The 562504-nt window shown below is 29.1% G+C and overlaps 125 protein-coding genes, 3 non-coding genes and 21 pseudogenes across 131 annotated transcripts in view; 24 read left to right on the forward strand and 125 right to left on the reverse strand.

The window, feature by feature from the left end:
* Positions 1-38757: 38757 nt before the first annotated feature.
* LOC145838480 (uncharacterized) lies at positions 38758-45331 on the reverse strand. The gene is made up of 3 exons (XM_082946084.1): positions 45155-45331; positions 42435-42590; positions 38758-39896 (listed from the first exon to the last, which is right to left on the reverse strand). The coding sequence occupies exons 1-3, from the start codon at positions 45314-45316 to the stop codon at positions 39753-39755; spliced, it is 462 nt and encodes a 153-aa protein (XP_082802210.1). The 5' UTR covers positions 45317-45331; the 3' UTR covers positions 38758-39752.
* A 27712-nt stretch (positions 45332-73043) lies between these two features.
* On the reverse strand, positions 73044-79879 carry LOC145838186 (DNA replication complex GINS protein PSF1-like). Its single transcript, XM_082945746.1, has 6 exons — positions 79781-79879; positions 78995-79059; positions 76870-76971; positions 74686-74776; positions 73787-73867; positions 73044-73657 (listed from the first exon to the last, which is right to left on the reverse strand). Exons 1-6 carry the CDS (start codon positions 79862-79864, stop codon positions 73484-73486), a joined length of 597 nt encoding a protein of 198 aa, XP_082801872.1. The 5' UTR covers positions 79865-79879; the 3' UTR covers positions 73044-73483.
* A 14869-nt stretch (positions 79880-94748) lies between these two features.
* On the forward strand, positions 94749-99898 carry LOC145838674 (uncharacterized). Its single transcript, XM_082946298.1, has 3 exons — positions 94749-94923; positions 96634-96789; positions 99299-99898. The coding sequence occupies exons 1-3, from the start codon at positions 94762-94764 to the stop codon at positions 99440-99442; spliced, it is 462 nt and encodes a 153-aa protein (XP_082802424.1). The 5' UTR covers positions 94749-94761; the 3' UTR covers positions 99443-99898.
* A 29499-nt stretch (positions 99899-129397) lies between these two features.
* LOC145839628 (5S ribosomal RNA) lies at positions 129398-129518 on the forward strand (annotated as a pseudogene).
* A 2694-nt stretch (positions 129519-132212) lies between these two features.
* On the reverse strand, positions 132213-132572 carry LOC145838422 (histone H2B type 1-K-like). Its single transcript, XM_082946011.1, has one exon. The coding sequence runs from the start codon at positions 132570-132572 to the stop codon at positions 132213-132215; it is 360 nt and encodes a 119-aa protein (XP_082802137.1).
* A 159-nt stretch (positions 132573-132731) lies between these two features.
* Positions 132732-133112, reverse strand: LOC145838757 (histone H2A). Its single transcript, XM_082946379.1, has one exon. It carries the CDS (start codon positions 133110-133112, stop codon positions 132732-132734), a length of 381 nt encoding a protein of 126 aa, XP_082802505.1.
* A 194-nt stretch (positions 133113-133306) lies between these two features.
* Positions 133307-133618, reverse strand: LOC145838758 (histone H4-like). The gene has a single exon (XM_082946381.1). The coding sequence runs from the start codon at positions 133616-133618 to the stop codon at positions 133307-133309; it is 312 nt and encodes a 103-aa protein (XP_082802507.1).
* Positions 133619-133807: 189 nt separating this feature from the next.
* Positions 133808-134218, reverse strand: LOC145839439 (histone H3). The gene has a single exon (XM_082947009.1). The coding sequence runs from the start codon at positions 134216-134218 to the stop codon at positions 133808-133810; it is 411 nt and encodes a 136-aa protein (XP_082803135.1).
* Positions 134219-136930: 2712 nt separating this feature from the next.
* Positions 136931-137053, forward strand: LOC145839608 (5S ribosomal RNA; annotated as a pseudogene).
* Positions 137054-141395: 4342 nt separating this feature from the next.
* LOC145838487 (histone H2B type 1-K-like) lies at positions 141396-141755 on the reverse strand. Its single transcript, XM_082946091.1, has one exon. It carries the CDS (start codon positions 141753-141755, stop codon positions 141396-141398), a length of 360 nt encoding a protein of 119 aa, XP_082802217.1.
* Positions 141756-141914: 159 nt separating this feature from the next.
* LOC145838759 (histone H2A) lies at positions 141915-142295 on the reverse strand. The gene has a single exon (XM_082946382.1). It carries the CDS (start codon positions 142293-142295, stop codon positions 141915-141917), a length of 381 nt encoding a protein of 126 aa, XP_082802508.1.
* A 194-nt stretch (positions 142296-142489) lies between these two features.
* On the reverse strand, positions 142490-142801 carry LOC145838760 (histone H4-like). Its single transcript, XM_082946383.1, has one exon. The coding sequence runs from the start codon at positions 142799-142801 to the stop codon at positions 142490-142492; it is 312 nt and encodes a 103-aa protein (XP_082802509.1).
* A 189-nt stretch (positions 142802-142990) lies between these two features.
* On the reverse strand, positions 142991-143401 carry LOC145839438 (histone H3). Its single transcript, XM_082947008.1, has one exon. The coding sequence runs from the start codon at positions 143399-143401 to the stop codon at positions 142991-142993; it is 411 nt and encodes a 136-aa protein (XP_082803134.1).
* Positions 143402-146146: 2745 nt separating this feature from the next.
* LOC145839627 (5S ribosomal RNA) lies at positions 146147-146269 on the forward strand (annotated as a pseudogene).
* Positions 146270-149833: 3564 nt separating this feature from the next.
* Positions 149834-150193, reverse strand: LOC145838421 (histone H2B type 1-K-like). Its single transcript, XM_082946010.1, has one exon. It carries the CDS (start codon positions 150191-150193, stop codon positions 149834-149836), a length of 360 nt encoding a protein of 119 aa, XP_082802136.1.
* Positions 150194-150352: 159 nt separating this feature from the next.
* LOC145838761 (histone H2A) lies at positions 150353-150733 on the reverse strand. The gene has a single exon (XM_082946385.1). It carries the CDS (start codon positions 150731-150733, stop codon positions 150353-150355), a length of 381 nt encoding a protein of 126 aa, XP_082802511.1.
* Positions 150734-150927: 194 nt separating this feature from the next.
* Positions 150928-151239, reverse strand: LOC145838762 (histone H4-like). The gene has a single exon (XM_082946386.1). It carries the CDS (start codon positions 151237-151239, stop codon positions 150928-150930), a length of 312 nt encoding a protein of 103 aa, XP_082802512.1.
* A 181-nt stretch (positions 151240-151420) lies between these two features.
* LOC145839436 (histone H3) lies at positions 151421-151831 on the reverse strand. Its single transcript, XM_082947007.1, has one exon. It carries the CDS (start codon positions 151829-151831, stop codon positions 151421-151423), a length of 411 nt encoding a protein of 136 aa, XP_082803133.1.
* A 2729-nt stretch (positions 151832-154560) lies between these two features.
* Positions 154561-154683, forward strand: LOC145839621 (5S ribosomal RNA; annotated as a pseudogene).
* Positions 154684-158272: 3589 nt separating this feature from the next.
* LOC145838420 (histone H2B type 1-K-like) lies at positions 158273-158632 on the reverse strand. The gene has a single exon (XM_082946009.1). The coding sequence runs from the start codon at positions 158630-158632 to the stop codon at positions 158273-158275; it is 360 nt and encodes a 119-aa protein (XP_082802135.1).
* Positions 158633-158791: 159 nt separating this feature from the next.
* On the reverse strand, positions 158792-159172 carry LOC145838763 (histone H2A-like). Its single transcript, XM_082946387.1, has one exon. It carries the CDS (start codon positions 159170-159172, stop codon positions 158792-158794), a length of 381 nt encoding a protein of 126 aa, XP_082802513.1.
* A 194-nt stretch (positions 159173-159366) lies between these two features.
* LOC145838764 (histone H4-like) lies at positions 159367-159678 on the reverse strand. Its single transcript, XM_082946388.1, has one exon. It carries the CDS (start codon positions 159676-159678, stop codon positions 159367-159369), a length of 312 nt encoding a protein of 103 aa, XP_082802514.1.
* A 189-nt stretch (positions 159679-159867) lies between these two features.
* LOC145838119 (histone H3-like) lies at positions 159868-160409 on the reverse strand. Its single transcript, XM_082945665.1, has 2 exons — positions 160169-160409; positions 159868-160046 (listed from the first exon to the last, which is right to left on the reverse strand). Exons 1-2 carry the CDS (start codon positions 160407-160409, stop codon positions 159868-159870), a joined length of 420 nt encoding a protein of 139 aa, XP_082801791.1.
* A 2472-nt stretch (positions 160410-162881) lies between these two features.
* LOC145839633 (5S ribosomal RNA) lies at positions 162882-163004 on the forward strand (annotated as a pseudogene).
* A 3598-nt stretch (positions 163005-166602) lies between these two features.
* Positions 166603-166962, reverse strand: LOC145838418 (histone H2B type 1-K-like). Its single transcript, XM_082946007.1, has one exon. It carries the CDS (start codon positions 166960-166962, stop codon positions 166603-166605), a length of 360 nt encoding a protein of 119 aa, XP_082802133.1.
* Positions 166963-167121: 159 nt separating this feature from the next.
* Positions 167122-167502, reverse strand: LOC145838766 (histone H2A). Its single transcript, XM_082946389.1, has one exon. It carries the CDS (start codon positions 167500-167502, stop codon positions 167122-167124), a length of 381 nt encoding a protein of 126 aa, XP_082802515.1.
* A 194-nt stretch (positions 167503-167696) lies between these two features.
* LOC145838767 (histone H4-like) lies at positions 167697-168008 on the reverse strand. The gene has a single exon (XM_082946390.1). The coding sequence runs from the start codon at positions 168006-168008 to the stop codon at positions 167697-167699; it is 312 nt and encodes a 103-aa protein (XP_082802516.1).
* A 189-nt stretch (positions 168009-168197) lies between these two features.
* Positions 168198-168608, reverse strand: LOC145838768 (histone H3). Its single transcript, XM_082946391.1, has one exon. It carries the CDS (start codon positions 168606-168608, stop codon positions 168198-168200), a length of 411 nt encoding a protein of 136 aa, XP_082802517.1.
* Positions 168609-171081: 2473 nt separating this feature from the next.
* Positions 171082-171204, forward strand: LOC145839645 (5S ribosomal RNA; annotated as a pseudogene).
* Positions 171205-174802: 3598 nt separating this feature from the next.
* LOC145838419 (histone H2B type 1-K-like) lies at positions 174803-175162 on the reverse strand. Its single transcript, XM_082946008.1, has one exon. It carries the CDS (start codon positions 175160-175162, stop codon positions 174803-174805), a length of 360 nt encoding a protein of 119 aa, XP_082802134.1.
* A 159-nt stretch (positions 175163-175321) lies between these two features.
* Positions 175322-175702, reverse strand: LOC145838769 (histone H2A). The gene has a single exon (XM_082946393.1). It carries the CDS (start codon positions 175700-175702, stop codon positions 175322-175324), a length of 381 nt encoding a protein of 126 aa, XP_082802519.1.
* A 194-nt stretch (positions 175703-175896) lies between these two features.
* LOC145838770 (histone H4-like) lies at positions 175897-176208 on the reverse strand. The gene has a single exon (XM_082946394.1). It carries the CDS (start codon positions 176206-176208, stop codon positions 175897-175899), a length of 312 nt encoding a protein of 103 aa, XP_082802520.1.
* A 189-nt stretch (positions 176209-176397) lies between these two features.
* LOC145838771 (histone H3) lies at positions 176398-176808 on the reverse strand. The gene has a single exon (XM_082946395.1). It carries the CDS (start codon positions 176806-176808, stop codon positions 176398-176400), a length of 411 nt encoding a protein of 136 aa, XP_082802521.1.
* Positions 176809-179281: 2473 nt separating this feature from the next.
* LOC145839657 (5S ribosomal RNA) lies at positions 179282-179404 on the forward strand (annotated as a pseudogene).
* Positions 179405-183002: 3598 nt separating this feature from the next.
* Positions 183003-183341, reverse strand: LOC145838772 (histone H2B type 1-K-like). Its single transcript, XM_082946396.1, has one exon. The coding sequence runs from the start codon at positions 183339-183341 to the stop codon at positions 183003-183005; it is 339 nt and encodes a 112-aa protein (XP_082802522.1).
* Positions 183342-183500: 159 nt separating this feature from the next.
* Positions 183501-183881, reverse strand: LOC145838773 (histone H2A). The gene has a single exon (XM_082946397.1). It carries the CDS (start codon positions 183879-183881, stop codon positions 183501-183503), a length of 381 nt encoding a protein of 126 aa, XP_082802523.1.
* Positions 183882-184075: 194 nt separating this feature from the next.
* LOC145838774 (histone H4-like) lies at positions 184076-184387 on the reverse strand. Its single transcript, XM_082946398.1, has one exon. It carries the CDS (start codon positions 184385-184387, stop codon positions 184076-184078), a length of 312 nt encoding a protein of 103 aa, XP_082802524.1.
* A 189-nt stretch (positions 184388-184576) lies between these two features.
* LOC145838775 (histone H3) lies at positions 184577-184987 on the reverse strand. Its single transcript, XM_082946399.1, has one exon. The coding sequence runs from the start codon at positions 184985-184987 to the stop codon at positions 184577-184579; it is 411 nt and encodes a 136-aa protein (XP_082802525.1).
* A 6939-nt stretch (positions 184988-191926) lies between these two features.
* Positions 191927-192286, reverse strand: LOC145838412 (histone H2B type 1-K-like). Its single transcript, XM_082946001.1, has one exon. The coding sequence runs from the start codon at positions 192284-192286 to the stop codon at positions 191927-191929; it is 360 nt and encodes a 119-aa protein (XP_082802127.1).
* A 159-nt stretch (positions 192287-192445) lies between these two features.
* LOC145838777 (histone H2A) lies at positions 192446-192826 on the reverse strand. The gene has a single exon (XM_082946400.1). The coding sequence runs from the start codon at positions 192824-192826 to the stop codon at positions 192446-192448; it is 381 nt and encodes a 126-aa protein (XP_082802526.1).
* A 194-nt stretch (positions 192827-193020) lies between these two features.
* LOC145838778 (histone H4-like) lies at positions 193021-193332 on the reverse strand. Its single transcript, XM_082946401.1, has one exon. The coding sequence runs from the start codon at positions 193330-193332 to the stop codon at positions 193021-193023; it is 312 nt and encodes a 103-aa protein (XP_082802527.1).
* Positions 193333-193521: 189 nt separating this feature from the next.
* Positions 193522-193932, reverse strand: LOC145838779 (histone H3). The gene has a single exon (XM_082946402.1). It carries the CDS (start codon positions 193930-193932, stop codon positions 193522-193524), a length of 411 nt encoding a protein of 136 aa, XP_082802528.1.
* Positions 193933-196393: 2461 nt separating this feature from the next.
* On the forward strand, positions 196394-196516 carry LOC145839610 (5S ribosomal RNA; annotated as a pseudogene).
* Positions 196517-200118: 3602 nt separating this feature from the next.
* On the reverse strand, positions 200119-200478 carry LOC145838417 (histone H2B type 1-K-like). Its single transcript, XM_082946005.1, has one exon. The coding sequence runs from the start codon at positions 200476-200478 to the stop codon at positions 200119-200121; it is 360 nt and encodes a 119-aa protein (XP_082802131.1).
* A 159-nt stretch (positions 200479-200637) lies between these two features.
* Positions 200638-201018, reverse strand: LOC145838780 (histone H2A). Its single transcript, XM_082946404.1, has one exon. The coding sequence runs from the start codon at positions 201016-201018 to the stop codon at positions 200638-200640; it is 381 nt and encodes a 126-aa protein (XP_082802530.1).
* Positions 201019-201212: 194 nt separating this feature from the next.
* Positions 201213-201524, reverse strand: LOC145838781 (histone H4-like). The gene has a single exon (XM_082946405.1). The coding sequence runs from the start codon at positions 201522-201524 to the stop codon at positions 201213-201215; it is 312 nt and encodes a 103-aa protein (XP_082802531.1).
* A 189-nt stretch (positions 201525-201713) lies between these two features.
* Positions 201714-202124, reverse strand: LOC145838782 (histone H3). Its single transcript, XM_082946406.1, has one exon. The coding sequence runs from the start codon at positions 202122-202124 to the stop codon at positions 201714-201716; it is 411 nt and encodes a 136-aa protein (XP_082802532.1).
* Positions 202125-204585: 2461 nt separating this feature from the next.
* Positions 204586-204708, forward strand: LOC145839611 (5S ribosomal RNA; annotated as a pseudogene).
* A 3602-nt stretch (positions 204709-208310) lies between these two features.
* On the reverse strand, positions 208311-208670 carry LOC145838413 (histone H2B type 1-K-like). Its single transcript, XM_082946002.1, has one exon. The coding sequence runs from the start codon at positions 208668-208670 to the stop codon at positions 208311-208313; it is 360 nt and encodes a 119-aa protein (XP_082802128.1).
* A 159-nt stretch (positions 208671-208829) lies between these two features.
* LOC145838783 (histone H2A) lies at positions 208830-209210 on the reverse strand. Its single transcript, XM_082946407.1, has one exon. It carries the CDS (start codon positions 209208-209210, stop codon positions 208830-208832), a length of 381 nt encoding a protein of 126 aa, XP_082802533.1.
* A 194-nt stretch (positions 209211-209404) lies between these two features.
* LOC145838784 (histone H4-like) lies at positions 209405-209716 on the reverse strand. Its single transcript, XM_082946408.1, has one exon. It carries the CDS (start codon positions 209714-209716, stop codon positions 209405-209407), a length of 312 nt encoding a protein of 103 aa, XP_082802534.1.
* A 189-nt stretch (positions 209717-209905) lies between these two features.
* Positions 209906-210316, reverse strand: LOC145838785 (histone H3). Its single transcript, XM_082946409.1, has one exon. The coding sequence runs from the start codon at positions 210314-210316 to the stop codon at positions 209906-209908; it is 411 nt and encodes a 136-aa protein (XP_082802535.1).
* A 2461-nt stretch (positions 210317-212777) lies between these two features.
* Positions 212778-212900, forward strand: LOC145839612 (5S ribosomal RNA; annotated as a pseudogene).
* Positions 212901-216502: 3602 nt separating this feature from the next.
* Positions 216503-216862, reverse strand: LOC145838416 (histone H2B type 1-K-like). The gene has a single exon (XM_082946004.1). It carries the CDS (start codon positions 216860-216862, stop codon positions 216503-216505), a length of 360 nt encoding a protein of 119 aa, XP_082802130.1.
* A 159-nt stretch (positions 216863-217021) lies between these two features.
* Positions 217022-217402, reverse strand: LOC145838786 (histone H2A). The gene has a single exon (XM_082946410.1). It carries the CDS (start codon positions 217400-217402, stop codon positions 217022-217024), a length of 381 nt encoding a protein of 126 aa, XP_082802536.1.
* A 194-nt stretch (positions 217403-217596) lies between these two features.
* On the reverse strand, positions 217597-217908 carry LOC145838788 (histone H4-like). Its single transcript, XM_082946411.1, has one exon. It carries the CDS (start codon positions 217906-217908, stop codon positions 217597-217599), a length of 312 nt encoding a protein of 103 aa, XP_082802537.1.
* A 189-nt stretch (positions 217909-218097) lies between these two features.
* On the reverse strand, positions 218098-218508 carry LOC145838789 (histone H3). Its single transcript, XM_082946412.1, has one exon. It carries the CDS (start codon positions 218506-218508, stop codon positions 218098-218100), a length of 411 nt encoding a protein of 136 aa, XP_082802538.1.
* A 2461-nt stretch (positions 218509-220969) lies between these two features.
* Positions 220970-221092, forward strand: LOC145839613 (5S ribosomal RNA; annotated as a pseudogene).
* A 3602-nt stretch (positions 221093-224694) lies between these two features.
* Positions 224695-225054, reverse strand: LOC145838415 (histone H2B type 1-K-like). Its single transcript, XM_082946003.1, has one exon. It carries the CDS (start codon positions 225052-225054, stop codon positions 224695-224697), a length of 360 nt encoding a protein of 119 aa, XP_082802129.1.
* A 159-nt stretch (positions 225055-225213) lies between these two features.
* Positions 225214-225594, reverse strand: LOC145838790 (histone H2A). Its single transcript, XM_082946413.1, has one exon. It carries the CDS (start codon positions 225592-225594, stop codon positions 225214-225216), a length of 381 nt encoding a protein of 126 aa, XP_082802539.1.
* A 194-nt stretch (positions 225595-225788) lies between these two features.
* LOC145838791 (histone H4-like) lies at positions 225789-226100 on the reverse strand. Its single transcript, XM_082946415.1, has one exon. The coding sequence runs from the start codon at positions 226098-226100 to the stop codon at positions 225789-225791; it is 312 nt and encodes a 103-aa protein (XP_082802541.1).
* A 189-nt stretch (positions 226101-226289) lies between these two features.
* LOC145839575 (histone H3) lies at positions 226290-226700 on the reverse strand. Its single transcript, XM_082947188.1, has one exon. It carries the CDS (start codon positions 226698-226700, stop codon positions 226290-226292), a length of 411 nt encoding a protein of 136 aa, XP_082803314.1.
* Positions 226701-229161: 2461 nt separating this feature from the next.
* On the forward strand, positions 229162-229284 carry LOC145839614 (5S ribosomal RNA; annotated as a pseudogene).
* Positions 229285-232885: 3601 nt separating this feature from the next.
* On the reverse strand, positions 232886-233245 carry LOC145838411 (histone H2B type 1-K-like). The gene has a single exon (XM_082946000.1). The coding sequence runs from the start codon at positions 233243-233245 to the stop codon at positions 232886-232888; it is 360 nt and encodes a 119-aa protein (XP_082802126.1).
* A 159-nt stretch (positions 233246-233404) lies between these two features.
* Positions 233405-233785, reverse strand: LOC145838792 (histone H2A). Its single transcript, XM_082946416.1, has one exon. It carries the CDS (start codon positions 233783-233785, stop codon positions 233405-233407), a length of 381 nt encoding a protein of 126 aa, XP_082802542.1.
* A 194-nt stretch (positions 233786-233979) lies between these two features.
* LOC145838793 (histone H4-like) lies at positions 233980-234291 on the reverse strand. The gene has a single exon (XM_082946417.1). The coding sequence runs from the start codon at positions 234289-234291 to the stop codon at positions 233980-233982; it is 312 nt and encodes a 103-aa protein (XP_082802543.1).
* Positions 234292-234480: 189 nt separating this feature from the next.
* On the reverse strand, positions 234481-234891 carry LOC145838794 (histone H3). The gene has a single exon (XM_082946418.1). The coding sequence runs from the start codon at positions 234889-234891 to the stop codon at positions 234481-234483; it is 411 nt and encodes a 136-aa protein (XP_082802544.1).
* A 2461-nt stretch (positions 234892-237352) lies between these two features.
* Positions 237353-237475, forward strand: LOC145839615 (5S ribosomal RNA; annotated as a pseudogene).
* Positions 237476-241077: 3602 nt separating this feature from the next.
* On the reverse strand, positions 241078-241437 carry LOC145838486 (histone H2B type 1-K-like). The gene has a single exon (XM_082946090.1). The coding sequence runs from the start codon at positions 241435-241437 to the stop codon at positions 241078-241080; it is 360 nt and encodes a 119-aa protein (XP_082802216.1).
* Positions 241438-241596: 159 nt separating this feature from the next.
* LOC145838795 (histone H2A) lies at positions 241597-241977 on the reverse strand. Its single transcript, XM_082946419.1, has one exon. It carries the CDS (start codon positions 241975-241977, stop codon positions 241597-241599), a length of 381 nt encoding a protein of 126 aa, XP_082802545.1.
* Positions 241978-242171: 194 nt separating this feature from the next.
* Positions 242172-242483, reverse strand: LOC145838796 (histone H4-like). The gene has a single exon (XM_082946420.1). It carries the CDS (start codon positions 242481-242483, stop codon positions 242172-242174), a length of 312 nt encoding a protein of 103 aa, XP_082802546.1.
* A 189-nt stretch (positions 242484-242672) lies between these two features.
* Positions 242673-243083, reverse strand: LOC145839574 (histone H3). Its single transcript, XM_082947186.1, has one exon. The coding sequence runs from the start codon at positions 243081-243083 to the stop codon at positions 242673-242675; it is 411 nt and encodes a 136-aa protein (XP_082803312.1).
* Positions 243084-245544: 2461 nt separating this feature from the next.
* On the forward strand, positions 245545-245667 carry LOC145839616 (5S ribosomal RNA; annotated as a pseudogene).
* A 3597-nt stretch (positions 245668-249264) lies between these two features.
* Positions 249265-249624, reverse strand: LOC145838485 (histone H2B type 1-K-like). The gene has a single exon (XM_082946089.1). The coding sequence runs from the start codon at positions 249622-249624 to the stop codon at positions 249265-249267; it is 360 nt and encodes a 119-aa protein (XP_082802215.1).
* A 159-nt stretch (positions 249625-249783) lies between these two features.
* On the reverse strand, positions 249784-250164 carry LOC145838797 (histone H2A). The gene has a single exon (XM_082946421.1). The coding sequence runs from the start codon at positions 250162-250164 to the stop codon at positions 249784-249786; it is 381 nt and encodes a 126-aa protein (XP_082802547.1).
* A 194-nt stretch (positions 250165-250358) lies between these two features.
* On the reverse strand, positions 250359-250670 carry LOC145838799 (histone H4-like). Its single transcript, XM_082946422.1, has one exon. It carries the CDS (start codon positions 250668-250670, stop codon positions 250359-250361), a length of 312 nt encoding a protein of 103 aa, XP_082802548.1.
* Positions 250671-250859: 189 nt separating this feature from the next.
* LOC145839576 (histone H3) lies at positions 250860-251270 on the reverse strand. The gene has a single exon (XM_082947189.1). It carries the CDS (start codon positions 251268-251270, stop codon positions 250860-250862), a length of 411 nt encoding a protein of 136 aa, XP_082803315.1.
* A 2461-nt stretch (positions 251271-253731) lies between these two features.
* On the forward strand, positions 253732-253854 carry LOC145839617 (5S ribosomal RNA; annotated as a pseudogene).
* Positions 253855-257454: 3600 nt separating this feature from the next.
* On the reverse strand, positions 257455-257814 carry LOC145838484 (histone H2B type 1-K-like). Its single transcript, XM_082946087.1, has one exon. It carries the CDS (start codon positions 257812-257814, stop codon positions 257455-257457), a length of 360 nt encoding a protein of 119 aa, XP_082802213.1.
* Positions 257815-257973: 159 nt separating this feature from the next.
* LOC145838800 (histone H2A) lies at positions 257974-258354 on the reverse strand. Its single transcript, XM_082946423.1, has one exon. The coding sequence runs from the start codon at positions 258352-258354 to the stop codon at positions 257974-257976; it is 381 nt and encodes a 126-aa protein (XP_082802549.1).
* Positions 258355-258548: 194 nt separating this feature from the next.
* LOC145838801 (histone H4-like) lies at positions 258549-258860 on the reverse strand. Its single transcript, XM_082946424.1, has one exon. It carries the CDS (start codon positions 258858-258860, stop codon positions 258549-258551), a length of 312 nt encoding a protein of 103 aa, XP_082802550.1.
* Positions 258861-259049: 189 nt separating this feature from the next.
* On the reverse strand, positions 259050-259460 carry LOC145839573 (histone H3). The gene has a single exon (XM_082947185.1). The coding sequence runs from the start codon at positions 259458-259460 to the stop codon at positions 259050-259052; it is 411 nt and encodes a 136-aa protein (XP_082803311.1).
* Positions 259461-261920: 2460 nt separating this feature from the next.
* On the forward strand, positions 261921-262043 carry LOC145839618 (5S ribosomal RNA; annotated as a pseudogene).
* A 3597-nt stretch (positions 262044-265640) lies between these two features.
* Positions 265641-266000, reverse strand: LOC145838483 (histone H2B type 1-K-like). Its single transcript, XM_082946086.1, has one exon. The coding sequence runs from the start codon at positions 265998-266000 to the stop codon at positions 265641-265643; it is 360 nt and encodes a 119-aa protein (XP_082802212.1).
* A 159-nt stretch (positions 266001-266159) lies between these two features.
* On the reverse strand, positions 266160-266540 carry LOC145838802 (histone H2A). Its single transcript, XM_082946426.1, has one exon. The coding sequence runs from the start codon at positions 266538-266540 to the stop codon at positions 266160-266162; it is 381 nt and encodes a 126-aa protein (XP_082802552.1).
* A 194-nt stretch (positions 266541-266734) lies between these two features.
* On the reverse strand, positions 266735-267046 carry LOC145838803 (histone H4-like). Its single transcript, XM_082946427.1, has one exon. The coding sequence runs from the start codon at positions 267044-267046 to the stop codon at positions 266735-266737; it is 312 nt and encodes a 103-aa protein (XP_082802553.1).
* A 189-nt stretch (positions 267047-267235) lies between these two features.
* On the reverse strand, positions 267236-267646 carry LOC145839572 (histone H3). The gene has a single exon (XM_082947184.1). It carries the CDS (start codon positions 267644-267646, stop codon positions 267236-267238), a length of 411 nt encoding a protein of 136 aa, XP_082803310.1.
* A 2461-nt stretch (positions 267647-270107) lies between these two features.
* LOC145839620 (5S ribosomal RNA) lies at positions 270108-270230 on the forward strand (annotated as a pseudogene).
* Positions 270231-273830: 3600 nt separating this feature from the next.
* LOC145838482 (histone H2B type 1-K-like) lies at positions 273831-274190 on the reverse strand. The gene has a single exon (XM_082946085.1). The coding sequence runs from the start codon at positions 274188-274190 to the stop codon at positions 273831-273833; it is 360 nt and encodes a 119-aa protein (XP_082802211.1).
* A 159-nt stretch (positions 274191-274349) lies between these two features.
* LOC145838804 (histone H2A) lies at positions 274350-274730 on the reverse strand. The gene has a single exon (XM_082946428.1). It carries the CDS (start codon positions 274728-274730, stop codon positions 274350-274352), a length of 381 nt encoding a protein of 126 aa, XP_082802554.1.
* A 194-nt stretch (positions 274731-274924) lies between these two features.
* LOC145838805 (histone H4-like) lies at positions 274925-275236 on the reverse strand. The gene has a single exon (XM_082946429.1). The coding sequence runs from the start codon at positions 275234-275236 to the stop codon at positions 274925-274927; it is 312 nt and encodes a 103-aa protein (XP_082802555.1).
* Positions 275237-275425: 189 nt separating this feature from the next.
* LOC145839463 (histone H3) lies at positions 275426-275836 on the reverse strand. Its single transcript, XM_082947033.1, has one exon. The coding sequence runs from the start codon at positions 275834-275836 to the stop codon at positions 275426-275428; it is 411 nt and encodes a 136-aa protein (XP_082803159.1).
* A 2461-nt stretch (positions 275837-278297) lies between these two features.
* Positions 278298-278420, forward strand: LOC145839622 (5S ribosomal RNA; annotated as a pseudogene).
* A 3598-nt stretch (positions 278421-282018) lies between these two features.
* LOC145838806 (histone H2B type 1-K-like) lies at positions 282019-282378 on the reverse strand. Its single transcript, XM_082946430.1, has one exon. The coding sequence runs from the start codon at positions 282376-282378 to the stop codon at positions 282019-282021; it is 360 nt and encodes a 119-aa protein (XP_082802556.1).
* A 159-nt stretch (positions 282379-282537) lies between these two features.
* LOC145838807 (histone H2A) lies at positions 282538-282918 on the reverse strand. The gene has a single exon (XM_082946431.1). The coding sequence runs from the start codon at positions 282916-282918 to the stop codon at positions 282538-282540; it is 381 nt and encodes a 126-aa protein (XP_082802557.1).
* Positions 282919-283112: 194 nt separating this feature from the next.
* Positions 283113-283424, reverse strand: LOC145838808 (histone H4-like). Its single transcript, XM_082946432.1, has one exon. The coding sequence runs from the start codon at positions 283422-283424 to the stop codon at positions 283113-283115; it is 312 nt and encodes a 103-aa protein (XP_082802558.1).
* A 189-nt stretch (positions 283425-283613) lies between these two features.
* On the reverse strand, positions 283614-284026 carry LOC145839570 (histone H3-like). Its single transcript, XM_082947183.1, is given in 2 exon segments — positions 283614-283646; positions 283649-284026. Coding segments are annotated over 2 exon segments (411 nt in total).
* Positions 284027-286487: 2461 nt separating this feature from the next.
* LOC145839623 (5S ribosomal RNA) lies at positions 286488-286610 on the forward strand (annotated as a pseudogene).
* A 3593-nt stretch (positions 286611-290203) lies between these two features.
* LOC145838810 (histone H2B type 1-K-like) lies at positions 290204-290563 on the reverse strand. Its single transcript, XM_082946433.1, has one exon. The coding sequence runs from the start codon at positions 290561-290563 to the stop codon at positions 290204-290206; it is 360 nt and encodes a 119-aa protein (XP_082802559.1).
* Positions 290564-290722: 159 nt separating this feature from the next.
* LOC145838811 (histone H2A) lies at positions 290723-291103 on the reverse strand. The gene has a single exon (XM_082946434.1). The coding sequence runs from the start codon at positions 291101-291103 to the stop codon at positions 290723-290725; it is 381 nt and encodes a 126-aa protein (XP_082802560.1).
* A 194-nt stretch (positions 291104-291297) lies between these two features.
* On the reverse strand, positions 291298-291609 carry LOC145838812 (histone H4-like). Its single transcript, XM_082946435.1, has one exon. It carries the CDS (start codon positions 291607-291609, stop codon positions 291298-291300), a length of 312 nt encoding a protein of 103 aa, XP_082802561.1.
* Positions 291610-291798: 189 nt separating this feature from the next.
* On the reverse strand, positions 291799-292209 carry LOC145839462 (histone H3). The gene has a single exon (XM_082947031.1). The coding sequence runs from the start codon at positions 292207-292209 to the stop codon at positions 291799-291801; it is 411 nt and encodes a 136-aa protein (XP_082803157.1).
* A 2468-nt stretch (positions 292210-294677) lies between these two features.
* LOC145839624 (5S ribosomal RNA) lies at positions 294678-294800 on the forward strand (annotated as a pseudogene).
* A 3593-nt stretch (positions 294801-298393) lies between these two features.
* Positions 298394-298753, reverse strand: LOC145838813 (histone H2B type 1-K-like). Its single transcript, XM_082946437.1, has one exon. The coding sequence runs from the start codon at positions 298751-298753 to the stop codon at positions 298394-298396; it is 360 nt and encodes a 119-aa protein (XP_082802563.1).
* Positions 298754-298912: 159 nt separating this feature from the next.
* LOC145838814 (histone H2A) lies at positions 298913-299293 on the reverse strand. Its single transcript, XM_082946438.1, has one exon. It carries the CDS (start codon positions 299291-299293, stop codon positions 298913-298915), a length of 381 nt encoding a protein of 126 aa, XP_082802564.1.
* Positions 299294-299487: 194 nt separating this feature from the next.
* On the reverse strand, positions 299488-299799 carry LOC145838815 (histone H4-like). The gene has a single exon (XM_082946439.1). It carries the CDS (start codon positions 299797-299799, stop codon positions 299488-299490), a length of 312 nt encoding a protein of 103 aa, XP_082802565.1.
* A 189-nt stretch (positions 299800-299988) lies between these two features.
* On the reverse strand, positions 299989-300399 carry LOC145839461 (histone H3). Its single transcript, XM_082947030.1, has one exon. The coding sequence runs from the start codon at positions 300397-300399 to the stop codon at positions 299989-299991; it is 411 nt and encodes a 136-aa protein (XP_082803156.1).
* A 2702-nt stretch (positions 300400-303101) lies between these two features.
* Positions 303102-303224, forward strand: LOC145839626 (5S ribosomal RNA; annotated as a pseudogene).
* Positions 303225-307807: 4583 nt separating this feature from the next.
* Positions 307808-308167, reverse strand: LOC145838816 (histone H2B type 1-K-like). The gene has a single exon (XM_082946440.1). It carries the CDS (start codon positions 308165-308167, stop codon positions 307808-307810), a length of 360 nt encoding a protein of 119 aa, XP_082802566.1.
* A 159-nt stretch (positions 308168-308326) lies between these two features.
* Positions 308327-308707, reverse strand: LOC145838817 (histone H2A). Its single transcript, XM_082946441.1, has one exon. It carries the CDS (start codon positions 308705-308707, stop codon positions 308327-308329), a length of 381 nt encoding a protein of 126 aa, XP_082802567.1.
* Positions 308708-308901: 194 nt separating this feature from the next.
* LOC145838818 (histone H4-like) lies at positions 308902-309213 on the reverse strand. The gene has a single exon (XM_082946442.1). It carries the CDS (start codon positions 309211-309213, stop codon positions 308902-308904), a length of 312 nt encoding a protein of 103 aa, XP_082802568.1.
* Positions 309214-309402: 189 nt separating this feature from the next.
* Positions 309403-309813, reverse strand: LOC145839460 (histone H3). The gene has a single exon (XM_082947029.1). The coding sequence runs from the start codon at positions 309811-309813 to the stop codon at positions 309403-309405; it is 411 nt and encodes a 136-aa protein (XP_082803155.1).
* Positions 309814-316418: 6605 nt separating this feature from the next.
* Positions 316419-316778, reverse strand: LOC145838819 (histone H2B type 1-K-like). The gene has a single exon (XM_082946443.1). The coding sequence runs from the start codon at positions 316776-316778 to the stop codon at positions 316419-316421; it is 360 nt and encodes a 119-aa protein (XP_082802569.1).
* Positions 316779-316937: 159 nt separating this feature from the next.
* Positions 316938-317318, reverse strand: LOC145838821 (histone H2A). Its single transcript, XM_082946444.1, has one exon. The coding sequence runs from the start codon at positions 317316-317318 to the stop codon at positions 316938-316940; it is 381 nt and encodes a 126-aa protein (XP_082802570.1).
* A 194-nt stretch (positions 317319-317512) lies between these two features.
* On the reverse strand, positions 317513-317824 carry LOC145838822 (histone H4-like). Its single transcript, XM_082946445.1, has one exon. The coding sequence runs from the start codon at positions 317822-317824 to the stop codon at positions 317513-317515; it is 312 nt and encodes a 103-aa protein (XP_082802571.1).
* Positions 317825-318013: 189 nt separating this feature from the next.
* On the reverse strand, positions 318014-318424 carry LOC145839458 (histone H3). Its single transcript, XM_082947028.1, has one exon. It carries the CDS (start codon positions 318422-318424, stop codon positions 318014-318016), a length of 411 nt encoding a protein of 136 aa, XP_082803154.1.
* Positions 318425-325029: 6605 nt separating this feature from the next.
* Positions 325030-325389, reverse strand: LOC145838823 (histone H2B type 1-K-like). Its single transcript, XM_082946446.1, has one exon. The coding sequence runs from the start codon at positions 325387-325389 to the stop codon at positions 325030-325032; it is 360 nt and encodes a 119-aa protein (XP_082802572.1).
* A 159-nt stretch (positions 325390-325548) lies between these two features.
* LOC145838824 (histone H2A) lies at positions 325549-325929 on the reverse strand. Its single transcript, XM_082946448.1, has one exon. The coding sequence runs from the start codon at positions 325927-325929 to the stop codon at positions 325549-325551; it is 381 nt and encodes a 126-aa protein (XP_082802574.1).
* A 194-nt stretch (positions 325930-326123) lies between these two features.
* LOC145838825 (histone H4-like) lies at positions 326124-326435 on the reverse strand. The gene has a single exon (XM_082946449.1). The coding sequence runs from the start codon at positions 326433-326435 to the stop codon at positions 326124-326126; it is 312 nt and encodes a 103-aa protein (XP_082802575.1).
* Positions 326436-326624: 189 nt separating this feature from the next.
* On the reverse strand, positions 326625-327006 carry LOC145839404 (histone H3-like). Its single transcript, XM_082946977.1, has 2 exons — positions 326869-327006; positions 326625-326828 (listed from the first exon to the last, which is right to left on the reverse strand). The coding sequence occupies exons 1-2, from the start codon at positions 327004-327006 to the stop codon at positions 326625-326627; spliced, it is 342 nt and encodes a 113-aa protein (XP_082803103.1).
* Positions 327007-333610: 6604 nt separating this feature from the next.
* On the reverse strand, positions 333611-333970 carry LOC145838826 (histone H2B type 1-K-like). Its single transcript, XM_082946450.1, has one exon. The coding sequence runs from the start codon at positions 333968-333970 to the stop codon at positions 333611-333613; it is 360 nt and encodes a 119-aa protein (XP_082802576.1).
* A 159-nt stretch (positions 333971-334129) lies between these two features.
* LOC145838827 (histone H2A-like) lies at positions 334130-334510 on the reverse strand. Its single transcript, XM_082946451.1, has one exon. The coding sequence runs from the start codon at positions 334508-334510 to the stop codon at positions 334130-334132; it is 381 nt and encodes a 126-aa protein (XP_082802577.1).
* Positions 334511-334704: 194 nt separating this feature from the next.
* LOC145838828 (histone H4-like) lies at positions 334705-335016 on the reverse strand. Its single transcript, XM_082946452.1, has one exon. It carries the CDS (start codon positions 335014-335016, stop codon positions 334705-334707), a length of 312 nt encoding a protein of 103 aa, XP_082802578.1.
* A 189-nt stretch (positions 335017-335205) lies between these two features.
* LOC145839406 (histone H3-like) lies at positions 335206-335587 on the reverse strand. The gene is made up of 2 exons (XM_082946978.1): positions 335450-335587; positions 335206-335409 (listed from the first exon to the last, which is right to left on the reverse strand). The coding sequence occupies exons 1-2, from the start codon at positions 335585-335587 to the stop codon at positions 335206-335208; spliced, it is 342 nt and encodes a 113-aa protein (XP_082803104.1).
* Positions 335588-342192: 6605 nt separating this feature from the next.
* Positions 342193-342552, reverse strand: LOC145838829 (histone H2B type 1-K-like). Its single transcript, XM_082946453.1, has one exon. It carries the CDS (start codon positions 342550-342552, stop codon positions 342193-342195), a length of 360 nt encoding a protein of 119 aa, XP_082802579.1.
* Positions 342553-342711: 159 nt separating this feature from the next.
* Positions 342712-343092, reverse strand: LOC145838830 (histone H2A). Its single transcript, XM_082946454.1, has one exon. The coding sequence runs from the start codon at positions 343090-343092 to the stop codon at positions 342712-342714; it is 381 nt and encodes a 126-aa protein (XP_082802580.1).
* A 194-nt stretch (positions 343093-343286) lies between these two features.
* LOC145838832 (histone H4-like) lies at positions 343287-343598 on the reverse strand. The gene has a single exon (XM_082946455.1). The coding sequence runs from the start codon at positions 343596-343598 to the stop codon at positions 343287-343289; it is 312 nt and encodes a 103-aa protein (XP_082802581.1).
* A 189-nt stretch (positions 343599-343787) lies between these two features.
* Positions 343788-344198, reverse strand: LOC145839558 (histone H3-like). Its single transcript, XM_082947161.1, has 2 exons — positions 344061-344198; positions 343788-343991 (listed from the first exon to the last, which is right to left on the reverse strand). The coding sequence occupies exons 1-2, from the start codon at positions 344196-344198 to the stop codon at positions 343788-343790; spliced, it is 342 nt and encodes a 113-aa protein (XP_082803287.1).
* Positions 344199-350803: 6605 nt separating this feature from the next.
* LOC145838833 (histone H2B type 1-K-like) lies at positions 350804-351163 on the reverse strand. The gene has a single exon (XM_082946456.1). It carries the CDS (start codon positions 351161-351163, stop codon positions 350804-350806), a length of 360 nt encoding a protein of 119 aa, XP_082802582.1.
* A 159-nt stretch (positions 351164-351322) lies between these two features.
* Positions 351323-351703, reverse strand: LOC145838834 (histone H2A). The gene has a single exon (XM_082946457.1). The coding sequence runs from the start codon at positions 351701-351703 to the stop codon at positions 351323-351325; it is 381 nt and encodes a 126-aa protein (XP_082802583.1).
* Positions 351704-351897: 194 nt separating this feature from the next.
* On the reverse strand, positions 351898-352209 carry LOC145839433 (histone H4-like). The gene has a single exon (XM_082947004.1). It carries the CDS (start codon positions 352207-352209, stop codon positions 351898-351900), a length of 312 nt encoding a protein of 103 aa, XP_082803130.1.
* A 189-nt stretch (positions 352210-352398) lies between these two features.
* Positions 352399-352780, reverse strand: LOC145839557 (histone H3-like). The gene is made up of 2 exons (XM_082947160.1): positions 352643-352780; positions 352399-352602 (listed from the first exon to the last, which is right to left on the reverse strand). The coding sequence occupies exons 1-2, from the start codon at positions 352778-352780 to the stop codon at positions 352399-352401; spliced, it is 342 nt and encodes a 113-aa protein (XP_082803286.1).
* A 6604-nt stretch (positions 352781-359384) lies between these two features.
* LOC145838836 (histone H2B type 1-K-like) lies at positions 359385-359744 on the reverse strand. The gene has a single exon (XM_082946459.1). It carries the CDS (start codon positions 359742-359744, stop codon positions 359385-359387), a length of 360 nt encoding a protein of 119 aa, XP_082802585.1.
* Positions 359745-359903: 159 nt separating this feature from the next.
* On the reverse strand, positions 359904-360284 carry LOC145838837 (histone H2A). The gene has a single exon (XM_082946460.1). It carries the CDS (start codon positions 360282-360284, stop codon positions 359904-359906), a length of 381 nt encoding a protein of 126 aa, XP_082802586.1.
* Positions 360285-360478: 194 nt separating this feature from the next.
* Positions 360479-360790, reverse strand: LOC145838838 (histone H4-like). Its single transcript, XM_082946461.1, has one exon. It carries the CDS (start codon positions 360788-360790, stop codon positions 360479-360481), a length of 312 nt encoding a protein of 103 aa, XP_082802587.1.
* Positions 360791-360979: 189 nt separating this feature from the next.
* Positions 360980-361390, reverse strand: LOC145839556 (histone H3-like). Its single transcript, XM_082947159.1, has 2 exons — positions 361253-361390; positions 360980-361183 (listed from the first exon to the last, which is right to left on the reverse strand). The coding sequence occupies exons 1-2, from the start codon at positions 361388-361390 to the stop codon at positions 360980-360982; spliced, it is 342 nt and encodes a 113-aa protein (XP_082803285.1).
* A 6604-nt stretch (positions 361391-367994) lies between these two features.
* LOC145838839 (histone H2B type 1-K-like) lies at positions 367995-368354 on the reverse strand. Its single transcript, XM_082946462.1, has one exon. It carries the CDS (start codon positions 368352-368354, stop codon positions 367995-367997), a length of 360 nt encoding a protein of 119 aa, XP_082802588.1.
* A 159-nt stretch (positions 368355-368513) lies between these two features.
* LOC145838840 (histone H2A) lies at positions 368514-368894 on the reverse strand. The gene has a single exon (XM_082946463.1). The coding sequence runs from the start codon at positions 368892-368894 to the stop codon at positions 368514-368516; it is 381 nt and encodes a 126-aa protein (XP_082802589.1).
* A 194-nt stretch (positions 368895-369088) lies between these two features.
* LOC145838841 (histone H4-like) lies at positions 369089-369400 on the reverse strand. Its single transcript, XM_082946464.1, has one exon. It carries the CDS (start codon positions 369398-369400, stop codon positions 369089-369091), a length of 312 nt encoding a protein of 103 aa, XP_082802590.1.
* A 189-nt stretch (positions 369401-369589) lies between these two features.
* LOC145839554 (histone H3-like) lies at positions 369590-370000 on the reverse strand. Its single transcript, XM_082947158.1, has 2 exons — positions 369863-370000; positions 369590-369793 (listed from the first exon to the last, which is right to left on the reverse strand). The coding sequence occupies exons 1-2, from the start codon at positions 369998-370000 to the stop codon at positions 369590-369592; spliced, it is 342 nt and encodes a 113-aa protein (XP_082803284.1).
* A 6649-nt stretch (positions 370001-376649) lies between these two features.
* On the reverse strand, positions 376650-423021 carry LOC145838842 (putative phospholipid-transporting ATPase IA). Its single transcript, XM_082946465.1, has 33 exons — positions 422830-423021; positions 422364-422539; positions 421561-421765; positions 420842-421003; positions 419887-419942; positions 419768-419826; positions 419032-419448; positions 409444-409534; positions 406162-406261; positions 405373-405471; positions 401680-401766; positions 400999-401142; positions 400803-400936; positions 400478-400643; positions 400056-400167; positions 397853-397974; positions 393394-393560; positions 393182-393233; positions 391573-391657; positions 390318-390321; positions 389407-389509; positions 387788-387953; positions 385848-385939; positions 385361-385450; positions 384352-384555; positions 383786-383998; positions 382815-382961; positions 382149-382259; positions 381774-381848; positions 379300-379501; positions 378869-378930; positions 378032-378088; positions 376650-376850 (listed from the first exon to the last, which is right to left on the reverse strand). The coding sequence occupies exons 1-33, from the start codon at positions 423019-423021 to the stop codon at positions 376650-376652; spliced, it is 4353 nt and encodes a 1450-aa protein (XP_082802591.1).
* On the reverse strand, positions 389870-389941 carry Trnad-guc (transfer RNA aspartic acid (anticodon GUC)). Its single transcript has one exon. It is a non-coding gene; the product is annotated as a tRNA-Asp (tRNA).
* Trnai-aau (transfer RNA isoleucine (anticodon AAU)) lies at positions 389949-390022 on the reverse strand. The gene has a single exon. It is a non-coding gene; the product is annotated as a tRNA-Ile (tRNA).
* Positions 423022-466097: 43076 nt separating the features above from the next.
* On the forward strand, positions 466098-470699 carry LOC145838844 (uncharacterized). The gene is made up of 4 exons (XM_082946466.1): positions 466098-466497; positions 468942-469323; positions 469437-469570; positions 470599-470699. The coding sequence occupies exons 1-4, from the start codon at positions 466098-466100 to the stop codon at positions 470697-470699; spliced, it is 1017 nt and encodes a 338-aa protein (XP_082802592.1).
* A 10285-nt stretch (positions 470700-480984) lies between these two features.
* LOC145838873 (zinc transporter ZIP10-like) lies at positions 480985-482566 on the reverse strand. Its single transcript, XM_082946495.1, has 4 exons — positions 482515-482566; positions 481902-482081; positions 481396-481487; positions 480985-481116 (listed from the first exon to the last, which is right to left on the reverse strand). Exons 1-4 carry the CDS (start codon positions 482564-482566, stop codon positions 480991-480993), a joined length of 450 nt encoding a protein of 149 aa, XP_082802621.1. The 3' UTR covers positions 480985-480990.
* A 596-nt stretch (positions 482567-483162) lies between these two features.
* On the reverse strand, positions 483163-487033 carry LOC145838845 (uncharacterized). Its single transcript, XM_082946467.1, has 10 exons — positions 486982-487033; positions 486880-486916; positions 486498-486577; positions 485598-485665; positions 485047-485298; positions 484651-484771; positions 484105-484140; positions 483791-483963; positions 483516-483641; positions 483163-483267 (listed from the first exon to the last, which is right to left on the reverse strand). Exons 1-10 carry the CDS (start codon positions 487031-487033, stop codon positions 483163-483165), a joined length of 1050 nt encoding a protein of 349 aa, XP_082802593.1.
* A 1045-nt stretch (positions 487034-488078) lies between these two features.
* On the reverse strand, positions 488079-517808 carry LOC145837876 (serine/threonine-protein kinase Nek1-like). 4 transcript variants are annotated; one of them, XM_082945356.1, is made up of 30 exons: positions 517694-517808; positions 516125-516239; positions 510494-510675; positions 509691-509787; positions 509263-509419; positions 508749-508918; positions 507749-507862; positions 504808-504935; positions 504455-504526; positions 503878-503945; positions 502998-503046; positions 502057-502151; positions 501717-501818; positions 500959-501067; positions 499745-499799; positions 499311-499384; positions 497874-497972; positions 497128-497322; positions 496368-496489; positions 495900-496018; positions 495361-495513; positions 495023-495102; positions 494545-494837; positions 493566-493674; positions 493155-493271; positions 491924-492314; positions 491371-491457; positions 490538-490641; positions 489763-489898; positions 488079-488329 (listed from the first exon to the last, which is right to left on the reverse strand). In XM_082945356.1, the coding sequence occupies exons 1-30, from the start codon at positions 517790-517792 to the stop codon at positions 488322-488324; spliced, it is 3699 nt and encodes a 1232-aa protein (XP_082801482.1). In that variant the 5' UTR covers positions 517793-517808; the 3' UTR covers positions 488079-488321. The 4 variants fall into 4 exon arrangements, with proteins under 4 accessions (XP_082801482.1, XP_082801483.1, XP_082801481.1 ...); XM_082945357.1 differs by having other exon boundaries at positions 491371-491454; positions 495023-495105; XM_082945355.1 differs by having other exon boundaries at positions 495023-495105.
* Trnar-ucu (transfer RNA arginine (anticodon UCU)) lies at positions 498128-498200 on the reverse strand. Its single transcript has one exon. It is a non-coding gene; the product is annotated as a tRNA-Arg (tRNA).
* A 27756-nt stretch (positions 517809-545564) lies between the features above and the next one.
* Positions 545565-562504, forward strand: part of LOC145838846 (4-galactosyl-N-acetylglucosaminide 3-alpha-L-fucosyltransferase FUT6-like) — a 21611-nt gene continuing 4671 nt past the window's right edge. Inside the window, exon 1 of the mRNA XM_082946468.1 lies at positions 545565-545761. Coding sequence (XP_082802594.1) covers positions 545565-545761 — 197 coding nt within the window. The remainder of the gene's footprint in view (positions 545762-562504) is intronic.

The following is a 562504-nucleotide window of genomic DNA, read 5'->3' on the forward strand; positions in this document are numbered from 1 at the left end:
ACAGCAATTATTATAAATGTAGCTTACTATTTATTTTAGTAGTTGCTTACTGTATTTTTTAAAAACTTTATAATTTAATGGTGTCATAAGTTTTTATAATATAAATATTACATCTTATTTCATAACAGCTTAACATTTAACTTTTATTATTTTAAAAGTTTAGATTTATATTTAAATTTTATAAAAACAAAATCATTGTGCTTAGAATCAAATTAAAAAATTTAAAACAATGAAATGTTATAAAAATGACAAAAAAAGTTTAACAATAAAACTTTATAATTTTACACTTCTATTTTTAAGTATGGTTTTTTAATTGAAGAAGTTAAATAGATTTAAACAACCATTTTGTATGTGCATAGTAAATTAATTTTTGACTTAATTTCTATCGTAAATTGATCTTTTTAAAATTAGTACAGATTCCCAGTCAATTATCAGTGTGTTACTTTCATTTCTAATGAGATTTTTAATGCTTAAAATAAGTGTTGTAAACCATAACCCTTCACTGAAAGCAGACCATACCGTTTCAAGTAAAGCAAAACTTTGTTGAAAGTTAATTTAGTACAGTGGTAATTCTATTTTCTTATTCTAATGTTTATTTCAGCTTAAAGTTAAGATTATTTTATAACTAAAACACTTTTTGAAACTACTAGGCATAAAAACTTTTCATTTAAAAAATAGTTTATTACAGTTTTGTAATAAAACTTGTCACTTTAACTAAAGAAACTCATCACTTCATTATTTTATCATAGTTTAAACTTTAAAAAAAATAATTTTACTTTGAAAACCTTTCTTCAAAAAATTAATTCCAAGTTGGTAAGGTTATAATGAAATTTTCTTTTTTTAATTGAATGACGGAACTTAACTTTATTTTTAATTGAAATAATTAAGACAATCAATGATTTAAACTGCAATGTTTATCTTTGAACTTTATTGTGTTAATTTTCTAAAAATCCAATACAGAAACAAAAATAACACAAAAAAAATTAATTGGGAATTTATTTCAAATAAGCGACCTCTTTAAAAAAAATTTTTTATCAAGTTTTAACTAAAAAGTTAAAAACACTATATTTATTGAGAATTAAAAAATAATGAAAACTTTTTCATATTACAAACAACTGAGCTTCCTATAACCAAAAAGAGCTTAGAGTGGTCATTGGTCAACTAACGTTCATTTTTAAAGGTATGTGTTAGGTCAATTTTTACTAGTAATACTTAACAACCAAAAGATAAGGTTTTTCTTAAAATATTTATGAAAATAAATGTATTTTCTGAGATGCAGTATGGAACCTATAAGTTATGAAGAAGATCGTTCTATTGTGTTTATTTACCTAAACTTGCCTTAATACTTGACATTAAGAAAAAGCTGAAAGAAAATACCAATTACATAAAGCATACTAAGTTCCGTCAAAAAAAAATACTACCACAAAATATTAAACGTTTATGATTTAAGAATATAAACTAACTTTTTTAAGAGGATAAAGTTGAAGTTTTAATCGTTTTAATAATACTTTAAAAAGTTTCTTATGAAGTAAAAGTTTTCTGACTGCTGAATAAACTGTTAACCTATACGCTAAATTATAATTCATTAACTAAAACAGGAGTTGAAATTAAGTCTTAATTAAAAAAAATGTCAATTTGTTCTTTAATTATTAATGCTTAATTAATAAATGACGAAAAGTGTTGATAAAAACAAAAATTGCAAGCTTATCTTCATTTTAATAAAACAATACATTTTATGAAAAGCTAATTAAATTTTTAGAAATATGAGAAGTATTCAAAACAGAAAAATTTTAACAGAAGATAAATATTATACAACAAATATGTAACTGACATAAAAACCTTAACAAATTTTTGTCTACATCGGTCCAAGAAATACAGTTAAAATGTACTATTATTTTCCAATTATAACAAAACTAAATACTAACCGAATTAAGTGAAGATATGTATTGTAAAAATTGCTAAGTAAATAGTTCTGGTGGGTGACTTAAATAACTTTTCAAATGGGATGTTCAATATTCAAAACCAGCTTTTAAAGTATAAATTACTGATACTCAGTGCAGCATTGCAGCATAGTTATAATCAGGCAAAAAAAGTATTAGTTCTTGCTGTCATAAAAATTAAAAATAAAGCTATTAGGTTTTCTTTAGTTTTTTTGAAGTTAACATTTTTTATGAATTTAATTTTTTTATTATAAAAATTGCCTTTTTATGAATATATATGTCGGATTTTTTTTTAATTGAACGAACGACAAAAATACGCTGAAATATTTGGTCCTTGGACCTAGTGCACGAAGAACCTTTTTGTTATCGAGTCGCACACCACGGATACCTTTTAAAGTTTTTTTATTTTAAAAGGGGAATGCCAGAAATAAAAGTTTGCCTAAATCCAGCTGTGTAAAATGCTGCTTTATATCGTTTTGAATTAATGATATTTCACTTAACTCAAAGTTTATGATTTAAAGAAAATATAAAAATTGTTATAGCTAATAAAGCTTTTAAGCTAAATACTCTACAGCGCTAGTTAAAAAAAACTTAAGAATGAGTTGAAAATAGTTCGTTCTCGCAAGTATATTTAAAAACAAGCTATGATTACTAAATTGTTTTTATGCTACCTATAAATGTTGCATATATATTTTTTAAATATTGTTTTAAAAAACAGTATTGAATGATTTCTCAATAACAAGTCATTCTCGATAAAACCTTACATTAGATAAGAAATTTCTGAAAGTTTTATAAAAGAACTAAAACTCAAAAAATTAGCAAAAACATTTTTATTTGGTGAATGGTAATCTTTTAATAAAGAAGTTTAGTAAACGAACCAAAGTTTAATTGATTTATTTAGGTATAAGAGCTCACTTCGAGAAAAAGTAATACAGAAGTAGATATTGGAAAACTGTTTGAGTTAGAGATTTTTTATTTTTAAAGATTTTTTATTAGTTTTAAATTAGAAGACTAGGTTATTGGTAGCTTTAGAAAAACAATTCAAAAATAAATGTTATTAAATGCTGTTAAAAGTAGAAAAATGCTTATTTTTTGTTATTGTTTTTATGTAAAAGTTAAAACCTTCGGCATTTAATTAATAGAAATAACTTGATTTAAATATCAATTGTTAATTTTTTGTTATTAAAAATATTTTGTACATCAATTATTTTCACCTTTGTCTAGTCCTTGTGTATTCTGAGTTCAAAAGATTGTGCACAGAGCACAATAAACCTTCTAATACAATTTTTATTGAACAATAGTTTGTTAATTATGTATTTATTTTATTAATGCAACTTTTATTATAATAACCTTTTATTTATTGTCATTAAATATACTAAAACTTACTGAGAAATATCAAAATGTTTTTTTTTTAAATACTAACACTTATAAAAACCTATTCTTTTTTATTATCTAACTTAGATTTCGTGCACAGTAAAGTATAAAGCATTTTTAAAGAATTCACTATGTAAAAATTTATTTTCAAAAAATTAAATACTTTTGTTAAATACAGCTCTTTATTCAATTAAATACACGGTAAAATGTTTTGCACAATTATACCTTTTCTTAACCAAATATAGCAATTTTTTTTCTAAAGCTACCATCGCCTAGTCTACTAACTTAAAACTAATTGTAGCAGCCTTTCTATGTGCACACTTTAAGATCGTAATATATTCATACACACTTTTTAATTTCTTCAATTTAGAGCAACCTACCAAAACTGAGACTAATTAAGTTTAAAGCAGGTAGCTACATGTAATTAAACTAAAATTTCCAAAACTTTAAAACTCTATAGTTTGTTATACCAATCTTGCAGTATAACTCTTTTTTTTTTAATTTTAATTTATATTAACTTTTTTTTTGATTAGAATAATAAGTTTAAAAAAAGTTATTAGAACTTTATTTCATTTGAAGGAAAAGTTTAAAAGTGGTGTTAACTTAACACTATTAAGCAAAGTTTAAACACATGAAATATTTGTTTACGACATTATATAAAGAAAAAAAAACAACAACCAACAAAAATTTCAGAGAAGTAAAGCTATCGTTTTTTTTTTATTTATTATTTAAAAACGTGATTAAAAAAGAATTAAAATAAAGTAGTAAAATATTTAAGAGTTATGGTTTATTTTAGACTTGGCTTTACTTTTTAAAAACATTGTTTGCAAAAATAATTTCTTTAAACAGCTTAAACAAAATAATTTCAATTCTAGAGTACAAAATTGGATTAAGCAAACTGTTAATTGGTAAAAGTACAATAGAAGATATAGGATGTACTACTTCAGGAATTTTATATCCTAAGTAGCTAGCGTACGTAAAAACAATAACAGGTAGCCAACTAGCTACATCTGTAAAAACAATCAAAAATATTCGTATCATTAGCCTTTTTTGTACTGTTGAATTTCGGTTAGTGTGTTTTTTTACTGTTTTTGATCTTATATTGTAGAATATTAGGATATACCCTATGACAATACCAACTATTAAAAACAAATTAAAACTTATCAAAAATATTGAAAATACCGAAGCGTTTCTGAATTTCGAATAAAAATCAGGTAAACAAACTGAAGAGGAACTGTAAAAACCAAACTTCTTTTTTATATCAATGCTTGTATTTGGGTACAGTTTTATAAATATTTTTGAATTTAAGTACCAATCTTTAAAGTCTAAAATATTGTAGATACTTTTCGAGGCTGGTACACTGTTTGGCTTGGTAGCAGTCCAAATATTTTCAATGTTTTTAGCTAGTTTAAACAACTCTGTGCTATTAATAACTCTATTAACTCTTTGGTTATTAAATAGTATATTATTTGAAATAATAACTTTTTGCAAAAAACGATTCTTTAGAACTATTGGTGTTATTGACAACAAAAAAGATATAATCCAACAGAAAAAAAGAATTGTTTTGATTCTAATTTTTATTTCATCTAGACTTTTAAAAGGTCTATAAATAGTATATAATCTAAAACTTGTCATTAAAACTAATAAGTGTAATGAAGTTTGAGATGAAAATAAAGTTAAAACTCCCAGAGTTTTACACAAAATACTTGAACGCCATTCTAAGTCTATTTCACAATACCTTCCTGAGAAACTTGTTGACAAAAAAGCGATTGTACCTACAACAAAACCAAGTATGATGTCTGAAAATGACAAGTTAAGAACAAATAGCACATTAAAGTATTTAGTGGAATGCTTGTTGTCAATGTTTTTTAATTTTTTTAAGGTATTTGTTATTACGATGAGGTTAAATACAACTATTCCCAGAAACGAAATCCATACAAAATATCTTAAGTACTTGTTTTTTATCATTTCTTCAACAGAACTTATTGTGTTTTCCTTACATTCGTCAGAACGATCAGCACAATCCAATTGGTTTTCATTTACCTTTTCTCTGCTAATTGACACAATATTACCTTTAGAGCAGTTAAAGTGAGACTTGTTTGAACAGTACTTTTCGTCAGATTGGTCCTTGCAGTCAAAGTTAAAGTCACACACTTTATTTATATCGATTATCTCTTTATTGCTGTAATCACACCTAAAAAACCAAGGGCACTCAAGCAAATTTTCTTTACAAGTTTTAAGCAAATTTCCGTCAAAATCAAAACTGATGTTTGCCTTTCTGTCGATGTATTTCAAAAACGAGCGACTGTTTATCTCGATTTTATGAGCAGTTTCATTACCACTGTACGGACTTGGTAGGTATACTAATTTTAAGTCATCAAAATAAAACCGACGTTCTACTGGCTTTGTTCGATAAAGCGAATAAGAAATTGAAGAAACTTCCAAGCGTCTAAAAATAAAGCTGAAACATCTAAGAAACCTGTGGGTATAGAAAACTGTATCAAACTTATGGAAGCATTTTTGCGAGCATTCATCTTCTCTGAATGGACATTCAAATTTTCTATTACAGGTAGTTCCATATGATTGTGATGAGCTAAAAAGTATTTTTCTGTCTGAATTAAAAGAACTTATTTTACCTTCAAATAGAAATGTTAAAAAGTTGTAGCTAGAATCTGTTGGTGGAAGAGCTAATGTGCGGTTAAAAGCGGATGGTCCTTTTGAGCAAGCAACTTGTATTCGTAAATTGCTGTTAGAATCATACTGGCGCATTTCACTAACGGACAAAAACTGGTTGCTGCAAAACTTTTCGTCTATTCCATCGGGCAACTCAAAATCCAAGTTACAAACAGCTTTGAAATGTGAGCCAATCCTTTCAATGGACTTTTCCTTAAACAAAAACTTACATAAAGGCTTTGCTTCAGAACTCTCACATGCGCATTCATCTGATAAATCCTGGCAGTCAATGACCCCATCGCAAACTTGCCTTGTGAGGACTATTGTGCCGTCAAAGCACCGAAAGCATACAAGTTCTCCGTGCCCGTTAAAACAACCGTCTTCTTGCTTTGTGCAGTAAACCTCACTAGATGATGCTCTTGGCTGAGGGACTGTACAGGACCGGTTGATGCTGAATCTATAGTCTGACTCACACTTTAGTCCAAATAAAAGCTTTTTCATGAGTTTTTTACCTTCTTTTATTAACTTTTTGGCATCAAACAGCATAATTTTGGATTGTTTGTGTGGTTGATGTGTAATTAAGAATGTATACCATTTTTGTATAAATGCTTGATTAGTCTCCAAATAACGAAAATAAACTGGGTGTTTACATCGTTCTATCTCATCGCTGCCGTCTATGCATTGGGTGATTCCGTCACACATAAAACTTTTCGGCAGACACCTGCTTTGATCTTGACACAAAAACAAATATTCATGAGTGCAACTTTGAACAAGCTCTGTCTCGTCTCTGTTATTAGAACAATCTCCTATGCCGTTACCAACCAAGTCATAGGAAAGGCATCTGTTGAAATTTCTGCCTGCTAGAGTGCCATTACTGATGCCGTTAGCAGGTAAACATTCAAACTCGTATTCGTAGCAGTCAAAGTTTTCATTATGTTCATCTGACCCATCTAAACAGTTGCTTTCCCCATCGTTCACAAAACTTCGCAAAATGCAGGTATCTTTACCTGACTTGCATTTGAAATCCGTACTTTTGTCACATTCTAATTTTTCAACCTTAATTTTAAAAGAATTAAACTTACATAATAACTCCTATAAATTTGTAATATTCAATCATATAATTTTAGTAGTTTTAAGCAGCTTAAGTTCAAAAAGAAAAATTAAAACGTTTGCTACTGTAAAATATAAAATGTAATTTCATTTTAAACTTACTTTATTATCATCACATGTAGATAACATCGTTAAATTGTTTATCGTACTGTTGTTATACTTAAATATTATTAGACTGTCATTTCTTTCCGACTTTATGCTGTTCCACTCATACACTTTGTTCTGGTCGTCCACTTTAAAACATTTCATGCAACTGAAAATACAGCATCTTTATTTAACTAAATTATTGTTGCAAATTTCAACTAAGTAAGCTTTATAATTTAAAACTATTTAGCTGTTATTACATTGCTCTCTAAAACTATCTAATTTTTACTTAAATCAAAGTTACGGTACAATCAGAATAAAATGTTATTTTTAGTTAAATTAGATAAGCGTAAATGTTTAACCTTTTAAAAGATTTTTTTTTTGCTATGGTTTAAAGATTTTAATACTTACCGCAATGAAGTTTGGTATTCGGTTAAAAACTTGTCATCATCACAAGTTTTAATTGAATATTTAGCGCAAGCAACATACTTTAGTTTTTCCAGAACACAAATTTTATTTCCGTAGGTGTTTCTACATTCATGCTCGTTTTCTATGCATTTTCTAGATGAGTTGAAGTTTTCCTTTTCTAAAAAACATTTATTTTACAACTTCAGCGTTTCTTTTAAGTATTTTACTGAATAAATGACTAAAATTATATTTTAGATTAAAACTACTACCTTTTCTAAAAGAGTATTTCAAAAATATAAATAAAAGTAGTAAGCATCTACAAGAGTCTTTTCCAATTAAAAAACTAAAGTATTTTAAAATTGGTTTGTATTGCCTAATAAATAAATAAAGAACTTTTTTATACATTGTAATAATAAAACTCACTTTTTATAATATTAAAACTCTCAAGTGTGTATTTTGCATTAAGTTCAGTATCTGAGTAACATACACTACAATAAGATAAAAGTATCAAAAATTTGACGTAATGATATGTCTTGTACATTTCTATCCTTGAAGTTTTCTGTAAAAAATTGTGCAAAAATACAGCTTTAGTGTGTATAAACGCATTATAAAGTAACCTGCTTTTGCCTAATTGAATTAGCAGCTAAATCTAAAAACACAAAATTTTATACAATCATAAAATATTAAATACTAAAACAAAACTAAATAACCAGCTTATTAACTAACTAAAAACTATTGGGTTTTAAGCAAAAAAAATCATTGTTTAACAAAAACTTTATTAGAATATTAAATAAAGTTCCAGAGCAAAATACTAGATTTGATCTGATAAAAAAATTTACCTACCAAGGGCACTTCATTAACAAGACGCTGCGTTAAGTAGCTCAAAACTTTTGAGCATTCACCAAATAAAAAATTTTGTCGCCGTCTAATACTGGGGCTTAAGGAAAGTACAACTAATAGAAAGAAAATATCTCGTCTCGATTGGTATTCATGCGAAAGGGCGTGGTCAGACCTACCTGTTTATTTCTAGTCTTCTCGAGCGTTAAAAACTGGGTGTAAGAATCCTTAACTAAAATTGAATTATCTTATCTAGATCCCCTGAATCATTATATTTCTTTATGTCATAATTTTTTTTTAATTATTAACAAAGTAAGCAAAGAAATACAAATAATTTATTAGCAGAACAAATATACAATGCGATGAGTAAAAACGCTATAACACTTCTTATAAGATTATACAATTAAAAAAAAAGCTCTTACTATAACAAAAATACATAAAATGATCAGTTTTAGCAAACGTTTTAGAACAATGATCAAAACACAATAAAACTAATGGCAAATAAATACATCACTAACGCGGAGTAAGGTGCTACTGACACGTTAAACTGAAGTAAGCCAAAGACATGTAACGTTTTGCTTGAAAAAAAAAGTTTAAACAACAACATTGTATTTATTAAAAACTAAGTTAAGTGTAAAATTGGGTTAACTAAGGTTAAAAAATTACTCTTTAGTTTTTTAGAAATAACAATTAAAATCGTGACATTGACAGTTTAAGTTTTAAAGTGTCGTAATACAACAATTAAAAGTTGACTAAGTTCACTTAAGTTAGAAAAAAGGTTTATGCCAAAAGCTACTAAGTAGTATAAAACATATATTTTAACTTTAAATAAAATATTACTTTAATATTTTTTACTTACTTAAATATTAGTTACTGAGTAAATTTTTTTTATTTATTTATAAAACAATTTTGATAAATAAGTTTCAAACCTAGACACTACTTCAACATTTTGTACACCTAAATGTTCTAAGCTTTAGTATAAATTACAAATGTATTTATAAGAATTTATGTAAGTTTTTTCAAACCATTCGTATTCACGGTGTAATCTAGTTTAGCCTTAAACTTCAAGTATATGTGATCTATGAACAGGATTATAACATCAACAAAAAAAGGTGTTGATCATGTCTTTTGCTAATAATTAAAACAGAAAACTGTAAAAAAGCAAAGACTAAACAAACTTATGCGCGGTTTTAGAAGATGTTAAATTAATTATTACGGATTAACTATTTGTAAAAACAAGCTTGATTAAAACTTTATTAATTTATTTACGATATTCCATTAAAATAATGACGTTAAATACAAGGCAAGTAACTTTTTTACTTAGTATTGGAAACCTTAAAGGAAACACTTAATTTAAACAACTCTTAATAAAAACTATTTAGAGCGCTTTGAGAAAATATTTATTAGTAAATGTTTTAGGCGAAGCTTTCAGGTACATGTACAACCGACCAACAAGAGCTAAAAGTTTGACAGAAACTGCTATCAAAAAGATAACTTTTAGCTAGTGGTTAAAAACTTTTTTACACAACTATGCCAAAGAAATTCATTACTGATCATTCTTTGTTTTGAAAATTAACAAGGTGGCTAGTGCAGAAAACTCGACAAAATGTTTCAAAAATATTTTGTAAATAAACAGAAACTTTGCACTATCTTTAAAAACTGTACAAAGTTTTTAACCGAATAAAAATTATTAAAATTTTGTGGTAAATACTTTTATCAAGTAATCAGTGATATTTTTTTCTAAATGTAATTGTTCCAACAAAATACATACAAAAAAGTGACTTGTTGAGAACTATGAAAACTAGCTTATAAATAAAACTAGAAAAAACACCTTTAATACAAAAAAGATATTTGGGTTTACTTTTATTATCAGATTATTGTCGATATTTTTATTATATAATTCTTTAACGGTGTCGGCACGAGCCTTTGTATATTGTTTATTGAACGACAAAAAAAGTGATCCTTGGACTTGGAGTAGAAAAAACCGTTTGGTTATCGAATAGTACACCACTTAAATACATTTAACGTCTTGTCCATGACAAGCTAACAAATCAGGAGAAAATTTTATTGATATATGAATTTTATTTTTTTATAATAAGCAACGTCGTGAACTTTTTAATAAATTTCCCTTTAAAATTTATAAATTAGTTACGCACGATTTTCCGCAAAAATAACTTTATTGATTAATAATATTAGTTTTTATGTTTATTAATTCTAACCTTAACACTTGATTTTATTTCTAAACTTTAGTAATCAAAAAATTTAATCAAAAAGTTCAGTTTTATACAAACCATATACCAAATTTGTATTAATAGAAATGTTAGTACAAGCTTAAAGTTGATGTAAATGATTATTCTAAAACAGAACATTTATAAATCAAGCAAAGAAACTAGTACACATAAGAAAATTAGTAGTCGTTATAATTGTAATTAGAGTTATAATACGAGTTATGATTCGAGTTGTAATCAGAGTAATAATTCGAGTTGTAATCAGAGTTATAGTTCGAGTTGTAATCGGAGTTGTAATCAGAGTTGTAATCAGAGTTGTAATCGGAGTTGTAATCGGAGTTATAATCAGAGTTGTAATCAGAGTTGTAATCGGAATTGTAATCAGAGTTGTAATTTAAGTTGTAATCAGAGCTGTAATACGAATGATTATCCTCATAATGGTAATAAACTGATTCTTGTTCCCTTTCTACTATCACATTACATCTAACTGTTTGTGTGCTCTTCAAATCAGAAACTTGAATGTTGTAATTTCCATGGTCGTTATCAGTGAAGTTACTGTTAGTCGTTATAAAAGTGTTAATTTTTAAAATCAAACAATAGTAAAACAATTATTTATTTAATTATTAAAGTTTTTACTCGCTGATTAATTTTTTAAGTTGTGTGGACAGAAATTAGTATATATAAGATTTTAAGCTTCTTAAAAAAAAGTTATATTGTCACACACTTTTGTTTAGAGTTTTTTTAAGACAGTTAAAAAAAAAAACTAAAATGTAATACTTTTGTTTATTATAAATATATATTATTTAATATTTTGTACTCTACTAATTAGATGTTACTTTTAAAGCATTTAAAAAAAGATAACTTTGGTAACTTTATTTTAAGCTTTAAAAAATTATATGTGATTTGCACTTTTTAAAGTTAATGTAAAACAGATAGTTGTAAAAAACGTAGGTGCTAAGTTTGTAAAAACTTATTTTTATTACTTGATTTTAAGTGATAGCATTATCTCAGTTGAATTCGTTTCTGTGTTATTGATTCTTTTTCTGAAAAAAAAATAAATTTGTTTTAAATTATATCAACATACTTTCTTTTCGTATCACATGTTTAATACACTTAATTTTGAAGTGAAGATGATTAACAAACTTTAAAAACTAAATAAATTCAAGTACTTAAACATCTTAAAACTTATAGCTGTTGAATAAAACTAACAAGGTGCAGTTGAAATTATCATGGTTATGTAAATCATTATAATAATCATTTGTTAAATAATCATAATATTCATTATAATCATTTAATGCAGGGTCGTGCTTTTCGTTTTTTAAATTATCTTCAGCATTACCACACAACAAGTAATCATTGCCATCGATATTCTGTAGAAGTTATATACTTTAGTATAACTATAATTAATACATTGAAGCTGCTACTAAAATTCAATAAGCTTTTTCTTTAAAATAAGAACTAAGAAAATCTAGCCTTGGTTAAACAAAAGTTTATTAGTTGTTTTTTATTTTAGAATTAGATTATAAACTTTTCAACAAAATATTCTTAAAACTAAATTAAAATGCCCGGAACATTATTGAGCATTGATAGTTGAAAAAGTTCAAAAGTTAGTATTTCACTAACCTTATACCAGGAAACATCAACCATTGCATCACTGACTTTGAACAAATAGTCAATTGTTGTTGTCTTACCATTGACAGCAGTTACTACTTTTTTGGCACTGCATGAGCTTGGTTCGTGTATTGTTTTAATTTTAGGAACTATAATTGAAAGACTTTTGATATATACTTTATAAAAAACACGTTAAAAAACTAAAAAAAAACAGACAATGGTCTAATATAACGGCAATGTTATATACTGAGCATACTTTTTAATTTATATAAAGTTTATTAGTTCGTATTTTTTACAAAATAAAATAAGATATACACTTAAAACTTTAAAAAAGTTATCAAGCCATTATCCTTATTAATGTGAGTTTTATTTTATTATACGTTAAACAAAAGTGAACTACAAAAAAATGTTTTGTTATAATACTGAATTCACAGTTAATAAACAATTATGTTTTCAGTAAACTGATATATATGCAAACTTTGAGAAAAACTTGAATAATTGTTCTTAAAAATCTAGTTTTAATATGTCTACACGACAAAAATTTTCAAGATTTTATATTCAAAATAGTAAAGGTTTTGAATACTAATACTTGTATTCTGTATTTAGTAGTTTGAAAACTTTTTAATTGGCTTAAATATTTAAAAGTTCTATTGTTAGCAAACTGTATGTAATACTTAAGATTTACTAATACTTTTTAATACCTTCAGTATAATGAGATTTTGTTATGTTTATAATTCTTGTGATCATTGAAACATTATTTCGAGTTAATTCGCAGAAATAAACTCCATTTACAGAATTGTCCTTCACATTTAAATGAAGCTGATTAAAAAAATATGTGGTAAGTTTGTGAACAACATTAACTTGTAACTTTATTTTTCAATTTTCTTTATAAGTAATTTTTTGGTAGTTTACAATAACCAAAAGTAATTTTAAAGTATGTTTAATTATAGTTAGAATATTGTTTAAAGATGAACAGGAGTTCAAAAAATTACTTAAATCAATCAACTTCGAAGTGCTACTATAATATGCAGTCTTTTGAAATAACTTAATTAAAATGTATTTTTAAATAAGCAGAACGCGTATATAAATTTAATTCTTAAACACACAAACTCTAGTTAAATACATTTCTTCTAAAAAAAATCGTACTACGCTACTAGTATGTACTGTACATTGATTATTGGTATAAGTATAAAACAAAGTATAGTTTTTGTTTATCTTAAAAGATTAACGTTTCTAATATGTGTAAACTAAACTATGTTTGATAAAACTTGTTGAAAACCTCTTTTCCGGAAAGTTTTATTTCTGACAGACCACTAACAGTTTTGTTTTCACTTATTTCAGAACAATCTTTGTACCAAGTTATACTGTTCTCATTTCTAAATGGCGAATAGTGTTCGTAGTCATGGTTGTCTAAAGTTTGTATAATGATAAAAACGAATATTTCATTAAAAGAAAATATTTCATAGTTTTTTAAAATAAACTAGATAACTAAGACATAATATAATACTAGAGTAACTCAATTAAAGTAAAGTAATTAACTATGCGTATATTAAATTAGTTTAAATCTGTAAAATTTTACCGAAACAAGTCAATATTGAAATCCAATTAAAGTAGCGTTGCTCCTTTTCGACATCTAAAAAACTTTGTTTTGAGTGGGAATTACAAAGAAGATTTGCTTCATCTTCATACAAAATTGTATAATTTATACGTATACACTCAGAAGGGAATAGCTAAAAATATAATTAGTATGACAAGCATTAAATAACGTAAACAGTTGTTTAAGTTGTATATGCTAGAATTAAACAATGAGTTATGAAGAATAAAAAGCCAATATTTATTATTACTTAATATTAGTATTAGGTTTACAAAGTTTTACACTTGGTTTTAAATATGCTACAATAAAAAGTACTTACTTAAGGTAAATTAAGGAATATATCTACTTTATTTTTAACTAAAAACTTAAATGTACGTAATCATGTTAATTTAAAAGCATTTGTCACATTTTAATTCTACTATCTGCTTTGTCTCAGTTAAAAACTTGAAATAAAAACAAGCTAACAAATGAGATAACTAACAAATTCAAGTAAATATATTCTTTTGTCAGAGGAAGGCTCTACCACAAACTTATGTTTGACATGATCAAAATAGTCTGGGTCTAAACTTTCATAAGAATAGACAAGATTCGTTGAACCTTGTTTCGTTTCGTAAATTGAATACTAAAAACGGAATGATCGTATTAGTAGTATAAATAACTATTTTCAAACGTTTAAATTTTTGTCACAGTAAATGTACACATAGCTTATGTTTTCATAATAAAAAATAAGAATGTTGAAAATAGTACCAGTGTTTCCCAATTATAGTAAATTATCCACAGTATATTTCTCATTAGAATCCTAGCTATACCTGACTACATTTTAAACACTCCTTTTTGTATAAAATCACTACCCTACCTCTTAGTTATGTATAGTTTTTTTGTTACATCACAACATAGTATACTATAAAAATTAAGTAACTTAGTAGAGAATTCAATAAAAGTTGTATGCCAATAATGGTGCATAGGTGGCACTTTTTCGGAAAACTATTCTCTTCTACTTATAAGTAACTGAAAGACAGAAAAAATAAATGAATTAAAGAAAATCTTTACTTACAAAGTGTAGGTAGAAAAATCTAAGAGTACATTTTGTTAATTTTTTTTCATGTGTCAGTGATTATAGAATATTTGTTTCTTTTCGACACTCTTTTGTTTTCTAAAAATGTTTTAATTGTTTCGTATTTGTTTAGTTCGAAAACATAACAAAAACTGGCAAAAGTATTCAATAAGTATTTATTTATAACTTAAAAGTCAAAAACAATTTAAATAAACTCACATTGAATTTGTATGAATGTGTTAATGGCTCAATTATGTTATACGTATTAATGTCAAGTATATCTATGTAAGTCTTCCACCCTTTGACGTATGTTTGTGTCGTTTCTAGCACACTGCAACTTTCATTGACTTCTTTTGCATCAACTGCAAAGTTTCGGTTATAACTTTTTGTTAATTTTTAACAGAAATAGTGACAAAATAACTTACCTATTTGAGCAAATAAGGAAGAAGCTATGAGAATAGCATAAATTTGGTACAGTATATCCCCTTGATAACTTTTAGCCATATAAGAAATCTAAACTTTTAAAAACCTTTTTTTAAATATATAATGATCAAAATACTCTACTTTAAATAAAGTATTCAAGTGAACCCGTAACTTTAAATATATTATGAAATTAGAAAATTACACCAAATAAATGAATTTCAGTTACGTTACAACTGAACTTATCCTAATAGGTACGAGGTCATTAAAGGGTATTTTGCTTTAAACAAAATTGGATAGTACTAAAACTAAAAAACCTACAATAAAACAAAAAGTTGTAATGTTTTAAAAGTTTTAAAAAGTTATTTTGAAGTGTTTTATATATTTTTTTTTATCAAAGTTTTTTTTTTCAATTTAGAAAACATTTTATGCGGTTTCAGTTCTAACCCAGTGAACCTTGCAAATATAGGAAAAAATCTGCAAATAGAGACTATACACACCAACATAATATAAAGAGTTTAACCCGACTTCAAAAGTATAAAAGTAAAAAGTCGCACATGATTTATTTTAATAATAAGTAATCAAACTTGATTTTTTGTTTCAAAACTTAAGCGATAATATTTTACCTTTTTTTTCTGATCATAGTTTTTATACATTTCACAGTCACTAGGCATCTATGAACTGCTATATTACGAAAATAACTAAAACTTTTTTTATATCTATCTCTTTTTTAAATTAAAAGATTAAACAAGTAAAAATATCTTGAAAACTATCATATTTCAGCTTAATTAACTAACTTTTTCTCTTCGGTAAGTCTTTAGTCTGTTTTCAAAACTTACCTGATAAATTTTTAGGATTACTGATTATACTTTACTACAAAACAAATATATTACGTTGATTTTAAAGAAAAATTAAGTTCAAAACTCATAATTCAAGTCCAGCGCAATTTGGGCCCACAGTGCATTTACAAAAACATGTACAGTGCTTTTTTTTACTTTTATACTATACTTTAATTTTTTAGTGTATAAGCTATACAACTACTTATATACCAATTTAATATTTTCAAAGATGTTGGTATAGAAATATTAAATCAAAACAGTTTCCTTTTACAAAATTCTTAGAAACACACACAAACCTTTATTACGAACTTAACTGTTAAATAAATCTTGTAATTAAAATTTACACAGTCATCTTATAACTTTTAAATAAATAAAATAAGGGTTTTAAAATATTTAACATTAACTGAACTGTTAAATTAGTTTAAAAAAAAACGAATATCACTTGTACATCTTAAAATGACTGAAAGTTGTTTATATATTTGTAAACTCTACCTAAAACTTATAACAAATTACTATAATATCATAAGATTATAAAAAATGGCTAACTTTTGTTTGAAAAGTGAAACTACTAGAACAAATCCAATTTTAAAATAGTTTGTTTAAAAATACGATTAATCTGTTGAGATAAAATACATTTCATATGTATAAGACGGTTTGTCAAATTATCTAAAATAAGTTTTTGTTGTTTTACTAGATTATAAATATCTAAGAAACACGATAGCATTTTACTGATTCAATTTTAAATACTTATTTCTAATCACATTTATTTTAGCTGTGTTCGAATTACTATAGTTTCTAAAATAGTGTTGTAAAATTCAAAATAGTTACAAATAATAATAAAACAACTATAAAAGTTTAACCATAAAAAATTAGTTCTATTAACTATTATGGTTCTTTAGTTTTAAATAGACTAAGTACAAAATAACCATTAGAACTAACAAAACGTTTCAAAAACAACGACTATCTATTTTTTCACGATAAATAAAATGATACAGTGCACATTTTTTATATAACTTTTCGATAAAAATTTAAATAACTTAATGAAGTAAACTTTTATTTGTAACTATGAATGATGTATTTTTCCAGCAGCGATAATTCGGAAAAAAGTATAGATATTTAATTCTTTGAATTACAAACATTTCTATTTTAGCTACCTTTGTACAGTCTATATTCTATTTTTAAAGAAAACATATACAATAAAAAAATGATATTCCTTTTGTTCTAAATTCCTGAAACATTAAGAATGAAGTTTTACTTGATCGTCTTTTACAAGTTACTAAGCTTAAACTATATTTGTATATTGTTAAAACAATACATTTAATTTTGTATAGAGTGTTTTTGAAATGTCATAAAACTTCTAGATGTACAAATAAGATATTTTATTTAGAACAAACATGTAGTGATATTCTGATGTCGTCTACAAAAAAGAGTTGGAAAACTTTATTAAAAGTTGTTTTTTTTTAATGAACCTGGTTGTTTTTCTAACGTATAAACTATACTTAGCTGTGCGGTAAATAAGACGTCTCTTTTAACACCAAACTTACCATAGTTGTTTTTTTTCTTGATTAAATCTTTAATAACATACTTTAAACAAAGTAAGTTTAACTTGCGCCTTAGTTCAATTACATTTTTTTACTTGTATAAAAAATTAGAAGCAAATTGTTCGTTAAATTTTTTAATAATATTATGTTAACTGGTTTGTTTAGAACTTATTCCTAATTTTTACTAATATAAAAATACTTGACTAAATTATTAAAATATTTGGTTTTAATACTTGTTATTGGTGTTTAAGTACAATATTTTGTTTACAGCAAAATCAACTATTGAAAAGTCATATCACTTGTAAAATTGTCAACTCTAATTTTAAAGTTTTTTTTTTTGTGTCAACTATAACTTGTGGCGGTTTAACTATATTTAAATCGTCCTGTAAAATATTTAGTAATTTTTCATGATCTCTATGTTTCTTTTATTCAGATTTTTTATGTGTGTTTTTATATGTGTAATTAACTGTCTTTTACATGACGTTTGACAACAGAATCATCGTTTGATTTCGTTGCATTAAATACAAATTTCGCGTTAACCTTAAATTGATGTGTGTATCATAGAGTCCTAAACATTAAAATTTTTTTAAATGTTACCACAGCAGAATATTTTTTTTTCAAATACAGCAAGTTAAGTTATGTATAAAGTGGCAATACATTTGCTGTTTGAACTGATTGCGTAAAAAATTTTGAAATTATGAATTTGATTGTTGAAGTTTATGAGGTGATAACAAACTGATTTAAAAAATTGTACAAACTTTGAATTTTACATAACTAGGAAAATTATAAAACATTTTTATAATTTCGATAAAAAAAAACTCTTTAAAGTTCTTTATTACTTTAAGCACAATCTTTAATTTTCAAAATATACGACAAAAACAACAACGAAATTGCACAAACAACATAACAATTTTTCTAAAATCATCAAACTATACTACTTAGACCTAAAAAATCTAGTTTTTTTTATGATCATCAGCGTAGTATCTAAAAATTTTAATTCATCATTTTAAAATTGTTAATATCAAAAAACAATAAAGAAACTTGAAGTACCTTAATTTTTCTTTTTTTTTTTGTTCACAACCTAAAAAGTTTTATTTAATAAACCTGTTTTTTTAATTTATTTCTTACTTCTACTTAACTAGAATTGTAATGCTTTCGAGCTTATAAATTCTAATTTTTTAAACGGTGCGCAGTTAATTATTCACGCTAAAAAACTTTAAATAGATAGTTCAATTTGGTTAGAAAGTTTCTCATCATAAATTCAAAAATAAAAAAACCAAGGGTCCTTTTCCAAATCATCGTTTTTGCCGTTTTTAAACCTGCAGCTTCTATCCTTGTTCAGCAACTTTCGAATAATCAAATGGTACTCTTCCGACATTTGGCAGTTGTCCACTCTGAGCTCGCTCGAAACCACTTCTCTGGGACAATTGAAAGCCGGCCTTCCCTCGATCATGAAAAACAGGACCAGGCCCGCGCACCACCTGTCCAGTTCGTACCCGACCACGTGACCTTTGTCGAACCATTCTGGCGGGTGACAGCCCTGGGTTCCGCGAGAAGTTTGAACGGCGTAGTACTGTTTGTGTTAAGTTTACTGTTTTAACGGTTTAGTTGTGCTAAAGAGTGATATGTAATTGTTAAGGTTTTCCTGCGCGAGTTTGGTGTTTTCTGAAGATTTTCAAAGTTTGGAGCAATCAAAAAGCAACCAATCTTATTTTAGTGATGTAGTATTGTAATAGTAAAACTTAAAAAAAACTTAAACTTTTAATAGCTAATTTTTAGTTTATATCGGTATGAGTCCAAGTAATTAATACTCTTTATCTAAAAAAACTAACACGAAAGTTGGTACTGTAGTCATAGTTAATTAGCTTGACTTCGTTTGTATTCGGGTTGAATAAAACATTTTCCGCTTTAATGTTTCTATGCACAACTTTTCTTGCATGCATTTTCATCATGCTACGCCACAACTGTAAAAACATTTTACTAAATTTTGCATTGATTCGAATACTTATTAAGTTTTGTGGCAATAATTTTTTTTTTATTAATTCTATACTCATATGTTGTTCTGAAATAAGACTTTGACTTTTTATTGTATTTATATATTCATTTTAACAAAGTATAACTTAATCAAAAAAATTGTAATAATTTAAAACAATTGTACAAAAGTTGTTCCGTGCCGAAAACTATTTTTAAACTTGAAAACTGTTTAAGTTAATTGAAAAAAATATTAAAGGCAAGTTATTTAAAAATGTTTAAAATAAATTGAATTATTTTTTTATAAATTTTTGTTTAAATATTGTTGCTTCAAGAAATTATTTCATATCTCTAAAATTATTATATAATAATATTTATTTTTTAATACTTTTAAACCAAAACAGGTCATTATTAGACAAAACATAAACAATTACTATCATTTTTTAATCTTTAACAAAATAAGCTTGATATATTAACTTTATTGTAGGGGTGGGTAACATACTGCCTGCCAAGAGAATTTTCTGGCGTGTGATGTATTTTTTAGCTTAGCAACAAATTGTGCAAATAAAATAAGTTTTTTGAAAACAGATATTTTAAAATGTGCTATTAGTTTAATTTTAAGTGCATATTAATGATTTTAAACTATAGTTTCATTGAAAGGTTTAACTATAAAAGTTTTTTAAAAATTATTGTAATTTGTTTAGTACGAAGTCTAAAATTTTAACAAATTCAGCACTCGAAAGACTTTTTTGTTAATTTTAAATATTTTCCACCCTTACTTTATTGTACAGATACATTTTAGTCTATTTTTATGAGTTATACAAAATATACTTTTTACGTGTTTAATAACAGCAGAAAAAAAAATTAAATAAAACTCACTTTTAAAAATATACTTTTAGCCTTTTTTTCAGACAATACACCATACTTTTTTACGTAACTTGCCAAACAAACGAATTCTTTCGGTTTTTCCATGACAATTATAAAAAGCTCTTCATTATGAACGAAAAAATCATACATTTCTACTAAACCTAAAACAATTATTTACTTTGAAAACATCAATTTTGAATTATTTAATGAACTTTTGTTATAAAAAAAAACTGTGCTTACATACACTTTTAATTCAATCTTTTTAAACTACATAGTAGTTGTGTAAGTAATACTAGAAATGTCTATTAATATAATACTTTCAAAAGAAATTAAGCTTTGGTTTAATGTAAACCAGTTCAATTTTTGTTTAGTTTAAAAAAGTTGTATGTGTTTAAAAATTTATCTAATATTTTTTTACTATCATTTTAAAGATATTTTTCGTAAATTTAAATCATAAATACTTTTCACATTTTTTCTGAGTTTAAATAAAAAAACAGCAGTTAAATGTTATTTTTTCTTACATATTGTCCAGTTTCTAATTTTAAAGAAGTAAGTTAAAACGTGTGAGATTTTAGAATTTCTATATTTCAGAAAGCTACAATTATGATGACCCTGCTTTATCAACAATTCCACATTAAATTACAAAACTGTAGTCTAATGACATTCATGCCTACTGGAATTAATATAAGCTTAAAAAACTTTAGTTTTTAATAAACATAAACAAACCTTCACTTTCTAAGCGTCCTTTTTTATCGTGAATTATTTTGTAATGCTGAAGAATTTCATTTGGAACAAGTTTTTTGCAATGGGTTGCCATCACTCTATCGTCTTTAAGTTTTACAACCTTTACAATGACTTCAACTTTTTCTTTTTTGTGAACACCTAGATATTACTTATAATGTTCATAACTTTCTAAATGTTTTACTTTAACTTATTTTTAAATACATCAAGTGAGTAATTGATGTTTGAAAGTTTTTAGTTGCTTCAACAGCTTTTTAACATTGATTATTCTTAATAAAGTTTTATAATATTGAATAAAGGATTCAAAAAATGCCTAATCTTATTTTTTAAAAGTGTAGTTAAGCTAAAAATGTAATTACCTGTGTAGTACTGAACAACCTTATCATAAAACAGTGGCGTTTCTATGCTGTATTTTTCTTGAAAATCTTTTAAATTGCTTAGTGGTGTTTTTGAATTTCGGAAATCATTCATTTTTGAAGTTGCCAGTCGTATTTGTTGTACACGATTTTGAAAATCTTTGCCTACAACAACATTTGTTTGAGAAGCTAAAAGTTGTGGGCTACCAGCTGCACATGATACTGCTTGCTGATGTAAAGGAAATTGCTTCTTACTATGTAGATGTTTATCGAGTACTGAAAAACAACTTGTTTCTAAACTTTCCTTGGTTGCTAAAACAGCTTGTGAGTGTTTCTGAGGATTAAAGTTCAGGTTTTGGTAGCTATTAAAACGTTGCTGATTTCCAGAACAAGTAAAATTATTTTGTTCAAAAAACAAAGGTGTCTCATTAAATTGAACTGGAACTTCAGTATAAGTTTTGCCATAGGTATGAGACTGTTTGTTGTTGTTTTGTTCTAATGGATTCACTGGGTTTACGTAGGGATGAGTTTTGTTGGTCTCTTGTTGTAGACTAACATTATTATCACAAAAGTGCTGTTGACAAATGTTTATATCATTATAAGCCACTGTGTTTTGCTTGATATAACTTAGAGGTCTTGCTTGAGAACAAATTGGAATTAAGCTAGAACAGACTTGATTACAAGTAATTAAAGAGTTTCCAATTTTGTTTTTATCTTCATTTTCAGAGTAGTTTGAAATAAACTGATGAGGTAAATAGTCTTCTTTATTTTGAAAGTCCATTAGTAAAATTTAAATTTTCATTTCTGTGTGAGATTGATAAAGCTTTTTGTTTCAGGTGATTTAAAAAAAGTAAATACTAAAGTACACTGGAAAATTTTGAATTTTTATTCAAAACAAAATTGTTTTATACAATATTTAATCAATTGAATCAGTACAATGGATATAGAGAAATTCTTAAATTATTTAAACTTAAAATTGCTCAAAGATTTTCAAACTTACTTATATTCTAACTTATAAGAAGATAAATTTATAAACTTAATCATTTTTTCATTTAGCATGATAATCAGGGTTGCCTAATTTTTTTGAGAAATTTTTTCCTGATTTTCTGCATTTCTTCCAGGTTTTTAAAAGTACACGATTTTAGGTCTATTTTTAGCTTTAAGCTAAGTTTTATGATTAAAAACTGTGCTAAGTAATTTATCAACATTGAAAAGATACTTTTAAGCTACTTTAAATGTGTTTTTTAATAAAAAAATTCTTGATGATGACAAAAAAATTTTGTCTACGGGGTAGAATTTTCGTGTCAAATTAGAATTTTACTATTCAAAATGTTTAAATTGTTTAGAGTTCTGGGTTTTTTAGTAATTTTTGTTCAAAATTCCAGATTTTTTTCTCAAAATTTCTCAAATTCCAGGTTTTTCCAGGATTCCAGAATTTTGAGCAACCCTGAATAATAGTTTCCAACATTCAACTTTCAAAATTTATAAATACAATACATGTCAATTTTCTTATATTCTATACTTTCTTTCTTCAAGATATCTTCTGAATTTTTCAAAAAGTACTTGAACTAGTTTGAATTTTTCAAAAAAATCTAAATAGCCCAAGTCAGTCTGAATCTATTTTTAAAAATTCTGAATTAAATTGGCTTTCCCAAATCAATAAGTTTGTAGTAGTCATGTTAAATTAAAAAACAATTTATTTATTTTATATAAAAATGATTGACAAGCTAAAAAACTTAACAACAGTGGTAAAACTCATTCTAAAATATTATAGATTAAAGAAGTACCTAATTAACATAATCTTTTACATAAACTTTATTTTTCAAGCATAACTTTGTTAAATGCTTTATCTAAATCTACTAGAATATATTAATGTAAATCACAATTTACTGCAGTTTAAAGCAGTATTTTTTTGGTTCCAATTTTTGTTATCTAAATTAACTACTTATATATCAACTCCTATCATTGATTTTAAAACTTTTTAACTAAATGGAAACTGAGTCTACTTAGATAAAACTTCTAAATAAAGTTTTTTAAACTATTTCATTTTACTTTTATAAATTATCTTATTTTAAAAAACATTAATTTTCTTAAATCTATAAAGCATGGCTTAAATTGGGTAAAAACTGCACTGAACTACTTTTAGTTTTGCTATAAAAATTCAGATTTAAATTTACTATATTTAAGTCATGGTTGAATAGTTAAAATTAAAATGGTCTTGGTCAGCTTATAATGAGCTACATATGAATTAGGGGGGAACAGGTCTAAATTGCACGAAGACAAAATTTCACGAGGGGACAAAATTGCACGAGAACAGAATTGCACAAGTGCAAAGAATTGCACGAAGCCAAATTTGCACGAGGGCACAAAATTGCACTACGACGATTTTGCACCAAGGGTCATTTTTGCACGAGTTAAATTTTTGCACCAGAGTAAAAAAAACAGAAAAATATTAAAAACAAAAATTAAGAAGAAAAAACAAAAAAAAAAAAGAAAACAACTCAAAATTTTTTTTTTAAAGGCAAGAAAATAAAGTTACTGACCGAGGGTAAGGGTTAGGTTAGGGGTAACAGTGATAGAAAAAATAACTAATAAAAATTATTATTAAATAAAAAAATAATAATAAATATTAAAAAAAGCTACCAACCGAGGGTAACAGTGTAGTAAAAAAAATAATAAAGTAAAAAGATGAAATAACTTACTGACCGAGGGTAAGGGTTAGGGGTAACAGTGATAGTAAAAAAAAGAACTTGATTAAAAAAAACAATTAAGTTAATAGAAAAATTTAAAGATAAAAAATAAGAAATTTAACCTGTGCAAAATTGCTGCTCGTGCAAAAGTGTCTTCGTGCAAAAATGATCCTTCGTGCAAAAGTATCTTCGTGCAATTTTGTGACCTCGTGCAATATTGTCTACTCGTAAATTTTGTACGCTCGTGCAAATTTAACAGCTACTCGAGTTAGGGGAACGGATCAAGTGTGCACGAAGGGACTTAAGGTCAGAGGATAACTTTTGAACGGAGGGTCATTTTTGCACAAGAGTAGAAAAAAAACTAAAAGAAAAATTTATAAAAAACAAAAAAAATAGTTACCGACCGAGGCTAAGGTTTAAGGGTAACAGTGATAATAAAAATAAAAAGAAAAAAAGTAAAATAAGAAAATTAGATTAAACTAATTAAAAAAAAAAGCTACTGACCGAGGGTTAGGGGTAACAGTGGTAGTAAAAAAAAAACTAAATAAAATTGTTAATGAAAAAATAAAAATAAAAATAAGTAAAAAATAAGATATTTATTTAAAAAAAAAAAGGTACTAACCGAGGATAAGGGTTAGGGTAATAGTAGTAGTAAAAATAAGATAAATACAATGTTTAATTTAATAGAAAAGTAAAATAAATATAGTGCTAAAATTAATAAAAAAAATTTTTTTAAGTTCCACCCGTGCAAAAATGTCTTCATGCAAAAGTGACCCTTCGTGCAAAAGTGAACCTTCATGCAAAAGTGTCCTTTTGTGCATATTTGACTCCTACCAATTAATTATAGCTTAAAGTTAAAAAAAACCGAACACCAAAAGGAAATGTAATGCTAAAAGTATGTGGAAATCTGGTTGAATACAACTTAAGTTTCAAAACTTTATTTTGAAAATGAATTAAAGTTTGCTGCACATAAGTTTATTTGTACACTTAAACAAGTGTAATTCAATGTTAAAAGTTAGCATTGAATGTTTTTTAAACAAAACTGAAGATTTTAGTACTAGTTAAAAAGTAGGGCATCATCTTAATCTGTTTACTCATATTAAATAACTTCAAACAAAAAAATAACCAATTCCTTATTCCCTTACCGAAAAGGCTTTCATTAAATTTATCACAACATCATCATATAATGTCAAAAACTACTTAATAGCTGTTTTTAGGGTGTAAAGCTATTGTCTAGCCTACTTCTTACTTTATGTTTACTGTTTATTTTTCTGATTGTAAATTAAACATTTTTGCGTTTACAGTAAATAAAGTTGACCTTGTTTTTCTCTTTTTGTTTTCAGGGGTCTTACATGCTTAAGGAAACCAGCCTTAAGCCGCCCCTATTGTTAAGTAAACTACAGTTATTTAAAACTTTAACTTTATGCTTCAAATATTTTTAATAATAGCCTAATACTAAATAAAGTAAAAAAAATACTTTCTGTTACTCATTCATTACCAAAAAAAAATTTACTATCATTTCTATAACAAAGCTAAATTAAAAATGAAACAAATTTATTTTGGTGTCATTAAGTTGTAGTTTCATGATTGTACTTTGCTTTGCAGTTTGTACAACTTAATAAATAGATTTTAGCTTTTAATGCATATTAAAATGTATTTTAAAGTTTAATTAACGGAACTAAAAGTTTAAACCGTACCAGGGGTATACCATTAAATTTGTATATGTATTCTTTCATAATGGTGCACAATGATTCAAAGTCTATTAATTTAAATTCTAGTAATTCTGATTTATTACAAAATGTCTCTTTTAACAATCCTTTTTGTTTTACTTATTTTTTATCATCATAATCTTGTTAGTTAGACCTTCTAGCAAAGTTAAAGTAGCAAAAGTGTGAATACTGAATTTTTTTTTCAACATAAAATGTTATACTCGAGTTGTCGTGTGGCGATTTGATCATAGAAATATAGCAACTTTGTCTTCAAAACTCACTAAAGCAAAAAAAACTTCAAAACTTACTCAAGTATGCACAGTGGAGTGGCAAGTGGCTATTGACCAATTTAGTGACTTAAAAATTGAACCAAGATATTTATACAGTTGTTTAGAGCTGGGCTTCCTCTATTAAAAACTGGGTTTGATTCTCTTCCGCTTTTAGTATACTAAATGTGATGTAAGCATAAATGTAGCAAAAATTTACTGTTTTGAAGTATAAAAATAAGTCAAAAAAAAACTTAGACTTATAAAGACCTAGAGTAAGTGCTAAAAAATACCTTAACAGTTTTTATACAAAAAATTTTTTAAGTTTTTTTTCTTCGGCTTTGTTTAAATAAAAAAAGATAAAACTCTTTAAAAATTTAAAATAAAAAGTGTATTTTTTATCATTTAAGAAAAATGCTATTCTCTCAAAGTTTTAATGGTGTATTTATGGCAATTTAGGTATTTTTAGAGAGAATATATCAACTACCTACTGAATTATCTTTTTTTTTTTGGCAAATATGACAAGGACTATATTTGCAAATTTGCAAAAAAAATCTATTAATTGGTATATAACTATATTTTTAGGTTTCTAAAAGCAATATTTTGATGCATGTGTGACTGTTTTTAGTAAATATGAACTACTTCCTACATCAACATTTTCAAACCTATTGACCATATTTATTTCATTAATTTTACGTAGTAATATTTTTTTTAAGTTCAAGTTATTTTTATGATATAACCTTTTTTAATTTTTATTAGAATTTGAATTGTCGGAATTTTAATTACCCTAATTTGAGTTGTCAAGTAACCTTCTAAAAAACATTTAAAACTGCATGACAACATAAGTAAATTACTAAATCACATATGAGTACCTACACTGTACAGTACACTAATTTAACTAGGTAACAAAAAAGTTAAAAAGTAAACTTTGTATTTTAAAAATTAATAACTTTTTTTTAATGTTTACTCAAACTTTGAAATTTGAAATATATATTATTAACATAGCTAAAACTTTTGTTAAAAACTAACAAGTAACAATCTTCATACAACTAAAAAATAAAAGACAAAATCTTCTAAAATTTGTTTAACAATATTAAACTAATATCAAAAAAATCTTCTATTTTTTGAAATTGAAAAGTAAATCTGTTACAATCTAACTTGTTGCAAAATGTTTTGCATTTTTTACAACTGATTTATTTTTTTGATAGTTAGACTAAAAAAAATTCGGAGCAGGTTTCCTCAGAGTGGGAAGTATCACCAATTTAGTGGTATTTTTGGCTATCAAGGGGCGTTTATTAGGGGTAAATAGTTAATTAACTAATATGGGGGATATCTAACAAAGAGGGCAATTTTTTTCGTTAAGGTGGCCTTTATAAAGTTTTCTTTAAGAAACAGTATTCTAGAGCATACATAAACTTTTTTGGTACAGGGGTCGGAAAACTGCGGCCCGCAGGAGTATTTTTGTTTTAAATGGGATTTGGCCCATGAAGTGCCTACGTTCATAAATTACACTCCATTCTAATGTATGCGCACAAATGACTCTCAGGTTAAAATGTGTCGCTGTGCGATTCGGATACCTACTATGCACTTAAGTGAAATTCTAAAAGATTTAAGTAAAAATCGAAAAAAGAAAAGGAAATAATATTTATTACATGTATTAATTCTTTCATTCTAAAATTTTATTCATATATTCAAATATCTTTAAAAATGTAGCGGACTGTTTTGAACACGTTGTTATGATAAGGTTCATTTTAATCCCGCTTCTGTTGCAACTGTGCCTTACAGACGCGCAGATAACAAGAAGTACAAGTAAAAGGGGCGAGTCTCCGTACGCCATGCAAGTTCACCATATGAAGCCAAAATTCGACATGCATAGAATTTTCACCAACAATTTCGCGAGGGTCATCATCGCACGAGGCGCCAGCGACATCTACACCAAGCGAAAAAACCACGAACCCTACCTCACGGTCATTTGAGAACCACCACGAAGGATGGACTAAGTTTTTTTCTTACCCCGAGTACGACAACCCGCCGTTTTATCCGCTGTCGGGCGATCTGAGAGTGAAATACATCGCATAGTTCTACTTTGCCGATTGGCTGCTTGATAAAAACAACCCTCACACCGCCACCATCGACATCGGTTATAAAAGTTATAATGGGGTGGGGCAACACGAGGCAGTTTTTGGACCGCCGCACGGATAAAGCCTTCGTTTTCAAGTGGGAAGGTTGGCTAGCAGAGGCGAACAAATTTTCCACCACGACTATTTCGTCCACGAGTTCCGCATTGTTTCTACCGGTCCTAAAAAAAGTTAGAGCAGTAATGTTCACAGGGTGCTTGAAAGAAAAGTTTTATGCATATTCGAGGAAAGTTTTAAAACTTACCTTAGATATTACGGGAAAGTTTTGAAAATTACCCTAGATAATATGGGAAAATTTTGAAAACTATATAGGATGCGGATCTGGCCGAATCATATTTTGAAAATAAATTTCGAATCTACATCAGGTCGGTTCTTGATTTTATAGATCACGTAGATCACTAATTGTTTTAGAAGATATGAATCAAGTTAACTTTTTATTTATATAATGTTTAAAGTATTAGTTTATTATACTTGTTTAGTAAAAATATTACCTTTTTAATGTATTTATGATAGTATAGTTAAAAACATCTGAAAATAAAGTGTACCACAAAACTTTTATTTAAAATTTTATTTGAAAGATTTTAACACATTTAAAAAACTAAACTTTTAATGATACCAAGTCATCAGCTGTTAATATCAAAAACCTTTCACAATATAAAGAATGTTTATTTTAGTCAATTTTTAAGTTAAAGTATGAACATTAGGTTGCTTATAAATACCGCAAAACTTTTCAGCTGAAACATTTTTTAATTTGGAAAATACCCCAAAAACTCACTCTGCAAATTTTTTGAATAATTAAAGAACCTTTCTCATTTTATATTTTTTTTTATTTTATGTTTTATACTTTATATTTTATATATTTTTTTATATTCAGATATTTTTTCTAATCGTTTTATATTTTATACTTACACAGAGTATTATAAAAATAATGTTTTATTAGCTTGAAATGCCTTTTTTTTAATAAAATTAAGTTTTCTTGAAATTGGTAAATACACATCTACATTTTCAGTTTGATATTTTTTGAAGTGGTGTTTAGTTAAAGTCAAAAATTTTAAAGGTATTTTATTATTATTATTGAAGTTTATTGTCAAACGAAGGACCTAGGCATTGAAACCTAAGCCACTTAAACTGAAAGACACTAACATAAATATAAAAAACAAAATACAGTGTTTAAATAAATATAATTAAATATTATTTGACACTAAAATAAATTATTTCAAACAATATAAATAAGACTCAATTTTTCAGAACAAAATATATTTCATGCTTCTTTCGTCAGTTGTATACTAAGCAATAAAAATAAAATTTCAAGTCTATCTTATATAGTGAAAATGCAATCAACGTAATTAATAATAAATTAGCAAAGATTAATTAACAATACATAAGTACTCCTAATTACAATACAACTAAAAAATAAACAAAACAGAGCAACAACTTATAAATCAGTTTAAGAAAACAACGAAACAGTATAAACAAACAGTTTCTATTTAAAATTAAACTGCTACTAACAAACGTTTTTTTACATAAGTTATTAAAAGTAAAACTATTTTTTAATGAAAGCATTTATTTTTTGAAAAATTTTTTTTTTTGAAAATTTTATTACTTTACGTATACATATACATTTTTAAATCAGTTTTTTGGAATTAATTTTTATTTACCTTTTAATTCTTTTTACGGATACATTATCAAGAATACAAAAACCAAACTATTAAATGAACTTATCGAAAAAAAAGTTAAAAAATCCAAATTATTACAAAATACTGTTATACTATTTATAATTTAGTTGAAAAAATTTATGCAAACTTTTAGAGTAGCTTTTTTATTATTATTCGTTTTGTTAGTTTTTCGAAAAAAAAAACAAGTATTTATTTATTAAATGAAATGATTTACGTAGTTTTTAAAGCTTTTCATTGGTTTTAGAAGATACTAAAGTTAAATTAATGAATCTTAAAATTTTTACTTTATTAGAAGTGTTGAAGTTAGTTTAACTGAATTTGATTCTTTGTTTTTCGCTCTTTGTCTACAAAAATATTGTACTTAGTCTAACTAAGAATTTTTTTTCAGCTTAAGTACAAAAACTAAAAAAACTAATGAAAAGAAGCAAAACATATAAAACTAACATCGTGCATTTATAGTTTATATAGTTCACGAAATATTTATCATCTTTATATATTTGTGCTAAATAATCTTCAAATTCATTTGAAAAATAGTCCTGTAAGTTACTTTCCGGATAGTCGTGGCCAGGATAATTGTCTTTTAAATATTCCCTGTACCAATCTTTAAACAAAAGATCACGTTCGTTATAACACAGCATACTATCGCTATCATATGTCTGAAAAGTTTGTACGTTTCAATGATAAAAGGAAAGGCAAAGTAGTGAGTCTACATTTTTTATGGTAGTTCTATTTTAAGGATGTGATGTTGTTAGTGTAGTTTGTTTTGTTATCTTTTTGTGGCAACCATTATTTAAAAAGCAAAAGATACTGAGGGAAAGTTTTTTAACATAAGAACGTAAAGTCTTTAAGTAAAAATTAAGTACAAGTAAACAGTTTGTACAAAGGTTAGTCACTTACGGTTTTTTGTTTGTCTTACGTGTTTGTATATTACAACTAGTGGACCAAAGTTTGCTTAAAAAAAATTATTTACTTACAAACGCTCAGTTTAGTACTAACAAGTATTACAGTAAAAACATAGTTTATTCAACACTTGTATAGTTTTGACACTTGTTCCTAATGACCCATTAACTTTTATTTCAAAAGTTTTATTTCTAATTATTTTCTTAATAACAATTATTACTAAAGTACCAAGTTGCTTGAATTTTTGTTGTTATTGTTTGTTTTAGTGTAAAGATTGATTTTGAAAACTGTTCAAATAGCACATAACGTTACATTGTACTTATGTACTTGTTTTTATACTTACCGAAACAACTTAGTATAAAAATTCCATCAACTTGATATTGCTCATTTTCAATCGGCTTTCTTTTAGTGTGGAAATCACAAAAAGGACTGTTATCATTTTCATAAAAAAATTGAATAAAATATCGCCATGCACCCATAAAGTGATACCTTGAAGACAATTGTTTTATATATAATTTTTTGTTATAATAGAAGTTACGTTAGTCAAATATCGAAAAGAGTTTGAGTTTCATGTGAAACAGTTTAACTAGTAAGATTAAAGTTTTACAACTTCTTGCATCACACTATGAGCTGCTGTAGAATATCAGATTGTAGCTGTTTACTATTGTTAATTTTTAGATTTTCATTGTTTTTCATAATGAAGTTAACTACGACATAGATTAAGTACTTAGTTTACAACTACATATTATAAAAAAAATTAAAAATTATTTTTTGCTTATAAAAATGCAAACTTAAATTGACTAATCTGGATAACTAACAAATTCAAGTAGATAATTTCTTACTGACGACAACGGCTTAACTACAAAATACTCTTCATAGTTTTCAGTGTAAAATAGATTTTCACAGGCTCCGTTGAATCACTCATCAAATCGTATATTTAAAACTAGAGTTTATATTCTAATGAAAAAAACATCAATATTTTGTTATAACGACAATTTTAATCTACAGCGGTTCCTCATTTATCCGGCCTTGTTAAGTAAGATTTTTTTGTAAATATGGCCGAATTAGTCTTTGACCGGATAAGAACAAAATGTCGTGTCTTTAACAATCTACCTCATTAATATTATGCAAGGCATATAATAATCGTACACTTATTTATCTGTTAGTTTAGTTTGTTTTAAATTTCTTCAACGTACTAAAGAGTTAAAACAGACAAAATATAAACAAAAGTAAACTTTGTAACGTTTAAGGAAAACAAATTTCATCGTGAATAGTTTAACTAATATCTATCTGAAAAAAAAGGATAAAATGGAGGTTTGTTTAACATAAATTTCCTGTTTCTTAGCATAAAACTCATGGAACCGAATACGTTGTAAAACACTTTCTTGTGTTTTCTTTCATCCGGCCGGTCGTGTACTAATGCTGTTATGTTGTATGTCCTGGCAACATTCTTAAAAAAAACGGTTTCGTCGCAAATAAAAACTGGATAAAAATTGGTCCTCGGTTTGATATTTTTAAAATTTAAATGTAAACGCGAAAAATGTAAACCATAAAATTAAGTATAATTTTTTAAGAGTTTTCACTTTACGATAAACTGCTCACTTAGTTATTGAAATCAAACTAGATATGACGAGTGGAATTACATTTGGAGTTGAAATACAAATAACTGTTGTAAAACAATTGAAGAAAACGACTTTCTAACTAAAATTACCGTAAAGTTATAGTCATCCATTGACGAGTCTACTACTTCATTTATATCGCTGCTGTGTAAACTTATGTAAGACCTTTAACGTACGTTTTTTGCATATACGTCGTATTACAATCTGCATTGAAAACTCTGCTACTCTTGTAATCAACTAAAAAAATCTTTATTGAATTCTATGTATATCGAGATTTAGCAAAGCTATTGAAATTATCATAACACTAACCCTCAGCACATGATGAAGCTATTAAAAAAAAAATTTACTGAAATAGTACGAACACATGATATCTTTTATCATTTAAGAATAATACTTACTAAAACTGTTGACTGAACCTTTGTAAAAACACTTAAACTGATAAAAACCTTTGCGTTTTTTAAATTAAAGCATTTGAATGAATTAAAAAATTGAATATATATTGAAAATGTTACTTAATTTAAAATTAAAAAGTATGTGACTTTCATAAAGTATACAAAAAATGCCATCTAATTTAAAGTTCTAGCGATCTAATGTATGTTAGAGTTATATTAGACATACAATAGCTAATTTTAATATATTTATGTATCATTATTGAAAAAAATCTATTCGATATATTTTTTAGCTAATGTATGGAAATCAAACCGTCTTTAGAAAACCTGAAACAGAGAGAAAAATAGCGTTTGTTTTGTTTTAAATAAATTAAGCTTTGCTTTATATATAAAAAATTGAGTACTTTAATACAAAATTTAAACAGTTCCACATAATATCTGTAGATTTATCGTTTTTTTCTCCTGGATTATTTTTTATATTATACAATTTGAACTGTAACTTCAGCTATTGGAAGAAGTGTATGATGTTTAACTTAAGTAGTGTACAGTAAGCAATTGATACTTTATATAACAAACGTTAAGTGTTTTGTTGAAAATATTGAATTCATTGCAACTATTTGACACTAATTATGGTAAAGTAACAAATTAAGATTAGTATAGTCTTATTTATAAAGTATTGCTAATTTTGTAAATACAGTAAGTAAAAACGAAAAAAAAAACATTTTAGGCAGCATTTCAGGAAAAATGCTTCAATGTCTTAACTTTAGTGAATTAATACTTTACAGTGCTATCGTGTTAAATAACTTAATATTTTATTATAAATCTTTGTTAACAATGGAATATATAAAGGTAAATTTTTGAGTTATGAAACTTTGAACTTTATAAATAAATACTTTCTTTTAGATAGAAAAAGCGACTAAAAATAAGTTAAAAAGAATAACAAAAACAAATGAATACAGATATGTATTTTATTAGTTATTTTTGGTTAAGCTTTCATTAAACCATCTTGAGTATTTAAAAAAAAAAGTTATTTATTAATTTATCAATTTTAATAAATTCGCTCTCATGTATAAATTTCGATTTTTTTCAATGCCTTTATAACATTAAAGCTGTCAGCCATTTTCTATTCTTATTCAATATCAAAACAATCTTTATTTTTTTAATTAATCAAATGTTTGAGGTTTTTATAGAAAGTTTTGTGTAATAAGACTTGAGTAAACTATAACAAAGTAGTTACAGAATCATAGTTTATCTTCTCTGTTAAAACTTATATAATGACAAAAGTTTGATTCGTTTAGCTTTAAAACAACATACTACTTCGTTTTATACACTTATGTATGAAAATAAAATATTTTGTTTTATTAATAGCCAATTCAACAAATGAATCTGACTTATAAACTATTAAACTTTTAAAAACGTGAAGTTTTATAGTTTATAATTTAAAAAGTAAATAGCATACAACTATATATATAAAACACATACTTCTTTATTTTTAGTTTTCAACAAACTATTGTTTGTAAGTCTTTATAGAGAAAAACAAACAGAACAATTTTTAAATTTCTTGTTCTTTATAAATTTGTCTTTACAATAGGCTTTAAATTTATAGGTATTACAAAAGTTTAACGAAAAACTCATCTAACAAAGACAATAGTTATGCCTAGAAGCTATAAGTTTTTTATTGGTATTATGCACTGATAACACTTAATAAAATAAGAAAGTAAACATAATAGCAAGTGCAAGCAAGTTAAAAAAACTAAAATAAAACACTTTTTTAAGTTAATTTGCAACTTTTGACAGATAAGATTACTCAGATTAGCAATAAATTGTCTATCGACTACAGTTAAGCAAATAATAGAAGATCAAAAAAATTACTTAGTTTTTCTAATTTGATGTACACTATTTTCTAATGATTTTTAATTTGTTTAAACTAATTCCATACTAATAAACAGTAATTTGTACAGGCCTTGTAAAATAAAACGAAGTTATGACAAATTTTAGCTTGTATTTTGAAATCTTTTAGCAGTAAAAATTTACTTTTTTTAGTTTCTCAAGTTTCTTATTCAACTTTTTTTTTATGATTTCTTTAGTAAAAACACTACCATTCTAAGAAAAAGTTTTTACATATTTTGTTAAATAAGACCATTAAGTTTTTAAACACTAAAATTAGTTAAAATTTTGTTTAAGATGTTTATTTATTAAAAGTTTAATTACAATTAAATTTAGTTTTTTGATAGTAAAGTTTTGTATTTTATATTCGATATTTTTTATGAAAGTTAGAATTTTTTTTTTCAAAGCAAGCGTCTTACTTTAAAATTTAATTGAAAACAAAAAATATATATAAGCTTGATATGATATTTTACTTTTATTTAGTTCTACTTAAAACAAACTAAAAAGGAACTTTCATTAAGTTTTTTTCAATCGATAAAAACACAACTCAAAGGTTTTATGTACTGTAAATAAAAATTAAACTTCGTAATACCAAAAAGTTCTTTTCGTATTAAAAAACCTGACTAGAAACTACATAAGCCTTAAATAAAATGCCACCAAAAAAGGTATTTCAAAGACAAATTTTTGCAATGTACAATGTTAACGAATTTGTGGTTCATCCATTCTTTCAACAATTTGCTGGTAAAAAATCTTCCAAATATTTCGATGAAAACACAACAATTGGACAAATAAAAAATTTCATTAGAAGTGAATTTTACAGTGAAAACGGCGAATCAAAAGGCAAGTCATTTCTGTGTTAAATATGTTTTGGAAACTTTAAAAGTTAGTCTAAACAAGTTGTTTATAAAAACTTTACTTTAATTCCAAGTTAACATTGTAATAATAGAGTTTTTTTAATTAAACAAACTTTATACATGTCTTATTAAGTTTGCTATAAAATATCACTATTAAGTTTTTTTTTTGACGCAAGCATTTAATAGAACATATCTGCAACAATTAGTTTTAAATTGCTAAAAATATTTTATATAAATGATATAGTACAAATTGTAAAATTTTTAATCTTTTAGCCTTTACTTGCACGAATGGTTGTTTTACCTGATGTTTTGTAATTTATATTTTAGGCTGCAATTGTGTTTTTTTTAACTGGTGACACTTACCAGCTATCAATAATCAGTTTACAACATTAGCAAGGTTTTCAGTATTTATATCTTAAAATAGCTTTGTCACTCATATGCTTTAAAAACTTTCTCAAGTAGTACTTGTAAAAATTTACTTACAAACTAAGTTTCAGTCAAAGACCTCATCAGTTCTTAAATAAATATTATTCAATATATTTGAACTTTGATATATATTTGAATAATGAATAAGATTTATTTAAGCACTGACAAGGTCTTTGACTGAAACTTGATTTGAAAATAAATTTTTGAAAGAATAAATTCATTATTTCTCCTAGTAGTTGAGATCTCTTTACGTGTTTTCTTAGACCAAAACATATAATAGTGGTACTTTTAAGAAAATTTGTCCTAAGTTTTTTTTTTTTGATTCGCATAATAAAGAAGTTTTAAAAATGGAGTTTAACTTTCTTTTTTTCTTTTTCCTTTTTAACAGAATATCATTTTAAATGAAATGTTTTTTCTATGAAGAATCAGCTACGCATTCCAAACCAAACTTTGAACTTTATTTTTACTTCATTTTTTGGTTTAATTTAACAATCTTGAAAGCTTTTAAGCGTTTATCATTTAGATAAGTTTTTTAAAGCATAGCGAAATAATTTATTAAATACTGTTTCAAATACTATGTCTGTACTAAAAATAAGAAACTTTCCAAAAGGAAAATGACCATAATAACATGTATACAGTTCATAGTAACAAGTTAATTTTATTTAAACAACGTTCTAGGTGTGATACGCGAAGTGTTTTCTACGGGAAAAATTCGTGAAAGCCGAGCTGTGTGGAGCGCAGACGTTCAAATACTTGACTTGCAACGAGTTAATAACAAGTACAATTACTTGCAAGAAGACGTAAATCTTTTTCAGTTACCTATAGTCAATAACATTCCAAACTTGAAGTGCTTAAACATCACAGTGCTGATTAAAATTGAGAAGATTTTAGAAAGTTGTGTGTTTACCACTGAATGCGAGTTGTATGAAGAAAACAAAAAAGTTGTTTTGTTGAAGGTGGAAAATGATGAGGGCATCTTTGAAAAATTTGCTGAAAGAAAAAGTGTAGAAACTCAGACTGAAGCATTGTGCTCGAAATGTAGGAAATAATGCTCTCTGTGTTTGTTTGATTACTGAAGTGTTTTTAATCAAAATTATTTTAGTTTTTTTTTTCTAAAAAGTCACTCACTAAATGTTTATTATAAATTTAGTTTTACATTTTAAAATGAATATATTTTTGTTATTTAACTAATAAGAATAGTTTAAAAACATATTTTCATGAAACTATTTTTTTTTCATAATTGTAAATAATATGTTAATAACATAATATAGAAGTATTAATAAATTTCAAATTTTTGATAAAGTCTAAGATCTTATAAACATTTTATTATTTTAAAACTTTGTCATTTTGATTAAAGTAGTTTAGTACTAATTATAGACTTCTTATAACAAAATAAACAGCATGAAAATAAAATTCTGACTTTAATAACTATATGGATTTTCAACTTAATTTAAATTACGTTTTTAATCATTCTTGGTACATATAATTACTTAAAAGAACAGGGTATGTATTATGTGACCATTTTGTTAGTGTTTTTTCATTACTATTTCAAAGCTAGCGCTGTAACTTTTAAGAGTTTACTGCAAAAATTACAGTTCAAAAATTTAATTGTTGCTATTTTTGTAAGCAAAAAATACATATTATTTAATTTACTTACTAATCAAAAAAACTTAATATAAATACTCCAATTAAAGCTAATATACATATATATGTAAAGTTTCACATAAATTATAAAGAAACCTAAGATGAGCCTTATTAGTGTTAAATTTCTATGGTTGTATAAAATATGTATTGGAATTTATTAAGTTTAGAATATAACCATTTAAACTCGGAAAATTGTCATTCCTTAATTCTTAAAGAACTGGTCTGTAAAGACAACGTTTAAATGCTTTTAATTTAACTTTAAACAACTTTGGAAAATAAAAAGTATGAATATTTATTTATAAATAAACTGAAAAACTTACAAATTTAGAACTCTTAATGCTAAGTATTAGCTTCAAGTTGTTTTTTACTTAAAATAACTGATAAGAGTAGACTATTACAAAAAAATGTTTAAAAATTATAAGTGGTAACAATAGTAGTCATGTATTTTAGATTATAAATATTGGGCAAACATGTTTACGACTTATTAGAACTAGGAATTTAAAAACATGATTATTATAAAAGAAAAGTTTTCTTATATTTTGCAGTTATTTGTAGTTTTAGTCATTGCTTTTTTTTTGGAATGTGAAAACTAATTATTTTACTTCAATTGATAATTGTAAGGTTATTTTACTTTTTTTTTTCTTTTACTCGGAGCAGCGAAACATTTTAACAACAATATTATTATTAGTTATTTTTAGTCTTTTGTTTAAAAACTATTTAAATTGAAATTACACATCTAATTGTAGTTTATTGATAAAAGCAATAAATAACAAAAATATAAAAAACATATTTCTAATAAAAAAAGTATTGTTTTTTGTTAAAAAAATATAACATCAAAAAAGCTGTAAATTAAGAATTATAAATTTTAAACCATTTAATTTCAATGGATAACTTAACAAAATAGAGCAAAAGATAAAGTACGTTTTTAATAGTTGAAGCTTTAATTTAAATCAGAAAATTCTTAAAAAACATGTTATTAAGAGCAGCTTTTTAAAGAAGGGAAGGAAAAGTTATTTTTTTATATAGTTACAAAAAAAAATTAATATTTTAAGTTGTATAATTTTAAAGCAAAGTAAAATACATTAAAAACTATATTTTTTGGACGACTGTTGCATTAAAAAAACAAGTACATATACCACAACTTTTACGATATTTATCTAAAAATATAAAATAATAAAAATCTATAAAAAATGAATTTTTTTAATTTAAAATTTCAAAAGCAAACAATGTGTATTTAACATGATTATAAAGTTTTATAAAACATAAAAACTGTTATAATTGTTTGTATATAGTTTTTTTTATATGTACCTTTTTAGGGTTCGTACAAAATATAAAACTTTCAAATGTTTTTAGAACAGGGTTGCCACACGTTTTCTAAAAAAATTTTCCAGGTTTTCCAAATTTTTTGCAGGTTTTTAAAAGTACACATTTTTGGCTCTATTTTTAGTTTAAAGTTAAGTTTAAGGTAAGAAACTGTGTTAAATAGTAAAAGATACTGTTATGCTACTTTAATTATGTTTTTTTGAAAAATAAATTTTTGATGATGACAAAAATTTTTCATTTTTATGATTAATTTTTTGAATCAAATTGAAATTTTATTACTGAACATGTAAAAATTGTTAAAATTCCAGGTTTTTCCAGGTTTTTTTTCAAAACTTCCTAAATTCCAGGTATTTTTGCCTAAATTGTCAAATTCCAGATTTTTCCAGGATTCCAGGTAAAGTGGCAACCCTGTTAGAGCTATTTTTAAACATTCAAGCATTTGAACTGACAAAAACTGACATTTTGCTAATTTTTCTAACAATAATAGCCTGACGCGTAGGAGCCCTGACCATTTAAAAATGTAAACCAAAATGGATGGCAATTGTCAACTTGACCATATTTTAAATTTTGAAACAAATACTGTTTAAAATCCGTGCAAAAGACTAAACTTCTGTTTGAAATCATTTTTATACTTTTCGTTTCCGTGCTCTGAAATTAGATGCCACTGCTTAAGTATGTACTGGATGGTGAAAACCACAAGGCTTTTTATTTTGAAATAATTGCAGACCTGTAAAAAAAATAAATTACATAAACTGTCACACATCGGTATGTTGTGGATTTAAGACCATTTTAAGCCGTAATTAAATATTTGCTCAACTTTTTAGTTACAAGTTGATCAGTAAAATAATTTTTGATTAGAAAACTAAACTGCTGAAAAGTAAAGTACTTTTGCAGAGTTTTTTGAAAATGATTCAATTAAACTTCTTACAATATGGAAAATCAATTCACTAACTTTTTTTAGTTGCAAAATCGAATTACAGTACTGAAAAGGTTGTCACGCATTTTTGAACATTTATTCAACGATTTTAACAGTTTCTCGAAAAGATTTTTAATAAAACTTAACTAAACTTTAAGGTTCAAAAAAATTTAATTTAAAATTAATTTGAATTATAATCAAAAAGTTAAGCAACATACTGTGTTTGTAACTTTAAAAGGTTAAAACATTATACTTAAAGCTACAGACACTATCACTAGCACTAAGTTTGTTAAACAATTGCTTAAAAAGGAAAATTTCCTGTTATTATAATAAAGCTGAGAAAAAAATAATTTTAATGGGCGTAGTAAATAAACAGCAACATTCATTTCAAACTGTTTATATCGTCTGTACATGGCTGCTCATATAATTAAATTAGTATCATAGTTGTTTAGCTAATGATTTATATTTTATAATTTTTACTACTTATGCTTCATGTCCAGTTTGTAGCAATACAATTACTTACAATCTACACTTTATACTTAAACGAAAGTCATAAGAGAGTCCAACTTTTTTTTTACAAAAATTAACATAAAATCTATAATAATATACTATAAGATACTTTTCACAGAATAAAACATAATATTTAACTATTGAGATATAGTCAGTTGTGTAAAAAGATAAGTTTACAAACGTATGAAAAAAAAATTTTTCATTGCCAATTTTCTAAGAATTTTGAAAAGTCTACGAAAAGATCTACCTTCTACATCGTTTTTAAATTATTTAACCTAAAATTTTTATGAAATATTCCTTGCATAAATAGAAAAGCCCTGACAAAAAGATTTTAGGAAAACTTAAAACTTAAGATTATTATAACCATAAAATAAAATTAGTTTTTTTAATATTTTTAGTAAAGTAATACTTTTACACAAAATATAAAAAAATCTACAATTTTCGAATCTACAAATTATGAAACTTCAAATTTCAATAAATGAACTCATTTTAAAATTCAAAGTATAATAAAATTAAAATGCTTGTTAAGCTAATTCACAATGGACTTAAACTAGTATTGAAATAAAAATAGGTATATATAAACTTATTTTATCCAATACAAACTTGAAAAGTATCACAACTTGAATGAAGGGAACTTTTCAATTTAAGAAAAATTATTTTAATGCTCTTATCTCAAATACAGAATTATTTTGGCAGTTATAGACCTAAAGTTTTATGAAATATTTTTGACTAAAAACAGAAAGATTATTAAATTGAGACTGTTAAATAAAAATTTCCTAAAAATTTGAACTTTCAAGCATAAAAAATAGACAATATTTCATAATTCTTATACAATTCACAATGAAAATTATTACGGTCATCAGTGGCAACACAGTTGATTTATATGGGTTGCAGAAAAAATAAACTGTTTAAGTTATTGTTGTTGCTGGTATTTTTAAACTACATTCTTTTTTTTGTATTTTTAACATAACTGCATATTTTAACATAAAGTTTAATCAAGTCTAAAGCAGTTTATTTTTTCAGCATCACCACACATAAATTATGCCACTGGTCAAATAGATTTGTGAAAAAAATGTAGTAAACTATCTTGACTAGCTAAAAAAAAATTTAACTTTTCCTTAACTTTATAATATAAAATTCATTACTTTTCTATAACCCTTTTCAATAAAAACTGATTACTAAGTTTGAAAGTTTTTTATCAAAATGTTTTAAAAATAATTTAGCAAATTAAAAATAAAATAAACTGAAAAAACACTAAAAATAATAATTAGATGTGGTATTTATTTAAGTATCACAACAGTAAATAATCTCTTTTTAAAGATTGGTTATTAAAGCCAGAAAATTTCTTTTTAAAGTTGTAGATCATCAACACTGCAAACTTATTATTAATTTTTTTTTTTAACATGATTTTATTTTGATTTTACAGTACAACGAAAAAAAAATTAATTAAATTATTAACTTTAAGCATTTTATATTTTATAGCTAATAAATATTTAAAAGATGATAGAACACAGAAATGACCCTATTTTTATTTAAATCTATGATAATATACAGTTTCAAAAAAATATCTTATTTTAACTAACTTTTTAGTAGACAACTAGTATGTAGCAAAAACTTGCTTAACTATCTTTACTTAAAGCCTGATAAATAAGGTTCTATAATGGTTAAATTTTATTTATTTTGAATAACTTTCCTGTTAAAATTTAGGGTTATCTAGGATATAAAACCACTGACAATTTACATATACCTAGTTTCGAGTACACTGTGCATTTGAAAATAAAAATGGTTTAAAACTACACACTGAAACTATAACTTTTTAAAGCTCAAATTATAACAAACTTGTAAAAGTAGAAAGTACTCTTCATAAGACCGAATATTATCGTCGAAAAATTGTTTTACATCAAGATTCCATTGTTCTATAGGCGGAATTTTTTTACCTTCGTTCATATTTCTAAATTCTAAGTTGTCTTTAAACTTTGAAATCCACAAAACAACCTGGAAATCAGAAAATATTTATACAGAAGAAATTGAAATATTTTATTGTGCAGCTAGTTATATTTTTGCAGCAATTATAGTCTACAGCTCAAAAAATTAGATATAATTTAGTAAGTCATTTATTGTAAAAAAAAAGAAAAAAAAATTGGGGTGCATAGGTCTATAGCAGAAACTTTATATAATAATGACTAGAGTATAGTTCAACCTTGGTTTTATCAATAAAAACTATCTTATATCTTTTACTTTAAGATTTTAATTAAGAGCCTATGATTTGTTTTTATTGAATTAAAAGATTTTTTTGATAGAGGATTTTTAATAAACTTTTGTAAGAAAAAAACACAAATCTTTTTCTTATTGTAATTATAGCTAATTAACAATTGTTTCTTGAAGTTTTGAAGTCACTCACCTAAACAGACTTAAAAAAGAAAAACTTTTAGTTAAATAAAACAAAAGATAAGTAAAGTGATGTTATTTTTAACCTATTATTTACGCTTTTGTAAAAAAAAAATTATCTCAAAAATTAAATGAAATTTTCTCATTCTGATAGGTTGTATATAGGGTCCACCTTATATTTAAAAAATTTCTTATTTATTGATTAGGCTAACAAGCATTTTTTACCGTAACGGATCAAATATGCACAAAGTTGTTTTTGCACAAAGGGACACTTTTGCACAAAGACTTTTTTTGCAGGAAGAGACATTTTCCACAAAGGGTCTTTTTTGCACAAAGGTCACTTTTGCACAGGAGTAAAAAAAATTTTATGTAAAATAAAACTAAGAAAAAAACATCATTGAAAAAATCAAAAAAAAAGTTACCAAGGGTAAGGGCCTTAAGGGTCATAAAGAAAGTAAAAATAATAAATAACAAAATAAAACTAGAAAAAGAAAATTAACTAAAAAACAAAAAAGAACAAAAATGTTACCTAGCAAAGGACAAGGGTTAGTGGTAACAGTGATAGAAATAAAAATAAAATACACATATAAAAAATTAATACTCAAAAAAAAGAACAAGAAAATAAAAAAATAATTGTAAAATTATTTATAAACAAACAAAAAACAAAATTAAATAGAGGGTAATGGTTAGGAGTAATAAAGATAGTAAAAAAAAAATAATTAAAAATTAAAGTTAAAATTTTTTTTTTAATTCTGTGCAATTCGGTAAAAAAGTCTTTGTGCATAAGTGACACTGTGCAAAAGTTTCTTTGTGCATATTTAACCATTTGTACATAAGTGTCCCTTTGTGCATATGACTTTTTAACCATTTGTGAACCAATTTTTTACAACTTAGTAAAACTTAAAGTTTTTGAGATATGTGAGATTAAAAGTGGTGAGCTTGGTAGGTTTTATAGAGTCTAGGGGTGGGCAATGTACGGCCCGCGGTGTGAAAATGACCGGCCCCCAACTGTTTATTTAATTTTAATGGGATCCCACCCACAAATGAAAATGATTGGCCCGCAAGCAAATTTATAGGCCCGCAAAAATTTAATATTACAATTTTTATATAAAACTTTGTATCATACTTTTAGAAAACAAAACTGTAAGAATTTGACTTAAAAAACATGCTTTGTCCTAATATTTTCTTGTTGTTCTAACTTAGTTGGAATATCTTTTTGTAAAATTACTCAAAGCAAAATGCTTTTTAAGGACAATATTTTACATACGTACCTTTGTCAATTACAATGTCATTACTGTTTATAGACATTATTAAAACTTCTGACATGTCTTAATCTGCATCTTAAGTTGTCAGACTTGAGAAAGTATTTTTTATTTGAAGGATTTAATAAAGTGATCTACTGTATCCATAAAATTATATTCCGGCTGGAATTAAAACTTTTATTTATATTAGAATCCGATCGGATCTTGACTTAAAATCGGTTTCCAGTAGGATTTGGATCTTAAAAATCATTATTCAGGTGGATCCAGATACTGGATCTGGTTAAATATTTTACCTAATTTTAAATGCTCCAGCCCGAAAAATACTAATCTTTTTCCTTATCCGGGCCATTGATTGAAAAACGGCCAAGTTGATTGAAAAACCTTTCCCACCCCTAATATAGACTGTGCAAACTAAAAAGGAAAATAATATTTTTTGAAATTATATCTTTCCTTCTTTTTCAAACGATACTATTTCAGGTTTTCCTTATTCTTAACTAATTAGTCTTTTATTATAACTCAGGAAATTTAAAACTTTCAAAGAAAATCTTTTTTTTACTTGACAATAATTTTTACTAGTACTTTTAATACTTTTAAAAGAATATTTTCTAAAAACTTTATGTTTTTATCTCAAAAAACAACGTAGAACAAACTGTTTGCAAAACTAACAGCATCTCAATTATTAATAAAAAAATTATTTTTTATAAAAACTGACCTATAGTTTATACTTTCATATAAAAGCCCATTTTAATTTCAAATAAAAAATACTTGACCCAACCATACTTTGACTTTATAATTATTTATAGTTCAATATTCAAGCTCTCATTTAAGAAACAATCTTGATTTTTTTAAAACAATGATAAAACTAGGTATATACTTTTATAATGTTTAAACAAAAATGTAACTATTTACCATGTATACATATTTTGGACTGAAATCTTCAATGACTGTTTCTTTCACAATTGTTCTAAACAGCTTTTCATAATGGGTCAAATCCATTACAGTTAATCCTAAATTCTCACATTGAATGACTTCAACTTTACTGTCATTCTTAATCTTAATTCGTAATGACATATTTACTTAATTTTAAAAGCTGTAAAACATATAGTTATTAAGTATTTAAAAACATTAAAACACAATACCTTCAAATTTATTAAAACTTTTGAATACCGAAAAATTAAGTTTATAATTTACTTGTTCGTAGCAAAATTTAACACTTAACAACTTATATTCTAATTACAAAACTTTATTAGATTATAACTAAAGTTACTATCGTAAAGGAAAATAATTTAGTTGACTTACTGAAAGCTAGCTTTATTTTATAAGACTTGTAAAAAAAATTAAACTCAGTACTATTAGTAATAAAACTTAATTAGAATGTATTAAAGAATTAAATAGGTAGTTCTATTTATTTAAAAATAACTTATGTTATTTTTAAAATATATCTTATTGATTTAACCAGGGGTGTTAAAGGACCCTAGGTAAGATTTGGCCTGCGCACATAAGTATCTAGCTTGCACACACTTTTTAATGTGTAAACATTACCTTGAGCAAACCATAAAAACTTAACTATTTTAGTTATTTTGTCTTCCAAATGATTTTTTTATTTTAATTTTATTAAACTGTAGTGCTCCATTTTATAACTACTTTACTACAGTTTTTGATTGTACAGAGTTATTTTTTAGCAATTTTAATAAACTATGCAGCCAAAAAATCAGGCTTACGCTTATCAATTCATGTAAATTTTGCCCACCCCTAGATTAGAAACTTTATAGTACTAAACTTCTACTAATTAATGTAACTAATATAAATTATTGAAAGTAAAAGAATTAAACAAGTACACAATGAAAAATGCAAACTAAAAAAGCAATAAAGAAATATCTAGCTAAGTAGTTATCTTACCTTACATTTTAAAATCAATAATTTTAAATATCATACAACTTGTACTTTAATTTATTGTAATACCTCTTATAAACTTTTCTACAAAAATAATTAAAATAAGAAGTTTTTTTTTTACTCCGCATATTTAGTTTTAGCATTTTAAAGTATTTACTTCAAAATAAAAGTCTCTAGCTAAATTAAAACTTACAAAAATCAAAAAATTTTGCTAGATATAATAAGTGCTTACTGCAAATCAAGCTAAGCACAAACTAAAAAATAAAAAACATTGGTTATATTTGAAGATTATATATGAATATTATTCTATTTGAATAAGGTTTTGTAATTTAAAAAAGTAAATGTCTGTTGAAGCTGAAATTAAAGCATTTGTTGAGTCCTCTAAAATTGGAAAACAGCTGAAAGAAAAACTGATTGCAATTGGAAGTAAGAAGGACAATGAATTTAGTCGTTTTCAAGCTGAGATGCTTAAATTGAAGGAAGATTATAATGAAAAAAGTAAGATCATTGAAAATAACATTGATCAGATACAAAAAGATGAACTCAGCTGTAACAAAAATTTGATGCATAGTAAGAGAATAGACAATATAGAAAATATAAATCCAGAATTACAAAAAAGTTTCTCAGAATTTAAGTCTGAATTTTCTTCTAAATTTGACAAGTTTGAAACAAAATTCTCAAAATATGCTGATGCTATGCAGAAAAGTGAACCAACTGAAATTATCACAAACATTAGTACCAAATTAAATTAAGTAGCAGAAAAAATAGAGGCTGATAATGAACAAAAACTGAAAAAAAAAATGCGTTAAATGTCATAATATTTAACATTCCAGAAAGTAAAAATCCAACTAATAGTGCACTAGAATATTGCAAAAATGATCTAAAAATTATTCAACAAGTATTAGGAGAAAATAAAACAAAAAAGAAGAGTTTAAGTCACTTTATCGAGTTGGTAAAATTGCAGAAAACAAAATCAGATCCATTATAATCAAATTAAACAATTTAGCATCCAAACACCGACTGTTAAAGCTAAGAAATTTAAAAATATTTAATGGTGAAATTGAATCAAAAGTCTACATTAACCCTGTCAGAACTTTCTTTGAAATTGAAGCATTCAGAGCCTTGAGAAAAGAAAATAAAATAAAGCAAGCCATCTCTGATGAGAAAAAGTTGAACATAAAACATGTTATAAGGAACAACAAGATAGTTGAATTAACAAGAAAGCCCTTTTGTTACTGTTCCCAGGATATCTGGGATTAGTGGAGGAAATCGTGAGTCAATAGAAATAAATTTATTAACTGATAGGCTTAACTTTAACGCTAACAAGTTTTCCTATATAAATTGTAACAACAACTATTTGAAAGTTGGTTACACTAATATAAGATCTGTTTTAAATAAATTTTATATTTTAGAGAACTATATAAATTTGAATAATATTGATTTTTTTTTGACTGAAACATGGATGACTAATAAGGTCAACGATGCCACAGTGTGTCCTTCTAACTATAACATTTACCAAAATGATAGGTCTAGTAGGGGTGGAGGTGTTGCTATCATTTTCAAAATTTGCTTAAAGTTATTAAAGTTAAAAACGATTCTATCTCTACTAGCATCATCGATTTTGAATACCTATGTGTAGATGTAATTTTAAAAAAGATAAAACTAAGATTTTGTTGTGTCTACCTTCCTCCACTGTCTGCAAGATGCGCACTGACTGTTCAAAATGTAATAAAAATGATAATGGTTTTTCCAAAAGAGTGTTCTTTTTATATTCTTGGGGATTTTTATATGCCAAACATAGATTGGAGAATTCATGGCACAGATTTCAATAAACCCCATGAGTGTTTACTTAATTTTTGTACAGACAATTTTTTAACCAAAGCAATTGAAAGTCTAACCCATAAGAATGGTAACATTCTTGATCTCATAATTTGCAATCATTTTGGTCTAGACAGAATCATATCACACTTAACTACTTTTCCATTAACAAACACTTGTGACCATAACTTGGTTTTACTAAAAATTAAAATTGAAAATAAAATAGTACCTATTGCTAAAAAAGTCTCATATGACTATAAAAAAGCAGACTTTATAAGTATCATTGATTTCCTGTTAAAAATTAATTGGACATTTTTATTTTTTAACTCAGAAAATGTCCAGCATTTCTATGATCAATTCATTAGCTTAATCCAAATCTCAATTAAACGCTTTGTTTCAATTTATTCTAAAAATAACAAAAGTAAAAAATATCCATCTCATATTAAAAAATTATTAAAAGAAAAAGCAAATCTATACAAAAAAAGTGAGACAAATAAATCACTATTGATAAAATACAAAAACATCTCTAAAGAATATCAATTAGCTGTTAAAAAATACAACTTTGAATATGAAAACAAATTCTGCAAAAACCAAAGTTTAAAAAAGTTTTATAGCTACGTGAAATCTAAACTTAAGTTAAATAATTCTATACATCGCTTATATGATAATGATAAAAACAAAACAGTAACCTCAGATTTTGAAATAGCCACACTTTTTAACACAAATTTTCAAAAAGTTTTTTAAATAGATAAAAGTTACCAGCTTTTTAAGCTACCCCAAAAAAATGTAGTAAAATTCAAAAATTTTTCATAACCTATGAAGACATTAAAAGTTCAATTAACCACCTAAAAGATAAATCATTAAAACACCAGAAAATATTCCACCCTATTATATCAAGCATTTTATCCAATCAATAATTTATAACAATCAATAACTATCATTAATATTTAATTGCTCTCTAGAACAATCTGATGTCAGGGTTGCCACTCTTTGAGCCAAAAAATCTTCCCTGAGTGACCAAAAATTTCCCTGAGTAACCTTAAATTTCCCTGAGTTTCCCTGAGTATTTTTCAAATCTTAAAAAAAAAAATTCTCTTCTAACACAAATTATTAATACCTCATTCTCATTTTTCTTCTTTAATAATAAAAGGAAGGTTGTATGTGTATGCTTCTGCATTAAATTTATGAAAAAAACTGTTTTTAAAAACTCAATCTTAAAAGGTTTAAACCAATTAAAAATTAAAAACTAAATTTTTGCACAACTTTGTGTAAACTTGTTAGTTAACTTTCTACATAAAAGAATAAAGTTTAATTTGTTTGACATTTTAATTGACAAAATTTAATTATACTATAATAATAATTTTACATGAAGAACTCACTTACTCATAATACTTAAAAAGCTTTTAAATTAAATCTGCAAAAAAGTTGTAAAGTATATTAAAACATTCACACTAAAAAATTAATTACCATTACTGCTACTACTTTTGAAACTATTATTTATAAACAAAAATTTAACCTCTATTTTTTTAACAAAAGTAATACAAAACTAATCTGTATTCATTTTAATTTTTTTTACTGAAAACAAGTAGTTGTAAACAAATAACTTTATTATTTAAAAAATAAGAACTAATAGTACAACATAGTGTTTTTTAAACTACATAAGTAACTAAAAATAAAAAAATTATTAGAACTTTTCAATGAATAGTTAACAACAACTTTCATTTCTCTAAACTGTTTGATTTTACTTAAGTAAATATAAATTTAAAACTTAAAAAAACTACAATGTTAATACTAAGAATATTGAAGAACTAGCCGCAAGGCTAAAAAAATTCTAAATAACCACTTAAATAATAAAAATTACTACTTTTGAACAAAATATTGAAACTGGATTAACTAAACCTCATTCAAGATCTAGAAAAAAATTTCCCTGAGATTTTTAAAAACTTCCCTGAAATTGAGAGAAAAAATCAAAACTTCCCTGAGTTTCCCTGAGTTAAAAGAAAAATGCCAAAATTCCCTGAGTTTCCCTGAGATTCCCTGAGTTTCCCTGAGATTTTCTACAGTTTGAAAATTCCCTGAGATTCCCTGAGTTCCCTGAGTTCCCTGAGTGTGTGGCAACCCTGTGATGTTCCAAAACAATGGAAAACATCTTTTATTGTTCCAGTGCACAAGAAAGGTAATATACACAATGCGTTAAATTACAGACCAATATCACTAACAAGTAGCTTTTCAAGAATTTATGAACATATTGTATCTGTAAAAATTCTCAATCACCTCTTTGATAACAAATTATTAACTAACAAACAGTTTGGTTTTGTCCCAAACCACTCATCAACCATTCAACTGTTAACATGATTAAATTCTTGGTTGGTTCCTTATCTCAAAAATGAATTTACTTAAGTAGTTTATACGGGTATTCAAAAAGCCTTTGATTCAATATCACACAAAAGATTATTAAAAATTTAAAATTGTTTAACCCCCTCACAAGATACTATATCCTGAGGTATTCGGTTCCACACAGCTTTTGCTCTGTGAAAAAATGCGCCTTGCCACTGACTGTTTTGAAAATCATGTTTACATTTTATTTTCAAATAATTTCTTCTAAGTTGATATTTATTTTGGGAAAAACTAAAAAACTGGTTAAAAAAACTGCAAATTTGCACGAATAGGGGCACACCATATTCAACAATATTTGAAGGAACTTTTTTCTATTTTTAATAGATATTCAATATATATTTACTACCAGGTCCAAATTTGTTCAACCTGCTTTTTTATAAGTAAAGACATCGGTAAGATACGCACTTTGAGAGGTACGCACTCAAGTAAAGTACGCACTAATTTTTTTATTTTATGCTGAACTAAATATTTATAAACTTTTTACAGGTGTTATCAGAGACGAAGACAAGCTTTTTAAAGCAAAGAAAGAAAGCTGTAACTACTAATGTCATTTCAACTACGTTTGACATTTTTACTATATCAAAACTTTATCGTCTGACAAACAAAAATTATTATTTTCATGAAAAATGTGTTTGACTAAAACTAAATGAAAATAACAATTAGATTTAAATTAAGTTTTGTTAAACCAAAGTTTAATTAAACTTGTACAAGAACTGTTTTATGTAAAAAATTAATTACATTTATCAGTATATAAAAGTAAGAATGCAACTATTTCAAAGAAATGAAACTCTAAAGTTTATCTGACTTAAATAGAGTTTAACAACTTTTTTAGTTGAAACTACAGACCTTTTTTTAATATTTAAACAAACAACTTAAATTTAATTAAGTATAATAAATATACTATATTTTTATTTTAAATATACTACTCTGAGTTTTCGTTTTACTGTGTATCTTTTTTCGTCTGCTTTGTTTGCTGAAAACTAAATTTAAACAAATAAACAAACATATTTTGTTAGATTGTTCTTATACAATTAAGGTTTTAAAAGTATTAAAATAGTTTAAAGTCAAGTTAGTTCTAGAAAATTTGAACAAAGTCAAAAACTTAAATTTTGAAATCATTTCTTTAAATATGATTATTTACCTAAAGCTTAGTTATAAAAGGTCGTTTTATAGCATTTCAGAAGCAACTGCTACGCTCTTTTTAGTTTTTTTTATAAGAGACAAAAGTTGATTTAAAAAAAGTTGAAACAATTGTTTATATAACAATCAATTTTGCTTAACCTGTTTCATTATCTCTACAAGTTATGTACGCATAAAATTTATTGTTTGTATAAAATTAACAAGATATATATTTTATATAAATAAAGCTTTGTTAAATTGCTATATTATGTTAAAAAACTGTTGCACGCTCTATGTATGTGTTTTATAAAAAATAAACCTTTTAATACATTTTTTTTCTTTATTTTATTAAGTATCTGCAAAATAATTATTTTTTTATTTATTCAACAATAATATAATGTAAGATCAAACCTTTTGGTTATCGAGTCGTACACAACATGCGTATACAACCTATTACAATTTAATAAAATAAGTTTTTTTTTTTTTCTTTAAGAAATAACACAATCAACAAAAGAAAGTAAGTAAAATGAAAACTCTGAATAATATACTTACTTAGAAAATTGTGAACAAATGTACATTTAAACTTTTCTAACAAATTTAAAAAAAAAAAAAAAAAAGAGTTATAAAAACAGTCATGCCAAAATAGTTGTATATATTGTCTGATTACAGTTAAATATGTGTGCCCCGACTGGGGTCTTAATACAGATGTACTGTTGACTAAGCTAAACTTGTTCTTACAGGTTTAGAATATATATTTAAATTAACAGTTAAGTTAATATCATTACCTATAAGTAGATTAACCCGTTTAATTCAATTGAATATTTTCTATACTCATTTCTTTTACACTTTTTTATCATTTTAAGTGGAGTTTCATATTAGAAAAATTTAGCTACTTTTATAAACATCAACTATATGTTAGTTTTTATCCAGCATAAATTCCAAATGAACTAGAAGTTACCTTTTTAATTCCGCAAAGCTATATAAGACAGTTTTTACTAGGCTAGCTAGCGTTAATATTGCGTTCAGTATGTAAATTTAAATTATAATTAAATAAAAAAATCAAACTAAATTTAAAAATAAAAATAGATCACGCTTTTAAAATCTCTGAAAAGGAATTCTGTAAAGTTTCAGGATTCCAGATAAACTAGAAATTACCTTTTTAATTCCGCAAAGTTATATAACATTTCTTTGTATATCCAAATATCGCAATGTTAAATATCACCTAAAATTCCTATCCATAGTTAAAATACAGAAGAAGAAAAAAAGTTGAACTAAACGATCCGAAACTATCAGGCATTGTTTATAAAACTATTTCTAACTTTATTTGAACTAAATATCTTAAAAGTTAGATATGTTGAAAAACGCTAAACTATATTTTCTAATACTATTTTTATAGTAACTCTGAAAAATTTGTAAGATATTTTAAAATTACATTTAATTTTAATGTACTAAAATAATTATATAGTTATAAGAGCCTAAAACAAAACATTATTTGCTCTTTTTACTTTTCGAAATATATTCTACATGTTAAGTAAACTACTATGTTAAGTACTTGAAAGTGAAATTCTGCTCGTTAAATATCAAAGTAAGTTTTTTAGAAATATATTCTTTTGTTTAAAGAGTACTTATCTTGCTATTATTTTTATAAATTTTAACTAATCAAAAATTTTGTTAAAATATGCTAAAAGCCTTAAAAACTTTTATATAGTTTTAATTTTCAAAATAATAAGTCAATATATAAAGTCTTATTCTAAATACAATACTTTAAAATGTTTTAAATTTTAGTAAGTTAATACAGGTTGATTATTTATCCTGTCATCTTACAAACTTTTACAGTTTTGTAAGTCGCTGCAGTAGCTAATTATTTTATGAAGGTAAGCGTATTGCTCAATAATACTATAAAGCTTTAAAGAAGTTTGTTTCGCATACACAGTGTCTACTTATTTTAATTTAGTAAAGTGTTTGTTTATACAACTTATTTCATAGTGTAACTACATATGTTTTTAACTATACAAAAAAATTCTTTAATCTAAATACTTTTGAAAGGTTTTAACTTTTAAATTTAAAACATTGTTTGTTTAATAAAAAAGTACATTTTTATTTTGCCAATCAAAGTTTGAACTGTTATAATAAAACATATGTTTACATTTTGGTAGCTGTTAAGCTGTAATGATGAGTCAAAAAAACTTTTATGAGCTAAGTTAAATTTTTAGCTTTATACCTTGTCTAGGAACCCTTCAGTTCCAACTCGCGCACAGTTCCCACTTTTTAAATCCCAACCTTACAATTCAAACCCGAATTAAATCCTACCTGAATCAAGTCCCACCCAAATCAAAACCTACCCAATCAATTCTAACCCAAATCAATTTCCACCTGATTCAATTCTTTTCCGAATCATTTCAAACTCGAATCGATTACAAATCAAAATCACTATCTACCTTTTTATATGTTATCCGTTTAGTCATATCAATAGTTTACGCATTAATTCTAACCCGTTAAATTTTTGTACATGTAAAGTTTATGAGAAAGATTAATTTTAAGTCAAGTTCTATATACAGTAACCTACCAGCTAGGTACGCACTATCTGAGTACGAACTACCAGTATAGTACGCACTTTTAGCCAAAAACGCTATATTTAATATGATTACCTAAAAAAAGTAGTACATAGTACAAAAGTATTATTTCAGAAAAAATACGGTATAAACTTATATAAATTAAAACAAAATTAACCAATAAAATAGTTATGAACTGAAAAATTTTAATTCAAATCAAATGCTTAAAACAAACAAATTACTGTGTATTTATCTAAAATCACGTAAAGTACAATTTAAATTTACATACGCCATGATTAAAACATTTGGTAAAAAATTCTTAAAAAGTCATACAAATTTTCGATAAAAAAAATGATTTATTAGTGTAATTAACATTTTAATATCCCATGATTAAAACACAAAGGTTTAATAAGTTTTGATAGAAATCATAATGAACAGTGCAATTGACGTTTACTTAACCCATGATTGTAACATAAACGTAAAAAAAAAAGAAAAATGTTAGATATTAAGTAAGCAGAAGTAGAGTTTTATAACCATAAACTATACTTTTTGAATAAACACGATTTAATAAAAGTACAATCGAAATTTGATAAAATTTTATTTGTTTACAATTAGTAATATAATTATATGTATTAAGTAAACTTAACGTTTAAGAATATATAAGATAGATTAACAATTTTTATGGTTTGAAATAAATATAAATACATATACTAAATAAATACTTATGAATTCTATAAAAGTTTTAGCAAAAATGTTTTGTTTTTATGATGGAAATTTTGGTTTTGTAGGATTTTGCTTTAGGCATTACTTTTAAACTCTAGTTTCTTTTAACATATTTGTATAAGGCTTAACATAGGTAATTAAAGACCAAAATTTTCTAGGTACGCACTTTTTCGCTGTGTAAAATCCTTATATCTTTTATTTTCGATAAACTGTACTCAAGCGCAAGGGTGTGTTTAGACTGTTCTGTGCGACCCTGAAAAAAAGATGAAAAATGAAGTTTTTATCATCAAACGTTGTTTGCTCATTTTTACTTGTTTTAGCAGACTTGCTTGGGTTTTCTTTCCAAAATTATAAATTTTGATAAAACGAGTATTAAAAGTGCTTTAACAACCAAAAGCTATAACAATATATAAAACTAGAAGTAAATTATTTCAACAGTTAAAATAATTTTATAGAAAATAAAATTTTTGTTACAAAAAAAGATAAAACATTCTTAATATGATTTAAGTATTTCAGAGTAATGATAAATAATAAATTTAAATGGTCAGAAAACATTAAAATAAAAAAGAGCATACATGTTGAAACAAAATGCTAAATTTATAATTTAACTAATTAAGCGTGAAATAAATAGGCAAATGTTTATTAGGTACTTACTTTTCGGGACACGTTCAAAATCCACCCGCAATCAAAATCCACCCGCGATCAAAATCCACCCGCGTTCAAAATCCACCCGATCAAAATCCACCCGATCAAAATCCACCCGGGTCAAAATCCACCCGATCAAAATCTACCCGGTTCAAAATCCACCCGATCAAAATCCACCCGCATTCAAAATCCACCCGATCAAAATCCATCCGAGTCAAAATCCACCCGATCAAAATCAACCCGGTTCAAAATCCACCCGATTAAAATCAACCCGATCAAAATCAACCCGGTTCAAAATCCACCCGATTAAAATCAACCCGATCAAAATCAACCCGGTTCAAAATCCACCCGAGTCAAAATCCACCCGTTCAAAATCGACCCGGTTCAAAATCCACCCGATCAAAATCAACCCGGTTCAAAATCCACCCGATTAAAATCAACCCGATCAAAATCCACCCGGTTCAAAATCCACCCGATCAAAATCAACCCGAGTTCATTTTTTTTCGAAATAATAATTAATTTCTAATAGAATTTTGTAATATTGAATAAAGTTATATGTTTAAACAACTATTGGTATAAAAATGAGTAAGTATTTATAATGATAGAAATTTTAATTTATTTAATAAAATAATTAAAAAAATAAGTTAAACAATATAATTAAACAGCATTAAAAAAAAAATTCATAGTAGCTTTACAAGTATTTAAAATGTTTATAATTTATTAATGTTAGTAGTGTTGGTGTTACTTTTAAAAAAAGAAGTTAAAAAAAAATAAAAAAAGAATTACGCTCAGTTTCAATCCATTTAAACTTCCTTCTAATTTAATTTCCCAAAGTCAATCATAATTAAATAAAAATATTTACTAAGGATAACTCATAGTAAATTAAAATATCAAAACTATAGAAGTTTATAAATTAGAAGAATCTTTAATAACATTTATTGAGCTAAAGAAAATTACAAAAATCAAATACCAAATAATGTAAATTTATGGAAAATGTTAATTAAATGTTACAAAAAGAAAATGAAAATATTAATCTAAAATTTTTGAGCTTTTTTTTTTGATGTAAAAAGTTTTGTGTTTTATGCTTTACTTAAATTTCAAAATAGTATTACATACAATATTTTATTATATAAAAAATTTCAACTAACAGTGTTTATAAAAAATAAAATATAGATAAAGAATAATATAAAATTGCTACGTGATAATAAAATAAAAATTCTTTGTTAAATTTTGAAAAACTATCACCTATTAATTATATTTTAAACATTATTGTTTTCGACGTGGAAAAGACGTTAAAAGATATTTTTGGTGTGCGACTCGGTAACTTTAAGGTATGTTCATGCAAGAGGACTTAGGACCAAATATTTTGAGCGCTTTTATTTGTCGTTTAGTAAACAATTTATTGTCGTTTCTTTTATTAGTAATTTTTAAAAACAGAACATAAATTTTAATATAAAAATACGAAAAATAATTTACTAAAAATATAAATGAGGAATATGTAAGAAATCAATAACTGTTTTAAAACAATTTTATTGTTTTCTATCTAATTTTTGTTACAAATAGTTTTTAGTTATTTTTTTTAATTTATACAATAATTTTAGCTGCTATTATCGTTTTTTCAAAGTGTTTAAGTTAATTGAATTTTATTTTATTAAATGTTTTTTTTATAAACCATCTATTTTTGAAAAAACTAAAAAATGTTTCGTCTAAAGTAACTAAAGTTATAAGTTATTTTTAATTAGATAACAACTTATTTTGCTAGTTTTTAACTAATAGTACAAATTAAAAAGCTAAACATTTTTCTATGAATTCTAAAGTCCTTTACATAAAACAAATATCGACTCTACAATTCATTCAGTTTGCTCAAATAGCTTGTAAATTGCAACTAAAAAAGTTAGTAGTTAGACTTGAGCTAGGGAAATTATATACTTTAGAATTGTAGTAGTAAACAAATAAGTTGAATTTTTTAGAAATGACACTATATTTGTAACAAATATTACGAAAAAAAACTTATAACATTTTTAATTTACTATTAAAATGTTCTATTTTTACATAGGTTCATTAAAAAAAGTATGTATTTCAGACAAGAGAGTTTAAATTCAAGTATAAGTTATTTTTATGAATTTTTGTACCAGACTGTATCAACTTAAACAATCGTATTATTAACTTTATTAATAGGTTAAGGCCAGTTTTGAAAGTGATTATTTGAGTGGTTTTATAAAATTTAATCTCTTTTGGTAAACGTTTAAATTTTAAATTTAAAATTTTCTTATCTAAAACTTTTAATTTACATGCGATAAATTTTCTTGAATTAATTTCCGACAATTTAAGTTAAAAGCTATAACTGCATGTTTTTAATTAATTAGTTGTAAAAGTTTTATGTTTTTTTATAAATATAAAGTTGCATAGAAATTGTAATTAAGTAAGATAAATTATTATTTACTGTTCAATATTATATTGTTAATTGATATTTTTTTATTCATAGAAATGGAAATGTTATTATTTACCACTATTTTTTTTAAATATAATCTTCATATAAAAAAAGTCCATTTGTTAAAACTTAAGACATTTTAAGTAATTTAATTAAAAATGAAACAATATTAAAATTAAACAAAATTTTATATTGGTTATAACGAATTTAAACGGTAAAGACAACTATTGTTATAACAAATTGTTTAATAGACAAATTAACTTTAAAAGCGTGAAAATTTTGTCTAACAAATAAAACCGAAAATTAATAAATATTTAATTTAAAGTTAATATTGAAAAATATTTAAATGGCAATACAGTAAAGGTAACTATCTAAAGTAAATTAGTGACCTTTTCTTAACAAAGAGAACTTTTATAGATAAATACCTTGTTAAGACCTTTCACATAAAAAAATTATATTAAAAAAAACACAAACTAAATGAATTTTAAACGTTTGCCTTTTACTTTTTTGTAATTAAAAGTAACGAAGATGCAGTTGGATTTAATCAGAGTCGGCAGACAATTGTTTATCTCGGGCCAAATTTCATGTTTCAATTTTTTCCGCGAGCCGTTGTTTTATTCAATTTTTGTTTTTAATCTGTTTTAGTCACGTTTATCTACTTAAAGGGATCAGGCCTGGCATATTTAAAATGTATATTTTTTTCTAAAGTCGAAAACTATTTTTTTAAAAAACTTGTGTCATATTATTATTTCTATCATTATTTACAAGGTGTAGATCATTAAAAACAGGTGTAGATCATTATGTACACTTTTTATAATCAATTTCTATTATTTTATTTGTATTTGTTTTTTAGTAGTTAAAAAAAATCTTTTTTTATTTAATGCACAGCATATCACGTATTTAAAATTTTAGTGATTTTGTTAAACTAGTTAAAATATAAACAAATATTAATACTTTCATTTTAAAGAGTGTAAGTTTTTCTTTTAAAACCTTTAAATACCTTAATAAACTATCTAAAGTTTTTCGGGTTGCAACTTTTTGAAACAAAAAAAGTACAACAGTTACTTCAACCCAGTCACCGTGTTTTTAAAAGTTAAAAACATGTAAAATTGCCAATTAAAAAAACTTTGCAATGTTATATAAGTAATTTATCCAAGTACGTAACTTTTGTTGTTTAAAAGGAAAAGTAAAGTCTAAACTTTAAAGAAAAACTTCTAGATTTACTATTTGTCTTTTTTCATTAGGCTTAAACATAATAAATGATTTTTAAATGTTATTCTGAAACTTAAAAACAAACTATTATAATTTCTTTTTCTTTTTTGAAAATTTCAATTTAAATTTTGTTTTGTTTAGTTGACCAAATTTACATGCTCGAGGGCCGCAGTTTGCTGACCCCTAAATTAAATGGATTAATTTGTAGTATAAATGGTAGCTTTCACTTGTAATACTCAGTTTTTATAAAAATTATATCGTGTGACGTATTTGTTTAAAAATTACTTAAAAGTTCTAAATTATTAAATTTTATACCTAGAAACAGTAAATTATAATTGATTGTCGTGTAATTGTAATTGAGATAATACAAGATTATTTTTTCTGGCACATCCTTTAGTTTTCTAAAAGTTTTAACATAGTCATATTTGTATAGTAAAACTTTAATTTATTTATCCTGACGTTGTTAAACTTTTTTTAGCTCTTATAGTTATACTTATATCAAAAACAACAGTACCTTTAAAAGCTGCTTGCCGGCTGTAGCTATTCAAAATTATATTCAGTAATCAAAAAAACAAAAATATTTTTGTCAAAAATTCCTTATAATAAGCAAAACTACCAAATAACAACTCAAAAAACCTCACAAAATAAGTTCAATCTGTAGTACAGTTTTTATATTCTTAAGTCAATTTATAAGGGACAAAAATACAAGATTTTATAAGTGTTTTTTAAATAAAACTTGTTTAAGATTGGTACTTTAGAGTGGTGAGATTTGTTTAAATGATACTTGATTTAAAAAGAAATAAATAAACAAGGTGCTTGTTTCGATTCGGTTGGATTTTGACTTTGGTTGATTTTGTGTCGGTAGGATTTTGACTCGGGTTGATTTTAACTCGGATGAATTTTGATCGGGTGGATTTTGACTCGGGTCGATTTTGATCGGGTGGTTTTTGACTCGGGTTGATTTTGATCGGGTGGATTTTAAACCGGGTGGATTTTGATCGGGTGGATTTTGAAACGGGTGGATTTAGAGTTGGGTTGATTTTGATCGGGTGGATTTTGAACCGGGTGGATTTTGATCGGGTGGATTTTGATCGGGTGGATTTTGAAACGGGTGGATTTTGACTAGGGTTGATTTTGATCGGGTGGATTTTGAACCGGGTGGATTTTAATCGGGTGGATTTTAACTCGGGTGGATTTTGATCGGGTGGATTTTGATCGGATGGATTTTGAACCGGGTTGATTTTGATCGGGTAGATTTTGACTCGGGTTGATTTTGATCGGGTAGATTTTGACTCGGGTGGATTTTGAACCGGGTGGATTTTGATCGGGTGGATTTTGAATGCGGGTGGATTTTGATCGGGTGGATTTTGAACGCGGGTGGATTTTGATAGTATACCTACTTTTCCGATGGTATAACAAATATATAATTTATGCAAAACTTGTAGAAAGTAATTTATCAAATGCAATTTATATATTTAATAAAACTAGGTAGTTTTTAAGCGAGAAAAACTTATGCGTAATTTAAGTTTCACTTCTTATAAGTCATATAACCGTTTGTTGTCTTGGAGGTAGAAGTTATATAACTAACGTTAATGAAAGCAATGTTCTGTAAATTTCTAAACTTAACTCTTCTGGAAACACAGAACAGTTATATGATATACCAGCTACTTATTAAATGAAGTTAGAGCCATAAAATTTTAAGATTATAAATTTCTTATTAGCAAAACTGTTATTGTAACAAAATCTTAGCTCAACAATCTTAATTTATTTTCATAGTTATAATACAGATAATAATAACAAATTAAAAAGTATCCTTCTTTTATTACACTAGAACATGTTTCTTTGTCTTAACGGATTAACACACTTCAACGAATCTCAGTAAAAAGTTAAATACTGTAAGGAAAGAATAGAAGCTAAAGTAGATATATACATGTGTTGTTTAAAAATAAAATAATTTATATATATTTTTATGGTGAATAGTAGATAAAATACTTAATGTTAAATCTGACTGTTATAAAACTAAACAATATTTGTTATCATTAAGTCTAAATTAAGTAAACTAAAGTAAAAATACAAAACAAAATAACAAATTTGATTTAACGTTAAGTTTAGTTTTTTACCTATTATTTAACATTATCTATAAAAATATATAGAAATTGTTTTATTTTTAAAAGACACATGTATATATCTACTTTAGCTTCTATTCTTTTCTTACAGTATTCATATTTTTACAGAGCTCCGTTGAAGTGTGTTAATCCGTTAACACACAGAAACATGGTTTAGTGTTATAAAAGAAGGATACTGTATATTTTGTTATTATTATATATTCCAGTGAACTTGTTTCGCTAGGATCTTTTCTTAACAAACACTTAAATTTATATTTTTAATAGTTTTAATACAGATATGTCAGTTGACTTTACAAAAAGCCAGAGAAATAATTCTGTTGCTTGTAATGTAGATTATACATATTTCTTTGTAAAAAAATCAAAAAAAGACTGTAGTGTTAGCTTCTATACCTGTGAAAAATATAGGGACAAAAATCTTAAATGCCTTGCTAAGGTAAATTTCATACATAAATAAAGTTATTTATTTTAGCTTGCAAACTTCACCACATCTAAAATGTTTAAAGTATTTTATAAGAAAAAATCGATTAAATGTTTTTTCTAGTTAAAAGAACTAAATATTACTTAACCTAAGTTAACTACTTTTGCATTGATTTAGTAACTAAAGCTAGCATTTTTTTCAGTTTTGGGCTCATATAACTTTTATCTCACAAAATCAGTCCAGCTCAGGCTTACTTATTGTAACTCAGCTGTTTTTGGTCACACCAATCTGTTTTTTATCTCAAAAAGTGGGAAACCTGACCAAATGTCTTAAAGAACTTAAGTTTTAAATACTTATTAAATGAATCTTGATATTTATACATAATTAGAAAGATGTATGTTAAGAATACAGAAGTTGTAAACAAAAATAACAACAGGAAATATCATCAAAATAATGCAATCATTAATTAGTAAAAGTATTTTCCACTAACTAATTTCTATAATAAGTTTTGGTTAGTCACATTGTTTGGTAAGAAGTAAACCACAAAAAAAGAACAGATAAAAAATCAATCGTATTGGACGTTAGAAAAACTTCTTAACAACACTAAAAATATAATATTTGGTAAACAGATAAATATACACTTAAAGAAAAATTTTTAAAAAAGCACATCTATAGTGAGTATTTTTTGTTTTATTTTTTGTGTCTACCAAAAAAAAAAGAAATTCAGTTTTAAGATTAATAAAAATTTTCAATGTTTTAATGCTAAGTTATACAAATTTAATCAACAGGCACGTGAATCAGTTGAAGAATTAAAAAACCTTAGCAGGACTGGTATGGTATTTACAGAAAGCTCTGTTAATTAATCGCTGGAGATTGATGGGGAAAATTAAGGTATGAAACTTCCAAGCAGAAACGCTTTAAAACAGTTAAGTAGACGGATAAGAAGAACAACTGGAAATGTGATTCCCGAACCCCTTAACTTGCGTGATTTAATCTTGACGGAGACTTTAACCGAGCTTTTTGTAGTATGACTCTGCTAGTGAAGAGGAAGACCCTAGAATCATTATTTATGTCACTAGAAAATACATCGGTTTACTATCAAGGTGTAAAAAAATCATGTCTGATAATAACTCAACACCGCACCTAAAAAATTTGTCTGACTGTACACTATCCACAGTGAGATAGTGGAAACAACTTCAGATAAAAATCTTGGTTTTTTTCAATTGGTGTATGCATCACTTAAAAATAAGACACAAGAAACATAAACAAGGCTTTTGACTACACTAGATAGAGTTGAACGGCTTTCACCAGAATAGATTAAGAAAAGAATGCAATCAATGCCATTGAACCTATTTTTACTTGCGTAATAAGAGGTTGTTTCTTTCACGTCCAACAATCTTTGTACCGAAAGGTAGTAGAAAAAGTAAATAGTTTGTTTTGTACTTATTATCCTTAAATTCAAGTTGTTAGTGAGTAATGTAACTAACGTTAACTGTTTTAGTTTTGTTCATGTTACCACCATTTTTATGTTAAGTAATTATAATATTATAGTTTTTAATTATTAATGCTGTTATATAATTTGTTTGGAAATTATTTTTAGTTTCATACATAACCAATAAAATTATTTTCAACTAGTATTAGACTACGCAACAATTTATATTGCTATATATGTTAAGAGGGCTACACAACTATGAAGCTGAAGATGGCTCTTTTACGTTGTTTATGATAATAAACAATAAACTTCACCGCACGACCAACAACAACGGTATCCGAGACAATCTACGACCGGTTTCGTCCTTTTTAAGACTCATCAGGCAGGCTTAGTCGCGAGAAATCGCTGTTGTAATCTTAACCAAGCGGGCTTAAGTGCAAATGCACTGAAGCGACCGTTTGTGGTTAAAGTCCGGAAAAATTGACGCAGGAAAATCGTTCACAGCTCAACGTCTAAGTCATTGTCAGCTTAATGTGAGATTCTACTCTTAATGTGAGATTGCGGTGAAGTTCATTGTTTATTATCGATGGCATAAAACATCTCAACTTTGTTGATGATGGCCGAAATAAATACTGGCTAAAACATTGTTTACAAAACATGTTTCAGCGCTAGAGTTTTTGCTAGTAGGAGAGGTAGTTGAAGCTTCAAATATTTGCTTTGGCAAAGCGACTACCCAATGAAGCAGTACCTATTATTTATTCAAACTTATATTGGTAGTAATGGTGTTGACGCTCAACCACCTATGTTTCCAATTATATTTTGGAACGTTTACGAAAGAACGTTAAACAACTGCTTTCGGACTTACAATTGTGTGGAGGGTTAGCACAGAAGGTTTAAACCTGTTATGCAGTGTGCCAACCCTAGAGCGTTTAAATGTATTGCTACAATAATGAAAGAGCAAAAAACTCAAAGTATGCAGGTAAAAAGAATTAATTAGGGTGAACCTCAAAATAAGAAAAATAAAAAGTACAAAAGTGTAGACCAGTGGTTCATTACCTGGGGTAAATATTCTTTATTTCAAATTATGTAAATTATTGCTTTTTAATTTCCTTTTTAATTTATAAATTAGTATTTAACTGTAGGTTTTTAAAAGTTAAATAAACTCTTCAAATTATACAGTTTTTTAAATTTAATAAGCTTAAAGTTCAAAAAAAAATTTTATTTTCAAAATTAAACAACATTTTGTATATTTTAGGGTATAATTGGTAATCACTTTCTAAAAAGGGGTAAATTTTATAACATCCTTCCAAAAAGGGATAAAAAATGAAAAAAAAGGTTAAGAACCGTTGAATTAGACAATAGATTAAAATCAATAGTAACTGGGCGCTACCAAAGAAATACTATGGAATTACTTAGAGGAGTTGCAGATAATCTCTATTACTCATATTGTATTTGTATTAGTTTTAGTTTATTTTTCATATTTAATTTCTTGTGTTTACTAAATTAGTTGATAAACTATTTGATTATTAATATATAGTCAATTTTTCATTCCACAATTTTTTGTTAATTTTAATATTTTAGTTGTGTTAGAAATGTAAAACACGACGTGCACAACACAATTTTTTTATAAGTTCTTTAGTGGTATTAAGTAAGTTGAATCGATTTTTATAAAAGTTATCTCTGTCCATAACTACAACTTATTAGTATCTGCATCAGTTTTCGTTTTTGTTCGTTACTAAGGTCGTTTATTTCTGTAATAGGTTAGTAACTTCTATAGTTATAAGTATTAGGTGATTTTATCTCCAAACTACGTTATTAATGTTGACAGCTTAATTGGTAATACTTAAAACATAAATATTTAGAAATACTATTTGAAAGTTCTATAGTGGTAGTTATTAAGTTAAATTAGTTTTTAGAAGACGTTTAGAATTTGCATGAAAGACAATTGATAAACATGCATTTAAAGAAAATTTAGATTTTTTAGGTTTTATTGATTATAAATTATACAGTAAGACACACAAGTGTCTTTGTACTTTTATTATTAACCATCTACAACAACTTTCTTTTTGTTACTGTAAGTTTTTACTACTCCTCTGTTTTCACATAAATAATGAAACATATTGTTTTGAAAAAACAATCTTCTTAGTTATAAAAATATTAAGCATATTCTTTGCTAAATATACTACACATAAAATTTAGTTGGTTTTAAAGCTAAGACTTAAAGAAATGCTTTTCTGAATAACTAACATGTTTTTAGCTTGATCTGGATTAAAATTTAGTAACAAGGATAGCGTTTTTCTTGTAAAAACTTATTTTTTCTATAAAAAGCTGATCGTGGCCATCAATCATTTAAAATTAATATTGAAATCAACAAAAAATGTACTATTTCAAACAAGAAATATGAAGCAATAAAAAATAATTCAATTTACAAAACTTCCACTGAATAAAATTATTTTTTACAGTTATAATTTCTATACTTGTTTCAAAAGTAGATTTAATCGGACACAAATCTATACCATAGCAAATTTTATTATAAAAAATAGTTCGGATAATAAAAAAATTGATTTAGCATAAAACCTTTTCTGGGTCTTTTATAAAAGCTTTTTACAAGAAACTGGCCAATTTTTCTAGAAAAAGCTGCTTGCCGACTGAAGTTATTAAAAAACTAATTTAGTAATCAACGAACAAAAGTAATTTTACAGAGTATAATATGATAAGAATTAGTATCAACTTTAAGGTCCATAACTTTTATTCAGGAAAGCTACGTTGTACAGTACTAAATTGTTTTATTGTATCAATGAATTATATAAACTAAAGTTGTATTGAGTGTCAACTGTTCTAACTCGTACAAAAGTAGATTTGATTGTACATAAATCAGTTACCATTATAAAAATAGTTCCGATACTAAAAAATTTAAAGTCTGGGTTTAATTTTACTAGCCATAAAAGCCTTTTGCAAGAAACAGGCCAATTTTCTGCTGCTCGCGAGCCGTAATTATTTAAAATTACGATGTTAATTAACAAAGAAAACCTACATTAGACTAAAAACCCGATAAAACTAGTAATAATAACAATTTTATTTTAAAAATCTTTAACTTAAAAAAATTATGCTTTACATCACTCAATGTATTCTTTAATTGTTTTTATGCTTAATTATAAACTGCAATTTTAGTGTGAGTTACTTTCGTATTAAAACTTTTGAATCGTTCAATAATAACTTTGATGTGAGTTCATTTAGTATAAAAAAATTTAACTCATACAACTATAGATTAATTTAAACTTGATAATTGATTGGGAATTAATTCAGGTGGGAAGTGATCGGGTGAAAATTGATCCGGATGGGAATTGAGCAGGTGGAAAAAGATTTGGGCGGGAATTGATTGGGCTGGAATTGATCGGGTGGGACTTGATTGTGTGGGAATTGACCGGGTGGGATTTGATTTGGGTGGGAATTGTGTGCAGGTGGTAATTGTTACGATACCATCTTGTCTATTTATCACAAATACGACTCAAAATTAACTTAGATAAGATAGTTTTTGATAGATATATATTTATAGATTTTAATCAGAAATGATTAAAATAGTTTCATTATTTTATACTTGTTCTAAAGAACAAACTATAGTTTTAATAAAAAAATCTCAAACTTTTTAAGTTCATTCAACAAATTATTTTCATTCACATTGAATTTAGTTCAATCAAAAAAATTGGTAAAAACATCAACTGTTACATAAGTATAATCTTAACTTACATACATAAAAAAAGATAAATGTATAAAAAATTTTAAGAATAAGTCTGCTGAAAATTAAAATTACTTTTAGAATACAGGCGAATAGTGAGAACAATCTTATCACATAACTTATCACTAAAACAACAGAACATTTGAAGTTTAATGTATTATAAACAAAATTTACTAAAAAATATCATAAGTATAAAAATATTAAATTTCTATATTTATTATTAAATTTACAGTTAAGTAATGTAAGGTGCTTATAAGATAAAATGATGGTTTAATTTTTTTTTTTTGACTAACTGCATAGTTCTATACTATATCATTTATAAACTTGTAAATTATACACTATGATAAACTAAAAGAACAATTTAGAGAAATTAAATATCCCTTTCATAAAATTTTTCTAAACTTTCTTTTTGTAGCAGTCAATCTAAAAGTAAAAAAAAATAGTTTTAAGTGTAAAGAATTAATACTGAACAATTTTTTTTTGTTAACATATATTTGATAAAACTAATAATTTTTTGTTGTTTTTTCGGGTAAAACAATGTGGTATTTGCAGAAGGTTATAAAAAACACGATATAAGTTGTTTGTATTTTATCATTAGAAACCAATAACTGTAAATATAACAAGCAAAGAGCATGTTTCAGAAATAAAAGTATAAGAGTAAAGAAACTATCATGTTACAGTAAAAAAAATATATTTTATACAAAAATAAGCTACCAAAAACAGGTTACAAAACAATTTTAAAAAATAAGAATATAAAAATTACTGATTGGTAAATTTAAAAATTGACAATATTTAGACTAAGTATCTACCAGATCCAGATATTTTAAGCCTTTCAAAATAGTTAATGCTAAATTGACTGTTAGTATAATTTTTTTTTTATTATATTCTAGATAATCATTATGTAAATTTAGATAGATAGTTTTCGATTTTATTTTCAATTCAACAATCTTTCTCATACAAACTACAGTCACATTTATTTGTTAGCTTAAAACAAATTTTTTAAAAGAATAAAATTTAACTTTTGTAATGAAAAGCACTTAAAATTTTTATATCAAGTTTTATTTTAGTAAAATGTAAGGTTTTTTATAAGATTAATGTACCACAGTTTTTTTTATACAGTTGTTATTATATTTCTAACACAGTTTTACAAAACTAAAGTATATACAAAAATGTACACAAAATTTTAATATAATTTTGTCTATAAATAGTTTTTTTTTCATATAAAATTAGTAAAAAGTCAATTTTGTTAAAATTATTGTGACAATATTTTTATTAAAAAAACTTTTCAAACTAAAAGAACTGATATACTTTAAAATAGAGTTCAATTAATTTTTACGTGTCTTTAAAGTCAGATAACCGTGATTATTTATTATAAATTAAGTTACTAGTTTTTGATAAATATTTTGATAAAACAATACGTTTATGATATATTTTTCTTTGAAAATTATTTACAACTGCAAAGTTTGATAGTTCAAAGAAGAGAGATTTTTTTATTTTTAAATTAAAAAGCGTAGATACTTTTTTTTCTATTTTATAGAAATTAAAACAAGTTAATATGGTTGAGACTGTATTTTTTAACAGGTTTTGATAACTAATTAAACTCTATTTTATTTTTAGTCATATAAATTATTAAATAGTTGAATAGCTTTAATTAATGATAAAACTAAAATTTAAAACACTTTAATCTATTGATTATTATTATTTCTTTTAAAGAACTTAACAATCACTTTTGTTACAGTATTAATGCTTTTTCTCGCAATAAGTAAATTACGATTTTTATATATTAATTTACAGTTGTAACATTTACAGTTTGGAAAAAAAAATCTATTAAATTTTGTTTATGTATTTTTCAATATTTATTTTTGTTGAACCTATAACTTTCAACTGCTGCAATCCATATTTTAACTGGTTTTGTCTTTATAGAAATTACTAAAATTTTAGACTACTTAATTTATATTTTTAGATTAGTTTTTATTTAGACTTGTTTTACTAAGGTAGTTTTTAAAATAAATTAGTTGATAAGTTTAGTTCCTCGTAGTTTTTTTACCAGAGAATAAATTTGGAATTAAAGTTCTATTTTTATTCAACGCTTTAATTTATTTTAAAAGTACGACCCGATGAAGGAAGGTTTTTTTGTGCTCCCAGGTATGAAACTTTGTTTTGAGCATCTTCGTATTTCGCTTTTGTTTGACAAACTTATTACACTTGGTCTAAATTTTACACAAAGATACAAAAAAATAATTTTAAACTACACCATAAGATAAACAAACAGTTTTTAATTCAAGAAAATATTTTGCGAAACTCCTAAAAAAAAACTGCTTTCATGCATCTCATGTTTTGAAATGAATATTTTTGGTAAATATTTTTGGTAAATTTTTTGGTAATATTTTTGGTAATCAAATTTTGGTAGTGAAAACCCCTAGTTGTATTGAAGCAATTAAAACCAAAAAAAACAAATCAAACACTTAAATTAAAAAAAACAATGTGTTATGTAAGTATAAAGAGAATCATTAAAAAAAGATTGCAAGTTTAGTATAAAAATAATAAAATTGTATTTTAAACAAGTTTTAAACACATAACAAAACTATATAAAAAGTTAATAGGTAGGCATGATAAGCTTTTTTTTTACTACGGCTGGGCAACATACAGCAACGTAATTTTTAGCTTGAAAACAACTTGAGCAAAATAAAAAAAAAAGAGATTTTTTTCTACAAAATAGATAAACCTTTACTTTTAAGCAAAGTTTTTAGTTCAGAGAAATAACTATATAACAAAAAAATCTAAAATGTAGTTTGATTTTTAGTTTGTGGTGGTGCTCAGTAAATTATTTTGTCATTACAATTTATTTTGAAAAAATTAAAAGTTCTTATAGTTTGCTTATTTAAATTACGCGATTATAATTTTTAAACAAGTCTGCCAAAAAAAAATTCTTGTAAATCTTGTTACTGATTTAATTTTTTTTTACCTCTACTTTGGACTGATATGTGAAAAAAAGTCTTAAAGTAGAAATCGATTTTACAAAGTGGTAAAAGTAGTAAAAAACAATTAAAGAAAAATATTTGAAACTATTTTAACGATTCTTATATGATCATAAAGAGGAAAAAAACAATGTTGTAGTAGCATGGTTGAAGTAGGGATTTGTCTTAAAACAATAGAAAATAGAAAAGATTTAATCTGCAAAGATGTTGGTATTTTATCTGTGTAAATTTTTTCTAACTTTTTGCTCTGAAATATTGACGCTTGTTTTTGAAATTTTTTGTATTTATAATGATAAAAGATTAAAAAAACTACAGTATTGGTTTTTTCTGACACTTTTTTGTTTTAGTTGTTGAAAAAACGGGTTTTAACAGTATTAGCATCCCCTATGACACAGTTTTTATATTGCTACTTTTAAAAAATAGGTTACTTTTCGTAAATTCTCAAACAAAAGGAGATCCGAGTCTATCTTTTAATTAATTTATATTTTTAATTATGTTTCAAATACATGTTATCAGTTTCTAGTTAACTTTTTTTTTCTTTAATAGTTAACTCATAAAAATACATTAAAAGTTAAAAATTTTACTCTAGCTATTAGGCTATCAAACCAATAGATTACTGAGTGTTTTTCTATAATTCAATGAACACCACATGAATAGTTATAGAAAAAAAAAGTGGTAGTTTAGCAAAATAAATGTTAGAAACTTTACTTTCAAACAAAATCTTTCTTTAAAATTTTTAGTTTGTGAAACTTTTATAAAACATTATTCTTTTAAATGTGAGCATTTTAAAAATCTTTGTTAATGTGAAACATTCTTAAACAATTGTTTTAAAATAAAAACTTTTTTTTAATTTTTAGTACTATCATACAATTAAAAAAATAGTTGCATTTAAATTCTTGTAGAACTGATCTTTAAGTATATTACATTTATCAAACACAGTTTTAACTTTTAAATTTTTTCGAACTTAATAATAATAAAAAAATTCTTTGAACTTAGAGTGAACTTTAAATTAGAAATACTTGTTTAAAAAAATTATTTCTTATTGCATAAAAAATGTTCTACTTTTATCTTAAACGGTTGTTTTGTTATAACTAGTGCACAATCAGACAGTGAACACTTTTTAGACCTTTTTTTTACTCTTTTAGTTGTATAATATACCTTGAGTCTTTATGTAACTCTAGTATTTTAACAAATATTCTAAAACACTACTTAAAAAATACAACTAATTAACATATTTTACTATACCTATTATTTCATAATATTTCATTAGTTTATTAAAATTGTTGTCTAACTTTTAAAGGTTGTTACATAACAACTAAAATAAAGACAGCCTATATTAAGTTCTAAATTGGCTTTTACAGAACATATTTATACATATAGTACTTATTTCTTCATTTTACTTTTCATAGTTACAAAATTCATGAGTATTTTGTCGTAATATTAAGTTGTTAAACATGCTTTTATTTATTGACAACAAAAGTACTTATAACTAGTTTTTAGCTAAATTATTTTTTTAAGAACAATTCATATTAATAAAGCTTTCAAAACTGCTTTCATTAAAAATTATGGTTATTTTTGATAGTTTAACGAATTTTTTTTTTACAAAATAAAATTTTTTTTTGTAGTACAGTTTCCAAAAAATATCTACAAAGTAACAGGTTTTAATGCTTATTTATTAAATCAAACAAAAACAGTTAGTAATATTAATTTAACTTATAATACAAACTTATTTTCATATCATTGTTACACATTGTTTTTAAGCAGTCTATATCTTTTAAATACAGTGTAAGTTTTTTACTAAGAAAAGTATATAACTATGTAAATCTAAGTTTATTATTAGTATCACTGCTTTTCAATTAAAAAATAACTTCAGTGTTTATTATTAGAAGTTGTAAGCACAACACATTAGTTATTTGAATTTTAATAAATATTTTCAAATTATTTCTTTCAACATAAACTAAGTTTTTAATAAAAAAAATAAATAAAACACAGATTAGTAACAATATCGTTTTTTTTTTTTGACATAGTTTTCAAACAAAGTTCACTTTTTATCTATGAAAAATTTTACTTTAAGTTACATTTGTACTAAACCATACATACAGATTTAATTCTAAAAGTTAGTTTACTTTTGTAACTTAAAAACATTATTGGAAGTTATGCATTAGAAAATAACTGTTTTCCTTCTTTTAAGTTTAGTCTACTTTCACACTACAATTTTAACTCACAAAGATTTAATTGGTTTTTGTTCCGGATTTAAAATAAAAATGAAGTATGTTATAACTGTTTCCTTAAAATTTGGTTGAACGAATATATTACACTAATATCAGCAAAAGTAAATATTTTAACTAAAAGATTTAAATATACTCAAGCTTTTTCATGTAAACTTGTCTAAAAAATAAACTAATAAGTTTAATATGGCTTTACAAGTCCATATGCATAATCTAATTTAGTAAGTTAATCTAAATGTTACACAATTATCAGTGAAAAATTATATATGAACAAATGTTCTTTAAATGCAATAAAAACCACAATTTATAAAAAGTATCAAAGAAGTCTCATATTTTACTATATCATCCAAGTATTGTTTCCTATGTAATTAAAAATTGCTTTATAAAGTTTAAGTTTTAAACTTTGTTTTTCGAAGTTAATATTATTAGTGCTCAAAAGGTAAAACTTAAAACGTAGTTTTTACATTAAAAAAAAAAGAAAAGTTAGGCTTTTGTTTATAAGTTTAGAGTAAACATCAGTATTTTTACCATTACATTAATACCTTTTAAGTTAAGAACTTGAAAAATTGTAAAAATTCCAAAAAAAAAGTAAAGAACCTGGTCGTAATTATTTTTTAAATTTTTATATACTTCGAAGTAAAACTAATGAACACATGTTAAGAGTAAAAAAATACTTATTCGTTTTAAAACAAAGTCACTAATTAATTTATGATATTTTAATTACCAAAATATAACCTTGTTTTTTACAGTAAGACTCAAAACAACCTCATACAAACATGTTTAATTTTTTTTTTTGGTATTTATAATCATTGGAGTAATATTAAGTAAAAAGTTTAATTATAAAGAAATATTTTTTTATCTACAATATAATCCAGCAAAACACTTCACAAGAAATTATATTTTATTTTATACAAAATTATAAGTCAAGGTAATAGATGTCTGTTAAACACTTAATAATAAATCCATTTAACTAAACGAAATAAAAGTTTTAAATTATTACAAACTTGTAGAACCACACTATAAAATTTAAAAGCTTTATAGATAAGCTTTCACTTTCCAAATTTTTTTTTGTTTTCCTGAATGAAAAAATTTAATAATCTAATTTTTTTATGAAAATGTAATCCATTTATATACTAGCATGATCATTTCTTTTGCCAAGTTATCAGGAAAAGTTTCTAGACTAAATTCCAACCATGTTAGTAAGTTTAATTAGTAAGCTTATTTAGAACTAGAACTAAAAAAAACATTACCAATATACAACAAATTAATACGGTTTCAAATTTGACTTTATATAAAAATTAAAAGTAGAATCCAGCAATAAAAAACTAAGTCTAAAATAAATTAGTTTTCTACCACAGTGAAGTTGTAAGCTATTTTTATTTTAGATGTAGTTAAAGTTAATAACAAAGTGTATAATCTTGGACCTTGTTTGAAAGTCTTACAAAAAAATAACACATATTTTAGAAGTAAACTTTCTTACAACACAAAACGCTGTAAAACTCCGTCCGATTTGTTTTTGGCGGGAAACTCTCACTTGATTTGCACGAGAACTCCTTCACGGATGAGCGATTCGCACTCGCTCCTCGGCAAGTAGTGCATGGAGTTGTGCTTGAGGAGGACGGTCTTGCCGCTGTCCAGCACCATTTCTCCTCTCTCCTCCACGCACCTCACCTCGATGTGCAGCTCCTCCGGCGGCTTCAGTCCCTGTTATTTTAATTGCATCATGAAAAACGAGCCTGAAAATACCTGTTATTTAAATATCTGAGTAGAAATTAAATTGATGTGTTCAAGTACTTTATGCAGAAATAAACAAAAGTTTAAACCAAGTCAAACCTGCGTAAGATCCAGACCGTCCTCTCCGTACGAGCCCATGTACTGGGCAAGTGCACGGTTGTACTTTGTGAACCACTGGCTCTGTTGTATTTGAAACAATGTCAGTAATTATTACTATCCGTTCAAGTTGCATATATTATATGTACTTGACAAAAGCCTTAGAGGTTTTTATCAAAAAATAATTTGATGAAATATTTGTTAATTTACTGTCGTAAAAACTATTTAAAATTAGATATGCATTTATTTATAATAATCTAATTATGTTAGTAAAACTACAATTGTTTAGATTTTATTAATAGTGCACTGTTAAGTACTAAATTCAGGCAAAAGTACATAAAAACCACATATATTTTTATAGTTGAAAATTGCAAAAATAGGCTAGTTTATTCTTTTATTAATTATTAAAAACATTAGTAACAATTAAAAGATTAACATTTAAAAATATCGCCAACAAAGTTATATAAAAAATATATATATACAGTTATTTTAATTCTGTAAAAGAAAATATAAGAAATGTTTTTAGAACTGAGAAAATTGAGTGATAAAAGTTCTTAATACAATAATTAATGAGTAATCTAAAAATACAACCGTATACTTTAGTAAAAACGTAAATTAACTTCAATTTATTTTTTATGGTAATTATACCAAAATATAGTACGTATCCTGATATCTGTTACAACAACAAAATTGTTTAGAATAATCCAACTATTTTTTAACAGTAGAAACCTTTACTTTTATTGGTAAAACTTATAGCTAAACCATTAATTAATATAAAAATATGTTTTTAAGTTTTAGTGTGCTTATGATATGTAAAGATGATTTATAGAAAATTTCTCACTTATCAAATAATTTTAAAATAACTACAACATGTTTACAAAAATTATTTGACTTTAACTAACTTCCATCTCAGACATGTTTGACTTGATATCTGCCGGCAACACACTTCCAAATTCCCATCTCAGATTCTTCACTTTCTCTAAACGATTGTATCTACAAACAAAACATGCTGTTCAACTTTTATATCAAAAAACTTAAGTTGTACAGAAAAATATTTATCTTACACAATTGTTTATGATTAAAGTTTCTCAGGTGATGCATTGTATAATTTAAACTGATTTTAAGAAGAGGTTTTATATTTTTTTTCATTTGAAAGCAAAATCGTCTTGAACATTAAAATAATACGCTGTAAAAATGTAAAGTAAAAAAGCACAATTTAACTAACTTCCAATTTCATTTTAAAGTTGATAAAACAATGTTTTACTGAGAAAATATGGTAACGTTGGCAACTTTTCTTAAACATAAACAATTGTATCCATAATGTAGTAAACTGTTTAGTTGTTGTTAAATACATTCTACTAAAATTGATTAGGATTTCACAAACAGACACTTATAGTCAGTGATTTTTTGTGCCTTTAATAAGTGTCTGTTTGTGAAATCCTAATCTATTAAGATAACTTAAAATTTATTACTAGCAGTCGTGTTATTTTTGTTAATGAATCACATTAAACTTATTTAAAGAAATAAATAATTATAAGGCTTGAATGATGAATCATGTAATCAATATAAATTCGTGAGCACTCTCCAATAGCTGAACATTTGGTAAAAAATTTGGTTTGTTTGAAGAACTATAGTTATTCCAGGTTTATAATACTGTATTGTACAATGTTTTTGATTTAATGAAATTAGATTTAATTATTTATTAAATATAATATTTATTTATGCTTACAAACCTAAGTTATATATAAAAAAGACTCTGATTATACTCTTTCTTTATTTAAGTAAACCATTATGTTCTATTTTGTGACTTAACTGTTTCTTTGTTGATTATTTGTTTACGCACAATTTAACAACAATAATTACTTTAGATTTAATTAAATTCTATATAAAATCGAAACTATTTATGTAATTCTAATTGTATACATAACACACTGGTTAAAGTTGTAGAAATATACTTGTGTTATAATAACAAAAAACATTGTTTCATTTGTATCGATAGAATAAACAAACATAGTAACAGGGTGGCCATTAATTTTTGATAAATTTATTTCAGGATTTTGAAAGTACACGTTTTTGGGTCTATTTTAAGTTTAAAATTAGGTTTAACATAAAAAAAACTGTTTAAATAGTATAACAACATTAATAAATACTTTAAATTTATTATATATGATAAATGTTTTGTGTCAAATCAAAACTTTCTTACTTAACATGTAAAAAGGTCTTTTAGTGATTTTTGTTCAAAATTCCAGGTTCTTTCATTTTTTTTCGAAATTTCTCAAATTTAAATTTTTTTAGCCTCATTTTTCAAATTTCAGGTTTTGTGGCCACCCTGAGAGTAAATGTTTATAGCATAAAGTCTTAATACAAACTATTATACCTTAAATGCATCAAAATATTATACACATAACAAAAGCTGCACAGTAACAACTGACATTAAAGTGTTCTTTAATAATACTTGTTTAGAGTAATAATATATTCATTAAATTGATTTTATTGTAAAACTTACCAGTAGTAAAGTTCATGTTTACGTTGAGACAAAAACTCTAAATTTTAACTTTTTCAAAAATGATTTAAAACTTTTTATTGGCTGTAAAAAAATAAAGCAGTGGTAGTTGAAATTGAATTCAAAGTTTATAGATTTTCATAACTACAAAATGAACAAAATCAAAAGATAGAAGTTTAACTGTTTAAAAAGCCTGTTAAGCATATACATAAAAATTATATCAAAATGGGTTAAAAAAGTACACAAGATATACTACAAAAATCAAACTAGTCTAATATTCAAAAAACTTTCACATTAGCCTGAGTTTTTTGTTAAACCTCAAGCTAGTATAAGTAGTAATTAAATATAAACTAGTAGTAATTTATAAATTAGCTTTATTTTAGACTTTATCATCCTTGACCTAACTGCTTCATACATGCTGTGCAAAAATAAATGTTTAATTTGGAATTCTAAAAGTTTACAATTTTTCTCCTTTGACCTACCTGAAGGTAACCAATACTCATTTGAAAAAAAAACAGTGCTGAAAGCTTAAAAACTCTTAAAGCGATTTCAATAAAATAAAAAATAAATTGTACAAACTAACGCGTAAGCAACGAGGCACCTCTGATTTCTCATCATGCCGTGATGCCTCGCCTCAACTGCAGTCATGTTGCTCGCATCTGAACTTCCGTCTGCTGCTCGGAATCTTTAAAATATTCAATGTATGTTTGATTAAAACTTTTTGAAAAAATAAATGAAAAAAGTAAGTAGCTGAAGATTTTTAATTAGTCAAAATGAGTAAATCTAGTTAAAGGTTTTTGTAAATCATTGACATTTCAATTTGTGTTAAGTTAAAATTAAACTGAAAAAAAAAAGAAAAAATGAGCATTTGTAAGAAGCACAAGCAGTAAATTTTAATTATAATGTATGATGCAAAACAGTTCTTAAAAAAAGTTACTTTTGTTTACGCTAGCCTAAACTAAGTAGTAATTCATATTGATATTTAAATTAATTTTTAATGTTTTAAGGTGATGTAAAGTTAGAAACACCTCATAGTTTAGTTCTAATAATCAATTTGTTTAGTTTTAATGATCTATTTGTCTACCATAGAAAGTTTATTTTTAAATCAGTGAAGAACAAGTTTAATTGGAAAAAAACTTAAACTAGATAAAACAAAAATAATAAGTTCATTTCAAACAATACTTTTTTAAAAGATTTAGCACTTTTAACTACACATTAAACATAAAAAGTTTGTTTAGTTACTTTAATGCACCAACGGCTTATTAAATTGAGTTAAAAAATAGTAGTTTATAAAAGTATTTATATTATTGTACAAAAATAATAAAGCGATTAATTTAGGGGTGGCCAACATTTTAGTCAGCAAGCCAGATGTGGAACAGTTTAGTCCTCAGTAGACCGGAGCATTTCAATTGCTCAATTACCCAATTCACTTCAATAGAATACTGATTCTATGTGACCTTTTTTACCATATCTACTGAAAGTTAAAAATGTTTTGAAAAATGTATTTTTGGTTTTTATTTTTAATCCCTGAATACATAGTGTAAGTTTGAAAAAATTTGGCTTAGCAGACTAGATTGTCGTGCTCGTAGGCTGCAGTTTTACCTTTAACAGGCTGAATTTCAAATATACTTTGTAAACATTGGAGAGTCAGTCATTTTAAAGCAGGTTGACTCCTGCTGGCAGGGCGTACTCTGCGCATTCTTACATTCAGTTTTAGTAAGTTTACTCTTTGATAAATTTTAAACTTTTTTAATCAATAAACAATGCGTTGAATGATGCATCTTTAATTTTATAATTAAAGACAGATATCAACAATCTTCTAGTACTTTCTAATTTAATTTATGAGTTTTTTGTGCTATTTTACATTTTTGTTAATACCTAAATAGGTTTAGATGCATTTACCAAATGTAGAGAAAAATATATTTACATTTAAACACCTTAAAAATTATACTTCTAGTTAAAGATTTCCTAAAATAATAAACTTTTTCTTTTTAATTGTGAATTAGCAACGATTTATTTTAAGTACTTGATTATTCAGCTTGTAAATTTTAATTTTATAAAAAAAAAGACATCTTTAACAGCTCAATCACATACAAAATAAATTTTAATTAAAAAGTTTAATACAGTAGTCATTGCTGTAGTATAACTTATTTTTTGTTTTTCCAGTACAAAGCCACAAAATGGTAGTATAATTTAAATACTATTTAATTGATTATAAAAAAATAATCATTTGAAAAAAAAAACAGTAAACTCTTCTTTTAAATCATTAGAAACTTTAATTATAATATTATAAATTCCAAGACTTATTATAATAGTATTTTTTATAGAATTTACTACAAGTATAATCTAAATTAATCACTTTAAATAATCTTAGGTAGTAATAAATAAGTTAAAAAAATAGAAATACAACTGAAGACCTTTTTTGTAAAACACAAACCTGTGACTAATTTAAAAACAAAGTTATTGTTTTATTTACTAGAATTTAGCTTATAGAATTACATGTTTTTATTTAGTATATTTTATGTTTCAAAAATTTTCTGAATCTGTTGAAAACTCTTAAAAAATAACTATATAAACATGTGAAACAAAGCAAATCGGGATAGAACTCAACTATTGACTAAAGCTATGCATCAATTAAGGTATAAAAAAAGTATATATTTTAACTAATATCCAGTAACTACCCAAAAAAAGTATTAAAAATAGCTTACATTTCTTTTTGATTAGCAGAAACAAGAGCTTGAATTTCTTCTAACACTTGGCGAACTTTTTCTTCCTATGAAATAATGGTCATAGGTAATTTACTAAAGAAACTATACTAACCAGTTATAAAAAAGTAAATGACTAGAATCTTAGAATAAGATTTATTACATAAAACAAAATATAAAATGGATTGGTTAACTTAAGTTATCTGTTTAAATTAAACTCTAAAAACTTACTAAGTGAAAACCAAATATTTATAAAACCTTTCAAAAAGAATAATTTAAGGGCATAGGGAGGAGATAAATATTTTTTTTACAATTTAGTTGCTTTTAACAGATTTAAAAAATTTAAAAGTTTTTGAGATATAGCTGGTCATATTCGGAGACTACAATAGTTTTCTTATGGGAGGCGTAGACTAAAAAGTTAAAAAAAAACAACTTCACTAAAAATCTATCTTCTTGTTTTTTGAGATAATTACCTCAAAATTTTAGGAAATTTCCATTGCAATATTTAGAAAGTTCTGTTGTAACAAAATGTGAAAAAAAAAAATTAATGTTATAAATTGTAAATGTAAAAGAAAACATTTTTTTCCCAATGCCTTAAATTTGTAATTGTTTCAAAAATAATCAGTCAATTAAATAATTTAAACAATTATATTTACAAAATTGAGACAGTTAATGCATTTATTTAGTACATTTAATTTAAATGTTTAATAAAGAACTAAAATATTTATTAATAATTTAAGTATGTATATTGACTAGAATAAGTTTATTTTCATTTTAACTAAAATTTACATTATATGGAGCTAAAGTTGCATCTTTGTTTCTATGATGTTCTCTTATGAGTTCTAATGCTTTGTCTCCAAAGAAGTTGTTCATTTTAGCTAAAATTGTTTCCTTTAAATATATTTAAGATAATGAATTTTATATTATTCCATTTAAAAATTTTATGTCTAAACTATAAAGTAATTAATTAATGTTTCCCTTACTTTATCATACAAATTTTTTGAACATCTTATTGCATCTTTAAATTTTTCAAAAACACTTAAAAATGTTGTAACTTCAATTTTAAGATAACTATATAAAACACAAATTCATTGGTTTCAAGTTGAGATGTTTGATTGTAACTTTTTATTGAAATTATAAGTATAAAGCTATATAAAACTACCAACAATATAAATATATTTGAGGATAAAACAAATATCAGCAATTGAACTTCCAACTACATATAAAACTAAAATATAATATATTATAAAACTTTAAAAAGAATCAAGGTGATACTTGATGATTTGCAACTAAACGTTTATGAATTTTTAAAAATTATGATGACTTATGTTCTTATGTTCTGACTAAATCTTCAAAAGAAAAACCATATTTTGGAAAATAAAAATTGCCTTAAAACTTTTTTAAGTCAAGATTAAAAAGGCTTAAAATTTAAGACTAATTTATAAATTTTTAAAGAAAAAATTCATCAGGGTTGCCAAATGTTTTGGCAAATTTTCTCCAGGTTTTCAAAATTTCTTCCAGGTTTTTAAAATCACATATTTTAGATTCTATTTTTAGTTTAAATTAAAACTAAAGCTAAAAAACTGTGTTAAATAGTATAACAAGATTGAAAAGATATCTTAAAGCTTCTTTAAATGTGTTTGAAAAATTTTTTTAGATGAAGACAAAAAAATTATCTATAGAGTAATTTTTTTGAGTCAAATCTAAATTTTACTACTTAACATTTAAAAGTTGTTTAAAATTCCAATTTTTCCAGATTTTTTAGTAATTTTTGTTCAATTTCCAGGTTTTTGGCAACCCTGATTCAGATAGTTATGAATAAGAAAAAAGTGTGCTGTAAATAATTTATTTATGTGAAATAATAAAATGTGCTGGTAAGTCCAGCTGTATCCTAGTTTATGAATTTTGTAGATTCATGTTTAAGTTTTCTTTTGTAAGGAATTCACAACAATATGCCACCACAATTAATTAAGACATAATATAGCAAAAGACACCTAAACTTAAAAGATGAATGAAGCCCCTCATTACTATATATTTTTAAATTACACTTACATGACACTTACATTAAAAAGTAAATTAATTAAGTATACTTAATAATAGAAGCTTATTTAAATTTAATATTGCTAAACTGCCAATACATAAAACTTAGACTACCAATTTTATCTTCCTGCAACCCTAACTGATATCCGTAATCCTATTAGCTCTCCTTAAAGCTCCTTTGTAATAAAACTTGATGTATAAATGGTATAAATATAAAACTTATAGTATAGATATTGTCAAACTTTTCTATAAAATCAATGATAGCCATTCTGGCCTGTAGAGAGACAAAAGGGTGATTTCTTTTGGAGCAATAATCATTGAAGCATGAATAAATTCACCATACAAAAAGAAAGTTTCCAAATGGTGCTGATATTTATTTTATTTTGCTTGGTTTTACAACTTTGAAAAATAGTTCAGTTGTTTTTTTTTTGTGTAATAATTATTTCTTGTATAATATTAATTTCATGAAGTAATCTTTCACTTTATATCATAACTTTATCACACAGGTATAATATTAAGGCCATAGGGGGGGTCCAACATTTTTTTTTACAAAAATTAACTTTGGCTTTTATATGAAAGCTTTAAGTTTAAACTACAAGCCAGTTTTTATAGAATTCAAAAATATAATTTAACTTTTGAGATATTTAAGTTTTTGTAAAAAATTTCCAATATAAACGTATGGACCGCAAATTTTTTGGGGTCAATTTTCTCAGAAATTTAAAAATTCACTAAAATTCTATCTCCTCCTTCATTTTTTGACCTAGAGACTTCAAATTTTCAGGAAATGTTCCTTTTGATATTTTGAAGAATTTTATGTAGGAATTTTTGAAATTTTGAAAAATAAAAATTTTATCCACAAAAAACTTAAAAAAAGGGTAGTTTTTTGACAATAATTTTTTTTTTACTCAAAATTAAAAAAATTCCTACAATAGATCTCTTTAAAGTTTAATGATACACATTCTGTAAAAATTTGAGAAAGATTACTCAAAAAATGAAGGAGGAGATAGATTTTTAGTGAAATAGTCTTTTTTTGCATTTTTAGTTTTTGCCTTCCATAAGAAACCTATTGAACGCCCTTTCTTTGATCGCTTATATCTCAAAAGTTACTTTGAGTTTTTTTAAGCGGTTAAAAGTGTCTGATAGCTCAGATTAAATTCTACAAATAAGATCAAGTTGTAAAAAACAAAGTGGACCCCCCCCCCCTATGGCCTTAATGTTAATATTTAAAATTTACCTAATTTCTTTGTACAAGTTGCTACTACATCATTAGCTCACAGTGGACTGGCAAAGAGGAATTGATCTTTTTGGTAGTTTGAAAATCAAAGCAAAATTATTAAACAGTTGTACAGGAAAAAATAATTTGCTCAAGTTTTTTAGAAGACTGATCAGTTTGAGTTCAGCTAGTTTTTTGATATTTTTCATGTCAATAAACTACCCAATAAAAAGAATTTTACATCAAAATTAAGACTAATTCAACTGCACAGAAAAAACATTTTTACCACTTTTTTAGGTATTGACAAGGTTGTTGCTCTTTGACTCAAAAAAAATAGCTTGACTGACTGTAAACTATTCTGACTTTATTAAAAAACATGGAAATATTTTATGAAATATTTTTCAGCCCGTGTACTTTATGCACATATAACATGTTTTTATGTGCATAGTAAAATCATTAAAGTTTATAATTAATTTTAAATCTATGCACAATCAGTCTTGTTCTAACTTGCATAACTATTAAAAAACCTTTGTAAATCATGCAACTATAAAAACAAGTAAACTGAGAGTTTTTTATCTATTTAAATTTTGTACCTACTGTACACATAAAATCTTAATAGTGATTTACTGTATACTTTTTGGTTATTTATTGAGTATTTTTAGTTATCTTTTTATCAGCTTTGCAACTGTTTGATACAAAAAAGCCAGCCTAAGTTGCTGAGAAAATTGAAAAAAAAAGTATGAACTTATAACTGAAAAAGAAACTGTTAATCAAGCTTTACTATTTATAAACACAAAAATACAAACAAAACAACTTAATTAAATCACAATTTTCAAGAAACTAAGCTCAAGTCTAAGAAATTAGCTTAAGGTTTAGGAAAAACATTCAAACTTAACTGAGGCAGCCTGAGTTTTTCAAAAAATTCAAAATAGCTTGAATTTTCTTGAGTGTATGGCAATCTTTATATAAACTTAGAAATTTATTTCTAAAACACTAGGAAATAAAAAAGACTTTTATTAAGACTTAGAAGCAGGGACATGTTTTGACTGGTTTCCTGTTTCCTGTCAACCCCCTGAAAAAAAAAAATATTCTTAGAATATCACTATAAACATTTTTTATTGACTTTTTTTGGTTATTTGATAAACTTTGAATAATGAACGTTGAATGTATAACACTGAAAGATTAAAAAGTTGCAAAAACAAAAAATGCTCGTTTTTACCCAGCTAAAATAGATTTTGAATAAAATTTTAATTGTGACATCATATTAGGTTAAAGTTTTAAGTAGCATTTTTTTTTCTAGGAAACTTTTTACTAAGATGCTCTAAGCTCCCATTATAAACCGTCAATTAGTGTAAATAACTTTTTATTAAGTATTGTTTTTGAACTAGTAAGTACAATTTTACTTAAAAAATGTCCAATATAATCAATAAAGTTTTATTTTACTTAATTTATTATACATAATAATGTTGTGTGAAGCTTTTGTGTTATGTTGTTATATAATAATTTGTTTTTGTACTTAAACATTTATATTATTTGTTTATGTGTCAACCAAACATTGAAAAATTCAATCCAGAGAGTTTTAAAATCATCTTTAGACAACTACACCGCCTGGCAATTTATTCTTTTATCATTTAATAGTTTTTTAATGTTTTTATTTAAGTTGTTTTATTTTTGTATATCTGTTGGCCACAATATTGATTCTTGATTTTTTTGAAATTTTCAACTTAAAGAGATTTCAAAACCATCATTAGAATCCCTGCACCATCAGGAAAAACATTTAAATAAAATTTAAATATATTTTAATTTAATTGTATAAGTCTAAACATTTTTTTAGTGAAATTTCACTTATAATAGCTTAATTACTTAAAAAAAATATTTTTATTATAAATAGATATATAAATGTAAAGAGTTTAAAATTTAAAAGAAAAATTTGTAAGAACTCCATCTATACTAACATTTAATTCAAAATTGAAATTCTCTTTACAAAAATTTATTTTAGTTTTAATTATTTTCTTACATTGTTTCCTGGTGAAAAAGTTAATTTTTTATAGAGTATGTTAGTTATGTCTGTAATATTTTTGTTTTAAATAACAGATTTGAATTTTGATATACAATTTGTAAGTTCAACTTTTTTCTGGTTCTTTTAGTTTTAATCTATCTAAATTTAATACAGTATAAAAAAAATAATATTTTACTATTACTACTTATATGTTTTTTTTTCTAAGCAGAAAAAAAGCATTTTAAACACAAGAGTTTTTTGGCTAAATGTTGCTACTTAACTGGCAGTGCGTACCTAAGAAATGCTACTTAAGCGGTAAATTAAAAACAAAAATAATTATGAACCCCTTTTGAAAAAAGTCTACACACGCCCCTGCTAAGAAGTACTCTGTGTTGTAATTTATGCATTTATACTTATTTTAGCTCTGCTAAGAGATAACTTAACCATATATATAACTTTACTATATTCTTTAGCACTTCTAGTGTATTTAGATGTCAACAAAAGAGAATCATTTAAAACTTTTGATATAAATTCTAAATTTTCTTAAATTCTTAAATTTTCCAAAGTAAGCACATTCCATTAATAAAACTCTACCAAAATACTAAAGTGTAAAAAAAAGTAAGGACTTTTATATTAAAAATTTTGGTACAATACGTGGATTGTCAACTATATTTCACATACAATTTTAGATCTTGCCAGACATTTTAAACTATTTTTGGGGTTTACTGGAACCACAGTGGGCCAAAATTGCATTTTCTGGAAATACGAATATTTCTTTTAAATCAATATTTGTAAATCTTTAAAAATATTCAACTTTAATGTAGTCTAAAGATATATCTATTGAACTTTTAAAACTAAAAAAATGATATAACAAAAGTTTCCAAACTTTAAGTAGTAGCTCTTATAAATTGATTTACTCTATGCATTGTTTTTTATTATAAATATATCTGTTAAAAAATAAGGCAAGTTAAACTCATATTTTGATTATTTTTTAAAAACCTTATAGATGTTAAATAGATACTAAATATCAAGTTTTGATAATAATTATTAATTCTTTCTATCAAAATTATTTAATGAAAATATTTAAAAAGGGTTCTATATGATTTTTTTTTAATGTGTCAGGTATTTTTTTTCTAGAGTGCTTCCTTCTTATTTAAAATTGTTTGGTTGGCACCATGTTTACTTAGTTTTTTAAAGTTTACTAAATCTGAGGGCTTTAAAAGTATATATATATATTAGGTGCAAGCATACCACAAAATTGTTTATTTTAAAATTCACTAAAACTTTATTTAAATCAAATGATAAAATACCATCTTTTAATAATTTTATTTTTGAAAAAACAAATATTGTGATTAAAATTCTTATTTAAATTATTAAACAATTTAGTAAAAAACCTTTTTTTAACTCTGGAAAAAGTAATAAAATAATTTTATATTTTAGGAGTATTTTAATATTTTTTTTATTTAACTGTTCATTTTCAACTTTTGAAGACATCAAAACTTTAATAATTAAAAATATAAACATATTTTTCTACAGCTTGTTTAAAATATCTATTTTTTTAACAACAAAAAATAAAGTTAGAAGTATCTGATGAAACTACTGTGTACTACAAAAAACCCTTTTAATTATATTAAAATAAATAAAATACTTTGAAGAAGAAGTGTTTTTTCAAATAATTTTTCTTAGAGCTTAATTTCTATTTTTCTAAACATACAAATCTGACCTATATAAAAATTCTTTGATTTTCTTGCACCAACTAGCAAACTTCTGTTTTTGTTTAAAACAAACTTGATTTAAATCTTTAATAAAGTAGGATTTCGGTTTTCTATCAACTAATTTTCAAAAAAAATTCCATGTTGAGTTGCTGGCTCACTATGTATTGAAGATTAATAAGTGATCTATTTTCAAATTCTAATATTATATGCAGATTAGATAACTAATTAATAAGTTTTTTGCAATCCAGATTGTTAAGTAAATACATTTATCATATCTATATATTATTATTAATGGTAAACATACAAGCTTTTAAGTCAAAATATATCAATAATGTTTTGTGAAAATAAATTCAAACAAAAAATAAACTTTATATATAATCAAGGCTTAATGTCAAGTTTTAAAAAAAAAATTCACTGATTTTTTTAAATTTTAATGTTAACCTTGTATTTTCAAAACCCAATGAAAAATAACGGTTGAGACTAAGTATTTGTTTTTTGAGCTATATTACTCTATATAATTATATATTCTTAAATTTCCCTAAAAGAACCATTGAATTTTTGTTAAAATAATTCTTTAGTTTAAAATAATTCAGGTTTGCCACACACTTAAGCTATTTAAGAACTCAAGCTAGTCTCAAACTTAGACTAATTTAACTTGCTTAAAAAACTTAGGTTGACTCAGACTTGTCTGATTTTTTTTTCAATCAGCCTAGTTTGTAAATTTTTGAAAAATCTCAGATTAGATTTTATTACTTAATTTTTTCTAATTTGAGATCTTCTTCAACTATTTAAGTATTATTAGGTATTCAAGCTTGATTAACTATTTTTTACATTTAGGCTGATTTTAATTGTTTTTTACTTTAAATCAGGATAGCTTAATACAACTCATAGTAGTTTTTGGTCACTCAGGCAGACTTTTTGGCACAAAAGATTAGCAATTATGTTAATAATATTCAAAAAAATCATAAGTTTTGACATTATCAAAACTTATTCAGTTTTAATCAATTTCAGAGTGTTTTCAGTTATGATTTTCAGATAATTTCAGTAAACATATCATCTACTAATTCAGTCACTGTTGCCACACTTAGATTCAAAAAACTATACTGAGCAACCAAAAACTGTTATAAGTGACCTTAAACTATCTGGAGTTTTATAAATTCCTTTAAAAAGTTACATAAAATTACTGAAACTAGATTGACCAAATCTTATTCAAGACCTAGAAAAAAATGTCCTGAGGTTTTAAAAAAATTTTAAAAAAATGCTAGTGGTACTCACAATACAAAAAACAAGTTTTCAATTGACAGAACTATTTAAAAATAGTTTTAGTAATCAACAGTAATATACTATTTTAAACCAAAAGTTTGATATAATTAGCAATAATAACAAGTATATAGGTTTAATAGCCAAATTTTAAGTTTTAACTACTAATCATTTATATATAAGAATTTAAAAGACTATGATTTTATCTAAAAAATACCGCACAAGCAAAAGATTAGTTTAACAAAATTCTTTAGATATAATCAGTTTCTTATATTAAAGTTATTTAAAGCCTCACATTAAAAACTATAAGGTTAAAATATTTTCAATAAATATAAACTTAAGACTTTTATAACACTTTGACATTTTTTTTTAAATGAATTGAAATTACTTGTAGCAATTAAAAAGACATTGTTAATATCAGTAAACAATACACTTTTTTTAACCCCTGATAAACAAAAATAAGGTTAACTATAAGGTGTCTGTGAAATTTATAGTTATTTGAAGACTGCTGCCTCTTAAAGCCACAGTATTTCAGGTTTTAATGTAAAAGTTTTCTTAGCTCTTTTCAGTAAAATAATAAATTTAAATTAAAAAATTGGATTTCATAGATATGAAACTACTGAAAAGATACTGAGAGCTACTATAAATGTATTTAATGGTAAATAAAAGTCTGAAAAATATAAATGTTTTGTTGTAAATAATAGTTACTTTGATTTACATATAAAAATTGTTAAAACTTCATTTTTTTATTGTGTTCAATTTCAATTTTTTTTAATATAAGTTTTCCCTTAAATTCTTAAGCTCCAGTAAAATCCCTGTAGCAATTTATCTCCAAAAAGGTTGAATGTCTTAGATTAGGTATTAATTTGATATTCTTTAAAAATAAGAATTTCTTATTTTCTTAACTACATTCAACATGAATACTATATAAGTAAGAAAATAAATTCAAAGTCTATTTATCCTAAAATAAATATTTTTAATTGAACATGAAAAAATTATGAGCATAATTTCTAGAAAAGTTTAAATGATTAATATGTTAGCCATAATTCATTAGTTTATTCAAAATGTAGTACAGTGTTAACATCTATAAGGTACACACTTTAAGAGGTAACACTTCTGGCACTAAATCTTAAAATGACTTGGATCAAAGTTCCTCTGAAATAATAACTGTGTTTTTTTTATTAGTAATAAAGTTAAATAAATTAAAACATATGATATCATTACTTAAAATAAAACAAACTTTTTTTTCAAATCTACTCAGTATAAAACAAATTAGAATAGTTTGCATTTAGATATAAGCAATATTAAATGTGAAAATAGTCAAAAAAATTTCAGAACCACAGTTTTTTTCTAGATTCATGGTGATAGATATGTCATCAAAGTGCCTAAATTTGCAATTAATTTTAAATTTGTAATAACTTTTTTTTAAATGTATATTTCAAATTGTTGGCGGTTCAAGTAAGGGTATTTCCGCAAGTCATAACTTTAAAATTGATGTTGTGTTGTGCATGTGCTTGAAAACAATGACTTTTTCAGGTCCATCAAAGCTCATAAATGTTTATACGTGTATTGTTTTTTAAGCTAATAGTATCCGCCTTATTTTCCATCCTATCAAATTTGAACACTCAAACCATATGAAAACTATACTTATCCGACCATTTACAAATTAGATAGTCACTTACCATCTTCAAACCATTTTTATTTGACCATTTGCAATCCAAATAACTTGACATATGGTCCATATACCATTTCTAGTTAAATCCTCATATTTATAAGAAAATCATAACCTAACAAAAATCTAAAATTTATTTTCAAACTTGAAAGTACAACAGTTTTAAATAATTTTTTTAGCTAACAAAGATAGAAAAATGCAAACCCTACCCGTGCAAAATTCCTTACTGGACACAATTCCAAACTAGTTTTTTTTTTGTTTTGAACTAATCTTACTACTAATTTTACTTGTCCTTAAGCCTTACCCTTGGTCGGTAGGCGATTTTGGATTTGAGTGACGCAATTTTTGTTAATTGTGCGCGAGTTGCAACTTAGCGTCTCTTGTTTTGTTTATACAATCGTTAATATTGTTTACTTATATAGAATTTTCAAGACAAAAAAATATTACTTTTGTACATATTATGAAAAATTTAATTTTCTTATTGTAGTTTAGTTTACATTGATTAAGTGTAAGTTACAGTATAAAAGTTCAAAAATTCAAACAACTATCTTAACTTTAATCCAATTTTTATTTAGATTTAAGCTTGAAACTTGATGTTTACAAACAAATTCCAACACGCCATTTCATTATTCTAAATTTAAAACGTTTAAGCTAGAGTTAGACTATAACTCATTTTATTATTAGTTAAAGAAAACGTATTACTAACGGTAATAGTCTAAAGTTAATTTAAAATGAACTCTAGTAATGAACCAAGTCAAAATGCTAAAAAAAGCGTCATTATACTATAAGTGTTGTTGTTGACTGCTTTAAAGTGGGACAAGATCTTTTTTTGATACAATTTAATAATTTGACTCTGATATTTGTTTTTACTTTGCTGTAAAATTGTTTATTCAGTTATCTAAAAATATAAATATTTTTGAAAACTGTTCAAATTTAAACTCAGCTAATTTTACAAAACAAAGAATAAAAAGCTATAAATACTTGTTACAAGTTATTAGTCAGACAGAATATAAAAACAATCACTACTTATGGAATTTTTTTCTTATCATAGCAAGTACTTAGTTTAAAACATAGTTGATAATAATAATTTTCTAAAAATCGTGAACATTTTGTTCTTAACCTTTTTTCAATTCATCAAAGTAATTTATAAATATACAGTATTTTTAACATTACTGCTAGTAAAAATATATTTCATTTTATAATTAATGTTTTTGGAATTGTGAATAGTAAAAAGTTCAAATGAGAAAGTTGAGTTTGTAAAGTAGCTAAAATTAAAGTTGAGTTGTAAATTCACAGCTTTCAATTAACCCAAAAAAATTTAAAGTAACATATAATCATGTATTTATAAGTATTTAAATATTTCTTATTCTTAAACTACTTAAGAAAATTATTCAATGTAATAAAATATTTTTCAATTAATTTTTATATTAATAGTAAGTTTTTATATACATACGTAGTTCTTATTTTTAACCATCTCTGTCCAAAGTATATTAAACAAAAAGAAATTCAAAACAATTTTTTTTTCTAAGGAGTAAATTGTTATTAAGTTTTAAAAAAAAATATCAATTAGGCTATTTTCACATACCTTTGCTAAAATTACACTTTTTTAAATTAAATATAAGATAATGACTTTATTCAATTGACCAAAATACTGAAGTCAATATGAACTTAAAAATAATCGGACTAGTTTGATGTTTTGTTTTTGAATTTTGTGTCAGTTTTTATCTTTTAACTTTCAGATATTACACTTTTTTTCACAAGCTTGGTTTACTTACAATTGCCAATTGTAATCAATTCTCACCCAATTTTTTATTAGTTTGTTTATTTATATATATTTTGTTTTTTTAAATTTATTTTATATTTTTTACTACACTGTTAACCCTTACCCTTGGTGCGGTTCTTGGATTTGATAGGAAATTGTTTGCTGGAGCCACTTATATGACTAGACTACTTACAATATGAACTATAAAATTAATAGTTTATAAACTAACTGTCTATAAAATAAATATATATATCTTTAAACTTTTATATGTATTGCATATCATACCAAAATACATGTCATACATATCATACTTTAAAAAGTTTGTAAAAAATCAAAGTTTAATTTTCTTATAATTAAAAGTCTCAAAACATAATCAACTTTTCATTGGTAATATAAGTTGTGTTTTTTTTTTCAAAAATGTACTTAGACAAACCTATAAACCTTGAACACATTTAAAGAAATAGTTAAATTATTTTTTAAACATTTTATAATTTTGTGTTGTGTGATGCATATTATATTTTTGTATTATTATATTTTATATATTATTTGAGACTGCTAAAGTATTCAATTAACCATTACGTTAATATACAACAATATTAAAATAGCTCATAAGTTGAATTGTTTGTTAGTTTTTGTAAATTCTTAAAACTATAAATTATCCAAGTTAAAAAAAATTTAAACTTAGCATTTAATTTAATTTAGAACTTGAATTCAATCAACAATAAATGTAACGGAGTAAAAAAAAAAGATTAGCTTCATATTTTTTAAAATGTTTCAGTTACACATGTTTTGAAAATATCATTATGGCTATAACTGTTTGCTATTCCAAGTTTTTCACATAAGTCTTGATTGCCTTACTGTAGAAAATCTTTTTGGCAAAAATATATTACCTTTATCTAAAGACTTGTCAACTTAATTTAATTTCTAGTTAACACAAAGTTAGGTAATCTTGCTTACAATTAACACTAAAGTATTAGGTGAAAAAGTATTAAGTTTTTTTTATTTTTAATAAATTGAAATTTAGCACTATATTTTTATTAACTTTTTAAAACTAGTTGTGTAATAATATAAAACTAATCATATAAGTATATTGTATCTAGATATTTTGTTGTTTGAGGTATTTGTTGTGAAGGTTTTTGTAGCTATGTGTATATTATGATTAGAATGGTACTGACACCCAGGCTGTAATAACCACTAAATAAACAGTATTTGTTTAACAAATAGTTTTACAGTGAAATAATCTTTATGTTTTTAAGCAAATAAATTTAACATTGGGTTTTAAAGATTTTACTAAACTTATTAAAATATGTCATTTATAAGTGATAGTATAGTATATTAAATAGCTTTTAAACCCTTGACAAATAATGCAACATTTGTAATTCTTGAAAGTATAAACCTCAAACCTAAATTAAAATTTTAATTCTATAAAGTCTTTTGTTTTTTACTAAAAGCTTAAAAATACAAGTCAGTTTTTACTTATTGTCGAAGAAAAGCTCAGACCCCTTTAAAACTTCAAAAATATATAATGTATGCTCTGCTCAGTGCAGTTTTAAGACTTTATTTTGTTTTAAAGTTGTTTTTAGCTTAATGTTAATTTGTACCCTGCTAGAATGTAAAAATAATGCTAGTTTATCTGGGTAGTTGTCTAAATTGCACGAGCGGAAAAAATTGCACAAATATACTTTTGCACAAAGGGTCACTTTTGCACAAAGACACTTTCGCACAAGCAGACAATTTTGCACAGGTTAACTTTTTTATTTTATTTTACCCTTAACCCTCACCCTCGGTTAGTAATTTTAGTTTTAAATTTTTTACTATCACTTTTACTCCTAACCCTTACCCTCGATTGGTTGCTTTTTTTTTACTATTTTTTTTTAAATTTTTATTGTTATTTTTTATTTTTACTGTCACTATTACCCCTTACCCTCAGTCAGTAACTTTTTTTTTATAATTTTTTTTTTTCTCTGATTATTTTTAATTTTTATTTTTTTCTGTATTTTTTTATTGTTGTGAAAAAATGTAACTTGTGCAAAATTGACCCTTGGTCTAAAACTATTTTTGTGCAACTTTGTTACCTCATACAATTTTGTGCCCACGTGAAAATTTGGCTTTGTTCAATTTTGTTATCGTGCAATTTAGTAACCTTGTGCAACTTTGTCTTCATGCAATTTAGACTCGTTCCTAGTTTATCTATCAGTAATTCTTAAATTAAAATTCTTAAAAGTAAGTCTTTCTTTTACCCTTTATCATAAAATCTGATTAAATAGCTAGTTTAGGTTAAAATATTGTTGTTTTTAAATCCTTAAGTATGAACTATAGTACTTTATTATTGGACTAAAATCACTTCCTTTTTAGAGTAAAATGATTTTTATCATATTTTTCAATTAAATGTGCTAAAAACAACAATGTTTTCTATGCGATTTTTTATTTATTAAAAAAAATAAGTCCATACAAGTTTAAATATTTTTTTTTTACAAAAATAAACATACAGTTTTGCATAAAGTCTTAAGTATAAATTGTAATTAATTTTTTATAAAAAAAACTTTTGAAACAATTGTTATTGTAAAAAGTTTTGATGCATAAATGTAGTCAATTTTTCAATCTAGTTTTCTCGCAAATTTTAAAATTTACTTTATATCTTTTTTCTTCTACTAGTGACCATAAATTTTTAGCAAAGATTTCTTAAGAAAAACTTTTTTTTTTGTTCTCAAATTAAAACAATATTGAAAAATAAAAGTTTAAGATAAAAAAAGGAAATCTTTGGATCTTTTTTTTTTAACATATCAAATTTTCTACACTTAATAAATTTGAATAATGCTAACGGGTTTAATGTAAAAATTTAAAAAATATCTAACAATGAATGATAGATAGATTTTTAGATAATGTTTTTTTATATTTTTTAGTTTGTGCTTAGCTTGATTTGCAGTAATCACCTATTGTATCTTGCAAAGTTTTTTTATTTTTTGCAAAGGGATAATCTTATAGTTTAATAAAATTGTTTTGAAAAAATATCTCTGTACAAGCAAAAACTGTAGTAACGTAGTTATAAAATGAAGCACTACAATTAAATAAAATTAAAAAATAAATTGGAAGACTTGGTTACTAAAAAAATCAAGTTTGTATGGTTTGCTTAAGGTAATGTTTACACAGAAATTAAGCATACAAAATTGCACAAGGGGAAACAATTTCAGAAGTGCACAAATTTGCACAAGCAGACAATTTTTAAGAGTTATTATTTTTTTTTTATTAATTAATTTAAATATTTTTTTTTACTATCACTGTTACCCCTAACCCTCGGTTGGTAACATTTTTTTTCTTTGATTAGTTTTTTTTTAATATATATATATAATTTTTTTATTTTTACTATCACTGTTACCCCTAACCCTTACCCTCCGTCAGTAACTTTTTTTTTGTTTATTTTTTTACAAATTATTTTTAGTTTTTTTTTCTGTTTATTTTTTTACACTCGGGTAAAAATGTAACTCTGCAAAATTGTCTTCAAGCAGTTTTGTCCTCTCATGCAATTTTGTGCCCTTGTGCAAATTTGGCTTCGTGCAATTTTGTGCTCTGGTGCAATTATGTCCCCTTGTGTTATTTAGTTACCTTTTGAAATTTTGTCTTTGTGCAATTTAGACACGTTCCCTGTTTACACATTAAAAAGTCTGTGCAAGCTAGATACTTATGTTGGCAGGCCAAATCTTGCCTAGGGTCCTTACGTTACCACCCCTGGTTTAATCACTAAGATGAATTAAAAAAATACGATAAGTTATTTTAAACAAATAGATCTACATATAATTGTTTAGTACATTCTAAATAAGTTTTACTTTTAATAGTACTGAGTTTATTTTTTTACAAGTCTTATGAAATCAAGCTAGCTTTCAGTAAGTCAAATAAATTTTTGTCCCTGGCAATAGTAACTTTTGTTATAATCAAATAAAGTTTTTTAATTAAAATATAAGTTGTTAAATGTTGCATTTTGCTACAAACAAGTAAATTATGAACTTATTATTTTGGTATTAGATTTTTTTAATAAATTGGAAGGTATTGTAACTTAACGTTTTTAAATACTTAATTACTATACACTTTACAGCTTTGAAAATTGAGTAAACATGTCATTACAAATTAAGATTAAGACTGACAGTAAAGTTGAAGTCATCCAATGTGAGAATTTAGGATTAACAGTAATGGATTTGACCCATTATGAAAAGCTGTTTAGAACAATTGTGAAAGAAACGGTCATTGAAGATTTCAGTCCAAAATATGTATACATGGTAAATTGTTACATTTTTATTTAAACACTATAAAAGTATATACCTAGTTTTATCATTGTTTTAAAGAAATCAAGATTGTTTCTTAAATGAGAGCTTGAATATTGAACTATAAGTAGTTATAAAGTCAAAGGATGGTTGGGTCAAATATTTTTTTAAGAAAATGAAAAAAGGCTTTTATATGAAAGTATAAACTATAGGTTAGTTTTTATGCAAAATAAATTTTCTATTAACAATTGATATACTGTTAGTTATGCAAACAGTTTGTTTTACGTTGTTTTTTGAGATAAAAAAATAAAATTTTCAGAAACTGATCTTTTAAAAATATTAAAAGTATTAGTAAAAATTATTGTCAAGTAAAAAAAAGATTTTCTTCGAAAGTTTTAAATTTCCTGAATTATAGTAAAAGACTAATTAGTTAAGAATAAGAAAAACCTAAAATAGACTTATTTGAAAAATAAGGAAAGATATAATTTCAAAAAATATAATTTTCCCTTTTAGTTTGCACAGTCTATTTTTAGTTTATATGAAAGCTACCGAGCTCACCAGTTTTAATCTCTCATATCTCAAAAACTACTTTAAGCTTTACTAAGCTGTAAATAATGGGTTTACAAATGGTAAAAAAGTCTAATATCCACAAAGGTACACTTTTGTACAAAAGGTCAAATATGCACAACAACACTTTTGCACGGGGTCTATTTTGCTTAAAGACTTTTTTACACAAGTTGCATGGGATAAAAAAAAATATTAACTTAAATTTTTTATTATTTTTTTTACTATCACTATAACCCCTTAACCCTTACCCTCTGTTGGTAATTTTGTTTTTTGTTTGTTTATAATTAATTTATCAATTGTTTTTTTATTTTCTAGTTTATTTTTTATATATATATTTTTTCCTATTAAAAAAATTTTTTTTACTCTTGTGCAAAAATGATCCTTTGTGCAAAAGTGACCTCTGTGAAAAAGTGTCCCTTTGTGGAAAAATGTCTCTTCCTGCAAAAAAGTCTTTGTGCAAAAGTGTCCCTTCATACATATTTGACTCTTTGTGCAAAAATAACGTTGTGCATATTTGATCTGTTACGGTAAAAAATACTTCTTAGCATAATTAATAAATAAGACAAAATTTTAAAATATAAGGTTAACCCTATATATGACCTAACAGAATGAGATAATTTCATTTAGTTTTTGACATAAAGTTATTTTATAAAGAAAGATTTTACAAAAGTGTAAATAATAGGAAAAAGTATCATTGCTTTACTTAATTTTTGTTTGATTTAACTAAAAGTTTTTCTTTTTTTTAGTTGGTTTAGGTGAGTGACTCGAAATCTTCAAGAAACAATTGTTAAATAGTTATAAATACAATAAAACAATTGATTAATTTTTTTTTCTTACAAAAGTATATTGAAAATCCTCTATCAAAAAACTATTTTAATCCAATAAAAATAAATCATAGGCTCTTAATTGAAAGCTTAAAGTAAAAGATATAAGTTAGTTTATATTAATAAAACTAAGCTTGAACTGTACTCTAACCATTGTTATATAAAGTTTCTGCTATAGACCTATGCACCCCTATATTTTTTTTTTTTGGAAAAAAATGACTTACTAAAGTATATCTAATTTTTTGAGCTGTAGACTTTAATTGCTGCAAAAATACAACTAGCTGCACAACAAAATATTTCAATTTCTACTCTTAAATTAGCTTCTGATTTTCAGGTTATTTTGTGGATTTCAAAGTTTAAAGACAACTTAGAATTTAGAAATATGAGCGAAGGTGGAAATATTCCGCCTATAGAACAATGGAATCTTGATGTAAAACAATTTTTTGACGATAATATTCGGTCTTATGAAGAGTACTTTCTACTTTTTCAAGTTTGTTATAATTTGAGCTTTAAAAAATTATAGTTTCAGTGTAGTTTTAAACCATTTTTATTTTCAAATGCACAGTGTACTCGAAACTAGATTTATAAAAATTGTCAGTGGTTTTATATCCTAGATAACCCTAAATTTGAACAGGAAAATTATGAAATTTAACCATTACAGAACCTAATTTATCAGGCTTTAAGTAAAGATAATTAAGCAAGTTTTTGCTACATGCTAGTTGTCTAATAAAAAGTAAATTAAAGTAAAATATTTTTGATAATGTGTGTTTTAGATTTAAGTAAAAATTGAGACATTTCTTTGTTTTATCATCTGTTAAATTTTTAGTAGCTACAAAATATAAAACGCTTTTAATTCAATTTTTTTGTTGTACTGTAAAATCAAAATAAAATCATGTTAAAAAAAATTAAATTTAATAATAAGTTTGCAATGTTGATAATCTTCAACTTAAAAAAGAAATTTTCTGGCTTTAATAACCAATCTTTAAAAAGAGATTATCTACTTTTGTGATACTTAAATTAATACTACTTAGACATTAATTATCATTTTTAGTGTTTTTTTTTCAGTTTATTTTATTTTTAATTTGCTTAATTATTTTAAAAACATTTTGATAAAAAACCTTCAAATTTAGTAATCAGTTTTTATTGAAAGTTGTTACGAAAAGTAATGAATTTTATATTATAAAGTTAAGGAAAAGTATAAAAAAAAATTAGACAGTCATGATAGTTTACATTTTATTCACAAATCTATTTGACCAGTGGCATAACTTATGTGTGGTGATGCTGAAAAAATAAACTACTTAAAATTTAATTAAACTTTATGTTAAAATATGCAGTTATGTTAAAACTACAAAAAAGAATGTAGTTTCAAAGTATTAGAGATAAAAATAACGAAAACAGTTTTTTTTGCAACCCATGTAAATCAACTGCGTTGCCACTGATAAAGACCTTAATTATTTTCATTGTGAATTATATAAGAATTATTAAATACTATCTAATTTTTATACTTGAAAGTTTAAATTTTTAGGAATTTTTTATTTAATAGTCTCAATTTAATAATCTTTTTGTTTTAATTCAAAAATTATTTCATAAAACTTTAGGTCTATAACTGCCAAAATAGTTCTGTTTTTGAGATAAGAGCATTAAAATAATTTTTCTTAAATTAAAAAGTTCCCTTCATTTAAGTTGTGATACGTTTTAAGCTTGTATTAGATAAGATAAGTTTATAAATACCATTTTTTATTTCAATACTAGTTTAAGTCCATTGTGAATTAGTTTAAAAGCGTTTTAATTTTATTATACTTTGAATTTAAAAACGAGTTCATTTATTGAAATTTGAAGTTTCATAATTTTTAGATTCGAAAATTGTATAATTTTTTTAAATTTTGAGTAAAAGTATTATTTTCCTAAAAAGTTAAAAAAAACTAATTTTATTTTATGGTTATAATAATCTTAAGTTTTAAGTTTTCCTAAAATTTTTGTCAGGGCTTTTCTATTAATGCAAGGTATATTTCATAAAAATTTGAGGTTAATTGATTTAAAAACGAAGGAGAAGATAGATTTTTTCGTAGACTTTTCAAAATTCTTTGAAAATTGGCAATGAAAAATTTCTTCTTCATACGTTTGTAAACTTATCTTTTTACACAACTGACTATATCTCAATATTTAAATATTGTGTTTTATTCTGTTAAAAGTATCTTATAGTATATTATTATAGATTTTTTGTTAATTTCTGTAAAAAAAAAGTTGGACTCTTTTATGACTTTTGTTTAAGTATAAAGTGTAGATTATAAGTAATTGTATTGCTACAAACTGGACATGAAGCATAAGTAGTAAAAAATTATAAAATACTAATCATTAGCTAAACAACTATGATACTAATTTAATTATATGAGAAGCCATGTACAGACGATATAAGTAGTTTGAAATGAATGTTGCTGTTTATTTTACTACGCCCATTAAAATTATTATGTTCTCAACTTTATTATAATATCAAGAAAATTTTCCTTTTTAAGCAATTGTTTAAGAAACTTAGTAATAGTGTTTGTAGCTTAAAGTATAATGTTTTAACCTTTTAAAGTTACAAACACAGTATGTTGCTTAATTTTTTTTATTTTAAGTCAAATTAATTTTAAATTAACTTTTTTTTGAACTTTAAAGTTTAGTTAAGTTTTATTAAAAATCTTTTCGAAAAAACTGTTAAAATCGTTGAATAAATTGTCAAAAATTCGTGATAACCTTTTCAGTACTGTAATTCGATTTTGCAATTTAAAAAAGTTAGTGAATTGATTTTCCATATTGTAAGAAGTTTAATTAAATTATTAAAAAAAAACTCTGCAAAAGTACTTTACTTTTCAGCAGTTTAGTTTTCTAATCAAAAATCAATTTGCTGATCAATTTGTAACTAAATAGTTGAGCAAATATTTAACTACGGCTTAAAATGCTCTTAAATCCACAACATACCGATGTGTGACAGTTTATGTAATTTAACATTTTTACAGGTCTGCAGTTATTTCAAAATAAAAACCCTTGAGATGTTCACCTACCAGTACATACTGAAGCAGTGGCATTTAATTTCAAAGCACGCAAACGAAAAGTATAAAGAAGATTTTAGACAGTTGTTTAGTCTTTTGCACGGATTTTAAACAGTACTTGTTTTCAAATTTAAAATATGGTCAAGTTGACAATTGCCATCCTTTTTGGTTTACATTGTTAACTGGTCAGGACTCATACGCGTCAGGCTAGTGTTTTTGGAAAAATTGGCAAAATATCAGTTCATATGCTTAAATATTTCAATAAAAGTTCTAAAAAGTTTGAAAGTTTTATATTTTGTACGAACCCTAAAAAGGTACATAAAAAATAACTACAATTATAATATTTTGTATGTTTTATAAAACTTTAGAATCATGTTAAATACACATTGTTTGCTTTTGAAATTTTAATTTAAAAAGTTTTTATTTTATAGATTTCTATTATTTATTATTTTTAGATAAATATCGTAAATGTTGTGGTATAAGTAATTGTTTTTTTTAAATGCAACAGTTGTCCACAAATATAGTTTTTGATGTATTATAATTTAAAAAACAGGTGGGGATACTGGAGTTTTTAAATACCAATTCAGTAAGAAACACATTCTACGTTTAAAATTTATTCGCATGACGACGTTTCGACTTTCAATAAGTCATTATCAACAAATTACTGTGCAAAAATAAATAAAATTAGTGATAAACAACTATTCACTTCACGACCATTAGTAGAAAGAATTAAAGAACATTTAAAGGGCAAAACATCGGTATCGGACCATATTAGCAATTGTAATGTTTGTAAAAATGAAAAAATAACTGCTAATAATTTTGGAATTTTGAAAGAATGTAGAAATAAATTTGAGACCCTAATAAGTGAAGCTCTACTAATTAAACGCTATAATCCAATTTTAAATAAACAATTAATTAAACCGGGTATTACCCATACATTAAGAATTTTTGATTAGTTTGATATATATTAGTGTAACAATTTGTTAGTACTTATGTAAAATGTTTTTTTGTATTAGAGTTTATAATCTTAATTTATAAAATTTTTATATAATGTATCACTTAGAATTTTTTTTTTTGTATACTTAGTTGTTTATCACTAATTTTATTTATTTTTGCACAGTAATTTGTTGATAATGACTTATTGAAAGTCGAAACGTCGTCATGCGAATAAATTTTAAACGTAGAATGTGTTTCTTACTGAATTGGTATTATAATTTGTTTTGAAAATTATACAACTTAAAATATTAAAGTTTTTTGTAACTAATAAAAAATTAACTTCTTTTTACCTTTATTAAAAGGCTACTCTTAATAACATGTTTTTTAAGAATTTTCTGATTTAAATTATTCTTAACCTATTAAAAATGTACTTTATTTTTTTCTCTATTTTGTTAAGTTATCCATTGAAATTAAATGGTTTAAAATTTATAATTCTTGATTTACAGCTTTTTGTTTTGTCATTTTTTTTAACAAAAGCAATACATTTTTTTTTAGTAAAATATTTTTATTATTATTTGTTGCTCAGTAGTTTACCTTTTTATCAACAAACTACGATTAAATGTGTAATTTCATTTTAAATAATTTTAAACAAAAGACTATTAATAATAATATTGTTGTTACAATGTTTCGCTGCTCCGAGTAAAAGAAACAAAAAAGTAAAATAAGATTATAGTTATCAATTTAAGTGAAATATTTAGTTTTCACATTCTAAAAATAAGCAATGACTAAAACTACAAATAACTACAAAATATAAGAAAATTTATCTTTTATAATAATCCTGTTTTTTCAATTCCTAATTCTATTAGTCGTAAACATGTTTTCCCAATATTTATAATCTAAAACACTTGACTATTATTGTTACGACTTATAATTTTAAATATCTTTTTGTAATCATCTACTCATATCAGTTATTTAAGTATAAAACAATTTGAAGCTAATACTAAGCATTAAGAGTGCTAAATTTGTAAGTTTTTCAGTTAATTCATAAATAAATATTCATACTTTTTTTTTTCCAAAACTGTTAAAAGTCAAGTTAAAAGCATTTTAACGTTGTCTTTACAGACCAGTTCTATATTAATTTAAGGAATGATATTTTTCCAAGTTTAAATGGTTATATTTTAAACCTCATAAATTCCAATACATATAATATACAACTAGAGAAGTTTGACAATAATAAGGTTCATCTTAGGTTCCTTTATAATTTATGGGAAATTTTTTATACTTTTGTATATTATACTAGCTTTAATTGGAGTATTTAAATTAAGTTGCTTAGTTTAGTTAAATAATTTTTATTTTTTTGAGTACAAAATATAGCAACATCAAAATATTTTGAGCTGTATTTTTTGCTGTAAACTCTAAAAGTGTTAGCGCTAGCTTTGAAGTAGTAATGAAAAAATACTAACAAAATGGTCACTTAATACTTACCTTGTACTTTTAAGTCGTTATATGTACCCAGATTGATTGAAAACGTAATTTAAATTAAGTTTAAAATCCATATAGCTATTAAAGTCACAATTTTAATTTTCATGCTATTTATTTTTTTATAATGAGTATATAATTAATACTAAACTACTTTTATCAAAGTAAAAATAACGAAATGTTTATAAGGTCTTAGATTTTATTAGAAATTCGAATTTTATACGATGTTTATTGATACTTCTATATTTTGTTATTCACATATTATTTACAATTATGAATAATCAAAAATAGTTCTGTGAAAATATATTTTAAAACTATTACTATTAGTTGAATAACAAAAATATATTCAGTTCAAACTGTAAAACTAAAGTGTTATTCAACATTTAGTGAGTGACATTTTAGAAAAAAAACAACTAATATAATTTTGATTAAAAACACTGAAGTTGTCAAACAAACACAAAGAGCATTATTTTCTACATTTCGAGCACAATGCTTCAGTCTGAATTTCTACACTTTTTCTTTCAGCAAATCTTTCAAAGATGCCCTCATCATTTTCCACCTTCAACAAAATAACTTTTTTGTTTTCTTCATACAACTCGCATTCAGTGGTAAACACACAACTTTCTAAAATCTTCTCAACTTTAATCAGCACTGTAATGTTTAAGCACTTCAAGTTTGGAATGTTGTTGACTATAGGTAACTGAAAAAGATTTACGTTTTCTTGCAAGTAATTGTGCTTGTTATTAACTCGCTGCAAGTCAAGTATTTGAACGTCTGCGCTCCACACAGCTCGGCTTTCACGAATTTTTCCCGAAGAAAACACTTAGCGTATCACACCTAGAACGTTGTTTAAATAAAATTCACTTGTTTCTATGAACTGTATACATGTTATTATGGTCATTTTCCATTTGGAAGGTGTCTTATTTTTACAAAGTATGACATAATATTTGAAATAGTCTTAAATAAATTATTTTACTATGTTTTCAAAAACTAATCTAAATGATAAACGCTTAAAAGCTTTCAAATTTGATAATTGAACCAAAAAACAAAGTAAAAATAAAATTCAAAGTTTTGTTTGGAATGCGTAGCTGATTCTTCATAAAAAAATTGTTTCGTTTAAAACAATATTTAGCCAAAAAAAAAAAGAAAGTTAAACTCCATGTTTTTAAACGATTCAAAAAATATTTTAGTTCAAATTAAAAAAAAGTACTACTAGAGAAAGCTTTTAAAACATATGAGTAAGAAAACCATTTAAAGGTATAAATACTGAAAACCTTGCTGTAGATAGGTTCTATTAAATGCTTGCGTCAAAATAAATCTTAATAGTGATTTTTTATAGCAAATTTCATAACACATATATAAAGTTTAACCCAGTTAAAAACTCTATTATAACAATCTTATATTGGAATTAAAGTAAAGTTTTTATAAACAACTTATTTAGACTAATTTAAAAAGTTTTTAAAACATATTTAACACAGAAATGACATGCCTTTTTATTCGCCGTTTTCACTGTAAAATTCACTTCTAATAAATTTTTTTATTTGTCCTATAGTTGTGTTTTCATCGAAATATTTGGAAGATTTTCTACCAGTAAATTGTTGAAAGAATGGATGAACCACAAATTCGTTAACATTGTACATTGCGAAAATTTGTCTTTGAAATACCTTTTTTGGTGGCATTTTATTTAACGCTTATGTAGTTTTTAGTCTGAGTTTTCTTTTTAAACTAAATACATACGAAAAGAACTTTTTGGTTTTACGAAGTTTAATTTTTATTTAAGTACATAAAACCTTTAAGAAGTATTTTGATCTTTAATAAAAAAAAATTAATAAAAATTCCTTTTTAGTTTGTTTTAAGTAAAATGAAATTTAAGTAAAATATCATAATAAGCTTATATAGTTTTTGTTTTAATAAAATTTTAAAGTAAGACTGTTGCTTTGAAAAAAAAATCTTACTTTAATAAAAAATCTCGATTATAAAATACAAAATTTTACTATCAAAAAACTAAATTTAATTGTAATTAAAATAATTGTAAATAAACATCTTAAACAAATTTTAACTAAATTTAGTGTTTAAAAACTTAATAGTTTTATTTAACAATATATGTAAAAACTTTTTCTTAGAAAAATGGTAGTGTTTTTTTTTTTTAACATAAAAAAAAGGTTGAATAAGATACTTGAGAAACTAAAAAAAGTAAATATTTACTGCTTAATGACTTTAAAATACTAGCTAATATTTGTCCTAACTTCGATTAATTTACAAGGCCTTTCCAAATTACTGTTTATTAATTTGGAAGTTATTTAAACAAACTAAAAATCATTAGAAAATAATGTATACCAAATTAGAAAAACTAAGTTATTTTCAAAGCTAATATTGTTCGCTAAACTATAGTCGATAGACAATTTATTGCTAATCTGAGTAACCTATCTGTCAAAAGTTGCAAGTTAACTTAAAAAAAGTGTCTTATTTTAATTTTTTTAACTTGCTGGCACCTACTGTTATGTTTACTTGCTTATTTTATTAAGTGTTGACTGTGTATAATACCAATAAAAGAACTTATAGCTTCTAGGCATAACTATTGTCTTTGTTATATGAGTTTTTCGTTAAACTTTTGTAATGTTTACAAATTTAAAACCTATTGTAAAAACAAATTTATAAAAAACAAGAACTTTTAAAATTTTTCTGTTTGTTTTTCGATATAAAGACTTACAAAAAATAGTTTGTTGAAAAATAAAAACAAAGAAGCATGTGTTTTATATATATAGTTGTATGCTATTTGCTTTTAAATTTTAAACTATAAAACTTCTCGTTTTTAAAAATTTAATAATTCATAAGTCAGATTTATTTATTTACTTGGCTATTAATTAAAAAAATAAAACGTGAATTTAATTTTTGTACATAAGTGTATAAAACGAAGTAGTATGTTGTTTTAAATCTATACTAATCAAAACTTTGTCATTATAAAAGTTTTAACAGAGAAGATAAACTATGATTCTGTAAATACTTTATTTTAATTTATTCAAGTCTTATTACACAAAACTTTCTATAAGACCCTAAAACATTTAAGTAATGTTTGTAAAATAAGTTTGAGTTGATATTGATTAAGAATAAAAATAGTTTTAATATATAAACGCATTAAAAGAAATCGAAACTTATACATGCGAGCGAGTTCGTTAAAGTTGATAGTTTAATAAATAACTTTTTATTTCAAAGTACTTAAGTTGGTTTAATAAAGAACTTAACAAAAAATAACTAATAGAATCTATATAAGTTTTCTTTTTTTTGTTGTTCTTTTTAATTTATTTTTAATAGCTTTTTCTATTCAAAAAAATGTTTGATTACAAAATTCAAAGTTTCATGACTAAAAACTTTACCTTTATATATTCCATTATTAAAAAAGACTTATAATAAAAAATTAAGTTATATAACACTATAGCACTGTAAAGTATTAATTCACTAAAGTTAAGACGTTGAAGCATTTTTTTTCAGATGCTGCCTAAAATGTTTTTATTTTTTTGTTTTCACTTACTGTATTTACAAATTAGCAATACTTTATAAATAAGACTATACTAATCTTAATTTGTTATTTTACTATAATTAGTGTCAAATAGTTGTAATGAACTCAATATTTTAATTTTATGCATTTAAAAGTTTCTTATACTTATACTACTTCAAAAAGTATTCAATCTATTAAATATTTTATTTTCAATTATTTTTTATATTGTTTTAAGTTTTTATATACACTTGTAGTTCTTATTTTTAGCCATCTTTGTCGGAAACATATTAAAGAAAAAAATTCTAAAAATTTAATGCACTATACATTGTTATTAAGTTTAAAAAAATAGTATCAATAAAGTTAGTTTCACATACCTTTGCTAAAATTAAACTTATTCAAAATAAATATAAGGTTACGACTTTCGACATTAATCAATTGACCAAACTACTGAAGTCAATTTGAACATAATAAAAAACCAGATTAGTTTGATGTTTTGCTTTTAAATTTTATGCCAGTTTATAACAGACTTTTTTATAGGTGTGTATGTGTCAGTTTTTTTTCTTTTAACATTCAGATATTACACTTTTCTTCACAAGATACTTGGTTTACTTACAATTGCCAACCTCTATCAATTATCACGCAATTTTTTATTATTTTATTTATTTAATATATTTTTTGTATTTTGAAACTTATTGTAAGTTTATATTTTATTATCATTATTAACCCTTACACTTTGTGCGGTTCTCGGATTTGATTGGAAATCGTTTGCAGGAGCCACTTATATGACTAGACTACTTACAATATGAACTATACAATTAACATTTTATAAATTAACTGTCTATAAAATAAATATATATATATCATTTAAACTTTTATATGTATTGCATATCATATCATACTTTGAAAAGTTTTAAATAATCGAAATTGTTTTTTTTTTTTTTATAAATCATAAAAGATAACAAAAATTCTCCAAATATATTCAACTTTTCATTGGTAATATATATTGTGTTCTTTTTTCAAAAATGTATTTAGACAAATAAACCTTTAACACATTTGAAGAGATAGTTAAATTATTTTTTAAACATTCTACAACTTTGTATTGTCTAATGCAGGGGTCGGCAGGCAGTTGGTGGTCGCGGGCCAAATTTCAAGGTTACAAAGTCTTCGCGGGCCGCAGTTTTAGTTTTAGTGATATTTGAATAATCTTTTGGTTTTAGTTTTAGTCACACTAGAGAAAAATTTTACTTTTATTTATCTTATCATTTTAAATGACTTTTAGCTATACATAGAATGACTATTTAAATAAAATAAAATTAGAATAAAATTTACATTGAATAATACACTTAAGTGTTAATAAACTATGTACTTTCATAAGCACTTAAAAAATTAAATTTAAGAGTTTTGTAATTTTACATACAATTTAACTCTCTATAAAAACCAAATTTGAAAGACAATTTATTAGTTACTTTTATATATTTGTTATATTGTCAACCCCTTTTTTCATATTTCTAGGAATACTAACTTAAAAAATAAGTTTTTGCGTGTTAAATAGTCTACATTCATTAAAAAATTTAGTAATTAGTTAATTTAATAAAATTAATAACTGTTTGTATTATAGAAAGCTAAAACAAACTCTTTAACATAAATAATTCTCGAATACTTAAATAAAATATTATATAAGTAACTAGTCTTTTACATAGTTGTCACTTAAAAAGCAAAAATGTCTGAGTTGTATCAAACCAGCCTAAGTTAATTAAAAGTTTAAAAAGCTAGTAAATCTTTGTAAATCAAGCTTAAGTACCTAGTAAAAATGTCATCATCATTAAAAAGTACACAAAGTGTAAAAAAAACAAGAAAAAACTACAATTAGTAAACTACACTACAGTCATGAAAACTATTCTGGGAATTCTAAGATTTCTTTTAAGTGTTTGAAATAAAAGTTTCACACACATCTGAGTTTTTAAGCTTTTAAAATAGCATGTTTGTGTAGCAACCCAGTTAAAACAAAGTTCACAACATAAAGAAATAACGAAACTTATTAACAATAAACAAATTACATGCCAAAAAATATAAGTCAGCTGGAATGGACAATTAACTTTCTTAAACATTTTTAACAAAAGTATAAAACTTTATTGAGTCATTAGCGAAGATATAAACTTATTTTTTATTAAGCTTTACAGCAATTCTTTATCTGCAATAAGAATATAGCATTTAAAAATATTAGTTGTAAAATAAAAGACGAGCAACAAAAATAAAAAAAACGTTAGTTAGGAGTTATTGCGAGAAACGATAAAAAAATTAAATCACCAAAGTCAGTTCCAACAAAGCACATGATTATCTTCAGTAACTACAGATAATCAGAAAAAAGTTGTTAAGGCAAGTTATAAAGTAGCAAAATTTATAATTAAAAATGAGATGCCGTTTATAATTGAAAATTTTTTTGAAGAAATTTTGTTGGCAGTAATGAAAAATTTTTGTTATTTCTTCAATGACAACAAAACGTCCTAATTAGGAAATGCATTAAGGTTATAAAGTCGTTAAATCAAATTTCGACTTTAATCAATATGTCAACATGAGAGCACAGATAGAAAAACTATTGCTTATCTGAGAATTTTTATTAGAGATGTTTTTTGAACTTTGACACTTTAGTATAATTCCTTGGTTTAGTTCAAACACGAAGCACAGCAATCGGTGAAATTTTACAAGTAAAGGTGCAATGCACCAAAAGCTTTTAGAAGTACAATTCCTTCTTTTATTTTTAGTATAAAGTTTAATTAAAGTTTGAAAAGTGTCTTATAAAGTATATCAATATTAAAAAACACTGTTAAGCTACTTTAATATATTTTTTATTAAAGAAATGTTTATTTGCTAAATTTTTTGTGTCAAATCGAAATTTCACTACTTTACATGTAAAAATTGTTTGAAACTTTAGGCTTTTTCAAAAATTCTCAAATTCAAGTTTTTTTCCAAAATTTTTAAGCATAAATTTTCAAGTTCAAAGCTATTCCGAGATTCATGTTTTTTGGTATCACTGATTGTTCACACTTATACACAATAATATAAATAATATTCTGAGTTGTATCAGCTGCAAGTCTTAAAATTTAACATATATTATAACTAAAACTAACACTTTGGGTGTAGCAAAACTTACATCATAAGTTTAATTTGCCACTCTTTTAAGCAAAAAAGCCAGCCTGAGTTAACAAAAACATTCCTGGTATTTTTGTATACAAAAAACAATTCTAGCCAAAAACTTATAAAATGACTTAGTTGGCCTGAGATTTTGAATTCTTCAAATAGTAATAGTCTGAGTGTGTGTCAATGTTTATAAACCATCCCTAAGTCTAATTTATATTAAATAGGTAGCTCCAAAAAATAGCAAATGTGTGCATGATATGCAAAGCATAAAAGTTAAATTAGTCTGACAAAATCTATGTTTAAAAAATGAAAATGTATACCTAATAGAAACTATATTAGTTTATGTCATATATATTGTTTTAAATGTGTCTGTACAAACTTAGATATTACATGTAGAAAAAACAAACTTAGAAAATTATGCATAAACTAAACTTAAACTAACTAAAGTATTTTATAAAAAGTGGTTTAAAATATGAGCATCTTTTTAAGTTGGTGTGCATAAAAACTAATTTAAGTGTAAAGAAAACTTCTAAAAAATTAAAATGTGTCAAAACAAAACTTAAATAAACCTTTTTTTCTTATTACTATGTTATTTTAAATGTTTTTACACTAAAACATAACATTTACAAATAAAAAATATATGAAAGAAACTTAGGTATAAAAAATATTGAAAAGAATATCTAATCTATAAAGAAATGACACTTTAGTTAATTACTGTGCATTACTTTTGTACAAAATGGAAAACATTTGCATTTAGTTTATTTAATAAATAGGGATAATATAACTAACTTATTATATTCCAGAAATCTTTACACTCTTTTTTAAGATAATTACTTGCTGTTGTAAAATAGAAGTTATTATGAACCTCAGAAAAATATCCTGTTAGAATGCATACCTGTCTTTTTCACATTTTTAAACTTAAGTAGTAACTTCTTCTAATTATTTTTAAATGTTATACAAAGACTTAAAACTAAACTAATCAAATTAAATCGAATTACAGAAAAAAATTTTACTTGAAATATATTTTTGCTCAGCGGGCCACTTTTACATGCTCGCAGGCCACAAAATTTTCTTTCGCGGGCCGCATTCCATTCAAAAAAATAATGTGCTCGCGGGCCGCAGATTTATCCTTCTAGGGCCGCAGTTTGCCGACCCCTGGTCTAATGTATATTATATTTTATTTATTATTTGAGGCTGCCAAAATATTTAATTAACCATTACGTTAATTTACAACAATATTGAAATAACTCAAAAGTTAAATAGTTTGTTAGTTTTTGTAAATTGTTAGAACTATAAATTATCTAATTTAAAAAGTATTTTAAACTTAACATTTAATTTGATTTTAGAACTTGAATTTAATCAACAAAATATATAACGGAGTAAAAAAAAAAAATTAGCTTCATATTTTTTAAAATGTTACACATATTTTAAAAACGTCATTATGGCTCTAACTGTTTGCTATTCCAAGTTTTTCACATGAGTCATTTACTTGTTTTTCATACTGTAGAAAATATTTTTGGCAAAATATATTACCTTATCTTTAGACTTGTTCAGCTAATTTAATTTTTAGTTAACAATAAGTTAGTTAATCTTGCTTACAATTAACACTAAAGTTTTAGGTGAAATAGCATTAGGTCTTTTTTATTTTTAATAAAGATAAAAATAGCACTATATTTTTATTAATTTTTCAAAAATAGTTGTGTAATAATATAAAACTAATCATATAAGTATATTGTATCTCGATATTCTGTTGTTTGAGGTATTCGTTGTAAAGGTTTTATAGCTATGTGTATGTTATGCTTAGAATGGTACTGACACCCAGGCTGTAATAACCACTAAATGAACAGTATCTGTTTAACAAATAGTTTTACAGTCAAATATTTTGTTTTGTTTTAAGCAAATAAATTTAACATTGGGTTTTAAAGATTTTTACTAAACTTATTAAAATAAGTCATTTGTAAGTTATAGTATAGTAATTTTAAAAGTTTTTAAACCCTTGACCAATAATGCAACATTTGTAATTTTTGAAAGTATAAACCTCAAACCTTAATTAAAATTTTAATTCTATAAAGTCTTATTGTTTTTTACAAAAAGCTTAACAACACAAGTCAGTTTTTACTTATTGTCGAAGAAAAGCTCAGACCCCTTTAAGACTTCAAAAATACATAATGTATGCTCTGCTCAGTGCAGTTTTAAGGCTGTGTTTTGTTTTAAAGTTGTTTTTAGCTTAATGTTAATTTGTACCCTGCTAGAATGTAAAAATAATGCCAGTTAATCTGGGTAGCTGTCTAAATTGCACGAGCGTACAAAATTGTACGAGGGGACAAAATTGCACGGGTGCACAAAATTGCACAAAGATACTTTTGCACAGGGTGATAAAATTGCATGAAGATAAAATTGCTCAAAGATACTTATGTACAAAGGGTTAATTTTGCACGAATACAATTTTGCACTGGTTAGTTTTTTTTTTTTTTGTTAATTTTCTTCTAACCCTTACCCTTAATTGGTAATTTTTTTATGTTTAGGAAGTTTAGGTGATATTTAACATTACGATACTGGGATATACAAAGAAAGGTTATACAACTTTGCGGAATTGAAAAGGTAACTTCTACTTCATTTGGAATCCTGAAACTTTACAGGATTCCTCTTCAGAGGTTTTAGAAGAGTGATCTCTTTTTATTCAAAAATTTTATTAAATTTTTTTTTATTTAATTATAGTTTAAATCTACATACTTGAACGCAATATTAACGCTAGCTAGCCTAGTAAAAACTGTCTATATAACTTTGCAGAATTGAAAAGGTAACTTCTAGTTCATTTGGAATCCTGAAACTTTACAGAAAATCCTGAAACTTATATTATTGAAAAACACAAGAAAAATATAACTAAAAACTTGATAACTTATTAAATTTGATGGAAAGTTTTAAGCTAAAATCATTGTTCATTCAAGCGTTTAAGAGAAAGCTCTCAAAGTCATGTGTTTTACTGGTGCAAGATGATTACAGTTAAAATAAGGAGAAAATTATGTGCACACAAGAAATTACTGATGTAATGTAGCATAAAGTTAAGAACGTAGTCTAGTAAAAATGTATAATAAAAAATTATAACAAAAACTTGGTAGAACATTAATGAGTCTTTATTACAATAGTTCAAGGTTAAAACTACTCCACAATTGTTTTAACATACTAATTTTTGGTTTCATATACAATAAAAGTTTAACCGACTGTTTAACGAAACATTAATAAAAAAAACAATGGTATCACTGAAAGATTTTTAGTACTTCAACTCATGTTTAGTATGTGAAATGTAATCACCGCACGTGCAATAATAACAATTATCTTCTTGTTTATAAAACTTGTACTCCTCTTCCGATAGATTCAAACAATCAGTATGTATAGTAACAAAAAGTATGAGTTTAAAATTAAAAAATTAAAAGAGATCACTCTTCTAAAACCTCAAGAGATGTATCCTGTAAAATTTAAGGATTCCAAATGAACTAGAAGTTACCTTTTCAATTCTGCAAAGTTATATAGACAGTTTTTACTAGGCTAGCTAGCGTTAATATTGCGTTCAAGTATGTAGATTTAAACTATAATTAAAAAAAAAAAAATAATAAAATTTTTGAATAAAAAGAGATCACTCTTCTAAAACCTCTGAAGAGGAATCCTGTAAAGTTTCAGGATTCCAAATGAAGTAGAAGTTACCTTTTCAATTCTGCAAAGTTAAATAACCTTTCTTTGTATATCCCAATATCGTAATGTTAAAAATAACCTAAACTTTCTATCCATATTTCAACTATATTGACTAAAAACTTTTCAGGAACATACATACCGCTGTTTTAACAGTAACAACAAAAGTAATAAATATCTTAAAGATCTTAAAATAAAACTAGAATTTAAATTAAGTAATGGAGTGTATGAATTCTTAAGAAAAGAACTCAGCAAAATTCATATTTTATATTTAGAAACTATAATACTATTGGTTAGTCAAGATTATAAATATAAGAGTATCAATGTAATTTTATTTATCAATGTTATCAATTGTAATGAAATTTAAAAAAAATGTTTTAAGTATGTACTATTAGCACGAAATAAAACAAAATCTTAGTTTTTGATGTTTTCAATTAGATTAGAACATTCAGTCATTAAACTTTTTCTTACAGTTGACTGATTAGAGCAAAAGCTTTTTGTGACGTCGTTGTTGTCTTTTTATCAATGTTTGCTTGTGATATGTAATAAGTACAAGATTGAAACAAAGCATTATCAAACCACTTGTCCGTACGCTACTTACACAACATTTTCAAAGCTGTTATAAACACAGCTCAACAAGCTTTTATTTTAGAGATTTAATAAATAAATCAATTTAAGAAAAACACTCTTGAGTTTTAAATTAACATCGTTTTTCTGTTTCAATTAAAACACTCCTATTTACTTGTTTTAAATTCTTTCATGAAATACTTTTAGTGTTAGTTACATGTTTATACTAACTAGAATTTAATTTTTCTTTATAACCTCTAAATTAGTTTTTAAAGAGTTTTGTTTGACAGCGGTATACACTTTTAGTCTTAAACTTTCTAAATAAATACCTACAAACTACTATAAACCTAAATTTTGACTTTTTGTTTTATTTATTTTACCATTAAGAATAACTCAAGTAAATTGAAAATAGCTTACACTGGGTATCTTTTTTATTTTTAAAGCGAACAAATTAATAGTACTTTTCCAATTTACTGCTCTTTTTTCGTCCCTTTTACATCTTTCATGTAGTGCTTCTTAATAAAGATTAAAAGTATGACAACTAGAATGCAAGGAACAACTGTGGAAAATGATTCGGTCAAGGTTAACCAAGGGTCGCCAGCCATCAAGGAACTAAGCTTACAACCTACCTAGAATATTAAATTATTAAAGTTTATCAAGTGTTAACTATTTAAAAAAAAATGTTTAAAATGTTGACAAAAGTTTACTAGCTTCTCTTATGATAAGTAGTATTTTAAAATTGTTTAACAGAAACATTTCAAGAAGTTAACATTATTTGGTAACTATACATTAAAGAGTAAGTTTAAGCTTTAAATTATTTCAAAGCCTTTTAACTTGTTTTATTTTTTTTAATAAGTACAAACTACTTTGTTCAAAAACTATCTAAAAATTTTTAGTTTGAATTTTTTTGTATTTATCATATTCAGTATAAATAAACTATACTTATCATGTAGCACAGTAAACGTTTAAATAAACCAATTACCAATAAAATTTAAGCGAAAACTTTAAATTGTTTTTTTTAAACTATAGCTTGTATTTTGTAAATCTTAATTTAAACTTAAGTTTTAGTGTCACTTAGGTAAATTATTAATTTAATTTAATTAAAAAACAAACTGAGACAGCTAAATAACTGGGCGGTGCAACGCCCAAAAATGTTGTGGTGAAGAAAGTGACCAACGGAACGCCAACTATGGGTGAACAGATGTTAATAAAAATATTTGGTACAACTGGAAGCATCCGTATAATTAACATGTAAAAGAACAAGTTGTCATGGTGTTTGTCCACCTGCGAAACAAATCTTGAGTTGATTAATGATAGTTGTGATTTATGAAACATATTCTTCACGTTTAATAATTGAAGTTTTTCTTGGATTTTAAGCCACTGTTTGTTTTAAAAACACAAAACTAAAAAAAAAGCTTATTGTTACGCAATTTTTTGAGATCAATTAGTTAAGATAAACAGCAACTGTAATAAAATTTTAATCACTAAAATTTGCGTGACTAAACATTAAAAAAAGTGTTTATATTATAACATTTTTTAAACTTAAAAAAATTCTTTATTAATATGTAGTTAACTTTATAAAACTATGGTAATAGAATTAATGTTCATTATTTTTTTTTAGCATAAACTATTTGGTTTAATACAGCACCTCGCTTTATCAGTACACATTATTAAACGTTTAACTAACTCTTTCATTCCATTAAAAAACAAAAACATTTATTTAAAGATGAATTAGTATAAAAACTCTTAGCTTCATATATAAACATTTTACAAAGTACATTATGCCATACTTAAATATACACTAACATGTTCTTTAAAACTAGATATTCTCTGAGGAAAGAAATGGTTAAGAATTCGTTTTCCAACAAAACCAGAAAGACAATAATTGGCAGTTGCTCCAATGCTCGCGCTCTGTAGATAAAATATATAAGTGTTCTAATTTCCTTTTAAAAATTGCGAACATTTACAAATAACTTTGGAGGTAAATTTATAGTTTTTATACTTTTCAGGCACTTATGAAAATAACTCTAGTATAAATATGACATTAAATTTTTGTTCAAAAACAACTAAGTTTTGTTTAACATACAAAACACTTTTATGAAAAACTAACCAAACAAACGTAGAACATAGCTGTATGAAACGGATACAAAAACCCAGCTAAAACAGATAACCCTAATGTTCCAGGTAAAGAAAATGTTAGAAGGCTGAAAAGAAGTATATACAGATTATTGTTTATTTAAGTTCTGTACTTAAAATAGAGAAATTAGTCAAAAACAAACTTCTAAAAAAATTGAAAATTGCTTTTATATTAGGTTTAAATTTCAAGTATTTGTTTTTCTTAACTGCTGATATTAGTTCATAAAATTAATAACTGTAGAAAAAGTAAGGAAGTTTCAAGATATTTTTAATACTGTATATAAGGAAATATTTTAATAACAAATAGTAAATAGTTTGAATTAGTGATTTTCTAAGAGACTTTATAGATTAAATTGTAAAACTGAAGATTTAAGCACTTAGTTTATAAACAATTGTCTGATTCATTATAAAAACTATTGTATTAAGTGTTTTACATAAATGCTTATTGATAATTTATTATAACTATTAGTTTGTACCTAACGGTTTTAGTGTAATGTTTAATATTTTTAAATTTTTATGTTTTTGGCTTAAATAGTTATTTTTAACTTTATGCTTTTTAGTTTTAAAACAAATTTTTAATGACATCTGCATAATAATACTAACCAAACATAAGTTGAGAAGAATGCAAAAAGGAGATGATAATAATTGCTTTGGCTGAGCATTTTTAAAACCTCACTTAAACTTTGAATACTTTCTAATGACGTCGGTAAATGAACTTTGCTATACATCTCACTAAAAAAAATCATTTACAAGAATATATTTATTTTTAAGTAATGCAAACTTATTTTTTTGCTTAGTACTATATTCAGGGTTGCCACTCGTTTATTCAAAAAATTTTCCAGGTTTTCCAAATATCATATAGGTTTTTAAAAGTACACATTTTTGAGTCTATTTTAAGTTTAAAGTTAATTTAAAGGTAAAAAACTGTGTTAAATAGTATAACAACATTGAAAGGATACTGTAAAGCTACTTTAAATGTGTTTTATAATAAAAAACAAATTTTGATGATGACAAATTTTATTTATCATATGATAGATTTTTTGAGTCAAATCGAAATTTTACTACCGAATATGTTAAAATTTTTAGAATTTCAGAATTTTTGTTCAAATTCTTGTTCTTTTCAGTTTTTTTTTTTTTGCCTAAACTGTCAAGTTTCAGGTTTTTCCAGGTTTCCAGGTAAAGTGGCAACCCTGTATATTATATACTATAGTTATTAAATTTTTAAGTGTTAGAATTTGTTTTTGCTCTGTTTATATAAAAATATATTACAAAGTCAAAATGTCACGTTAAAGTTGTTTTTATTTTTTTAACAAGATAAAGAAAACATATTCATTTTTACTTCTGCTTTGTACATAAACCACTCTAGCTAAAAAAAATTATGTTTTCTAGCGATTAGAAAATGTTTTATTGAAAAAACTTAAAGTTTGTTTAAATTAAAAACAAAACATTGAGTATGTCTTACTTTAGGTTATTCCTTTTTATTTTTACAAATAGTACTTTTAGAAATGAAAAATAAAACTCACGGTGTTAGGGTGTTTACCATTTTCCAGAAAGAAAAGCCAACGGCAGAAAAAAAAAATACTGCGGCGATTCCAGCTAAAGTTAAATTAACAAAATGCGGCCATATTTTTGAGTCTCTTTTTAAACTTGTTGTTTGATCCATAACCTAACACTAAACGTTTTATTACTTTTAAAATAATAAAAAACAACTAAACAAAAACTTTAAAGATTAAATAATGTAACTTAAGCAACAAGTAAAACTTTAAGAATAACTTAACCGTGTATTAGTCTAGAAAAAGTGGGAACGGTCAAATATGCACGAAGACACTTTTCCACGAAGATAATTTTGTACGAAAGGTCAAACAAAATTTTAAATTAAGATAGAATTTAATAATCCAACACCAGTCTTTAGAATGAAAACACTTTACTTCTAAAATTGTTAAGTGTGCTTACTTCTTAACTAACATTGAGAACATAATCCTAAATTTTAAGTGCACATTTAATAAAACACTTTTTACTTGTAGTTTCCTTTTATATAACAAAAAACTTGAAATAAATTTGATGACCTGTACCATATTAAAGTACTATACTAAAATTTTGAACCTTTGTTTCATGAAATCAGGGTAGTTCTTGGCTTTTAAAAGTGGGGATGACACATACTTTATTTGTTTAGAAATATAGTTTTTTCATGGTTACTTTCATAAGCACTTTATTATATTTATAAAATTTATTTCATAAAGAGTATCTTGCTTAGTGAGCTTATAAACATATATAGATATATAAATCTGAAAAACTTTGAAATCGTGTAGAAGATAATGTTAGTAGATATCAACTATAAGTTAAAACTTGTATGGAAAACAATACAATTTTTTGACATTGAAACAAATATCAGGGTTGCCACTCGTTTTTTAAAAATTTTTCCAGGTTTTCCAAATTTCTTACAGGTTTTTAAAACTACACATATTTATGGGTCTAATTTTAGTTTAAAGTTAAGTTTAAGGTAAGAAATTGTGTTAAATAGTATAAAAACACTGAAAGATGCTGTAAAGCTACTTTAAGTATGTTTTTTTAATAAAAAAATGTTTGATGATGACAAAAATTTTTTATTTATATGATAGATTTTTTGAGTTATATCGGAATTTTACTACTGAACATATGAAAGTTGTTAAAGATTTTTCCAGGTTATTTTAGTGATTTTTATTCAATTCCAGGTTTTTCAAGATTTTTTTTGGCTAAATTGTCAAATTCCAGGTTTTTCCAGGATTCCAGGTAAAGTGGTAACCCTGAAATGCTGAAAAGGTTTTAACTAAGTTGTACTTGTTCAATTTGCAGATATGTTGCAGTACATATTAACTTTTGATTAAAACTTTAAAACAGAAGTTTAAAAAAAAAAGAAACTATAAGGAACAATAAATAATATAATAAAAAACTAATTAACTAATGTTTAATAAACTTGGACGTAGGTTAAGTAGATATTAACTATTGGTTAAAACTTTAAAACAAAAAAACGTTATAAGTTTGAAACAAGTACTAAAAAACCATAGGAATGATAACTCAGTAGACAATATAAGGTATGGATGTTAGTACACTTAACTTATTGGTACTACTTACCATAATCCTATACTACTTTATTTAACTACTATATAATAACTACTAGATTCTATTTGAAACTATTTTATATAAATCAGACAAGACAGTTTAGGACTTTAGGTGATGTATATATTGTATAATAAAACCACAGAACACTATTAATTCCACTATTTCAAAAGTATAAGTAACTTTATAAGTAACTTTGAATATATAAAACTTTTTAAAAATCTAAGCTCAAGTACTTTAAAACCTTAAATAGTGTGAAATATATTCTAAACTCTAACTTGAGAGATTCTAAAACAATTAAGTTTTGTTAAATATAAACTCTAAACACTTAAATAATCCACATACAAAATAAATAACATGCAGTTCTAAAAAAGGTCTAACAATAAATCTTAGCAATATCTCAATACAAGTTCTATACTACTATATTACAAGTACAGTAACCTCTCGCTTATTTACGCACATTGTGTCCACAGAAAAAGTGCGTAAAGATATGAGAGATCGTAAAGATACGAGAGGTACCAAATATAGTTACTATAATGGCTGTTTTTTGATATTTCTTCTAAATAAAAGCAAACTGTAGACTTTCCCACTTTTAACAATCTGTTTACTTTCTTTATGAATATGAAAAAAAGATAAAACAATACACATATTAAAAAAAAGGATTTAAAATTAAATTAACAAAAATAACAGTACTTGTAAAAATTTTTTACTAATATTAACAACAAGTAGATTTTATCTTTATTCATATGTGACTTATTTGATACTTAACATTTATATTCTATTGTACTATACTTAACATTTATATTCTATTGTACTTAGCAAATTAAATTTATAATTAAGCATTTCTTTACATTTAAGAAATGGTGTGATGTCTATATTAAAATTTGTTTCTATAGTCTTTTACAAAAACATGCACTTGGTACTGTAATGGATTTCTTCTTTTGAACAAAAATATATAAGATATAAGAAAAATGTTAAATAAAAATTGTTTATGTTACTACAACTTTTTTTAATTTGACCTTTGCCCACATAAGGATAAACTTAAATTTAATCTTTTATTATTAACAAAATTTCTTATATACTGAATTATAACTAAATGTTTATTAATTAGTCAAGGAACATAAGTTTACAAATTCTAAAGATATAGAGAGATGAGTTAGCATTTGAAAACATATTATTAATTAAAAACATACAATAAACCTAATTTATGCAATATTAAAAAAATTAAAAATTTTATTACTTGAATATTTTAGAATTCTAAAATGCGTAACTAAACGAGAGTGCGTAACGTCACGAGTGCGTAAAGATGCGAGAGGTTACTGTAACTCTCTTTTATATGTTTTTAGTGCAATCACCTCAGGATTACACGCTTCATTGTTTTGTAAAACTCAACATTCAGTATTTAACAATTAACACTCAAACGATGGAAGAGTATATGAAAAATGCAGCCCATTACAACAAAAACTTTTAGACAACTTCAAAAATAAAATTATTTAATTCTCAAAATTTAAATAACAACAAAATCTATAAATGTCACTATGATGTACTTAATGATTTTAGCGGTAGTGTTAGTCAAGTATCTTTAACTTAAATTCAAATTTAAAGTAAGTTATATAATGTAACTATTTTGATTTGGTGATCTTGATCTTTGAGTTGCAGTGACTTGATCAGTTTTTAGTAAACTATAAGAATAAAAACTTTTAAAATAAATAAAAAAAGTATCATGCTTAAAAACGCGCTGGAATCTACTTTAATACAACTCAATTTTTAATTCCTATACATTAACATTAAATAGTTTGCTTCACATAAGTTTATTTTCCATAAGTAAGCAAGCAAAATTCAACTATAAAAACTTTGTTACTAGTAAATTTCAGTATCTAGTTCAAAACTAGAAACTGCACACTTTTAATTAGTATATTAATATCTTATTAGTGCACAAACTTAATTTATATACTTTTACTAAACTAGCATTTTCAATTAAAAGTCCTATGCAACTTAGTTAATGGTTTCTTTTATAAACAGGCTCTCATGAAATATAAACTTCTTATGACATTATACAAAAATAATTTAAAATAGGTTTTAGCTGTTTCCAAGGAGTAACTATTAAATAGAGTTAAAAAAGCTTGAACACATTTTTATAAACTTTAATACTCTTGTAACATATCTCAACTATTAACAAAGCAATACAAATTAAAGATTTTATATGCTAACAAAATAACATCCTAAGTTTTTTTTATTAAAACTGAATATTTTCTACCAAAATAAAGTTGGTAACTCATAATCAAAAGTTTTACACACAATTAAAAATAATTAACCAGTTTTGTTAAAGTCTAAAAATAAATTACACTTTCTTATTTTAAATATAAGCAGATTATTACTTTTTGAGTCCTACCTGTTAGATAAAGCGACCAAAACTTAGTTCAAATCTGTGTAATTTTGCTAGATTATTTAATGTTTTTAAATTGCAGTTGTGAACTTTAAAAAACCTAATATTTCAGGGCCGTTTTAGTACTACTCTTTTACATATAAAGAGAATTATAAGTTTTGCAGCATTAACAACTTATTAAAAAAAACTATTACCATTCAATTGGGTAATTTCACCAATTTTAAATATTTAAACGTTAAAAGCAAAAATGAGCTTAAAAAATCATTACTTTTTATTTTTATAGAATATGTAAGTTACAAAACTAAGTATTTAATAAAAACTAATTTTGTTGCAGAAAAAAATGTATGTGTGAATGTTCTAGATGCATTGTTTCAGATTTCCTACAAGCAAATCGCCAAAATTTATTCGAGCATGGCAATTTTTTTATTTCTAAAACTTTGGCAATTCTGATTAGATGCACACAGCAAAAATTCCTCTAGCAATAAACAAGAAACTAAATAACTGTTTTCATATAACGGACGAGGAGGCGTTACCAGAAAATATAAAATGCCATTTTTTTAACCAATAAAAGAAAAGAAAATTTGCATTCTTTATAACTTGTTGCCTCTCAAGACACAATCTTTTTTCCGCTCCTTTACCCCCACTAACTCGCTCAATTCAAACTGAAGTTTACTCTTGTACATTGTTTATCTTTCATAACAATGTTTTCCTAAACAACTTTTTAAAACGTGCCAAACAGTAACTACAATGATACTTGTTAAAATGTCCGAATTTCTTTTTGTGCACCAGGTCAAAAACCAAACATTTTGAGAACTTTTCTCTGTCGTTCAAAATAAACTACATATATACTACTTAAACACAAATGGTATTTATTGGATGAATTAAGCACAATTGTTTACATAAAAAACTAATTAAGTAGTTAATAAAATTTACTTGAAATAACTGTGTTATTTAGTGTTTTAAATCTTTCAAAACATAACTATCTGTTATTACTTTTTATTGAACGTCAAAAAAAAAAATCTTAAAAAGTATGGTCTAAGAACCAGGTGTGCGAAAAAACCTTTCGGTTAAAGAGTCATATAACCCACAGAAACATAAACTTAGGACCAATTTCAGAAATTTAGGGGGACATAATCTTTAAAGGAGCAAAAGAAGGGGGTGTTACTAGTAAAGCGGACATATGCTCATTATTTTAAACTTGCACTAGATATTCTGAAGTCGATGATGAAGAGTAGAAAAAGGTCTTAGGAGTATTTAAAATTAGTTGTTTGAGAAATTTCATAAGAGGGACCAATTCTTTTTAAATTTCTTTAAGGGGCTCTCTTTTTGTCAGTTAACTAATTATTTCTATAACCAAAAAAATTATTTTGCTACAGCTATCTTACTGAAGTTTAGAATAATTAAATTTTCCAAACTTCACAATAACCAAATACTTACAAATATTGATACTATTGGTTACTTTTTAGTAGTCAATTTTTTTTTGAAGTTAAAAACTAAAACAATTTTAATTTATCAATTGTTGCACTTAATTTGTCAAAACGGTACGTTTAATATGTAAGAGTTTTTTTCATCTTAATATAAAAACGTTAGTTATTATATTTAAAAAGTATTTTTTTAATTTTTTGCTTATAAGCTCTGAAAAGTTATTAAAGCTAATAAAGATATTGTTCAAATAATTAACATCCCTAGTTTTTTTAAATTTTCAACAAGTTAAATATGTAATATTATAGTTTTATAAGGATAAATATATCTTGAATTTATAATTTGATTTTTGTCTAACTGAATTGTTTACAAACTAGCAAAAATGTTGGCTAGTATTTCTAAATATGTGCACTTAAATTTATGTTGAGCACAACTTTGTATAAAAATGATACTGGGAGGAAATCATTTTAATGATTAAAACTGTAAGTCGTGGATGTTGGTTTTTTTGATTTATTGGTACTACTCATTATAACTAAATTCTACCTTATTTACCTATTACCTAATAACTACTGTATGTTATTTTAGTCTACTTTATGTAAACCAGACAAGACAGTTTCAACAATGTATCTCTTATATAAAGAACCACAAAAAAATATTATAAAAACACTATTTCAAAAATATAAAAAATATTAAAAGTTTAAGTAAATTAAAAACTATAAATAGTGTGACAACTATATAAAATATTTAAACAACTCTAAAACAATTAAATATTGTTTAAATAGTACATCTTTTACTTGAACCATAAAAATACACTAGTACATTTTCCTGTAATTTTTACTCAATAATAAAGATCTAATTCTCTGTCTCTATAACTTAACCAGCAACTCTATCTCATAATAACGATAAGATTTCCTGAGATACTTACGTTCTGGTTAACTGATTTTGTGACACTCAAAATGAACATTCAAACAATGGAAGAGCATATGAACGATGTTTTCCATTACATAACAATTACCTAATTAGTTTGCTATGAATACGTAAGAAAAAACATTTTTTTGATTCTACAAAAAAAAATCTTGACACATTTAACCTTTATACTACAATAAATAAAACAAAACACGCATAAATTCTATAATATAACTACTATAAAAACGTTTTTGAGCTCTATTGTTTTTAAACAATACTACTGTTTTACTTGTGAACCAATATTTTTTCTGACCCAGTAATTTTTTGAAATAAAAATTTTAATCACAAGAAAAAGTCTACTGATTATATTTTATTATGAAGTTTTAAAAATACTTTTTATTAGTTTAAAACTGATAAAATTATTAAAATTAAGCTCGTTGAAAACAAAAAACTGCTTTTTAAATAACAATTTGCTGTATTACTTTATCGATACTAACCTTTATCTAATTCAAATATTTCATAAATTCATTTTTACCTTCGATATGGTCAACTTTCGATAGATTTTTTTAGTAAATTTCAAATTATTTACTTTTAAAGAGTTTAATCTAGTTGTTATAAAATAAATACAAGGATATTTACAACATTTTTAGTACATTACAAATTTTGTAGTTTCATTGATCAATGTACCAATCTATTGACAAACTATAATCATACTTTATAAAAATATTTTTAATTTACAAATTCATTGTAAATTTTTATATGAATTTTGCTGACACTAATAAACCATAATATTCACTTAAAATATTATTTTTGAATTCTGTTTTTTAAGTCAAACGAAAACTTTTCACACAAAACATAAAGTTATATATGACTGAATAAACTTTTGTTTAGATTTGAAGTAATACTAAAAAAGTTTTGTTTGTTAATTTCTTTTTTTTTATGGAAAAAATTTGGAATTTTTTTTTTATTCTATTACCTAAAAGATAACTATACTTTACAATTAACGTGTAAATCAATAAAGTCTCTCTTGTAATAATATAGGGAACGTTAACTAAAGTTCAAAACACTTTATATAAACAAGTACTAGTACTTGAAAATTTAGTTTACTTAAAAACTGTAGTGTAACATAAACGAGTATAATGTTTTATTGTTGTAGATCACTGACTGAACTATATACATGTAATAGTTAATTAAATATTTCCATCAATACAAAAAAGTAATCGATCTGTTGTTTATTTGTATTTTAATATACATATACAAAAGTATTAACTAATGTTTTGTATTCTTCTGCTTAATTTTTTTAACAAAAGGACACCTAAAATCAAATAACTTATAAATCACTTTGTAAGAATAGTATAATCTTTGATAACATTCTACTGATAATTATATTCAGAGTAGTTTTAACAACAAAAAAAAGCAATTTTCTTCTATTTTAAAACTGTTACTTCGATGTTTTACATGACATAAAAACAAGTAAGTTGTTATATTCTTACAGTATAAGAATGTTAATATTTAAAAGCTAATTAAAAAGCTTAAAACAATTTTCAAAGTTCTAAAATTTATTTACACTTAAACCAGTGTTAAATCGAAAATTTTCAAGAGTAATGTAGTACTAATTTTATTCGTTAAGTATATTTTAGAACATATTTAATACTAAGTTGCAATTTGGCTTAATTAAGTATAAACTAATAAAAGTAATAGTAAGATTTTGTGTACATAAAAGTTTAAAAGTCTAAATAGTATATTTAAAATATACGATAGTAGTTTGTAGTGGTTAAACAAGAAAAAGTTAAACAAGAAAAAGTTCTAATATGTATGTTTTTGTAAACATATGCATGTACTTAACTATGTTGTTAATTAGTTTTTATAAACAGCTAAATTAATCAATATTTAAGTATTGTAGTTATTAGTTACATGCATAAATGTTAAATTTTTCAAATGTTAAAATTGGTAATACTTGTCATAATAATTTTTCATGATAAAAGTGTTTTATAAAAGATACTAAAGCTAAAAAAAACATTTTTCGTTAAAAGTTAAATATTTAGTTTTTGTATTTTTAACATTTTAAACAAACATTCTCTAAAGCTTTTATTTCTCCAAACATAAATTAAAAAGTTCCAAATAGTTCCACAAATAAAAAGTATTTGACTGATGTAAAAAAACATGAAAAACAACAAGTAATTTTCATAGTTCCGGCCAAAAACTGAGTAACCATGAGTTTGAGCAGTAAAATAACATACAAATAACGGCGTGACCATAAGAAGAAAAGAAAGTACTACAAACATTAAGTTTTTAGCCAACTTTACCTCAGTTTTAAATACTTTTTTGTGGTGTGCATCAAAACGCATTGTTTTTGTTTTCAAGTTGTTCGATCTCAACACTAAGGCCGTCATAAAACTTAAAACTATAACTAAAATAGTTTTAATTATCATATTGTAAAAAACGTTCACATACATATCAGTATGTGCAGTCACAGCCAAAGACGCAAAAAAATAATAATAATAGCAATTCCGTTTACAATTAAAACCGTAAAACATCGCAACAGAAAAGCTCACCAACCAGATTAAAACACAAATGCACTTTGATGCTTTTTTCATGTCATCCGACCTGTAAAACAGAGGGCACACGACAACTGTTAGACGGTCGGCGCAAGCAAACACAAACGAGTAGCTTGTCACGGAGCCGGTGAAGTAACTCAACATGGTGAAAGATTTGTCGAATGCACTGGAGCTGTGCCTCGTCCAAGCTTGTTGGTCGTCTCTGCTTGCCAGCAAGCTGTGTTTTGAGTGGCGCGCGTAAAACCACATGTTGCCGATCATCGACGGTAAAATTGCGGTTGATACTATTACGTCACTGGCAGCCATTGATACTCTGTAGCACAACTGGCTGTTGCGCAGTTGTTTGTGACGTAATATTACGGTGATCACGAGCAAGTTGAACGCGAGGATTGACGCTGACAATAGCGTTAAAACAATGGTCGTTGTCATCAAGTAGTTGTAGCACCTTTAAATAAAAGTATATGTTTAAGAACATTTTTAATTTAGTTGAAAAAATTGCTATTTAGTAACGACGTTTAACAGTTAAACTAATATTATACACTTACCCAATATTTTTTTTTATGTAAACAGATAAAACTAGTACTTAATAACTGCATTGTAACCAAAATAGCTACACATACACTTTTTATAATATTAAAATACAACTGTAATAAGAAACATTAGTTTACAAGTTATAAGTATGAATATCATAAAATGCTTTAAACGTTTAAACATACGTGTTTCTTGCGTCAAAAAGCATAGAATCGTTCAAATAGAACGGAAAGTTCGAAGCGAAGTAAGCATAATGCATCGAGCAAAAAGGTAAGTCATATTGAGCAAGATGAACATTAGAAAACTCAACCGTACTTCTACAACTTTCCTCGTCATATATTTTCTTTTGTCTTTGATAGTAGTTTTCAATGCACTTTGTTGTTTGATTTTCTTGTTTGCTTACCCACAACACAATATCTTTAGCTTCTAACCCACACTGTTCTTTTATAAAAACTTTACAGCTAGGCCGTTTTTCTGGCTTGTTTAAATGAACATACTCGGAATAAACTAGTTCAGAATACATGCTCCAGTAACATGAAGGCTTGGTGAAAGGAAAAGTCTTTGGTTTTTTGTTAAATACATCTCTCTCATCACATAACTTGTAGTCAGTATAATTAGTATAGTCAGTGAAGTTTGTGGAAGTGATAATACTCGTAGCCAGCATTGTAGTTAATAGCATCATTGTGAATATGAACCTTTTTCTCAAAATAGCAGTAAATATTTGTTACCGGATAGTTGACTAATTATTAAAAACAAACATTTAGAACATTTTTTATTGATATATTTTTCTTGTAATAATATATAAAACCAATTGATTCAAAAAACAAACATTTCAAACAGTTTTTAATGCACAGCGCACTCTAGTAAATAAAGTTTTTCTAGTGTTTTCAAACACTTAAACTTGAATTTTTCTACAAAAAAGATGACTTTTTTAAATTATTAGTTCTAAAAATAATAGTGTTTTTGTAACTGTCAGTTTTTACAATAATGTTGTACTAAAAAATTGCAAATGTAAAATGCTGATGGATGTTGGTTACAAACTAATGTAACATTTTACTGTTAAAAAAGCATAAGCGAAAGTATATCAAGCTAGAGTTTGGAATTTCATATGCCGTGAGACAAGCTCAAGCTAACATAAAGTTTTGACCATACCACTTCGATCATCAGGCTACAAGCCTTCGGTAGACTGAGACACGGGTTTAAATTTGAAAAACCGGGTCTCAGCCTATCGAACGCTTGTAGCCTGATGATAAGGTCTAAACTATAAACCTCGTTTGTAAAAAACAATTAAAACAAATTTCCACTGAAAAAATTTGAAAGCGTTTATACAGAAATTTTTGTTATACAAAATTTTGCACTGTTTCTTGAAAAAGATTAGGTCATTTTATAATGAAAACATTTTTACAGTACGCTAACCGAAGAAGTTTAAAAACCGTTTTTTTTATTCTCATAAACAAAAAACTTTGCATGATACTAAATATAACTTAATAGCAAATAATATTTTTTTGTTAGTAGATAAAGCTTCTCCGCTTGTAATTCTCACTTGAAGAGAGCACTTACCAGCGGCGTGACCAAAGGTTATTTTCTCCAAACTACTGGAAAAGGCGCTTCTGGCTCGTTCAAGCTTGCTCCAATGCCAGCTGCTGGTCCCAAGAAGAGGACAAAAAAAGTAGCTAAAAATCCAGCAATAAAGAAAGCTGTAGCTAAGAATCGAGTAAAGAAGTGTGCTCCCAAGAAGGCAGCGAAAAAACCAGCAGCCAAAAAGCGACCTGCTAAAAAGTGCGCTCCTAAGAAGGCAGCATCTAAAAATGCTGCAAGCAAGAAGAAGAAAGTAACCAAGAAGAAGCCGGTAGCCAAAAAAGCATCTAAGAAGGCAAGTACCAAGAAGAGCTGCAAAAAATAAGTTGTTCTTTTACCCAAGATCCTTTTCAGGACCACTCAATTAAAATACAAGCAAAATTTAGAATGCTTTAACAATAATAAAAATATGCAAGTTAGTCAATAAAATACAGTGGAATCGCTTGCGTCCGTGTCTCCGTAAATAGTATATATACAGTCTTCCAGCGTATAGCTACATTATCAAAATGGCTCGTACCAAGCAAACCGCTCGCAAGTCAACCGGAGGCAAGGCTCCAAGGAAACAGCTCGCCACTAAGGCCGCTCGCAAGAGCGCACCCGCTACCGGAGGTGTGAAGAAGCCTCATCGCTACAGGCCCGGCACAGTTGCTCTGAGAAATATTAGACGCTACCAGAAGTAAACTGAGCTTCTTTTGCGCAAGTTGCCTTTCAAGCTTCTGGTACGTGAAGTAAAGAGTTGGTATAAAGTGTGGACAATGAAAGAGTTCGTATTAGTAAAGTTCTATGGCATTCCCTGTTTTTGCGATGTGGATTACAGTTAATTCATTTTAATTCTCGAATATTATACTGTTGTTATTTGTTTTTTATTATGATGGTATTTATACTTATGAGAGACCTTAAACTTTCTACCTCTTCCTAATTATTTAATTTCGTATAAAGCCATTAGTATTATTTTATTACTCTTTATATTAATACTATTTATACTATTGTTAATGTTACTATTATTATAATAATATGTTGTTATCAATATTTTTATTTTTATTATCATTGCTATTATTAATACAATTGTTAATGTTATTATGATTGTTATTATAATTACTGTTATTATTATTTACATTTATACTTTTATTTTAGTATGATTACTGATATTATTACTCCTATTATGATTACTACTGTTATTACTTTTAAAGTTCTTACTAATATTTTTATCATTAAAACTGTTATTAACTATTACTAGAATAGTTATTGATACTATTATTTTGTTATTAATATTGTTTCTATTCTGATTATAATTAATATTTTATTGTAATTAATAATTTAACATTATAAAACTTGGAATAGGAACTCTTCTGTATTTGTAAATATTAACAATACCAACCAAACATGAAAATAAAAACAGTAATAATAATAATAAAAACAATACAACAAAAAAATAAGAGTATAAATAAAAAAATAGTAGTTATACTAATAAAAAAGTTGTAATATTAATAAAACTGATAATAATAATAAAAATATTAATAGTTTTAAAAACAACATAACTAAAAAAAATTAATTAAAACTGTAATAATAAAAACAACACAACAAAAAATTAACACAAATAATAACAATAATAGTTATACTGTTTTTTTTTTCTTTATTGAACGACAAAAAAAAGCGCTCCAAATATTTGATCCTAGGACCTGGTGCACGAAAAACCCTTTCAGTTATCGAGTCGCACACCACGGATACCTTTCAACATCATTTCCAGGACACACAACAAAATAATATTATTATTAATAAAACTAAAAATAATAATAATAACAATAGTATGAACGACCAAAATATAAATTTTAAGCGTTTGTTAACAATAGATCCTAGCGAAACAAGTTATCTGTAATATATGATAATAAAAACATGAATAACATTAATATTAGCAATAATAATGACAATAGTTCTAAAGACCTAGAAAAACAGTCTAAATGGTACTGCACACCTCTAAAATTAATGAGATAGACTAGATATCAATTAAAGTATATTATTACTCACATGGCTTAGTTTTCTTTAGCTGCAAACTTAAAATTGTAAGAGAGCTCTAAACAAAAGAAACACTTGAGCAAATAAGCTACAAGTTTCAGACAGCTTATTGGTTTAGCTATTTATCATTTTCAAACGCCTACAACCATACCACACTGAACACACCCCATCTCGTCCGATTTGGGAAGTTAAAAAAGTGTCGGGCGCGGTAAAGAACTTAGATGGGTGACCGCTTGGGAATACCGCGTGCCGTAGGCTTTTATTTTCAAGCTCTTGTTTGTTGATTAATTCTTCATACTTATTATAAAAGTTTCTAGTTTATCTTGAACATTTTTCAATAATAAATGACACACTAACTAGACTGTCATTTAGTTGTAGACTTATTTTGTCTGTTGCTTACGTTTTGCTATTTATACAAAAGCCATAACTTTATTTTTTATAAGCGTTTCATTCTGCTCTACACTTTTAACAAATACAACTTGAAAAAAACAGTTACAGTAGTTTTTAGTCATCAAACCTTAAATCTGTCAAAATCAAAAAAGTCAAAATCTCATACACAGTCTTCAATAGAGTTAAGTGCTTTCTTCAAGAGAGAATTAGAAGCTGAGAGGTCAAGCTTGTAGGTGTCCGCGATATACTTTTGTATCTTCTGGCGGGATGTACCTTTTCGTTCTTTCATTGCTCCCAGGGCAGAGTTAATCATCTCCCTGTAAGTCGGGTGTTCTGCCTTCTTGGCGCTTGGTCTCTTGGAAGACCTGGTCTTGGCTGCGGCCGCCGCTGCTACTGCTGGCGCTGCTACTGCTGTGGTAGACATTTTGTATGTATACTAAAGCAACCAAAACAATAATTTCAGTAGTTACTGACTGTGACGAATTGACAATATAAATTATAAATTGAGTTCTTTCATGTATTCGACTAGTTAAGCAATCAAAAACAAACTAAATAGATGTCAGCTTTGTAAAATAAAAGTTTTAATGATAAGCTTTCATCAATTATTTCAGCTATTTTTGTTTTGGTAAATCGCGTACTTATTTATAGTGTTGTTTTTCTTTGAACAATCGATGTTGTTTACATTTATGTATTTTTATGTATGATTTTTAAATTACTATGCATGTTTTTGATCGTGTTTTAGTTGTAATTAAACTATATTTTTTTGTGAAACAAATACTGTTTGTTGTTAACAATTGAAAACATACTTTGTTGATAAACCAAAGTAAGTTTTATTCTTATTACTATTTAAGTGTACTATTTTCATTGAAAAATATAACTAGTTTTTAAAGTGACGTAGCGTAACTTTTTTAAAAAGTTAAAAAACAAATAATTATTGAATGTTTAAGAAAAGTCCACAAAGTAAGAACGAATAAGATAGAGTTCTTAGAAAAAAAACATATCAAGAAGAAAAAGACATCCAAGTTAGTTAATTATGTTAAGCATTCAATTACAGTAGGCAATAAATTAAGGATTATAGCAGTGATCACACTAGTTTACATCGCAAAAGTTAGATCAAAAATAAAGTAAAAGTAGAGAAATCACAGCAAGCTTAACTGTTCAATTAATAATGGAAAGCGATAAAATATAGTTTGGAAGTAAACAGTGTTGTTCAGAGTTCTTTGATCCTTTATCATCACAAAGTAGATTTAGTATGTAAATTTGTGTCATTGAGTTTAGTACACATTAGAAGCTTGCATCAATGACTGGTGATCCACGTAAGCTTTAGACTCAGGGAAAGTACAAAGAAAAAACAAATGATTTTTGGATTTTGCATTCTAACTAACAAGACTAGTATACTTTAAAAAATTAAACCTCAGTTTAATTGTTATCTTTGACTAAAGTGTTTTTGATATCAATACAAATTCAAGTTTTCTTCTCATTATAATCAACTGAAATTTGAATTTGAAAATTTAACTAATTTTTTCAGTGACATGGTATAATTTTAGATATTTCATTTACAAAACTTATTTTGATATTAAAAATAACACTGACTGTTTGAAAAACTTGTCCACAAAGTAAGCATGAATAAGAATAAATTTTGTTTAATATACCTATTGAAAAACATTTTTACCTAACACTCAAATACTAGTTAGAAAGGAAAACAGATAAATATTATCATTTAGAAGTAAAATGTTTAGATACATTAGTAACTGGTTAAATCAGTTGGTGGTCCTGATTATTTTAGATTTATAACAAACATAACTTAGAACAAACAATTAGAGTTACTTTAGGTCATCAAGTTGTCTAACACCTAGTCTAAACAAGTAACTTTATTATGAAAATAATAAAACAAGCATTTTTTAACCGTGTTTCAGCTAATGAATTGGTTTGTATCATAGGGTGATGTTTTGGCTTAATATGATATCTTAAATAAGCTAAATAGGTGTCAGCCTTGTAGGTGGGAATACTTAAATGTGTTGTGAACTTTTATTTCTATTTATATACTTATAACTTTTTAAAACATTTTACATGGTTTTAACTGCATTTAAGTTGATAAAAAGAAGACGTTTAAAAGTTAAACCTTTGTTGTGTTGCTGATAATCAACAACAACAACAACTTAAAAATGTAACAAAAACTTTTTTTTGTTATAAGTTGAGTATACGTTACTGTATTATTTTTTTTTAAACACTTATTTACTGAATGTTTTAACAGAAATTCAACAAATGAACAAGAAGTTGTATAGAAAAAAAAAAGTTCACGGACAACGTATTGAAGTTAGTTAAATCCTTTTTTACAGATACTACTGTTTTTTCAAATTAGACTTATGCAATGGTAACCATAAGATTAAAACTTAAAAGTACGACAAATTTTAAATCAAACAACTAAAGTGTTTGATCTTTTAATTCTTATAACAACCAGTTTGTTTGTACAATTATCAATTTGTGGCTTGTACTTTAAGTAGATATCAATAGCCGGTTTTGTTCAAATGGTGGTCCTAAAAAGGACCGGTTGTTGAGCATTTATTTTGAGCTGGTGTACTTGGTAACAGCTTTAGTTCCCTCTGAAACTGCGTGCTTTGACAACTCGCCGGGGAGCAAGAGCCTGACAGCAGTTTGAATTTCTCGGCTGCTCACAGTTGACCTCTTGTTGTAATGAGCCAAACGTGAAGCCTCTGCTGCAATGCGCTCGAAGATGTCGTTGACAAATGAGTTCATGATTCCCATCGCCTTGCTGGAAATTCCGGTGTCGGGGTGCACTTGCTTCAAAACTTTGTACACGTAGATGCCAAAGCTTTCTTTGTGCCTCCTCCTTCGCTTCTTCTTGCCGTCGACCGGGGTGGTCTTGGCTACTGACTTCTTTGCGCCTTTGGTTGCGGTCATGATGATGTGTGAACTTCAGTCTCGGCGCCAGCTTATATACTGAAAGTTTATGCAAATTAGCATTTCCGTACGCGAACGACAGCCTCTCTCATTTTATGATTCTCTCGTTTGTCGTAAATATTTTTAGGTGGTCCTGAAAAGGACCTGGTTTGTTTTAACTTAGGCTGATTTTTTTGAAGCGGTCTTCTTGGGCAACAATACTGCCTGGATGTTTGGAAGAACACCTCCTTGAGCAATAGTGACGCCGCCGAGAAGCTTGTTCAACTCTTCGTCGTTGCGGATAGCTAGTTGCAAATGGCGGGGAATGATCCTGCTTTTCTTGTTGTCACGAGCAGCGTTACCGGCAAGCTCGAGCACTTCTGCGCTCAAATACTCGAGAACGGCAGCCAGATAAACTGGAGCACCAGCTCCGACTCTTTGGCTGTAGTTGCCAGTGCGCAACAGGCGGTGCACGCGACCGACTGGAAACTGCAGTCCTGCACGAGAAGACCTGCTCTTCGGCTTAGATTTGAGTTTTGATCCTTTACCACGTCCCGACATCTTGTTGTTCGAATGATTGTGCCAAGATGCTCGCACAGCTCTGTATAAAACTCAAACCTAACCGCGTCGAACGAACAACTAATTTGCATATGTCGTAGCTGCTCTTTAATCTTGTCAAAATGTTTGTTCAGCAGTGTTGAAGAAATTTGATTTTGAAATGGGTGGTCCTAAAAAGGACCGAGTTTGCTAAATGTTTAGCCACCGAAGCCGTACAAGGTTCTTCCTTGACGCTTGAGTGCGTATACGACGTCGAGTGCTGTGACGGTCTTGCGCTTGGCGTGCTCTGTGTATGTTACTGCATCGCGAATAACATTTTCCAAGAAAACTTTCATGACGCCTCTCGTTTCTTCATAAATCAGTCCCGAGATTCGCTTCACCCCGCCTCGGCGAGCCAAACGGCGGATTGCAGGCTTAGTGATGCCTTGGATGTTGTCGCGAAGTACTTTGCGATGGCGCTTAGCACCTCCTTTTCCCAAGCCTTTACCTCCTTTGCCGCGTCCAGACATGTTGAATGTAGTGCTTTCGGCAGTCCGTCGAGTTTATTTATAAGCTGTTACGGACGCGTACGGTTACTACTAAACTAATTTGCATACTCAGAAAAGTCTCTTACTTACATTCTTTCGTTTGGTTTATTTTTTCTCACTATCAAACAAAGTTTAAAAGTGGCCCTGAAAAGGACCGGTTTTAGCTAATGCTTATGCTCTTTCGCCACGCATTCTCCTGGCGAGCTGGATGTCTTTGGGCATGATTGTCACACGCTTGGCGTGGATCGCGCAAAGGTTAGTGTCTTCGAACAAACCAACGAGGTAGGCCTCGCTCGCTTCCTGCAAAGCCATTACGGCACTGCTTTGGAACCTCAAGTCAGTTTTGAAATCTTGAGCTATTTCACGTACAAGACGCTGGAAAGGCAACTTGCGCAAAAGAAGCTCAGTTGACTTCTGGTAGCGTCTGATTTCTCTCAGAGCAACTGTGCCGGGCCTGTAGCGATGAGGCTTCTTCACACCTCCGGTAGCGGGTGCGCTCTTGCGAGCGGCCTTAGTGGCGAGCTGCTTCCTTGGAGCCTTGCCTCCGGTTGACTTGCGAGCGGTTTGCTTGGTACGAGCCATTTTGATAATGTAGCTATACGCTGGAAGACTGTATATATACTGTTTACGGAGACACGGACGCAAGCGATTCCGCTGTATCTCATTGACTAATTTGCATACTTTTAACTTACTGTTGTTATTAGCATTTCATGTTTTGTTAATATTTTGATTGAGTGGTCCTGAAAAGGACCTTGGGTAAAAGAACAACTTATTTTTTGCAGCTCTTTTTGGTACTTGCCTTCTTAGATGCTTTTTTGGCTACCGGCTTCTTCTTGGTTACTTTCTTCTTCTTGCTTGCAGCTTTTTTAGATGCTGCTTTCTTAGGAGCACACTTTTTAGCAGGTCGCTTTTTGGCTGCTGGTTTTTTCGCTGCCTTCTTGGGAGCACACTTCTTTACTCGTTTCTTTGCTGCGGCCTTCTTTACTGCTGGCTTTTTAGCTACTTTTTTTGTCCTCTTCTTGGGACCAGCAGCTGGCATTGGAGCAAGCTTGAACGAGCCGGAAGCGCCTTTTCCAGTAGTCTGGAGAAAAGAACCTTTGGTCACGCCGCTGGTAAGTGCTCTCTTCAAGTGAGAATTAGAAGCTGAGAGGTCAAGCTTGTAGGTGTCCGCGATATATTTTTGTATCTTCTGGCGGGATGTACCTTTTCGTTCCTTCATTGCTCCCAGGGCAGAGCTAATCATCTCCTTGTAAGTCGGGTGTTCTGCCTTCTTGGCGCTTGGTCTCTTGGAAGACCTGGCCTTGGCTGCGGCCGCCGCTGCTACTGCTGTGGTAGACATTTTGTATGTATTTTAAAGCAACCGAAACAATACTTTCAGTAGTTACTGACTGTGACGAATTGACTGTTGAGCAGTTTTACTTTGTGAGGTACCTTTTACTGATTAATACGAGCATTAGCATGTGAGTTTAAAGCGCATATGCTCATAAAAGCATAGTTATTTTTTTACGAACGTCAAAAACATTCCAGTGACAAAGAAACCAGACTTAGCCTGGTCGGAAACAGAGTTTTTTTTAAAGCTTAGCTTTAAAGGTCCAGAAAAACAGTCTAAAAGTTACAGCACACCTCTGCATTTAATGATATAAACCTCAAATGAAACAAAATATATTACTACACATCCGGATTAGTTTTCTTCAGCTGCAAACTTAAAACTGTAAGATTTTAGACAAGCACAAGTATTTTTTCCACTTCAAACTTAAGTTAAGTTTTATTATTTTAATTTCATTCGGTTTTGTCAATTGTAAAACCCATGAAGTATGTTTAACTTGATTACAACTTTAACTGTGCTGGTTAGTAAAAAGTAATTCATAAACAAACACAAGTATTTAATTTATGATACTTTACAAGTTATCATTACTTTAAGTATACTTATATTGAATATGGCAGTACTAAACCACCTAAAAAAACTTAAGTACATAAGTTTTGAATTTGTTCTTCCACATACTAGTAACTTACCTTTTCAAAAATGTTCTGAACAGTAGCCATACAAAACTTGTTAAAAAGCTAGAAACTAATGTTTAACAAAGTTTGTTATATAAAACAGTCCCAACTAGTTACTAGTATTTCACAGTTAGAAAAATTTGAAACAACTTTTTAAAACTATTACACAGTTGTTTAGATTTTTTAACAACGTTTTATTTGTTATACTCGAAGCTGAACTAAGAACTTTTTCTTTGTAGATTTCACGAAAAGAAAGCGAACAAATGGATTTGATCGTAACTTTCCAAAACAAGACGAAATAACTTACACTTAAATGAATATCAGTACTGTTCACTTATGTTCAAAGAAAAGGACCGAAATTTCAATATGAAGTTTAAAAGAGTTGCTTATTTTGAGACGAATAACTTTACTTAAAAAAAGAGGTTAGGCTTATTTTAAAAGTAGTATCAAGTAAGTAACGATCATAAAAAAATATCAATGTTTCATAACTAATTTGAAAAACTAGATTGGATAAACTTTTGTTTACATTCAGTACTCATAAACTTGCGATGTGTTTAAGAAAGTCTATTTGACAATCATACAGTTAAAGTTTATTTTTCTAAAATTTGTTCATCAATTCTCATGAATTGAAACTGTATGAGCAACTAAATTAAATCTTGTTCAATGCATATTACAAAACATCATTAAATGTTCAAAGCAACAAAAGTACAGTTCAAAAATGACTGCATAATGATAGAAGTGTTTATGTTTACTAAGTGAAGATTTGTTTAAATAAACTTTAATTGATTTACTGCTTAAAGTAGTTTCTAAGTGTAATAAAAACTAGATTCATTACAATGTTCTGCACAATTTAGAAATTTGACTGAATGATTTGCTGTGGTATATTTAAAAAAGGTTGTTAAATCAACTCTAACTTGATATAAATGTAATTTCAAAATGTAGTCTTTATTCTCAGGTGTTTTGAGCACTTCTGTTGTAACAACAGAATTTAAATTTCTAACATGTTAACAATTAGCTAATGTGTTTGTTTGATTTTTGTGTCTTTTCCTTTTAAAACAGGGTATTTACTTATTTGAAAACTGTACATTGCTTAAGCACTCGTACTATCTTAGCTGAACAGTTTTACGAAGCTTACTTTGAAGCAAATAAAAAAAAAGAATAAGTAAAGGCAAGAAAAACTTAAATTATTTTTTAGTTAGAACAAAGTGAGCTCTAAACTTAAGAAACACTTAAGCAAATAAGCTACAAGTTTCAGACAGCTCATTGGTTTATAACAACTTTTTATCGTTTTCGAACGCCTACGACCATACCACACTGAACACACCCCATCTCGTCCGATCTGGGAAGTTAAAAAAGTGTCGGGCTTAAAGGTTAGTACTTAGATGGGTGACCGCTTGGGAATACCGCGTGCCGTAGGCTTTTATTTTCAAGCTCTTGTTTGTTGGATTAATTCTTCATACTTATTATGAAAGTTTCTAGTTTATCTTAAACATTTTTCAATAATAAATGACACACTAACTAGACTGTCATTTAGTTGTAGACTTATTTTGTCTGTTGCTTTCATTTTGCTATTTATATAAAAGCCATAACTTTATTTTTTACAAGCGTTTCGTTCTGCTCTAGACTTTTAACAAATATAACTTGAAATAAACAGTTGCAGTAGTACTTTTTTAGTTTTTGTCTCATACACAGTCTTCAATAAAGTTACAAAGCTGTTTACTTCTTTTCCTTTGCATAATGTTTCAGCTATTGGTTTTTTTACGCGTTGATGTTTTATGTTAAAAATCCATAAGCAACTAAGTTTAATAAAACAAGTCTAATAATTAAAAAAAAAAATTCAACTTTGCTATTCATGACAGTTGTACTGAAATTGAATGCTTTTTGGTAGTTTTTTTCTTTAGAACAATCACTGTTGTTTACATTTATTTATTTTTGAAAATACATTTTGATAAGCATGGTCAGTATAATTTTAATGAATAAACCTCTACTGTTCAAGTATTTTTAAAAATAATACGAAATTTATTAAAACTAACTGTTTTATTTTCATTCCATAATGAAATTACTTTTTATAGTGACGTAGAACAAGTTTTAAAAATTAAGTTTAGTATTTATTAAATTAAAAAAAAGTCTACGAAGTAAGCATAACTGAGAATTTTTTTTTTGTCTAAATAAAGAAGTTAACTAGAAAAAGCCTTTGGACAACACGTTTAAGTTAGTTGAAGCTTTTTATGAAACATCAAATTACAACTAGTTTACAAAACTTATTCAACGATTTAGGCAATACTTTCAAAACATAACTAGCTCTTTTATCAAGAGTTGCTTAGAATGTCCAGTAAAAGTACAAAGGCAATAGTAAGTATGCATAACTAGGTGACAAAAGAAAAGACAGAAAAAATATTATTTAGAAGTAAAATGTGTCATTCAACTAGCTCTAACTCTTACTTTTGATCTTTTACCACCACAAAGTTGGTTGAGTTGCATAATTTTGTTGTTTAGTTAAAGCTTGTTTAACACTGCTTAGTAGACTTTAAAGCTGGTTAAATACACTGGTTGTCCTGATTACATTAGATTAACTTGATAAAGCTATAAGCAATGATAGATCAACTAAAAGATGTAAGCTTTTCAAAGTTATAGATTCGAAATGTTTTTTTTCGTTCATGTTGTGATGCATATATGTTGTTTTTTGTTTATGTATTTATGAGTTGTAATGCATGTTTTAAATGTGTTTTAGTTAAAGTTATTTTCTGAAACGATACAACATTAATTAGACCCAAAGCTAAACTAATTTTCAACTTGATAAATCTGTTAACAATTTGAGTTCAATAAAAAGCTTTGTAAAAAGAAATCGGTTGTAATACATGATGGTTGTTGTACTGAAATTGCAGTTTTGTTGACTTTTTTATTTTGGTTTGAACAGCTTCTGTTGTTAACTGTATTTTAAACTGTTTTATTTAGTTTGAGTTGCATTGTAATAAAAAGAAATAATAAATTTTAGAAACTACTGGTTTATTAGATTGTAATTGTTAATATCCAAAGTTAAGTTTGTTTTATTATAATTTAATGTATTATTTTCATTTAAAATATAATACTTTTTACAGTGACGTAGAACAGTATTTTTTAAATAAACTAAATACTTTTTCAATTTTACAAAAAGAAGTATACAAAATAAGCATAACGGATATAAGTTTTGTTTAAAGAAAGAAGTTTACAAGAAAATCTTATGGACACAAAAATCAAGTTAGTTGAAGCTTTCTGCGAAACGTATATTTATTTGTAATGTAACAGACTTAAGCAATGGTTTTTTAAAAATGCAACTAGCTCCCTCCTCAAAAGTAGTTTAAAATGTCATGTAAGAGAACAAAAACAATTGTAAATACAAGTATGTGACAAAAAGTTAAAACACAAAAGTATAAGTTAGAAGTAAACTGTTTTATACAAACATTCTAACTCACCTTTTACCAGCACAAAAAACATTAAGTTTTGTTCGTTTTTGTCGTCTAGTTAGAGCTTGTTTAATGCTGCTTAGTGGGCATTGATATCTGGTTGAGTCAGTTGGTGGTCCTTATCACTTTAGACTTATAACAGAAATAACTATAGACTGTAAAAGTCGTTTTAAGTCATCAAGTTGTCTCACATATAGTTGTAACAAGTAATACAAATGAGTGGTGACAAGCTGTTACTTCTTTTCCTTTCAGCTTATAAATTGAGTTCTTTCATGTATTCGACTAGTTAAGCAATCAAAAACAAACTAAATAGATGTCAGCTTTGTAAAATAAAAGTTTTAATGATAAGCTTTCATCAATTATTTCAGCTATTTTTGTTTTGGTAAATCGCGTACTTATTTATAGTGTTGTTTTTCTTTGAACAATCGATGTTGTTTACATTTATGTATTTTTATGTATGATTTTTAAATTACTATGCATGTTTTTGATCGTGTTTTAGTTGTAATTAAACTATATTTTTTGTGAAACAAATACTGTTTGTTGTTAACAATTGAAAACATACTTTGTTGATAAACCAAAGTAAGTTTTATTCTTATTACTATTTAAGTGTACTATTTTCATTGAAAAATATAACTAGTTTTTAAAGTGACGTAGCGTAACTTTTTTAAAAAGTTAAAAAACAAATAATTATTGAATGTTTAAGAAAAGTCCACAAAGTAAGAACGAATAAGATAGAGTTCTTAGAAAAAAAACATATCAAGAAGAAAAAGACATCCAAGTTAGTTAATTATGTTAAGCATTCAGTTACAGTAGGCAATAAATTAAGGATTATAGCAGTGATCACACTAGTTTACATCGCAAAAGTTAGATCAAAAATAAAGTAAAAGTAGAGAAATCACAGCAAGCTTAACTGTTCAATTAATAATGGAAAGCGATAAAATATAGTTTGGAAGTAAACAGTGTTGTTCAGAGTTCTTTGATCCTTTATCATCACAAAGTAGATTTAGTATGTAAATTTGTGTCATTGAGTTTAGTACACATTAGAAGCTTGCATCAATGACTGGTGATCCACGTAAGCTTTAGACTCATGGAAAGTACAAAGAAAAAACAAATGATTTTTGGATTTTGCATTCTAACTAACAAGACTAGTATACTTTAAAAAATTAAACCTCAGTTTAATTGTTATCTTTGACTAAAGTGTTTTTGATATCAATACAAATTCAAGTTTTCTTCTCATTATAATCAACTGAAATTTGAATTTGAAAATTTAACTAATTTTTTCAGTGACATGGTATAATTTTAGATATTTCATTTACAAAACTTATTTTGATATTAAAAATAACACTGACTGTTTGAAAAACTTGTCCACAAAGTAAGCATGAATAAGAATAAATTTTGTTTAATATACCTATTGAAAAACATTTTTACCTAACACTCAAATACTAGTTAGAAAGGAAAACAGATAAATATTATCATTTAGAAGTAAAATGTTTAGATACATTAGTAACTGGTTAAATCAGTTGGTGGTCCTGATTATTTTAGATTTATAACAAACATAACTTAGAACAAACAATTAGAGTTACTTTAGGTCATCAAGTTGTCTAACACCTAGTCTAAACAAGTAACTTTATTATGAAAATAATAAAACAAGCATTTTTTAACCGTGTTTCAGCTAATGAATTGGTTTGTATCATAGGGTGATGTTTTGGCTTAATATGATATCTTAAATAAGCTAAATAGGTGTCAGCCTTGTAGGTGGGAATACTTAAATGTGTTGTGAACTTTTATTTCTATTTATATACTTATAACTTTTTAAAACATTTTACATGGTTTTAACTGCATTTAAGTTGATAAAAAGAAGACGTTTAAAAGTTAAACCTTTGTTGTGTTGCTGATAATCAACAACAACAACAACTTAAAAATGTAACAAAAACTTTTTTTTGTTATAAGTTGAGTATACGTTACTGTATTATTTTTTTTTAAACACTTATTTACTGAATGTTTTAACAGAAATTCAACAAATGAACAAGAAGTTGTATAGAAAAAAAAAAGTTCACGGACAACGTATTGAAGTTAGTTAAATCCTTTTTTACAGATACTACTGTTTTTTCAAATTAGACTTATGCAATGGTAACCATAAGATTAAAACTTAAAAGTACGACAAATTTTAAATCAAACAACTAAAGTGTTTGATCTTTTAATTCTTATAACAACCAGTTTGTTTGTACAATTATCAATTTGTGGCTTGTACTTTAAGTAGATATCAATAGCCGGTTTTGTTCAAATGGTGGTCCTAAAAAGGACCGGTTGTTGAGCATTTATTTTGAGCTGGTGTACTTGGTAACAGCTTTAGTTCCCTCTGAAACTGCGTGCTTTGACAACTCGCCGGGGAGCAAGAGCCTGACAGCAGTTTGAATTTCTCGGCTGCTCACAGTTGACCTCTTGTTGTAATGAGCCAAACGTGAAGCCTCTGCTGCAATGCGCTCGAAGATGTCGTTGACAAATGAGTTCATGATTCCCATCGCCTTGCTGGAAATTCCGGTGTCGGGGTGCACTTGCTTCAAAACTTTGTACACGTAGATGCCAAAGCTTTCTTTGTGCCTCCTCCTTCGCTTCTTCTTGCCGTCGACCGGGGTGGTCTTGGCTACTGACTTCTTCGCGCCTTTGGTTGCGGTCATGATGATGTGTGAACTTCAGTCTCGGCGCCAGCTTATATACTGAAAGTTTATGCAAATTAGCATTTCCGTACGCGAACGACAGCCTCTCTCATTTTATGATTCTCTCGTTTGTCGTAAATATTTTTAGGTGGTCCTGAAAAGGACCTGGTTTGTTTTAACTTAGGCTGATTTTTTTGAAGCGGTCTTCTTGGGCAACAATACTGCCTGGATGTTTGGAAGAACACCTCCTTGAGCAATAGTGACGCCGCCGAGAAGCTTGTTCAACTCTTCGTCGTTGCGGATAGCTAGTTGCAAATGGCGGGGAATGATCCTGCTTTTCTTGTTGTCACGAGCAGCGTTACCGGCAAGCTCGAGCACTTCTGCGCTCAAATACTCGAGAACGGCAGCCAGATAAACTGGAGCACCAGCTCCGACTCTTTGGCTGTAGTTGCCAGTGCGCAACAGGCGGTGCACGCGACCGACTGGAAACTGCAGTCCTGCACGAGAAGACCTGCTCTTCGGCTTAGATTTGAGTTTTGATCCTTTACCACGTCCCGACATCTTGTTGTTCGAATGATTGTGCCAAGATGCTCGCATAGCTCTGTATAAAATTCAAACCTAACCGCGTCGAACGAACAACTAATTTGCATATGTCGTAGCTGCTCTTTAATCTTGTCAAAATGTTTGTTCAGCAGTGTTGAAGAAATTTGATTTTGAAATGGGTGGTCCTAAAAAGGACCGAGTTTGCTAAATGTTTAGCCACCGAAGCCGTACAAGGTTCTTCCTTGACGCTTGAGTGCGTATACGACGTCGAGTGCTGTGACGGTCTTGCGCTTGGCGTGCTCTGTGTATGTTACTGCATCGCGAATAACATTTTCCAAGAAAACTTTCATGACGCCTCTCGTTTCTTCATAAATCAGTCCCGAGATTCGCTTCACTCCGCCTCGGCGAGCCAAACGGCGGATTGCAGGCTTAGTGATGCCTTGAATGTTGTCGCGAAGTACTTTGCGATGGCGCTTAGCACCTCCTTTTCCCAAGCCTTTACCTCCTTTGCCGCGTCCAGACATGTTGAATATAGTGCTTTCGGCAGTCCGTCGAGTTTATTTATAAGCTGTTACGGACGCGTACGGTTACTACTAAACTAATTTGCATACTCAGAAAAATCTCTAACTTACATTCTTTCGTTTGGTTTATTTTTTCTCACTATCAAACAAAGTTTAAAAGTGGCCCTGAAAAGGACCGGTTTTAGCTAATGCTTAAGCTCTTTCGCCACGCATTCTCCTGGCGAGCTGGATGTCTTTGGGCATGATTGTCACACGCTTGGCGTGGATCGCGCAAAGGTTAGTGTCTTCGAACAAACCAACGAGGTAGGCCTCGCTCGCTTCCTGCAAAGCCATTACGGCACTGCTTTGGAACCTCAAGTCAGTTTTGAAGTCTTGAGCTATTTCACGTACAAGACGCTGGAAAGGCAACTTGCGCAAAAGAAGCTCAGTTGACTTCTGGTAGCGTCTGATTTCTCTCAGAGCAACTGTGCCGGGCCTGTAGCGATGAGGCTTCTTCACACCTCCGGTAGCGGGTGCGCTCTTGCGAGCGGCCTTAGTGGCGAGCTGTTTCCTTGGAGCCTTGCCTCCGGTTGACTTGCGAGCGGTTTGCTTGGTACGAGCCATTTTGATAATGTAGCTATACGCTGGAAGACTGTATATATACTGTTTACGGAGACACGGACGCAAGCGATTCCGCTGTATCTCATTGACTAATTTGCATACTTTTAATTTACTGTTGTTATTAGCATTTCATGTTTTGTTAATATTTTGATTGAGTGGTCCTGAAAAGGACCTTGGGTAAAAGAACAACTTATTTCTTGCAGCTCTTCTTGGTACTTGCCTTCTTAGATGCTTTTTTGGCTACCGGCTTCTTCTTGGTTACTTTCTTCTTCTTGCTTGCAGCTTTTTTAGATGCTGCCTTCTTAGGAGCACACTTTTTAGCAGGTCGCTTTTTGGCTGCTGGTTTTTTCGCTGCCTTCTTGGGAGCACACTTCTTTACTCGTTTCTTTGCTGCGGCCTTCTTTACTGCTGGCTTTTTAGCTACTTTTTTTGTCCTCTTCTTGGGACCAGCAGCTGGCATTGGAGCAAGCTTGAACGAGCCGGAAGCGCCTTTTCCAGTAGTCTGGAGAAAAGAACCTTTGGTCACGCCGCTGGTAAGTGCTCTCTTCAAGTGAGAATTAGAAGCTGAGAGGTCAAGCTTGTAGGTGTCCGCGATATATTTTTGTATCTTCTGGCGGGATGTACCTTTTCGTTCCTTCATTGCTCCAAGGGCAGAGCTAATCATCTCCCTGTAAGTCGGGTGTTCTGCCTTCTTGGCGCTTGGTCTCTTGGAAGACCTGGCCTTGGCTGCGGCCGCCGCTGCTACTGCTGGTGCTGCTACTGCTGTGGTAGACATTTTGTATGTATTTTAAAGCAACCGAAACAATACTTTCAGTAGTTACTGACTGTGACGAATTGACTGTTGAGCAGTTTTACTTTGTGAGGTACCTTTTACTGATTAATACGAGCATTAGCATGTGAGTTTAAAGCGCACATGCTCATAAAAGCATAGTTATTTTTTTTACGAACGTCAAAAACATTCCAGTGACAAAGAAACCAGACTTAGCCTGGTCGGAAACAGATTTTTTTTTAAAGCTTAGCTTTAAAGGTCCAGAAAAACAGTCTAAAAGTTACAGCACACCTCTGCATTTAATGATATAAACCTCAAATGAAACAAAATATATTACTACACATCCGGTTTAGTTTTCTTCAGCTGCAAACTTAAAACTGTAAGATTTTAGACAAGCACAAGTATTTTTTTCCACTTCAAGCTTAAGTTAAGTTTTATTATTTTAATTTCATTCGGTTTTGTCAATTGTAAAACCCATTAAGTATGTTTAACTTGATTACAACTTTAACTGTGCTGGTTAGTAAAAAGTAATTCATAAACAAACACAAGTATTTAATTTATGATACTTTACAAGTCATCATTACTTTAAGTATACTTATATTGAAAATGGCAGTACTAAACCACCTAAAAAAACTTAAGTACATAAGTTTTGAATTTGTTCTTCCACATACTAGTAACTTACCTTTTCAAAAATGTTCTGAACAGTAGCCATAAAAAACTTGTTAAAAACTTGTTAAAAAGCTAGAAACTAATGTTTAACAAAGTTTGTTATATAAAACAGTCCCAACTAGTTACTAGTATTTCACAGTTAGAAAAATTTGAAACAACTATTTAAAACTATTACACAGTTGTTTAGATTTTTTAACAACGTTTTATTTGTTATACTCGAAGCTGAACTAAGAATTTTTTTTGCTTTGTAGATTTCATGAAAAGAAAGCGAACAAATGGATTTGATCGTAACTTTCCAAAACAAGACGAAATAACTTACACTTAAATGAATATCAGTACTGTTCACTTATGTTCAAAGAAAAGGACCGAAATTTCAATATGAAGTTTAAAAGAGTTGCTTATTTTGAGACGAAAAACTTTACTTAAAAAAAGAGGTTAGGCTAACTTTAAAAGTAGTATCAAGTAAGTAACGATCATAAAAAAATATCAATGTTTCATAACTAATTTGAAAAACTAGATTGGATAAACTTTTGTTTACATTCAGTACTCATAAACTTGCGATGTGTTTAAGAAAGTCTATTTGACAATCATACAGTTAAAGTTTATTTTTCTAAAATTTGTTCATCAACTCTCATGAATTGAAACTATATGAGCAACTAAATTAAATCTTGTTCAATGCATATTACAAAACATCATTAAATGTTCAAAGCAACAAAAGTACAGTTCAAAAATGACTGCATAATGATAGAAGTGTTTATGTTTACTAAGTGAAGATTTGTTTAAATAAACTTTAATTGATTTACTGCTTAAAGTAGTTTCTAAGTGTAATAAAAACTAGATTCATTACAATGTTCTGCACAATTTAGACAGTTGACTAAATGTTTTGCTGTGGTATATTTTAAAAAAGGTTGTTAAATCAACTCTAACTTGATATAAATGTAATTTCAAAATGTATTCTTTATTCTCAGGTGTTTTGAGCACTTCTGTTGTAACAACAGCATTTAAATTTCTAACATGTTAACAATTAGCTAATGTGTTTGTTTGATTTTTGTGTCTTTTCCTTTTAAAACAGGGTATTTACTTATTTGAAAACTGTACATTGCTTTTGCACTCGTACTATCATAGCTGAACAGTTTTACGAAGCTTACTTTGAAGCAAATAAAAAAAAAAGAATAAGTAAAGGCAAGAAAAACTTAAATTATTTGTTAGTTAGAACAAAGTGAGCTCTAAACATAAGAAACACTTAAGCAAATAAGCTACAAGTTTCAGACAGCTCATTGGCTTATAACAACTTTTTATCGTTTTCGAACGCCTACGACCATACCACACTGAACACACCCCATCTCGTCCGATCTGGGAAGTTAAAAAAGTGTCGGGCTTAAAGGTTAGTACTTAGATGGGTGACCGCTTGGGAATACTGCGTGCCGTAGGCTTTTATTTTCAAGCTCTTGTTTTTTGGATTAATTCTTCATACTTATTATGAAAGTTTCTAGTTTATCTTAAACATTTTTCAATAATAAATGACACACTAACTAGACTGTCATTTAGTTGTAGACTTATTTTGTCTGTTGCTTTCATTTTGCTATTTATATAAAAGCCATAAATTTATTTTTTATAAGCGTTTCGTTCTGCTCTAGACTTTTAACAAATATAACTTGAAATAAACAGTTGCAGTAGTTTTTAGTTTTTGTCTCATACACAGTCTTCAATAAAGTTACAAAGCTGTTTACTTCTTTTCCTTTGCATAATGTTTCAGCTATTGGTTTTTTTACGCGTCGATGTTTTATGTTAAAAATCCATAAGCAACTAAGTTTAATAAAACAAGTCTAAGATTTGTAAAAAAAAAATTCAACTTTGCTATTCATGACAGTTGTACTGAAATTGAATGCTTTTTGGTCGTTTTTTTCTTTAGAACAATCACTGTTGTTTACATTTATTTATACTTTATTGTTTATCTATATTGTTTTAGAAACTACTGGTTTATTAGATTGTAATTGTTAATATCCAAAGTTAAGTTTGTTTTATTATAATTTAATGTATTATTTTCATTTAAAATCTAATACTTTTTACAGTGACGTAGAACAGTATTTTTTAAATAAACTAAATACTTTTTCAATTTTACAAAAAGAAGTATACAAAATAAGCATAACGGGAATAAGTTTTGTTTAAAGAAAGAAGTTTACAAGAAAGTCTTATGGACACAAAAATCAAGTCAGTTGAAGCTTTCTGCGAAACGTATATTTATTTGTAATGTAACAGACTTAAGCAATGGTTTTTAAATGCAACTAGCTCCCTCCTCAAAAGTAGTTTAAAATGTCATGTAAGAGAACAAAAACAATTGTAAATACAAGTATGTGACAAAAAGTTAAAACAAAAAAGTATAAGCTAGAAGTAAACTGTTTTATACAAACGTTCTAACTCACCTTTTACCAGCACAAAAAACATTAAGTTTGGTTCGTTTTTGTCGTCTAGTTAGAGCTTGTTTATTGCTGCTTAGTGGACATTGATATCTGGTTGAATCAGTTGGTGGTCCTTATCACTTTAGACTTATAACAGAAATAACTATAGACTGTAAAAGTCGTTTTAAGTCATCAAGTTGTCTCACATATAGTTGTAACAAGTAATACAAATGAGTGGTGACAAGCTGTTACTTCTTTTCCTTTCAGCTTATAAATTAAGTTCTTTCATGTATTCGACTAGTTAAGCAACCAAAAACAAACTAAATAGATGTCAGCTTTGTAAAATAAAAGTTTTAATGATAAGCTTTCATCAATTATTTCAGCTATTTTTGTTTTGGTAAATCGCGTACTTGTTTATAGTGTTGTTTTTCTTTGAACAATCGATGTTGTTTACATTTATGTATTTTAATGTATGATTTTTAAATTACTATGCATGTTTTTAATCGTGTTTTAGTTGTAATTAAACTATATTTTTTGTGAAACAATTGTTAACAATTGAAAACATACTTTGTTGATAAACCAAAGCAAGTTTTATTCTTATTACTATTTAAGTGTACTATTTTCATTGAAAAATATAACTAGTTTTTAAAGTGACGTAGCGTAACTTTTTTTAATAAGTTAAAAAACAAATAATTATTGAATGTTTAAGAAAAGTCCACAAAGTAAGAACGAATAAGATAGAAAAAAAACATATCAAGAAGAAAAAGACATCCAAGTTAGTTAATTATGTTAAGCATTCAATTACAGTAGGCAATAAATTAAGGATTATAGCAGTGATCACACTAGTTTACATCGCAAAAGTTAGATCAAAAATAAAGTAAAAGTAGAGAAATCACAGCAAGCTTAACTGTTCAATTAATAATGGAAAGCGATAAAATATAGTTTGGAAGTAAACAGTGTTGTTCAGAGTTCTTTGATCCTTTATCATCACAAATTAGATTTAGTATTTAAATCTGTGTCATTGAGTTTAGTACACATTAGAAGCTTGCATCAATGACTGCTGATCCACGTAAGCTTTAGACTCATGGAAAACACAAAGAAAAAACAAATGTTTTTTGGAGTTGTCTCATATACAGTATAAAAAAGAGATCAAGTTGTTATTTTTTTCTTTTGTATCATGTTTTTATGTGTCGACGTTTTTGTTTGATAGAGCCACAAACAATTTGAGTTCAACGAAACAAGTTTAAATATTTGTAAATAGAAACATTTCAACTGTACTCTTAAACTATTGTTGTACTGAAACTGTATGTTTGTTTTGAACAGTCGCTGTTGTATACATTAATGCATTGTACAACTTTCAATCTGCTTTTTATGGTTTCAGTTGCATTCTAACTAACAAGACTAGTATACTTTAAAAATTAAACTTCAGTTTAATTGTTATCTTTGACTAAAGTGTTTTTGATATCAATACAAATTCAAGTTTTCTTCTCATTATAATCAACTGAAATTTGAATTTGAAAATTTAACTAATTTTTTCAGTGACATGGTATTATTTTAGATATTTCATTTATAAAACTTATCTTGATATTAAAAAAAAAAATTGACTGTTTGAAAAACTTGTCCACAAAGTAAGCATGAATAAGAATAAATTTTGTTTAATATACCTATTTAAAAATATTTTTACCTAACATTCAAATACTAGTAAGAAAGGAAAACAGATAAATATTATCATTTAGAAGTAAAATGTTTAGATACATTAGTAACTGGTTAAATCAGTTGGTGGTCCTTATTATTTTAGATTTATAACCAACATAACTTAGAACAAACAATTAGAGTTACTTTAGGTCATCAAGTTGTCTAACACCTAGTCTAAACAAGTAACTTTACCATGAAAATAATAAAACAAGCATTTTTTAACCGTGTTTAAGCTAATGAGTTGGTTTGTATCATAGGGTGATGTTTTGGCTTGAAATGATATTTTAAATAAGCTAAATAGATGTCAGCCTTGTAGGTGGGAATACTTAAATGTGTTTGAAATTCACTTTTTTATCTTTTGTTCTGAACTTTTATTTCTATTTATATACTTTTAACTTTTTAAAACATTTTACATGGTTTTAACTGCATTTAAGTTGATAAAAAGAAGACGTTTAAAAGTTAAACCTTTGTTGTGTTGCTGATAATCAACAACAACTTAAAAATGTAACAAAAACTAAGGTTTTTTTGTTATAAGTTGAGTATACGTTACTGTATTATCTTTTTTTTAAACACTTATTTACTGAATGTTTTAACAGAAATTCAACAAATGAACAAGAAGTTGTATAGAAAAAAAAAGTTCACGGACAACGTATTGAAGTTAGTTAAATCCTTTTTTACATATACTACTGTTTTTTCAAATTAGACTTGAGCAATGGTAACCATAAGATTAAAACTTGAAAGTACGACAAATTTTAAATCAAACAACTAAAGTGTTTGATCTTTTAATTCTTATAACAACCAGTTTGTTTGTACAATTATCAATTTGTGGCTTGTACTTTAAGTAGATATCAATAGCCGGTTTTGTTCAAATGGTGGTCCTAAAAAGGACCGGTTGTTGAGCATTTATTTTGAGCTGGTGTACTTGGTAACAGCTTTAGTTCCCTCTGAAACTGCGTGCTTTGACAACTCGCCGGGGAGCAAGAGCCTGACAGCAGTTTGAATTTCGCGGCTGCTCACAGTTGACCTCTTGTTGTAATGAGCCAAACGTGAAGCCTCTGCTGCAATGCGCTCGAAGATGTCGTTGACAAATGAGTTCATGATTCCCATCGCCTTGCTGGAAATTCCGGTGTCGGGGTGCACTTGCTTCAAAACTTTGTACACGTAGATGCCAAAGCTTTCTTTGTGCCTCCTCCTTCGCTTCTTCTTGCCGTCGACCGGGGTGGTCTTGGCTACTGACTTCTTCGCGCCTTTGGTTGCGGTCATGATGATGTGTGAATTTCAGTCTCGGCGCCAGCTTATATACTGAAAGTTTATGCAAATTAGCATTTCCGTACGCGAACGACAGCCTCTCTCATTTTATGATTCTCTCGTTTGTCGTAGATATTTTTAGGTGGTCCTGAAAAGGACCTGGTTTGTTTTAACTTAGGCTGATTTTTTTGAAGCGGTCTTCTTGGGCAATAATACTGCCTGGATGTTTGGAAGAACACCTCCTTGAGCAATAGTGACGCCGCCGAGAAGTTTGTTCAACTCTTCGTCGTTGCGGATAGCTAGTTGCAAATGGCGGGGAATGATCCTACTTTTCTTGTTGTCACGAGCAGCGTTACCGGCAAGCTCGAGCACTTCTGCGCTCAAATACTCGAGAACGGCAGCCAGATAAACTGGAGCACCAGCTCCGACTCTTTGGCTGTAGTTGCCAGTGCGCAACAGGCGGTGCACGCGACCGACTGGAAACTGCAGTCCTGCACGAGAAGACCTGCTCTTCGGCTTAGATTTGAGTTTTGATCCTTTACCACGTCCCGACATCTTGTTGTTCGAATGATTGTGCCAAGATGCTCGCACAGCTCTGTATAAAACTCAAACCTAACCGCGTCGAACGAACAACTAATTTGCATATGTCGTAGCTGCTCTTTAATCTTGTCAAAATGTTTGTTCAGCAGTGTTGAAGAAATTTGATTTTGAAATGGGTGGTCCTAAAAAGGACCGAGTTTGCTAAATGTTTAGCCACCGAAGCCGTACAAGGTTCTTCCTTGACGCTTGAGTGCGTATACGACGTCGAGTGCTGTGACGGTCTTGCGCTTGGCGTGCTCTGTGTATGTTACTGCATCGCGAATAACATTTTCCAAGAAAACTTTCATGACGCCTCTCGTTTCTTCATAAATCAGTCCCGAGATTCGCTTCACTCCGCCTCGGCGAGCCAAACGGCGGATTGCAGGCTTAGTGATGCCTTGGATGTTGTCGCGAAGTACTTTGCGATGGCGCTTAGCACCTCCTTTTCCCAAGCCTTTACCTCCTTTGCCGCGTCCAGACATGTTGAATATAGTGCTTTCGGCAGTCCGTCGAGTTTATTTATAAGCTGTTACGGACGCGTACGGTTACTAATTTGCATACTCAGAAAAGTCTCTAACTTACATTCTTTCGTTTGGTTTATTTTTTCTCACTATCAAACAAAGTTTAAAAGTGGCCCTGAAAAGGACCGGTTTTAGCTAATGCTTAAGCTCTTTCGCCACGCATTCTCCTGGCGAGCTGGATGTCTTTGGGCATGATTGTCACACGCTTGGCGTGGATCGCGCAAAGGTTAGTGTCTTCGAACAAACCAACGAGGTAGGCCTCGCTCGCTTCCTGCAAAGCCATTACGGCACTGCTTTGGAACCTCAAGTCAGTTTTGAAGTCTTGAGCTATTTCACGTACAAGACGCTGGAAAGGCAACTTGCGCAAAAGAAGCTCAGTTGACTTCTGGTAGCGTCTGATTTCTCTCAGAGCAACTGTGCCGGGCCTGTAGCGATGAGGCTTCTTCACACCTCCGGTAGCGGGTGCGCTCTTGCGAGCGGCCTTAGTGGCGAGCTGTTTCCTTGGAGCCTTGCCTCCGGTTGACTTGCGAGCGGTTTGCTTGGTACGAGCCATTTTGATAATGTAGCTATACGCTGGAAGACTGTATATATACTGTTTACGGAGACACGGACGCAAGCGATTCCGCTGTATCTCATTGACTAATTTGCATACTTTTAATTTACTATTGTTATTAGCATTTCATGTTTTGTTAATATTTTGATTGAGTGGTCCTGAAAAGGACCTTGGGTAAAAGAACAACTTATTTTTTACAGCTCTTCTTGGTACTTGCCTTCTTAGATGCTTTTTTGGCTACCGGCTTCTTCTTGGTTACTTTCTTCTTCTTGCTTGCAGCTTTTTTAGATGCTGCCTTCTTAGGAGCACACTTTTTAGCAGGTCGCTTTTTGGCTGCTGGTTTTTTCGCTGCCTTCTTGGGAGCACACTTCTTTACTCGTTTCTTTGCTGCGGCCTTCTTTACTGCTGGCTTTTTAGCTACTTTTTTTGTCCTCTTCTTGGGACCAGCAGCTGGCATTGGAGCAAGCTTGAACGAGCCGGAAGCGCCTTTTCCAGTAGTCTGGAGAAAAGAACCTTTGGTCACGCCGCTGGTAAGTGCTCTCTTCAAGTGAGAATTAGAAGCTGAGAGGTCAAGCTTGTAGGTGTCCGCGATATATTTTTGTATCTTCTGGCGGGATGTACCTTTTCGTTCCTTCATTGCTCCCAGGGCAGAGCTAATCATCTCCCTGTAAGTCGGGTGTTCTGCCTTCTTGGCGCTTGGTCTCTTGGAAGACCTGGCCTTGGCTGCGGCCGCCGCTGCTACTGCTGGTGCTACTACTGCTGTGGTAGACATTTTGTATGTATTTTAAAGCAACCGAAACAATACTTTCAGTAGTTACTGACTGTGACGAATTGACTGTTGAGCAGTTTTACTTTGTGAAGTACCTTTTACTGATTAATACGAGCATTAGGATGTGAGTTTAAAGCGCATATGCTCATAAAAGCATAGTTATTTTTTTACGAACGTCAAAAACATTCCAGTGACAAAGAAACCAGACTTAGCCTGGTCGGAAACAGAGTTTTTTTTAAAGCTTAGCTTTAAAGGTCCAGAAAAACAGTCTAAAAGTTACAGCACACCTCTGCATTTAATGATATAAACCTCAAATGAAACAAAATATATTACTACACATCCGGTTTAGTTTTCTTCAGCTGCAAACTTAAAACTGTAAGATTTTAGACAAGCACAAGTATTTTTTTCCACTTCAAGCTTAAGTTAAGTTTTATTATTTTAATTTCATTCGGTTTTGTCAATTGTAAAACCCATGAAGTATGTTTAACTTGATTACAACTTTAACTGTGCTGGTTAGTAAAAAGTAATTCATAAACAAACACAAGTATTTAATTTATGATACTTTACAAGTTATCATTACTTTAAGTATACTTATATTCAAAATGGCAGTACTAAACCACATAAAAAAACTTAAGTACATAAGTTTTGAATTTGTTCTTCCACATACTAGTAACTTACCTTTTCAAAAATGTTCTGAACAGTAGCCATACAAAACTTGTTAAAAAGCTAGAAACTAATGTTTAACAAAGTTTGTTATATAAAACAGTCCCAACTAGTTACTAGTATTTCACAGTAAGAAAAATTTGAAACAACTTTTTAAAACTATTACACAGTTGTTTTGATTTTTTAACAACGTTTTATTTGTTATACTCGAAGCTGAACTAAGAACTTTTTCTTTGTAGATTTCATGAAAAGAAAGCGAACAAATGGATTTGATCGTAACTTTCCAAAACAAGACGAAATAACTTACACTTAAATGAATATCAGTACTGTTCACTTATGTTCAAAGAAAAAGACCGAAATTTCAATATGAAGTTTAAAAGAGTTGCTTATTTTGAGACGAAAAACTTTACTTAAAAAAAGAGGTTAGGCTAATTTTAAAAGTAGTATCAAGTAAGTAACGATCATAAAAAAATATCAATGTTTCATAACTAATTTGAAAAACTAGATTGGATAAACTTTTGTTTACATTCAGTACTCATAAACTTGCGATGTGTTTAAGAAAGTCTATTTGACAATCATACAGTTAAAGTTTATTTTTCTAAAATTTGTTCATCAACTCTCATGAATTGAAACTATATGAGCAACTAAATTAAATCTTGTTCAATGCATATTACAAAACATCATTAAATGTTCAAAGCAACAAAATTACAGTTCAAAAATGACTGCATAAAAATTGAAGTGTTTATGTTTACTAAGTGAAGATTTGTTTAAATAAACTTTAATTGATTTACTGCTTAAAGTAGTTTCTAAGTGTAATAAAAACTAGATTCATTACAATGTTCTGCACAATTTAGACAGTTGACTAAATGTTTTGCTGTGGTATATTTTAAAAAAGGTTGTTAAATCAACTCTAACTTGATATAAATGTAATTTCAAAATGTATTCTTTATTCTCAGGTGTTTTGAGCACTTCTGTTGTAACAACAGCATTTAAATTTCTAACATGTTAACAATTAGCTAATGTGTTTGTTTGATTTTTGTGTCTTTTCCTTTTAAAACAGGGTATTTACTTATTTGAAAACTGTACATTGCTTAAGCACTCGTACTATCATAGCTGAACAGTTTTACGAAGCTTACGTTGAAGCAAATAAAAAAAAAGAATAGGTAAAGGCAAGAAAAACTTAAATTATTTGTTAGTTAGAACAAAGTGAGCTCTAAACATAAGAAACACTTAAGCAAATAAGCTACAAGTTTCAGACAGCTCATTGGTTTATAACAACTTTTTATCGTTTTCGAACGCCTACGACCATACCACACTGAACACACCCCATCTCGTCCGATCTGGGAAGTTAAAAAAGTGTCGGGCTTAAAGGTTAGTACTTAGATGGGTGACCGCTTGGGAATACCGCGTGCCGTAGGCTTTTATTTTCAAGCTCTTGTTTGTTGGATTAATTCTTCATACTTATTATGAAAGTTTCTAGTTTATCTTAAACATTTTTCAATAATAAATGACACACTAACTATACTGTCATTTAGTTGTAGACTTATTTTGTCTGTTGCTTTCATTTTGCTATTTATATAAAAGCCATAACTTTATTTTTTATAAGCGTTTCGTTCTGCTCTAGACTTTTAACAAATATAACTTGAAATAAACAGTTGCAGTAGTTTTTAGTTATCAAGTTGTCTCATACACAGTCTTCAATAAAGTTACAAAGCTGTTTACTTCTTTTCCTTTGCATAATGTTTCAGCTATTGGTTTTTTTACGCGTTGATGTTTTATGTTAAAAATCCATAAGCAACTAAGTTTAATAAAACAAGTCTAAGATTTGTAAAAAAAAAATTCAACTTTGCTATTCATGACAGTTGTACTGAAATTGAATATTTTTTGGTCGTTTTTTTTCTTTAGAACAATCACTGTTGTTTACATTTATTTATTTTTGAAAATACATTTTGATAAGCATGATCAGTATAATTTTCATGAATAAACCTCTACTGTTCAAGTATTTTTAAAAATAATACGAAATTTATTAAAACTAACTGTTTTATTTTCATTCCATAATGAAATTACTTTTTATAGTGACGTAGAACAAGTTTTAAAAATTAAGTTTAGTATTTACTAAATTAAAAAAAAAGTCTACGAAGTAAGCATAATTGAGAATTTTTTTTTGTCTAAATAAAGAAGTTAACAAGAAAAAGCCTTTGGACAACACGTTTAAGTTAGTTGAAGCTTTTTATGAAACATCAAATTACAACTAGTTAACAAAACTTATTCCACGATTTAGGCAATACTTTCAAAACATAACTAGCTCTCTTATTAAAAGTTGCTTAGAATGTCCAGTAAAAGTACAAAGGCAATAGTAAGTATGCATAACTAGGTGACAAAAGAAAAGACAGAAAAAATATTATTTAGAAGTAAAATGGGTCATTCAACTAGCTCTAACTCTTACTTTTGATCTTTACCACCACAAAGTTGGTTGAGTTGCACATTTTTGTTGTTTAGTTAAAGCTTGTTTAACACTGCTTAGTAGACTTTAAAGCTGGTTAAATAAACTGGTTGTCCTGATTACATTAGATTAACTTGATAAAGCTATAAGCAATGCTAGATCAACTAAAAGATGTAAGCTTTTTAAAGTTATAGATTCGAAATGTTCTGTTTCGTTCATGTTGTGATGCATATATGTTGTTTTTTGTTTATGTATTTATGAGTTGTAATGCATGTTTTAAATGTGTTTTAGTTAAAGTTATTTTCTGAAACGATACAACATAAATTAGACCCAAAGCTAAACTAGTTTTCAACTTGATAAATCTGTGAACAATTTGAGTTCAATAAAAAGCTTTGTAAAAAGAATTCGGTTGTAATACATGATGGTTGTTGTACTGAAATTGCAGTTTTGTTGATTTTTTTATTTTGGTTTGAACAGCTTCTGTTGATTTAAACTGTTTTATTTAGTTTGAGTTGCATTGTAATAAAAAGAAATAATAAATTTTAGAAACTACTGGTTTATTAGATTGTAATTGTTAATATCCAAAGTTAAGTTTGTTTTATTATAATTTAATGTATTATTTTCATTTAAAATCTAATAATTTTTACAGTGACGTAGAACAGCATTTTTTAAATAAACTAAATACTTTTTCAATTTTACAAAAAGAAGTATACAAAATAAGCATAACGGGAATAAGTTTTGTTTAAAGAAAGAAGTTTACAAGAAAATCTTATGGACACAAAAATCAAGTTAGTTGAAGCTTTCTGCGAAACGTTTATTTATTTGTAATGTAACAGACTTAAGCAATGGTTTTTAAATGCAACTAGCTCCCTCCTCAAAAGTAGTTTAAAATGTCATGTAAGAGAACAAAAACAATTGTAAATTCAAGTATGTGACAAAAAGTTAAAACACAAAAGTATAAGTTAGAAGTAAACTGTTTTATACAAACATTCTAACTCACCTTTTACCAGCACAAAAAACATTAAGTTTGGTTCGTTTTTGTCGTCTAGTTAGAGCTTGTTTAATGCTGCTTAGTGGACATTGATATCTGGCTGAATCAGTTGGTGGTCCTTATCACTTTAGACTTATAACAGAAATGACTATAGACTGTAAAAGTCGTTTTAAGTCATCAAGTTGTCTCACATATAGTTGTAACAAGTAATACAAATGAGTGGTGACAAGCTGTTACTTCTTTTCCTTTCAGCTTAAAAATTGAGTTCTTTCATGTATTCGACTAGTTAAGCAATCAAAAACAAACTAAATAGATGTCAGCTTTGTAAAATAAAAGTTTTAATGATAAGCTTTCATCAACTATTTCAGCTATTTTTGTTTTGGTAAATCGCGTACTTGTTTATAGTGTTGTTTTTCTTTGAACAATCGATGTTGTTTACATTTATGTATTTTAATGTATGATTTTTAAATTACTATGCATGTTTTTAATCGTGTTTTAGTTGTAATTAAACTATATTTTTTGTGAAACAAATATTGTTTGTTGTTAACAATTGAAAACATACTTTGTTGATAAACCAAAGTAAGTTTTATTCTTATTACTATTTAAGTGTACTATTTTCATTGAAAAATATAAATAGTTTTTAAAGTGACGTAGCGTAACTTTTTTTAATAAGTTAAAAAACAAATAATTATTGAATGTTTAAGAAAAGTGCACAAAGTAAGAACGAATAAGATAGAGTTCTTAGAAAAAAAAGATATCAAGAAGAAAAAGACATCCAAGTTAGTTAATTATGTTAAGCATTCAATTACAGTAGTTGTTACATCAAGTTGTCTAACACCTAGTCTAAACAAGTAACTTTACCATGAAAATAATAAAACAAGCATTTTTTAACCGTGTTTAAGCTAATGAGTTGGTTTGTATCATAGGGTGATGTTTTGGCTTGAAATGATATCTTAAATAAGCTAAATAGATGTCAGCCTTGTAGGTGGGAATACTTAAATGTGTTTGAAATTCACATTTGTTATCTTTTGTTCTGAACTTTTATTTCTATTTATATACTTATAACTTTTTAAAGCATTTTACATGGTTTTAACTGCATTTAAGTTGATAAAAAGAAGACGTTTAAAAGTTAAACCTTTGTTGTGTTGCTGATAATCAACAACAACAACTTAAAAATGTAACAAAAACTAAGGTTTTTTTTGTTATAAGTTAAGTATACGTTACTGTATTATTTTTTTTAAACACTTATTTACTGAATGTTTTAACAGAAATTCAACAAATGAACAAGAAGTTGTATAGAAAAAAAAAGTTCACGGACAACGTATTGAAGTTAGTTAAATCCTTTTTTACATATACTACTGTTTTTTCAAATTAGACTTGAGCAATGGTAACCATAAGATTAAAACTTGAAAGCACGACAAATTTTAAATCAAACAACTAAGGTGTTTGATCTTTTAATTCTTATAACAACCAGTTTGTTTGTACAATTATCAATTTGTGGCTTGTACTTGAAGTAGATATCAATAGCCGGTTTTGTTCAAATGGTGGTCCTAAAAAGGACCGGTTGTTGAGCATTTATTTTGAGCTGGTGTACTTGGTAACAGCTTTAGTTCCCTCTGAAACTGCGTGCTTTGACAACTCGCCGGGGAGCAAGAGCCTGACAGCAGTTTGAATTTCGCGGCTGCTCACAGTTGACCTCTTGTTGTAATGAGCCAAACGTGAAGCCTCTGCTGCAATGCGCTCGAAGATGTCGTTGACAAATGAGTTCATGATTCCCATCGCCTTGCTGGAAATTCCGGTGTCGGGGTGCACTTGCTTCAAAACTTTGTACACGTAGATGCCAAAGCTTTCTTTGTGCCTCCTCCTTCGCTTCTTCTTGCCGTCGACCGGGGTGGTCTTGGCTACTGACTTCTTCGCGCCTTTGGTTGCGGTCATGACGATGTGTGAACTTCAGTCTCGGCGCCAGCTTATATACTGAAAGTTTATGCAAATTAGCATTTCCGTACGCGAACGACAGCCTCTCTCATTTTATGATTCTCTCGTTTGTCGTAAATATTTTTAGGTGGTCCTGAAAAGGACCTGGTTTGTTTTAACTTAGGCTAATTTTTTTGAAGCGGTCTTCTTGGGCAATAATACTGCCTGGATGTTTGGAAGAACACCTCCTTGAGCAATAGTGACGCCGCCGAGAAGTTTGTTCAACTCTTCGTCGTTGCGGATAGCTAGTTGCAAATGGCGGGGAATGATCCTGCTTTTCTTGTTGTCACGAGCAGCGTTACCGGCAAGCTCGAGCACTTCTGCGCTCAAATACTCGAGAACGGCAGCCAGATAAACTGGAGCACCAGCTCCGACTCTTTGGCTGTAGTTGCCAGTGCGCAACAGGCGGTGCACGCGACCGACTGGAAACTGCAGTCCTGCACGAGAAGACCTGCTCTTCGGCTTAGATTTGAGTTTTGATCCTTTACCACGTCCCGACATCTTGTTGTTCGAATGATTGTGCCAAGATGCTCGCACAGCTCTGTATAAAACTCAAACCTAACCGCGTCGAACGAACAACTAATTTGCATATGTCGTAGCTGCTCTTTAATCTTGTCAAAATGTTTGTTCATCAGTGTTGAAGAAATTTGATTTTGAAATGGGTGGTCCTAAAAAGGACCGAGTTTGCTAGATGTTTAGCCACCGAAGCCGTACAAGGTTCTTCCTTGACGCTTGAGTGCGTATACGACGTCAAGTGCTGTGACGGTCTTGCGCTTGGCGTGCTCTGTGTATGTTACTGCATCGCGAATAACATTTTCCAAGAAAACTTTCATGACGCCTCTCGTTTCTTCATAAATCAGTCCCGAGATTCGCTTCACTCCACCTCGGCGAGCCAAACGGCGGATTGCAGGCTTAGTGATGCCTTGGATGTTGTCGCGAAGTACTTTGCGATGGCGCTTAGCACCTCCTTTTCCCAAGCCTTTACCTCCTTTGCCGCGTCCAGACATGTTGAATATAGTGCTTTCGGCAGTCCGTCGAGTTTATTTATAAGCTGTTACGGACGCGTACGGTTACTACTAAACTAATTTGCATACTCAGAAAAGTCTCTAACTTACATTCTTTCGTTTGGTTTATTTTTTCTCACTATCAAACAAAGTTTAAAAGTGGCCCTGAAAAGGACCGGTTTTAGCTAATGCTTAAGCTCTTTCGCCACGCATTCTCCTGGCGAGCTGGATGTCTTTGGGCATGATTGTCACACGCTTGGCGTGGATCGCGCAAAGGTTAGTGTCTTCGAACAAACCAACGAGGTAGGCCTCGCTCGCTTCCTGCAAAGCCATTACGGCACTGCTTTGGAACCTCAAGTCAGTTTTGAAGTCTTGAGCAGAGTTGGTAAAATGCTAATAGTTACTATGGTAATTCAGCAATGAAGCGTATAAACTTTGGTTTGTTTTAAGTTAGTAATTTCACGCTCGAGTAAACAAAGCAGAGCTTTTTAACATGTCTGGTCTTGAGCTATTTCACGTACAAGACGCTGGAAAGGCAACTTGCGCAAAAGAAGCTCAGTTGACTTCTGGTAGCGTCTGATTTCTCTCAGAGCAACTGTGCCGGGCCTGTAGCGATGAGGCTTCTTCACACCTCCGGTAGCGGGTGCGCTCTTGCGAGCGGCCTTAGTGGCGAGCTGTTTCCTTGGAGCCTTGCCTCCGGTTGACTTGCGAGCGGTTTGCTTGGTACGAGCCATTTTGATAATGTAGCTATACGCTGGAAGACTGTATATATACTGTTTACGGAGACACGGACGCAAGCGATTCCGCTGTATCTCATTGACTAATTTGCATACTTTTAATTTACTGTTGTTATTAGCATTTCATGTTTTGTTAATATTTTGATTGAGTGGTCCTGAAAAGGACCTTGGGTAAAAGAACAACTTATTTTTTACAGCTCTTCTTGGTACTTGCCTTCTTAGATGCTTTTTTGGCTACCGGCTTCTTCTTGGTTACTTTCTTCTTCTTGCTTGCAGCTTTTTTAGATGCTGCTTTCTTAGGAGCACACTTTTTAGCAGGTCGCTTTTTGGCTGCTGGTTTTTTCGCTGCCTTCTTGGGAGCACACTTCTTTACTCGTTTCTTTGCTGCGGCCTTCTTTACTGCTGGCTTTTTAGCTACTTTTTTTGTCCTCTTCTTGGGACCAGCAGCTGGCATTGGAGCAAGCTTGAACGAGCCGGAAGCGCCTTTTCCAGTAGTCTGGAGAAAAGAACCTTTGGCCACGCCGCTGGTAAGTGCTCTCTTCAAGTGAGAATTAGAAGCTGAGAGGTCAAGCTTGTAGGTGTCCGTGATATATTTTTGTATCTTCTGGCGGGATGTACCTTTTCGTTCCTTCATTGCTCCCAGGGCAGAGCTAATCATCTCCTTGTAAGTCGGGTGTTCTGCCTTCTTGGCGCTTGGTCTCTTGGAAGACCTGGCCTTGGCTGCGGCCGCCGCTGCTACTGCTGGTGCTGCTACTGCTGTGGTAGACATTTTGTATGTATTTTAAAGCAACCGAAACAATACTTTCAGTAGTTACTGACTGTGACGAATTGACTGTTGAGCAGTTTTACTTTGTGAAGTACCTTTTACTGATTAATACGAGCATTAGGATGTGAGTTTAAAGCGCATATGCTCATAAAAGCATAGTTATTTTTTTACGAACGTCAAAAACATTCCAGTGACAAAGAAACCAGACTTAGCCTGGTCGGAAACAGAGTTTTTTTTAAAGCTTAGCTTTAAAGGTCCAGAAAAACAGTCTAAAAGTTACAGCACACCTCTGCATTTAATGATATAAACCTCAAATGAAACAAAATATATTACTACACATCCGGTTTAGTTTTCTTCAGCTGCAAACTTAAAACTGTAAGATTTTAGACAAGCACAAGTATTTTTTTCCACTTCAAGCTTAAGTTAAGTTTTATTATTTTAATTTCATTCGGTTTTGTCAATTGTAAAACCCATGAAGTATGTTTAACTTGATTACAACTTTAACTGTGCTGGTTAGTAAAAAGTAATTCATAAACAAACACAAATATTTAATTTATGATACTTTACAAGTTATCATTACTTTAAGTATACTTATATTCAAAATGGCAGTACTAAACCACATAAAAAAACTTAAGTAGATAAGTTTTGAATTTGTTCTTCCACATACTAGTAACTTACCTTTTCAAAAATGTTCTGAACAGTAGCCATACAAAACTTGTTAAAAAGCTAGAAACTAATGTTTAACAAAGTTTGTTATATAAAACAGTCCCAACTAGTTACTAGTATTTCACAGTTAGAAAAATTTGAAACAACTTTTTAAAACTATTACACAGTTGTTTTGATTTTTTAACAACGTTTTATTTGTTATACTCGAAGCTGAACTAAGAACTTTTTCTTTGTAGAATTCATGAAAAGAAAGCGAAAAAATGGATTTGATCGTAACTTTCCAAAACAAGACAAAATAACTTACACTTAAATGAATATCAGTACTGTTCACTTATGTTCAAAGAAAAGGACCGAAATTTCAATATGAAGTTTAAAAGAGTTGCTTATTTTGAGACGAAAACTTTACTTAAAAAAAGAGGTTAGGCTAATTTTAAAAGTAACAAAAGTACAGTTCAAAAATGACTGCATAATGATAGAAGTGTTTATGTTTACTAAGTGAAGATTTGTTTAAATAAACTTTAATTGATTTACTGCTTAAAGAAGTTTCTAAGTGTAATAAAAACTAGATTCATTACAATGTTCTGCACAATTTAGACAGTTGACTAAATGTTTTGCTGTGGTATATTTCAAAAAAGGTTGTTAAATCAACTCTAACTTGATATAAATGTAAATTCAAAATGTATTCTTTATTCTCAGGTGTTTTGAGCACTTCTGTTGTAACAACAGCTTTTAAATTTCTAACATGTTAACAATTAGCTAATGTGTTTGTTTGATTTTTGTGTCTTTTCCTTTTAAAACAGGGTATTTACTTATTTGAAAACTGTACGTTGCTTTTGCACTCGTACTATCATAGCTGAACAGTTTTACGAAGCTTACTTTGAAGCAAAAAAAAAAAAAGAATAAGTAAAGGCAAGAAAAACTTAAATTATTTGTTAGTTAGAACAAAGTGAGCTCTAAACATAAGAAACACTTAAGCAAATAAGCTACAAGTTTCAGACAGTTCATTGGTTTATAACAACTTTTTATCGTTTTCGAACGCCTACGACCATACCACACTGAACACACCCCATCTCGTCCGATCTGGGAAGTTAAAAAAGTGTCGGGCTTAAAGGTTAGTACTTAGATGGGTGACCGCTTGGGAATACCGCGTGCCGTAGGCTTTTATTTTCAAGCACTTATTTGTTGGATTTATTCTTCATACTTATTATGAAAGTTTCTAGTTTATCTTAAACATTTTTCAACAATAAATGACACACTAACTAGACTGTCATTTAGTTGTAGACTTATTTTGTCTGTTGCTTTCATTTTGCTATTTATATAAAAGCCATAACTATATTTTTTATAAGCGTTTCGTTCTGCTCTAAACTTTTAACAAATATAACTTGAAATAAACAGTTGCAGTAGTTTTTAGTTATCAAGTTGTCTCATACACAGTCTTCAATAAAGTTACAAAGCTGTTTACTTCTTTTCCTTTGCATAATGTTTCAGCTATTGGTTTTTTTACGCGTTGATGTTTTATGTTAAAAATCCATAAGCAACTAAGTTTAATAAAACAAGTCTAAGATTTGTAAAAAAAAATTCAACTTTGCTATTCATGACAGTTGTACTGAAATTGAATGCTTTTTGGTCGTTTTTTTTCTTTAGAACAATCACTGTTGTTTACATTTATTTATTTTTGAAAATACATTTTGATAAGCATGATCAGTATAATTTTCATGAATAAACCTCTACTGTTCAAGTATTTTTTAAAATAATACGAAATTTATTAAAACTAACTGTTTTATTTTCATTCCATAATGAAATTACTTTTTATAGTGACGTAGAACAAGTTTTAAAAATAAAGTTTAGTATTTATTAAATTAAAAAAAAAGTCTACGAAGTAAGCATAATTGAGAATTTTTTTTTGTCTAAATAAAGAAGTTAACAAGAAAAAGCCTTTGGACAACACGTTGAAGTTAGTTGAAGCTTTTTATGAAACATCAAATTACAACTAGTTAACAAAACTTATTCCACGATTTAGGCAATACTTTCAAAACATAACTAGCTCTCTTATTAAAAGTTGCTTAGAATATCCAGTAAAAGTACAAAGGCAATAGTAAGTATGCATAACTAGGTGACAAAAGAAAAGACAGAAAAAATATTATTTAGAAGTAAAATGTGTCATTCAACTAGCTCTAACTCTTACTTTTGATCTTTTACCACCACAAAGTTGGTTGAGTTGCACATTTTTGTTGTTTAGTTAAAGCTTGTTTAACACTGCTTAGTAGACTTTAAAGCTGGTTAAATAAGCTGGTTGTCCTGATTACATTAGATTAACTTGATAAAGCTATAAGCAATGCTAGATCAACTAAAAGATGTAAGCTTTTTAAAGTTATAGATTCGAAATGTTCTTTTTCGTTCATGTTGTGATGCATATATGTTGTTTTTTGTTTATGTATTTATGAGTTGTAATGCATGTTTTAAATGTGTTTTAGTTAAAGTTATTTTCTGAAACGATACAACATAAATTAGACCCAAAGCTAAACTAATTTTCAACTTGATAAATCTGTGAACAATTTGAGTTCAAAAAAAAGCTTTGTAAAAAGAATTCGGTTGTAATACATGATGGTTGTTGTACTGAAATTGCAGTTTTGTTGATTTTTTTATTTTGGTTTGAACAGCTTCTGTTGTTAATTGTATTTTAAACTGTTTTACTTAGTTTGAGTTGCATTGTAATAAAAAGAAATAATAAATTTTAGAAACTACTGGTTTATTAGATTGTAATTGTTAATATCCAAAGTTAAGTTTGTTTTATTATAATTTAATGTATTATTTTCATTTAAAATCTAATACTTTTTACAGTGACGTAGAACAGTATTTTTTAAATAAACTAAATACTTTTTCAATTTTACAAAAAGAAGTATACAAAATAAGTATAACGGGAATAAGTTTTGTTTAAAGAAAGAAGTTTACAAGAAAATCTTATGGACACAAAAATCAAGTTAGTTGAAGCTTTCTGCGAAACGTATATTTATTTGTAATGTAACAGACTTAAGCAATGGTTTTTAAATACAACTAGCTCCCTCCTCAAAAGTAGTTTAAAATGTCATGTAAGAGAACAAAAAGAATTGTAAATACAAGTATGTGACAAAAAGTTAAAACACAAAAGTATAAGTTAGAAGTAAACTGTTTTATACAAACATTCTAACTCACCTTTTACCAGCACAAAAAACATTAAGTTTGGTTCGTTTTTGTCGTCTAGTTAGAGCTTGTTTAATGCTGCTTAGTGGACATTGATATCTGGTTGAATCAGTTGGTGGTCCTTATCACTTTAGACTTATAACAGAAATGACTATAGACTGTAAAAGTCGTTTTAAGTCATCAAGTTGTCTCACATATAGTTGTAACAAGTAATACAAATGAGTGGTGACAAGCTGTTACTTCTTTTCCTTTCAGCTTAAAAATTGAGTTCTTTCATGTATTCGACTAGTTAAGCAATCAAAAACAAACTAAATAGATGTCAGCTTTGTAAAATAAAAGTTTTAATGATAAGCTTTCATCAACTATTTCAGCTATTTTTGTTTTGGTAAATCGCGTACTTGTTTATAGTGTTGTTTTTCTTTGAACAATCGATGTTGTTTACATTTATGTATTTTAATGTATGATTTTTAAATTACTATGCATGTTTTTAATCGTGTTTTAGTTGTAATTAAACTATATTTTTTGTGAAACAAATATTGTTTGTTGTTAACAATTGAAAACATACTTTGTTGATAAACCAAAGTAAGTTTTATTCTTATTACTATTTAAGTGTACTATTTTCATTGAAAAATATAAATAGTTTTTAAAGTGACGTAGCGTAACTTTTTTTAATAAGTTAAAAAACAAATAATTATTGAATGTTTAAGAAAAGTGCACAAAGTAAGAACGAATAAGATAGAGTTCTTAGAAAAAAAAGATATCAAGAAGAAAAAGACATCCAAGTTAGTTAATTATGTTAAGCATTCAATTACAGTAGTTGTTACATCAAGTTGTCTAACACCTAGTCTAAACAAGTAACTTTACCATGAAAATAATAAAACAAGCATTTTTTAACCGTGTTTAAGCTAATGAGTTGGTTTGTATCATAGGGTGATGTTTTGGCTTGAAATGATATCTTAAATAAGCTAAATAGATGTCAGCCTTGTAGGTGGGAATACTTAAATGTGTTTGAAATTCACATTTGTTATCTTTTGTTCTGAACTTTTATTTCTATTTATATACTTATAACTTTTTAAAGCATTTTACATGGTTTTAACTGCATTTAAGTTGATAAAAAGAAGACGTTTAAAAGTTAAACCTTTGTTGTGTTGCTGATAATCAACAACAACAACTTAAAAATGTAACAAAAACTAAGGTTTTTTTTGTTATAAGTTAAGTATACGTTACTGTATTATTTTTTTTAAACACTTATTTACTGAATGTTTTAACAGAAATTCAACAAATGAACAAGAAGTTGTATAGAAAAAAAAAGTTCACGGACAACGTATTGAAGTTAGTTAAATCCTTTTTTACATATACTACTGTTTTTTCAAATTAGACTTGAGCAATGGTAACCATAAGATTAAAACTTGAAAGTACGACAAATTTTAAATCAAACAACTAAAGTGTTTGATCTTTTAATTCTTATAACAACCAGTTTGTTTGTACAATTATCAATTTGTGGCTTGTACTTTAAGTAGATATCAATAGCCGGTTTTGTTCAAATGGTGGTCCTAAAAAGGACCGGTTGTTGAGCATTTATTTTGAGCTGGTGTACTTGGTAACAGCTTTAGTTCCCTCTGAAACTGCGTGCTTTGACAACTCGCCGGGGAGCAAGAGCCTGACAGCAGTTTGAATTTCGCGGCTGCTCACAGTTGACCTCTTGTTGTAATGAGCCAAACGTGAAGCCTCTGCTGCAATGCGCTCGAAGATGTCGTTGACAAATGAGTTCATGATTCCCATCGCCTTGCTGGAAATTCCGGTGTCGGGGTGCACTTGCTTCAAAACTTTGTACACGTAGATGCCAAAGCTTTCTTTGTGCCTCCTCCTTCGCTTCTTCTTGCCGTCGACCGGGGTGGTCTTGGCTACTGACTTCTTCGCGCCTTTGGTTGCGGTCATGACGATGTGTGAACTTCAGTCTCGGCGCCAGCTTATATACTGAAAGTTTATGCAAATTAGCATTTCCGTACGCGAACGACAGCCTCTCTCATTTTATGATTCTCTCGTTTGTCGTAAATATTTTTAGGTGGTCCTGAAAAGGACCTGGTTTGTTTTAACTTAGGCTGATTTTTTTGAAGCGGTCTTCTTGGGCAATAATACTGCCTGGATGTTTGGAAGAACACCTCCTTGAGCAATAGTGACGCCGCCGAGAAGTTTGTTCAACTCTTCGTCGTTGCGGATAGCTAGTTGCAAATGGCGGGGAATGATCCTGCTTTTCTTGTTGTCACGAGCAGCGTTACCGGCAAGCTCGAGCACTTCTGCGCTCAAATACTCGAGAACGGCAGCCAGATAAACTGGAGCACCAGCTCCGACTCTTTGGCTGTAGTTGCCAGTGCGCAACAGGCGGTGCACGCGACCGACTGGAAACTGCAGTCCTGCACGAGAAGACCTGCTCTTCGGCTTAGATTTGAGTTTTGATCCTTTACCACGTCCCGACATCTTGTTGTTCGAATGATTGTGCCAAGATGCTCGCACAGCTCTGTATAAAACTCAAACCTAACCGCGTCGAACGAACAACTAATTTGCATATGTCGTAGCTGCTCTTTAATCTTGTCAAAATGTTTGTTCATCAGTGTTGAAGAAATTTGATTTTGAAATGGGTGGTCCTAAAAAGGACCGAGTTTGCTAAATGTTTAGCCACCGAAGCCGTACAAGGTTCTTCCTTGACGCTTGAGTGCGTACACGACGTCGAGTGCTGTGACGGTCTTGCGCTTGGCGTGCTCTGTGTATGTTACTGCATCGCGAATAACATTTTCCAAGAAAACTTTCATGACGCCTCTCGTTTCTTCATAAATCAGTCCCGAGATTCGCTTCACTCCACCTCGGCGAGCCAAACGGCGGATTGCAGGCTTAGTGATGCCTTGGATGTTGTCGCGAAGTACTTTGCGATGGCGCTTAGCACCTCCTTTTCCCAAGCCTTTACCTCCTTTGCCGCGTCCAGACATGTTGAATATAGTGCTTTCGGCAGTCCGTCGAGTTTATTTATAAGCTGTTACGGACGCGTACGGTTACTACTAAACTAATTTGCATACTCAGAAAAGTCTCTAACTTACATTCTTTCGTTTGGTTTATTTTTTCTCACTATCAAACAAAGTTTAAAAGTGGCCCTGAAAAGGACCGGTTTTAGCTAATGCTTAAGCTCTTTCGCCACGCATTCTCCTGGCGAGCTGGATGTCTTTGGGCATGATTGTCACACGCTTGGCGTGGATCGCGCAAAGGTTAGTGTCTTCGAACAAACCAACGAGGTAGGCCTCGCTCGCTTCCTGCAAAGCCATTACGGCACTGCTTTGGAACCTCAAGTCAGTTTTGAAGTCTTGAGCTATTTCACGTACAAGACGCTGGAAAGGCAACTTGCGCAAAAGAAGCTCAGTTGACTTCTGGTAGCGTCTGATTTCTCTCAGAGCAACTGTGCCGGGCCTGTAGCGATGAGGCTTCTTCACACCTCCGGTAGCGGGTGCGCTCTTGCGAGCGGCCTTAGTGGCGAGCTGTTTCCTTGGAGCCTTGCCTCCGGTTGACTTGCGAGCGGTTTGCTTGGTACGAGCCATTTTGATAATGTAGCTATACGCTGGAAGACTGTATATATACTGTTTACGGAGACACGGACGCAAGCGATTCCGCTGTATCTCATTGACTAATTTGCATACTTTTAATTTACTGTTGTTATTAGCATTTCATTTTTTGTTAATATTTTGATTGAGTGGTCCTGAAAAGGACCTTGGGTAAAAGAACAACTTATTTTTTACAGCTCTTCTTGGTACTTGCCTTCTTAGATGCTTTTTTGGCTACCGGCTTCTTCTTGGTTACTTTCTTCTTCTTGCTTGCAGCTTTTTTAGATGCTGCTTTCTTAGGAGCACACTTTTTAGCAGGTCGCTTTTTGGCTGCTGGTTTTTTCGCTGCCTTCTTGGGAGCACACTTCTTTACTCGTTTCTTTGCTGCGGCCTTCTTTACTGCTGGCTTTTTAGCTACTTTTTTTGTCCTCTTCTTGGGACCAGCAGCTGGCATTGGAGCAAGCTTGAACGAGCCGGAAGCGCCTTTTCCAGTAGTCTGGAGAAAAGAACCTTTGGCCACGCCGCTGGTAAGTGCTCTCTTCAAGTGAGAATTAGAAGCTGAGAGGTCAAGCTTGTAGGTGTCCGTGATATATTTTTGTATCTTCTGGCGGGATGTACCTTTTCGTTCCTTCATTGCTCCCAGGGCAGAGCTAATCATCTCCTTGTAAGTCGGGTGTTCTGCCTTCTTGGCGCTTGGTCTCTTGGAAGACCTGGCCTTGGCTGCGGCCGCCGCTGCTACTGCTGGTGCTGCTACTGCTGTGGTAGACATTTTGTATGTATTTTAAAGCAACCGAAACAATACTTTCAGTAGTTACTGACTGTGACGAATTGACTGTTGAGCAGTTTTACTTTGTGAAGTACCTTTTACTGATTAATACGAGCATTAGCATGTGAGTTTAAAGCGCATATGCTCATAAAAGCATAGTTATTTTTTTACGAACGTCAAAAACATTCCAGTGACAAAGAAACCAGACTTAGCCTGGTCGGAAACAGAGTTTTTTTTAAAGCTTAGCTTTAAAGGTCCAGAAAAACAGTCTAAAAGTTACAGCACACCTCTGCATTTAATGATATAAACCTCAAATGAAACAAAATATATTACTACACATCCGGTTTAGTTTTCTTCAGCTGCAAACTTAAAACTGTAAGATTTTAGACAAGCACAAGTATTTTTTTCCACTTCAAGCTTAAGTTAAGTTTTATTATTTTAATTTCATTCGGTTTTGTCAGTTGTAAAACCCATGAAGTATGTTTAACTTGATTACAACTTTAACTGTGCTGGTTAGTAAAAAGTAATTCATAAACAAACACAAATATTTAATTTATGATACTTTACAAGTTATCATTACTTTAAGTATACTTATATTCAAAATGGCAGTACTAAACCACATAAAAAAACTTAAGTAGATAAGTTTTGAATTTGTTCTTCCACATACTAGTAACTTACCTTTTCAAAAATGTTCTGAACAGTAGCCATACAAAACTTGTTAAAAAGCTAGAAACTAATGTTTAACAAAGTTTGTTATATAAAACAGTCCCAACTAGTTACTAGTATTTCACAGTTAGAAAAATTTGAAACAACTTTTTAAAACTATTACACAGTTGTTTTGATTTTTTAACAACGTTTTATTTGTTATACTCGAAGCTGAACTAAGAACTTTTTCTTTGTAGAATTCATGAAAAGAAAGCGAAAAAATGGATTTGATCGTAACTTTCCAAAACAAGACAAAATAACTTACACTTAAATGAATATCAGTACTGTTCACTTATGTTCAAAGAAAAGGACCGAAATTTCAATATGAAGTTTAAAAGAGTTGCTTATTTTGAGACGAAAACTTTACTTAAAAAAAGAGGTTAGGCTAATTTTAAAAGTAACAAAAGTACAGTTCAAAAATGACTGCATAATGATAGAAGTGTTTATGTTTACTAAGTGAAGATTTGTTTAAATAAACTTTAATTGATTTACTGCTTAAAGAAGTTTCTAAGTGTAATAAAAACTAGATTCATTACAATGTTCTGCACAATTTAGACAGTTGACTAAATGTTTTGCTGTGGTATATTTCAAAAAAGGTTGTTAAATCAACTCTAACTTGATATAAATGTAAATTCAAAATGTATTCTTTATTCTCAGGTGTTTTGAGCACTTCTGTTGTAACAACAGCATTTAAATTTCTAACATGTTAACAATTAGCTAATGTGTTTGTTTGATTTTTGTGTCTTTTCCTTTTAAAACAGGGTATTTACTTATTTGAAAACTGTACGTTGCTTTTGCACTCGTACTATCATAGCTGAACAGTTTTACGAAGCTTACTTTGAAGCAAAAAAAAAAAAAAGAATAAGTAAAGGCAAGAAAAACTTAAATTGTTTGTTAGTTAGAACAAAGTGAGCTCTAAACATAAGAAACACTTAAGCAAATAAGCTACAAGTTTCAGACAGTTCATTGGTTTATAACAACTTTTTATCGTTTTCGAACGCCTACGACCATACCACACTGAACACACCCCATCTCGTCCGATCTGGGAAGTTAAAAAAGTGTCGGGCTTAAAGGTTAGTACTTAGATGGGTGACCGCTTGGGAATACCGCGTGCCGTAGGCTTTTATTTTCAAGCACTTATTTGTTGGATTTATTCTTCATACTTATTATGAAAGTTTCTAGTTTATCTTAAACATTTTTCAACAATAAATGACACACTAACTAGACTGTCATTTAGTTGTAGACTTATTTTGTCTGTTGCTTTCATTTTGCTATTTATATAAAAGCCATAACTATATTTTTTATAAGCGTTTCGTTCTGCTCTAAACTTTTAACAAATATAACTTGAAATAAACAGTTGCAGTAGTTTTTAGTTATCAAGTTGTCTCATACACAGTCTTCAATAAAGTTACAAAGCTGTTTACTTCTTTTCCTTTGCATAATGTTTCAGCTATTGGTTTTTTTACGCGTTGATGTTTTATGTTAAAAATCCATAAGCAACTAAGTTTAATAAAACAAGTCTAAGATTTGTAAAAAAAAATTCAACTTTGCTATTCATGACAGTTGTACTGAAATTGAATGCTTTTTGGTCGTTTTTTTTCTTTAGAACAATCACTGTTGTTTACATTTATTTATTTTTGAAAATACATTTTGATAAGCATGATCAGTATAATTTTCATGAATAAACCTCTACTGTTCAAGTATTTTTTAAAATAATACGAAATTTATTAAAACTAACTGTTTTATTTTCATTCCATAATGAAATTACTTTTTATAGTGACGTAGAACAAGTTTTAAAAATAAAGTTTAGTATTTATTAAATTAAAAAAAAAGTCTACGAAGTAAGCATAATTGAGAATTTTTTTTTGTCTAAATAAAGAAGTTAACAAGAAAAAGCCTTTGGACAACACGTTTAAGTTAGTTGAAGCTTTTTATGAAACATCAAATTACAACTAGTTAACAAAACTTATTCCACGATTTAGGCAATACTTTCAAAACATAACTAGCTCTCTTATTAAAAGTTGCTTAGAATGTCCAGTAAAAGTACAAAGGCAATAGTAAGTATGCATAACTAGGTGACAAAAGAAAAGACAGAAAAAATATTATTTAGAAGTAAAATGTGTCATTCAACTAGCTCTAACTCTTACTTTTGATCTTTTACCACCACAAAGTTGGTTGAGTTGCACATTTTTGTTGTTTAGTTAAAGCTTGTTTAACACTGCTTAGTAGACTTTAAAGCTGGTTAAATAAACTGGTTGTCCTGATTACATTAGATTAACTTGATAAAGCTATAAGCAATGCTAGATCAACTAAAAGATGTAAGCTTTTTAAAGTTATAGATTCGAAATGTTCTTTTTCGTTCATGTTGTGATGCATATATGTTGTTTTTTGTTTATGTATTTATGAGTTGTAATGCATGTTTTAAATGTGTTTTAGTTAAAGTTATTTTCTGAAACGATACAACATAAATTAGACCCAAAGCTAAACTAATTTTCAACTTGATAAATCTGTGAACAATTTGAGTTCAATAAAAAGCTTTGTAAAAAGAATTCGGTTGTAATACATGATGGTTGTTGTACTGAAATTGCAGTTTTGTTGATTTTTTTATTTTGGTTTGAACAGCTTCTGTTGTTAATTGTATTTTAAACTGTTTTACTTAGTTTGAGTTGCATTGTAATAAAAAGAAATAATAAATTTTAGAAACTACTGGTTTATTAGATTGTAATTGTTAATATCCAAAGTTAAGTTTGTTTTATTATAATTTAATGTATTATTTTCATTTAAAATCTAATAATTTTTACAGTGACGTAGAACAGCATTTTTTAAATAAACTAAATACTTTTTCAATTTTACAAAAAGAAGTATACAAAATAAGCATAACGGGAATAAGTTTTGTTTAAAGAAAGAAGTTTACAAGAAAATCTTATGGACACAAAAATCAAGTTAGTTGAAGCTTTCTGCGAAACGTTTATTTATTTGTAATGTAACAGACTTAAGCAATGGTTTTTAAATGCAACTAGCTCCCTCCTCAAAAGTAGTTTAAAATGTCATGTAAGAGAACAAAAACAATTGTAAATTCAAGTATGTGACAAAAAGTTAAAACACAAAAGTATAAGTTAGAAGTAAACTGTTTTATACAAACATTCTAACTCACCTTTTACCAGCACAAAAAACATTAAGTTTGGTTCGTTTTTGTCGTCTAGTTAGAGCTTGTTTAATGCTGCTTAGTGGACATTGATATCTGGCTGAATCAGTTGGTGGTCCTTATCACTTTAGACTTATAACAGAAATGACTATAGACTGTAAAAGTCGTTTTAAGTCATCAAGTTGTCTCACATATAGTTGTAACAAGTAATACAAATGAGTGGTGACAAGCTGTTACTTCTTTTCCTTTCAGCTTAAAAATTGAGTTCTTTCATGTATTCGACTAGTTAAGCAATCAAAAACAAACTAAATAGATGTCAGCTTTGTAAAATAAAAGTTTTAATGATAAGCTTTCATCAACTATTTCAGCTATTTTTGTTTTGGTAAATCGCGTACTTGTTTATAGTGTTGTTTTTCTTTGAACAATCGATGTTGTTTACATTTATGTATTTTAATGTATGATTTTTAAATTACTATGCATGTTTTTAATCGTGTTTTAGTTGTAATTAAACTATATTTTTTGTGAAACAAATATTGTTTGTTGTTAACAATTGAAAACATACTTTGTTGATAAACCAAAGTAAGTTTTATTCTTATTACTATTTAAGTGTACTATTTTCATTGAAAAATATAAATAGTTTTTAAAGTGACGTAGCGTAACTTTTTTTAATAAGTTAAAAAACAAATAATTATTGAATGTTTAAGAAAAGTGCACAAAGTAAGAACGAATAAGATAGAGTTCTTAGAAAAAAAAGATATCAAGAAGAAAAAGACATCCAAGTTAGTTAATTATGTTAAGCATTCAATTACAGTAGTTGTTACATCAAGTTGTCTAACACCTAGTCTAAACAAGTAACTTTACCATGAAAATAATAAAACAAGCATTTTTTAACCGTGTTTAAGCTAATGAGTTGGTTTGTATCATAGGGTGATGTTTTGGCTTGAAATGATATCTTAAATAAGCTAAATAGATGTCAGCCTTGTAGGTGGGAATACTTAAATGTGTTTGAAATTCACATTTGTTATCTTTTGTTCTGAACTTTTATTTCTATTTATATACTTATAACTTTTTAAAGCATTTTACATGGTTTTAACTGCATTTAAGTTGATAAAAAGAAGACGTTTAAAAGTTAAACCTTTGTTGTGTTGCTGATAATCAACAACAACAACTTAAAAATGTAACAAAAACTAAGGTTTTTTTTGTTATAAGTTAAGTATACGTTACTGTATTATTTTTTTTAAACACTTATTTACTGAATGTTTTAACAGAAATTCAACAAATGAACAAGAAGTTGTATAGAAAAAAAAAGTTCACGGACAACGTATTGAAGTTAGTTAAATCCTTTTTTACATATACTACTGTTTTTTCAAATTAGACTTGAGCAATGGTAACCATAAGATTAAAACTTGAAAGCACGACAAATTTTAAATCAAACAACTAAGGTGTTTGATCTTTTAATTCTTATAACAACCAGTTTGTTTGTACAATTATCAATTTGTGGCTTGTACTTGAAGTAGATATCAATAGCCGGTTTTGTTCAAATGGTGGTCCTAAAAAGGACCGGTTGTTGAGCATTTATTTTGAGCTGGTGTACTTGGTAACAGCTTTAGTTCCCTCTGAAACTGCGTGCTTTGACAACTCGCCGGGGAGCAAGAGCCTGACAGCAGTTTGAATTTCTCGGCTGCTCACAGTTGACCTCTTGTTGTAATGAGCCAAACGTGAAGCCTCTGCTGCAATGCGCTCGAAGATGTCGTTGACAAATGAGTTCATGATTCCCATCGCCTTGCTGGAAATTCCGGTGTCGGGGTGCACTTGCTTCAAAACTTTGTACACGTAGATGCCAAAGCTTTCTTTGTGCCTCCTCCTTCGCTTCTTCTTGCCGTCGACCGGGGTGGTCTTGGCTACTGACTTCTTCGCGCCTTTGGTTGCGGTCATGACGATGTGTGAACTTCAGTCTCGGCGCCAGCTTATATACTGAAAGTTTATGCAAATTAGCATTTCCGTACGCGAACGACAGCCTCTCTCATTTTATGATTCTCTCGTTTGTCGTAAATATTTTTAGGTGGTCCTGAAAAGGACCTGGTTTGTTTTAACTTAGGCTGATTTTTTTGAAGCGGTCTTCTTGGGCAATAATACTGCCTGGATGTTTGGAAGAACACCTCCTTGAGCAATAGTGACGCCGCCGAGAAGTTTGTTCAACTCTTCGTCGTTGCGGATAGCTAGTTGCAAATGGCGGGGAATGATCCTGCTTTTCTTGTTGTCACGAGCAGCGTTACCGGCAAGCTCGAGCACTTCTGCGCTCAAATACTCGAGAACGGCAGCCAGATAAACTGGAGCACCAGCTCCGACTCTTTGGCTGTAGTTGCCAGTGCGCAACAGGCGGTGCACGCGACCGACTGGAAACTGCAGTCCTGCACGAGAAGACCTGCTCTTCGGCTTAGATTTGAGTTTTGATCCTTTACCACGTCCCGACATCTTGTTGTTCGAATGATTGTGCCAAGATGCTCGCACAGCTCTGTATAAAACTCAAACCTAACCGCGTCGAACGAACAACTAATTTGCATATGTCGTAGCTGCTCTTTAATCTTGTCAAAATGTTTGTTCATCAGTGTTGAAGAAATTTGATTTTGAAATGGGTGGTCCTAAAAAGGACCGAGTTTGCTAAATGTTTAGCCACCGAAGCCGTACAAGGTTCTTCCTTGACGCTTGAGTGCGTACACGACGTCGAGTGCTGTGACGGTCTTGCGCTTGGCGTGCTCTGTGTATGTTACTGCATCGCGAATAACATTTTCCAAGAAAACTTTCATGACGCCTCTCGTTTCTTCATAAATCAGTCCCGAGATTCGCTTCACTCCACCTCGGCGAGCCAAACGGCGGATTGCAGGCTTAGTGATGCCTTGGATGTTGTCGCGAAGTACTTTGCGATGGCGCTTAGCACCTCCTTTTCCCAAGCCTTTACCTCCTTTGCCGCGTCCAGACATGTTGAATATAGTGCTTTCGGCAGTCCGTCGAGTTTATTTATAAGCTGTTACGGACGCGTACGGTTACTACTAAACTAATTTGCATACTCAGAAAAGTCTCTAACTTACATTCTTTCGTTTGGTTTATTTTTTCTCACTATCAAACAAAGTTTAAAAGTGGCCCTGAAAAGGACCGGTTTTAGCTAATGCTTAAGCTCTTTCGCCACGCATTCTCCTGGCGAGCTGGATGTCTTTGGGCATGATTGTCACACGCTTGGCGTGGATCGCGCAAAGGTTAGTGTCTTCGAACAAACCAACGAGGTAGGCCTCGCTCGCTTCCTGCAAAGCCATTACGGCACTGCTTTGGAACCTCAAGTCAGTTTTGAAGTCTTGAGCTATTTCACGTACAAGACGCTGGAAAGGCAACTTGCGCAAAAGAAGCTCAGTTGACTTCTGGTAGCGTCTGATTTCTCTCAGAGCAACTGTGCCGGGCCTGTAGCGATGAGGCTTCTTCACACCTCCGGTAGCGGGTGCGCTCTTGCGAGCGGCCTTAGTGGCGAGCTGTTTCCTTGGAGCCTTGCCTCCGGTTGACTTGCGAGCGGTTTGCTTGGTACGAGCCATTTTGATAATGTAGCTATACGCTGGAAGACTGTATATATACTGTTTACGGAGACACGGACGCAAGCGATTCCGCTGTATCTCATTGACTAATTTGCATACTTTTAATTTACTGTTGTTATTAGCATTTCATGTTTTGTTAATATTTTGATTGAGTGGTCCTGAAAAGGACCTTGGGTAAAAGAACAACTTATTTTTTACAGCTCTTCTTGGTACTTGCCTTCTTAGATGCTTTTTTGGCTACCGGCTTCTTCTTGGTTACTTTCTTCTTCTTGCTTGCAGCTTTTTTAGATGCTGCTTTCTTAGGAGCACACTTTTTAGCAGGTCGCTTTTTGGCTGCTGGTTTTTTCGCTGCCTTCTTGGGAGCACACTTCTTTACTCGTTTCTTTGCTGCGGCCTTCTTTACTGCTGGCTTTTTAGCTACTTTTTTTGTCCTCTTCTTGGGACCAGCAGCTGGCATTGGAGCAAGCTTGAACGAGCCGGAAGCGCCTTTTCCAGTAGTCTGGAGAAAAGAACCTTTGGCCACGCCGCTGGTAAGTGCTCTCTTCAAGTGAGAATTAGAAGCTGAGAGGTCAAGCTTGTAGGTGTCCGTGATATATTTTTGTATCTTCTGGCGGGATGTACCTTTTCGTTCCTTCATTGCTCCCAGGGCAGAGCTAATCATCTCCTTGTAAGTCGGGTGTTCTGCCTTCTTGGCGCTTGGTCTCTTGGAAGACCTGGCCTTGGCTGCGGCCGCCGCTGCTAATGCTGGTGCTGCTACTGCTGTGGTAGACATTTTGTATGTATTTTAAAGCAACCGAAACAATACTTTCAGTAGTTACTGACTGTGACGAATTGACTGTTGAGCAGTTTTACTTTGTGAAGTACCTTTTACTGATTAATACGAGCATTAGCATGTGAGTTTAAAGCGCATATGCTCATAAAAGCATAGTTATTTTTTTACGAACGTCAAAAACATTCCAGTGACAAAGAAACCAGACTTAGCCTGGTCGGAAACAGAGTTTTTTTTAAAGCTTAGCTTTAAAGGTCCAGAAAAACAGTCTAAAAGTTACAGCACACCTCTGCATTTAATGATATAAACCTCAAATGAAACAAAATATATTACTACACATCCGGTTTAGTTTTCTTCAGCTGCAAACTTAAAACTGTAAGATTTTAGACAAGCACAAGTATTTTTTTCCACTTCAAGCTTAAGTTAAGTTTTATTATTTTAATTTCATTCGGTTTTGTCAATTGTAAAACCCATGAAGTATGTTTAACTTGATTACAACTTTAACTGTGCTGGTTAGTAAAAAGTAATTCATAAACAAACACAAATATTTAATTTATGATACTTTACAAGTTATCATTACTTTAAGTATACTTATATTCAAAATGGCAGTACTAAACCACATAAAAAAACTTAAGTAGATAAGTTTTGAATTTGTTCTTCCACATACTAGTAACTTACCTTTTCAAAAATGTTCTGAACAGTAGCCATACAAAACTTGTTAAAAAGCTAGAAACTAATGTTTAACAAAGTTTGTTATATAAAACAGTCCCAACTAGTTACTAGTATTTCACAGTTAGAAAAATTTGAAACAACTTTTTAAAACTATTACACAGTTGTTTTGATTTTTTAACAACGTTTTATTTGTTATACTCGAAGCTGAACTAAGAACTTTTTCTTTGTAGAATTCATGAAAAGAAAGCGAAAAAATGGATTTGATCGTAACTTTCCAAAACAAGACAAAATAACTTACACTTAAATGAATATCAGTACTGTTCACTTATGTTCAAAGAAAAGGACCGAAATTTCAATATGAAGTTTAAAAGAGTTGCTTATTTTGAGACGAAAACTTTACTTAAAAAAAGAGGTTAGGCTAATTTTAAAAGTAACAAAAGTACAGTTCAAAAATGACTGCATAATGATAGAAGTGTTTATGTTTACTAAGTGAAGATTTGTTTAAATAAACTTTAATTGATTTACTGCTTAAAGAAGTTTCTAAGTGTAATAAAAACTAGATTCATTACAATGTTCTGCACAATTTAGACAGTTGACTAAATGTTTTGCTGTGGTATATTTCAAAAAAGGTTGTTAAATCAACTCTAACTTGATATAAATGTAAATTCAAAATGTATTCTTTATTCTCAGGTGTTTTGAGCACTTCTGTTGTAACAACAGCATTTAAATTTCTAACATGTTAACAATTAGCTAATGTGTTTGTTTGATTTTTGTGTCTTTTCCTTTTAAAACAGGGTATTTACTTATTTGAAAACTGTACGTTGCTTTTGCACTCGTACTATCATAGCTGAACAGTTTTACGAAGCTTACTTTGAAGCAAAAAAAAAAAAAAGAATAAGTAAAGGCAAGAAAAACTTAAATTGTTTGTTAGTTAGAACAAAGTGAGCTCTAAACATAAGAAACACTTAAGCAAATAAGCTACAAGTTTCAGACAGTTCATTGGTTTATAACAACTTTTTATCGTTTTCGAACGCCTACGACCATACCACACTGAACACACCCCATCTCGTCCGATCTGGGAAGTTAAAAAAGTGTCGGGCTTAAAGGTTAGTACTTAGATGGGTGACCGCTTGGGAATACCGCGTGCCGTAGGCTTTTATTTTCAAGCACTTATTTGTTGGATTTATTCTTCATACTTATTATGAAAGTTTCTAGTTTATCTTAAACATTTTTCAACAATAAATGACACACTAACTAGACTGTCATTTAGTTGTAGACTTATTTTGTCTGTTGCTTTCATTTTGCTATTTATATAAAAGCCATAACTATATTTTTTATAAGCGTTTCGTTCTGCTCTAAACTTTTAACAAATATAACTTGAAATAAACAGTTGCAGTAGTTTTTAGTTATCAAGTTGTCTCATACACAGTCTTCAATAAAGTTACAAAGCTGTTTACTTCTTTTCCTTTGCATAATGTTTCAGCTATTGGTTTTTTTACGCGTTGATGTTTTATGTTAAAAATCCATAAGCAACTAAGTTTAATAAAACAAGTCTAAGATTTGTAAAAAAAAATTCAACTTTGCTATTCATGACAGTTGTACTGAAATTGAATGCTTTTTGGTCGTTTTTTTTCTTTAGAACAATCACTGTTGTTTACATTTATTTATTTTTGAAAATACATTTTGATAAGCATGATCAGTATAATTTTCATGAATAAACCTCTACTGTTCAAGTATTTTTTAAAATAATACGAAATTTATTAAAACTAACTGTTTTATTTTCATTCCATAATGAAATTACTTTTTATAGTGACGTAGAACAAGTTTTAAAAATAAAGTTTAGTATTTATTAAATTAAAAAAAAAGTCTACGAAGTAAGCATAATTGAGAATTTTTTTTTGTCTAAATAAAGAAGTTAACAAGAAAAAGCCTTTGGACAACACGTTTAAGTTAGTTGAAGCTTTTTATGAAACATCAAATTACAACTAGTTAACAAAACTTATTCCACGATTTAGGCAATACTTTCAAAACATAACTAGCTCTCTTATTAAAAGTTGCTTAGAATGTCCAGTAAAAGTACAAAGGCAATAGTAAGTATGCATAACTAGGTGACAAAAGAAAAGACAGAAAAAATATTATTTAGAAGTAAAATGTGTCATTCAACTAGCTCTAACTCTTACTTTTGATCTTTTACCACCACAAAGTTGGTTGAGTTGCACATTTTTGTTGTTTAGTTAAAGCTTGTTTAACACTGCTTAGTAGACTTTAAAGCTGGTTAAATAAACTGGTTGTCCTGATTACATTAGATTAACTTGATAAAGCTATAAGCAATGCTAGATCAACTAAAAGATGTAAGCTTTTTAAAGTTATAGATTCGAAATGTTCTTTTTCGTTCATGTTGTGATGCATATATGTTGTTTTTTGTTTATGTATTTATGAGTTGTAATGCATGTTTTAAATGTGTTTTAGTTAAAGTTATTTTCTGAAACGATACAACATAAATTAGACCCAAAGCTAAACTAATTTTCAACTTGATAAATCTGTGAACAATTTGAGTTCAATAAAAAGCTTTGTAAAAAGAATTCGGTTGTAATACATGATGGTTGTTGTACTGAAATTGCAGTTTTGTTGATTTTTTTATTTTGGTTTGAACAGCTTCTGTTGTTAATTGTATTTTAAACTGTTTTACTTAGTTTGAGTTGCATTGTAATAAAAAGAAATAATAAATTTTAGAAACTACTGGTTTATTAGATTGTAATTGTTAATATCCAAAGTTAAGTTTGTTTTATTATAATTTAATGTATTATTTTCATTTAAAATCTAATAATTTTTACAGTGACGTAGAACAGCATTTTTTAAATAAACTAAATACTTTTTCAATTTTACAAAAAGAAGTATACAAAATAAGCATAACGGGAATAAGTTTTGTTTAAAGAAAGAAGTTTACAAGAAAATCTTATGGACACAAAAATCAAGTTAGTTGAAGCTTTCTGCGAAACGTTTATTTATTTGTAATGTAACAGACTTAAGCAATGGTTTTTAAATGCAACTAGCTCCCTCCTCAAAAGTAGTTTAAAATGTCATGTAAGAGAACAAAAACAATTGTAAATTCAAGTATGTGACAAAAAGTTAAAACACAAAAGTATAAGTTAGAAGTAAACTGTTTTATACAAACATTCTAACTCACCTTTTACCAGCACAAAAAACATTAAGTTTGGTTCGTTTTTGTCGTCTAGTTAGAGCTTGTTTAATGCTGCTTAGTGGACATTGATATCTGGCTGAATCAGTTGGTGGTCCTTATCACTTTAGACTTATAACAGAAATGACTATAGACTGTAAAAGTCGTTTTAAGTCATCAAGTTGTCTCACATATAGTTGTAACAAGTAATACAAATGAGTGGTGACAAGCTGTTACTTCTTTTCCTTTCAGCTTAAAAATTGAGTTCTTTCATGTATTCGACTAGTTAAGCAATCAAAAACAAACTAAATAGATGTCAGCTTTGTAAAATAAAAGTTTTAATGATAAGCTTTCATCAACTATTTCAGCTATTTTTGTTTTGGTAAATCGCGTACTTGTTTATAGTGTTGTTTTTCTTTGAACAATCGATGTTGTTTACATTTATGTATTTTAATGTATGATTTTTAAATTACTATGCATGTTTTTAATCGTGTTTTAGTTGTAATTAAACTATATTTTTTGTGAAACAAATATTGTTTGTTGTTAACAATTGAAAACATACTTTGTTGATAAACCAAAGTAAGTTTTATTCTTATTACTATTTAAGTGTACTATTTTCATTGAAAAATATAAATAGTTTTTAAAGTGACGTAGCGTAACTTTTTTTAATAAGTTAAAAAACAAATAATTATTGAATGTTTAAGAAAAGTGCACAAAGTAAGAACGAATAAGATAGAGTTCTTAGAAAAAAAAGATATCAAGAAGAAAAAGACATCCAAGTTAGTTAATTATGTTAAGCATTCAATTACAGTAGTTGTTACATCAAGTTGTCTAACACCTAGTCTAAACAAGTAACTTTACCATGAAAATAATAAAACAAGCATTTTTTAACCGTGTTTAAGCTAATGAGTTGGTTTGTATCATAGGGTGATGTTTTGGCTTGAAATGATATCTTAAATAAGCTAAATAGATGTCAGCCTTGTAGGTGGGAATACTTAAATGTGTTTGAAATTCACATTTGTTATCTTTTGTTCTGAACTTTTATTTCTATTTATATACTTATAACTTTTTAAAGCATTTTACATGGTTTTAACTGCATTTAAGTTGATAAAAAGAAGACGTTTAAAAGTTAAACCTTTGTTGTGTTGCTGATAATCAACAACAACAACTTAAAAATGTAACAAAAACTAAGGTTTTTTTTGTTATAAGTTAAGTATACGTTACTGTATTATTTTTTTTAAACACTTATTTACTGAATGTTTTAACAGAAATTCAACAAATGAACAAGAAGTTGTATAGAAAAAAAAAGTTCACGGACAACGTATTGAAGTTAGTTAAATCCTTTTTTACATATACTACTGTTTTTTCAAATTAGACTTGAGCAATGGTAACCATAAGATTAAAACTTGAAAGCACGACAAATTTTAAATCAAACAACTAAGGTGTTTGATCTTTTAATTCTTATAACAACCAGTTTGTTTGTACAATTATCAATTTGTGGCTTGTACTTGAAGTAGATATCATTAGCCGGTTTTGTTCAAATGGTGGTCCTAAAAAGGACCGGTTGTTGAGCATTTATTTTGAGCTGGTGTACTTGGTAACAGCTTTAGTTCCCTCTGAAACTGCGTGCTTTGACAACTCGCCGGGGAGCAAGAGCCTGACAGCAGTTTGAATTTCGCGGCTGCTCACAGTTGACCTCTTGTTGTAATGAGCCAAACGTGAAGCCTCTGCTGCAATGCGCTCGAAGATGTCGTTGACAAATGAGTTCATGATTCCCATCGCCTTGCTGGAAATTCCGGTGTCGGGGTGCACTTGCTTCAAAACTTTGTACACGTAGATGCTCCTTCGCTTCTTCTTGCCGTCGACCGGGGTGGTCTTGGCTACTGACTTCTTCGCGCCTTTGGTTGCGGTCATGACGATGTGTGAACTTCAGTCTCGGCGCCAGCTTATATACTGAAAGTTTATGCAAATTTGCATTTCCGTACGCGAACGACAGCCTCTCTCATTTTATGATTCTCTCGTTTGTCGTAAATATTTTTAGGTGGTCCTGAAAAGGACCTGGTTTGTTTTAACTTAGGCTGATTTTTTTGAAGCGGTCTTCTTGGGCAATAATACTGCCTGGATGTTTGGAAGAACACCTCCTTGAGCAATAGTGACGCCGCCGAGAAGTTTGTTCAACTCTTCGTCGTTGCGGATAGCTAGTTGCAAATGGCGGGGAATGATCCTACTTTTCTTGTTGTCACGAGCAGCGTTACCGGCAAGCTCGAGCACTTCTGCGCTCAAATACTCGAGAACGGCAGCCAGATAAACTGGAGCACCAGCTCCGACTCTTTGGCTGTAGTTGCCAGTGCGCAACAGGCGGTGCACGCGACCGACTGGAAACTGCAGTCCTGCACGAGAAGACCTGCTCTTCGGCTTAGATTTGAGTTTTGATCCTTTACCACGTCCCGACATCTTGTTGTTCGAATGATTGTGCCAAGATGCTCGCACAGCTCTGTATAAAACTCAAACCTAACCGCGTCGAACGAACAACTAATTTGCATATGTCGTAGCTGCTCTTTAATCTTGTCAAAATGTTTGTTTAGCAGTGTTGAAGAAATTTGATTTTGAAATGGGTGGTCCTAAAAAGGACCGAGTTTGCTAAATGTTTAGCCACCGAAGCCGTACAAGGTTCTTCCTTGACGCTTGAGTGCGTATACGACGTCGAGTGCTGTGACGGTCTTGCGCTTGGCGTGCTCTGTGTATGTTACTGCATCGCGAATAACATTTTCCAAGAAAACTATCATGACGCCTCTCGTTTCTTCATAAATCAGTCCCGAGATTCGCTTCACTCCGCCTCGGCGAGCCAAACGGCGGATTGCAGGCTTAGTGATGCCTTGGATGTTGTCGCGAAGTACTTTGCGATGGCGCTTAGCACCTCCTTTTCCCAAGCCTTTACCTCCTTTGCCGCGTCCAGACATGTTGAATATAGTGCTTTCGGCAGTCCGTCGAGTTTATTTATAAGCTGTTACGGACGCGTACGGTTACTACTAAACTAATTTGCATACTCAGAAAAACCTCTAACTTACATTCTTTCGTTTGGTTTATTTTTTCTCACTATCAAACAAAGTTTAAAAGTGGCCCTGAAAAGGACCGGTTTTAGCTAATGCTTAAGCTCTTTCGCCACGCATTCTCCTGGCGAGCTGGATGTCTTTGGGCATGATTGTCACACGCTTGGCGTGGATCGCGCAAAGGTTAGTGTCTTCGAACAAACCAACGAGGTAGGCCTCGCTCGCTTCCTGCAAAGCCATTACGGCACTGCTTTGGAACCTCAAGTCAGTTTTGAAGTCTTGAGCTATTTCACGTACAAGACGCTGGAAAGGCAACTTGCGCAAAAGAAGCTCAGTTGACTTCTGGTAGCGTCTGATTTCTCTCAGAGCAACTGTGCCGGGCCTGTAGCGATGAGGCTTCTTCACACCTCCGGTAGCGGGTGCGCTCTTGCGAGCGGCCTTAGTGGCGAGCTGTTTCCTTGGAGCCTTGCCTCCGGTTGACTTGCGAGCGGTTTGCTTGGTACGAGCCATTTTGATAATGTAGCTATACGCTGGAAGACTCTATATATACTGTTTACGGAGACACGGACGCAAGCGATTCCGCTGTATCTCATTGACTAATTTGCATACTTTCAATTTACTGTTGTTATTAGCATTTCATGTTTTGTTAATATTTTGATTGAGTGGTCCTGAAAAGGACCTTGGGTAAAAGAACAACTTATTTTTTACAGCTCTTCTTGGTACTTGCCTTCTTAGATGCTTTTTTGGCTACCGGCTTCTTCTTGGTTACTTTCTTCTTCTTGCTTGCAGCTTTTTTAGATGCTGCTTTCTTAGGAGCACACTTTTTAGCAGGTCGCTTTTTGGCTGCTGGTTTTTTCGCTGCCTTCTTGGGAGCACACTTCTTTACTCGTTTCTTTGCTGCGGCCTTCTTTACTGCTGGCTTTTTAGCTACTTTTTTTGTCCTCTTCTTGGGACCAGCAGCTGGCATTGGAGCAAGCTTGAACGAGCCGGAAGCGCCTTTTCCAGTAGTCTGGAGAAAAGAACCTTTGGCCACGCCGCTGGTAAGTGCTCTCTTCAAGTGAGAATTAGAAGCTGAGAGGTCAAGCTTGTAGGTGTCCGCGATATATTTTTGTATCTTCTGGCGGGATGTACCTTTTCGTTCCTTCATTGCTCCCAGGGCAGAGCTAATCATCTCCTTGTAAGTCGGGTGTTCTGCCTTCTTGGCGCTTGGTCTCTTGGAAGACCTGGCCTTGGCTGCGGCCGCCGCTGCTACTGCTGGTGCTGCTACTGCTGTGGTAGACATTTTGTATGTATTTTAAAGCAACCGAAACAATACTTTCAGTAGTTACTGACTGTGACGAATTGACTGTTGAGCAGTTTTACTTTGTGAAGTACCTTTTACTGATTAATACGAGCATCAGCATGTGAGTTTAAAGCGCATATGCTCATAAAAGCATAGTTATTTTTTTACGAACGTCAAAAACATTCCAGTGACAAAGAAACCAGACTTAGCCTGGTCGGAAACAGAGTTTTTTTTAAAGCTTAGCTTTAAAAGTCCAGAAAAACAGTCTAAAAGTTACAGCACACCTCTGCATTTAATGATATAAACCTCAAATGAAACAAAATATATTACTACACATCCGGTTTAGTTTTCTTCAGCTGCAAACTTAAAACTGTAAGATTTTAGACAAGCACAAGTATTTTTTTCCACTTCAAGCTTAAGTTAAGTTTTATTATTTTAATTTCATTCGGTTTTGTCAATTGTAAAACCCATGAAGTATGTTTAACTTGATTACAACTTTAACTGTGCTGGTTAGTAAAAAGTAATTCATAAACAAACACAAGTATTTAATTTATGATACTTTACAAGTTATCATTACTTTAAGTATACTTATATTCAAAATGGCAGTACTAAACCACATAAAAAAACTTAAGTAGATAAGTTTTGAATTTGTTCTTCCACATACTAGTAACTTACCTTTTCAAAAATGTTCTGAACAGTAGCCATACAAAACTTGTTAAAAAGCTAGAAACTAATGTTTAACAAAGTTTGTTATATAAAACAGTCCCAACTAGTTACTAGTATTTCACAGTTAGAAAAATTTGAAACAACTTTTTAAAACTATTACACAGTTGTTTTGATTTTTTAACAACGTTTTATTTGTTATACTCGAAGCTGAACTAAGAACTTTTTCTTTGTAGATTTCATGAAAAGAAAGCGAACAAATGGATTTGATCGTAACTTTCCAAAACAAGACAAAATAACTTACACTTAAATGAATATCAGTACTGTTCACTTATGTTCAAAGAAAAGGACCGAAATTTCAATATGAAGTTTAAAAGAGTTGCTTATTTTGAGACGAAAACTTTACTTAAAAAAAGAGGTTAGGCTAATTTTAAAAGTAACAAAAGTACAGTTCAAAAATGACTGCATAATGATAGAAGTGTTTATGTTTACTAAGTGAAGATTTGTTTAAATAAACTTTAATTGATTTACTGCTTAAAGTAGTTTCTAAGTGTAATAAAAACTAGATTCATTACAATGTTCTGCACAATTTAGACAGTTGACTAAATGTTTTGCTGTGGTATATTTCAAAAAAGGTTGTTAAATCAACTCTAACTTGATATAAATGTAATTTCAAAATGTATTCTTTATTCTCAGGTGTTTTGAGCACTTCTGTTGTAACAACAGCATTTAAATTTCTAACATGTTAACAATTAGCTAATGTGTTTGTTTGATTTTTGTGTCTTTTCCTTTTAAAACAGGGTATTTACTTATTTGAAAACTGTACGTTGCTTTTGCACTCGTACTATCATAGCTGAACAGTTTTACGAAGCTTACTTTGAAGCAAATAAAAAAAAAGAATAAGTAAAGGCAAGACAAACTTAAATTATTTGTTAGTTAGAACAAAGTGAGCTCTAAACATAAGAAACACTTAAGCAAATAAGCTACAAGTTTTTAAAAACATTTTTAAATTTTTCAATAATAAATGACACACTAACTAGACTGTCATTTAGTTGTAGACTTATTTTGTCTGTTGCTTTCATTTTGCTATTTACATAAAAGCCATAACTTTATTTTTTATAAGCGTTTCGTTCTGCTCTAGACTTTTAACAAATATAACTTGAAATAAACAGTTGCAGTAGTTTTTAGTTATCAAGTTGTCTCATACACAGTCTTCAATAAAGTTACTAAGCTGTTTACTTCTTTTCCTTTGCATAATGTTTCAGCTATTGGTTTTTTTACGCGTTGATGTTTTATGTTAAAAATCCATAAGCAACTAAGTTTAATAAAACAAGTCTAAGATTTGTAAAAAAAAAACAGTTGTACTGAAATTGAATGCTTTTTGGTCGTTTTTTTTCTTTAGAACAATCACTGTTGTTTACATTTATTTATTTTTAAAAATACATTTTGATAAGCATGATCAGTATAATTTTCATGAATAAACCTCTACTGTTCAAGTATTTTAAAAAATAATACGAAATTTATTAAAACTAACTGTTTTATTTTCATTCCATAATGAAATTGCTTTTTATAGTGACGTAGAACAAGTTTTAAAAACTAAGTTTAGTATTTATTAAATTAAAAAAAAAGTCTACGAAGTAAGCACAATTGAGAATTTTTTTGTCTAAATAAAGAAGTTAACAAGAAAAAGCCTTTGGACAACACGTTGAAGTTAGTTGAAGCTTTTTATGAAACATCAAATTACAACTAGTTAACAAAACTTATTCCACGATTTAGGCAATACTTTCAAAACATAACTAGCTCTCTTATTAAAAGTTGCTTAGAATGTCCAGTAAAAGTACAAAGGCAATAGTAAGTATGCATAACTAGGTGACAAAAGAAAAGACAGAAAAAATATTAATTAGAAGTAAAATGTGTCATTCAACTAGCTCTAACTCTTACTTTTGATCTTTTACCACCACAAAGTTGGTTGAGTTGCACATTTTTGTTGTTTAGTTAAAGCTTGTTTAACACTGCTTAGTAGACTTTAAAGCTGGTTAAATAAACTGGTTGTCCTGATTACATTAGATTAACTTGATAAAGCTATAAGCAATGCTAGATCAACTAAAAGCTTTTTAAAGTTGTAGATTCGAAATGTTCTTTTTTGTTCATGTTGTAATGCATATATGTTGTTTTTTGTTTATGTATTTATGAGTTGTAATGCATGTTTTTTAGTTAAAGTTTTTTTCTGAAACGATACAACATAAATTAGACCCAAAGCTAAACTAATTTTCAACTTGATAAATCTGTGAACAATTTGAGTTCAATAAAAAGCTTTGTAAAAATAATTCGGTTGTAATACATGATGGTTGTTGTACTGAAATTGCAGTTTTGTTGATTTTTTTATTTTGGTTTGAACAGCTTCTGTTGTTAACTGTATTTTAAACTGTTTTATTTAGTTTGAGTTGCATTGTAATAAAAAAAAATAATACATTTTAGAAACTACTGGTTTATTAGATTGTAATTGTTAATATCCAAAGTTAATTTTGTTTTATTATAATTTAATGTATTATTTTCATTTAAAATCTAATACTTTTTACAGTGACGTAGAACAGTATTTTTTAAATAAACTAAATACTTTTTCAATTTTACAAAAAGAAGTATACAAAATAAGCATAACGGGAATAAGTTTTGTTTAAAGAAAGAAGTTTACAAGAAAATCTTATGGACACAAAAATCAAGTTAGTTGAAGCTTTCTGCGAAACGTATATTTATTTGTAATGTAACAGACTTAAGCAATGGTTTTTAAATGCAACTAGCTCCCTCCTCAAAAGTAGTTTAAAATGTCATGTAAGAGCAATTGTAAATACAAGTATGTGACAAAAAGTTAAAACACAAAAGTATAAGCTAGAAGTAAACTGTTTTATACAAACGTTCTAACTCACCTTTTACCAGCACAAAAAACATTAAGTTTGGTTCGTTTTTGTCGTCTAGTTAGAGCTTGTTTATTGCTGCTTAGTGGACATTGATATCTGGTTGAATCAGTTGGTGGTCCTTATCACTTTAGACTTATAACAGAAATAACTATAGACTGTAAAAGTCGTTTTAAGTCATCAAGTTGTCTCACATATAGTTGTAACAAGTAATACAAATGAGTGGTGACAAGCTGTTACTTCTTTTCCTTTCAGCTTATAAATTGAGTTCTTTCATGTATTCGACTAGTTAAGCAACCAAAAACAAACTAAATAGATGTCAGCTTTGTAAAATAAAAGTTTTAATGATAAGCTTTCATGAATTATTTCAGCTATTTTTGTTTTGGTAAATCGCGTACTTGTTTATAGTGTTGTTTTTCTTTGAACAATCGATGTTGTTTACATTTATGTATTTTAATGTATGATTTTTAAGTTACTATGCATGTTTTTAATCGTGTTTTAGTTGTAATTAAACTATATTTTTTGTGAAACAAATATTGTTTGTTGTTAACAATTGAAAACATACTTTGTTGATAAACCAAAGCAAGTTTTATTCTTATTACTATTTAAGTGTACTATTTTCATTGAAAAATATAACTAGTTTTTAAAGTGACGTAGCGTAACTTTTTTTAATAAGTTAAAAAACAAATAATTAATGAATGTTTAAGAAAAGTCCACAAAGTAAGAACGAATAAGATAGAAAAAAAAGATATCAAGAAGAAAAAGACATCCAAGTTAGTTAATTATGTTAAGCATTCAATTACAGTAGGCAATAAATTAAGGATTATAGCAGTGATCACACTAGTTTACATCGCAAAAGTTAGATCAAAAATAAAGTAAAAGTAGAGAAATCACAGCAAGCTTAACTGTTCAATTAATAATGGAAAGCGATAAAATATAGTTTGGAAGTAAACAGTGTTATTCAGAGTTCTTTGATCCTTTATCATCACAAAGTAGATTTAGTATGTAAATTTGTGTCATTGAGTTTAGTACACATTAGAAGCTTGCATCAATGACTGGTGATCCACGTAAGCTTTAGACTCATGGAAAATACAAAAAAAAAACAAATGATTTTTGGATTTGTCTCATATACAGTATAAAAAAGAGATCAAGTTGTTCATTTTTTCTTTTGTATCATGTTTTTATGTGTCGACGTTTTTGTTTGATAGAGCCACAAACAATTTGAGTTCAACGAAACAAGTTTAAATATTTGTAAATATTTCAACTGTACTCTTAAACTATTGTTGTACTGAAACTGTATGTTTGTTTTGAACAGTCGCTGTTGTATACATTAATGCATTGTACAACTTTCAATCTGCTTTTTATGGTTTCAGTTGCATTCTAACTAACAAGACTAGTATACTTTAAAAAATTAAACCTCAGTTTAATTGTAATCTTTGACTAAGTGTTTTTGATATCAATACAAATTCAAGTTTTCTTCTCATTATAATCAACTGAAATTTGAATTTGAAAATTTAACTAATTTTTTCAGTGACATGGTATTATTTTAGATTTTTCATAAATAAAACTTATTTTGATATTAAAAATAACATTGACTGTTTGAAAAACTTGTCCACAAAGTAAGCATGAACAAGAATAAATTTTGTTTAATATACCTATTGTAAAACATTTTTACCTAACATTCAAATACTAGTAAGAAAGGAAAACAGATAAATATTATCATTTAGAAGTAAAATGTTTAGATACATTAGTAACTGGTTAAATCAGTTGGTGGTCCTGATTATTTTAGATTTATAACAAACATAACTTAGAACAAACAATTAGAGTTACTTTAGGTCATCAAGTTGTCTAACACCTAGTCTAAACAAGTAACTTTACCATGAAAATAATAAAACTAGCATTTTTTAACCGTGTTTAAGCTAATGAATTGGTTTGTATCATAGGGTGATGTTTTGGCTTGAAATGATATCTTAAATAAGCTAAATAGATGTCAGCCTTGTAGGTGGGAATACTTAAATGTGTTTGAAATTGACATTTGTTATCTTTTGTTCTGAACTTTTATTTCTATTTATATACTTATAACTTTTTAAAACATTTTACATGGTTTTAACTGCATTTAAGTTGATAAAAAGAAGACGTTTAAAAGTTAAACCTTTGTTGTGTTGCTGATAATCAACAACAACAACTTAAAAATGTAACAAAAACTAAGGTTTTTTTTGTTATAAGTTGAGTATACGTTACTGTATTATCTTTTTTTAAACACTTATTTACTGAATGTTTTAACAGAAATTCAACAAATGAACAAGAAGTTGTATAGAAAAAAAAGTTCACGGACAACGTATTGAAGTTAGTTAAATCCTTTTTTACAGATACTACTGTTTTTTCAAATTAGACTTATGCAATGGTAACCATAAGATTAAAACTTAAAAGTACGACAAATTTTAAATCAAACAACTAAAGTGTTTGATCTTTTAATTCTTATAACAACCAGTTTGTTTGTACAATTATCAATTTGTGGCTTGTACTTTAAGTAGATATCAATAGCCGGTTTGGTTCAAATGGTGGTCCTAAAAAGGACCGGTTGTTGAGCATTTATTTTGAGCTGGTGTACTTGGTGACAGCTTTAGTTCCCTCTGAAACTGCGTGCTTTGACAACTCGCCGGGGAGCAAGAGCCTGACAGCAGTTTGAATTTCGCGGCTGCTCACAGTTGACCTCTTGTTGTAATGAGCCAAACGTGAAGCCTCTGCTGCAATGCGCTCGAAGATGTCGTTGACAAATGAGTTCATGATTCCCATCGCCTTGCTGGAAATTCCGGTGTCGGGGTGCACTTGCTTCAAAACTTTGTACACGTAGATGCCAAAGCTTTCTTTGTGCCTCCTCCTTCGCTTCTTCTTGCCGTCGACCGGGGTGGTCTTGGCTACTGACTTCTTCGCGCCTTTGGTTGCGGTCATGATGATGTGTGAACTTCAGTCTCGGCGCCAGCTTATATACTGAAAGTTTATGCAAATTAGCATTTCCGTACGCGAACGACAGCCTCTCTCATTTTATGATTCTCTCGTTTGTCGTAAATATTTTTAGGTGGTCCTGAAAAGGACCTGGTTTGTTTTAACTTAGGCTGATTTTTTTGAAGCGGTCTTCTTGGGCAATAATACTGCCTGGATGTTTGGAAGAACACCTCCTTGAGCAATAGTGACGCCGCCGAGAAGTTTGTTCAACTCTTCGTCGTTGCGGATAGCTAGTTGCAAATGGCGGGGAATGATCCTGCTTTTCTTGTTGTCACGAGCAGCGTTACCGGCAAGCTCGAGCACTTCTGCGCTCAAATACTCGAGAACGGCAGCCAGATAAACTGGAGCACCAGCTCCGACTCTTTGGCTGTAGTTGCCAGTGCGCAACAGGCGGTGCACGCGACCGACTGGAAACTGCAGTCCTGCACGAGAAGACCTGCTCTTCGGCTTAGATTTGAGTTTTGATCCTTTACCACGTCCCGACATCTTGTTGTTCGAATGATTGTGCCAAGATGCTCGCACAGCTCTGTATAAAACTCAAACCTAACCGCGTCGAACGAACAACTAATTTGCATATGTCGTAGCTGCTCTTTAATCTTGTCAAAATGTTTGTTCAGCAGTGTTGAAGAAATTTGATTTTGAAATGGGTGGTCCTAAAAAGGACCGAGTTTGCTAAATGTTTAGCCACCGAAGCCGTACAAGGTTCTTCCTTGACGCTTGAGTGCGTATACGACGTCAAGTGCTGTGACGGTCTTGCGCTTGGCGTGCTCTGTGTATGTTACTGCATCGCGAATAACATTTTCCAAGAAAACTTTCATGACGCCTCTCGTTTCTTCATAAATCAGTCCCGAGATTCGCTTCACTCCGCCTCGGCGAGCCAAACGGCGGATTGCAGGCTTAGTGATGCCTTGGATGTTGTCGCGAAGTACTTTGCGATGGCGCTTAGCACCTCCTTTTCCCAAGCCTTTACCTCCTTTGCCGCGTCCAGACATGTTGAATATAGTGTTTTCGTCAGTCCGTCGAGTTTATTTATAAGCTGTTACGGACGCGTACGGTTACTACTAAACTAATTTGCATACTCAGAAAAGTCTCTAACTTACATTCTTTCGTTTGGTTTATTTTTTCTCACTATCAAACAAAGTTTAAAAGTGGCCCTGAAAAGGACCGGTTTTAGCTAATGCTTAAGCTCTTTCGCCACGCATTCTCCTGGCGAGCTGGATGTCTTTGGGCATGATTGTCACACGCTTGGCGTGGATCGCGCAAAGGTTAGTGTCTTCGAACAAACCAACGAGGTAGGCCTCGCTCGCTTCCTGCAAAGCCATTACGGCACTGCTTTGGAACCTCAAGTCAGTTTTGAAGTCTTGAGCTATTTCACGTACAAGACGCTGGAAAGGCAACTTGCGCAAAAGAAGCTCAGTTGACTTCTGGTAGCGTCTGATTTCTCTCAGAGCAACTGTGCCGGGCCTGTAGCGATGAGGCTTCTTCACACCTCCGGTAGCGGGTGCGCTCTTGCGAGCGGCCTTAGTGGCGAGCTGTTTCCTTGGAGCCTTGCCTCCGGTTGACTTGCGAGCGGTTTGCTTGGTACGAGCCATTTTGATAATGTAGCTATACGCTGGAAGACTGTATATATACTGTTTACGGAGACACGGACGCAAGCGATTCCGCTGTATCTCATTGACTAATTTGCATACTTTTAATTTACTGTTGTTATTAGCATTTCATGTTTTGTTAATATTTTGATTGAGTGGTCCTGAAAAGGACCTTGGGTAAAAGAACAACTTATTTTTTACAGCTCTTCTTGGTACTTGCCTTCTTAGATGCTTTTTTGGCTACCGGCTTCTTCTTGGTTACTTTCTTCTTCTTGCTTGCAGCTTTTTTAGATGCTGCTTTCTTAGGAGCACACTTTTTAGCAGGTCGCTTTTTGGCTGCTGGTTTTTTCGCTGCCTTCTTGGGAGCACACTTCTTTACTCGTTTCTTTGCTGCGGCCTTCTTTACTGCTGGCTTTTTAGCTACTTTTTTTGTCCTCTTCTTGGGACCAGCAGCTGGCATTGGAGCAAGCTTGAACGAGCCGGAAGCGCCTTTTCCAGTAGTCTGGAGAAAAGAACCTTTGGTCACGCCGCTGGTAAGTGCTCTCTTCAAGTGAGAATTAGAAGCTGAGAGGTCAAGCTTGTAGGTGTCCGCGATATATTTTTGTATCTTCTGGCGGGATGTACCTTTTCGTTCCTTCATTGCTCCCAGGGCAGAGCTAATCATCTCCCTGTAAGTCGGGTGTTCTGCCTTCTTGGCGCTTGGTCTCTTGGAAGACCTGGCCTTGGCTGCGGCCGCCGCCGCTGCTACTGCTGGTGCTGCTACTGCTGTGGTAGACATTTTGTATGTATTTTAAAGCAACCGAAACAATACTTTTAGTAGTTACTGACTGTGACGAATTGACTGTTGAGCAGTTTTACTTTGTGAAGTACCTTTTACTGATTAATACGAGCATTATCATGTGAGTTTAAAGCGCATATGCTCATAAAAGCATAGTTATTTTTTTACGAACGTCAAAAACATTCCAGTGACAAAGAAACCAGACTTAGCCTGGTCGGAAACAGAGTTTTTTTTAAAGCTTAGCTTTAAAGGTCCAGAAAAACAGTCTAAAAGTTACAGCACACCTCTGCATTTAATAATATAAACCTCAAATGAAACAAAATACATTACTACACATCCGGTTTAGTTTTCTTCAGCTGCAAACTTAAAACTGTAAGATTTTAGACAAGCACAAGTATTTTTTCCACTTCAAGCTTAAGTTAAGTTTTATTATTTTAATTTCATTCGGTTTTGTCAATTGTAAAACCCATTAAGTATGTTTAACTTGATTACAACTTTAACTGTGCTGGTTAGTAAAAAGTAATTCATAAACAAACACAAGTATTTAATTTATGATACTTTACAAGTTATCATTACTTTAAGTATACTTATATTCAAAATGGCAGTACTAAACCACATAAAAAAACTTAAGTTCATAAGTTTTGAATTTGTTCTTCCACATACTAGTAACTTCAAAAATGTTCTGAACAGTAGCCATACAAAACTTGTTAAAAAGCTAGAAACTAATGTTTAACTTGTTATATAAAACAGTCCCAACTAGTTACTAGTATTTCACAGTTAGAAAAATTTGAAACAACTTTTTAAAACTATTACACAGTTGTTTTGATTTTTTAACAACGTTTTATTTGTTATACTCGAAGCTGAACTAAGAACTTTTTCTTTGTAGATTTCATGAAAAGAAAGCGAACAAATGGATTTGATCGTAACTTTCCAAAACAAGACGAAATAACTTGCACTTAAATGAATATCAGTACTGTTCACTTATGTTCAAAGAAAAGGACCGAAATTTCAATATGAAGTTTAAAAGAGTTGCTTATTTTGAGACGAAGAACTTTACTTAAAAAAAGAGGTTAGGCTAATTTTAAAAGTAACAAAAGTACAGTTCAAAAATGACTGCATAATGATAGAAGTGTTTATGTTTACTAAGTGAAGATTTGTTTAAATAAACTTTAATTGATTTACTGCTTAAAGTAGTTTCTAAGTGTAATAAAAACTAGATTCATTACAATGTTCTGCACAATTTAGACAGTTGACTAAATGTTTTGCTGTGGTATATTTTAAAAAAGGTTGTTAAATCAACTCTAACTTGATATAAATGTAATTTCAAAATGTATTCTTTATTCTCAGGTGTTTTGAGCACTTCTGTTGTAACAACAGCATTTAAATTTCTAACATGTTAACAATTAGCTAATGTGTTTGTTTGATTTTTGTGTCTTTTCCTTTTAAAACAGGGTATTTACTTATTTGAAAACTGTACGTTGCTTTTGCACTCGTACTATCATAGCTGAACAGTTTTACGAAGCTTACTTTGAAGCAAATAAAAAAAAAATAAGTAAAGGCAAGAAAAACTTAAATTATTTGTTAGTTAGAACAAAGTTAGCTCTAAACATAAGAAACACTTAAGCAAATAAGCTACAAGTTTCAGACAGTTCATTGGTTTATAACAACTTTTTATCGTTTTCGAACGCCTACGACCATACCACACTGAACACACCCCATCTCGTCCGATCTGGGAAGTTAAAAAAGTGTCGGGCTTAAAGGTTAGTACTTAGATGGGTGACCGCTTGGGAATACCGCGTGCCGTAGGCTTTTATTTTCAAGCACTTATTTGTTGGATTTATTCTTCATACTTATTATGAAAGTTTCTAGTTTATCTTAAACATTTTTCAATAATAAATGACACACTAACTAGACTGTCATTTAGTTGTAGACTTATTTTGTCTGTTGCTTTCATTTTGCTATTTATATAAAAGCCATAACTTTATTTCTTAAAAGCGTTTCGTTCTGCTCTAGACTTTTAACAAATATAACTTGAAATAAACAGTTGCAGTAGTTTTTAGTTATCAAGTTGTCTCATACACAGTCTTCAATAAAGTTACAAAGCTGTTTACTTCTTTTCCTTTGCATAATGTTTCAGCTATTGGTTTTTTTACGCGTTGATGTTTTATGTTAAAAATCCATAAGCAACTAAGTTTAATAAAACAAGTCTAAGATTTGTAAAAAAAAAATTCAACTTTGCTATTCATGACAGTTGTACTGAAATTGAATGCTTTTTGGTCGTTTTTTTTCTTTAGAACAATCACTGTTGTTTACATTTATTTATTTTTGAAAATACATTTTGATAAGCATGATCAGTATAATTTTCATGAATAAACCTCTACTGTTCAAGTATTTTTTAAAATAATACGAAATTTATTAAAACTAACTGTTTTATTTTCATTCCATAATGAAATTACTTTTTATAGTGACGTAGAACAAGTTTTAAAAATAAAGTTTAGTATTTATTAAATTAAAAAAAAAGTCTACGAAGTAAGCATAATTGAGAATTTTTTTTTTGTCTAAATAAAGAAGTTAACAAGAAAAAGCCTTTGGACAACACGTTTAAGTTAGTTGAAGCTTTTTATGAAACATCAAATTACAACTAGTTAACAAAACTTATTCCACGATTTAGGCAATACTTTCAAAACATAACTAGCTCTCTTATTAAAAGTTGCTTAGAATGTCCAGTAAAAGTACAAAGGCAATAGTAAGTATGCATATCTAGGTGACAAAAGAAAAGACAGAAAAAATATTATTTAGAAGTAAAATGTGTCATTCAACTAGCTCTAACTCTTACTTTTGATCTTTTACCACCACAAAGTTGGTTGAGTTGCACATTTTTGTTGTTTAGTTAAAGCTTGTTTAACACTGCTTAGTAGACTTTAAAGCTGGTTAAATAAGCTGGTTGTCCTGATTACATTAGATTAACTTGATAAAGCTATAAGCAATGCTAGATCAACTAAAAGATGTAAGCTTTTTAAAGTTATAGATTCGAAATGTTCTTTTTCGTTCATGTTGTGATGCATATATGTTGTTTTTTGTTTATGTATTTATGAGTTGTAATGCATGTTTTAAATGTGTTTTAGTTAAAGTTATTTTCTGAAACGATACAACATAAATTAGACCCAAAGCTAAACTAATTTTCAACTTGATAAATCTGTGAACAATTTGAGTTCAATAAAAAGCTTTGTAAAAAGAATTCGGTTGTAATACATGATGGTTGTTGTACTGAAATTGCAGTTTTGTTGATTTTTTTATTTTGGTTTGAACAGCTTCTGTTGTTAATTGTATTTTAAACTGTTTTACTTAGTTTGAGTTGCATTGTAATAAAAAGAAATAATAAATTTTAGAAACTACTGGTTTATTAGATTGTAATTGTTAATATCCAAAGTTAAGTTTGTTTTATTATAATTTAATGTATTATTTTCATTTAAAATCTAATACTTTTTACAGTGACGTAGAACAGTATTTTTTAAATAAACTAAATACTTTTTCAATTTTACAAAAAGAAGTATACAAAATAAGCATAACGGGAATAAGTTTTGTTTAAAGAAAGAAGTTTACAAGAAAATCTTATGGACACAAAAATCAAGTTAGTTGAAGCTTTCTGCGAAACGTATATTTATTTGTAATGTAACAGACTTAAGCAATGGTTTTTAAATACAACTAGCTCCCTCCTCAAAAGTAGTTTAAAATGTCATGTAAGAGAACAAAAACAATTGTAAATACAAGTATGTGACAAAAAGTTAAAACACAAAAGTATAAGTTAGAAGTAAACTGTTTTATACAAACATTCTAACTCACCTTTTACCAGCACAAAAAACATTAAGTTTGGTTCGTTTTTGTCGTCTAGTTAGAGCTTGTTTAATGCTGCTTAGTGGACATTGATATCTGGTTGAATCAGTTGGTGGTCCTTATCACTTTAGACTTATAACAGAAATGACTATAGACTGTAAAAGTCGTTTTAAGTCATCAAGTTGTCTCACATATAGTTGTAACAAGTAATACAAATGAGTGGTGACAAGCTGTTACTTCTTTTCCTTTCAGCTTAAAAATTGAGTTCTTTCATGTATTCGACTAATTAAGCAATCAAAAACAAACTAAATAGATGTCAGCTTTGTAAAATAAAAGTTTTAATGATAAGCTTTCATCAACTATTTCAGCTATTTTTGTTTTGGTAAATCGCGTACTTGTTTATAGTGTTGTTTTTCTTTGAACAATCGATGTTGTTTACATTTATGTATTTTAATGTATGATTTTTAAATTACTATGCATGTTTTTAATCGTGTTTTAGTTGTAATTAAACTATATTTTTTGTGAAACAAATATTGTTTGTTGTTAACAATTGAAAACATACTTTGTTGATAAACCAAAGTAAGTTTTATTCTTATTACTATTTAAGTGTACTATTTTCATTGAAAAATATAAATAGTTTTTAAAGTGACGTAGCGTAACTTTTTTTAATAAGTTAAAAAACAAATAATTATTGAATGTTTAAGAAAAGTGCACAAAGTAAGAACGAATAAGATAGAGTTCTTAGAAAAAAAAAGATATCAAGAAGAAAAAGACATCCAAGTTAGTTAATTATGTTAAGCATTCAATTACAGTAGTTGTTACATCAAGTTGTCTAACACCTAGTCTAAACAAGTAACTTTACCATGAAAATAATAAAACAAGCATTTTTTAACCGTGTTTAAGCTAATGAGTTGGTTTGTATCATAGGGTGATGTTTTGGCTTGAAATGATATCTTAAATAAGCTAAATAGATGTCAGCCTTGTAGGTGGGAATACTTAAATGTGTTTGAAATTCACATTTGTTATCTTTTGTTCTGAACTTTTATTTCTATTTATATACTTATAACTTTTTAAAACATTTTACATGGTTTTAACTGCATTTAAGTTGATAAAAAGAAGACGTTTAAAAGTTAAACCTTTGTTGTGTTGCTGATAATCAACAACAACAACTTAAAAATGTAACAAAAACTAAGGTTTTTTTTGGTATAAGTTAAGTATACGTTACTGTATTATTTTTTTTAAACACTTATTTACTGAATGTTTTAACAGAAATTCAACAAATGAACAAGAAGTTGTATAGAAAAAAAAAAGTTCACGGACAACGTATTGAAGTTAGTTAAATCCTTTTTTACATATACTACTGTTTTTTCAAATTAGACTTGAGCAATGGTAACCATAAGATTAAAACTTGAAAGTACGACAAATTTTAAATCAAACAACTAAAGTGTTTGATCTTTTAATTCTTATAACAACCAGTTTGTTTGTACAATTATCAATTTGTGGCTTGTACTTTAAGTAGATATCAATAGCCGGTTTTGTTCAAATGGTGGTCCTAAAAAGGACCGGTTGTTGAGCATTTATTTTGAGCTGGTGTACTTGGTAACAGCTTTAGTTCCCTCTGAAACTGCGTGCTTTGACAACTCGCCGGGGAGCAAGAGCCTGACAGCAGTTTGAATTTCGCGGCTGCTCACAGTTGACCTCTTGTTGTAATGAGCCAAACGTGAAGCCTCTGCTGCAATGCGCTCGAAGATGTCGTTGACAAATGAGTTCATGATTCCCATCGCCTTGCTGGAAATTCCGGTGTCGGGGTGCACTTGCTTCAAAACTTTGTACACGTAGATGCCAAAGCTTTCTTTGTGCCTCCTCCTTCGCTTCTTCTTGCCGTCGACCGGGGTGGTCTTGGCTACTGACTTCTTCGCGCCTTTGGTTGCGGTCATGATGATGTGTGAACTTCAGTCTCGGCGCCAGCTTATATACTGAAAGTTTATGCAAATTAGCATTTCCGTACGCGAACGACAGCCTCTCTCATTTTATGATTCTCTCGTTTGTCGTAAATATTTTTAGGTGGTCCTGAAAAGGACCTGGTTTGTTTTAACTTAGGCTGATTTTTTTGAAGCGGTCTTCTTGGGCAATAATACTGCCTGGATGTTTGGAAGAACACCTCCTTGAGCAATAGTGACGCCGCCGAGAAGTTTGTTCAACTCTTCGTCGTTGCGGATAGCTAGTTGCAAATGGCGGGGAATGATCCTGCTTTTCTTGTTGTCACGAGCAGCGTTACCGGCAAGCTCGAGCACTTCTGCGCTCAAATACTCGAGAACGGCAGCCAGATAAACTGGAGCACCAGCTCCGACTCTTTGGCTGTAGTTGCCAGTGCGCAACAGGCGGTGCACGCGACCGACTGGAAACTGCAGTCCTGCACGAGAAGACCTGCTCTTCGGCTTAGATTTGAGTTTTGATCCTTTACCACGTCCCGACATCTTGTTGTTCGAATGATTGTGCCAAGATGCTCGCACAGCTCTGTATAAAACTCAAACCTAACCGCGTCGAACGAACAACTAATTTGCATATGTCGTAGCTGCTCTTTAATCTTGTCAAAATGTTTGTTCAGCAGTGTTGAAGAAATTTGATTTTGAAATGGGTGGTCCTAAAAAGGACCGAGTTTGCTAAATGTTTAGCCACCGAAGCCGTACAAGGTTCTTCCTTGACGCTTGAGTGCGTATACGACGTCAAGTGCTGTGACGGTCTTGCGCTTGGCGTGCTCTGTGTATGTTACTGCATCGCGAATAACATTTTCCAAGAAAACTTTCATGACGCCTCTCGTTTCTTCATAAATCAGTCCCGAGATTCGCTTCACTCCGCCTCGGCGAGCCAAACGGCGGATTGCAGGCTTAGTGATGCCTTGGATGTTGTCGCGAAGTACTTTGCGATGGCGCTTAGCACCTCCTTTTCCCAAGCCTTTACCTCCTTTGCCGCGTCCAGACATGTTGAATATAGTGTTTTCGTCAGTCCGTCGAGTTCATTTATAAGCTGTTACGGACGCGTACGGTTACTACTAAACTAATTTGCATACTCAGAAAAGTCTCTAACTTACATTCTTTCGTTTGGTTTATTTTTTCTCACTATCAAACAAAGTTTAAAAGTGGCCCTGAAAAGGACCGGTTTTAGCTAATGCTTAAGCTCTTTCGCCACGCATTCTCCTGGCGAGCTGGATGTCTTTGGGCATGATTGTCACACGCTTGGCGTGGATCGCGCAAAGGTTAGTGTCTTCGAACAAACCAACGAGGTAGGCCTCGCTCGCTTCCTGCAAAGCCATTACGGCACTGCTTTGGAACCTCAAGTCAGTTTTGAAGTCTTGAGCTATTTCACGTACAAGACGCTGGAAAGGCAACTTGCGCAAAAGAAGCTCAGTTGACTTCTGGTAGCGTCTGATTTCTCTCAGAGCAACTGTGCCGGGCCTGTAGCGATGAGGCTTCTTCACACCTCCGGTAGCGGGTGCGCTCTTGCGAGCGGCCTTAGTGGCGAGCTGTTTCCTTGGAGCCTTGCCTCCGGTTGACTTGCGAGCGGTTTGCTTGGTACGAGCCATTTTGATAATGTAGCTATACGCTGGAAGACTGTATATATACTGTTTACGGAGACACGGACGCAAGCGATTCCGCTGTATCTCATTGACTAATTTGCATACTTTTAATTTACTGTTGTTATTAGCATTTCATGTTTTGTTAATATTTTGATTGAGTGGTCCTGAAAAGGACCTTGGGTAAAAGAACAACTTATTTTTTACAGCTCTTCTTGGTACTTGCCTTCTTAGATGCTTTTTTGGCTACCGGCTTCTTCTTGGTTACTTTCTTCTTCTTGCTTGCAGCTTTTTTAGATGCTGCTTTCTTAGGAGCACACTTTTTAGCAGGTCGCTTTTTGGCTGCTGGTTTTTTCGCTGCCTTCTTGGGAGCACACTTCTTTACTCGTTTCTTTGCTGCGGCCTTCTTTACTGCTGGCTTTTTAGCTACTTTTTTTGTCCTCTTCTTGGGACCAGCAGCTGGCATTGGAGCAAGCTTGAACGAGCCGGAAGCGCCTTTTCCAGTAGTCTGGAGAAAAGAACCTTTGGTCACGCCGCTGGTAAGTGCTCTCTTCAAGTGAGAATTAGAAGCTGAGAGGTCAAGCTTGTAGGTGTCCGCGATATATTTTTGTATCTTCTGGCGGGATGTACCTTTTCGTTCCTTCATTGCTCCCAGGGCAGAGCTAATCATCTCCCTGTAAGTCGGGTGTTCTGCCTTCTTGGCGCTTGGTCTCTTGGAAGACCTGGCCTTGGCTGCGGCCGCCGCCGCTGCTACTGCTGGTGCTGCTACTGCTGTGGTAGACATTTTGTATGTATTTTAAAGCAACCGAAACAATACTTTTAGTAGTTACTGACTGTGACGAATTGACTGTTGAGCAGTTTTACTTTGTGAAGTACCTTTTACTGATTAATACGAGCATTATCATGTGAGTTTAAAGCGCATATGCTCATAAAAGCATAGTTATTTTTTTACGAACGTCAAAAACATTCCAGTGACAAAGAAACCAGACTTAGCCTGGTCGGAAACAGAGTTTTTTTTAAAGCTTAGCTTTAAAGGTCCAGAAAAACAGTCTAAAAGTTACAGCACACCTCTGCATTTAATAATATAAACCTCAAATGAAACAAAATACATTACTACACATCCGGTTTAGTTTTCTTCAGCTGCAAACTTAAAACTGTAAGATTTTAGACAAGCACAAGTATTTTTTCCACTTCAAGCTTAAGTTAAGTTTTATTATTTTAATTTCATTCGGTTTTGTCAATTGTAAAACCCATTAAGTATGTTTAACTTGATTACAACTTTAACTGTGCTGGTTAGTAAAAAGTAATTCATAAACAAACACAAGTATTTAATTTATGATACTTTACAAGTTATCATTACTTTAAGTATACTTATATTCAAAATGGCAGTACTAAACCACATAAAAAAACTTAAGTTCATAAGTTTTGAATTTGTTCTTCCACATACTAGTAACTTCAAAAATGTTCTGAACAGTAGCCATACAAAACTTGTTAAAAAGCTAGAAACTAATGTTTAACTTGTTATATAAAACAGTCCCAACTAGTTACTAGTATTTCACAGTTAGAAAAATTTGAAACAACTTTTTAAAACTATTACACAGTTGTTTTGATTTTTTAACAACGTTTTATTTGTTATACTCGAAGCTGAACTAAGAACTTTTTCTTTGTAGATTTCATGAAAAGAAAGCGAACAAATGGATTTGATCGTAACTTTCCAAAACAAGACGAAATAACTTGCACTTAAATGAATATCAGTACTGTTCACTTATGTTCAAAGAAAAGGACCGAAATTTCAATATGAAGTTTAAAAGAGTTGCTTATTTTGAGACGAAGAACTTTACTTAAAAAAAGAGGTTAGGCTAATTTTAAAAGTAACAAAAGTACAGTTCAAAAATGACTGCATAATGATAGAAGTGTTTATGTTTACTAAGTGAAGATTTGTTTAAATAAACTTTAATTGATTTACTGCTTAAAGTAGTTTCTAAGTGTAATAAAAACTAGATTCATTACAATGTTCTGCACAATTTAGACAGTTGACTAAATGTTTTGCTGTGGTATATTTTAAAAAAGGTTGTTAAATCAACTCTAACTTGATATAAATGTAATTTCAAAATGTATTCTTTATTCTCAGGTGTTTTGAGCACTTCTGTTGTAACAACAGCATTTAAATTTCTAACATGTTAACAATTAGCTAATGTGTTTGTTTGATTTTTGTGTCTTTTCCTTTTAAAACAGGGTATTTACTTATTTGAAAACTGTACGTTGCTTTTGCACTCGTACTATCATAGCTGAACAGTTTTACGAAGCTTACTTTGAAGCAAATAAAAAAAAAATAAGTAAAGGCAAGAAAAACTTAAATTATTTGTTAGTTAGAACAAAGTTAGCTCTAAACATAAGAAACACTTAAGCAAATAAGCTACAAGTTTCAGACAGTTCATTGGTTTATAACAACTTTTTATCGTTTTCGAACGCCTACGACCATACCACACTGAACACACCCCATCTCGTCCGATCTGGGAAGTTAAAAAAGTGTCGGGCTTAAAGGTTAGTACTTAGATGGGTGACCGCTTGGGAATACCGCGTGCCGTAGGCTTTTATTTTCAAGCACTTATTTGTTGGATTTATTCTTCATACTTATTATGAAAGTTTCTAGTTTATCTTAAACATTTTTCAATAATAAATGACACACTAACTAGACTGTCATTTAGTTGTAGACTTATTTTGTCTGTTGCTTTCATTTTGCTATTTATATAAAAGCCATAACTTTATTTCTTAAAAGCGTTTCGTTCTGCTCTAGACTTTTAACAAATATAACTTGAAATAAACAGTTGCAGTAGTTTTTAGTTATCAAGTTGTCTCATACACAGTCTTCAATAAAGTTACAAAGCTGTTTACTTCTTTTCCTTTGCATAATGTTTCAGCTATTGGTTTTTTTACGCGTTGATGTTTTATGTTAAAAATCCATAAGCAACTAAGTTTAATAAAACAAGTCTAAGATTTGTAAAAAAAAAATTCAACTTTGCTATTCATGACAGTTGTACTGAAATTGAATGCTTTTTGGTCGTTTTTTTTCTTTAGAACAATCACTGTTGTTTACATTTATTTATTTTTGAAAATACATTTTGATAAGCATGATCAGTATAATTTTCATGAATAAACCTCTACTGTTCAAGTATTTTTTAAAATAATACGAAATTTATTAAAACTAACTGTTTTATTTTCATTCCATAATGAAATTACTTTTTATAGTGACGTAGAACAAGTTTTAAAAATAAAGTTTAGTATTTATTAAATTAAAAAAAAAGTCTACGAAGTAAGCATAATTGAGAATTTTTTTTTTGTCTAAATAAAGAAGTTAACAAGAAAAAGCCTTTGGACAACACGTTTAAGTTAGTTGAAGCTTTTTATGAAACATCAAATTACAACTAGTTAACAAAACTTATTCCACGATTTAGGCAATACTTTCAAAACATAACTAGCTCTCTTATTAAAAGTTGCTTAGAATGTCCAGTAAAAGTACAAAGGCAATAGTAAGTATGCATATCTAGGTGACAAAAGAAAAGACAGAAAAAATATTATTTAGAAGTAAAATGTGTCATTCAACTAGCTCTAACTCTTACTTTTGATCTTTTACCACCACAAAGTTGGTTGAGTTGCACATTTTTGTTGTTTAGTTAAAGCTTGTTTAACACTGCTTAGTAGACTTTAAAGCTGGTTAAATAAGCTGGTTGTCCTGATTACATTAGATTAACTTGATAAAGCTATAAGCAATGCTAGATCAACTAAAAGATGTAAGCTTTTTAAAGTTATAGATTCGAAATGTTCTTTTTCGTTCATGTTGTGATGCATATATGTTGTTTTTTGTTTATGTATTTATGAGTTGTAATGCATGTTTTAAATGTGTTTTAGTTAAAGTTATTTTCTGAAACGATACAACATAAATTAGACCCAAAGCTAAACTAATTTTCAACTTGATAAATCTGTGAACAATTTGAGTTCAATAAAAAGCTTTGTAAAAAGAATTCGGTTGTAATACATGATGGTTGTTGTACTGAAATTGCAGTTTTGTTGATTTTTTTATTTTGGTTTGAACAGCTTCTGTTGTTAATTGTATTTTAAACTGTTTTACTTAGTTTGAGTTGCATTGTAATAAAAAGAAATAATAAATTTTAGAAACTACTGGTTTATTAGATTGTAATTGTTAATATCCAAAGTTAAGTTTGTTTTATTATAATTTAATGTATTATTTTCATTTAAAATCTAATACTTTTTACAGTGACGTAGAACAGTATTTTTTAAATAAACTAAATACTTTTTCAATTTTACAAAAAGAAGTATACAAAATAAGCATAACGGGAATAAGTTTTGTTTAAAGAAAGAAGTTTACAAGAAAATCTTATGGACACAAAAATCAAGTTAGTTGAAGCTTTCTGCGAAACGTATATTTATTTGTAATGTAACAGACTTAAGCAATGGTTTTTAAATACAACTAGCTCCCTCCTCAAAAGTAGTTTAAAATGTCATGTAAGAGAACAAAAACAATTGTAAATACAAGTATGTGACAAAAAGTTAAAACACAAAAGTATAAGTTAGAAGTAAACTGTTTTATACAAACATTCTAACTCACCTTTTACCAGCACAAAAAACATTAAGTTTGGTTCGTTTTTGTCGTCTAGTTAGAGCTTGTTTAATGCTGCTTAGTGGACATTGATATCTGGTTGAATCAGTTGGTGGTCCTTATCACTTTAGACTTATAACAGAAATGACTATAGACTGTAAAAGTCGTTTTAAGTCATCAAGTTGTCTCACATATAGTTGTAACAAGTAATACAAATGAGTGGTGACAAGCTGTTACTTCTTTTCCTTTCAGCTTAAAAATTGAGTTCTTTCATGTATTCGACTAATTAAGCAATCAAAAACAAACTAAATAGATGTCAGCTTTGTAAAATAAAAGTTTTAATGATAAGCTTTCATCAACTATTTCAGCTATTTTTGTTTTGGTAAATCGCGTACTTGTTTATAGTGTTGTTTTTCTTTGAACAATCGATGTTGTTTACATTTATGTATTTTAATGTATGATTTTTAAATTACTATGCATGTTTTTAATCGTGTCTTAGTTGTAATTAAACTATATTTTTTGTGAAACAAATATTGTTTGTTGTTAACAATTGAAAACATACTTTGTTGATAAACCAAAGTAAGTTTTATTCTTATTACTATTTAAGTGTACTATTTTCATTGAAAAATATAAATAGTTTTTAAAGTGACGTAGCGTAACTTTTTTTAATAAGTTAAAAAACAAATAATTATTGAATGTTTAAGAAAAGTGCACAAAGTAAGAACGAATAAGATAGAGTTCTTAGAAAAAAAAAGATATCAAGAAGAAAAAGACATCCAAGTTAGTTAATTATGTTAAGCATTCAATTACAGTAGTTGTTACATCAAGTTGTCTAACACCTAGTCTAAACAAGTAACTTTACCATGAAAATAATAAAACAAGCATTTTTTAACCGTGTTTAAGCTAATGAGTTGGTTTGTATCATAGGGTGATGTTTTGGCTTGAAATGATATCTTAAATAAGCTAAATAGATGTCAGCCTTGTAGGTGGGAATACTTAAATGTGTTTGAAATTCACATTTGTTATCTTTTGTTCTGAACTTTTATTTCTATTTATATACTTATAACTTTTTAAAACATTTTACATGGTTTTAACTGCATTTAAGTTGATAAAAAGAAGACGTTTAAAAGTTAAACCTTTGTTGTGTTGCTGATAATCAACAACAACAACTTAAAAATGTAACAAAAACTAAGGTTTTTTTTGGTATAAGTTAAGTATACGTTACTGTATTATTTTTTTTAAACACTTATTTACTGAATGTTTTAACAGAAATTCAACAAATGAACAAGAAGTTGTATAGAAAAAAAAAAGTTCACGGACAACGTATTGAAGTTAGTTAAATCCTTTTTTACATATACTACTGTTTTTTCAAATTAGACTTGAGCAATGGTAACCATAAGATTAAAACTTGAAAGTACGACAAATTTTAAATCAAACAACTAAAGTGTTTGATCTTTTAATTCTTATAACAACCAGTTTGTTTGTACAATTATCAATTTGTGGCTTGTACTTTAAGTAGATATCAATAGCCGGTTTTGTTCAAATGGTGGTCCTAAAAAGGACCGGTTGTTGAGCATTTATTTTGAGCTGGTGTACTTGGTAACAGCTTTAGTTCCCTCTGAAACTGCGTGCTTTGACAACTCGCCGGGGAGCAAGAGCCTGACAGCAGTTTGAATTTCGCGGCTGCTCACAGTTGACCTCTTGTTGTAATGAGCCAAACGTGAAGCCTCTGCTGCAATGCGCTCGAAGATGTCGTTGACAAATGAGTTCATGATTCCCATCGCCTTGCTGGAAATTCCGGTGTCGGGGTGCACTTGCTTCAAAACTTTGTACACGTAGATGCCAAAGCTTTCTTTGTGCCTCCTCCTTCGCTTCTTCTTGCCGTCGACCGGGGTGGTCTTGGCTACTGACTTCTTCGCGCCTTTGGTTGCGGTCATGATGATGTGTGAACTTCAGTCTCGGCGCCAGCTTATATACTGAAAGTTTATGCAAATTAGCATTTCCGTACGCGAACGACAGCCTCTCTCATTTTATGATTCTCTCGTTTGTCGTAAATATTTTTAGGTGGTCCTGAAAAGGACCTGGTTTGTTTTAACTTAGGCTGATTTTTTTGAAGCGGTCTTCTTGGGCAATAATACTGCCTGGATGTTTGGAAGAACACCTCCTTGAGCAATAGTGACGCCGCCGAGAAGTTTGTTCAACTCTTCGTCGTTGCGGATAGCTAGTTGCAAATGGCGGGGAATGATCCTGCTTTTCTTGTTGTCACGAGCAGCGTTACCGGCAAGCTCGAGCACTTCTGCGCTCAAATACTCGAGAACGGCAGCCAGATAAACTGGAGCACCAGCTCCGACTCTTTGGCTGTAGTTGCCAGTGCGCAACAGGCGGTGCACGCGACCGACTGGAAACTGCAGTCCTGCACGAGAAGACCTGCTCTTCGGCTTAGATTTGAGTTTTGATCCTTTACCACGTCCCGACATCTTGTTGTTCGAATGATTGTGCCAAGATGCTCGCACAGCTCTGTATAAAACTCAAACCTAACCGCGTCGAACGAACAACTAATTTGCATATGTCGTAGCTGCTCTTTAATCTTGTCAAAATGTTTGTTCAGCAGTGTTGAAGAAATTTGATTTTGAAATGGGTGGTCCTAAAAAGGACCGAGTTTGCTAAATGTTTAGCCACCGAAGCCGTACAAGGTTCTTCCTTGACGCTTGAGTGCGTATACGACGTCAAGTGCTGTGACGGTCTTGCGCTTGGCGTGCTCTGTGTATGTTACTGCATCGCGAATAACATTTTCCAAGAAAACTTTCATGACGCCTCTCGTTTCTTCATAAATCAGTCCCGAGATTCGCTTCACTCCGCCTCGGCGAGCCAAACGGCGGATTGCAGGCTTAGTGATGCCTTGGATGTTGTCGCGAAGTACTTTGCGATGGCGCTTAGCACCTCCTTTTCCCAAGCCTTTACCTCCTTTGCCGCGTCCAGACATGTTGAATATAGTGTTTTCGTCAGTCCGTCGAGTTCATTTATAAGCTGTTACGGACGCGTACGGTTACTACTAAACTAATTTGCATACTCAGAAAAGTCTCTAACTTACATTCTTTCGTTTGGTTTATTTTTTCTCACTATCAAACAAAGTTTAAAAGTGGCCCTGAAAAGGACCGGTTTTAGCTAATGCTTAAGCTCTTTCGCCACGCATTCTCCTGGCGAGCTGGATGTCTTTGGGCATGATTGTCACACGCTTGGCGTGGATCGCGCAAAGGTTAGTGTCTTCGAACAAACCAACGAGGTAGGCCTCGCTCGCTTCCTGCAAAGCCATTACGGCACTGCTTTGGAACCTCAAGTCAGTTTTGAAGTCTTGAGCTATTTCACGTACAAGACGCTGGAAAGGCAACTTGCGCAAAAGAAGCTCAGTTGACTTCTGGTAGCGTCTGATTTCTCTCAGAGCAACTGTGCCGGGCCTGTAGCGATGAGGCTTCTTCACACCTCCGGTAGCGGGTGCGCTCTTGCGAGCGGCCTTAGTGGCGAGCTGTTTCCTTGGAGCCTTGCCTCCGGTTGACTTGCGAGCGGTTTGCTTGGTACGAGCCATTTTGATAATGTAGCTATACGCTGGAAGACTGTATATATACTGTTTACGGAGACACGGACGCAAGCGATTCCGCTGTATCTCATTGACTAATTTGCATACTTTTAATTTACTGTTGTTATTAGCATTTCATGTTTTGTTAATATTTTGATTGAGTGGTCCTGAAAAGGACCTTGGGTAAAAGAACAACTTATTTTTTACAGCTCTTCTTGGTACTTGCCTTCTTAGATGCTTTTTTGGCTACCGGCTTCTTCTTGGTTACTTTCTTCTTCTTGCTTGCAGCTTTTTTAGATGCTGCTTTCTTAGGAGCACACTTTTTAGCAGGTCGCTTTTTGGCTGCTGGTTTTTTCGCTGCCTTCTTGGGAGCACACTTCTTTACTCGTTTCTTTGCTGCGGCCTTCTTTACTGCTGGCTTTTTAGCTACTTTTTTTGTCCTCTTCTTGGGACCAGCAGCTGGCATTGGAGCAAGCTTGAACGAGCCGGAAGCGCCTTTTCCAGTAGTCTGGAGAAAAGAACCTTTGGTCACGCCGCTGGTAAGTGCTCTCTTCAAGTGAGAATTAGAAGCTGAGAGGTCAAGCTTGTAGGTGTCCGCGATATATTTTTGTATCTTCTGGCGGGATGTACCTTTTCGTTCCTTCATTGCTCCCAGGGCAGAGCTAATCATCTCCCTGTAAGTCGGGTGTTCTGCCTTCTTGGCGCTTGGTCTCTTGGAAGACCTGGCCTTGGCTGCGGCCGCCGCCGCTGCTACTGCTGGTGCTGCTACTGCTGTGGTAGACATTTTGTATGTATTTTAAAGCAACCGAAACAATACTTTTAGTAGTTACTGACTGTGACGAATTGACTGTTGAGCAGTTTTACTTTGTGAAGTACCTTTTACTGATTAATACGAGCATTATCATGTGAGTTTAAAGCGCATATGCTCATAAAAGCATAGTTATTTTTTTACGAACGTCAAAAACATTCCAGTGACAAAGAAACCAGACTTAGCCTGGTCGGAAACAGAGTTTTTTTTAAAGCTTAGCTTTAAAGGTCCAGAAAAACAGTCTAAAAGTTACAGCACACCTCTGCATTTAATAATATAAACCTCAAATGAAACAAAATACATTACTACACATCCGGTTTAGTTTTCTTCAGCTGCAAACTTAAAACTGTAAGATTTTAGACAAGCACAAGTATTTTTTCCACTTCAAGCTTAAGTTAAGTTTTATTATTTTAATTTCATTCGGTTTTGTCAATTGTAAAACCCATTAAGTATGTTTAACTTGATTACAACTTTAACTGTGCTGGTTAGTAAAAAGTAATTCATAAACAAACACAAGTATTTAATTTATGATACTTTACAAGTTATCATTACTTTAAGTATACTTATATTCAAAATGGCAGTACTAAACCACATAAAAAAACTTAAGTTCATAAGTTTTGAATTTGTTCTTCCACATACTAGTAACTTCAAAAATGTTCTGAACAGTAGCCATACAAAACTTGTTAAAAAGCTAGAAACTAATGTTTAACTTGTTATATAAAACAGTCCCAACTAGTTACTAGTATTTCACAGTTAGAAAAATTTGAAACAACTTTTTAAAACTATTACACAGTTGTTTTGATTTTTTAACAACGTTTTATTTGTTATACTCGAAGCTGAACTAAGAACTTTTTCTTTGTAGATTTCATGAAAAGAAAGCGAACAAATGGATTTGATCGTAACTTTCCAAAACAAGACGAAATAACTTGCACTTAAATGAATATCAGTACTGTTCACTTATGTTCAAAGAAAAGGACCGAAATTTCAATATGAAGTTTAAAAGAGTTGCTTATTTTGAGACGAAGAACTTTACTTAAAAAAAGAGGTTAGGCTAATTTTAAAAGTAACAAAAGTACAGTTCAAAAATGACTGCATAATGATAGAAGTGTTTATGTTTACTAAGTGAAGATTTGTTTAAATAAACTTTAATTGATTTACTGCTTAAAGTAGTTTCTAAGTGTAATAAAAACTAGATTCATTACAATGTTCTGCACAATTTAGACAGTTGACTAAATGTTTTGCTGTGGTATATTTTAAAAAAGGTTGTTAAATCAACTCTAACTTGATATAAATGTAATTTCAAAATGTATTCTTTATTCTCAGGTGTTTTGAGCACTTCTGTTGTAACAACAGCATTTAAATTTCTAACATGTTAACAATTAGCTAATGTGTTTGTTTGATTTTTGTGTCTTTTCCTTTTAAAACAGGGTATTTACTTATTTGAAAACTGTACGTTGCTTTTGCACTCGTACTATCATAGCTGAACAGTTTTACGAAGCTTACTTTGAAGCAAATAAAAAAAAAATAAGTAAAGGCAAGAAAAACTTAAATTATTTGTTAGTTAGAACAAAGTTAGCTCTAAACATAAGAAACACTTAAGCAAATAAGCTACAAGTTTCAGACAGTTCATTGGTTTATAACAACTTTTTATCGTTTTCGAACGCCTACGACCATACCACACTGAACACACCCCATCTCGTCCGATCTGGGAAGTTAAAAAAGTGTCGGGCTTAAAGGTTAGTACTTAGATGGGTGACCGCTTGGGAATACCGCGTGCCGTAGGCTTTTATTTTCAAGCACTTATTTGTTGGATTTATTCTTCATACTTATTATGAAAGTTTCTAGTTTATCTTAAACATTTTTCAATAATAAATGACACACTAACTAGACTGTCATTTAGTTGTAGACTTATTTTGTCTGTTGCTTTCATTTTGCTATTTATATAAAAGCCATAACTTTATTTCTTAAAAGCGTTTCGTTCTGCTCTAGACTTTTAACAAATATAACTTGAAATAAACAGTTGCAGTAGTTTTTAGTTATCAAGTTGTCTCATACACAGTCTTCAATAAAGTTACAAAGCTGTTTACTTCTTTTCCTTTGCATAATGTTTCAGCTATTGGTTTTTTTACGCGTTGATGTTTTATGTTAAAAATCCATAAGCAACTAAGTTTAATAAAACAAGTCTAAGATTTGTAAAAAAAAAATTCAACTTTGCTATTCATGACAGTTGTACTGAAATTGAATGCTTTTTGGTCGTTTTTTTTCTTTAGAACAATCACTGTTGTTTACATTTATTTATTTTTGAAAATACATTTTGATAAGCATGATCAGTATAATTTTCATGAATAAACCTCTACTGTTCAAGTATTTTTTAAAATAATACGAAATTTATTAAAACTAACTGTTTTATTTTCATTCCATAATGAAATTACTTTTTATAGTGACGTAGAACAAGTTTTAAAAATAAAGTTTAGTATTTATTAAATTAAAAAAAAAGTCTACGAAGTAAGCATAATTGAGAATTTTTTTTTTGTCTAAATAAAGAAGTTAACAAGAAAAAGCCTTTGGACAACACGTTTAAGTTAGTTGAAGCTTTTTATGAAACATCAAATTACAACTAGTTAACAAAACTTATTCCACGATTTAGGCAATACTTTCAAAACATAACTAGCTCTCTTATTAAAAGTTGCTTAGAATGTCCAGTAAAAGTACAAAGGCAATAGTAAGTATGCATATCTAGGTGACAAAAGAAAAGACAGAAAAAATATTATTTAGAAGTAAAATGTGTCATTCAACTAGCTCTAACTCTTACTTTTGATCTTTTACCACCACAAAGTTGGTTGAGTTGCACATTTTTGTTGTTTAGTTAAAGCTTGTTTAACACTGCTTAGTAGACTTTAAAGCTGGTTAAATAAGCTGGTTGTCCTGATTACATTAGATTAACTTGATAAAGCTATAAGCAATGCTAGATCAACTAAAAGATGTAAGCTTTTTAAAGTTATAGATTCGAAATGTTCTTTTTCGTTCATGTTGTGATGCATATATGTTGTTTTTTGTTTATGTATTTATGAGTTGTAATGCATGTTTTAAATGTGTTTTAGTTAAAGTTATTTTCTGAAACGATACAACATAAATTAGACCCAAAGCTAAACTAATTTTCAACTTGATAAATCTGTGAACAATTTGAGTTCAATAAAAAGCTTTGTAAAAAGAATTCGGTTGTAATACATGATGGTTGTTGTACTGAAATTGCAGTTTTGTTGATTTTTTTATTTTGGTTTGAACAGCTTCTGTTGTTAATTGTATTTTAAACTGTTTTACTTAGTTTGAGTTGCATTGTAATAAAAAGAAATAATAAATTTTAGAAACTACTGGTTTATTAGATTGTAATTGTTAATATCCAAAGTTAAGTTTGTTTTATTATAATTTAATGTATTATTTTCATTTAAAATCTAATACTTTTTACAGTGACGTAGAACAGTATTTTTTAAATAAACTAAATACTTTTTCAATTTTACAAAAAGAAGTATACAAAATAAGCATAACGGGAATAAGTTTTGTTTAAAGAAAGAAGTTTACAAGAAAATCTTATGGACACAAAAATCAAGTTAGTTGAAGCTTTCTGCGAAACGTATATTTATTTGTAATGTAACAGACTTAAGCAATGGTTTTTAAATACAACTAGCTCCCTCCTCAAAAGTAGTTTAAAATGTCATGTAAGAGAACAAAAACAATTGTAAATACAAGTATGTGACAAAAAGTTAAAACACAAAAGTATAAGTTAGAAGTAAACTGTTTTATACAAACATTCTAACTCACCTTTTACCAGCACAAAAAACATTAAGTTTGGTTCGTTTTTGTCGTCTAGTTAGAGCTTGTTTAATGCTGCTTAGTGGACATTGATATCTGGTTGAATCAGTTGGTGGTCCTTATCACTTTAGACTTATAACAGAAATGACTATAGACTGTAAAAGTCGTTTTAAGTCATCAAGTTGTCTCACATATAGTTGTAACAAGTAATACAAATGAGTGGTGACAAGCTGTTACTTCTTTTCCTTTCAGCTTAAAAATTGAGTTCTTTCATGTATTCGACTAATTAAGCAATCAAAAACAAACTAAATAGATGTCAGCTTTGTAAAATAAAAGTTTTAATGATAAGCTTTCATCAACTATTTCAGCTATTTTTGTTTTGGTAAATCGCGTACTTGTTTATAGTGTTGTTTTTCTTTGAACAATCGATGTTGTTTACATTTATGTATTTTAATGTATGATTTTTAAATTACTATGCATGTTTTTAATCGTGTTTTAGTTGTAATTAAACTATATTTTTTGTGAAACAAATATTGTTTGTTGTTAACAATTGAAAACATACTTTGTTGATAAACCAAAGTAAGTTTTATTCTTATTACTATTTAAGTGTACTATTTTCATTGAAAAATATAAATAGTTTTTAAAGTGACGTAGCGTAACTTTTTTTAATAAGTTAAAAAACAAATAATTATTGAATGTTTAAGAAAAGTGCACAAAGTAAGAACGAATAAGATAGAGTTCTTAGAAAAAAAAAGATATCAAGAAGAAAAAGACATCCAAGTTAGTTAATTATGTTAAGCATTCAATTACAGTAGTTGTTACATCAAGTTGTCTAACACCTAGTCTAAACAAGTAACTTTACCATGAAAATAATAAAACAAGCATTTTTTAACCGTGTTTAAGCTAATGAGTTGGTTTGTATCATAGGGTGATGTTTTGGCTTGAAATGATATCTTAAATAAGCTAAATAGATGTCAGCCTTGTAGGTGGGAATACTTAAATGTGTTTGAAATTCACATTTGTTATCTTTTGTTCTGAACTTTTATTTCTATTTATATACTTATAACTTTTTAAAACATTTTACATGGTTTTAACTGCATTTAAGTTGATAAAAAGAAGACGTTTAAAAGTTAAACCTTTGTTGTGTTGCTGATAATCAACAACAACAACTTAAAAATGTAACAAAAACTAAGGTTTTTTTTGGTATAAGTTAAGTATACGTTACTGTATTATTTTTTTTAAACACTTATTTACTGAATGTTTTAACAGAAATTCAACAAATGAACAAGAAGTTGTATAGAAAAAAAAAAGTTCACGGACAACGTATTGAAGTTAGTTAAATCCTTTTTTACATATACTACTGTTTTTTCAAATTAGACTTGAGCAATGGTAACCATAAGATTAAAACTTGAAAGTACGACAAATTTTAAATCAAACAACTAAAGTGTTTGATCTTTTAATTCTTATAACAACCAGTTTGTTTGTACAATTATCAATTTGTGGCTTGTACTTTAAGTAGATATCAATAGCCGGTTTTGTTCAAATGGTGGTCCTAAAAAGGACCGGTTGTTGAGCATTTATTTTGAGCTGGTGTACTTGGTAACAGCTTTAGTTCCCTCTGAAACTGCGTGCTTTGACAACTCGCCGGGGAGCAAGAGCCTGACAGCAGTTTGAATTTCGCGGCTGCTCACAGTTGACCTCTTGTTGTAATGAGCCAAACGTGAAGCCTCTGCTGCAATGCGCTCGAAGATGTCGTTGACAAATGAGTTCATGATTCCCATCGCCTTGCTGGAAATTCCGGTGTCGGGGTGCACTTGCTTCAAAACTTTGTACACGTAGATGCCAAAGCTTTCTTTGTGCCTCCTCCTTCGCTTCTTCTTGCCGTCGACCGGGGTGGTCTTGGCTACTGACTTCTTCGCGCCTTTGGTTGCGGTCATGATGATGTGTGAACTTCAGTCTCGGCGCCAGCTTATATACTGAAAGTTTATGCAAATTAGCATTTCCGTACGCGAACGACAGCCTCTCTCATTTTATGATTCTCTCGTTTGTCGTAAATATTTTTAGGTGGTCCTGAAAAGGACCTGGTTTGTTTTAACTTAGGCTGATTTTTTTGAAGCGGTCTTCTTGGGCAATAATACTGCCTGGATGTTTGGAAGAACACCTCCTTGAGCAATAGTGACGCCGCCGAGAAGTTTGTTCAACTCTTCGTCGTTGCGGATAGCTAGTTGCAAATGGCGGGGAATGATCCTGCTTTTCTTGTTGTCACGAGCAGCGTTACCGGCAAGCTCGAGCACTTCTGCGCTCAAATACTCGAGAACGGCAGCCAGATAAACTGGAGCACCAGCTCCGACTCTTTGGCTGTAGTTGCCAGTGCGCAACAGGCGGTGCACGCGACCGACTGGAAACTGCAGTCCTGCACGAGAAGACCTGCTCTTCGGCTTAGATTTGAGTTTTGATCCTTTACCACGTCCCGACATCTTGTTGTTCGAATGATTGTGCCAAGATGCTCGCACAGCTCTGTATAAAACTCAAACCTAACCGCGTCGAACGAACAACTAATTTGCATATGTCGTAGCTGCTCTTTAATCTTGTCAAAATGTTTGTTCAGCAGTGTTGAAGAAATTTGATTTTGAAATGGGTGGTCCTAAAAAGGACCGAGTTTGCTAGATGTTTAGCCACCGAAGCCGTACAAGGTTCTTCCTTGACGCTTGAGTGCGTATACGACGTCAAGTGCTGTGACGGTCTTGCGCTTGGCGTGCTCTGTGTATGTTACTGCATCGCGAATAACATTTTCCAAGAAAACTTTCATGACGCCTCTCGTTTCTTCATAAATCAGTCCCGAGATTCGCTTCACTCCGCCTCGGCGAGCCAAACGGCGGATTGCAGGCTTAGTGATGCCTTGGATGTTGTCGCGAAGTACTTTGCGATGGCGCTTAGCACCTCCTTTTCCCAAGCCTTTACCTCCTTTGCCGCGTCCAGACATGTTGAATATAGTGTTTTCGTCAGTCCGTCGAGTTTATTTATAAGCTGTTACGGACGCGTACGGTTACTACTAAACTAATTTGCATACTCAGAAAAGTCTCTAACTTACATTCTTTCGTTTGGTTTATTTTTTCTCACTATCAAACAAAGTTTAAAAGTGGCCCTGAAAAGGACCGGTTTTAGCTAATGCTTAAGCTCTTTCGCCACGCATTCTCCTGGCGAGCTGGATGTCTTTGGGCATGATTGTCACACGCTTGGCGTGGATCGCGCAAAGGTTAGTGTCTTCGAACAAACCAACGAGGTAGGCCTCGCTCGCTTCCTGCAAAGCCATTACGGCACTGCTTTGGAACCTCAAGTCAGTTTTGAAGTCTTGAGCTATTTCACGTACAAGACGCTGGAAAGGCAACTTGCGCAAAAGAAGCTCAGTTGACTTCTGGTAGCGTCTGATTTCTCTCAGAGCAACTGTGCCGGGCCTGTAGCGATGAGGCTTCTTCACACCTCCGGTAGCGGGTGCGCTCTTGCGAGCGGCCTTAGTGGCGAGCTGTTTCCTTGGAGCCTTGCCTCCGGTTGACTTGCGAGCGGTTTGCTTGGTACGAGCCATTTTGATAATGTAGCTATACGCTGGAAGACTGTATATATACTGTTTACGGAGACACGGACGCAAGCGATTCCGCTGTATCTCATTGACTAATTTGCATACTTTTAATTTACTGTTGTTATTAGCATTTCATGTTTTGTTAATATTTTGATTGAGTGGTCCTGAAAAGGACCTTGGGTAAAAGAACAACTTATTTTTTACAGCTCTTCTTGGTACTTGCCTTCTTAGATGCTTTTTTGGCTACCGGCTTCTTCTTGGTTACTTTCTTCTTCTTGCTTGCAGCTTTTTTAGATGCTGCTTTCTTAGGAGCACACTTTTTAGCAGGTCGCTTTTTGGCTGCTGGTTTTTTCGCTGCCTTCTTGGGAGCACACTTCTTTACTCGTTTCTTTGCTGCGGCCTTCTTTACTGCTGGCTTTTTAGCTACTTTTTTTGTCCTCTTCTTGGGACCAGCAGCTGGCATTGGAGCAAGCTTGAACGAGCCGGAAGCGCCTTTTCCAGTAGTCTGGAGAAAAGAACCTTTGGTCACGCCGCTGGTAAGTGCTCTCTTCAAGTGAGAATTAGAAGCTGAGAGGTCAAGCTTGTAGGTGTCCGCGATATATTTTTGTATCTTCTGGCGGGATGTACCTTTTCGTTCCTTCATTGCTCCCAGGGCAGAGCTAATCATCTCCCTGTAAGTCGGGTGTTCTGCCTTCTTGGCGCTTGGTCTCTTGGAAGACCTGGCCTTGGCTGCGGCCGCCGCCGCTGCTACTGCTGGTGCTGCTACTGCTGTGGTAGACATTTTGTATGTATTTTAAAGCAACCGAAACAATACTTTTAGTAGTTACTGACTGTGACGAATTGACTGTTGAGCAGTTTTACTTTGTGAAGTACCTTTTACTGATTAATACGAGCATTATCATGTGAGTTTAAAGCGCATATGCTCATAAAAGCATAGTTATTTTTTTACGAACGTCAAAAACATTCCAGTGACAAAGAAACCAGACTTAGCCTGGTCGGAAACAGAGTTTTTTTTAAAGCTTAGCTTTAAAGGTCCAGAAAAACAGTCTAAAAGTTACAGCACACCTCTGCATTTAATAATATAAACCTCAAATGAAACAAAATACATTACTACACATCCGGTTTAGTTTTCTTCAGCTGCAAACTTAAAACTGTAAGATTTTAGACAAGCACAAGTATTTTTTCCACTTCAAGCTTAAGTTAAGTTTTATTATTTTAATTTCATTCGGTTTTGTCAATTGTAAAACCCATTAAGTATGTTTAACTTGATTACAACTTTAACTGTGCTGGTTAGTAAAAAGTAATTCATAAACAAACACAAGTATTTAATTTATGATACTTTACAAGTTATCATTACTTTAAGTATACTTATATTCAAAATGGCAGTACTAAACCACATAAAAAAACTTAAGTTCATAAGTTTTGAATTTGTTCTTCCACATACTAGTAACTTCAAAAATGTTCTGAACAGTAGCCATACAAAACTTGTTAAAAAGCTAGAAACTAATGTTTAACTTGTTATATAAAACAGTCCCAACTAGTTACTAGTATTTCACAGTTAGAAAAATTTGAAACAACTTTTTAAAACTATTACACAGTTGTTTTGATTTTTTAACAACGTTTTATTTGTTATACTCGAAGCTGAACTAAGAACTTTTTCTTTGTAGATTTCATGAAAAGAAAGCGAACAAATGGATTTGATCGTAACTTTCCAAAACAAGACGAAATAACTTGCACTTAAATGAATATCAGTACTGTTCACTTATGTTCAAAGAAAAGGACCGAAATTTCAATATGAAGTTTAAAAGAGTTGCTTATTTTGAGACGAAGAACTTTACTTAAAAAAAGAGGTTAGGCTAATTTTAAAAGTAACAAAAGTACAGTTCAAAAATGACTGCATAATGATAGAAGTGTTTATGTTTACTAAGTGAAGATTTGTTTAAATAAACTTTAATTGATTTACTGCTTAAAGTAGTTTCTAAGTGTAATAAAAACTAGATTCATTACAATGTTCTGCACAATTTAGACAGTTGACTAAATGTTTTGCTGTGGTATATTTTAAAAAAGGTTGTTAAATCAACTCTAACTTGATATAAATGTAATTTCAAAATGTATTCTTTATTCTCAGGTGTTTTGAGCACTTCTGTTGTAACAACAGCATTTAAATTTCTAACATGTTAACAATTAGCTAATGTGTTTGTTTGATTTTTGTGTCTTTTCCTTTTAAAACAGGGTATTTACTTATTTGAAAACTGTACGTTGCTTTTGCACTCGTACTATCATAGCTGAACAGTTTTACGAAGCTTACTTTGAAGCAAATAAAAAAAAAATAAGTAAAGGCAAGAAAAACTTAAATTATTTGTTAGTTAGAACAAAGTTAGCTCTAAACATAAGAAACACTTAAGCAAATAAGCTACAAGTTTCAGACAGTTCATTGGTTTATAACAACTTTTTATCGTTTTCGAACGCCTACGACCATACCACACTGAACACACCCCATCTCGTCCGATCTGGGAAGTTAAAAAAGTGTCGGGCTTAAAGGTTAGTACTTAGATGGGTGACCGCTTGGGAATACCGCGTGCCGTAGGCTTTTATTTTCAAGCACTTATTTGTTGGATTTATTCTTCATACTTATTATGAAAGTTTCTAGTTTATCTTAAACATTTTTCAATAATAAATGACACACTAACTAGACTGTCATTTAGTTGTAGACTTATTTTGTCTGTTGCTTTCATTTTGCTATTTATATAAAAGCCATAACTTTATTTCTTAAAAGCGTTTCGTTCTGCTCTAGACTTTTAACAAATATAACTTGAAATAAACAGTTGCAGTAGTTTTTAGTTATCAAGTTGTCTCATACACAGTCTTCAATAAAGTTACAAAGCTGTTTACTTCTTTTCCTTTGCATAATGTTTCAGCTATTGGTTTTTTTACGCGTTGATGTTTTATGTTAAAAATCCATAAGCAACTAAGTTTAATAAAACAAGTCTAAGATTTGTAAAAAAAAAATTCAACTTTGCTATTCATGACAGTTGTACTGAAATTGAATGCTTTTTGGTCGTTTTTTTTCTTTAGAACAATCACTGTTGTTTACATTTATTTATTTTTGAAAATACATTTTGATAAGCATGATCAGTATAATTTTCATGAATAAACCTCTACTGTTCAAGTATTTTTTAAAATAATACGAAATTTATTAAAACTAACTGTTTTATTTTCATTCCATAATGAAATTACTTTTTATAGTGACGTAGAACAAGTTTTAAAAATAAAGTTTAGTATTTATTAAATTAAAAAAAAAGTCTACGAAGTAAGCATAATTGAGAATTTTTTTTTTGTCTAAATAAAGAAGTTAACAAGAAAAAGCCTTTGGACAACACGTTTAAGTTAGTTGAAGCTTTTTATGAAACATCAAATTACAACTAGTTAACAAAACTTATTCCACGATTTAGGCAATACTTTCAAAACATAACTAGCTCTCTTATTAAAAGTTGCTTAGAATGTCCAGTAAAAGTACAAAGGCAATAGTAAGTATGCATATCTAGGTGACAAAAGAAAAGACAGAAAAAATATTATTTAGAAGTAAAATGTGTCATTCAACTAGCTCTAACTCTTACTTTTGATCTTTTACCACCACAAAGTTGGTTGAGTTGCACATTTTTGTTGTTTAGTTAAAGCTTGTTTAACACTGCTTAGTAGACTTTAAAGCTGGTTAAATAAGCTGGTTGTCCTGATTACATTAGATTAACTTGATAAAGCTATAAGCAATGCTAGATCAACTAAAAGATGTAAGCTTTTTAAAGTTATAGATTCGAAATGTTCTTTTTCGTTCATGTTGTGATGCATATATGTTGTTTTTTGTTTATGTATTTATGAGTTGTAATGCATGTTTTAAATGTGTTTTAGTTAAAGTTATTTTCTGAAACGATACAACATAAATTAGACCCAAAGCTAAACTAATTTTCAACTTGATAAATCTGTGAACAATTTGAGTTCAATAAAAAGCTTTGTAAAAAGAATTCGGTTGTAATACATGATGGTTGTTGTACTGAAATTGCAGTTTTGTTGATTTTTTTATTTTGGTTTGAACAGCTTCTGTTGTTAATTGTATTTTAAACTGTTTTACTTAGTTTGAGTTGCATTGTAATAAAAAGAAATAATAAATTTTAGAAACTACTGGTTTATTAGATTGTAATTGTTAATATCCAAAGTTAAGTTTGTTTTATTATAATTTAATGTATTATTTTCATTTAAAATCTAATACTTTTTACAGTGACGTAGAACAGTATTTTTTAAATAAACTAAATACTTTTTCAATTTTACAAAAAGAAGTATACAAAATAAGCATAACGGGAATAAGTTTTGTTTAAAGAAAGAAGTTTACAAGAAAATCTTATGGACACAAAAATCAAGTTAGTTGAAGCTTTCTGCGAAACGTATATTTATTTGTAATGTAACAGACTTAAGCAATGGTTTTTAAATACAACTAGCTCCCTCCTCAAAAGTAGTTTAAAATGTCATGTAAGAGAACAAAAACAATTGTAAATACAAGTATGTGACAAAAAGTTAAAACACAAAAGTATAAGTTAGAAGTAAACTGTTTTATACAAACATTCTAACTCACCTTTTACCAGCACAAAAAACATTAAGTTTGGTTCGTTTTTGTCGTCTAGTTAGAGCTTGTTTAATGCTGCTTAGTGGACATTGATATCTGGTTGAATCAGTTGGTGGTCCTTATCACTTTAGACTTATAACAGAAATGACTATAGACTGTAAAAGTCGTTTTAAGTCATCAAGTTGTCTCACATATAGTTGTAACAAGTAATACAAATGAGTGGTGACAAGCTGTTACTTCTTTTCCTTTCAGCTTAAAAATTGAGTTCTTTCATGTATTCGACTAATTAAGCAATCAAAAACAAACTAAATAGATGTCAGCTTTGTAAAATAAAAGTTTTAATGATAAGCTTTCATCAACTATTTCAGCTATTTTTGTTTTGGTAAATCGCGTACTTGTTTATAGTGTTGTTTTTCTTTGAACAATCGATGTTGTTTACATTTATGTATTTTAATGTATGATTTTTAAATTACTATGCATGTTTTTAATCGTGTTTTAGTTGTAATTAAACTATATTTTTTGTGAAACAAATATTGTTTGTTGTTAACAATTGAAAACATACTTTGTTGATAAACCAAAGTAAGTTTTATTCTTATTACTATTTAAGTGTACTATTTTCATTGAAAAATATAAATAGTTTTTAAAGTGACGTAGCGTAACTTTTTTTAATAAGTTAAAAAACAAATAATTATTGAATGTTTAAGAAAAGTGCACAAAGTAAGAACGAATAAGATAGAGTTCTTAGAAAAAAAAAGATATCAAGAAGAAAAAGACATCCAAGTTAGTTAATTATGTTAAGCATTCAATTACAGTAGTTGTTACATCAAGTTGTCTAACACCTAGTCTAAACAAGTAACTTTACCATGAAAATAATAAAACAAGCATTTTTTAACCGTGTTTAAGCTAATGAGTTGGTTTGTATCATAGGGTGATGTTTTGGCTTGAAATGATATCTTAAATAAGCTAAATAGATGTCAGCCTTGTAGGTGGGAATACTTAAATGTGTTTGAAATTCACATTTGTTATCTTTTGTTCTGAACTTTTATTTCTATTTATATACTTATAACTTTTTAAAACATTTTACATGGTTTTAACTGCATTTAAGTTGATAAAAAGAAGACGTTTAAAAGTTAAACCTTTGTTGTGTTGCTGATAATCAACAACAACAACTTAAAAATGTAACAAAAACTAAGGTTTTTTTTGGTATAAGTTAAGTATACGTTACTGTATTATTTTTTTTAAACACTTATTTACTGAATGTTTTAACAGAAATTCAACAAATGAACAAGAAGTTGTATAGAAAAAAAAAAGTTCACGGACAACGTATTGAAGTTAGTTAAATCCTTTTTTACATATACTACTGTTTTTTCAAATTAGACTTGAGCAATGGTAACCATAAGATTAAAACTTGAAAGTACGACAAATTTTAAATCAAACAACTAAAGTGTTTGATCTTTTAATTCTTATAACAACCAGTTTGTTTGTACAATTATCAATTTGTGGCTTGTACTTTAAGTAGATATCAATAGCCGGTTTTGTTCAAATGGTGGTCCTAAAAAGGACCGGTTGTTGAGCATTTATTTTGAGCTGGTGTACTTGGTAACAGCTTTAGTTCCCTCTGAAACTGCGTGCTTTGACAACTCGCCGGGGAGCAAGAGCCTGACAGCAGTTTGAATTTCGCGGCTGCTCACAGTTGACCTCTTGTTGTAATGAGCCAAACGTGAAGCCTCTGCTGCAATGCGCTCGAAGATGTCGTTGACAAATGAGTTCATGATTCCCATCGCCTTGCTGGAAATTCCGGTGTCGGGGTGCACTTGCTTCAAAACTTTGTACACGTAGATGCCAAAGCTTTCTTTGTGCCTCCTCCTTCGCTTCTTCTTGCCGTCGACCGGGGTGGTCTTGGCTACTGACTTCTTCGCGCCTTTGGTTGCGGTCATGATGATGTGTGAACTTCAGTCTCGGCGCCAGCTTATATACTGAAAGTTTATGCAAATTAGCATTTCCGTACGCGAACGACAGCCTCTCTCATTTTATGATTCTCTCGTTTGTCGTAAATATTTTTAGGTGGTCCTGAAAAGGACCTGGTTTGTTTTAACTTAGGCTGATTTTTTTGAAGCGGTCTTCTTGGGCAATAATACTGCCTGGATGTTTGGAAGAACACCTCCTTGAGCAATAGTGACGCCGCCGAGAAGTTTGTTCAACTCTTCGTCGTTGCGGATAGCTAGTTGCAAATGGCGGGGAATGATCCTGCTTTTCTTGTTGTCACGAGCAGCGTTACCGGCAAGCTCGAGCACTTCTGCGCTCAAATACTCGAGAACGGCAGCCAGATAAACTGGAGCACCAGCTCCGACTCTTTGGCTGTAGTTGCCAGTGCGCAACAGGCGGTGCACGCGACCGACTGGAAACTGCAGTCCTGCACGAGAAGACCTGCTCTTCGGCTTAGATTTGAGTTTTGATCCTTTACCACGTCCCGACATCTTGTTGTTCGAATGATTGTGCCAAGATGCTCGCACAGCTCTGTATAAAACTCAAACCTAACCGCGTCGAACGAACAACTAATTTGCATATGTCGTAGCTGCTCTTTAATCTTGTCAAAATGTTTGTTCAGCAGTGTTGAAGAAATTTGATTTTGAAATGGGTGGTCCTAAAAAGGACCGAGTTTGCTAAATGTTTAGCCACCGAAGCCGTACAAGGTTCTTCCTTGACGCTTGAGTGCGTATACGACGTCAAGTGCTGTGACGGTCTTGCGCTTGGCGTGCTCTGTGTATGTTACTGCATCGCGAATAACATTTTCCAAGAAAACTTTCATGACGCCTCTCGTTTCTTCATAAATCAGTCCCGAGATTCGCTTCACTCCGCCTCGGCGAGCCAAACGGCGGATTGCAGGCTTAGTGATGCCTTGGATGTTGTCGCGAAGTACTTTGCGATGGCGCTTAGCACCTCCTTTTCCCAAGCCTTTACCTCCTTTGCCGCGTCCAGACATGTTGAATATAGTGTTTTCGTCAGTCCGTCGAGTTTATTTATAAGCTGTTACGGACGCGTACGGTTACTACTAAACTAATTTGCATACTCAGAAAAGTCTCTAACTTACATTCTTTCGTTTGGTTTATTTTTTCTCACTATCAAACAAAGTTTAAAAGTGGCCCTGAAAAGGACCGGTTTTAGCTAATGCTTAAGCTCTTTCGCCACGCATTCTCCTGGCGAGCTGGATGTCTTTGGGCATGATTGTCACACGCTTGGCGTGGATCGCGCAAAGGTTAGTGTCTTCGAACAAACCAACGAGGTAGGCCTCGCTCGCTTCCTGCAAAGCCATTACGGCACTGCTTTGGAACCTCAAGTCAGTTTTGAAGTCTTGAGCTATTTCACGTACAAGACGCTGGAAAGGCAACTTGCGCAAAAGAAGCTCAGTTGACTTCTGGTAGCGTCTGATTTCTCTCAGAGCAACTGTGCCGGGCCTGTAGCGATGAGGCTTCTTCACACCTCCGGTAGCGGGTGCGCTCTTGCGAGCGGCCTTAGTGGCGAGCTGTTTCCTTGGAGCCTTGCCTCCGGTTGACTTGCGAGCGGTTTGCTTGGTACGAGCCATTTTGATAATGTAGCTATACGCTGGAAGACTGTATATATACTGTTTACGGAGACACGGACGCAAGCGATTCCGCTGTATCTCATTGACTAATTTGCATACTTTTAATTTACTGTTGTTATTAGCATTTCATGTTTTGTTAATATTTTGATTGAGTGGTCCTGAAAAGGACCTTGGGTAAAAGAACAACTTATTTTTTACAGCTCTTCTTGGTACTTGCCTTCTTAGATGCTTTTTTGGCTACCGGCTTCTTCTTGGTTACTTTCTTCTTCTTGCTTGCAGCTTTTTTAGATGCTGCTTTCTTAGGAGCACACTTTTTAGCAGGTCGCTTTTTGGCTGCTGGTTTTTTCGCTGCCTTCTTGGGAGCACACTTCTTTACTCGTTTCTTTGCTGCGGCCTTCTTTACTGCTGGCTTTTTAGCTACTTTTTTTGTCCTCTTCTTGGGACCAGCAGCTGGCATTGGAGCAAGCTTGAACGAGCCGGAAGCGCCTTTTCCAGTAGTCTGGAGAAAAGAACCTTTGGTCACGCCGCTGGTAAGTGCTCTCTTCAAGTGAGAATTAGAAGCTGAGAGGTCAAGCTTGTAGGTGTCCGCGATATATTTTTGTATCTTCTGGCGGGATGTACCTTTTCGTTCCTTCATTGCTCCCAGGGCAGAGCTAATCATCTCCCTGTAAGTCGGGTGTTCTGCCTTCTTGGCGCTTGGTCTCTTGGAAGACCTGGCCTTGGCTGCGGCCGCCGCCGCTGCTACTGCTGGTGCTGCTACTGCTGTGGTAGACATTTTGTATGTATTTTAAAGCAACCGAAACAATACTTTTAGTAGTTACTGACTGTGACGAATTGACTGTTGAGCAGTTTTACTTTGTGAAGTACCTTTTACTGATTAATACGAGCATTATCATGTGAGTTTAAAGCGCATATGCTCATAAAAGCATAGTTATTTTTTTACGAACGTCAAAAACATTCCAGTGACAAAGAAACCAGACTTAGCCTGGTCGGAAACAGAGTTTTTTTTAAAGCTTAGCTTTAAAGGTCCAGAAAAACAGTCTAAAAGTTACAGCACACCTCTGCATTTAATAATATAAACCTCAAATGAAACAAAATACATTACTACACATCCGGTTTAGTTTTCTTCAGCTGCAAACTTAAAACTGTAAGATTTTAGACAAGCACAAGTATTTTTTCCACTTCAAGCTTAAGTTAAGTTTTATTATTTTAATTTCATTCGGTTTTGTCAATTGTAAAACCCATTAAGTATGTTTAACTTGATTACAACTTTAACTGTGCTGGTTAGTAAAAAGTAATTCATAAACAAACACAAGTATTTAATTTATGATACTTTACAAGTTATCATTACTTTAAGTATACTTATATTCAAAATGGCAGTACTAAACCACATAAAAAAACTTAAGTTCATAAGTTTTGAATTTGTTCTTCCACATACTAGTAACTTCAAAAATGTTCTGAACAGTAGCCATACAAAACTTGTTAAAAAGCTAGAAACTAATGTTTAACTTGTTATATAAAACAGTCCCAACTAGTTACTAGTATTTCACAGTTAGAAAAATTTGAAACAACTTTTTAAAACTATTACACAGTTGTTTTGATTTTTTAACAACGTTTTATTTGTTATACTCGAAGCTGAACTAAGAACTTTTTCTTTGTAGATTTCATGAAAAGAAAGCGAACAAATGGATTTGATCGTAACTTTCCAAAACAAGACGAAATAACTTGCACTTAAATGAATATCAGTACTGTTCACTTATGTTCAAAGAAAAGGACCGAAATTTCAATATGAAGTTTAAAAGAGTTGCTTATTTTGAGACGAAGAACTTTACTTAAAAAAAGAGGTTAGGCTAATTTTAAAAGTAACAAAAGTACAGTTCAAAAATGACTGCATAATGATAGAAGTGTTTATGTTTACTAAGTGAAGATTTGTTTAAATAAACTTTAATTGATTTACTGCTTAAAGTAGTTTCTAAGTGTAATAAAAACTAGATTCATTACAATGTTCTGCACAATTTAGACAGTTGACTAAATGTTTTGCTGTGGTATATTTTAAAAAAGGTTGTTAAATCAACTCTAACTTGATATAAATGTAATTTCAAAATGTATTCTTTATTCTCAGGTGTTTTGAGCACTTCTGTTGTAACAACAGCATTTAAATTTCTAACATGTTAACAATTAGCTAATGTGTTTGTTTGATTTTTGTGTCTTTTCCTTTTAAAACAGGGTATTTACTTATTTGAAAACTGTACGTTGCTTTTGCACTCGTACTATCATAGCTGAACAGTTTTACGAAGCTTACTTTGAAGCAAATAAAAAAAAAATAAGTAAAGGCAAGAAAAACTTAAATTATTTGTTAGTTAGAACAAAGTTAGCTCTAAACATAAGAAACACTTAAGCAAATAAGCTACAAGTTTCAGACAGTTCATTGGTTTATAACAACTTTTTATCGTTTTCGAACGCCTACGACCATACCACACTGAACACACCCCATCTCGTCCGATCTGGGAAGTTAAAAAAGTGTCGGGCTTAAAGGTTAGTACTTAGATGGGTGACCGCTTGGGAATACCGCGTGCCGTAGGCTTTTATTTTCAAGCACTTATTTGTTGGATTTATTCTTCATACTTATTATGAAAGTTTCTAGTTTATCTTAAACATTTTTCAATAATAAATGACACACTAACTAGACTGTCATTTAGTTGTAGACTTATTTTGTCTGTTGCTTTCATTTTGCTATTTATATAAAAGCCATAACTTTATTTCTTAAAAGCGTTTCGTTCTGCTCTAGACTTTTAACAAATATAACTTGAAATAAACAGTTGCAGTAGTTTTTAGTTATCAAGTTGTCTCATACACAGTCTTCAATAAAGTTACAAAGCTGTTTACTTCTTTTCCTTTGCATAATGTTTCAGCTATTGGTTTTTTTACGCGTTGATGTTTTATGTTAAAAATCCATAAGCAACTAAGTTTAATAAAACAAGTCTAAGATTTGTAAAAAAAAAATTCAACTTTGCTATTCATGACAGTTGTACTGAAATTGAATGCTTTTTGGTCGTTTTTTTTCTTTAGAACAATCACTGTTGTTTACATTTATTTATTTTTGAAAATACATTTTGATAAGCATGATCAGTATAATTTTCATGAATAAACCTCTACTGTTCAAGTATTTTTTAAAATAATACGAAATTTATTAAAACTAACTGTTTTATTTTCATTCCATAATGAAATTACTTTTTATAGTGACGTAGAACAAGTTTTAAAAATAAAGTTTAGTATTTATTAAATTAAAAAAAAAGTCTACGAAGTAAGCATAATTGAGAATTTTTTTTTTGTCTAAATAAAGAAGTTAACAAGAAAAAGCCTTTGGACAACACGTTTAAGTTAGTTGAAGCTTTTTATGAAACATCAAATTACAACTAGTTAACAAAACTTATTCCACGATTTAGGCAATACTTTCAAAACATAACTAGCTCTCTTATTAAAAGTTGCTTAGAATGTCCAGTAAAAGTACAAAGGCAATAGTAAGTATGCATATCTAGGTGACAAAAGAAAAGACAGAAAAAATATTATTTAGAAGTAAAATGTGTCATTCAACTAGCTCTAACTCTTACTTTTGATCTTTTACCACCACAAAGTTGGTTGAGTTGCACATTTTTGTTGTTTAGTTAAAGCTTGTTTAACACTGCTTAGTAGACTTTAAAGCTGGTTAAATAAGCTGGTTGTCCTGATTACATTAGATTAACTTGATAAAGCTATAAGCAATGCTAGATCAACTAAAAGATGTAAGCTTTTTAAAGTTATAGATTCGAAATGTTCTTTTTCGTTCATGTTGTGATGCATATATGTTGTTTTTTGTTTATGTATTTATGAGTTGTAATGCATGTTTTAAATGTGTTTTAGTTAAAGTTATTTTCTGAAACGATACAACATAAATTAGACCCAAAGCTAAACTAATTTTCAACTTGATAAATCTGTGAACAATTTGAGTTCAATAAAAAGCTTTGTAAAAAGAATTCGGTTGTAATACATGATGGTTGTTGTACTGAAATTGCAGTTTTGTTGATTTTTTTATTTTGGTTTGAACAGCTTCTGTTGTTAATTGTATTTTAAACTGTTTTACTTAGTTTGAGTTGCATTGTAATAAAAAGAAATAATAAATTTTAGAAACTACTGGTTTATTAGATTGTAATTGTTAATATCCAAAGTTAAGTTTGTTTTATTATAATTTAATGTATTATTTTCATTTAAAATCTAATACTTTTTACAGTGACGTAGAACAGTATTTTTTAAATAAACTAAATACTTTTTCAATTTTACAAAAAGAAGTATACAAAATAAGCATAACGGGAATAAGTTTTGTTTAAAGAAAGAAGTTTACAAGAAAATCTTATGGACACAAAAATCAAGTTAGTTGAAGCTTTCTGCGAAACGTATATTTATTTGTAATGTAACAGACTTAAGCAATGGTTTTTAAATACAACTAGCTCCCTCCTCAAAAGTAGTTTAAAATGTCATGTAAGAGAACAAAAACAATTGTAAATACAAGTATGTGACAAAAAGTTAAAACACAAAAGTATAAGTTAGAAGTAAACTGTTTTATACAAACATTCTAACTCACCTTTTACCAGCACAAAAAACATTAAGTTTGGTTCGTTTTTGTCGTCTAGTTAGAGCTTGTTTAATGCTGCTTAGTGGACATTGATATCTGGTTGAATCAGTTGGTGGTCCTTATCACTTTAGACTTATAACAGAAATGACTATAGACTGTAAAAGTCGTTTTAAGTCATCAAGTTGTCTCACATATAGTTGTAACAAGTAATACAAATGAGTGGTGACAAGCTGTTACTTCTTTTCCTTTCAGCTTAAAAATTGAGTTCTTTCATGTATTCGACTAATTAAGCAATCAAAAACAAACTAAATAGATGTCAGCTTTGTAAAATAAAAGTTTTAATGATAAGCTTTCATCAACTATTTCAGCTATTTTTGTTTTGGTAAATCGCGTACTTGTTTATAGTGTTGTTTTTCTTTGAACAATCGATGTTGTTTACATTTATGTATTTTAATGTATGATTTTTAAATTACTATGCATGTTTTTAATCGTGTTTAGTTGTAATTAAACTATATTTTTTGTGAAACAAATATTGTTTGTTGTTAACAATTGAAAACATACTTTGTTGATAAACCAAAGTAAGTTTTATTCTTATTACTATTTAAGTGTACTATTTTCATTGAAAAATATAAATAGTTTTTAAAGTGACGTAGCGTAACTTTTTTTAATAAGTTAAAAAACAAATAATTATTGAATGTTTAAGAAAAGTGCACAAAGTAAGAACGAATAAGATAGAGTTCTTAGAAAAAAAAAGATATCAAGAAGAAAAAGACATCCAAGTTAGTTAATTATGTTAAGCATTCAATTACAGTAGTTGTTACATCAAGTTGTCTAACACCTAGTCTAAACAAGTAACTTTACCATGAAAATAATAAAACAAGCATTTTTTAACCGTGTTTAAGCTAATGAGTTGGTTTGTATCATAGGGTGATGTTTTGGCTTGAAATGATATCTTAAATAAGCTAAATAGATGTCAGCCTTGTAGGTGGGAATACTTAAATGTGTTTGAAATTCACATTTGTTATCTTTTGTTCTGAACTTTTATTTCTATTTATATACTTATAACTTTTTAAAACATTTTACATGGTTTTAACTGCATTTAAGTTGATAAAAAGAAGACGTTTAAAAGTTAAACCTTTGTTGTGTTGCTGATAATCAACAACAACAACTTAAAAATGTAACAAAAACTAAGGTTTTTTTTGGTATAAGTTAAGTATACGTTACTGTATTATTTTTTTTAAACACTTATTTACTGAATGTTTTAACAGAAATTCAACAAATGAACAAGAAGTTGTATAGAAAAAAAAAAGTTCACGGACAACGTATTGAAGTTAGTTAAATCCTTTTTTACATATACTACTGTTTTTTCAAATTAGACTTGAGCAATGGTAACCATAAGATTAAAACTTGAAAGTACGACAAATTTTAAATCAAACAACTAAAGTGTTTGATCTTTTAATTCTTATAACAACCAGTTTGTTTGTACAATTATCAATTTGTGGCTTGTACTTTAAGTAGATATCAATAGCCGGTTTTGTTCAAATGGTGGTCCTAAAAAGGACCGGTTGTTGAGCATTTATTTTGAGCTGGTGTACTTGGTAACAGCTTTAGTTCCCTCTGAAACTGCGTGCTTTGACAACTCGCCGGGGAGCAAGAGCCTGACAGCAGTTTGAATTTCGCGGCTGCTCACAGTTGACCTCTTGTTGTAATGAGCCAAACGTGAAGCCTCTGCTGCAATGCGCTCGAAGATGTCGTTGACAAATGAGTTCATGATTCCCATCGCCTTGCTGGAAATTCCGGTGTCGGGGTGCACTTGCTTCAAAACTTTGTACACGTAGATGCCAAAGCTTTCTTTGTGCCTCCTCCTTCGCTTCTTCTTGCCGTCGACCGGGGTGGTCTTGGCTACTGACTTCTTCGCGCCTTTGGTTGCGGTCATGATGATGTGTGAACTTCAGTCTCGGCGCCAGCTTATATACTGAAAGTTTATGCAAATTAGCATTTCCGTACGCGAACGACAGCCTCTCTCATTTTATGATTCTCTCGTTTGTCGTAAATATTTTTAGGTGGTCCTGAAAAGGACCTGGTTTGTTTTAACTTAGGCTGATTTTTTTGAAGCGGTCTTCTTGGGCAATAATACTGCCTGGATGTTTGGAAGAACACCTCCTTGAGCAATAGTGACGCCGCCGAGAAGTTTGTTCAACTCTTCGTCGTTGCGGATAGCTAGTTGCAAATGGCGGGGAATGATCCTGCTTTTCTTGTTGTCACGAGCAGCGTTACCGGCAAGCTCGAGCACTTCTGCGCTCAAATACTCGAGAACGGCAGCCAGATAAACTGGAGCACCAGCTCCGACTCTTTGGCTGTAGTTGCCAGTGCGCAACAGGCGGTGCACGCGACCGACTGGAAACTGCAGTCCTGCACGAGAAGACCTGCTCTTCGGCTTAGATTTGAGTTTTGATCCTTTACCACGTCCCGACATCTTGTTGTTCGAATGATTGTGCCAAGATGCTCGCACAGCTCTGTATAAAACTCAAACCTAACCGCGTCGAACGAACAACTAATTTGCATATGTCGTAGCTGCTCTTTAATCTTGTCAAAATGTTTGTTCAGCAGTGTTGAAGAAATTTGATTTTGAAATGGGTGGTCCTAAAAAGGACCGAGTTTGCTAAATGTTTAGCCACCGAAGCCGTACAAGGTTCTTCCTTGACGCTTGAGTGCGTATACGACGTCAAGTGCTGTGACGGTCTTGCGCTTGGCGTGCTCTGTGTATGTTACTGCATCGCGAATAACATTTTCCAAGAAAACTTTCATGACGCCTCTCGTTTCTTCATAAATCAGTCCCGAGATTCGCTTCACTCCGCCTCGGCGAGCCAAACGGCGGATTGCAGGCTTAGTGATGCCTTGGATGTTGTCGCGAAGTACTTTGCGATGGCGCTTAGCACCTCCTTTTCCCAAGCCTTTACCTCCTTTGCCGCGTCCAGACATGTTGAATATAGTGTTTTCGTCAGTCCGTCGAGTTTATTTATAAGCTGTTACGGACGCGTACGGTTACTACTAAACTAATTTGCATACTCAGAAAAGTCTCTAACTTACATTCTTTCGTTTGGTTTATTTTTTCTCACTATCAAACAAAGTTTAAAAGTGGCCCTGAAAAGGACCGGTTTTAGCTAATGCTTAAGCTCTTTCGCCACGCATTCTCCTGGCGAGCTGGATGTCTTTGGGCATGATTGTCACACGCTTGGCGTGGATCGCGCAAAGGTTAGTGTCTTCGAACAAACCAACGAGGTAGGCCTCGCTCGCTTCCTGCAAAGCCATTACGGCACTGCTTTGGAACCTCAAGTCAGTTTTGAAGTCTTGAGCTATTTCACGTACAAGACGCTGGAAAGGCAACTTGCGCAAAAGAAGCTCAGTTGACTTCTGGTAGCGTCTGATTTCTCTCAGAGCAACTGTGCCGGGCCTGTAGCGATGAGGCTTCTTCACACCTCCGGTAGCGGGTGCGCTCTTGCGAGCGGCCTTAGTGGCGAGCTGTTTCCTTGGAGCCTTGCCTCCGGTTGACTTGCGAGCGGTTTGCTTGGTACGAGCCATTTTGATAATGTAGCTATACGCTGGAAGACTGTATATATACTGTTTACGGAGACACGGACGCAAGCGATTCCGCTGTATCTCATTGACTAATTTGCATACTTTTAATTTACTGTTGTTATTAGCATTTCATGTTTTGTTAATATTTTGATTGAGTGGTCCTGAAAAGGACCTTGGGTAAAAGAACAACTTATTTTTTACAGCTCTTCTTGGTACTTGCCTTCTTAGATGCTTTTTTGGCTACCGGCTTCTTCTTGGTTACTTTCTTCTTCTTGCTTGCAGCTTTTTTAGATGCTGCTTTCTTAGGAGCACACTTTTTAGCAGGTCGCTTTTTGGCTGCTGGTTTTTTCGCTGCCTTCTTGGGAGCACACTTCTTTACTCGTTTCTTTGCTGCGGCCTTCTTTACTGCTGGCTTTTTAGCTACTTTTTTTGTCCTCTTCTTGGGACCAGCAGCTGGCATTGGAGCAAGCTTGAACGAGCCGGAAGCGCCTTTTCCAGTAGTCTGGAGAAAAGAACCTTTGGTCACGCCGCTGGTAAGTGCTCTCTTCAAGTGAGAATTAGAAGCTGAGAGGTCAAGCTTGTAGGTGTCCGCGATATATTTTTGTATCTTCTGGCGGGATGTACCTTTTCGTTCCTTCATTGCTCCCAGGGCAGAGCTAATCATCTCCCTGTAAGTCGGGTGTTCTGCCTTCTTGGCGCTTGGTCTCTTGGAAGACCTGGCCTTGGCTGCGGCCGCCGCCGCTGCTACTGCTGGTGCTGCTACTGCTGTGGTAGACATTTTGTATGTATTTTAAAGCAACCGAAACAATACTTTTAGTAGTTACTGACTGTGACGAATTGACTGTTGAGCAGTTTTACTTTGTGAAGTACCTTTTACTGATTAATACGAGCATTATCATGTGAGTTTAAAGCGCATATGCTCATAAAAGCATAGTTATTTTTTTACGAACGTCAAAAACATTCCAGTGACAAAGAAACCAGACTTAGCCTGGTCGGAAACAGAGTTTTTTTTAAAGCTTAGCTTTAAAGGTCCAGAAAAACAGTCTAAAAGTTACAGCACACCTCTGCATTTAATAATATAAACCTCAAATGAAACAAAATACATTACTACACATCCGGTTTAGTTTTCTTCAGCTGCAAACTTAAAACTGTAAGATTTTAGACAAGCACAAGTATTTTTTCCACTTCAAGCTTAAGTTAAGTTTTATTATTTTAATTTCATTCGGTTTTGTCAATTGTAAAACCCATTAAGTATGTTTAACTTGATTACAACTTTAACTGTGCTGGTTAGTAAAAAGTAATTCATAAACAAACACAAGTATTTAATTTATGATACTTTACAAGTTATCATTACTTTAAGTATACTTATATTCAAAATGGCAGTACTAAACCACATAAAAAAACTTAAGTTCATAAGTTTTGAATTTGTTCTTCCACATACTAGTAACTTCAAAAATGTTCTGAACAGTAGCCATACAAAACTTGTTAAAAAGCTAGAAACTAATGTTTAACTTGTTATATAAAACAGTCCCAACTAGTTACTAGTATTTCACAGTTAGAAAAATTTGAAACAACTTTTTAAAACTATTACACAGTTGTTTTGATTTTTTAACAACGTTTTATTTGTTATACTCGAAGCTGAACTAAGAACTTTTTCTTTGTAGATTTCATGAAAAGAAAGCGAACAAATGGATTTGATCGTAACTTTCCAAAACAAGACGAAATAACTTGCACTTAAATGAATATCAGTACTGTTCACTTATGTTCAAAGAAAAGGACCGAAATTTCAATATGAAGTTTAAAAGAGTTGCTTATTTTGAGACGAAGAACTTTACTTAAAAAAAGAGGTTAGGCTAATTTTAAAAGTAACAAAAGTACAGTTCAAAAATGACTGCATAATGATAGAAGTGTTTATGTTTACTAAGTGAAGATTTGTTTAAATAAACTTTAATTGATTTACTGCTTAAAGTAGTTTCTAAGTGTAATAAAAACTAGATTCATTACAATGTTCTGCACAATTTAGACAGTTGACTAAATGTTTTGCTGTGGTATATTTTAAAAAAGGTTGTTAAATCAACTCTAACTTGATATAAATGTAATTTCAAAATGTATTCTTTATTCTCAGGTGTTTTGAGCACTTCTGTTGTAACAACAGCATTTAAATTTCTAACATGTTAACAATTAGCTAATGTGTTTGTTTGATTTTTGTGTCTTTTCCTTTTAAAACAGGGTATTTACTTATTTGAAAACTGTACGTTGCTTTTGCACTCGTACTATCATAGCTGAACAGTTTTACGAAGCTTACTTTGAAGCAAATAAAAAAAAAATAAGTAAAGGCAAGAAAAACTTAAATTATTTGTTAGTTAGAACAAAGTTAGCTCTAAACATAAGAAACACTTAAGCAAATAAGCTACAAGTTTCAGACAGTTCATTGGTTTATAACAACTTTTTATCGTTTTCGAACGCCTACGACCATACCACACTGAACACACCCCATCTCGTCCGATCTGGGAAGTTAAAAAAGTGTCGGGCTTAAAGGTTAGTACTTAGATGGGTGACCGCTTGGGAATACCGCGTGCCGTAGGCTTTTATTTTCAAGCACTTATTTGTTGGATTTATTCTTCATACTTATTATGAAAGTTTCTAGTTTATCTTAAACATTTTTCAATAATAAATGACACACTAACTAGACTGTCATTTAGTTGTAGACTTATTTTGTCTGTTGCTTTCATTTTGCTATTTATATAAAAGCCATAACTTTATTTCTTAAAAGCGTTTCGTTCTGCTCTAGACTTTTAACAAATATAACTTGAAATAAACAGTTGCAGTAGTTTTTAGTTATCAAGTTGTCTCATACACAGTCTTCAATAAAGTTACAAAGCTGTTTACTTCTTTTCCTTTGCATAATGTTTCAGCTATTGGTTTTTTTACGCGTTGATGTTTTATGTTAAAAATCCATAAGCAACTAAGTTTAATAAAACAAGTCTAAGATTTGTAAAAAAAAAATTCAACTTTGCTATTCATGACAGTTGTACTGAAATTGAATGCTTTTTGGTCGTTTTTTTTCTTTAGAACAATCACTGTTGTTTACATTTATTTATTTTTGAAAATACATTTTGATAAGCATGATCAGTATAATTTTCATGAATAAACCTCTACTGTTCAAGTATTTTTTAAAATAATACGAAATTTATTAAAACTAACTGTTTTATTTTCATTCCATAATGAAATTACTTTTTATAGTGACGTAGAACAAGTTTTAAAAATAAAGTTTAGTATTTATTAAATTAAAAAAAAAGTCTACGAAGTAAGCATAATTGAGAATTTTTTTTTTGTCTAAATAAAGAAGTTAACAAGAAAAAGCCTTTGGACAACACGTTTAAGTTAGTTGAAGCTTTTTATGAAACATCAAATTACAACTAGTTAACAAAACTTATTCCACGATTTAGGCAATACTTTCAAAACATAACTAGCTCTCTTATTAAAAGTTGCTTAGAATGTCCAGTAAAAGTACAAAGGCAATAGTAAGTATGCATATCTAGGTGACAAAAGAAAAGACAGAAAAAATATTATTTAGAAGTAAAATGTGTCATTCAACTAGCTCTAACTCTTACTTTTGATCTTTTACCACCACAAAGTTGGTTGAGTTGCACATTTTTGTTGTTTAGTTAAAGCTTGTTTAACACTGCTTAGTAGACTTTAAAGCTGGTTAAATAAGCTGGTTGTCCTGATTACATTAGATTAACTTGATAAAGCTATAAGCAATGCTAGATCAACTAAAAGATGTAAGCTTTTTAAAGTTATAGATTCGAAATGTTCTTTTTCGTTCATGTTGTGATGCATATATGTTGTTTTTTGTTTATGTATTTATGAGTTGTAATGCATGTTTTAAATGTGTTTTAGTTAAAGTTATTTTCTGAAACGATACAACATAAATTAGACCCAAAGCTAAACTAATTTTCAACTTGATAAATCTGTGAACAATTTGAGTTCAATAAAAAGCTTTGTAAAAAGAATTCGGTTGTAATACATGATGGTTGTTGTACTGAAATTGCAGTTTTGTTGATTTTTTTATTTTGGTTTGAACAGCTTCTGTTGTTAATTGTATTTTAAACTGTTTTACTTAGTTTGAGTTGCATTGTAATAAAAAGAAATAATAAATTTTAGAAACTACTGGTTTATTAGATTGTAATTGTTAATATCCAAAGTTAAGTTTGTTTTATTATAATTTAATGTATTATTTTCATTTAAAATCTAATACTTTTTACAGTGACGTAGAACAGTATTTTTTAAATAAACTAAATACTTTTTCAATTTTACAAAAAGAAGTATACAAAATAAGCATAACGGGAATAAGTTTTGTTTAAAGAAAGAAGTTTACAAGAAAATCTTATGGACACAAAAATCAAGTTAGTTGAAGCTTTCTGCGAAACGTATATTTATTTGTAATGTAACAGACTTAAGCAATGGTTTTTAAATACAACTAGCTCCCTCCTCAAAAGTAGTTTAAAATGTCATGTAAGAGAACAAAAACAATTGTAAATACAAGTATGTGACAAAAAGTTAAAACACAAAAGTATAAGTTAGAAGTAAACTGTTTTATACAAACATTCTAACTCACCTTTTACCAGCACAAAAAACATTAAGTTTGGTTCGTTTTTGTCGTCTAGTTAGAGCTTGTTTAATGCTGCTTAGTGGACATTGATATCTGGTTGAATCAGTTGGTGGTCCTTATCACTTTAGACTTATAACAGAAATGACTATAGACTGTAAAAGTCGTTTTAAGTCATCAAGTTGTCTCACATATAGTTGTAACAAGTAATACAAATGAGTGGTGACAAGCTGTTACTTCTTTTCCTTTCAGCTTAAAAATTGAGTTCTTTCATGTATTCGACTAATTAAGCAATCAAAAACAAACTAAATAGATGTCAGCTTTGTAAAATAAAAGTTTTAATGATAAGCTTTCATCAACTATTTCAGCTATTTTTGTTTTGGTAAATCGCGTACTTGTTTATAGTGTTGTTTTTCTTTGAACAATCGATGTTGTTTACATTTATGTATTTTAATGTATGATTTTTAAATTACTATGCATGTTTTTAATCGTGTTTTAGTTGTAATTAAACTATATTTTTTGTGAAACAAATATTGTTTGTTGTTAACAATTGAAAACATACTTTGTTGATAAACCAAAGTAAGTTTTATTCTTATTACTATTTAAGTGTACTATTTTCATTGAAAAATATAAATAGTTTTTAAAGTGACGTAGCGTAACTTTTTTTAATAAGTTAAAAAACAAATAATTATTGAATGTTTAAGAAAAGTGCACAAAGTAAGAACGAATAAGATAGAGTTCTTAGAAAAAAAAAGATATCAAGAAGAAAAAGACATCCAAGTTAGTTAATTATGTTAAGCATTCAATTACAGTAGTTGTTACATCAAGTTGTCTAACACCTAGTCTAAACAAGTAACTTTACCATGAAAATAATAAAACAAGCATTTTTTAACCGTGTTTAAGCTAATGAGTTGGTTTGTATCATAGGGTGATGTTTTGGCTTGAAATGATATCTTAAATAAGCTAAATAGATGTCAGCCTTGTAGGTGGGAATACTTAAATGTGTTTGAAATTCACATTTGTTATCTTTTGTTCTGAACTTTTATTTCTATTTATATACTTATAACTTTTTAAAACATTTTACATGGTTTTAACTGCATTTAAGTTGATAAAAAGAAGACGTTTAAAAGTTAAACCTTTGTTGTGTTGCTGATAATCAACAACAACAACTTAAAAATGTAACAAAAACTAAGGTTTTTTTTGGTATAAGTTAAGTATACGTTACTGTATTATTTTTTTTAAACACTTATTTACTGAATGTTTTAACAGAAATTCAACAAATGAACAAGAAGTTGTATAGAAAAAAAAAAGTTCACGGACAACGTATTGAAGTTAGTTAAATCCTTTTTTACATATACTACTGTTTTTTCAAATTAGACTTGAGCAATGGTAACCATAAGATTAAAACTTGAAAGTACGACAAATTTTAAATCAAACAACTAAAGTGTTTGATCTTTTAATTCTTATAACAACCAGTTTGTTTGTACAATTATCAATTTGTGGCTTGTACTTTAAGTAGATATCAATAGCCGGTTTTGTTCAAATGGTGGTCCTAAAAAGGACCGGTTGTTGAGCATTTATTTTGAGCTGGTGTACTTGGTAACAGCTTTAGTTCCCTCTGAAACTGCGTGCTTTGACAACTCGCCGGGGAGCAAGAGCCTGACAGCAGTTTGAATTTCGCGGCTGCTCACAGTTGACCTCTTGTTGTAATGAGCCAAACGTGAAGCCTCTGCTGCAATGCGCTCGAAGATGTCGTTGACAAATGAGTTCATGATTCCCATCGCCTTGCTGGAAATTCCGGTGTCGGGGTGCACTTGCTTCAAAACTTTGTACACGTAGATGCCAAAGCTTTCTTTGTGCCTCCTCCTTCGCTTCTTCTTGCCGTCGACCGGGGTGGTCTTGGCTACTGACTTCTTCGCGCCTTTGGTTGCGGTCATGATGATGTGTGAACTTCAGTCTCGGCGCCAGCTTATATACTGAAAGTTTATGCAAATTAGCATTTCCGTACGCGAACGACAGCCTCTCTCATTTTATGATTCTCTCGTTTGTCGTAAATATTTTTAGGTGGTCCTGAAAAGGACCTGGTTTGTTTCAACTTAGGCTGATTTTTTTGAAGCGGTCTTCTTGGGCAATAATACTGCCTGGATGTTTGGAAGAACACCTCCTTGAGCAATAGTGACGCCGCCGAGAAGTTTGTTCAACTCTTCGTCGTTGCGGATAGCTAGTTGCAAATGGCGGGGAATGATCCTGCTTTTCTTGTTGTCACGAGCAGCGTTACCGGCAAGCTCGAGCACTTCTGCGCTCAAATACTCGAGAACGGCAGCCAGATAAACTGGAGCACCAGCTCCGACTCTTTGGCTGTAGTTGCCAGTGCGCAACAGGCGGTGCACGCGACCGACTGGAAACTGCAGTCCTGCACGAGAAGACCTGCTCTTCGGCTTAGATTTGAGTTTTGATCCTTTACCACGTCCCGACATCTTGTTGTTCGAATGATTGTGCCAAGATGCTCGCACAGCTCTGTATAAAACTCAAACCTAACCGCGTCGAACGAACAACTAATTTGCATATGTCGTAGCTGCTCTTTAATCTTGTCAAAATGTTTGTTCAGCAGTGTTGAAGAAATTTGATTTTGAAATGGGTGGTCCTAAAAAGGACCGAGTTTGCTAAATGTTTAGCCACCGAAGCCGTACAAGGTTCTTCCTTGACGCTTGAGTGCGTATACGACGTCAAGTGCTGTGACGGTCTTGCGCTTGGCGTGCTCTGTGTATGTTACTGCATCGCGAATAACATTTTCCAAGAAAACTTTCATGACGCCTCTCGTTTCTTCATAAATCAGTCCCGAGATTCGCTTCACTCCGCCTCGGCGAGCCAAACGGCGGATTGCAGGCTTAGTGATGCCTTGGATGTTGTCGCGAAGTACTTTGCGATGGCGCTTAGCACCTCCTTTTCCCAAGCCTTTACCTCCTTTGCCGCGTCCAGACATGTTGAATATAGTGTTTTCGTCAGTCCGTCGAGTTTATTTATAAGCTGTTACGGACGCGTACGGTTACTACTAAACTAATTTGCATACTCAGAAAAGTCTCTAACTTACATTCTTTCGTTTGGTTTATTTTTTCTCACTATCAAACAAAGTTTAAAAGTGGCCCTGAAAAGGACCGGTTTTAGCTAATGCTTAAGCTCTTTCGCCACGCATTCTCCTGGCGAGCTGGATGTCTTTGGGCATGATTGTCACACGCTTGGCGTGGATCGCGCAAAGGTTAGTGTCTTCGAACAAACCAACGAGGTAGGCCTCGCTCGCTTCCTGCAAAGCCATTACGGCACTGCTTTGGAACCTCAAGTCAGTTTTGAAGTCTTGAGCTATTTCACGTACAAGACGCTGGAAAGGCAACTTGCGCAAAAGAAGCTCAGTTGACTTCTGGTAGCGTCTGATTTCTCTCAGAGCAACTGTGCCGGGCCTGTAGCGATGAGGCTTCTTCACACCTCCGGTAGCGGGTGCGCTCTTGCGAGCGGCCTTAGTGGCGAGCTGTTTCCTTGGAGCCTTGCCTCCGGTTGACTTGCGAGCGGTTTGCTTGGTACGAGCCATTTTGATAATGTAGCTATACGCTGGAAGACTGTATATATACTGTTTACGGAGACACGGACGCAAGCGATTCCGCTGTATCTCATTGACTAATTTGCATACTTTTAATTTACTGTTGTTATTAGCATTTCATGTTTTGTTAATATTTTGATTGAGTGGTCCTGAAAAGGACCTTGGGTAAAAGAACAACTTATTTTTTACAGCTCTTCTTGGTACTTGCCTTCTTAGATGCTTTTTTGGCTACCGGCTTCTTCTTGGTTACTTTCTTCTTCTTGCTTGCAGCTTTTTTAGATGCTGCTTTCTTAGGAGCACACTTTTTAGCAGGTCGCTTTTTGGCTGCTGGTTTTTTCGCTGCCTTCTTGGGAGCACACTTCTTTACTCGTTTCTTTGCTGCGGCCTTCTTTACTGCTGGCTTTTTAGCTACTTTTTTTGTCCTCTTCTTGGGACCAGCAGCTGGCATTGGAGCAAGCTTGAACGAGCCGGAAGCGCCTTTTCCAGTAGTCTGGAGAAAAGAACCTTTGGTCACGCCGCTGGTAAGTGCTCTCTTCAAGTGAGAATTAGAAGCTGAGAGGTCAAGCTTGTAGGTGTCCGCGATATATTTTTGTATCTTCTGGCGGGATGTACCTTTTCGTTCCTTCATTGCTCCCAGGGCAGAGCTAATCATCTCCCTGTAAGTCGGGTGTTCTGCCTTCTTGGCGCTTGGTCTCTTGGAAGACCTGGCCTTGGCTGCGGCCGCCGCCGCTGCTACTGCTGGTGCTGCTACTGCTGTGGTAGACATTTTGTATGTATTTTAAAGCAACCGAAACAATACTTTTAGTAGTTACTGACTGTGACGAATTGACTGTTGAGCAGTTTTACTTTGTGAAGTACCTTTTACTGATTAATACGAGCATTATCATGTGAGTTTAAAGCGCATATGCTCATAAAAGCATAGTTATTTTTTTACGAACGTCAAAAACATTCCAGTGACAAAGAAACCAGACTTAGCCTGGTCGGAAACAGAGTTTTTTTTAAAGCTTAGCTTTAAAGGTCCAGAAAAACAGTCTAAAAGTTACAGCACACCTCTGCATTTAATAATATAAACCTCAAATGAAACAAAATACATTACTACACATCCGGTTTAGTTTTCTTCAGCTGCAAACTTAAAACTGTAAGATTTTAGACAAGCACAAGTATTTTTTCCACTTCAAGCTTAAGTTAAGTTTTATTATTTTAATTTCATTCGGTTTTGTCAATTGTAAAACCCATTAAGTATGTTTAACTTGATTACAACTTTAACTGTGCTGGTTAGTAAAAAGTAATTCATAAACAAACACAAGTATTTAATTTATGATACTTTACAAGTTATCATTACTTTAAGTATACTTATATTCAAAATGGCAGTACTAAACCACATAAAAAAACTTAAGTTCATAAGTTTTGAATTTGTTCTTCCACATACTAGTAACTTCAAAAATGTTCTGAACAGTAGCCATACAAAACTTGTTAAAAAGCTAGAAACTAATGTTTAACTTGTTATATAAAACAGTCCCAACTAGTTACTAGTATTTCACAGTTAGAAAAATTTGAAACAACTTTTTAAAACTATTACACAGTTGTTTTGATTTTTTAACAACGTTTTATTTGTTATACTCGAAGCTGAACTAAGAACTTTTTCTTTGTAGATTTCATGAAAAGAAAGCGAACAAATGGATTTGATCGTAACTTTCCAAAACAAGACGAAATAACTTGCACTTAAATGAATATCAGTACTGTTCACTTATGTTCAAAGAAAAGGACCGAAATTTCAATATGAAGTTTAAAAGAGTTGCTTATTTTGAGACGAAGAACTTTACTTAAAAAAAGAGGTTAGGCTAATTTTAAAAGTAACAAAAGTACAGTTCAAAAATGACTGCATAATGATAGAAGTGTTTATGTTTACTAAGTGAAGATTTGTTTAAATAAACTTTAATTGATTTACTGCTTAAAGTAGTTTCTAAGTGTAATAAAAACTAGATTCATTACAATGTTCTGCACAATTTAGACAGTTGACTAAATGTTTTGCTGTGGTATATTTTAAAAAAGGTTGTTAAATCAACTCTAACTTGATATAAATGTAATTTCAAAATGTATTCTTTATTCTCAGGTGTTTTGAGCACTTCTGTTGTAACAACAGCATTTAAATTTCTAACATGTTAACAATTAGCTAATGTGTTTGTTTGATTTTTGTGTCTTTTCCTTTTAAAACAGGGTATTTACTTATTTGAAAACTGTACGTTGCTTTTGCACTCGTACTATCATAGCTGAACAGTTTTACGAAGCTTACTTTGAAGCAAATAAAAAAAAAATAAGTAAAGGCAAGAAAAACTTAAATTATTTGTTAGTTAGAACAAAGTTAGCTCTAAACATAAGAAACACTTAAGCAAATAAGCTACAAGTTTCAGACAGTTCATTGGTTTATAACAACTTTTTATCGTTTTCGAACGCCTACGACCATACCACACTGAACACACCCCATCTCGTCCGATCTGGGAAGTTAAAAAAGTGTCGGGCTTAAAGGTTAGTACTTAGATGGGTGACCGCTTGGGAATACCGCGTGCCGTAGGCTTTTATTTTCAAGCACTTATTTGTTGGATTTATTGTTCATACTTATTATGAAAGTTTCTAGTTTATCTTAAACATTTTTCAATAATAAATGACACACTAACTAGACTGTCATTTAGTTGTAGACTTATTTTGTCTGTTGCTTTCATTTTGCTATTTATATAAAAGCCATAACTTTATTTCTTAAAAGCGTTTCGTTCTGCTCTAGACTTTTAACAAATATAACTTGAAATAAACAGTTGCAGTAGTTTTTAGTTATCAAGTTGTCTCATACACAGTCTTCAATAAAGTTACAAAGCTGTTTACTTCTTTTCCTTTGCATAATGTTTCAGCTATTGGTTTTTTTACGCGTTGATGTTTTATGTTAAAAATCCATAAGCAACTAAGTTTAATAAAACAAGTCTAAGATTTGTAAAAAAAAAATTCAACTTTGCTATTCATGACAGTTGTACTGAAATTGAATGCTTTTTGGTCGTTTTTTTTCTTTAGAACAATCACTGTTGTTTACATTTATTTATTTTTGAAAATACATTTTGATAAGCATGATCAGTATAATTTTCATGAATAAACCTCTACTGTTCAAGTATTTTTTAAAATAATACGAAATTTATTAAAACTAACTGTTTTATTTTCATTCCATAATGAAATTACTTTTTATAGTGACGTAGAACAAGTTTTAAAAATAAAGTTTAGTATTTATTAAATTAAAAAAAAAGTCTACGAAGTAAGCATAATTGAGAATTTTTTTTTTGTCTAAATAAAGAAGTTAACAAGAAAAAGCCTTTGGACAACACGTTTAAGTTAGTTGAAGCTTTTTATGAAACATCAAATTACAACTAGTTAACAAAACTTATTCCACGATTTAGGCAATACTTTCAAAACATAACTAGCTCTCTTATTAAAAGTTGCTTAGAATGTCCAGTAAAAGTACAAAGGCAATAGTAAGTATGCATATCTAGGTGACAAAAGAAAAGACAGAAAAAATATTATTTAGAAGTAAAATGTGTCATTCAACTAGCTCTAACTCTTACTTTTGATCTTTTACCACCACAAAGTTGGTTGAGTTGCACATTTTTGTTGTTTAGTTAAAGCTTGTTTAACACTGCTTAGTAGACTTTAAAGCTGGTTAAATAAGCTGGTTGTCCTGATTACATTAGATTAACTTGATAAAGCTATAAGCAATGCTAGATCAACTAAAAGATGTAAGCTTTTTAAAGTTATAGATTCGAAATGTTCTTTTTCGTTCATGTTGTGATGCATATATGTTGTTTTTTGTTTATGTATTTATGAGTTGTAATGCATGTTTTAAATGTGTTTTAGTTAAAGTTATTTTCTGAAACGATACAACATAAATTAGACCCAAAGCTAAACTAATTTTCAACTTGATAAATCTGTGAACAATTTGAGTTCAATAAAAAGCTTTGTAAAAAGAATTCGGTTGTAATACATGATGGTTGTTGTACTGAAATTGCAGTTTTGTTGATTTTTTTATTTTGGTTTGAACAGCTTCTGTTGTTAATTGTATTTTAAACTGTTTTACTTAGTTTGAGTTGCATTGTAATAAAAAGAAATAATAAATTTTAGAAACTACTGGTTTATTAGATTGTAATTGTTAATATCCAAAGTTAAGTTTGTTTTATTATAATTTAATGTATTATTTTCATTTAAAATCTAATACTTTTTACAGTGACGTAGAACAGTATTTTTTAAATAAACTAAATACTTTTTCAATTTTACAAAAAGAAGTATACAAAATAAGCATAACGGGAATAAGTTTTGTTTAAAGAAAGAAGTTTACAAGAAAATCTTATGGACACAAAAATCAAGTTAGTTGAAGCTTTCTGCGAAACGTATATTTATTTGTAATGTAACAGACTTAAGCAATGGTTTTTAAATACAACTAGCTCCCTCCTCAAAAGTAGTTTAAAATGTCATGTAAGAGAACAAAAACAATTGTAAATACAAGTATGTGACAAAAAGTTAAAACACAAAAGTATAAGTTAGAAGTAAACTGTTTTATACAAACATTCTAACTCACCTTTTACCAGCACAAAAAACATTAAGTTTGGTTCGTTTTTGTCGTCTAGTTAGAGCTTGTTTAATGCTGCTTAGTGGACATTGATATCTGGTTGAATCAGTTGGTGGTCCTTATCACTTTAGACTTATAACAGAAATGACTATAGACTGTAAAAGTCGTTTTAAGTCATCAAGTTGTCTCACATATAGTTGTAACAAGTAATACAAATGAGTGGTGACAAGCTGTTACTTCTTTTCCTTTCAGCTTAAAAATTGAGTTCTTTCATGTATTCGACTAATTAAGCAATCAAAAACAAACTAAATAGATGTCAGCTTTGTAAAATAAAAGTTTTAATGATAAGCTTTCATCAACTATTTCAGCTATTTTTGTTTTGGTAAATCGCGTACTTGTTTATAGTGTTGTTTTTCTTTGAACAATCGATGTTGTTTACATTTATGTATTTTAATGTATGATTTTTAAATTACTATGCATGTTTTTAATTTTAGTTGTAATTAAACTATATTTTTTGTGAAACAAATATTGTTTGTTGTTAACAATTGAAAACATACTTTGTTGATAAACCAAAGTAAGTTTTATTCTTATTACTATTTAAGTGTACTATTTTCATTGAAAAATATAAATAGTTTTTAAAGTGACGTAGCGTAACTTTTTTTAATAAGTTAAAAAACAAATAATTATTGAATGTTTAAGAAAAGTGCACAAAGTAAGAACGAATAAGATAGAGTTCTTAGAAAAAAAAAGATATCAAGAAGAAAAAGACATCCAAGTTAGTTAATTATGTTAAGCATTCAATTACAGTAGTTGTTACATCAAGTTGTCTAACACCTAGTCTAAACAAGTAACTTTACCATGAAAATAATAAAACAAGCATTTTTTAACCGTGTTTAAGCTAATGAGTTGGTTTGTATCATAGGGTGATGTTTTGGCTTGAAATGATATCTTAAATAAGCTAAATAGATGTCAGCCTTGTAGGTGGGAATACTTAAATGTGTTTGAAATTCACATTTGTTATCTTTTGTTCTGAACTTTTATTTCTATTTATATACTTATAACTTTTTAAAACATTTTACATGGTTTTAACTGCATTTAAGTTGATAAAAAGAAGACGTTTAAAAGTTAAACCTTTGTTGTGTTGCTGATAATCAACAACAACAACTTAAAAATGTAACAAAAACTAAGGTTTTTTTTGGTATAAGTTAAGTATACGTTACTGTATTATTTTTTTTAAACACTTATTTACTGAATGTTTTAACAGAAATTCAACAAATGAACAAGAAGTTGTATAGAAAAAAAAAAGTTCACGGACAACGTATTGAAGTTAGTTAAATCCTTTTTTACATATACTACTGTTTTTTCAAATTAGACTTGAGCAATGGTAACCATAAGATTAAAACTTGAAAGTACGACAAATTTTAAATCAAACAACTAAAGTGTTTGATCTTTTAATTCTTATAACAACCAGTTTGTTTGTACAATTATCAATTTGTGGCTTGTACTTTAAGTAGATATCAATAGCCGGTTTTGTTCAAATGGTGGTCCTAAAAAGGACCGGTTGTTGAGCATTTATTTTGAGCTGGTGTACTTGGTAACAGCTTTAGTTCCCTCTGAAACTGCGTGCTTTGACAACTCGCCGGGGAGCAAGAGCCTGACAGCAGTTTGAATTTCGCGGCTGCTCACAGTTGACCTCTTGTTGTAATGAGCCAAACGTGAAGCCTCTGCTGCAATGCGCTCGAAGATGTCGTTGACAAATGAGTTCATGATTCCCATCGCCTTGCTGGAAATTCCGGTGTCGGGGTGCACTTGCTTCAAAACTTTGTACACGTAGATGCCAAAGCTTTCTTTGTGCCTCCTCCTTCGCTTCTTCTTGCCGTCGACCGGGGTGGTCTTGGCTACTGACTTCTTCGCGCCTTTGGTTGCGGTCATGATGATGTGTGAACTTCAGTCTCGGCGCCAGCTTATATACTGAAAGTTTATGCAAATTAGCATTTCCGTACGCGAACGACAGCCTCTCTCATTTTATGATTCTCTCGTTTGTCGTAAATATTTTTAGGTGGTCCTGAAAAGGACCTGGTTTGTTTTAACTTAGGCTGATTTTTTTGAAGCGGTCTTCTTGGGCAATAATACTGCCTGGATGTTTGGAAGAACACCTCCTTGAGCAATAGTGACGCCGCCGAGAAGTTTGTTCAACTCTTCGTCGTTGCGGATAGCTAGTTGCAAATGGCGGGGAATGATCCTACTTTTCTTGTTGTCACGAGCAGCGTTACCGGCAAGCTCGAGCACTTCTGCGCTCAAATACTCGAGAACGGCAGCCAGATAAACTGGAGCACCAGCTCCGACTCTTTGGCTGTAGTTGCCAGTGCGCAACAGGCGGTGCACGCGACCGACTGGAAACTGCAGTCCTGCACGAGAAGACCTGCTCTTCGGCTTAGATTTGAGTTTTGATCCTTTACCACGTCCCGACATCTTGTTGTTCGAATGATTGTGCCAAGATGCTCGCACAGCTCTGTATAAAACTCAAACCTAACCGCGTCGAACGAACAACTAATTTGCATATGTCGTAGCTGCTCTTTAATCTTGTCAAAATGTTTGTTCAGCAGTGTTGAAGAAATTTGATTTTGAAATGGGTGGTCCTAAAAAGGACCGAGTTTGCTAAATGTTTAGCCACCGAAGCCGTACAAGGTTCTTCCTTGACGCTTGAGTGCGTATACGACGTCAAGTGCTGTGACGGTCTTGCGCTTGGCGTGCTCTGTGTATGTTACTGCATCGCGAATAACATTTTCCAAGAAAACTTTCATGACGCCTCTCGTTTCTTCATAAATCAGTCCCGAGATTCGCTTCACTCCGCCTCGGCGAGCCAAACGGCGGATTGCAGGCTTAGTGATGCCTTGGATGTTGTCGCGAAGTACTTTGCGATGGCGCTTAGCACCTCCTTTTCCCAAGCCTTTACCTCCTTTGCCGCGTCCAGACATGTTGAATATAGTGTTTTCGTCAGTCCGTCGAGTTTATTTATAAGCTGTTACGGACGCGTACGGTTACTACTAAACTAATTTGCATACTCAGAAAAGTCTCTAACTTACATTCTTTCGTTTGGTTTATTTTTTCTCACTATCAAACAAAGTTTAAAAGTGGCCCTGAAAAGGACCGGTTTTAGCTAATGCTTAAGCTCTTTCGCCACGCATTCTCCTGGCGAGCTGGATGTCTTTGGGCATGATTGTCACACGCTTGGCGTGGATCGCGCAAAGGTTAGTGTCTTCGAACAAACCAACGAGGTAGGCCTCGCTCGCTTCCTGCAAAGCCATTACGGCACTGCTTTGGAACCTCAAGTCAGTTTTGAAGTCTTGAGCTATTTCACGTACAAGACGCTGGAAAGGCAACTTGCGCAAAAGAAGCTCAGTTGACTTCTGGTAGCGTCTGATTTCTCTCAGAGCAACTGTGCCGGGCCTGTAGCGATGAGGCTTCTTCACACCTCCGGTAGCGGGTGCGCTCTTGCGAGCGGCCTTAGTGGCGAGCTGTTTCCTTGGAGCCTTGCCTCCGGTTGACTTGCGAGCGGTTTGCTTGGTACGAGCCATTTTGATAATGTAGCTATACGCTGGAAGACTGTATATATACTGTTTACGGAGACACGGACGCAAGCGATTCCGCTGTATCTCATTGACTAATTTGCATACTTTTAATTTACTGTTGTTATTAGCATTTCATGTTTTGTTAATATTTTGATTGAGTGGTCCTGAAAAGGACCTTGGGTAAAAGAACAACTTATTTTTTACAGCTCTTCTTGGTACTTGCCTTCTTAGATGCTTTTTTGGCTACCGGCTTCTTCTTGGTTACTTTCTTCTTCTTGCTTGCAGCTTTTTTAGATGCTGCTTTCTTAGGAGCACACTTTTTAGCAGGTCGCTTTTTGGCTGCTGGTTTTTTCGCTGCCTTCTTGGGAGCACACTTCTTTACTCGTTTCTTTGCTGCGGCCTTCTTTACTGCTGGCTTTTTAGCTACTTTTTTTGTCCTCTTCTTGGGACCAGCAGCTGGCATTGGAGCAAGCTTGAACGAGCCGGAAGCGCCTTTTCCAGTAGTCTGGAGAAAAGAACCTTTGGTCACGCCGCTGGTAAGTGCTCTCTTCAAGTGAGAATTAGAAGCTGAGAGGTCAAGCTTGTAGGTGTCCGCGATATATTTTTGTATCTTCTGGCGGGATGTACCTTTTCGTTCCTTCATTGCTCCCAGGGCAGAGCTAATCATCTCCCTGTAAGTCGGGTGTTCTGCCTTCTTGGCGCTTGGTCTCTTGGAAGACCTGGCCTTGGCTGCGGCCGCCGCCGCTGCTACTGCTGGTGCTGCTACTGCTGTGGTAGACATTTTGTATGTATTTTAAAGCAACCGAAACAATACTTTTAGTAGTTACTGACTGTGACGAATTGACTGTTGAGCAGTTTTACTTTGTGAAGTACCTTTTACTGATTAATACGAGCATTATCATGTGAGTTTAAAGCGCATATGCTCATAAAAGCATAGTTATTTTTTTACGAACGTCAAAAACATTCCAGTGACAAAGAAACCAGACTTAGCCTGGTCGGAAACAGAGTTTTTTTTAAAGCTTAGCTTTAAAGGTCCAGAAAAACAGTCTAAAAGTTACAGCACACCTCTGCATTTAATAATATAAACCTCAAATGAAACAAAATACATTACTACACATCCGGTTTAGTTTTCTTCAGCTGCAAACTTAAAACTGTAAGATTTTAGACAAGCACAAGTATTTTTTCCACTTCAAGCTTAAGTTAAGTTTTATTATTTTAATTTCATTCGGTTTTGTCAATTGTAAAACCCATTAAGTATGTTTAACTTGATTACAACTTTAACTGTGCTGGTTAGTAAAAAGTAATTCATAAACAAACACAAGTATTTAATTTATGATACTTTACAAGTTATCATTACTTTAAGTATACTTATATTCAAAATGGCAGTACTAAACCACATAAAAAAACTTAAGTTCATAAGTTTTGAATTTGTTCTTCCACATACTAGTAACTTCAAAAATGTTCTGAACAGTAGCCATACAAAACTTGTTAAAAAGCTAGAAACTAATGTTTAACTTGTTATATAAAACAGTCCCAACTAGTTACTAGTATTTCACAGTTAGAAAAATTTGAAACAACTTTTTAAAACTATTACACAGTTGTTTTGATTTTTTAACAACGTTTTATTTGTTATACTCGAAGCTGAACTAAGAACTTTTTCTTTGTAGATTTCATGAAAAGAAAGCGAACAAATGGATTTGATCGTAACTTTCCAAAACAAGACGAAATAACTTGCACTTAAATGAATATCAGTACTGTTCACTTATGTTCAAAGAAAAGGACCGAAATTTCAATATGAAGTTTAAAAGAGTTGCTTATTTTGAGACGAAGAACTTTACTTAAAAAAAGAGGTTAGGCTAATTTTAAAAGTAACAAAAGTACAGTTCAAAAATGACTGCATAATGATAGAAGTGTTTATGTTTACTAAGTGAAGATTTGTTTAAATAAACTTTAATTGATTTACTGCTTAAAGTAGTTTCTAAGTGTAATAAAAACTAGATTCATTACAATGTTCTGCACAATTTAGACAGTTGACTAAATGTTTTGCTGTGGTATATTTTAAAAAAGGTTGTTAAATCAACTCTAACTTGATATAAATGTAATTTCAAAATGTATTCTTTATTCTCAGGTGTTTTGAGCACTTCTGTTGTAACAACAGCATTTAAATTTCTAACATGTTAACAATTAGCTAATGTGTTTGTTTGATTTTTGTGTCTTTTCCTTTTAAAACAGGGTATTTACTTATTTGAAAACTGTACGTTGCTTTTGCACTCGTACTATCATAGCTGAACAGTTTTACGAAGCTTACTTTGAAGCAAATAAAAAAAAAATAAGTAAAGGCAAGAAAAACTTAAATTATTTGTTAGTTAGAACAAAGTTAGCTCTAAACATAAGAAACACTTAAGCAAATAAGCTACAAGTTTCAGACAGTTCATTGGTTTATAACAACTTTTTATCGTTTTCGAACGCCTACGACCATACCACACTGAACACACCCCATCTCGTCCGATCTGGGAAGTTAAAAAAGTGTCGGGCTTAAAGGTTAGTACTTAGATGGGTGACCGCTTGGGAATACCGCGTGCCGTAGGCTTTTATTTTCAAGCACTTATTTGTTGGATTTATTCTTCATACTTATTATGAAAGTTTCTAGTTTATCTTAAACATTTTTCAATAATAAATGACACACTAACTAGACTGTCATTTAGTTGTAGACTTATTTTGTCTGTTGCTTTCATTTTGCTATTTATATAAAAGCCATAACTTTATTTCTTAAAAGCGTTTCGTTCTGCTCTAGACTTTTAACAAATATAACTTGAAATAAACAGTTGCAGTAGTTTTTAGTTATCAAGTTGTCTCATACACAGTCTTCAATAAAGTTACAAAGCTGTTTACTTCTTTTCCTTTGCATAATGTTTCAGCTATTGGTTTTTTTACGCGTTGATGTTTTATGTTAAAAATCCATAAGCAACTAAGTTTAATAAAACAAGTCTAAGATTTGTAAAAAAAAAATTCAACTTTGCTATTCATGACAGTTGTACTGAAATTGAATGCTTTTTGGTAGTTTTTTTTCTTTAGAACAATCACTGTTGTTTACATTTATTTATTTTTGAAAATACATTTTGATAAGCATGATCAGTATAATTTTCATGAATAAACCTCTACTGTTCAAGTATTTTTTAAAATAATACGAAATTTATTAAAACTAACTGTTTTATTTTCATTCCATAATGAAATTACTTTTTATAGTGACGTAGAACAAGTTTTAAAAATAAAGTTTAGTATTTATTAAATTAAAAAAAAAGTCTACGAAGTAAGCATAATTGAGAATTTTTTTTTTGTCTAAATAAAGAAGTTAACAAGAAAAAGCCTTTGGACAACACGTTTAAGTTAGTTGAAGCTTTTTATGAAACATCAAATTACAACTAGTTAACAAAACTTATTCCACGATTTAGGCAATACTTTCAAAACATAACTAGCTCTCTTATTAAAAGTTGCTTAGAATGTCCAGTAAAAGTACAAAGGCAATAGTAAGTATGCATATCTAGGTGACAAAAGAAAAGACAGAAAAAATATTATTTAGAAGTAAAATGTGTCATTCAACTAGCTCTAACTCTTACTTTTGATCTTTTACCACCACAAAGTTGGTTGAGTTGCACATTTTTGTTGTTTAGTTAAAGCTTGTTTAACACTGCTTAGTAGACTTTAAAGCTGGTTAAATAAGCTGGTTGTCCTGATTACATTAGATTAACTTGATAAAGCTATAAGCAATGCTAGATCAACTAAAAGATGTAAGCTTTTTAAAGTTATAGATTCGAAATGTTCTTTTTCGTTCATGTTGTGATGCATATATGTTGTTTTTTGTTTATGTATTTATGAGTTGTAATGCATGTTTTAAATGTGTTTTAGTTAAAGTTATTTTCTGAAACGATACAACATAAATTAGACCCAAAGCTAAACTAATTTTCAACTTGATAAATCTGTGAACAATTTGAGTTCAATAAAAAGCTTTGTAAAAAGAATTCGGTTGTAATACATGATGGTTGTTGTACTGAAATTGCAGTTTTGTTGATTTTTTTATTTTGGTTTGAACAGCTTCTGTTGTTAATTGTATTTTAAACTGTTTTACTTAGTTTGAGTTGCATTGTAATAAAAAGAAATAATAAATTTTAGAAACTACTGGTTTATTAGATTGTAATTGTTAATATCCAAAGTTAAGTTTGTTTTATTATAATTTAATGTATTATTTTCATTTAAAATCTAATACTTTTTACAGTGACGTAGAACAGTATTTTTTAAATAAACTAAATACTTTTTCAATTTTACAAAAAGAAGTATACAAAATAAGCATAACGGGAATAAGTTTTGTTTAAAGAAAGAAGTTTACAAGAAAATCTTATGGACACAAAAATCAAGTTAGTTGAAGCTTTCTGCGAAACGTATATTTATTTGTAATGTAAAAGACTTAAGCAATGGTTTTTAAATACAACTAGCTCCCTCCTCAAAAGTAGTTTAAAATGTCATGTAAGAGAACAAAAACAATTGTAAATACAAGTATGTGACAAAAAGTTAAAACACAAAAGTATAAGTTAGAAGTAAACTGTTTTATACAAACATTCTAACTCACCTTTTACCAGCACAAAAAACATTAAGTTTGGTTCGTTTTTGTCGTCTAGTTAGAGCTTGTTTAATGCTGCTTAGTGGACATTGATATCTGGTTGAATCAGTTGGTGGTCCTTATCACTTTAGACTTATAACAGAAATGACTATAGACTGTAAAAGTCGTTTTAAGTCATCAAGTTGTCTCACATATAGTTGTAACAAGTAATACAAATGAGTGGTGACAAGCTGTTACTTCTTTTCCTTTCAGCTTAAAAATTGAGTTCTTTCATGTATTCGACTAATTAAGCAATCAAAAACAAACTAAATAGATGTCAGCTTTGTAAAATAAAAGTTTTAATGATAAGCTTTCATCAACTATTTCAGCTATTTTTGTTTTGGTAAATCGCGTACTTGTTTATAGTGTTGTTTTTCTTTGAACAATCGATGTTGTTTACATTTATGTATTTTAATGTATGATTTTTAAATTACTATGCATGTTTTTAATCGTGTTAGTTGTAATTAAACTATATTTTTTGTGAAACAAATATTGTTTGTTGTTAACAATTGAAAACATACTTTGTTGATAAACCAAAGTAAGTTTTATTCTTATTACTATTTAAGTGTACTATTTTCATTGAAAAATATAAATAGTTTTTAAAGTGACGTAGCGTAACTTTTTTTAATAAGTTAAAAAACAAATAATTATTGAATGTTTAAGAAAAGTGCACAAAGTAAGAACGAATAAGATAGAGTTCTTAGAAAAAAAAAGATATCAAGAAGAAAAAGACATCCAAGTTAGTTAATTATGTTAAGCATTCAATTACAGTAGTTGTTACATCAAGTTGTCTAACACCTAGTCTAAACAAGTAACTTTACCATGAAAATAATAAAACAAGCATTTTTTAACCGTGTTTAAGCTAATGAGTTGGTTTGTATCATAGGGTGATGTTTTGGCTTGAAATGATATCTTAAATAAGCTAAATAGATGTCAGCCTTGTAGGTGGGAATACTTAAATGTGTTTGAAATTCACATTTGTTATCTTTTGTTCTGAACTTTTATTTCTATTTATATACTTATAACTTTTTAAAACATTTTACATGGTTTTAACTGCATTTAAGTTGATAAAAAGAAGACGTTTAAAAGTTAAACCTTTGTTGTGTTGCTGATAATCAACAACAACAACTTAAAAATGTAACAAAAACTAAGGTTTTTTTTGGTATAAGTTAAGTATACGTTACTGTATTATTTTTTTTAAACACTTATTTACTGAATGTTTTAACAGAAATTCAACAAATGAACAAGAAGTTGTATAGAAAAAAAAAAGTTCACGGACAACGTATTGAAGTTAGTTAAATCCTTTTTTACATATACTACTGTTTTTTCAAATTAGACTTGAGCAATGGTAACCATAAGATTAAAACTTGAAAGTACGACAAATTTTAAATCAAACAACTAAAGTGTTTGATCTTTTAATTCTTATAACAACCAGTTTGTTTGTACAATTATCAATTTGTGGCTTGTACTTTAAGTAGATATCAATAGCCGGTTTTGTTCAAATGGTGGTCCTAAAAAGGACCGGTTGTTGAGCATTTATTTTGAGCTGGTGTACTTGGTAACAGCTTTAGTTCCCTCTGAAACTGCGTGCTTTGACAACTCGCCGGGGAGCAAGAGCCTGACAGCAGTTTGAATTTCGCGGCTGCTCACAGTTGACCTCTTGTTGTAATGAGCCAAACGTGAAGCCTCTGCTGCAATGCGCTCGAAGATGTCGTTGACAAATGAGTTCATGATTCCCATCGCCTTGCTGGAAATTCCGGTGTCGGGGTGCACTTGCTTCAAAACTTTGTACACGTAGATGCCAAAGCTTTCTTTGTGCCTCCTCCTTCGCTTCTTCTTGCCGTCGACCGGGGTGGTCTTGGCTACTGACTTCTTCGCGCCTTTGGTTGCGGTCATGATGATGTGTGAACTTCAGTCTCGGCGCCAGCTTATATACTGAAAGTTTATGCAAATTAGCATTTCCGTACGCGAACGACAGCCTCTCTCATTTTATGATTCTCTCGTTTGTCGTAAATATTTTTAGGTGGTCCTGAAAAGGACCTGGTTTGTTTTAACTTAGGCTGATTTTTTTGAAGCGGTCTTCTTGGGCAATAATACTGCCTGGATGTTTGGAAGAACACCTCCTTGAGCAATAGTGACGCCGCCGAGAAGTTTGTTCAACTCTTCGTCGTTGCGGATAGCTAGTTGCAAATGGCGGGGAATGATCCTGCTTTTCTTGTTGTCACGAGCAGCGTTACCGGCAAGCTCGAGCACTTCTGCGCTCAAATACTCGAGAACGGCAGCCAGATAAACTGGAGCACCAGCTCCGACTCTTTGGCTGTAGTTGCCAGTGCGCAACAGGCGGTGCACGCGACCGACTGGAAACTGCAGTCCTGCACGAGAAGACCTGCTCTTCGGCTTAGATTTGAGTTTTGATCCTTTACCACGTCCCGACATCTTGTTGTTCGAATGATTGTGCCAAGATGCTCGCACAGCTCTGTATAAAACTCAAACCTAACCGCGTCGAACGAACAACTAATTTGCATATGTCGTAGCTGCTCTTTAATCTTGTCAAAATGTTTGTTCAGCAGTGTTGAAGAAATTTGATTTTGAAATGGGTGGTCCTAAAAAGGACCGAGTTTGCTAAATGTTTAGCCACCGAAGCCGTACAAGGTTCTTCCTTGACGCTTGAGTGCGTATACGACGTCAAGTGCTGTGACGGTCTTGCGCTTGGCGTGCTCTGTGTATGTTACTGCATCGCGAATAACATTTTCCAAGAAAACTTTCATGACGCCTCTCGTTTCTTCATAAATCAGTCCCGAGATTCGCTTCACTCCGCCTCGGCGAGCCAAACGGCGGATTGCAGGCTTAGTGATGCCTTGGATGTTGTCGCGAAGTACTTTGCGATGGCGCTTAGCACCTCCTTTTCCCAAGCCTTTACCTCCTTTGCCGCGTCCAGACATGTTGAATATAGTGTTTTCGTCAGTCCGTCGAGTTTATTTATAAGCTGTTACGGACGCGTACGGTTACTACTAAACTAATTTGCATACTCAGAAAAGTCTCTAACTTACATTCTTTCGTTTGGTTTATTTTTTCTCACTATCAAACAAAGTTTAAAAGTGGCCCTGAAAAGGACCGGTTTTAGCTAATGCTTAAGCTCTTTCGCCACGCATTCTCCTGGCGAGCTGGATGTCTTTGGGCATGATTGTCACACGCTTGGCGTGGATCGCGCAAAGGTTAGTGTCTTCGAACAAACCAACGAGGTAGGCCTCGCTCGCTTCCTGCAAAGCCATTACGGCACTGCTTTGGAACCTCAAGTCAGTTTTGAAGTCTTGAGCTATTTCACGTACAAGACGCTGGAAAGGCAACTTGCGCAAAAGAAGCTCAGTTGACTTCTGGTAGCGTCTGATTTCTCTCAGAGCAACTGTGCCGGGCCTGTAGCGATGAGGCTTCTTCACACCTCCGGTAGCGGGTGCGCTCTTGCGAGCGGCCTTAGTGGCGAGCTGTTTCCTTGGAGCCTTGCCTCCGGTTGACTTGCGAGCGGTTTGCTTGGTACGAGCCATTTTGATAATGTAGCTATACGCTGGAAGACTGTATATATACTGTTTACGGAGACACGGACGCAAGCGATTCCGCTGTATCTCATTGACTAATTTGCATACTTTTAATTTACTGTTGTTATTAGCATTTCATGTTTTGTTAATATTTTGATTGAGTGGTCCTGAAAAGGACCTTGGGTAAAAGAACAACTTATTTTTTACAGCTCTTCTTGGTACTTGCCTTCTTAGATGCTTTTTTGGCTACCGGCTTCTTCTTGGTTACTTTCTTCTTCTTGCTTGCAGCTTTTTTAGATGCTGCTTTCTTAGGAGCACACTTTTTAGCAGGTCGCTTTTTGGCTGCTGGTTTTTTCGCTGCCTTCTTGGGAGCACACTTCTTTACTCGTTTCTTTGCTGCGGCCTTCTTTACTGCTGGCTTTTTAGCTACTTTTTTTGTCCTCTTCTTGGGACCAGCAGCTGGCATTGGAGCAAGCTTGAACGAGCCGGAAGCGCCTTTTCCAGTAGTCTGGAGAAAAGAACCTTTGGTCACGCCGCTGGTAAGTGCTCTCTTCAAGTGAGAATTAGAAGCTGAGAGGTCAAGCTTGTAGGTGTCCGCGATATATTTTTGTATCTTCTGGCGGGATGTACCTTTTCGTTCCTTCATTGCTCCCAGGGCAGAGCTAATCATCTCCCTGTAAGTCGGGTGTTCTGCCTTCTTGGCGCTTGGTCTCTTGGAAGACCTGGCCTTGGCTGCGGCCGCCGCCGCTGCTACTGCTGGTGCTGCTACTGCTGTGGTAGACATTTTGTATGTATTTTAAAGCAACCGAAACAATACTTTTAGTAGTTACTGACTGTGACGAATTGACTGTTGAGCAGTTTTACTTTGTGAAGTACCTTTTACTGATTAATACGAGCATTATCATGTGAGTTTAAAGCGCATATGCTCATAAAAGCATAGTTATTTTTTTACGAACGTCAAAAACATTCCAGTGACAAAGAAACCAGACTTAGCCTGGTCGGAAACAGAGTTTTTTTTAAAGCTTAGCTTTAAAGGTCCAGAAAAACAGTCTAAAAGTTACAGCACACCTCTGCATTTAATAATATAAACCTCAAATGAAACAAAATACATTACTACACATCCGGTTTAGTTTTCTTCAGCTGCAAACTTAAAACTGTAAGATTTTAGACAAGCACAAGTATTTTTTCCACTTCAAGCTTAAGTTAAGTTTTATTATTTTAATTTCATTCGGTTTTGTCAATTGTAAAACCCATTAAGTATGTTTAACTTGATTACAACTTTAACTGTGCTGGTTAGTAAAAAGTAATTCATAAACAAACACAAGTATTTAATTTATGATACTTTACAAGTTATCATTACTTTAAGTATACTTATATTCAAAATGGCAGTACTAAACCACATAAAAAAACTTAAGTTCATAAGTTTTGAATTTGTTCTTCCACATACTAGTAACTTCAAAAATGTTCTGAACAGTAGCCATACAAAACTTGTTAAAAAGCTAGAAACTAATGTTTAACTTGTTATATAAAACAGTCCCAACTAGTTACTAGTATTTCACAGTTAGAAAAATTTGAAACAACTTTTTAAAACTATTACACAGTTGTTTTGATTTTTTAACAACGTTTTATTTGTTATACTCGAAGCTGAACTAAGAACTTTTTCTTTGTAGATTTCATGAAAAGAAAGCGAACAAATGGATTTGATCGTAACTTTCCAAAACAAGACGAAATAACTTGCACTTAAATGAATATCAGTACTGTTCACTTATGTTCAAAGAAAAGGACCGAAATTTCAATATGAAGTTTAAAAGAGTTGCTTATTTTGAGACGAAGAACTTTACTTAAAAAAAGAGGTTAGGCTAATTTTAAAAGTAACAAAAGTACAGTTCAAAAATGACTGCATAATGATAGAAGTGTTTATGTTTACTAAGTGAAGATTTGTTTAAATAAACTTTAATTGATTTACTGCTTAAAGTAGTTTCTAAGTGTAATAAAAACTAGATTCATTACAATGTTCTGCACAATTTAGACAGTTGACTAAATGTTTTGCTGTGGTATATTTTAAAAAAGGTTGTTAAATCAACTCTAACTTGATATAAATGTAATTTCAAAATGTATTCTTTATTCTCAGGTGTTTTGAGCACTTCTGTTGTAACAACAGCATTTAAATTTCTAACATGTTAACAATTAGCTAATGTGTTTGTTTGATTTTTGTGTCTTTTCCTTTTAAAACAGGGTATTTACTTATTTGAAAACTGTACGTTGCTTTTGCACTCGTACTATCATAGCTGAACAGTTTTACGAAGCTTACTTTGAAGCAAATAAAAAAAAATAAGTAAAGGCAAGAAAAACTTAAATTATTTGTTAGTTAGAACAAAGTTAGCTCTAAACATAAGAAACACTTAAGCAAATAAGCTACAAGTTTCAGACAGTTCATTGGTTTATAACAACTTTTTATCGTTTTCGAACGCCTACGACCATACCACACTGAACACACCCCATCTCGTCCGATCTGGGAAGTTAAAAAAGTGTCGGGCTTAAAGGTTAGTACTTAGATGGGTGACCGCTTGGGAATACCGCGTGCCGTAGGCTTTTATTTTCAAGCACTTATTTGTTGGATTTATTCTTCATACTTATTATGAAAGTTTCTAGTTTATCTTAAACATTTTTTAATAATAAATGACACACTAACTAGACTGTCATTTAGTTGTAGACTTATTTTGTCTGTTGCTTTCATTTTGCTATTTATATAAAAGCCATAACTTTATTTCTTAAAAGCGTTTCGTTCTGCTCTAGACTTTTAACAAATATAACTTGAAATAAACAGTTGCAGTAGTTTTTAGTTATCAAGTTGTCTCATACACAGTCTTCAATAAAGTTACAAAGCTGTTTACTTCTTTTCCTTTGCATAATGTTTCAGCTATTGGTTTTTTTACGCGTTGATGTTTTATGTTAAAAATCCATAAGCAACTAAGTTTAATAAAACAAGTCTAAGATTTGTAAAAAAAAAATTCAACTTTGCTATTCATGACAGTTGTACTGAAATTGAATGCTTTTTGGTCGTTTTTTTTCTTTAGAACAATCACTGTTGTTTACATTTATTTATTTTTGAAAATACATTTTGATAAGCATGATCAGTATAATTTTCATGAATAAACCTCTACTGTTCAAGTATTTTTTAAAATAATACGAAATTTATTAAAACTAACTGTTTTATTTTCATTCCATAATGAAATTACTTTTTATAGTGACGTAGAACAAGTTTTAAAAATAAAGTTTAGTATTTATTAAATTAAAAAAAAAGTCTACGAAGTAAGCATAATTGAGAATTTTTTTTTTGTCTAAATAAAGAAGTTAACAAGAAAAAGCCTTTGGACAACACGTTTAAGTTAGTTGAAGCTTTTTATGAAACATCAAATTACAACTAGTTAACAAAACTTATTCCACGATTTAGGCAATACTTTCAAAACATAACTAGCTCTCTTATTAAAAGTTGCTTAGAATGTCCAGTAAAAGTACAAAGGCAATAGTAAGTATGCATATCTAGGTGACAAAAGAAAAGACAGAAAAAATATTATTTAGAAGTAAAATGTGTCATTCAACTAGCTCTAACTCTTACTTTTGATCTTTTACCACCACAAAGTTGGTTGAGTTGCACATTTTTGTTGTTTAGTTAAAGCTTGTTTAACACTGCTTAGTAGACTTTAAAGCTGGTTAAATAAGCTGGTTGTCCTGATTACATTAGATTAACTTGATAAAGCTATAAGCAATGCTAGATCAACTAAAAGATGTAAGCTTTTTAAAGTTATAGATTCGAAATGTTCTTTTTCGTTCATGTTGTGATGCATATATGTTGTTTTTTGTTTATGTATTTATGAGTTGTAATGCATGTTTTAAATGTGTTTTAGTTAAAGTTATTTTCTGAAACGATACAACATAAATTAGACCCAAAGCTAAACTAATTTTCAACTTGATAAATCTGTGAACAATTTGAGTTCAATAAAAAGCTTTGTAAAAAGAATTCGGTTGTAATACATGATGGTTGTTGTACTGAAATTGCAGTTTTGTTGATTTTTTTATTTTGGTTTGAACAGCTTCTGTTGTTAATTGTATTTTAAACTGTTTTACTTAGTTTGAGTTGCATTGTAATAAAAAGAAATAATAAATTTTAGAAACTACTGGTTTATTAGATTGTAATTGTTAATATCCAAAGTTAAGTTTGTTTTATTATAATTTAATGTATTATTTTCATTTAAAATCTAATACTTTTTACAGTGACGTAGAACAGTATTTTTTAAATAAACTAAATACTTTTTCAATTTTACAAAAAGAAGTATACAAAATAAGCATAACGGGAATAAGTTTTGTTTAAAGAAAGAAGTTTACAAGAAAATCTTATGGACACAAAAATCAAGTTAGTTGAAGCTTTCTGCGAAACGTATATTTATTTGTAATGTAACAGACTTAAGCAATGGTTTTTAAATACAACTAGCTCCCTCCTCAAAAGTAGTTTAAAATGTCATGTAAGAGAACAAAAACAATTGTAAATACAAGTATGTGACAAAAAGTTAAAACACAAAAGTATAAGTTAGAAGTAAACTGTTTTATACAAACATTCTAACTCACCTTTTACCAGCACAAAAAACATTAAGTTTGGTTCGTTTTTGTCGTCTAGTTAGAGCTTGTTTAATGCTGCTTAGTGGACATTGATATCTGGTTGAATCAGTTGGTGGTCCTTATCACTTTAGACTTATAACAGAAATGACTATAGACTGTAAAAGTCGTTTTAAGTCATCAAGTTGTCTCACATATAGTTGTAACAAGTAATACAAATGAGTGGTGACAAGCTGTTACTTCTTTTCCTTTCAGCTTAAAAATTGAGTTCTTTCATGTATTCGACTAATTAAGCAATCAAAAACAAACTAAATAGATGTCAGCTTTGTAAAATAAAAGTTTTAATGATAAGCTTTCATCAACTATTTCAGCTATTTTTGTTTTGGTAAATCGCGTACTTGTTTATAGTGTTGTTTTTCTTTGAACAATCGATGTTGTTTACATTTATGTATTTTAATGTATGATTTTTAAATTACTATGCATGTTTTTAATTTTAGTTGTAATTAAACTATATTTTTTGTGAAACAAATATTGTTTGTTGTTAACAATTGAAAACATACTTTGTTGATAAACCAAAGTAAGTTTTATTCTTATTACTATTTAAGTGTACTATTTTCATTGAAAAATATAAATAGTTTTTAAAGTGACGTAGCGTAACTTTTTTTAATAAGTTAAAAAACAAATAATTATTGAATGTTTAAGAAAAGTGCACAAAGTAAGAACGAATAAGATAGAGTTCTTAGAAAAAAAAAGATATCAAGAAGAAAAAGACATCCAAGTTAGTTAATTATGTTAAGCATTCAATTACAGTAGTTGTTACATCAAGTTGTCTAACACCTAGTCTAAACAAGTAACTTTACCATGAAAATAATAAAACAAGCATTTTTTAACCGTGTTTAAGCTAATGAGTTGGTTTGTATCATAGGGTGATGTTTTGGCTTGAAATGATATCTTAAATAAGCTAAATAGATGTCAGCCTTGTAGGTGGGAATACTTAAATGTGTTTGAAATTCACATTTGTTATCTTTTGTTCTGAACTTTTATTTCTATTTATATACTTATAACTTTTTAAAACATTTTACATGGTTTTAACTGCATTTAAGTTGATAAAAAGAAGACGTTTAAAAGTTAAACCTTTGTTGTGTTGCTGATAATCAACAACAACAACTTAAAAATGTAACAAAAACTAAGGTTTTTTTTGGTATAAGTTAAGTATACGTTACTGTATTATTTTTTTTAAACACTTATTTACTGAATGTTTTAACAGAAATTCAACAAATGAACAAGAAGTTGTATAGAAAAAAAAAAGTTCACGGACAACGTATTGAAGTTAGTTAAATCCTTTTTTACATATACTACTGTTTTTTCAAATTAGACTTGAGCAATGGTAACCATAAGATTAAAACTTGAAAGTACGACAAATTTTAAATCAAACAACTAAAGTGTTTGATCTTTTAATTCTTATAACAACCAGTTTGTTTGTACAATTATCAATTTGTGGCTTGTACTTTAAGTAGATATCAATAGCCGGTTTTGTTCAAATGGTGGTCCTAAAAAGGACCGGTTGTTGAGCATTTATTTTGAGCTGGTGTACTTGGTAACAGCTTTAGTTCCCTCTGAAACTGCGTGCTTTGACAACTCGCCGGGGAGCAAGAGCCTGACAGCAGTTTGAATTTCGCGGCTGCTCACAGTTGACCTCTTGTTGTAATGAGCCAAACGTGAAGCCTCTGCTGCAATGCGCTCGAAGATGTCGTTGACAAATGAGTTCATGATTCCCATCGCCTTGCTGGAAATTCCGGTGTCGGGGTGCACTTGCTTCAAAACTTTGTACACGTAGATGCCAAAGCTTTCTTTGTGCCTCCTCCTTCGCTTCTTCTTGCCGTCGACCGGGGTGGTCTTGGCTACTGACTTCTTCGCGCCTTTGGTTGCGGTCATGATGATGTGTGAACTTCAGTCTCGGCGCCAGCTTATATACTGAAAGTTTATGCAAATTAGCATTTCCGTACGCGAACGACAGCCTCTCTCATTTTATGATTCTCTCGTTTGTCGTAAATATTTTTAGGTGGTCCTGAAAAGGACCTGGTTTGTTTCAACTTAGGCTGATTTTTTTGAAGCGGTCTTCTTGGGCAATAATACTGCCTGGATGTTTGGAAGAACACCTCCTTGAGCAATAGTGACGCCGCCGAGAAGTTTGTTCAACTCTTCGTCGTTGCGGATAGCTAGTTGCAAATGGCGGGGAATGATCCTGCTTTTCTTGTTGTCACGAGCAGCGTTACCGGCAAGCTCGAGCACTTCTGCGCTCAAATACTCGAGAACGGCAGCCAGATAAACTGGAGCACCAGCTCCGACTCTTTGGCTGTAGTTGCCAGTGCGCAACAGGCGGTGCACGCGACCGACTGGAAACTGCAGTCCTGCACGAGAAGACCTGCTCTTCGGCTTAGATTTGAGTTTTGATCCTTTACCACGTCCCGACATCTTGTTGTTCGAATGATTGTGCCAAGATGCTCGCACAGCTCTGTATAAAACTCAAACCTAACCGCGTCGAACGAACAACTAATTTGCATATGTCGTAGCTGCTCTTTAATCTTGTCAAAATGTTTGTTCAGCAGTGTTGAAGAAATTTGATTTTGAAATGGGTGGTCCTAAAAAGGACCGAGTTTGCTAAATGTTTAGCCACCGAAGCCGTACAAGGTTCTTCCTTGACGCTTGAGTGCGTATACGACGTCAAGTGCTGTGACGGTCTTGCGCTTGGCGTGCTCTGTGTATGTTACTGCATCGCGAATAACATTTTCCAAGAAAACTTTCATGACGCCTCTCGTTTCTTCATAAATCAGTCCCGAGATTCGCTTCACTCCGCCTCGGCGAGCCAAACGGCGGATTGCAGGCTTAGTGATGCCTTGGATGTTGTCGCGAAGTACTTTGCGATGGCGCTTAGCACCTCCTTTTCCCAAGCCTTTACCTCCTTTGCCGCGTCCAGACATGTTGAATATAGTGTTTTCGTCAGTCCGTCGAGTTTATTTATAAGCTGTTACGGACGCGTACGGTTACTACTAAACTAATTTGCATACTCAGAAAAGTCTCTAACTTACATTCTTTCGTTTGGTTTATTTTTTCTCACTATCAAACAAAGTTTAAAAGTGGCCCTGAAAAGGACCGGTTTTAGCTAATGCTTAAGCTCTTTCGCCACGCATTCTCCTGGCGAGCTGGATGTCTTTGGGCATGATTGTCACACGCTTGGCGTGGATCGCGCAAAGGTTAGTGTCTTCGAACAAACCAACGAGGTAGGCCTCGCTCGCTTCCTGCAAAGCCATTACGGCACTGCTTTGGAACCTCAAGTCAGTTTTGAAGTCTTGAGCTATTTCACGTACAAGACGCTGGAAAGGCAACTTGCGCAAAAGAAGCTCAGTTGACTTCTGGTAGCGTCTGATTTCTCTCAGAGCAACTGTGCCGGGCCTGTAGCGATGAGGCTTCTTCACACCTCCGGTAGCGGGTGCGCTCTTGCGAGCGGCCTTAGTGGCGAGCTGTTTCCTTGGAGCCTTGCCTCCGGTTGACTTGCGAGCGGTTTGCTTGGTACGAGCCATTTTGATAATGTAGCTATACGCTGGAAGACTGTATATATACTGTTTACGGAGACACGGACGCAAGCGATTCCGCTGTATCTCATTGACTAATTTGCATACTTTTAATTTACTGTTGTTATTAGCATTTCATGTTTTGTTAATATTTTGATTGAGTGGTCCTGAAAAGGACCTTGGGTAAAAGAACAACTTATTTTTTACAGCTCTTCTTGGTACTTGCCTTCTTAGATGCTTTTTTGGCTACCGGCTTCTTCTTGGTTACTTTCTTCTTCTTGCTTGCAGCTTTTTTAGATGCTGCTTTCTTAGGAGCACACTTTTTAGCAGGTCGCTTTTTGGCTGCTGGTTTTTTCGCTGCCTTCTTGGGAGCACACTTCTTTACTCGTTTCTTTGCTGCGGCCTTCTTTACTGCTGGCTTTTTAGCTACTTTTTTTGTCCTCTTCTTGGGACCAGCAGCTGGCATTGGAGCAAGCTTGAACGAGCCGGAAGCGCCTTTTCCAGTAGTCTGGAGAAAAGAACCTTTGGTCACGCCGCTGGTAAGTGCTCTCTTCAAGTGAGAATTAGAAGCTGAGAGGTCAAGCTTGTAGGTGTCCGCGATATATTTTTGTATCTTCTGGCGGGATGTACCTTTTCGTTCCTTCATTGCTCCCAGGGCAGAGCTAATCATCTCCCTGTAAGTCGGGTGTTCTGCCTTCTTGGCGCTTGGTCTCTTGGAAGACCTGGCCTTGGCTGCGGCCGCCGCCGCTGCTACTGCTGGTGCTGCTACTGCTGTGGTAGACATTTTGTATGTATTTTAAAGCAACCGAAACAATACTTTTAGTAGTTACTGACTGTGACGAATTGACTGTTGAGCAGTTTTACTTTGTGAAGTACCTTTTACTGATTAATACGAGCATTATCATGTGAGTTTAAAGCGCATATGCTCATAAAAGCATAGTTATTTTTTTACGAACGTCAAAAACATTCCAGTGACAAAGAAACCAGACTTAGCCTGGTCGGAAACAGAGTTTTTTTTAAAGCTTAGCTTTAAAGGTCCAGAAAAACAGTCTAAAAGTTACAGCACACCTCTGCATTTAATAATATAAACCTCAAATGAAACAAAATACATTACTACACATCCGGTTTAGTTTTCTTCAGCTGCAAACTTAAAACTGTAAGATTTTAGACAAGCACAAGTATTTTTTCCACTTCAAGCTTAAGTTAAGTTTTATTATTTTAATTTCATTCGGTTTTGTCAATTGTAAAACCCATTAAGTATGTTTAACTTGATTACAACTTTAACTGTGCTGGTTAGTAAAAAGTAATTCATAAACAAACACAAGTATTTAATTTATGATACTTTACAAGTTATCATTACTTTAAGTATACTTATATTCAAAATGGCAGTACTAAACCACATAAAAAAACTTAAGTTCATAAGTTTTGAATTTGTTCTTCCACATACTAGTAACTTCAAAAATGTTCTGAACAGTAGCCATACAAAACTTGTTAAAAAGCTAGAAACTAATGTTTAACTTGTTATATAAAACAGTCCCAACTAGTTACTAGTATTTCACAGTTAGAAAAATTTGAAACAACTTTTTAAAACTATTACACAGTTGTTTTGATTTTTTAACAACGTTTTATTTGTTATACTCGAAGCTGAACTAAGAACTTTTTCTTTGTAGATTTCATGAAAAGAAAGCGAACAAATGGATTTGATCGTAACTTTCCAAAACAAGACGAAATAACTTGCACTTAAATGAATATCAGTACTGTTCACTTATGTTCAAAGAAAAGGACCGAAATTTCAATATGAAGTTTAAAAGAGTTGCTTATTTTGAGACGAAGAACTTTACTTAAAAAAAGAGGTTAGGCTAATTTTAAAAGTAACAAAAGTACAGTTCAAAAATGACTGCATAATGATAGAAGTGTTTATGTTTACTAAGTGAAGATTTGTTTAAATAAACTTTAATTGATTTACTGCTTAAAGTAGTTTCTAAGTGTAATAAAAACTAGATTCATTACAATGTTCTGCACAATTTAGACAGTTGACTAAATGTTTTGCTGTGGTATATTTTAAAAAAGGTTGTTAAATCAACTCTAACTTGATATAAATGTAATTTCAAAATGTATTCTTTATTCTCAGGTGTTTTGAGCACTTCTGTTGTAACAACAGCATTTAAATTTCTAACATGTTAACAATTAGCTAATGTGTTTGTTTGATTTTTGTGTCTTTTCCTTTTAAAACAGGGTATTTACTTATTTGAAAACTGTACGTTGCTTTTGCACTCGTACTATCATAGCTGAACAGTTTTACGAAGCTTACTTTGAAGCAAATAAAAAAAAAATAAGTAAAGGCAAGAAAAACTTAAATTATTTGTTAGTTAGAACAAAGTTAGCTCTAAACATAAGAAACACTTAAGCAAATAAGCTACAAGTTTCAGACAGTTCATTGGTTTATAACAACTTTTTATCGTTTTCGAACGCCTACGACCATACCACACTGAACACACCCCATCTCGTCCGATCTGGGAAGTTAAAAAAGTGTCGGGCTTAAAGGTTAGTACTTAGATGGGTGACCGCTTGGGAATACCGCGTGCCGTAGGCTTTTATTTTCAAGCACTTATTTGTTGGATTTATTCTTCATACTTATTATGAAAGTTTCTAGTTTATCTTAAACATTTTTCAATAATAAATGACACACTAACTAGACTGTCATTTAGTTGTAGACTTATTTTGTCTGTTGCTTTCATTTTGCTATTTATATAAAAGCCATAACTTTATTTCTTAAAAGCGTTTCGTTCTGCTCTAGACTTTTAACAAATATAACTTGAAATAAACAGTTGCAGTAGTTTTTAGTTATCAAGTTGTCTCATACACAGTCTTCAATAAAGTTACAAAGCTGTTTACTTCTTTTCCTTTGCATAATGTTTCAGCTATTGGTTTTTTTACGCGTTGATGTTTTATGTTAAAAATCCATAAGCAACTAAGTTTAATAAAACAAGTCTAAGATTTGTAAAAAAAAAATTCAACTTTGCTATTCATGACAGTTGTACTGAAATTGAATGCTTTTTGGTCGTTTTTTTTCTTTAGAACAATCACTGTTGTTTACATTTATTTATTTTTGAAAATACATTTTGATAAGCATGATCAGTATAATTTTCATGAATAAACCTCTACTGTTCAAGTATTTTTTAAAATAATACGAAATTTATTAAAACTAACTGTTTTATTTTCATTCCATAATGAAATTACTTTTTATAGTGACGTAGAACAAGTTTTAAAAATAAAGTTTAGTATTTATTAAATTAAAAAAAAAGTCTACGAAGTAAGCATAATTGAGAATTTTTTTTTTGTCTAAATAAAGAAGTTAACAAGAAAAAGCCTTTGGACAACACGTTTAAGTTAGTTGAAGCTTTTTATGAAACATCAAATTACAACTAGTTAACAAAACTTATTCCACGATTTAGGCAATACTTTCAAAACATAACTAGCTCTCTTATTAAAAGTTGCTTAGAATGTCCAGTAAAAGTACAAAGGCAATAGTAAGTATGCATATCTAGGTGACAAAAGAAAAGACAGAAAAAATATTATTTAGAAGTAAAATGTGTCATTCAACTAGCTCTAACTCTTACTTTTGATCTTTTACCACCACAAAGTTGGTTGAGTTGCACATTTTTGTTGTTTAGTTAAAGCTTGTTTAACACTGCTTAGTAGACTTTAAAGCTGGTTAAATAAGCTGGTTGTCCTGATTACATTAGATTAACTTGATAAAGCTATAAGCAATGCTAGATCAACTAAAAGATGTAAGCTTTTTAAAGTTATAGATTCGAAATGTTCTTTTTCGTTCATGTTGTGATGCATATATGTTGTTTTTTGTTTATGTATTTATGAGTTGTAATGCATGTTTTAAATGTGTTTTAGTTAAAGTTATTTTCTGAAACGATACAACATAAATTAGACCCAAAGCTAAACTAATTTTCAACTTGATAAATCTGTGAACAATTTGAGTTCAATAAAAAGCTTTGTAAAAAGAATTCGGTTGTAATACATGATGGTTGTTGTACTGAAATTGCAGTTTTGTTGATTTTTTTATTTTGGTTTGAACAGCTTCTGTTGTTAATTGTATTTTAAACTGTTTTACTTAGTTTGAGTTGCATTGTAATAAAAAGAAATAATAAATTTTAGAAACTACTGGTTTATTAGATTGTAATTGTTAATATCCAAAGTTAAGTTTGTTTTATTATAATTTAATGTATTATTTTCATTTAAAATCTAATACTTTTTACAGTGACGTAGAACAGTATTTTTTAAATAAACTAAATACTTTTTCAATTTTACAAAAAGAAGTATACAAAATAAGCATAACGGGAATAAGTTTTGTTTAAAGAAAGAAGTTTACAAGAAAATCTTATGGACACAAAAATCAAGTTAGTTGAAGCTTTCTGCGAAACGTATATTTATTTGTAATGTAACAGACTTAAGCAATGGTTTTTAAATACAACTAGCTCCCTCCTCAAAAGTAGTTTAAAATGTCATGTAAGAGAACAAAAACAATTGTAAATACAAGTATGTGACAAAAAGTTAAAACACAAAAGTATAAGTTAGAAGTAAACTGTTTTATACAAACATTCTAACTCACCTTTTACCAGCACAAAAAACATTAAGTTTGGTTCGTTTTTGTCGTCTAGTTAGAGCTTGTTTAATGCTGCTTAGTGGACATTGATATCTGGTTGAATCAGTTGGTGGTCCTTATCACTTTAGACTTATAACAGAAATGACTATAGACTGTAAAAGTCGTTTTAAGTCATCAAGTTGTCTCACATATAGTTGTAACAAGTAATACAAATGAGTGGTGACAAGCTGTTACTTCTTTTCCTTTCAGCTTAAAAATTGAGTTCTTTCATGTATTCGACTAATTAAGCAATCAAAAACAAACTAAATAGATGTCAGCTTTGTAAAATAAAAGTTTTAATGATAAGCTTTCATCAACTATTTCAGCTATTTTTGTTTTGGTAAATCGCGTACTTGTTTATAGTGTTGTTTTTCTTTGAACAATCGATGTTGTTTACATTTATGTATTTTAATGTATGATTTTTAAATTACTATGCATGTTTTTAATCGTGTTAGTTGTAATTAAACTATATTTTTTGTGAAACAAATATTGTTTGTTGTTAACAATTGAAAACATACTTTGTTGATAAACCAAAGTAAGTTTTATTCTTATTACTATTTAAGTGTACTATTTTCATTGAAAAATATAAATAGTTTTTAAAGTGACGTAGCGTAACTTTTTTTAATAAGTTAAAAAACAAATAATTATTGAATGTTTAAGAAAAGTGCACAAAGTAAGAACGAATAAGATAGAGTTCTTAGAAAAAAAAAGATATCAAGAAGAAAAAGACATCCAAGTTAGTTAATTATGTTAAGCATTCAATTACAGTAGTTGTTACATCAAGTTGTCTAACACCTAGTCTAAACAAGTAACTTTACCATGAAAATAATAAAACAAGCATTTTTTAACCGTGTTTAAGCTAATGAGTTGGTTTGTATCATAGGGTGATGTTTTGGCTTGAAATGATATCTTAAATAAGCTAAATAGATGTCAGCCTTGTAGGTGGGAATACTTAAATGTGTTTGAAATTCACATTTGTTATCTTTTGTTCTGAACTTTTATTTCTATTTATATACTTATAACTTTTTAAAACATTTTACATGGTTTTAACTGCATTTAAGTTGATAAAAAGAAGACGTTTAAAAGTTAAACCTTTGTTGTGTTGCTGATAATCAACAACAACAACTTAAAAATGTAACAAAAACTAAGGTTTTTTTTGGTATAAGTTAAGTATACGTTACTGTATTATTTTTTTTAAACACTTATTTACTGAATGTTTTAACAGAAATTCAACAAATGAACAAGAAGTTGTATAGAAAAAAAAAAGTTCACGGACAACGTATTGAAGTTAGTTAAATCCTTTTTTACATATACTACTGTTTTTTCAAATTAGACTTGAGCAATGGTAACCATAAGATTAAAACTTGAAAGTACGACAAATTTTAAATCAAACAACTAAAGTGTTTGATCTTTTAATTCTTATAACAACCAGTTTGTTTGTACAATTATCAATTTGTGGCTTGTACTTTAAGTAGATATCAATAGCCGGTTTTGTTCAAATGGTGGTCCTAAAAAGGACCGGTTGTTGAGCATTTATTTTGAGCTGGTGTACTTGGTAACAGCTTTAGTTCCCTCTGAAACTGCGTGCTTTGACAACTCGCCGGGGAGCAAGAGCCTGACAGCAGTTTGAATTTCGCGGCTGCTCACAGTTGACCTCTTGTTGTAATGAGCCAAACGTGAAGCCTCTGCTGCAATGCGCTCGAAGATGTCGTTGACAAATGAGTTCATGATTCCCATCGCCTTGCTGGAAATTCCGGTGTCGGGGTGCACTTGCTTCAAAACTTTGTACACGTAGATGCCAAAGCTTTCTTTGTGCCTCCTCCTTCGCTTCTTCTTGCCGTCGACCGGGGTGGTCTTGGCTACTGACTTCTTCGCGCCTTTGGTTGCGGTCATGATGATGTGTGAACTTCAGTCTCGGCGCCAGCTTATATACTGAAAGTTTATGCAAATTAGCATTTCCGTACGCGAACGACAGCCTCTCTCATTTTATGATTCTCTCGTTTGTCGTAAATATTTTTAGGTGGTCCTGAAAAGGACCTGGTTTGTTTCAACTTAGGCTGATTTTTTTGAAGCGGTCTTCTTGGGCAATAATACTGCCTGGATGTTTGGAAGAACACCTCCTTGAGCAATAGTGACGCCGCCGAGAAGTTTGTTCAACTCTTCGTCGTTGCGGATAGCTAGTTGCAAATGGCGGGGAATGATCCTGCTTTTCTTGTTGTCACGAGCAGCGTTACCGGCAAGCTCGAGCACTTCTGCGCTCAAATACTCGAGAACGGCAGCCAGATAAACTGGAGCACCAGCTCCGACTCTTTGGCTGTAGTTGCCAGTGCGCAACAGGCGGTGCACGCGACCGACTGGAAACTGCAGTCCTGCACGAGAAGACCTGCTCTTCGGCTTAGATTTGAGTTTTGATCCTTTACCACGTCCCGACATCTTGTTGTTCGAATGATTGTGCCAAGATGCTCGCACAGCTCTGTATAAAACTCAAACCTAACCGCGTCGAACGAACAACTAATTTGCATATGTCGTAGCTGCTCTTTAATCTTGTCAAAATGTTTGTTCAGCAGTGTTGAAGAAATTTGATTTTGAAATGGGTGGTCCTAAAAAGGACCGAGTTTGCTAAATGTTTAGCCACCGAAGCCGTACAAGGTTCTTCCTTGACGCTTGAGTGCGTATACGACGTCAAGTGCTGTGACGGTCTTGCGCTTGGCGTGCTCTGTGTATGTTACTGCATCGCGAATAACATTTTCCAAGAAAACTTTCATGACGCCTCTCGTTTCTTCATAAATCAGTCCCGAGATTCGCTTCACTCCGCCTCGGCGAGCCAAACGGCGGATTGCAGGCTTAGTGATGCCTTGGATGTTGTCGCGAAGTACTTTGCGATGGCGCTTAGCACCTCCTTTTCCCAAGCCTTTACCCCCTTTGCCGCGTCCAGACATGTTGAATATAGTGTTTTCGTCAGTCCGTCGAGTTTATTTATAAGCTGTTACGGACGCGTACGGTTACTACTAAACTAATTTGCATACTCAGAAAAGTCTCTAACTTACATTCTTTCGTTTGGTTTATTTTTTCTCACTATCAAACAAAGTTTAAAAGTGGCCCTGAAAAGGACCGGTTTTAGCTAATGCTTAAGCTCTTTCGCCACGCATTCTCCTGGCGAGCTGGATGTCTTTGGGCATGATTGTCACACGCTTGGCGTGGATCGCGCAAAGGTTAGTGTCTTCGAACAAACCAACGAGGTAGGCCTCGCTCGCTTCCTGCAAAGCCATTACGGCACTGCTTTGGAACCTCAAGTCAGTTTTGAAGTCTTGAGCTATTTCACGTACAAGACGCTGGAAAGGCAACTTGCGCAAAAGAAGCTCAGTTGACTTCTGGTAGCGTCTGATTTCTCTCAGAGCAACTGTGCCGGGCCTGTAGCGATGAGGCTTCTTCACACCTCCGGTAGCGGGTGCGCTCTTGCGAGCGGCCTTAGTGGCGAGCTGTTTCCTTGGAGCCTTGCCTCCGGTTGACTTGCGAGCGGTTTGCTTGGTACGAGCCATTTTGATAATGTAGCTATACGCTGGAAGACTGTATATATACTGTTTACGGAGACACGGACGCAAGCGATTCCGCTGTATCTCATTGACTAATTTGCATACTTTTAATTTACTGTTGTTATTAGCATTTCATGTTTTGTTAATATTTTGATTGAGTGGTCCTGAAAAGGACCTTGGGTAAAAGAACAACTTATTTTTTACAGCTCTTCTTGGTACTTGCCTTCTTAGATGCTTTTTTGGCTACCGGCTTCTTCTTGGTTACTTTCTTCTTCTTGCTTGCAGCTTTTTTAGATGCTGCTTTCTTAGGAGCACACTTTTTAGCAGGTCGCTTTTTGGCTGCTGGTTTTTTCGCTGCCTTCTTGGGAGCACACTTCTTTACTCGTTTCTTTGCTGCGGCCTTCTTTACTGCTGGCTTTTTAGCTACTTTTTTTGTCCTCTTCTTGGGACCAGCAGCTGGCATTGGAGCAAGCTTGAACGAGCCGGAAGCGCCTTTTCCAGTAGTCTGGAGAAAAGAACCTTTGGTCACGCCGCTGGTAAGTGCTCTCTTCAAGTGAGAATTAGAAGCTGAGAGGTCAAGCTTGTAGGTGTCCGCGATATATTTTTGTATCTTCTGGCGGGATGTACCTTTTCGTTCCTTCATTGCTCCCAGGGCAGAGCTAATCATCTCCCTGTAAGTCGGGTGTTCTGCCTTCTTGGCGCTTGGTCTCTTGGAAGACCTGGCCTTGGCTGCGGCCGCCGCCGCTGCTACTGCTGGTGCTGCTACTGCTGTGGTAGACATTTTGTATGTATTTTAAAGCAACCGAAACAATACTTTTAGTAGTTACTGACTGTGACGAATTGACTGTTGAGCAGTTTTACTTTGTGAAGTACCTTTTACTGATTAATACGAGCATTATCATGTGAGTTTAAAGCGCATATGCTCATAAAAGCATAGTTATTTTTTTACGAACGTCAAAAACATTCCAGTGACAAAGAAACCAGACTTAGCCTGGTCGGAAACAGAGTTTTTTTTAAAGCTTAGCTTTAAAGGTCCAGAAAAACAGTCTAAAAGTTACAGCACACCTCTGCATTTAATAATATAAACCTCAAATGAAACAAAATACATTACTACACATCCGGTTTAGTTTTCTTCAGCTGCAAACTTAAAACTGTAAGATTTTAGACAAGCACAAGTATTTTTTCCACTTCAAGCTTAAGTTAAGTTTTATTATTTTAATTTCATTCGGTTTTGTCAATTGTAAAACCCATTAAGTATGTTTAACTTGATTACAACTTTAACTGTGCTGGTTAGTAAAAAGTAATTCATAAACAAACACAAGTATTTAATTTATGATACTTTACAAGTTATCATTACTTTAAGTATACTTATATTCAAAATGGCAGTACTAAACCACATAAAAAAACTTAAGTTCATAAGTTTTGAATTTGTTCTTCCACATACTAGTAACTTCAAAAATGTTCTGAACAGTAGCCATACAAAACTTGTTAAAAAGCTAGAAACTAATGTTTAACTTGTTATATAAAACAGTCCCAACTAGTTACTAGTATTTCACAGTTAGAAAAATTTGAAACAACTTTTTAAAACTATTACACAGTTGTTTTGATTTTTTAACAACGTTTTATTTGTTATACTCGAAGCTGAACTAAGAACTTTTTCTTTGTAGATTTCATGAAAAGAAAGCGAACAAATGGATTTGATCGTAACTTTCCAAAACAAGACGAAATAACTTGCACTTAAATGAATATCAGTACTGTTCACTTATGTTCAAAGAAAAGGACCGAAATTTCAATATGAAGTTTAAAAGAGTTGCTTATTTTGAGACGAAGAACTTTACTTAAAAAAAGAGGTTAGGCTAATTTTAAAAGTAACAAAAGTACAGTTCAAAAATGACTGCATAATGATAGAAGTGTTTATGTTTACTAAGTGAAGATTTGTTTAAATAAACTTTAATTGATTTACTGCTTAAAGTAGTTTCTAAGTGTAATAAAAACTAGATTCATTACAATGTTCTGCACAATTTAGACAGTTGACTAAATGTTTTGCTGTGGTATATTTTAAAAAAGGTTGTTAAATCAACTCTAACTTGATATAAATGTAATTTCAAAATGTATTCTTTATTCTCAGGTGTTTTGAGCACTTCTGTTGTAACAACAGCATTTAAATTTCTAACATGTTAACAATTAGCTAATGTGTTTGTTTGATTTTTGTGTCTTTTCCTTTTAAAACAGGGTATTTACTTATTTGAAAACTGTACGTTGCTTTTGCACTCGTACTATCATAGCTGAACAGTTTTACGAAGCTTACTTTGAAGCAAATAAAAAAAAAATAAGTAAAGGCAAGAAAAACTTAAATTATTTGTTAGTTAGAACAAAGTTAGCTCTAAACATAAGAAACACTTAAGCAAATAAGCTACAAGTTTCAGACAGTTCATTGGTTTATAACAACTTTTTATCGTTTTCGAACGCCTACGACCATACCACACTGAACACACCCCATCTCGTCCGATCTGGGAAGTTAAAAAAGTGTCGGGCTTAAAGGTTAGTACTTAGATGGGTGACCGCTTGGGAATACCGCGTGCCGTAGGCTTTTATTTTCAAGCACTTATTTGTTGGATTTATTCTTCATACTTATTATGAAAGTTTCTAGTTTATCTTAAACATTTTTCAATAATAAATGACACACTAACTAGACTGTCATTTAGTTGTAGACTTATTTTGTCTGTTGCTTTCATTTTGCTATTTATATAAAAGCCATAACTTTATTTCTTAAAAGCGTTTCGTTCTGCTCTAGACTTTTAACAAATATAACTTGAAATAAACAGTTGCAGTAGTTTTTAGTTATCAAGTTGTCTCATACACAGTCTTCAATAAAGTTACAAAGCTGTTTACTTCTTTTCCTTTGCATAATGTTTCAGCTATTGGTTTTTTTACGCGTTGATGTTTTATGTTAAAAATCCATAAGCAACTAAGTTTAATAAAACAAGTCTAAGATTTGTAAAAAAAAAATTCAACTTTGCTATTCATGACAGTTGTACTGAAATTGAATGCTTTTTGGTCGTTTTTTTTCTTTAGAACAATCACTGTTGTTTACATTTATTTATTTTTGAAAATACATTTTGATAAGCATGATCAGTATAATTTTCATGAATAAACCTCTACTGTTCAAGTATTTTTTAAAATAATACGAAATTTATTAAAACTAACTGTTTTATTTTCATTCCATAATGAAATTACTTTTTATAGTGACGTAGAACAAGTTTTAAAAATAAAGTTTAGTATTTATTAAATTAAAAAAAAAGTCTACGAAGTAAGCATAATTGAGAATTTTTTTTTTGTCTAAATAAAGAAGTTAACAAGAAAAAGCCTTTGGACAACACGTTTAAGTTAGTTGAAGCTTTTTATGAAACATCAAATTACAACTAGTTAACAAAACTTATTCCACGATTTAGGCAATACTTTCAAAACATAACTAGCTCTCTTATTAAAAGTTGCTTAGAATGTCCAGTAAAAGTACAAAGGCAATAGTAAGTATGCATATCTAGGTGACAAAAGAAAAGACAGAAAAAATATTATTTAGAAGTAAAATGTGTCATTCAACTAGCTCTAACTCTTACTTTTGATCTTTTACCACCACAAAGTTGGTTGAGTTGCACATTTTTGTTGTTTAGTTAAAGCTTGTTTAACACTGCTTAGTAGACTTTAAAGCTGGTTAAATAAGCTGGTTGTCCTGATTACATTAGATTAACTTGATAAAGCTATAAGCAATGCTAGATCAACTAAAAGATGTAAGCTTTTTAAAGTTATAGATTCGAAATGTTCTTTTTCGTTCATGTTGTGATGCATATATGTTGTTTTTTGTTTATGTATTTATGAGTTGTAATGCATGTTTTAAATGTGTTTTAGTTAAAGTTATTTTCTGAAACGATACAACATAAATTAGACCCAAAGCTAAACTAATTTTCAACTTGATAAATCTGTGAACAATTTGAGTTCAATAAAAAGCTTTGTAAAAAGAATTCGGTTGTAATACATGATGGTTGTTGTACTGAAATTGCAGTTTTGTTGATTTTTTTATTTTGGTTTGAACAGCTTCTGTTGTTAATTGTATTTTAAACTGTTTTACTTAGTTTGAGTTGCATTGTAATAAAAAGAAATAATAAATTTTAGAAACTACTGGTTTATTAGATTGTAATTGTTAATATCCAAAGTTAAGTTTGTTTTATTATAATTTAATGTATTATTTTCATTTAAAATCTAATACTTTTTACAGTGACGTAGAACAGTATTTTTTAAATAAACTAAATACTTTTTCAATTTTACAAAAAGAAGTATACAAAATAAGCATAACGGGAATAAGTTTTGTTTAAAGAAAGAAGTTTACAAGAAAATCTTATGGACACAAAAATCAAGTTAGTTGAAGCTTTCTGCGAAACGTATATTTATTTGTAATGTAACAGACTTAAGCAATGGTTTTTAAATACAACTAGCTCCCTCCTCAAAAGTAGTTTAAAATGTCATGTAAGAGAACAAAAACAATTGTAAATACAAGTATGTGACAAAAAGTTAAAACACAAAAGTATAAGTTAGAAGTAAACTGTTTTATACAAACATTCTAACTCACCTTTTACCAGCACAAAAAACATTAAGTTTGGTTCGTTTTTGTCGTCTAGTTAGAGCTTGTTTAATGCTGCTTAGTGGACATTGATATCTGGTTGAATCAGTTGGTGGTCCTTATCACTTTAGACTTATAACAGAAATGACTATAGACTGTAAAAGTCGTTTTAAGTCATCAAGTTGTCTCACATATAGTTGTAACAAGTAATACAAATGAGTGGTGACAAGCTGTTACTTCTTTTCCTTTCAGCTTAAAAATTGAGTTCTTTCATGTATTCGACTAATTAAGCAATCAAAAACAAACTAAATAGATGTCAGCTTTGTAAAATAAAAGTTTTAATGATAAGCTTTCATCAACTATTTCAGCTATTTTTGTTTTGGTAAATCGCGTACTTGTTTATAGTGTTGTTTTTCTTTGAACAATCGATGTTGTTTACATTTATGTATTTTAATGTATGATTTTTAAATTACTATGCATGTTTTTAATTGTTAGTTGTAATTAAACTATATTTTTTGTGAAACAAATATTGTTTGTTGTTAACAATTGAAAACATACTTTGTTGATAAACCAAAGTAAGTTTTATTCTTATTACTATTTAAGTGTACTATTTTCATTGAAAAATATAAATAGTTTTTAAAGTGACGTAGCGTAACTTTTTTTAATAAGTTAAAAAACAAATAATTATTGAATGTTTAAGAAAAGTGCACAAAGTAAGAACGAATAAGATAGAGTTCTTAGAAAAAAAAAGATATCAAGAAGAAAAAGACATCCAAGTTAGTTAATTATGTTAAGCATTCAATTACAGTAGTTGTTACATCAAGTTGTCTAACACCTAGTCTAAACAAGTAACTTTACCATGAAAATAATAAAACAAGCATTTTTTAACCGTGTTTAAGCTAATGAGTTGGTTTGTATCATAGGGTGATGTTTTGGCTTGAAATGATATCTTAAATAAGCTAAATAGATGTCAGCCTTGTAGGTGGGAATACTTAAATGTGTTTGAAATTCACATTTGTTATCTTTTGTTCTGAACTTTTATTTCTATTTATATACTTATAACTTTTTAAAACATTTTACATGGTTTTAACTGCATTTAAGTTGATAAAAAGAAGACGTTTAAAAGTTAAACCTTTGTTGTGTTGCTGATAATCAACAACAACAACTTAAAAATGTAACAAAAACTAAGGTTTTTTTTGGTATAAGTTAAGTATACGTTACTGTATTATTTTTTTTAAACACTTATTTACTGAATGTTTTAACAGAAATTCAACAAATGAACAAGAAGTTGTATAGAAAAAAAAAAGTTCACGGACAACGTATTGAAGTTAGTTAAATCCTTTTTTACATATACTACTGTTTTTTCAAATTAGACTTGAGCAATGGTAACCATAAGATTAAAACTTGAAAGTACGACAAATTTTAAATCAAACAACTAAAGTGTTTGATCTTTTAATTCTTATAACAACCAGTTTGTTTGTACAATTATCAATTTGTGGCTTGTACTTTAAGTAGATATCAATAGCCGGTTTTGTTCAAATGGTGGTCCTAAAAAGGACCGGTTGTTGAGCATTTATTTTGAGCTGGTGTACTTGGTAACAGCTTTAGTTCCCTCTGAAACTGCGTGCTTTGACAACTCGCCGGGGAGCAAGAGCCTGACAGCAGTTTGAATTTCGCGGCTGCTCACAGTTGACCTCTTGTTGTAATGAGCCAAACGTGAAGCCTCTGCTGCAATGCGCTCGAAGATGTCGTTGACAAATGAGTTCATGATTCCCATCGCCTTGCTGGAAATTCCGGTGTCGGGGTGCACTTGCTTCAAAACTTTGTACACGTAGATGCCAAAGCTTTCTTTGTGCCTCCTCCTTCGCTTCTTCTTGCCGTCGACCGGGGTGGTCTTGGCTACTGACTTCTTCGCGCCTTTGGTTGCGGTCATGATGATGTGTGAACTTCAGTCTCGGCGCCAGCTTATATACTGAAAGTTTATGCAAATTAGCATTTCCGTACGCGAACGACAGCCTCTCTCATTTTATGATTCTCTCGTTTGTCGTAAATATTTTTAGGTGGTCCTGAAAAGGACCTGGTTTGTTTTAACTTAGGCTGATTTTTTTGAAGCGGTCTTCTTGGGCAATAATACTGCCTGGATGTTTGGAAGAACACCTCCTTGAGCAATAGTGACGCCGCCGAGAAGTTTGTTCAACTCTTCGTCGTTGCGGATAGCTAGTTGCAAATGGCGGGGAATGATCCTGCTTTTCTTGTTGTCACGAGCAGCGTTACCGGCAAGCTCGAGCACTTCTGCGCTCAAATACTCGAGAACGGCAGCCAGATAAACTGGAGCACCAGCTCCGACTCTTTGGCTGTAGTTGCCAGTGCGCAACAGGCGGTGCACGCGACCGACTGGAAACTGCAGTCCTGCACGAGAAGACCTGCTCTTCGGCTTAGATTTGAGTTTTGATCCTTTACCACGTCCCGACATCTTGTTGTTCGAATGATTGTGCCAAGATGCTCGCACAGCTCTGTATAAAACTCAAACCTAACCGCGTCGAACGAACAACTAATTTGCATATGTCGTAGCTGCTCTTTAATCTTGTCAAAATGTTTGTTCAGCAGTGTTGAAGAAATTTGATTTTGAAATGGGTGGTCCTAAAAAGGACCGAGTTTGCTAAATGTTTAGCCACCGAAGCCGTACAAGGTTCTTCCTTGACGCTTGAGTGCGTATACGACGTCAAGTGCTGTGACGGTCTTGCGCTTGGCGTGCTCTGTGTATGTTACTGCATCGCGAATAACATTTTCCAAGAAAACTTTCATGACGCCTCTCGTTTCTTCATAAATCAGTCCCGAGATTCGCTTCACTCCGCCTCGGCGAGCCAAACGGCGGATTGCAGGCTTAGTGATGCCTTGGATGTTGTCGCGAAGTACTTTGCGATGGCGCTTAGCACCTCCTTTTCCCAAGCCTTTACCTCCTTTGCCGCGTCCAGACATGTTGAATATAGTGTTTTCGTCAGTCCGTCGAGTTTATTTATAAGCTGTTACGGACGCGTACGGTTACTACTAAACTAATTTGCATACTCAGAAAAGTCTCTAACTTACATTCTTTCGTTTGGTTTATTTTTTCTCACTATCAAACAAAGTTTAAAAGTGGCCCTGAAAAGGACCGGTTTTAGCTAATGCTTAAGCTCTTTCGCCACGCATTCTCCTGGCGAGCTCTGGATGTCTTTGGGCATGATTGTCACACGCTTGGCGTGGATCGCGCAAAGGTTAGTGTCTTCGAACAAACCAACGAGGTAGGCCTCGCTCGCTTCCTGCAAAGCCATTACGGCACTGCTTTGGAACCTCAAGTCAGTTTTGAAGTCTTGAGCTATTTCACGTACAAGACGCTGGAAAGGCAACTTGCGCAAAAGAAGCTCAGTTGACTTCTGGTAGCGTCTGATTTCTCTCAGAGCAACTGTGCCGGGCCTGTAGCGATGAGGCTTCTTCACACCTCCGGTAGCGGGTGCGCTCTTGCGAGCGGCCTTAGTGGCGAGCTGTTTCCTTGGAGCCTTGCCTCCGGTTGACTTGCGAGCGGTTTGCTTGGTACGAGCCATTTTGATAATGTAGCTATACGCTGGAAGACTGTATATATACTGTTTACGGAGACACGGACGCAAGCGATTCCGCTGTATCTCATTGACTAATTTGCATACTTTTAATTTACTGTTGTTATTAGCATTTCATGTTTTGTTAATATTTTGATTGAGTGGTCCTGAAAAGGACCTTGGGTAAAAGAACAACTTATTTTTTACAGCTCTTCTTGGTACTTGCCTTCTTAGATGCTTTTTTGGCTACCGGCTTCTTCTTGGTTACTTTCTTCTTCTTGCTTGCAGCTTTTTTAGATGCTGCTTTCTTAGGAGCACACTTTTTAGCAGGTCGCTTTTTGGCTGCTGGTTTTTTCGCTGCCTTCTTGGGAGCACACTTCTTTACTCGTTTCTTTGCTGCGGCCTTCTTTACTGCTGGCTTTTTAGCTACTTTTTTTGTCCTCTTCTTGGGACCAGCAGCTGGCATTGGAGCAAGCTTGAACGAGCCGGAAGCGCCTTTTCCAGTAGTCTGGAGAAAAGAACCTTTGGTCACGCCGCTGGTAAGTGCTCTCTTCAAGTGAGAATTAGAAGCTGAGAGGTCAAGCTTGTAGGTGTCCGCGATATATTTTTGTATCTTCTGGCGGGATGTACCTTTTCGTTCCTTCATTGCTCCCAGGGCAGAGCTAATCATCTCCCTGTAAGTCGGGTGTTCTGCCTTCTTGGCGCTTGGTCTCTTGGAAGACCTGGCCTTGGCTGCGGCCGCCGCCGCTGCTACTGCTGGTGCTGCTACTGCTGTGGTAGACATTTTGTATGTATTTTAAAGCAACCGAAACAATACTTTTAGTAGTTACTGACTGTGACGAATTGACTGTTGAGCAGTTTTACTTTGTGAAGTACCTTTTACTGATTAATACGAGCATTATCATGTGAGTTTAAAGCGCATATGCTCATAAAAGCATAGTTATTTTTTTACGAACGTCAAAAACATTCCAGTGACAAAGAAACCAGACTTAGCCTGGTCGGAAACAGAGTTTTTTTTAAAGCTTAGCTTTAAAGGTCCAGAAAAACAGTCTAAAAGTTACAGCACACCTCTGCATTTAATAATATAAACCTCAAATGAAACAAAATACATTACTACACATCCGGTTTAGTTTTCTTCAGCTGCAAACTTAAAACTGTAAGATTTTAGACAAGCACAAGTATTTTTTCCACTTCAAGCTTAAGTTAAGTTTTATTATTTTAATTTCATTCGGTTTTGTCAATTGTAAAACCCATTAAGTATGTTTAACTTGATTACAACTTTAACTGTGCTGGTTAGTAAAAAGTAATTCATAAACAAACACAAGTATTTAATTTATGATACTTTACAAGTTATCATTACTTTAAGTATACTTATATTCAAAATGGCAGTACTAAACCACATAAAAAAACTTAAGTTCATAAGTTTTGAATTTGTTCTTCCACATACTAGTAACTTCAAAAATGTTCTGAACAGTAGCCATACAAAACTTGTTAAAAAGCTAGAAACTAATGTTTAACTTGTTATATAAAACAGTCCCAACTAGTTACTAGTATTTCACAGTTAGAAAAATTTGAAACAACTTTTTAAAACTATTACACAGTTGTTTTGATTTTTTAACAACGTTTTATTTGTTATACTCGAAGCTGAACTAAGAACTTTTTCTTTGTAGATTTCATGAAAAGAAAGCGAACAAATGGATTTGATCGTAACTTTCCAAAACAAGACGAAATAACTTGCACTTAAATGAATATCAGTACTGTTCACTTATGTTCAAAGAAAAGGACCGAAATTTCAATATGAAGTTTAAAAGAGTTGCTTATTTTGAGACGAAGAACTTTACTTAAAAAAAGAGGTTAGGCTAATTTTAAAAGTAACAAAAGTACAGTTCAAAAATGACTGCATAATGATAGAAGTGTTTATGTTTACTAAGTGAAGATTTGTTTAAATAAACTTTAATTGATTTACTGCTTAAAGTAGTTTCTAAGTGTAATAAAAACTAGATTCATTACAATGTTCTGCACAATTTAGACAGTTGACTAAATGTTTTGCTGTGGTATATTTTAAAAAAGGTTGTTAAATCAACTCTAACTTGATATAAATGTAATTTCAAAATGTATTCTTTATTCTCAGGTGTTTTGAGCACTTCTGTTGTAACAACAGCATTTAAATTTCTAACATGTTAACAATTAGCTAATGTGTTTGTTTGATTTTTGTGTCTTTTCCTTTTAAAACAGGGTATTTACTTATTTGAAAACTGTACGTTGCTTTTGCACTCGTACTATCATAGCTGAACAGTTTTACGAAGCTTACTTTGAAGCAAATAAAAAAAAAATAAGTAAAGGCAAGAAAAACTTAAATTATTTGTTAGTTAGAACAAAGTGAGCTCTAAACATAAGAAACACTTAAGCATATAAGCTACAAGTTTCAGACAGTTCATTGGTTTATAACAACTTTTTATCGTTTTCGAACGCCTACGACCATACCACACTGAACACACCCCATCTCGTCCGATCTGGGAAGTTAAAAAAGTGTCGGGCTTAAAGGTTAGTACTTAGATGGGTGACCGCTTGGGAATACCGCGTGCCGTAGGCTTTTATTTTCAAGCACTTATTTGTTGGATTTATTCTTCATACTTATTATGAAAGTTTGTAGTTTATCTTAAACATTTTTCAATAATAAATGACACACTAACTAGACTGTCATTTAGTTGTAGACTTATTTTGTCTGTTGCTTTCATTTTGCTATTTATATAAAAGCCATAACTTTATTTCTTAAAAGCGTTTCGTTCTGCTCTAGACTTTTAACAAATATAACTTGAAATAAACAGTTGCAGTAGTTTTTAGTTATCAAGTTGTCTCATACACAGTCTTCAATAAAGTTACAAAGCTGTTTACTTCTTTTCCTTTGCATAATGTTTCAGCTATTGGTTTTTTTACGCGTTGATGTTTTATGTTAAAAATCCATAAGCAACTAAGTTTAATAAAACAAGTCTAAGATTTGTAAAAAAAAAATTCAACTTTGCTATTCATGACAGTTGTACTGAAATTGAATGCTTTTTGGTCGTTTTTTTTCTTTAGAACAATCACTGTTGTTTACATTTATTTATTTTTGAAAATACATTTTGATAAGCATGATCAGTATAATTTTCATGAATAAACCTCTACTGTTCAAGTATTTTTTAAAATAATACGAAATTTATTAAAACTAACTGTTTTATTTTCATTCCATAATGAAATTACTTTTTATAGTGACGTAGAACAAGTTTTAAAAATAAAGTTTAGTATTTATTAAATTAAAAAAAAAGTCTACGAAGTAAGCATAATTGAGAATTTTTTTTTTGTCTAAATAAAGAAGTTAACAAGAAAAAGCCTTTGGACAACACGTTTAAGTTAGTTGAAGCTTTTTATGAAACATCAAATTACAACTAGTTAACAAAACTTATTTCACGATTTAGGCAATACTTTCAAAACATAACTAGCTCTCTTACTAAAAGTTGCTTAGAATGTCCAGTAAAAGTACAAAGGCAATAGTAAGTATGCATATCTAGGTGACAAAAGAAAAGACAGAACAAATATTATTTAGAAGTAAAATGTGTCATTCAACTAGCTCTAACTCTTACTTTTGATCTTTTACCACCACAAAGTTGGTTGAGTTGCACATTTTTGTTGTTTAGTTAAAGCTTGTTTAACACTGCTTAGTAGACTTTAAAGCTGGTTAAATAAACTGGTTGTCCTGATTACATTAGATTAACTTGATAAAGCTATAAGCAATGCTAGATCAACTAAAAGATGTAAGCTTTTTAAAGTTATAGATTCGAAATGTTCTTTTTCGTTCATGTTGTGATGCATATATGTTGTTTTTTGTTTATGTATTTATGAGTTGTAATGCATGTTTTAAATGTGTTTTAGTTAAAGTTATTTTCTGAAACGATACAACATAAATTAGACCCAAAGCTAAACTAATTTTCAACTTGATAAATCTGTGAACAATTTGAGTTCAATAAAAAGCTTTGTAAAAAGAATTCGGTTGTAATACATGATGGTTGTTGTACTGAAATTGCAGTTTTGTTGATTTTTTTATTTTGGTTTGAACAGCTTCTGTTGTTAATTGTATTTTAAACTGTTTTACTTAGTTTGAGTTGCATTGTAATAAAAAGAAATAATAAATTTTAGAAACTACTGGTTTATTAGATTGTAATTGTTAATATCCAAAGTTAAGTTTGTTTTATTATAATTTAATGTATTATTTTCATTTAAAATCTAATACTTTTTACAGTGACGTAGAACAGTATTTTTTAAATAAACTAAATACTTTTTCAATTTTACAAAAAGAAGTATACAAAATAAGCATAACGGGAATAAGTTTTGTTTAAAGAAAGAAGTTTACAAGAAAATCTTATGGACACAAAAATCAAGTTAGTTGAAGCTTTCTGCGAAACGTATATTTATTTGTAATGTAACAGACTTAAGCAATGGTTTTTAAATACAACTAGCTCCCTCCTCAAAAGTAGTTTAAAATGTCATGTAAGAGAACAAAAACAATTGTAAATACAAGTATGTGACAAAAAGTTAAAACACAAAAGTATAAGTTAGAAGTAAACTGTTTTATACAAACATTCTAACTCACCTTTTACCAGCACAAAAAACATTAAGTTTGGTTCGTTTTTGTCGTCTAGTTAGAGCTTGCTTAATGCTGCTTAGTGGACATTGATATCTGGTTGAATCAGTTGGTGGTCCTTATCACTTTAGACTTATAACAGAAATGACTATAGACTGTAAAAGTCGTTTTAAGTCATCAAGTTGTCTCACATATAGTTGTAACAAGTAATACAAATGAGTGGTGACAAGCTGTTACTTCTTTTCCTTTCAGCTTAAAAATTGAGTTCTTTCATGTTTTCGACTAGTTAAGCAATCAAAAACAAACTAAATAGATGTCAGCTTTGTAAAATAAAAGTTTTAATGATAAGCTTTCATCAACTATTTCAGCTATTTTTGTTTTGGTAAATCGCGTACTTGTTTATAGTGTTGTTTTTCTTTGAACAATCGATGTTGTTTACATTTATGTATTTTAATGTATGATTTTTAAATTACTATGCATGTTTTTAATCGTGTTTTAGTTGTAATTAAACTATATTTTTTGTGAAACAAATATTGTTTGTTGTTAACAATTGAAAACATACTTTGTTGATAAACCAAAGTAAGTTTTATTCTTATTACTATTTAAGTGTACTATTTTCATTGAAAAATATAAATAGTTTTTAAAGTGACGTAGCGTAACTTTTTTTAATAAGTTAAAATACAAATAATTATTGAATGTTTAAGAAAAGTGCACAAAGTAAGAACGAATAAGATAGAGTTCTTAGAAAAAAAAGATATCAAGAAGAAAAAGACATCCAAGTTAGTTAATTATGTTAAGCATTCAATTACAGTAGTTGTTACATCAAGTTGTCTAACACCTAGTCTAAACAAGTAACTTTACCATGAAAATAATAAAACAAGCATTTTTTAACCTTGTTTAAGCTAATGAGTTGGTTTGTATCATAGGGTGATGTTTTGGCTTGAAATGATATCTTAAATAAGCTAAATAGATGTCAGCCTTGTAGGTGGGAATACTTAAATGTGTTTGAAATTCACATTTGTTATCTTTTGTTCTGAACTTTTATTTCTATTTATATACTTATAACTTTTTAAAACATTTTACATGGTTTTAACTGCATTTAAGTTGATAAAAAGAAGACGTTTAAAAGTTGTTGTGTTGCTGATAATCAACAACAACAACTTAAAAATGTAACAAAAACTAAGGTTTTTTTTGTTATAAGTTAAGTATACGTTACTGTATTATTTTTTTTAAACACTTATTTACTGAATGTTTTAACAGAAATTCAACAAATGAACAAGAAGTTGTATAGAAAAAAAAAAGTTCACGGACAACGTATTGAAGTTAGTTAAATCCTTTTTTACATATACTACTGTTTTTTCAAATTAGACTTGAGCAATGGTAACCATAAGATTAAAACTTGAAAGTACGACAAATTTTAAATCAAACAACTAAAGTGTTTGATCTTTTAATTCTTATGACAACCAGTTTGTTTGTACAATTATCAATTTGTGGCTTGTACTTTAAGTAGATATCAATAGCCGGTTTTGTTCAAATGGTGGTCCTAAAAAGGACCGGTTGTTGAGCATTTATTTTGAGCTGGTGTACTTGGTAACAGCTTTAGTTCCCTCTGAAACTGCGTGCTTTGACAACTCGCCGGGGAGCAAGAGCCTGACAGCAGTTTGAATTTCGCGGCTGCTCACAGTTGACCTCTTGTTGTAATGAGCCAAACGTGAAGCCTCTGCTGCAATGCGCTCGAAGATGTCGTTGACAAATGAGTTCATGATTCCCATCGCCTTGCTGGAAATTCCGGTGTCGGGGTGCACTTGCTTCAAAACTTTGTACACGTAGATGCCAAAGCTTTCTTTGTGCCTCCTCCTTCGCTTCTTCTTGCCGTCGACCGGGGTGGTCTTGGCTACTGACTTCTTCGCGCCTTTGGTTGCGGTCATGATGATGTGTGAACTTCAGTCTCGGCGCCAGCTTATATACTGAAAGTTTATGCAAATTAGCATTTCCGTACGCGAACGACAGCCTCTCTCATTTTATGATTCTCTCGTTTGTCGTAAATATTTTTAGGTGGTCCTGAAAAGGACCTGGTTTGTTTTAACTTAGGCTGATTTTTTTGAAGCGGTCTTCTTGGGCAATAATACTGCCTGGATGTTTGGAAGAACACCTCCTTGAGCAATAGTGACGCCGCCGAGAAGTTTGTTCAACTCTTCGTCGTTGCGGATAGCTAGTTGCAAATGGCGGGGAATGATCCTGCTTTTCTTGTTGTCACGAGCAGCGTTACCGGCAAGCTCGAGCACTTCTGCGCTCAAATACTCGAGAACGGCAGCCAGATAAACTGGAGCACCAGCTCCGACTCTTTGGCTGTAGTTGCCAGTGCGCAACAGGCGGTGCACGCGACCGACTGGAAACTGCAGTCCTGCACGAGAAGACCTGCTCTTCGGCTTAGATTTGAGTTTTGATCCTTTACCACGTCCCGACATCTTGTTGTTCGAATGATTGTGCCAAGATGCTCGCACAGCTCTGTATAAAACTCAAACCTAACCGCGTCGAACGAACAACTAATTTGCATATGTCGTAGCTGCTCTTTAATCTTGTCAAAATGTTTGTTCAGCAGTGTTGAAGAAATTTGATTTTGAAATGGGTGGTCCTAAAAAGGACCGAGTTTGCTAAATGTTTAGCCACCGAAGCCGTACAAGGTTCTTCCTTGACGCTTGAGTGCGTATACGACGTCAAGTGCTGTGACGGTCTTGCGCTTGGCGTGCTCTGTGTATGTTACTGCATCGCGAATAACATTTTCCAAGAAAACTTTCATGACGCCTCTCGTTTCTTCATAAATCAGTCCCGAGATTCGCTTCACTCCGCCTCGGCGAGCCAAACGGCGGATTGCAGGCTTAGTGATGCCTTGGATGTTGTCGCGAAGTACTTTGCGATGGCGCTTAGCACCTCCTTTTCCCAAGCCTTTACCTCCTTTGCCGCGTCCAGACATGTTGAATATAGTGTTTTCGTCAGTCCGTCGAGTTTATTTATAAGCTGTTACGGACGCGTACGGTTACTACTAAACTAATTTGCATACTCAGAAAAGTCTCTAACTTACATTCTTTCGTTTGGTTTATTTTTTCTCACTATCAAACAAAGTTTAAAAGTGGCCCTGAAAAGGACCGGTTTTAGCTAATGCTTAAGCTCTTTCGCCACGCATTCTCCTGGCGAGCTGGATGTCTTTGGGCATGATTGTCACACGCTTGGCGTGGATCGCGCAAAGGTTAGTGTCTTCGAACAAACCAACGAGGTAGGCCTCGCTCGCTTCCTGCAAAGCCATTACGGCACTGCTTTGGAACCTCAAGTCAGTTTTGAAGTCTTGAGCTATTTCACGTACAAGACGCTGGAAAGGCAACTTGCGCAAAAGAAGCTCAGTTGACTTCTGGTAGCGTCTGATTTCTCTCAGAGCAACTGTGCCGGGCCTGTAGCGATGAGGCTTCTTCACACCTCCGGTAGCGGGTGCGCTCTTGCGAGCGGCCTTAGTGGCGAGCTGTTTCCTTGGAGCCTTGCCTCCGGTTGACTTGCGAGCGGTTTGCTTGGTACGAGCCATTTTGATAATGTAGCTATACGCTGGAAGACTGTATATATACTGTTTACGGAGACACGGACGCAAGCGATTCCGCTGTATCTCATTGACTAATTTGCATACTTTTAATTTACTGTTGTTATTAGCATTTCATGTTTTGTTAATATTTTGATTGAGTGGTCCTGAAAAGGACCTTGGGTAAAAGAACAACTTATTTTTTACAGCTCTTCTTGGTACTTGCCTTCTTAGATGCTTTTTTGGCTACCGGCTTCTTCTTGGTTACTTTCTTCTTCTTGCTTGCAGCTTTTTTAGATGCTGCTTTCTTAGGAGCACACTTTTTAGCAGGTCGCTTTTTGGCTGCTGGTTTTTTCGCTGTCTTCTTGGGAGCACACTTCTTTACTCGTTTCTTTGCTGCGGCCTTCTTTACTGCTGGCTTTTTAGCTACTTTTTTTGTCCTCTTCTTGGGACCAGCAGCTGGCATTGGAGCAAGCTTGAACGAGCCGGAAGCGCCTTTTCCAGTAGTCTGGAGAAAAGAACCTTTGGTCACGCCGCTGGTAAGTGCTCTCTTCAAGTGAGAATTAGAAGCTGAGAGGTCAAGCTTGTAGGTGTCCGCGATATATTTTTGTATCTTCTGGCGGGATGTACCTTTTCGTTCCTTCATTGCTCCCAGGGCAGAGCTAATCATCTCCCTGTAAGTCGGGTGTTCTGCCTTCTTGGCGCTTGGTCTCTTGGAAGACCTGGCCTTGGCTGCGGCCGCCGCCGCTGCTACTGCTGGTGCTGCTACTGCTGTGGTAGACATTTTGTATGTATTTTAAAGCAACCGAAACAATACTTTTAGTAGTTACTGACTGTGACGAATTGACTGTTGAGCAGTTTTACTTTGTGAAGTACCTTTTACTGATTAATACGAGCATTATCATGTGAGTTTAAAGCGCATATGCTCATAAAAGCATAGTTATTTTTTTACGAACGTCAAAAACATTCCAGTGACAAAGAAACCAGACTTAGCCTGGTCGGAAACAGAGTTTTTTTTAAAGCTTAGCTTTAAAGGTCCAGAAAAACAGTCTAAAAGTTACAGCACACCTCTGCATTTAATAATATAAACCTCAAATGAAACAAAATATATTACTACACATCCGGTTTAGTTTTCTTCAGCTGCAAACTTAAAACTGTAAGATTTTAGACAAGCACAAGTATTTTAAAAACTTCAAGCTTAAGTTAAGTTTTATTATTTTAATTTCATTCGGTTTTGTCAATTGTAAAACCCATTAAGTATGTTTAACTTGATTACAACTTTAACTGTTCTGGTTAGTAAAAAGTAATTCATAAACAAACACAAGTATTTAATTTATGATACTTTACAAGTTATCATTACTTTAAGTATACTTATATTCAAAATGGCAGTACTAAACCACATAAAAAAACTTAAGTTCATAAGTTTTGAATTTGTTCTTCCACATACTAGTAACTTACCTTTTCAAAAATGTTCTGAACAGTAGCCATACAAAACTTGTTAAAAAGCTAGAAACTAATGTTTAACTTGTTATATAAAACAGTCCCAACTAGTTACTAGTATTTCACAGTTAGAAAAATTTGAAACAACTTTTTAAAACTATTACACAGTTGTTTTGATTTTTTAACAACGTTTTATTTGTTATACTCGAAGCTGAACTAAGAACTTTTTCTTTGTAGATTTCATGAAAAGAAAGCGAACAAATGGATTTGATCGTAACTTTCCAAAACAAGACGAAATAACTTGCACTTAAATGAATATCAGTACTGTTCACTTATGTTCAAAGAAAAGGACCGAAATTTCAATATGAAGTTTAAAAGAGTTGCTTATTTTGAGACGAAGAACTTTACTTAAAAAAAGAGGTTAGGCTAATTTTAAAAGTAACAAAAGTACAGTTCAAAAATGACTGCATAATGATAGAAGTGTTTATGTTTACTAAGTGAAGATTTGTTTAAATAAACTTTAATTGATTTACTGCTTAAAGTAGTTTCTAAGTGTAATAAAAACTAGATTCATTACAATGTTCTGCACAATTTAGACAGTTGACTAAATGTTTTGCTGTGGTATATTTTAAAAAAGGTTGTTAAATCAACTCTAACTTGATATAAATGTAATTTCAAAATGTATTCTTTATTCTCAGGTGTTTTGAGCACTTCTGTTGTAACAACAGCATTTAAATTTCTAACATGTTAACAATTAGCTAATGTGTTTGTTTGATTTTTGTGTCTTTTCCTTTTAAAACAGGGTATTTACTTATTTGAAAACTGTACGTTGCTTTTGCACTCGTACTATCATAGCTGAACAGTTTTACGAAGCTTACTTTGAAGCAAATAAAAAAAAAATAAGTAAAGGCAAGAAAAACTTAAATTATTTGTTAGTTAGAACAAAGTGAGCTCTAAACATAAGAAACACTTAAGCATATAAGCTACAAGTTTCAGACAGTTCATTGGTTTATAACAACTTTTTATCGTTTTCGAACGCCTACGACCATACCACACTGAACACACCCCATCTCGTCCGATCTGGGAAGTTAAAAAAGTGTCGGGCTTAAAGGTTAGTACTTAGATGGGTGACCGCTTGGGAATACCGCGTGCCGTAGGCTTTTATTTTCAAGCACTTATTTGTTGGATTTATTCTTCATACTTATTATGAAAGTTTGTAGTTTATCTTAAACATTTTTCAATAATAAATGACACACTAACTAGACTGTCATTTAGTTGTAGACTTATTTTGTCTGTTGCTTTCATTTTGCTATTTATATAAAAGCCATAACTTTATTTCTTAAAAGCGTTTCGTTCTGCTCTAGACTTTTAACAAATATAACTTGAAATAAACAGTTGCAGTAGTTTTTAGTTATCAAGTTGTCTCATACACAGTCTTCAATAAAGTTACAAAGCTGTTTACTTCTTTTCCTTTGCATAATGTTTCAGCTATTGGTTTTTTTACGCGTTGATGTTTTATGTTAAAAATCCATAAGCAACTAAGTTTAATAAAACAAGTCTAAGATTTGTAAAAAAAAAATTCAACTTTGCTATTCATGACAGTTGTACTGAAATTGAATGCTTTTTGGTCGTTTTTTTTCTTTAGAACAATCACTGTTGTTTACATTTATTTATTTTTGAAAATACATTTTGATAAGCATGATCAGTATAATTTTCATGAATAAACCTCTACTGTTCAAGTATTTTTTAAAATAATACGAAATTTATTAAAACTAACTGTTTTATTTTCATTCCATAATGAAATTACTTTTTATAGTGACGTAGAACAAGTTTTAAAAATAAAGTTTAGTATTTATTAAATTAAAAAAAAAGTCTACGAAGTAAGCATAATTGAGAATTTTTTTTTTGTCTAAATAAAGAAGTTAACAAGAAAAAGCCTTTGGACAACACGTTTAAGTTAGTTGAAGCTTTTTATGAAACATCAAATTACAACTAGTTAACAAAACTTATTTCACGATTTAGGCAATACTTTCAAAACATAACTAGCTCTCTTACTAAAAGTTGCTTAGAATGTCCAGTAAAAGTACAAAGGCAATAGTAAGTATGCATATCTAGGTGACAAAAGAAAAGACAGAACAAATATTATTTAGAAGTAAAATGTGTCATTCAACTAGCTCTAACTCTTACTTTTGATCTTTTACCACCACAAAGTTGGTTGAGTTGCACATTTTTGTTGTTTAGTTAAAGCTTGTTTAACACTGCTTAGTAGACTTTAAAGCTGGTTAAATAAACTGGTTGTCCTGATTACATTAGATTAACTTGATAAAGCTATAAGCAATGCTAGATCAACTAAAAGATGTAAGCTTTTTAAAGTTATAGATTCGAAATGTTCTTTTTCGTTCATGTTGTGATGCATATATGTTGTTTTTTGTTTATGTATTTATGAGTTGTAATGCATGTTTTAAATGTGTTTTAGTTAAAGTTATTTTCTGAAACGATACAACATAAATTAGACCCAAAGCTAAACTAATTTTCAACTTGATAAATCTGTGAACAATTTGAGTTCAATAAAAAGCTTTGTAAAAAGAATTCGGTTGTAATACATGATGGTTGTTGTACTGAAATTGCAGTTTTGTTGATTTTTTTATTTTGGTTTGAACAGCTTCTGTTGTTAATTGTATTTTAAACTGTTTTACTTAGTTTGAGTTGCATTGTAATAAAAAGAAATAATAAATTTTAGAAACTACTGGTTTATTAGATTGTAATTGTTAATATCCAAAGTTAAGTTTGTTTTATTATAATTTAATGTATTATTTTCATTTAAAATCTAATACTTTTTACAGTGACGTAGAACAGTATTTTTTAAATAAACTAAATACTTTTTCAATTTTACAAAAAGAAGTATACAAAATAAGCATAACGGGAATAAGTTTTGTTTAAAGAAAGAAGTTTACAAGAAAATCTTATGGACACAAAAATCAAGTTAGTTGAAGCTTTCTGCGAAACGTATATTTATTTGTAATGTAACAGACTTAAGCAATGGTTTTTAAATACAACTAGCTCCCTCCTCAAAAGTAGTTTAAAATGTCATGTAAGAGAACAAAAACAATTGTAAATACAAGTATGTGACAAAAAGTTAAAACACAAAAGTATAAGTTAGAAGTAAACTGTTTTATACAAACATTCTAACTCACCTTTTACCAGCACAAAAAACATTAAGTTTGGTTCGTTTTTGTCGTCTAGTTAGAGCTTGCTTAATGCTGCTTAGTGGACATTGATATCTGGTTGAATCAGTTGGTGGTCCTTATCACTTTAGACTTATAACAGAAATGACTATAGACTGTAAAAGTCGTTTTAAGTCATCAAGTTGTCTCACATATAGTTGTAACAAGTAATACAAATGAGTGGTGACAAGCTGTTACTTCTTTTCCTTTCAGCTTAAAAATTGAGTTCTTTCATGTTTTCGACTAGTTAAGCAATCAAAAACAAACTAAATAGATGTCAGCTTTGTAAAATAAAAGTTTTAATGATAAGCTTTCATCAACTATTTCAGCTATTTTTGTTTTGGTAAATCGCGTACTTGTTTATAGTGTTGTTTTTCTTTGAACAATCGATGTTGTTTACATTTATGTATTTTAATGTATGATTTTTAAATTACTATGCATGTTTTTAATCGTGTTTTAGTTGTAATTAAACTATATTTTTTGTGAAACAAATATTGTTTGTTGTTAACAATTGAAAACATACTTTGTTGATAAACCAAAGTAAGTTTTATTCTTATTACTATTTAAGTGTACTATTTTCATTGAAAAATATAAATAGTTTTTAAAGTGACGTAGCGTAACTTTTTTTAATAAGTTAAAATACAAATAATTATTGAATGTTTAAGAAAAGTGCACAAAGTAAGAACGAATAAGATAGAGTTCTTAGAAAAAAAAGATATCAAGAAGAAAAAGACATCCAAGTTAGTTAATTATGTTAAGCATTCAATTACAGTAGTTGTTACATCAAGTTGTCTAACACCTAGTCTAAACAAGTAACTTTACCATGAAAATAATAAAACAAGCATTTTTTAACCTTGTTTAAGCTAATGAGTTGGTTTGTATCATAGGGTGATGTTTTGGCTTGAAATGATATCTTAAATAAGCTAAATAGATGTCAGCCTTGTAGGTGGGAATACTTAAATGTGTTTGAAATTCACATTTGTTATCTTTTGTTCTGAACTTTTATTTCTATTTATATACTTATAACTTTTTAAAACATTTTACATGGTTTTAACTGCATTTAAGTTGATAAAAAGAAGACGTTTAAAAGTTGTTGTGTTGCTGATAATCAACAACAACAACTTAAAAATGTAACAAAAACTAAGGTTTTTTTTGTTATAAGTTAAGTATACGTTACTGTATTATTTTTTTTAAACACTTATTTACTGAATGTTTTAACAGAAATTCAACAAATGAACAAGAAGTTGTATAGAAAAAAAAAAGTTCACGGACAACGTATTGAAGTTAGTTAAATCCTTTTTTACATATACTACTGTTTTTTCAAATTAGACTTGAGCAATGGTAACCATAAGATTAAAACTTGAAAGTACGACAAATTTTAAATCAAACAACTAAAGTGTTTGATCTTTTAATTCTTATAACAACCAGTTTGTTTGTACAATTATCAATTTGTGGCTTGTACTTTAAGTAGATATCAATAGCCGGTTTTGTTCAAATGGTGGTCCTAAAAAGGACCGGTTGTTGAGCATTTATTTTGAGCTGGTGTACTTGGTAACAGCTTTAGTTCCCTCTGAAACTGCGTGCTTTGACAACTCGCCGGGGAGCAAGAGCCTGACAGCAGTTTGAATTTCGCGGCTGCTCACAGTTGACCTCTTGTTGTAATGAGCCAAACGTGAAGCCTCTGCTGCAATGCGCTCGAAGATGTCGTTGACAAATGAGTTCATGATTCCCATCGCCTTGCTGGAAATTCCGGTGTCGGGGTGCACTTGCTTCAAGACTTTGTACACGTAGATGCCAAAGCTTTCTTTGTGCCTCCTCCTTCGCTTCTTCTTGCCGTCGACCGGGGTGGTCTTGGCTACTGACTTCTTCGCGCCTTTGGTTGCGGTCATGATGATGTGTGAACTTCAGTCTCGGCGCCAGCTTATATACTGAAAGTTTATGCAAATTAGCATTTCCGTACGCGAACGACAGCCTCTCTCATTTTATGATTCTCTCGTTTGTCGTAAATATTTTTAGGTGGTCCTGAAAAGGACCTGGTTTGTTTTAACTTAGGCTGATTTTTTTGAAGCGGTCTTCTTGGGCAATAATACTGCCTGGATGTTTGGAAGAACACCTCCTTGAGCAATAGTGACGCCGCCGAGAAGTTTGTTCAACTCTTCGTCGTTGCGGATAGCTAGTTGCAAATGGCGGGGAATGATCCTGCTTTTCTTGTTGTCACGAGCAGCGTTACCGGCAAGCTCGAGCACTTCTGCGCTCAAATACTCGAGAACGGCAGCCAGATAAACTGGAGCACCAGCTCCGACTCTTTGGCTGTAGTTGCCAGTGCGCAACAGGCGGTGCACGCGACCGACTGGAAACTGCAGTCCTGCACGAGAAGACCTGCTCTTCGGCTTAGATTTGAGTTTTGATCCTTTACCACGTCCCGACATCTTGTTGTTCGAATGATTGTGCCAAGATGCTCGCACAGCTCTGTATAAAACTCAAACCTAACCGCGTCGAACGAACAACTAATTTGCATATGTCGTAGCTGCTCTTTAATCTTGTCAAAATGTTTGTTCAGCAGTGTTGAAGAAATTTGATTTTGAAATGGGTGGTCCTAAAAAGGACCGAGTTTGCTAGATGTTTAGCCACCGAAGCCGTACAAGGTTCTTCCTTGACGCTTGAGTGCGTATACGACGTCAAGTGCTGTGACGGTCTTGCGCTTGGCGTGCTCTGTGTATGTTACTGCATCGCGAATAACATTTTCCAAGAAAACTTTCATGACGCCTCTCGTTTCTTCATAAATCAGTCCCGAGATTCGCTTCACTCCGCCTCGGCGAGCCAAACGGCGGATTGCAGGCTTAGTGATGCCTTGGATGTTGTCGCGAAGTACTTTGCGATGGCGCTTAGCACCTCCTTTTCCCAAGCCTTTACCTCCTTTGCCGCGTCCAGACATGTTGAATATAGTGTTTTCGTCAGTCCGTCGAGTTTATTTATAAGCTGTTACGGACGCGTACGGTTACTACTAAACTAATTTGCATACTCAGAAAAGTCTCTAACTTACATTCTTTCGTTTGGTTTATTTTTTCTCACTATCAAACAAAGTTTAAAATTGGCCCTGAAAAGGACCGGTTTTAGCTAATGCTTAAGCTCTTTCGCCACGCATTCTCCTGGCGAGCTGGATGTCTTTGGGCATGATTGTCACACGCTTGGCGTGGATCGCGCAAAGGTTAGTGTCTTCGAACAAACCAACGAGGTAGGCCTCGCTCGCTTCCTGCAAAGCCATTACGGCACTGCTTTGGAACCTTAAGTCAGTTTTGAAGTCTTGAGCTATTTCACGTACAAGACGCTGGAAAGGCAACTTGCGCAAAAGAAGCTCAGTTGACTTCTGGTAGCGTCTGATTTCTCTCAGAGCAACTGTGCCGGGCCTGTAGCGATGAGGCTTCTTCACACCTCCGGTAGCGGGTGCGCTCTTGCGAGCGGCCTTAGTGGCGAGCTGTTTCCTTGGAGCCTTGCCTCCGGTTGACTTGCGAGCGGTTTGCTTGGTACGAGCCATTTTGATAATGTAGCTATACGCTGGAAGACTGTATATATACTGTTTACGGAGACACGGACGCAAGCGATTCCGCTGTATCTCATTGACTAATTTGCATACTTTTAATTTACTGTTGTTATTAGTATTTCATGTTTTGTTAATATTTTGATTGAGTGGTCCTGAAAAGGACCTTGGGTAAAAGAACAACTTATTTTTTACAGCTCTTCTTGGTACTTGCCTTCTTAGATGCTTTTTTGGCTACCGGCTTCTTCTTGGTTACTTTCTTCTTCTTGCTTGCAGCTTTTTTAGATGCTGCCTTCTTAGGAGCACACTTTTTAGCAGGTCGCTTTTTGGCTGCTGGTTTTTTCGCTGCCTTCTTGGGAGCACACTTCTTTACTCGTTTCTTTGCTGCGGCCTTCTTTACTGCTGGCTTTTTAGCTACTTTTTTTGTCCTCTTCTTGGGACCAGCAGCTGGCATTGGAGCAAGCTTGAACGAGCCGGAAGCGCCTTTTCCAGTAGTCTGGAGAAAAGAACCTTTGGTCACGCCGCTGGTAAGTGCTCTCTTCAAGTGAGAATTAGAAGCTGAGAGGTCAAGCTTGTAGGTGTCCGCGATATATTTTTGTATCTTCTGGCGGGATGTACCTTTTCGTTCCTTCATTGCTCCCAGGGCAGAGCTAATCATCTCCCTGTAAGTCGGGTGTTCTGCCTTCTTGGCGCTTGGTCTCTTGGAAGACCTGGCCTTGGCTGCGGCCGCCGCTGCTACTGCTGTGGTAGACATTTTGTATGTATTTTAAAGCAACCGAAACAATACTTTCAGTAGTTACTGACTGTGACGAATTGACTGTTGAGCAGTTTTACTTTGTGAAGTACCTTTTACTGATTAATACGAGCATTAGCATGTGAGTTTAAAGCGCATATGCTCATAAAAGCATAGTTATTTTTTTACGAACGTCAAAAACATTCCAGTGACAAAGAAACCAGACTTAGCCTGGTCGGAAACAGAGTTTTTTTTAAAGCTTAGCTTTAAAGGTCAAGAAAAACAGTCTAAAAGTTACAGCACACCTCTGCATTTAATGATATAAACCTCAAATGAAACAAAATATATTACTACACATCCGGTTTAGTTTTCTTCAGCTGCAAACTTAAAACTGTAAGATTTTAGACAAGCACAAGTATTTTTTTCCACTTCAAGCTTAAGTTAAGTTTTATTATTTTAATTTCATTCGGTTTTGTCAATTGTAAAACCCATGAAGTATGTTTAACTTGATTACAACTTTAACTGCGCTGGTTAGTAAAAAGTAATTCATAAACAAACACAAGTATTTAATTTATGATACTTTACAAGTTATCATTACTTTAAGTAAACTTATATTGAAAATGGCAGTACTAAACCACCTAAAAAAACTTAAGTACATAAGTTTTGAATTTGTTCTTCTACATACTAGTAACTTACCTTTTCAAAATTGTTCTGAACAGTAGCCATACAAAACTTGTTAAAAAGCTAGAAACTAATGTTTAACTTGTTATATAAAACAGTCCCAACTAGTTACTAGTATTTCACAGTTAGAAAAATTTGAAACAACTTTTTAAAACTATTACACAGTTGTTTTGATTTTTTAACAACGTTTTATTTGTTATACTCGAAGCTGAACTAAGAACTTTTTCTTTGTAGATTTGATGAAAAGAAAGCGAACAAATGGATTTGATCGTAACTTTCCAAAACGAGACGAAATAACTTACACTTAAATGAATATCAGTACTGTTCACTTATGTTCAAAGAAAAGGACCGAAATTTCAATATGAAGTTTAAAAGAGTTGCTTATTTTGAGACGAAAAACTTTACTTTAAAAAAGAGGTTAGGCTAATTTTAAAAGTAGTATCAAGTAAGTAACGATCATAAAAAAATATCAATGTTTCATAAGTAATTTGAAAAACTAGATTGGATAAACTTTTGTTTACATTCAGTACTCATAAACTTGCGATGTGTTTAAGAAAGTCTATTTGACAATCATACAGTTAAAGTTTATTTTTCTAAAATTTGTTCATCATGAATTGAAACTATATGAGCAACTAAATTAAATCTTGTTCAATGCATATTACAAAACATCATTAAATGTTCAAAGCAACAAAAGTACAGTTCAAAAATGACTGCATAATGATAGAAGTGTTTATGTTTACTAAGTGAAGATTTGTTTAAATAAACTTTAATTGATTTACTGCTTAAAGTAGTTTCTAAGTGTAATAAAAACTAGATTCATTACAATGTTCTGCACAATTTAGACAGTTGACTAAATGTTTTGCTGTGGTATATTTTAAAAAAGGTTGTTAAATCAACTATAACTTGATATAAATGTAATTTCAAAATGTATTCTTTATTCTCAGGTATTTTGAGCACTTCTGTTGTAACAACAGCATTTAAATTTCTAACATGTTAACAATTAGCTAATGTGTTTGTTTGATTTTTGTGTCTTTTCCTTTTAAAACAGGGTATTTACTTATTTGAAAACTGTACATTGCTTTTGCACTCGTACTATCATAGCTGAACAGTTTTACGAAGCTTACTTTGAAGCAAATAAAAAAAAAGAATAAGTAAAGGCAAGAAAAAGTTAAATTATTTGTTAGTTAGAACAAAGTGAGCTCTAAACATAAGAAACACTTAAGCAAATAAGCTACAAGTTTCAGACAGCTCATTGGTTTATAACAACTTTTTATCGTTTTCGAACGCCTACGACCATACCACACTGAACACACCCCATCTCGTCCGATCTGGGAAGTTAAAAAAGTGTCGGGCTTAAAGGTTAGTACTTAGATGGGTGACCGCTTGGGAATACCGCGTGCCGTAGGCTTTTACTTTCAAGCTCTTGTTTGTTGGATTAATTCTTCATACTTATTATGAAAGTTTCTAGTTTATCTTAAACATTTTTCAATAATAAATGACACATTAACTAGACTGTCATTTAGTTGTAGACTTATTTTGTCTGTTGCTTTCATTTTGCTATTTACATAAAAGCCATAACTTTATTTTTTATAAGCGTTTCGTTCTGCTCTAGACTTTTAACAAATATAACTTGAAATAAACAGTAGTTTTTAGTTATCAAGTTGTCTCATACACAGTCTTCAATAAAGTTACAAAGCTGTTTACTTCTTTTCCTTTGCATAATGTTTCAGCTATTGGTTTTTTTACGCGTTGATTATGTTAAAAATCCATAAGCAACTAAGTTTTATAAAACAAGTCTAAGATTTGTAAAAAAAATTCAACTTTGCTATTCATGACAGTTGTACTGAAATTGAATGCTTTTTGGTCGTTTTTTTTTCTTTAGAACAATCACTGTTGTTTACATTTATTTATTTTTGAAAATACATTTTGATAAGCATGATCAGTATAATTTTCATGAATAAACCTCTACTGTTCAAGTATTTTTAAAAACAATACGAAATTTATTAAAACTAACTGTTTTATTTTCATTCCATAAATGAAATTACTTTTTATAGTGACGTAGAACAAGTTTTAAAAATTAAGTTTAGTATTTATTAAATTAAAAAAAAGTCTACGAAGTAAGCATAATTGAGAATTTTTTTTGTCTAAATAAAGAAGTTAACAAGAAAAAGCCTTTGGACAACACGTTTAAGTTAGTTGAAGCTTTTTATGAAACATCAAATTACAACTAGTTTACAAAACTTATTCCACGATTTAGGCAACACTTTCAAAACATAACTAGCTCTCTTATTAAAAGTTGCTTAGAATTTCCAGTAAAAGTACAAAGGCAATAGTAAGTATGCATAACTAGGTGACAAAAGAAAAGACAGAAAAAATATTATTTAGAAGTAAAATGTGTCATTCAACTAGCTCTAACTCTTACTTTTGATCTTTTACCACCACAAAGTTGGTTGAGTTGCACATTTTTGTTGTTTAGTTAAAGCTTGTTTAACACTGCTTAGTAGACTTTAAAGCTGGTTAAATAAACTGGTTGTCCTGATTACATTAGATTAACTTGATAAAGCTATAAGCAATGCTAGATCAACTAAAAGATGTAAGCTTTTTAAAGTTATAGATTCGAAATGTTCTTTTTCGTTCATGTTGTGATGCACATATGTTGTTTTTTGTTTATGTATTTATGAGTTGTAATGCATGTTTTAAATGTGTTTTAGTTAAAGTTATTTTCTGAAACGATACAACATAAATTAGACCCAAAGCTAAACTAATTTTTAACTTGATAAATCTGTGAACAATTTGAGTTCAATAAAAAGCTTTGTAAAAAGAATTCGGTTGTAATACATGATGGTTGTTGTACTGAAATTGCAGTTTTGTTGATTTTTTTATTTTGGTTTGAACAGCTTCTGTTGTTAACTTATGTTGCATTGTAATAAAAAGAAATAATAAGTTTTAGAAACTACTGGTTTATTAGATTGTAATTGTTAATATCCAAAGCTAAGTTTGTTTTATTATAATTTAATGTATTATTTTCATTTAAAATCTAATACATTTTACAGTGACGTAGAACAGTATTTTTTAAATAAACTAAATACTTTTTCAATTTTACAAAAGAAGTATACAAAATAAGCATAACGGGAATAAGTTTTGTTTAAAGAAAGAAGTTTACAAGAAAATCTTATGGACACAAAAATCAAGTTAGTTGAAGCTTTCTGCGAAACGTATATTTATTTGTAATGTAACAGACTTAAGCAATGGTTTTTAAATGCAACTAGCTCCCTCCTCAAAAGTAGTTTAAAATGTCATGTAAGAGAACAAAAACAATTGTAAATACAAGTATGTGACAAAAAGTTAAAACACAAAAGTATAAGTTAGAAGTAAACTGTTTTATACAAACATTCTAACTTACCTTTTACCAGCACAAAAAACATTAAGTTTGGTTCGTTTTTGTCGTCTAGTTAGAGCTTGTTTAATGCTGCTTAGTGGACATTGATATCTGGTTGAATCAGTTGGTGGTCCTTATCACTTTAGACTTATAACAGAAATAACTATAGACTGTAACAGTCGTTTTAAGTCATCAAGTTGTCTCACATATAGTTGTAACAAGTAATACAAATGAGTGGTGACAAGCTGTTACTTCTTTTCCTTTCAGCTTATAAATTGAGTTCTTTCATGTATTCGACTAGTTAAGCAATCAAAAACAAACTAAATAGATGTCAGCTTTGTAAAATAAAAGTTTTAATGATAAGCTTTCATCAATTATTTCAGCTATTTTTGTTTTGGTAAATCGCGTACTTGTTTATAGTGTTGTTTTTCTTTGAACAATCGATGTTGTTTACATTTATGTATTTTAATGTATGATTTTTAAATTACTATGCATGTTTTTAATTTTAGTTGTAATTAAACTATATTTTTTGTGAAACAAATATTGTTTGTTGTTAACAATTGAAAACATACTTTGTTGATAAACCAAAGTAAGTTTTATTCTTATTACTATTTAAGTGTACTATTTTCATTGAAAAATATAACTAGTTTTTAAAGTGACGTAGCGTAACTTTTTTAAATAAGTTAAAAAACAAATAATTATTGAATGTTTAAGAAAAGTCCACAAAGTAAGAACGAATAAGATAGAGTTCTTAGAAAAAAAAGATATCAAGAAGAAAAAGACATCCAAGTTAGTTAATTATGTTAAGCATTCAATTACAGTAGGCAATAAATTAAGGATTATAGCAGTGATCACACTAGTTTACATCGCAAAAGTTAGATCAAAAATAAAGTAAAAGTAGAGAAATCACAGCAAGCTTAACTGTTCAATTAATAATGGAAAGCGATAAAATATAGTTTGGAAGTAAACAGTGTTGTTCAGAGTTCTTTGATCCTTTATCATAACAAAGTAGATTTAGTATGTAAATTTGTGTCATTGAGTTTAGTACACATTAGAAGCTTGCATCAATGACTGGTGATCCACGTAAGCTTTAGACTTATGGAAAATACAAAGAAAAAACAAATGTTTTTTGGAGTTGTCTCATATACAGTATAAAAAAGAGATCAAGTTGTTCATTTTTTCTTTTGTATCATGTTTTTATGTGTCGACGTTTTTGTTTGATAGAGCCACAAACAATTTGAGTTCAACGAAACAAGTTTAAATATTTGTAAATAGAAATATTTCAACTGTACTCTTAAACTATTGTTGTACTGAAACTGTATGTTTGTTTTGAACAGTCGCTGCTGTATACATTAATGCATTGTACAACTTTCAATCTGCTTTTTATGGTTTCAGTTGCATTCTAACTAACAACACTAGTATACTTAAAAAATTAAACCTCAGTTTAATTGTTATCTTTGACTAAAGTGTTTTTGATATCAATACAAATTCAAGTTTTCTTCTCATTATAATCAACTGAAATTTGAATTTTAAAATTTAACTAATTTTTCAGTGACATGGTATTATTTTAGATATTTCATTTATAAAACCTATCTTGACATTAAAAATAACATTGACTGTTTGAAAAACTTGTCCACAAAGTAAGCATGAATAAGAATAAATTTTGTTTAATATACCTATTTAAAAACATTTTTACCTAACATTCAAATACTAGTAAGAAAGGAAAACAGATAAATATTATCATTTAGAAGTAAAATGTTTAGATACATTAGTAACTGGTTAAATCAGTTGGTGGTCCTTATTATTTTAGATTTATAACCAACATAACTTAGAACAAACAGTTAGAGTTACTTTAGGTCATCAAGTTGTCTAACACCTAGTCTAAACAAGTAACTTTACCATGAAAATAATAAAACAAGCATTTTTTAACCGTGTTTAAGCTAATGAATTGGTTTGTATCATAGGGTGATGTTTTGGCTTGAAATGATATCTTAAATAAGCTAAATAGATGTCAGCCTTGTAGGTGGGAATACTTAAATGTGTTTGAAATTCACATTTGTTATCTTTTGTTCTGAACTTTTATTTCTATTTATATACTTATAACTTTTTAAAACATTTTACATGGTTTCAACTGCATTTAAGTTGATAAAAAGAAGACGTTTAAAAGTTAAACCTTTGTTGTGTTGCTGATAATCAACAACAACTTAAAAATGTAACAAAAACTAAGGTTTTTTTTTGTTATAAGTTGAGTATACGTTACTGTATTATCTTTTTTTAAACACTTATTTACTGAATGTTTTAACAGAAATTCAACAAATGAACAAGAAGTTGTATAGAAAAAAAAAGTTCACGGACAACGTATTGAAGTTAGTTAAATCCTTTTTTACAGATACAACTGTTTTTTCAAATTAGACTTATGCAATGGTAACCATAAGATTAAAACTTGAAAGTACGACAAATTTTAAATCAAACAACTAAAGTGTTTGATCTTTTAATTCTTATAACAACCAGTTTGTTTGTACAATTATCAATTTGTGGCTTGTACTTTAAGTAGATATCAATAGCCGGTTTTGTTCAAATGGTGGTCCTAAAAAGGACCGGTTGTTGAGCATTTATTTTGAGCTGGTGTACTTGGTAACAGCTTTAGTTCCCTCTGAAACTGCGTGCTTTGACAACTCGCCGGGGAGCAAGAGCCTGACAGCAGTTTGAATTTCGCGGCTGCTCACAGTTGACCTCTTGTTGTAATGAGCCAAACGTGAAGCCTCTGCTGCAATGCGCTCGAAGATGTCGTTGACAAATGAGTTCATGATTCCCATCGCCTTGCTGGAAATTCCGGTGTCGGGGTGCACTTGCTTCAAAACTTTGTACACGTAGATGCCAAAGCTTTCTTTGTGCCTCCTCCTTCGCTTCTTCTTGCCGTCGACCGGGGTGGTCTTGGCTACTGACTTCTTCGCGCCTTTGGTTGCGGTCATGATGATGTGTGAACTTCAGTCTCGGCGCCAGCTTATATACTGAAAGTTTATGCAAATTAGCATTTCCGTACGCGAACGACAGCCTCTCTCATTTTATGATTCTCTCGTTTGTCGTAAATATTTTTAGGTGGTCCTGAAAAGGACCTGGTTTGTTTCAACTTAGGCTGATTTTTTTGAAGCGGTCTTCTTGGGCAATAATACTGCCTGGATGTTTGGAAGAACACCTCCTTGAGCAATAGTGACGCCGCCGAGAAGTTTGTTCAACTCTTCGTCGTTGCGGATAGCTAGTTGCAAATGGCGGGGAATGATCCTGCTTTTCTTGTTGTCACGAGCAGCGTTACCGGCAAGCTCGAGCACTTCTGCGCTCAAATACTCGAGAACGGCAGCCAGATAAACTGGAGCACCAGCTCCGACTCTTTGGCTGTAGTTGCCAGTGCGCAACAGGCGGTGCACGCGACCGACTGGAAACTGCAGTCCTGCACGAGAAGACCTGCTCTTCGGCTTAGATTTGAGTTTTGATCCTTTACCACGTCCTGACATCTTGTTGTTCGAATGATTGTGCCAAGATGCTCGCACAGCTCTGTATAAAACTCAAACCTAACCGCGTCGAACGAACAACTAATTTGCATATGTCGTAGCTGCTCTTTAATCTTGTCAAAATGTTTGTTTAGCAGTGTTGAAGAAATTTGATTTTGAAATGGGTGGTCCTAAAAAGGACCGAGTTTGCTAAATGTTTAGCCACCGAAGCCGTACAAGGTTCTTCCTTGACGCTTGAGTGCGTATACGACGTCGAGTGCTGTGACGGTCTTGCGCTTGGCGTGCTCTGTGTATGTTACTGCATCGCGAATAACATTTTCCAAGAAAACTTTCATGACGCCTCTCGTTTCTTCATAAATCAGTCCCGAGATTCGCTTCACTCCGCCTCGGCGAGCCAAACGGCGGATTGCAGGCTTAGTGATGCCTTGGATGTTGTCGCGAAGTACTTTGCGATGGCGCTTAGCACCTCCTTTTCCCAAGCCTTTACCTCCTTTGCCGCGTCCAGACATGTTGAATACAGTGCTTTCGGCAGTCCGTCGAGTTTATTTATAAGCTGTTACGGACGCGTACGGTTACTACTAAACTAATTTGCATACTCAGAAAAGTCTCTAACTTACATTCTTTCGTTTGGTTTATTTTCTCTCACTATCAAACAAAGTTTAAAAGTGGCCCTGAAAAGGACCGGTTTTAGCTAATGCTTAAGCTCTTTCGCCACGCATTCTCCTGGCGAGCTGGATGTCTTTGGGCATGATTGTCACACGCTTGGCGTGGATCGCGCAAAGGTTAGTGTCTTCGAACAAACCAACGAGGTAGGCCTCGCTCGCTTCCTGCAAAGCCATTACGGCACTGCTTTGGAACCTCAAGTCAGTTTTGAAGTCTTGAGCTATTTCACGTACAAGACGCTGAAAAGGCAACTTGCGCAAAAGAAGCTCAGTTGACTTCTGGTAGCGTCTGATTTCTCTCAGAGCAACTGTGCCGGGCCTGTAGCGATGAGGCTTCTTCACACCTCCGGTAGCGGGTGCGCTCTTGCGAGCGGCCTTAGTGGCGAGCTGTTTCCTTGGAGCCTTGCCTCCGGTTGACTTGCGAGCGGTTTGCTTGGTACGAGCCATTTTGATAATGTAGCTATACGCTGGAAGACTGTATATATACTGTTTACGGAGACACGGACGCAAGCGATTCCGCTGTATCTCATTGACTAATTTGCATACTTTTAATTTACTGTTGTTATTAGCATTTCATTTTTTGTTAATATTTTGATTGAGTGGTCCTGAAAAGGACCTTGGGTAAAAGAACAACTTATTTCTTGCAGCTCTTCTTGGTACTTGCCTTCTTAGATGCTTTTTTGGCTACCGGCTTCTTCTTGGTTACTTTCTTCTTCTTGCTTGCAGCTTTTTTAGATGCTGCCTTCTTAGGAGCACACTTTTTAGCAGGTCGCTTTTTGGCTGCTGGTTTTTTCGCTGCCTTCTTGGGAGCACACTTCTTTACTCGTTTCTTTGCTGCGGCCTTCTTTACTGCTGGCTTTTTAGCTACTTTTTTTGTCCTCTTCTTGGGACCAGCAGCTGGCATTGGAGCAAGCTTGAACGAGCCGGAAGCGCCTTTTCCAGTAGTCTGGAGAAAAGAACCTTTGGTCACGCCGCTGGTAAGTGCTCTCTTCAAGTGAGAATTAGAAGCTGAAAGGTCAAGCTTGTAGGTGTCCGCGATATATTTTTGTATCTTCTGGCGGGATGTACCTTTTCGTTCCTTCATTGCTCCCAGGGCAGAGCTAATCATCTCCCTGTAAGTCGGGTGTTCTGCCTTCTTGGCGCTTGGTCTCTTGGAAGACCTGGCCTTGGCTGCGGCCGCCGCTGCTACTGCTGGTGCTGCTACTGCTGTGGTAGACATTTTGTATGTATTTTAAAGCAACCGAGACAATACTTTTAGTAGTTACTGACTGTGACGAATTGACTGTTGAGCAGTTTTACTTTGTGAAGTACCTTTTACTGATTGTTACGAGCATTAGCATGTGAGTTTAAAGCGCATATGCTCATAAAAGCATAGTTATTTTTTTACGAACGTCAAAAACATTCCAGTAACAAAGAAACCAGACTTAGCCTGGTCGGAAACAGAGTTTTTTTTAAAGCTTAGCTTTAAAGGTCCAGAAAAACAGTCTAAAAGTTACAGCACACCTCTGCATATAATGATATAAACCTCAAATGAAACAAAATATACTACTACACATCAGGTTTAGTTTTCTTCAGCTGCAAACTTAAAACTGTAAGATTTTAGACAAGCACAAGTGTTTTTTTCCACTTCAAGCTTAAGTTAAGTTTTATTATTTTAATTTCATTCGGTTTTGTCAATTGTAAAACCCATGAAGTATGTTTAACTTGATTACAACTTTAATTGTGCTGGTTAGTAAAAAGTAATTCATAAACAAACACAAGTATTTAATTTATGACACTTTACAAGTTATCATTACTTTAAGTATACTTATATTGAAAATGGCAGTACTAAACCACCTAAAAAAACTTAAGTACATATGTTTTGAATTTGTTCTTCCACATACTAGTAACTTATCTTTTCAAAAATGTTCTGAACAGTAGCCATACAAAACTTGTTAAAAAGCTAGAAACTAATGTTTAACAAAGTTTGTTATATAAAACAGTCCCAACTAGTTACTAGTATTTCACAGTTAGAAAAATTTGAAACAACTTTTTAAAACTGTTACACAGTTGTTTAGATTTTTTAACAACGTTTTATTTGTTATACTCAAAGCTGAACTAAGAACTTTTTCTTTGTAGATTTCATGAAAAGAAAGCGAACAAATGGATTTGATCGTAACTTTCCAAAACAAGACGAAATAACTTACACTTAAATGAATATCAGTACTGTTCACTTATGTTCAAAGAAAAGGACCGAAATTTCAATATGAAGTTTAAAAGAGTTGCTTATTTTGAGACGAAAAACTTTACTTAAAAAAAGAGGTTAGGCTAATTTTAAAAGTAGTATCAAGTAAGTAACGATCATAAAAAAAAATATCAGTGTTTCATAACTAATTTGAAAAACTAGATTGGATAAACTTTTTTTTACATTCAGTACTCATAAACTTGCGATGTGTTTAAGAAAGTCTATTTGACAATCATTTGTTGGATTAGTTCTTCATACTTATTATGAAAGTTTCTAGTTTATCTTAAACATTTTCAATAATAAATGACACACTAACTAGACTGTCATTTAGTTGTAGACTTATTTTGTCTGTTGCTTTCATTTTGCTATTTATATAAAAGCCATAACTTTATTTTTTATAAGCGTTTCGTTCTGCTCTAGACTTTTAACAAATATTACTTGAAATAAACAGTTGCAGTAGTTTTTAGTTATCAAGTTGTCTCATACACAGTCTTCAATAAAGTTACAAAGCTGTTTACTTCTTTTCCTTTGCATAATGTTTCAGCTATTGGTTTTTTTACGCGTTGATGTTTTATGTTAAAAATCCATAAGCAACTAAGTTTAATAAAACAAGTCTAAGATTTGTAAAAAAATTCAACTTTGCTATTCATGACAGTTGTACTGAAATTGAATGCTTTTTGGTCGTTTTTTTTCTTTAGAACAATCACTGTTGTTTACATTTATTTATGTTTGAAAATACATTTTGATAAGCATGATCAGTATAATTTTCATGAATAAACCTCTACTGTTCAAGTATTTTTAAAAATAAAACGAAATTTATTAAAACTAACTGTTTTATTTTCATTCCATAATGAAATTACTTTTTATAGTGACGTAGAACAAGTTTTAAAAATTAAGTTTAGTATTTATTAAATTAAAAAAAAGTCTACGAAGTAAGCATGGTTGAGAATTTTTTTTTGTCTAAATAAAGAAGTTAACAAGAAAAAGCCTTTGGACAACACGTTTAAGTTAGTTGAAGCTTTTTATGAAACATCAAATTACAACTAGTTTACAAAACTTATTCCACGATTTAGGCAATACTTTCAAAACATAAAACTAGCTCTCTTATCAAAAGTTGCTTAGAATGTCCAGTAAAAGTACAAAGGCAATAGTAAGTATGCATAACTAGGTGACAAAAGAAAAGACAGAAAAAATATTATTTAGAAGTAAAATGTGTCATTCAACTAGCTCTAACTCTTACTTTTGATCCTTTACCACCACAAAGTTGGTTGAGTTGCACATTTTTGTTGTTTGTTTAACACTGCTTAGTAGACTTTAAAGCTGGTTAAATAAACTGGTTGTCCTGATTACATTAGATTAACTTGATAAAGCTATAAGTAATGCTAGATCAACTAAAAGATGTAAGCTTTTTAAAGTTTTAATAGATTCGAAATGTTCTTTTTCGTTCATGTTGTGATGCATATATGTTGTTTTTTGTTTATGTATTTATGAGTTGTAATGCATGTTTTAAATGTGTTTTAGTTAAAGTTATTTTCTGAAACGATACAACATAAATTAGACCCAAAGCTAAACTAATTTTCAACTTGATAAATCTGTGAACAATTTGAGTTGAATAAAAAGCTTTTTAAAAAGAATTCGGTTGTAATACATGATGGTTGTTGTACTGAAATTGCAGTTTTGTTGATTTTTTTATTTTGGTTTGAACAGCTTCTGTTGTTAACTGTATTTTAAACTGTTTTATTTAGTTTGAGTTGCATTGTAATAAAAAGAAATAATACATTTTAGAAACTACTGGTTTATTAGATTGTAATTGTTAATATCCAAAGTTAATTTTGTTTTATTATAATTTAATGTATTATTTTCATATAAAATCTAATACTTTTTACAGTGACGTAGAACAGTATTTTTTAAATAAACTAAATACTTTTTTAATTTTACAAAAAGAAGTATACAAAATAAGCATAACGGGAATAAGTTTTGTTTAAAGAAAGAAGTTTACAAGAAAATCTTATGGACACAAAAATCAAGTTAGTTGAAGCTTTCTGCGAAACGTATATTTATTTGTAATGTAACAGACTTAAGCAATGGTTTTTAAATGCAACTAGCTCCCTCCTCAAAAGTAGTTTAAAATGTCATGTAAGAGAACAAAAACAATTGTAAATACAAGTATGTGACAAAAAGTTAAAACACAAAAGTATAAGTTAGAAGTAAACTGTTTCATACAAACATTCTAACTCACCTTTTACCAGCACAAAAAACAATAAGTTTGGTTCGTTTTTGTCGTCTAGTTAGAGCTTGTTTAATGCTGCTTAGTGGACATTGATATCTGGTTGAATCAGTTGGTGGTCCTTATCACTTTAGACTTATAACAGAAATGACTATAGACTGTAAAAGTCGTTTTAAGTCATCAAGTTGTCTCACATATAGTTGTAACAAGTAATACAAATGAGTGGTGACAAGCTGTTACTTCTTTTCCTTTCAGCTTATAAATTGAGTTCTTTCATGTATTCGACTAGTTAAGCAATTAAAAACAAACTAAATAGATGTCAGCTTTGTAAAATAAAAGTTTTAATGATAAGCTTTCATCAATTATTTCAGCTATTTTTGTTTTGGTAAATCGCGTACTTGTTTATAGTGTTGTTTTTCTTTGAACAATCGATGTTGTTTACATTTATGTATTTTAATGTATGATTTTTAAATTACTATGCATGTTTTTAATCGTGTTTTAGTTGTAATTAAACTATATTTTTAGTGAAACAAATATTGTTTGTTGTTAACAATTGAAAACATACTTTGTTGATAAACCAAAGTAAGTTTTATTCTTATTACTACTTAAGTGTACTATTTTCATTGAAAAATATAACTAGTTTTTTAAGTGACGTAGCGTAACTTTTTTTAATAAGTTAAAAAACAAATAATTGTTGAATGTTTAAGAAAAGTCCACAAAGTAAGAACGATTAAGATAGAGTTCTTAGAAAAAAAACATATCAAGAAGAAAAAGACATCCAAGTTAGTTAATTATGTTAAGCATTCAATTACAGTAGGCAATAAATTAAGGATTATAGCAGTGATCACACTAGTTTACATCGCAAAAGTTAGATCAAAAATAATGTAAAAGTAGAGAAATCACAGCAAGCTTAACTGTTCAATTAATAATGGAAAGCGATAAAATATAGTTTGGAAGTAAACAGTGTTGTTCAGAGTTCTTTGATCCTTTATCATCACAAAGTAGATTTAGTATGTAAATTTGTGTCATTGAGTTTAGTACACATTAGAAGCTTGCATCAATGACTGGTGATCCACGTAAGCTTTAGACTCATGGAAAATACAAAGAAAAAACAAATGATTTTTGGAGTTGTCTCATATACAGTATAAAAAAGAGATCAAGTTGTTCATTTTTTCTTTTGTATCATGTTTTTATGTGTCGACGTTTTTGTTTGATAGAGCCACAAACAATTTGAGTTCAACGAAACAAGTTTAAATATTTGTAAATATTTCAACTGTACTCTTAAACTATTGTTGTACTGAAACTGTATGTTTGTTTTGAACAGTCGCTGTTGTATACATTAATGCATTGTACAACTTTCAATCTGCTTTTTATGGTTTCAGTTGCATTCTAACTAACAAGACTAGTATACTTTGAAAAATTAAACCTCAGTTTAATTCTTATCTTTGACTAAAGTGTTTTTGATATCAATACAAATTCAAGTTTTCTTCTCATTATAATCAACTGAAATTTGAATTTGAAAATTTAACAAATTTTTTCAGTGACATGGTATTATTTTAGATATTTCATTTATAAAACTTATTTTGATATTAAAAATAACATTGTCTGTTTGAAAAACTTGTCCACAAAGTAAGCATGAATAAGAATAAATTTTGTTTAATATACCTATTGAAAAACATTTTTACCTAACATTCAAATACTATTAAGAAAGGAAAACAGATAAATATTATCATTTAGAAGTAAAATGTTTAGATACATAAGTAACTGGTTAAATCAGTTGGTGGTCCTTATTATTTTAGATTTATAACCAACATAACTTAGAACAAACAATTAGAGTTACTTTAGGTCATCAAGTTGTCTAACACCTAGTCTAAACAAGTAACTTTACCATGAAAATAATAAAACAAGCATTTTTTAACCGTGTTTAAGCTAATGAATTGGTTTGTATCATAGGGTGATGTTTTGGCTTGAAATGATATCTTAAATAAGCTAAATAGATGTCAGCCTTGTAGGTGGGAATACTTAAATGTGTTTGAAATTCACATTTGTTATCTTTTGTTCTGAACTTTTATTTCTATTTATATACTTATAACTTTTTAAAACATTTTACATGGTTTCAACTGCATTTAAGTTGATAAAAAGAAGACGTTTAAAAGTTAAACCTTTGTTGTGTTGCTGATAATCAACAACAACTTAAAAATGTAACAAAAACTAAGGTTTTTTTTTGTTATAAGTTGAGTATACGTTACTGTATTATCTTTTTTTAAACACTTATTTACTGAATGTTTTAACAGAAATTCAACAAATGAACAAGAAGTTGTATAGAAAAAAAAAGTTCACGGACAACGTATTGAAGTTAGTTAAATCCTTTTTTACAGATACTACTGTTTTTTCAAATTAGACTTATGCAATGGTAACCATAAGATTAAAACTTGAAAGTACGACAAATTTTAAATCAAACAACTAAAGTGTTTGATCTTTTAATTCTTATAACAACCAGTTTGTTTGTACAATTATCAATTTGTGGCTTGTACTTTAAGTAGATATCAATAGCCGGTTTTGTTCAAATGGTGGTCCTAAAAAGGACCGGTTGTTGAGCATTTATTTTGAGCTGGTGTACTTGGTAACAGCTTTAGTTCCCTCTGAAACTGCGTGCTTTGACAACTCGCCGGGGAGCAAGAGCCTGACAGCAGTTTGAATTTCGCGGCTGCTCACAGTTGACCTCTTGTTGTAATGAGCCAAACGTGAAGCCTCTGCTGCAATGCGCTCGAAGATGTCGTTGACAAATGAGTTCATGATTCCCATCGCCTTGCTGGAAATTCCGGTGTCGGGGTGCACTTGCTTCAAAACTTTGTACACGTAGATGCCGAAGCTTTCTTTGTGCCTCCTCCTTCGCTTCTTCTTGCCGTCGACCGGGGTGGTCTTGGCTACTGACTTCTTCGCGCCTTTGGTTGCGGTCATGATGATGTGTGAACTTCAGTCTCGGCGCCAGCTTATATACTGAAAGTTTATGCAAATTAGCATTTCCGTACGCGAACGACAGCCTCTCTCATTTTATGATTCTCTCGTTTGTCGTAAATATTTTTAGGTGGTCCTGAAAAGGACCTGGTTTGTTTCAACTTAGGCTGATTTTTTTGAAGCGGTCTTCTTGGGCAATAATACTGCCTGGATGTTTGGAAGAACACCTCCTTGAGCAATAGTGACGCCGCCGAGAAGTTTGTTCAACTCTTCGTCGTTGCGGATAGCTAGTTGCAAATGGCGGGGAATGATCCTGCTTTTCTTGTTGTCACGAGCAGCGTTACCGGCAAGCTCGAGCACTTCTGCGCTCAAATACTCGAGAACGGCAGCCAGATAAACTGGAGCACCAGCTCCGACTCTTTGGCTGTAGTTGCCAGTGCGCAACAGGCGGTGCACGCGACCGACTGGAAACTGCAGTCCTGCACGAGAAGACCTGCTCTTCGGCTTAGATTTGAGTTTTGATCCTTTACCACGTCCCGACATCTTGTTGTTCGAATGATTGTGCCAAGATGCTCGCACAGCTCTGTATAAAACTCAAACCTAACCGCGTCGAACGAACAACTAATTTGCATATGTCGTAGCTACTCTTTAATCTTGTCAAAATGTTTGTTTAGCAGTGTTGAAGAAATTTGATTTTGAAATGGGTGGTCCTAAAAAGGACCGAGTTTGCTAAATGTTTAGCCACCGAAGCCGTACAAGGTTCTTCCTTGACGCTTGAGTGCGTATACGACGTCGAGTGCTGTGACGGTCTTGCGCTTGGCGTGCTCTGTGTATGTTACTGCATCGCGAATAACATTTTCCAAGAAAACTTTCATGACGCCTCTCGTTTCTTCATAAATCAGTCCCGAGATTCGCTTCACTCCGCCTCGGCGAGCCAAACGGCGGATTGCAGGCTTAGTGATGCCTTGGATGTTGTCGCGAAGTACTTTGCGATGGCGCTTAGCACCTCCTTTTCCCAAGCCTTTACCTCCTTTGCCGCGTCCAGACATGTTGAATACAGTGCTTTCGGCAGTCCGTCGAGTTTATTTATAAGCTGTTACGGACGCGTACGGTTACTACTAAACTATTTTGCATACTCAGAAAAGTCTCTAACTTACATTCTTTCGTTTGGTTTATTTTCTCTCACTATCAAACAAAGTTTAAAAGTGGCCCTGAAAAGGACCGGTTTTAGCTAATGCTTAAGCTCTTTCGCCACGCATTCTCCTGGCGAGCTGGATGTCTTTGGGCATGATTGTCACACGCTTGGCGTGGATCGCGCAAAGGTTAGTGTCTTCGAACAAACCAACGAGGTAGGCCTCGCTCGCTTCCTGCAAAGCCATTACGGCACTGCTTTGGAACCTCAAGTCAGTTTTGAAGTCTTGAGCTATTTCACGTACAAGACGCTGAAAAGGCAACTTGCGCAAAAGAAGCTCAGTTGACTTCTGGTAGCGTCTGATTTCTCTCAGAGCAACTGTGCCGGGCCTGTAGCGATGAGGCTTCTTCACACCTCCGGTAGCGGGTGCGCTCTTGCGAGCGGCCTTAGTGGCGAGCTGTTTCCTTGGAGCCTTGCCTCCGGTTGACTTGCGAGCGGTTTGCTTGGTACGAGCCATTTTGATAATGTAGCTATACGCTGGAAGACTGTATATATACTGTTTACGGAGACACGGACGCAAGCGATTCCGCTGTATCTCATTGACTAATTTGCATACTTTTAATTTACTGTTGTTATTAGCATTTCATTTTTTGTTAATATTTTGATTGAGTGGTCCTGAAAAGGACCTTGGGTAAAAGAACAACTTATTTCTTGCAGCTCTTCTTGGTACTTGCCTTCTTAGATGCTTTTTTGGCTACCGGCTTCTTCTTGGTTACTTTCTTCTTCTTGCTTGCAGCTTTTTTAGATGCTGCCTTCTTAGGAGCACACTTTTTAGCAGGTCGCTTTTTGGCTGCTGGTTTTTTCGCTGCCTTCTTGGGAGCACACTTCTTTACTCGTTTCTTTGCTGCGGCCTTCTTTACTGCTGGCTTTTTAGCTACTTTTTTTGTCCTCTTCTTGGGACCAGCAGCTGGCATTGGAGCAAGCTTGAACGAGCCGGAAGCGCCTTTTCCAGTAGTCTGGAGAAAAGAACCTTTGGTCACGCCGCTGGTAAGTGCTCTCTTCAAGTGAGAATTAGAAGCTGAAAGGTCAAGCTTGTAGGTGTCCGCGATATATTTTTGTATCTTCTGGCGGGATGTACCTTTTCGTTCCTTCATTGCTCCCAGGGCAGAGCTAATCATCTCCCTGTAAGTCGGGTGTTCTGCCTTCTTGGCGCTTGGTCTCTTGGAAGACCTGGCCTTGGCTGCGGCCGCCGCTGCTACTGCTGGTGCTGCTACTGCTGTGGTAGACATTTTGTATGTATTTTAAAGCAACCGAAACAATACTTTTAGTAGTTACTGACTGTGACGAATTGACTGTTGAGCAGTTTTACTTTGTGAAGTACCTTTTACTGATTGTTACGAGCATTAGCATGTGAGTTTAAAGCGCATATGCTCATAAAAGCATAGTTATTTTTTTACGAACGTCAAAAACATTCCAGTGACAAAGAAACCAGACTTAGCCTGGTCGGAAACAGAGTTTTTTTTAAAGCTTAGCTTTAAAGGTCCAGAAAAACAGTCTAAAAGTTACAGCACACCTCTGCATTTAATGATATAAACCTCAAATGAAACAAAATATACTACTACACATCCGGTTTAGTTTTCTTCAGCTGCAAACTTAAAACTGTAAGATTTTAGACAAGCACAAGTGTTTTTTTCCACTTCAAGCTTAAGTTAAGTTTTATTATTTTAATTTCATTCGGTTTTGTCAATTGTAAAACCCATGAAGTATGTTTAACTTGATTACAACTTTAATTGTGCTGGTTAGTAAAAAGTAATTCATAAACAAACACAAGTATTTAATTTATGACACTTTACAAGTTATCATTACTTTAAGTATACTTATATTGAAAATGGCAGTACTAAACCACCTAAAAAAACTTAAGTACATAAGTTTTGAATTTGTTCTTCCACATACTAGTAACTTATCTTTTCAAAAATGTTCTGAACAGTAGCCATACAAAACTTGTTAAAAAGCTAGAAACTAATGTTTAACAAAGTTTGTTATATAAAACAGTCCCAACTAGTTACTAGTATTTCACAGTTAGAAAAATTTGAAACAACTTTTTAAAACTGTTACACAGTTGTTTAGATTTTTTAACAACGTTTTATTTGTTATACTCAAAGCTGAACTAAGAACTTTTTCTTTGTAGATTTCATGAAAAGAAAGCGAACAAATGGATTTGATCGTAACTTTCCAAAACAAGACGAAATAACTTACACTTAAATGAATATCAGTACTGTTCACTTATGTTCAAAGAAAAGGACCGAAATTTCAATATGAAGTTTAAAAGAGTTGCTTATTTTGAGACGAAAAACTTTACTTAAAAAAAGAGGTTAGGCTAATTTTAAAAGTAGTATCAAGTAAGTAACGATCATAAAAAAAAATATCAGTGTTTCATAACTAATTTGAAAAACTAGATTGGATAAACTTTTTTTTACATTCAGTACTCATAAACTTGCGATGTGTTTAAGAAAGTCTATTTGACAATCATTTGTTGGATTAGTTCTTCATACTTATTATGAAAGTTTCTAGTTTATCTTAAACATTTTCAATAATAAATGACACACTAACTAGACTGTCATTTAGTTGTAGACTTATTTTGTCTGTTGCTTTCATTTTGCTATTTATATAAAAGCCATAACTTTATTTTTTATAAGCGTTTCGTTCTGCTCTAGACTTTTAACAAATATTACTTGAAATAAACAGTTGCAGTAGTTTTTAGTTATCAAGTTGTCTCATACACAGTCTTCAATAAAGTTACAAAGCTGTTTACTTCTTTTCCTTTGCATAATGTTTCAGCTATTGGTTTTTTTACGCGTTGATGTTTTATGTTAAAAATCCATAAGCAACTAAGTTTAATAAAACAAGTCTAAGATTTGTAAAAAAATTCAACTTTGCTATTCATGACAGTTGTACTGAAATTGAATGCTTTTTGGTCGTTTTTTTTCTTTAGAACAATCACTGTTGTTTACATTTATTTATGTTTGAAAATACATTTTGATAAGCATGATCAGTATAATTTTCATGAATAAACCTCTACTGTTCAAGTATTTTTAAAAATAAAACGAAATTTATTAAAACTAACTGTTTTATTTTCATTCCATAATGAAATTACTTTTTATAGTGACGTAGAACAAGTTTTAAAAATTAAGTTTAGTATTTATTAAATTAAAAAAAAGTCTACGAAGTAAGCATGGTTGAGAATTTTTTTTTGTCTAAATAAAGAAGTTAACAAGAAAAAGCCTTTGGACAACACGTTTAAGTTAGTTGAAGCTTTTTATGAAACATCAAATTACAACTAGTTTACAAAACTTATTCCACGATTTAGGCAATACTTTCAAAACATAAAACTAGCTCTCTTATCAAAAGTTGCTTAGAATGTCCAGTAAAAGTACAAAGGCAATAGTAAGTATGCATAACTAGGTGACAAAAGAAAAGACAGAAAAAATATTATTTAGAAGTAAAATGTGTCATTCAACTAGCTCTAACTCTTACTTTTGATCCTTTACCACCACAAAGTTGGTTGAGTTGCACATTTTTGTTGTTTGTTTAACACTGCTTAGTAGACTTTAAAGCTGGTTAAATAAACTGGTTGTCCTGATTACATTAGATTAACTTGATAAAGCTATAAGTAATGCTAGATCAACTAAAAGATGTAAGCTTTTTAAAGTTTTAATAGATTCGAAATGTTCTTTTTCGTTCATGTTGTGATGCATATATGTTGTTTTTTGTTTATGTATTTATGAGTTGTAATGCATGTTTTAAATGTGTTTTAGTTAAAGTTATTTTCTGAAACGATACAACATAAATTAGACCCAAAGCTAAACTAATTTTCAACTTGATAAATCTGTGAACAATTTGAGTTCAATAAAAAGCTTTTTAAAAAGAATTCGGTTGTAATACATGATGGTTGTTGTACTGAAATTGCAGTTTTGTTGATTTTTTTATTTTGGTTTGAACAGCTTCTGTTGTTAACTGTATTTTAAACTGTTTTATTTAGTTTGAGTTGCATTGTAATAAAAAGAAATAATACATTTTAGAAACTACTGGTTTATTAGATTGTAATTGTTAATATCCAAAGTTAATTTTGTTTTATTATAATTTAATGTATTATTTTCATATAAAATCTAATACTTTTTACAGTGACGTAGAACAGTATTTTTTAAATAAACTAAATACTTTTTTAATTTTACAAAAAGAAGTATACAAAATAAGCATAACGGGAATAAGTTTTGTTTAAAGAAAGAAGTTTACAAGAAAATCTTATGGACACAAAAATCAAGTTAGTTGAAGCTTTCTGCGAAACGTATATTTATTTGTAATGTAACAGACTTAAGCAATGGTTTTTAAATGCAACTAGCTCCCTCCTCAAAAGTAGTTTAAAATGTCATGTAAGAGAACAAAAACAATTGTAAATACAAGTATGTGACAAAAAGTTAAAACACAAAAGTATAAGTTAGAAGTAAACTGTTTCATACAAACATTCTAACTCACCTTTTACCAGCACAAAAAACAATAAGTTTGGTTCGTTTTTGTCGTCTAGTTAGAGCTTGTTTAATGCTGCTTAGTGGACATTGATATCTGGTTGAATCAGTTGGTGGTCCTTATCACTTTAGACTTATAACAGAAATAACTATAGACTGTAAAAGTCGTTTTAAGTCATCAAGTTGTCTCACATATAGTTGTAACAAGTAATACAAATGAGTGGTGACAAGCTGTTACTTCTTTTCCTTTCAGCTTATAAATTGAGTTCTTTCATGTATTCGACTAGTTAAGCAATTAAAAACAAACTAAATAGATGTCAGCTTTGTAAAATAAAAGTTTTAATGATAAGCTTTCATCAATTATTTCAGCTATTTTTGTTTTGGTAAATCGCGTACTTGTTTATAGTGTTGTTTTTCTTTGAACAATCGATGTTGTTTACATTTATGTATTTTAATGTATGATTTTTAAATTACTATGCATGTTTTTAATCGTGTTTTAGTTGTAATTAAACTATATTTTTAGTGAAACAAATATTGTTTGTTGTTAACAATTGAAAACATACTTTGTTGATAAACCAAAGTAAGTTTTATTCTTATTACTACTTAAGTGTACTATTTTCATTGAAAAATATAACTAGTTTTTAAAGTGACGTAGCGTAACTTTTTTTAATAAGTTAAAAAACAAATAGTTGTTGAATGTTTAAGAAAAGTCCACAAAGTAAGAACGATTAAGATAGAGTTCCTAGAAAAAAAAACATATCAAGAAGAAAAAGACATCCAAGTTAGTTAATTATGTTAAGCATTCAATTACAGTAGGCAATAAATTAAGGATTATAGCAGTGATCACACTAGTTTACATCGCAAAAGTTAGATCAAAAATAATGTAAAAGTAGAGAAATCACAGCAAGCTTAACTGTTCAATTAATAATGGAAAGCGATAAAATATAGTTTGGAAGTAAACAGTGTTGTTCAGAGTTCTTTGATCCTTTATCATCACAAAGTAGATTTAGTATGTAAATTTGTGTCATTGAGTTTAGTACACATTAGAAGCTTGCATCAATGACTGGTGATCCACGTAAGCTTTAGACTCATGGAAAATACAAAGAAAAAACAAATGATTTTTGGAGTTGTCTCATATACAGTATAAAAAAGAGATCAAGTTGTTCATTTTTTCTTTTGTATCATGTTTTTATGTGTCGACGTTTTTGTTTGATAGAGCCACAAACAATTTGAGTTCAACGAAACAAGTTTAAATATTTGTAAATATTTCAACTGTACTCTTAAACTATTGTTGTACTGAAACTGTATGTTTGTTTTGAACAGTCGCTGTTGTATACATTAATGCATTGTACAACTTTCAATCTGCTTTTTATGGTTTCAGTTGCATTCTAACTAACAAGACTAGTATACTTTGAAAAATTAAACCTCAGTTTAATTCTTATCTTTGACTAAAATGTTTTTGATATCAATACAAATTCAAGTTTTCTTCTCATTATAATCAACTGAAATTTGAATTTGAAAATTTAACTAATTTTTTCAGTGACATGGTATTATTTTAGATATTTCATTTATAAAACTTATTTTGATATTAAAAATAACATTGTCTGTTTGAAAAACTTGTCCACAAAGTAAGCATGAATAAGAATAAATTTTGTTTAATATACCTATTGAAAAACATTTTTACCTAACATTCAAATACTATTAAGAAAGGAAAACAGATAAATATTATCATTTAGAAGTAAAATGTTTAGATACATTAGTAACTGGTTAAATCAGTTGGTGGTCCTGATTATTTTAGATTTATAACCAACATAACTTAGAACAAACAATTAAAGTTACTTTAGGTCATCAAGTCGTCTAACACCTAGTCTAAACAAGTAACTTTACCATGAAAATAATAAAACAAGCATTTTTTAACCGTGTTTAAGCTAAAGCTGGTTTGTATCATAGGGTGATGTTTTGGCTTGAAATGATATCTTAAATAAGCTAAATAGATGTCAGCCTTGTAGGTGGGAATACTTAAATGTGTTTGAAATTCACATTTGTTATCTTTTGTTCTGAACTTTTATTTCTATTTATATACTTATAACTTTTTAAAACATTTTACATGGTTTCAACTGCATTTAAGTTGATAAAAAGAAGACGTTTAAAAGTTAAACCTTTGTTGTGTTGCTGATAATCAACAACAACAACTTAAAAATGTAACAAAAACTAAGGTTTTTTTTGTTATAAGTTGAGTATACGTTACTGTATTATCTTTTTCTAAACACTTATTTACTGAATTTTAACAGAAATTCAACAAATGAACAAGAAGTTGTATAGAAAAAAAAAAGTTCACGGACAACGTATTGAAGTTAGTTAAATCCTTTTTTACATATACTACTGTTTTTTCAAATTAGACTTGAGCAATGGTAACCATAAGATTAAAACTTGAAAGTACGACAAATTTTAAATCAAACAACTAAAGTGTTTGATCTTTTAATTCTTATAACAACCAGTTTGTTTGTACAATTATCAATTTGTGGCTTGTACTTTAAGTAGATATCAATAGCCGGTTTTGTTCAAATGGTGGTCCTAAAAAGGACCGGTTGTTGAGCATTTATTTTGAGCTGGTGTACTTGGTAACAGCTTTAGTTCCCTCTGAAACTGCGTGCTTTGACAACTCGCCGGGGAGCAAGAGCCTGACAGCAGTTTGAATTTCGCGGCTGCTCACAGTTGACCTCTTGTTGTAATGAGCCAAACGTGAAGCCTCTGCTGCAATGCGCTCGAAGATGTCGTTGACAAATGAGTTCATGATTCCCATCGCCTTGCTGGAAATTCCGGTGTCGGGGTGCACTTGCTTCAAAACTTTGTACACGTAGATGCCAAAGCTTTCTTTGTGCCTCCTCCTTCGCTTCTTCTTGCCGTCGACCGGGGTGGTCTTGGCTACTGACTTCTTCGCGCCTTTGGTTGCGGTCATGATGATGTGTGAACTTCAGTCTCGGCGCCAGCTTATATACTGAAAGTTTATGCAAATTAGCATTTCCGTACGCGAACGACAGCCTCTCTCATTTTATGATTCTCTCGTTTGTCGTAAATATTTTTAGGTGGTCCTGAAAAGGACCTGGTTTGTTTCAACTTAGGCTGATTTTTTTGAAGCGGTCTTCTTGGGCAATAATACTGCCTGGATGTTTGGAAGAACACCTCCTTGAGCAATAGTGACGCCGCCGAGAAGTTTGTTCAACTCTTCGTCGTTGCGGATAGCTAGTTGCAAATGGCGGGGAATGATCCTGCTTTTCTTGTTGTCACGAGCAGCGTTACCGGCAAGCTCGAGCACTTCTGCGCTCAAATACTCGAGAACGGCAGCCAGATAAACTGGAGCACCAGCTCCGACTCTTTGGCTGTAGTTGCCAGTGCGCAACAGGCGGTGCACGCGACCGACTGGAAACTGCAGTCCTGCACGAGAAGACCTGCTCTTCGGCTTAGATTTGAGTTTTGATCCTTTACCACGTCCCGACATCTTGTTGTTCGAATGATTGTGCCAAGATGCTCGCACAGCTCTGTATAAAACTCAAACCTAACCGCGTCGAACGAACAACTAATTTGCATATGTCGTAGCTGCTCTTTAATCTTGTCAAAATGTTTGTTTAGCAGTGTTGAAGAAATTTGATTTTGAAATGGGTGGTCCTAAAAAGGACCGAGTTTGCTAAATGTTTAGCCACCGAAGCCGTACAAGGTTCTTCCTTGACGCTTGAGTGCGTATACGACGTCGAGTGCTGTGACGGTCTTGCGCTTGGCGTGCTCTGTGTATGTTACTGCATCGCGAATAACATTTTCCAAGAAAACTTTCATGACGCCTCTCGTTTCTTCATAAATCAGTCCCGAGATTCGCTTCACTCCGCCTCGGCGAGCCAAACGGCGGATTGCAGGCTTAGTGATGCCTTGGATGTTGTCGCGAAGTACTTTGCGATGGCGCTTAGCACCTCCTTTTCCCAAGCCTTTACCTCCTTTGCCGCGTCCAGACATGTTGAATACAGTGCTTTCGGCAGTCCGTCGAGTTTATTTATAAGCTGTTACGGACGCGTACGGTTACTACTAAACTAATTTGCATACTCAGAAAAGTCTCTAACTTACATTCTTTCGTTTGGTTTATTTTCTCTCACTATCAAACAAAGTTTAAAAGTGGCCCTGAAAAGGACCGGTTTTAGCTAATGCTTAAGCTCTTTCGCCACGCATTCTCCTGGCGAGCTGGATGTCTTTGGGCATGATTGTCACACGCTTGGCGTGGATCGCGCAAAGGTTAGTGTCTTCGAACAAACCAACGAGGTAGGCCTCGCTCGCTTCCTGCAAAGCCATTACGGCACTGCTTTGGAACCTCAAGTCAGTTTTGAAGTCTTGAGCTATTTCACGTACAAGACGCTGAAAAGGCAACTTGCGCAAAAGAAGCTCTCAGAGCAACTGTGCCGGGCCTGTAGCGATGAGGCTTCTTCACACCTCCGGTAGCGGGTGCGCTCTTGCGAGCGGCCTTAGTGGCGAGCTGTTTCCTTGGAGCCTTGCCTCCGGTTGACTTGCGAGCGGTTTGCTTGGTACGAGCCATTTTGATAATGTAGCTATACGCTGGAAGACTGTATATATACTGTTTACGGAGACACGGACGCAAGCGATTCCGCTGTATCTCATTGACTAATTTGCATACTTTTAATTTACTGTTGTTATTAGCATTTCATTTTTTGTTAATATTTTGATTGAGTGGTCCTGAAAAGGACCTTGGGTAAAAGAACAACTTATTTCTTGCAGCTCTTCTTGGTACTTGCCTTCTTAGATGCTTTTTTGGCTACCGGCTTCTTCTTGGTTACTTTCTTCTTCTTGCTTGCAGCTTTTTTAGATGCTGCCTTCTTAGGAGCACACTTTTTAGCAGGTCGCTTTTTGGCTGCTGGTTTTTTCGCTGCCTTCTTGGGAGCACACTTCTTTACTCGTTTCTTTGCTGCGGCCTTCTTTACTGCTGGCTTTTTAGCTACTTTTTTTGTCCTCTTCTTGGGACCAGCAGCTGGCATTGGAGCAAGCTTGAACGAGCCGGAAGCGCCTTTTCCAGTAGTCTGGAGAAAAGAACCTTTGGTCACGCCGCTGGTAAGTGCTCTCTTCAAGTGAGAATTAGAAGCTGAAAGGTCAAGCTTGTAGGTGTCCGCGATATATTTTTGTATCTTCTGGCGGGATGTACCTTTTCGTTCCTTCATTGCTCCCAGGGCAGAGCTAATCATCTCCCTGTAAGTCGGGTGTTCTGCCTTCTTGGCGCTTGGTCTCTTGGAAGACCTGGCCTTGGCTGCGGCCGCCGCTGCTACTGCTGGTGCTGCTACTGCTGTGGTAGACATTTTGTATGTATTTTAAAGCAACCGAAACAATACTTTTAGTAGTTACTGACTGTGACGAATTGACTGTTGAGCAGTTTTACTTTGTGAAGTACCTTTTACTGATTGTTACGAGCATTAGCATGTGAGTTTAAAGCGCATATGCTCATAAAAGCATAGTTATTTTTTTACGAACGTCAAAAACATTCCAGTGACAAAGAAACCAGACTTAGCCTGGTCGGAAACAGAGTTTTTTTTAAAGCTTAGCTTTAAAGGTCCAGAAAAACAGTCTAAAAGTTACAGCACACCTCTGCATATAATGATATAAACCTCAAATGAAACAAAATATACTACTACACATCCGGTTTAGTTTTCTTCAGCTGCAAACTTAAAACTGTAAGATTTTAGACAAGCACAAGTGTTTTTTTCCACTTCAAGCTTAAGTTAAGTTTTATTATTTTAATTTCATTCGGTTTTGTCAATTGTAAAACCCATGAAGTATGTTTAACTTGATTACAACTTTAATTGTGCTGGTTAGTAAAAAGTAATTCATAAACAAACACAAGTATTTAATTTATGACACTTTACAAGTTATCATTACTTTAAGTATACTTATATTGAAAATGGCAGTACTAAACCACCTAAAAAAACTTAAGTACATAAGTTTTGAATTTGTTCTTCCACATACTAGTAACTTATCTTTTCAAAAATGTTCTGAACAGTAGCCATACAAAACTTGTTAAAAAGCTAGAAACTAATGTTTAACAAAGTTTGTTATATAAAACAGTCCCAACTAGTTACTAGTATTTCACAGTTAGAAAAATTTGAAGCAACTTTTTAAAACTGTTACACAGTTGTTTAGATTTTTTAACAACGTTTTATTTGTTATACTCAAAGCTGAACTAAGAACTTTTTCTTTGTAGATTTCATGAAAAGAAAGCGAACAAATGGATTTGATCGTAACTTTCCAAAACAAGACGAAATAACTTACACTTAAATGAATATCAGTACTGTTCACTTATGTTCAAAGAAAAGGACCGAAATTTCAATATGAAGTTTAAAAGAGTTGCTTATTTTGAGACGAAAAACTTTACTTAAAAAAAGAGGTTAGGCTAATTTTAAAAGTAGTATCAAGTAAGTAACGATCATAAAAAAAAATATCAGTGTTTCATAACTAATTTGAAAAACTAGATTGGATAAACTTTTTTTTACATTCAGTACTCATAAACTTGCGATGTGTTTAAGAAAGTCTATTTGACAATCATTTGTTGGATTAGTTCTTCATACTTATTATGAAAGTTTCTAGTTTATCTTAAACATTTTCAATAATAAATGACACACTAACTAGACTGTCATTTAGTTGTAGACTTATTTTGTCTGTTGCTTTCATTTTGCTATTTATATAAAAGCCATAACTTTATTTTTTATAAGCGTTTCGTTCTGCTCTAGACTTTTAACAAATATTACTTGAAATAAACAGTTGCAGTAGTTTTTAGTTATCAAGTTGTCTCATACACAGTCTTCAATAAAGTTACAAAGCTGTTTACTTCTTTTCCTTTGCATAATGTTTCAGCTATTGGTTTTTTTACGCGTTGATGTTTTATGTTAAAAATCCATAAGCAACTAAGTTTAATAAAACAAGTCTAAGATTTGTAAAAAAATTCAACTTTGCTATTCATGACAGTTGTACTGAAATTGAATGCTTTTTGGTCGTTTTTTTTCTTTAGAACAATCACTGTTGTTTACATTTATTTATGTTTGAAAATACATTTTGATAAGCATGATCAGTATAATTTTCATGAATAAACCTCTACTGTTCAAGTATTTTTAAAAATAAAACGAAATTTATTAAAACTAACTGTTTTATTTTCATTCCATAATGAAATTACTTTTTATAGTGACGTAGAACAAGTTTTAAAAATTAAGTTTAGTATTTATTAAATTAAAAAAAAGTCTACGAAGTAAGCATGGTTGAGAATTTTTTTTTGTCTAAATAAAGAAGTTAACAAGAAAAAGCCTTTGGACAACACGTTTAAGTTAGTTGAAGCTTTTTATGAAACATCAAATTACAACTAGTTTACAAAACTTATTCCACGATTTAGGCAATACTTTCAAAACATAAAACTAGCTCTCTTATCAAAAGTTGCTTAGAATGTCCAGTAAAAGTACAAAGGCAATAGTAAGTATGCATAACTAGGTGACAAAAGAAAAGACAGAAAAAATATTATTTAGAAGTAAAATGTGTCATTCAACTAGCTCTAACTCTTACTTTTGATCCTTTACCACCACAAAGTTGGTTGAGTTGCACATTTTTGTTGTTTGTTTAACACTGCTTAGTAGACTTTAAAGCTGGTTAAATAAACTGGTTGTCCTGATTACATTAGATTAACTTGATAAAGCTATAAGTAATGCTAGATCAACTAAAAGATGTAAGCTTTTTAAAGTTTTAATAGATTCGAAATGTTCTTTTTCGTTCATGTTGTGATGCATATATGTTGTTTTTTGTTTATGTATTTATGAGTTGTAATGCATGTTTTAAATGTGTTTTAGTTAAAGTTATTTTCTGAAACGATACAACATAAATTAGACCCAAAGCTAAACTAATTTTCAACTTGATAAATCTGTGAACAATTTGAGTTCAATAAAAAGCTTTTTAAAAAGAATTCGGTTGTAATACATGATGGTTGTTGTACTGAAATTGCAGTTTTGTTGATTTTTTTATTTTGGTTTGAACAGCTTCTGTTGTTAACTGTATTTTAAACTGTTTTATTTAGTTTGAGTTGCATTGTAATAAAAAGAAATAATACATTTTAGAAACTACTGGTTTATTAGATTGTAATTGTTAATATCCAAAGTTAATTTTGTTTTATTATAATTTAATGTATTATTTTCATTTAAAATCTAATACTTTTTACAGTGACGTAGAACAGTATTTTTTAAATAAACTAAATACTTTTTTAATTTTACAAAAAGAAGTATACAAAATAAGCATAACGGGAATAAGTTTTGTTTAAAGAAAGAAGTTTACAAGAAAATCTTATGGACACAAAAATCAAGTTAGTTGAAGCTTTCTGCGAAACGTATATTTATTTGTAATGTAACAGACTTAAGCAATGGTTTTTAAATGCAACTAGCTCCCTCCTCAAAAGTAGTTTAAAATGTCATGTAAGAGAACAAAAACAATTGTAAATACAAGTATGTGACAAAAAGTTAAAACACAAAAGTATAAGTTAGAAGTAAACTGTTTCATACAAACATTCTAACTCACCTTTTACCAGCACAAAAAACAATAAGTTTGGTTCGTTTTTGTCGTCTAGTTAGAGCTTGTTTAATGCTGCTTAGTGGACATTGATATCTGGTTGAATCAGTTGGTGGTCCTTATCACTTTAGACTTATAACAGAAATGACTATAGACTGTAAAAGTCGTTTTAAGTCATCAAGTTGTCTCACATATAGTTGTAACAAGTAATACAAATGAGTGGTGACAAGCTGTTACTTCTTTTCCTTTCAGCTTATAAATTGAGTTCTTTCATGTATTCGACTAGTTAAGCAATTAAAAACAAACTAAATAGATGTCAGCTTTGTAAAATAAAAGTTTTAATGATAAGCTTTCATCAATTATTTCAGCTATTTTTGTTTTGGTAAATCGCGTACTTGTTTATAGTGTTGTTTTTCTTTGAACAATCGATGTTGTTTACATTTATGTATTTTAATGTATGATTTTTAAATTACTATGCATGTTTATAATCGTGTTTTAGTTGTAATTAAACTATATTTTTAGTGAAACAAATATTGTTTGTTGTTAACAATTGAAAACATACTTTGTTGATAAACCAAAGTAAGTTTTATTCTTATTACTACTTAAGTGTACTATTTTCATTGAAAAATATAACTAGTTTTTTAAGTGACGTAGCGTAACTTTTTTTAATAAGTTAAAAAACAAATAATTGTTGAATGTTTAAGAAAAGTCCACAAAGTAAGAACGATTAAGATAGAGTTCTTAGAAAAAAAACATATCAAGAAGAAAAAGACATCCAAGTTAGTTAATTATGTTAAGCATTCAATTACAGTAGGCAATAAATTAAGGATTATAGCAGTGATCACACTAGTTTACATCGCAAAAGTTAGATCAAAAATAATGTAAAAGTAGAGAAATCACAGCAAGCTTAACTGTTCAATTAATAATGGAAAGCGATAAAATATAGTTTGGAAGTAAACAGTGTTGTTCAGAGTTCTTTGATCCTTTATCATCACAAAGTAGATTTAGTATGTAAATTTGTGTCATTGAGTTTAGTACACATTAGAAGCTTGCATCAATGACTGGTGATCCACGTAAGCTTTAGACTCATGGAAAATACAAAGAAAAAACAAATGATTTTTGGAGTTGTCTCATATACAGTATAAAAAAGAGATCAAGTTGTTCATTTTTTCTTTTGTATCATGTTTTTATGTGTCGACGTTTTTGTTTGATAGAGCCACAAACAATTTGAGTTCAACGAAACAAGTTTAAATATTTGTAAATATTTCAACTGTACTCTTAAACTATTGTTGTACTGAAACTGTATGTTTGTTTTGAACAGTCGCTGTTGTATACATTAATGCATTGTACAACTTTCAATCTGCTTTTTATGGTTTCAGTTGCATTCTAACTAACAAGACTAGTATACTTTGAAAAATTAAACCTCAGTTTAATTCTTATCTTTGACTAAAATGTTTTTGATATCAATACAAATTCAAGTTTTCTTCTCATTATAATCAACTGAAATTTGAATTTGAAAATTTAACTAATTTTTTCAGTGACATGGTATTATTTTAGATATTTCATTTATAAAACTTATTTTGATATTAAAAATAACATTGTCTGTTTGAAAAACTTGTCCACAAAGTAAGCATGAATAAGAATAAATTTTGTTTAATATACCTATTGAAAAACATTTTTACCTAACATTCAAATACTATTAAGAAAGGAAAACAGATAAATATTATCATTTAGAAGTAAAATGTTTAGATACATTAGTAACTGGTTAAATCAGTTGGTGGTCCTGATTATTTTAGATTTATAACCAACATAACTTAGAACAAACAATTAAAGTTACTTTAGGTCATCAAGTCGTCTAACACCTAGTCTAAACAAGTAACTTTACCATGAAAATAATAAAACAAGCATTTTTTAACCGTGTTTAAGCTAAAGCTGGTTTGTATCATAGGGTGATGTTTTGGCTTGAAATGATATCTTAAATAAGCTAAATAGATGTCAGCCTTGTAGGTGGGAATACTTAAATGTGTTTGAAATTCACATTTGTTATCTTTTGTTCTGAACTTTTATTTCTATTTATATACTTATAACTTTTTAAAACATTTTACATGGTTTCAACTGCATTTAAGTTGATAAAAAGAAGACGTTTAAAAGTTAAACCTTTGTTGTGTTGCTGATAATCAACAACAACAACTTAAAAATGTAACAAAAACTAAGGTTTTTTTTGTTATAAGTTGAGTATACGTTACTGTATTATCTTTTTCTAAACACTTATTTACTGAATTTTAACAGAAATTCAACAAATGAACAAGAAGTTGTATAGAAAAAAAAAAGTTCACGGACAACGTATTGAAGTTAGTTAAATCCTTTTTTACAGATACTACTGTTTTTTCAAATTAGACTTATGCAATGGTAACCATAAGATTAAAACTTAAAAGTACGACAAATTTTAAATCAAACAACTAAAGTGTTTGATCTTTTAATTCTTATAACAACCAGTTTGTTTGTACAATTATCAATTTGTGGCTTGTACTTTAAGTAGATATCAATAGCCGGTTTTGTTCAAATGGTGGTCCTAAAAAGGACCGGTTGTTGAGCATTTATTTTGAGCTGGTGTACTTGGTAACAGCTTTAGTTCCCTCTGAAACTGCGTGCTTTGACAACTCGCCGGGGAGCAAGAGCCTGACAGCAGTTTGAATTTCGCGGCTGCTCACAGTTGACCTCGTGTTGTAATGAGCCAAACGTGAAGCCTCTGCTGCAATGCGCTCGAAGATGTCGTTGACAAATGAGTTCATGATTCCCATCGCCTTGCTGGAAATTCCGGTGTCGGGGTGCACTTGCTTCAAAACTTTGTACACGTAGATGCCAAAGCTTTCTTTGTGCCTCCTCCTTCGCTTCTTCTTGCCGTCGACCGGGGTGGTCTTGGCTACTGACTTCTTCGCGCCTTTGGTTGCGGTCATGATGATGTGTGAACTTCAGTCTCGGCGCCAGCTTATATACTGAAAGTTTATGCAAATTAGCATTTCCGTACGCGAACGACAGCCTCTCTCATTTTATGATTCTCTCGTTTGTCGTAAATATTTTTAGGTGGTCCTGAAAAGGACCTGGTTTGTTTCAACTTAGGCTGATTTTTTTGAAGCGGTCTTCTTGGGCAATAATACTGCCTGGATGTTTGGAAGAACACCTCCTTGAGCAATAGTGACGCCGCCGAGAAGTTTGTTCAACTCTTCGTCGTTGCGGATAGCTAGTTGCAAATGGCGGGGAATGATCCTGCTTTTCTTGTTGTCACGAGCAGCGTTACCGGCAAGCTCGAGCACTTCTGCGCTCAAATACTCGAGAACGGCAGCCAGATAAACTGGAGCACCAGCTCCGACTCTTTGGCTGTAGTTGCCAGTGCGCAACAGGCGGTGCACGCGACCGACTGGAAACTGCAGTCCTGCACGAGAAGACCTGCTCTTCGGCTTAGATTTGAGTTTTGATCCTATACCACGTCCCGACATCTTGTTGTTCGAATGATTGTGCCAAGATGCTCGCACAGCTCTGTATAAAACTCAAACCTAACCGCGTCGAACGAACAACTAATTTGCATATGTCGTAGCTGCTCTTTAATCTTGTCAAAATGTTTGTTTAGCAGTGTTGAAGAAATTTGATTTTGAAATGGGTGGTCCTAAAAAGGACCGAGTTTGCTAAATGTTTAGCCACCGAAGCCGTACAAGGTTCTTCCTTGACGCTTGAGTGCGTATACGACGTCGAGTGCTGTGACGGTCTTGCGCTTGGCGTGCTCTGTGTATGTTACTGCATCGCGAATAACATTTTCCAAGAAAACTTTCATGACGCCTCTCGTTTCTTCATAAATCAGTCCCGAGATTCGCTTCACTCCGCCTCGGCGAGCCAAACGGCGGATTGCAGGCTTAGTGATGCCTTGGATGTTGTCGCGAAGTACTTTGCGATGGCGCTTAGCACCTCCTTTTCCCAAGCCTTTACCTCCTTTGCCGCGTCCAGACATGTTGAATACAGTGCTTTCGGCAGTCCGTCGAGTTTATTTATAAGCTGTTACGGACGCGTACGGTTACTACTAAACTAATTTGCATACTCAGAAAAGTCTCTAACTTACATTCTTTCGTTTGGTTTATTTTCTCTCACTATCAAACAAAGTTTAAAAGTGGCCCTGAAAAGGACCGGTTTTAGCTAATGCTTAAGCTCTTTCGCCACGCATTCTCCTGGCGAGCTGGATGTCTTTGGGCATGATTGTCACACGCTTGGCGTGGATCGCGCAAAGGTTAGTGTCTTCGAACAAACCAACGAGGTAGGCCTCGCTCGCTTCCTGCAAAGCCATTACGGCACTGCTTTGGAACCTCAAGTCAGTTTTGAAGTCTTGAGCTATTTCACGTACAAGACGCTGAAAAGGCAACTTGCGCAAAAGAAGCTCTCAGAGCAACTGTGCCGGGCCTGTAGCGATGAGGCTTCTTCACACCTCCGGTAGCGGGTGCGCTCTTGCGAGCGGCCTTAGTGGCGAGCTGTTTCCTTGGATCCTTGCCTCCGGTTGACTTGCGAGCGGTTTGCTTGGTACGAGCCATTTTGATAATGTAGCTATACGCTGGAAGACTGTATATATACTGTTTACGGAGACACGGACGCAAGCGATTCCGCTGTATCTCATTGACTAATTTGCATACTTTTAATTTACTGTTGTTATTAGCATTTCATTTTTTGTTAATATTTTGATTGAGTGGTCCTGAAAAGGACCTTGGGTAAAAGAACAACTTATTTCTTGCAGCTCTTCTTGGTACTTGCCTTCTTAGATGCTTTTTTGGCTACCGGCTTCTTCTTGGTTACTTTCTTCTTCTTGCTTGCAGCTTTTTTAGATGCTGCCTTCTTAGGAGCACACTTTTTAGCAGGTCGCTTTTTGGCTGCTGGTTTTTTCGCTGCCTTCTTGGGAGCACACTTCTTTACTCGTTTCTTTGCTGCGGCCTTCTTTACTGCTGGCTTTTTAGCTACTTTTTTTGTCCTCTTCTTGGGACCAGCAGCTGGCATTGGAGCAAGCTTGAACGAGCCGGAAGCGCCTTTTCCAGTAGTCTGGAGAAAAGAACCTTTGGTCACGCCGCTGGTAAGTGCTCTCTTCAAGTGAGAATTAGAAGCTGAAAGGTCAAGCTTGTAGGTGTCCGCGATATATTTTTGTATCTTCTGGCGGGATGTACCTTTTCGTTCCTTCATTGCTCCCAGGGCAGAGCTAATCATCTCCCTGTAAGTCGGGTGTTCTGCCTTCTTGGCGCTTGGTCTCTTGGAAGACCTGGCCTTGGCTGCGGCCGCCGCTGCTACTGCTGGTGCTGCTACTGCTGTGGTAGACATTTTGTATGTATTTTAAAGCAACCGAAACAATACTTTTAGTAGTTACTGACTGTGACGAATTGACTGTTGAGCAGTTTTACTTTGTGAAGTACCTTTTACTGATTGTTACGAGCATTAGCATGTGAGTTTAAAGCGCATATGCTCATAAAAGCATAGTTATTTTTTTACGAACGTCAAAAACATTCCAGTGACAAAGAAACCAGACTTAGCCTGGTCGGAAACAGAGTTTTTTTTAAAGCTTAGCTTTAAAGGTCCAGAAAAACAGTCTAAAAGTTACAGCACACCTCTGCATATAATGATATAAACCTCAAATGAAACAAAATATACTACTACACATCCGGTTTAGTTTTCTTCAGCTGCAAACTTAAAACTGTAAGATTTTAGACAAGCACAAGTGTTTTTTTCCACTTCAAGCTTAAGTTAAGTTTTATTATTTTAATTTCATTCGGTTTTGTCAATTGTAAAACCCATGAAGTATGTTTAACTTGATTACAACTTTAATTGTGCTGGTTAGTAAAAAGTAATTCATAAACAAACACAAGTATTTAATTTATGACACTTTACAAGTTATCATTACTTTAAGTATACTTATATTGAAAATGGCAGTACTAAACCACCTAAAAAAACTTAAGTACATAAGTTTTGAATTTGTTCTTCCACATACTAGTAACTTATCTTTTCAAAAATGTTCTGAACAGTAGCCATACAAAACTTGTTAAAAAGCTAGAAACTAATGTTTAACAAAGTTTGTTATATAAAACAGTCCCAACTAGTTACTAGTATTTCACAGTTAGAAAAATTTGAAGCAACTTTTTAAAACTGTTACACAGTTGTTTAGATTTTTTAACAACGTTTTATTTGTTATACTCAAAGCTGAACTAAGAACTTTTTCTTTGTAGATTTCATGAAAAGAAAGCGAACAAATGGATTTGATCGTAACTTTCCAAAACAAGACGAAATAACTTACACTTAAATGAATATCAGTACTGTTCACTTATGTTCAAAGAAAAGGACCGAAATTTCAATATGAAGTTTAAAAGAGTTGCTTATTTTGAGACGAAAAACTTTACTTAAAAAAAGAGGTTAGGCTAATTTTAAAAGTAGTATCAAGTAAGTAACGATCATAAAAAAAAATATCAGTGTTTCATAACTAATTTGAAAAACTAGATTGGATAAACTTTTTTTTACATTCAGTACTCATAAACTTGCGATGTGTTTAAGAAAGTCTATTTGACAATCATTTGTTGGATTAGTTCTTCATACTTATTATGAAAGTTTCTAGTTTATCTTAAACATTTTCAATAATAAATGACACACTAACTAGACTGTCATTTAGTTGTAGACTTATTTTGTCTGTTGCTTTCATTTTGCTATTTATATAAAAGCCATAACTTTATTTTTTATAAGCGTTTCGTTCTGCTCTAGACTTTTAACAAATATTACTTGAAATAAACAGTTGCAGTAGTTTTTAGTTATCAAGTTGTCTCATACACAGTCTTCAATAAAGTTACAAAGCTGTTTACTTCTTTTCCTTTGCATAATGTTTCAGCTATTGGTTTTTTTACGCGTTGATGTTTTATGTTAAAAATCCATAAGCAACTAAGTTTAATAAAACAAGTCTAAGATTTGTAAAAAAATTCAACTTTGCTATTCATGACAGTTGTACTGAAATTGAATGCTTTTTGGTCGTTTTTTTTCTTTAGAACAATCACTGTTGTTTACATTTATTTATGTTTGAAAATACATTTTGATAAGCATGATCAGTATAATTTTCATGAATAAACCTCTACTGTTCAAGTATTTTTAAAAATAAAACGAAATTTATTAAAACTAACTGTTTTATTTTCATTCCATAATGAAATTACTTTTTATAGTGACGTAGAACAAGTTTTAAAAATTAAGTTTAGTATTTATTAAATTAAAAAAAAGTCTACGAAGTAAGCATGGTTGAGAATTTTTTTTTGTCTAAATAAAGAAGTTAACAAGAAAAAGCCTTTGGACAACACGTTTAAGTTAGTTGAAGCTTTTTATGAAACATCAAATTACAACTAGTTTACAAAACTTATTCCACGATTTAGGCAATACTTTCAAAACATAAAACTAGCTCTCTTATCAAAAGTTGCTTAGAATGTCCAGTAAAAGTACAAAGGCAATAGTAAGTATGCATAACTAGGTGACAAAAGAAAAGACAGAAAAAATATTATTTAGAAGTAAAATGTGTCATTCAACTAGCTCTAACTCTTACTTTTGATCCTTTACCACCACAAAGTTGGTTGAGTTGCACATTTTTGTTGTTTGTTTAACACTGCTTAGTAGACTTTAAAGCTGGTTAAATAAACTGGTTGTCCTGATTACATTAGATTAACTTGATAAAGCTATAAGTAATGCTAGATCAACTAAAAGATGTAAGCTTTTTAAAGTTTTAATAGATTCGAAATGTTCTTTTTCGTTCATGTTGTGATGCATACATGTTGTTTTTTGTTTATGTATTTATGAGTTGTAATGCATGTTTTAAATGTGTTTTAGTTAAAGTTATTTTCTGAAACGATACAACATAAATTAGACCCAAAGCTAAACTAATTTTCAACTTGATAAATCTGTGAACAATTTGAGTTCAATAAAAAGCTTTTTAAAAAGAATTCGGTTGTAATACATGATGGTTGTTGTACTGAAATTGCAGTTTTGTTGATTTTTTTATTTTGGTTTGAACAGCTTCTGTTGTTAACTGTATTTTAAACTGTTTTATTTAGTTTGAGTTGCATTGTAATAAAAAGAAATAATACATTTTAGAAACTACTGGTTTATTAGATTGTAATTGTTAATATCCAAAGTTAATTTTGTTTTATTATAATTTAATGTATTATTTTCATTTAAAATCTAATACTTTTTACAGTGACGTAGAACAGTATTTTTTAAATAAACTAAATACTTTTTTAATTTTACAAAAAGAAGTATACAAAATAAGCATAACGGGAATAAGTTTTGTTTAAAGAAAGAAGTTTACAAGAAAATCTTATGGACACAAAAATCAAGTTAGTTGAAGCTTTCTGCGAAACGTATATTTATTTGTAATGTAACAGACTTAAGCAATGGTTTTTAAATGCAACTAGCTCCCTCCTCAAAAGTAGTTTAAAATGTCATGTAAGAGAACAAAAACAATTGTAAATACAAGTATGTGACAAAAAGTTAAAACACAAAAGTATAAGTTAGAAGTAAACTGTTTCATACAAACATTCTAACTCACCTTTTACCAGCACAAAAAACAATAAGTTTGGTTCGTTTTTGTCGTCTAGTTAGAGCTTGTTTAATGCTGCTTAGTGGACATTGATATCTGGTTGAATCAGTTGGTGGTCCTTATCACTTTAGACTTATAACAGAAATGACTATAGACTGTAAAAGTCGTTTTAAGTCATCAAGTTGTCTCACATATAGTTGTAACAAGTAATACAAATGAGTGGTGACAAGCTGTTACTTCTTTTCCTTTCAGCTTATAAATTGAGTTCTTTCATGTATTCGACTAGTTAAGCAATTAAAAACAAACTAAATAGATGTCAGCTTTGTAAAATAAAAGTTTTAATGATAAGCTTTCATCAATTATTTCAGCTATTTTTGTTTTGGTAAATCGCGTACTTGTTTATAGTGTTGTTTTTCTTTGAACAATCGATGTTGTTTACATTTATGTATTTTAATGTATGATTTTTAAATTACTATGCATGTTTATAATCGTGTTTTAGTTGTAATTAAACTATATTTTTAGTGAAACAAATATTGTTTGTTGTTAACAATTGAAAACATACTTTGTTGATAAACCAAAGTAAGTTTTATTCTTATTACTACTTAAGTGTACTATTTTCATTGAAAAATATAACTAGTTTTTTAAGTGACGTAGCGTAACTTTTTTTAATAAGTTAAAAAACAAATAATTGTTGAATGTTTAAGAAAAGTCCACAAAGTAAGAACGATTAAGATAGAGTTCTTAGAAAAAAAACATATCAAGAAGAAAAAGACATCCAAGTTAGTTAATTATGTTAAGCATTCAATTACAGTAGGCAATAAATTAAGGATTATAGCAGTGATCACACTAGTTTACATCGCAAAAGTTAGATCAAAAATAATGTAAAAGTAGAGAAATCACAGCAAGCTTAACTGTTCAATTAATAATGGAAAGCGATAAAATATAGTTTGGAAGTAAACAGTGTTGTTCAGAGTTCTTTGATCCTTTATCATCACAAAGTAGATTTAGTATGTAAATTTGTGTCATTGAGTTTAGTACACATTAGAAGCTTGCATCAATGACTGGTGATCCACGTAAGCTTTAGACTCATGGAAAATACAAAGAAAAAACAAATGATTTTTGGAGTTGTCTCATATACAGTATAAAAAAGAGATCAAGTTGTTCATTTTTTCTTTTGTATCATGTTTTTATGTGTCGACGTTTTTGTTTGATAGAGCCACAAACAATTTGAGTTCAACGAAACAAGTTTAAATATTTGTAAATATTTCAACTGTACTCTTAAACTATTGTTGTACTGAAACTGTATGTTTGTTTTGAACAGTCGCTGTTGTATACATTAATGCATTGTACAACTTTCAATCTGCTTTTTATGGTTTCAGTTGCATTCTAACTAACAAGACTAGTATACTTTGAAAAATTAAACCTCAGTTTAATTCTTATCTTTGACTAAAGTGTTTTTGATATCAATACAAATTCAAGTTTTCTTCTCATTATAATCAACTGAAATTTGAATTTGAAAATTTAACAAATTTTTTCAGTGACATGGTATTATTTTAGATATTTCATTTATAAAACTTATTTTGATATTAAAAATAACATTGTCTGTTTGAAAAACTTGTCCACAAAGTAAGCATGAATAAGAATAAATTTTGTTTAATATACCTATTGAAAAACATTTTTACCTAACATTCAAATACTATTAAGAAAGGAAAACAGATAAATATTATCATTTAGAAGTAAAATGTTTAGATACATAAGTAACTGGTTAAATCAGTTGGTGGTCCTTATTATTTTAGATTTATAACCAACATAACTTAGAACAAGCAATTAGAGTTACTTTAGGTCATCAAGTTGTCTAACACCTAGTCTAAACAAGTAACTTTACCATGAAAATAATAAAACAAGCATTTTTTAACCGTGTTTAAGCTAATGAATTGGTTTGTATCATAGGGTGATGTTTTGGCTTGAAATGATATCTTAAATAAGCTAAATAGATGTCAGCCTTGTAGGTGGGAATACTTAAATGTGTTTGAAATTCACATTTGTTATCTTTTGTTCTGAACTTTTATTTCTATTTATATACTTATAACTTTTTAAAACATTTTACATGGTTTCAACTGCATTTAAGTTGATAAAAAGAAGACGTTTAAAAGTTAAACCTTTGTTGTGTTGCTGATAATCAACAACAACTTAAAAATGTAACAAAAACTAAGGTTTTTTTTTGTTATAAGTTGAGTATACGTTACTGTATTATCTTTTTTTAAACACTTATTTACTGAATGTTTTAACAGAAATTCAACAAATGAACAAGAAGTTGTATAGAAAAAAAAAGTTCACGGACAACGTATTGAAGTTAGTTAAATCCTTTTTTACAGATACTACTGTTTTTTCAAATTAGACTTATGCAATGGTAACCATAAGATTAAAACTTAAAAGTACGACAAATTTTAAATCAAACAACTAAAGTGTTTGATCTTTTAATTCTTATAACAACCAGTTTGTTTGTACAATTATCAATTTGTGGCTTGTACTTTAAGTAGATATCAATAGCCGGTTTTGTTCAAATGGTGGTCCTAAAAAGGACCGGTTGTTGAGCATTTATTTTGAGCTGGTGTACTTGGTAACAGCTTTAGTTCCCTCTGAAACTGCGTGCTTTGACAACTCGCCGGGGAGCAAGAGCCTGACAGCAGTTTGAATTTCGCGGCTGCTCACAGTTGACCTCTTGTTGTAATGAGCCAAACGTGAAGCCTCTGCTGCAATGCGCTCGAAGATGTCGTTGACAAATGAGTTCATGATTCCCATCGCCTTGCTGGAAATTCCGGTGTCGGGGTGCACTTGCTTCAAAACTTTGTACACGTAGATGCCGAAGCTTTCTTTGTGCCTCCTCCTTCGCTTCTTCTTGCCGTCGACCGGGGTGGTCTTGGCTACTGACTTCTTTGCGCCTTTGGTTGCGGTCATGATGATGTGTGAACTTCAGTCTCGGCGCCAGCTTATATACTGAAAGTTTATGCAAATTAGCATTTCCGTACGCGAACGACAGCCTCTCTCATTTTATGATTCTCTCGTTTGTCGTAAATATTTTTAGGTGGTCCTGAAAAGGACCTGGTTTGTTTCAACTTAGGCTGATTTTTTTGAAGCGGTCTTCTTGGGCAATAATACTGCCTGGATGTTTGGAAGAACACCTCCTTGAGCAATAGTGACGCCGCCGAGAAGTTTGTTCAACTCTTCGTCGTTGCGGATAGCTAGTTGCAAATGGCGGGGAATGATCCTGCTTTTCTTGTTGTCACGAGCAGCGTTACCGGCAAGCTCGAGCACTTCTGCGCTCAAATACTCGAGAACGGCAGCCAGATAAACTGGAGCACCAGCTCCGACTCTTTGGCTGTAGTTGCCAGTGCGCAACAGGCGGTGCACGCGACCGACTGGAAACTGCAGTCCTGCACGAGAAGACCTGCTCTTCGGCTTAGATTTGAGTTTTGATCCTTTACCACGTCCCGACATCTTGTTGTTCGAATGATTGTGCCAAGATGCTCGCACAGCTCTGTATAAAACTCAAACCTAACCGCGTCGAACGAACAACTAATTTGCATATGTCGTAGCTGCTCTTTAATCTTGTCAAAATGTTTGTTCAGCAGTGTTGAAGAAATTTGATTTTGAAATGGGTGGTCCTAAAAAGGACCGAGTTTGCTAGATGTTTAGCCACCGAAGCCGTACAAGGTTCTTCCTTGACGCTTGAGTGCGTATACGACGTCGAGTGCTGTGACGGTCTTGCGCTTGGCGTGCTCTGTGTATGTTACTGCATCGCGAATAACATTTTCCAAGAAAACTTTCATGACGCCTCTCGTTTCTTCATAAATCAGTCCCGAGATTCGCTTCACTCCGCCTCGGCGAGCCAAACGGCGGATTGCAGGCTTAGTGATGCCTTGGATGTTGTCGCGAAGTACTTTGCGATGGCGCTTAGCACCTCCTTTTCCCAAGCCTTTACCTCCTTTGCCGCGTCCAGACATGTTGAATACAGTGCTTTCGGCAGTCCGTCGAGTTTATTTATAAGCTGTTACGGACGCGTACGGTTACTACTAAACTAATTTGCATACTCAGAAAAGTCTCTAACTTACATTCTTTCGTTTGGTTTATTTTCTCTCACTATCAAACAAAGTTTAAAAGTGGCCCTGAAAAGGACCGGTTTTAGCTAATGCTTAAGCTCTTTCGCCACGCATTCTCCTGGCGAGCTGGATGTCTTTGGGCATGATTGTCACACGCTTGGCGTGGATCGCGCAAAGGTTAGTGTCTTCGAACAAACCAACGAGGTAGGCCTCGCTCGCTTCCTGCAAAGCCATTACGGCACTGCTTTGGAACCTCAAGTCAGTTTTGAAGTCTTGAGCTATTTCACGTACAAGACGCTGAAAAGGCAACTTGCGCAAAAGAAGCTCAGTTGACTTCTGGTAGCGTCTGATTTCTCTCAGAGCAACTGTGCCGGGCCTGTAGCGATGAGGCTTCTTCACACCTCCGGTAGCGGGTGCGCTCTTGCGAGCGGCCTTAGTGGCGAGCTGTTTCCTTGGAGCCTTGCCTCCGGTTGACTTGCGAGCGGTTTGCTTGGTACGAGCCATTTTGATAATGTAGCTATACGCTGGAAGACTGTATATATACTGTTTACGGAGACACGGACGCAAGCGATTCCGCTGTATCTCATTGACTAATTTGCATACTTTTAATTTACTGTTGTTATTAGCATTTCATTTTTTGTTAATATTTTGATTGAGTGGTCCTGAAAAGGACCTTGGGTAAAAGAACAACTTATTTCTTGCAGCTCTTCTTGGTACTTGCCTTCTTAGATGCTTTTTTGGCTACCGGCTTCTTCTTGGTTACTTTCTTCTTCTTGCTTGCAGCTTTTTTAGATGCTGCTTTCTTAGGAGCACACTTTTTAGCAGGTCGCTTTTTGGCTGCTGGTTTTTTCGCTGCCTTCTTGGGAGCACACTTCTTTACTCGTTTCTTTGCTGCGGCCTTCTTTACTGCTGGCTTTTTAGCTACTTTTTTTGTCCTCTTCTTGGGACCAGCAGCTGGCATTGGAGCAAGCTTGAACGAGCCGGAAGCGCCTTTTCCAGTAGTCTGGAGAAAAGAACCTTTGGTCACGCCGCTGGTAAGTGCTCTCTTCAAGTGAGAATTAGAAGCTGAAAGGTCAAGCTTGTAGGTGTCCGCGATATATTTTTGTATCTTCTGGCGGGATGTACCTTTTCGTTCCTTCATTGCTCCCAGGGCAGAGCTAATCATCTCCCTGTAAGTCGGGTGTTCTGCCTTCTTGGCGCTTGGTCTCTTGGAAGACCTGGCCTTGGCTGCGGCCGCCGCTGCTACTGCTGGTGCTGCTACTGCTGTGGTAGACATTTTGTATGTATTTTAAAGCAACCGAAACAATACTTTTAGTAGTTACTGACTGTGACGAATTGACTGTTGAGCAGTTTTACTTTGTGAAGTACCTTTTACTGATTGTTACGAGCATTAGCATGTGAGTTTAAAGCGCATATGCTCATAAAAGCATAGTTATTTTTTTACGAACGTCAAAAACATTCCAGTGACAAAGAAACCAGACTTAGCCTGGTCGGAAACAGAGTTTTTTTTAAAGCTTAGCTTTAAAGGTCCAGAAAAACAGTCTAAAAGTTACAGCACACCTCTGCATTTAATGATATAAACCTCAAATGAAACAAAATATACTACTACACATCCGGTTTAGTTTTCTTCAGCTGCAAACTTAAAACTGTAAGATTTTAGACAAGCACAAGTGTTTTTTTCCACTTCAAGCTTAAGTTAAGTTTTATTATTTTAATTTCATTCGGTTTTGTCAATTGTAAAACCCATGAAGTATGTTTAACTTGATTACAACTTTAATTGTGCTGGTTAGTAAAAAGTAATTCATAAACAAACACAAGTATTTAATTTATGACACTTTACAAGTTATCATTACTTTAAGTATACTTATATTGAAAATGGCAGTACTAAACCACCTAAAAAAACTTAAGTACATAAGTTTTGAATTTGTTCTTCCACATACTAGTAACTTATCTTTTCAAAAATGTTCTGAACAGTAGCCATACAAAACTTGTTAAAAAGCTAGAAACTAATGTTTAACAAAGTTTGTTATATAAAACAGTCCCAACTAGTTACTAGTATTTCACAGTTAGAAAAATTTGAAACAACTTTTTAAAACTGTTACACAGTTGTTTAGATTTTTTAACAACGTTTTATTTGTTATACTCAAAGCTGAACTAACAACTTTTTCTTTGTAGATTTCATGAAAAGAAAGCGAACAAATGGATTTGATCGTAACTTTCCAAAACAAGACGAAATAACTTACACTTAAATGAATATCAGTACTGTTCACTTATGTTCAAAGAAAAGGACCGAAATTTCAATATGAAGTTTAAAAGAGTTGCTTATTTTGAGACGAAAAACTTTACTTAGAAAAAGAGGTTAGGCTAATTTTAAAAGTAGTATCAAGTAAGTAACGATCATAAAAAAAAATATCAGTGTTTCATAACTAATTTGAAAAACTAGATTGGATAAACTTTTTTTTACATTCAGTACTCATAAACTTGCGATGTGTTTAAGAAAGTCTATTTGACAATCATTTGTTGGATTAGTTCTTCATACTTATTATGAAAGTTTCTAGTTTATCTTAAACATTTTCAATAATAAATGACACACTAACTAGACTGTCATTTAGTTGTAGACTTATTTTGTCTGTTGCTTTCATTTTGCTATTTATATAAAAGCCATAACTTTATTTTTTATAAGCGTTTCGTTCTGCTCTAGACTTTTAACAAATATTACTTGAAATAAACAGTTGCAGTAGTTTTTAGTTATCAAGTTGTCTCATACACAGTCTTCAATAAAGTTACAAAGCTGTTTACTTCTTTTCCTTTGCATAATGTTTCAGCTATTGGTTTTTTTACGCGTTGATGTTTTATGTTAAAAATCCATAAGCAACTAAGTTTAATAAAACAAGTCTAAGATTTGTAAAAAAATTCAACTTTGCTATTCATGACAGTTGTACTGAAATTGAATGCTTTTTGGTCGTTTTTTTTCTTTAGAACAATCACTGTTGTTTACATTTATTTATGTTTGAAAATACATTTTGATAAGCATGATCAGTATAATTTTCATGAATAAACCTCTACTGTTCAAGTATTTTTAAAAATAAAACGAAATTTATTAAAACTAACTGTTTTATTTTCATTCCATAATGAAATTACTTTTTATAGTGACGTAGAACAAGTTTTAAAAATTAAGTTTAGTATTTATTAAATTAAAAAAAAGTCTACGAAGTAAGCATGGTTGAGAATTTTTTTTTGTCTAAATAAAGAAGTTAACAAGAAAAAGCCTTTGGACAACACGTTTAAGTTAGTTGAAGCTTTTTATGAAACATCAAATTACAACTAGTTTACAAAACTTATTCCACGATTTAGGCAATACTTTCAAAACATAAAACTAGCTCTCTTATCAAAAGTTGCTTAGAATGTCCAGTAAAAGTACAAAGGCAATAGTAAGTATGCATAACTAGGTGACAAAAGAAAAGACAGAAAAAATATTATTTAGAAGTAAAATGTGTCATTCAACTAGCTCTAACTCTTACTTTTGATCCTTTACCACCACAAAGTTGGTTGAGTTGCACATTTTTGTTGTTTGTTTAACACTGCTTAGTAGACTTTAAAGCTGGTTAAATAAACTGGTTGTCCTGATTACATTAGATTAACTTGATAAAGCTATAAGTAATGCTAGATCAACTAAAAGATGTAAGCTTTTTAAAGTTTTAATAGATTCGAAATGTTCTTTTTCGTTCATGTTGTGATGCATATATGTTGTTTTTTGTTTATGTATTTATGAGTTGTAATGCATGTTTTAAATGTGTTTTAGTTAAAGTTATTTTCTGAAACGATACAACATAAATTAGACCCAAAGCTAAACTAATTTTCAACTTGATAAATCTGTGAACAATTTGAGTTCAATAAAAAGCTTTTTAAAAAGAATTCGGTTGTAATACATGATGGTTGTTGTACTGAAATTGCAGTTTTGTTGATTTTTTTATTTTGGTTTGAACAGCTTCTGTTGTTAACTGTATTTTAAACTGTTTTATTTAGTTTGAGTTGCATTGTAATAAAAAGAAATAATACATTTTAGAAACTACTGGTTTATTAGATTGTAATTGTTAATATCCAAAGTTAATTTTGTTTTGTTATAATTTAATGTATTATTTTCATATAAAATCTAATACTTTTTACAGTGACGTAGAACAGTATTTTTTAAATAAACTAAATACTTTTTTAATTTTACAAAAAGAAGTATACAAAATAAGCATAACGGGAATAAGTTTTGTTTAAAGAAAGAAGTTTACAAGAAAATCTTATGGACACAAAAATCAAGTTAGTTGAAGCTTTCTGCGAAACGTATATTTATTTGTAATGTAACAGACTTAAGCAATGGTTTTTAAATGCAACTAGCTCCCTCCTCAAAAGTAGTTTAAAATGTCATGTAAGAGAACAAAAACAATTGTAAATACAAGTATGTGACAAAAAGTTAAAACACAAAAGTATAAGTTAGAAGTAAACTGTTTCATACAAACATTCTAACTCACCTTTTACCAGCACAAAAAACAATAAGTTTGGTTCGTTTTTGTCGTCTAGTTAGAGCTTGTTTAATGCTGCTTAGTGGACATTGATATCTGGTTGAATCAGTTGGTGGTCCTTATCACTTTAGACTTATAACAGAAATAACTATAGACTGTAAAAGTCGTTTTAAGTCATCAAGTTGTCTCACATATAGTTGTAACAAGTAATACAAATGAGTGGTGACAAGCTGTTACTTCTTTTCCTTTCAGCTTATAAATTGAGTTCTTTCATGTATTCGACTAGTTAAGCAATTAAAAACAAACTAAATAGATGTCAGCTTTGTAAAATAAAAGTTTTAATGATAAGCTTTCATCAATTATTTCAGCTATTTTTGTTTTGGTAAATCGCGTACTTGTTTATAGTGTTGTTTTTCTTTGAACAATCGATGTTGTTTACATTTATGTATTTTAATGTATGATTTTTAAATTACTATGCATGTTTTTAATCGTGTTTTAGTTGTAATTAAACTATATTTTTAGTGAAACAAATATTGTTTGTTGTTAACAATTGAAAACATACTTTGTTGATAAACCAAAGTAAGTTTTATTCTTATTACTACTTAAGTGTACTATTTTCATTGAAAAATATAACTAGTTTTTAAAGTGACGTAGCGTAACTTTTTTTAATAAGTTAAAAAACAAATAGTTGTTGAATGTTTAAGAAAAGTCCACAAAGTAAGAACGATTAAGATAGAGTTCCTAGAAAAAAAAACATATCAAGAAGAAAAAGACATCCAAGTTAGTTAATTATGTTAAGCATTCAATTACAGTAGGCAATAAATTAAGGATTATAGCAGTGATCACACTAGTTTACATCGCAAAAGTTAGATCAAAAATAATGTAAAAGTAGAGAAATCACAGCAAGCTTAACTGTTCAATTAATAATGGAAAGCGATAAAATATAGTTTGGAAGTAAACAGTGTTGTTCAGAGTTCTTTGATCCTTTATCATCACAAAGTAGATTTAGTATGTAAATTTGTGTCATTGAGTTTAGTACACATTAGAAGCTTGCATCAATGACTGGTGATCCACGTAAGCTTTAGACTCATGGAAAATACAAAGAAAAAACAAATGATTTTTGGAGTTGTCTCATATACAGTATAAAAAAGAGATCAAGTTGTTCATTTTTTCTTTTGTATCATGTTTTTATGTGTCGACGTTTTTGTTTGATAGAGCCACAAACAATTTGAGTTCAACGAAACAAGTTTAAATATTTGTAAATATTTCAACTGTACTCTTAAACTATTGTTGTACTGAAACTGTATGTTTGTTTTGAACAGTCGCTGTTGTATACATTAATGCATTGTACAACTTTCAATCTGCTTTTTATGGTTTCAGTTGCATTCTAACTAACAAGACTAGTATACTTTGAAAAATTAAACCTCAGTTTAATTCTTATCTTTGACTAAAATGTTTTTGATATCAATACAAATTCAAGTTTTCTTCTCATTATAATCAACTGAAATTTGAATTTGAAAATTTAACTAATTTTTTCAGTGACATGGTATTATTTTAGATATTTCATTTATAAAACTTATTTTGATATTAAAAATAACATTGTCTGTTTGAAAAACTTGTCCACAAAGTAAGCATGAATAAGAATAAATTTTGTTTAATATACCTATTGAAAAACATTTTTACCTAACATTCAAATACTATTAAGAAAGGAAAACAGATAAATATTATCATTTAGAAGTAAAATGTTTAGATACATTAGTAACTGGTTAAATCAGTTGGTGGTCCTGATTATTTTAGATTTATAACCAACATAACTTAGAACAAACAATTAAAGTTACTTTAGGTCATCAAGTCGTCTAACACCTAGTCTAAACAAGTAACTTTACCATGAAAATAATAAAACAAGCATTTTTTAACCGTGTTTAAGCTAAAGCTGGTTTGTATCATAGGGTGATGTTTTGGCTTGAAATGATATCTTAAATAAGCTAAATAGATGTCAGCCTTGTAGGTGGGAATACTTAAATGTGTTTGAAATTCACATTTGTTATCTTTTGTTCTGAACTTTTATTTCTATTTATATACTTATAACTTTTTAAAACATTTTACATGGTTTCAACTGCATTTAAGTTGATAAAAAGAAGACGTTTAAAAGTTAAACCTTTGTTGTGTTGCTGATAATCAACAACAACAACTTAAAAATGTAACAAAAACTAAGGTTTTTTTTGTTATAAGTTGAGTATACGTTACTGTATTATCTTTTTCTAAACACTTATTTACTGAATTTTAACAGAAATTCAACAAATGAACAAGAAGTTGTATAGAAAAAAAAAAGTTCACGGACAACGTATTGAAGTTAGTTAAATCCTTTTTTACAGATACTACTGTTTTTTCAAATTAGACTTATGCAATGGTAACCATAAGATTAAAACTTAAAAGTACGACAAATTTTAAATCAAACAACTAAAGTGTTTGATCTTTTAATTCTTATAACAACCAGTTTGTTTGTACAATTATCAATTTGTGGCTTGTACTTTAAGTAGATATCAATAGCCGGTTTTGTTCAAATGGTGGTCCTAAAAAGGACCGGTTGTTGAGCATTTATTTTGAGCTGGTGTACTTGGTAACAGCTTTAGTTCCCTCTGAAACTGCGTGCTTTGACAACTCGCCGGGGAGCAAGAGCCTGACAGCAGTTTGAATTTCGCGGCTGCTCACAGTTGACCTCGTGTTGTAATGAGCCAAACGTGAAGCCTCTGCTGCAATGCGCTCGAAGATGTCGTTGACAAATGAGTTCATGATTCCCATCGCCTTGCTGGAAATTCCGGTGTCGGGGTGCACTTGCTTCAAAACTTTGTACACGTAGATGCCAAAGCTTTCTTTGTGCCTCCTCCTTCGCTTCTTCTTGCCGTCGACCGGGGTGGTCTTGGCTACTGACTTCTTCGCGCCTTTGGTTGCGGTCATGATGATGTGTGAACTTCAGTCTCGGCGCCAGCTTATATACTGAAAGTTTATGCAAATTAGCATTTCCGTACGCGAACGACAGCCTCTCTCATTTTATGATTCTCTCGTTTGTCGTAAATATTTTTAGGTGGTCCTGAAAAGGACCTGGTTTGTTTCAACTTAGGCTGATTTTTTTGAAGCGGTCTTCTTGGGCAATAATACTGCCTGGATGTTTGGAAGAACACCTCCTTGAGCAATAGTGACGCCGCCGAGAAGTTTGTTCAACTCTTCGTCGTTGCGGATAGCTAGTTGCAAATGGCGGGGAATGATCCTGCTTTTCTTGTTGTCACGAGCAGCGTTACCGGCAAGCTCGAGCACTTCTGCGCTCAAATACTCGAGAACGGCAGCCAGATAAACTGGAGCACCAGCTCCGACTCTTTGGCTGTAGTTGCCAGTGCGCAACAGGCGGTGCACGCGACCGACTGGAAACTGCAGTCCTGCACGAGAAGACCTGCTCTTCGGCTTAGATTTGAGTTTTGATCCTTTACCACGTCCCGACATCTTGTTGTTCGAATGATTGTGCCAAGATGCTCGCACAGCTCTGTATAAAACTCAAACCTAACCGCGTCGAACGAACAACTAATTTGCATATGTCGTAGCTGCTCTTTAATCTTGTCAAAATGTTTGTTCAGCAGTGTTGAAGAAATTTGATTTTGAAATGGGTGGTCCTAAAAAGGACCGAGTTTGCTAAATGTTTAGCCACCGAAGCCGTACAAGGTTCTTCCTTGACGCTTGAGTGCGTATACGACGTCGAGTGCTGTGACGGTCTTGCGCTTGGCGTGCTCTGTGTATGTTACTGCATCGCGAATAACATTTTCCAAGAAAACTTTCATGACGCCTCTCGTTTCTTCATAAATCAGTCCCGAGATTCGCTTCACTCCGCCTCGGCGAGCCAAACGGCGGATTGCAGGCTTAGTGATGCCTTGGATGTTGTCGCGAAGTACTTTGCGATGGCGCTTAGCACCTCCTTTTCCCAAGCCTTTACCTCCTTTGCCGCGTCTAGACATGTTGAATACAGTGCTTTCGGCAGTCCGTCGAGTTTATTTATAAGCTGTTACGGACGCGTACGGTTACTACTAAACTAATTTGCATACTCAGAAAAGTCTCTAACTTACATTCTTTCGTTTGGTTTATTTTCTCTCACTATCAAACAAAGTTTAAAAGTGGCCCTGAAAAGGACCGGTTTTAGCTAATGCTTAAGCTCTTTCGCCACGCATTCTCCTGGCGAGCTGGATGTCTTTGGGCATGATTGTCACACGCTTGGCGTGGATCGCGCAAAGGTTAGTGTCTTCGAACAAACCAACGAGGTAGGCCTCGCTCGCTTCCTGCAAAGCCATTACGGCACTGCTTTGGAACCTCAAGTCAGTTTTGAAGTCTTGAGCTATTTCACGTACAAGACGCTGAAAAGGCAACTTGCGCAAAAGAAGCTCTCAGAGCAACTGTGCCGGGCCTGTAGCGATGAGGCTTCTTCACACCTCCGGTAGCGGGTGCGCTCTTGCGAGCGGCCTTAGTGGCGAGCTGTTTCCTTGGAGCCTTGCCTCCGGTTGACTTGCGAGCGGTTTGCTTGGTACGAGCCATTTTGATAATGTAGCTATACGCTGGAAGACTGTATATATACTGTTTACGGAGACACGGACGCAAGCGATTCCGCTGTATCTCATTGACTAATTTGCATACTTTTAATTTACTGTTGTTATTAGCATTTCATTTTTTGTTAATATTTTGATTGAGTGGTCCTGAAAAGGACCTTGGGTAAAAGAACAACTTATTTCTTGCAGCTCTTCTTGGTACTTGCCTTCTTAGATGCTTTTTTGGCTACCGGCTTCTTCTTGGTTACTTTCTTCTTCTTGCTTGCAGCTTTTTTAGATGCTGCCTTCTTAGGAGCACACTTTTTAGCAGGTCGCTTTTTGGCTGCTGGTTTTTTCGCTGCCTTCTTGGGAGCACACTTCTTTACTCGTTTCTTTGCTGCGGCCTTCTTTACTGCTGGCTTTTTAGCTACTTTTTTTGTCCTCTTCTTGGGACCAGCAGCTGGCATTGGAGCAAGCTTGAACGAGCCGGAAGCGCCTTTTCCAGTAGTCTGGAGAAAAGAACCTTTGGTCACGCCGCTGGTAAGTGCTCTCTTCAAGTGAGAATTAGAAGCTGAAAGGTCAAGCTTGTAGGTGTCCGCGATATATTTTTGTATCTTCTGGCGGGATGTACCTTTTCGTTCCTTCATTGCTCCCAGGGCAGAGCTAATCATCTCCCTGTAAGTCGGGTGTTCTGCCTTCTTGGCGCTTGGTCTCTTGGAAGACCTGGCCTTGGCTGCGGCCGCCGCTGCTACTGCTGGTGCTGCTACTGCTGTGGTAGACATTTTGTATGTATTTTAAAGCAACCGAAACAATACTTTTAGTAGTTACTGACTGTGACGAATTGACTGTTGAGCAGTTTTACTTTGTGAAGTACCTTTTACTGATTGTTACGAGCATTAGCATGTGAGTTTAAAGCGCATATGCTCATAAAAGCATAGTTATTTTTTTACGAACGTCAAAAACATTCCAGTGACAAAGAAACCAGACTTAGCCTGGTCGGAAACAGAGTTTTTTTTAAAGCTTAGCTTTAAAGGTCCAGAAAAACAGTCTAAAAGTTACAGCACACCTCTGCATTTAATGATATAAACCTCAAATGAAACAAAATATACTACTACACATCCGGTTTAGTTTTCTTCAGCTGCAAACTTAAAACTGTAAGATTTTAGACAAGCACAAGTGTTTTTTCCACTTCAAGCTTAAGTTAAGTTTTATTATTTTAATTTCATTCGGTTTTGTCAATTGTAAAACCCATGAAGTATGTTTAACTTGATTACAACTTTAATTGTGCTGGTTAGTAAAAAGTAATTCATAAACAAACACAAGTATTTAATTTATGACACTTTACAAGTTATCATTACTTTAAGTATACTTATATTGAAAATGGCAGTACTAAACCACCTAAAAAAACTTAAGTACATAAGTTTTGAATTTGTTCTTCCACATACTAGTAACTTATCTTTTCAAAAATGTTCTGAACAGTAGCCATACAAAACTTGTTAAAAAGCTAGAAACTAATGTTTAACAAAGTTTGTTATATAAAACAGTCCCAACTAGTTACTAGTATTTCACAGTTAGAAAAATTTGAAGCAACTTTTTAAAACTGTTACACAGTTGTTTAGATTTTTTAACAACGTTTTATTTGTTATACTCAAAGCTGAACTAAGAACTTTTTCTTTGTAGATTTCATGAAAAGAAAGCGAACAAATGGATTTGATCGTAACTTTCCAAAACAAGACGAAATAACTTACACTTAAATGAATATCAGTACTGTTCACTTATGTTCAAAGAAAAGGACCGAAATTTCAATATGAAGTTTAAAAGAGTTGCTTATTTTGAGACGAAAAACTTTACTTAAAAAAAGAGGTTAGGCTAATTTTAAAAGTAGTATCAAGTAAGTAACGATCATAAAAAAAAATATCAGTGTTTCATAACTAATTTGAAAAACTAGATTGGATAAACTTTTTTTTACATTCAGTACTCATAAACTTGCGATGTGTTTAAGAAAGTCTATTTGACAATCATTTGTTGGATTAGTTCTTCATACTTATTATGAAAGTTTCTAGTTTATCTTAAACATTTTCAATAATAAATGACACACTAACTAGACTGTCATTTAGTTGTAGACTTATTTTGTCTGTTGCTTTCATTTTGCTATTTATATAAAAGCCATAACTTTATTTTTTATAAGCGTTTCGTTCTGCTCTAGACTTTTAACAAATATTACTTGAAATAAACAGTTGCAGTAGTTTTTAGTTATCAAGTTGTCTCATACACAGTCTTCAATAAAGTTACAAAGCTGTTTACTTCTTTTCCTTTGCATAATGTTTCAGCTATTGGTTTTTTTACGCGTTGATGTTTTATGTTAAAAATCCATAAGCAACTAAGTTTAATAAAACAAGTCTAAGATTTGTAAAAAAATTCAACTTTGCTATTCATGACAGTTGTACTGAAATTGAATGCTTTTTGGTCGTTTTTTTTCTTTAGAACAATCACTGTTGTTTACATTTATTTATGTTTGAAAATACATTTTGATAAGCATGATCAGTATAATTTTCATGAATAAACCTCTACTGTTCAAGTATTTTTAAAAATAAAACGAAATTTATTAAAACTAACTGTTTTATTTTCATTCCATAATGAAATTACTTTTTATAGTGACGTAGAACAAGTTTTAAAAATTAAGTTTAGTATTTATTAAATTAAAAAAAAGTCTACGAAGTAAGCATGGTTGAGAATTTTTTTTTGTCTAAATAAAGAAGTTAACAAGAAAAAGCCTTTGGACAACACGTTTAAGTTAGTTGAAGCTTTTTATGAAACATCAAATTACAACTAGTTTACAAAACTTATTCCACGATTTAGGCAATACTTTCAAAACATAAAACTAGCTCTCTTATCAAAAGTTGCTTAGAATGTCCAGTAAAAGTACAAAGGCAATAGTAAGTATGCATAACTAGGTGACAAAAGAAAAGACAGAAAAAATATTATTTAGAAGTAAAATGTGTCATTCAACTAGCTCTAACTCTTACTTTTGATCCTTTACCACCACAAAGTTGGTTGAGTTGCACATTTTTGTTGTTTGTTTAACACTGCTTAGTAGACTTTAAAGCTGGTTAAATAAACTGGTTGTCCTGATTACATTAGATTAACTTGATAAAGCTATAAGTAATGCTAGATCAACTAAAAGATGTAAGCTTTTTAAAGTTTTAATAGATTCGAAATGTTCTTTTTCGTTCATGTTGTGATGCATATATGTTGTTTTTTTTTTATGTATTTATGAGTTGTAATGCATGTTTTAAATGTGTTTTAGTTAAAGTTATTTTCTGAAACGATACAACATAAATTAGACCCAAAGCTAAACTAATTTTCAACTTGATAAATCTGTGAACAATTTGAGTTCAATAAAAAGCTTTTTAAAAAGAATTCGGTTGTAATACATGATGGTTGTTGTACTGAAATTGCAGTTTTGTTGATTTTTTTATTTTGGTTTGAACAGCTTCTGTTGTTAACTGTATTTTAAACTGTTTTATTTAGTTTGAGTTGCATTGTAATAAAAAGAAATAATACATTTTAGAAACTACTGGTTTATTAGATTGTAATTGTTAATATCCAAAGTTAATTTTGTTTTGTTATAATTTAATGTATTATTTTCATATAAAATCTAATACTTTTTACAGTGACGTAGAACAGTATTTTTTAAATAAACTAAATACTTTTTTAATTTTACAAAAAGAAGTATACAAAATAAGCATAACGGGAATAAGTTTTGTTTAAAGAAAGAAGTTTACAAGAAAATCTTATGGACACAAAAATCAAGTTAGTTGAAGCTTTCTGCGAAACGTATATTTATTTGTAATGTAACAGACTTAAGCAATGGTTTTTAAATGCAACTAGCTCCCTCCTCAAAAGTAGTTTAAAATGTCATGTAAGAGAACAAAAACAATTGTAAATACAAGTATGTGACAAAAAGTTAAAACACAAAAGTATAAGTTAGAAGTAAACTGTTTCATACAAACATTCTAACTCACCTTTTACCAGCACAAAAAACAATAAGTTTGGTTCGTTTTTGTCGTCTAGTTAGAGCTTGTTTAATGCTGCTTAGTGGACATTGATATCTGGTTGAATCAGTTGGTGGTCCTTATCACTTTAGACTTATAACAGAAATGACTATAGACTGTAAAAGTCGTTTTAAGTCATCAAGTTGTCTCACATATAGTTGTAACAAGTAATACAAATGAGTGGTGACAAGCTGTTACTTCTTTTCCTTTCAGCTTATAAATTGAGTTCTTTCATGTATTCGACTAGTTAAGCAATTAAAAACAAACTAAATAGATGTCAGCTTTGTAAAATAAAAGTTTTAATGATAAGCTTTCATCAATTATTTCAGCTATTTTTGTTTTGGTAAATCGCGTACTTGTTTATAGTGTTGTTTTTCTTTGAACAATCGATGTTGTTTACATTTATGTATTTTAATGTATGATTTTTAAATTACTATGCATGTTTATAATCGTGTTTTAGTTGTAATTAAACTATATTTTTAGTGAAACAAATATTGTTTGTTGTTAACAATTGAAAACATACTTTGTTGATAAACCAAAGTAAGTTTTATTCTTATTACTACTTAAGTGTACTATTTTCATTGAAAAATATAACTAGTTTTTTAAGTGACGTAGCGTAACTTTTTTTAATAAGTTAAAAAACAAATAATTGTTGAATGTTTAAGAAAAGTCCACAAAGTAAGAACGATTAAGATAGAGTTCTTAGAAAAAAAACATATCAAGAAGAAAAAGACATCCAAGTTAGTTAATTATGTTAAGCATTCAATTACAGTAGGCAATAAATTAAGGATTATAGCAGTGATCACACTAGTTTACATCGCAAAAGTTAGATCAAAAATAATGTAAAAGTAGAGAAATCACAGCAAGCTTAACTGTTCAATTAATAATGGAAAGCGATAAAATATAGTTTGGAAGTAAACAGTGTTGTTCAGAGTTCTTTGATCCTTTATCATCACAAAGTAGATTTAGTATGTAAATTTGTGTCATTGAGTTTAGTACACATTAGAAGCTTGCATCAATGACTGGTGATCCACGTAAGCTTTAGACTCATGGAAAATACAAAGAAAAAACAAATGATTTTTGGAGTTGTCTCATATACAGTATAAAAAAGAGATCAAGTTGTTCATTTTTTCTTTTGTATCATGTTTTTATGTGTCGACGTTTTTGTTTGATAGAGCCACAAACAATTTGAGTTCAACGAAACAAGTTTAAATATTTGTAAATATTTCAACTGTACTCTTAAACTATTGTTGTACTGAAACTGTATGTTTGTTTTGAACAGTCGCTGTTGTATACATTAATGCATTGTACAACTTTCAATCTGCTTTTTATGGTTTCAGTTGCATTCTAACTAACAAGACTAGTATACTTTGAAAAATTAAACCTCAGTTTAATTCTTATCTTTGACTAAAGTGTTTTTGATATCAATACAAATTCAAGTTTTCTTCTCATTATAATCAACTGAAATTTGAATTTGAAAATTTAACAAATTTTTTCAGTGACATGGTATTATTTTAGATATTTCATTTATAAAACTTATTTTGATATTAAAAATAACATTGTCTGTTTGAAAAACTTGTCCACAAAGTAAGCATGAATAAGAATAAATTTTGTTTAATATACCTATTGAAAAACATTTTTACCTAACATTCAAATACTATTAAGAAAGGAAAACAGATAAATATTATCATTTAGAAGTAAAATGTTTAGATACATAAGTAACTGGTTAAATCAGTTGGTGGTCCTTATTATTTTAGATTTATAACCAACATAACTTAGAACAAGCAATTAGAGTTACTTTAGGTCATCAAGTTGTCTAACACCTAGTCTAAACAAGTAACTTTACCATGAAAATAATAAAACAAGCATTTTTTAACCGTGTTTAAGCTAATGAATTGGTTTGTATCATAGGGTGATGTTTTGGCTTGAAATGATATCTTAAATAAGCTAAATAGATGTCAGCCTTGTAGGTGGGAATACTTAAATGTGTTTGAAATTCACATTTGTTATCTTTTGTTCTGAACTTTTATTTCTATTTATATACTTATAACTTTTTAAAACATTTTACATGGTTTCAACTGCATTTAAGTTGATAAAAAGAAGACGTTTAAAAGTTAAACCTTTGTTGTGTTGCTGATAATCAACAACAACTTAAAAATGTAACAAAAACTAAGGTTTTTTTTTGTTATAAGTTGAGTATACGTTACTGTATTATCTTTTTTTAAACACTTATTTACTGAATGTTTTAACAGAAATTCAACAAATGAACAAGAAGTTGTATAGAAAAAAAAAGTTCACGGACAACGTATTGAAGTTAGTTAAATCCTTTTTTACAGATACTACTGTTTTTTCAAATTAGACTTATGCAATGGTAACCATAAGATTAAAACTTAAAAGTACGACAAATTTTAAATCAAACAACTAAAGTGTTTGATCTTTTAATTCTTATAACAACCAGTTTGTTTGTACAATTATCAATTTGTGGCTTGTACTTTAAGTAGATATCAATAGCCGGTTTTGTTCAAATGGTGGTCCTAAAAAGGACCGGTTGTTGAGCATTTATTTTGAGCTGGTGTACTTGGTAACAGCTTTAGTTCCCTCTGAAACTGCGTGCTTTGACAACTCGCCGGGGAGCAAGAGCCTGACAGCAGTTTGAATTTCGCGGCTGCTCACAGTTGACCTCTTGTTGTAATGAGCCAAACGTGAAGCCTCTGCTGCAATGCGCTCGAAGATGTCGTTGACAAATGAGTTCATGATTCCCATCGCCTTGCTGGAAATTCCGGTGTCGGGGTGCACTTGCTTCAAAACTTTGTACACGTAGATGCCGAAGCTTTCTTTGTGCCTCCTCCTTCGCTTCTTCTTGCCGTCGACCGGGGTGGTCTTGGCTACTGACTTCTTTGCGCCTTTGGTTGCGGTCATGATGATGTGTGAACTTCAGTCTCGGCGCCAGCTTATATACTGAAAGTTTATGCAAATTAGCATTTCCGTACGCGAACGACAGCCTCTCTCATTTTATGATTCTCTCGTTTGTCGTAAATATTTTTAGGTGGTCCTGAAAAGGACCTGGTTTGTTTCAACTTAGGCTGATTTTTTTGAAGCGGTCTTCTTGGGCAATAATACTGCCTGGATGTTTGGAAGAACACCTCCTTGAGCAATAGTGACGCCGCCGAGAAGTTTGTTCAACTCTTCGTCGTTGCGGATAGCTAGTTGCAAATGGCGGGGAATGATCCTGCTTTTCTTGTTGTCACGAGCAGCGTTACCGGCAAGCTCGAGCACTTCTGCGCTCAAATACTCGAGAACGGCAGCCAGATAAACTGGAGCACCAGCTCCGACTCTTTGGCTGTAGTTGCCAGTGCGCAACAGGCGGTGCACGCGACCGACTGGAAACTGCAGTCCTGCACGAGAAGACCTGCTCTTCGGCTTAGATTTGAGTTTTGATCCTTTACCACGTCCCGACATCTTGTTGTTCGAATGATTGTGCCAAGATGCTCGCACAGCTCTGTATAAAACTCAAACCTAACCGCGTCGAACGAACAACTAATTTGCATATGTCGTAGCTGCTCTTTAATCTTGTCAAAATGTTTGTTCAGCAGTGTTGAAGAAATTTGATTTTGAAATGGGTGGTCCTAAAAAGGACCGAGTTTGCTAAATGTTTAGCCACCGAAGCCGTACAAGGTTCTTCCTTGACGCTTGAGTGCGTATACGACGTCGAGTGCTGTGACGGTCTTGCGCTTGGCGTGCTCTGTGTATGTTACTGCATCGCGAATAACATTTTCCAAGAAAACTTTCATGACGCCTCTCGTTTCTTCATAAATCAGTCCCGAGATTCGCTTCACTCCGCCTCGGCGAGCCAAACGGCGGATTGCAGGCTTAGTGATGCCTTGGATGTTGTCGCGAAGTACTTTGCGATGGCGCTTAGCACCTCCTTTTCCCAAGCCTTTACCTCCTTTGCCGCGTCCAGACATGTTGAATACAGTGCTTTCGGCAGTCCGTCGAGTTTATTTATAAGCTGTTACGGACGCGTACGGTTACTACTAAACTAATTTGCATACTCAGAAAAGTCTCTAACTTACATTCTTTCGTTTGGTTTATTTTCTCTCACTATCAAACAAAGTTTAAAAGTGGCCCTGAAAAGGACCGGTTTTAGCTAATGCTTAAGCTCTTTCGCCACGCATTCTCCTGGCGAGCTGGATGTCTTTGGGCATGATTGTCACACGCTTGGCGTGGATCGCGCAAAGGTTAGTGTCTTCGAACAAACCAACGAGGTAGGCCTCGCTCGCTTCCTGCAAAGCCATTACGGCACTGCTTTGGAACCTCAAGTCAGTTTTGAAGTCTTGAGCTATTTCACGTACAAGACGCTGAAAAGGCAACTTGCGCAAAAGAAGCTCAGTTGACTTCTGGTAGCGTCTGATTTCTCTCAGAGCAACTGTGCCGGGCCTGTAGCGATGAGGCTTCTTCACACCTCCGGTAGCGGGTGCGCTCTTGCGAGCGGCCTTAGTGGCGAGCTGTTTCCTTGGAGCCTTGCCTCCGGTTGACTTGCGAGCGGTTTGCTTGGTACGAGCCATTTTGATAATGTAGCTATACGCTGGAAGACTGTATATATACTGTTTACGGAGACACGGACGCAAGCGATTCCGCTGTATCTCATTGACTAATTTGCATACTTTTAATTTACTGTTGTTATTAGCATTTCATTTTTTGTTAATATTTTGATTGAGTGGTCCTGAAAAGGACCTTGGGTAAAAGAACAACTTATTTCTTGCAGCTCTTCTTGGTACTTGCCTTCTTAGATGCTTTTTTGGCTACCGGCTTCTTCTTGGTTACTTTCTTCTTCTTGCTTGCAGCTTTTTTAGATGCTGCTTTCTTAGGAGCACACTTTTTAGCAGGTCGCTTTTTGGCTGCTGGTTTTTTCGCTGCCTTCTTGGGAGCACACTTCTTTACTCGTTTCTTTGCTGCGGCCTTCTTTACTGCTGGCTTTTTAGCTACTTTTTTTGTCCTCTTCTTGGGACCAGCAGCTGGCATTGGAGCAAGCTTGAACGAGCCGGAAGCGCCTTTTCCAGTAGTCTGGAGAAAAGAACCTTTGGTCACGCCGCTGGTAAGTGCTCTCTTCAAGTGAGAATTAGAAGCTGAAAGGTCAAGCTTGTAGGTGTCCGCGATATATTTTTGTATCTTCTGGCGGGATGTACCTTTTCGTTCCTTCATTGCTCCCAGGGCAGAGCTAATCATCTCCCTGTAAGTCGGGTGTTCTGCCTTCTTGGCGCTTGGTCTCTTGGAAGACCTGGCCTTGGCTGCGGCCGCCGCTGCTACTGCTGGTGCTGCTACTGCTGTGGTAGACATTTTGTATGTATTTTAAAGCAACCGAAACAATACTTTTAGTAGTTACTGACTGTGACGAATTGACTGTTGAGCAGTTTTACTTTGTGAAGTACCTTTTACTGATTGTTACGAGCATTAGCATGTGAGTTTAAAGCGCATATGCTCATAAAAGCATAGTTATTTTTTTACGAACGTCAAAAACATTCCAGTGACAAAGAAACCAGACTTAGCCTGGTCGGAAACAGAGTTTTTTTTAAAGCTTAGCTTTAAAGGTCCAGAAAAACAGTCTAAAAGTTACAGCACACCTCTGCATTTAATGATATAAACCTCAAATGAAACAAAATATACTACTACACATCCGGTTTAGTTTTCTTCAGCTGCAAACTTAAAACTGTAAGATTTTAGACAAGCACAAGTGTTTTTTCCACTTCAAGCTTAAGTTAAGTTTTATTATTTTAATTTCATTCGGTTTTGTCAATTGTAAAACCCATGAAGTATGTTTAACTTGATTACAACTTTAATTGTGCTGGTTAGTAAAAAGTAATTCATAAACAAACACAAGTATTTAATTTATGACACTTTACAAGTTATCATTACTTTAAGTATACTTATATTGAAAATGGCAGTACTAAACCACCTAAAAAAACTTAAGTACATAAGTTTTGAATTTGTTCTTCCACATACTAGTAACTTATCTTTTCAAAAATGTTCTGAACAGTAGCCATACAAAACTTGTTAAAAAGCTAGAAACTAATGTTTAACAAAGTTTGTTATATAAAACAGTCCCAACTAGTTACTAGTATTTCACAGTTAGAAAAATTTGAAACAACTTTTTAAAACTGTTACACAGTTGTTTAGATTTTTTAACAACGTTTTATTTGTTATACTCAAAGCTGAACTAAGAACTTTTTCTTTGTAGATTTCATGAAAAGAAAGCGAACAAATGGATTTGATCGTAACTTTCCAAAACAAGACGAAATAACTTACACTTAAATGAATATCAGTACTGTTCACTTATGTTCAAAGAAAAGGACCGAAATTTCAATATGAAGTTTAAAAGAGTTGCTTATTTTGAGACGAAAAACTTTACTTAGAAAAAGAGGTTAGGCTAATTTTAAAAGTAGTATCAAGTAAGTAACGATCATAAAAAAAAATATCAGTGTTTCATAACTAATTTGAAAAACTAGATTGGATAAACTTTTTTTTACATTCAGTACTCATAAACTTGCGATGTGTTTAAGAAAGTCTATTTGACAATCATTTGTTGGATTAGTTCTTCATACTTATTATGAAAGTTTCTAGTTTATCTTAAACATTTTCAATAATAAATGACACACTAACTAGACTGTCATTTAGTTGTAGACTTATTTTGTCTGTTGCTTTCATTTTGCTATTTATATAAAAGCCATAACTTTATTTTTTATAAGCGTTTCGTTCTGCTCTAGACTTTTAACAAATATTACTTGAAATAAACAGTTGCAGTAGTTTTTAGTTATCAAGTTGTCTCATACACAGTCTTCAATAAAGTTACAAAGCTGTTTACTTCTTTTCCTTTGCATAATGTTTCAGCTATTGGTTTTTTTACGCGTTGATGTTTTATGTTAAAAATCCATAAGCAACTAAGTTTAATAAAACAAGTCTAAGATTTGTAAAAAAATTCAACTTTGCTATTCATGACAGTTGTACTGAAATTGAATGCTTTTTGGTCGTTTTTTTTCTTTAGAACAATCACTGTTGTTTACATTTATTTATGTTTGAAAATACATTTTGATAAGCATGATCAGTATAATTTTCATGAATAAACCTCTACTGTTCAAGTATTTTTAAAAATAAAACGAAATTTATTAAAACTAACTGTTTTATTTTCATTCCATAATGAAATTACTTTTTATAGTGACGTAGAACAAGTTTTAAAAATTAAGTTTAGTATTTATTAAATTAAAAAAAAGTCTACGAAGTAAGCATGGTTGAGAATTTTTTTTTGTCTAAATAAAGAAGTTAACAAGAAAAAGCCTTTGGACAACACGTTTAAGTTAGTTGAAGCTTTTTATAAAACATCAAATTACAACTAGTTTACAAAACTTATTCCACGATTTAGGCAATACTTTCAAAACATAAAACTAGCTCTCTTATCAAAAGTTGCTTAGAATGTCCAGTAAAAGTACAAAGGCAATAGTAAGTATGCATAACTAGGTGACAAAAGAAAAGACAGAAAAAATATTATTTAGAAGTAAAATGTGTCATTCAACTAGCTCTAACTCTTACTTTTGATCCTTTACCACCACAAAGTTGGTTGAGTTGCACATTTTTGTTGTTTAGTTAAAGCTGGTTTAACACTGCTTAGTAGACTTTAAAGCTGGTTAAATAAACTGGTTGTCCTGATTACATTAGATTAACTTGATAAAGCTATAAGTAATGCTAGATCAACTAAAAGATGTAAGCTTTTTAAAGTTTTAATAGATTCGAAATGTTCTTTTTCGTTCATGTTGTGATGCATATATGTTGTTTTTTTTTTATGTATTTATGAGTTGTAATGCATGTTTTAAATGTGTTTTAGTTAAAGTTATTTTCTGAAACGATACAACATAAATTAGACCCAAAGCTAAACTAATTTTCAACTTGATAAATCTGTGAACAATTTGAGTTCAATAAAAAGCTTTTTAAAAAGAATTCGGTTGTAATACATGATGGTTGTTGTACTGAAATTGCAGTTTTGTTGATTTTTTTATTTTGGTTTGAACAGCTTCTGTTGTTAATTGTATTTTAAACTGTTTTATTTAGTTTGAGTTGCATTGTAATAAAAAGAAATAATACATTTTAGAAACTACTGGTTTATTAGATTGTAATTGTTAATATCCAAAGTTAATTTTGTTTTGTTATAATTTAATGCATTATTTTCATTTAAAATCTAATACTTTTTACAGTGACGTAGAACAGTATTTTTTAAATAAACTAAATACTTTTTCAATTTTACAAAAAGAAGTATACAAAATAAGCATAACGGGAATAAGTTTTGTTTAAAGAAAGAAGTTTACAAGAAAATCTTATGGACACAAAAATCAAGTTAGTTGAAGCTTTCTGCGAAACGTGTATTTATTTGTAATGTAACAGACTTAAGCAATGGTTTTTAAATGCAACTAGCTACCTCCTCAAAAGTAGTTTAAAATGTCATGTAAGAGAACAAAAACAATTGTAAATACAAGTATGTGACAAAAAGTTAAAACACAAAAGTATAAGTTAGAAGTAAACTGTTTCATACAAACATTCTAACTCACCTTTTACCAGCACAAAAAACATTAAGTTTGGTTCGTTTTTGTCGTCTAGTTAGAGCTTGTTTAATGCTGCTTAGTGGACATTGATATCTGGTTGAATCAGTTGGTGGTCCTTATCACTTTAGACTTATAACAGAAATAACTATAGACTGTAAAAGTCGTTTTAAGTCATCAAGTTGTCTCACATATAGTTGTAACAAGTAATACAAATGAGTGGTGACAAGCTGTTACTTCTTTTCCTTTCAGCTTATAAATTGAGTTCTTTCATGTATTAGACTAGTTAAGCAATTAAAAACAAACTAAATAGATGTCAGCTTTGTAAAATAAAAGTTTTAATGATAAGCTTTCATCAATTATTTCAGCTATTTTTGTTTTGGTAAATCGCGTACTTGTTTATAGTGTTGTTTTTCTTTGAACAATCGATGTTGTTTACATTTATGTATTTTAATGTATGATTTTTAAATTACTATGCATGTTTTTAATCGTGTTTTAGTTGTAATTAAACTATATTTTTAGTGAAACAAATATTGTTTGTTGTTAACAATTGAAAACATACTTTGTTGATAAACCAAAGTAAGTTTTATTCTTATTACTACTTAAGTGTACTATTTTCATTGAAAAATATAACTAGTTTTTAAAGTGACGTAGCGTAACTTTTTTTAATAAGTTAAAAAACAAATAGTTGTTGAATGTTTAAGAAAAGTCCACAAAGTAAGAACGATTAAGATAGAGTTCCTAGAAAAAAAACATATCAAGAAGAAAAAGACATCCAAGTTAGTTAATTATGTTAAGCATTCAATTACAGTAGGCAATAAATTAAGGATTATAGCAGTGATCACACTAGTTTACATCGCAAAAGTTAGATCAAAAATAAAGTAAAAGTAGAGAAATCACAGCAAGCTTAACTGTTCAATTAATAATGGAAAGCGATAAAATATAGTTTGGAAGTAAACAGTGTTGTTCAGAGTTCTTTGATCCTTTATCATCACAAAGTAGATTTAGTATGTAAATTTGTGTCATTGAGTTTAGTACACATTAGAAGCTTGCATCAATGACTGGTGATCCACGTAAGCTTTAGACTCATGGAAAATACAAAGAAAAAACAAATGATTTTTGGAGTTGTCTCATATACAGTATAAAAAAGAGATCAAGTTGTTCATTTTTTCTTTTGTATCATGTTTTTATGTGTCGACGTTTTTGTTTGATAGAGCCACAAACAATTTGAGTTTAACGAAACAAGTTTAAATATTTGTAAATATTTCAACTGTACTCTTAAACTATTGTTGTACTGAAACTGTATGTTTGTTTTGAACAGTCGCTGTTGTATACATTAATGCATTGTACAACTTTCAATCTGCTTTTTATGGTTTCAGTTGCATTCTAACTAACAAGACTAGTATACTTTGAAAAATTAAACCTCAGTTTAATTCTTATCTTTGACTAAAATGTTTTTGATATCAATACAAATTCAAGTTTTCTTCTCATTATAATCAACTGAAATTTGAATTTGAAAATTTAACAAATTTTTTCAGTGACATGGTATTATTTTAGATATTTCATTTATAAAACTTATTTTGATATTAAAAATAACATTGTCTGTTTGAAAAACTTGTCCACAAAGTAAGCATGAATAAGAATAAATTTTGTTTAATATACCTATTGAAAAACATTTTTACCTAACATTCAAATACTATTAAGAAAGGAAAACAGATAAATATTATCATTTAGAAGTAAAATGTTTAGATGCATTAGTAACTGGTTAAATCAGTTGGTGGTCCTGATTGTTTTAGATTTATAACCAACATAACTTAGAACAAACAATTAAAGTTACTTTAGGTCATCAAATCGTCTAACACCTAGTCTAAACAAGTAACTTTACCATGAAAATAATAAAACAAGCATTTTTTAACCGTGTTTAAGCTAAAGCTGGTTTGTATCATAGGGTGATGTTTTGGCTTGAAATGATATCTTAAATAAGCTAAATAGATGTCAGCCTTGTAGGTGGGAATACTTAAATGTGTTTGAAATTCACATTTGTTATCTTTTGTTCTGAACTTTTATTTCTATTTATATACTTATAACTTTTTAAAACATTTTACATGGTTTCAACTGCATTTAAGTTGATAAAAAGAAGACGTTTAAAAGTTAAACCTTTGTTGTGTTGCTGATAATCAACAACTTAAAAGTGTAACAAAAACTAAGGTTTTTTTTGTTATAAGTTGAGTATACTTTAATGTAATATTTTTTTTAAACACTTATTTACTGAATGTTTCAACAGAAATTCAACAAATGAACAAGAAGTTGTATAGAAAAAAAAAAGTTCACGGACAACGTATTGAAGTTAGTTAAATCCTTTTTTACAGATACTACTTTCAAATTAGACTTATGCAATGGTAACCATAAGATTAAAACTTAAAAGTACGACAAATTTTAAATCAAACAACTAAAGTGTTTGATCTTTTAATTCTTATAACAACCAGTTTGTTTGTACAATTATCAATTTGTGGCTTGTACTTTAAGTAGATATCAATAGCCGGTTTTGTTCAAATGGTGGTCCTAAAAAGGACCGGTTGTTGAGCATTTATTTTGAGCTGGTGTACTTGGTAACAGCTTTAGTTCCCTCTGAAACTGCGTGCTTTGACAACTCGCCGGGGAGCAAGAGCCTGACAGCAGTTTGAATTTCGCGGCTGCTCACAGTTGACCTCTTGTTGTAATGAGCCAAACGTGAGGCCTCTGCTGCAATGCGCTCGAAGATGTCGTTGACAAATGAGTTCATGATTCCCATCGCCTTGCTGGAAATTCCGGTGTCGGGGTGCACTTGCTTCAAAACTTTGTACACGTAGATGCCAAAGCTTTCTTTGTGCCTCCTCCTTCGCTTCTTCTTGCCGTCGACCGGGGTGGTCTTGGCTACTGACTTCTTCGCGCCTTTGGTTGCGGTCATGATGATGTGTGAACTTCAGTCTCGGCGCCAGCTTATATACTGAAAGTTTATGCAAATTAGCATTTCCGTACGCGAACGACAGCCTCTCTCATTTTATGATTCTCTCGTTTGTCGTAAATATTTTTAGGTGGTCCTGAAAAGGACCTGGTTTGTTTTAACTTAGGCTGATTTTTTTGAAGCGGTCTTCTTGGGCAATAATACTGCCTGGATGTTTGGAAGAACACCTCCTTGAGCAATAGTGACGCCGCCGAGAAGTTTGTTCAACTCTTCGTCGTTGCGGATAGCTAGTTGCAAATGGCGGGGAATGATCCTGCTTTTCTTGTTGTCACGAGCAGCGTTACCGGCAAGCTCGAGCACTTCTGCGCTCAAATACTCGAGAACGGCAGCCAGATAAACTGGAGCACCAGCTCCGACTCTTTGGCTGTAGTTGCCAGTGCGCAACAGGCGGTGCACGCGACCGACTGGAAACTGCAGTCCTGCACGAGAAGACCTGCTCTTCGGCTTAGATTTGAGTTTTGATCCTTTACCACGTCCAGACATCTTGTTGTTCGAATGATTGTGCCAAGATGCTCGCACAGCTCTGTATAAAACTCAAACCTAACCGCGTCGAACGAACAACTAATTTGCATATGTCGTAGCTGCTCTTTAATCTTGTCAAAATGTTTGTTTAGCAGTGTTGAAGAAATTTGATTTTGAAATGGGTGGTCCTAAAAAGGACCGCGTTTGCTAAATGTTTAGCCACCGAAGCCGTACAAGGTTCTTCCTTGACGCTTGAGTGCGTATACGACGTCGAGTGCTGTGACGGTCTTGCGCTTGGCGTGCTCTGTGTATGTTACTGCATCGCGAATAACATTTTCCAAGAAAACTTTCATGACGCCTCTCGTTTCTTCATAAATCAGTCCCGAGATTCGCTTCACTCCGCCTCGGCGAGCCAAACGGCGGATTGCAGGCTTAGTGATGCCTTGGATGTTGTCGCGAAGTACTTTGCGATGGCGCTTAGCACCTCCTTTTCCCAAGCCTTTACCTCCTTTGCCGCGTCCAGACATGTTGATTATAGTGCTTTCGGCAGTCCGTCGAGTCTATTTATAAGCTGTTACGGACGCGTACGGTTACTACTAAACTAATTTGCATACTCAGAAAAGTCTCTAACTTACATTCTTTCGTTTGGTTTATTTTCTCTCACTATCAAACAAAGTTTAAAAGTGGCCCTGAAAAGGACCGGTTTTAGCTAATGCTTAAGCTCTTTCGCCACGCATTCTCCTGGCGAGCTGGATGTCTTTGGGCATGATTGTCACACGCTTGGCGTGGATCGCGCAAAGGTTAGTGTCTTCGAACAAACCAACGAGGTAGGCCTCGCTCGCTTCCTGCAAAGCCATTACGGCACTGCTTTGGAACCTCAAGTCAGTTTTGAAGTCTTGAGCTATTTCACGTACAAGACGCTGAAAAGGCAACTTGCGCAAAAGAAGCTCAGTTGACTTCTGGTAGCGTCTGATTTCTCTCAGAGCAACTGTGCCGGGCCTGTAGCGATGAGGCTTCTTCACACCTCCGGTAGCGGGTGCGCTCTTGCGAGCGGCCTTGGTGGCGAGCTGTTTCCTTGGAGCCTTGCCTCCGGTTGACTTGCGAGCGGTTTGCTTGGTACGAGCCATTTTGATAATGTAGCTATACGCTGGAAGACTGTATATATACTGTTTACGGAGACACGGACGCAAGCGATTCCGCTGTATCTCATTGACTAATTTGCATACTTTTAATTTACTGTTGTTATTAGCATTTCATGTTTTGTTAATATTTTGATTGAGTGGTCCTGAAAAGGACCTTGGGTAAAAGAACAACTTATTTTTTACAGCTCTTCTTGGTACTTGCCTTCTTAGATGCTTTTTTGGCTACCGGCTTCTTCTTGGTTACTTTCTTCTTCTTGCTTGCAGCTTTTTTAGATGCTGCTTTCTTAGGAGCACACTTTTTAGCAGGTCGCTTTTTGGCTGCTGGTTTTTTCGCTGCCTTCTTGGGAGCACACTTCTTTACTCGTTTCTTTGCTGCGGCCTTCTTTACTGCTGGCTTTTTAGCTACTTTTTTTGTCCTCTTCTTGGGACCAGCAGCTGGCATTGGAGCAAGCTTGAACGAGCCGGAAGCGCCTTTTCCAGTAGTCTGGAGAAAAGAACCTTTGGCCACGCCGCTGGTAAGTGCTCTCTTCAAGTGAGAATTAGAAGCTGAGAGGTCAAGCTTGTAGGTGTCCGCGATATATTTTTGTATCTTCTGGCGGGATGTACCTTTTCGTTCCTTCATTGCTCCCAGGGCAGAGCTAATCATCTCCTTGTAAGTCGGGTGTTCTGCCTTCTTGGCGCTTGGTCTCTTGGAAGACCTGGCCTTGGCTGCGGCCGCCGCTGCTACTGCTGGTGCTGCTACTGCTGTCGTAGACATTTTGTATGTATTTTAAAGCAACCGAAACAATACTTTCAGTAGTTACTGACTGTGACGAATTGACTGTTGAGCAGTTTTACTTTGTGAAGTACCTTTTACTGATTAATACGAGCATTAGCATGTGAGTTTAAAGCGCATATGCTCATAAAAGCATAGTTTTATTTTTACGTTTATGCAAATTAACTATTTCTTTTAGAATATTAATTCGTTACGGACGTATTTTAATGAAAACAGGTTTCACTTTACCATTGACCGTTTGATGGCGCAAGATTTTTTTTCCATAGTCAATTTGTTGCAAATTTCGTTTTTAAAGATGAAATTTTTGCCCGTTGCCCACTTGCGGCGCTGTTGAGTCAAACCATCCGTCCCCACCTACCACCCTAATAGTTTATAGGTTTATATAGTTTCTAGTTTTACTTTCAAAATGTTAAAGTTTGTGCTACGTCACTACTGTGAAAAATTTTTGCAATGAAGTTTAACATCTAAATTTAGTTAGCTTCATATAAAGCAAAAATTTCATAGTTGCTTATCAAAAAACAACTACAAAGAATTTTTAGTAAAGTTTTAAAAGTTTTTAATCACAATACAGGGCTACTATCAAATGTTGTGCACTTTTTCTTTACATTACAAAATAACCAGTTTTATGTCCAGTTTTCATATTAATAAAGTTTAATATGAATAAATCAATAAAATTTAAATACTTTAATGTCATTTATTAACCTGACTTAAATAAGTAATGGGTCTTTTAAAGTTTGTTTTAAATATTTTGTACAAATGTACAATAATCTATTTCTTTAGAAGATTAAGAGACATTTAAAACCTAATAAGTTTATATAAAAACTTACAGACTAATCATTCAACCAAAACTTTCAAAACATTTAATAACTTTTATATTTAAGGTTTTTGAAAATATTAATTATCAATGGATCGTTTATTAATATCTTTTATATACGGTTTATATACCTTTATAAAGAAACTACAACTGATAGTTCTAACAATAGAAGGGAGTGAAGTAAAAATTAAAACCATCACATATACACTACATCTGTCTTAGAGTAAATAATATAAACAAAACTGTCATTAAATTTAGATTAAGTATAATTAAACGAATTTTTAAAATACACTTTTAGTATGTTTAATAATACAAGTAAATAAAGATGTCTTATGAAGTCTTATGAATATTGTATTCAATAACAATCTAACAACCCTAATTACTTTTTTTTTTTTCATTAAGTAAAATTAGAAAAATTTAACTTGTATTTTAATGTACAATAAAATTTACCGTATTATAAGAAAATACAATGATCAGTCTTATCTATGATAACATATGTTCTTTTAATATCTAACACATATTGTTACAAAACATAATCAATAAATATATAAACGAATTGATTAATTGCACCACTTATATTTTGATAGAATATCTTGGTCAAAAATAAAACATAAATACATTAGCATAACTTTTACTATGAATTAATTATTTATTGAGAATGTATTAACACATCATAAAGCAAAAGATTAAACTAAAAGTATTTTTGAAAATTCTATGTTTTTGAATAATTATCTGTTTTTTTTGTGTATTTTTAAGGTTGTAGGAAGAGTTTACTGCTGATTTATAAAAAGAATACATCTTAAACATATTTGAGTACAAATTTCTAAAGAGTATAGATGTATTTTTACTTTTATAATTTTTACACATGCTGAGTATTTTTAATTACATTTAAAACCAAATAATGCAAAACCAGATGTAATTTTTTTTTTGAAAATTTCAAATTTTTTTTTGCTGTAAGCTGGTTTTTACATTTTCATAATAACAGTGCAAAGTCTTCTTAGTTTAAACATGAACTGATTTTATTTTAGCAGTACAAAATAAACAATAAATGACTATAAAATATTGTTTATTATTATAAAGTGGTTTTTTTTAATGAAGTTAAAGTTTTTATAAGTAGATGGTAACTTTTGTAAATGTTGTTAGATCTTATACTTAAGACTTAATTTAAGTTGGTTTTTGTAAATTTGTTCAAATATAAATTATGCATTTATTATTTACATATAACAAAAAATTACAAATGAATGATAAGTTTGTTTTATATAATCAGGGTGGCCACAAAACCCAAAAACATGGAACTTGACAATTTAGGCAAAAAATCCTGGGAAATTTAAAAAAAAACTTGAAAAAACATGTACAAAATCGTAAATACATCGAATTTTTTAAAATTTCAATTATTTTTTAACTTTTTCCTAAAAAATATAAATTTTATCGTAGACTTAAAATAACATAGTACAAGTTTTTAATTAGTAATAAATAAATTAATTCTTTAACTAATGAAACTAATTTTTATTTTAAGTTAAATGTTTTGAATGTCAAGTAAAGTCAGTAAACAATAATCGATTTCTGACTGATGCAACTTAAGTTATTGACTTCGGCTATGAAATAAAAGAATGACATTTTTTTTAAATAGAAAGATACTTATACTTTTCAACATTTAGGTTTTAAAAGAAAATACTATCTAGTCTCTGTGAAGCGCTGTCATAGTTTTTGGAGTAGATAAATTTGCCTCTGTAATTAAAAGAAGCTAAGAGAAAAAGAAATTTAAAAGCAAGATTAAAATAAGAGCAGAGCAAAACAAAAATGTCCGATGCAATATTTAATACCGTAGCAGCTATAATAAACCTTAGTTTTATTGTATAAGTTATAATTCATTAGTTGCTTTTATTTAGCTTTGTATTAGTTGTTGCAAATTTTGTTAGATATCTTGATAATTATTAATTAAAAGTAATAAATTGAAACTAACAAACTGTTTATATTATATATCAACATAAAGGCTTTTAACAGTCATATGAGAAGAATTTTGAAGAAATTGGTTTAAAATATTGGTACAGGTTATAATAGAAAAAAAAAAACAAATATTAGATAATAGTTATAATGTATCATTTAATTAGTTTAAATTTATCAAAGAACAATTTTTTTATTTTAAGATTAATTTTTTACTGAAAATTTTCAAAAAAAGATGTGCTCTCAAATATCTAAAAAAAATTTTGAAAACCAGGAAAAATTTTCCAACAACTAGTGGCCACCATGTATAATGCATCATCTCGTTTTAATAACTGTTTCCTTGAGCTTAAAATTAAAGAATTAATACATATATATAAGCTTTTAATGTGTCAAATAAAAAGAATAGTTATTAGAAAGTTGTACACTAATTACTAAAAAAAAGTGCACACTTAGTTTCGAACTCATGCTTATTTGAACAAAACGATAAAAACTGCTGCTCATTTGTAATAAAACATGCAGCCATTTAAAACTTCTTAAGGAATAAAATAACGACCACAACAAATCTAGTTAGTATACATATCTAAAAATATTTTTCTTTGAAAAATGTGGTACATAGTTAACTAATTTATACTATAAACTGTACTATTTTATCAACTGCAATAGCTAAGATGAATTAAACCTGTGTTTATCAGCAAAAATTACTAATAAAACTATGTTTCATATTTATTTCTAAATTTCTTATCTATATAAAACAATAAAAATTTGCCATTTTTAAAACAGGTCTAATATTAAAGTTCTGTACTGAAACGTTGTATTCAATTGTATAATAATAAACTATAAAATTACTGTGTGGCCATATGGTGTAGGGGTCCAATAATTGCTAGTATTGAAAACTCTTTGAGTTGAAAGTTACAAGGTCAAAACCCAGTTGTTAACACAAACAAAAAATTTAAAGTGTGACTTTTAATTAGTAAGGAAGCAAAAATGTAAATTAATAACTAATTAACATACACTAGATATTCTAGGGTTGTATGATAAGTAAAAAATAACTAAAACTACGGTCTGAGACCACCAAATGTCTGAATAAAAGGGGCAATATTTTCTGATAATGAGTTTGGTTTAGTGAAACAGCTATTAGCTAAATAGACTTAGTTTTAAATTTTGTGTTTGTATAGAGTTATTAGAAACATTTTTACAAACTGCTTAACAGAACTAAGTTGAGCAAATAATAGAAGTCAATAAGTTCAAAATCCTTAATTTTTTACTAAACATTGTTTTCACTCTTTGTGTATTCAATACACTCAACGTGTTGTTATACATCATTTTCTGTTTAGTAAGTTGGGTTTTTATTTAATACATTAATAGTGAAGTTAATATATTCGATAATAAATTTAAATACTCTATATTGAAATTCAGTAGTACACTTAATATTATCAAATAATTAAATAAGCTTATATGGTTAGTAAAATGATATTTGAAGCATCTACCTAATAAACATCTATTATTATAAAGACATCGTTTTCATTACGGTTTTATACAAAAACATTGATTTTTGCTGAATATTAAAATCTACTTCTTGACTGAAACCGGCCGGATTTCCGAGCATTCACTATTCTCAGTTAGTATGTTGATTGGGTTCTAATGGCGTTGATCCAGTTTAGATTGTGGCAATCACTACTTTATATTTATACTATTGTTAAAAATTTGTTAAATAAGTCTATATTTCTTTTTTTCCGTATATTTACTAAGTTCTTGATAAAATTGTTTTTAAATAAAGTTGAGTAGATTAACTGCTAAAATAGAAAGTTAAAAATATCTTAGCTAATCTTTGTAAAGAGTTTATTAAAAATTATTTTTTGTTTTGTGTCTATTTTGGTGGTTTATCTTGCTTTATTTGAACTTAAATGTTTTGTCTACATTTACAGTTATATTAAAATTTATAATAGATAGTGAGAATACTTTTTTTTTAATAAGCGCATAGATTTTATGTTTCTAGACAAAAAACTCTAACAATTAAACACTAACTATTTTAAGAAATTCAATTATTCTAAGTTTTTTTAGTGTATGTTTTTTTTCTATTTATATATTCTTGTTTATTTAAAAGTTAAAACTTTCAATTTTTATTTTATTTTATAGCTTAAAACAGTTAAGATAAATATGTGGTGTGTAGCGAACTGAAAGGTCTTTCTATACATCAGATCTTAAACCATATTTTTGGGCGTCGATTTCTTTATCATGTTCAATAAAATATAGACTTATATTACGCTTTAAAGAAGCTATGTGTTGATCATTTCGACTAAAAATAAAAACAACAGTGAACATGCTATGCTTGAATTTTTGAAAACTGAAAAAAAAAAAAACAATCTCGTATATAAAAGCGAAAGTTACATGAAAAAATTCAAACTATGTGTTTTAGTTTTGGTCTTCATCTACATACTCGTATTCAAATGTGTATTCTACATCAGTATTTCTATCAGGCTTGTTTTTTTCGCTTTTGTTTAAATTTTCTTTACTTCTAAATTAATTATAGGAAAATCAATATTTGAAAAAATACCTTTATGTAGAAGATTTTTTCTTAGAACCCTTGAACTTAAATACTTAAAATCAAGGCTTAGTTTATAAAACACAAATTATAAAATCAATTCAGTAAACTAAAAGTTAAAATAAGAAAGTTAAAAAGTTCTATAATTTTATTCATTAAACTAACTCTGATGGAAATCTTTGGTGAAACTTTTTCTGTTCAGCTATTTTAAATCGTACCTTGTTTCTTATCGTTTCCTGATTGAACGACCGATTCCACCTAGATAATAGTTAATTAAATCTGATCAAGATTACATAAAAATAGCTTATACTACTACTTATGACTTAAAAATAACTAGTGTAACTTTTTTATAGTGACTATTTAATCATAAAAGGTTAAAAATATTATAAAGTTTAGTTTTTAATTCATATAATAGTAAATATATAAATTATAAAATTATCTATTTAAGTTCAAATAGTTTTTATTTTATTTCATAAATCTTGAAAACAAAACAGCCCAATCATTAAATGAAAACTACACATAAAATTTCAAGGTAAAACAAAAAACTTCGAGTTTGAACTCACACTTTGAATATGACGTCCCTGTACAGAGTTATGATGGGAAACAGAAGGCATCCGAGCCAGAAATGTGGCGATTCGCACATGTTCCAAAAAACCGCGTAAAATACATCTCCGAAGGGAAGGGTCGGAAACATGTATTGGTACAAAATGCAGAAGAGAAACCAGAAACCAATACTTCCCCACACCGAAATATGCGCCCACTGTAATATTATTATTGTATAAAAGAAATCACTCAAGTATAAACACTTCTTTTTCATATTTTAAAAATCTGAGAAAAAAGCACTCACTTGCTTAGGACAGCGCAACCTTTTATCTAAACCGCAACATTTAGAAACTTTAATTACTTTAACAAAATTAATTCATTTTGCAGTAGCACTATATTTACTTAAGCAATTACTGAGCAGATAAATGTTTAACACAACTTACTTTATAGTAAACATTTGTTTTGTAGTTTGTTATAGTTAAGCAATTTAGATAGTTAGAGAAATCAAAAGATAGACTTTTTAGATCAATCTTGTCCCAATTTTAGATAAAAAAGTTTTAAAATCAATTTAAGATCAAACTTTAAACTAGTTTGTAGAATATGGCCTTTATAATATTAAATTGTTGGTAAATTCATACATCATTGAGGACATTCCTGGCTTAGGGCAGTGCTTAAACATTTTAATAAGATTACCCCATACAAAAACCATTTGTCCAATACTATAAAATAAATTTTTAATTTTAATCTGTTTTTTCAATGAATTAACTTCGTTTTTAAGGCTTTAAAAAGAATTTAAATAAATTTAGTCCATCCGATTAGGGTTTTTGTATATACTTATAGGCAGGTTTTAATAAAACAGTAAAGTATCCATATGCAGATACTTAAGTCCAATTTTGGGATACAAGATAAAAAAAAATCCTGAATGTGTGCTCTAAAAAGTGACAAGTTAAATTCACATTTATTGAATTTTAGTTTAGGTTGATTTATTACTATATTTTGAAATAGGATTGCATCACAAGCTACTTATTACTTTTTAAATAAAATTAATTTTTAATAATTTTGTTAGATACATAGTTTAAACCAATGAAATATATTTCAATAGCTAAAAAAAACCTTGTATAAAACAAACTTTAAGAATCTTATTTAACTTAACAAATAGTAAAACTTTGAAACTATAACTATTGTAAATTCAAATAAGTTTACATATTCCATCTAAACATACTTTTTTTAGTTTAGGTTTTTTAGGTGAAAAATCGTAAAAAATGAAAGCTTTGAAAATAATACATTTTTTTTTTACTAACATTTTAAATTGTTATTCTGAAAAAGCATGTAGCTTTTAATTTACTAAACAAACAATATACAAGTACTACTATGTTTTAAATTTAAAATAAAACTAACTTTAGTCCAGCTATTGAATTCTAAACCGGCTTTTAGTGATACGGTGATACAAACATACTGTTGAAAATTTTATATTTATTAATGTACTTTATTTAGCGACTAAACTTCAGTTTTACAAAACTTTTTTTGAAAGTAAAAAAAACAGTTTTGTTACATTAACTGACAATACTATCTATTATTTTTCATAGTAACACTTAAATTTTAATTAAACTAATTTAACTTTAATTAAGTATTCTAAGTGAGTTATCAAACACAGTTGTAAAAAAAAGTATTGAAGTATAAACTAACTAATGACTATAATTAAAAAACATAAGATATGATTTTATAACGATGTATAAATATAAGTAAATAGTATAGTAAAAAAACAATTTTTTGAACACTTTATTAAGTTATATTAAAATGAAATTAGATGCTTAAATAAATTTATTAACTTTTATAAGCAGGGCTGCAAAATGTTTTTGGCAAATTTCATCCAGGTTTTTAAAAATTACCCCCAGGTTTTTAAAAGTACACGTTTTTGGGTCTATTTTTAGTTTGAAGTTAAGTTGAAGGTAAAAAACTGTGTTTAATAGTATAAAATCATTGAAAAGATACTGTAAAGCTGCTTCAAATGTGTTAAAAAAAATATTTTATGATGACAATATTTTTTTATTTATATGGCAGATCTTTTGAGTCAAATCAAAAGTTTTCTACGTAACATGTAAAAATTGTTTAAAATTTTAGGTTTTTCCAAGTTTTTTTTTTTTCAAATAAACTCAAATTCCAGGTTTTCGAGTTTTTTGGCAACCCTGTAAAAGTTATCAATATTTGTGTATAGTCTAAAAATTTCAAACTAACAGTGAAAATAAAGTTTCCAAGAAATAAATAACTGTGCATTTTTCCATTTGGTAAGAGAGAGGCTGAAAAACATATAATTACTACCTAAAGAAAATGACACTTTCTTAATCAGTACGTTGTTTATTTTTATAAATTTATCAAATATTAAAGCTTTTCGAAATATTTAATACATTATTATAAGTAAAATAAAACTTCAAACTGTTTTTCAAAAGACATATTAAAATTTAAATTGATCATGACGCAATCATACAAGGTTATAAAAAGCAAGCTCAACTTAATAAACTAAAAAAAAAGAAGCAAGTTAACAAATTTTCGATAAAGATTTTTTTAATTTCATTTTAACAGCAAATTTTTGGCTACTTCAAACTAAAAAAACTAATACATCTATCATACTATAAAAATTATAAATCAGTAATCAAAACAAAGCGGACCTTTTTCCAGGACGATGGTGGGCAAGAAGAAGAGGATGAAGGAGTGGAGCAGCGCGCCGGCCGCCATCTGCCAGAACACGTACGTGTTGAAGTCGTCGCAGTGCTGCGTGCAACCGTACAGCACCGGGTACTTGTACATGACGTCGCGCGGGAAAGTCCGGTCGAATATTCCGATGGTGAACGGCTGCAGCGCCGTGAATATCTGTTTCGGGGATTTTTTCGAATGTTTAGTGGAAATGTTCATGTGCGAGTTTTAAACGGGGTTTTGTATTTGTTTTGTATTGCGCTAAATGAGCTGATTTTTCAGGCTTTAAAAAACTCGGGAAAAAGCTTCCATTGACAAAAGGCTTTAAACTTTTGCACAGCTTGTTTAATACAGGGTAAGCGTGCACTACTTCTTTAATGAACGTTTATCAAACATTCTGATATGCCGTGAGTGCCACTAAAATTTTAAGGGAATTTTCATGTACAAGTTTTATTTTTCTCCAGTGTATGCTCTTCGATTTCAATACGTTTCAAAGCCATAAGATGCGAAATATATAAAAATTGAGTCTTATTGGTTTCAGTAAATACAACTTTGTAGGGAATTGCGTAAAAGTATAAAAATTAATCACGCATTTTCAATGTGGAAGAACACTTAAAACCTTATTGAGATGTCCTTTAAACTACATGGTATATAGGATATTGCTTGAAATAAATAAAAGCACTAAACAATTATAAAAAAAAATCTTACCCATATAATTAAATACTGAAGATAATAAAGCTTCAGGACTTATAGAAATGAAATAAACGGTTTTTGTGTTTTATTTAATTTTGTAAAGTAATAAATTGATTTAATATTTAGTAATTTAGATGCTAAATGAACCCAATCTTCAAATATTTTATTTATATTACAACCTGAACTAAAACTTTATACTAGCTTAACAATTTTATTATAAACAACTTTATAAAACAATTTTATTATCTGAACTAAACTAACAGAATTTTTGAAATTATAATAGCATAAAAAAACCAAATTTTGCTTTAACAAACAATAACATAAAACAAAGTTCTGATATGCTTTAAAAAGGGCATTAAAAAGTTTTACGGAACTTTTTTTATGTATTTTGAACTTATTCCATCATTTTTAAACTATATGTTTCTTTGTCCCTTTTTAAAAATTAAATCAGGTGGTTTAATAAATTTAACATGTTTTGAATTTTCTATTGCAACCAGCATTTTTTATCATGTTTTTGTCATAAAATTGTTTAAAGCCTTATATATAGATAAAACAAAAAAGTCTTATTACCTAGTTGCGTTTTTAAGCTACCGTTTTATTTATTAAACAAACACGGCCTCACTGTTTAAAAACTTAATTTGTTTTTGGTAATATCTTAAAAAATTTGGTGTAATACAGAAGTAGCTTACATACATGTTAGTATTAAGTTCTTTTTTTAATATTATAGTATATTATAATTGGTCTTTCAAACTCAAATTACTATTTCCATTACAAGATAAAAATATTCATATAAATATCAAATAATTATCTAAACTTAACTTTTGTACAAGTGTTCAGTAAAAAAAACTATTTTTAGAAAAATTTAGGTAAAAATGCTGGTTTCTTTATACAGAAATGTGTTTATTTATTTCTTTATTGTTAAGGAACATAAAGTGTCAAGCAAATTTTTTACAAAATATAAAATTGTGAAAAATAAATTAACTTTTAAGCAAACAAGAAAAATATTTAGCTTTTGGAAAAAAAAAAAACACAAAGCTTTCTATACTTTCAAATATAAAAACATTTTCAAAGCCATTTTTTGGATACATTTAAACTAACTAAAAGTTTATCATAACTTTCATAGAAGTATGCCTTTTATAGTTTTAAAACGTTCATATTTAAAACCAAAATAACAAAAGTGAAATTAAATGTAAGATGTATGTTTTAAAATAAACCAAAAGTTCAAGGGTTTTTCGAAAAAAAAAGCTAAAAATTCCAGTGAATTTTACGATCTTTAAAAAATATCAGAATCAAAAATTTTTGAGGATACTATGATATTTGGCCACCTTAAACTTAGTATACTTATTATTAGAAAATAGTAGCGTTGTATTATTCTACAGATAAAAAAAAAGTATGGTATAACTAACACAAAAAATTTTTTTTAGAGCTTTTACAATTAAGTAAAAAAAAATGTTATTCAACTAAATATTTAACGGAAAATATTTAAAATCCAGTTGTACAACAACCTTACTAAAAATTTGAAAATTTATATAAATTAATTTATGGATTATACGCTTTAAAAAAATATTTTTTTCTTACTACTTAAGTAATTTTTTTCGCATTGCATTATATAGTTTATTAAAAAAATCTGCTATAAAATTATAATTTTATTTATGTTAAAACTAAATTAGCCTGAAACATATAAGTAGAATCAAAGCCTATAACTTTTAAGACTAACTAATACTTATTAAATTTTAACAATTAAAATATAACTGACCATATTGTAAACAGAGATGGTCCATCTATCAAAAAGAATCTGACCAGTGAACCCATTGTAAAAAGCATACCAAAACTGTAGAAAATAACGTAAGATAAAAAATCACAACTTATTTGATATTTTTTATAAGGTAACATAATAGTTATATTTTATGTTATTTTAGAAATAAAGTGATTTTATTTAGGGAAGGAGTCGTCAGCTTTTTATAAGTTTGAAAGGCCATAACTACTACAAAAAGCCTTCAGCGGGCAACAAAACTTTGAAAAGTTATATAAAAAAAAAACCATTTTTATTTAAAGTTGTAACAAACAGAGCATTTAATAATCAAAAATGTTTTTATCAAGTAATTATAAACAAATAATCAAGTAAACATACTTGAATCATGTACAAGCATATATTTTTGTAAAACGAATACAAAACACATTTGGCCAGTCTCGTGTAATTCCAACTACCATGGACTAGAAGCAGTGGCTTTAAATATTTGAACTGAAAAAATGTAGATATGTGACAATATTAAAACAAAACAAAAATTACATGTTTTTTATTTAAGTAGTAAAATATTTTCAATACTACAATTAGAGGCTAAAAATAGATTTCTTAAAAAATAATTTTAAATGCCTGTTCATAAATACAAACAATAAAAACAGTAATACATAAACGAAAATAAAAACTTGTTTTAAATTTTTAAAACTTTCACCTCAATACAAACTTCGTGTTTAAAACAATCAGGGTTGCCAATCTACGAGGAAATAAAGCCAGCCTGAGTGACAAAAACCTAGTCTGAGTACATAAGAAAATTGAAAAATAAAACTAATATGCACCAAAAACAAAAAGTCTTGCGATAACGGTTTTTTACAAACATAGTTCAGCTTTGCTAAACTATTTAAAAAAGTAATTTTTAACTCTAAGCAACAGTGTAATCTTATTCATTTTGGAAAACTTTTAAATCATATATAAATGTCTCTTCCAATAGAAACTACTTTTTTCAAAATTAAAAAATGCATTCATTGGCATAGAATTTTATTTTTTTATTATTTAAACCTGAGCAACAGAGTAATCAGACGCGTTGGCGGCCTGAAGTCCTTCTTGCCCCGATATACCGACACCCACGTGTGCTGACTGGATCATCGGGACATCGTTTCCTCCGTCGCCTATCGCTAGCGTCACCTTGTGAACGTGTCCTTTCACCTGTATAAATATTGAACTTTCCACCTTTAAAAGTTTTATCTAAAATTTTACAAAATAAATAAAATAGCTTATAAAAAATATGACCATTTTATATCTAAAATATCCAAAACTTGTATCTTGCATTACTAACAATATCTTTATTATGATTTAAAAACTATGGTTAAAAAATTTAAATTTTATGAATGTATTTATTAAAACACACAATAATCTAACTAGCAAATTATCGCTAATTTTTAGTTTTTCTAATTCTTACGAAAACAGCATATTTTTATTAATTAAAAAAAGGTTTTTTGTACTACAAAAGCCTTAATACTCTTTAAAAAAGGTCTAACATTTTTTTTCAAATACTTTTTACAACACGTTGTTTTGAATGTAAATAAATAAATAGTATAAAGGTAATTTATTTAAATTAATTGTTTTTGTAATCTAAGTAATAAAGAATAATGTGTTTTCTACTATAAGTTACTAAATTTATTTTAAGCTTTCAAAAAAAAAAAGTTTGGACCATAGGTAACTAAAACTAATAAATAACAATTTTTAGATCTTGTTTAATTTTTTTATACATTTTTATTTTATTTTCTCGTTTTAGCTAATAGTTCATGTTTATTAATAGTTTTTTTATATGACATTAATGTTTTCAAACTTTTTATTCTGACAAGATCATTGAGCGAAACATTGTTTATGAAATAAATTTGTGAAAAGACAAATATCAATATGTTTACTTTTCTTTGCTGAAGTTCAGAACTTTAGTTTTTTGATTAACAACTTAAATCATAATAATTGTAATAATTTCAAGAGTAAATGATAACACATTGTTTTATTACCAGATCGACGATGTCAGCTTTTTGAATGGGGGAAACCCGGCAACAGAGAACAGCTTTGCACGACAGGGCGACGTCGAGGAACTTTGTGACGTCATGAGTGGCGAGATGGAGGGAGGGGCCGGCGACGACGAGTCCCAGGTTGAGTTGGTCGGCCTGGCGCAAGTTGGTCTCTCCTATGTGGATGAGCGCTCTCTCGATCTCCTGCTGGATCGCCTGTTCGACGTTTGTTGAAAAGTTTAACGGCGCTTGTTTTAACTAAAAAAGATTTAAAAAAGTATTTCAAATGAAATAGTTAGTTTAAATTGATGTTATTTGGAAAAAAAAACTTTTGTTCGTTCTTAAATAAAGTATTGTTACTGAGTAGTGAAAGTTAAAAAAAAAAACAGAAACAGAGTATTTTGCTATTAAAAAAAAATAGTATTGCTTTTTTGCCGATACACGCACTTTTTTCAGATATGAATAGTTCTTTTACAAAAGTTTTTTCAAATCTCACTAATATTAATCAAACTTTTATTACAAAAATAAATCTTTAACAATCCCATTTTATACCATGAAAACAAACGAACGTCGAAGCTGTTGCTCTTCAACACGAACAACTTCATGTTTTCGTTGATGAGCTTGCACGAGTTGGCGATGTTCAGCGCGGTTTCGATCTTGTCCCCGGTCAGCACCCACACCTTGATGTTGGCCCGCAGCAAAATTTCTATCGTGTCCGGCACCTCGTCCTGCAGCTTGTCTTCTATGGCGGTCGCCCCGAGAAGGTACAAGTTCTGAAAAAAACTGAATAAAAGGAAATTAGGACAAAGTAACTTTTTCCTCAAATGTGTGTTCTTATTTTATAGATTTAAAAGAGGTTCTTTGGAATTAAAAATAAGTTTAACTAACATAGACAACATTAGAAGGTTAAGAGTTTAATCAAAAATACATACTGAATAACTTATTATTCATAAGTTTTTATTCAGTGCACATCTTTGAAAAATTTAGAAATTATATTTTTAGGCTGATAATTTGAGGTAGCGTGAAAATCATAATAAAAAGTAAGTAACTGTCAAAGGTGATAAAACTTAATGGATAAAAATATTTAAACTATTAAAATGAACCTTAACAACTCTGACCTGCAAAAAATGTTCTAAAAAATAGATTTAAGCTTTCTTCAAGGGAATGCACTGAAATTCAATTTAGCTATTTCTGAAGTGCTAACAGTTATTTTATAATTCATTCTAATTATTTATTTCATGGTTCATTTGCAGAGGTTCATAGCTTGGGGTATCATTATTGGTGGTTTAACAAACAAATATGTTTGTCCTTTAAAAATATCGAATATTTTAAGATTTCGAAATTAAAAAAAAGAGGAAAGCCTTAAAATTATACAAGTACCTTTAATACGCTTTGCAAAAAGTTTGTTTTAAATAACTTATGTGTTTACTCTTATTTCTTTTGGCAACGAATACTTAAACAACTTTTATCTCTTTGAAAAATTTAATTTCAGAAGCTTTAAAATTTAGGATTTTTGCATTAAAAACACATTTAAAAATCAAAATGTATAAAACTTTTATATTGTAAATTAATTTTCACCTTTTCAATTTTTTCGTAAGCTTCTGCAAGTAACAGTTCTCTATTATGTATTGCATTGCTTGCCGGTTGGTAATAACCTTGATTCCATTTCTGTGTTTTAATTATAATTAAAATAAATAATTACAATATTCTAACTATTATTGTTTAACTTAAACATCTATTTAATTGCATTAAATACAAATACTCGTTTTTGAAAAGAATTTTTAAACGAGTATTTGTATTCTATATTTCTGTTTATAACAGCTTATATAAGTGTTCTAAAAGCAGTCGGTATAAATTATTTTTTCATATTTAACTTCATCTTTATACAGTTATGAAACATTTTTGAAATCAAACAACTGTTTTATAAAATCAGTAACCTTTAATAGGAAATTCTTAAGTATTCTATTAAAAATAATGTAAAATAAATCGTCACTTAAGTTTTTTATAGTTTTAAATTTTAAACTGCTATAAAAACACTTATCTTTCAAACAGTGTAAAAACTAACTTCAAATTCGTAATCGGTTAGTTTTCTTTGTGCAAAACATAAAGTTCTGAGCCCTTCTACGGCATACTCTTTTAATTGGACGATTGTTGTTTCTATTTGAATAAAAAAGTAAGCGTTTACAATAAATAAACTACCAAAGTATTATTTTTCAACTAATAAAAAGCTAATAAAGCGAATGTCGCGGATTCGATCCCCGTACTGGCCACATATCTTCCCCGTTAATATGGTGCTGAGTATTCTCGGGCGACCGAGGTTCGATTTCCCGACAGGGGTATCAACTTAATTATTTGTAGAATATATAGATATAAAAATATTTAATGTTTATCCGTTACAGTTTGAAAAATGATAAATAAAATAATATTAGACGTTATGATTATTTTCCTACAAATTATAAAATTACTATTGTTAATCTGTAAAAAAAAATTAAAGCTGTCATATAACCCTGGTTTAATCGAATGAGTTTTAAATTTAAAGTAAACTTTAGAAAATAATAGCTTAAGTATTTGTTAAAGACAACTGTTAAAATATAGTTCCACTGCACAAAAATTTTATTAAATCTTCACACTTAATTTTTTTTAATTTACTCATTTGTTAAGTACAAACAAACTTATTCGCATTTAAAAATATGTAACTTACTATTTTTCTACGTCAAAAAGTTATAAAAATCTAGAGAGTATCATAATTTAAACTTGAGTTTATTAATTCATTTCAATCATTCAAAAATATTTTTGGTACTATGGAATTTGATAAAATATTTATTATGCCAATAAACATTAGTTCATCAGTTTTAGGCGTTAACTTATTTGAAACCTTAACTAATATATATATATATACTTTTAAACATAAAAAAACACTTCTTTTTGATAACTTTATTTATTTGTTTTTGTTTCTATGCACGAATAAGTTTTAATTATTTTATTAATATTTGACAAGATCAGAATTTTTTCCCACTGAAACCTGGTAATAAATAGAATAACTAATTCGCACTAATACTACTATTATTTAAATAAAATATACACATAAACTTCGACTTCAAATAATGATGCTTCTTTTATCATCATTTAGTTTTGAGCATCAAAGATGTTTGTGTTTAACTTGATTAACTTATACACATAAATAATACAAAATAATTGAACACAATTAAATGTTTTTAGTTTATTCAATTTAATACGTTTACATTTTATTACTGTCATATAACATTCAAGCAGTATGTTTAGAGCTCATCCTACAGCATTATTACGTCATATTACGCTAATGTTTTTATATAAGCAAAATAAATGTAATCTAGACGTGTGGCCGGTTAGCTCAGTCGGTTAGAGCGTCGTGCTAATAATTTGAATGTCGCGGACTCGATCTTCGTACTGTCCACATAGCTTAGAAGTGAGTATTCCCGCCTGTTACGCGGAAACCGGAGTTCGATTCCCCGACGGGGGTATTTTCAATTTAATTATTTGTAAAATATTAAGAAATAAAAATATTTGGTGGTTATTCTTTACAATTTAAAATATGATAAATGAAATAATATTAGACTTTATGTATAAATTCGAAGTCTTTCTACAAATTACTATTGTTAATCTTTAAAAAAATTAAAACTGTCATATCTGCAATCTTTTAAATTGTGCATCGTATATATTGAACTTTTTTATACTCTAACTACTATTTTTAAATTTAGTTTTTATTATAATTATTTGATGTATTTAGGGCACGGGATGTAAATCACGTTCTTCAAAGTTACTCTTATTTTTTACATAAATAACCAGGCTATCAGTAGGTTTTACCATTAAAAAAAAGTTACTTTTGAGATACAAGCTATGAATTTTTTGTAGATTTTTATGAATTGTTTCATAAGATATTGCAAGAACTAAATATCATCACAAAACACAGTCCAGATTTCAATATAAAATTAGTTCTTAAAGCTTTTTTTAAAAACTTCAAACAACCTTTATAATTTGAATCGGGCGCCAGTCTCGGCATTATGACATCGTCTGCCCCTTTCGTCATCAGGTAGATCTGGTTTTCAGGACTCCTGACAATCACCGACATTCTCTTCCTGTTCGAGTTGAACTCGAGAACTGCCAGTATCTTGTACTGACGGTCCTGGCCTAGCTGTTGGATACAAAATTGTGTTTTTTACAAGTATATTAAAGTTTAAATAACTTTTAGTTGTTGAGACATGTCTAAACAGTTTAAAAAAAAACTATGAACTTCTTGTCTAACTAACAAAAAACACAAAAACAACATAAATATTAATTATTAATAACTTTTACAGTCGGTCTTTCTTTACTTGTTGTAAATAAATATCACTTTTTACGGAAAACATTTTACTTTTAGAGCAATAAGATTGTTTTAAAATTTAGTTTTGTTAAAATATATGTAAAATATTTTTTATACTTTTCTAAGCAAAAGTATATTGGTCATAGCTAATTATATTTATTAACTTAAAAAAGATTTTGTTTATCTTCAAAACTTGTAACCACAAAGACATTTAATCAAAACTGTAAAAAGAATAAACCACAACAGTAATTTTTTGAAACAAAATACATTTGTACTAAGGGGAATATATGACTTTAAAAAGATCAAATTACTAAAATTTAGAATTCTTTTAATTAAAGAAAGTAATATATCTTTAAAAAAGTAAAAAAAAACTTTAATAATACATAAAAACAACTGTTGACTGACAAGTCTTCTTTATATTAATATATATATATATATATCAGCATTAAAATTTATTTAATTATGTGTTAGATATATTCACTTAAAACACACGCTTGTAAGTATACAACAATAAAAAACTAGATTTAAACGTAAAAATTTAGGTTTATTTAAGAACAACATAGCAATTTTATGATAAAAACTTGTCAAAATTGTTATCAATGTAAATGCTGAAACTAAGATATTATACTACAAATATAAATATGTTTTGTTTGAAAAAACTTAAAAAAACATATCAGCAACAAAAAACTAAAATTTCTAAGTGTGCACGACTTTTAAGTAGAAATTTTACTATATACTAAAAATAAACTTGATGGTCTATAGGAATAATTAATTCTTAGACATATATAAGCACAAATATTATGAAAACATTTAAAAAATAAGCTACACAAAACTTATAATACTTTAAACATTTCTATTAATAATAAACTCATGTAGACTGTTACAAACTTTCAATGTCATTAACTAATTAAACAAGAAAAAATAAACTATTAAATTTTGTAGATATTAATTAAACTATTGTTAGAAATGACAACTACCTCATAAATTAGATCAAGTATAAATAAATATATTTTAATTGTACAAAAAAAAACTTATTAAAATGATTTCAGAAAAATAACTCGACCTACTTATTAAAGAAATAAAACAAATTGTTTATTTTAGACAAAAAACTAACTAAACTAGTGTTAGAAATAAAAGTTACCTATTCTATTAATTAAATTAAATAACAAAAATATGTATTTCTATAAAAAAAACTAATAGAAACAAAAGTAACCTAACTAACTAAAGAAAAAAAAATATTTCTAACAAAATATCTAGTTGAAATACTTTTAGAGACAAAAATTACCTCATCAACTAATATAGTATCCGGAGTTCTCACGCAAAAGACAAAGCCGAGATTTTTAGCTGATTTTATCAGAGCGTTTTCGTCAGGACTGGCTGCTTGGTATCTGAATGTTAATAATAAGCTATCAAACAACTCAAATAAATATTATTTTATACTTTGCTATTTTATTATGATAGTTAAAACTGTTGCTTTAACGAAGTTTCTCAATATAAACTGAAAAAAAAAATTAGAAAAAGATGTATAACAAAACATATGCTTAATTCAATTTTAATAACAAAGTTTACAGATTTTAAAAGCCGCAGAGATCACGGTTTTAGATTTAGAAAGTTTAATAATTTCGTAGAAATAAAGCAAATTTTGTTATAACGTTTGATAACTTTTTGTTAATAAATTATTCATAACTTAAAAATAAACTCCAACAAATATTCTTATTCTTCTATACGAATATTTTAAACAAAAAATGCTCCCCGTCGGGGAATCGAACCCCGGTCGCCCGCGTGACAGGCGGGAATACTCACCACTATACTAACGAGGAAGATATGTGGCCAGTACGGGGATCGAACCCGCGACATTCGCGTTATTAGCACGACGCTCTAACCAACTGAGCTAACCGGCCACACGCCTAGATTGCATTTGTTCTGGTTATATAAACATAATAGCGAATTATGACGTAATAAAGCTGTAGGATTAACTTTGTGCAAGCTGTTTGACTGGATTAAACTACAACTTGTTCACGTTTTCATCTGTAGTTATTGATGTAATTTATAATTATCCTCTAATACTTTACTGATTTTTTATTTTATCGAAATACATCAAATGTTTTACTTCTTTTTTATTATAAATACTTTCTTGTATACTTTCAACAAGTTTTAATCATTTTATACCAGCATTAACCCATCTCGTAAGAAAACAAAACTGAAATTTTGAACAAATGTAAAAGTAAAATGCGTTTAATTTAAAAAAAAATTATAGAATGATGTTTTTTACTAATATAAGTGTAATCTATAATACGATGTTCAATTAAACTAATTAAATACAGACTAAATAGTTAACATAATTTGTTTCATTTTAAATATTTTACTAAAGAGTTATAAATTTAAAGAAAACAGTTAGTATTATAACCATAAATATATGTATAAAACCGTTTATTATACTAAATAAAACTTAATTTTTTATAACAACACCATATTTTGCATTAGCTGAATATACAGAACAGTAGTCTTCAATTTTTTTTTAGTTTATGCATAGCAAATAGAAATTAACTATGTGAACACAAGATAGTTAAGTAAACACTTTTTTCTTGAAGTAATACTACTGTTATATTGCTGTATGTTTTTTACTACAATTATATTACAAGTGTTTCTAAGTTTTAAAAACAACAACTTATAAGTACAAAACAAAAAATTTAATATTTTTAAAATAGTTTTACAACTAATCAAAATTTATGTGCACAGTATTTTCATTTATGTACACATTTTGAGATACACTGAGAGAAAACAACATAAACATATCAATAACTTTATTTCAGGGAAATATCTGTGTTTACATACAATCTGAAATTTCTAAAATACTAGTACAAAAATACTGAATATTTCTTAAATAATAAAGCTAAAGAATTAAACAAATTAGCATAAGTCTATACAGCAATGCTTGAATACTAAAATATAGAACAAATTTTTAGGTAATGATTTTAACAAACTAAAGCTATAAGCTACCAACTTTATCCACAATGCAACCAACTTTTTTTGAACTAACATTTTTTAACAAAATATATACTAAATGAAGGTAGAATAAACAAATGCTTTATGTATATCTAAAAACTGTTGAAATTAGAATATATTAGTAAAGTTCCAAACGCTTTAATTTTTGGTTGTCTATAAAAATAAACCTATACAGCACTGTTTTTTTATAAGTAAAATATTGCAGTTTTTTAAACCCTGGAAAAATAAGTTCATCAATTGTACGAAAAAACAAAAATTTAATTTAATTTCTCAATTTAAAAAAAAAAACTTATGTAAAAGTATTATTATTTATAACTCAAAAATAGTAGTATATCAAAATAGTCTCAATAAAGTGATTGAGAAACCAACTCTAGGTTCTTGTAGCCGTGGTTGTCTTGCCTCAAATTGATCAGGCCGGCAGGAGTGACCAGGTCGCGGGTGGAGCTTTCCTCAGAAATCAGTTCGGGTACGACCGTGTGGCAGACGGACATCAACCTGAGAAAGTCAACGACCGAGTCGTCGCCGCTTTTCTGTGCAAAATATTTTGAAAGCTTATCTACTGTTTTTATATTCACCAAGAAACTACTTTTCAGAATTAAAAAAAAAAGTTTTGAATAAGTCAATTTATGAGAGGAAGGTTTGAAATATTCTGTTTATTGTAGGTCTAAAAATTTTATTTATAAATAATTAGCAATAGTTTAAGATGTTAAAGAATACATAATGCACTTAGTAGTAATAATAAAATACTTTACTGATAAATACTAAATAGTCTGATATATTTATAATTCAGCTAAAATCAATATTAAAAAAAAAACTCTAAACTGAAGCGTAGTTGACATAAATTTTTAAAACTGTATTTACCAGTGTTAGAATACTCGAGATAAATGAAAAATATATAAATGTCCAAGTTAACATGTTTATTGTAAAATCCTAACGCAAAACAGACATATAAAAAAGTTATGTTAATATACAATCGAAAGCTAATCTAATCTACATTCAAAGCTAAACTATTTTTAAACACTAGTTACTTTACTTAATTTATAATCTGATATATAAAAAAAAGTTTATTTTATTTAATATACCTATTATTTATTTTTACAGTTTATTATTAACAAAACAATGTTTCACTCCTATATTGGCATATAGGAGATCATCAGTTGTTATAAACAAATCTGAAAAACTTTATTGAACAAAATAAATGGAAGTTATGTGAAAATATTAAGTAAAACAAAATGAAAAACAAAGTATTGAACTTATGGTTTAAAAACTTGTGGTTTAACAAAAAATACCAGCATTTTTAAGCATATTTGTTGAAAGAGCAGGTAAAGTTTTTAAATGTTTTGTTAAAGAAGTATGACTAGTTATAAAAAAAGAGGAAAAGTAATAATATGTGATATTCAAAAAAGTCAACTTTAATAATTAGTAAGTTAATTGAACACCATAAAGAAGTCGACGCTCAAAAGTACGGTCAAATAATATGTTAGAAAAAGTTAAAAACAGTTAGTTAAAAAATTATTAAATCACTAATAATGGATAAAAACCTAAAGATGAATAATATTATTTCCATTTATAAAACAGCTTGAAAAAAAGTACTTTTAAGTGCTTACTTTCTTTATTAAAATAGTTATTCAATAAATATGATAACCAAAGTATTAAACTTGTGGTTTAAACAAACTTTCATTTCAAACATAAGTTTAATACTTTGGTTTTCATTTTGTTTTACTTAATATTTTCACATAACTTCCATTTATTTTGTTCAAAAACTTTTTTCAGATTTGTTTATAACAACTGATGATCTCCTATATCCCAATATAAAAGTGAAACATTGTTTTGTTTATAATAAACCGTAAAAATAAATAATAAATAAAAATCTCCTTAAAGCTATTTAAGTCGAGAACTTTGATTTATTTGATTTAAAACAAATTACAATATTATTTAATATACCAACAGTTTCTCGTACACCTACAAAAATGAGTACATTTATTCAAGTATAACTAGAAAAAGTAAATGCTACAACTGTCAAAATCGTAAACGAGAACTAAACAAAAACTAACTAGTTTCTGAAGAAATGTAACGTCACTGAAAGAGGGCAATTCATTTTTTTCCCTGAAACAATACTTTACTGTCAACTTAAAAACAAATTTTATTGCTAAATACTCACTTGGTGTACGCCAACGCTTCTTAAACCGTGCGTGTTTTAAAATTTTTGTTTAAACCAAAATACACCCGTTGACAGTTGAAACTATTGCTTACAAACTGAACTCACCCGTACTTGACGCTGGCGACCGTCACTTTTTTGAGCACCATGATGTTTTGGGTGAGCGTGCCCGTTTTGTCGCTGAAAATGTACTCGATCTGCCCCAGCTCCTCGTTCAAGTTTGACGTTTTGGCCCTGGCCGGCGTATCGTTCTCTTCGTAGTACATTTCCAAGTCCTTTGAAAAGATAAAATAAAAAATACAAAAAATCAATGATGTTCGTAATTACTTGTTTAGATTTTGAAATCTGTGAAAACTATAACAAGTTCTTGAATGGCAGAAAGTTTCACGGTTGTTAGATTTTTAGTAAGCTTTTAACTTGTTGAAAAACACAGAATACCTATTTTTATAAATCGAAAGTCTGGTTAAAAAATTTATAACAACAACAATTTAAAGAGTTCTTAATTTATTAAAGTAACAAGGTTTCTATTTAGTTCCAAAATTTTAAAAGTTTTTATATTTCAAAGAAATTGTTTTATTTAGATATTTTTTAGCAAACATTATCGACAGCTATATTTTTAAAGACTAAAATATATCCACCAAGTTTGTTATGAAAAATGTGATAAATGTTTTGTATTCTTTTGTAGTACATTTCTAGGTTCTTGTTAATAAAAATTGTACCGCGTGAGCGGTAATTGTCTCTTTTTTACTTTCTTCTTTTTTCTCTAGCGATATAAAGTCAATAGTCTCGATTAATTTACGGTTCAGTTTTTTTAGTTTCTACTGCATTAGAGCGGTCTGAACTCAGTGCAGCTTTTTGCTGCACTTAATTTTTAATGGTTTCAATCTTGTTGAAGTGATTTCGATTTTAGAATGTTTTTTGAGTTTGGTTTAAACATTTAGTGTTTAGTTTCTGTTATTCGAGTATTGTCGTCTTTTAAAAGAATTGATAATTTGATTTATTAGTGTAATGTTGTGCAGTATTTTATCATCTTTTCATTTCGCAGCTTCATTGTAAATAAAATCATTATCACAAATTCGAACTCAGTTTAAATTAGTATAAGTAACTGATTGATTAAACCTTTAGTAAATAGTAAGTAATTCATATTAGTTTAGTTAAAACAACTATAGTTTAAGCGTTATCTTGGGGGGCATCTACTATACAAGTTAGAGCGCACGTTGCGTTATAAATCAGGCCAATAATAGTTGTATAAGTAGAACCTCTAGGGATGGCGACATGATGACCCGGACGTCCAGTTATTTATAGCTGGAATTGAACACAGATACCTTCATTAAATTTTCTACGTTTTTTAGATGGTGACATGGGGACAGAGTGGAATAAACCTAATTTAATAATAGTATAAATTCGATAAACTTTATGGCATTTATTTAACCTAGTCATCAGGTCTGTAAAATTTATAAAAATGAGTTTAAAATTTCTAGTTGGAAAAACAACTAAGTAGTTCGAGTTTGTGATAGATTTGAGTTGTTTTTTTCTAATGGTAATTAGTTTTATTGTGTTTAATTTTATGTTAAAGTGGTTTGGGGAAAGGCTAATCGACATGTGTTAGAACTAAAATGTATTTGTTGTGTAGATATTATTGCAATTCATTGTTGAAGCGTTTTTCAAAATGAGTTTTAAACTTGTACGAGCAAGTTTAACAAAAGTTAGTCTTGTTTTCAAGTTGTTCCGCGTTTTGTCAAATTAATTAAATATCGTTCAATCGTTTTAAACATTTTATTAAAAATTAAAATGAAATAAAAGGCTTCTAATAATAAAACTTTCTTATAACAAAAAGAGTTTTAAACGTCTATAAAAGTTAGCAACTGTAAAGTTTAATTGTTTTGTTTTCAAACAATCGGTTTAATTTGAACTATAACGGGTAATAAACTTTTTAAACTGCATGTAAAAAACATTGTTGTTTTTTCGTTCGTCCTTGTAAAAATATTTGTATGAGGTTATTAAAACTTGTTTTCGAGTGCATAATCGGTTATTAAAGTGAAATTTCTTAAATTTATGAAGCTTAATTGAGTTTTATATTTAGCAACAATGTTATGTTCAAACTTTAAACTATAATATTTAAAGTTTTTTTTTTACAATGACCTTGTTAATTGCTTTTAACAAACTTTATTGGCATGTTTTTTGTTGTTTTAAAGCTAGCCGTACTTACAAAAAATAATTTTTAACAAGGTCATTCGAGCTATTTAATGTCTTACCCGGTATTTAAAATCTGAAAATAAAAAACAATTTTGTTTAAAATTTTTAGAATATTAAAATTTTCAAAATCAGTACAAGTTCACTGGCTATATTTTTACGAAAATAAGTTTAAACTTTTGAGACGCATGTGAATGCTTGTTTTGTCAACTAATTCGTGTAAAATGTGAAATGTTTTTTATTTTAAAGCTTGTAGAGAATTACTGTATATTGATTGGAGCCAAAAATGTTTCTCATTTACTTTGAAACTTAACAAACTTTAAAGTTAAAATAAAAATAGACTAATGGATTAATGCAATGTTGTTGCTAACTAGTAGCATATAAGTTTGTAAATTGAATTTTTTTATCTTTTAATGTTTTAACTTGTTTTTAAAATTGATATCAAGTAGTGACGTACATTCTAATTGCACTTTCGCACGAACGGCTCGAGAAACGAATCGGCGAGGAGCGGTAGAGGGGACTTATGTACGAGGTGAGGAACGAGGAGCTGAAAGAGGAGATGTATGGAGAGACGGATCAGAGGATTCCGTAGCACCAAGAGACCGCTGGGTGAGGCAAGGAGACGGATTCCGTGGCGCCAAGAGACCGCTGGTTGAGGCAAGGAGACGGATTCCGTGGCGCCAAGAGACCGCTGGGTGAGGCAAGGAGACGGTTCCGTAGCGCCAAGAGACCGCTGGTTGAGGCAAGGAGACGGATTCCGTGGCGCCAAGAGACCGCTGGTTGAGGCAAGGAGACGGTTTCGTAGCGCCAAGAGACCGCGGGGTGAGGCAAGGAGACGGATTACGTGGCGCCAAGAGACCGTTGGGTGAGGCGAGGAGACGGATCGGCGTGGACCGGTCAGACGACGTGGAGATGTGCAGGGGCGGAGCGAGTTCCGGCGGCGAGGAGATTTTTTGAACTTTCTACATTTTTCTGTTATTTTGAAAAACTGTACCATACTTTTATCATTTTTGTGTATTTTAAACCGGTTTATAGAATTTATAGAATTAAGTAAAGTAATACTTTTTAAACTAAAGAGGTAAAAGTCGGCGGTCGTTTTTTCGTTCATTTTTCTATATAGGGAGTTTTAAGCATTCTTACAAGTGTTAGAGAATAAAAATTAATGTATTTTTTCGGAAAACCAAGAATAAATTTTTAAAGTACGAAGGTAAGAGGAGAAAATGTACCGCGTGAGCGGTAATTGTCTCTTTTTTACTTTCTTCTTTTTTCTCTAGCGATATAAAGTCAATAGTCTCGATTAATTTACGGTTCAGTTTTTTTAGTTTCTACTGCATTAGAGTGGTCTGAACTCAGTGCAGCTTTTTGCTGCACTTAAGTTTTAATGGTTTCAATCTTGTTGAAGTGATTTCGATTTTAGAATGTTTTTTGAGTTTGGTTTAAACATTTAGTGTTTAGTTTCTGTTATTCGAGTATTGTCGTCTTTTAAAAGAATTGATAATTTGATTTATTAGTGTAATGTTGTGCAGTATTTTATCATCTTTTCGTTTCGCAGCTTCATTGTAAATAAAATCATTATCACAAATTCGAACTCAGTTTAAATTAGTATAAGTAACTGATTGATTAAACCTTTAGTAAATAGTAAGTAATTCATATTAGTTTAGTTAAAACAATTATAATTTAAGCGTTATCTTGGGGACTTCTATTATACAAGTTAGAGCGCACGTTGCGTAATAAACCAGGCCAAAAAAAGTGTATAAGTAGACCCGGTTAGCGACAAAATAATACAACAAATATAATTGAGACGTTTAAACTCTATATGACACGTTTTTCTTTTCCTTTAAGTGCTACGTATATTTTTACAGAACTAAAAGTTCAGGAAAAGAAGTATATTTATATACAAAATACGTTTCCTTTGTTGTATATTTTTAACTCATTAAAAAACTATGACATATTAAACTTCAAAATTAATTATTTAATAGTTTTACTTTAATTAAAATACCATCTTAAAGCAAAAAAATGCATGTATCTAAGCTAATTTAAAATGCTTAAAAGTTAGACAGAAGTGTTTAACAAAATAGGTTTATTTTATTTATATACTTTTTTACTAACAACTCAATTATTAAAATATTGTGTATATAACAAAGCAACAAGATATAACAATCCTTTATATAGTTCCAAAATATGAGATAATTTTTTTTAAGTACGTCTCTCCGTGTTAAAAATTTACAGCAATTTTTGACTATTTCTATTTTAAAATAATCATTTTTTTAAATAACTTAAATTTTTATTATTTTATCATAAAAAAGAGGCTTCATTTCTGTACATAATTTCACAATCACTACAAATAAAAAAGTTAATTAGAAACTGATATAACCTGATTGATAAACATGGCTTGAACATATTTCACTACTTCTAATGTTACCATAAGCGAAATGGGAACCAAATTGTTGTACACAATCACAAAGGTAATGAATGATTTCACCGGCCCAGAATGCTCTGTGAAATTTGAAACATTTATAAAACAAAATTGCTATTTTCAAAATTAAATAAAAGTTTAAATTAAAGATCTCATTAAATTAATAAATGTAATATTAAAAATTAAAATAAATCGAAACTAGATTTTTCTAACAGAGTTTTGACTAGTTATCATTAAGATTACTTAATTTGTAATGATTTTAATAAAATTTTCCAATGTAATTTTAACAGTTATCTAACTTTTGTTTGGAAATTTACAAACAGTATTTATTAATTTCAAAATATAAGTATTTGTTAATTATGAAGATTTCAAATAGTGATGTATCGGACTCACTATCCGGGTCCGGCCGGATATTGCCATTTTTGTCTGATATCCGGATCCGGCCGGATTCTAATTTGTAAAAAAAGTTCGGGTCCGGTTCCGGCAGGATTCTTATTTGAAAAAAAAGTCCGGATCCGGGTCTAGTTAGTAAAAAAGAGCATACTGAAAAGTATTTTATCAAAAACAAACCCTGTGTAAATTAATAATAGTCATTTTCGTCAGTTAAAAAAAACACCTACCGTGATTGGCTAATTTTGTACACGTGACTAATTTACATTTGTTAACATTTAAACTATGAAATAAACATTTCATGAAATGCAACTCTTTACATATGTTGTAAAATTGAAAACTTTGGAATGAATACTTGCATTATTTATTGTTTAAAGTTGAGCTCAGAGAAAATTTAGAGTTAATACGGTTGAATGTACGAGCCAATGAGAATCATATGACGAAATTTTTCAAACTAAATACTGATGCAACAAAACATCAGAACATGGCAGGCAGTTTATATGTAAGCAGTTAGTTAGTTTGGTATGTAGCGTGAAGCAACAAAACATCTTGAACGTTTTTGTGAATGCTTATTGTAAGTAGTGTTTTGTTTTAAAAGTGAATATTTCATCAGGTGTTTAATTGTTTAAATATTTAAGCCAGGTTTATAGTTTAATAGTTTATTAAAAATTTTACAGTTTCTTGTTTGCTAAAAGTTTTATTTAATTTTTAATTTTTTGTTTTAAGCCTTTTGATATAGATTTAAATAGATTCCAGTTTTTAAAGTGTTACCAAAGTAATTAATGGTTTTGTATAAGCTATCATTTTTTGTTGTGTTTTATATAAAAGATTCATCACTCAAAACTGTCGTGTCTGATTATAGAAAGTAGTCTCAGTTAGAATTTAGTATTTGTAAGATATTAATTAAATAAGGTAGGATTTAATTATGATGGGTAGTACTAATAAGTTAAGTGTACCACAATCAGTCCACAACTTTACTACCAAATTGTCAACCTTTGCTAGCTGTTCTACTGATTATTAGATTAAAGTAATTTTTTCAGTTTTTAAAAACCTCATTTTGACTCAGGCTTGTTTATACTCACTCTAGCTAGTTTTATTGACTTAAACAGTGGCAACCCTGCTAATTTTAAAATTTTTGGGAATTTTAGAAAATCTTGGACTGCCTCAGGCTAGTTTAGTTTTTTATAAAAACTCAGGCTAGTTTTCTTTTAGATTTTGAATGAGTTTTAGCTAATCCAGTTTTCAATATTTTGTAATTTTCTAGTTTATTTTGTTCAAGAACTTGATTTCAGATTTTTAATTGTAAATAACACCTAAATTTGTAAACCTTGTGGCTAGTTGTTCTACTTATTATTAGATTAAAGTTCTTTTTTTTCAGTTTTTAAAAACCTCATTCTGACTCAGGCTAGTTTATTCTAGTGATGTATCGGACTCACTATCCGGGTCCAGGTCCGGCCGGATATTGCCATTTTTGTCTGATATCCGGATCCGGCCGGATTCTAATTTGGAAAAAAAAGTCCGGATCCGGTTCCGGCCGGACTCTAATTTGAAAAAAAAGTCTGGATCCGGTTCCGGCCGGATCCTAATTTGAAAAAAAAGTCCGGATCTGGGTCCGGTACATCACTAATTTCAAACAACTTTTACTTATTATAGCTCTTTTTGTTTATAAATTTTCAAAATATAGGAAAATAAGTACTTTTTGTTGGAAGAAGACATTAATTTTTAAACAATAATCTACCTCAGAAACTATTTGTAAACAAAAACTGACCACTTCCGAAGGGAACGTACCAGAGATTTTCCTCAGGTTGTGATTGGTGGAAAAATTGTGAACCCACTGTCGATATGATGGACACAAATATAAGTATCAAGAACAAATTCATAATCTGTTTTAATTAAATACAGTTTAGTTTTTAATTAAAATTGTATAAAAAACATGATAGGTAAGTTGCTATCATGAAACAAATTGACTTGAAAAAAAACATATATAGAACTTTTATACACATTTCTTTAATCAATTTTTGTGTTGCTACATTAAAAAAGTTTTTAAAAAACTAGTATTTTTTTAATCTGTTGACGCTATTATTTTTCTGTATAAAAAAACTAGGAGAAGAAGTCCATTCACCACAGTAGAGGCTAAATTTTATTTAGCTAAATTAGTAAAGGTAATTACTATGTAATGTAAAATACATCAACCTGCAAATTAGTGGAATTTTCAATAGTGGATCTTTTAATGGGAGTTTCTTTTGCATTCATCATAATCTTGCTCTCATGGCCGGTATAAACTGCAATTCCTACGATCCACTCCGTATTGCGCAAGATGCAGCTACGCAGCAATACTTGGTTGGAAGACAAAGAGTGTCTGTTTTAGTACATAAAGGAAATATTTAATTTTTTGTTGTTGTAATTGTTAGTGATTAAAGTAATAAAAAAAAGAATTGGTAAAATAAAATAATATTAATCAAACTTTTGTTTAATCAAACTTTCGTTTAATCAAGTTTTTAATATATTCTGTACAAACTTTTGTGTCCCTGGTTCGAGCTGAATGCTTCCGTTGAACTCATATAAGTTAGTGTTTGGCAGATCACACTCGAAATAAGGAGTAAAATTTTGCAAGTCTTCCTCACTTTGCAGGTGAGTGGTTTCTTCAATGGCCTGCACATGGTTTTTTATCAACATGGTACACTTGCCGTTTCAATTAAAATTATCAAAATTACTTGTTTTAACTTGAGATTGGTCTCACCATCTAGCATGGCAGTTTCAACGTAACACAAACTCTGGGGTTCACTGCTTGACAGTAGAATTAAATCTGCGGGGAATGGTTGTCCGTTCCATACCTTCACTATTTCGCCAACTTTTACCTGGAAAGTGTCTTGAACTAATTAAGTTATAGTAATGAAATGTTTTAATCTAATAATTCTCTATTAATCTTCATTGGATATATTTTTTTTCCAGATTTAAAACTATTCAACTTTAGGCTTTAATGTACACGAAGGAATTATAAATTCACCCTCACAATATGACAAAATTTTATATTTGTTGATTCAAAAAAAATTTAGTTGTGAATTGATAATTTTAGGAGCTATAAACCAATAAGTGCTCTTCGTTTAACAGATTTTAAAAATCTAGTAAAAAATATTGTTTATCAGCAAGAGGGTAAAATCTTCACTATTTGATCAATTTTTACCTGGAAAACTTATTCATTAATCTTATTTATCAACAAATTGTTTACCTTAAGGTTAAACATAAAAAACATTTTTAAAACGAACAAATTTATAGTTTGAATACTTTAAGTTATCTAATTTTATACTAAGTATATTTGCCATAAAAACTAATTTTTACTTGAAAATGTTTTAACTTAAATTAAAGTAAAAAACTAAAAAAAGCTTTTAACTAACCTCTTTCCATAATGTTTTTTTGAAAGCATTGTTAATATAAACAAGGCATTGTTTGAAATTTATATTTTTGTCATCAACATGTCTTTTCTGAAATTAAACTTTGATATAATGAACTTGTTAAAAAAAACACAGTATAAATTAAAAGAACCATTATCATCTGAAATACAAAATATAATTGCATAAAGCTTTTTTATGATCATATAGCTCTGTTGACCTGCTGGACCCACAAAATTAGGATTCGGATCTTTTTTTTTGAAATTAAGGTTCTGTCAGAACCGGATGCAAATTCATTTTTTAAACTAGGATCTGGCCGGCTAGAGTCAGATTTAAATCCATTTTAAAAAAGTAGGATCTGGCCAGACCTGGATATTAGTGAAAAAAAGCCGGATCCTGCCAGATACAAATGTCACTTTTAATTCAATAAAAAAACTAATTACAAGTTATAAATAAATAAATGATCATCACTAAGTTTTTGTTTAGACTAATTATCTTATAAGTTAAATAGTTTTGTCTATTGTGTTTTGTACATTCATTTCTTTTAAACAATTCCTAATGCTTAAAACAGTGTGTGTTCTAATAAACTTAAAGTGTAAAACAGAACTTTGTTATCCATTGGATCCTATTAGTTGAGCTTTTTTTTGAATAAAACTTACTTATAAAGTAAAGCCTCCCAGAAAGTTCATGTCAAATAAATCTCGCCTGTTATGTACAAAACGACAGATAAGTTGACTATGTTATCATAAAACATTGAAAAAGTGTTCTAAACTGATTTACTTATAAGTAAAAATAATCTTTTAAATCTTAAACAGTAGATATAATAAAACATTGGTTTGTTATGTAGTAAGGAAGCAAAACTACTATGCATTAATCCAGTGGTCTTCAAAGTGTGCGCACCAGTGCACACAAAATTTATTTAGGGGTGCATGAACCGTAACTGGAAAAATTATATTAAATTTTGATACTAGATAGTATAGAACACTTTTTTGAAACTGACACTAGATATTCTGGAGTTGATGATGAAAAGCAAAAAAAAAGAAAGATCTTAAAGAGGTTTTTATGGTTGTTTTTTTGAGAAATATTTGGGAAACCCTGCCCTATATATTACAAAAAATTTAAAACCTATAGTAGATATTCGAACATTGGGGTACACAGAATTTTAATTTTGCAATTTAAGGTGCACAGATTATGATTAGCTTGAAGACCACTGCAATCAACCATAATGCTTTTATTGATACAGCTCTATGCTTTTGTATGGCATAAAAGAGCAAATAAAAAGTTTACCTTGTTTTCTTCATCAAAAATTTTGTTTGATAGCAACGAAAATACATAAACAAATACTTGTAAATATACAATACACATCAACTAAAATTATAAAAAAATAATACTGACATTGTGAGTTTGTTTATGCTTAATAGTTTACATGCGTCTTTTAATGTAACATTTTGTAATGACTTTAGTGTGGTTATTTATTTATGTAAAGATATTTTTTTCAACAAATAAAATGGCTATTGTTCTCTTTACATAATTGGATCCCAATATCTAAATTTGCTTAACATAAGCCAAAACTATTGATCTATTGGAGCCACAAAATTAGGACCCGGCCGGAACCGGACAGTAGTGAAATAATGCAATACCCGGTCAGATCCGGATAGTGGATCTGGTATATCATTATAAAGCTAATTTAATAACATTTTTCATCATACTTTATTACATTACTATATTGAAAAGTTAATTGGAAATATGTTCCTCAAATTACAATTTACTATATTGAATTATTTCTCTAAACAAACTAACTATCAAACAAATTCTTTTAAAATATTTAGTTGATACAAATTTAAAGTAACTACTTAGTTATAATTAAGAAAATTTGAAAAACCAAATGCTAAAAAACAACTTTTTTAGTGAGTTATCATATAATATATTATATAATATATATTATATAACATATAACTTTAAAATCGTTGCTACTTTTACTTATATAGTTTTACAGTCAATACTTGAACCCAGCATTTTAATGCGTATAATACATTGTTAAATTAAAAAATGGTTCGAGTTATAAAAAAGATTACATGTTTAAACTTAGCATACTAAGTTTCGCTCAAAGAGCTTGTCACTGCAGTTATCTAAAACTTAAGTAAAAAACATGTAAAATTCATGGAAAATAAACTGTTAATAGTGAAATAAGTTTAAATATGGAACAAAAACAAAACTAGACAATACTAACCATAGCAACATTATCTTGAGACAAAGCTAACTAAGTAATTAAGTAATTGATCAAGTAAGTTATAATTTTTAGCAAGAACCATAAGAAAGATAAGAAAGTATAAAACTCTAAAACCAAATAACTGTTGTTAAATTTACATACTTACGTTTTAAAAAATAAAATTGACCTGCTTAAAAGCAAAAATTACGTAACTTTAAATAAATTAAAATCTAATAAGTCTATCAAAAATTTATTATCTCCTTAAAATTAAAACAAAACCTAAATAGAATTTCAAATTAAGTTATAGTTTTGAATAGATAAAAGAGTAAAAGTTATAAAACAAAACCTAGTTGTTGCTTTTTTCTAATTATAGATTGTGATAAAACCAATGTATAATGGTTTACCAGTAAAGATAGATAATGTTGAAAATTAAAAACTGTTATATGATCTGAGTTTGAAAAATTAATTTTGCTACAAAATATGGAAAGATGAATTTAGTTTAGAGTTTTTTAAAAGTATGTTGTTTAGCTGGGTAGCTGTCTAAATTGCACGAAGATACTTTTGCACGGGTTAAATTATTTAATTTTTATTATTTTTTTTACTATCACTGTTACCCCTAACCCTTACTTTCGGTCGGTAAGTTACTTTTTATTGAAATTTTTTATTTATTTTTACTATTACTGTTACCCCTAACCCTTTTACCCTCGGAAGCTTTTTTAAAAATTATTTTTAAGAGTATTAACTTATTTTGTATTTTTTTTTTATTAAATAATTTTTTTTTTTTTTCTGTTTATTTTTTCACTCTCGTGCAAAAATGTAACTCTTGCAAAATTGTCTTTGTGCACTCAGGCAATTTTGTTCTCGTGAAATTTAGTCCCCTTGTGCAATTTAGACCCGTTCCCTGTTTAGCTACTGTCTCAAGATAATTATTTGTTTTGGTTTGTATTGTCAAACTTTATATCGTTTTATATATTTCAACTAGTTGAATTAACAATTTATTTTCCATTACTTTTGTATGTATATTTTTTTTATCTAATTTACCTACAAGCTCTTTCAGCAAACTTAATTTGCTAAATAAACATCTGTAAAAATAAAAATACATTCTTTCTATGAACTTTTAGTTGATTTCTAACAACAAAACTTATAGTATAAAAAAGGACGACAATTAACATGTAGTTATAACTGTGTTAAAATACAAAATATCATAGTTTTTTATTTTCTTAAAAAATTAATTATCAAACTATATTTCGCTCAAAGTGTAGAGCTCTTTGATCAAAAATTAATTTGTTGAACAAATTTTTGAAAAAATAAAAACACATGATCTCTTTTTATAAATTAGAGATCTTTAATTTTTTGCTAAGAAACAAATCTAAGGTATAAAATAATTATGCTTAATATGCTAAAGACATGTCTAAATGAGAAAAATAACTTTTACATATAACAATAAAAATTAAACGCAAAAAAATTATAGCTTGAAATATTTTACTTACATAGTCTTCAAAAATTTCTTTAATAGCAGCTATGCACAAAATAAAGGTTAATGGAACCAATGTAGTGAATTTTCCAGTGGGAGAAACATTAGGAATTTGCTAAAAAAAATTATTTTTTAACTATCTTTTTAACGTTTATTTGATTCTCTTTAAAGTTTTTAAATTGAGCAGAATTATAATACCTTATTTTAAGGTCATTGAATACTAATTGACTTTTAATAAAATACTTTACAGATTTTGAATTTTTACTTGCACATTTCTAAAATACTGTGAAATAAAAGTGTTAAATAATATTCTTTTTATTGAATTACAATTTATAAAACTAGAAATTTTGAATACATGTTTACAGGTTAAGGTTAAATGTGCATAGAACTTCCTTTTTTTTAAATTAAAATGTCTATAATGTATACATTGGGATAATTACTAATTTAAATCAAAATTAAAAATACTAGAAATTTCACAGCTAAATTAGAAGAAAAGTTGAAAAAAACGAAGTTTTTAAGTTCTTATTAGTAACTTAACTATATAAACAATAAAGATTCATGTAATTGCTAATGCTATTTTTACAAATATTCCAATCTTTATCCTAAAGTAAACTCGTTTAAAGGGTATTCTAAAAGCACAAAAATTAAACTCAGTTTAATCAAACTAAAATAACTATTACCTAAAAATATACATAAGCACTCATTAATTTTACTGATTAAAAACACTTGAATTAATATTTTTGGTAAATACAAGCTGAAAAAACTTAAGCAAATAAGATTGTTTAAATGTTAATAAACAAAATACCTGTAGAATTGCTATAAAAGCAAAAAACACATTTGCTGCTTTGCAGAATTGAATAAATAGAAACTTTGGTAAAAATGTAATCAGATTGTATTTTGCAGTTCTGTATATAAAAGAATAACTGAGAAATATTTTATTTAAGTCCTTACTTTAATAATTGTAAAATTTAAATACAGACATTGGCTTAAGATTATTTAAAAGCATAAGAGTAAATAATATGTTATACTTTGGGTCAAAAAATTAATTTATTTTTGAGATATAACCAAGTAAAAATAATCTGACAAAACCCTATGGGAATTGAAAATTTTCAAGGCTGATTTTCTTTAAACTTTAAAAAATTCACTATAAGTCTATCATCCTCTTCATTTTTAAAGCTATTTACTTTAAATTCACATTGTAGGAAACTTTCTTTTCAAAAATTATAAGAATTTTGTAGGAAGCAGATTTAAAAAAAACAAAAATAATCTTTTTTTTGTTTTTTTTAAATAAAACAAAAAATCGAAAAATATGTTTTCTACAAATGTCAAAGTTTATTAAAGATTACTCTGAGAAAGTTTAATAAAATTGCTTAAAAACTGAAGGAGACAATAGTTTTTTTGTGAAAAAATCTATAATTTAAGTTTGCGCCTCCCCTTAAGAACCTATTAAACTTTTTAACTTTAATGGCTAAAATCTTAAAAGTTACTTTGAATTTTGAAAAGCAGTACAAAGTAATTGATAGCTTGATAAATTATGTTAAAAATAAGACTAATTTTCAAAAAAAGTGTCTTACCAACCCCCCTTCTTTGCCCTTAATAGAACTAACTTTCTTGTGTTGTAAAAATTTTTAAATACATAAAAAAAAAAACTTTCATGTTTGCACGTTTTAAAGAAACTTAATAAAACTGAGTTCAATTTTCATAATTAATTTATTACAATTTTCTTTTCTAAAGAATGTATGTACAGTAATTGTTAAAAAGAACAACTTTAAATAATACTGTAGCTCTTAGGTAGGTTAGGAATGAGTAATTTTTTTTTTTAGTGGGCCAAATTTGCTTCAAAAAATTTATCCTTGGCTGGAAAAAAAATATATGGCTAGTGTGTAATTTTAAACTTTTTTGCTATTAAAGTTATAAAAATATTTTAAATATTAAAATTACCATGCATGAAAAAATTAGTGATAAGAATTAATCTGTACATAAGTTTAGAATACAGTAGGGGTAGGGAGTACTTGGGTGATGTTTGCTGAACTTATGAGTCCATATGATTTGGATGTGTTTTTGCTTCATTAAAAAGAATCTAAAAAAAGTTTGCTGCTTAAAAAACTAATTTCACCCCCAAAAATCTAATACTTTTTGATTTTTTGACTTAAACAGTAATAAAATCACCTTTACATGTTCTAGACTTATAATTTACGTCTTAAATGAAAGCTTACACTTATTGACATATTAACTGTTTTTGATGTATTATGACGTCATAATCACCCTAAATGTGCAAAATTTGTCTGTAAAATGTAGGGGTAGGGATTACAGCACATTTTTTTGGTCATATTGTAAAAATCAAATAAGTACATATGATTCGGATGCGTTTTTGCTTAGTTAAAAAGAATCTAAAAAAAATATACAATTTTGCAAAAAACTGATTTCAACCTCAAAAATTACATATTTTTTGAATTTTGACTTAAACAGTAATAAAATTAGTTATACATGTCCTAGACTTATAATTTATATGTTAAGTGAAAGCTTTTAATTATAGGCATAAATTAAAGAAAATTCAATTGCTTTTGTTGTATTATTACACTAAATATGCAAATTGTACTTTTTTTTCTAATATAAAAAGCAAATTCTTCTGCTATTTTACTTTTTGTTTTAGAATATAAAATGTGTCAAGTCAGCTAGGCAGAAAAATATTACTGATATAATGTCATTTCAATTGCATGTTGATATATATATGAAATACATTTTAAACCACTTTCAGTTATTAGAAGTTAAAATTATTGAGAGCATTTTATATAAGTAAATACAATAACAATAAACTGCTATGAGCTTAAAACTAAAAAAGATTTGATAAAAAGCTTTAGAATTAGATAGTTAAAACATTTAAACAAACTAACAAATTAAGTTTTAATTAATGTAGATGTACAATACTTTATAAACTTTAACTAATAGTAATTTGAAAACAATAACATACTTTAAGCTAAAAAAAATTAATACAGATAAACATTTATTGTTTAATTAAATTAAAATTCTTAAATTTGAAGAATAAATTACATTAACTTAAATAAATTTACATGCACTTTCTATGATATATAAGTCTAGATCTTTTACTCTTAGACAGGTGCTCTCAATAATCATAATTTCTAATAACGGAAAGTGATTTAAAATGTATTTTATATATATCAACATGCAATTGAAATGACATTACAACAGTAATATCTTTCTTCCTAGCTGACTCGACACATTTTATATTCTAAATCAAAAACCTAAAAGTAAAACGGCAGAAGAATTTGCTTTTTATATTAGAAAAAAAAGTACAATAGTACAGAAAAATTTGCATATTTAGTGTAATAATGACGTTATAATACAACAATAGCAGTTGAAATGTCTTTAACTTATGCCTATAATTATAAGCTTTCATTTAAGATATAAATGATAAGTTTAGGACTTGTATAACTAATTTTATTACTGTTTAAGTCAAAAAATCAAAAAGTATGTGATTTTTGGGGGTGAAACTAGTTTTTCGAGCGGCCAACTTTTTTTTTGAAATCTTTTTATTTTTTTTTTCAGATTGTTCTTAATGAAGCAAAAACACATTCAAATCATATGTACTTGAATGAATATTACAACATGACCAAAAAATGTGCTGTACTCCCTACCTCTAAATACAGAGTGAATACATTTTAAACTATTTTTTATCAAAAATCTCAACTTATTTAATTTGAACAAGACATTTTTAAGGTATAACAGGTGGCAGACTAAAGATTACTTGTTAGCAGACCAGATCAGGCTTGCAGGCTGTATAATACACACCCCTAATTCAGGTAAACTACCTTAGTATTTAAAAGTGTAGTAAAATTTTCTTTAAAAAGTAATACTAAATGAAATCATAAAAATTGTATTTACAGTATAAAAATTGATTAAAATATATTATGTAATGATTTCTTTAATTAATTTTGTTATCTAATTACTTGTTAGAAAAACATACTAAAAATATTTTAAATCAATGTAAGAAGTATAACAGTTCAGCTTTTTGCTTAATTTTCAAATAACATAAATTTATTAGTAAAAGTAGTATAAAAACAATTACGAGACAACATTGCTTTTGAAATTAACATCTTGAAGATCAGGAGAGACTCTTCTAAGATTGTCATCATCTCTGCTAGATGTTTCTATTGTTGCTGAAATGTATTAATAATATTAGCAAAAGTTAAACTAATTTAAAAAGTTTAAAAATTTAGCTGGTATTAAAAACTGCTATAGGTAATTGACCATTAGACATTTTTCCTCAATTGAAATCACTTTTTTTTAGGTTTTCAAAGGCCTTTAAAAAAGAAGTGAAACATTTGTCAAAGAGGTTTTTTTTTTAATGAACAGCTTTAACACATTTGACTTTTTAAAAATATCACAGATGTTCTTGTGCTAAAACTTTATTTCAACTAACGGCGTTTCACTGCTCTCAAATAAATTTAAGAACAGATCTACGGAGTCTATAAAATGTTAACACACATTAGAAAAAAAGCAGAAAAAAGCATGTATAATTATGAAATATATAATTAAAAAGAAAATATATAATTTAAAAATATATAATTCTTTTTAAAAATATATAATTCTACTAGTGTTGCTTTACAAGTGTTAATGATTGGTTAGGTTAAAACTAAGAGTTAATGAGGGTGAAACACTTAAGGTCTATCAGACTAAAGGTTTCACTTTTTATTATAAATAATTGTATATATCATTAAAAAATAGTCCACAACCATAAAAAAAAACATTTTTTTATGATATTTTTAATTCCAATAAAATTTTTTTTGTAAAACTGCAACTTTCCAGATTTATTTAATCAGGCAGAAAACATGCTTATCTTCACATTCAGTAATGCTTGGCAGCTGCTGATTGTTACTTAATCAAATTGTTAAATATGGTTATTGTATGCCCAACAAATCCTTTTTTAATAAAGGCTGGTTTGCTGAAGCTTAACTAATGTTTGATTTACAAGTTTGTAAGATGATGCAAACTACTTTAACCACAGTAGAATACAATTGTTTGATAGGTTCATTGTATAACACAATGTATTCAAAAGGACTAAAATTTGAACTGAAAAACCAAAACCAACAGCGTTCCTTATTGCTTTGACCTCAAATTTTTGGTCAACTGTCTCAGAGAATCTTTAAAAGCATTGCTTTGATTATTGGAATTAGGATTATAGGAAAATATTGTTATAAGAATATTTTGCTTCATCTGTATAAGTTTGAAGTCCTTCTGATTGTATTTTAATTATCTTTTGCACTCATCTGATTTTTTAAGTTTCAAATTTTATTTTATTAGATAATTAAGAACTTTGATGTAAACAATAGTTTATTTATTTAGTTTTCTTTATTACTAAGTTATATACTTGTTTCATATAGTAGACTATTTATTAATTTATTAGACGACTTATACAATCTTAAATTTCATTAACTTTGTCTTATTTCTAAAAGTAAAAAATATTTAGTGGATAGTTTTATAAAACATTTTTATTCTAGTCAATGGTCTAGCACTTTGTGCAATTTATTATTATAGTTATTGTAGGTTAATTTGATTGCAGTGATACAATAGTTGGATTGTTGGCGTGATTTCTAGTTGCAGTGTTGGAAAACACTTGCTTTTAGATTTGAGCTACAGGGCTATACTATTTTATTTTTAATCTTGTCAGTTTCTGTCAAACCAATGTGTGACTACAAAAGATTTTCAATAAAAATTATTTTATTTGGCAATTTTTATGAACAACTATATGTTAATTTTAAAAGAGATAGGTAAAGTTACACATTTTAAATTTTGCAACCTAAATTTTGGAATACATTTATCATTGAAGAATAGAGCATGACACTGCACTGTATAACCACAAATAACATTTTCCTAGAGAAGATCTAAAAATTTTTTCATTCTAGACTAACAAGAAATCAGTGTTTCAATCTAAACAAGTTCCCAGAAAGCATTTATCTTTGCAAAAGGTTGAGTTTGACTGATGGTTTTTTTTTGCAAACAGGATTCAGTACAACTGAACTGAAGGCAGTCTAGTGGTTATTGTAAAATCTAAATCTCATCTTTTCTGAAGATAGTTAAAATACTGATACTTGTTATCATTGAAAAGGATAAGTAAGAACCAAAGTACTATTACTTCAAAATATATCTTACTTTCTACAGTTTTTCCAGCCATTTTCCATGGAAAACAATTCTAATTTTCTTATTTTTAAGTTTTACTTCACAAAGTTGAATTTTTCTAACCGTTCTGAAATAAAATTAAAATCAACAAATTCTATAATTAAAATATTATGCATTCAGAAAAAGTTATCATATATAAATTTAAATATAGAAAAAAGTAGAGTGCAGTTCTGACTATAAACTTTATTTTTGGCAAAATCATTATACATTTATTGAAAATTTGTATATAACTTATCAAAAACCAATTTGAACCAACTCCAATTTTAAGACGATCCATTTAACAATTATAATGTTATAAGAAAAATTAGTTTTTAAACTAATTATTGTTTTAATTGGCTTTTTTTCTAGTAACATCATAATAAATAATGGATGACTTATTAAAATTTGGTTTTAAAAAGGCCTTTTTTTAACATATTTTTTTTAATACTACATGTAACAATTTTCAATGCTTTTCAAATTTAGTTTGCCCAAGATAAAGAGTTACATGTCCAGTCTATTTATATTCACACAATAAGACAGTCTATGATAAACAAATTTGATTTAAGTTTGAGTTTCTCCATGTTTCAAACTGAACATTTTAATATGATATTTTTACAACATATTAAAACAAAAGTTGTTGAACTTTAATTAAACTAATTATTTACAGCTTTTTAATTCTTTAAACTTTCTACTAAATTACAAGTATATAAATAAACTGAAATTAAAAAATGTTATCAATTAAAAAAGTCAGCTTTTTGACAAAAAATACAACTTTTTACTTACTAACATTTACAGTAAAAACATATTTTATTTTATACAAATGTATAAGTACTAATCTTAAAACATTTTTTAAGTTACATCAGTGTTAATAAAAGTTATTTAAAAACTTTTCTTATACAAGTTCATTGTAGTTTTTTATTTAAGTTTGTTCCTAAGTTAGTAAAGTTAAATAATAAATAGTTTTAAACTGATGTTGAATGGTTTAAATAAAATCCTAGTTGGGTGACTATTTCACTGAATTTTAATATTTTTATAGCTTGTTTATATTTTAGAGGCTAAAACAATCTTAAATAAACATTTTGTTTACAATTCGAATTGCTAAGAAAACTTAAAGGTAAACTCAAAACAGTTTTTTTTTCTTGATCAATCCGCATTGATCACTCGCATAAACGTTATCTGCAAATTATATGATGTTTTTAAGTACTACTAGCTTTTTATTTTTCTTAAGTAGTCAGTAGAACAGGGGTCGGCAGGCAGTTGGTGCTCGCGGGCCAAATTTCAAGTTTTCCAAGTCTTCGCGGGCCGCAGTTTTAGTTTTAGTGACATTTGAATAATATTTTGCTTTTAGTCTTACTAGAGAAAGTTTTACTTTTATTCACTTTGATATTTCAAACTACTTTTAGATATACAGAGAATTTCTATTTAAATTATAAATACTTTATAGAATAAAATTTACATTGACTTATGTACTTAAGTCTTAATAAACTATGTACTTTCTTATTAAATAGGTTAAACTTAATATTTTGTAATTTTACTTATAACCTAACTCTGTATAAAAATTCGAGCTTAAAAATGTTTTAGAAGTCACTTTTATGCCTTGTTTGTACTATTAAAAATATTTATTTTAGAAAAAGAAAATTGCGTCTAAAATAGTTTACACTCTTTAAAAAATTCAGTAATTATATAACTAAATAAATATAATACCTATTTGTTATGTAAAAATCTAAAACGAATTTTTAACATGATTAACTCTCAAATACTTTAATAAAATACCTTATTACTAATTAGTTAGTATTTTACATGGTTGCCACTTTAACAGCAAAATGTCTAAGTTATATCAAACTAGCCAAGTTAACTAAAAATTGAAAAAGCATAAAACTTAGTGTTAATCAAGCTTCAATACCTAATTGAAATATCATCATTATAAAAAAGTACACAATATGTAAGAAGACAAGGAAAAAAATACTATTAGTAAACTACATTACGGTTGTAAAAACTATTCTGAGAATTAAAAGTGTTTATAATAAAAGTTTATAATAAAACACACACAACTGAGTCTTAAAAAAATGTCTTAAACAGGTTTAACCTAGTCTGTATTCTTATAACTTTTAAACTAGCCTGCTTGTTTGGCAACCCTGTTTAAAAGAAAGTTCACAAAATAAAGAAATAACGAAGTTTATTAACAGTGAATTAAATATAAATCAAACAAAAGTATTATAAGTAAGTTTCAATGGCAATTACGGTTTATTAAACACTTTTAACAAAGTATAAAAGCTTATTAAGCCTTTAATGAAGACGAATAACTATTTTTTTAATAAGAATTATAGCGATTCTTTATCTGCAATAAAAATTTTGCAGTTAAAAAGAGTAAATGTGAAATATAAGACGAGCTATAAGCATTGAAAAACGTTATTTAGGAGTTATTGCAAGAAACGAAAAAAAGCAAATCGCTTAAGTCAGTTCCAACAAAGCACATGATTATTTTCAGTACCTACAGACTGATTGAAGAAAAAGTTAAGGCAAGTTATAAAGTAGCAAAACTAACTACTAAAAAGAAGATACCGTTTAGAATTTTAATTTTCTTAAAGAATTTATGTTGACGGTAGTATAAGATTTTTGTTTATTTCTTTACTGACAACAAAAGTCGTGTTTAATAAATGCCTGAAGATTATAAAGCGGCATAAATCGAACAAGGACTTTAATCAATCTGCTAAGATGAGAGCACTTATAAAACATATATTGTTATCTGAGAATTTTTATTTGAGTTGTTTTTACTAATTTTGAAATTTTAGAAGAATTTCTAGGTTTAGTTCCAATGCAAAGCACTGCAATAGGTAAATAGATTTTAAAAGCAAAGATGCAATGCAACAATATAAAGTTTGTAAAAGTACAAATTTTTTCTTCTGTTTTCAGTATAAAATTAAACTAAAGGTAAAAAAAATCTTTTAAACATAATATCAACTTTAAAAAGATGCTTTTAAGCTACTTTCAATGTGGTTTTTAATAAAAATATTTATATGGTAAATTTTTGTTTCAAATCAAAATTTTATTACTTTACATGTAAAAGTTGTTTTAAATTCCAGATTTTTCAAAAATTCTCAAATTCAAACTTTTTTCAGATTATTTAAGCATAAATTTTCACTTACAAGATTTACCGGGACTCAAGTTTTTTGGCAACACTGATTATTCACACTTATATACAGTAGTATAAACAGTATTTCAAATTGTACCAGCTGCAAGATTTAAAATTTATCATATATTATAATTCAAACCAACACTGTGTATTGACCAAAACATACATCATAAATTTAATTTGCCACTCTTTAAAGAAAAAAAGCCAGCCTTAGTGACAAAAAACTAGCCTGATATTTTCGTATACAAAAAGCAAGGAAATAACTGAAAAAAAGACTAAATTGGCCCGAGATTTAAAGTCTTTTTATGGTCTTAGTCTGAGTTTGTAGCAAAGTTTAGTTATTTACAAAATTGAATTTGAATTTATTTGATTCACAATGTGCAAACTTTTTGTAATGTCATATATATTGTTTTAAATGTTTCTGAACACACTTAGAAATTACATTTAGGTACACAATAATGTTAGACATTTATGCATAAACTAAACTTAATCTAACTTAAGCAATAATAAAAAGTGGTTTAAAATATGAGCATCTTTGTACACTTGTGTGCATTGGAATTAGTTTTAAGTGAAAAAAACTACTAAAAAATCGAAACGTGTTAAAACCAAAATCAAATAAACCTTATTTCTTATTAGAATGTTACATTAAATGTATTTGTGTACACTTAAATATAATATTTAGTAATATTACATCTGTAAAAGAAACTAAGGTATATAATACATTTAAAATGAATACCTAAATTGTAAAGAAATGCTATTTTATTTAATTACTGTGCATTACTGTTGTGCAAAATGAAAAACATTTGCATTTGGTTTATTTACTAAGTAGCTATTATATAACTGACTTACTAAATCTAAGCACTCTTTACACTCTTTTGTCAAATAATTACTTACTGTTGTGAGAAAAAAGCTATTATGAAAATGAGAAAATACCCTGTTAGAAAGCTGATCTGTTTTTTTCACATTTTTAAGCTAATACAGTAAAGTCTTTTTATTATTTTAAAATGTTATACATGAACTTAAAACGAAATAAAACAAAACCAAATTACCAGTAAAAATTTAACTTAAAACATATTGTTGCTCAGCGGGCCACATTAACATGCTCGCGGGCCACAAAAATTTCTTTCGCGGGCCGCATTCTATTCAAAAAAAGAACGTGCTCGCGGGCCGCAGATTTACCCTTCGAGGGCCGCAATTGGCCCGCGGGCCGCAGTTTGCCGACCCCTGCAGTAGAATAATAAATTATTTTGATATCAAAAAAAGTTGTCATCTTAGATTTCAAAAAGGTACCTACCTACTAAAGCAATTTATTACGAGCGTTAACTTAGCTCCCAAACTAGGCTTCAAGTAGGATCTTCTTGCTTTGTCAAAAAAAAAAAAGATGAATAATGAAATTCTGAATTTTGTTGAGAAATGAAATTAGTTTTGTTGATTGTTTAAAAAAAATGCTAGTTTTGATTTGTTTATATGCTGATTAAACTACAAAAACATTTATAGACCCTTTTGTGATTTTTAGTTTACGCAGCATACAAAAGTTACAATAAAAATATTTAGAATGTAATAAAATCTAATAACAAAAAGATCTGAAACTCAAATATCTGATAAAGATATTTTAAAATACAAATCCTATTATGGCATTCAACTAACTTTTTATATAAAATACATAAAAAAGTTTTTTATTGCATGACGCCACTTACTAAGTGTAAAAAAATTTAAAAGCATGTAAACAAACCAGTCTAACTTGATTTGAAAATACTTTTTAATATTTCATTTTTAAACTTTTTTTTCAGATCATTACTACTTTTTAAATTACTAAAAGTAATTTAATGTTGTTTTTTTTTGTTTATAATTTTTATGCTTACTTATAATAAACGTTGTTAATAAATTAGTTAAACTATTTATCTCTGGATACCAAAACCACAATTGCGAAGTTATTTTGTATTGAAAAACAAAATTTCAGTACGCATTAAAACAATTATTTTTTTAAATTTAACAATGCTTCTAGAGCGACACTTTGTGCTATACAAAGTAAAATGATACTAATTAAAAGTTAAATTAGGATGATAGCCTAAATTATAAACTATATATTTAAAAAACTAGACAAAAAATAGAAAGTTAAACTTAAAAAAAAATAATAATTCAAAATGCAAAAAATTTGATTATTAGATAATAAATACAACATTTTGTGTTTTACTTTTATAACTAAGTATGCGCAATACAGAAACTATATATAATATTGCTGATCCTTTCTTTGCTGACTGAAGTTCGCCTGTGAAAAACAAAAACTTATATAAACTGTTGACGTTAATACATTTATTATAAAAAATCTAAATGTTTTCTTAGACTAAATTTTTTAAGTGTTTTATTTTGTAAAAAATGTGCCTTAATATTGATCAAGAGAAAAAAAAAATTATAGCCGTTTAAACTATAATACCATTTAATTGTTATTATTATTTCAATCATAAAAATAAAATGAGCTCAACTAGATATTTTTTCATGGTCAGATAGTTTATTTCAAATACAATTTATTGCGACTCAGTAAGCGAAAAGTTCTGCTTGCACAAGGTCTTAGGACCAAATAATTTGGGCGCTTTTTTTTTTGTAGTTCAATAAACTACATATACTAAAATCTCCATTTTTTACTTTTTGAAACATACTACATGAAGGTAGATAAACATAAAAACTACGTGAAAATGGAAATTTGTTCCGTTGTAGTTTTCAACTGGTTGGTGGCCCATCTGAACTTGCTGCAGTTGACCTGCTGTTTAATATTGTTTAGTGATTTGTTTTTGATTATTTTTATGTCGCAATTAATGATGTTATTATAAAACTAACTCAAACAAGCTTAAAGCATATTCGATTTTCTTTTATGTTTTGTAACTTTTTTTTTGGATTCAGAAAACCAGCTTTAAAGAAAAGCAGCATAAAAAGCAGCCTTTTACTTACAAAAAAATATGATGTGTATTTTTTAATAAAAGCAGCATAATATAATCGCATTTGTTATTTAAAAATTCAATTAAATTATTTTAGCAATTAATGAGCTTATAAACAATTTACTTAAACTAAATAAATATAAAACTATTATTAATTTAAGCTAACGCTTATTTTTTTACCAGTTTAATTTGTTTTTTGTTATGTGTTTAATTACAGTTTGTAAGCTTAATTTGAGCCTTAATGTCTTCATGAATATTTATTTTGCTTTAATATTATCTATTAATTAAGAAAAACATTGTTTTAAAATAAATTCGTCAGTCAATACATCTGTAAAGAGAAAATCATTAGTTAAATATTAAAAAAAATCCTTATTGCTTACACTACATTAGTTCTATATAAACGATATTAAAAACAATTTTTTTGTCATGTGGAAAGTATGTTTTAATATTGATTGTGTTTTGCTTTTGATTAAAGTTATGTTCAACAAAGTTACGTGTCATTTATCATCTAATTTCTTAAACTTCTATAACTTGACCTTGATTTTTTTTTCTTCTTAAAAACTATCATAGATTTAGTATACCTTTGACTTAAAAGTTATTATAACATCTTGAACAACACATTAAAATTTACCTGTATTTTATTTTTATTTTTTTAGTATTGCTTTTAGTTTTTTTTTAAATCTATCTAAAGAGCTGTTTTTCAACGAAAAGTCGTCAAAAAAACAAACTTAATAAAAAAAAGTGTTTCATCAAAGTATGCATAATTTTTTTTTGTTATACTGTGCCGTTTTTTAAACACATCATATTTGTTTGTATTAAAGGATAGTTTTAAAAAGTTTTGTTTTAGTTTTTGTAACATCTAAGAGTTAAAAAAATTACTTATCTCAAGTTAAATTTTCAATGTTAAGTATACTTTGTAAACAATTAGTTAAATATAACGTTTTACTGCTTTTAAGAGCTTATACTACTGAAATTTTTATAAATTTCTAAAATAGTTTTAAGTTTTCCTTTTTTATAAAATAGTTACAGTTTTAAAACACTATAGAAATATGTTTACACTATAAAGAATAAAAACGCAAAGTAAGAATTAAGTTTAATAGTTAAAATGAACATTTTTATTAATTTTTTTAAAAGTAGCTTTTAAATTAACAAACTATTGTAAAAACTTTGTTGAGACTGAACAAGGTTTGCGCCATTAAATTGCGGTTGAGGGTGATGAAAATCATAATTTCTGACAGTTGTTGCAAGTGGCTCTGTAGTTATATTTTACCTGCTGACTATTTTTTCCAAATACACTGAATTAGGTTTATAAAATTTTGATAAATGAAAAAAAAAATTTAAACCTTATAATGTATACTTACTTTTTTTTAACGTAACAAAGTTTCTCGTTAGATGAAAAAAGTAACTAAAATAAGATGAATAAAAAACTAACGGTAGTCGTTCAATCTTTGAAACTTATTACTCTTCAACTCTGGTACTTTTTTGTTTGGTGCGTTCAAGTACTGTCCATGATCGTTGATTTGTTGCGCATTTGCATTAAGTTGGCTGCTGACAGTCGGGTAGTAAACATGACCATCGAAACTGCCGTAAAACGGGACCACTGCCCCGCTTTGCACATCCTGGTGGCCGTTTTGACCACATTGGTTCAAACTGATAGTAACAGGGCCGTAATTGTTGATAACTCCATAGTTGGTCACCCCGCTCATTTCTGGCAAGTTTCGACAATCGACTCGGTTCGTTGACATGTTTGCAAAGTTGTTCGTCTGTTGCAGTAAATTTTGATCTCCGCTGGTAGGAGCCACCGCGTTGTGTTGGCTTGTCATTTCTCGACGCTTTATCGTCGGCGGTTCTGGTGCAAACAAATTACGTATTTATGATTTATTTAGCTATGAAAAACGAACAATAGATAAAAATTACTGTTGAAAAGCACGGAGAGGTCGAAAGTATTCTCGTTAGTTATTCGTTTGAACCAGTCTGCTACCATGTTTGACCACTCTGTATATGAATGTATTTTGAAGTATTTATTTTCTAAGAAAAAATAAAATTTAATAAATTTTTAGTTGACTTTAAGTTGGTAATAACGTTTTAAAACGGTTATAGTTTTTAGTAAAAATGTTTATTGAAAAAAAAAACAACATTTAAGTTTATAAATTATATACGATACTTACCAATCCAATTTTCTTGTTTGTAACCCGTGAAATTGCGATTTATTCTCCTATCTGTGTTCCTATAAGTAAATATAAAATAAAAATGTTTTAAAGTTATAACTCTAACAATTTTATTTTACCTTTGGATCAAATGTCCCCAAGCTTTTGGGTTCAACGCAGTTTTCATAATTTTCATCTAAAATGTTGAAAGTTTGTATTAAAATTAGAAAGGAATATAGAAAAATAAAAATTTATATATATTAATTTAGCTGTAAAATTTCAGCATCACATTAAGAAAAAGAACAAAGCACTTTATCTAGTACATACTGAAAAACCTAAAAATATAGGGCCGCTTATGAGTTAACAAAAACTGGGTTTTTTAAGTTTTACTTAATTAAAATTTAAACTGATTATATCAAGCTCTGCCGTATTTAAGCACAAATTTAGAGTGTATTTATGTGTTTTCTAGAAACTGTTCATGTAAAAAAAGACTTTGAGTGAGTCAAAGCTTCTTCCTGACTTAGTTATTTGTGTTACCTATCATTAGTTTGTAAACCTTCTACTTTATTTTGTTTTCATCTCATACAATATGCTAATGCATTGGTTTGGGAATATAAGTTTTAATTTAAAACAACCTAAACAAAAAAATTGATGGTAGTAACTTTCCTTACTACTTAAGTATCGTAAAATTATCAAAAGTAGTTTTAGCCTTTTCCATACTTGGCTAAACATAAGTTATTTTTAAATTGTGAAGTTGAATAAAAAATATTTCTTTGTTTTTTTTAGTTGTATACTTTAAAATCTATGTAAACTAAATAAAAGCTAGCGAAATTAACTATTTATTTTTATATAAACTTTTGAATAAAAAAAAATGTAGTTGCTGCTCAGATCTTTATTAAAAGTTAAAAACTATTTGAAGTAAAATATTTATCAGCACTACAAAAGACTCACCAATTAGAGTGATATCGAATAAAGCTAGTGTACTTTATATCTAGAAACAAAAAGTACTATAACGAGTTCGCGTTTTAGAAAAAGTTATTTTAATAAAAATTAACGTCAATCTACTTGTTTTCATACCAAAGTTCAAAAACTAACTTTTTCGTTCTTAGGAGCAGTAACAGCTATAAACTTAAGAACTTGGAAGATGCATTTGCAATGATTGATGCAATTGAGATTTTCTGCTGATGTCAGTCTGGTGTTTTTGGTGATGATCAAAACAGGCTGATATACTCGCGATTGCTCCGTTAAGAAGTATATCTAAGAAATATTTTCTATGCATAAATTTTCATATCTTTAAATGTATTGAAAAATATTTTAAAGTGTTTCTTACGAAGAAAAATATTCAATTAAAAAAAACTTTAGTGTTTTTAGTAAGTGAGAATAAAACCTAAATATTTCCTTACATTTTAATAGATATAAAACCTAGCCGTATATTTAATATTTTGTCGAAACAAAGCATTAAAGTTTCCGTGTTCCAACTTTAATGTATATGTTTAAAAATATAATTGTTAGATATAAATATTATTAGTTAGAAATACCTCCTAAAAAAACATCTGAAAATAATATCAAGATAGTTTTTTAGTTTTTAATGAGATTTTGCTTTTAAGTAGAGTTTTTTAGACAAAATATAACTAAATAATTAACAACTAAAAAAATATAGAAAAATTTAACGTAACACGATTTCTACAGTTTGCTAAACAAAAAAGCAAATAAAAAACAGTTTGTTTTAAAAACAATTTATTTTTGCCATCTATAATGGTTTTTCTGCTTTTTTATATTATAAAAGTTACTGTATAAGAATTGTAACTTCTTACATTATCACGAGAAACTGCACCGGTCGCTTTACAAATTTTCTTGTTTTTTGTCAGCTTAACGTTTTTGAAAGTTATCTCTTTGCCTTCGAGGTCTTTGCCGAGGTTGCATGCGACTGCTGCCTCAATTAGTTGCACATTTGCTGGTTTATGATGAGCTCTAACATTAACCACTTCCCATTTGTCAGCTAAATAGTTGAAAATACGACTGAAAAAATAACACAGTAGTTATGATATGCTTATTGCAAAATTATTGCTGATTTTGAATCACACAATTCGTTTTGCTTGTTTAAGTAAAAAATAAAGGCATTTTGTTATTATTTACAAAATGAAACACTCTTTAAAGTTATTGCTGCTAATAATAGTTGTAAAATTTACTTAAAAAAAAAATTAGTGGTAAAGTTTTCTTGACATCTAAAGAAATTAAACTAAAGTATTATCGTAATTCTTTTTAATGCATGCCAGAAGAATTATCTTTTGAATTTAAAATACATGTAAAATACTTACAAAAAAACAACTAGTTTAAATGTTAAAATGTTAAGACATTTCAAATTATCTAAAAAATCTATTTTTACGCTGCTTATACATTATGTTTTACTACTACTAAAACTTCTATGCATTTATAAAACTCAGATATTGCATAAATTAAGTTTTAACTGTTTAACTTTTATCTCGATTTAGTTTTTAAATTTTTTTAAAACTTACTTAAAAGCTTTTAAGTTCAGTGATTATAGCTAAAAAAATTAAACAAATCAATTGAATAAGGTTTTATTTCAAAAGTATGCTATTTATACACTAATTGTTACATTTTATTATCCACTTCCTTCAAAGACAAGTAAAAATGATAAACGCCATGAGCTTCCAAGTTGTGCAGCTTGAAACTGATTTTAGGAAACAACTGCTTTCCTATATTATTGAAACATTGTTCAACAATTCCGAGATCATTCAACTGTACTAATTCTTTTTTGTTTAGCAGTTCAACCTAAAATATATTTAAAGTCTATTAGCTGAAGTGTCATAACATCAAGTTATCAAATTAAAGTCACAATTACAAAACTTTTTCGCTATAGTCATTTAAAACCAAAAAGAGTTATACATAATTAATTGTTTTTGCGAATTTTTTAGTAATTTATAGCTCCTACATTTTTGCGGTAAAATAATTTCAACTATGCTTATCATTTTATATATCTATATTTGTTTGTTAAGCTTTAAACTGAGATTTATAGGTAAATTAAAAAAAAGATCCAGTTTTTATTATGTAGCATAACTAACTATAACGCCATCTCCAGTTCTTTTGAATAACTGATCAGCCGATACATCAATTTCGTTTATATTTCTAAAAGCGAGGTCTGGGGCTACTTGTCTGCACTCCTCAAAACTCATGTCGCTATTTGACGACTTTACGTAATTAAAATTTTGTTGGTTGCTATGAGCGTATGGATCAAATTGTGATTGAATACTCATGATTTCGTTATAAACAGAAACCTGATTTTTAAAACAGCAAAAGATAAATAGAAATCTTTATTTATATTGATAAATAATAAAATATTAAAATAAAACGAACTAAAGCTAAAAAATTTTTTTTTACTTCCTACTTAAAGCTATCTAAGGCTTTAGTATTAAAAACTAATTTTGATTGATTGTTTTTTTAATTAGTTTTAGTTTATCTAGCAAGATCTTTTTATCCACCAGGTCTTTTGATCAAAAATTTTTAGCTTCGGTTTTTAAATTAAAAAACTAAGTATTGTACTCTTGCGTTATCTGACATACAAAAACAACAGAAAAAATCTATTTTCATCCCAGTATCCCAGTTCATAAAAAAAGAAGCTAAACATAATCCATTAAACTATAGACCAATTTCCTTGACTACTGGCTTTTCTCGAGATTTTGAACTTATTATTTCTAGAAAAATATTTAATAAAAGTTCTAGCTACAATCTATTAACACCTAAGAAATTTCCTCACCCCTCACCATGCATTCAGCTGTTGACATGTTTACACTTTTATTTATCTTATTTGGATACAAATCTATCAAAATAGTATATACTGACATACAAAAAGCATTCAGCTCAGTGTCACACAAACGGTACATAAAAAATTATATTCAACATAAACTACATAAAAGCTTTGTTGTTTCGTTTAAATGGTTTCTAAAAAACATAACGCTTGTTAACATTATTGAATTCTTAATAGTTCTTAGTGAAACAGGGTGGATTAATCGGACCTCATTTATTCATAATTCATATTAATGACACAACAAGAGAGGTTGATATTCAAAAAGAAATAAATTTGCTTGCAGATGATGCAAAAACGTTTAGTAAACAAAATAACGCTTTAGAATTAACTCTTGATATTACTTACTAATGGTTAAATACAAGAAAACTAAAGTTAAATCCTAATAAATGTCAAACCCAAACAAACTCAACAAAAGCAAACCTAACCCCATTGATCTCCTATTTTATAAAACTTATTTACACTCAGTTACAGTATTTGAAGACTTAGAAGTATTTAAACATTAAGATTTAAAACTGAACGATCACAAAACTTCATCAATATCATCATAAAATATGTCAAAAGGTTTCATATATTATAAAATTACCATTCTAACCAAATTATTTACGCTAAATATTCGTCTTAAGCTGGAGTACAACACTCCATTTTGGTATACTTATCTTTAAAAAGATATCAACAAAATAGAGAATATGCAATGAAACCTCACTCGTTTAATATTTAATCGCTCTAATACTTACAACTCATCATTTCAATAAAGGTCAACCAAATTTGGCTTTTGATCTCTGGAGTATAGAAGGTGGAAATTTAACATAAAAACTCTTTTTAAAATTGTTAATGGTACACACAAGATGTTCTTTGACCAATTTTTAAATTGTTTACAAAAGAACTATGTATTAAAAGGAAACAACAAAAAAACAAAATGCAAAAATTATTTAAGAAAAAGCCGATAGCAAAATTATTTTTCTATAGAACAATAGTTTTGCGGAATAAGTTACCACATGATGTAGTTTCGTGCAAGAGGGTTTTTCGATAAGTTGATGACTTTTCTTATTTTTTCTTAGCTTCTAAAATTATCTGAATAAAAGTGTTATATGATTATAAATGTTAGAACTTATATGTGGCTAGAACTAATATCTTGCATTAAAATCTACTACTTCTTAATACTTGTTAATAAACATTAAAACTTATTTATTACTTTTATAATAGCAAAAGGGTCGGCGGCCTCTTAAGTGAAGCTTAAGAGGGAAAAACTCAAAGTTGTTTTCGGGTCACATTGAAAAGAAAAATTACTGCGTGTAAAAAGTAAATATATACAAGAGAAAAAATGCAATGAAGTAGTCTTAAAATACGCGACACAGATAACTCACAGGCAAAAAAAGAGCACAATAGTAAACTTTTGTTATAAAAGAGCTTTAGTTTGCTTCTTCTACATTAGCTATAAATACTTTTAAAAATTAAGTAATGTACATAATAACTTACTAAGTTTTCCTATCCCTGCAGCTTATAGTAAATAAGTTGTACTTGTTGTCTAAAACTATTTAAAGCTTAAGTTTTGTAAAAAATTGTAAGTCTACTTGTTATCCAACTTAATTTTTAAGAAAACCAGTTACTAGTTGTATAATATGACAAGTTAGTTTTAATTACCAAAATATTGTTTTATATTATTTAAGAAGGATTTTTCGAGCGTTTTTTGTTAGCACTATGAAAAAAACGCTGTTAAGAGAAATTTCTTTAAGCTAACTTAAAAGCAAGTTAACTTGATTGTTTTTAAAGTTTTTTATCAAATAAGTCAACTAATTTATTTCTAGTTTCATAAATAAAAATGTATTAAGACATGAGCAGCTCAATTTAAATATAAAAGTAAAACTTTAAAAGTAAAGGTTTTCTAAAACTAAATAAATGCTTAAGTTTTTGAGCAGCTGCCGCACCTACCAAAAAGTTAAGCAAACTACTTAAAAGAAAACAACATAAATAAACAGAATCATTTTTTTATAATGTCTGTTATGTAATTTAAAAATTTTCAATACTTCTTTTATTAGATTTTATATAAATTTAGTCTATTTACAATTGAGACAAACTTGTTATTAAAAGTATTAAACTTAATGAAAAATTGTTTAGCATTAGGTAACTTATTGAAAAGTTACTTGTTTTTTTTTTTCAAAAAAATCTAATGATTTTAGATGTATAAATCTAATCAAAACTAAAAAGCTGTAGGTTGCAAGAGTAAACTCAGAATCTGACAAACATATACAAAATTAAAAGGTATTTCACAGAGCACTTCGAAATCTTAACTTTGTTACTTCAGAAAACGAAAAAATGAATATAATAGAATAACAACTTAAAACGAAACTTAACAGTAACTAAAGACAGTTAAGCTATTAATAAACTTAACTACAAAAAAAACTTTTTATAAAAATATATATACGGAAATTATATAAGACTGTATTTTTATAATAATAATACAACAAATACAGCTTAATTAAAACATAATTTAAACTAATAAAAACATTTATTTCCTTATTTTTCTTTTCTTTAATTTAGCTCATTAAGTAAAAGTTTTAAAAGTACTTGTTATAAAAGTATTTGCAACTAAAAACAAACTTGAACAAAGAGTCACACATGGTACAAATTGATCTAGTAATCCATAACTAAGATTAGAATTTGTGCTACTGAAATCAAATTATTTCTAATATTAATCGATAACTAATTAACACTTCATTAAATAAAAACATAATTAATGCACTGTAACTTGTAAAACTATAAGTTTTTGCATCGTTTAGTTATAAACCTAAATACTATTTGATTTTGGCAATCTAATTTTATTAAAAAAACATAGTAAATAACAAACATAACTGAAATAGTATATTACTTAAAAACTAATACAAAAATTAAAAACTATAAATACGGTCAATAAACTCAAAAATACCCCAAATTTACTCCGGTCCATGATTTATAACAAAGTATATCATATCTCTTAAAATAAAAACTATTGATATAGCTTGTTTACTAAACTATTCTAAAATTTTCCTAAATCAAAATAATAAATATGGTATATAAATAAACCTTTAAACCATCTTTAAACCTTTTAAATATAATTACTAAACCTTACTAAAGGTTAAATTTATTAGTTATGAATTTTTTTTTAGATAAATTAACTTTAGTTAATTGAGTGTTTGGAGTTTAAAGGTTTTTTTTCTTAGTTTAGACGTTTAGTTTTACCCAAGTTAATAATTTCAGCTGATAAATCAGTTACATATAAGAGTGTTATTTTTTATTGACTTTAAATTTCAGAAATAATGCTAACTGCCGACAACTTACACTTAAGTCTAAACATTTATCTTTTCATAGTTTAGACTTTAAAATTTTTTATAAATAAATATGATTAATAAAAGTTAGAAATGTTAATTATAAGATTCATGCACAAAAATTATTACTATTAGATAACTAAACATATAAGCAAAAGCTAAGTATTGTTTAGACGCGTTTAAGTTAGCTAGTATTGTTTAATAATGAAATTTATTTAAAATGAAAGTAGTTACATAAGTTTTAAATCTGATTTAAAATCTATTTTAGTATTTACTAATTAATTATTAGTTTGGTATTTAATTAAACTTTAATTTAAGTGCATGTTACTGCTTTAAGTTTTGAATTTTTTCTTCAACAGCTACTATCAAGCTTGAAGAAATTTTTGTATAAAAAACTAGAAAAATACTAGTTAAAACGTTTTTATAGTAGTTTCAACGTTTTTTTATTATGACTTATATAAAATATCTTACAGCTTTAAGTTTATTTAACTAGCTACTAAATTTTCAAAACAGATATAAAAAGCAATTAAAAATTAGTAATTTAAGTGAAAACTCACAACAATGTTGAAATTTAATGGTTTATCGATCAACGATGAACATTGTTATTGAAAAATAAACATACCTGTAAAAATTTCATATAAGTTTTTTCCGCCAAAAGTTAAGTTATATTTAATTTGTTTATTGTTTATTGAACGATAAAAAAAGTGCTCAATAAGTTTGGTCCAAGACCTGGTGTACAAAAAAACTTTTCGATTATCTAGTCGTACACCACGTGCTTTTACAATTTTTAAAAAGCTAAAAAATAAAAAATTTTAATAAGAACTTTTAAACCTTAAGAAATACAAAAACCAATAAAATGAAAGAACAGAAAAGAAAATTTACGAAAATTAACTAAGTTGTGTGTTTACTTAAAAAAGCTTTATTCATTATATACTCAAAAACTTGTCTAATAAGATAAAAATGAAAATACAGTATTAGCCTCAAACTTAAAAGAAAAAACGTAGAAGTAGATACCATTTTTAGACTTAAAAAATTAACTGTAACTTAATATATAAACGAGATGAACAATACTACATGAAAATAATTGAAAAATAGGTCACAACTTTTTTAAAGAAGATAAAATTGTAATAATTTGAACTACTTTATAAATTTCAAGAGTATTTTGTGCTAAAAGTTTAACTTAAAAAAATAGTTGATTGAAATATTTAAAGAAGTTTATATTTGAATTAAAAAAAAAAAAAAATTATTACTTTATAAAGAAGTGAATTTAACTACAAACTAAACTTAACTTTTATAAATAATAATATAAAAATAAGTACTGAAACATTTATACTATTTAATAAATAGAATAAGTACTGTTGAATTTAATGAGAAAAAAACAAAAAACACAATAACAACATGACATTTTCTTCAATAAAACTTTTTTTTGAATACCTCTCTAAGCCCAAAAATGTAACTATGAAGAAGCAAATAATGATTGTAAACAATAATAAAAACATAAAAAAAATCTTTTTAGGTTACAAATATTTATTGAAAATCGTTATAAAAATAAGCTATATTATCTTTAGTAAAATGTTTTAAAAGTCAACATACCAGTTGAACTTGCATTTGATTCAAATTATATAAAAATTACAGGAAACTAAAAATAGTTCGATACCATGTGTCATGCTCTTTAAAACATACAAACAAAATAAAATTACAATTCTAAAAACTACGAAGTTTTGAACGAAGATTGTTAGTTTAAATCTTAAAAAACAAGAAATAAACTTTTACTTTGTAAGTTTCTTGTAAATTTGATGAATATTTTTCAATCTGTGATATTTGTTTAAAAAATCATTCTAAGTACCTTTCAGAAAAAAGAAAAAAAAAAGAAACACGTTTACATTTTTTAGTTTAGACTTTGTTAATATATAGTAAAAAACCTAAAAAATAAATACAAACTTTAGTTTCGCAATCATTTGAGAAAAAATACTGGGTTCCATACTATTATCTATGAATCAAAATGTTTGTATTTATCCACAAAATCATACTCATTATTATAGTTTATTGAAGGACAAAAAATAAGTTCAAATTTTTTAGTCTTGGGACTTAGTGCACGAATAACCTTTCGGTCATCGAGTCGCAAACCATGTATGACTTTTAACGTCTTGTCCAGGACAATAAAAGAATAAAGTATAAGGGATGTTGAAAAAGATTAATTATAAAAAATAATTCAAAACGCCTTTTTTAAGTTAAGTTAAATATCAAAAGTCAAATATTAACAGATTAAGATATAAAACAAGTAAAATATTTAAAATCATAAAAACTTTCAAAATAGGTATTTTAGTCAGAATTCAAAATACATACTTGATACTAGATTTTATTGTTAATGATGTTAAAACAAATGTTTTGCTAAAATCTCGTATTACCTATTTACTATGATGAACAAATATCGTAACGTGCCACCTACGTATGCAATTCCTAGGTACGAACTGCCGGTATTGTACGCACTTTTTAGCCGAAAAATTCTGAGTTAAAAATACAATTTTTTCGCAAAAAAAAAAACAAAAACAAAAAATACTTAATTTGACTAAAATTACAAACATCGCAATTTAAATTTGTTTACCTATGATTAAAAGATAGGAATAAAAACTTTCAAAATGTCATAAAAATTTATATAAACAAAATAATGAACAATTGAAATTAAAGTGACTTGAGGTTGTGGTAACTATTATAAATACAAATAACCAAAATAAGTAAACTTACAAAATTAATAAAGTTTTTTAGCACTCTTTTTTAAATCCATTACTGCAAACACTGAATTTGAAAACCACACCATTTTCTCCTAAGAGCACCATTTTATCCTCAAGTGTTGTGTTCTCTACTAAACCAACCAACTAGTACGCAAAAATTGCTAAATGTTAAGTAACTAGAAATTTAATCTTAAATTCTTAAACTAACTTTTTTGAAAAAAAAAACAGTTTATAAAAGCATGATCATTGTTTAAATAAATCTTTAATTATCAAAGGTTAGTACGTAATTAAATGTACTATGTAAATTTGAAAGGTACAAAGAAAAACATGATAGATTAAAAAAAAACTTTGTGGGTTTAATATAAATAAACATAAATATATACTTACAAAAAAAACCACATATTAAATAGGGGTGGGTGTCACTTTTGCACGAGCGTCACTTTTGCACAAGGAGACACTTTTGCACGGCGTCATTGTTGCACAACGATACTTTTGCACAACGTCACATTTTTACGATAAAATTTTTCACAGCGACATTTTGGCACGATGACTTTTTTTTTACGGAACATCAATTTTGCATTTTGGTAAAAGGTACTTATACTAAAGACAAAAAATGAAAGATTTAAAATCTAAAATAGTAAAGTTAATGTTAGAAACAAACTAACGAAAAGATAAAATAAAATAATTTATAAAAGATTCATACCAGGGAAAAATAATTTAATTTATTTAGAAACTAGGAAAAAAAACACTTTAATTGTAAGTAAATTGTTTTAGTTTTGTTTGAACTTTAATATATTAATTAACAACGATGCCTTTTTATGTATTTTACTATACGGTTACAAGTTTTTTGTCCATATGATGTACCTAGGCATCAAAACCTAGACCACTTAAGCTGAAAGACACATAAAGAAAAAATAAAATTAACACAAATAGTTTATTTATTAAAACAAAGATAAAAACATAATTTAATATAAAATTTATAGTTTAACATAAAAAGCAAAATTTTAACATTATACTTATACTTATTTACGCTTTTATGTAGAACGATCAACATCAAATATTTAATTGCATTGACTAACAACAAAAATAAAAAGCTAACGCTCTAAGGACATTAACAATAGACTGGTTAGATGAATAATCATTGAATACATTGAAAAATGACTCATTATTAAGAGAGTAAAGGTGCTGCTAATAAAATTGAACTATAAATTAAGCTAAATCTCAAATTAAATCAACGGTTGATAAAAGTTACTTATTAATTTTACTAACACAAATATAATTCAGATAAAACTTTTTTAACTTAAGTCGAAATTCTTTAAAATTTTTGCAATAAACTAATTCACTTGGAAGTTTGTTCCATATTTCAACTGACCGATAAAAAAAAAGAATTCTGCTAAGCCTCATTATTGAAATATTGCAGCGGTTGAAGGCTAATATAGTATATTTTCTTTGAACACAAGTTCAAACTTCCAAATGTTACTCTCTTATTTACTTATCATGATCAAGAACATTATAGTAATGAAATAATCCAAGTCAAAATTGCGCCATTTTATTCCTCATTTTATACTCACGCAAAATTATAAAATAAACTAAAAATAAGCATAAATTAAAATCTGAAACACCTTTACACTTCATAAACTAACTGAATCTTTTTTTTATTATTTTACATATGTTTGAAATTAGAATAAATTTAAAAAACTTGTTTAACAACTATATAATGCTAATTTTAACATCAAGAGAATTTAAGTAAAATATAATACTCAAGATTCGTGTTTTAAAGCATTACTAAATTAAGTTTATCTTTCTGTTTAAAAATCAACGAGATTCATATTATTTTTATCTAAAGTATTCAAAATTGTTTTTATTTAAAATTAGAAAATGTGCATACATCTAGTTTCAATTTAAATTAAGATTATAAATATGAATAAATGAATTATGGTACTTTTATTTAATAACTTTATTTAAGCACTGACGAGGTCTTTGACCGAAACTTAGTTTGTAAAATAAACTCTTGAAAAAATTCAGAAAAACTTTGCATTAAAATTTCATTAAAATACTACCACATTTTATTCATTCTTAAACAACCTGCATTTTAAAGCGAATATTCTTAAAGTTGATAAAAAAATAATTTATTTAAATTTATATTTAAGAAAATAAAAGTTAGAAGCGTGCAAAAGTGAGGTTTCGTTCAAAATTGACTGATTGTTTAAAATTTTCACAGTTTATAAGTATATCCGTGAAAATATAACGCCGTGCGAAAGTGAAGCTTTGCAAAATTATAGCCATGCAAATGTAACAACGTGCAAAAATTTTGACGTGTAAAAATATCGCCGTGCAAAAGTGACGCCGTGCAAAAATAACCCTGCGTGCAAAAGTTACATACGTGCAAAAGTGTCCCCTCGTGATAAAGTGACGCTCGTGCAAAAGAGTCGCCGTGCAAAAGTGTCCCCTCGTGCAAAAGTGACGCTCGTGCAAAAGAGTCGCCGTGCAAAAGTGTCCCCTCGTGCAAAAGTGATGCTCGTGCAAAAGTGTCTTCGCGCAAAAGTGACTCTCGTGCAAAAGTGACCCGTTCCCATTAAACAGATACTCGAGAAATCAAATATATTTCATATTTTTCAACAAATGTGTATTGTTTTTATGGTGGAAATTTTAGTTTTTGGGGATTTCGCTTTAAGAGTTATTTGGCGCCGGCTGCAGATCTAAGGTCGCTTTTGATTGGCTAATATTTTACTTATGTTTATTATAAGTTTGAAGTAATATAACTTTTTATTTTCGATTTATTTTTTATATATTTGGGTAAGGTAGGTTAGGGACAAGGGTGTGTATGTTTTAAAAGTCTTCTGTATGTTCACTTTACCTCGTTTGCATTATGTTGTGAATAAAAACAGTACCAAAACCTTACAACTGCAGTCGACGCACTTATTTGTGAACTTTAGTGGCGTTTAAGGTATCTGTACTTAGACTTAATGTAAGTAACTAAAGATCGAAATTTCTAGGTACGCTCTGCCGGTCGGGTACGCACTTTTGCGCTGTGTTAAAAAAGCGTACCTAAGGGCAGGTTACTGTATTAACAAAAATGTCAAGCTATTTGAATAGAATACTCTGGTTTTCTAAAAAAATCCAATGTTTCTGAAATTAAAAACTTTTATTAAAAGTTTTATTAAACATGTTAAACTTTAATTTTAGCTATTTATTTTTAAAGTAAAAAAGTTAAGTAAGAAAAAGAAAGTTAAAATAAAGTACTTTTGTAAAAGTTTTGGATTTTAAGTTACTGCAAACTTTACCATCTGTGAAACTTTGTAGATTTTTAAATAATGTTATCAATAAGAAGTTACGTTAACTTAACTAAACACTGAAAGAAGTTTTTGTAATTTTAGAATTAGTAAGTACAGTAAAAAAAGAAAAACTTAAAAAATAATTGTCTAAATCATTTATTATTGAAAATTAATTTACACTAATTTTTTACACAATTTACTCAATATATTTAGGTAAACTTTTTATTAAAGACAAAATAATGCAGGATCGTGACTTTCAAATTTATTTGTAAAAATCAGTTTTAAAAATCTGTTTTTATATTTAATACATAATTTTCTTTATTAAGTATTTTATTTATTTATTACTTTTCAAGGTGAAACTTAAAAAAGCCAAAAAAATGTTTCCTCCTTACGTATAAACCCCCTTAAAAGTTAGTTGTGCAAGTTTATGGAAATCACAGACAGTTTGGTAATTAAGAAATAAAAACTAAACTTCTTATCTCTAAAAGTAAATAAAAAAAAACGTATTAAAAAATGATAACAAACCCTCTACACCAGCGGTTCTTAACTTACTTTTTAATATTTTACTTTTTTATGGAAGTAAATCACCAAATTTATCCCCAATATACAAGGTAGTATTTACTTATGAGGAAACAACTAGATTTTTTAAACCTTAAGCTTATGTAATATATAAAAAAAGTTAGTTTAACTAAAAAAAATTGTTAATAAATTCTAACTTATAATTAAAAGTACAATTAATAAACATTAAATTACACAACTTGTAATAATGAAAATTTACCCCTAAAAACAAAGGTAATTTGCGCCCAGGGGTATATTTACCCCAAGACCAAGTTAAGAATCGCTGCTCTACACGGTAATGTTTGTGTGCAAATTTTTCTATTAACTGCTGTTAACTATATTAATAGTTTTGTTGTATGAAATATACTTGTAAAGTTTATTGTTTTACTGTATAATAAAAAAATGATTTAAATATTACTATAAGATTGCAGACTCCTGGACAAGACGTTAGAAGATATCCATGTGGTGTACGACCCAATAACCGAAATGTTTTTTCGTACACCAGGTCTTAGGACCAAATTACTTTGAGCTCTTTTTTGTCGTTCAATAAACAATACAATGATCTTGGCTTTATTAAAAGACTTTTATCATTTATACAATAACACGGTAAAGATTCAGTGAACAAATCATTCAATTGTATTTTTTGTTAATTTGTATACTTTACACCCAAAAATGTTCGTTTTACTCGGGGTATACTTAATAAATGGTTGATAAATAAGTTACGTGAATAGTAGAAAAGTATTTATAAATTTTCAGCTGGTTCTTTATCATTGGAAAAATTGGGCACACATGATAACTAAAATATCTATACACACACTTTTTTGACAAAATATGTCTACCTATACCAGGGTTTGCCAAACTTTTTGTAAATGGCCCCCTCAAAGAAATTAAAAAAGCCGTAGCCCCCTCAACAAGATTACTCATAAACTACCATAAAAATACCTAAGACCCTTTTTTGCTCTTCATCGGCAACTCAAGAATACCTAGTGTAATTTTTGAGTTATGACCTTATGGCCCCCTGTGGCACTGCTCATGACTCTCCTCTTACCCCTTTGCTGCTTGTGGCCCCCTGAGTATCTGTCATAACCCCCAAGGGGGCCACTTGGTCCATTTTGGGGAACCTTGATCAATACCAGTACAGTGTCTTTATCAGTGTTCAATTTTTTTGATTAGTTTCAAAATTTTGCTTTTCTTATATAAGTTTTTTTTCAAAGTCTGTTTTATATCTTTAAAAGGATTATATATAGCATTTTTTAAAATTTTTATTAACATTTTTTTATTAGGGTTTAATTTTGATTTCCTTAAAACACTTTGTATTAAAACAAAAACATGATGGTCTTTGCATAAAAGATAAACATTATAATTTTTCTATTAATCATAACAAAGTTTTTGTTTTACGAAAAAAGTTTTTGTAAAATTTACAAGGACTCAATAACTTTTTTGAAAATATAGTTTGTCTAATCGTACTATTACAACTATATTATTTATATTACTTTATAGTATTAGTGTTAAAGATTAAAATGAATCACACTCAAGTTTTTAATACTTCTCTGTTTTAAGAAGCTGAAGCACTAAAAAAGTACTTATCTAAAATAATAATCACATAATGTTTAATCTAAACATATACTTTAAAAATTAAATATCAAATACATTTTTTCAAATATAAGTTATGTTTAAGTTTATATTGTAAGTGACTCGTTTAAAATTCGTTAGTTAAATATAAAATATATCTAAAACTATTACAAAAATAAGGTTGCTTAGAAAACTTGGAAGCTATAAGTAATCCTTACATGTTAGAACTTCAGTATTTTCCAAATTGTAACAATTACGCTATGTAATGTTTAAGTTCTTCTTCTTTTTTATTTAAAGTTACTTATTTGTACTGTATATCAAATGAAATGGGTTGTTTAATGAATCGTTTATAAATTTATTTAAAATACCCAAAAAAACTGTTGTTTTAAAGAAGATTAAGAATTATACAAAGACTTTGGTGTATTATATTCTTTAAGAAGTTAAATAATAACAAACTAAGTAAAGGTATTAGTAAAGCTGTAAAAAAGGTATTTGTTAATTACTAATTATACGTAAATCATCTAAATATTGCTGTGTAAAACCAGTGACTTATAAACTAACTGTTTCTAAAAATTTGTTGACAATACTATAAAGTTGTATAGACAGTTTTATAATTATTTTTATCAGTTTAGTAATCAGTTTAACAAAATCTATCTATCTTTTAATGAAAAGTAAGTGGTCAACGCCAATTAAAGTTGTTAACAATATATAATAAAGATTAAAAGAAAGTTATGCTAAAGAAAAACGTGTTGATTTTTTTGAAGGAGTACAAAAACTGTACACTAGTAGTTGAAGACTAAAATAATTAATCAAGATTGATGTAAGACTTTAAAATATATTGAGAATGTTAATTTTCAGATCTTTTTTGTTACGCTAATCCTGTAGGCTAAAAACATATTTTTTTTTAGTTTCTAAAAAACCGTAGATGTTACTTTCGTGTCAAAATTCTGTTTTCTTACACATTTCTAGATCTAAATTAAAATTTACTTGCTTGTCCGGTTGCTATTAAAAAAGCTTAAACTTTTTTTTATTAAAAGAGTTAAAAGTTTATATCAAAAGAGGGACTATTAAAAACTAATGGAGTTTTCAGTATTTACCTAAAGATGTTAAACTTAGTTATTTTTTCGAATATCTTTACACTTTTGAGCTTAACTCAACAAGCTACGCAGCAGGTTGTTAAAAATAGTTTTCTACTTAAAATCGAAAGACCTTAAAAATAAAAATAGTATTTTATGACATACAGCTTTTTGTTAGTAGCACTACAGAAAAATACTTTTTTTGCCTAAGTTGTTTTATAGTTTAGTAGAATTTTTTACCCCAGAAAAAATAAAAAACAATCTTAACACAGTAAGTAAAACAGTTGTGTTGTTTTGGTGTAGACTACCAAAGTATTAAACGCACATTTTAGCACGGTAAAAAGGTGATGAGTGCGTTCATGAACGCCTCAAAACAAAGTCTTCGAGGAAGTTTAAAAGAAACTAGAGCTTTTAAATGAACTCGCCACAGTCGGCAAAGTCGGTGTATATACGTATTTTAAATAACAGGGTTGCTTAAATAAAAGGAGTGAATTCATATCGTCTTGTCGATATATGAAAAAGCTCCCTTTAAAATACAATAAATTTTAAAGTATTTCATATTCACTTAGTTGTAGTTTTGTGAATTTTACTTGTTTGTTAAGTTGGAAGACTAATTTTTGTACTTAGTGTTTGTACTGTACAATACTTAATAATAACGTCATATTGTATAACTTTTGTATCATTGTTTAGCAAAGTGCTATTGATATCAAACCGTACTAGCTGTTGATTACAAACAATTATATTGTTTTTATGACACGTATACTCTGGTTTTTTTAAATCGACTTTTCTTAATAAATTATTTAAAAGCCCTTCAAATAGGAAAGTTTGAGATTATTTTATAAAATTATTTTTTATATAGTATATATATATATACATGTATATATGCCTTCATAACAAGTTAAATAAAAAACTTACATGATAAACGTAAACTACTAAAAGAAAAACAACGAAGCGCTTATTTCTTAAATAAGTAATATTTCTAGTTTGATCTGTGAACAAATATATAAGAATACACTACAGTTTTATAAACTTTTAAGTGATAAATGCTTGTTCGTATAAAACATCTTTTATGTAATATTCTATGGTTTTGTTTGAAAAAAATTTAGCGCACAACTTTCCTTTATTTTTACATTAAGAGTCTTTAATATCATCTTATTTTTAGTATTTCGGATCTACTGTAAACAAGTTTAAGTTTAATTAAACAACAAATTTTAATACGGCATTTTAATAAATTGCGTTTACATAGCTTAGCTTCGAAAAAGTTTACAGTTTTATTTTTATTGTTGCTTAAATAAACATCTTATTAATAAATAAATTAAATATACCATTATCAAACAAATGTGCATTTTACGGGTAAAAAATATATTTTTTTAATAAATTTTGAAACTGCATTTTTAGTGTGTCTATATCAACATAGGTTAACAAAGTTTATGTGATTAGCGACTTTAAAGCATTAAAAACGTTTACTGTAAAAGTGGTAACTTTTTTTCTAATGATAATAAGCAAGTGCTTATGCATATAACTTTTAATAGTTTTCAAAAAAGAAAAAATAACTTATTTAAAAATACTTAAAAGTTTGCAAGTATACGTATAACACATTAAATCACTTTTATAGTGTGAATTGTAAATAGCTTATTATTTTCAAAAATCAATTTTAATAACCGAATTTTTTGTTCAATATAAATATAATGAACTGTTTCAATTAAGTTTAAGGTAATTGACAGTAAATGTTGTAATGCTTTAGTTTTAACATACACTAATTTTATGTAAATTTTATATTCGCATTTAATTCAAACGTAAATGCAATTATTGGCAATTAATAACTAAGTTATTCTTGATTTAGAGTGAAACATCTGTTTAAGCCTAGACACAGTTATAATTCTAACTAATTATTTCATTATGCGTAATTATGACAAAAAAAGTAATTAGCATCTATTTTTTAAGCACAATTAAAGCCAATATAAAAATGGTAATTAGCTTATAACCTTTTTTTACTTTAGAATTTAAATTTTAATCTGCTACAGAAGTTTGTTAGTGAAGTCGACTTCAGTTTGTTGTTCAATAAGTTTTACAAGAAAAGTTTAAGCAACCAACAAGTTAGTTTTTTGTTTGTATAAACTACTAACTAAGTAGAGTAAATTAAAATTTAAAGGTATTTTTTTGTTTGTTAATGCACTAATACAAAAAACATATTATTATCATAGAAAGAAAGCGTATTTTAAATAATATCAAAATATAACAACACTTAATACTTTAAACCAAGTATGTTTACTTGGTTTAAAGTTGTTTTATTTTTTTTTCAGAAAATGTATAGCAATAGAAAAATTTTAATCATAGCTTGATTTTACTACCGTTATTTTCGTTTTAATTACTCAAGCATGCCCGTAAAGTGATACAAGTTAAACTCGATAAGTTTAACGCAGTTAAAACTTTCTGTTCGTTTCAGATATGAGCTACCAGCAAATGCAGCCTTCATACAACTCGGCTCACCAGTTCGTCAGTTCATCAAACCTGAGCATGAGCTTCGATGAATGCAGAGTAGTGGCTCCCGACCTCGTGTTCAAAAACATCAACGAGATTCCAGTGTCGGCCGGTGACCTGTTCAAAAGGGTCGGTGACGGCATCATAGTTAGTTTTGTGTTTGTAATACAAAAAGTTTGTCTATACGTTACATGTTAGTACGGTTTTTGTGAAAAAACTCTTAATTTTTATGGTTCCAAAAAAGTTTTTTGATTGGTTGTGTAGTAGGTCATTTAAAAAAAGTTTTACTTCAATTTAAAATTGTTTTCTTTTTGGATTTAGTTTCAAGAGTTTTGAGTGCAAATTTTGGTTTTGCTTAATAAATATTAAATAATAACTACTATTATATAGTTTTAAAATAAGTAACACAAACCTATGTTTAGATAAAAATTTTAACTTTATAGAGAACTTTTAGGTTTTAGTCTTGTTAAAAGAAATAAAGTATTTTATAATAATTTAAAAAACTTCATTGTAGTTTTATAATAAGTTTTCTAAAAAAAATTGTTAAAAATAAGTATGTTAAAACATGTTGATATTTAAAAAATAACGAAATTACATTAAGCATACGAAAGTGTTGTAATTTACACGACTCACTAGTAGCAAATGTGAATTAGTATACTAATAAAAAACAATATTTGTTATTTATATATCTGGCTATGTGGTGAATGAAACCCACCTACTTTATATAATTGGTACATCTTTACAAACTTTAACGTAATTTCAGGTCGAGCTGCTGAACAAAGAGGAATGGGTGCAATTGAAAAACATAGGAATTATGGAGCAGTTAGTTAATACCAAAGGCAGGCAGCTGTTTCCCAAGCTGGACATCAAGATGCACAATCTAGATTGGGAGAGTGATTATTACGTGTACTTGATGCTGGAAGATGTCGATTGCAAAACGTATTTTTATTGTTCTAATTTTAAATTATATTAAATTATTTAAACTTACTTTTTTCTTTTTTTTTGTAAAGTTATTAAATCTATAGTTTATGCTGATATTTTGATATCTAAGTTATGACAAAAAAGAGCAATGTTTTATTTAGTTAAGTTAATTTTTTGTAAATTTAAGTATAACAAGTTTAAATAAACAACTTATCAATTTTTGAGAATGTTTTACTTTATTTAGTACTTTATTTAGTTTATTTTAAACTTTACTAAGTTGTGTAGTTTAAGTTTGTTTTAAGAAACTTAAATTATAGATTCCATGACTATTTTATGCTTAATGTTACAAATAATCGATTTTCTAAACTGTTCAAAACTAATTTTTACTACTTATTCAAATTTAAAAACACAAAAATGATGATTTAGTAAACAAAACTGCAAGTAAAGTTTGTATAATAATCGTTTTTCAAACAGACGCATGTTCAACAACATGGCGAACGAATGGGAGGTTGTCAACGTGGAAGGACACCAACCGACGACAAACGTGCAGGTTATGGAGGCGACTGTGGACAGCAACAAGGGAAAGTACCTAGAAGGCGCAGAGATCAGCTTCAAGAAGATGAAAATCACCAACAACGTGAAAATTTGCAACAAATCCGGCACCATTTCCGAGAACAACGTTTATTTTTTTCTTTTGTTTTGTTTAATTTTGTATGTTAATATACTATTGTAAATATGGTCATTCGTCTGAGAACAATTGTGTTCAAATTTTTTTGTTGTTGTTCAATACGAGTATTGGTTAACTTATATTTAAAATCAAATGCTGTTGGTTGAAAAACAAAATGTCGGAAAAGTTGGCTAACATTTAGTTTTGACTCGCTAATAGCATTCTCGTTTAAACTAAGATACAACTTAGAAATATCATATTTCAAACGCTGATTATTTAAAAATTTTTCGATGTCTATTGTTTGATTAAAATAGACTTGTTACAACAGATTATGTTTCCCGTGGAACAAACGAGGATGTACAGACCTTATTTCGTCATCACAAAAAACGTCAAGCTCACATCAGTTGAGCAAATCAATTTCGTCGAACACTACAAGTGCTGCTTCGATATCACCGAGTTCATTGCTGTTGTCAACGCGAAGAAAACAGAAGTACGCTTTTTAAAGTTATCAAAAGTTGTTTTAATTGATCTAAAAAAATATAGTCTTAACTTATTAAGCAAGCAAACTAAATTTTTTTAAATGAAGGATTTTATATCCGTAACTATTTATAAAAAGATTAATATTTGATCATAAATTACATACTTTAAAAAGTAACAACATTCTCTGACATAACTTATGTGTAAGTATCTAACAAATGGGCACTTATTTTCGTTTACTTAAAAATTAAAGTTTTTGTCTTTTATTACCGGTTATAACTTTTTAATTTTCAAATTCTATTAGTTAAAAACAACTACAACAGTGTGAATCCCGTAATTTAAGTTGTATCAAGTAATATAATATTTTTAGTCTAATAACGTTTTACAAATAGTTTATATATACTTAAGTTGATTCTCGTTTTATGTACTGCTACATATTTTGAACAAGATATTCTTTAAATAACTTTACAATTTAAATTCAAAAATTTTAAGCAGTTGTTAAATAAACAAAATAAATCAATGCTAGACTTATCTGCTTTGTTTTGGTTTTCAGTTTATTACAAATTCAGTATTGTAGGTACAAGTACTTTGAGACTTTGTGGTTTGGGTAATTTGTTAAGGTAATTAAAACTAGTAAAACCGATTTTAGATGAAGCAAATGAAATGTGCAATGAATCCAAAAGCGACGGGCCACTTGATTAAAAGGTAAAATTAAATATTTGTTTTAAGTAGGTTTCTTTTTTAGTTATTTTTTTAACTGAACTAATTTGCAGAAACAAGGAACGTAACATACACCGCGATTTCAAAGGTTACAAGGAAGAATGCCTTTTTAGTAAGTGTTTTTATTGATATTACGACAGTAGTAAATATATCTTAATAAAAGCTATTTTAATGGTTAGTTAACTAAATCTATAAACAAAAAACTAAATTATCCAATAAATTTAAAGCTGTCTTGGTCTCAAACATAAAACTAAACATACTTTTGGTTTTAATTAAATAAGTTTTAAAGCAATTTAGTTTACTTTTTAGTTTTAATTATAATGATCAGAACAAAAACATTGCATAGATTAAAATAAAGCTTTTATTTAGCGTGGTCAAATATGATTGAAGGGTGGTTCAAACGCATAAAAAGTGAGAATTTGGTTGATCTGTCAAAACTTGTTCACAGTAAGTATTTCAAAGTTTTAATTTGTTGAAGTTTCTGTTTATGACTAACGTGATTAATTTTATACCAGATCCTTCGAAAAACAAGAGTAACAACAACAATGTAGTCTCATTTGCAAATGGTAAGAATATGACAAAAAATTCAAGCGTATTTGATTCTGAACCCGGCCATCAAAGCTTTTTGCACCCTGCACAAACTAACACTTTTGTCAGCCAAGTCAATCACCAGAACCTTCAAAATTTCGGCGGTGTGACTAATTTTGGTGTAATAAACAACTTTGGTGGTATCAATTTGGTTCAGCCGCAACCAAATGTATACCACAACGGCCATAAAGATTACCAAGATGCAAACCACAGCATGCAGGTTTTGCATTCAAACCAAGCAGCTGGTTTTGTGCACAACAGTGCCAACACAGATGGCATGTTTCGAAGTACGTGTGTCAATCCAACAAACGTTTCGAACCGGATGTTAGATGCAGCAACCAGAGGAGACTCATCGTTGAATAACGGTACTTTTTTTAAACTCTCGCATATCATATTTAATTGAATTTTTTATACTTTATTTATCAGAGTTTCCCAAACTCCTATTCAAAGCCGCCAACTTAACAGAAATTTAAAAATATAGTCTCCTACTTACTAATTACCCATTTACTTTTTAGCTCTTACTATTTAGTGCTACGTAATAGCCGAAACCGTTTTTAAAGTGCAATACCACCAAACCTGGGAAGCCCTGGTATATATAGAAAAAAACAATGGAAACAACTAATTTCAAAATTAGAACTTACTTATACTATATTTTAATTAAATCCTTTATTTGTTAAAATAAATAATTCTCCAAACTAAAAATATATTTACTGCAAGTTTTAGTTAAAATTAAGTTTATAATATAATTGTTCTTTAAAATAATTGAGTTATTTAAACTAAAAATTATAGTTATAATGATACGACTTTTGTTATATCTATATGAGCACGCGTACTTTGTTGTGCAAAAAAACTTTGTAAAACTTTTTTTTTGTTATAGAAGACTTGAGAAAGCACCTACTTATAAACTGAGGAGTCAAAAGTCCTGCCAAGCTAAATTACAATTAAAAAGTAGTAAAACAAATTTTATTTATACAGGTCCATACGCTACAACTGGAAGTCATTATGATTTTTACTATGATCAACTCTATGGTAATAAACATCCCCAGCCAAGTCTTAACAACGATGCCTACTTTTATTCAAACGGTGTGTTTTAAAAATACTTTTTAAAAACCTTCATAAAAATTACATTAAGAGTTTAAAATTAGTTCTAGATATTAATTTAAGTATATTAAACAGTTGTTTGTTTATTACTTACAAATTGTTTTTTTTTACAAATAAAATGGATATAATGTTTATTTACCTAAGACTAGCATCTATTAACACAACTAAGTTTTCATTCACGTTTTTTTTTTAAAGGTAGACTTTATTTTGTACAAAATTTTGTAAGTTTTATTTTAAGCTATGGTTATATCTTTTTGTACTAGTATTTATTAATTTCTTAGTAGTTTTGAAAGGAAATATGTCCTTAACATACTGAATCTTGTTTCGTTCCAAGTTAGAGCTAAATTTCTTGTTAACTTATTAAAACTTGCAAAATTTAAGTATTGGATGAAGATAAAAAAATAAAAAAAAAGTTATTTCTTCAAAAGTAGTTGTTGATTAACTGTAACTTTTTTATTTTTTACCTTGTATCTACATTACAACAGAAATTATCTAGTAAACTTATTACACCTAAAAACTTTTTTATTATTATTGCGTTCATTTTGAAATTTACTAATACTTTTTTTGTTGTAATAAAAAGCAAAATAGAGAAAAATTAATATTTTGTTACGCAACATAATTCTTTTAATATAAATTGAAACATATTTGTTGCTATCTATAATATCCAAGTTCAATTTAAATACTTTATCAAAGTTCTATAACAAGACATATTAAGGGTTAAGTTTTCTAGTTACTTCAATAAAACAGTGTTTTATTTTCTGATAAGTTATAACTGATTTGTATTTAGTATATGAATATATCTAGAAAATTGAAAAAAAAAACTTTTTTTTATTAACTTGTGTAAATGCAAGTAATATGTTTGTAAATTTATATTAAAAAATATACTTTTAAACAGCTCAGACAAACCAGATGGTAGGAAATCAGCAAGTTTACGACAACAACTTTATTCCCGTAGCTAACAACAACATGAACACTCAATTAAAAGTACTTTTTAACTTGTATTATACAGTTATGATCTTTTAAAATTGTGTTTGTTAATTTAATACAGCTTGTATTTATAAAATCATTGAATGACTAAAATAAAACTAGTTTATAAACAAGCATAGCTGTAAAGTTTTTTACGTAAAATTTTCCATAAAAATTACTTGAAATACGTTTAAAGCCAATAAAATTTTTACATTTCATCTTTTACGTATAAAAAAAAAACAACTTTATATTTGAAAGAATAGTGTAAAAACAGTTCCCTTATTTAGGTTCCAGACCAGCCAAACCACATGTTCAATAATCAACCAGTTTACAATGGCAAGTATGCACCAGATCCAAGCAACAATGGAGGCAAAGCGAATTTTCCTGATCAGGTAATATTTAAAACAGAAACACTCACCTTTAAACCTCACTGTAATAGAATGTAAATGAATCTTAAGCTAACATTTTTTTGTTTTGCTTAATTATACGTCAAAACACTGAAATTCTAATAAGTACTAGTATAAGCTATAAAAAGACTAAAAAAAATTGAGTACTAAATTTAATACTTTTTACAAAATTTTTTAATAAAAACATTTAATTTAAAAAAATAAACTAGCAAGTTTAAAAACAAACTTTTAATGTTTTATAGGCAAACTTCTGATATACAAGTTTTCAAGAGGATTGCTTTTGGGGTGGATACTAATTAGTTGCTACATTTTATTCGAAATCGAAGCTTAAAAGATATAATTTATTGCATTTTTTTTTGTCGTGTTAACACCAACTGTAGCTAACTATTGCAAATGCAAAAAAAAACTTTTTTCCATTATGGTTATTATTTATATTACATTTCTAATAAAAATTTGTTTTTTTTCGTTTGCACCAAATAAATTCAAAAATCTTATTAAAATGACTTTGAAAAGTTTAGAAATAAATCTTAAAAACATGTATTTTTTATATAACAATATTTTATTAAAAAAATATTATTATTTGTTATGATGCTTTTGAATAATAAAGATAAAGTAAAAAGTTTACTAAAGTAAAACAGTTGTAAACTTACTTAAAAGTTTAAGGTTAAGAAAAAAGGGTGAAACAAACTGTTATTAATTTTTAGACAGCAAGTAAAGAATATTGTTGTAAGTTTCAGTGTAAAAAACCTTTAACTGTGTAAAACCAAATTTACGAACTTTGAAAGCTTTATGTTTTTATACTAAAAATTACTTAAAAATATGAACTTGCTCTAGTTAAGTGGTTTGATAAAATATAGTTTTGTTTGATAAAACTAAATTATTTCAAAAGTATATAATTTTAGGCAAGAAGTTTAAACTAAATTTAGTTCAAAAAAAAAACGCATCTGTAAAAAATTAGTAAACCTTGTCAAAAGTTTATGCTTAAAATTTCCATCGCTAATAAAAGATCCACGCTTGTTAAAAAATCATGTAGATAACTAAACATATTTGTGTAAAACAGTAAACTTAATAAAATTGTAAGATTATGCGTCATGATAGGTAAATAAATGCAATGCTATTATAAAGTAATTTTAAAACTATTAATGAAAAACTTTAAAACACAAGACTGAATTATCAGATACTAAACAAATTGTAAAGTTAGGACAATTTCTAAAAAAATTTATTATAATTTTACGTTGAAACAAGCTTTAAAAAGGTTTTATACGCTGAAAAAAATAAACATAAAGTACTAGAAATTGAAAGCATTAATAGCAATTTAAATAAGATGAAACAAACTTATTTAAACTTAAAAAAAAAAAAATTAAACAAAAAACACGAAACTTAGTTACAAAAAATACAATAATTTAAACAAATTAGAGTTATAAACAAATTTTTGTTTGCATAAACTTGGCTTATTAGGTTTTATAAATAAAAATTCTAAAACACTTAAATAGTACATATTACGTCCTTTACAAACAATGGAAAACATTTTATCGTTGTAGTTTTTTGAGCGTTCTAAGTTATTTAACAAATGTTCACCTATTGTAAATTGACTTTTTATTGGCTATTTGTCCCATAGGTCATCCAGTTTCTTAAGGCGATGGTAACATGCTGGTCCCTTCTTATGTGGAATCGTTGCGAAGTTGTCCCAAAATACACACTATAACAGTGGCATTTGTACTTATAAATTATGTTGCATTTTTCTGGGTCAGGAGTGAGATCTTTAACAATCCCATTAAGGGGTTTTCTGGTGGAATGAGTAACTATTAAATTTACTGCCCCAAAAGTGTTATTTACGGCTTCTTTAATTTGGTTTTCCAAAGGCTTAGCTTCCTTTGCTAAATATGGAAGTCTTAAATATACTTAACATTTATTTGGTTCGTGTTTCGTAGGGTCGACAATATTTGCTGTAGTCCTATTAATTGTTTTTTCGATAACTTCTAAAGGGACCAAAAATACTTTTAATGTTATTAGTTTCTTCATTAAATTTTAACTTGGAACATGTTTTATGTGCTCGAAAAACTAAGTATGATATTAAATTGGTTTTTTGTAGTGATGTACCGGACCCGAATCCGGACTTTTTTTCAAATTAGAATCCGGCCGGAACCGGATCCGGACTTTTTTTTCAAATTAAAATCCGGCCGGAACCGGATCCGGACTTTTTTTTCAAATTAGAGTCCGGCCGGAACCGGATCCGGATTTTTTTTTCAAATTGGAATCCGGCCGGATCCGGATATTAGACAAAAATGGCAATATCCGGCCGGACCCGGACCCGGATAGTGAGTCTGGTACATCACTAGTATAAACTAGCCTGAGTCAGAATGAGGTTTTTAAAAACTGAAAAAAAAAGAACTTTAATCTAATAATAAGTAGAACGGCTAGCCACAAGGTTTACAAATTTAGGTGTTATTTACAATTAAAAATCTGAAATCAACTTCTTGAACAAAATACACTAGAAAATTACAAAATACTGAAAACTGGATCAGCTCAAACCCATTTAAAATCTAAAAGAAAACTAGCCTGAGTTTTTATAAAAAACTAAACTAGCCTGAGGCAGTCCAAGATTTTCTAAAATTCCCAAAAATTTTCAAGCAGGGTTGCCACTATTTACGTCATTAAAACTATCTAGAGTGAGTATAAACAAGCCTGAGTCAGAATGAGGTTTTTAAAAACTGAAAAAATTACTTTAATCTAATAATCAGTAGAACAGCTAGCAAAGGTTGACAATTTGGTAGTAAAGTTGTGGACTGATTGTGGTACACTCAACTTATTAGTACTACCCATCATATTTAAATCCTACCTTATTTAACTAATATCTAACAAATACTAAATTCTAACTGAGACTACTTTCTATAATCAGATACGACAGTTTTGAGTGATGAATCTTTTATATAAAACACAACAAGAAATACTAGCAAATACAAAATTATTAATTACTTTGGTAACACTAAAAAAACTGGAAGCTCTTTAAATCTATATCAAAAGACTTTAAGCAATAAACTAAAAATTAAATAAAACTTTTAATAAACAGGAAACTGTTAAATTTTTAAAAAACTAAAAAACTATAAACCTGGCTTAAATATTTAAACAATTAAACACCAGTTGAAATATTCACATTTAAAACAAAACACTACTTACAATAACCATTCACAAAAAAGTTCAAGATATTTTGTTGCATCAAGCTGCACACCAAACTAACTAACTGCTTACATATAAACTGCATGTCATGTTATGATGTTTTGTTGCATCAGTATTTAGTTTGAAACGTTTCGTCATATGATTCTCATTGGCTCGTACATTTAATCGTATTAACTCTAAATATTCTCTGAGCTCAACTTTAAACAATAAATAATGCAAGTATTCATTCCAAAGTTTTCAATTTTACAACATATGTAAAAAGTTGTTTTTCTGAGATGTTTATTTCATAGTTTAAATGTAAACAAATGTAAATTAGTCACGTGTACAAAATGAGCCAATCACGGTAGGTGTTTAGTTTTAACTGACGAAAATGACTCTTATTAATTTACACAGGGTTTGATTTTGAAAAAATACTTTTCAGTATGCTCTTTTTTACTAACTAGATCCGGGTCCGGCCAGTTCTCTGTTAGGATCCGGCCGTACCCGGATCCGGACTTTTTTTTCAAATTAAAATCCGGCCGGAACCGGATCCGGACTTTTTTTTAAATTAGAATCCGGCCAGAACCGGATCCGGACTTTTTTTTTCAAATTAGAATCCGGCCGGATCCAAATATCAGACAAAAATGGCAATATCCGGCCGGACCCGGACCCGGATAGTGAGTCCGGTACATCACTAGTTTTTTGTGAGGTGGGACAAAAAGACTGTCAAGGAATATATTGGCCTACAAAAGTTGCTTTTCTATAAATAGATGTGTTAAAGAAGGTTTGTGTTCGTTGAATCATCAAGAAAAGGTAAAGAGCCTTCAGCTTTATGTTTACGAGTGAACTTAAGTAAAGGACAAAATTTTTTCTTAATAACTAAAAAACAAGCGCTATATCATTAAATTATTATTAAAGTGTGTTAAACAGATAAAAACAAACTTTATTTATTTTGTAAATAATAAAAAACACAATAGTACCTTGTATCACCTTTACAATTGGGTTTTGTTAGCTGCAAATGAAAAACAACTATTATAAAAACTAGTCATCTATTTATCTATAGTTTAACTACTTGAGCGTAAAATAATCTTAGGTTTTAGACATTCAATCACTTAACATTTTTCGGGTTTAATTATATTTAAGAAATTTCAAAGAATTTTGACAAAAAATTAATTGCAAAATGAATTTCTGTCTCCAATTTTTATTTAAAGTTAGTACCGAAGACAATTTATTTTTATGATACAGTTTTTAAAAAGAACTTGAAAAATTAGGAATCATAAAGTAGTACGGAACTTATGTAAATATTAGGAAAGTAACTTAATAGGCAGTCTGAGCTGAAAAAAAGATGAGTCAGCAATTTTCTTTAAAGCTTTTTTAAGAATTTTATGCCCTTATTCCTAACCCACCTACCCAAAAACTTTAAAGGTTAATTAAAAAATTAAACTTAAATAATGAAAATTAAAAATAACAATTTTTTTTTTTGTTGACTCAGCTTTTTTTTCAGCTCAGACTGACCTAAAAGTATATTAGCCTAACTAATATATCTAACAAAATGAAACAATTTCAGAACTAAAAAAGTAATAATACAAAAATGTGCTAGAAAATAAATTGATAAGATTTTGAAAACTACTTAATTCTACCAGAATAAAAACTTTATGCATTCGGAAACCATTACTTTTTAAATATTTTACAAAATATTTTTTACTTTTATTTCTTTAGTACAAAATATACTTGTATTTATCTATATCTATATTTCAAACAACATAAATTTATGTATGGCAGTTAAAGTTATAAAAACTAACAGCAGATACAGTGTTGTTGTTGGGAGGTTATGAAAACGGAACATCATTTTACTCATGTTCCATTTCAAGGCAGCAGTGGGAAAAACTACAAGACCTTTCAAGTGATAGAAAGTATCATGGCAGTGCCCGTGTAGGAAATTCTGTCTTCTTGGTGGGAGGCTGGAACAATAGAACCATTGAAGTTTGCAATACTGTCTCCAAAGAATTCACCAAAGTAAGTGCATTATCAGTATTATTATTCTGGAGAAATCAGTATTTTCATCTCAAAAGTCTTGCAAAGAATTTGGTATTTCCGTTTTCAAAAGAGACTCACTCTTAATAGCTGGTGGCGATGATGGCAAAAGTATTTTGCGTAAAAATTTAACTGATAACTGTTTTGTATTCAACACAAAACTCAAGCAATAGGAAAAGTTGGAAGTTTGAAATCTAAAAGATACGGAAACGTTTTAGTGAATTTCAAAGGTGAAATATTCTGCATTGGCGGGTTGAACCAAACTCATGTAACTTTGAACTCAATTGAAATGTTTGATGCTAACATTGAAGAATGGAAAACATCAGATATAAAGTTAGGTATTGGAAGAATTCACCACAAAGCTGTTGCCCACAAGCAGTTTATCTACGTCCTCGGTGGTACTAGTGATTGCGGTAGGGAAGATTCTATTGAAAGAATTGATGTGTCAACCGGGAAGGTAGAAGCCTTAAACGTCAAACTCAATCATGAGCGGCACTCTTTTGCTGTTGCCAAAGTGAAATCAGACCTTTACATTTTCGGGGGTCGGGTTACTACTCCGATTGGTTTTGGCTGGAAAACGAGTTCTACGGAAATTCTTAACCTCGATACTTTAGATATCAAAGAAGGTGCAAAACTTCCAATTGAAGATTATGCGTTCACTGCTTCTTCTTTATGAGTTAGAATTAATGAGAAAATAAAATGTACTTAAATTCTAGGAAAATAAACTAACAGAGTCTACCTTAAAAAATCAGTTGTTTTTCCGTACTGCAAACATTACGTCTTCGTCGTTTTTGATTCAAATAGTTTGAATTTTGTCTGTATATGTTTTACCATTTTGTTACTATTGTTATTTATTTTTACTTTCTAAAAAGTTGATCTTAATTTTGTATAACATGTAATGGTTAAGTACTTTTAGAATGTTAATAAAGAATTGTTCAAATATTAAAATGTACTGATATTCTTTCATTTTACTAAGTATTTAAAATATTTCTATCTCGCACTTAAACTACATTTTGTCTATTAAATGCAATTTAATTTATTATTAAAAAATAAATATATTTTTAATTTGATTAGTTTTAACCTAACTAAAATTATTTTATAAATTTTTAAATTATTTAGCTTTAACAAACAAACCAAAAAATTCTCTAAAAACTATAAATTTTTTGTAGTTTTTATGAGAAAATATTTTTAGACGGCTATAAAAAAGTGATTTAGATATCTTTTTTAAGCAACTTTATGATTTTTGTTATAATGACTCTAAAAAATAAATTAAGTCTAAAAGATTATTTCTTAATTAAACTAATAAAAAACTGGATACTTTGCTTAATACAGTTTTACTATTAATAAATATTCGCGTTAAATAAAAAACTTAACAAGTTATAACTTCAATAAATTATTGTTGTAATTTTATTCAAAACTTTTGTTTGAAAAATTTAAAAAAAAATCACTATAAGTACTGGTTATTTTTTTTTATTTAACTGTAAAAATAAATTAAAGGTTACTTATAAAACATCTAAACTCCTAAGTGTTTTTTTTTTAAAGTATAAAAAGAAAAATGTTACGTTTGCATAGTACTTGTTTGTTATTCAAAAAGTCATCAAATGCATATTTTTACTAGGGGATACAATTTAATAAAACAAAACGAAAATATATTTTAACGATCATTTCATCAATTTATTTCGTTATTTCGTAAAGTTATAATAATTTTATAAGTAAATGATAATAATGGGTGTTGTTTTTAATTAATTTAAGCCAGATTATTATTTGTATCAAGAGAATAAAGTATGATTAGAGAATTGTTTTTATATTAATTTTTCTACCTTTTCTATTAAACTTTTATATGTGGTATCATATTAATGTAAATAAAAACAGTTTTCATTTATTTTTAAATAGTTAGAAGTTATATTACTTTAGTTATAAGTACTAATAATGAATGTTAAATAGTTTAAGAACAATAGAAATATTTGACGCTTTAATAGAAATTGACTTCGAGTAGGTTTTTTTCGGTTACATGACAATTCAAGTTTCGACAACTCAAGGTTTGAAAATATTTAAGAGGAGATAATTCAAAAATTTAAGAAGACATATTTGGAAATATAAATGAAGCGGTTTTAGATATAATCAATATGACAGTAAAAAAATACCAATTATTTCTAATAGAAAGAGAGTTTTAAATTTTATTAAAAATTAATATATTTCAAAACTTATTTTATCCATATCCAAAAAATAGTAAAACTTTTCAAAAATAAAAATCGTTTTTAGATAACTAAAAATGTTACAACCACTTAAAAAAATTTTTTTTTTGAAATATATAATTCATGTAAATCGTTTGCATGTAAAAAAGTTGTCAGCTAGTTTTTTGTTGTTGAAGATAAATTGGTGACTCTGTACTTTTTATTTAACTTATCTAAAATATTTTTATTCAGTTTTCGCTAAAATAATACAACTGCTAAAGATAGCTAAACTTAATGTAATACCAATTACTTTTTTTTAAATTCTAATCTTTATTATCGCGATACTGATTCTGTACTAATCTGATTATTATAAGGTTGAACTTAAAAAATATCTTTTTCAATTTTTAAATTTAAACTTGTCTATACTTAATTAACTATATTTCGAGCTAAATAATTAAACCATCTTATTTTACAATGGTAGCGTAACTCCAAAAATTTGACTTTTTCCATCACACTACTAAAAATAATAAGCATGTACTGCTTATTTATCTTTTGAAAACTGTTAACTATATTTAGAAATATATTAAACAAGCATGTCAACAATGTGTCAAAAAGTAAATTAGTATCACTAAAACTTTTTAGTTTTTAAATAAATATATAACAAAGGTGTTATGTAAAAACTACAAGCTGATTTATTGAACATTTCTTGAACACATTTATACACGTTTTCATAAATAAACTAACAACTATAAACTAATTTTAGGTTAATTTAAAACTGTTCAAAAGAAACATCAGATCTCGTACTACATTAGTATAAGGTAGACATTTCTTATCTTAAATAATTCATTGGTAAGAAGTAATTAAAGTCAGCATAGTTTAGCGCACTTTAATATGTTTAGTCTCCTCTGAAAACGTAAAATTTTATGAAAGTTTTTTTACGTTTTAATAATAAACCCAAAGTTAAAATTACTGATAAAAAAAAATTAATTAATATTTAAAAACCATAAACTTTGTCAACAAAAGTACTTGGATTTTATAGAATAAATTTAAAACTTCTTTAATGCAAAATTATGAATCAAGGCCAGAATATTTAGAAATTATCACAGTAAAAAATAATTGAAAAGTTTGACTTTAGATTTTATACTATAACTGTTAATCTGTTTGCATTTGTTAAAAATTTTTACGTACATGCTTCATCAGTACTTTGTAGTTATTAGTCATTTTTACTTATTAGTAAGTTATATACAAAGTTATTATAAAGTACAAGTTTAAAAGACTGCTAACTTCGGCCGTAATCTCTCGACCTTTTTAATTTAATTGTTCTAAAAGTACAAACTTTAGAAAAATACTTATATTTAGTTTTGATTTTAAAATTCATACTCTATTATCATTTAAAGTTTACAGTGACTTATTTACTGTGATATATTTTATTTTCGTTTTATAAAACAAACAATTAATTATAGTATGAGAATTGAGTGTAAAAACAGAAAGTCTTCTAATATTTTATTACTCAAAATTACGGCGGTTCCTGATATATTCTGATAAAGAAACCATTACGTAAAAAATGCTGCAAATTCTTTGTTTACGTCTAATAAAATATAAACTGTTGAAAACTTTCTTTTATGTGCAATTTTGTAGCTAACCTTACAACAAAACTACTCTAAAGCGTGCATTACAACAACCTTACTTGTTTAAGTGTCGAAACTCTAGTATCTGTTTTAATAGTATTAAATGTTATTTGATGCTCAGCTGAATTTTAAAAAGTAGTTTTACTCATTATGGTAATATTTGTAGGCAAATGAAGTAACGTCTTAAACTGTTGTATATTTTCTAAACAAGTTTAATACACTTTTTAGTATATTAAGGCTATAAAAGACAAGTATTAAAATTATTAAAAACATAAATTTATAGTACTTATCTTTATTTTTTCATTTATAAAAGTTAAGTTCAGTTATGGTAGAATTCACTTCTTTAAAATTATTGAAACTGTTTTACAATAGTTTATTTATATATAAAACTATTTTTACTGTTCAAGTAAAATTATTAAATAAAACAAAACAACACTTTTAGCACAAAATACTGATAAGTTAAACGTAAAAATATTTCAGCATATTACACTTTTACTTTCTTTAAAGCTGTTACCTATCCATTCAAGTATTAAGATGTTTGCTATTAGTATTGTTTATCTCTTTCTATAAGCCAATATAAAGTTATATCTATTTTTTTATTTGTTATGTTACTAAACAAGTTTTTGAACACTAAATTCAGTTAATTTTCATTTAGTTTTCTTTTCTTTTATTTCGTTTAATTGATTGTTTAAACATTTAATTAAACCGTTATGTGTAATAGCTCGTAAGAAACTTTAAGCATGTGGTGTACGACTCGATAACCGAAAGGTTCCTTTGTACACCAGGTCCTTAAACCAAGCTTTGTGAGCGCTTTTTTTATCGTTCAAAAAACAACATACTTTTCTTTGTTCTAAAATAAAAATAATTAACTAAAACACCAAAAAATACTCTTAAAGTATAATGAAGCTCAAATTACTAAAATATATAGATACAATTCAAAAAAATGCTTTTTATACTTTATTCCTTTCAATTTCGGTGTTACTCAGTACTTAAATCATTTTTTAACTGAAATAAATTAGCAATGTTATTAATTAAACAAAATCAATTTTAAAAATAAATAAGATTCAGAAAATCAAGCTATAACAACTTTTTAAGTTATATAAATTGTATATAGATATTTCCAAATACTTTAGTAGTTAAGCTTGCAAATGAATTACCTTATTTTTGGAGTAAAATTATGTTAATGATACTATTAAAGACTTATGCGAAAATTTGTTACAAAAGAAATAAAACGTGCTAAGCAACCATGATTACATAACTAAGATGAAAAATGCAATTAAAATGACTTTTTACTCAAAGAATTCTTCAAACATAGCTATTTATAACTTATAATAAAAAAATAATTAACAAGTGTCAGGAAGCCCGCTATAGGATATCTGCTGTTGTTCTTTTTCTAAAAAAGGTAAAAAAATACTTCGAATTAAAGAATACCTCTGAAAAAAAAATCAAAAAGCTTACAAATTCTGTGTTTATTCAAAAAATATCAAAGAAATATTTTATACAGTTTTATATACCAAAATTAAACTATAACATAATTTGTTTGTTATTTTCTAACATATATTTTTGTCAAAATTGTTTTACTGTTTATAAAAATACTTGTAAAAAGATATGTGAAGAAGTTATACTTCTTTAATATTGTTATAACTAATACTTTTTAGTTGTATGATTCATTTATAAGTATAATTTTTAAGAATTTCAACTGAAAATTAGATGAAATAAAAAACTTTTAATAATTTAAACCTGTATCAAGCTTATCATCAATTAAATGACTAAAAACAAACTTATAACTTATTATTAAACAAATGCGACTAAAGAGTTATACATTTTAAGCTTTAATTTTTTTAATTTTTGTTTTAGAACAAAAAAGTAAAAAAGGGTTTCAAAAATTTCTAGGGGTGAAACGTTTTGATATGGAATCTGTAGAGAAAAACTTTATTTAAAAAGAGTTTTTATTTATGTTTTTACGAACTTTGAACTTTAAAGTTAAAAACATAACTGTAGTAACTACCCGTAGTCTTTTGCTATACTATTTTACAGAGTTTTTAAAGTCTAAATTTAATTTAAAGTTATGTATTATTTTTTCTTTTAACTAACTATGGTCTTATAAAAAAATAAAATATTTAACTTTATTTATATTTTAACCTAACATTTTATGGTCAAAACCTTAAATTATATTTTTCATTATAAAGATTAAACACATATAGTCATTTCAAAGTTTTAAAACAGATAAGAGTATTAGTTTTTGTGAAAATCTGAAAAAAATTATATATATTTTTGAGCTTATATTTTATACAGTAGATTAAAAAACTAAATTAATTTTATTTTGAACTATAAAAAACTTAATTGCACTTCATCAGAAATTTTTTTTTAATATGATATTTTTAAGGAACAAAAGATTAGAACTAAAATGTTTTATAGAAATACGAACTAAAAATAAAAATGTATTAATTAAAAAGAGTTTTATTGAATAAAGCTAAAAAAAAACTATTACTAGAATGAAGTCTTTCTTTGTCTTTAAAGCAGTTTTAACTTGTCATTAAATTTTTTAGAACAGATGAAACAATTTCTTCATTAAAATAAAAAGCTGAATATCCTTATATTAACAGAAATTTGACAGTATGATTGTATGTTTTTTACTTTTCTATACGCCGAAGTTATGTGAAGTAGATAGAAATGTTGAGGTTGTTTCATAACATAAGTTTCATTGAATCAAAATATAAACACTATGAAAGAACAAAAGTATGTTAATAGTCTACTAGTTAATTGAATACAAATTTCGTATAAAACTCTTGTTTTGTTATATTTATAAGCATATTAAGAAAAGATTGCATAAACAATGTTTTTCTGCTATCATTTAAGCACAAATTAAAAATTTTTGATTTCACTATCTTATTGAAATCTTAAGGAAAATTATAATGTAAAAACCAAGTTTCTCAAAAAAAGTTTCTTAATTTAGTTAAAATTAAATATTTTTAGTTTTTCAATAGAGTTTATAAAAAGGAAACTATTTTTTGCAAATTTGCATAAAGTTTCAAACGAATATAGGTGTTTGAGAAAACTTTTTGCTTTTGTAAAAAAGTTTTTCAAATAAATAGAGAGTTACGTAACTATATAAGTAATTTAACTCTTCAGTCACAGAAAATTTACAACTTTTTAATAACTAGTCATTTTGATAGTGTTTGTTTAACAAATTAATTTTCGCAATGAAAAACACACAAGCAGTTTGGCCTAGCAACACAAACTTGTTGTTACAAGTAATTGGAAGAAACGACACATTTCAATAAAACGAAATTCTAGATGTGCATGAGATCAAATGCAAATCCACTTACACGAGATTTATCAAAAAACAATAATAACATTCGGGCGCCCTACTTTACACACATTAAGTATTGCATATTCATAATGTTTTGTTTTATGATTAATTTTTTTGATTAAAAGTATATGACTTTGCTATCTCTTAAATTATTCATTACCACTAGTTATTTATTTCAAATACTTGTTTTTTGTTATATAATTTAATTATCTATAAAATAAAGTAAAAAATAAAATGTAGTTTTTTATTAATCTAAGTGTTAAAAAAGTTAAAAACAGGATATTAACTAAAAGAGTAAAGGAAAAAAATAAAAAAATATTTAGAATCTCTGTTCTTTTTAGATTTTTAAGTATGAAATTTGCTTAATGCAACAAAGGAAGTGGATGTTACGCTAAGAAAAACAATTTACACCTGTAATGTTACGTCATAATAACACAAGCTGAACAATTTATCATCGTTAGTAGGCTATTAAAAAGTCATATCTGATCAAGAGGTATAAATAAATTTTATACTATTATAAGCTAGATTTAACTTTTGCTAGTAAAACTTTAATAAAAAAAGCATGAATTTGGTCTTAAACTTACTATTTTTTGTTTAATATAGCATATAAAGGTAACTATTACAATTTTTTTTATTACGTTTCAATCTTTATTAAATATTGTTGAATTTTGATATTCATGCTCATTTGCAACTAGTTCAAAACACTTGTTTAAAAACGATTTGTTTGCTGAATAACTGTAAAGTGCTCATATATTTTTAAAGGATTTTTTAAAGTGATAACTCAATAAAACCGTACAGATAGAAATAAAAAGATAAAAAAGCGTAACTAAAAAGTAACTTACAATTTCTCTATTATTGTTCTAATATATATATATATATATATATGTATATACATATATAAGTAAATATTAGTTACAACGACCAGTTAATAAGTTTAAAACTAACATTTGTATGAAAAAAGCTCTTTCTTTTAAGTGTTTTTTTAATTTTATTAGTTCTTGATACTTTAACAAAATTTTATATAACCTCTTTACTACAAAATTTGAATAAATTTACCAAAACATATTTTAAAAGTTAAAAACAATAATTAATTTTGTTTTTGTTTCTAATAACTCATATAAGCAACAAGTAAGTAATATAGATAGAAAACAAGTTGTTAATTCAAGTTACTTTAAATAGTTAAATAAATCAACTTAAAAAATAGTTTTTTCATAAAGTAATGATATAAAATTGTAAATCAATTCAAAATTTGTTGAACTTAAGATTTTCCAAAAGAAAGGCTGCTCAGTAGTTAATTTATAAGAAAAGTAAAAAAATATTACAAGCACTAAAACACAAATTACTGAAAATATTAACATAATATCGCAGAAAAATAACAATATTTTATTATAAGAGAGTCTTTTAAATTAATCCGCAAGTTAAAAACAGTAAGCAAGGGCAGTTGTCGTTTAGAGTCGCTACCTCACGGTAATCTGCACACATGGCTGCTACTATCGGCTGTAGGTCGAGTCCCATTTTTTTGTGCTCAGTGTTTTGAAGCTTTGTAAAAAATCCAAACCTTTACTAACATAAATATGGAAGCATGTTAAAATTTTCTTATATTCATTCAAAGATAAACAATCCAATTTATGACAACATTTTTGAAACAAAAGTTATTATAAAGGGATTATAGTATAGTAGCTTATCAAAAGAAATAACGCACGTCATTACAAAAAATGAATACTTTTACATTTTTATTTTAAATAAGTACAAGAGTATATCTAGCTCTTATTAAGCTTGTTTAGAACCTTTTTTTCATAAACAAAGTAAGTAGTAAAAAATTGTATATACAGTTAAGACGTATGTAGGAGCAATAATTATTTAATTTTACCTTAAAATGTGTAATAAATTCAACCATAAACTTTTATTAATTTTGTTCTTAAATTATATTAGTAGATGATTTACTATGCGTATAAAATATATGTAAAGGCTATGCTTATTTGTTCTTATATTTTAAAGTCTGTAAGGAACAATTAACACAAAAAACTAAAAACATTCTAACTACTGTATTTATTTCTTTAACATTTATTCATACGTCAATCACATAATCTTTGAAATTACCTTCATTTCAATATCAATTTAGCTCAAATTATTTTTTTGTCAATCAAAACACGCTACATCATTAATTCATTTAGTTAAAAAATTAAATAATTTGATTTAAACCTTATGTAGGTTTCAGTTGGTTTATAAAATTCAATCTATGATTGATATTTGCTTGCGGTTGGTTGTCATTGGGTTATGTTTTTCAATTTTATAGTTATAAAATTTTGTTTAACAGTGTAGCTGTTTTAGAATAAGCCTAGAAACTTGTAGTCTAAAAAGTTTAAACAAATATTTTACAAGCAACATCTAAGTTGTACATTTATAATCAATGAAATAAGTAAAAAGCTTAAACTAACATTTCAAAGGAAAAACTTAGTACCTAGTACAATTATACAAAATTCATTTAAAGTTAGTCATTAGGAAGTGTTTTAAGTTTTTTTTTGCTTAAAACACTTCCTAATGACTAACTTTTAATGAATTTTGTATAATTATACTAGTTACTAATTTTTTCCTTTGAAATTTTTTAACTAAAAGAAATAGTGTTAGAAAGCTTATTTAGGTTTAAGAAAAGAAAATTTATTACTAAGTTGGAAATTTATTAAGTTTATAAGTTTTTATGTAAAGTGTGTGATTTTAAAAAAGTAATTTTACCATTGTTTTTATTTACTAATAACTTTTAAACTTACATAAAATAATAAGTTTAAACTTATTTTGACATAAGTTCACTAAATCACTTTATTAATATTTTTTAGTCGAAGAAAAACTTAAAGCTTGTAAAGTTTTACTTTATTTAATTACTTTATACTATTTTTTTCTAACGCTAGTTTAAAGAAAGTGTTTTTCAAAAATAACATTAGTTTTTAAAAATCTAACCAAAAACTTTTTTGTCGTTTTAAAACTGTTTTACAGCAACGGCGGTATATGTATCTTAATCTTTTTTCAAAACGAAAACACATGCTGTTTGTTTGAGTAACAGACCAAAAGTTAGAAACATTTTTTCGTTATCAATTAAACAACAAATCATCATAAAAAAGATTTTTGTAAAACTGTGATTAATAACAAAGGTTTTTCAGCAAACTACTCCACACAACAACATTTAACTTTTTTGTGGCGTAACAGCATTTTCCTTATTTCTTTAGCAGCTTTTGACATAGTTCACTTCACCTGAAAAGAAAGGCAAATCAAAACAAAACACTTTTTTTCTTAATTTTTGACCTCGTCAACTTTATGTACTTACCTGTGTGCTTGTATTATGATCGATTCTATTGCAAACACTTTGATTTATGCCACTCATGCAGTACTTAAGGAAGCTACAGCCACTTATAAAAAGCGTCTGAACGTTTCTAAGCTTCCTAAGAAGTTGAAAATTTATTTTTTTGTAAAAACATCACATACCTTTGAATTTGAATAAAGGCAAGTTTTTTATAACGATATTACAAAACTTAAAAAAAATGTTATTTTTTATACTATGTCAAAAATACAAAAAACTTAACTATCAATCGGTCTATAACTTTTTTAAACCATTTTTTGCGTTAATAACTGTTTTTTTAAAGAATTACATAAGAGTCGATAAAAACGTTTTAGTGGATATGATGACAAGCATATGAGTGCCGCTAATGGACTTTTAAGCCATTTCAAATCAAACAAGGCGCACTGACATAATAAAACAAAACGGCGATTGATGTCACCATGAGCGTTTCATCGCTGGTCGTTAGCACCTCGTGGAATTGAAATTTTTATTGACCTGTTGTTGTAAGTGTCGTGTAAGCCGTCGCCAGTGTGCGCGGGTTGTAATAACAACGAGAGGCAGAGTGATAATCGCCATCGTACCTGCTTCGGCTAAGCAGCTCACCGACACACACAAGGCATCTTCCAAATGCACATACGTGCGCAGCTAACCGTAAATGACACGCTATTGTTCTAAAGCGCCTCGATAGCACCACACTTTAGTACAAAGTTTACAAACAGCTAAAATACACATGTTATCTTAGCCCTCGCCCCGAAGCGCGCGCCCTAAAGTGCACAGGAAGCGATATATTTTTTTTTACTTAAAACATTTTTTAAGAGGAGAGAACCAATTCGTATGACGGAACAACAGCCGATAACTGAATCGAGCCAGATTTTCCGTTACGGTTTTGCGGAGTAATCGATATAAATAAAACGCTTTAATTGCGGCGGTGGCGCAAACGTGCAGGGGGCTGTATAAACAACTTTAAGAGGAATCAACGGCTGAGCTATTTTTCTTTCGTTAAATAAAAGCAACTCAATCACCATTGGGCTGTGCAAACGATGATTAAAGTAGTCGGAAATTAGGCGTGCAGAGTGCTCAGAGCGCGCTGTATGGTTAACAACGTTTATGTTGGAGATAATATCACCAAAAACTACAAACAAAGACCACCCGACGAAGTTCAACTAAAGCGCGAAGGTGAAATTCTAAAAAATCAACGAAAACTTGAAACGTAAACTACAACGAAAGCTAAAGTTGCTGTGGGTATTGAGGGCTCGTTATTGCTTATTAAGAAAACGGCGGATAAACAAACACCCATCGACATGATTCAGTCTGAAGTTTGTGCGGGCGGCCGAGACGCGACGCCGACGCCAGCTAAATCTGAAAGTTCGCCATTCAACCGTTCGTCTTCGGCGCTGGGGGGGTTAAGGTCGATTTAAGTAATTACATCTGAAATATGATGACGTTTTAAGCCCACTTTGTGGGTGATGGCGCCCCACTACACCACTTGAAGTAGTGCAGGTAGATGCGCCGCTCTCTCAGTAGTTCAGTAGGTAGCAGCAGCAGCGTCAGTATATTGAAGTGCGTTGAAAAGTTTAACAAGTTGGAAGCTGTTTGTGTGTTTTTAGTTTCAATAATGTTTTTTAGATAAGTTTCGAAGTTCCCTTACTTTAAATAATTAATTTAGTTAACTTTTGGGACCACAGTATAGAGCATCTTTCTATATTATGTATTGTTGAATTGGTATGTTGATTCAAAGAGTATACATTTTTTCATTTAGAATGAAAGTTGAAGTTTTTTTTAATATTAATTTGATTAGATTTATTCAAGTGTTTTTCTTTGCATAAACAGCTACTTAAAAAACACTTTTTAGAAACTGAAGTGTCAATGTTTTAGCTTTAAAATGCGTTAAACAGATCAAGAAACCTTTAAGCAGTAAACCTTTAAAAAGTTAAGTTTCATATAGTTAATACATAGAATTTTTTTAAAACTGCAGCTAGATTTATAAAAATTCTGTTAACTCATTACTAACTTGTTTTTTTCTTATTTGTATAAGTCTATAAAAAGTATAAAACTATTTCAAATTTAATTTAAAACTCTTAAAACTTTTACTTTATGCTATTAATATTTCTTAATAAAAAAATCAGTCATAGAACTTGTAGTTAAAAACTACTTTGAAAAATCATTTAAGTTTTAATTTTTATTTTGATAACAAATTTAAAAATCTTTAAAGATTGTACTTCATATAATTTATAATAGGTTATACAACTAGGTATGCCAAAGTATAAGTAAGTATGTAATTTATTTCGGATTAATATAACTTTAAGATTACATAATGTTTATTGAAAGACAAAAATAAGCGTTCAAAAAAAAAAAAGCTTTTGTTTATCGGGTCATACACCACGGTTATAGTTTGATAGGACTGTTAAAAAATATAAAACTGCTTAATGATAATGTTCATTAAACTATTAGATATTTACAAAAAATTAATCTATAAAACTTAAAAAAAACAGTCCACTTTTATAGAATTTTCATCAAGTCTAAGTTTATATCTACGATAATTTGTAGCTTTAGTAAAGTTTTGAGACACCAAAAGTTTATTTTTCTTTAGCTTATAAAAATTTCAATTAATTATGAATATAAAGATTATTTTTACGTACTATTGTATACTTTCCACAAAATTCAAGAAAGTCAAAGAAAAGCTAAAAAAACATTAGTGTGCTTCTTAATTTAGAAAATAAATCTCGTGTTAATAAAAGGTAATTTATGTTTCATGCTTCTTTTTTTGTGAAAATTTACTTGTATTCAAATTTTGTTATAATGTACGTCTTTTACAAAAAAATAGTCGATATATATTGGATATGAAAAAAATCTTAATTTTCTGATCAAAAATTATAAACCTTTAATTTTTATGTTTACGACAATGTTTTATATAAACAAGAATTGTTATCGGTGTGTACGTTTTATCTAACAAAATGCAATAAAAGGTATCAAAAGTAACTTCTAGTTGCTAGAGGTTCTTTCTAAAATTCTATAACTATACATTTCCATAAAAATAATAATAGAAATACATGTATAGTTTTATAAAGTATCCTAGAATCAATTTAAATGAAGTTTTGTATTAAAATTTTATTAAATACGCTTAACTTTTATCGTTCAACCTTACTTACTCGAAAAAAGACTTAAATATTAAAAAATAAAAGTTTTAAATTCGGTAATCCAGTTAAGTTCTGTAATGAAAAATAGATAAAAGTGTTAAATTTTTGACTTAGTCAATAAAAAAATAAAATGTTTGCAAACTTATGTTTTTAACTATTAAAACACTATTACACGTACATATAAACATTTTAAGAGTTTATCCATTATTATCGATTGTTTTTATATGTACAAACAAAAGTAACAATAAGTAATTTTATTAAAAATAATCCAATACTATCGTTATTTATATGTTTAAACCGTCTTAATAAAACACCTACATTTAGTTTATAGAACTTAACTAAATGTTTAGTTTAAACAAAGTTTAAATACTTTTTCTAAACCATAATTTAAGTTTTTGTTTTATTTCAAAAACTCCAGCTCGCTAAGTTTAAAGGATACGTATATATATATATATATATATATATTACCAAACCAACTTTCACTCAACAAAGTTGCACAAATTCACTTAAAGTTTTTTTTTGTTTATTGACTTACACCAAAAAGTACAAGTCTTTTCCAGCGAAACGCTGAGACTTGATTGACTGGAGGCAGTGGCGCGGAAAAGTGGTTCTTAGTGAAAACGCAGAGCGACATCGCATAACTCGGAAATAATTGCGTGGCGTCTACCAAATCCTCTCAACCTCCGAGCAATATCCACACGTGATGGAAGGCTGGTGATGACCGCTTGAATAACTAATAGCAAGAAAGGGCCGTTTGCGTTTTCACATCTCTTATGTTGATGTTATTTCATACTTAACATGCGAGAATGAGTTAAGGCGCTGTGAAAGCAAAACGGTTTTTTGGAACTAGCAATGAAACGAAACTTCACTGAGCGGTTCCCGTTAATAGTTGCAGAATGAACTTTGTTAGGCAAAACAATTTCGATTTTTTATTTTTTTGTTCTAAGTTATTTAATTCAACTATCACTTATTTTGAGTAAAAAGCTTTAATGTTAGATCAAAAAACTAAAAACATTATCAATTGTTTGTTTTTGCATGTTTTCAGTCATTACTTCAAAAATTCAAATTGTCTTATTTTAAACCAACACAAAAATATCTCTAAATGTTTACCAGTAGACGGAAAAACTACAATTAGTTCTCAGGCTAGCCAATTCTAGCTTATCAAAATCCAAAATTACATGTTTGGCAAATTAACGCAGATATAGAAAGTGTGCACAAAAATTTAAGGATTTACTTGTATCAAGGAAAAAGATTAAAGTATAATACGATATAAGCGCAGAATTACAATCGAATTACATTTTGCATTCTTTGTAAAACATATACTTTATTTTGTTTTTAAGATACGTAGTTAGAAAATTTGTTAAAATGTGTAATCTACCATTAAATAAAACACACTACAAAGTTCTTAACTTCAATATGCGTAGGTAATGTTTCATTGAAATAAAATACTTTTACACGTTGCTTCTAAAATCGAATTTACTTGATGTATTTGATGTTATGCAGAATTACTTACAACTTTTAGTTTAAATGTTTAAAAACTGTTATATCATTTTCATTATTTAGTATTTTAAAATTATATCACAGAAACAGATGGGTCTTAAACTGAAATTTTAGCACTTAAACATTTTTAAAGTTTAATTCTTATTTGAAGCTTCAGAATATTCAACCACAATTAAAAGCACTATTAATAACTGTTATTTATGATTTGTAAGAAACGTTGACAACTAACAAGGAGCTAGTATAACCAAAAACGCAGAACTTAGTACTTTGTAAGGTACCTAGTGTTACTTAAAGTATAAGTATTTTTTTATCATTTTAATTAGAAAACATGTTTTTTAAAAGTTAAAGTTAAGGTTTGGTTGAAGGTAGCTTTAATTTTTTTAATGATTAAAAAGAACTAAAAGGGAATTGTTTTGGAAAAGCATTTAAAAAAATATCCTATATTCATTAATGAATGTATGGTAATAACAACACTTGATAATTTTGTACGAGTTCAGAATTGTAAAAACAATTTGTAGTCTATCATTAGCAATGTACTTTTAAAAATCAGTATGACCTCTTAGTCATGATTGATTACTTAGTTAATTTAACACCTGTACATGCCTGTTAAAACTACATTACCTTTGTTGCAGTTTTTTTAACGTGCTATCAAACGCTTGAGTATTTTGTGCTAACAAGCATAATAAATTAGTTTATTATTTTTTACAAACTGAAGCTAGTTTATTAAAACGTGTTTTGTTATAAAAGTATCAAAGCTTTATACTTTTCAATTTTTTATATTGTGTTTGTTATAACAAAATAAACTATGTTTTATAATTATTTGATGTTTTTGTTTGATAAAAGTTTTACTTGCATTTGTTCGTTTTAAAAATAAGATTTGTAAAAAATAATGTGATTATTTTTGTTAAGATACTTAGCAAAAGTTTTTTATATCTTAAACTAAAGTTAAAAAAAAAACTTACAAAAAAATTCAATTAAAAAGTTATAAAATACTTTTTTTTACTTATTAAACATTTCTTATTAAAAAATTCGAGTAGTTTTACCATAATACACAAACACTTTGATAAAATCAAAAGAGAGTTCAAATTAAATCAAAAACTATTAAAAGTAAACTTCTTAGATGGAAAGTTAATATAAAAAAATATTATAAAGATAACAGGTGTCTTATATAGGGTGGCTTTTTTATGTTAAATATAACGTAGAAGTTTTTTTCTCTTTTTTTTTCTAATAAATAGTTACACTTTGTTTTCAATACATTTTTGTCCATACAAATTTTATTTATTTCGTTATTAAGTTCAGTAAATAAAATTGAAAAAATAAATACAATACAATTAAACAGATTGAACTCGTATTTAGTAAACATTTAACAAACTAGCTTTTAAAAAGTTGAAAAGTATAAAAAAAACATCATGCTTCCAATCAACGACATCAAGCAGTTGAACGACAAAGGAGCGGTTTGGAGGCTCAACTCCGATCCAAAGTTGAACCAACCACAACCGACGTTCCCTCTGCAAAGCGGAGTTTTCCCAAAAGCCCCCCTCAACGGAGGAGTTTTGAGGAGCGAAGTGGTTCGGCCTCCGCTCTTCCCCCAGCCACCCACCTCGCTGCAAGCTCAGCTAGCATACATAAAAATGGCTGCGGAGCTTTTCGCGGGAAACAGCGCGGCGGCGGCAGGTAACCTGGTGGCGGGTCAGTTCGCGCAGCGGCACCCCTCCGCGTTGATGAGCCCCATGTTGGGTGGACCCCCTCAATCGAGTCGGTTGTGGCCGGGCAGAGCAGTCACTTCTTCGTACCCACTGTCGCTTCAAAGTTAGTTTTTGTTGTTTTTGTTTGTTTAATGTCGCACGCCGCTCCTTAGGAACATGAACATCATTCTCAATTGCCTCACAATGGAAATCAAGATTAAATCGTTAATGGCACTTAGCGAAATGAATGGATAAATTTGCTTTGACATTAAATAAAATTCCTTTTGCCCTTTCCAGGTAAACCGTTTTAGCTTTGCAGAACAAAAATGTTTGCTTTTTATATGACAAAAATAAACAGTCTCCTTTAAAGTACGAACATAAGTCTTTACTTTTAGTCATGTACAAATAAAGTAACATTCTTTAATATTTTTGTTAAAGCGGTAGTCGAAAACAAGTAGGAAAATATATTAAACTGTTACTAATAATTACAGAGTTTTCTTTTATTTATAAATATTTAAAAAAACATTATTTATTTTTATAACATTTTATACTTTTATTAAAGTATACTTATATTTTTTGTTGTCGCGTAAGTTTTTTTTCACCAAATATTTATACTTTTTATAGAAGTGTGAAAAACTTAATTCATTTTTAACATTAATTTAAGAAATAAAGATTAAAAGTGGTTATCAAATCGAAGATAGTTTTAGAAAACTACAAGTACACAAATTAAATAGTTAAATCAGCATATAAGTAAAACTAGATTACTTTAGATCTTAAAATTAACTAACAGTAATATGTTTTATTAATTACTAGGTTAACTTTTCAAAATAACATTTTAAGTTTTAAAATAAAAATTTGAACTGTGTAAAATAGCACAAAGCAGATAACATAAAAATACACAACAAAATTAAATTGAAGGCTAAATCATTTTTTGACAAATAAGTTCAGTTGTTTATTATTTATTCATACTAAATTTTAGCAAAGTTTCAAGTATTGAAGTATTAATAATATTTAGTTTATTTAAATGATTTCAAAAACTTCTGAAAAAACTACAATATTTATTTTTATTGTAAAACATTGATAATCGGTCATAACTACAAGTTTTTCTGTTTGATTCGTTTAAAATCAAAAGCAAAATTTTTTGCATACAGAAAAACAACTATTACATTAGAGATAAAATTAGTTTTTTAACGGTGTAAAGCATAGAACCGTTAAAGTTTATTTAAAGCTTTTCTTTACAATGTTAGTTAAAATTACGTGAGACAGAAGAAATATATGAAACATCAAAGTAGATTCGTAAAAGCTATTCAGAGATAATTTGTAAAATATATTAAATTTAATTGAGTAATATTTTAATCTACCAAAAAATTAAGTAGTTCTGTAAAAGAAAAATGCTTTCTTAAAAGAAAAAATAAATTAATAAAAATTTACTACTAAAAATTGGAAGAATAGTGATAAAATTATTACTAGACATCAATGAAAACAACAGATTAATTGTAGAATCTAGTAAAACTATCATTTTCAAAATTTAAAGTATAATAAATCTTTACTGATGTGCATTTGTTTTTGAACGGGCTATACTTTTTTATTGTACTTTCTTTTATTCTACGGTACAAATTTAAAGAGAAAATGCACTTAAGTTTAATTAAATTGAAAACAATATTGATTAACTTGAAAAGTTCAGAAATTTTTTGACAATGTAAACTAACCACTTAATTTTTTTTTTTTGTCGCTGCTATATTTTTGAATAAGCTATCTAAAATTTAATTTTCCTTTCATATTCTATCACTTACTTGTAAGTAAAAAAAACCACACTCAAATTGCTTTTAAAAATCATGCTTTTGTTTTCACATCTTTTAGTTATTAGAACTTTAATTGTTTACAATGTTATGTATCGTTTACATAACCTTTTCTATCATGTTGTTATAGGTTATTGTTTTTAAGTACTTTTACCATCAAACTTTTGAAATAACGAACTTGATTAACCTTTTTATTGTACCCGCCATAACCAATGTAAAAACATTTTGAAGTTGCTACTTAGAAACATTTAAATAACAATTACTCATCATAAAAAGATAAAGCTTTATCTGTGAAGTGTATATTTAATCACGTTTAAGGAGCCAAGTTTTAATAAGTTAACTAGAGCTGTAAGATGTTTTAAAACCATCTATCATTTTACTTAGTGATTGTTGTATCTGAACTTCTCCTCAGTTTTTTTTTCAAAATCAAAATTTTTTATTTTGTTAGAATAAAGACAACTAAGAAATCAGTTTTAACTATTTAAATTTAATCGTTTATGTTAATAATTACACGAAGTTTAATAGTTTTCTATGAAATAACTTATAAACTACACTTGTTTTTGATTTTTAAAGTTTATTTTATTTAATTTTAAAATTAAGCATAAGTTATTTTTTAAATAAGTTTACTTGTTAAAAAATGTTTTGATTAAGTTTCCAAAGTCTTAAAGCTCTAACAAAGTTTCAACACATGTTTTATTGACCTAAAGCATGGCATTTGTATAAACACTATTCTTGATAGACACATGTAAACAACAACTCTATTTTTCAGACACTCTGCAATCAAACCCTATGGATCGCTCCAACATTTCGCTGAGCGCAAACTTCATCGGGTCGTCGCCATCGTTGAGCGCGGCAAACTCCAACACGTCATCGAAACCCTCCTCATCAAGTCCCTCCAACTTCTACTCCAACCAAACCTCACCTGACAAAGACGCTGCGAACCCGCTCCCGTTGAAGCAAGACACGTCGACCAATCAGCGGGCTGACAGCCAGAAAAAGAAGCGAACGAGGGCCGCTTTCACCCAGACGCAGATCTCCGCGCTGGAGAGGAGGTTCCAGCGGCAGAAGTACCTGTCGGGAAACGAGCGGGCCGACTTCGCCCAGGCGCTCAACCTCACTGAGACGCAAATCAAAATATGGTTTCAAAACAGGCTGGTTTCAATTAATTCAAACTCGTGCAAGGCTTAAAATGCCGAAAAATTTTTAAAGGCTAAGCGAAAGTTTTATTTTTAGCATTTGAAAATAGTTGAACAATTTTTTACAGACGCTACAAGACGAAGAGGAGGTTGCGGCTGGCGAACGAGGTGATAGCAGCAAACCAGCAGATGATGAACCCCTGGTTGAACCTTCCGTTCAGAATTGGCTGGTCCATGATGAACGAAAGGAGCCAATTTCTAGGTGCGAATTTGTACTTTGGTGTTGTTCAAGCTATTTTGTTTTTCTTGTTAAACGCGCTATTAACTAGCTGTAATACTAAAAACATTACAATAGTTCCCAAGCAAGTATTACAAGTATGTAACGTTTACCATAAGATTTAAAACATGTTAGAGTAAACGTATGAACTGAAATAGTTTTGAAAAAAACTACATCTGAAGAATGTTAATACTTTTACTCAATGCCGTTAATATATAAAAACTTTCAGTGTTATACACCTTCAAAATGATTAACTAATTAGCTATTTAAATTTAATAATGAATGTAGTTTAAGGTATGACTATTTGATAAACAAACACTAACTAGTTTTCTTTTGATATGGAATAAACTTAAAATTAAGTATGCATTTTAACTAAACGGAAAGTGCTTAAATATTCTTAAGTTCATGAATAAGGCTATTTTTACTTAAACTATTTTAAAAACAAAACTTAGAATAAAAAAATCTTGTAAAATTGTTAGATGGTAAGTATAAAAACCAAGCAAGATTTTCTGAAAATTTATTTAGTTAAGTGAAATAAACTACTTTTTATTTTAATTATAACTAAAAAGTGTACAACAAAAGTCTTATAAGGTAGAATTAAGACTGGAATTTAACAAATTGTAAAAATAATAAAAAACTAAAATAGTAGTGCTAATTTGTAATTGCAATTTTAAGTCTAACACCAGTCAGATTGTTTTTAAAAAGTGGCTCTATTTATTTGTTTTCAAGTATGATGAGTTTCATGCGTAATTAAAGGTTTTCAAATTATGAAAATGCTTAAAATCTTTAAAAAGTATTTATATTTCAATTCACACCAAAAGTTAGTTTATAACTTTGTAGTTTCTTAAAATAGTTACTTGTCTATTATGTAAGAAATGAGTACTTAAAATAGTATTTAAGTTTATACTGTAATAAGAGTTGACTGTCTATGCAACCAATATAGCATGCTTTGTTGACAACCAGTAAAACGCAGTTGAAAGTTTAGGAACTAAAGTTTAAATTTATAAATTTAGGTTTAGGAAACAACGGAGTCAATCCAGATAGTTTCAAAACAACGCAAAGTTTGTTTTCGAACCCCGCCATGCCAATGTTAACTCCAGATAACCATCCGTGAACTTGTTAGTTTCGTATTTGATATTTTTGAAAAGCTATTCTGTTGTTTACGTATATACTAAGTTGATAACTGTTATTAGAAATAAAGCTGTAAAATCTTGTTTATAAACACCTTATTTTTTGTTTTTACTTAAAAAAAAAATTAGCAGATTAATTTCGTACTTTCTCGATAACTTAATGGTTTGAATACAATTTTAAAACTAAGTTTTAAATATGAAAATATTTATAATGAATATTGAGCGTTAACTTTTTAAGTTAGCCATAAATTAGTAACCGATTGTCTTTCAGCATCATTGTATATACTAGCCTAAAATTACAATAAGCATTTTTGACCAAATAATATATATATAAAATAAGTCAAAAAATACAAAATTCAAATCACAATAACTTAAACTAAGACATAAAAATTGTAAAGTTGAGACATTTGTCTTAATAACAAGATATTGAAATATTTAAAACTGTTTATTTATGCAATTGACACAATACATGTGTAAAACGTAATTTTTTTATCAGCTATTTTAGTTTTTAAACAAAAATAGAATAGTTTAAGCATGATATCTTTTTATACGCATTATTAGTTTTGAATCTCGCTAAGATAAACTTTAAGTTATCATTAGATTTATCATGGTATTTTATAAGCCATCTATAAAAATCTGTAATTTGATTGTTTTCAATACTGTTTTGTTATATATTTCAACAACATAAGATTTTTTTATTATCAATAAGTATAAATCAAACAGTATTAAACTATAATTTTTTTTAAGAAACTTGTGAAATTTACTAAGTTTGTGACTTTTTAGAAAAATAAATGTTGGCTATTGTGTAGTTAAACTAATATTGTACATTACATATATGAAGATATATGCTTAAAACGTTATAAGTTGTAAACAAAAAGCCTTCAAACAATAAGCGTTTTTAAAGATAACTATAAAATTAATATGATATTACAATTTTTTTTATAGGATTACTTATCATTTACAGTTTTTAATATTGTATTTAAACTTAAAAAACAGTTTTAAAAAGATAGAATGAAAGTTATTTAAATAGATAAAAAGATATTTTTATCAAAACTTACTAGTTTAGTTTAAATTTAATATCTAAAACTTTAAAGGTTGATGCTATAGATGAATGAACTACTTTAAGCTTCAGTCGGAAAAATGTTAGTAAATCCAGTAAGTTCAAAGGGAGCCCTTTCAAATTTAAGTACTAAAACAAAAAAATTTGTAATGAAATAAGAAAGAATGTGAATTGTATAAAACAAACAATATATAGTTTTGTACTTAAATGTACTTAAATATAATGATTAAACTAAACTCTTAAAAATTTCTATTTTTTTACTGTAACCATTTTTAACGTTTTAGTTGTAGAAAGCTATAAAATGTTTTTAAAAACGATTTCTTTTTAAAAACTAGTTTTAGATTATTTTTATCTGTAATCTTATTAATTAACTTTTATGGTTTCGCGTAAAACAATGTTTTGAATTTTCTCACTAAAGTTTTTGTACTCTTTCAGTTTTACATTTACTTTTGAATATATCAAAGTTTTTAGGTTGAGTGGTCAATTTTTAGATGCATTTTATGACTAGCTTTATGAGAAATTCTCTTAAACAATACCATTTTTAATATATATATATTTATCTAAGATTAGAAAAATTTCAACTGTTTTTTTAATTCGTCTGTTAATAAAACAACTTTAATTTAAATTTATAAAAAAACTTTGAACATTGTAGTACTATGTTAAATATTTTATATGTAATGCTCAGGACTATATTTATTAGTATCTTAATTTTTTTTGTCTAAGTTTCTTGTCATTAAAAAAAAAGATTAATTTTTTTTGTTGCAGTTTTAATACACTTACTTTTATATCTGAAAAAATGCTTTATTTTTATAGCCTTAATATACAAAAAAGTTTATTAAACTTATTCAAAATTTTACAACAGTTTAATATGTTACTTCATTTCCCACAATTGTTACGATAATGAGTAAAACTACTTTTTAAAATTCAGCTGAGCTTCAAATAACTCTTAATACTATTCAAACAGAAACTTTAGTTTACGACACTTAAACAAGGAAGGTTATTTTAATGCACACTTTAGATTAGTTGTGTTGTAAGGTTACCTACAAAATTGCACATAAAATAAAATCTTCAACACTTTATGTCTAAATTAAAGGGAATTTATTTTTGATTTCGTTCGAATGGAAAAACTTAAACACAGGTTAGTACTAGAACTTGAAACGAGTAATAAAAATTAAAAAATGACTTGCCATTTGCGACAAGAAAGAAAAAAACTCATATAAACATATTTTTTAAACTTCAGCAACATTCTGATTTAAAAAATACAATCTACATTTTAGATCAATCATTCAGCACATCAAAACAATAAACTAGTAGATGTAAATAGAGAGGAAAATTTGTTTTATAAACTAAAACTCAGACGTTATCGAAAACAATTTTTCTGCTGTTGTAATTCTAAATTCTAATGCGGTTCTTATTTTACGTTTTTATGCTTAAAAAAAAATAATTTTTGCTCTCTTTTGGCGACTTAATAGGTTGCAATTTTGAACTAAAATACTGCATTCCCTGACGACCTACGTTAGTAGCAACAACTCAAAAAATCATTGTGCACTTGACTTAAAAGATCGAAATTTTTCGCCTCTATGCGACTTATGTTAGTTGCAACATATATCGTGCACTTAGAAGTAGAAACATAATGCTCTTTCGCAAATAAAATTGTGCACCTAAGCACTAAAAATGCATAGATAAAAGTATAAGTACAAATAACCGCAAATAAATTAGTTTTTTTTAGCAAAATATTCCCTACATCAAGCATCTCTTTAAATAAAACTCAATAAACCACTAATACACACTTGTAATACAATTGTAGACTTGCTTTAACAAAATACAACTTTTCTTACTATTATAATAGTAAAACTTCGCAAAATAAAATATTATCGCAATTGATATTGTCAAGATTTTAAACTGTTAAAAAATTGATTAGTAATTATCTAAATTATTTTCTCGCTCCGTTTTTTAATGGATTAGGCGTCTGATTCCTATTAGAATATTCCTAAAGCTCAGGCAACTCGTGGTCTCCAATGTCTCAATACAGATATTGGAGACCACGGTTGCCCATGATAATTAGGTAAATAGAACATCGCTTTCACCAATTACTCCCAATTGCCCCATACTTTCAAAATTTTATATCTAAATTTTATATCAAAAGTAAATAATTTTTTTTTTACTATTTCATCAGAAAGAATTTAACTCCTAATTAATAAACAATATTGTTTTAAAATTTAAAAAAAAAGTATTTAAAAATCCTAGAAAATGTATTTATTTTTACAAAAAACTCCTTTTTTTATTCGAAAGATTAAGAATAGAAAATAAAATATTATTTTCATAACAGAATAAAGACAAAACCGAGTTTTTTAAAACTTTGTAATAAAACTCAAGAATATAAAGTAGCAGAAATGTTTTACAAAAAAATTAAAATCTGCTTTTACTGTATTATTATGAATTTATTTGCTCATTTTGTATTAAATATAAATGCTATTTAATTCCTTATATGCAACAAAATACTATAATATCTGTCATACTCTAAGTTTAATTTTTTATATTTCAGGCTACAAAGTTTTGTTAAAATAAAAAAGACTTATAATATTAACTTTAATAGCATGGCTGCAGCTTTAATTAGAAGACTGCAGCAGCAATGTTGTATGTATAACCTCTAGTGATTAACTTTTTTTTAAAGTGATAAATATATAAATGCGCATGAATGGTTGCATTAGACTCTTAATTTTTTCTCAACTGTTCATAATAGTATTTTTCACTTTTTCATAAATTTAGGCTCCAGGACCGTTTATTTTAATTATTTGCTTTTAGACAAGTTTATTACACATTTTCAATACAGAGTTTTAAGTAAACATCCTAACTTATTAACTTTTGTTGAATATAAATATATATACATATTTAATATAAATAGCTAGTTACTACAAAAGCATCTGTATTTTTAAAAAATATAATAAATCTTTTGTTTAATATATTACTATCAAAATTTTACATTTAAAAGTTATATTACCGAAGAAGTTTAGTTTTGCTTATAAGTTTGTTAATCCATGCTATAGTGACGCACCGTGTCATTTTGTCGCTGTGTCAAAGTGACGTATCGTGTCATTTTGTCGCTGTACCAAAGTGACGCACCGTGTCATTTTGTCGCTATGCCAAAGTGACCCTCCGTGCTAAAGTGACGCTACGTGTCGTTTTGTCGTTGTGCCAAAGTGACCCTCTGTGCCAAAGTGACGCGACGTGTCATTTTGTCGCTGTGCCATTCTGACGCATCGTGTAATTTTGTCGCCGTGCCAAAATGACCCTCCGTTCCAAAGTGACGCACCGTGTCATTTTGTCGCTGTGCTAAAGTGACGCACCGTGCCTAAGTGACGCACCGTGTCATTTTGTCGATGTGCCAAAGTGACCCTCCGTGCCAAAGTGACGCGACGTGTCATTTTATCGCTGTGCCATTCTGACGCACCGTGTAATTTTGTCGCCGTGCCAAAATGACCCTCCGTTCCAAAGTGACGCACCGTGTCATTTTGTCGCTGTGCCAAAGTGACGCACCGTGTCATTTTGTCGCCGTGCCAAAGTGACCCTCCGTGTCGAAGTGACGCACCGTGCCAAAGTGATGCACCGTGTCATTTTGTCGCTGTGTCATTCTGACACCCACACCCTTGAAACTGATGAGTATATGAGTTAACATATCTTATATACGAAACAGTCGTATAAACCTATTGTTTTTTATATAATCAAAAAAATAAATATACATATATATATATGTTGTTAAAAGTGTTATCAACGAATTTATTGAAATAAAATATAATTACTTATCATCATTCGAGTGTTTCTACAGATAAGAAAAATTATAAAAATTATTTGTCGGTTATTGTATATTTTTTTCCGTCAAAAACAGTAAAATTAATTTGATTTAATTTTTTTTTAATACTTTTTAGTCTATATCCTTCAGAATAAAATTTTAGCTGATGATTTGTTTACTATTCAAATTTAGCAAGCTGAATAATTTCTTTTGGTTTGGAACACATTTAAACCATTAATGTTAAATGCTGAACTGTTTAAATTTATAAGAAATTAGTTAGATTATTTCAAATCTAAAGAATTAGTCTTTTAGTATTGAAATACAGTTTAAAACTTTAAACTAAAAAAAAATACTTTAGCAAATAAGCCATTCTTAAAAGCTAAAACATGATATTAAACTTTTTATTAAATTATATTAAGTTACAAGTTTTGTTTTTTATACTCTTTTCCCTTTTTGAAACTTTTGTCACTTTTTATTTGAGCTTGTATGAAATCAATAGAGTATTCTGAGCTAGCAGCTTGTAAGTATTTTTCACTATCCGTTGTAAAACCAAAATTTTCTTTTTCATCATTTAAATTTTTATTAACATTTTCATTTTTGAAGTAGTTAATTTTATCGATTTTCTTCGTCAAATCAAAGCTAACACTTTTTCCTTCTCTAAATTCGGAAAATGACACACGTTTTTTGTAAGTATCTTTATTAGTAGAGCCTCTGCTTACAAGTTTATCAACCTCTTTAACAACATTTGTCCACTTGAAACATTTGCAAAGATCTTTTTTACAACCATCAAACTTGTTAACTTCTTTTAAAGTACTTTCTGTACTATTTGCTGAAACGTCACTTTCTAAAGCTTTAAGTTTTTTCTTATTTGTCTTTTCTGCTTTCATATAAAGACTTTTAAACGACTTTTTTGCTTCGTGTGAGGTATTAAAATGAACTGGAACTCTAAAGTTATTTATTTCTTAAATAAAATAAATATTTTTCAAAGTATTGTTACATCGACTTCCATTCAGATTCAAAATTGTAGAATATAAAAACTAACTTTAAACTCGATCAAACATTTAAAAGTAAACCATAATATTTTTCTAACGACTTTTTGAAATTAAAAAAAAAAACAACTTTGATTACAGTTTTAGCTACAGAAAGTAATACAGTTTAAATTATTAATCTGTTTGAAACTAACTGAAATGATATTTAATATTATTTTGACAATTTTGTTTTTGTAAAGTTTGCTTTGTTTAATAAACGAACTATACAAAAGTTCTGAGCGTAAAATTAATTAAAGTACAAAAACTTTTAGTTGTAAAACTCCTTTGAGGTTATTATGTTCTTATTTATTTAAAGTTTGGTAGTTTTATTTTATTTTGGAACACAATAATGAACAATTTGAAACAGCATGAAAAAGTAAACTGTAAAAAAATATTGGAACATATTCTAAGCAAAACATAATTTCATATATTAAAACTTATTTAGGTAAAATAATAATAAGTAAACGAACTCTACAACTCTAGTGTGGATATTTGATTCATTTTCGGCCCAGTATTTTGCCAATACTTTTTCAGTTTGTGCAACCAAGCGAAAGTAAGCAACAATGGTATCATTTTCCATCAACTCCGCGTAATGAGCTTCTACTTTTCCATGAATGCACATCTTCACATCTGAAGTAAAACTAAGCTAAATTTTAAGATTGCTTTTTTTCTTTAATTTAAAGAAAGTTAACTAAGATAAACTTGTAAAGAAAAATAAGGATTTTAAAATAGAACTGTATAGTGTTAAACATTGTTAACAGTTTTAGTGATAATCCAAACTTATTTATATTTTATACTATAACTGTGAAAATATAAAGTTCAAAGAACATAGTTCTGACGATCACCTAAAGCTTTATTCTTTAGGTATGTAACATATGTAAACTGTCGTTTTGTTTTTTGTGTAAAATAAATATAAAGTTCAAATATATATTTTAATAGTTATACTACTGGGTTTGAGAATTCCATATTTTGGCTTAAATTCGTATTCATTATATCGGCCTTCAAATTTAAATCCGTATAATTGGTCATTTTGATTATTTTCCAGATAAAAGCAGAATGATAAGTTTGATCCAACTTGTTTTGGCTGGTTTATCCAAACTAATATTTCATGATTCTCTCTAAATTAAAACGTTTTATTTAATACAATAAAAGTATAAACTATTATATAAAGTTAAAAAGAGTATTTTTTTTAGTTTTTAGAATAGAAAAATACTTACTTATTAAAGAACATTTAAACTAAAATTGTTAAAATAGATTAGAAACATAGTACAAAAACTAAGTTGTTTATGTTACAATGTAACAAAAAAAAATCTTAGTCTACTTTTAGTTTAGATTTTTACAACTATGTGTTTGATAAAATTTTTGAGTATTTTAAACTCATTACAATAAATAGAAATATAAATAATAAAAACTGATAAGTATCAACTAACGAACATAAAGTCGAAAGGGCACCATGAATGCGAAACTTCTTTTGAACTATTAATACTTGTTTCTTTTTCAGTGTTTTTGGAGGAAATTAGAATTTTTTTGTTCATTTTTCTACTAAAACTACATACATTCAATGGTTCTTTTAGTAAACTGTAAAAACCAGTCTATTATTCATAATTTAGTCATGACACAAAAACATATATTTTACCAGTGAAGAAATTCCATTTAATTAAAATTGCTATAAAATAGTACCATAAAAACAGTTCAAATTTGCAAAGAAATTATTATGACGTAGATTATATAAAAAGTTCTACAAACTTGAAAAACTATGATTTTTAGTTAATATAAAATTTACTATTTTATTACTATCTGACAAGGTCGGAATTTTTTTCCCACCGAGACCTGTTAATAAATAGGATAGTTGATTTGCAACGCAATTGTAATATTTTTATTAAAATTCATATAAAATAAAACCATCGTAACATGATTTAAAAAAGTAGGAGGTAAAAGTTTTGATACAACTTGTAACGCTTGTTATTATTATCTAAATTTAGTTTAAAAAAACACTTATACATTAACGTATTTACAAAGGACAACAACTGTTCTATCAAAGCGTGTTTTTATACTGGTTGATACAACATAGTTTTTTCTTTAAAGATAGTTTTTTTTTGTAATCATTAAATTTGACTATACTAGAATTTATACATTCAAAAACCTTCAAACAACTAAAAAATCTTCTTTAATAATTTTTTAAAGACTGGATTAGAAGTATTATAAGCAATATTTTTGGTAAGAAAGCAAAAGCTAAATCACAAATTAGAATTCTTCAAGGTATATAGTTAAGCATAAGATTTTTATAAAAAAATGTAAGGTTTTGTCTGTTTTGTTTTTTGTGTGATATAATTTTTCTTAATGTTACTTTTTGAAAACTTATTATCTAACCGAGTTTTTAATCTCACTAACTGCAAGCTTACTATGATATGTAATCATAATTTTAAACTACTTACGCTGATTATAAGGTTATAGTATCACTTTATTGATACTTATTATTTAATATTTCTACTTTGTTAACTTAACATTTAAAAAATAGCAATAACTTACGAACGAATCTATTAACACATGTTAAACTTTTGATTCAAAGTTGGTTGTAGTAAATAATTCAAAACTATAATAAAAACATTTTTTTAGACGTAGCAAAGCCTAGAAACAAGTCTAAAGCTTTTTCTGGTTTATTATTGTACATATAATAACTAGCTCAATTAGCAAAATATATTCGTAGTAATAATAAAAACTATTTCAATTATAATTGTTAATCTTTTATACACGGTTCAATTTTATATAACTACTATTAAACATAGTTTGATATTATAGGAGGTTTGCCAATAAAAATGCCAGCTTGATTGACTGAAAACTAACAAAAGTCAAAAATGTCAAAAGTGTTCATACATAAGGTTACCTGCAGGCAGGGTTGCCACGTTTCTAGAAATGAAGAGATCTGAATACTGAACATAGGTTTGTTTGTATTAACTTAAAATTTAATGTTCAAATATTCGTGTGGCAATTTTCTCATACAATTTTGGCAACTATGCTTACAGGGTAGTGAAGAAAACAGTCCACAGAATAGTCTGATTTAAAACTAGCCTGAGCTAATTACAAAATTGAACAAATAATTAAGAAGAGCCAAATACTGAAAAACTAATAATCCAAGATCTTTTAGATAAAATTGGTTTTTTTGAGTTCCTACTGCTAAAATGCAGTTCATATTTAACTAAACTAGAATAAAATTCCTAGATAATTGTAGTTATCAAATACTTAAAAACTACTTAATAAACTTATCAGATTACTAACAGTTTTTATCAAAGTTGCCACTCCTTAGTGCAAAAATGCCAGTCTGAGTCAGCTTAAGTTTAACTGTTATTTATAAAATAAAACTCAAAAAATGTGATATAGGCTTGAATACTGAAAAATAATTGTTAAGAAAACGAATGACCGTTTTATCTAGAAGAAAAGCATAAAATTAAAAATTGATGAATTATAAAAAACAATTTTTAGGGACAAAAAGTTTGAAGAAATAAAAGCAAAAAATGATAAAATTCCCAGCAATTTAGAATCATAAGTGGTAAAAAATAGTATTTTTTAGTCATTATTAGTAAAACTGCAAAATATTAAATGGAGCTATCATTAACGGTTAACCAAATGGAGAATTTTCAAAATATATTAGATCTTGAAATACAGGGTATACTATAAAAAATAATGTAAAAATGAAGATACTTTAAAAGTTGTAATGAAACTGTAAAATTGGTTGACTCAAATGTCAAAAGAACACAAACAGCTTCTTGTAGAAGAATTATGTCCGAAAAAAAAAGAAGATGGAAGTTTTCAGTTGACAAGTCTTTTTATATGGATAAACCTAAACTACAAATATAATTAATTGTGCTATTTTATGACTAAGTTTAGGTATTTTTAAGAACATCATAGTAATATAGAAAAAACTTTTAAAAAACATCATTTTCTTTTACATATAATATTTTTAACTATTTTTGAATCATTGATGTTTGCAAAAAACGTAAGCGTGAACAAAAATTTTTAGGAGCAATCGAAGTTTTTAGTAAGTTTTTAGTTTAAATGAATTAGATCTCGCTTATCTAAAGTTTTTAAATTGTTAAGAAAAAACGCAGTCTGATCTAAAAAAATAGTAATCGTAGCATATTTACTATTATAACTTTACATAACGAACAACACGCAATACTAATTTGAAAAATTTATTATGCTAAAACCTGATATACAAGTATGACGGTTATTTAATTAAAACACAGTTACTGAAAATTTATTAATTAACCCAATAAAATCTAAGAAAAATAATTTAAACGAGAAAATATTTATAAACAATAGTAAAACAAAAAGCAGTATAGTCTAGTTTATAACTTAAAAAAATAGTTTTTAGTAAAAAAGAAATGATGTATCCGTTTTTATTCAAACTCATTTAGAGCGATTATTAGCATAGTAAAAACTCCAAACAGGAAACCAATTTGAATTATTATGAAGCCAAAAAGCCCATTTTTTCTTGTTCCAGCCTCTACAACTAAAGTAGGTAGCTGTAAATAAAAATTGCAGTGTAATTTGCTATAAGCTTAAAAATATAATAAAGTAATCTTTTAATTAAACGTCTATATGAGGCTGTAAAAAAGTCATCTTTTAATTTAACATTCCAATTAAATAAAAAAAATATTAATTAGCTACTTTTCAAATACTAATAATAACAATCGGTGGTTCTAAGAGTTTAAATATGCGTATATTTGTTAAAAAAATTCAATTATTAACATTGAAAACCATCAAATTAAGCTTATTTTGATAAAAGTTATAATTATAACTACCATGTCAGTGAGTGAAACGTACAGGAAGCCTCCAGCTGTCAATGCTAGAATCCACAGTTTGAAGTTGTAAGTGTACTCGCCTATGGCTAGTCCTGCAATCATGTTCTAGTTATCATACAAGTTTAAATTGAAAGTGCATATCAATTTTTGTCTTATCATTTTAGTACACAGTTTTATTATTAAAATTTATTTAAAAAATACTAAATGTAATCTACAAACAGTTAAAAGAGTTTTAATAGAACAAAAATACGATATAACAAAGTTGATAACTTGATATGTTTGTTTAAAGAATATTTTGGGTCACAAACAAATTTTGATAGTAGTGGTTTAATTTTTTAAAGTTCTGAGCGTTCAAAAATTGCTTTTAGCCAACTAAAATTTTCTTGTGTTTAAACTATAGTTCTTCAAACAACAGCAAATTTTAAATTAAATTTTATAAGAAAAATAAAGGAGTCAAGCAAAAAGAATACTTAAACATTTTATATAACCAGTATTGAAATTTTAACCGATAAAAGTGCCGAAAACAGCGAGCAGCCCCGAAAGCAGGTTGAACAAAATGGCTTTTTTTATTTTCATTCCGGATCTGAGTAGGAGGGCGAAGTCTCCCAGCTCCTGCGGAAGTTCGTGGAGGAAAATGGCGAGGCAGGTGGAAAGTCCCGCCCCCATTCCTCCGCTGAACGCCGCTCCTGATTGGGTGACATAGAAAAAATAATTTAAAGTTGATTGGTTTATGATGTAAGATTGGTTTAAGTTGTAAGATAAATTTCAGATTACGAATTTACAAAAGTATTTGTATGTGTAAAAATTAAAACAGTTTAAATATTGTTCTATAATGGAAATAAATGTTAATACAATTAAGATAAAACAATTAGTAGCTATTGCTGAAAACAATATTTAACTAAATATTTTAAAATGCCTCTAGTTAGTCGGTATACTTTTACAACTTTTTTTTTCAAGTGAAACTGAAATAAGCTACATTTATATTAAAAAACTTATCATTTAGTTTGCATTTTTAAAGGTGGATAAAAACTTGTTTTATAGAATTAAAGTATACAATTATTTTTTAGTTAAAAAAATATTGCGACTGCTTAGTTTGTTTTTAAGTTTTATGTTTATTACCAATAGCAAGTCCGTCGCTGAAATTATGGAGTCCGTCTCCCACTATAATCATGTAAGCCATTTTTAACACTGATGTTTGTTGCACAGTTTTCTTCACTGGTACTTCTACTTGAACGCTTGCTATGTATAATAAAGCTTAAACACAGTAATTAAAAACTAAATTAGGTATCTAAATAATTTTTTTAGTCGTATATAAAATTAAAACTCATGTTTTAGAGATAATAAAAACTTAAATTTACTTATTGATAATATTTAAATTTGCGCAAGGTTGGTATATATTAAGTTAAATAATACTTACTAATTTCTTCGCTTGCTTCATCAAAACTTTGTTCACTGCTAGTCTGTGAAAATAACAAAAAATAATTAAAAATCGAATCTACTTATTATACCAACTTTAAACTCTTTAAACTTACCGCAGTAACTCCTTCTTTGTGGACAGAAAGTAAAGCATCTATAAATTAAGATTTAAATAATAAAAAATTATAACTTTCTTATCTGAAAAATTTTTTATTTTTGGTCATTAGAAAGTTAATTACTTAGAGCCAACAGACTTACTATATTTATTTTTTTGTGTCCACTACAAAACTAAGTGATTAACAATACGTTCAAACAGTTACTCTACCAATAAAAAAGAGTTTAAACGAAAATTTAAAATTTACTTGAGCTGCAATCTCTGTCAACACATTTTTCGTTGCACTCAGCTTTGAACTTTTTGTTTGGTGGAGCTTCAACATTTCTATCTTCATTCTTTTTCTAATTTTAATTAAAAAAGTTCATAGTAAGTTAACTACTAAAGTTTTTTAAACAAAACTATGTAAAAAAGATTAAATAGTTTAAATGCGATGTTTAAAAAGTTTTACATAAACTGTTTTTAGTTTGACTAATTTTTTTTTAATTTGATAAACATACGAATCATACAACATTATCCTGCAAAGGTTTTATCAAAAACTTCACTTAAAAAGTTTCCCACTACCAGAATGAATAACACAATTTAGTCTAACATTTTCTTTTCTAAAGAAGCTCATTGATGTTTCGAAAAGAAAGAACAGATAAACTCCGATGACAGCCACTAAGTTCTTGTAAATTGACGAGTGGTCGTGGTTGTGGTGGCCAGCAGACATTTGAGCCTGTTTTCATAATATGACATAATCAACATATTTTAAATTTTTAATTTCATTGAGTTACAATAGTTCAACAACAAATTGAAATCAAATAATTGCTGCCTTTTGTTTGGATATTGTTGTTGTAAACTGTAACATTTTTTTTTTCAACAAACGTGGGGCAGCAGGTGCAAAACTGCGTCCCCGACCATCGTCCCAACTGCCATGGCAACCAGGCCTGACATGACTCGGTCGTAGTGGGTTCGGTACCGCATCAGGGGTATGGTAACCGCCCCAACAGCGCTCACCCCACTGATCATCATGACACTCATCGTTGCCACGAACCATGCTGTGTTTAAAAACAATAATATTTCGTGTCTAATTAAGTATATAAGCTTTATCAAAATTGCTAGTAGTTTAATTTTAACTAAAAAATTGTTTTTAGCTTTTTCTAAATAATTGTGTATTTAATGTTTTATTTAAAACTTACTTTGACTCATAATCTTGTTTGTTGTTCGATCAACATCTGTGAAAATAATTTTGCTGTTTTTTACCGTATAAATAAAATAGAGCTGATATTTGTTAAATTCTAAAAAATGTAGAACAGAGAACGTTATTATATTAATCTAAACTTTTAGTTTAAGTTTACAAAAATAAGTATAAATTTAAGAAATTTATATTCTATAGAAAACAGGTCAGGTTAAAAATAAACTAATTTTAAACATATTAAGAATATGTGATTATTTCAATTAGATAATAGTAAGCTATAACCTTCTAAATGTTCTATTAATTTGAAAATGTTTCAATTAAACTTAAAAGTAAACATGTTACGTTATTGTTTACATCAAGTATAGTTAAAAACTAAAAAGTAAAAAATGCTAATGTATTGTTCCAGCAAAATAAAAAAACTTTCAACAACTATTGACGAATTTAACAAGTTATAGTTACTTAAAAAATTTTCAGATTATAGCTTGTAAATGGGTACTACTAATAATATGTACTAGATTTAACATATTTTAAAATAATTTAAGAAAACCTATTTCACACGTCTTTCCTTTTATTTTGTTCATCAGTAAACGGGGAAAAATAAAAATAAAGTTGTTCAAACTTATTTCTTCTCCAAGCTGTAGTTCAACTACCTCATTTAATATAGGACACTGTAATTTAAATAATATTCTTACTTTTGACAACAATAAAACTTTGAATAGTCATAAATTCTAAAATATAAATTAAAAGTGATAATTGCTTATTTTTATCATGATTAAGAGTATAATCAATACAGAGTTTATATGTTTTATAATGTACTTTAAACTTTAGTTGGTCAAAGGGATTAAAATGAAATAGTTTTTATAATAAAGAAAATTATATTCAACATACAACTAACATCTTTGCTAAAAGTTCTATACTTATTTACAAAGTGTTTTAGTCTTACATTTGTAGTTCGCTTGTTTACATGATTTTCTGAAACTTCTCTCTTCTTGCGATGGTGGTGCCCATGGTGACCGTGGTCGTGACCGTCACGACTTCCATGGTCGTCATGGGTGTCTTCATGGTTGCTAGGGACGTTTGTCAGAAAGCCCGTGTCCCTGAGAAGGTTGTAAACTCCATCATCGCCGATTAAACCTCTGCTGTTGTTGTACTTGCTGAAAATTTCCTTCGTTGTGACTAGCATGTCGTCTACTACCTGCCAATGAAGTGTTGTTTGGTTTTATTACAATATAATTAATAAGCTACAAAAACACAAGCAGTTTAGAACCACAGCTTTTTTGTTAATTTCAAAAAATTTACTTATAAAAAGAATATATTTAATCAGTAGCTTATTTTGTTTTTGTTTGTAACTAAAAAAATATTTTTGTCCTAAACTGAAACCGATCTTAATGCAATAACAAAAAAATTTGATTAAAATGAAATTATTACAGTACGGTAGATCCTATGAAAAAAATGTTTATTATACTTATAGGAAAGAATCAACGAATTACTCACGGCTCTATTACTTGTTCTAAACTTTACATTGCATCCTTTTTTTCCGCACTTGACTTCAGCCAAACTATCTGTATGATTTATCTATAGCTGAATTTGTTTTTCAAATGCGTTTCAATATATAAATTTGATTGCACTCAAATTATTTTATAAATTATTAAACTATACACGCACAGTTTTACAACTAACCCTAAAAGTTTGTTTATTAAAGAATGAAGACAAACTTTTTATAACTAAGTTTGTGAAATATTATTTCACAATGTTAAATAAGCTTATAAACATATGGTGTATAGTTAAACATCTCTTTAGTAAGTTTATTGAATAATATTTAAAACATGTAGACTGTTATTTATTTTTCAATCAGAAAAAACTTCTGAAATTTAAAACAAAAATTATTTTGTTTACTCTTATAAATATATAATTTGTAGTTTTAAGTCGTAATAGAAAAGCGACTTTTACCTAAAACTAAATAATTTAAAACTATTTATATATATTTTTTTAAATAAATTAAAATAAAAAATTAGAGGAAATGTTAATATCTACAGAGAATAAAAAACATTAGGTTGAAATTTATTTAAATTAACTGCTTTTTTTCTCAATCTATTTTTACAAAACTTAAATTGATGAAACAATATGATAAAAACTGAAATCACAAATATATTAAAAAAAAGTATATATAAACTAAATTAGTTTTAACATCTAATTTAGTTTATTGAGTGTGACAAAAGTATTGTAAATTTTTGATCGAAAAGGTATTACTTATTCTTGAAAATTAAAAAAAAGTAAGGTTTTATATAAAAAAGCTCTTAATTATTTCTAAAATCAAGATTTTCATATTCGTTTTATGATAAGCTTTAAAACATATATTTTATTATAAATTGTTTACATATACGAAACTAAAACCTGCAGCTCTCACACAAGGCAGTAGCGACCAAATCATGATGACTGCCACCCCACACAACATGCAAACGTGGCGACGATGGCTGTTACGTCATAATTAGTTTGAAATCGAAACATAACTAGCTAAATTATGTTCAGTTTAAGATAAGGTTCAGATGTAAATTTTAGATTTTTATCTTAAACTAAACAACAACTTACTTGATTGTTAAACCTAAATACCAGTTTTTTAATGTCATATAAAAACAAAATTTTGTTATTACTAAAAACTAAATATTCTAAGTTGAAAATGTATTCAAAAGAAAAAATAATTTATCTTGCAAAAAAACATTGCCGTTTGTTAATTTGGTACTAATTTCTTGTAGTTCACTATAATTTTAATACTAACCATGTTTCTTTATGATAGCCAGACACCTTTGGTACACCTGTATAGTTTTATAACACTTTTTTAAGTTTGAATTTTTTAATTTAAAACAGCAAAAAAACTTACGTATACTGATCTGTTCTATCTTCATAACCTTGTTATTGTAATGACTGTACATTTCAGTGTGCGCTTTTATAGTAAAAATATCGAAGATAAAAGTTTCAATTTGCAAATGCCACCAGCTCAAATTTAGCCATATTTTGCCGTTTAAGCACCATATGCCGTAATCTTATCAATTGTGAGATAAACCGTTTAATTTTAATCGCTGACGTTCAAATGGAATATCAACTTTGACACCGAGTAGTTTGACTCGTATAAAATTAAAAAAACTTTGTTTCATTATTTTTGACTAATCGTGAATAATTAAAAATTCTAATTAAAGAATTATTATTCATAGTAAAAAGACAATGAGTGCATTAATATCTAAATTATACTATGATAGTTGTTTTCAAAAATATACATTTGTATTGAAACTTTCAGAGTTATATAAAAAATACTTTTTCAGTTGGAATAATACTATTACTACATCTAATAAACTATGTAATCTACTTTTTTGTAATCAACTAACTTTGCTCTTGGGACAAACAACAGAAATGATTTTTTATAATATCTTATTCGCCGTAAGAACTGAAGTTTAAACAAATATATGTGGTATTTTTTGTACAGAAAATAAAATATAAAGCACAATTTTTTATGAAAAGTCTGTACATACAAATATTTTTATTCTTGTCATTGCTAATAAGTAAACTAAAACCATCTTTATTTTGATAACAGACGCGCTTGAATTTTTTGTATTATTTAAATGAGCTTGTTTTATATATCAAATATATTTCGCGCTACAGTGTGTTAGCTAAAGCTAATCGTGTTTAGTCAACGTTACTTTACATTTAAAACTATTTATTCTTTTAGTTATACTTTCACAAAACACAAAACTTTACTTTATGCTTATTATACAAAAAGTTAGCGTTTTGTTCTTCGTAATTAATTATATCTAACTTATATTTTCATAAATACGTAAAATACTTTTTATAAAAGTTTTATCTATACAAAAAAAAACATGATGTAAATTATACAGACTTTTAAATATAAAAAGCAGAAAAAAACATTTTGGTAGTAAAAATATTACAGTAAAATTGCTATTACAAATGAAAAATAAACAGTGCAAAAATAAACAATCCAGCAATTATATGAACTCAAAAATGAACTTTTAATTTCCTTATGTACAAGTTAGTTAAATTTTTTGTGGCATTTATATTTGATTTCCGTGCACAAAAAAATATTGCAGTATGACAACAATATTAATAGTAAAACTCGTTCAAATTTGATTAATGGGGCCACGTTTCACGAGTGAATGTCTTTTGTAATTCTATTTGAAGCCTTTGGGTGAAATAATCACGACCACATCGTCAGCTATCTGTTACATTGTTTATATTAGATTAAAATAATTATTGGGAAAGAAAAAAAAGAAATAAGGTTTAATAATAAAAAAGTTTAAACTGTTTTTGAACTTTTTTTGCATTGTAATTCTAGTAGACAAACTTATATAAATTCACTCAAACGCCTTTACAATGTAAAAATTAAGTAAGAAAATATTTATAGCTTTGTTGAATGGCTAAACTAAAACAATGATACAACATTTAAGATAAAGGTTGAGAAAGTTTTTAAAATAATAAACTTTATGAGTTAAAATAGTATAAATCTAAAACTTTTAAATGGAGTATTTCATTAAGAATATTAAAACAAGTTTCAATGCGATGCATTCTAATAAAAATAAAAACTCTAAGTTTTAGTGCTTAAGTATAAATGAAAAAATATGAATATGTAAGGAAAAAACTGCGAAATATTTTAGTAAATTAGTAAATTTGATAGTTAAAGTTTGATGAATAAAGATAAAATAAGTAAACAAAACTAATAGAACATTAATTCAACATAAAGCACATTTTATTCTAATAACAGGCTTGCCAAATGTTTTTGGCAAATTTTTTCTAGGTTTTCAAAATTCCTCCATGTTTTTTAAAGTACACATTATTAGGTTTGTTTTTAGTTTTAAGTTAAAATTAAGGTAAAAAATTGTGTTAATTAGTATAAACACATTAAAAAGATACTGTAAAGCTACTTTAAATGTGTTTTTTAATAAATAAAATTTTTGATGATGACAACATTTTTTATCTATATGATAATTTTTTTGTGTCAAATCGAAATTTAACTACTGAACATGTTAGAATTGTTTAAAATGCCAGTTTTTCCAGTTTTTTTTCAAAATTTCTCAAATTCCAGGTTTTTTGCCTACTCTGTATAAATAATATTAGTAGTACAAGAAAATATTTTTACAGAATACTAGTTGATTAAAAGTTTAAGCACGTAAAATAATAATTAAATAGTGCTAAAATAAGAAATATATTAATAGCTTAATAATATTGATTATAAGTTTAAGAAAAGGTTAAGATGTGTATTTCTTGACCTAAACTGAGGTTAAGTTATTTGTAAAACAACTTAACCTTATGAGATTGAAGTAGATTAGAATCAATGTTTATATATAAAGTCTAAGTAACTTAAAACTAAAATAAATATAAGTTAAACTTTTACTAAACAAAAACAGTTGATTGAAAAGAGTATTTTACTAAATATAAATTTTATCTATGAGATCAAACTTAAAAACGATAAACATACCTATCGTGAAAATATACTAAAAATTGCTTTAAAAAACAAGTAGATCTTTTTAAATTTAAAACTTAATGAAAATAAAAGGTTTTCTTTTAACAAGCAATGAAACCATTTATTTGAGAATCTTCATTAAATTTATCTTTAAAGAAATATTACCACCTGATCATTCAAAAATCAACAAACTTTGTTCCTGGTAAACACCATCTGCGGTGACTAGCTGCAGTATTCTGTCGTAGTATTCCGCGTACTTGTCCTTCAAAATTCCCTTCATTTTCTCGCTACACTCTGTTATGACGTCATCTGCATCTTCATGCGCTGCCTGTGACATCACAGTTAATTTATTTTGACGTTACAGTTCTGTACGTTACAGTTCTGTGAAGTTTTATTAGCCTGTTTTATTTAAACAACTATTTTTTATTTAATATCATTTAACATTTTAAAGGTTCTGTTTTCGTTTTTTAAGTCTTCAAAACAAGGTTTGTAATGAAAGTTGATATTTAGCTGACATAAAATTTGCTATTTTTTAGATAGTAAGCATTTAAAAAAAAACTACAGTGACTAAACAGACTTTAAGTTTTAAGTTTCGAAAAATAATTTTGGATAAAATTTGAAAAATAATGAAAAGTAAACAGTAATGAAAATATATATAAGAGTACTGTTAGTAGTTAATAAAATAATTCTTCGTTTAATTTTTCAAACTCATTAAAAATTAAATGCAATGTTAATCAATAAAATAACATTTTATTAAAAATAAAATCAAAAAAGTCAATGCTACAGTAAACATATAGATATATATGGCTATTTAATCGAATTAAAAAATAAAATCTTTAAGCATAGTCATAATAAAATTAATACCGTATCCTAATCTCACAAAAAAAACTACGAAAAACAAACATGAATATTTAAAAGTAACTTATTTCAATTATAAGCTAAGGGTGCACTTTAGTTAAGGTCTTACTTGAACATATTTGTAGAATTTGACAAAATTTTCGAATCCAAGTTCGTTTTCTAACTTTTGTCGATTATCTTCAAGCCTTGAGTACACACTGCATTCAGAAGAATCTGTAAAACATAATACTTACAATAATTTCATGGCTTATTATATCTGTAAAATATCTATATAAAACAAAAAAATCGAGTTTCTTGGTAGTTAAAGCTTTTGAAATGGTTCAACCAACCTTATAATAAATTATGCAAACTTACATAGCTAGTTTAATGCTTGTATAAACATAACTTGCTTTGTATACAGTGTTAACACTAAAATAAATAAAACTAAGAAAACGCTTTAGATATTATTATTCTATCTAGCTACACATCTAATTTGAACATTGTTTGAACTTATAGTTTATTCTGTACAAAAACTTTAAAACAAGGCATCAACATTTTTAACTACTTTTGGTAGAATACTTTATTAACAATAATTAGGAATAGTATAATCAAAACTTTTCTAAAACAACAGATTTATTCATAAGTTTATAACTTTCAAAATATGTTTTAACTTCTTTTTTATTCTAAGATAATTGCGTTTGGCATTTTTACAAATATACAAAAAGTATAGTTGTTTAAGGAATAAAATAAAAATTATAAAATTAATATTCATAAATATAACAAAAGCTTATTTCTTAACTACTTCACAATCAAAAAATTGTTTAAAAAACTTTTAATAATTGAATAAAAAAAGATCATCCAGTTGAAAACAAAAAAATTATAAATTAAAAACTGTGTAAATGTCAGTTCTATTTTCATAGCTTCTATAAAATATAACTAAAATTGCAATCAATTAATTTCTACCTGAACTTTCAGAATCAGAAGTATCAGATGATTCACTGCTGCTAGAATGCCACTCTTCATTTTTCAAAATATTTGATTCGACTTCTTCTAAGATAATTATTTAGCAAATTAAAAGCAATTGCGCAATCAAGGTAATTTATAATAATTGTATGTACACTACATAACTAACTTCAAAATAATACATAAATAACCTTTATTCTATGATAAAACATTTTAGAATAGTGGTCAGCAAATAAATATGTACGATGTACATATGCTTCTGAAAAAAATCAAATTCGTTGTTTACAATTTTAAAGAAGTTGAAAAATATAACTTTTAATATTTTTAACAAGCAGTAAAAATATTTTCAAGTTCTAAACTATAAAAATATATCAAAATCTATATTATTTCTATCACTTATTTAGAATTGTTTACAACTTTATAATAAAAATTTTGAAATGTATATAACAGTAGAATCATGCCTTTTTATTCACAAGAAAAAAAGTAGATGTTGATGAAACTTTGAGCGCAATTAATGAAAATGCTATCTTTAAAAAACTGTCAAAAGTAATACCCGTATCTGATAGAAGTAATTTCTTCATTTCATTCTGCAGCAAATCGTCATCGGAAGCCAGATCATCAGAAAAATTAGTGTCATCGCTCGCTATACTGCTCACTTCAATATCTTCCGGCATTCTCAAATCCTCAGGTGTTTTATCATCATCTGAAACGTTGGTTTTATCTGAAACATTTTGCACTTTTTCCACGTGATTTTCTGCATAACTCTGTGAAGTTTTGTCACTGTTTTCAGGATTTTTCTTTTCATTGGCTTCAGTGACAGACATTTCTTGTTTTTTGTCGAAAATATCCGCCAGCATTTCCGGTGTCTTTTTGACTTTGGGAGCTTCAACGGAGTCATCGAGATTTTCCTCAGCGAGGTCAGGCAGTGAACAAGTTCTTAAAAGCTGTTTGAAATATTGAAAAAAAAATTTGCAAAGTTTTGTTGTTGATTAATTTTTTATATTGCAAATGTAGTAAAGATGAATGAACACATTTATAGTGATAAGTGTTTAGAAATTTACAATTTTTTAAGAAAAATATTACTATTTTACCTGGTAAGTTTTAACCATTTTACTTAAACCAATACGAAAATAAAGTAAACATATGTTATTGATGATATTGTGTGATTTTTTTTTTTAATAACTCAACTTAAATTTACTTTTTTACAAAACATTTTAAACTTATAAAAAAATTAACAAAAAAAAAATCATGTCATATCTCGCATGTCCAATGTCAATCAAAATCTTAAGTTATATACAAACACAGCTGTTTGTTGTTTATACACGTGAGTTTACTTGAAAATAAACAATTATTAGATTGATATTTAAATTTAAAATCAAAAATAAAGTATGTTCTTTATTGTGACATAATTTAAAATTTTATGTTATAAGGGACAACTTATTTTGGTATGTAGCTTGTTTATAAAAAAAAAACTTTATGGTTTAACTTTGACTATAACTTAATAAATGTAGTGAAGTGTATGGAAGTTATAAAACTAAGCATCGTTTTAACAAGCTACATGTCTGGTAGGGCATTTAAAATAAACTATTAAAATAATAAAAACATTAAAACACTAAAAACTATCAAAACTTACTTAAAATAAAACAATACACAACACCCACAATGCAACAATTAGAAAAATAGCTTAGTATTTTTGAAATATCAAATTCAATATACCGTTGAAAGAACAAGTTTATGAAAATTGTTTTAATCAAACTTTATGTAAACTTTACTTAAATTTTTACCTTAACATCAGGTATATCAAATTTTCCTGTGGACAAAACGTGAAATATTTCTTTTTTATTTTCGTTTTTTGCAAACTCCGTCTTGTTCAAACGATTGAAAGCGGAGCAATTTTCATGCTGATGCAAAAAAAAAGTGAACAAACAACATGCAAAAAATGAGTGGTGATTTAAATAAAAATGTTCATATGGCTTAAATAAAATTAAAAAAAAAACAACTTAAAACAAATTTTTCATCAAAAAAAAAACTTTTTAAGGCTATGTTAACTGCTTAATTGTAACAAAAAGTAGATAGTTAACTTAAACAAAGACAACAATTAATCTCTTCTGCAAAACCTTTTAGCAGTCAGCAACTGAATATTTAGGTACTTAAAAACATTTATTTTTAAAAGAAGCCAAAAGACTATAAAATACCTTCGGTGAGTAAGTGTGAAAAAATTCGTTTTTATATTTTTCCTTCTTCATGTTAAAATTTAATTTTTCGTCGAAAATGTTTGAGAAAACTTTACTGCCAGTTTCATTTCTAAAAATTTATTCTAATCGTTAATCAAAACAAATTAAATAAAGTACCTTATTTCTTCTTAACACCATGTATAAAATGGGGTAGCTGTCAAATTTGCACGAGGGGACAAAATTTCACTAAGATACTTTTGCACGAAGATACTTTTTCAAGAGCAGACAATTTTGTCGGCAACATTTTTGCACGGTTTGAATTTTTTTTTTTTCAAAATTTTTATATCATTCTTAATTTTTTCTAAATTTAGTTATTTTTCTACTATCACTGTCACCCCATTTCTTACCCTCGGTCGGTAGCTTTTTTTTTATTTTTAATCAATTCGTTTTTATTTATTCATTTTTTTTAATAATAACTTTTACTATTTTTTTTTACTATCACTGTTACCCCTAACCCTTACCCTCGGTCAGTATTTTTTTTCTGTTTTATTTCATATAAAAATTTTATTATTTAGTTTTATTTTGTGCAAAAATGACCCTCCGTGCAAAATTGTAACTCGTGCAAAATTGACCCTGGTGCAAAATTCTCATCGTGCAAATTTTTCTTTGTGCAAAAGTATCTTCGTGCAGTTTTGTGACCTCGTGCAATTTTGTCTTCGTGGAATTTTGACCCGTTCCCATAAAATGGAGTATCAGTAAAAAATAGACAATGAAAACCACAACTAAAACACACAAAGACTAAAAAATAACTTAAATGTACAATAAAAATATAATAACCATATATTTTTATGTAACAACTTATATTTTATGACTTGAGTTGTTCATATTTTAAACAATGTATAAATATATTTTAAACACTGTAAAAAAGCTTTACTAGTTATAAAACAAATTCAAACTCAAGAGTAGGTGAAATTCTCAGAGTAATAAAAAACAAACAAACTTTTGTTCGTCTGTGTTCTTGCTTTCTTCTGTCCAAACCTCAACTTTCGCTTTAACTTGATTGATTGCACTAACTTTGACGTCATCATTCAATTTTATTTCTTCACAATCATCTAAAACCTCATTCCTTACGTCATCAACAGCTACTTCTTTGACCGCCAAGTCATCAAAGTTGTCTTTTTCAGACCCTATGACGTCATCAACTTTGTTTGGAGTTTTACTCGGTGGAAGATTATTTAACTTTTTGACCTCATTTTTAGATATGACGTATGTGCCTTGCTGTATTGGTGTTGACTGTAAAATGTATTGCTACTGTTTTTTATCAACTAAGATTTTTGAAAAATATTCCAGTTATTTTGTCACTAATGGCTTGCACTATATATTTCACGAACAAAAAAATTTTTGTTACTGATTCTTATTCTAAAAGTGTATCAAAATAATAAAAACTATTTTAGTCGTTTAAAAAAAAAAACTCTAACGTTTTCATTTTGTTCAGTTATTGTTTTCAATTCTTTAAAACTGATTTGTTTCGTACTTTCTTCAGTGATGTTGTATAATGCTGCTATTAAAAACAACTATATTTTTATCTTTATTAAAAACTAAAAAATAAATTTTGTAGTTTTTCTTTTTTAAATCACTTTAAGTAATATAAATACTTAATACTATTTCATTTGTTTTAACACTAACATTTCAGACATCAGTAATAGTAGAACTAATAAGTATAAAGAAATCAAATTTGTTTTTATAAAACCATCTTTAGAGTCAAATAAATTTATTAGAAAACTTATTTATGTATCTAAATTTAAAATAAGCTAACATTTATTGATAGTCATTGTGGGAGCGATAATAGTTTTGTTGTTGAGTTTATCAACTAATGTGTCTGAAGGGTCGTTCCATTTACTAACAGGTTTTGATTTCTGCCACTTACTTATACTCATGCTTACTTTACTCGGTTCCGAAGTTGTTGGGTCTGTTTGTTTTAAAATTAATAATCTTTGATAAGTTTAAAGTCTCAAAACTTTTCTAAAAAGCTAACTAACTTAAATTGACAGTCTTAAAAATTTAATGCCTAATATTTTAAGACAATAACAAAGTTGGACCACAACAAACTTTTAACTTTTATTTATAATGGAAATAGTATATAAAGATAGTTGAATGTACAGTTTGATATACCAAGTATTCTCAGCGTAGAGAGCATTTGAGAAACTTTTTTTAAATTAAAAGTTATAAATAAAGTTTTAGTAAGTAAGTTTCACTTTATGGAAAATAAAAATCAACGAAATAAATGTGCCTCATTCTAAATAAATTTAATGATGCTTCTTTTTACTATATCTTTAACAAATAAAATTTACATACCGTCCAATTGAATAGGGAGTTTTTCAATTTGTTTTTTCAACTGAGTTTTCCCGCCAAAATCATTCCACTCCCGCTTTTTTGGATTTTGTGGCAAAGGTCTCGACTGTTGTTTGCTGTTTCTATTGTTAAGAAAACATTTGTTAGTTGAATATACATCTTTTGTTTTTGAATTTAATTAGGTTTTTTATTAACATAAAAACTTGCTTTGTTAATAGAATTGTTTTACCATCGGATTTTAGTCGAAATGTTAAACTATAATCTAAGCTACTATAAACATAATATGTTAGATAAGTAAAATAAACTTTCCAAAATACATTTACAGTTTCGATAAAAAAGTAAAAGACGTATAAAAATCAATGATATTAATTTTAAGTTTTAGTTTAAATAAAATACAACTTTTGAAACTAAAAAAATATTTTTCAAATAACTGTCTTCCTTTAAATATAACTGAAATATAAATAAACTAACAAATCATTTAGTTCTTCAAAAGATTTTTCATTGTTATCAAAATCAACACTAAATCTCTGGTTAACTCTATTTAGTATTTTCTTTTTTAATTCATTTTTGCTCGGAGAATCTACACTGGATGACTGTAGGTAAAAAAGTTTTTAGAAAACGAGATTTATTTAAATTAATTGAGAAAAAACATGCAAATAAAAGGATAAACTTTACTCAAAACTAAGAACATTGTATAAACTGAGTTAAAACACGTAACGTTTGCCTATATTTTTAGGAAATTTTGCCCTTGTGTTTTTAATATGCTTGAAGATATTAAAGTCTTTTAGGCTACTTTTTGAAACTAAGAGAGCATATTAGTAGATATATCGGTTTTAATTTTTTAACATAAGTATTAAATGTAAATCTTGTTAAAAACAGTACTTAACCACTATTAGAATAAGAATTAAAAACAAGTGGTTTTAAAAAACTACAAAAAGTGTAACAAAATCTAAGTAGTAGAAACATCAACAGATTTAAAAGTAGTAACGAAATTTTCGACACAACGATATTTTTAAATTTGATGATTCAAAGTTCAGTTTTAACAGAATTAGTTTTAGGATTTTTTACAAGTACATGTTTCAATTAACATATTTTAATTTAAAACCTTTAAATTGCAACTTACAACTCTAAAGTTAAACCTTCAGGACTAAACAATAAATAAACAGAAAATAAGTACAAAAGAATAGTATTATATCGTAAAAAATTACAAAAACAAATAAATTTGGCAAACTTGTTTAGCTCCAATGACTTTGAGAGCTTGAGTTAATCCGACCTGACCAACTGAATTGTCAGGAGATACGTCAGACTTACCAGGAACCAAAATATTTTCACCAGGTTTGTCTTTTTCAGGAACCAGAAACTTTTCAGGATTAGGATTGTACTTGACTGGTCTTTCGTCTGGAGGTACGATACCTCTATTCCTCGCCTGCGAAACACGGTAAGTTATAAGAAAGTAAATAAATATGTTATAACAACTAGTGGCCCATGATGGTTTAACTGTACTGAAAAAGATTCAAAACGACTAAACACTATTTATTATTGTTTTAATTTAACTTAAAAGTTTTACTAGATAAATTTATAATAATATTTTATAATATAAGCGATAGAATCATTTCCAACAGCAAAAACTTTTCAAGAGAAACTAACGTTTTATCTTGTTTAATAATTTCAAACTTAATTTTTTGTGATATTTAATTTTAATTTTTTTATCGTGATTTAAATATTATTTAAGTTGCACACTCGATCACCACGTCGTTTTATACTGTGAAAAAACTTCAAATGTTTTCAACTTAAAATAAATTGTAATTCATTTTACAATTTCAAGATATTGATAATTATAAAGTCTTAGTCGAAAGATTTTTATAATAAATTATTTGTTATGAAATATGTGTTTCTAAACTTTTTAGTTAACATATGCACCAATAAAAGTTGTTCAAAGCGATAGTTGTTAAACTTTTTTAAATACGTCTATAAAACCTGTTGTTCAAACAACTTCTTCTGTTGATTTATTCTCATCTTATTTTCTTCTGCTTGTTTTAATAGTGCTTGATGTTTGAAATTGTTTTCATTGGGCTTCTATAATTTTTCAAGTAAAGTTGAATTAAGTCGTTTTAAATTTAATATTAACTTTTAAAAATTATAATAATTAACCTCGGCTATGTGCTTTTGATTTAAACAAAGTTTTAAACTTTTTTTGTGTTTGTAATCTGTTTTTTATTTCTAAAAATAAGCATCTCCGCCGGGACTCGAACCCGGAACCTCTGGATTAGAAGTCCAGCGCGCTATCCATTGCGCTACGGAGACGACTGACAATATTATGGTAAGTTTGTATAAAAAACCATTATTATGACGTTATAGTCAAAATTATCAAGTAAACTCTAAGCATTATTCATATATAAGTGCAAGCCTAATGTGTTTAAAAAAATGCCATAAGAGCTTAAATAATGTCAGTGAAGTTTATCAACAAAATTTGTGCATTATGTGAGTAATTTAAATTCATCAAACATATATTAAGAATTCAGTTGTATCAATGCCTAATGATGGATGCAATGATGTTTAAGGTTAAAAATTGAAGGTTAAAAAAAATTCATATTTTGAACTTTGAGTAAAATTTATACTTTTACAATTCTATTCAAAAATTGAATTTAACCCTTTGCAATCTCACAAAATTTTATTTAAACTCTAAAAACAATCAAACTACATACTTATACTATTTTTTATAACTTTGTTGATCTACTTACAAAAAAAAAATCATTTTTTGAAATAGTTAATTTTCTTAATTGAAACTTAATTTTTTATAGTAATAAAACAAAATAACAAAAAAATTACGTTTAAAATTATAAATACATCTAATTAAACACAAAATCTTTTGTAAAAAAGATAAACTATGAAAAAGAAATGAGCATTACTGCAAATACAATTTTTTTTAACAAGAAATTTACTGAAGTGGTAACTATAAATTATAAGTATAAAATTTTACAGTGTATGATTTTTACAACTAAATCATCGTTTGATAAAAATTAATTCATATTAAAACTATAGATTTTTTTCGAAAAACTTGGAATAACATATATTCAAATAAAATTTATCTTTTTAAATTAAATAAATACAATTATCAACTTTTTACATTTAAATTGTAAAGATTTATGAAGATCCGATTAGAATTTAAAAACATTATAACAGATAAGTTTACATTCTGTCAAGTTTAGAGTAAATAATATAAACTTTTTTATTTTATTTATAAAGCCTAACTGAGATACCGTTTTGTTATTAAAACACAATATTAATCATTTAATAAATTAAAATTATATTGGAAAAAAACACCGCAAATATATAGTTTCATTATAAAAACTTCTTACATAAACTAAAAAAATAAATATGTAAAAAATACGTAAAATAAATATGGTTATTAACCTCACAAAACCTTCCAGCATTTAAATTATTTTTTCTTACTCGATCAAGTCTAGCTTTATACTCTTCCAAATTATCTGTTAATTTTATTATAACTCGTAATGCTTTAATCACAATTTTAGAAAGTTACAATTATTAAAAAAGTTAAGTGTAGCAACTAAATAAAAATTGTAAACATTCTTAAAACAAACTTAAATATTTTTTAATGTATCAATATAGTGCAGAAAAAAAACTAAATAGCAACTAAATAAAAATTGTAAACATTCTTAAAACAAACTTAAATATTTTTTAATGTATCAATATAGTGCAGAAAAAAAAGCAGACTTTAACATTTCGAATTTATTTATAAACATTTCTTTTAATAAAGTTCTATGTGTGCTGCAAATAAAATTTTATAATTTTATTTTTTAACAATTTACATAAAAAACAAAACAAACTTCTTGCAGCTGAAAAGGGTCTTAGCGCTGCGGCGACACCTCGAGGATTGGCGTTCTGTTAATTCATTGTATAGTAATATTTAATCACGATTAAATAATAACACGGTACGGATTTTAAGGTAACAGAAAGAACCGACAAAGTTAGTAAACAACAAAAACTGGTAAAAAAATAAACTTCATAGTATCTCCAACTCACCAAACACACACCTATGTTGACAACAATAATCGAGAAAATAAAAATTGCAAAACATTTATATTAAGTGATTCTTTAAAGATTATAAAACGCGATTTAGTGTCATAGACTTATAGTTAAGAAAGAAATAACAGCTTCACTGCATAATTTAAGTCAGGGTTTCCAAAAGTAGGCCAAGTGGCCCCCTTAGGAGCCATGTCAGATACTCAGGGGACCACGAGCAGCAAAGGGGTAAGAGGGGGGCCATTAGGTCATAATTTGAACTTACACTAGATAATCTTAAGTTGCAGATGAAAAGCAAAAAAAAAATCTTAGGTGTTTTTAATGGTAGTTTAGAAACTTACACTAGATATTCTCGAATTGCGAATGAAGAGAAAAATAAAAATAAAAAGTCTTAGGTGTTTTTTAGTAATCTTGTTGAAAGGGGCCATGGATTTTTTAATTTCTTTAAAGGGGGCCATTTGCAAAAAATTTTGGGAAACCCTGGTTTAAGTTTATAAGAGGCAGGCCAGCTAATTTTTATAATAAAAAAAAGCTCGCAGGCCGTACTGTATGAAAAAGGTCTTCTTCGAGCCGCAGATATGTAAGAAAGTGTATTATTAAGTATAATAAAACAAAAAATGTGATTAGATACTCAACAAAAAACACTAGTAACTAGAAATTAAATCAAGAGCCTCAGTTGCAAGTTGCCAACCATTGATGTAAGTTCATACTTAATTTATAACTTTTAAAAGTTATATTTATAATAGAGGACTTTTAATTTAAGTTTAGAAGCTTATATCATTTAGTTTTTTTTTTTGTTATATCAAAAAAAAAAACTAAACTAAGCCTTATGCTCTTATACTTAATTAAAAATCTAGGAATTAAATAAATAGGGAAAGTTTTAAGGTTTTATAAGGTTGACAAACGTTTTATAAAAGATCTATTAAGCTAAATTCTTAATGTAGTACTTCTAGATTCAAGTATAACTTTTTTTTTCAATTTGCCTTATCAGAAAGTAAAACAAAAATTTGAAACAAACTTTATGTAGGTCGGCCTGGTATTGATGTTTGATGAACAAAGCTTCTTTCTTTCGTTGCCAGAATTCATCTACAACTTGTTCCCTCTTTTCATTGCTATCTCCTTTACCACTGTTGTTTGGTTAATTAAAATGGGTGCACGACTATTTAAATTTGGACAATTAAAATTCTTTAAAAAAAATTAAAAGGGCCACAAATAAAAAAGTAATGTATGTTTGTCAAATACAAAAAACACAAGCCATTTTTTTCTTTTTGCAAAACATTAAATATTTTTTGAGATATGGCTTAAGTAAAGTAAAATACATAGTCATTTTAAGCAATTTTAAAACACCTTGCAAAATATTTAAGATTTTGCTAAAGATAAAAAAGTGGCTTGTATATATTAATAAGATCTATATACATATTTTTGTTTTTTTCATATTTATATTACTTATTGAGATATAGTCTTTCAAAATATTTTTTTAAGAATTTGAATTGTCGGAATTCAAGTTGTCCGAATTTGAATTGTCGTTTAACCAATTAAAATATATGAAATATAAGCGAACCTAATTTAAGTTATACATATTGAAAAAAAAAAATTATATACCATTATATTTTTCAAAAATCATTATATTTATAAATTAAAACTATTACTTATTATCAAACAGTTTGTATAAACAAATACTTGTAAGACCACAGCTAAAAAAATTGTTTTTGTACTTTAAACAAAAAGAGAAAACCGCTGAGAAAAACTTTAAATAACACAACGTATTTAACATACTTGTTGTAGTTATTGATTTGTTTTTCAAGTAAATTTTTCTGGTGAATTTGTCGCTCGTTCCAAGCTTCTTTCACTTTTTTCAAAGCTGGATACTCACGATTTCTGTTAATAAATCTGAATGTCAAAATATAAAGTTAAAAAACTTTTTTTACTAAATAGTTCAAAAGTTTTATTTTGAAAGATTGTAAAAAAATAACAACTATTAAATTGTTATTCTAAAAAAGTGTATTTCTAAAGTTCATCAAAGTATAAGACTTTTCTTGTATTTTGTATTAAATTATTTTTTACGAAGACATAAATAAATAAAATTTAAAAGAGTTGAAGTAGCTAACTAAATAACCTGTTTTGATGTTGATCAAGTTTATCGTGTAGATATTTATAATTTCCACCTTGTTGATTTTGTTGAATACCCATGTTTGACGGTTTGTTGTTTATCTGTAAACAGATGTTGTAATGATTCAAATAAATACCAAAAATATATGTTTAGTAGATTAAACATTACTTAACTAACAGCAAACTATAAAGTACATTAATTGGTACACGTTTTAAGCACAATATTTTTACTGCTTAGACTAAAGTCTTACAAATCAAGAGACAATATACTTTTTCTGAAAGCTTAGATCTTTATTTGTATTTTATGAATTTAATCAAAAAACAACTACTTTTTTTCAAAAAGTAATTGACTAAAGTGTAAAGTTGATAAGCCAAAAAATTAGAGCTGTATTGTTTCATATATTAAGATTTAGTGCGGAACAAAGTATATATAATTAAAAATTTATTGTTTGCCAACTTTTGCTATATAACATCACTACTATTTAGCATAACTTTATGTTTACCGATGTATGACTCTCAGAACAATATATTTTTATAAACATACAGGGTTGTTAAAGGTTTTCTGAATTTCTTCCAGGATTTTAAAATACAAGGTTTTTAGTCCATTTTTAGTACAAAATTTAACTGAAGTTTAAAAAAGTTCTTTAAACAGTATTAAAACATTTAAAAGATACTGTAAATCTTTATTAGACTTATTTTTAATAAAAAAAAAAGTGTAATGATAGATTTTTCGTATCTAATCGAAGTTTCGTTACTTTTTATGTAATAATTGTTTAAAACTCCAGGTTTTTTTAACATTTTTCAAATTCCAGGTTTTCCCAAGAATTCCAGGTTTTTTGGCAGCCCTGGACATAAATAAAAAACACTTATTTCAATCAAAAAACTCTTTCAATTAAAGCTTAAAGAAAAACATTTAACTAAAAACTTAAACAGTTAAACAAAACATACCAAAAACATATCATTTGATCTTTTCAAATTCATTAATCTTGCTTCGTCTCTGTATTTAGTACATAATGAAAATTTAGTTGTATATTTCAAATAGTTGGTATAAAAACTAATTTTTTTTTACTGTTTTAACTTAATTAGACATTTTTTATTTGTTCAGTTAAATTTTTTTTAAACTATTTGTTTGTAAAAAAGTGTTAATTACTGGAAAAGTCTAATAGCTAACATTTACTAAATAAGTAATTTTAATATGACAAAAAACAAAATTGTATACATAAAGTTAGCCAAAGTCATTTTCTTTAAACTAATAAAACAAAATGACTGTTAGAGATGTTTCTAATTTATACAAACTAGTTGCTAATTATAAAAAAATTTTATAACTTGCACAATTAAATTTCTAGATTTTAAATAACATAACTTTAAATCTGTTAATATGTTTTCTTAAATAACTAAACTGAAGGTTTTTTATTTAGATGGTATGCAACGTACAAAACATAAGTGTTATAAAAACGTTATCAATGAAATGTATAATGATTTCAAATAAACTATATGATTTAAAACAAAAAAAATGATCAATGATTATCTTACTTAAAAATTAGTATATTCTAAATACATAATAAATTTTTTTATGAAGTCACGAAATATCACAACATAAAAAGTTTGTTGTGTAAAATAATACAATTTTTCACTTAGTTACTAAGGTCGATAATTAACTTAAGTTTGAAGTGAATAAATTTTATATGATCAGCTTAAACTAATAGGCAGCATAGATAATAATATAAAGAAGTAGTTGTGAAAATTTAACTGAAAATTTAAAAACCTTTTCCGGTTTAACAATAACTTACTACAAAGTATTTATTTTACAATATATATGTATAAATACCTGTCTTTTTTCATTCTAGCTTGTTTTATTTTTTCATCTCTTTCCTTCTGTCCTTTTTGTAAGTCATCCTGTAAATAGAAAGTTTTTTTGTAAGCAAATTATTCAAATTTTAACATAAACATTTTACTAAAAAAAACTTTAAGCAGTTCTTTAAATTTAACTTGTATAAAAATTTGCATTATTTTATATACAAGAGATTGATTAAAAAAAAAATACAGAATAATAACTTTCAATAAGTTATTAATAAATGATAAAAAACTATAAAGTAAGTCTTAAATATTTTTGAACACTAATAAGAAATAAAGATATGTTTGAGTCTACTAACAGTCTCTTATTTATCAAGTCAAATTAAACGTTTAAAGTTAAGCTAATTAATTAAAAACAAATCAAACAGGTGTTGATAAATTTTATGAGCCTATTGGGATTTTAAAGCGTGTTACATAATTAATAAAAAAATCATTTATTAAATTTAAATATACTAAAAAGAGAATAGTTATATACATGTAGTTATTGTTAGATAAACTTTATATATATTCCTACTAGATTACTTCAAAATAAACTTGAAAACAAGACTAACTAATCGCTTTTTTCTGTCTTCGATAATTTTTTGTCTTTTCAATTCAGCTTCTTTAGCAATTTGTTGACGGCGCTGCAAAAGTAAAAAACATGATAACTTATCTATTTTACAGTATAAAGAATATTTAGTTTCACATACTTTGTTACAAAAACAAAAAATTAACATTTAAATTTAAATAGGTTGTTTAAATTTATCACTTATGAAATTATTTTAAGCACTAGTAGTTGTAAAACTTTAAAAAATTTAATATAGTTGTATTCAATAAGCATTTATAATATTGTTTGCGTTACTTGATAATTAGAAATAAAATTAGTTAACACTTTTATACATTTTTTAAATAAACGAATACAAACCTTATCAATAACACTATTAACTACATTATTTTTCTTGGCAAATTTGTTACTTTTATTAACTCCGTATGCATTGGCTATTTGTTGGTCCCTTTTATTTCTTATAATAGGCTCTCTTGCTAATTTCTTTGCTGTTTAATATTGTTTTAGTGGTAAATTTTAAATAGTTTTAAAATTTTAAAAATAATAAACATTTATGAAATTGATTTTAAAGTTTGTTATAATTTATAAAAAGTTTCTTCTTTTAATCTACTTGTTTTTGGAAAAACTTCAAAAGATTTTTGATTGAAATATTATAAATTCAATTGTAATGTATAAAACCTAAAGAAAAATGTCATTGTTTTTATCTTTAAACAGCATTTTTAGAAGTATTTTTAAGTGATTATTTTCTTCGTGAATCCGAAAATTAAAAAACAAACATAATTTTGGAAAACTAGCATACACTTTAATATGTATAAATGCTGAAAGTAAAGCTTATTGACTAACCCAATAAATAAAATGTATTATTTGAGCAAACAAAATAAAACATTAAAAAGGGTTTACTTAAGTAAACCTTCAAACTAGAAGTATATTTTATTAATGTTTATTTTGTGGTGTAACTTCTTATTTGTGTTTATTTAAACATTTAAACGTTATTTGAAACCAAATATAAATACTGAAGTTTCATATAAAAATTTTTCTGTAATTTTAAGAATAGAATTGAAAAACAAAATTGCCCCTTGATCAAAAATATTTTAAGGTGAGTATTTAAAATTAAATGATCCATTGTACAATTACTTTGCTATATTGTTTATTATTACAACCAAATACAATTGTCTAACAAATGTCATAAATACTTAAAAAGCAGTTTAAAAATACTAAAAGGATATAAAATTTCAAAACAATTTAGATTAAAAAACAAATTTGCTTTTGTACAAAAAACTTTTTTTATACAAACTAGTATCTATTTATTTTTATTGATCAGAAAAAAGTTTTTATTTTGATTTAAAACAAAGAGCAAGTAACAAATTGAATGAATGTTTCTTTATTGCGTTGTAAATTAAAATTAGCTAAAATACCTTTTATAATAGTAAACTAGTGTTTAAATTTCAAGAAACACAACTTTATTTATGTTACACTCACAAATTTAAACTATTTACAACTACATCATAATGTTCTCATAACTTTCACCAAAACAAAGTTTACTCTTCTTCTTTTTTGTGAACTAAATTCAGGTAATAAAAATCAATTAATAATTATACCTAGACTTAAATAAATAAAACTTCCTCAGTAACTTGAAAAAGTCCCTTCTTTTGCCCCATAAACATTTATTGCCCACTGGTTTGTTAAAATCGCCAAACAAAGGAAGTTAATTGCCTACGTTTAGAACCCCGCTCTAAACTAGTGATTGTAATAAAAATGTTTTCATTGAAAGAAAATTTAACAGGTAAACGAAAAAAACACTACTCGAACAAATAAACTATCTTAGTCTAAATTTTAAAAAGCTATTTAACGGGGATTATTTCTATTTTGCATGAAGTCACTTTTGCACGGCGTCACTTTTGCATAAAGTCACGACTTTTGAACGAGGTAGGATCAGGGTTAGGATCAGAGTTATACTTAGGGTCAGTGTTGGAGTTAGGGGAAAAGTATACTTAAAGGTTAGCCTGATTTGCATATTTGTCGAGTCAGCAATTTTTTAAGCTTTATTTTATATTTATGCCCTTATCCCACCTTACACAAACATATTTAAAATTAATTAAAATATAAAGTATTAACAATTAAAATTGAACGTAAAATGAGGAAAATATTTTTTTTGCTGACTCAGCAAATATACAAATAATACTTAAGTTTAAGTATACTAGTTCAGTCAAGGTTAGTGTCTGAGTTTGGGTCAGGGTTATGTTATGGTTGGGTTCAGGGTTAGGGTGTATATGTGCAAAAGAGACACTCACTCCTACTTAAGACCTAGGTCAATAGAAAAAGTTTTAATAAAACAGAAAAAAGTTACAATTTTTTGTTTGTTTTAAAATTTTTACCAATAAAACTAGTTCGTAACATAGCCATTGAAACTCATTTAAAAATAATTTAGACTTTTCAATCAAAATTAGATGTAACTAACTTAGCGAACACTAAAAATCTATAAAGTAAAAAAAAAAAACAAATATGATTAGAAATTTAACAGTACTAGCAAAATAATAAGGGTCTTTTATTAAACTTGTTTTTTCAAAGGATAAACAAAACTACTTAAAGTTTAAAAATACACTTTAAACAAACATATTACTATAAAAACTTAAAAAAAAACTCAAACAATAGTTTCCTAAATTGTTAAAACATCTATATAGAATCTTTATATTAGTTACAATAACTTTTCTTAGCTATGACAGTTTTTTTTACAAACTCTACGATTTATTCAACAAAAAGTAAAGCATCTTAATGTATCATAATTATTTTAGTTGCTTGTATAACTAATTTAATTGCTACTAACTAGCATTTTTTAATCTACTAATGATCTATGTACATTTCAAAATATAAAGTACCTAGATTTTATTAAAGCTTTTGTGTAAGCATTCGTTTCCATTATGCAAATTTTTATATTATAGTGGTTGAATTTTTTTATTTCTAACTTCTTATTCAAACAGTTGTTTTAAAAATCTTAAGTGTTTGTAATTTGAAATGTTTTTTGAGAGTTTTGTGTGAATTTAGATTGTTTCAGGCGGTAACAAACTCTTTAAAATAAAGATATGTTTTTAGAATTTTTTTTATAATATCTTAGAAAGAAAGCGTTGAAACTACAATCAAAGTTTTGAATTTCAAAAATGCTTTCACTTAGAATAAATTCATAACTGTCTTATAAATGTAAGCCCCAATAGCTTGATCTAACACTTAATTTGCTTTAAAAATTATACTAACTTGAGTTAACAGAAACAAATTTGTTTTGATTAATTTTTATCTAACAACTTACCGGCTGCAGGTTGATAAGGCATCGCACTGTGAGGTCTCTGAACATTTCTATAAACTGGTTTTCTTCTCACTGCTGCCGATTGTGGTTTGCTGTGGAGAACTGTGTGACTGAATTCTGAAAGCGTAACATTTTTAATTAACAGACTTAATTAAGAATATATACTCTCAACTAAAAGTTCTATAAGCTTTTTTTTGAGTATGATTTTGAAAAAATAGGTAGGTAGTTTGAAACAGTCTAGAGTTCAAAGTCGGAGTCTCCGACTTCGATCGGCTATATCTCAAAATTTATTTTGAGTTTTTAAAATATGTAAAAAGCAACTTGTAGCTTAGTTAAAACTCAATAAAATAAGACTAAATTGTGAAAATAGTGATTTACACCCCCCTATGCCCTTAAGCTTTAAACTTTTAACCACAAAAAAGAAAGTTCTACTTTAACGTACATTGTAAAACAAATAAGTTTGCTACCTTCGGATATTATAAATCTCAAAATTTAAAAAGTATACCAAACAAATCATTCTTATTAATATATTAATTCAATCAAACTTAGATTTTGTCAAGTTTCTAGCTCTATAATATAAACTGTTTTCTAATACACATCGCTACTTATATGTTACTTTAGTGGTTATTTCATGACAAACCTTTGTAACTAAATTTTTTTTTTGTGTAAATTTGTATTTAAGTTTCTATACACTATTTATTTAAACTAAACATCATACTATACTTAGTGTTCTGTGTATTTTCAACTTCTTTCATTAGTTATATTATTATGTGCTTTAATATAGTTTAAAAACTCGAGTTAAGCCTTAATTTCTCCATAGCTGTTCATTTTGATTTTCAGATATTTATTTCAAGTGAGGATCGCACTAATTTTATCAATTGAGTGAATCATTGTTTAATAAATTAATACGTGAATAAACAAATTAATACTTCGAGTTCATAAAGTACATATTAACATAAACATACTTTTTGTAAACGCCAAAAATTCACACACTATGTTAAACCTTGTTGATGTAACTCAGGAGTGAGGTGTTGATTGGTCAGTGGGGATATCAGCGGTTTCCTTAGCAACGAGTTAACAGAGGGTCTATCACGCGGGTTCCGCTTGAACAGTTGTGATAAGAGGTTTCTCAACTCGTAACTGTACCTCGGCGACACTGGGGGGTAAGAACCTCTGAAATATTATTTGCTGGACACCATTTCCATTATTATTATGAATTTTTAAACTAAATATTAATAATCTCAAGTTTAGTATGATTAAAATTTTTAAAGACTTTTAACTAAAGGAGATTTAAGTTTTACAACTTTACACCACAACCTTAAGCTAAATTAGAGTAAAGTTAAAATTTATTTTTTAGAGAAAAATTAACTTTTTTATTTTATCAAAATTAGTACTTAATCAAGTTTCATACTTAGTAGTTCTTTGTGAATTTCTGTATATCGAATTTAAATACCTAAATAAATTAAATGCTTCACTAAAAAATGTATGATGACATTTAAAATCAAGCTTATACAGACCTTATGATTTTAAGAACGAGATTTTTCATATTACCAGCTTCAAATGCGTGTTTTAGCGTCAGGCATTCATACAAAACACAACCAAGAGACCACACATCTGATTTGTTGTTGTATGCTTTGTTTTCACATATCTCGGGTGACAAATAGTATGGTGTTCCTGACAACATAAAACTTAATTTAAATATGATTTTAAGGATAAAAAACCGTATTAATTTGTATGTGGTATTGTTGTTTCAGACTTCTATATTCTTATATATTATACGAATTTTAAAGTTGAGTACTGAAGACATCTTATAAGATAAAGTTTTAATTAGTTTTTCAAATCGTATCTACAACATGATGAATTGCAAAATTGAAGAAAATGTAAAAAAATCATAAACTTAAATACTTATAAAAACAAAAAACTTATTGATGACCAAACATCTCACCGATGCAAGTTTTAGCAAATTCAGTTGTGCTATTTAAAACTCGAGCAATTCCAAAGTCACCCAGTTTTATTGATCCGATTTTTGTAAGGAAGATATTCTATAACATCAGTTGTTTAAATAGCATCAAATACATATTTCTTTACTAAATAAGCATTAGTGTAAACATTAATTTAAATAAAAAGTACATTTTAACAGTTTAAAGTATTTTACAAGTGGTATGAAATTAAAAACAAAGTTTTAAAATACTTAGACAAGTACTGTTAAACAAAAAAAAGTAAGCTGTATCAATAGGTTGTCTCTTGTAAAACATAATGCTAAAAACAACAAAACTTAATGAAATAAATTAGCCATTTGGTTATTTAATAGTAACCATTTTTACAAAATTAAGCTAAGGAAACAATTTTGTTGAAAAAATAATAAACTTTAGATATAATGCTTTGAATAATATTTTATATATTAAACAAACTCAAAAGAAACAAAATGAAAAATTTAGGCTATCAATTATAAGCAAAACTTTGATCATCAAAATTATTCACAGTAAAAAAAAAATAAACAAAGACATTGTAACACGGGAAAAGTTTATGAAATTTCCATAGTTATATATTCAAAAAAAGCATGCATCTAAAAATTTAAACAATGTGTTTTAAAACACATTGGTAGTTCTTCTGCATGCATAGCTTCAAACTAGTGTAAAATTTTAATTTTATTTCATAAGTACTTAAAAAAAACTTTTAGTAAACTCTTAGACTAAACTGTCATAAAAATAAACCATACAATATAGAGAAATTTTAACTAAAACTAACAGAAGATTTAATATCTCTATGAAGTATTTTTCTATCATGAACATGTTTAAGTGCAAGGCAAAGTTGTACAAACCAGCCGAGTATAATCTTTTCGTTGATCAAAACTCCTCTCTGTCTGTTAATTTGTTGGTATAAATCACCCCCGTCACAATATTCCATCACTATGTACAAGTTTCCACTTTCTGTAAAAAAAAATATAATGAAAACAGTATCTTCATAATATACATTATAATCTATAAAGTGATTTACGTTTTTTACAAACCTTAAATCACATTTACTTACTTTAATTTATAATATGCACCCATTATTTGTTGCTTCAAGCTTAAAAAAGCTATACAGTTATTTTCAAATAACAGTATTAAAGTAAAATTTACAAGTTTATTTTATTATAGTTAAAATAACTTTTTATAACATACACAATTTTTTAATAGTTCAAATAACCATAAAAATATTTAGTATTTATTATTTACCAAAACTAGTTTTCAGAGTTTTTATTTTCTATCGAGTTTAAAATATAATGACAACGTACTTCTACAAATGTGTGTATAGTAAATACATCTCAAAAAATAAATTTTTTTAATTTTTTAAACTTCATATACATTTTATAATTATCGGTTATTAATAATATTATTATCAAAATATAAAATACAGTTTGCACTTTAAAATGTAGTGCTTTACATGGAATTTTACATTTAACTGATGTCAGTAAAACCATCCTCTGAAATCAACTTCTGTATTTTAATCTCTAAAGACATAGTAAACTAAATTGATGTAAGATGTTATTAAAAAAAGCAGGGTGATCAGTATACTTTTAGTTAAGTCCTTTAAAGAAATTTACATAACATAGTTATAAAGCTAAAGCACCAGGAAAGATACATGTATAAATAAATTGGTGCATGAGCAATTAAAAACAGCTAAAAAATATATTTTTTATTTTTCTTATAAAATTTTTGTTTTATTTTTTACTTTTTTGAATTTTGTTGCAGCAGAACTTTCTAAAAATTTCAAGGAACATTTCTTGAACGTTTATAACTTTTATTTAACAAGATATACTGGTTTATAGCCTTATCAAGTTTAATCTTGTTTTGTTTATCTTCTGTAAAAGCTTTCGAGTTAAAACAAATAAAACTGAATAATTTTTTAAACTGTAGAATACTATTATTCACAAAAAATATTTAGTTCTGTTACAGATAAGTATTTGTTATTTTTTTGTTAGATTATCAAAGTATTTAAATTAATTTTTAACAATTACCAATAACAACTTATTTAACATTGTTAGATATAGAAACAAACATTTCAAGATTTTCTTCCCAAAGTTTTCAAATTCTATAATTTTTTAAGGTAACTTAAAAAAAAAGATGTTAAACAAAAAAATTGTGTAAAAATAAGTTTATAACTAACACATATATGCAAATAAGAGTTTTATTTTACATAAATTATTAGTTACATACTATAGAAAAACATATATACATCAGTTATTTAAGATAAAATTAAATACCTCTAGCTTTTAATTTAATTATTTATTGTCATATAGAACAATAGATAATTGTTTATTACTTTGTTTTTTTACTTATTAGTTAGAAAACAAGACAATTGTTTTTAATACAATCATTTTCCTACCTACAATTACTTTTAGAAGAAAGCCGCTCTATTTCTGAATTTACTTTGCGCAAACAAAACATATATATTCTTGTTTTGTGAAGTAAATAAATGAGAAAATAGGTCAAAAATACACGAAGGGACGCTTTTGCACAAAGACACTTTTGCCCAGTGTCACTTTTGCACAGGCTTAAACTTTATTTTATTTAAACATAAATTTGAGACATGATTCATTCAAAAACATTTTTATTAAGCAAACAAGTAAAATCGATTTCATTTAACACTTATCAACTACTTTTGTTAGCAATTATTTAAAAATTAAATTTGGAGTTATAGGTTTCATCAAAAAATATTCAATTAGTACCAATTAACTTAATTAAGCAAAATTAATTAGAAATAGATTAACAGTTTATAGTTACATAAGTATAAATAAATTATTTAGTAATTTAAGAGCATAGGAGGGGTCAAATTTTTTTTTTACTAAAAATAACAAATGCTCTTATATGAAAGCTTCAAGTACAAACTAGAAGCTAGTTTTTGTAGAATTATATAATCTTGTTTAACTTTGGGGATATTGTTATTTTTGTAAACATTTACCGTTACAAACGTAAAAACCACAAATTTTTCGAGGTCAATTTTCTCCAAAATCAAAAAAAATACTAAAAACTATCTTCTCCTTCATTTTTTGAGCTAGAGACCTCAAACTTTCAGGAAACGTTCCTTTTTTAGTTTAAAAGATTTGAATGTTGCAAAATAAAAAGTATATAAGTTTTAGATAATAAAAAAAAAAGTAAGTAGATTTTTTTAAATAAAAGCTTTATTTTTCAAAATAAAAAAATTCCTGCATTCAACCTTTTTTAAATTTACTAATGAACTTTCTATGAAAATTTAAAGAAGATTGGTTAAAAAATGAAGGAGAAGATAGATTTTTAAATAAATAGTCTTTTTTTTACCTATTTGATTTGCGCCTTTCCTTAGTAACCTATTGAGGTCACCGACTTAGATCACTTATATCTCAAAAGTTAGTATAAATTTTTTAAGCGGTTAAAAATCTCTGATAGCTCTGATAAATCCGTATAAAATAAGACCAACTTGTAAAAAATAAAGGTGGACCCTCTATTCCCTTAACTAAGATAAGCAAATGTACAAAAAGTAAATTAAAACAAACAGTAAAATATAAAAAGCAACAAACCACATTTAAAGCAACTTAAAAATATTATATTTATAAATGTACTGTTGCTTGTATAAATTAGGTTTAAACGTTTTTATAAATAAAGATTCTAGATCATTAGATGATAATCATTACGTTCCTTACTTACAATTGAAAAATAGTTTTCATTTAATTCTTTGCACAATCATAATTGTTTAATAAGTGTTCAGCAATTAGATGGTTTACTCAAACCCGTGTCCATCCAACTTTTAAGGGATTTTGAAATATGTTGGTCTCTTGTAATATGTAATCTCTGGGACGTTCTACCGATAAACACACTAGCACAGTGGTATTTAAGGGCATAGGGGGGTAAACACCTTTTTTTGGTTTTTGATCTTATTTTATATAGTTTTTACTAAGCTACAAGATGCTTTTTACAGATTTAAAAAAATCAAAATAGTTTTTGAGATATAGCCGGTTGAAGTCAAAGCCGACAATAGGATCCTTATGGGAGGCGCAAACTAAAACGGCAAAAATAGACTGTTTCACTAAAAATCTATCTTCTCCTACGTTTTTTGAGATAACTACCTCAAACTTTCAGGAAATGTTCCTTGATATATTTAGAAAATTTTGTCTGAAGGAATTTTTTTAAAAATAAAAAAAAAAAATTTTATATAAAAAATAAACAAAAAAAACAGTTTTTTTTTTCTTTTTTTGTTATAAAATTTTTATTTTTTAATTTTTTTAAACTCTGTTCCGACAGAATTTTCTAAATACTGCAAGGAACATATCCTGAAAATTTGAGGTAGTTATCTTAAAAAACGTAGGAGGAGATAGATTTTTAGTGATTTCTAGTTATTTGACGTTTTAGTTTGCGCCTTCCATAAGGATCCTATTGTTGCCTCTGACTTTGACCGGCAATATCTCAAAAATTAATTTGAATTTTTTAAATCTGTAAAAAGCATCTTGTAGCTTAGTAAAAACTTTATAAAATAAGATCAAAAACCAAAAAAGGGTGTTTACCCCCCCCCCCCCCCCTATGCCCTTAAACTCATAAATGACTTTATGTTTTTTTAGATTGGCAGTGACATCCTTATAAATTCCATTTAAAGGTTTTCTTGTAAAATGGCTAATTTTAGTTGTACAGATCTAAAAGAAGGGTTAACAATGTTTTCGACATTCTTTTTAAAAGCTATTGCTTCTTTACCTAAATATGACAGTCTTAAATATAGAGCACACTTTCTTAGTCCTGTTTAATAGGTCTTTTCAATTTAGAGATCGTATTGTTAAATGTTTTACTGATAATATTTGACAGAAACCAAAATATCCAAAAATATTTTCAATTTTATCTAATTCTTTCTTAAACAACTTCTTTGAGAAAATCTTAAGCTCTTTGAATACCAAACAGGAAATCAAGCCAATTTTTTAGGATAAAGGCCAAAACGACTGAATTTTATTTTATTAATTTTATATTATACCATATTTTTGATTTATATTTTTAAAATTACTGTTACTCCTAACTCTTACCCTTGGTCAATAATTTATTTTTCTAGTTAGTTAATATTTATTTTTATTTAGTTCTTATCTTATTTTCTTAACTATCACTGTTACCCCTGACCCTTACTCTTGGTCAGTTTTCTATTTTTTGTTATTTTTTATTAATGTTTTTTTTTACTATAACTGTTACCCCTACCTACTCTTTAGTTATTAATTTTATTTATTTTTTTTAACTGTTCAAAATATAGATTTAATAATTTGCTAACAAGTTCACTGGAATATAAATAAAAACAAATTTTACAGTAATCTTCCTTTATTGTACCAACATATGTTTCTGTGTGTTAACAAATTAACACACTTCAACTGGGTTTTTAATATAAAAACTAACTTTCCATTATTATTCTTTCCATTAAAAACCCATTTGAAGTGTGTTGATTTGTTAACACCCAGAAACATATGTTGGTACAATCAAGGAAGATAACAGTTTAATTTGTTTTTAAACTTTTTTTTTAGTTTTTTTTATTTAAAACATATTTTTTATTGTTGTGCAAAATTTTCACTTGTGCAAAATTGACCTTTTATGCAAAAAAGTACGCTTGTGCAAAATGTGTTTGTGCAAAAGTGACCCTTTGTAGCGAAATTGTCTTTGTACATTATTGACTTGTCCCAGCCAAAGAGGCTCTTTATTTTTGGTAGTTGCCAAATATTTAGAACACAAAAAAAAAACTTTCATCTTGAACAAATTTTTTAGCGTTGAATACTCACTAAAAGTTTAATTATAACAGTTTTATTCAAAAAGCTTAAGTACAAAACTGTATAAGATTAGCTATTGTATAACAATATGATAAACACATATTTAACAAAAAAAATTACACAATGTTTTAATAAAAATTCTTAATTTTAACTAATTTATGGACAAGCTACAAAGTGGCTGTTTACTTTACATTACTGTAAACAAGTTCTTTATGCAAAGGGAAAAAACAGTTAAGAAATTAAAGTCTTTCACCTCACTAATCCTCAGCTATTTTGTAGCTATAGTTGGTAGGCATGATCCTATAATAGCTGATGATCACTTATGTGAAACATTTAAACTACATTTTTCGTTTGCTTTTAGCATCATACTTATAAAAAAGATATTAGCAGTAAGCTTTTATAAAAAAGCAATCATTTGTTAAGCTTCTTAAATTTGTTTTATACATATCATCATTTTATGTTAGTCTAAAAACAAGGATGACACGACAAGTTATCCACTTAATAACACATAAATAATAATCAACAAAATTTATTTGAAAAAATTAACTTTTTAACAAAAAAATTGAAAACATGAATGCAATGTTTTGATGAATTCAACTCTTTTTAGCTCTTTTTATTTTCTAAATACAAACCTTCAAAAGATTCTTTATACTCAACAATATTTGGATGCTTCATTTTAGATAGTACTGCAACTTCTTTCCTAGCTTCATTTCTTTCCTTTGGTTTCATTTTATTGATTCCTATTTCCTACAAAAAATTAAACTAAGAAAACTGTACTTTTAAACTTTCAAAAATTTTCATTATTAAACAACTTAAAGTTAACTTAGATCAAAGAGTACAAATAACAAACAGATTTTTATTTTATACTTTTTACTGCTTTTGAAATTTTTTTACAAACAACTTAAATGACTTATTACTTATTGTAAAAATATTTATTAAAAAATTTAAGAAAAACATTTCATGCATGGTTAAGTCATTAAAAAGGTTAATAAAATATTAAATAAAATATAAACAGTTCATAGTGGAACTAAATCTGAATTAACTGAAAATAGGAAAAAAAAATCTGTATTAAATCAATAAATTTAAATCTAATCAAATATTAAATTATACTATTTTCATAACAAACTATATCTATTAAATTTTTTTAACCAAGTAAAAAAATTTTTATTATAGCAAAAGTTATCAGACTTTAGTGATGGCAGTCTAAACTGATTTTTCAGTAGGTGTTTTAATTAGAAACTAGGTTTTTTTCGAACAAATATATTTAAATTGTTTTTGTTTTAACAACTTGTATATGTTTATTAGATGAATTAAATACAACATATTTTTTCTAATTAAAAAGAAGTTCTTCTATTTGATTTCATTGACAAAAAAAATAAAAGGTATAGGGGCCATCACATCAGCTGAAATTGTATTTGGAAAAAAAGTGATAAAAATAAACTAAAGTAAAGGACCTTATTATAATGTACAAATTGAGAATTATTTTGATTTATATATATATATATAAATTATATATATATATATGGCCCTAATTAGCAAGTTTTTTGCAATTTTTAAAAGTTGGCTAGGTTAACAACAAAGATGGGGTTCTGATGTTTTTCTACCGTGAAAAAAAAATTAAATATAATTATGCAAAAAGAAATCATATATTTTAAGTTTTAGATAACTTTAAAAGAACTTTATCTTTTACTAATGTTCTTTTAATTTTAAAGAAGTTTAAATTTGTTTTATTCAAAATATCTTCAAATTGCCTTGCGCTATCTGGTATAAGTTTTTTGTAGACAGAATTTTAAAATTTTGTTAGAATCTTGGCTTTCTAGCAACTAATTATTAAACAATTTTTAATTTTTTTTTTTTAATTTTCCAGTTTGGGGGTTTACTGTACAGTTTAAACTATAATAAGTAAACTACAAGCTTTTTTATGGACTAAATTGATAAAAATAAGTTAACTTGAGTTATAAATCATAAAACTCTTAACTTTACAATACAAACAATTTAGGTTCTTATTTAAATCAAACCAATTTTGCTGCATTTATTGTAGTTGTAAAAGAAAATTATTTCTTTATTAGTATTTGAACTACTTTTTCAGTATTTATTATAGTATATTTTGCAAAATTAAGATAATTAGTATGATTATCATTTTTGTTAATCATACTTAATCATTTGTATTACTTAAACCAAAATAAAAAGTTAGAACTAACTTTTATCACAAATTTTTCAGTAGTTCCAACTTTTTCAACAAGAACTGCTTTTCCAAAGGATCCTTCACCAATTTGTTTCAACTTTTTATACTTTTCCATGGTGTATAACTTAATAAATACTGTTAACATAAGTTTATTGACAAAAAGTTAATTATGTACTATTTAAAAGATCATTAAGCAGATTAAAAAACAAGGTTTGACTGTAAATGTAAACCTTTTTTAGGGATGTGAGATTAAAAGTTATATTTTATAAATTTGTTGACATGTTTTAAAACATTTAACAGAAATTTTGCAGTTAAGATATAAGAAATTCTTACATCTATTCTTGTTTTGGAAATTTCAATATTCATTATAAAAATTTAAAAAACAACTTCACATTTAGACTATGATAATTAAATTATCTAAAATATTTACTTGAATTTTTTAAAATATCAGTTATAAATTCGAAATTGCATGATGTTTTTTAATCACATATAATTTAGATAAACTGATATTATTGAGTTTGGTTTCTAAAGAAAATAACATAGAGGTCTCAACTTACTAATTATGTGTTGTTTTAGATTTTTTTAGTTTTTAAGTCAGACACAGTATAAAGCTCACCTAGAAGCTCCTTAATTTATGGAAACTTAATTTAAATTAAACATGAATAGCTTTTAACTAAGTAACACTACAGAACACTGAGTTTGCAGGCAATAATTGACTTTTTGCTGACTAAAAAATTAAACCAAATGTTATATTTATTTAAGTGAAACTGAATAAACTCTTTTCAAAAGAGTGATTTGCATGAGGTATTTTCGAATTTGTGTAAGTACAAATAAATATAAATTTTGTTATTTTGCAGTTCAAAAATTACTTAGAATGCTCTTGAATTTATGTCAAAATTAAGGTCTGTTACAACTCCGTAAAACTACCTGAAAACTGTTTTTACCGTTTCTATATGATATGTTATAGTTGTTTTTTTTTAAATAGCATAAATTATTTTTGTCAGCAAAAAAAGTAATTATTTAAGAGAATAAAAACAAAATCAGTTTTCATTAATACTATTAAACAGTAACCTGCTGTTTAATTTATTAAATTAAAAAAAAAACTGGGTTTAACATTTAGAGCCTATAATTGGACCTTCAAATGTTATTGCACCTGCATACATCTTTGCACTTTTGACTCATTGTTAATTTTAAAGTAATGCCTAAAATTAATGTACTCACAATTGAGGTTGGGATTTTTTGTGGTTAATCGTAACAAATTTAAATATTAATTGTATCAGATGTATCATGATGCTTAGGCACCAATACCCAGGGAGAAATGAGTGGCAGAAACCCGATAAAAACAGCAAAAACAGAAATAAAGAGTTTAAAGACAATCTAATGTAGTTTTGAAAAAAGAATACTCATTTTTTTTGAAATTTATAGTATTTTGTTTTTAAGGCACAAGAGGGGGATCCGATATATCTTAAATTAACATTGGTTTTTATATGAAAGCTCAAAGTATAATTTACAAGCTAGTTTTTAAGAAAAAAAAATTAAAGATATTGTAATTTTTGTAAAAACATCTGAATCAAAATGTATGAACTGCAAATTTTTCATAATCAGTTTTCTCAGAAATGTAAAAATCAACTAACATTCTATGTCATCCTTCATTTTTTGAGCTATTGACCTTTAATTTTTAGAAAAAAATTCTATGTTAGTTTATTCTGCTTTGAATGTTGGAATTTTAAAAATATCAAAATTATGAATTTTGGTCATAAAAACAAAAAACAAGTGTTTTTTAACATAGCTATTCCTATTTTTAATCTAGAAAAATCCTGAATTGAAAATATTAGTATTTAAACCACTGTAAAAATTTCAAGAACATTGGTTAAACAAATGAAGGAGGAGATAATTTTTTAGTGAAAGAGTATTTTTTGTGTTTTTGGTATGCACCTTCTATAAAGAACCGATTGAGTTCACTGATATTGATTGCTTATATATCAAAAGTTGCTTTGAATTTTTTTAAATGGTTAAAAACTTCTGGTAGTTCAAGTTAAACTCTACAAAATAAGATTAACTTGTAAAAATCTAGGTGGACTCCATTTTACTATACTACACAAAAATTACCAACTAGTCATATTGAGTTTTGATTTTTTCAACAATCCTGAGTAAATAATAGTAGTATATAGTTATTTCAATTAGTTTCAGTAAATAATAGTAGTAATAAGTTTGTAGTATGCAAAAGTAATATAGATTAGGATGGTATACAATGTTAAAACCAACATTATTCTAAAAAAGTATTTAAAAGTACTTAAAATTTATATTACTTTCAGTTGAGTAAACAAAAAGTTACACAAAAAAAATTGTAAAATTGTTACAGTATAATGATAATATCAGTTTATATCAATTTTGTAAAAGTTCAAGAGTGTTTTGTTTTAATGTTTAAGTTTCATAGATTAATTAAGCAAATTTAGTTACACAGTTGAGTTAGCATTATGTTTCCTAAACTACAAAAGCCAAGTTTACCTAACGCCAAAGTTATCAATAGAAGAAACATTAAGACAAAAAGTAAACAGATTAGCATAAATAAAAATCAATAATTTAAGTTATTTTTAGAAAATAATGTAATAAAAGTTAAAGATTTTTGATAGAGTAAAAATAAGTTTCTGATAGAAGTTACGAGCGCTCAAACTAATTTTTATTCTGTTTTATGCCAAATTTAAGTATTACGTAAGTCCAGCAGCTACAACTTTAATGCTTTCTCAAACTTTGATTTTCAGATATCTAGTATAAATAGCTATTTCATTAGAAGTTTCAATTTAAAGACTTTTTAAAAGATTTTATTTTTACTTCACGGTGCTGGCGAAAAAAGTTCTTCTAGTAGTTGTGAAGTGAACTACCATACCACACTACAAAAAGCTTTCAAACCCTTTTTTACACAGTCTTAATCTTATTAAAAAGCTTCAACTGAAAACAAAGAGTTTTATAAAAGTCTAAAGTTTATAAAAAATGTTATAAAAGATAACAAATTATTAAATATAACAGCTATATTTGAATTGACAAAGATTGACTGCTTGTACGGAGACCATTGAACATATTTTTTTATAATATTTATTGAACGACAAAAAAAACGTTCAAAATATTTGGTCCTACGACCTGGTGCACGAAAAAATTTTTCGGTTATCGATAGTCGATAGTATCGATAGGATAGAAGATACTACTTTAAATCGATATTTGTAAACTTTTTTTTTAAACAACGCAACTGTAATTATTTATTTCAAAGCAAAATTACATCGCCCAGCGAGTATTTTTGCTTAAAAATAAACAAGAGGTCTACTTAAAACTAAATTACATTACCTTTTTAATTTTAGAAAAATATACTGAATATCACTTGCCTTTGAGGTTAAGACTTAGAATTAAGTTTAAACCTTCAAACATAATGTATTTACTGTCACCTTTAGTGAATCTTGTGTCCACAGCAAAAGTGCGTAACTAAACGAAAGAGCGGTAAGAGAGGTAAGTAATATACCTACTGCTTTCTTATAATGCATTTGTGGGATCTTTCCTACATTTAAGTTGCACATATGTATGTAGTTTAATGCAGTAATAGCTACCTTTCTTTTAAAAGACAATGATGAAATATAATGAAAAAATTCAATAATTTTTTTTATGTGTTTACAATTTTTTTTTTCTTATTTTTTTTTTGCGTACACAAAGTTAAACTTTTCTTTTATTTTCTTTATAAAAAAAGTTAATTAAAGATTTACTAAATTGGAGTGAAGTTTTTTGCTATAAATATTTTTAGAAACTGAACAGTTTACCTTACTTGATATAAAAGTAAAAAAATGGGTTAAAACACCTGAGGAATAAGGAGAAAAGTCATAGAATTTAACAGGTTCCTTATGTAAGTCACAAAACAAAAATGCAAAACTGAAAATTATATAAAAATCTATCTCCTCCTATTTTTATTTAAGTATGTACTATTGTTTTTGTTTTTTTTTAGTTCTAAAATGCTTAACTAAACAAAAGTGCGTAGATTCGCGAGAGATGACTATGATTGATAAAACTGATTAATGTATTAGTTTTACAAAATAAACGGTGTATTTAACATATTAAAATAACACAAGGTTAAGAAAATAAACGCAACAAAACAACTTTTAAAACCCAATCTTTTTTATTATGCTTCAGCATGTTTTAAAGTAGTTAATTTGACACCAATAACTCATCAAAATACTTAAATGTTTTATCTACGCTTTTCATGAACTAAATTCAACGCTTAAATGTTTAATTTTGTCTGAGTTCGTATATGGCAGACGAAGAAAAAGAATTTTCGTAAAAATTTAGATACGCTGAGCAATTCATGTGACGTTAATTCCAAAAAAGAGTTTTAAAGGAACTTAAAACTCGTTGCCGGGCATAAGAGTATTTACAAAATTAAAAATATTTATGGCGCTTCAACGAAATTGCAGTTTTAACCACTATAAACTGCAAAAGTTCTTTTAAAATCTTGTTGCATAAAACAAACAAACTTTGTTATTTTTTGATTAAAATTACATAATGAAATTTGTAATAAAAAATGAGACTAAAGTGTTGTATAGTAAGGAAAACAAAAAGATAAAATTTAAATCCGTTAAGTTTAGTTTAAACAAGATATGTTTACTTAAAGTTGACTGAAAAAATTATCAGTGAGCTTTTGAAAAATTATTTTACTTTTAACTACTAATTTTAACTCTTGCGTAATTGCTTACCGTTTAATTTTTTTTGTATTTTTTGCTACTTTCACTTTTTTTGCAGAAACTTTATGTAACTCACCAAACTTATACAAAGCGTGTATATATGTATGTAAAAATAAGAATAAAGCACACTTGTTGTAGCTTGCAAACCCCTGATCTAAAATCTTATTTTTATAAATAGAGTTCAATAACTTCTTAAAGTTTAAAGTTGAGCTGTGCAGCGATAAATAAAAAATTAAGCGCTCTTTACTAGTATTTATTCTTTTCTATATTAAAGCTAAACTTTAAAAATCTTACTTTTATTAAACTTTAAGATAAAATTTTTTCAACTACCAACAAAACCTTGTAAACGAAAATAGTTTTGCTTGCTAATTTAAACTATCGGTACTTATTTTAAATACTTTGGATTTTGATAAATATTTGTTAAAAAACTTTTTTTTTGATATTTGAAAACTATTTTAAGGTTCTGATTAATTTTCTATAAAAATGTTTTCATGCTGTCTAATTTATAACAAAATCTTTAATAATATTAAAACTAACAGTATACATAAGTTAAAATAATTTTGATTTTCTTGTTACAGATAAGTTTAATTAGATTTAAATACCCTAATATTTAAAAGTGTTGATAACACGTTAAAACTACATTTGTTTTAGCAAGTTTTTTATTAGTTTTAAAATGTTCATATCTTTCTAGTAATTTTATTTATATTAAAGCTGTCGAACTAAAAGTTAATTTCGTAAACTTACTAATTTTATTATGCTTTGTAGAGTGAACAACATTTAGTTTGAAGTCATGTCAGATCACCGATTTCAATAGTTAACTATCACTCTGCTTGCCATAACATAACTAATTTATACTGTTATATTTACAATAATTCAAATTTAAAATATTTAAGCGGCTTGTTTATAACAGTTATTATTAAAATATATATGTAGTTAAGTTTACGTAAACTTACATGAGCAAGCTTTACTAAAAGTCTTAACACAGCAAAATTTTAACCATATTAAGTTATTAAGTTTTTTAATAAAAAACAGTTTGAAATCTACTATAAAGTAGAAAAGTATAGTTATAAAAAGATAACAATAACCGTGTTCCATATAACTACGCAGTTTTCAAACTTATTTTAAAGTCTTCAGGTATCTTAGACACATTGTAAATGAAACAGGTATGAACAAAAATTAGTGTGGAAGTTGATCAATTAAAATCATGAAAACTTAAGTAGATTTTTATATAAAAAAACTTTAATTACAGTTAGCTTAACTTCGTAGCAATTTTTATTTTTTCTAAAGATTTGTAAGGAAAAGCTTAACCAGTTTGTTTGTTAAAACTACTTTGCTAGTGGTAAAATAAACTCTTAGCAAATGAATTTCAGTTACTAAGTTGTAACCAAAAACACAAGTATTTTTTTCAAAGCTGTAAAACTTCTATTAAAGAAAGAAATATATAGGTACTAGAAAAAGTTACAACTAGTTCGCAAAGGAAATATTTATTAGGAGTAAAGTTCATTTAAAAATATATGACAAAAAATTTCATTAACTTAAACTGTAAGTAAATTATTGTTTAATCTCATCTATTATCAATGTAAAATACATAAAAGCTGTTAAAATTACTTCTTTACACAAATATGTTCATTTTAAAAGCCATGACAAATTTCATCTTTTAGACAAAAATACATTTTAAGTTCAATTTATTATTCTGATAGGCTTAGTTAAAAAAAAGTTTAATAAAGTTTTATAATTTTTCAAGTAACGTGGAAAAAGGAGTTTAATTAAAAAAAACAAGCACAGCTATGATATTCTTGTACATATTTTAAAATATACTCTTACTTAGTTATACAGTTTGCTTTAAAGTAGTAACAAAAAATATACACAATTTATAAAAATTACAGCACTATAATAAAAACTTTTTAGAACAATATTGTAACCACTAAATAAAACAAGTTTTAAAGAATCTCTATATTTTTCTACAAGCAAATGACCTAACGAGATTTTCTAAAACCTTAAGCCGTTACATAGGTCGAAAAATTGCATCTTTTTTCTGTTTTTCCCTCCTATAAAGCTCATCAGCAGACAATATTTCCTTCGGCTCCGGATGCCACTTTCTTTTGTGAGCCGACAGCCGGCATTGGAGCCTGAAAGATTTCCCGCACTGCGCACACTCGAACGGTTTCGCGCCGGTGTGCACGGAGCCGTGTTCCTCGAGCTCCTTCTTGTTGACGAACCTCCTCGCGCACACGTCACACTTGTTCGGGTTGGTGACGTCGTGCTCGATCCACGCGTGACGTCGCAACGACTGGAATTTCTGGAACTTTTTCCCGCACGACCCGAACTGGCATTGGAACTTGTTTCCGCGAGCGTCCCTTTCTGTGTTTTGGTTGTGCGTGAAAGTTACGTTTGCAATAAACTTGGTTAGTCGGCTAAAATGAACAGCTTAAAGTTTCTCAACGGCGTAGCTTTGTAATACATACTAGCTGTGTGTCGTTAGGTTTTCAATGGAATTCAATAGCGGTGGCAAAAATTTTTGAGAAATTATTGATCAATATAGATTAAGTCGATCAGTTGAAAAAGATCTCTAATTTATGCAAGTAATTTAATATAGGTACGATAGTTTATTTTGAAAGACTAATATTTTTTATAAAAAAACATAAAGAGCTTAATGTGTTAAATGTAAATGTATTAAGATCATTTTTTAAAGTTATCATTTTAGGGCCCTTTAACAGTTAGACTTTATAGTTTTTTTTTTTTTCTAGACGATCAGTCGAAAACAAAATGATTTTTTTATTTATTCAAATAACTTAACTTTAGTTTACGGTTCATATATAACTGGTTTTTAACTTTTATTTAATAATTTGAATACAGATTTAAAAAGCTAATTTAACATTGTAAAATTTTAAGAATACAATGAAGCTTGTTGAAAAAGAATCTATTTGGCACAATAAGGGTGTTTATATTATAATCTTTTGACAAATTTTTTATACATTAAAACCGCTATAAAAATCAATATTTAAAAGAAGGGCCCTGCTTCAAAAACAAACTCATTATATATTAAAATTATTTTTGCACTTAATAAAAGACTTCCTTTGAAACAAAAAAAATAGATTAAAAAAAAATTTAAATTTTTTTGTAAAGTTTAAAAAATAACATGTACTTGATATTTTTAATCTTGTTTCATATAGTATACGAAACTCTTAAAAGTAAACATTAGATTAATCTATAATAAAGTAGTTTATTGCAAAGATGATGCTTATAGTAAAAACATCACGAACTGATAAAACAGTTTTTCTCAGCAATTGAGATTGCATTACCGAGTGGAATTTGAACAACTTCTTCTGTTTCTGATGCTACACTCACGTATCCTGTTGTTTAGCGTTTAATAAATTTATATAAAGAATTTTTTTATTTGTAGTTTTAGATTCAAATTTAACAGCTATATTTTAGTTTTATTGCATTTATAGTTCCGTTTAGGTTTAACTTTAAAATTAACAAGAAAGTATTTTTAAAAATATTCAGCATATGCAATAGTACTTAAAGTAGATGTAACGGTACATAAAATTGTATTTGAATCCGTTTTGTGTTAAAGGAAAAAAACGTTAACAAATATTAACCCAATTATGCTAACTATATAACATAACTGTATAGATTCCTTTATAGTTTCTCTACCTTCTAAATAATCGGTTGTAACACTTTTGATAGCTTTTACTTTACAAGCTAGTTAAGTATAAAAGTTTTAACTTAGTACTTATTTTCAAAAAAAAAGTTTTTAAACTTTGTAAATATATATATATATGATTTTATTTGTAACTTAAAGAATAAAACTGTATGTTAGAAAAAATATAATCTAAGTCGAAGAAGTAAAACTATAGGTTGACACGAAAAAGTCTAATTAGTGAAATTTCAATAATGCCATTATTATATGTTATATAAAGCTTATTAACCAATTTTTATTATTTTTGAAGCTCTATTCAGTTTGTTTTCTTCTGCCTTTGAAACTTCTTTTTTGCTTTTACTCATTATTTTGCCTTCATTGTCTGTTATTAAAAACAAATTTGTAATCTGAGTTTTTAAGAAAAATTAAATTATTGTTAAATTTAGTTATTTTTTAAAAATTTAACTGTAACATAGCGTTTAAATTTCCTATTTGAACAAGAAATAATGAACTCAACCACACTACCATCAATAACATCATACGCCCGGTTTCGTCCTTATTAAGACTCAATAAGCAGGCATAGTCGCAAGAACCGATATTGAGGTCTTACCAAGCGGACTTAAGTACAAAGTACTGAAACGACCGTTTATAGGTAAAGATGAAAACATTGACACAGCTAAATCATTCACAGCCCAGTCTCAGACACTGTCAGCTTATTGTGAGATTATAGTCTGTGCTCGTTCGATCAGTTTTAATCAATATTTATTTCGGTCATCATCAACAAAGTTGAGATGTTCGCGCTATCAACAGCAAATAATGAACTTCACCACACGACCAACAACAACAGCGTCCGAGACAGCCTACGATTTTACCCACAAACGGTCGCTTTTAGTACTTTGTACTTATTCCAGGGTTGTCACTCGTTTTTTCAAATTTTTTTCTAGGTTTTCCAAATTTCTTCCAGGTTTTTAAAAGTACACATTTTTGGGTCTATATTTATTTTTAAATTTATTTCTTTATAAGATACTGTGTTAAATAGTATAAAAACATTGAGAAGATACTTTAGAGTTACTTTAAATGTGTTTTTCTATAAAAATAAAATTTTATGATGTCAAAAAATCTTACTTATATGATAGATTTCTTGTGTCAATTCAAAATGTTACTACTGAAAATGTTTATACTATTAAATATTCCAGGTTTTTCCAGGTTTCTAGATCAAAATTCCAGGTTTTTACAGGTTTTTTCCAAAATTTCTCAAATTCCAGGTTTTTCCAGGTTATTTTTGCCTAAATTGTGGGATTCCAAGTTTTTCAAGGTTTCCAGGTAAAGTGGCAACCCTGTTATTCCCGCTTTTTGTGAACTCAACAGCGGTTTCACGCGACTATGCCTGCTTGATGAGTCTTAATAAGGACTAAACCGGTCGTAGATTGTCTCGGATGCTGTTATTGCTGTTGGTCTTGCGTTAAGTTCATTATTTGCTGTTGATGGCGCGAACTTTGTTGATGATGGCCAAAATAAATATTGGTAAAAGCTATTGGAATAATGTCAGTACTTTAGTATACAGCTATTTTTGATGCTATTTACTAATTAAGCATTTTTTGATTTAGTGATAAATAAAAATATCATGTTGTTTGTTATTTTTACTAGTTCAAATACTTTTAGAAAATTTTATTATACATTTAACAATGGAATAAAAGAAAACAAAGCCACTATGACAAGGTAAAACTTATACTTCAGTAATTTTAATTTTTGTATTCTAAGAATGTTTAAAATAAAACTTTTGACTAACATTTTTTAGGTAAAACTTAAAGTTAAGCTAATGAAAGAAGAAAATAAACTTTATCTTTTATAGTTATTTATATATTTAAACTTATAAGTAACTTGAAAACTATCATTATAACAGTAAAAACTGGAAAGCATAAATTCAATTTTTATTTTATAAAAATGTTCATGTTCTAATTAAAATCACAAATATATTTTCAATCCATTTGTGCATTTAAATAAGTTATAACGATAACTGTTTTATTTAATACTTTTCAAATACACTTGGTTACATGACAAATCAAATTTGGACTGTTCGAATTCTTAAAAAAAAACTTTAAGGGGCCACAACTCAAAAAGTAATATAAATTTGAAAAAAACGCGTTTTTAGTTCTAACTAATACCTACAAACACTTTTTTGTTTTCGGAAACTCGTAATCATTGAAAAAACAATTCTAAAAGTTACAATACTTTAAAACTTAGTTTAGCCATATCTCCAAAAATAAAAAAAATTGAAGAAAAAAAATGTTTGTAGGTATTAACAAGTCCAAATTTTCGAGTTGTGGCACTTTTTATTTTTTTTAACTTTGAATTGTAAGAATTTTAATATTTGGCACCCATACAACTTTATTATATATATTTTGTTATATAATAAATTTAAGTACTAAAAATAAATTAAAGAGCAACAAAAAGTATTAAATTTGTACCAGCAATAGTAAATTTAGTTTAGCCCTTACGATAATTTCAGGAAATGCCTATCGAGCAACACGTTGCAAAATAGCGTTTTTTTAAGTAAATTTATTTAATTCAGCTTTAAATTTTAATGTAAGTAGTATATTACGTTACATCAAATTAGTTTTCGTTTTAAATAAGTAGTATAATGCAAAAAAAAAAAAAAACTAACGGATTTTTCTTTTTAAACCAGCTTTAATCTTTTTACTTTTGCTTCCTTGATCATTTGGAGAATTTAGAACCACTAAAACTTTTTGACTTCCATCTATTTTGCGTGAGTCGAAATAGCTTTCTATTTTTTTTTTAAAGTAAAAAAAAACTTAAATGTTTACGGTTTTAACTAAATTGTTGAAATAAATTATGAAAAATATTCTAAGATGCATCAATTTTAGATTAACTATATTAATAATTTCTAACTTATTAAATACAAAAACTGTAGGACTAGTTAAAAAAGAAGTACAAATACAAGTAGTGGTATACTCGATCAAGATAGTTTTTTAATTGAGATACTATAAGTTTAAGTTGCTTGTAATGTAAATAGGATACAAGGATAAAAAAAATTAAGTACTTCATTTTTACTCTTTTAGTAAATAAAAATTTGAACAATAATATAAAGGGGTTAATAAAAAAATCCATTGGTTTTGTTGGATTAGTTTGTTTTTAAAATGAACAAACAAGTATGTCTTGCTAAAAAAAATCAAGCGTCATACACGAGGTATTAATTTAAGTTTTTTGATATGCATGCAAGCTACTTTAACGATAAACTCGTATTTATGTTATTTGTATACTGTAAAAGAAATCAAAAATAGACTTTGATAAATGGTAAAAATTGAATTATATATATACTAAAAGTTAACATATTTTAATTTCAAAATTACTATTTTACAGTTAGCATAAACGTATTATAACACTATTTTTCGTTAAAAGTATACTGCCAAAGTATGAGAGAATCTGCTTTAATAAAACTTTTTTTTAAATTGTTTAAGTTCTAACTCTTTTTTTTTTGTATAAATAACTAACAGGCTGTCACAATAACAAGTAAATTAGGAAAAAAATAAATTTCTTCAATCCCAGTTACATTTAAATAGATAATCAACAACACCTGGATCATGGCTTTTTGTGAACAAGAACTACTAAAACCACCATAAATTTTCATGAATTAACAAGATATGTTTAATAAAGTTGGTTGGAAAAAAAAAATCGTGATTATGCCTGAGCTTTCCAGAAAAGATTTTAAGCTGAATTAAAATGACCAACTGAGATTGGTCTTACTAAAATTCAATGAGGTTTATTAACTACAAGTATATTTATCTTTTTAATTTTCGTAGTAGAAAAGCCAAGAAAAAGGTTCACGAGCAAATATAAAAAACTGTAATGATAAATTAAATGTACGATGAATAAATAAAAACGGTCATGCAAAAACCTGACATTAAACAAGCTTACGTAGTTATGTACTTGATTGTATTTAACAGTCTAACAAAATAATCAATCACACTTATTATAATGTGTGCATAACTCTAAACAAAATTTTAAAAGGATTTTATTAGTCGCGGGCCCAGGTATTTTCTTAGAAAAAGTTGACCTTATACCTCAGTTATTTAAAATAAAGTATAGTACTTAACTTATAGTAAAAACGATTCAATACCAAATAGAATTATAGTGTAAGATTTACTAGCATGCATTAAAAAACTAGTAAAGTACTATTTATTTTTAGCTTACTTTCTTTTTTCTTTTTAATAAATTCATAACTTAAAAACCTCTACAAAATTTGATATTTCTAGAGTATTGAAACTACATAAAGTATTTACTGTTTAAGTTTATATATTTTTTCTATATGAAGCTATGAAGTTTGTTTTCATACCATAGATGTTTTATTTTTCAAAATACATTATTAAAAACTTATCTAATTTTGAAACTGTAAGATACAATAATCAAAAATGATTTTTTCAACTCGTAATGCGCTAAAAAGCTGCTAAGGATTTTGCACTCTAGAGCAGCGATTTTTAACCTGGGGTATATTTACCTCTGGTAATTTAGCTATTATTTAACTCTGGGGTAAATCTTATTTATTACAAGTTATGTAAATTAAAGATTACTTATCATCTTTTTAATTTGTAAGTTAGTTGTTTAACTGCAATTGCATTTTATAAGCAAACTAAAATTTACTTATTTTTTATCCCTCAGTTAGTTTGCAATAATCCGTAAAGTGTTTAGCAATATAGTTTTCTACATAACTGTAAGCCTTTTTCACACACATATTAACAATTATTTTGTATGACATTTTTCATGTGTTTTTGACATATCTTAGTAATTTTTACTATCAAAAGCCCTGATATGTAAAATTTGTGAGTAAGACAATAAATGAAACTCTTAATATCCTGATAGACAATTAAAAATACTTCAAGTTTGAAAAAGGTGGAAAAGATAAAGTGAAAGTTCAACTTACCGTTTCCATTAGTTTTTGAAGTTTTAGTGTTTTGAACAGATTCGTCATCTTTTCCTGCTCTTCCTGTTAAATCAATCTAAATTTTAAAGCGGTACACTAAAATATATACTAACACTAATATATACTAAAATAAAGCGGTATATTCGTTTCATAAAAACTTAAACTTCAAGTTTAAGTTCCATTGTACTGTAAATCACAAGATATACTTTTTAGGTGATATAGTTGTTAATTTTATAAGTTGATTTTATTTTAAGCTAATTGAGTATGAGAGTCGTGAGAAAAAAAAAACTAAAAATAGTCTTAAGCATAATAAACTGAAAAAAAAAGTTTGTTTCTGTATAACAAGTTTGTAATTAGCGTGGTAAAGTTAAAGTATTTTATAAAGTTTTAAATTAGTCTGTACGGTTTTAATGTTTTTTTTTATCAGTATTATGTAACAATCAGAGTAAAATTTATATTTTTAAGCAGTTTTTATCTTAATAAAACTTTTAATATATTTTTATAAGAATAATATTGTATTTGTTTTGGTTTTTGTTCATAAATTTTAAAAGATTTAATTTATTTAACTGTACATTGTTAACAAGCTAAAACAGTTAGTTTAAACAGTACTGGAGCGATATAAAAGTCTAAGTTATTTGTTGAAATGGTAGTTTCCTTTTATAGTTACTTTAGACAGTTTTGTTTATTTAAACTATTATCAACAATTTAAATTTTTGTTGTCAGCGTAAAAAGTTAAGTTTGATTAAACTCCGTTCAAAAATACTACAACCCAAAGTTGTCTGCTGCATTGTAAAAATAATTATTGAATATTAAAATCGGTAAAAGTTAAAAATTAGTAACAAGTCTAGAAATTATTTTCAAAAATAAAAGCGCAATTCGAAGAAATATGTCCTACTTTTGCTTTTTAGAATTTTTTTATAATGTACTAAACAGTTTATAAAAAGTAAAAAAAATATTCAAATGACATATTTCACCTTAAGTATCCGAAGTATGTTAAAAATAGATTTATTTTACCAAATTTTTTGTTGTAAGCATAATGCATTAGTTAAAAAAAGTTTAACTAGCAAGTTGAACAACCTTTTTTTACTATAAGAACTTCATTATCTTGTGTAATTTCATCAACTTCATCTATAACTAATGCTCTACTGTCGTTCTCTATTGTTTAAAAGTTTATAAGAGCTATACAAAACTCTATAAAAAAATTAAGATATTTTTAATTTAAGCATTTTTGTAATTTTGAGAAGTTCTGTTTTAAACAGAAGTGTTTTTTATAGTAATTTCAATAATTTCAAAACTGATTGAAATCTAGAGTTCTTACAAAAATCAAGACGTAAGTAAAACACGTTTAATGCGATTATTTACGTCAAAACCTCCAAAATAATAGAATTTTAATTTGTAAGAACAATTCATTCCGCAACATTTACTAACCAATTGAAGGATTTTCTTCAAAAATAATTTCTTTTCCTTGTGAAGTTTCAGCAACTTCTTTTGTTTTTATTACTTCTCTCACGTTTCCTGTTATTTAAGCATTGAATATTGCTATATAAAGAGTTTTTGTAACAAAAAACTGTTTTAATTTTGTTGCACTCTACATTTTGTTAAACAGACTTTTGTAGCGTATAAATTTTATGATAGTTTTAATAATTTTAAGACGCTTAAAACGAGAGCTGTGATAATAGTTTTAAAAAAAGTAACGTATGTTTGAAGCTATAATAAAGTTTACTTTATGCATATATGTATTTATTGCAGACAAAGTTTAAAAAACTCTAAATTAAATTTTTACAAGTTTAGTCAGTCCTTTTATTTTAACTTTTTATTAGAATTTTTGTTATAGTTATTTTAGGTTTTGTTTTTTAGAATTTACTTTGATACGAATAAATACTTTAAAACTAATATGTATGCTAGAAGTATTAATAAGTATCTTTTAATTTCATTAAAAATAACATTCTAATTTTCAAAACATCATTTAAAAAGTATCTCGTAGCTCGGTTTTTTAGACCACATTTTATTAAATTTCTGAGAGCAGTGTTTCTTGCTTTTCAATTTTTTTCGAGAATTAGGAACAAAACTTTGCTTAATTGCAAGAAATCTAACACTAAAAAATTAAAATTAAAACTCAGTGCTTATTATAGCTTGTTTGTAATTATTTGTTAAAAGCAACATACCTTTTTTGAGAGATAAGTTTAAGTATGTGCCTGCTTTAAAAACGTATACAATTGGAAATGCAGCTTTAAATACTTTTTTACATATGCTTTTTCTTATTATCAAGATCTAAATTGAAGTTAGTAGTATTTATTTAATCTGCAAAGAGTTATAAAAGCCAATGTAGTTACAATGCACTAGGCATGTAGAGTATTATTTATATTAATCTTTTTACTTTTATCCTTTACATTTCATAAGCTTTCGGAAAACTGCTTTGAGTAGACGTTATGCCTTTTTACACTCATTTCTTCATAAAGAATAATAATTTTTCGTTTATACATCTTGATTGTTGAAAATACTAAACCGTGACATTTAAAACTTGTACATAAGTTAAAAATGTAAACTTATCTAACATTGATAGTCGACAAAACATATAACCAACAGATTACTTTAAATTGAGTACGGCTTCAACAAACATTATTTAATGAGGTAAAACAGTGTTTTACTTACCTTCTTCGTTAACATTTGTTTTTTGACTAAAACAATTTTCTTCTTCATTTATGCTTTGAGCAACGTCTTCCTCGTCGTCAATTATTTGAACATCACTATCAATATCATTATCTGTTACAGTTTAAAGTATTAAGCACTGATTGGTTCTAAAAAAAAGTAACTCTGTTAATCTCTAAACAGTTTGTTTTGTAAAAAAAAAACAAGAAAAGTTTGAATTTTTTTTAAGGTTAATTTTAAACAAATTGTATGTATATAAGCTTAAAAAATGAGAGCTTAATTTGATAAAGAGTAAACTAGTTTTTTGTATGGAAGAAAAACGCAATTATGTAAATAAAGCTTTTGTAGTTATTAAAAAATAGGTAAAACTTAAGTAATTATTTATTGCAGGAATAAGCTGACATAAGCTGACACTTATATTATAAAAAACAGTTTAGTTTTAAGTAAAACTAATTGTATAATTAAAACAAAGATTCATCAAGTACTGTTTTAAAATTTTATTCTACGTAGCATATTGAAATGATAAAAAACATTAATAAAACTAAAATAAACTTTTAAATTAATTTAATTTAAACGATGGATTAATTTATTACTATCGAGCAATTTAATTAAGTTTAGGTTACATTTTATGTTTACAGTTTTAGTTCTAACTTTGGAAAACTAAGCAACACATGTTGTTATCGATTAAGAAAAAAATAATTAAGTTCAGATTATAATAAAGACAATGTGTGATATAACTTTAATATTTTAATCATTAAAATTGAAAAAAAATGTGTTGCTTATTTTTCCAAAGTTAGAACTAAAACTGTAAATATAAATTTAAACTAACCTTAATTTAATTGCTTGAAAGTTTTCAAAAAATTTTTAAACTTAATTTATTTTAAAGTGTATTTTAGTTTTATTAACGTTTTTTATCATTTCAATATACTACGTAAAAGTCTGCAAAGTTTGTTTGAGTTGTAACCAGTTTTATTTTATTTTAGTTTTAAAATAACTAAATAATATGTACTCTTCAACACGGTTGTAATGTACATTATCACAAAGTACAAACTATCGATAACGTAAATGCAAATAATATTACATAAGCTTGTTTTTATATTTACTACCTTATGTGCAGTTACTGACATTTATTGAATATGCAAAGATTATACAAGCCATCATCCACTAGACGAATTGGAGAGTTGAGGACAGTTTATATTATTATTTTTACTTAATTTTATTCGCAATATTCTACATAAATGGTAGAATTGCTTTTAATAGACACTGTAATGTACTTTTTTTTGTAATTTACTGATACTGACTTCTTCAAATACATAATTTTTATGCTTAAACCTCTACATATAAATTAACAGTTTTAACCATAGTGTGTAGATTTTATCCATAAACAAAAAAATGTAAACTTATTCACTTCTGACAGTTGATCAAATATAAACAACCCATAACGTTAAATTGAGTACAGCTACAACAAAATATTATTTTTTGAAGTACAACAATACTTTTACTTACCTTTTTCCGTAACTTCTGATGTTGGGCTAGTTAAATTTTCTTCGTTTGTGTTTTGAGAATCATCTTTCTCAACTTCGATTATTTGAACATCGCTATCATAATCTGTTATAGTTTAGAGTTATATCAAAACCAGTTTTTTAAACTTCTTTCATAAACTTTATTCATTCGAAACTAAAGATGCCTGATGCGTTTTAAAATTAACTAGTTGTTTCCAAAATCGGTAATAAACCTATAGTTCTTATGAAGTCATTTGAAAATAATACATCTTACTTCATTTTAAATACGTAATAAAATTGTATTTTAAAAACTTTTTAAAAGCTTCAAGTAGTTAATTTTAAATATCTTAACCGGTTTTTTTTTCAAGAGTTGAGACAGCTTTTTTTATATGGTTTTTTTCAACCAATTTTATTATATGTAGATCACATTGTTCAAAGCTGTCCAATTTCTACTATAAAAAAGACAGACTACTTTCAAACATTTCGTTTTAAGTTTATTTTTAATAGTGATGTAATTTTACATCAGTGGTCTTCACGGTATGCGCCTGTGCACATTATTACTACTGTGCATAGAATTACTATAACATGAACAGAAAACTTAGAAAGATAAACATATTCTTTTAATAACTTTAATTTTCAATAGAAAAATAATTTCTAACAAAACTTACAATTCACAACAAGTCTAAAATGTAGTAAGACATTCAAAAAACTTAAAAAGGTGTTTTATAATTTTTGTTTGTTTTTATGTTTTATAATCTAGAGTGCACAATTTTTTAAATGTTATTTATTGGCATAGTTTTTGTTAAGGCTAAAGACTTTTTGTGCACAGTTTTTGGTTTAAAAACAAGTTACCAAAAAGTACTTAACCTTATATTTGTAAAATAAAACGTTAGAATTATTACGTTTAAAAGTTAAAATAGTAACTCAACTAAAACGTTTACTTAATGACTGGTAGATACGTTTCTGTTATGCGTAATGAAACTAACGAAACTGTTTACCTAAAAGTTTTGATTGAAGTACCTTAAACCATTAAACCTAAAATTTTTAAGTTATAACTGTAAGTGTAATGTATTCGAAAGAATTTACTAACCGAGTGAACCATCTTTTTCTAAGGATTCAATTTCTTGTTCAATTTGAGCAGCTTCTTCTACTTCATCTATTATTTCTATAACTTCTCTTACGTTCCCTGCCATTTAAGCGTTTAGCATAACTATAAAAAGATTTTATCTATAATAAAAAAATAAGTCGAATAAGTTTTTTAAATAATAGTTTTAACTTTTTTTCTAACACTTCAAAAAGATAGCTGCGATAGTATTTAAAACAGAATTAAAATATAACTGTAACTGGGTACTTCATTTTATTCACAAAGTTTAGAAAACGATTTGTTAAATTTCCTTGAGTAGACGCTGTAAGATACTTTTTTACACTTATTTCTTCAGATAGATGTAGTTTATTGATATGGCTAAAAAAAACTAAACAATAGTGCGCAGATTTTGTTCACAAAGTTAAATGTAAGTTTATCTAGTAATAATACTCGATGAAATACAAACAACAAATTACATTAAATTGAGTACGGCTTTAAAAAGCATTAGTTAATGATATACAAAACATTTTTATCTACCTTTTTCCTTAACTTTTGATGTTTTACTAATTAAATTTTCTCCTTCAACTCTGCTTTGAAAAGCTTTTTCTTCATCCTTGATTATTAGAACATCGCTATCATTATCTGTTATAGTTTGAACTATTAAGCTTTGAATTTTTTTAATACTAATTATATATATTTTTACATTTTTTTTTAACAAGATAAGTTTTATAATGTTATTATATTTATATCAATTAAGTAAGTTGTGCTACAAGCTAGTTTAATATAAAATCTACATAAATTTATAACTTAATAGAACAAAATAAAAGAGTATACAAATCTAAATAAAAAAAACTTTAATATAGGTTTTTAAATAGTATGGTATACATAAATACGCAACTAACTAATTAAATCTGCCTAGTTGAGTTTGGTGTTTATTCAATAGTGTTGTTACAGAAAATAAGACGGATTAAATTAAATATTTTCTTACCAATTAGTTAAAATTATTACGTGGTCAAACTTAAAACATCTATTATTGTCAGAAACATTATCATAATTTATTAAGTACAACAAATTAAAACAAACGATATATACTTATTGTAATGATTTATAGTTAAAACAACAGCATACCATTATGTGCAAAGCTACTTTCATTGTTTTGATTTTGCTTAGATTGTTTCTCAAAAAACAACTGTAGCTCCTGTGTTCTAAAAATTAAAACTTTTTTAGCTTAAGACTTGAAAAATTATCTAAAAAACTTTCTTCGGTTTTACTATCAAAACTTCAAAAAATCAAGTTTTATTAGTACTTGTTTTACATTTTACTTTTTACCATACATAGGACTTTTAGATAGTGTAGCTGGAACAATAATAAAATATTCTTTAAATGAAAATAATAAAAAATTAAAGTTAGTTTTAGATAAAAAATAAAATAATTAAAAAGTTGTCTCACTAAAATTTTAAATAAATTTCATTTTGGAAAGAATGGTAGTTACTAAAACTAAGTAAAAAAGATCAATAATTTTTGAAATGAACTATCTATTACTTTCCCGCAACTTAAGTTATGTAATCGCTTATTATAATGAGTGTTTTGTTATTAAAAAAGTTGTCAAAACTTACACTTAATAAATTTAGTATTGTGTAATTTTTTACAAAGGAAATGAACTCACTTTTTGTTGTTATAATGCATATCTTTTTGTAAAAGCTTCATTTGGTCTGTAAACCTCTTGTTGTCGTTCTTAAGCTGTTCAAGCTGTTTTAAAGCTGAATCTTCTTGATTTAAAGCTGTAATTAGATAAAAATAATTTAGTTTATAAATCATTAGTTTAAAAAGATTATTAAAATCGAGTCGGTTAATAAAATTATTAGAAAAGAGGAAAAGTACTTTTGAAAAACAACTGACATCTCTAAAAAACTCTTCTAGAAAGACTTTTTCTTCACTTTAAACTTACATTAGTCAAACATAGTCAAAAAATATTTTAGAGAAGTTATTAAGGATTGCTTATACTTATTTTACTAACCAACGACTTATTTATAGACATAAAGTGGTAAAACTTAATTCTAATATATCAATGTTGAATAAAATAACAAAAAAAAATATAAGAATTTGTGTTTGACGATATACATATATCAAAACCATTAAAAATATTAACTTTTTAGTTATCAAAGTAGACAGTTCTTTGGTTTAAAAAATGTTTTAAACACAATAAAAATTCAATGAACTACTATAAAAACGATTAAAATGATTAAAATATAAAAAAATAATATCAGTAATAATTTTAAGATAAAAAATAATTCCGAAAATGTATGCTTAGTTTTTATGTAAAACAAAATATATATACGTTGAAGTATCATTAAATACTTACAGTGTATTCGAATATAAATTATTCACAGAAGTGAATTAAAAAAAAAACTTTTTTGTTCAACAGGTTTTACAACACATTTAGACAAAAATTACAAAATAAGATTATAAAGATAAGTATAAGTGTATCAAAGAAAAAAAAACTAGTAATTTGTACTAGTTTATTTTAAATAGTTTCATAAGAAATAGCCATTCAAAAAGATACTTACTACAATGATACTCAAAAAAAGATAAAGAAATAAGATAAACTATTTGTATGAAATTTTTAAATTAAAAAAACTACTTATCATCTTAAAAACATTACTAAAGTTTTACATTGTAGACAACAAACTCTAAGACATTCTAAAATTTATAGTAAAAACAAGAATAAGATACGTAGTAACCGCTTACCGTCATTTCCAAGCCCAGTATTAGCATTTGAAGCATCCTTATTTGTAATTTTTTCTGTATTGTTGATGATGGAAATGATGTTTGCTACTCTAAAATTCAGCATTTGTTAGTTTTAATTTCTATAAACTATCTCTAGTTTTCTTTTGATATTAACTGTAAAAACATTAAATTGATAAAAGCTCAAATTTTTGTTATTTATACAAACTTGTTTGTTGCTTTTTGATTTTAAAAATCAGTTTAAAATATATTTTTTTTTAAGGTAGAAATGAAACAGAATAAAGTATAAAAATATCTTAACAGTTTTTACTTGCCTTAATAGTTATTATTGTTTATAAAACTTATGAATATAATCGACAATATAATAATAACTCACTTTGTTCTACACAAAAAACTTTGATCGTTTTCTAGTTCTATTATTTTCTGTTGCAGTTCTTCATTAATCTTTTTTAGGGATTCTATTTTAAGATCATAATTTTTTTGAAGGAGGTCAATACTTTTCTTATTTTTTATCTTTGTCTCAGCTAACACTGCATTTAGGTTTTTCATCTTATTTTGCGCTACATTCTTTTCATTTTGAAGCTGCTCACTATACTTTTTTAGAGTGTTTATTTGATTACCATAATGTTTGTGAAGGATATCAATATTTGTTTTATTTTTGTTTTTCTCCTCAGCTAATGTTTCGCTTAAATTTTTACACTCTAATTGCATCGTCTTTTTCTCGTTTTGTAGCTGTTTTATCGTAGCTTTATAGTTTTTAACATCAGTTTTCAAACCTTCGGTGGCAGCTATCAAGTCTACCAAATGCCGATTGGCTTGATCGATATCTGTGAAGAATATTTGAATTTCTTAGTGTACAAAACCATTAAATTACTATGTTTTGATTTGCAAAAACTTTAACTATGGAAATCTGCAGTAATATACGGCAACCATGCCAAATACTAAAATCGACAAAAAAAAACAAATCAAAAGTGGTTATCAAAAAATCATAAAACTAAGTAAAATAGTTCATTATCAAATTATAAATTTTTTTTATAACACCTTTGCCTTTTCCTCACAAAAAAAATTATGGATTTTATTGAATTAAATATTTTCGTTGAAATTTAAAATGTAGTTGTTTTGACTTTTGTAAAATAAGTACTGAGTAGTTTTATTGCAATACTTACCTTCATTTGCTTTCTGTTTTACAACTGATTCTTTCATTTATAAATGTGAATAAAGTTGTTAGAAACGACAATCTTGTATTTATTGTTAAAGATAATTTTTAAGTTTATTTGATCAACTAAGCTATATTTAATAATAAAAAACTACGTTTTTATTATAAGAATTTTATACTTTTAATACTCAAACTTAAAAATATAAATGGCTAGAGACTCGAAATTGCATATATCAAACTAATTTAATTTGTTTGAAAATTATAACTAGATATAAAATGTTTTTATGGAAAGATTTAAAACTAATCATGTATGTAAACTACCTCTCAACTTTAATCTTTTGAACTATTTAAACCTTAATAAAAATTACTTAGAAGTAGGTTTTATCATTTTTAGTTAAAACAATAACTGTTTTTTTAACCTTTTAGTTGTAAAAACATAAAAAATGTTATTTTTTTTATGTACTAACACTAATTTATTAATATATTTTACTTTAAGAGCAGTTTAATGTTTGTAAAACAAAATTAAAATTCTAAACAAAGTAATGTTAATAAAAAAATTATACAATTCTTTGGTTTGCTAGTGTAATAATATAATACTTTACTTTAACTAAGAGCATTTTTTTATTAGCTTAAACATTTTTACCTTCTGTTTTAATCTCAAAAAACTTAATTTCAAAAATAATAAGTTTACAAAAAAAGTTTATAACTTCAGAGTTTCGAGCTACAAGTCCTTCAACTATTTTTATATAAGTTAGAAAATTGTATGAGTTAAAGTGTTCAGTATACAAGAGCCTAATCATCTAAATCTATTCAATGATTGTTTCTTGAACTGACACTGTTTCTCCAAAAAGGATGTTCAGAGCTTTTTAAGTATCAATATAATAACACGAAGCACACACATATTAATAATAAGATCAAGTAATGAGAAAGTAATTAATGAGTGATTGTAATTATGCACTTAAATAAGTATAAAGGAAACTTTTTAATTAAAAAATAATAACTAAGCAAAAACAGTCGTCAAAATAAAATAATACTTATAAATAAACTGACAATATTAATAATAGATAAAACTTAGAATGGTATAATCAATTTTTTTTAATTGTTACTTAAAAAGATCTGAAGATCTTTTTATGAGAAACAGTGTCAGCTAAAGTAACAATCTCTGAATGAAATTTTGATAACTATTTTTATATATTAATTCAGGTTTTCTAGTTAAGTATTTTCGATTTTTTTTTTATTCAAATTCACGATATTTTTTGTACTATTAAATTAAAACGGCAAAGTCTAAAAAAACAAAACATTTTGATTTTAAACTAATATAATTAATTTAAACGTTATTAAAATACTTCTTCTTGTTTTTTTTACGCTACTTAAACTACTTTTAAAGTTTGTCAGTTGCTTTATATAAAATGAAATGAAGAAAAAGTAGTTTTTACAGTACTATTAGTTGTTGTTGTGTGATTGTTGTTTATTAAAAAGAAATTTTGTACTTGACAAAATAAAAGTTTAAACATGTTTAATTAACTTAAAACAAGTTTTAACATACTACTAATTTCGGTCGAACTTTCACTTTCAATCAGCAAAGAAAAAAGAAAGCATAACTTTATCAAACAGTCAGTCTCAAGGCATTTTAGTAACTAATTTATAAAAAAAGTTTGGTATCGTATATTGTTAAAACTTAAATAAATATATATATATATAAAACTTAAAGCTACTTGAAAAAGTTCTCTAACTTCTCTCATTAAGATTAAAAGCTTGTAACAAACGGCTAAAAGTAAAAAAAAACATACGTCAACTAAATCATACAAATACTTTATTATTCTAACTGTGAGCCATCTTTCTATGTTTATGATAATTTTATCACAAATCATTTTTGAATGTTTTTATTACTTTTTAACAATCACCATTCAGGTAAAAAAGATATTTTAAGGTAAATCTAGCTTGTAATTAATAAATAAGTAAATAATTTTTTACGACTGTAATACTTAAAGAGATTTTTTATTATAAAAAAAGTCTTTCTTACATATTTTGAGTTATTAAATTTTCTAAAATCTTAAACTAACTTGTACTCAAACTTGACTTCAACATTCAATGTTAAATAAACTACTACTTTTACAGATTTAAATTTAAAATCAGTATAATATAAAAATATTTTAAATATATGGTAAATTTTGCAATAAAATACTTCGTTGTTTAGTTGTAGAAATATATATTTCATAATTTGTATTAAACATCTTTGTTGTTATACACATACTTTTAAAAGAACATTTTGAGTTGTTATTGTATTTTTATTTAAAACCACTACTAACACAATTATAAACTTTTTACATCACTACTAAATAATAATCTTAAAAACTTGAAAACAAAGTTTTAAATTAAAAAAAAATACAAGTCTTGGCATCAACTTTAAAACAGGATGTTTTAGTTAAATAAGTTTTGAAATAAGTTGTATATGTGCAAAATTTTCTAACTAGTTAAACAGAGTTGCTACTTTTTGTAGCTGAAAATGGTATTTTGCCTGAATGACAATAACTAGCCTGACTTAATAAGGTAATTGATAAAAGAAGAAGTATGAACCAAAGATGTTGAAAGGCATTGTTTTGTTTACTCGAGCGTAAAATTACTAACTTATAACAAACCAAAGTTTATAAGCTTCATTGCTGAGTTACCATAGTAACTGTTAGAATTTTAATAACTCTGGTATGAACATTATAAAACAAAAAAAAACTTTTAATCAAGTTTAAATACCGAAAAATGTATACATAATATACCTAAGAAAAATAAAACAACTTTCGTGAAAAAATATTTAAAAATCAAAAAAAAATTGTCTAGGACATGAGATTAAACTGTATCCTGATGTATGACTCGATAATCGAAAGGTTTTCTCGTAAACCAGGTCCTTAGACCAAAATTTTGAGCGCTTTTTTTAACACTCAGGATACTCTATAGACCTAGGATAACTAAAAAACTTTTAGTTTTCAAATTTTATGAAAGATATAACAAGTAAAAAGTATTTTATTTAATTATGTTCATTAAAATGTTTTAATTTATAATGAAACAACTTTTCAGTTTTTTTTCCTCTTACTCTCTTAAGAGTTTTTATTGTTAGAACTTATGAAAATTACATGTTAAACTAACATAACAACTTATACAATAAAACAAATACTAAATACCTTGGTACTTGAAAATTTACTTGGCTGGTTAGTAAAATTGCTAGTATTACGGTTGTCACTCTTTGAGACAATAGTGCCAGACTGAGTGATAAAAAACTAGCATGAGATAAATAAAACTACCCTTTATTAATGAAAAAATGTTATGAGATAAAAACTGAAATATATTACAGTTTTAATCGAGCTTAAAAACTTTAGAACAGTAAAATAAAAAGTGTAACAAAATTAATTAGAAAAAAGTTAAAGGTCATAAAAAATAGCCTGAAATTTAAAGAAATTATTCAATTTAGTCTGAGTTATCATGAGTAGCATGAGTTTTTGTCAACCCTTTAATATGTAAAACATTTTTATAGAAAATAGTACAACTATTTCATAACCTTAATGTTTACATACAAAAAAATCTTTAAATTTTATTAAGTTTTTTATTTTAGGATCATTAAGGACTTTAGCTATTTAATAAAAACAAGAAAACAATTATTATCTATTTGATCTTAGGTACCGGTTCTGACCATTTTTAGTAATAAATTATTGAGACGTTTTGTAACACAAACGTGAATCCTCTATCAAATTTTAACTCTAGTATCAGGGACAAAAACTTAATTTTTAGATGTTACAAATATTATTTATTGTAACAATAAATATTATTATTGGACAAACACGGCAGTATTGTAAAAGGTGGCAAAATATGGCAATTATAGCAAAACATGGAAAAATTGAAAAATATTGCAATATATGGCAATTATGGCAAATGTATATTGACAAAAGTGATAAAAAATATGGCAAATGTGACAGAAATTGGCCAATTTATGACAAACATGGATTTTTGTGGCAAAATATAGCAAATATATTGCAATTATTGCAAATAATAGCCAAATTGAAAAAACTATGGAAAATGATGTAAAATTTGCCAACTATGGTAAATATTGCAAATATATTGCAACTATAGAAAAAATGTTAAGATTAGAAAAAAAAGGAAGTTTTTGCAAGATTTTTCAAGTTTTGGTAAACATCTATAACATACTTTTTATCATTTACAACTAAAGAATTTATCCCTGGTACTATTGTTTAAATCTATTTGTTACACGTTTGAAGTTTTAGTATCTGAAAAGATAGTTTAAATTTACTAACTATATTGAGGATTCACGTTTGTGTTACAATTGTTTTATTCTATTGCAACCTTTACTGTTATTAACAATCAATTTATTCAAAATTCTTCTCATATAATGATTCAAAAGCCTTTATGTTGATACATAACATATTAAGCCATACTGGTATTAAATTAGCTAAATTGAAAAAAAATGCATAGTTTTATCACAGTCTAAATCCAAACTACTAAGCAAAATTAATTAATTAAAAATTCTAAATAATTGATACTTATTACAGCTAATTTAAATAAAGTAGTTACAACTAATGACTTATAACTTGTATTACTTATTTCAGCTGCTATAACCACATTTGGCATAAAACTTTACATCAGACATTTTTATTTCGCTCTGCTCTTATTTTGCTTTTGCTCTAATCTAAACTCTATTAAGTTGCATCAGAAGAGGTTCTCGTTTACTGAGTCTACATGACATTAAAAACAATGGAAACGAAAACAAAAAAGTAGTTTCATTAGTGAAAGTAATAATATATATAAAAATTTATCAATAACTAGTTAAAGAACTGTAGTATCCTTTTTTTAATTTCTAAAAATGAAAAAAAATTACAATTTTTTCCAAACAAAACTGTTAACAAATTAAAATTCAAAATAATCCTGTTTTTCATGGTTTTTCTTTTTGTCCAACTTGTCAAATTTCAGGTTTCAAGGTTTTGTGGCCACCTATAGTATCTTTTTTTTTCACTGAGTTTCTAATAGTTTTGAAAATATTTTTTTAAATAAGTTAACTGTAATTGGTGTTACAAAGTATCAACAAACAAAATATTTAGGCAAACCTTTTTTTTAAATTACTTGTATAATGATTTTTTTAAATTTTACTTTAAGAAGAAAGTTTGAACTCTTCAAATTATAGTCAGTAGACTTTTGTGAAGAAGGACCATTAGTTATCTACCTACACACCACTTATTTCTTATAACAGGTTTTTTTTTATGAATATATTTTTTTCTTATTTTAAACTTTATATGTCTTATGTCAGTGCTTCTGAAATGGGGTTCCGCGGAACCCTAGGGTTCCGCGACGCCTCTCAGGGGTTCCGCGAAGCCTTTTGAAATTTAAAAAAGAAATTTGAAAGAAAAAAAAACATATAAATTATAAAACTTCAAAAAAACTAGAACACATAAAATGGAATTTCTCTCAGCGTCGATTAAAACTGTTAATTTTATAAAGAAAAGTGACACAAAGGCCAGGTGTTTCAATAACTTATGTGAAAGTCTAGATGCTGACCATCTGCGACTTCTTTATCACAACGAAGTTCGCTGGCTGTCGAAGGGGCGGACACTGGTTCGTCTCGTTGAATTAAAGAAGCAGGTGTTCACCCAGTAAGCAATGGTTAGCAAAGGTAATTTTGCGATGTTTCACCGGTTTGATGAGGCCCATGAAAAATGCATAGAATTCAACTTCTCTGACGAAATATACAACCATCTTGATCTTTTGTCTATAAAGTTTCAACATTATTTTCCTGAAGATGTTCACATCGGAAATTTATGGATTTTGAATCCTTTTATGTGTGATATTGCTTCAGAAGAAGTGAATCTTCCTACAGATACAGAAAACGAATTGCTGCAACTATCTCAAGATAGCAATTTAAAATTGAGTTTCAAAGGGAAGGAGTTTTTAGATTTTTGGATATGTGAAATTTCAGAGTACCCCGTATTAGCAAAGCATGTAGTAAATTTTATTTTACCATTCACCACCACTTATCTTTGCGAGTTCGTCTTTTCGCATGTAACAAACATTAAAACGAAGCAAAAGAACTGAATGCTGACTCCAACCTTATCTGCCTGTCTCCGTCTATCCAAAATCCTGCCACACATTGACATGCTTGTTGCTAAGAGACAAGTTCAAGCTTCGCACTAAATGTTTTTTATTTATTTTTTGTTTTGCATCTTACCCGTTTATTGCAGTAATCTGTGAATTCGATTAGATTCATGTTCATTTCGTTATTGTTTGTAGCTCTCTTTTGTTTTTACTATGCAAGGAAAGATTTTTATGACGTTGCGATTAATCATATTTGTTTTCGTTAATTTATTATAGAATCATAAAATACCTATTGCCTCTGGCGCACTTTGAGTTTGACTCGACTTAATACTATTACAATTGGTATGATTTCTAACAATGATATATTTTTGCTGAAAAATTAGTTTTTCACTGAAATTCTTTTGTTTTTTGCAGGAAATATTATATTAAACATTTTATGTAAAATTAAATTAGGGGTTCCGCGGAAAAGTTGAACTTTGGAAAAGGGTTCCGCCACTAGAAAAAGGTTCAGAAGCAATGTCTTATGTATTATGAAAATATTTTTAAAATTTAACCATGAAAAAAATATCAGGAAAAAATATACAGTTTTATCAATGGTAAGTTTGAGTTGGTAAAGTATAAGAAAACCTGAAACATTCCTTAAAGATATACAATTTTTTTGATTATTAATAATTTTAGTTATATCATATAAATTTTCTAAGATTCACAAAACTTGCTAAATACTAAAATCAAAAACATCTTGGCCACTATGACTGAATAATCTTCCATAAAAAAAACTGTATATGTTCATTAAGTAAGTTATATAAACTTAGATTTATTTTTGATATTTCTGAAATAAAAAAAATAACAAAATAATAAATAAACAAGTTTATAGTAGACAAAAAAAAGAAAGTTATATAATTTTGGTTTTAGCTTTACACGGCAATAAAAAAACAAAAAAAATAAAAACTAACAAAAAAATGTTGTATTTAAAAAGTTTTAACATTTTGTTTTATTATTTCAATCAAAAGTTGGATACATGCTTTTTTAAATTTACAGATTACTTAAAGATTTTTGTTTAGGGTCTTTTTTCTTTAGTTGTTTTTACGATCAGGTCTAAATTTTTTTATGTGAACAAAAGACGTAGGCTAGCATGCTTCAAAAACCTACAAATATGTACAAAAAATTATATATAATGTTTTATAACCTTTATAAAAAATTTAAAATAAATGTAAACAACTGCTCGATCTAAGTTAAAAAGTAGTTATTTAGCTTTTATTAAGTATAGAAACTAACATTTATCATAAAATTGTCTTTAAATTTTCTAAAAAAATTAATATGCCTCATAAAAACACTTAGCTTTTAGAATTTTTAAACAAGATTGAGAAATAACACATTGTTTATATAATTTTTCTATAAATTTCAACATGTCTTATAAAAATACTTAGCTTTTAGTATTTTAAAACTAGGTTTAGAAAAAAAAACAATATTTAAACTAGATTTATTTATGGTATCAAAAAATAGTTTTTGGCTTGTGAGTTTATCAACTATTTTTTGTGATTTAGTTTTAATTTGTGACCTATTGAAGAATTTTAGCTTTAAAAAACGTAAAACTACTTTACAATTATCAAAACAAAATTGTACAAAAAAAGAAAGTTACAAAAAATTTGGAAAAAAATATACTTTTGAAACTTCTAGTCAATTTCATGTTAAACTTTCTTAACTAAGTAAAAGCTATAAACTGGAGTTTATGTATTAGATATAAACAAGACTCTGTGAAAATTATTGTGCTAAGTGTTAAAAATTACGGAAGTTTGATTTAAACTGTTATTATATTAGTTTAAATCCTACTGTCGGGATTGTGTAATGTGTTTATAAAGTTTGTTTAAGTTCATTAGTTTAATACTCTTAAGTTTTGTTTAACTTAAATTTTAGTTACAACAAATAAAACTGATTAATAAAATTTATAACTACAACGCTAAATACCTAGTAAACATTTTATACTCTAGAAAACGGTTTCCTAATGTGGGCCATAAGCAACAAAGGTGGGTGGGAGAGTGTGAGTAGTAAAGGGGTCACAGGGGACTATGAAGCCATAATTTGAAACTTGCACTAAATATTCTTGAGTTGATGATGAAAAGCAAAAAAAGGTCTTAGGCTTGTTTAAATGGAAGTTTTGAAATAACCAAAACTATGGAACTATGGGAAAATCTCAAAAATTTAGGGGGACATAAGCTGTTAAAGGTTTTAAATAATTTGAAACTTACACCAGGCATTCTGGAGTTGATGATGAAGAGCAAAAAGAAAAAGGTCTTAAGCGTATTTATTTATTGAGGTATGCTGTCGGAGAGGGCCATAGATTTTTTATTTTGATAAACGGGCATTATGAGTTATGACACAAACTTTGGTAAACCCTGCTCTGGATTTATGCAACAGAGGACCATACTTTCCAGAAATAAAACTGAGATAGTTGTAGTTGATCTATAAAATTAGTTTATTTGTTTGCTTTCTTTGACTTTAAAGTTTGAATAAAACTTTTTATCTTCAAAAAATTTACAAGAAAATTCTAAAACTATTTAAAGTACTTTTTTATCGTAATTCTACATCCAATCATAAATTTTAAATATTATTAACGATACAATGTTTCACTCGCTTGAAACTAGTCAAACGAGATCATCAGTTGTAAAATCTGTAAAAATTTTTACAATAACATACAGTAAATAAATAATAATTTAAAATTTATAAGTCATCATTCTCCTTATATTTAAGTTAAGAACTTTGATTGTCGTCTTTAAAGTAAATTGTCACATTAATTGTACATACCACTACTAAACAAAGTATAAAAATGAGAGCCGATCATATCTAACCCGATTAGTAAAACTTGTTTATTTTTAGATTATTTTCAATCAGATTTTATTTTAAATCCATACTAGTTCAAAAAATATTGTTTTTGTATTTAAACTTTTTTTTGTTTCGAAACACTTTTTTCTATATAGTTTAACTTAACTTAATTTTTTTTTAATTTTATTTTATTTTGACTAATTATAATTTCAAGTTAATGTTATTATTTTAGTTATTTTTTATATCTGTCTGATTAAACGTAACTTTTTTTTATATTCTGCTTTTTTATTCTGTTTTATAAGTTTTCAAGCTAGATCTTCCTGTCGTTCTCGTAGCTGAATAGTTTTAACGCAAGTAAATTTTAAAAGTTAGACCTTTACAAATTTAATGTTTAGATACAAAAATTTCATATTACAATCTATAACAGTGCTTCTGAAATGGGGTTCCGCGGAACCCTAGGGTTCCGCGACGCCTCTCAGGGGTTCCGCGAAGCCTTACGAAATTTAAAAATAGAAATTTGAAAGAAAAAAAACATAAGCATAAAACTTCAAAAAAAATGAAACACATATAATGGAAAACATATATAATTATAGTTATTCATTGATCTGCTTAGTGTGTATCTAGCGGTAAGACTTTAAATGGGTATTCATAATTAATAGGTGTCCTGGTTGCCCAAAATTTTTGAATTTCTATTTTTAGTGAAGTCATGAAAATACTTGTATTATCACTAAAGCAAACAATGTAGGAGCAATCAAAACAAATTCTAAATGTTTACACAATAAAACTATATAAAAAATCTTTATCAGAAACTTATTTCTGGTATATTATATTGTTTCAAATGCTGTAAAAATGTTTTAAAAGATGTCAATTAGCTTGATTTTTAATTTTATAATGTATAAAAGCTTATTTTTTACTTAAAAAAAATGCTACTATAATTTTTTAAAAATCTGGCCAGGCCTATAAAATTTTATCAGAAATTGAATTTTAAATAGTTTTTTTAAACTTACATGATAAAAAATGATACTCTAATTTTAAAAAGTTGTGGCCAGGTCTTTAAAATTTTAACAGAAATTGAGTTTGAAATAATTTTTTTAAATTTACATGATAAAAATGTTTAAATGTCTATGTGTTAGCAAAGTTTTAAAGTTTGTTATTTAAGTAATTGCTTTTTCTGTTTAATTTTTACAACTTAATGATATTTATTTTGATATTCATTTATAAAAAACTTCTGTTGAAGTAATGAAATGTGTCGAAAATTAATTCATCAGCAAGGGTTTAGGGTGGAATAAATGTGTCGGCATTTGTACTGACGGTGCAGCGTCTATGACTGGGTCCAAAAATGGTGTAGTGAGGAAAATGAAGGATAAAGCAGTTGAAGCTAAATGAATACATTGTTTTATACATAGAGAAAACTTGGCAACAAAACATCTTCTTTCTTGTTTACAAGAAGTTCTCTCAGCGTCGATTAAAACTGTTAATTTTATAAAGAAAAGTGACACAAAGGCCAGATGTCTCAAAGACCTATGTGAAACTTTAGATGCTGACCATCTGCGACTTCTTTATCACAACGAAGTTCGCTGGCTGTCGAAGGGGCGGACACTGGTTCGTCTCGTTGAATTAAAGAAGCAGGTGTTCACCTTTCTTAAAGATGAAGGCTCAGAATTAGTATAGTTCTTTGAAGATGATAATTTTTTGGCCAGACTAGCTTATCTCACCGATATTTTCGAAGAATTGAACGCATTGAACTTAAGCATGCAAGGGAAGCAAAATTCCATTTTTGTCATTACAGACAAGATTGAGGCGTTAAAAAATAGAATTAACTTTTGGAAGAAAAAGGTTAGCAATGGTAATTTTTGCGATGTTTCACCGGTTTGATGAGGCCCATGAAAAATGCATAGAATTCAACTTCTCTGACGAAATATACAATCACCTTGATCTTTTGTCTATAAAGTTTCAACATTATTTTCCTGAAGATGTTCGCATCGGAAATTTATGGATTTTGAATCCTTTTATGTGTGATATTGCTTCAGAAGAAGTGAATCTTCCTACAGATACAGAAATCGAATTGCTGCAACTATCTGAGAAAAGAAATTTAAAATTGAGTTTCAAAAGGAAGGAGCTTTTAGATTTTTAGATATGTGCAATTTCTGAGTACCCCGTCTTAGCAAAGCAGACTGTAAATTTTTTTTTATCATTCACCACCACTTATCTTTGCGAGTCCGGCTTTTGCATGTAACAAACATTAAAAAGAAGCAAAGGAACTGTATGCTGACTCCAACCTTATCTGCCTGTCTCCGTCTCAGTCTATCCAAAATCCAGCCGCGCATTGACATGCTTGTTGCAAAGAGAGAAGTTCAAGTTTCGCACTAAATGTTTTTTATTTATTTTTCGTTAGGCATCTTACCCGTTTATTACGGTAATCTGTGAACTTGATTAGGTTCATGTTCATTTATTTATTGTTTGTAGCTCTCATTTTGTTTTTATTATGCAAGGAAAGATTTTTATGACGTTGCAAACAATCATGTTTGTTTTCGTTTATTTATTATAGAATCATAAAATACCTATTGCCTCTGGCGCACTTTGAGTTTGACTCGGCTTAATACTATAACAATTGGTATGATTTCTAACAATGATATATTTTTGCTAATAAATTCGTTTTTCACTGAAATTCTTTTGTTTTTTCAAGAAATATTATATTAAACATTTTATGTAAAACTAAATTAGGGGTTTCGCGGAAAAGTTGAACTTTGGAAAAGGGTTCCGCCACTAGAAAAAGGTTCAGAAGCACTGATCTATAATTTACGCTGTAAGTCCAGCGCAAACTTTAGATAGTTGTTGACTAGTCTGTTACACGAATTGTTTTACAATTTCTACAACTTTAAACTCTACTATTTAAATAGGATGTGCAAGTCGAAAAACTATTTTTAAAAGGAAATATTTTTAACACTTAGTTACCCACTACCGATTGGGTACGCACTTTTTAGCCGAACAAAGCTGTGTTCGAAATATTTTTTTTTTACTTTTAGTTTAATTAACGAAAACTAAACCAAACATTAAAAAGTTGTAATTTTATAAATTGTTTATTAAATCCAATATTTAAAGAAACAAATTACAGCTTACTTATTTTACAAAAATAACGAACAGTGCAACTTAAGTTTGCATACCTCATAACTAAAACATAAAAGGCAATAAAAAATTCAGATAAACGAAAATAATTAACATTGCAATTAATTTTTAAATACCCCATCACTGAAACATAAATGTAAAAAGCGTATAAAAATACAATAACTAATACTTTATGTTAAGAGCCCACAACTAGCTAAAAAAGTTAAACAAGGTGATTACTTAAAATAGTTGGTAAAACCATAGAAATTTATTGATTTTTTCCATTGTTTGACACATTTCACCCTTTCCTATGCGTCTGTTACTGACGCAATAAAATAAAAATTTAACAACTTACTGAATTGATAATATAGTAATGTATATTTTACTATATAGTACGAATGACTTACAACATTCTTTATGAGACAATTGTAATGAAATAAATACTCGTCTGAATAATTTAAGTTTTAAATTGGTTGTTAATATGAAAGTTGTCGGTACATGTTAGTTTTAAGACGATAAATCGTTGCAACATAAAAGCAACTGTTATATTTTGGTTTTGATGTTCAGTTTATTTTTACTCATAGCTTTAAAATATTAAAAACTTTAGGTTATTGCAGCGTATACAAAAATAGAATCACTATAATTAATCAAATAATTTTTTTGAATGAAAAGTTTTATTTTGTAAAAACAATTTATTTAATCAGTTTTTTAAAGTTTTGAGAAATTACAACAGTTTTGAAATTGAAATCTAAATAAGGTTTATAAGTTTAAGTTGTTCAATGTATAACAACATTTGCTGTTTTCTTGATTTTTCCAAAGTAAAAAACATAATGAGTTATAAAAACTAACCTTTTCATAAATATAAAGAAGCTTATTTTAAAAGAATATATTAAAAAAAAAACACATATTTCACTCATTTTAATTTATTTTGCCAGGCATATATGTAGGGTAAAGTTAATTTTTTTCTTCAAACAACTCTCTTTTAAAATACATTCATTTTACACAGCTAAAAATTTAAGAACTTATTACAGCAAATAATAATAAATTAGGGACGACCGTATAGTAAAACAAAAAGTAACAAAACTTTTTTTAATTTTTAAAACTAAGTTAATTATTCTAATCATTTATGAATTGTTGATATTAATTTTTAATTCTAAATCGATTAAAATTTTACGAAGAATATGTAATTAGTTTTAAAATTACAAGAAAAATTCGTTCACTTAAATAGTTTCCAAACTATTGGCATTTTATATTTTTAACTGATTTTTACTATGATATTATAGATTAATGCTTCAATTTTTCTTAGTAGAAATACTTTATTTTGGTTGCATGATTAACATATACATTAACAAACGTAAATAAACTAAATATTAAAGGTTGCCCTAAATATTTTTATTATTTTTCAACTTCTTACGCAAATATTTGTTGTTTTCTTTGTTTTTTTGTTTGATGCTTGCGAGAAAGTTTGAGTTTTTGATGATTTTTTGATAACATCTAAAAATATTTAAAGATTAAAAAATTTTTCTCTAAAAATGTTTTTGCATTGTTTTAGACTTTAGAGCAGGGTTTCCCAAAGTGGACGATATCGCCCCCCTGGGGGCGATTTTAGTATTTTGGGGGGGCGATAATTAGTAAGGGGGCGAAAGGGTGGGCGATAACTAGTAAGGGGGCGAAAAGGGGGCGATTTTAAAATTTTGGGTTGTCATAAGATTTTTACTTTTTTTCTTGCTATTTTACTATTTTTAGCTTGCTATTAATTATTTGATCCTGAGGTAAAACTTAAACAAAAAAGTTTATTTTATTTATGAAAAAAAAAAAGAAAAAAAATCTAGTGCTTATGACTCCTACTTTCAAGTAAATACTATATTTTCATTTATATATTTCCATATTTAACAATTACATATATCATAGACGATTGGAATCCCTCTCACTATTTTATAACCTGAAATATATGTTATTTGGGGTTATAAATGGTTTGTAAAAATTTATGTTATTTATTACTATCTATCACCTCATGATATTTCCAGTTGCTTTTTGAAAAGTCACTAAGTTAGACTAAGAAATAAAACTATACAGGGTTGCCAATTTACCTAGAAACCTTGAAAAACCTAGAATTTGACAATTTAAGCAAAAAAAAACCTGGAAAAAATCTGGAATTTTTAACAATTTTAACATACTAAGTAGTAACATTTAGATTTGACACAAAAAAGCTATCATATAGATAAAAGTATGGATCCCTTCGAGGCAAATACTTTTGAAGTAAACGACTTACAGGAAACCTTCTCAGACTTACAAACTGACCTTGAACTTAAATTCCAACGTAAATTCTTCCAAAGAACGATATTAAAGCTTTTGGAATCAACAAAAACTAAGGCAAAAGTATCCAATCATTTTAGAGGAATTAAGATTGTTGTTTATAGCAGTGCTTCTGAAATGGGGTTCCGCGGAACCCTAGGGTTCCGCGACGCCTCTCAGGGGTTCCGCGAAGCCTTTTGAAATTTAAAAAAGAAATTTGAAAGAAAAAAAAACATATAAATTATAAAACTTCAAAAAAACTAGAACACATAAAATGGAATTTCTCTCAGCGTCGATTAAAACTGTTAATTTTATAAAGAAAAGTGACACAAAGGCCAGGTGTTTCAATAACTTATGTGAAAGTCTAGATGCTGACCATCTGCGACTTCTTTATCACAACGAAGTTCGCTGGCTGTCGAAGGGGCGGACACTGGTTCGTCTCGTTGAATTAAAGAAGCAGGTGTTCACCCAGTAAGCAATGGTTAGCAAAGGTAATTTTGCGATGTTTCACCGGTTTGATGAGGCCCATGAAAAATGCATAGAATTCAACTTCTCTGACGAAATATACAACCATCTTGATCTTTTGTCTATAAAGTTTCAACATTATTTTCCTGAAGATGTTCACATCGGAAATTTATGGATTTTGAATCCTTTTATGTGTGATATTGCTTCAGAAGAAGTGAATCTTCCTACAGATACAGAAAACGAATTGCTGCAACTATCTCAAGATAGCAATTTAAAATTGAGTTTCAAAGGGAAGGAGTTTTTAGATTTTTGGATATGTGAAATTTCAGAGTACCCCGTATTAGCAAAGCATGTAGTAAATTTTATTTTACCATTCACCACCACTTATCTTTGCGAGTTCGTCTTTTCGCATGTAACAAACATTAAAACGAAGCAAAAGAACTGAATGCTGACTCCAACCTTATCTGCCTGTCTCCGTCTATCCAAAATCCTGCCACACATTGACATGCTTGTTGCTAAGAGACAAGTTCAAGCTTCGCACTAAATGTTTTTTATTTATTTTTTGTTTTGCATCTTACCCGTTTATTGCAGTAATCTGTGAATTCGATTAGATTCATGTTCATTTCGTTATTGTTTGTAGCTCTCTTTTGTTTTTACTATGCAAGGAAAGATTTTTATGACGTTGCGATTAATCATATTTGTTTTCGTTAATTTATTATAGAATCATAAAATACCTATTGCCTCTGGCGCACTTTGAGTTTGACTCGACTTAATACTATTACAATTGGTATGATTTCTAACAATGATATATTTTTGCTGAAAAATTAGTTTTTCACTGAAATTCTTTTGTTTTTTGCAGGAAATATTATATTAAACATTTTATGTAAAATTAAATTAGGGGTTCCGCGGAAAAGTTGAACTTTGGAAAAGGGTTCCGCCACTAGAAAAAGGTTCAGAAGCAATGGTTTATAGCTTTTCCTTTTAGCTATGTTGTTGAGAAAGCTTTCAGTTCAGTTATCAACATCTTGAGCAAAAGGTCTAATCTAGATATTTATAAAGGAGGTGACTTAAGGCTCTATTTTACTAATTAAGAATCAGATTAGAAAAACTTGCAAGCAGTCATATTCCTCATCCTCCACATTATATTAGACTTCAGTAGCAGATATTATTTTATGAAAGTTTTTTAATTTTATTTGATCTTTTGAAGTATTTCTTATTTTACCTGGTTTGTATTGTATTTAAGTAGTTTTTTTATAATAACAACTTTATTAAGCTATTAATTCTACAACAGGTTTGCATAATGCCTAATAAATATTATTTACGGTAGACTTTCTCTTGAGTTCGCACTTTTTACCCAAAAAAAGTGCAAATTTATATTTTATTAAATTTAACTAAAGTAAAGTCTATTACTAACTAAATATTAATAAAACAAAATATATATAATATTAAATAGCTTATATAGATCTTTTTTTTATGTAAGTTTGTTTTATGTTTTAGTGGATTTCAAGATTATTCATAACATCATTGCATATAACATATTGAAATTTGTCATTTTGTAAAAATAAAATATGGTAATAATTTTTTGATTTTGCACTTTTTGATTTTTTTCAAAGTGCGAACTCAAGCGGAAGTCTACTATATTTATTAAATGGTTTATGTTTTAAAGATTTTAATAATTTTATTTTGACCTGGTTAATTTTGTAGTTGATATTCGTTTTTTTACATTACACTAAAAGTTTTTATAGCATAGTGATTAATTTATTTGTTTGAAAGACTTTTATTTGACAGGTTTTTGTTATTACTAGTTTAATATGTATACAACTTATATCACTTTAAACTATTATCTGATTGTAATATTTTGATAACTATTAAAGTTTTTATTTCTAATAAGATTTTTTTGGTTTTAAAAGAGTATAAATTTGAGGTTTCTATTTGAAATGACTTCTACTTTTTCATTTAAAAGTTTCTTAAACACAGTTTTATTTTGTAATTTGATTTATTATTGTTCAAAAGTTTATTATAATATAAGGAGTTTTAAACTATTAATACAACTGTTTTTTGTTTTATCTTAACTCAATATATATTAGCAATTAGAATATACTTAGTTTATTTTAATACTTAAACACTAGCTTTTAGTTTTTCACTATTTTCCTCTGTTAAATTATTGTAGCCTAATAGCTAGAAAAAAAAATTTTTAAACAGAATTAAATAAGCCATCAAAAAGACTGCTACAATTACAAAACAAAATTTAAACCTAGTTAAGTTAGTTTTTTTTAATTGATTACCCTCTGTTCACAGAATTAACTGTAAAACATTGGATTTTTTTTTTTAATTTAAATAAAGAAAAAAAAAATGTTAGAATTAAGGTTCAGTTCCCTAAAGATTATTCCAAGTCAAATGCTATTTCATGGTATTCTACTACGAAACAAATAGTTTAAAAAATTAAAAATTATATTTTCAACTTTACAACTAACTTGCTTACAATATATCTTAGCATTGAAATTAGTAAATTTACTGCATTAACTGAAGCTGTTGATGAAACCACTTTTCATGTGAGATAATCAACCAGTCGGTCAAACTTCCTTTAACTAGATCAGAAATAATGTTTTAATATTTATTTCATTTAGTATAAAATAAACTGTTAATTCTTTTACAGTTTTTTAATCTCTGGTATAGATATTTAAAAAAAGCCTATTTATAAAGTAATTTAAGTATTTTGTGCGGCTTAAATAAGTTACTTAGTATTAACTTCTAAATGTCCGAAATTTGTTATATGAGATATTATTAAAATGTCAGGTTTAAGTTGAGATTTCAGGTGGGTAACGTACGGCTCAGATCTAGTCGCAGATCCAGTCGAATTTCGACCCGCTAAGTAAATTAAAAACTACTTGTGCAAAATAAATAAAATTTAGTTTTTTGATATTTAATATTTTGATATACGCTTTCATTTCGTTTTCAGTTCACAAATGTATTTCCTAGATCACAATAATACTAAATCATTTTATTACAATTTTGCTCGAGTTTTTTAACTTTCTTATTTGTAATTTTTCTAAATCATGCAGCCCGCAATTACATTTTCTAACGAGTTGAAAATAGAAAATATTTTTTAGTAAATATGAATTGCTGACTACAAAAGTTGTCCACCACTGACCTAAAAATTTTAATAGTTTCAAAACAGATCATATATAAACAGGATTGATTACAGATTACTCAAGGCTTTTTAATAATTAAGTATTTTAATACACTTTACTGGGCTTCTAAGAAAATAACTGTAAATTATTTTCTCAAGCCCTGTAAACTACTTTGAAGACAAAAGTGCGTGCATAAGAAGTACAAGACTAAATTACATTTCGAACACAGCTTTTTTTAGCTCAAAAGTTTGTACTCAAAAGAAAAACTAATTTGTAAAATCGTGGGGGGCGATTTTTTTTTCAAGTTACTGAAAAGGGGGCGATTTAGTAAATGAGTTTGGGAAATCCTGCTTTAGAGCATATTTATAGTACGTAATCAAGTTTAACTTTCGATAATATTTAAACTTTATATTTTCATTACTAAACATATTTACCAATAAATAAATAAATGTGTTCGTTTATGATTTGTATTGATTTACTAGCTAAAGCGGAATCTTTTTCGTGCACTGATTTAATATCAAATTTATGCTTAAGTATAAAAAACTACGGTAGTCTAATCTAAGTAAGTTGTACAAAATGTTTTATGCCAAACATAAACAAGATACCACAATTTTAAATTTGAAACCCTAAAACTAAAAAAGCAAATAAAACAAAGAGAATATTACAAAAACTTAGTAAATACGTAGAAATTTATCGATTTGTTTGCCGTGATTCGATTATTTCCACCTTTTTTCTTTACTTTTGGTACTGATGCAATAAAAAAAAACTATGACTAATTTTCAGTTGACATTGGAGTTTAATGCAATATTTAAAGTTAAGATTTGCTTGTTACACATACGGAAAAAGAATGAATTTTGAAATACGTTTTTTCAAGTTTTAAAAACTTCCTTTAAAGATAAACTTTTAGTAGAATTTTCGTTTAAATTAGTAAAGGTAATCTGTTTTAAAAGCCTGTTTTTGAAATTCATCTCACTATCTTTTATTTAGAACTATTTGTATAATACTGTTGTAGTTTTTTTTTAGTTTTTAAATAATATGTTTTTTAGTTACACAACAATATAGAAGAAAAAGACTGTGAGTTTGTTTTTAAACTATTTGAGTTTACTATTTAAACTGTTTCAGTTAAATGTCAAAAGAGCTTTTAAAAGTTGTTTTCTTATTAAGCAAAATTCTAGTAAAAACTTAAATTACTTACAATTGTAAATACATACGTTTACATGTTATTTTTTCACTAGTTATACTACCTAAGATTTATAAGTGAGTATATCCGTATTGTAAATCTTTTACTATAATAAACGATACAGTAACTTAGTTTTAGTTTTTTAGTTAGAATTACGAAGAAAGAAATTTGCATAGAAAATTTGTAAGTTAAAAACATTTTATTTTTCATATACATTAGAAATTCTAAAAATGTTAAAAGTTAAAGTTTTGGTTTTTATATGACTAAAGAACTTCCTTTTCTTAGCAAACGGATATGTATTATTCTTTTTACTAAATCATCTCAGATGCATGAGTTGTACAATTTTTTATACTTCTTTTTGTTAAGTTAGATTAAAACAATTATCTTACTTATTTATACTATTTACAATGTAATCCAGCTAAAACTATAAGTCTGCTAGTTAAAATTTGTTTTCCACTAAAAAATTACACAGCTGTTCTAGATTTTGTCAGTTTGTTATGTTCAAATAGTTCATACAGTTTTTATAAAAGTATATGCTTTGTTCACTGACTATTGTTCACTGTCTTGTTTATGCTCGCTTTTATTTAAGGCTGCAAAAGTGGCACTTTGCGTCATACAAAAACAATTGTAAGTAATTAAGAGTTTGCAAATATTTTCTTTGAAAGTTAAAGTTGCAAATGTTTTATTTTTAACTTAAATGTTTTTTTTTTGTGACTACATTGTTTTTTTTTTGTAACTGAGGCAGTTTATTATAATGATTTATTTTAGCGAGTACAAAATGACTAAGTCTAGAATAAAAAAAGAAATTTAATTTAATAAACATTTTACTTTTACTATAAAACCAAATAATTTGTTTTTGGTTTAATTTGAACAAAGTCTAATTGAAATTTTTTAAACACTATACAAAAGACACTCAATACAATAAATCAAATATATTTCACGATATTCTCATAAGAGGATACATAGAAATAAATAAATGATAAATTCGAACTTATATAGTAATAGTAGTAATCATAATAAACATATCAAATTTGCATAATAGCTTAGTTACACAAAAGTTGGTTAAACTTTAGTTTAAAAAAGCTTTAAAAGTTGACATGACTTTAAATGTTTACATTCTTTTAGAAATTAACAAATAAAAACTAAAATAGCTTTGAAACGAATTTATAATTTTTGGTTTAATTGTAAACTTAATTACAACTATTAAAAACATGAATAATTTATATCAGTAACTTTTTTTGCTAATAGTTATCTATAAGCACACAAATTTTAAAGTAAAAATATTTTTGTTTTTATGTTTGTGGGGCTTTTAGCTTGTATTACGATATTAAACTTAATACTATCTAGTTAGTTTATTGTTAAAGATGTTAAAACTTTTTACGACTGAAAGTAGTATAGAAAAGTTTACACAATATAAATTGAATGTTTGTTTATTATTTTAGTACTTTTTGTTGAGTATATCGCTAAGTTTGAAACTTAGTTAAAACAGTTTTACTGATAGTCAACTCATTTTTTTTATAACAACTAAAACAAATAGCTTTCTAGTTTTTGTTTTATGAGTTTGACAACGAAACATGTTAAACAAATATTTATGATTTTATAAACGTAAAAAATGAAGTGCTAAAGTTATATGGTCTTAGTTAACTTTTTTTTAACTTTAATATGAGAAAATGTAAGTGCAATGAAAATAAAACGATCTTAAAACAAACAAACATCATTTCTGTCGAAACATTTTAAAAATAAACAAACATTTGTAAATGAAAATGTAATACTTTCTTACAGTTTGATTTCAGCATTATACAACTACATTTGTTTATCTAAGTCAACTTTAAAGTTGTTGCAAAGTTATAATAACATTGTTTTCATTGTATTTAAACTACTAGTAAGAAAATATTGAATTTATAAAAAGGTATTGACTCTTTTACTGAAAGATAAAATATTGAAACAAACTTATTAGTTTTTTTTCTACACTTTTACGTTTAAATCACTTTGTTATAAAACTAAAGGCTGAAAAAAACAAAACATTAAAAAGGCTAGTATAGATTTGAAATAGTTTAGAAACAGTAAAAGTCTAAAAAGAATGTTTTAAAATAAACTGCTTAAACAATGAATGTTTCAAACTTGTTCGGTTAAGTAGTTAATTAAAAAAAAGTGGTTTACCAAATTGAGCATAAAAATACTAGCTAGTTTATGAAAACACTAAACGAACTCGTTTTGAAATTGCAAGAGTCGACTGACACAATTACTCAACAAACAAAACTAATTAGTAACTAAATGTTCTCAACGTCTATCGAACTTCTTGTGATATGATAAATTGCTTTATACTTTTTTTGTAAAGCCAATAAACAGTTTGTTTACAATTTTTTCCTAGTTTGAATGTTTATGTGAACATGTATAGCTATTACGTTGTACAAACTAATTTAAATTTTTTAAAAACAACGTTTTTTGTGTTTGATAAATCAATTTTCATAAAGTAGGTTTCATTAGAGAGGAAGTCGTTTAGTTTATGTTTATTGTATTACTTTTACTTTTGTTTCTATTTTAACTTACTAAATTATTAAAAAAATTAAATACTACCATAGGCTTTATAAAAAATATTTTACCACTCTTGTGTTTCATGTACAAAACTTGGTTCTTAACTCAAGCTTTAAAACTTTTATTTAACAATAATAAAAATATCAACTAAAATTAGTTCCAAATACTTATATATTGCAAATAAAATAATAATAACATGTAGCCACAAAGATATTTTTTTAATTATTAAGGTATTATGATATGTTGCAAAACTTGATGTTTTATAGTATTAACACTAGTTTTAACTTTTTACATGTACAATTTCTCAAACCGAGATTTTTACCTAGCTACTCCACTTTTAAAAGTTAGTTTTATACATTGATTTATTCATTTTGTTAATAGAGTGGAAACATCAATTTTTTAACAAATTTAGCTAGTTTTTAATCCAAATATATACTTTCTTGGTCGGTAGTTTTTTTTTTACTTATATTTTTATCACAATTTTTTAACCAAGGAAATCTAATAAAATCTAAAAGCTTTAAAATTTATTTTATTTTACAGCAATAAGCATTAAAAATGTTATCACATTGTATAACTTTATTCAGTTAAAAGGTATAAATAAATTTTAGTTTTATTTTTTTTTTTTTTTTGGTGATAAACAACAACTAGAACTTGGCCACTTTTGTGTACGAAATTGTATTCAAAATACTATTTAAAATTTAGAAACTAGTAGTTTTTTTAAGAACCATCGACAATTAATTACTTTAATGAACAAAAATTACGAAGATAGACTG

This window comes from Thalia democratica, chromosome 6 (genome assembly GCF_965202585.1).
Source record: "Thalia democratica chromosome 6, ktThaDemo2.hap1.1, whole genome shotgun sequence".
Lineage (NCBI taxonomy): Eukaryota > Metazoa > Chordata > Thaliacea > Salpida > Salpidae > Thalia > Thalia democratica.

Bases quoted from the DNA above. Each gene is read 5' to 3' on its own strand.
- LOC145838484 (XM_082946087.1), bottom strand. From the start codon at position 257,814: ATGACCGCAACCAAAGGCGCGAAGAAGTCAGTAGCCAAGACCACCCCG.
- LOC145838782 (XM_082946406.1), bottom strand. From the start codon at position 202,124: ATGGCTCGTACCAAGCAAACCGCTCGCAAGTCAACCGGAGGCAAGGCT.
- LOC145839404 (XM_082946977.1), bottom strand. From the start codon at position 327,006: ATGGCTCGTACCAAGCAAACCGCTCGCAAGTCAACCGGAGGCAAGGCT. The intron at 326,829-326,868 runs GTTGCTCTGAGA...TTGCCTTTTCAG, and splicing joins ATCGCTACAGGCCCGGCACA to CGTCTTGTACGTGAAATAGC.
- LOC145838824 (XM_082946448.1), bottom strand. From the start codon at position 325,929: ATGTCGGGACGTGGTAAAGGATCAAAACTCAAATCTAAGCCGAAGAGC.
- LOC145838785 (XM_082946409.1), bottom strand. From the start codon at position 210,316: ATGGCTCGTACCAAGCAAACCGCTCGCAAGTCAACCGGAGGCAAGGCT.
- LOC145838818 (XM_082946442.1), bottom strand. From the start codon at position 309,213: ATGTCTGGACGCGGCAAAGGAGGTAAAGGCTTGGGAAAAGGAGGTGCT.
- LOC145839556 (XM_082947159.1), bottom strand. From the start codon at position 361,390: ATGGCTCGTACCAAGCAAACCGCTCGCAAGTCAACCGGAGGCAAGGCT. The intron at 361,184-361,252 runs GTTGCTCTGAGA...TTGCCTTTTCAG, and splicing joins ATCGCTACAGGCCCGGCACA to CGTCTTGTACGTGAAATAGC.
- LOC145838838 (XM_082946461.1), bottom strand. From the start codon at position 360,790: ATGTCTGGACGCGGCAAAGGAGGTAAAGGCTTGGGAAAAGGAGGTGCT.
- LOC145838766 (XM_082946389.1), bottom strand. From the start codon at position 167,502: ATGTCGGGACGTGGTAAAGGATCAAAACTCAAATCTAAGCCGAAGAGC.
- LOC145838804 (XM_082946428.1), bottom strand. From the start codon at position 274,730: ATGTCGGGACGTGGTAAAGGATCAAAACTCAAATCTAAGCCGAAGAGC.
- LOC145838783 (XM_082946407.1), bottom strand. From the start codon at position 209,210: ATGTCGGGACGTGGTAAAGGATCAAAACTCAAATCTAAGCCGAAGAGC.
- LOC145838837 (XM_082946460.1), bottom strand. From the start codon at position 360,284: ATGTCGGGACGTGGTAAAGGATCAAAACTCAAATCTAAGCCGAAGAGC.
- LOC145839461 (XM_082947030.1), bottom strand. From the start codon at position 300,399: ATGGCTCGTACCAAGCAAACCGCTCGCAAGTCAACCGGAGGCAAGGCT.
- LOC145838412 (XM_082946001.1), bottom strand. From the start codon at position 192,286: ATGACCGCAACCAAAGGCGCGAAGAAGTCAGTAGCCAAGACCACCCCG.
- LOC145838778 (XM_082946401.1), bottom strand. From the start codon at position 193,332: ATGTCTGGACGCGGCAAAGGAGGTAAAGGCTTGGGAAAAGGAGGTGCT.
- LOC145838758 (XM_082946381.1), bottom strand. From the start codon at position 133,618: ATGTCTGGACGCGGCAAAGGAGGTAAAGGCTTGGGAAAAGGAGGTGCT.
- LOC145838802 (XM_082946426.1), bottom strand. From the start codon at position 266,540: ATGTCGGGACGTGGTAAAGGATCAAAACTCAAATCTAAGCCGAAGAGC.
- LOC145838842 (XM_082946465.1), bottom strand. From the start codon at position 423,021: ATGAGTATTCAATCACAATTTGATCCATACGCTCATAGCAACCAACAA. The intron at 422,540-422,829 runs GTTAGTTATGCT...AATATATTTTAG, and splicing joins GAACTGGAGATGGCGTTATA to GTTGAACTGCTAAACAAAAA. The intron at 406,262-409,443 runs GTAATTGTTTTT...TTTTATATACAG, and splicing joins TTCAAAAGCAATGTTGTCTC to AACTGCAAAATACAATCTGA.
- LOC145838812 (XM_082946435.1), bottom strand. From the start codon at position 291,609: ATGTCTGGACGCGGCAAAGGAGGTAAAGGCTTGGGAAAAGGAGGTGCT.
- LOC145838827 (XM_082946451.1), bottom strand. From the start codon at position 334,510: ATGTCGGGACGTGGTATAGGATCAAAACTCAAATCTAAGCCGAAGAGC.
- LOC145838814 (XM_082946438.1), bottom strand. From the start codon at position 299,293: ATGTCGGGACGTGGTAAAGGATCAAAACTCAAATCTAAGCCGAAGAGC.
- LOC145839463 (XM_082947033.1), bottom strand. From the start codon at position 275,836: ATGGCTCGTACCAAGCAAACCGCTCGCAAGTCAACCGGAGGCAAGGCT.
- LOC145838793 (XM_082946417.1), bottom strand. From the start codon at position 234,291: ATGTCTGGACGCGGCAAAGGAGGTAAAGGCTTGGGAAAAGGAGGTGCT.
- LOC145838764 (XM_082946388.1), bottom strand. From the start codon at position 159,678: ATGTCTGGACGCGGCAAAGGAGGTAAAGGCTTGGGAAAAGGAGGTGCT.
- LOC145839438 (XM_082947008.1), bottom strand. From the start codon at position 143,401: ATGGCTCGTACCAAGCAAACCGCTCGCAAGTCAACCGGAGGCAAGGCT.
- LOC145838811 (XM_082946434.1), bottom strand. From the start codon at position 291,103: ATGTCGGGACGTGGTAAAGGATCAAAACTCAAATCTAAGCCGAAGAGC.
- LOC145838839 (XM_082946462.1), bottom strand. From the start codon at position 368,354: ATGACCGCAACCAAAGGCGCGAAGAAGTCAGTAGCCAAGACCACCCCG.
- LOC145838413 (XM_082946002.1), bottom strand. From the start codon at position 208,670: ATGACCGCAACCAAAGGCGCGAAGAAGTCAGTAGCCAAGACCACCCCG.
- LOC145838822 (XM_082946445.1), bottom strand. From the start codon at position 317,824: ATGTCTGGACGCGGCAAAGGAGGTAAAGGCTTGGGAAAAGGAGGTGCT.
- LOC145839554 (XM_082947158.1), bottom strand. From the start codon at position 370,000: ATGGCTCGTACCAAGCAAACCGCTCGCAAGTCAACCGGAGGCAAGGCT. The intron at 369,794-369,862 runs GTTGCTCTGAGA...TTGCCTTTTCAG, and splicing joins ATCGCTACAGGCCCGGCACA to CGTCTTGTACGTGAAATAGC.
- LOC145839406 (XM_082946978.1), bottom strand. From the start codon at position 335,587: ATGGCTCGTACCAAGCAAACCGCTCGCAAGTCAACCGGAGGCAAGGAT. The intron at 335,410-335,449 runs GTTGCTCTGAGA...TTGCCTTTTCAG, and splicing joins ATCGCTACAGGCCCGGCACA to CGTCTTGTACGTGAAATAGC.
- LOC145838841 (XM_082946464.1), bottom strand. From the start codon at position 369,400: ATGTCTGGACGCGGCAAAGGAGGTAAAGGCTTGGGAAAAGGAGGTGCT.
- LOC145838795 (XM_082946419.1), bottom strand. From the start codon at position 241,977: ATGTCGGGACGTGGTAAAGGATCAAAACTCAAATCTAAGCCGAAGAGC.
- LOC145838801 (XM_082946424.1), bottom strand. From the start codon at position 258,860: ATGTCTGGACGCGGCAAAGGAGGTAAAGGCTTGGGAAAAGGAGGTGCT.
- LOC145839458 (XM_082947028.1), bottom strand. From the start codon at position 318,424: ATGGCTCGTACCAAGCAAACCGCTCGCAAGTCAACCGGAGGCAAGGCT.
- LOC145838834 (XM_082946457.1), bottom strand. From the start codon at position 351,703: ATGTCGGGACGTGGTAAAGGATCAAAACTCAAATCTAAGCCGAAGAGC.
- LOC145838485 (XM_082946089.1), bottom strand. From the start codon at position 249,624: ATGACCGCAACCAAAGGCGCGAAGAAGTCAGTAGCCAAGACCACCCCG.
- LOC145838799 (XM_082946422.1), bottom strand. From the start codon at position 250,670: ATGTCTGGACGCGGCAAAGGAGGTAAAGGCTTGGGAAAAGGAGGTGCT.
- LOC145838805 (XM_082946429.1), bottom strand. From the start codon at position 275,236: ATGTCTGGACGCGGCAAAGGGGGTAAAGGCTTGGGAAAAGGAGGTGCT.
- LOC145838770 (XM_082946394.1), bottom strand. From the start codon at position 176,208: ATGTCTGGACGCGGCAAAGGAGGTAAAGGCTTGGGAAAAGGAGGTGCT.
- LOC145838487 (XM_082946091.1), bottom strand. From the start codon at position 141,755: ATGACCGCAACCAAAGGCGCGAAGAAGTCAGTAGCCAAGACCACCCCG.
- LOC145839574 (XM_082947186.1), bottom strand. From the start codon at position 243,083: ATGGCTCGTACCAAGCAAACCGCTCGCAAGTCAACCGGAGGCAAGGCT.
- LOC145838836 (XM_082946459.1), bottom strand. From the start codon at position 359,744: ATGACCGCAACCAAAGGCGCAAAGAAGTCAGTAGCCAAGACCACCCCG.
- LOC145839462 (XM_082947031.1), bottom strand. From the start codon at position 292,209: ATGGCTCGTACCAAGCAAACCGCTCGCAAGTCAACCGGAGGCAAGGCT.
- LOC145838767 (XM_082946390.1), bottom strand. From the start codon at position 168,008: ATGTCTGGACGCGGCAAAGGAGGTAAAGGCTTGGGAAAAGGAGGTGCT.
- LOC145838775 (XM_082946399.1), bottom strand. From the start codon at position 184,987: ATGGCTCGTACCAAGCAAACCGCTCGCAAGTCAACCGGAGGCAAGGCT.
- LOC145838840 (XM_082946463.1), bottom strand. From the start codon at position 368,894: ATGTCTGGACGTGGTAAAGGATCAAAACTCAAATCTAAGCCGAAGAGC.
- LOC145838411 (XM_082946000.1), bottom strand. From the start codon at position 233,245: ATGACCGCAACCAAAGGCGCGAAGAAGTCAGTAGCCAAGACCACCCCG.
- LOC145838761 (XM_082946385.1), bottom strand. From the start codon at position 150,733: ATGTCGGGACGTGGTAAAGGATCAAAACTCAAATCTAAGCCGAAGAGC.
- LOC145838806 (XM_082946430.1), bottom strand. From the start codon at position 282,378: ATGACCGCAACCAAAGGCGCGAAGAAGTCAGTAGCCAAGACCACCCCG.
- LOC145838823 (XM_082946446.1), bottom strand. From the start codon at position 325,389: ATGACCGCAACCAAAGGCGCGAAGAAGTCAGTAGCCAAGACCACCCCG.
- LOC145838844 (XM_082946466.1), top strand. From the start codon at position 466,098: ATGCTTCCAATCAACGACATCAAGCAGTTGAACGACAAAGGAGCGGTT. The intron at 466,498-468,941 runs GTTAGTTTTTGT...TCTATTTTTCAG, and splicing joins GTACCCACTGTCGCTTCAAA to ACACTCTGCAATCAAACCCT. The intron at 469,571-470,598 runs GTGCGAATTTGT...TTATAAATTTAG, and splicing joins CGAAAGGAGCCAATTTCTAG to GTTTAGGAAACAACGGAGTC.
- LOC145838421 (XM_082946010.1), bottom strand. From the start codon at position 150,193: ATGACCGCAACCAAAGGCGCGAAGAAGTCAGTAGCCAAGACCACCCCG.
- LOC145838415 (XM_082946003.1), bottom strand. From the start codon at position 225,054: ATGACCGCAACCAAAGGCGCGAAGAAGTCAGTAGCCAAGACCACCCCG.
- LOC145838420 (XM_082946009.1), bottom strand. From the start codon at position 158,632: ATGACCGCAACCAAAGGCGCGAAGAAGTCAGTAGCCAAGACCACCCCG.
- LOC145838803 (XM_082946427.1), bottom strand. From the start codon at position 267,046: ATGTCTGGACGCGGCAAAGGAGGTAAAGGCTTGGGAAAAGGAGGTGCT.
- LOC145839573 (XM_082947185.1), bottom strand. From the start codon at position 259,460: ATGGCTCGTACCAAGCAAACCGCTCGCAAGTCAACCGGAGGCAAGGCT.
- LOC145838674 (XM_082946298.1), top strand. From the start codon at position 94,762: ATGTCATTACAAATTAAGATTAAGACTGACAGTAAAGTTGAAGTCATC. The intron at 94,924-96,633 runs GTAAATTGTTAC...TCTGATTTTCAG, and splicing joins GTCCAAAATATGTATACATG to GTTATTTTGTGGATTTCAAA. The intron at 96,790-99,298 runs GTTTGTTATAAT...ACATTTTTACAG, and splicing joins AGTACTTTCTACTTTTTCAA to GTCTGCAGTTATTTCAAAAT.
- LOC145839433 (XM_082947004.1), bottom strand. From the start codon at position 352,209: ATGTCTAGACGCGGCAAAGGAGGTAAAGGCTTGGGAAAAGGAGGTGCT.
- LOC145838833 (XM_082946456.1), bottom strand. From the start codon at position 351,163: ATGACCGCAACCAAAGGCGCGAAGAAGTCAGTAGCCAAGACCACCCCG.
- LOC145838789 (XM_082946412.1), bottom strand. From the start codon at position 218,508: ATGGCTCGTACCAAGCAAACCGCTCGCAAGTCAACCGGAGGCAAGGCT.
- LOC145838828 (XM_082946452.1), bottom strand. From the start codon at position 335,016: ATGTCTGGACGCGGCAAAGGAGGTAAAGGCTTGGGAAAAGGAGGTGCT.
- LOC145838826 (XM_082946450.1), bottom strand. From the start codon at position 333,970: ATGACCGCAACCAAAGGCGCGAAGAAGTCAGTAGCCAAGACCACCCCG.
- LOC145838763 (XM_082946387.1), bottom strand. From the start codon at position 159,172: ATGTCGGGACGTGGTAAAGGATCAAAACTCAAATCTAAGCCGAAGAGC.
- LOC145838810 (XM_082946433.1), bottom strand. From the start codon at position 290,563: ATGACCGCAACCAAAGGCGCGAAGAAGTCAGTAGCCAAGACCACCCCG.
- LOC145838760 (XM_082946383.1), bottom strand. From the start codon at position 142,801: ATGTCTGGACGCGGCAAAGGAGGTAAAGGCTTGGGAAAAGGAGGTGCT.
- LOC145838790 (XM_082946413.1), bottom strand. From the start codon at position 225,594: ATGTCGGGACGTGGTAAAGGATCAAAACTCAAATCTAAGCCGAAGAGC.
- LOC145838777 (XM_082946400.1), bottom strand. From the start codon at position 192,826: ATGTCGGGACGTGGTAAAGGATCAAAACTCAAATCTAAGCCGAAGAGC.
- LOC145838774 (XM_082946398.1), bottom strand. From the start codon at position 184,387: ATGTCTGGACGCGGCAAAGGAGGTAAAGGCTTGGGAAAAGGAGGTGCT.
- LOC145838757 (XM_082946379.1), bottom strand. From the start codon at position 133,112: ATGTCGGGACGTGGTAAAGGATCAAAACTCAAATCTAAGCCGAAGAGC.
- LOC145838830 (XM_082946454.1), bottom strand. From the start codon at position 343,092: ATGTCGGGACGTGGTAAAGGATCAAAACTCAAATCTAAGCCGAAGAGC.
- LOC145838832 (XM_082946455.1), bottom strand. From the start codon at position 343,598: ATGTCTGGACGCGGCAAAGGAGGTAAAGGCTTGGGAAAAGGAGGTGCT.
- LOC145838800 (XM_082946423.1), bottom strand. From the start codon at position 258,354: ATGTCGGGACGTGGTAAAGGATCAAAACTCAAATCTAAGCCGAAGAGC.
- LOC145838771 (XM_082946395.1), bottom strand. From the start codon at position 176,808: ATGGCTCGTACCAAGCAAACCGCTCGCAAGTCAACCGGAGGCAAGGCT.
- LOC145838419 (XM_082946008.1), bottom strand. From the start codon at position 175,162: ATGACCGCAACCAAAGGCGCGAAGAAGTCAGTAGCCAAGACCACCCCG.
- LOC145838119 (XM_082945665.1), bottom strand. From the start codon at position 160,409: ATGGCTCGTACCAAGCAAACCGCTCGCAAGTCAACCGGAGGCAAGGCT. The intron at 160,047-160,168 runs GTTAAAAAGCTC...ACTCTGCTCAAG, and splicing joins AATAGCTCAAGACCAGACAT to ACTTCAAAACTGACTTGAGG.
- LOC145839460 (XM_082947029.1), bottom strand. From the start codon at position 309,813: ATGGCTCGTACCAAGCAAACCGCTCGCAAGTCAACCGGAGGCAAGGCT.
- LOC145838762 (XM_082946386.1), bottom strand. From the start codon at position 151,239: ATGTCTGGACGCGGCAAAGGAGGTAAAGGCTTGGGAAAAGGAGGTGCT.
- LOC145839576 (XM_082947189.1), bottom strand. From the start codon at position 251,270: ATGGCTCGTACCAAGCAAACCGCTCGCAAGTCAACCGGAGGCAAGGCT.
- LOC145838483 (XM_082946086.1), bottom strand. From the start codon at position 266,000: ATGACCGCAACCAAAGGCGCGAAGAAGTCAGTAGCCAAGACCACCCCG.
- LOC145838815 (XM_082946439.1), bottom strand. From the start codon at position 299,799: ATGTCTGGACGCGGCAAAGGAGGTAAAGGCTTGGGAAAAGGAGGTGCT.
- LOC145838816 (XM_082946440.1), bottom strand. From the start codon at position 308,167: ATGACCGCAACCAAAGGCGCGAAGAAGTCAGTAGCCAAGACCACCCCG.
- LOC145838422 (XM_082946011.1), bottom strand. From the start codon at position 132,572: ATGACCGCAACCAAAGGCGCAAAGAAGTCAGTAGCCAAGACCACCCCG.
- LOC145838759 (XM_082946382.1), bottom strand. From the start codon at position 142,295: ATGTCGGGACGTGGTAAAGGATCAAAACTCAAATCTAAGCCGAAGAGC.
- LOC145838781 (XM_082946405.1), bottom strand. From the start codon at position 201,524: ATGTCTGGACGCGGCAAAGGAGGTAAAGGCTTGGGAAAAGGAGGTGCT.
- LOC145838486 (XM_082946090.1), bottom strand. From the start codon at position 241,437: ATGACCGCAACCAAAGGCGCGAAGAAGTCAGTAGCCAAGACCACCCCG.
- LOC145838784 (XM_082946408.1), bottom strand. From the start codon at position 209,716: ATGTCTGGACGCGGCAAAGGAGGTAAAGGCTTGGGAAAAGGAGGTGCT.
- LOC145838829 (XM_082946453.1), bottom strand. From the start codon at position 342,552: ATGACCGCAACCAAAGGCGCAAAGAAGTCAGTAGCCAAGACCACCCCG.
- LOC145838769 (XM_082946393.1), bottom strand. From the start codon at position 175,702: ATGTCGGGACGTGGTAAAGGATCAAAACTCAAATCTAAGCCGAAGAGC.
- LOC145838768 (XM_082946391.1), bottom strand. From the start codon at position 168,608: ATGGCTCGTACCAAGCAAACCGCTCGCAAGTCAACCGGAGGCAAGGCT.
- LOC145838821 (XM_082946444.1), bottom strand. From the start codon at position 317,318: ATGTCGGGACGTGGTAAAGGATCAAAACTCAAATCTAAGCCGAAGAGC.
- LOC145838792 (XM_082946416.1), bottom strand. From the start codon at position 233,785: ATGTCGGGACGTGGTAAAGGATCAAAACTCAAATCTAAGCCGAAGAGC.
- LOC145838819 (XM_082946443.1), bottom strand. From the start codon at position 316,778: ATGACCGCAACCAAAGGCGCGAAGAAGTCAGTAGCCAAGACCACCCCG.
- LOC145838773 (XM_082946397.1), bottom strand. From the start codon at position 183,881: ATGTCGGGACGTGGTAAAGGATCAAAACTCAAATCTAAGCCGAAGAGC.
- LOC145839572 (XM_082947184.1), bottom strand. From the start codon at position 267,646: ATGGCTCGTACCAAGCAAACCGCTCGCAAGTCAACCGGAGGCAAGGCT.
- LOC145838772 (XM_082946396.1), bottom strand. From the start codon at position 183,341: ATGACCGCAACCAAAGGCGCGAAGAAGTCAGTAGCCAAGACCACCCCG.
- LOC145838817 (XM_082946441.1), bottom strand. From the start codon at position 308,707: ATGTCAGGACGTGGTAAAGGATCAAAACTCAAATCTAAGCCGAAGAGC.
- LOC145838480 (XM_082946084.1), bottom strand. From the start codon at position 45,316: ATGTCATTACGAATTAAGATTAAGAATGACAGTAAAGTTGAAGTCATT. The intron at 42,591-45,154 runs GTAAATAGTTAC...TCTGATTTCCAG, and splicing joins GTCCAAAATATGTATACATG to GTTGTTTTGTGGATTTCAAA. The intron at 39,897-42,434 runs GTTTGTTATAAT...TTTTTTTTACAG, and splicing joins AGTACTTTCTACTTTTACAA to GTCTGCAATTATTTCAAAAT.
- LOC145839558 (XM_082947161.1), bottom strand. From the start codon at position 344,198: ATGGCTCGTACCAAGCAAACCGCTCGCAAGTCAACCGGAGGCAAGGCT. The intron at 343,992-344,060 runs GTTGCTCTGAGA...TTGCCTTTTCAG, and splicing joins ATCGCTACAGGCCCGGCACA to CGTCTTGTACGTGAAATAGC.
- LOC145838416 (XM_082946004.1), bottom strand. From the start codon at position 216,862: ATGACCGCAACCAAAGGCGCGAAGAAGTCAGTAGCCAAGACCACCCCG.
- LOC145839439 (XM_082947009.1), bottom strand. From the start codon at position 134,218: ATGGCTCGTACCAAGCAAACCGCTCGCAAGTCAACCGGAGGCAAGGCT.
- LOC145839575 (XM_082947188.1), bottom strand. From the start codon at position 226,700: ATGGCTCGTACCAAGCAAACCGCTCGCAAGTCAACCGGAGGCAAGGCT.
- LOC145838813 (XM_082946437.1), bottom strand. From the start codon at position 298,753: ATGACCGCAACCAAAGGCGCGAAGAAGTCAGTAGCCAAGACCACCCCG.
- LOC145838873 (XM_082946495.1), bottom strand. From the start codon at position 482,566: ATGATTATAGTGGGAGACGGACTCCATAATTTCAGCGACGGACTTGCT. The intron at 482,082-482,514 runs GTAATAAACATA...TCACCCAATCAG, and splicing joins CAGCGACGGACTTGCTATTG to GAGCGGCGTTCAGCGGAGGA. The intron at 481,488-481,901 runs GTTAAAATTTCA...ACATGATTGCAG, and splicing joins TGTTTTCGGCACTTTTATCG to GACTAGCCATAGGCGAGTAC.
- LOC145838796 (XM_082946420.1), bottom strand. From the start codon at position 242,483: ATGTCTGGACGCGGCAAAGGAGGTAAAGGCTTGGGAAAAGGAGGTGCT.
- LOC145838788 (XM_082946411.1), bottom strand. From the start codon at position 217,908: ATGTCTGGACGCGGCAAAGGAGGTAAAGGCTTGGGAAAAGGAGGTGCT.
- LOC145838786 (XM_082946410.1), bottom strand. From the start codon at position 217,402: ATGTCGGGACGTGGTAAAGGATCAAAACTCAAATCTAAGCCGAAGAGC.
- LOC145838807 (XM_082946431.1), bottom strand. From the start codon at position 282,918: ATGTCGGGACGTGGTAAAGGATCAAAACTCAAATCTAAGCCGAAGAGC.
- LOC145838780 (XM_082946404.1), bottom strand. From the start codon at position 201,018: ATGTCGGGACGTGGTAAAGGATCAAAACTCAAATCTAAGCCGAAGAGC.
- LOC145838808 (XM_082946432.1), bottom strand. From the start codon at position 283,424: ATGTCTGGACGCGGCAAAGGAGGTAAAGGCTTGGGAAAAGGAGGTGCT.
- LOC145839436 (XM_082947007.1), bottom strand. From the start codon at position 151,831: ATGGCTCGTACCAAGCAAACCGCTCGCAAGTCAACCGGAGGCAAGGCT.
- LOC145838845 (XM_082946467.1), bottom strand. From the start codon at position 487,033: ATGTACAGTCATTACAATAACAAGGTTATGAAGATAGAACAGATCAGT. The intron at 485,666-486,497 runs GTTTTAGTTTCG...TAAATCATACAG, and splicing joins GCCTTGTGTGAGAGCTGCAG to ATAGTTTGGCTGAAGTCAAG. The intron at 484,141-484,650 runs GTTTTCTTAAAT...TTATTTTCACAG, and splicing joins AGGAAAGACGTGTGAAATAG to ATGTTGATCGAACAACAAAC.
- LOC145838779 (XM_082946402.1), bottom strand. From the start codon at position 193,932: ATGGCTCGTACCAAGCAAACCGCTCGCAAGTCAACCGGAGGCAAGGCT.
- LOC145838417 (XM_082946005.1), bottom strand. From the start codon at position 200,478: ATGACCGCAACCAAAGGCGCGAAGAAGTCAGTAGCCAAGACCACCCCG.
- LOC145838418 (XM_082946007.1), bottom strand. From the start codon at position 166,962: ATGACCGCAACCAAAGGCGCGAAGAAGTCAGTAGCCAAGACCACCCCG.
- LOC145838482 (XM_082946085.1), bottom strand. From the start codon at position 274,190: ATGACCGCAACCAAAGGCGCGAAGAAGTCAGTAGCCAAGACCACCCCG.
- LOC145838825 (XM_082946449.1), bottom strand. From the start codon at position 326,435: ATGTCTGGACGCGGCAAAGGAGGTAAAGGCTTGGGAAAAGGAGGTGCT.
- LOC145838791 (XM_082946415.1), bottom strand. From the start codon at position 226,100: ATGTCTGGACGCGGCAAAGGAGGTAAAGGCTTGGGAAAAGGAGGTGCT.
- LOC145839557 (XM_082947160.1), bottom strand. From the start codon at position 352,780: ATGGCTCGTACCAAGCAAACCGCTCGCAAGTCAACCGGAGGCAAGGCT. The intron at 352,603-352,642 runs GTTGCTCTGAGA...TTGCCTTTTCAG, and splicing joins ATCGCTACAGGCCCGGCACA to CGTCTTGTACGTGAAATAGC.
- LOC145837876 (XM_082945355.1), bottom strand. From the start codon at position 517,792: ATGGAAAAGTATAAAAAGTTGAAACAAATTGGTGAAGGATCCTTTGGA. The intron at 508,919-509,262 runs GTCTGTATAAGC...ATAATATTTCAG, and splicing joins CTCGTTCTTAAAATCATAAG to AGGTTCTTACCCCCCAGTGT. The intron at 490,642-491,370 runs GTAGAAATTAAT...TATGTTTTACAG, and splicing joins TTCTGATTCTGAAAGTTCAG to ATTCTTCTGAATGCAGTGTG.
- LOC145838794 (XM_082946418.1), bottom strand. From the start codon at position 234,891: ATGGCTCGTACCAAGCAAACCGCTCGCAAGTCAACCGGAGGCAAGGCT.
- LOC145838797 (XM_082946421.1), bottom strand. From the start codon at position 250,164: ATGTCGGGACGTGGTAAAGGATCAAAACTCAAATCTAAGCCGAAGAGC.
- LOC145838186 (XM_082945746.1), bottom strand. From the start codon at position 79,864: ATGAACAACTTCTTTGGAGACAAAGCATTAGAACTCATAAGAGAACAT. The intron at 74,777-76,869 runs GTTAGTTTGTAC...TTTTGTTTGTAG, and splicing joins AGGTGCCTCGTTGCTTACGC to ATACAATCGTTTAGAGAAAG. The intron at 73,658-73,786 runs GTTTGACTTGGT...TTAAAATAACAG, and splicing joins ACGGTCTGGATCTTACGCAG to GGACTGAAGCCGCCGGAGGA.